This window comes from Leptosomus discolor, chromosome 6, assembly GCF_034619465.1.
Source record: "Leptosomus discolor isolate bLepDis1 chromosome 6, bLepDis1.hap2, whole genome shotgun sequence".
Classification (NCBI taxonomy): domain Eukaryota; kingdom Metazoa; phylum Chordata; class Aves; order Leptosomiformes; family Leptosomidae; genus Leptosomus; species Leptosomus discolor.
Window position 1 is genome coordinate 12,480,943 of NC_141396.1, and position 576,716 is coordinate 13,057,658.

General features: G+C 40.6%; 1 protein-coding gene across 1 annotated transcript; it reads left to right on the forward strand.

Annotated features, from left to right (window-relative positions):
* The first annotated feature begins 14,351 nt into the window (after positions 1 to 14,351).
* SORCS1 (sortilin related VPS10 domain containing receptor 1) lies at positions 14,352 to 318,322 on the forward strand. The gene is made up of 28 exons (XM_086467217.1): positions 14,352 to 15,008; positions 109,118 to 109,185; positions 146,175 to 146,274; positions 197,342 to 197,500; positions 214,150 to 214,223; positions 231,083 to 231,147; positions 241,003 to 241,121; positions 244,040 to 244,129; positions 249,169 to 249,348; positions 253,795 to 253,941; positions 261,275 to 261,377; positions 262,374 to 262,450; positions 263,676 to 263,767; positions 264,790 to 264,897; positions 265,903 to 266,020; positions 267,814 to 267,944; positions 276,528 to 276,641; positions 277,660 to 277,831; positions 288,539 to 288,725; positions 293,474 to 293,607; positions 295,550 to 295,673; positions 296,670 to 296,782; positions 299,866 to 299,997; positions 309,902 to 310,001; positions 315,024 to 315,129; positions 315,304 to 315,464; positions 316,809 to 316,927; positions 318,266 to 318,322. Exons 1-28 carry the CDS (start codon positions 14,352 to 14,354, stop codon positions 318,320 to 318,322), a joined length of 3,807 nt encoding a protein of 1,268 aa, XP_086323343.1.
* The last annotated feature ends 258,394 nt before the right edge of the window (positions 318,323 to 576,716 follow it).

The following is a 576,716-nucleotide window of genomic DNA, read 5'->3' on the forward strand; positions in this document are numbered from 1 at the left end:
TTTCAAGAAGCACAATAATAAACTGGAAAAATGGTATTTCATGATATCAGGCAGACTTTGTTTTGTGGAGAGGTATTCTTCAGAAGTGAAATAGTTGGTGTACCCAGTGCCAAAGTTCTACATGGGCAGCAAATAAGTTCCTTCCAGATGTGTGATTATTTGTGGCTTTGGTATATCACATAAAATAGAAAAATCTTACCATATCTATGCACCTACATTTAATCCTGTGCTTAGGATGTCAGATGTTTTAACAGCAAACCCCATCAATTCCCAAATAAAAAGAGCCACCCCAACACTATCAAATGATTCCACAACAGCTCCAGATGGTCAGGTGGTTTTACCTGAAAAGCATTCCAATGGTGGAAAACCACTGAAGAATTCCATAATTTTGGTGTTTGGGTGGTTGTTTTTTTTTTTTAAATTCAGGAAGAAACCATCCTAAAATTCTCTGTGAAAGCATGTTTTTTGGCCATTTCAAGTAACGGCAAGAAGATCACCAGAAGTGTCCTGGCTGTGCAAAGAAAAGCTTTACTGATGATGTCACTCGGTCACTGCCTGTCTTTCAGTAATGGTCCCATGGGACCTTCGTGCCATGACAACCCCCAACCGTTGTCACGAGTTTTTTCCCCAGCTACTTGTGAATATTTTCAGGTATGTTATGGGCAAAGGGAGTTTGCTGTCCTTTAGTGGATAATGTTTCTGTTTGCCTGATGAATGTCGTTCTTTCCTCATCTGGTCTTCGTTCCCTTGCATAATACAGGGAGCTGACCTGTTTTCCTCATAGGCGGCGATGACCTGTAAGCTAGTAGCAGGATTGGGAGAGACAGACCACGTCCTGATGTAATTATACAGTCGTGACAGCAGGAACTGATTAATGCCTTCAAAGCTAATAAAAACCCGCATTTACTTGTGGGACGATTCTGCCAGCATCCAACAGGTGGCAGAGCAATTTTCACCCAAGTGAAATGGTATGTTTAAAAAAGGTCCTTCAGGAAACAGAAAGAATTTTATTTTATTACTTAAAACTTGATTCTGCTGAATACTAAAAGACCTATCTAATAGCAATACATTTTTAAAGTAATGAAATATTTACAGCTGGAGCCTTCAGCAGAGGAACACTAGAATATGTTTATTTTGCAGCTCAGTAAATTATATATATACCAAGAATCAAATTGATGCTTTCAGTTGATCATGCTAATCCAAACAAGCTTTCTTTATGATTTCAATCTGGAGAATTTGTTTTCCATTCCCATGCACATAATTATCAAAGCATGTATTAAACACTATAAATAAATCCAGGCCCTAAAATTTGTCTCCAGACTCTAAATACATAGTATGACTGCAGGGCATATAATTTCTCAGCAAAAGCTGGTGGTTTCGTCACTCTCCCTGGGCCCTTGCTAGACCCTTAAAGGAAAACTGCAGTGATGGCTAAATAAATATTTGCTAAATAAGAACATATATATTGAAATTTATGCAAAACTGTTGAGAAATATCTGCAAAATTTCCATCGCTGTACAGTAATAAAGGGTGCTTGTAACTTTCCATAAACTTTGTCAAGTCCAGGATGGACAAGAGCAGGATTCAGTTTTGACACTCGTTTCCGTAACTTATATACAGGGGAAAGTCCCAATGTGGACATTCTACAGCCATTTTCCCCTGAGCATTTAGGAAGAAGAGAGTGATAAATTAAATGGAAATACAGTGAATGCTGTTGCCAGACAAGCTCTGGTGTTGCTTGAACTCAGCAGAGTTCACCCCAGCACAAGTTAATAATTTGAAAAGGGCAACTTGCAAGAGAGAAAAATAAAAATTCGGAAAGCTTAGAAGACTTGAAAACTCAGATAAAACCTCAGAAACCTGTTAAAAAAGTAAGGATCTCAATTTATACAAATGTATGTTTACTCAGAAATGTGCTAATTCCTCTGCTTCCCATAAGCTTTCCTGTTATCAGTGCTCATTGCTCTGGGTACATAAGATGAGCTGCAGGATCGAACGCTTGCTAGGTCTCACTGGAGAGCCAATGATGTGACCCTGAGCTGCCTGTTGGATTTGTGCTGAAGGCTACTCCTGGTCATTCAGGTGTAACCATCCAGTCAGTGGTCACTAACGGGGACTTGAAGGTGGCTGGATGTGATGGTATCATTTTCTTTTGTTGCTTGCTGTTGAACCTGGTGAACCTCAAGTACACTAAGCCATAAGAAGGAAGAGGATTGGACTTTGTGACAGACAGAATAAAAAAGAGAAGTGGAAAGAAAAGGGCAGCTCAGCCAGAATCAGACTACAAGTTGTCACCAGTCCCACCAGAAACCCAGACCTGCTCTGGGATTTATAGAGAAGCATCCTTATCACCAATACTGCATTCAGGTGGTTTTCCTCTCACACTTTTCTCGCACTGGAGCAGCGGCAGCCTTTATTAGATGGACATGCCTTCTGCTTCAGCAAGAACTGTTGTATCCCCACCACAGTTATTCCATAGTCACCCCAGTGGAGTCCATCACAAGTTAATTCCCATTAGCCAAAGAAATGCCCTAAGAAAAGGCGTATTAGGGTTATTTTTAAGAAGTCAAATGAGAAAAAAGTACCACCAGGAAAAGAACAGAAAGCAAAAAGCTTGGTATGCTTAGCTGGTTCTTTCCAACTGGACTGTTCTCTAATGCTGAACATTAATTGGAAAATAACAGCATTCCTGCCTGCTTTTAGAAAATCAATATGCACTTTTCTGTCCCCTTCCCCCTATTCAGGTTAATTTATTACAGGGATATTTTTAGACAACTAAATAAATTAAAAAAACCCAAAACTTTTCCAGGCAAAAATTAATAACTATAACCAGCCAGAAAGACCTCCCCAGTGCAATCCTTCCTCTGCCTTCAGTGTTGCTCACTGTTGTCCACGCCAGTCACCTGCCCCAAATCACTTGTCACCCCTTCCGCAAAGCTGGATATGCATCCTACGTTCCTTTGAACTGTCACAAGCTGGAGGAGCAATGGCTCTGTTTGGCAGGGGCTGAGCTGTTGGACATTTTGCAGCAGCAAAGTTTGGCAGCGTTGCCTCAGCACACAGATGTTAACGCCAGTTCACCATTCCCTGTCAACCAAGTGAAAGAGCAAGAAGAAGAGATGACAGGACTGGAAATGCAAAGGAGGCGACATCATATTTCACAGATTATGTAATGTAAACAAACAATAATTCTAGCAACATTGTTTTGCCTTTTTTTTTTTTTAATACATAGTCCTGCTCAAATCCCCCTGGATCTAATTAAAACTTTGTTGGCCACCCACCAATCAAGATAATTACATTGTCTGGCAAAACCAACAGCATCATAGACAAAATAAGGTTGTGCAGAGAGATGCACCTACGTGGCAAACAAAACAAAACAGGAAAACAGTCTGGGTCCCATGCCTTGTTTATCCATTTTTGCCTCTTTTGGAAACTGCAAAAAGAACCAAACGTTATAAAAGATGTCGAGTTTGCACCTCAAAGAGTCCTTCAGCAGATGTTGAAGGCAGCAAAATGCCCAGAATGTGTCAACGAGGATTTGAAATCATGATAAGGGAATCTTTCAGGAGACCAAGGCACCATACTAAACATTAAAATGAGCTGACTGCTGGGAGAGACTGAATCAGAAAAGGAGATCTTACTGCTGTGGAAGGGCAGATGCTCAAGATGTGTTATTTAGAGCAGTCACCACTAATAAACCAGGGCTTGCTTAAGTTCCTTCCAAGCAAGGTCTGAGATCCTGGATTTATTCCTTGTTCTTTCAAGTTCCCTGAATGCTGCTGCTGTGATAGCTGGCTTATTCCATGACAGCAAACATATGTAAGCTATGCTGCAAACGATCCTGATCCAAATTCCATTGAAATCAATGAAAAGACTCCCACTGATTGCAATCAGACATAAATGAACTGAAATGTAAATGGAGACTTGGCCAGACTGGAAAATTGAAACCATTTTAAAACAGGATATCAAGGAGTCTTGATAAAAATGTTAAAAATTACTTTGGATTGAATGAAGACAAAAGTGAAGCTCACTTAATATCTTTTGAACAAACATTGTTTCAAACGGAGGAGGAAATCATAGCGATTCAGACTTGGACTAATACATGCATTTGGAGGGCTCCAAACATTGGCAAGCACAGTTTTGGCATAAGAAAAGCACAAACCCTGAATTATTATTAATTGCATGAAAATAACATCCAAATGGAGTTTTTCCCTTATGCTTTCTTGATGTGAGAATAGATATTAAACACACAGAGCCATCCACATGCAAACACTCCTGAAAATGGAATCTCAGGGAATGCTTGCAATGAAATAAGCAGAAGCATCGCTTATGTGTTCCTTTCACTGCCTGGGTTATTTCTTGGATTTCATATTTGTATACATGTATTAAACAGTCAGACTGACTGTTTTTTCATCACCCTTATTTCATAAATCTGATTCTTCTAGAAGGAAGTCTTTTGACTGAAGATGAGGGGATTTCTTTTTTTTTCTTTTTAAGGCATTGATTGAAAACTGATATAATTTCAACTAATTTTGAAATTATTTTATAGAGTTACTTTATACATAATATCAAATTTAATCCTAAAATAAGTTATCATTATCAGGGTCCTGTTTACTAGAAACAAATGTCTGTATATGAGCTTTATTTAGCTTAAACTTCTAGGTGCTACATCTGCAGATGTACCAGGCAAACTGCTAAGAGCTCTGGGCAAGGAATGAACCCAGCACCGAACTTATACAAAGAAATTCTTTTATGTTGCAAGGTGTTCAGGCAAACATCTCAAGTAATTAAATCCATATGAATAACTGATTTTTTTTTAATTCCATGACTAAACTGAATTAAAAATACAGACAAAAGAGCTTCAGAAAGAATCAAAGATTCATTTCAAGCTGAACTCAACACTTTGTTCGGCTTGCAAAACAGTATTTTGTTTTCCTTTTATGTATACTGATTTATATTTAAAATAGACATATTTTTAAAAATCTTTCAAGCAGGCAAAATTAAGTTCAGATCACCATTTTTAAGATACAATAAATAAAAAAAAAGGAAACCCTTCATTTTCAAAGTGCTCAAATGGAATATTTAAATTTGCCTGCTTTGGCTTTGTATTTTGTGTTGAAACATTTCAGATGAGATTTTGAGCCAGTAGGAGCCTTGTCTTCATACTGTTCACTATAGTTAGGAGGACTAGTCTGTCTTTTCTTTTTTAAAAGAAAGAAAAGAGAACAAAGAAAGCCAGCTGATAATCTCATATAAAACCATGACATCGGGAGCTCAAAATTCCCTATATGATTCACAATGAAAAGATTGACCGCGCAGAAATAGAGATTTCCTTTGGAGCTTCTCCTGGTTTTCCACCACCCTTTCCAAATCCTTCCTTCTGATATTTGGTCAGAAGACTGGAGCTTCTCACCAAACATGGGACTGACATGCTAATTCTTCTGCCCTCATTAGAGGGTGTATCTCTCTCTGTCCCACCAAGCTGCAAAATACTGGATGGATGCCACAGATCTGAGAAGCTGTTGAAGAAGCTACCAGGCTGGAGGGAGTAAAGGTCAGAAGAAGTTTTCCTCTCTTCATCTGCCTTCGTTTCTGACCAGGTAGATCCAATGAAACCATTAACCTTCCAAACAGCTGCCCCAATGGGAAAGGTATCTGTGACTATGCGTTGTAATGCTCAGATGTGGATGTCCGCTGAAGAGTATCACACTGCTTATCATCTAGCAGAAAAATTCATGAGTATCCTCTGACTTGTTTTAGGCAGAAATGAGCTGGGTCAGTAAAACTAGTTTTAACTGGTGGCCAGATCTATCTCTCCTGATTTTGTACCATGGGAGTGTGTGTATGAAAAGCTCTGCTGGTTGATCTGTGAATGATGCAGCTGTCTCCAGAAAAGGATTTCTGACCGTGACTTAAGAAATGATACATCAGTGAAGCAGGACAAAGTTGCCTCACAGAAATTTTTGCCTGGTTGTTTTTTCAATTCTGAAATAAAATACTTTCAATGAGCAAGCTCACATCTTCAATCAGCCTCAAGGGTTCTTGTTTTTTCATATTTTCTATTTTTCTTGCAGTAAGAAGGTAGGATAGAAGAATAATCTTTTTTCTCTGTCTTCTCTTTCTTCTACTAAAAATTATATCTTCAGTTGTACCTGGAACTTCTACTTTGTCAACACTTCTGGCTAAGAGAAATCAAGCAAGGTGCACAAGCAAGAAAACACCATCTGTAATGATGACAAACTATAAACAGCATTCACAGGCCATTAAGTTTGTAATTTCTTTCTCTTCATCATTATTCTCTTACCTCCATTAAATTCTTCCACAATCAAGTGAAGAAGCCAAAGGTGACAGCGGTAGAGTGATAGACAAGAATTTTTATTGTCCTGTCGATACAGATAAAACTGGAGATGATAGAATGTCAGGCAAACTTCCTCAGTGACGACTAAAGTTCAGTAATCTCTGAAAAAGGGAGAAAATACAAATGATTTTTACACTTGTTAGGCTTTTAAGAAGATTTATGTTACTAAAGTATCTTGACTCTATGGAAGATGCTTTGAGTGATATTTATTGTTCACAGGAAACTATTATCTGCACTTGATCAGTCTGCTTCAAATTGCAGATTTTCAAGGTTGCAAGACTACCAGAAGCATCCCACAGCCACGATTCTCTTGAGGAACGGGAAAGGCCTAGAAGATGAGGGAATGAAAATGGCTCAACGGACACAGCTGAGCAAATTTCAACTGATTTCAAATAACTTCAAAGTCCCTCTGTTAGTTATGGAAAGGAGTATTTGCATCTCCATCCAAGGGAAAGAAGAGAAAGGAACCTGCTGAGAGTCAGATATAGAACAGATACATGTCCAGGAGAACAACAGAGTGAGTAAGGTAAAGCCCAAGTTTTTTAGTATGGCCAAATCTAGGATGTTATAGTGCAAATGTCCCTGGCTGTTGTTTGGCAACGGATGCCACCACCATTAGTAGCACTACATTAGACCAAGAACTCCAGTCTACTCCACTCTCTAATAAATGCTGGGACTCCTGTAGGACTCTGCAAAGGTTTGGCAACAATACTTGGTGATAATACTTAGGGTAGGTGGGATGGGACCCAAGAGGATGAAATTGTCTGAGTCCCCACTGGTTTGTTAAACTAGTCCTGGAGATTCAGGAATCTCATGAAAGGAGAACAGGACTGATCTCTGGAGGAATACACATTTCACTGTAAGATGGTATATAAGCTAATGCTCAACCTGGAAACCATTTGTCATTGGAACAGGTTACTGCCTTTATCTTGGGGAGAGATAGGATTTATTCCTGCCTTTAGTTCTAGACATGTCTTCTTTAGACATGTCTTCTTCTTGAGATTTTTACCTCTCATAGATTCAAATATTCAAAGAAATGTTGGTTGTGAGGGGCCAGCCTCCCACTTGAAGCCAGGCTGATATCTTTGCTAGATCAAGTTGGTCATAGCTTCCTGAGGGAGATTCTACAATTTAAAGAACCTGTCCTAGAGTGGCACTATCTTCCTGGGTGAGCTTTTCCTAATTTTCAGTCTGAACATTTTAAACACCGATTTTGTCTTCTCTTTGTTTTAGCACCTGCCATAACCAGGCAGAAGAGTCTGGATTCTTCATCTTTGTAACTCCTTCTCAAGTAGTTGTAGGCTGATATTTGATTGCCCCTTAGCCTCCTTTTCTCCAGGCTAAACAAGCCCAGCTCTCAACCGTCTCCTTGGCAGGTTGTGTGCTCACCACCTTGGTAGCCCTCCACTTGGTAGCCTTCCTCGGTTTCTCTGTGACCCTCTTGAACTGTAGACCCACACCAGAAACAACCTCCCCTGTGCTAAGAACAAGGAGATTATAATTTCTTCTGATCTCTTGATGATGCTTTGCCAAAGGCAGGTGAATAAGCAGTTTGGCTTATTGGCAAAGAGAGACCCAACGCAATCCCCATACCTTTTCCAGTCAGTTGATTCTCAACCTTTGAGGCTAGCGGTCCAACCAAGTTTCAGACCCCTGTCAATTGCTTTGACCTGCCCATACTTCTTCGGTTTACCATAAGACTGCTGTGGGAGCTGGTGTTACAACAGTCAGCTCTTTAGTAACAAGACAATCAGGTTGGTCAAGCATTATTTGCTTTTGCTAAAGCCATTTTCATTTTTCCTTGTTATATTCTTCCCTTTCATGTGGTTGGAAACGTCCACAGTGTACATTTCAGTTATTGATGGCAAAAACCTTCTGGGTATTACAGGGTTGCTTTAAAACAGTCAGCATGAAATGTGACAATTGCTGGGTCATCCCTGTGGTTATCATTCATATTGGTGGTAGTGAATGACTTGACTAACAAGGAACACCTCAGGCTTCCTCCTTCTGCCAATGTTTACTAGTTTAACAGTTGTTGTAATAAACCTCATTCTAGCTCTGAGCTCTAGCTCCGTTTTTTCCTTAGCTGCAAGCTCAGAGCACTAGCTAAGTATGTGCAGTCCTGATATAAGTGCAGTCCTTGCAGTTCTACTTTACACTTAACTAAACTATGAAACCCAGCAGAATCTAAGACCAGCTTTTCAGGGCAGCTTTCCAGATTTCTTAGGCTGTAAAAGCTGATCAAGAGAGAATGACAGCTGGGAATTTCAAGCATAAGATTTTCTCACCGACTGTCTTCTGTGGCCTGGGGTGCTTTTGGCTCCTAAATCCCATGGTAATCCCTGACAGGGGAGCAGTGCTCAGGAGTGCAGTGTGGGAATGGGTTGATTTCTCCAGAGCACAAGGGGAGAGGATCACTAGACCAGTGAAATGCAAGGTCAGCATAGAGGAGCAGACGTCACTAGAGAAGAAACGTCATAGGTGGGATTAAATCCCGGGATCTATAGGCATAGTGGCAAAGAGTGCTGGATTCAGCGTCAGCGTGGATGTGTAGTTGTGCAGCCACATGAGAATTGCTTTAGCACGTGACTGAGAGTACAGGCTTATTTGGGGGAGTCACATGCTCCCTTTGTCCCATGGCAAATCCACCCTTGGTTTATCACTGAAATCATTGTGCAGAGCTGGCCCAGGACATCTCTGCAGCTGGAAGAGCAGGAAGGAGGCCTGGACCCAAAGACTAAGATGCAGCCTGTGCCATGGGTGGGGTGGGACGGTGTGAAAATCCTTTGGATCCAGAAGTGGAAGTGGAACAGAGGAGCCTACATGAGAGATTTTCCAGAGGATAAAGATCCAGGCAAGTCCTGTTGTCCCCAGAGAGAGATGCTGGCTGATAAGCATCATTAGATATTTCAGTATAAACTGTGCTTTAAGGAAAACTGGCACCAGGTGTTGGTGCTGAGTACCTTCCTGCACTTAGAGACAATCACACTGATACAATCTGCTTGCCACCCAGCTCTCCTTGCCAGATAAATTGCTATCTGAAATTTCCATTTGAGGATTTAGCAAAGTGAAATGGCTCTTTAAATTATATAGTGGAAAAGTCTTGCACTTTTTTTGAGATTACTTTAAACCTCAGTCTTTGCAACAGGCTGCAGCAAGAGGGAGTGAAAGAGCAAAAAGCCCTTGCTGCTAATATTTATAGCAACTAAAGCAAAATCGCATCACATTTGCAGATGAATGGGAGCCTCTGTAAAAACTGCATCAACTTAATTCTGGGATGGCACTGGTTTGGGGCTTGATTGTCTGGAATAACAAAGGAGAGCTTTCATGTTAATTAATTTAGAGGAATTATTAGTGTTAAAAATAAATAGTTCAATCACCTTTCCAAAAATAATCTGAGGTAAATGAAATTGAGTGGAAAGAAGATACAGATTTTATTTCAGTTCCAGATTTTTTTTCAAATAATTTTTGTGTGCCAAATGCATTTCCCCTATGTGAGGTCCTAGGATTTACTTCTGATAATACCTATGTAAAAATTATCTAAATATTTCTACAAAACAAGCCACATAGGTAATTAATTTCCATTTGTTCAGCAAAATAAGAAGCACTTGGAAATAGTTCTTTTGATGTATATAATTAGCCTCTATTTTACTGAAAGAATGAAGCATCCAGAACCTATTTAGAAAAAAAAGATCTCTTTGTGATATTTACAGTTGAGAGCCATCTTTTTTTTTTTTTTTTTTTTCCCTAAGGGAAACTGCAAAAAGCCCTGTTGTTTCCTGATTTGTAATTATTATTTTTTCAAACAGAGATTCCTTTTGGAGGAATTACGTGTAATGTCGAACTACAGTATTCATCACTTACCGTGGCTTGATTGGAATCAATGAAGCAGTGTTCTTCTCGGGGTCCCTTCATTACACAGTCTTTACAAAGAAAACCAATGATTTAAAATGAGTGTAGGTTCTCAAAATCCTGTTTACACAAATATTTACTAGGGAGAGATTATACTGCTTAGCCTAAAAGACATTCGAGTGTAAGATTGACCAGGCTATGTTGTGCCCCTGACCTATATTGAAAACTCAGCTGATTGAGCCCACCCAATTCTGATTCTTTCTCTCCATCCTTCTTTTGTTCTTCTTTCTCCCTTCCTGCCCCATCAAAGTGCAGGCAATGTTGGCACAGTCCTTGAGGTGCTTCTGTCATGCAGGGTCTAGCATGTTTCAGAAGGAGACAGGAAGTTATCTCAGGACCACACTTTCACAAGTAGTCTCTGATTGAGAGCGTGAAACACTCTGGAGGAAAGGATTCCTGCAGATGGCAGATTATTGCAATCATTGTCATAAGGATTTATGTCCTTGACCAAGTCCATATTTCCACCTGTCTCTGAACCTGCCCAGTCCCAAGTGAAGATTTGTGTACTCATGTGCGTTCCAGTCAGTGCCTGCTTCTCTTCTCAGGGCTACATAAATCCTTAGGAAGATGCTTGCTCCACTGTCACAGATACCCAGAACTGGTATCTACACCCTTCACTATGTTCCTGCTTGAGCTTCCTTATCCCAAAAGCGAGAACCTCCTCAAACCCTCTCATGTCTGTGCAGATCTCTGCCTTTCCAGTAGTTCCTGCCTGGTGAAGAGGAACACCCCCTGCCATTGCTTATACTGGTAAAGGCAGAGGCTGAAGAGGCCAGCTGAGACCTGCATTTTTCATTTGCTCTCATAGCATCATGTTTTACAGTGCCAACAATTGTTTCCTGTTCCATGGCTCCCAGGGCTCGCTCCTCTCCCCTCGATCAAGGTAATACTGGCCATGTGAAACAGTCTCCTGATCAGGTAGTGTAGCAGCTCTGATGGAAAACACATTCTTATCAGAGGTTGCAGCTGGACATGGGGTGTAGTCTGTTGCTACTGAAACATCAGATCAGGTGTAACCTCAGGTCGGGATACCCACGAGTGCAGCCTTTCCTTTCGCGTGAGCATGGCCATGGAGTTCGGTCCCTACACACCAGTGCTTCTTTTTGGCCAAGTATATGAATTCAGCCCCTCTCCAATGACAGCGTAGGGGCTTACTGTAGCTCCCAACTCAGAAAGCTATCCCTTACATCAAAAGACAGGGGATTATTCTTCTGTGCCAAAGATGCAGGCTTCTTATCTCTGATGGCTCAATCATCACATCATCTGTGGCAGAAAGATGGCTGGCAACAAGATTAGATGACGGCGATTTAAAATGTCTCTCTTGGGTAAGTACAGACCATGAGTATTCAAAAGCACACGTAATCAGATTGTAAAATTGACTACCACAGCGTGCCTCAGACACCAAGAGTATAAACAAGGATTAGACAAATTTCGGGAAGCCAAGTCTATAGCTATTAAACACAAGGGATCAGGTGCCATTTCTGCTGCTGGAATCTCCTAAACTGATGATTCCTGGAAATAGGGATGGCGGAAAGGCTCGTACTGTACGTTTCTGTCTAATATCCACCCACAACAAAGGTTATGCTGGAAGAAGTGGCTGTGGTCCTCAGGTCAGACCCAGTATTTTCTCTCCATGACTGACATTTGCTGAAGAGCTCTGCAGGTGTAGTATATTCACAATGTATAGGGTGTGCTCTACCAGGCACATCCATATCACTCACTGGTCACTCATCACCATCCAGAGACAATCATCTGCCTGAATGAAACAGCCAGATTGTTTCTCTCATTAGCCTTAGCCGCTCATTGGCAACAAATCTCTATTACACTCCCAGGAGAAATATCCTCTGACTTCTTACTAATTTCCTTCTTCCAAGTTCTTTTTCTGTCTCACCCACTCATGTCTTTGAATTTTATCCCTTTAGATTAAAGCCTCTTTAAGAGACTTGTCCTAGGAAGGTATCATTCTTTAGTGCATCCTTTGGCATAGATCCATCACCCTTTGGGATAGATCGATCTGGTCAATCTATTGTATCGAAGACAAAGGATTGGGTTCGTAATAAGGGAGCTCCATCTCCAATCCTTTCTGCTTTGCTGATCGTACTGTGACTCAGTTTCCCCCATTTATACAACAAGAGTAAAATTGACTGGCCTTTGTGAAGAGTTTTTGTTTAGTAAAGGTAAGCAGTTGTTTAAGTGCAAAGTGTTAATTATTATTACCAACAGGCTGTAACTAATAGTAACCATTTAGCTGGGAGATATAGAAACAGGTATGCAGTTAATTGGTTTACAGTAGATTCAGCTGAGGTCTGGTGGTTACATTGCAGACAATCCATCATTGTTGTAAGCAGCATGAAGTTATGGCCAGCTTCAATTACTGTGAGCCTCCCTTTGCCAGTGGTCTCGTGCTAATATCCCAAGATGTGTCACAGTGAGCATTTGCATGAAATCTCTAGAAGAATGTGGAACAAATCTGTAAATCTCTTTCTCAAATGCCCTGCCAAAAAAATACACTAAAGTCTTCCATGTCAGAAAGGAAATGTTAAAAACATTAATTAAAAAATAAACTCTCCTGAAAATCAAATGGGAATGAGTGAGAGCAGGCAGATGGGGATGGAATAAAATTCCAGTGGAAAAGCCTTTAATTCCCTCCAGTCTTAAAGCGCGTGGGCATTTGCAAGTGCCCGTTAAAGCTCGGGCCCCTGTCCTGCTGCGTGGGCAGTCACCAACAGTGGTGCCTGCAGTAAGGGACCAGCGGCTCCCCTGGCCAGCAGACACCAACCTCTACAATCAGGGTTTGTTGATCTCGGGCCACTGCAAGTGACTGCTCCCTGGGGACGAGACCTAGTGAGAGAGGAGCACAGCTCCTGGCGGAAAAATTGCTGGTCCTGAAAACAGGAGAGACAGCGGGAGCAGAAAGGGTTTTTTTCTGCTGACAAACCAGTGGTGGGGAATCTCTCTCTCCCCCTCTCCCACCAACAACTGCTGTCATTTCATTTCCAAAAGCTTGTCCCTGTCTCCATCAGCATTTATGTGAGTACATCTCTGCTATGCCTGAGTGATTTATCTAAACATCGGCAGCTACTGTAAATGACAGTACAGCAAAGCAAAGGCGGAGGCGGGAACGGAGGGGTACGAACACGACTTTTCGGCTGTGAAATCAAGCGCAGGTGCCTGTTCCCAGCAAGTCCAGTGCATCCACATTCCTCACAGCGGGAGAGAAAGAAAGGGACATTTCAGAGCCTGCTCAGACATTTAAGGCCATTTAATTAATCGAATTAAAATACTTCCCCTGCAAAGACTATACACACGTGTATGCGTGCTTATGTATATGTATTGCTCCTTCTCTTTGCACATTTGCTTCCAGTCCGTATACGGTGGGATTAGTACGTTGGGGAGCAGGTTTTAGGGGTTTGAGCTAATGGGAAGCACAGGAGAGGAAGAGATCGGATGATTTGAGTTTAGAAGTTGGAGTAAGTCCTTCTTGGAGTGCGTGTGGGTGGTGTGCGTGCGTGAGAGAGAGGGGGAGTGAGTAACCAACCACTCACGAAATACACGCGGGGCGTCCTGGCGGGGTGGCTGCGGGAGGAGTGTGATGCAGAAGCGGCGAAGTGAGAGCGAGCAGAGAGAGAGCGAACGGGAGAGGAGCGAGCTGCGACTTCCACAGAGGCAGCCGGGAGAAATCACCAGCCAGGATTTGCTCCTCTCTCTCTCCCTCTCTCTCTGATTTCAATTCAGCTCCTCCCCCGTGTGGTTGTGGCTTTGCCTTCCATCAAAAGCCCGATCAGCAACGCCAGTCTTGGGGGGAAAAAAAAAAAAAAAAAAGGAAAAAGAGGGGGAAAAAAAAGACAGAAAAAGGAAAAAGTGCAAAAGAAGGAAAAGAAAATAAGGGAAAAAAAAGAGGGGGGGAGGAAGAAAGCAATCTCCCCTACTCCTCGGCTGCATCCAATACAGCAAAGTCTGAAACTTTATGGAGTTCTTGCTGTGTTTACCCCGCGGCGGGTAAATCGGCAGCACCCAGCTCTCTCGCTCTGCTCTCTCCTTCCTGCTCTTTCTCCCTCGCACTCAACAGCAGTCAGCCGCGATGGAAAAAGTTGCTGGCTGGTACCCAGCCTGGCACGTTGCTCTCCTGTACTGGACATGGCTTTTCCTCTTCACTTTTGGCTTTACCGGTGCAGAAATAACTTGCAGATCCTGCCATTCCCAGGTGAAGCCGCAGCAGCAACATCCGCAGCAGGGATTACTAATGCATTTGAGGACCGACAGAGGACAAAACGAGCAGAGGAGGTTCCCCGGGGAGAAGGGAGGTGAGAGAGGGCAAGGAGCCGGGATGGAGGCGGAGGAGGACGGTGCCAGGCTGCAAGCGACCCTCGCCCCTGCTCCCGCGGGGACCGAAGTCAGCGGCTGGGAGACCCCGCGATGGACGAGGGAACCCGAGAAAGTGGCCGGGGAGAGCCGGCCCCGAGCGGCGGCGGCGGCGGCTCCTGCCGAGGACCAACCTCCCCGGGGCCAGGGGTCCCCCCCGGCGGGCGGCCGGCCGGGGCCGGGCCGGTGGCGGCGGCGGGGCCGCAGCCCGCGGGGCGCAGCGGGGCCGGGCGGCGCCGCGGGGCGGGAGCCGGGGGACGGCGGCGCCGCCCGCTTCGGGCTGGAGGAGCTGCGGCTGGGCAGCACCACCTTCGCCCTGGCCGGCGACTCGGCGCACAACCAAGCCATGGTGCACTGGTCGGGGCACAACAGCAGCGTGAGTACCGCCGCCGCGGGGGCCCGGCGGGCTGCGGGCGGAGGGGTTGCTTTTGTCCTTGTTTCCCTCCCCCCACCCCCCCTTTTTTTTTTTTCCTTTTCCTGCCCCCCCCCCTTTTTTTTTTTTTTTTTTTTTTTTTTTTTTTTTTTTTGGAGTGGTGGGGGATGCTGGGTTTTTCTTCTTCGAGAGGGGATTTTGCGCCTCCGGGCGCCGGGTATTGGCTTCGCTTAGCAGTGTGCAGTGGGGCAGAAGTGCTTCAAAAGGGCCATTCTTCTGGAGCAAAAAAACTTTCCGCCGCCCGCCCTCTGCGCACAGCCCCCTCCAGCCCCCTTCTCCCTCACCCTGGAGGCAGAGAGGGATAAGCCAGAGGACAACCCCCTCCAGTCCTCTTCTCCCTCACCCTGGGGGCAGGGAGGGATAAACCAGTGCTACCGCCCGCGGTGGGGAGGGAAAAGGTCGGTCTCGGGGAAGGGGGTGTGTGTGGGGTGTCGGGGGATATGATCCATCCTTGCACCCTGCCATCCCCCCAGTATAACCCCCACCGGGAGCCTGGGGGGCTCAGCTGCAAGCAAGGCCTGGGAGAGGCCCTCTGGTGCTGCTCTTCCTCCTCCTAGCCCTGGGGGCCCACGTCAGCCCGAGAGCTCATCCCCAGGCCCTGCTGATGGGGAGATGCTGGAGGGCTTCAGGACTTCATCCCTACAGAGAGGCACCTCAGAGAGGAAGCTCCTTTTTCCTTCTTGTCACCACGGTGTTAAAATGAGACAGTTCTTGTCTCTTCCCTGTAACCTGGACCTTTCTTGGGAACAGCAGCAGAACAGCTCTGACATGAGCCAAGCAGAAAAAAAAAAACAAAAACAGCCAGAGAAGTAGGTGACTGTTTCCAGGCTGGAACAATAGTCATGGCATCGGAGTTACCAAGTTAACTTGAGCCCTGTATCCCTCCAGTCTCTGCTGCAGAGGTAGCCTGGAGCCAGGGGGCTGAGGCCTGGGGAAGGCAGAGTGAGTTGCCTGGTGTGCTTTCTGCCTGCTGTTAACTCTGCTTGTGGACTAGCTGAAGTGGGGGGATTGGTCTGTCTGAATACTCCAACTTCTGTCACTTTGCCTCTCAGAGAGCAAGCAGAACGCTAATATGAGAGCAAGCAGTGCTGGCACTATGTGGTCATTGCCCATACAACTTCCCAGGAGAAAGGAGGACTCTGGTTCTTCTCCTCTAAGGTGTCTCCAGCTGTAATGCCGGAAGATTTCTGGCTGCTTGACAGAAATCTTTGTCCTCCCTTTCAGCTTTTAGTTCTAGGAACATGGTAACATTTTGAAATAATGGTCTAATCATTATGAATTCGTTTTAGTATAGATTGTATTGAGGTATATCACAGCCACCTGATTTAGAATTACAGCGGATGTCATCAACATCTCACTGTGGGTTCAGCCCTAGTTAATTGGGACATGGTTTTATGGTCTCATCAGGAGCTTTTTAATCAATTAATTGACAGAAGGATACTTGTGATCTCCGTTTTGAAGGACTTTCCCCTTTCTTCACAACTCAGCCTGTCTCTAATATAGTTGTGTGAACAGAAGCTGCCTTGTAGGAAGGCAGGTCCGTTCATACTAATTGAATTGAGGCTGACACAGGTTTAAAGTGACCCATTTGCTAAGAAAAAGCTTTTGAGATAAAAAGTCATCCAGCAGGCATCAGTTTTCCTGGCCTGTCACTGCAGGTTTTTTTCATCTGTACATTTATCAAGACACATATATTGTTATTATATATGTGTTCTATTGTACATGTGCTTAGGTATACGTATACATGTATGTATGTTTCTGCCCACAGTGCTAGTAGGACTATTAATACCAGGGACTGATTTACTATGTGAGTGTCTTGGTGTACAAAGGTTTTCAGGCAGCTGTGGGGATGTATGCTGCCACTGTCCTTCCCAAAGTGCTGTGGGTTGTGTTGTGTATGGGGAGATTATGCTCCCACCTTGCTGCTGGGGGCTCTAGCCATGCTGTGCTATCTTGTGCTGTGATGGCAGCCCCCTCGCAACACTAAACGAAGCTGGGCCGCAACAGGACGTGGATGCATGACAGGCTTGTCCGGGCTCAGCTGAAGCAATGGTGCGTGTTCAGTAGGTAGCCTGAAGTGGCACCGATCCAGTGCCTCTGCGTGGAGATTTTGGGCACTCAACTGCGAAGGAGCTGAGAGTGGGACGGGGTTGGGGTTGGTGCTTCCTTTAGGCACAACGTATGTAGTTCTGCCTGCATGGGGGTCATAAAGGACCCCAGAGTGCTGCTTGCAAGGGCTGCTGTGTAACCCCAGTGCCCTGGCTGCACTCCAGCAGCAGTAGCCGCCAGCTTCCTGCCTGCGTTTCCCTGCCATGGCAGGGGGATGCAACACGCCTCTTCCCATTTTCTTATGTGCTCTGTAAGTGCTGTTGTCAAACAGCTTTTGCCTTTCACCCAGACACAGGGGCACTAGGAAGATGATCATGGTTTGCAGCATCTGTGCGAGTACAGGAAAAATCCAAAACAAAGCTCAAATTATTTGAGATCCCTTTAGATGGAAAAGCTGGGAAATTAAAGCACCACCAAGGTTTTCTATTGCAACTGCAATCTTGCCAGCCTCAGTGTGTTTCCCTATATCCTTATTTGGGTAGTGGTTTGGATATAATTGCCATGCTTCTGATGGAGGAGAAAGGACTCCTGAAAGGACTCTTGATTTCTGGAAGGGATTGTTCTTGATGTTTGGAGCTTCTTTCAGGCTTGGCTCTGATTTCATGTTGAGTGTGTGCACCATCTAACTGATAGCATTCTGCTCTGAGGATGAACTCGCTGTATGCTTGGTACAATAAGAATAATAAATAATAGTCCAAGTCATCCAGGTATGACTCCACCAACATAAATTGTCTTACATCAGGGTTTATTTTGGCCCATCAATGACTTTAGGTACTTCCTGGACAGCTTACCCTCCAGCACAATATCCATATCCAGACATTTGGAGTGTGCCGAGCTCACATCTATAGGGACATGCTTCACATGGGCACTAATCCCTGCTGTCTACCTTGGCTTTTTCACCGGTGGAGTCAGTGGGAGCTCCCCAGAGGACAGCATAGGTGTAGGGAGCCTGGATTGTCAGGTGAAACCGGGAGTGTTATCCAGCGTTGTATTAAAATACAGGTGGCCTCAGGCTTTCTCTGACTCCATTGGAGGTGTGCGAGGCCACACAAGGCTGTCTGGCATCTCCACAATCACGAGCTCTTTCAGTTTGCAAAGCAGAGAAGAGCAGGTGCTGCTAAATTGGGTGCTGAAAATGGTCTTTGGCTTGTACTAAGTCCCAGACTGTCTGGGAATGGTCCAGGAAGGTGTTAACTGGTCCATGCCAGAAGCCTGCCTGGAACGATTTTGACGATACAATAAGAGTGTAGACTATTGAGTCTGTGAATGGGTCCTAGTATTGCTTAATTTACCTGTATTGATACATGCTGAGAGTCTTTCTATTGGCCTCTGTAGAGACTGGAGCAAAAGATCCTATGAGACACACAAGTGAGATCTCCTGCCTTTTTGCACCACTGAGAAATTTCATCATCGGTGTGGAAGTTGGCAGGTTTCCTAGATTGCAGAGATATCAAATGTGCTCCCTGATGTGGTGTATCCAAACACTGTAGATTTGGATTCCCCACAGCTCCCTTAATGCTGTGCTATAGACTAGGAGAAACAGCTAGCAGAGATTTGTGTCTGGAGCTAAGAGACAGACTTGGTTTTAATGGAGAGAAACAAGTCTCTAGGAGACGTCCATTATGAGCTTTTGGGATATGAATGGTTCTCAGGGCTTACAAGAAACCAAGACTGCTTCTGTCCTAGGCTGACTTGGAGTGAGATTAGTGTCTTACTTGTTCATTTGAAAGTACCCTGGAGAAACAGGAAAAAAATTGGAGGAGGTCAGAAGGTAAGCGAGTCTGAGCAAGAGCCTTGATGCTATAGCTTGTGCTGTAATGTCGTGCTGTGAAAGAAAGCAGCATGGGTTTTGCATTCACTTAATAAGGCAGTTTACTGTTGCCTTGCACTGTACAGAGTGCTCTCCTGGGTTGGATGTTGGCGTAGATGTCAAAGTGTTTGGCAAAGAAGTTGAGCATGTACCCTGCTGTACACCTGGGGATTGGCTTTTATATGGTCATGTTACCTTTAAACAGCTGGTTCAAACTTCTGTGATTTACATGGCTGGAAAGACAAAGCTGAACTTCTCATAGGTCCTGCACAACAGAAGATCCTCAACAGATTGATGGAGATGGAGTCTGGACCAGATGCAAAACAACCATGGCCACACAGGTTTTATATTCCATCCACAGTAGAAAATCAATACAACTGTTGGGTCCAGTGCAGGATGAAGCCTGCAGGGTCATCATTGCTGTTGTCAGGTGATTACACTAGACAACAGGGGAAGAGTTAGGTCTCTTATGGGAGAGCTTTTAGGCAAGATGAGACTCTACATTAGGTATTGTAAGAATTTACTTGATGTTATTGACAGGACAAACTGGGCACTGCTGAGGCAGAATAACAATGCACCTATATATTTCCAATGCACTGTATTTCCTCCTGGACAAAGTAATTGTGAATAATCAGTTGTTGGGTTTTCAGTTGAAGCATTCAAGTCTACTTTACAAATTAGAAACTTCAAGAATGGCACAGGGCTGCAGCAGGTACTGCATCCTACAGCCACAAACTGATCAAACTGTATCTTAAAAACAGTTTGGTTTCTTTCAACCCACCCTCCTATTGCCTTCTTCCTTTCTGGATGCTTGTTCAAAGCCGCGTTCTTCTGGCTGTTGGAAACTTCTGTCTGATTTCTGTTCTAACATTGCCATTGGGCAATTTAGATTAATTTTTTTTTTTTTTTTAATTTCTGCATGTGGCTTTTAATTAAAGTTATTTTCCCTCCCTGGCACTTATGCCCCCTGGAATTATTTTACAGGCAGTGATCATATTCCCTTTCAGCCTCTGGTTTGCTAAATCAAGCAAGCAGTCTTCTTTCTGTATCTGCTTGTAAGACAGGTTGTGGAAAGTGAACTGTGAATTTCTAGGAGTCAGGTTCCCGAGAGCTTGAATTTGAATCAGATTTTTGCTTTTGATGAACACAGTTCCATGCAGATGATAACAAATGTATTCCCTTTTACAAGTGAGACAGTAAAGGCATGGCAAAAGTATCTTAAATTGCCAGTGTTCTTCTGTTCAGACCAGAATGGGGGATCACAATCAAACTGTCACTTTTCACATCTTCTCCCTCTGAGACTTCTTTGCTTAGGTGCTGTGTTCATGCAGCAGGCTGTAGTTGGTACCCTCTGTCCTTCCCTTGCTGGCAGAGCTGTGGCTCCAATGTAAAACTACCAGGGACGGTTGAAGAATCTGCCAACACCATCCCGTGAGTGACCAGTGTTACGCAGTATGACACTGCATTACCCCGTTGCTCCCTTCCTGCCATGGCAATTGCGTTGCTGTAAAGGAGGAGTTTTAAGGAAATGGATATGGATGTGGAGCCCAGAGCTAGATGCGCAGTGAGACCATCAGTGAGGAATGATCCCGCAGTCAGTCGCTTTGCATTTTGATTGGTTCCTAGGGTGCAGGAAACAGGTCCCAAAAAAGATTCATCTGAGGAGGATGCCTGCATTGAAATACTTCAGTGAGATGTAGTATGTGCTGCTTACATATTACAACAATATATAATAGTATTAATAGTATAATGCACCAGATGCTGAGTCTGTTTCAGGCTAATCTCTTGCTAGAGCTAATGAGAGTATATTTAGCAAGGGCTGAATAAAAAGTGAAGAAACAAAAATGGGGATTTAAACCAGGAAAAAAATCAAGTAAAATTAAAGTATTGCTAGAAGTCCTCTATTTCAAATGTGTGTCTTCTGAACTAGATTTACTACTGTACAGATCATAAAATACTTCACATCCATTCTAGATATGAAGCCTCCTTTAAAAACAAGCCTTCAGTGAAAGAAAACACCAGAAAATTTCCTGTAACTTTGAGTAGGACTTTATTTCTTTCACCAGAAGGTTTTGAGTTTGTTTTTTTGCTTGTTTGGGGGTGTGTGTGTGTGAGTGTTTGATTTGGCAAAAACTAGTCAATAGCCATAATATTTCTTTCTCCTGTGTTGCAGTCCATCTCTAGATATATTTCTTGACTGGATAAAGCGTAGGCTTTTCGTATACAGAGTATGAAATGGGATACGTGGGAAATTGTTATTAAGAATAGCCATTTACTGAGAGAAAGCAGTGGATGAAAGAGAATCAGCAGCGAGGACTAGAAGAAAGGCTTGTTGTTGCATGAATCTGATCTCTGCAGAACAGTTTGGGAGATGGTGAGGAGCTTCCACCCGGACTGACAGGCAGGATATGCAAATCCCATCGCGAGGGGAGATTAAGGAGAATAATGGAAGAGCTCTGACAGTTGCAGCTGGCATTGCTGCAATATCGAGAGGCTATAAACTGCATAAAGCAATAGGGTTATAGTTTTCAATCTTCTTAATACTGTACTTTATAATAGAAAAGGGTTTTCTCCCTTTCCTCCTGACTTCAAATAAGACTTTTGTGTTTCCCTGACCTGGCAATCATTATGAGGTCTGTCCAGAGGGGGAAGCAAGGAGGTCAGAAGTCCTCAATTCATTCTGGAGAGGTTAGAGACCATTCTGACCCATTCAGTTGCGATACAGCTTTACATATGAAGGGCTGCAAGATTAGCATTGGCCTTGGGCAATCTTGTGTCCTCTGGGTCTTTCTTACGATGCCAGACTGAATACAACCCTCACGTTGTGCAGAGCTCCAGTGAGGCAAGTGAAACTGCCCCATCAAAGACCTCTTCCTCTGGAAAACGTTGTTGTAGCTTGGCCAGAGCATTTCATAGGTTAATTTCCTTTTGATACAAAGGCTCCTGAGAAATAGCCCCAAACAAACCAAAATGTTTTGTAACCTTTTTTTCATTGTTTTGTGTCCAGGCAGCATTTTTTCAATGGATTTCCATTTTTTTTTTTAAAATTTATTCTATATTTAAAAATGATCCAGGGATATAAAAACCTTGATTCAGTGTCCTACACAGAGGCACCTAGTGACACTTGAGATGGTATTGCCTGTAGCTGCCACTTCACAGAGCAAGGGCATCCTGTGGATCCTGCATCCTACCTGACGCCTGGGAATGGTAGAGCATCTCAAACTATATTTGCCTATATTTGGGCAACTCATACTGTCATAAAAGTTGTGTGTACTGGGTCCTGTTCATCCAGAACCAAAGCTATATTCAGATTTTCATTTAATAGGAGGAGAAAAAAAATCAGACTGACACAAGATACTTCTTTTTTCTCATTTTTTTTTTTTAATATCTGGCCAGCAAACCAAAAAATCAATGACTCCCGCAGCTCTAATTGACATTTCTATGTTAAATGAAAATGGGCCTTGATTCCAATTCAAATGGCAGCATTGGGTGATAGACTAATTATTTTGGAATTTTAAATGCATATAAAAGTTGATGCAATAAAATGATTATTGTGCCGCTTACAATATTTTTTGGCTGTCTCTTAAATCAAACAACAGTTAACATGAGAATTAGGGATTAAGGACTCTCAGAGCTGCTAACACAATAACACTTTTACTTGGTACTGCACTTTTTCTGCTTGGGGAACATAAAAGGAAAGTACTTTGAGAAGGAACAGGATATTTTAGGATATGTCCTAAAATGTAATTCCTTTCTTTAAGAGGGTCTCTAAGAACATCATTTAACCTCCCGTGGTAGCACACTGGGACTCAAAGCTGCCTCTGAACTACTCCCCCTTGTGCTGCCATGCCAGGGATGTGCTCAGGCCAGGCTGTGCTGAGGTGCCTCTGACACGGGACGAGCCGGGAAGAGAAAGCTGAGAAAAAAAATGGAGATTTAGGTGGTGTGTGGGTAGAAGGTGGGGAGTTGGACCTATTTCTGCTTCTACAGAGGGGTGTCAGTGCCAGGTACTGTGAGCAGCCCATGCTGGGACAGGGCCTCCACTGCTCTCTCCCCACAGAACTGCTTCTGCAGGGGCAGGAAGGTGGAGTCACAGGCCTTGTGATTTCTCATCTCCTGGAGTGAAAACTCAGTCATATCCCAGATGAGACAAAGCCCACCTCAAGTGAGTGGCTTGGGTGGGATGGAGTGGCCCATGCTGTGCTGCTGGGAAGTGTGGCTGAGGAACCTCAGGGCAGGATGAGGAGACCACAAAGTGTATATAAAGCAGCAAATTACATGATAAAAGCAGACATCATCCACCTTCACCACCCGAGAGGCTGCCCTCATAAAAAAAAAAAGGCAGCTTTTTTTTTCCCCCCATGGTATTGCATTCTTTAATGCAGAAGCAGCAAGGTAGGGAAGATACTCTTGGACTGTCTGGGCTGGCAAAAATACTGGAGTGCGTCTAGTACATAAAGATATGGATGGTGTTTAGAGAGGGTGTCTGAAATTAATGTATCAGGGTAGTTTTCAGACTGCCACCAGGAATATGTGCCCTTTGCCCTGTGTATTGCACCTTGCTGCTTCTTGGAACCTAAAAGCCCATTTGCAGACTCTTTCATGCTTTGCACAAATATGGTAAATCAAGAGATGAAGGAGAAGAGATAGAAGGGGATGATTTGCAGTTGGCATTTCAAGGCAGACTTGTTTCAGGGCATGGAAGGGCTGGGTTTTTTTTGGGGTGGAGACTGTTCAGCTACGCATGAGAAGCTCTTGATCCCTTACAACACCGGGTCCCAACTCAGTGTCAGTGCTCATGTGCTACTTGTATTAGGTTTTATATCATCTTTGCTGGTGACTATTTAAGGACAGAAGTGCCATGAGCTCTTGCAGATCATTTTCATGCAGGTCTTCTGGAGGAAGTGAAAGGCTCTTTAGAAAATCTCAGGCTATTTAGGTAACCCAACAGAAACATCCCATGTCTTTCCCCAAGTGTTTCTCTTCCTCCCTCATTCTCACCTCTCCCACTACATTTAAGGTTGAGAAAATAATTCAAGGGAAATATTTTATATAACAAATGTAGGCTTGTTTTTCTGTTCATAAATTGTCCCTGCTCAATATGTGATTTTCTCAGGTGCACTTTTTTTTGGGGAGGTGAGGTAATCATAAAGTTCCTTATTCAGAAACCAGTGGGAAATTCCTCAGTTATTTGGGAATGGATCCCATTTAATAATTTGGGATAGACTTTGCATGGAAAATTTTTATTTTAAATCCAAGGTGTACTTTCAGTAGATGAAAGAGGTCATATGCTCTCTTTCTGTGTGACTGGGTCAGTATAAACCTTTAAAACCAGCTTAATGTTCCCTGCCTTGGCCAAGAATGTTGCCATTACCTTTCATTGAAAACAGACCTAGGAGAAGTGAATTACGCTGAATATTCAAATGAATATTTGAGGACGGTAGTTTTTGAAGACTTTACCTGTGTGTAAGTGTAAATATATTCTTCTGGTGTAAAAATTGTACTTATGGTGGATATCAAGCTCTATATGCCAAAGCTTATGATATGAACATGAATTTGCTTTCCATTGAGTTTCAGTTCAGGTTTCCAAGAAAAAATACATTTCTATAGACAAAAGATAAAAGCTTTAAATTAATCATTGTTTGAAACAAAATAAAATTTTGGAAATTGTTGTCTGCAAATCAAAGTTAGATCTTTTTTTGATGACATGAAACTTTATTAAGATTTAATTTTTATATGAAAGGATAAACAGGTAAATAAAAGACACACCAGCAAAACAGCAGATGCATTAAACCTAATACCAAAATGCATAGGTCTGTGGTGAAATGTGACTAGAGGAATTTTGAGGATAATTAGTCCCTGAGATGGTATTCTGTCTGAGGATCGCACCACGGGAAGGGACTACACTACACCTCCACTTCATTTGTGTACGTGTTTCCGCACTCCTCTTTGTATGTTAAAGGGGACAGAGCCTTGGCTAGAGATAAGAAGAATATAGATCTGGGCTATATAGATCTGGACTTAGCCTGGATCCAGTGACCTAGCATCTCTACAGAAAAGCCACTGAAGTTTAGTAATAACTATTTAGGCTATTGTAATGCAAAGATGCTTTCATGCAGATCTGCATCTATTTGTTTGTTTAAATGACAAATGACTGTTTAATTGTGTGTCTCCTGGGAAACAAAATGAAACAAAACAAACCAAAATGTTCTCCAGCTCATCTTTTGGCTGAAAAGCTCCAAATTCATTGTTGCCTTACATTTTATTTTCAAGTTTTACAAATAGATGTGGTGTTTCTTTCTTTCTTTTTTTTTTTTTTTTTTTTGAAGAAACTCCTCATCCACTCCCAAAGTCATTTAAAGTTGTTAAAGGAATAAATGTGATTGATTCCAGCTGTCTCTAACTGCAAGCTGTGCTCATGGCTCTGAGCCGGCCAGGATGGCGGAGCCCTGGCATCCCACCTGTGATGGAGCAAGGAACCCAGCTCTGCATTACTGTGCCATGGGCCAGGGTCCTGCCATATTTTCTTCTTTCACCAAAACACTGGGTTCTGCAGTCACTGAAATCCCTGTTATTTTCATCATGCTGCAGGCTGGGATCCCATCAGATAGACTCAGCAGCTCCCGTGCCTCCCTCTCCCATGGGAACGCGATTTCTTCTTCCTCCCTGCAAACGCTGGGGTGCTCCATCCTCCTTCTCCTCCTCTTCACCAGCCACCCACCGCCTGTTGCTTGGCGACCACCCTGTGATGGACAACTTGGAGGGAAGCAATGATTAAACAACCTGAACTGGCTTCTGAAAGCAATGATCGTTATTGTAATGTGACAAGCAGTGACAGCTGAGACAGTAACACATTCGGAGAGTGATTCTTGAAAAACTGATAAACAATAAACACACGAGGACAGTGCCGCACACACCTGGGTGTGTAGGTGTGCGAGTGCTGATGCGTTCCCTTGGTGCAGACGGGCTAGGGAAGGTGTGTGTTTCTTTGTTAATGAAAGGTGAACATAACCCTAATAATTGTCGTGAAGAGCAGGCCAGCCCACGAGCCAATGCAGCTTGCATTGATGCTGTCAAACATCTCAGCTACTCTGGCAGGCCAAGGCAGCAGTTAAATGGGATGCTGCAGGTGTTAGCAAGGGGTGGTTGCACAGCCAGCAGCCCCTTGCTGACTGCCAGCAGGAATACCCTCTGCACAGAGAGGAACTCATTGAAGCTTCAGCGTGAAGGTAGTGGTGCTGCTGGGTCCACCTGCCATTTCTCCTCCTGCCTTCTAGATGGATAACACCAGTATAGGCACAAGGATGCAGGGTGGACTCAGCCCTGATGAGGAAGCATGTGGCTGTATGACCACAGTGCCTTCTTTAGGAGATTGTGCATCACACATGTGCACCAGCATCAACCAGGAGGCTCCTGCCCCGTTAGCCTCCCTTCCAAATCCAGGTGACACCAAATGTCCTTGCAGAAGAAATTTGAAAACAAGACTAAACAGACCTTAAAGACTGAGTAAACCAAGACACTAAGAAGAAATAGATCACTACTAGTTGAGAAATCTTAAGAAAGCTCCACTCATGAACTCAGAATGAGAGCTGTCTTTTTTTTTTTTTTTTTGAGTGCTTGGAATGGGCCAGTTCTGCAACAACTGTACTGAGGCTCTGTGGATTTAGTCAATAAAGTTTTCTTAAGACACAGGTTCCTGTAGTCTTCTCCCTCTTACACTGTCAAAAACTTCCTGAAAAACTACTGTAGAAAGCATATTGATTCCCTTTTTCCTCAGCTTCCTTTGACTTCTTTCCTTGTAACACAGCTCAGAATTAGGCTGGCAGCTGGGATTGCAACAGGCTACTTGGATAGCTGAGAAACTGTTGGACAGGATCACAGCTGAGGTCTGACAAAATTCAGCATCTCCACACTACAGAGATGTGAGCCGGTTCTGCCATGATTTTTCTGAAGCCCAGAAATGGTAGGTTTACATCCCTTCAAATTTTTTTTCTTGTTTTTAAGTGTAACAGGCTCTAGGGGACTTAAGTGCTGTCACTGACCAGGACTGAGTACAATGTTAAAGCTTGTCTATAATTTTCTTGTGCACACAAGATATAGATAAACACAAGATCCGATGGAGCAAATAACATATTCATACTCATGGTTCGTCTGATTTCTGCATGGATTTGGAGGGAGGAAATACATGTTCCTTGTGCTTACCACTTGCTTCTCAATCTTCCCTTTTTGTTTTATCCCAAGTTAGAAGTGATTTCTGCTGTTCTCCTGTCCTGTTTGGGTGCTGGTCCCTTTCAGCCCTCCCAAGAAAATAGCCCTGTCTTGGCAGGTTCACTACATCTGTATTTTCACCACAGGTAACAGTGGGGGTAAGGTATAACTTCAATGCAGGTGAACTTTACCTTTCCTTTAAAGCAGAGTTAACCAGAGACATTCTGATGTTTCTTTGAACTTTTAAAGTGATGCTAAGTGTAACAAGTATTTCCAGGAAATGTTTGTGCTCTGGATTATCTGCCTATGCTTTGATGGCTGCTCATGTCCTTTTGAAATGGCTGTCAATGTCTGTGCTTAGTACAGCAGCACCGATTTTCTTCACTGCTATTCAAGTTCTTAAGGCAGGCTTATCAGTGAGGTATCTGAGTGATGGCTTTAAAGGGAACTGAGAAAACAAACCCCAAACTACTTTACATAGATACTTCCAAAAAGAGCTAAGAAATCCAGGTCCTGAGGGAATTGGCTGATGCAGTTGCCAAGCCTCTTTCCATGATATTTGAGAATTCACGGCAGTCAAGTGAGGTCCCTGGTGGCTGGAAAAAGGGAAGTATTGCACCCATTTCTAAGAAGGCTAGAAAGGAGGACCCTGGGAACTACTGACCTGCCAGCCTCTCCTCTATGCTTGAGGAGATCATGGAACAGATCATCCTAGAAGCTATGCTAAGGCACAGGGAGGTGGTTAGAGACAGCCAGCATGGCTTCACCAAGGGCAAGTCCTGCCTGACCAACCTAGTGGCCTTCTATGATGGAGTGACTACATCAGTTGACAAGGGAAGAGCTACGGATGTCATCTATCTGGACTTCTGTAAGGCCTTTGACACAGTCTCCCACAGCATCCTTCTTTCAGAGGGGCCTGGACAAGCTCAAGAAGTGGGCCCGTGTGAACTTCATGAGGTTCAACAAGTCCAAGTGCAAAGTCTTGCATCTGGGTTGCGGCAAACCTGACTATCAATACAGGCTGGGGTATGAAAGAATTGAGAGCAGCCCTGCCGAGAAGGACTTGGAGGTGCTGATGGATGAAAAGCTGTACATGAGCTGGCAATGTGCGCTCACAGCCCAGAAGGCCAACTGTATCCTGGGCTGCATCAAAAGAAACACGGCCAGCAGGGCAAGGGAGGTGGTTCTCCCCCTGTGCTCCATGCTGGTGAGACCCCACCTGGAGTACTGTGTCCAGCTCTGGAGTCCTCAGCACGAAACAGACATGGACTTGTTGGAGCAAGTCCAAAGGAGGGCCACAAAAATTATCAGGGGGCTGGAGCACCTACCCTATGAGGAAAGGCCGAGAGAGTTGGGATTGTTCAGCCTGGAGAAGAGAAGGCTCTGGGGAGACCTTATAGCGGTGTCCTGGTTTGGCTGGGACAGAATCCCAGCCCGGCCATGCTGGGCAGGCCATTAGCAGTTTCCAGTCAGTCAGGGCAGCTGCCCTGGCTTAGCTGCAGGTGCAGCCCACACCGTAATGTCATGGTCATTATAAAGGGGGAAGGTTTGCTGGGGAGGGGGAGCTTCTGTGGGGTTTCTGCTGAGGTTCCTCTTCTGGCTTCTCCTGAGGACTGCTCCCTGTTTGGTTGTAAGACTGGATATTCATTTGGCTGAGTATAGCTCTGTGTATCTCACATTTTCATTGTGAGGGTGACAGAGCACTGGAACAGGCTGCCCAGAGAGGTTGTGGAGTCTCCTTCTCTAGAGGCACTCAAAAACTGCCTGGATGCATTCCTGTGTGATCTACTCTAGGTGGTCCTGCTCTGGCAGAGGGGTTGGACTAGATGATCTTTTGAGGTCCCTTCCAACCCCCAACATTCTGTGATTAGATCTGTTTCACTTTTACCCATGGGCTTGCTCTCTTTTTTCCCAATTCCTTTCCCTGGCTGTGAGGGGTGGTTGGGTGATAGAGTGATGGTTATGGTTTAGTCCTGGGTACAGGCTAAACATAGACAAATGGCCTTCCAGTATTTAATGAGGGCCTATGAGAAAGATGGGGGCAATTTTTTTAGCAGAGTCTGTTGTGATAGGACAAGGAGTAATGGTTTTAAAGTAAAAGAGGGAAGACTTAGACTAGATATAGGGAAGAAATTTTTTACAATGAGAGTAGTGAAACACTGGAACAGGTTGCCCAGAGAGGTGGTAGAAGCCCTGTCCCTGGAAACATTCAAGGTCAGGTTGGACGGGGCTCTGAGCAACCTGATCTAGTTAAAGATGCCCCTGCTGACTACAGGGGGATTGGACTAGACGACCTTTAGAGGTCCCTTCCAACTCAAACTACTTTATGATTCTAAGGGACAGAGTGAGAAAGAAACATGAACCCACAAAGAGAAGAAAATTTCATCTCCTACCTTGCTGTGTCTTTTCCAGCTCTCCATTTCGTCTGGCACCATCTCAGAATGAAATAGTTGAGGAGGAATGTTGAGTCTGTCTGTGCTCCTTTTCTACTCATGTAAATCAGGATTCACTTAGATGAAGCCAAGAATTGCTTTGTGGCAAGCAGAAGGAGAATCCATCTCTATTCTTTTCTAATGCTGAGGTATTGTAAGACCAGACAGAAAGACTAATTTCTGAGAAATCTTGTATTTGACAGGGTGGATTTTGGTGAGAAACAAACCTTTATGAGCAAGCAGGGCAAAAAGATACCTGAGAAATTATACGAGGAGCAGAGAATATAGCGCAAAGGAATCAGCATCCCATTATGAAATGTTACTCAGGAAACTTGTACTTAATCATCTATATAGAGAGCATTTTGTTTAAATAAGGACATACTGTATTATTAACAGATGGAGATCTTTGCTGGAGAGAGTTAAGAGAAAAGGAAAGCTGTCTGTAATTTGGTGCTTCTGCTTAAATATATAGAATTATGTTTGACATCTGAACTTGGTAGGTACAATATGAATTAAACTTTTACCCATTAGTAAATTTGTCCTTCCAACAAGCTACTCAGATGATCCAGAAATATGTTATTCAGTAGCAGCTCCTAGAAGATGAAAATACTTCATTGCAGAAATACATGGTGTGATGAAGTATGGGAGATGAATGCAGTATCACAATGAGGACAAAGAAGATAGATGACATACAGTTTTAAGTATGCACCTACTGTGTTGAATTTACAAAGGACAGATGACATCAGTAAATTGAAAACACCACTGAGACATAAATCATTAAACATGAGTATTAGAGCCATTTGGGGAAAGAAAGTTATTGGAAGAATTTTCCATTGGAAAATATAGTTTAGTCAAAATCAGAAATTTTCTTGGGGGTGTATAATTTTCGGTGACATTTGCTACACTAAAATATCAGCCAAAACTGTCTGCATTCTGATAGTGTCAAAACCTGGAATGAGAAGCATTCCCTGTTGACCTTTGGTTTGGCACCAAGATTATGACAAGATATTAATGCCATATCACGGACACCTCTTTTATACTGAATATGTAAGAGTATTTGGAGCACATGGGACGCTGTGTAATACTTCACCTCATTCCAAGGAGGTGTAAAAGTTTGCTGCTCCTCCATCCTCTTCCAGCTTCCCTTCTAGGACTGTGCCCTATGAACAAGCTGTATTCTTTCTCCCTCCTGGAGAAATTTTGTGTCCAGCTGTCTCCTCCACTATGTCTCCTTAGTTGCATGGTGGATGTCATTGAAGGATTTTACTGAAGGTAAAAAGTTTTGTGCAGTGATGACACTTCAGGGAGGCAAGTAGGTGGGTAGTCCCAAAGGCAATACAATGTTTTGCTTTCTCAGTCAGTACTTGTGGGGAGTTTATCACTGACACTCCTGGACTGGCAGGAACTACATCTTAAAACATGTTTTAATCAATGTTTAATGTTCTGACATTATCAAAAAGAAATTATTTGGTGCTATTGATCAGCAGCTGAAAAATTGTTTCCTGTTACTCATTTTCGTGGTCTTGCCTTTCCTTCTTGGGACAGAAACCAAACATCAGATACAGAATGTAGCTGGGAAGGTGGTTTTTAAATGAATCTCAGCAATTCTTGCTATAAAATGGTCCTTATTGGCTGCTATAAAGTTAAGGTGAAGGTAACTTGAATATCAAATATTCCTTTTTGTTCCTGAAACAGTCCCAGCTTTACCTAAGGGATAGCTCTGTGGAAAGTTAGAAGTGTGGCAGGTTGGCCATTTCTTGATTAGCCAGAAACTCAAGGGGGGAGTAGATTGCAAGAGGAACGTTTGAAAACCGAAACAGCTGTCTTTCACTGTTGTGACTCCTTTCACTGCTGAGCAGATTAACAGCGGAGAGCCTAAGGTATGTGATTTCTACCCAAGCAGGAGCCTCCTAAAGGTGTTAATCGCTGATGTTGTTCTAGTGCAGAACAAAGAGATGTCTTCTTCCTGATAATTGCAAATGCTGTACAATGTTCCTTTTATAGCACTGAAATGCTTTAAAGACAAATATTTGATTCCTGGCTGAAAGAACTGACAATCATGGTTAGCTGTATCTGGGAGGCAGATACAGCCACTCCACGGCAGAATGTTACAAGGAATGCTCTGGATTGCTTTACACAAGAGTCAGATAACTTGATTGCAAAGGTCTCTTCCTTAGGTAGGATGTAGACTAAATAATTGGTTCTTCCTTAAATGTGTGAGCAGGCAACAAGAAGCAGCAGAAACATGAGGTTTACAAATGCATCGATTATGTGATCTCTCAATTCAGCCTAGTAAAGTGTTTTGGGGTTTTTTTTGTGATGTATATAATTAACTTTTAAAAGGAAAATAATAATAATGAAGATACAGACAGGACAGTGCTGACAGAGCGAAATAATGTGATGGTATTGGGAAACTAGGTTTGTGGGACATGGCCTTGAGAAGTGAAAGAGCAGGCAATGGAAAAAAGAGGAAATAAGGGTTTGTGGACTGGGGTAGTGTAATCAGAACAGTTGGTTTAAAGGATAGTTTTAGCTCCAGAATTGGCTAAAAAGAGACTTTAGAGGGGAAAGAAAATATCACAAATCCAGATGCAGATGCTGGGATAGATTTCATTCAAAAAGAAAAGCATGAGCTTTTTGAGAAGGAGTGTGGATTTTCTGTTGGGGATTTTGGACTTAAGCAACGTAGAAGCACTGGCTGGTAACAGAGAGGCAGAAAGAGGATAAGAGCCAGGATAAAAACGATGACGCTTGCTTATGCACAGGTGAATCCTGCGTTGTTGGTGAAACAGGTCGGAGGAGGACTCAGACTGACTAGGAAGGAGATAAATTGGCAGATATTAACCTTGCTAGCCAAAATTTAATATTCAGTAGGCAGAGACAGTTGCTGGAGGGTGGGACATAGATGGAGGAGTTTACCTAAAAGTAGTTTTCCATGCTGTGACTTTCCATACAGATACTGTGCTATTTGTTCACGGCATCTCTGAATGAAAGTCATCTCTCTCAGCCACCACCTGCGGTGGTTTGACATGAGCCAGCCAGCAACTTGTGTCTGACGCATCTGGTTTAATTGTATTTCAATGCTTAGAGTCAGAGCTATAATATGTGAACAAGACCCTCTTAAGGGATGTAGGTAATTACACAAATTGGTGTGGAGACACTTTGCCAGAGAGATTTATTTTGTTTACCTTCTTGAATTTGGCAGAGAATGGCCTTGCTGTTTGTAGAGGTACAAGTTCCTATAGCTGGAGAGCTGCTGCCTGGGCTCAGAAAAGAATGAAATAATTGGGGACTACAAAAGCCTGTAGCCTAGCAGCTTATGTTTTTAGAAGGATGATGTAAGCAAAACCAGAGGCCTTTATACCATCTTGTATCCTTGTGACAAAAGCTAGTATGGAGAAGGGATTGCCCTGGTCTCAGTGGGAAATTCTGGTGGTGTGTTTTTGCCTTTTGAGCATGCAGCCTTTGAAACAAGCTCTCTTGAAGTTGATGATGCAATCACAGCAGAACGTTTGCAGCCCAGTTTTGGTTTGATGCTTAGACCCGAGGTTCAGTAGGCTGTCCCTGTTGAGCTGAGCAGGGAGGCAATGTCCTACATATTCTTGGCTTGTAGCAGGTTACCTGAAGTGTACCTATATTTTACCTTAGCTCATGCTGAGAGGCATTTAAACAGAATTTTCTTTCAAGAGGTGGGGCCCTCGTGTGGACAGTTATCACAGATGGGCTGATGTGTAGCAACTCCTTAAGTTCTGCTAGTGTGCGATACTTCATTTAAAACCTCAGATTCTTCCAGTTGAAGCTTTTGCATATCTGCCTACAGAAGCCTGCGTGGCATTGCTTCATGTTTGTTTTTTTTTTTTTTTTTAAGTTGGTGTCGGCATCCTGTGGCAAAGGGTTGATCTTAAGTGGGTTGGTATGTTATAAAAGGTGCAAAAAGGCAGCTTCTAGCACCTGATATCCTGCAGTATATCATTTCAACAGGGCTGGGAGTCTCTGGTCTGACCAAGAATCACAGCTGCCCTTATCAGCTGCTGACTCCCTTTGGCTTCTTTCAAAGGTGGTTTCTCCCATTCCCACTGATTCCACCCCCCATTCCAACTTCTTTAACTTGTGAAAGTGAAGCACAGCTTGGCTTGCTTCTCTTGGAGATTTGCCAACACCCACATTAACCCACAAGTATCTTCTTTCTAGCCAGTGTTTTGGCAGGAGACCTTCTGTCTTCATACTGCACAGTTCTTTCTGGAGAGTAGAAGGGACAGCTCTCACACTGGTGTTCATGGTTCTACTTAGAAGATTTTTCAAGTATGTGCCTTGAGGTCAAAAGGGGTTTTGAATTTTCTGCATGATTTCTGTTTTATGAGATGTGAAAACAAATCTGTACTTAGATCTTTTTGGTGATCTTTACTAAGAATGTGTTTGGCTTGCTCTGGTTGTTAGTGTAGTCTAATCCCTGGCATGCTTGTGTGCACTGAAAGGCAGTGAGGATGACCACTTCCATTGGTGAATGATAATGAACAGATGATAGCATCCCAACTGCGCCTTCCACCTGTTACACCAGCACCACTCCTGTGGGTGTCACACTACAAGTGGTATCACCAAGCCACATGTAAGAAAATGATAAATCATGTTTCCCACAAGGTGAAGGTGATGTAGCCGTTGGTCTAGCATGGTAAAGACATAGCAGTTGCATGGGCCAAAGCATCACCCCTGGTGCTGCAGCTACTCCAGATACCTTGGTCACAATAATCACCTGTCTGCTTATTGTTTATCTGCTGGGAGAACTTGTTGTATAGAACTCTGCTCTGCAGATACAGCAGGGTGCATTAGCTGCTCTGCTGGCATTAAGCTCTTGGACTAACCTGGAAGTAATTTTCAGAAATCACTTGATTTGGATTTTGCTATTTCTCTTCTGGGCTTTGATTTTTTTTTTTTTTTTTAGTCTTCCCATTACTTTTTACCATTAGAAAGATGAGAATGAGCAGGTTAATATTTTTTTCTTTGGCTCTGATAGTGTTGGAATAAAGGGACCACCTTGATGGAGGTCTGGGATGATATCTTGTGCTGTGTTTCCATTGAGGTGTTAGGCTTTCCTTGTCAGCTTCTTCAGGTTAGAAACTGACTTGTTCAAGACAGGACTTGGCACTTGTCCTGCCTTTTAATCCAATTCAACATACCCCTGACTTTCTAAATAAATGGAAAGTGTTCACTTTGGAATAGAAAAACAGTATTTTAAGGTGTGTGGGAGAAGTGCTTGTTCCCAGCTCAGTCCTATTATCAGAACTGAAATGCTCCAGCAATCCTAAGTTTCATCCATTATGCAGAGCGGGTGGGGGGGAATATATCATGAGAACCATGCAGAAACCTTGACAAAACTCTTCTAGTTGATGGTATCTGTCGCCACTGAACAGCATTTCCTCTAGTGCGTGCATAAGCAGAATGCAGGTCTGTCTGTGTAGCCACAGCTAGCTGCAACCTGCCATTGACACCACTTCTGTTCACACAGAAGGTGAATTGTAGCCAGGATGAAATATTTTGCTAATTAAAAAACATTAAATGATTTCCATCTACCTTTTCCCCAATGAACAATGCAATTGAATTATCATTAGAGCTTGTACAGGACCTTTGATAACAATGGAGCCATTTGTATTAAATTCAGTCTTAGTTTTCTTATTCCACCCAGGCCCAGCATTGTGTTCATTGTACTTTGAAGTCATAGCAAGCTTCCCTCTCCTGCTATTCACCTGATTTATTTCAGCCCCATCACACAGCTCCTAAATTCTTGTTAAATTTGTTTCTGAACAAAAGGACTAAAATCAGAGTCTGTTTTAAGAGAAAGACATGAGACAGTTATGGTTCCATTCATTTGCTTGTATCTATTTGCTGTATCTAGAGAGCTATTGTTATGCATGCAGTTCTGGAAAATAATAATGCTAATAAAAAATAGTAATTCTCCCAGGGTTTGCTGTCAATAGCAACAATCTAAAGAAAAAACAGGCCTAGAGAGTGAGTGATGATACTTCAGTTCTGCTAAACTCCAGTGCTTTCTGGATGCAAAAAGAGGCTGAAGAAGATGGACAGGAACTAGACGGATCTGATCAGTCTCGGAGGCCAACTCCTTGTGTGATGTGAATGGGGTCATTCAGCTTTACTCCAGACCCTTTCAATGGGGATATGGCAGCTGCTCAATGATGTGTGACTTACAGCACTGCTCTAAAGGGATGGTAGCTTATGTGGGAACTCTGCCTCCTCATGGCCTTCCTGTCTTTCTCCTCTTTCCCCAGGAAACCCTTTTCTGACTCAAGGACATGCAACAGCTGAAGCTTTATCTGCCTTGAGCAGGGCTGGAGTAGGAGTTCAAGAACTTAGTGAACTTGATGTGCATGAAAGTGGTTATAAGGCTGCTGGGGGGTTGCCTGTGACTCTTGGGACTGTGTGTGGATGATGCTGAGTGTACAGTAGGATGATACTGCTGCCTTTATTCCTTCCAGATATCACAGATTTGACTGGCTTCTGAGAACTGACCTTCCCCAAAGAAGAAATTAAAAGTCTTGTTGTTGTCAACCAATTTGAGTCAGATCAGGGTCAGCACTGGTGATGAACTTGGCCTTGTAGAAGTTGTGCTCGTCTAGGCTAGGTGGTTGGCCTTACCTTCTGGAAGATTTTTTTTTTTCAATCTAGATGAGTAAAAACATACAGAATCCCAGGTTCAGCAGAACGCATAGTTATTTAAAACTTACTGCCTCTGTGTTAGTCTCCTCTGAAAACAGAGAACAGAAGAGCTGGGCAGGTGGGATTAGTTTCCCTTTCTCTGATAAAAGCAGATTAATTTTAACACTGGCTAAAATTGCATCCATTTTTTCTTGGTAAATGAACCATAAGACACATTGTCAGAAGTGAGCCTTCCCTAATGACTGTGGTTAATATTTTAGAGCCATTTTCTCTGTGGATCAGAGCTTAGACTCAAGCACATGAGAATGGGCAATATATGCTGTGCGTTAGCTTGATTTCTGTTCATTTGCAGCTCAAAAGTATTATTCCCTTCCCCCATGCTAATTTCAGAATACCTCCGAGATTTGTAGAGCAAGGGATTTGCATCTGATTTCATACAGGTATATGTGTATTTACTTTGGGAGAGCTGTCTCACAGGCAGAAGGGAGGTAGGACAGTTCATGTGCTTGTGGGCCTAAGCTGAAGCTTGGGAAATCTCAGTTCAGTTACCTGCTCTGCTGCAGGGTTCTTACACATTGTCCAGAAAATCCCTGTGCCTTGTGGTGACTCAGTTTCCTGAATTGCAGCATGCATATTAGAATCCTTGCCCTGCTTCCCATGGGACTCATGAATCTAAATCTCTTCAAAGGCTGTGTGTACTAAAATACCCTGTTAATAAGATGCAAAGGTAGAGGGGGAAGATCTCCTAGTGCTTATTGGCAAAGCACCTATTCTAGTCCTATGTAATTCTTTCCAAAGGCTTATTTTGAATGTTGCTTCTACTCTCTTGATTTTTGTTCTCTGACCGTGAAAGTCAGCTTGAACAGAGCTCAGCAAGAAGTGTTAATTTTAACTTATGGAAGTGTTCACTGATCATTTCCGCAGCGATTAGTTCCATGAATCTCATCTAAGCAATTGCTCCTACTGTCTTGATTTGGTCCTGTCCCTTCCTGGTGCACAGAAGGGATGAGGATTTTGTTTTGGGAGCAATAGGGAAAGCTGGACATCAGCAAGGGATGGGTTGCCGAGGCTGCCATGGGATGATGTCTGTGGGTTGATGTGGCTGGTTAAGTTTCACAGCCTGAGTGTTGCTTGTGGGAGTAGGAGGAGACTAGTGAGAGGAGGTACTTGTGCACAGCACTTCCAGGAGGGTATTTCTCTTCAGACTTGGATCTTGTGGAGTATTTAACGAAGTTGCTGCCTTGCTTGCTGAACGAGAGCTGGTTGAGTTGTTCAAATGCAAATTCCTGTGGTGTGAGGAATACTGCGTGTACCAAAGTGTGTGTCCTGACTCTTTGGGTCTACTGGTCTTCCTCTGTGGTTCCCCCCTCTTGTCCATACTGCACAGTACAGGGAACACTGGGACCAGCTACAAAGTGCTCAGTGCATTCATAGGGGTAGGGAAGATGCATTGTCTGTGTATTTCAGGAAAGGGTGCTGTCTTGAAGTGCCAGGCAAAGGATGGTTTTTGTCCCATGTTTTGCTCCTGTGCTGACCATTTTCTGCAAAGAGGGTCTTTGGCCAGATCCCTCTGGTATTGTCCGTGAGTGCTGCTTCAGCTGCAGAGAGTATGAATGACTGAATACAGTTTCCATTTGCTGTGTGCTTCACAGGGATGTTTTCTGCCCAATTCCTGCTCTGGCTTTCCTGGAAGAAAACATAACATGTCAGACCATGACACATCTGCTGTTAAAACCCCATCTGTGTCTCACTGCCTGGGTTTCCCATTACTTTCTAGTCCTAATGCATAAACCAGTGTAACCAAGTAGACTATATAGTGCTTAAAAATGACTTGACCCTGTCATTCGTTCTTAATGTCTGCTTTGGCACTGCTCGGGGTCTGTAACAACTGAATAGCCCTTGTGGCTGTAGTTGAGAAAACACAGCAGGAATATTAAAGTTTTAAGACAGCCACTTCAGAATGTAAGTTGAGACAAATTATGCTGTGGATGTAGGATAATGGCCTGAGCCTAGGATGAGATGTTGTAGGACAAATACAACAGCTCTGGTGTGCTAAAAAAAAAAAAAATTGGATACAGCCAAGGTAATAATTTTCCTAAGAGCTCTTGAAACAACTGAAATTGTTAACATTGCAATTATCCTCAATAAAGTAGTTTTCTTCTACTCACACATTCTGTTGTCTTGCTTTTTGCCCAAATTAGGGAAGTGAATTTCTTTCTTAATTATCCAGTTCTCAAGCCCTGATGTAGATTTCAAACACTTTGAGGTATATTTAACCAGATCTTTGTTTATGAAGTTGAAGGGGAAAAAAAAAACAAATGGGAAATCTGGAATATATTTTTAACTCCAACAGGTCCTCAGTGAAACCATACTGTTCTACTGGTTCAAAACCAGTAATGCTAAGCAACTGTTGTTTCTACAGCTTGGGTGTTGCATTCATTCAAGAGGAGTGACAGAAGATGGAAGCTGTTTTTCCTGCTGTTTTCCCTTAATAAGCCAGTACATTTTTCCCCAAAAGCCTTTACCAGTTTAACAATTTTCTCTTTACTCACATAAGGAAAAGGGTGCTGCAAAGACTCAGGAAAGGTTTCAGGAACTTAATGAAAAGAAATTAGAAAGCACCAGCAACACAGCTGGGGTGAGCCAGAGTTCTCATTTCACATCTTTATTACGGGAATCCCCAAGGCTCCTGCTGGGACTCTGTTCTTTGCTTTCTCTGCCCCATTTCATAGCTCTCACTGCAGCATTGACACAAAAGAAACCCACCTTTTTATTTATGAATATCCAAGACAGAAATTATCAGCACCATCTATCGGGGGAACAGAGGTATTGGTTTCTTCACTGATCTGAATATGCAAAACCTTGTGTGTTTTTCACTTGCTTTTTTGATTTCTAGCTATAGTTTAAAGTGAAAATGTGCCTAGACAACCTGCTTGTTTTTTAACTTATAGCAGCCTGGAGTCTGTGCTTGGGGGATTGTGCCTTGTTTCAAAAAGTACCTTCAAGAAATGCAGTGAACCATTTAAAAGGGGGCAAGCAGACAAAGATTCAAATGTCAAAATGGTACCTTGGCCATGGCAGGTTCTGTCACATCAATAGGACAAGGGCAACAGCCGAGAAACAATTTGCAGCAGAGGAGATAGGCAAGTCTATCGCCTTGAGTCAATCGAGACTAGCGTGTCTGAGAAATTTGGGTGAAGACTGGGATATTTGACCTTCTTGATCTTTTTAGGACAAACAAATCTCTATAGCTTGAAGAAAAAGCAGAGGATTTAACATTGTTAGCAGAAGACTGACTGCAAGGCACATCTCAGGGTTGGAGAGTAGTCATGATCCAAAGTAATTTCAGGATAAAGCAGAGTTTAATCAGTGCAACTCCTCCTGATCAGATTAGTGGCCTCCCTAGCATGTTTCAGGGAGTTGGCATGTGTAGAGCCTCTTGAGACATCTAGTGTGAAATTATCTCCTAACTCTCACTTATTCTGCTACACTAGGGGCTTCTCCCTTTTTCTCTGGTACTCTCACCCGTTGCATTTTTGTGCTGTTCCTGTAGCTGTACATCACAGCGGCTTTTGTCTTCCCTGTGCTCCTCCTTCAATAACAAGTAATTTCTTGCTGGGAGCACTGTGCTGGCAGGCCAAGGTTCAAATCCCACTATTGATAAGCAATGATACTTCAAGAACACAGCAGGTAATGGTCTCTTAAGTCAACAAGATCTGATCGCTGCTGCTGTGGGAAACACATAGCTCCTGCACTGATGGACCAAGATCTGTGTTACTGCTGGTTTTAAATGGTTTACCCTACAATATTTGTTGTAGAACACTTAGAATCTTTCTGATCTGTCCATTGAAAAATCTTTCCCTAATGCCCAGCATAATTATATTTAGATCTTGTTTATCCATTTGCTGTTCTGGCAACACAATCTTTTAATTTTCACTCTGTTGTATTTGCACTGCCTTCTATTTAGAACAGAAGTCCTATCCTTTTGTAGTCTCTATTTTAACTGATAAACAAGCAAAGGTCTTTTATGGCATGACCACATGATTGCAGCTAAGTGGATTAGCATTTTAAGAAGCTAAGCTCTCACAGGTAACTCAATCAGTACAAGTTTTGCTTTTAAAAAATTGGACAATTACTATTTCAGACTCTCTGGGTGGCTATTGAAGAGACCTAAGTACTTTCTATCATAAATTCCTATTTCAGTATCTTGCTCTATCAGTGATAGATGATAAGATAGCTAGATTACAGATAATTAACAGGCTAAAATTCAAGGACTGTTAGCTAGATGAATGCCATTCTTAGAGTATGGGAGGATTAAAAATGAGAGGAGGGAGTATAGAGCTGTATTACCTTTGGGAATGTGGACTTGTTACAGATACGAAAGAGTTAAGACATCTGCGAGTAGTGTAAGCTGGACAGCTTCGTCTTTGATCCCATGGGCTAGGGAGAATTGCAGTGCTCCTGAAATGCAAACTGCAGAATTGCTTATGCAGTGACAACCTCCAGAGCTCCTTCACTCCAGTTTTAAGCAATCCTAGTGACAGGTTTCCCCACGTGCTTCCCTTGAGAGGTGTGTGCTCGGTCTAATTGATTGACCCATTAGCAAAGCAAATTTCTCTTGCTATTCAGCCAAAATTTTCCTTCTGCTTAATTTCAGCCCATCGCTCCTAGTTATGCCCCCTGTGAGCCTGCTTGAGCTGCCTCTGCCACGCTATAGCTTTATTGATCTTGGCTCTGTACAAGTAATTCTTAGCTGACTGAACTTACTACCAGCAGTACCAGGGCAGTGATGGCACTGGGGAGAGCTTGTTTCTTGGCTCTTTGATCCATGGGGCTGGAAGAGAGAAATGCAATGAAAAACTTTGGTGGTGTTCAGTTAACTTTCTGAATGGCCATATGCAGTGGTGAAAAGTGATTTCTGAGTTTTCTTCAAGTCTTCGGATGTCTGAGTTTGCACAGCTCTGTATGTGTGTGATGTTATGCACAAATATCCTGGCCACTGGATGTTAGAGCAGGTATCCTGAAATCAGAAGCTACCTCATTAGTATTTGGCCTCTGGAGATTTCTCAAGTGTAGTTTCTGGATCCCTGTAAGTCAGCGTGTGAATGTGTTTTGTGCGGATGGGAGAAGGATCATGTCTGGGGAAAGTGCTTTTCTGCAAGTGTTTGGCTGAGGAAACCTGTCACCATGTGGAAGAGGCATCACGACAACTGACCCAAACTTCATGCCTGATGATCCTTTCATTTCAATGTCTAGTCTAGGTTATATATTCCAGAAGCACTGAGCATTCTCAAGTACACATGAATTGAGGGAAATAGTCACCCCTGAACTTGCTCACGCCCTATTTAGATCTACCTTGTACTGGGTAGATCTCTATCTCACCATAAGCTTTGTGCTGGTGAGTTTATTCTGCTTCTGCAAGTGTTGCTCAGGAAAGTGGCCAAGCAGGAGATGGATCAATGATGTTGATGGATTCCCAAGTTTCCGTGTGCATACCCTTTCTGTGCCTCAGTTTACTCCTGGATGCAACAAGATCTCTTTCCCAGAAGTACTAGAGTGGAAAGGGAGGAAATATTACTTGTTTTGGTGGGATTTAATTTGAAGACTATTTGCAAGATATTTTGGGCAGCCTGGTCATGCTATTGTGGAAGCTGCTCATACATACTTCTTTGAGCTCATAGGAAAATAGATCAACAGGATAGTTATTAATAAGAATTTTAAAACCAAAACCACTGATGAAATTATTTGCCATGTAGGTGAAAGTAGGGGAGCACGTGTGGGGTAGTATACACTGGGAAATACCGCCATTCTGTGGAAAACCAGCATAGACTTGTCTGTGCTGTTAACTCCTCCCATCGAGTTTGTTGATACACTAGCACAAAACGGTAGTTATCAAGCCCTAGGCACTACACAGTATTTAAAAGCTGAGGTATCAAACTCCCTCTTTTAGAATACAAAGGCCCTATCAATGCAAGGAGAGGAGCCAAGTGCAGAAAATTGCAGCAGCCTGCTGCTGAAATGCTAGTGGACGCTCTGAGCCACCCACGTACCGCTGTGTGTTCCCAGAGGCTGGCTGTGCAAGTATATTAATAAATGTGAGCGGTGCACCTTTCTGCTGTGACTGCAGAAGCAAAGCCAAGCCAATTATTTGCCCATCAGAGCGAGGTTATGGTCGCCCTCCTCCCCTCTTCTCTAGCCATTCTTTTGTTTTTGTATTGGTTTGCTGAGAGTGTAAATGCAGAGATGATTAATTGCCTTGCTGACCTGATTCTGTCTCAGTGTGGGATCTGCTTATATCAAAATGCCCCGGCCCAGATGACTAAAGTGTGTCAAAGTGTGGTGATTAAAGAATTATAAAATACTTTCTGAACATCCTATTCTCAACTCATTGTGACTTTGGATGGAAGCCCAGACAAGAGGGGGAGAGAGAAGGGGGTGGTGGGGGGGAAGAGAATAAATTCAGCGAGAGGGACTTCTGCAATATTCTGCTCCAATTTTATGGAGAAAAGAAGATTAATAACAAACATTAGTGAGACAAAATTGCAGTGATTTGTATAGATTCCCAGGTGGACAAGTTTAACACTAATAAAATATTATAGCCTGCTCTATTGCAGAACTATTGTACCGATCATAAAATGAAAGGGCTTTATATATAGGCAGGGGAGGGTGTGTGTGCTCTTATAACATGGATGGAGGCATCTCATTTTCCACTAATTGATTAAAAACCTGTGTTGGGCTGGAATAGGGAAGTGTTTAACTTTCTGCTAATACTCTGGATGATTACTCTGGGAGAGGATGCACCTAGCAAACTCTTTTATTTCAAATGCCAAAGTAAACCCATTGGGTCTTTCTGAAATGACTCCTAAGCCACCAGGGCCTTAAACCCGGCAGCTCAGGTGCCCTGCTGAGGCTGTCAGCAAGCTGTGCACCCCCATGGCTCTACCCCCATGGCTCTCGTAGGTGTAAGCGTGGCATGGCACATCACAGTTGACAGTTTAAGTGCTTTCTCTCTGCTGCTCTAGAGTCTGTGGCTGGAACTGAGCAAAACTGAAAAGTAAATAGAAATAAACACTTCAGGATGAGAATCATTTATGTGCTGTTTTTAAAACAAGTTTCTTTGGGGTTACTATAATGCCTGGTTTTATTTTATTACAGACAATGCTGAGTGTAGGCTGGGCAACCTTGTCTTGTGCTGGCTTCTTACCAGCAGTCACCTGTCTCAGCTGTGGTGGGAGGGGAGCTGATGCTCCCTCCTGATCCTGGGATATTTTTCTGGTGATTGCTCTAATTTACAGCAAATACCTACTTGTTTTGTGGCCCTAAAGTGGTAGAGGAAAAGCAGAGACGAATTTCACCATGATGCAACACCATACCCTGCTGTCCTGATGCACATCTGACTTTGGCCAAATTGCCAGTCAGGTGAAGCAAATCTACTTTCATGTTTAGCCCTCCTGTGTACTTCAGTGCACTCCCTAATCTTCTTATCGCAGTATATTTAACTTATCACCAAGGTAAAGGAGGGGGCAAATTTGTGGTGAGGGTATTTAGCCAATAAATTCCTACTGGCTTCATGTTTAATTCTCCAGTGTGATAAACTAATGTGGCTACGTGTGCCATAATGGACATCTGCTTTTGTTTAATCCATGTTGAACTGATGAATTGCTATTTTAATTACTTCTAGGTATTTTAAAAATGATGAAATATATTGTCCTGGTTTGGGCTAAATCAGAACTAATTCTGTTTTAGTGCTTTAACTTTTCAGTCAAGTCTCCTCTAACTAACAGCATTTTCTGAAACAGCAGCACGTTTTTCCAGACAGTGACTGCTCCCAGCAGTGATCAGGCCTGATGTTTATAGTTCGTACCAAGGAATGGTGCGCAGAGAGGCCCTTGCTTGTACTTGTTCTTACAGCGACCAAGGTCACTGCTAAATCTTGTACCCCGTATTGGGGTGCCGGGAGTGAAAAGGGTCACAAGCACGAAAAAGGTCGCACCTGCAGGGAGGAGCGAACAGGACAGGTGACCCAAACCTGACCAGCAGAGTATTCCATCCCATAGACGTCATATTCAGTATAAAGCTGAGAGATCACGAGTGTCTCTCTCTCTTCTTCGATGGCCGATGTCTGAGGAGGACTCTGTCTGTTCTTCTGTCGTCGATCCCGATCTGTGCATCCCTGAATCCAGTGCCTGAGTCCAGCTCCTGCATCCCGTCCCTGTCTGCTGCCATGTCCAGCCTGGGACTGCCCCAGTGCCAGCCCTGCAGTGTGGTGGTGATGTATCGTCATCAGGGTGGGGGGAGTTGGGTTCGGTATTGGTTTTGTATGTATTTGTACATATTGTATATATTTCATTATTTCCTTATTCTTATTATTATCTTTTCTTTTATTGTTACTGTTTCATTAAAGCTGTTTTAGTTTTCTCTTCCAAACCGTAAAGTCTCTCTCTTTTCCTTGTTCTCTCTCCCTTCCTTGTTCTATCTCCTTTTCCCTTTTGGGAGGGGAGCGGGGTTAATAGAGAGTGTCTGTCATTTGTTAGTGGCCGGCCCAGCCTCAAACCATGACATATATTTTTCTCAATATTAAATATTTCAAACTCACTTTTTGGAAGTGAAAATAACATTTACTGCAAAATCGTGTTTGTTTTGACAGCATTGTATGTTTAGTCATATGAAGTGAAGAAAACAGTTAAACATGTCATTTCCTTTATTTTGGCTACAAATGTTTCTGGTTTCAATCAAAAACCAGTATTATCCTAACCTTGTTATTCTTTCTTTTTACCCCTACACTTTTCCAGTTTTTCTACTGTCAATATTTAAGAAATAGAAAGTGCAAAAGTAGTCCCTATTCCTCTTTGTGTTCTCCATCTATACTCTAAATGCATTTTGAAATGAAATGTAAAAAACCATTCTTTTTTCAAAGAAGGTCAAAGGAAAACTCAGTCTAGAAATCAAATAAATCAAAATTCAATCAAGAAATTTCAATAAACATTTTCAGAGAAGGATTATTTTTCTCTGTGATGTGTTTTCCTGGGGAAGAAAGCCATAGGTTTTCTGCCCAACTGTCATTACTAATAACAAAGGGGACTATCAGAAGGAAAAGTGATATTGATACTATACTTAATTTTCATGGTTTTGTTTGTCATTTGAGTCAGATGATTGATTAATAATTGATGTCTCCCAGGGCTGGAACTCAGGATGCTTTGGTTCCATCTTCTGTCCCAACAGCATTCCTGTTTGGGATCAAACAAATTAATTTCTCAAGCTGGGATATATTTTAACCCAGGCTTATCCTGTAGTCAGCACACTGGAGTTCCTTACTGTGCTTCAGGCTTTTGAATCCTATGGAGAGCAGTGCAGCATCTGGTTCTGGCAGAATATATTTATCTTTTTTGGTCCTTTCTCATAAACTACTCTTTACTGCTCGCTGTGTATTTGGTTACGCTTTGAATTCACTTTAATATATGGATGTCTTTTGTCACATGTCGTGGACCAAAGAAATTCAGCTGAGAAAGGACACTGAAGGACTATGTGTACACTTGCAGCTTTTCCTAAGCATGAGCTATGGGTTGCAGTGTTGGGGGGGGGGGGAGGATGTTCAGTCCTGCCCATGGACAGGGCTGGACAGAGTCAAAGAAACTATTGTAGAGAACCTCAGTAGCAGGGGAAAATCTACACAAGCGTTCAGATTTGAAATAGTAGCTCTCATTACATCCTTCAGGTTTTTCTCTGCCAGGTAATTTTTATTCTAGCAGTCCAAGACCAAGATCATGTATTTCAGATGCTTGTATTCTGGGAGAACCAATCTCTCTTGGCTCGAAAAAAGAATGGAATTAGGGCACCTGGTTGGTTTGTAGCTTGCTGACCCTGCTGGGCAACCTTGAGCAAGTTGCTCCACTAGTGTATTTGTGGTGCCAGTTCTTTGAGGCAGCAGCTTTCCATGGCTGGTTATGTTTCTTCTGGAGTCTCTGAGTCAGTGGTCTGTATGCCTTGCTGATCAGTAGGTAAAAATACAGAGCACACAATTACTCTGGACTGGCTGAATCTTTTCCTTCCTCCCAAGGAAGGTATGACAGCTTCATGTGAACTCAGTCTGGTATACCAATCCCCAGGAGCCAGCAGTTGGGTACCACTGCTTTAGATGCTGCTGTTAGGCATCTATCATCCCCAATTTTAAGAATGCTATTCATGCACTTTCCTTTAAAAAGAAGGAGGGCTGTGGTGGGGGATGAGCTCTGTAAAGCCATTATTTTCCCAAAGAAGTAGAGATTAATGTTTCTGCATAGCCTCTGTTGTTATTCAGGCAGCTTTAGAACAGCTGTGCTAAAAGTGAAACAATGGGTTGTCACTTCTAAAATGCTGGTGCTGTAAAGACAAGGAAGGAAAGGAATGGCAGTTGTTTATCTCCATGTTTATACCAAGTTTTAGTGCATCAATCACTCAGTGCTATTAAGACTTGTGGAGGAAAGATAATAAGATCTATTGGTGGCTGTTGGGATAGCCCATCCAGTGCATAAATATGTTAGTAAAACTCCGGGGAGTCTTGGGTCTATCAAATGAAATAAACAGGAAGGAATATGGGCCTCCCAGCTATGGAGCAGCTGAGCTCTTTGTGGGGAGTCAGTTGTCCGTGATCAACATGAATTGCACGAAGTTCCTGGTGGCTTAATTTTTTTCCCCACATTCAGTGAAGGACTGAGAGGCAGAAGTTAAGAAAGCAGAGACTTGCAGTGGAGGAGGAGTAAAAGGCAAGCGATAAGATGTGGTTTGCGTGTTTTCCATCCTTTGGTGTTAGGTCATCAATGTGACTGGCAGCTGGACTTGCAGTAGGCTGCTGGGGTGATGCTGGAAAGGGGAAGCACAGGTTGTGACAGGGAAGTAACCTATGAGCAGTTGAATAAGAAAGAAAAGGTTTGACTTGCAATTGTTTACTACTCTTTTTAATGATCAGCAGATGACTCAGAACATCTTAGGGAAAGAATAGCTGGGTTTTCCCTTGCTTCACCCCAGAGAAAGAGGAGTGCTGTCTCCAACTAGATTAGTTTTTTTTTTTCCTTTGCACTGATTGGCCACTTCTGATGCTGTTTGTGTTTTTTTGAAATGAAACACAAGCTATGGTTGTGATCTGTCTGTATAGCTAATAGTACATAGGTGTTGACAGTCCAGATGATCAATTCTACTTCAAAGTTACCTGTATTTTTGGCAGACATACTTGGAGTTTTGCATTTTGTGCCATTTAGAATTGAGTGGTAAGTGCTCATGTAATCACAAAATTGGTCCAGAACCAAGTTCAGTTATTTCATAATATGCAGCACTCTGGAATTCATGGAAGAACAAATCCCGAGGAATGACTTGAGCACCTGTGGATCAGGTGGAACAATGACAAGGCATGCTAATGCAGGGGCTGGTCCTTGTTACAAGCAGATGCAAGCATGGACTTTGGTGCTGCAGGCTCACTCCTACACTGTAGTAAGCAAAACACACAATAGTGCTACATGTGCTAAAACTGAAAAAACCCATGCATGAAACAGCTTCCCCTTCTGCTATGTGGATACAAATGCATGTGTGCCTACCATTCAGGCAAATAAAACTCTGAGTCCAAAGAATAGCCAGAAGTCCATGAGTTAAGCCACCAGCCTACATATACAGCCGAAGAGAGGCCCCTGAGGTTTCAGTTTTACACTCATACATTTGAACTTCGACTGCCTGCTTCACAGCAGAGTGCCCCCAAAAAGCATAATTCAGAGTGGGAGGCACCACGGGAAATCTCTAGTCTAATCTGCTCAAAGCAGGGACAGTTTGAGGTCCTGTCAGGTGGATAAAATCTATTCCCAGTTGGATCTTGGAAACCTCCTGAGATGGAGACTGTGTGACTTCTCTGGGCAACCTGTCCCACCGCCTGACTACCCACACAGGGGGAAATGTTTTCCCTTTTGTGCAGGCTGAACCTCTCATGTTTCGACTTATGCCTGTTCTCTCATCCTCCCACCATGCCCCACTGCCTCTTCTTAGAGAGCTCCTTGTTGGTTCTGGGGATGACTCTTGAGCCCCCCAGAGCCATCTCCTCTCTGGGCTGAGTAGGTCCTCAGCCCCACTGTCCAAACAGCTCTGCCCTGAGCTCACTCCACTTTATTCAAGGCTTCCCTGCACTGAAGGTGCCAAAACTCTACATGGTATCTAACAAGCGTTGAGCAGAGGGAATAATCAGTTCCCTTGATTGCTGCCTGGACTCATGTTCCTGCACCCTGAGAGGCTGCCAGCCACTTTTGCTGCCAGGGCGCGTGGCTGGTTTGTGCTCTGCTCGCTGTCTGCTGGGACCCCTGGGCCTCTCAGTGAGCTGCTCCCCAGCCAGCCAGACCCCAGCCTTTATCGAGAATTTGGGCTCTTTTTACACAAAGCAGATCATAAACACAGCATAGTTTCTGGACTTGCCCATGTTACACGTGTCCAGAAGATGAGGTTGCCTTCAGACATCCTGATGCAGAAGATAAGTTTCTTGGAGCGCTTAGCAACTTACCATTGTTTGAAGCACAAGTATGGTTTAATAAAACTCAAAAGACCCCTCTTAACAACCCTAAGTGAAATGTTCTATGCTCAGAGTCAATTCCAGTCTAGGGAGTTTTTTATTCACCCCTTTTCTCCTCTTGAACAGGATGTCTTTAAGAACACATTTGATAATCCAGGAAATGTCTCTGAGTCTTAAACAGCAGCTACTCAATGTGATTGTGTATTTGCTTCAACACAATAAGTTGTTCTCCTTTGCATCCACTTGTTATTGACATTGCTTGGAAGTGGCACTGCATCTGCCTTCTTCCTTTTCTCAAAGATGCTGTAAAATTCTATCTTTGGTAAGTTAAAGAACAATCTTCCCTTTCTGAATGACTGAGTTAGGTGAGGATTAGCTGCAGAGAAACCATCATCCCTTATGCTTAATTGAACTGGTGCATTAGGCTGAAAAAATTTTACTTCAGTAGTGTTAAAGCTCCACGGGTGTGTTAACTAGGGTTTATCCAACTGGGGTTTTATTGCTTGTAATTAATTTTTATTAATACTTTAATAAAAAAATACCATACAATTCTGAGAATGGGCTCAATGTGTGGGGCTTTTATTTGTTTGTTTGGCTTTTTTTGGTTTTGGTTTGTTTTTTTATTTTTTGTTTGTTTGTTTTTAACACTGGCGTGCTGCAGTTGCCCTGCTACAGCATTAGCAATAGGCTCTTCCCATCAGAAGAGTCCCACATACTATTGTGGGACCAGGTAACGAAGTTGATGTGCTGTGCTTTGCGTTTGGATGAATGGACATGTCCCTAGCTCCAGATCTGTGTGCAGGGTTGGAACCCGGGAGTTAATTTCTCTGGTGGGCTGCAGAAGCTCTATAGCCTCACAGAGCACAAATATTTAAATAGCTCAACAAAAGCCTGTTCTCTATTGTCAGTCATCCCATAGTTTGCCTAGTCCAGCTATAGATGACTTGATTTTTAGTGACAAATTTCTGCAGTCCAATAGAATCGAAATGCATTTCTCCACTTGTTTTCTGATCTGTTTCATCTTTATAATTTGTCACGCTCCCATATTTACTCGACACACGGACCCCTTCCTTTCTTTGATTTCATCCCCTAGCTGTTTGCATACCATGCTGTTTTCTCTGCCAAAACTATTATTTAACCATAATGATGTTACTAGCAGTGCTAATGAACAATAGATTTCACAGCTGGAGGTGTTCTCCTATAGTTCTCATTTCCCACGGGGCCTGAAATTATTCCATGGAAGACATATCTGATGTCTTGTTTTAGTTATGCACAATCCAGCTTTCCAGCTGCTAGGAGAGGCAGATTGTGGCTAACATTTAACATCTTTTATGGCAATGGGAGATGTAAAGTTAGGAATGGGAGGATCTGTTTTATTTTTTTCATTCTCTTGTATTTTTCATTTTCGGTCTCAAAGGTGCTATCCACCTACCTCTAGCCAGCTGGGAAGCAATGCTCTGACTTCAAGTAAAACTCAGCTTTGGAGCTCAAGAAAAATCATGGGGCCGGAAACTGAAAAGAAAACCACAATTTGGCAATAAGTAGACCTGATGTGGTGGAATTATTTAAAATGAAAATGAAGTCCTAATTATCAGGGGCAGCTGATTGACAGATGGACAGGCTTTTGTTACCACTGTCCTGGACATCTGCAGGAGGAAATCCATCTGCTCTGAGTTTCGGGACTGGATCCAAGGGCAGATTTGCTGCCCATATGCACAGCAAGTCAGAAAGGCTGGAGCTGACGGTTGCTTTCCAGAGCCTGTGCACCGGGATGGCTGAAGCTAGCCTTCCAGACACGGGCTTTGCAGTCAGGGGTGTGTGAGCTGCTGAATGCCTAATGTTTATGACTGCTCTTGCACCCAGCTATAAAGCCTAGCCTAGACATGGCTGTGGTCCTTCATGCAAAGCCAGAGCAGAGGTACAGCTGAGCAAACCTGCTGTGAGACATGGCAGCCTCCAGATTGAGACAAAGTGGGAAGAGGTTCAGGACAAGTCAGGACTTGCCAGTTTCATCACAGTGTGCCAACTGGCCTCCTGTGCAGATGGGGCTATCTGGGTTTTGTGCTGTGGGACTGCTGTAAAGACCTGCAAATGTGAATCAAATTGAGTGCCTTTATTGGAGAAAAAGACCAGAAAGGCAGGACCTGTGGGTTTCCTGTGCCGCTCCTCCTGCGTGGTCATGGTTAACTCAATTAACTGCTCAGTGCTTCAGTGCAAGCCATCTGTAACATAAGCATCATGATACTTACCTGACTCTGAGGGCCATTTACTTAATTAAATTGCTGAGATCTTCAGGTAAGAGATACTTTAAACAAGTAGTTCTGTGTGCAGTAGAAGTAATGGAGCTTGGTTTCCAATGGCTTTGTCTTGCGGTTCATTGCCAGCTCTGATTGAAACTTTTCCCCTAGGCCAGGACTTCATGAGGGTTTTCTTTCTCTTTCTAATTCTCCAGGATTCACAGGTGTTCAATAAGAGGTAAGCTTGGCCTTTCCTGCAGAAAGAGCACTCCCAGGGGGATGTTTCTTGGATGTCTCTTTTCTGCCCACCTGCCTCGCATTTTTAGAGATTTTTCTGTGCTACTGCAGCTGTAAAACTTGGTCCAAGTCAGCCAGTAGGTTCAAGCAGTGCAGCAGGAGGGGAGACTTGTAGACACATTCACCTGCAAACTCACAGGGCAGTTTGCAAAAGCCTTGCTCACTTTGGAAAGCATCTGGAGACCAGAGTGTGATAGCACAGACCTATTGCTTAGGAATGATGAAGGAGGTGAGAGAGGCAGTGGGGTTCAAGTGTATAGCTTGGGCACTGTTAGAAAGAGGAGTTTTGATCAAGGCTTCTCACTTGGACACTTTGCCTATCTGCTCCAGTGTGATGCTGTCCGAAGGATGCCTACATCCCTTTCTCCTTTTTAGTCATTCCCTTTGCATCTGGACACATTCCTGTAAGGAAAGTGTGGTTTATGGATTTTCCTCAGTGCTTAAGGCCAAGGAGAGCCTGTCAGAACCACTTAGCTGATCTCAGGTCTCTTGTGTTGATAGCTTTGCTGCAGCTTCCCTTACTGTAATTCCTTTCTGCTGACAGGCTGCCCGACTGGGAAGAGTTTTGTAGGATTTTTCAGCTGTTCCAGCTTTTGTGCACACTGCCTTCTGGGACTCCTACAAACAGACTGGCGATAATGCAGATGCACCTTGGCACCCGACTTTAAATTAGGCTGGCGAATACATTGCAGGTCTAGGAGAGCAGCTGAGGAATTGCTCACTGCAAATAAGGGCGTCTGAAGAAGAGGGCTTGAGATGGGGATCAGGGAATGGGGAACGTATCTGGTGGCCTCTATTTGAATATGAATGTGTGTGAATACACATATCACTACATCTAAACCCTTTAGCCAGTACTGCTGCTGCGGTTAAGCTTGTTATCAAGTCAGCTCAGGAGTTCACACTTTCTCCATGTTACAGTCACAGTCTGGGTGAAACACAGTGAGAAGAGGCTGCGTTTCTGTTTCCTTGGGTGCTGCTCAGCTGAAGCTGGGAATAAACTGCAGGGTGTAAATGCAGAGTAACGTCCCTTACTGGTGCAGGAATTACACTGCAGATGCAGAGTCTGGCTTTTGGGCTTGCAGCTGCAGAGAAAATGAGCAATGAATAGGCAGTTAATTGAAAGCTAAAGTAGCTATTTACTGACAGTAGTCTTGCCTTTTCTCCTATGTGTAATCTGTGTGAGATCACTTGAAGTCAGCCTCTTTGACCCAACTTGTTTCCAATATTTGTTTGTTTTCCCTTTTCCAGCTGAATTTATATGCCACACTTTTCATTCTTTCTTCATCTTCTTTTTTTTTTTTTTTTTTTTGGATGCCAGCTTCTTCTCTTGTTGATCCTCACTGTTAAACTGCTGCTATGCATCAGTGGTGGAAAACTGATTCTTTTACTGAGCCAGTTAAATTCTGCTAATCTTCGCTCAGCAAGTAATTGTAGCTTTAGAGAATAGGGATGCAAGAAGGGCTACTTGGATAAAGGAGGATTTACAGGTCTGGGTAAACGGAGTTTTAAAATTCTTTTGGGATACCTAGAGTAAAAGTTGAGTCAGGAAAAGACGTAAACATTTGTGAGATCTCATTGATTGAAGGGGGTTACTTAAGTCTGCTTAAATTCTTTGCAGGGCTGAGGGGTTCATTCCTTGAAAGAATAATGTGGTTAATAATAATGCTTCTACTGGCTGAATTGCTACCTGGTAGTTTTACCTGCTCAGCTTTTTCATATTTAAATACACTGTCTAATGAATATATAGTGTCAATGCTTTAATTTAGAAAATCACATTGGTCAAAAGTGTAGAACAGGAAAGTATTTTACTGAGAAGAGGATGTTTTCTTATGTGGGAGATGATAGAAAACAGCACCATAACACTTTAGTATTCTGATGTAGCTGCTAATGCCTCTGACCCTAAAAGCTCCCTATAAGTTAATGAAAAGGTGGTTACCGAGCAGAAGCCCTGACAATTGGTTTGTGTGTGGATACAGTATTGACTATATCCTAAACACAGCCAGTATAGGGACTGCTTGGGGTCAGTTGCCAGTAGAGCTGGCTGGCATTTCTTTTATTAATATTAAAATAATTAACAGTATGTGAAAAGGTTTTTTTCCAAAGGGCTAAAAAATTTGGGGGAGAACTGAAATGAAATATAGCTCTCTTGCTGCTTACTTAAAGCTTCAGGCCTCGTTCCCAATCTGTCTACAGATAGAAAGTGGGGACAATAAGAGCTTTCCAACTGAGCTGCCAGAGATGGAGGCAGGCAGGGCCGCCTTCACAGAAATCCATGAGTATACTTAAAAGAAGGGAGGTTGTATAGCTGAGAGGAACAAATAGGGACACTACTTCCATCAGCCGGCTTGGATGCCACTTCTCAGCTTCACTAGGCAGGTATTGGTTTGATTTTATTTTTTTTTTCTCCCTGGAAGAAAATCCCTTTTAGATGCAGAAGCAAGAAGGAAGAGGATCTGAAAACGATCTGTGGAAAACTCTTTTTAAGAGTGTTTCCACCTGCAAATTATTCTGACACAAACTTCCCAACCAGTTAGTAATTTTCTTCAAATATTTGAAGAGCAGTCAGTCAAACAGAAAAAATGTTTTAGGAAAGGGTTTTGCTTTAATGAGGCTCAAAGTACAAAAATGAGGAAGTTTAGAACAGCTCTTTAACTGCTTAATACCTGGACACCATGCTAATGAACCCTTCAGAAATGCCAGAAGCACAGCATAGACTTGTATTGATATTTACATTGAAGAATGGTCCAGGACTTAAAACAAGGTCATGATGTGGTAGATGATAGACAAGGGGTGATTTATACTTAGAAGGTGCTCATGGTTGCAAGTAAAGCCATGAAAGATGTAAAGGGAAGCAAGCTGGGAGCTAATGTGGGCAGGGGTGACCAAGGAGTGCTGGGAACGTGGCCCTGGCTTTTGAGCCTGAGGAATCCTGAGTGGTGCCCCAGGTAAGGGGACAGGTAAGACGAAGTGTCAAGATGCTTACAAAAACACTGGAGGCCTGACAGCAAAACAAGCCAGAGATGGGTTATTTAGAGTAATTCTAAAAACGGATCCAGGAATGTTTATGGCAGCAATTTCATTGCTTGGAAACATGGACTTTTATCTAAGCTTTCTGTAATATATGCAGTTGCGTCTCCAGGGTATTAAAGCAGCAAGAATTATTTGGATTGCCCGCATGTATTTGTATTACTGTTCAGAAGCTGAATCTCCTTTTGTTTGTGTTGTTTTGATTAATTTCCTGGATTGAAGCTGCACATGAAAAGTGTTTCAAGCCATTTAAGGGGCAGGCTTTTACTTGGTAGAAGCATTTTGCAATTGGTTATTAAATCCCTTTGCTGTCTCAGAGCTGAGCCTCCCTTTGGCTCTGAAAGCTGGACAGCTGGATTGGAAGGTGCCAGATTGCCCACCAAGTCTGGAAAGATGAATAGGGAAAAAAGTTTTCCTTGTAAATGAACCAAGTAACTTGGCAGAAAACTTTCCTTTCTGACTTGCTTGCAATGTCTCTGCCTTGGAAGCAGCAGAAACTGCTTTGTATTAATTTGAATTTGGTTATTCTGAGACCAGGAATGACTGCGTTTGGAGGTGTTATTTATGTGAGAGAAATGATCAGAAGCCTCAGAACAGGTCTCCATTGTGCTCGGAGCTGAACATCTACCTGGGATTTTTTTCTCCAGATTCTGTAGACTTCAGATTGTCTGGTTGTGTTAACCGCTGAAATCTGCTCTGTGCGGGAGTCCTGATTTGGAAAGGGACAACAGAGCTGGTGGTGCTGGGGAGATGTAGCTCCAGTCTGCACTCCAGGGTGATGCAGGTTATCTGCAGATAATTTGGTCATTGTGTTTAATCTAAATGCTCTGTGCTGTGAGTGAGATTGCTTTGAGCCTTTGCCTCAGAAGTACCGTGCATTTTTACTTTTGCAGGGAAAGAAGCTAGGAGAGGTCAGATCTCTGCCTGTGACAGCGCTCGACTCGTTCTTTCTACACAAACTAGTTCTGTCCGCATGGTAAATTGTCTTATCTTCCAGTTCGTCTTAATCGGAGGGTAGTTACCCTACAAAACAGTGGACTTCTGGCAGTGGAAAGCAGACACTGACTGGTACATCTGTCCTGTGAAATAGCTTTGGAGCAGAGATTGCCCAGGCTGGCAGTCTCTGTGGTTCACTACAGGTTTACCTGCTCAGGTCTGCTTGCAGGGATGAGTCCTGCATTGCGTTCTGGAGAGCAAAACAGCACTCAGAGGCTGGTCTAGAGTTGCACTGTGGCCCCCAAGGGCACTGCTGCACCAGAGGTCAGCAGGAGTGGGGAGCTTGGAGTGCCCTGACTGCTCCATGATGCTGCTTATGAGCTTGGTCTTTGCTCATGCTGCTGAGTTGTTCCCATATTGCTCCTTTCAGCTGCACCCTGAGTGGGAGCCCTTTCAGCAGGGTATTGATCCTGCAGGGAACTCTGTTGACGTGGTCTGAGCATGACATAGCCAGACCTCAGCCTCATGCATTTCAGCACAGAACTGCTGTTATTTGGACAGCTGGGATCTGCTGACCTGCTGTAACTAGAGCAGCTAATCTTTTTGTGGGGAAAAAGGCCACAGAAATTTGACATAAAGCAATAGCTTTTAATAAAAGTGTGGCCTTGCCATGGACTCCTGATTATCAGGTTGGCCCACCACTCTGTCATGTACTCATCATGTAGCTGCTGTGTGGAGGCTTGTACATAGGGAAGGAAAATATATTGGAGAGCTTGTAGGTATCTAGTGAAATGTGGTATTGGGCAAATGTCTGGCCAGCTTTCATTTTCTTTATTGTGCCAGCTTGAGAGAGAGACTAGGATGGTTCATCATGACCAAGATGGGGGAAATGAAGTGCTCTGTTCTGTTATTTTAATAAGTCCTCCTGGAAAATTGAAGTGACGCAGTATTTTCTAAAAGTGGGCAATTCTGGACACAGTATACAAAATAATTAAAACCTTAGTCAGTTAAATTGAAAAACAAACCACTAATTATTCAGCAATATTCTAAATAAAGAAATGAAGGTCAGTTGTGAGGAAGTCAAGACCACTCATGGTAAAGCTTCTGCTGCACTCTGGTAGAAGAAATGCCCCATACCTCAAAACCACAGGGTTGTGGTTTTTTTTTTTTTTTTTGAGAATGTTCTTTCTTAATGGTCGCAACTGGACGGAGCTTTATTGTAGTGCTTAGAGGAGCTGGGTTACAGTTATGCATATCTGATGGCAGAAGACAAGCTGATTTGTCTTTGTGCCTCAGGACTCTTATCTATGGGAAAAGGCCACGACGCAGCCTTGAAGTATGTTGTGACTCTCGGTGAAGAGCAGTGTTTAGGAACAGAACAGGGTGCTTATTTGCTGTGTGTGTATCTTCATATCAACTTAGTATTTGTAAAAGTGCTCAGCTTGGTCAGTCTGGTCCTATTCAGGGACTGAATTGTACCCTTGGGAGAGGACCACCGCTAAGGTTCTGCAGGACCAGTATTGGCCCCCATAGCCTCGCACATCAGGATACATCTTCGTACAGGGGGCCACCACTGTTAGAGTCAGCGGGGTCAGAGGCTCACTGGGAGCCCTTAGAGGCATGTATCTCTATTGAGCATTCTGTGGCCCAGCAGATATTCACCCATAAAGATGGTGCAAGGTGGCTGGGAAGGAGGAGAGTGGTTTAAGGAAGCAGTGTATTGCATCTGTGGAGTAGGAGCTGGGTTATTTGGCTTGAGACTTCATGCTGCAGGGAGCTCTGCTGTTAGGTGGCTGTGGAAGACATCACCATCTGGGTCAGAGAAGACTGTATGTACAGAGAAGACTGTATCTGTGCCTCTGGATAGCCATGCAAATTTAATACAAGTGCTGACCATTCCTACCCTGAAGAGCTAGGATTTGGGGGTTTGGTTTGAAAATCTGCTATGTCTCATAGAGTTCCAGTGCTTCCAAATCAAAACCTTGCTTGTTGAAACTAAACCTTCAAATTGTTCATCCTATACTGCTACAAATCCCACCTCTGTTGATGGGGAGCTGCCTCAGCTCTGGCAGATTTGGCCTTAGTTTTGGATTCTGTTTGAGGGTGTGCAGCATTCACTGCTTGAATCGATGGAATAGCTGAGGAGCAGAGGTTACCATTTCAGCTGTCTTGCAAATCCTATATCCAAAGCATGTAATGCTGTGCTACAGCAGCATTTGTGCTTGTTTTTTTTACATGGGAAGTACAACCTACTTCACAAAATGTTACCAACAAAACAACTGCTCAGAAAATTGGCCTATAAATATCACCCACTGAATGTGACAAGGGACCTGCAGATGCTGTCTGCTACGTGCACTTTTTCTGTCTAAGATGGGACTTCACCTTGCTGCAGGTGAGATGCTGTAGCCATTTAAAAGGAAGCCACGGCTGTCAGCAAAACAAGAGCAGTCTGTACAGTGGGAGCACAATCTCCAGAGACTCATGGCCTGGCTGTGCTTTGCCACGGGCCTTTGGGTTGTAAATATCACCACTCCTGCCCACACAGAACCACCCAAATAAATTTTGGAACTGAAGAGTTGTGTAGCCCGGGTGTGTGCAGGAGAGGAAGGGATTGTTAAGGGGACACTTGCAGAGGAACAATCTGCAGAAGGAAGAGGGAAGGGCATGTTTGGACAGGGGGAACAAAAAGGTCTGGAAGAATGCGCAGAATGAGTGAAATTTCAACGGAAAGGAGGGATCCAACCCTGAGATTTCCACAGATTAATAAGGATACTTTGCATTATAATTCAAAGGATAGCGTCAACCTCCTTGTGGAGAGTCAGATTAGACAACTGGAACAATTCCTTTAGATGATGAAAATCCACAGACCAGGCAACCTGTCCCAGAGGGCTTGCATGCCAATGAGATCAAGAAAAGCAGTGCAGTGTGGGCTAAGGGGTGTACCCAGGTTGCCAGCAGAGTTGCGAGCAGTCCCTTACGTCCTGGCTCTCCCATTCTGCACCCAGTCCACCCTGCTGCAAGGCAACTGTTTGAATTCACCACTGTAGCAATGAATGCTCTTTCTGATCTCTGGCAAAAAACCCAAACCAAACCAAACAAAAAACCAAACCCCAAACTCCCCACCTAAAATCTATTTTGCTATTTAAAAAGAAAATAACAATCTTTCTTCTGAAGGTGTTCAAGCATTCATTTTCTGAAGATACAAACAGCCTGTCTGTTTAAAAACAGAATGAACCCCCCACTTTCTTCTTTTTTAAATGGAAACCAAATAGCACTGAAGTACAAATCCAGCAGCACTTCACAGTAAGAAAGGGCAGCTCATTGTGAGGTGCTGAATAATCCTAAAACAGCAAGTAAGTATGCTGACAACAGTAAGCCTAGATAATGCATCACATGTTGGATGCTGTCTTACTGGAGAAGGAATTATTATGTGGGGAAATGTGCAAAAAGGTATTTGTGCATATTTTAGGAGTGCTGCTCAGTAAATGGTTTTGAACCAGGTCTGCCTCACTGTTGGAGCTGTGGGGAACTCAGCACAGTGATGGAGGGATCCTGACTGGATGTTTGACAAAGACATTTCTAACTGTGTTTTGTTCTTTTAGTGTATGTGAAAAATTCTAACTTTCCAAAGAAAAATTTAGTGCTTAATAAAAAAAGGGGGGGGGTGGTGGTGGAATGCCCACACATGACTAGAAATAAGTGCTCTCAAAATTCAGATTTTTGCTAAAAATTATGCAATTTGAAAGGATGCCAAAATGCCTCGAGCTTTGTAGTTCTTGTACCTTAAGGTCCCCTCCTCCTGAAGTCCTCAGTGCTAACCCCTAGGATGATTGGCTTGTGAGCTGGACTGCATCCATGTTGCACTGTACATGAATATGAAATTCACCTCCTTCCATCAGTTATCACACTCTCCACCCACATTACATGGGGCTAACCTCACTATGACACGTAGCTTTTATGCCTTATGAAGAGACCAGCATTTTTAGTCAGTTACTGCCTTTACTACAATGCTTATGTCAGGTATCACTAACACCTGTTTTTCCACAAAGTTATCTGAAGTTCGAGTGAGGAACAAACATCCTTTGAAATCCAGTCCTCATTGAAGAGTATAAACTTCACTATTGATGCTGATGACAAGATGGTTTTCCCCTTGCTAGTCTGAAAGTATGGCACAAAAATAAATTATTGCTTTCTCAAAGAGCCTGATACAAAGCTTACAAAGATTATTGGAATGATTCTTGTCTCCTAATGAGCTGTAGATCAGGCCTTCATTAGCTTAACAGGCTGAATGAAACATTGCTGAGTCTGCTTCTCACTTGAAACTCTTTCTTGAAATACAATAGAAAGTTCCCCACACTTCTGTTTGTTAAGATGAACCCAACTCAGGCTACTTTCTTAAATTTATCATTGGCAATATGTGCTAAGTTCTTGGTGGAAGGTCTAAATTACCTTTGATTACGGTAAGATTTTTTCAGCTTTAATTAAATATAGATGGAAGTTCTTCCTTAGTAATTATTTCTTCAGAGAATTATTTTAGAGTGGATACATTTAATAGGAAATGTTTCTAAGGGATTCAGTCTTGGCAGAGACAGGAGTGATGGGAGCAAAGTGGGACAAAAAGTAATTTTATCACTTGCTGATAAGTTTTGTCTAATTTTTGGAGTTAAACTTACCGTGTTCTTAGCTGCTGCTGAGTTAAGTGTTGCTGAATGAAATATCCACACAAAGCACCTGGGTTTCAAGGAACCTCTATATAAGTTCTGGTGCATAAAAGACCCCTATTTGGATTTGTTGTTTACATTGTGATTGTGGTCCAGGCTTTGTGTTCTGGGCTCTGCAGATAGCAGTTAGACCCCTTCTGATGCATCTTTACTGTTGAGGTTTTTTGGCAAGAAAATGAGTTCATGCAGAGTTCTGGGTAGTTGTAGCTGGATTGCAATGAGTATCCTAAGTTCATGTGAAATCAGGCTAATATTTTTTACCCTCTCCTGGAGAGTGGATAGCACAAAGGCAGTGCTGTCATCTTTCCTGGAGTGGAAGCTGGAACAAAAGTAAAGGGAAACTAGATGGACTAAACTTTGACAGGAAAGCTTGTAGCCAAATACAGAATTGAGGCACGTCCTCCAGAGTATGCGGTCTTTGACTTAAAGCAGGACTGGCTTCTCTTTCTACTGTTTCTCTAAGACTCTTCCATTCTTTTTTTTTTTTTTTTTTTTTTTCTGTCCTCTACAAGTGTGTGTGTTTTGTACCTATTTTAGTAATCCAACAGGAGGTTGTTTCTTCCTGTTTTTACTTCAACTCTCATCAGTTACAGCTATGTTAAATAAGACTGCTTCTGCTTGGCCTTATGATCTATCTTGGCATAGAACAGCGTTCATCTTCGTGGTAAAGAGCAATTAATGACTTCACACTGCTCCCTAAAAAGCAAGAAGTAAATGTAATTGTCGTCGTTATGTTGATTACAAAGCTAAAGGTGTATCAAATCTTTCTAGTCAAGATAATGAGGTCTTAATATCACTCTATAATAGTAAAAGTTAACCTTGTAAGAGAAGTTTCTTGCTAACATCAGCGGGAATTGGGAATTCTTCTCAAACTTAGCTTGTATATGTTGACGTTTCATTGACTCAACTCTTGCTGCAATGTTGATATTGCTGAATTGTCCAAGCTTTGAGAAAGGCAAGTTGAGATCAGATTCAGAAGAGTCTATTTCCTTGTCCTGTGTTGGGATCTTGCTCTTTCTTGGCCTGAAAGAAATTTTATTGATCTTCCAGTACTCTTGTTGCTAGACGAAACTGTATATTTAAGCTGCTGTCTTCCTATGATGTGCAACTGTTTTGAGTTTCACGTAGTGTGGGGGATGCTGGCTGAAGTAGTAACCCTACAACAGGGAAACCTGTCAAGTGTAACTATCAGGTATAAATACGCAGCAGTGGCTCTGCAATGCAAAAGTGCTAGCATTTTTTGTTTAGAAACATTTCATTTAGCATTAACTATCAGTCTGTATTCAACTGGGACGTGTAAGATTTAGCTAGCTACAGGTTGGACATGGAGTCTGTTACAGACACTGCTAACAGACATGCGAAAGAGCCCTTTGGAGTTGCTTGTCTTTCTACAATGAGTGTAACAGGAGTCTGTACAATGAGTTCAGACTGGACAATGAGCATTTAGAGAACTAAAATGATGTCGGATGAATTCTGTCTTGTACCAAGTAGTATCTACTGTGGAAAATGAGCAGTAACTTCTCCATATGACCTAAGATCTCTTAGAGACTGTATCCGCACAGATCTTCCCTGAACTGCTGGCACAGCACTGTTACCAGTGATTCTGTCAACCCTCAATTTTTGCATGCTCTTTTTTTTGTTCCCAAATTTAAAGGGTAGGAGAGACTTCTTTCTTAAAATCTGCAGGTATGATTTCCCTCATGTAGAAAGCATTTTTGTGTGTGGCAGTTTGATCTGGAAACTGAGGATAATGTTTTCATACTTGACAAAAAGCTCATGAACACTTAAAAGCCTGCACAGTCTGCAGACCTATTCTTGCCATATCTCTGTTGACAGGTGAGGTGTCCTTCCTTTTGGACTAGCTGTTTCAAAGGTTTTTATTCATGTAGTGGATAGATGAGGAAAATCAACTGCTTGAAAGGCAGAAGGAGTTTTGACTTCTCTCTTTGATCAGGAAGAGAAAGGGCCATTCAATCACCATCATATCTAGATCCTTGGAGATCTTTCTGTAATAAAGTCCAACTTAAATCACTCACTTACATGCGAAGTTGGAAGAGAGGGGTCATCAAAGATATACCACCTCACTGAGGTTTTCTGTTCCTACTCTCATTATTGAGGCTGACAGCAGTCCGGAAGCGGGCTATACGTCTTCAGGCCAGGGATGCTACTTTTCCAGCATTCCATAACACTGCCATGGCCATGTAAAGGTAAGTATTAAAGATACTTGAAATAGAGTTGGCACTTGTTATGAATAAGCAGTTCGGTTTTGGTCATTTTTTAAAAGAAATCCATGCTTGAGCTGACCTGTGATAGACTTGCTTGATATTGAATCAAAAAATCCTCTCTACTAAAAAACTGGATCTGTCATAAACCTTGTCACAAGTGTCAAAGACTTAAAAAAAAAAAAAAAAAAGGCACAAACTTGCTGTGCTAACCCTGCTGTTTACTCTGTTAGTACATGGTTACCTAGGAAAAATGTGCCCCAGGTAAGGCAATTTTTGATGCGGCACTAACCTCAGACTTAAAATATTCTATGTATTTTAAAAGAAAAAAAAATTAAAATTGGTGTCTGAAGCATGCAACTATATACTTGTAAAAATTAACTTACCAATGACATCTCCTATCTAATTTTTTTTTTTTTTTTAAATTTTAAACAAACAGCCTTCGCTGCCTGAAATAAAAATACTGTATCTGCTAGTCAGGACTTACACAGTAAATTAAACCTGGCATTGGGTCAAAACCCATCACCCTGGACTGGTAAATACTTCAAATTCAGGTTCTTTTATTTCTAGAAATAGTAAATGGAAGAGATCTGTACTAGTGTAGCATAGTCTCATAGATTTATTGGAATGAGATATACAAGTAAAGTATACCCTTGTGCTGAGTTGTAATGACATCCACAGAAAGTTTCTTGCTTTAGCTATATTGATTTATAAGTAAAATTGTAATGAGATATGATATGTGTAGAGGAGACCTTGGAGTTGTGTTCATGTAGCCAAGGGTATGGAGACATACCACTGGACACACCAGTCCAATTAAAAGAACTCAGACGGATTATTTTATATAAATCACATGGTAACAATTTGCAGGTGAAGGACATGTGGCCACTTGGTGAATGCATTGAAAACTACCTGAAAAAGCTGATCTGCTCAAATGGTGGCAAAGGCGGATGGAGATTACCTCAGGGAAGGTGCATGACAAGTGTTTTGCCTAGAAATACTCGATGTGCTAACTGAGTGCTCCAGTCTCCAGTGTTGCTCTGTCTGCTTAGTTCCAAAGCAGAGAGAGAAGTACCATGGAAGAGCTTTCAGCAGCAGCAGGGGAACCATTTTAAGCAAAGCAATATAATTTTTTCCATACCTGTCAACCTCAATTCACTTTGAAGAGCAAATTAAAGTCACTGTTGCTAAATTCTCTTTCTGTATCAAGGGTCAGGAAGGGTTTGGGGGCTTGATATTCATGTTTGTGTTAATTGCTGAAGTGTTTTCTGTAAAATCTGTTTATGGGAGATGAGCAAAAAGAGAAAGAGGTGGTGATGTCCATGTGATTTGAGGTCTACAATGTTGTAGCTCGTTTTGTCACAACCAAAAGTTTAGTGAAAAACTCATCAGAACCTATGTGCCATTTCAACTCAAAGAATTTCCTGAACTTTCAGGGTTTTTTCAGATATATTTTCCCAGCCTCGAGGAAAATGTAAGTGTGGCAAAACCAGGCACATTTACGTTATGATTACAAACTTAGGTCTTTTCACATGAGTACTGAAAACTGTCAGTTTTTCATGCTCTTCTCTGTTCTGGAATTGCACTACTAGGCCACCTATATCGAGCTCAGAGTAATTGCTTTTGTTAAAAAATTCTCTTGAGTGTGCAGAAAATGTCTTGGAAAAGGGGGCATTGTTTTGGGAAATTGTAGCTGTCTTCTTTCAAGGTATCATCAAAACAAGAAAATCTACATTTGCCATTTCCTATTGAAAGAACTCTCTTAAATCGCTAATGGGATTTGCTTTCAAATATGTTTTAACAGACTTCTCTAAAACCTCTGCTTCTGACTTAAATGCATCTCCAAAGCTTTGTTCGCTGATGTGACTGTAAGCTGACAGGCCAATAGGTAATAAAGGGTTTATCTGGCATGGCTTATGTGAGGGGCATTTCATGGCATACATTGTTGGGGGTGAGGAGGAAATATGTCCTGAACACGCTTCATCTTTTCATTGATTACTTTTGTTGGTCTCAGAGGCAGGTAGCAACAGAAAAGAATTGCTGTATATTAAAATTCCTGTAGCAGTATTGCACTTTCTAGCAGTATTGAGGCACAGCTTTTGCTTTGTAGGCTGGATTAGGGTGTCTCTTCTGCAAACTGCATTATGCCAACAAAATGTTTACCAGGCGTAGAATGGAGAATGCTTCTCCAGTCTGGTTTAGAAATTTGTGGCTGCAATTTAATTTTTCGAAAGCAAAGACTGGAAGCACAGAAGGAAATATCTTGAAGCTGTGTGATTTCCAGAAGGTAAGGCACCTGCCCTGCATAAGCAGGGTAATGAAGTAGGTAGCCAGGATCACGGAAGATTTCTGAAGCTTGAACTGTGTGAATGTGGCTTCTGTGATTCTGAAGAGTTCAGGTGACCACTCTAGAGCTTGTTTACTTCAAGAAAAAGACAAGAGGAAAACAAAGCAAACAGTCCTGTTCATCTCAAATGAGGCAACAGTGCTAACAAGAGTTTGCAAGGTTCCCTCTTCTTGGAGTATATGCTCTGAATTCATACCAGCTAGCAGCAGTACTTTTTTGGTGACACCAATATAAATAAGGCAGTACTACTACAGCTCTTGATCTTCCAAGGGTGTGACCAGCAGAGTTGAGAGGGGATGGGATATGTCTGACATACAAGGAATTGAATCAAAGTTCTCTATATTCAGAATTTCCAGCCTGAAACATACACAGGTTTTCATAAAAGATCAGATCCAGTGTATTTTTTATCAGAGGCAAGCTACAATATATTACCCTCTTAGTGAGATCCCGTTAGCCAGATCTCAGTGTGTCTGTGTTTTCTTTCCAATCATCTTTAACTTTCCTTGTTTTTTTCTCAACTGACAGTTCTGTCCACCAATTCTGTAATTACTGTCTATCATTTTAAGTGATGGGCTAAGGGCTGATATTTAAGGTCAGGGCCATGAACATCCGACTTCCCTTGAGAATAGAGCTGGTTGAGTAGGAAGAATATTGATTCACTGAGTAGATCAAACAAAAAGAAGGATATTTTTCAAATGCTTTTGACCTAGTAGCATCCAACCATCTCTACTTGAGGCAAGTTAATGAAGGGGTAAATCATATCTTGTATGATTCACGTATCAAAACACAAACAGAGAAACTTTGAAAAAGCAGCCCAGAGGCTAACTACAGACAGCTGGGAGCATGTCTTAGCCAAGGGTTAGACTAGATTTTTACAAAATGCTGAAATGAGTGAATTTGACGCCTAATTCAGAGTGGAAGCTGGTTCACCTCTGTGGCTGCTTTAGTGGATCTGCATCCTAAATAGAAGCATAGAAGCGAAAGCAGAATTCACTGTTTTACCTAAAAATGTATTATCTAATTCACATAAAGGGAGAATCTGTAACTAATTCTTTCTTCAAATGGTATCTTTTAATTTAAGAAAAAATTGTCCTAGTTAATTTCCAGTTATTTCTACCTTTCCACCATATGTGTAACCCTGAGCAACCATACTTTTTCATCATTGGGTAATAGCATCAATTACAGTCCATTAAAAACTTCGCCAAGCTACTCAAAGAACATTGCAGATAATGAAAAAAGCACACCCTCCTGCCTCCTAAAAACCAAAATCAATGATGGTTTTATCATGCCACTCATGATTGCCATTTAAGAAGGTTGTAAGTGAGTTCAAGTGCCCATCTCCCATCTGGTGGAAATCCTGGTCTGGAGCCTGCTGGTGTCTGATTATCTGAAACCCTTGAATTCTGTATTTGTGTCCCTGGTCTGAATGAATGATGTGGACATGTCAAAGCAGCTTTTTGTATGATGAACGGTAATAGGGAGAGAAGCAAAACAGTGATCCAAAAAGACCTTTAGATGTCTTGGCTGAGTTTAACTTTCTTGGCAAATCTCAGCTACAAATAACAGAAACAGCCTGCCCTGCAGAAGGAGAAAAGTGCCATGAAAGAAATGTCCTAATCTTCTGGGTTATCCACTCTGATACTTTTATTCTTGAGCATGAATAATTTATGCTCAGGAAGTTGGTTTCACTATGACAGACAAGTATTTGTTAAGAAAGCTCAGTATTGGTCCTTTCAGAGCTATCAGAGTGCTTCCTGTTGCCATTTTAGAGAAGAAACAGATGGAAAATGGAGAAAAGCTCAGGCTTTTTTTTTTTTTTTTTTTTTTTTTTGTTGTAAGGAAGTTAACAGAAATGCTCCTACCTTCTTTTGATTTTTTTTTTTTTTAAACTTTGTTAGGAAGCTCATGAAATACTGCTGACTAGCAGAATGCTGTTGCTGAACACACTTAATCACTTCAAGATAGATGAGCAAAAAAGTGTTAGCCTGGAAGGATTAGAAATAAACACTGATCTTGGTCTTTGCATACACTGAGTGGTTTTATCATTTCCAGTTTTATCTCTTAGCACCTCTTTATCGCCTGTTGTCTGTCCTTTTTTTCTTGCATTCATGGAACACCAACTTTTTAATGAGCTAATGTGGAGCAAACAAAGGGGTCTAAGGCCAAACCTTAGTCTTCAGCTTGGGTGGAAAAGGGAATAATTAAATGCTGAAAAGGTGATGCAGTCAGGTGCATTGGAAATGAGGGCGAAAGGATGATGACCAAAGTGAGGACAGTTTTGACAAACCTCTCTATGAGAAGCTTCTCACAGTCAAAGCCACTTTCCAATGTGACATGACGTGGCTGTGCTTTCACACACCACTGACTGAGGGGAATGTTCAGAAAACCTTGAGCAAGGCTGCATCCAATTTTCTTTTCTCAGGTTGGATGTCGTATGGAGAGAGAGTGAGCCCTTACCTTAAAAGGCAGTATATAAAATGCTGGTTTTCTGCCTCATAGAGGTAGATGAGTTAGAGGGGTTTGTGCTTTATTTCACTTATGCTTCTGGAGGATGAGTATGCAACATAAAGATTTTTACACTTTGAATGGCTCCTGTTATATGGTCAGGCAGTGCAGGAGGAAACTAAGCCATGATTAGGATGGGATTTTCAGTACCTGTGCATGTAGGGGAAAACAGAAGTGGGCTGTGACACAAAACCTGTTGCAGATAACATTTCCCAAAAGATATCAGATTTGGGGTACCAGTCAATAGCTCAAGGGCAGGGCTGCTATTTACAGGGACTTAGACAGGCTGGAGGTCTGAGCCAACAGCAAGCTGATGAAACTGACTGAGGGCAAATGTGGAGTCCTGAGGCTGGGCTGAAATAAACCCCAGCAGCAATATGGGCTGGGAACTGACTGGCTGGGGAGCAGGTCTGCGGAGAAGCACCTGGGGGTTGTGGTAGACAGTGAGCTGAACGTAAGCCAGTCATGTGCCGTGGTAATGAGGATGGCTAGCAGCATCCTGGGCTGTATTAACACACAGTCAGCAGATCCAGGGAAGTGGGTACCCTTCTCCAGTCAGAAATCAGATACTGAGGTCAGCCGGGATTCTCGGAAGGGCAGACCTGGAAGAAAAGCTTGTAAGTGATACGTTTTTAAACATTCAGCCTTGACCAGTGTGAAGGGCCTCTTCCATTACCTTGAGGCACTTTCCACAGTGGAAATGGAGATGAAGAATAGGTGCAAGACTGGGTGCAGCTGGCAAAGGCCATCCTAGATCTTCAGAATGAAGAATAATCTCCTGGCTGGGCTGCTGAGCCATCAAGAGAAAGAGGAGCTGTTATAGGAGGGATCAGGCACTTGAATTAAGAGAATCAATCACTGGTTGGTAACTGGCCATGGTAGACACCTGGCAGCATGACTGTACACAGCTGTGACCACCCTGCATCTGGATATGTATCCGCATTGGAGGCAGTTGCATGATTTTATGACACAAGCATACGTTTCAACAGAAATCTGAATTCAAGTGCAAAGTCATTCTTAATTGACTGAAGTGTGCATAGGGAGTCAAAGGTGCCCTAGAGCAAAGCTGGCACCTTGCTGTCTGTTTTGGCAGTTTTAAGACCACATATGCTAACGGAGCCAGCATGAGGATGTGGTGAGGCTAGGGATGTATCTGGCTTGGTGAAGGTGGGTTAAACTCCAAATCTATCACCTGTCCTCACTCCTTGGTGATGAGCACTGACACGCTACAGTTTTGCCTGTGGTTCTGGACATTAGATTTGTGATTGTTGTAATCCAACCTTCCCCTGCCTGCCCTTAGATGAGAGATACAAGGTGATTTTTGTTCTAAAATTAAATACCTTTGTTCCACCAAGAGCAAAGCAAAAAAAGCAAGAGTTATTTTTTCCATCTTCCTTAAAGGATGCCAAACATGGACTGAATTTCATAGAGAATCTGCATCATTGCCACTCTGTCTTCTTGTTACCCTCCCATCTTCATCGCCAACATCTGATGTGCCAACGTGGAAAGCAGGGCTTGGGTTTGGGTTTGTAATAACTATTTGTTGGTTTTTGGGGGTGGTTTTTTTTTTTTTTTTTTTTTTTCTCTTCCTTGCTCTGTTGGGAAGGGATAACCTGTTGGTGGGTTTTGGTTGGTTTTGGTTTGGTTTTTTTTTTTTCTTTTGCAGACCTGCCCCACAAAGTGGTGTAAGTCAGATACCTCCTTGTCATACACCTCAGAGGTGCTTAAGCAAATGTAAAATGAGCTGTACATACTGATTAGGGGAAAGAATATTGGCTCAAGCTTCTTGAGACTGTCTGTATTGGTTTGAGGGTTATCTGGACTCTGATGCTAACTCCTCACAATGTCTTTGGGCAGCAGAGAGGATTCTTGGAAGACAGGACAGAATTGTATACCTACTTGATTAGGCATGTCTCCATATCTGTATCCCTAGGGAAGTGAAGGAGAGAGATTGAAGGGAGATCCCCAACTGGTGAAAAAATGGAAGCGTTTAGACTAGCTAGATTAAGAGATGCTAGTGTTCAAATCTGACCAAAGGAACAATGTAGCTAGCACTTGCTAACTAGTCATTTCTGACTCACTGGCATGAAAAAGTTCAGGTTAGAGGTAAATCTATAGGGTAGCTTTTGTCATGACTAGAATTAGGTAAGGTTCATCTCCCTAGAGCCTAAGAAGGATGATGTAACAACACAATTTGCATCATTGTATACTGTCAGCATGAGTGTTCGAAATGAAACTAGCCAAAGCCCTCATGGCATAGGTCTTAAAATATTTAATCTGTAACAATAGAGAGCAAATGTGGAAGGACTAGCAACAAGCAAGGAAATCACACTTCTGAAAAAGATCTAGCAATTTGCCAGCATCAATGTGTTAGACACAGCTCTGGTAAGAGGACAGCTGTCCAGCTCTCGAGGTATGCGTACTGCAGTGCCAAGCGGAGGTACCTGGAGGTAATGTGCCTTGTGTAACATGATGCTGAAGTTACACTAATTATTCCTGCTTCTTGAAAAGGCTAATTAGCTCAAGAGTAGTCATGCAGAAGGGCTACCTAGCTTCCAGGATCTCAGTTACCTTTTTTTCACCTGAGGCCATTTGGACATATTGTCTAATTCAGGTGGAGTGGGTTCAGATACCTCTGTATCATTGCACATTGCCTGTAGCAATTGTCAGCTTTCAGGAAAAGAATAAACAACAACGTGTAATTAGCTTCATTTTTCTACAGTCTCTGATTTCACTGGCTGTTGTTGTAAGGGCACTCTCTTGGATCTTGCCTCTTTAAATTCAGAACAGACAGCTAGCTGCATCTTTAGTGGGAGATGTTTTGTCTTTGCCAGTTACTTCCTGGCTGGAAAGAGTATCCTCCAAGCAGTTACCTTTGCTCATATTGTGTATTATGTGGCATTTATTTTAAATTTATTTTTTGTGGTAATGGCCTGTTTCTACATACAGGTATACGGTTTCCTGGAAAAAGCAAAAATCATATTGCCCATTTAGGTAGATAAATTAGAAACAAGTTTAATAGTATTGCGAAGTATTGGAACAAGGTATCTAAGGGATATAGTAGATTGACTATCTCATGAAACCTTCATCAAGCTTGGTACTTCTCTTACAAGAGATTTTCCAGCCCAAAGGAGCTGTTGGGTTTAGTGTGAGGTCTGAAGGATGTTCTTTGATCTGCGTTACAGAGAAAGGCAGATACCACCATTACGATAACCTTCGAGGCTGTGGGTGTAATTAAATTGCAATGGTTCAGTAGACAGTGGAAATCTCAGTAGTCTCCTGTGTGTCTGGTGCTGGTACAACTGAGAGTTTGGCTAAGGGACTGCGGTGATTTCTGGAACAATCAGCTCTTACCTAAAAAATGAAATCATGTTAGACGAGAGCTAAAAGTTTTACATGTGTTTTTGCAATTTCTTTTTCTCTTGTGCCTCTCAAATGTAAACTGCTATGCTTTTTGTTTTCCATCTCTGCTATGGTGGTCTATTCCTCCCGGATGACTGTTCCCTGAGTCTACTTCCTTTGCTGTCTACATTATTACCATGTCATGATGTTGCATTTGGACAACACATGTGATTATGGAGGCAGAAAGGTGCGACCTTGGCAGGATGCAGTACGTTAGAGAAAGAAATATGGGGTGGGTGGGTAGATAAATAAGTGTAATAAATTACAAAGCTTAGAAATGGTATGGTTTTTGCCTTCAGATTTTGCATGTACTTGAACCAGATGTTTTGTGATTTTTATTTTATTTTTTTGCTAACTTACAGGCTTCAGATAATGATTCTGAGGGGGAAAAAGAGCACTGGTTGGAGATGAGTTGATGGCCTTTGGCCTTTGAGCTCTAGGGCTGATAAGCAGTGAACAGTTGCTTCATTCCCTATTTTTATCACATTATTTTTAACCCCTTAAAACTTTACATCATGTTTCAAATGACAGCAAGAAAGAAAAATAAAAAAGAGTTCTTTGGGCTGATGTTTTTCTGTATCTTCTGATTGGGAGTATTAACCATAAGGTAAAAATGTTATATTGCACAAAACTTTAAACATCTTTAAAAAACCCCTATTTCTAACTTACAGTTTAATTAAGACAAGTATAGATATTTTGATGAATGGAAACAAAGAGCTCAGTGCTTTGGAAAAGATAGGATAATTTAAAATTTTTAAATTTCTCTTCTTAAAAATTATGGAATTGTAGAAGAGTATAGCTGGAAGAGATCACAAGAGATCATGTAGCTCATCTCTACCCTGTGGCAAGAACAACTCAACCTGAACTGATTCTGACAGCCTCTTCTTCAAGATGTCCAGGCTACTGAGAATAGGTGCTCCACAGAAAGTCTCAATAACGTATACTCATGCTTCATTGCTATTGCTAGAAGGATGTTTCTCTTAATATTTAGCTTGCATTTTCTTTGTAGGTGTTACAGGTTATGATTCCTGTTGTGCCTACCACAAACCTGGAGAACAGTTTGTTCCCTCTTTGAAACAGCCCTGCTCAAACCTCTCCTAGACAGGATTAGGATGATGCATTAAGGTGGTTTTAAACATTTTAAAAACTTTTTATATTTTTCTTTTTTTTTTGTGAGGTCTTAAATTCGCAACCTTAAATAGATGTAGTGTGGGAGAGGAAAGAAAAACACCAAGAAATGAGCTGGCTCATATAGCTCAACAAAACCAAAAGTAGAGACCAGCCCGCCTAACTCCAGATTTGATTCCTTGTCTGTTACACAAGTCTGTCTTCCTTACATAAAAAGGCACACATGAGGGACACTTGTCATCTAAAGCAATCTCTTTTAGGTCACTTTTGAATCCAGGTGATGGTTGTTCTGTGCCAGCCAGACTGCATGAGATCTGAGCAAGCGCTCTCCGCTGCAATAACTCTGATAGATAGGATACGGAAGGAGACATGTAGTCTATATATGGTGAAGAGAAGTACTGAAAAGAGATGCTGCTAAAAACCTAAAAGCTGTCTCTGAAATCCCATCATTTTTTACTGCATAATTAAGCACTATTGCTGACACATCCTCCCTTATGATTCCCTTTAAGTTGGAGCATCTGGCCGAGTGTTGCACAAGAGCCCAGTTTTCTTCTCCCTATACAACGGAGTTTTGATTAATTAATCATTGCTTCTGTTTGAATAATACATTAAAGATGCACTTGAATGTTCTAGGAAAAAAAGTAAAATAAAAAAAAAATCCACACAAAAGGAAATACTGCTCTGGCTTGTGAAAGGACGTGCTCTTCAAATGGCAAGAGAGTTGTAAAGGTAAATGTGTTCCTGGTCAGCCTGTATTTCTCTTCCTGCTTGTTTATTTTCCTGTGCATTTCACTTGGTGACAGTCACTTGCATCAGCAGGCTGTTAAGTCACAAAAAATATAAACTTTAATACAATAATAATAAAGAATGGTGCAGTTACAATGAATAAACTTTTTGAGTCAGTGTTTTGCTCTATTAAAAAAAAATAGAAAGAATTATGAAACTCGCATATTTTTGGCTGCTGTCCTTGATTATTTGTGGCTTCACAATACCTGCTTCAATGTGATAGGCCCACAAGAAGTTGGGTACTTGTCCTCCTAAAAATCTTAATATGGTTTCAAAAGTGCAGGGTTTGTGTTTGCTCAGCAGTGAGCCTGCTGCTTCACAGCAGCTGTCCCTAGACCTGGGTTTGTGTAGGGACCTTAACTCCACCCTGTGCACAACCTCCACAAGCTGAAAGCAATGAGACAAAGCTTCTGAAAGCCCAGAGCAAAACTGCTTTCTATCCAAAGGCCAGGCTTTGCTGGGATTGTGCTCTTTTCCCAATATCTAACCATGGTCAGGATTTTCCAAGGAGGACATCACCTAGCAGTTGCTATCATACTGCATGCAGTCTTTAATGTTGTGGGTGCTCAGTTCTTGAAAATCTGATTGTTAACTCTTGGGCTGGGATTTTTCAGAAATGCTCAGGGTTAGCCTAAGTGGTTGGCCTAAGTTTTCCTTTAGATTACTTGAGCTTTCTGGAGTTGCTCAGTGTTTTCTGTAAAAAGCCAGAGAAGCAGCATGTTGATGTTAGATCTGGCTTGTTCTGTGTATCTGGTAAATATGACTTTCTGTAGTCCTGTTGTTTTGATGCTTTTTACAGAAATCTTAGTAGTGTTAAGGACAGAAGAGATATGATGGTGCTGGACACCAAAAAGAGAGCTAGTGCCTGGGTAATTCTGATGGTTGAAGAGCTGGGGTGTGAGAAGATCTCACTTACAAAAGCCTGGCTGTGCAAAGGTGAGGCAACCTCTGTACCTAACCTTGAGAGACATAAGTGCTCCCTTTTCCCTAAATGAAGGACCATGGGGAAATTGGGACCCAATGCAAAAGTAATGGCACTGTTCCTGTGTGCCTCGTGTGGTGACAGCAGCAAGATACAGCGATATGCCTGTGGGGCTGATATGGATCTCCCTTCCTAGGTGACAGAGCAGGAGAGCTTTCCAGTCTTCAGCATAGACCCACTCCTGCTGTCAGATGTGACACTTGGCCAAAACCCCCTACCCTGAAAGCCAACAAAGTTGAGCCCAGATGACCTCTGTGATCTCATTAGATGTCAAGGAGGCACTGCTGGGTTTTACCCACAGAGGCTCTTCTAAGAGCTTTCCTCCCGCTGCCCCCTTTAATCCATTTTCAAGCCTATCAATGCCTCATGTTTACCCAGCAGGCCCACGTGAAAAGGTCAGTTTTATTTCTTTGACCTTTTTCAGCTCAGCAAACATTGGCAGCTGGAGGTCCTTGCTGTAGACATGTCAGCTGCAATGAAATGGTGTTGCAGGTAATGACATGCATACAGAGCGTCTCTGACTTCTGGTGTTGTTTGCCCATCAACACAGTAGTCATCCCAAAATCTTACCCACTGCGAAAGCACTGAGATTGATTTGCTTTCCAGGAACTTGTGGGTGGGTTTTCTTTCCCTTTCCCCTCAGCATTGTTTGGGTTTTTCCCCTTTTTGAGTTAAGAGCTTAGATATTAATAATTTTAAAATTATAGTTGTACTGGTGTGTAGCCCTTGGTTTTATCCCTGATATGTTAGTTCCAGTTTGTTAGGATATAAGGAATTCTTTTTCCTGACAATTAATGTTTTTCTTTCTTAATTTCTTTCTTAACTTTTTCTCTGAACTAGAAGACCATGCCTGGGACCTGCATGGACTAATGTTTTGATGAGGGTGGAGGGGAAAGAGGAAAAGAACAAGGTACCCACTGAGACTTGGATTGTGATCTTATAATGAGCATCAACCGGAACCAAATATTGAAATTAATGCCATTGTGTGGAAGTACAGAGGCAGTGTGGGCATCATTAGTAGCGGAGTTTTGTCCTGCTTCAGTTTCAGAAGTTAGGCTCTAGCATCTCTGGTCCTTCTTTGGTCTTTCTTTCTAAGACAGAAGCTAAACCAGGATCCATATCTGCATTGTCGAGCTTAATCCGTGGCCATGTATTTTACCATCAGCTACTGCTGCAAATCCTGTAGTCCCATCAGCAGGAACAAGTGTGGGAACTGATGAAAAGCAAGTTGTCAGATTGCATTCAAATTGCAAGTGCTTCTAGGTGGAGTGATAGCTACACAATTCCCATTAGACAAATGATGTTTTTCTACCCATCCTGTGCAAAGCCGAAGCTCATTTACTACCTTTGATTTCTGATGAACATGAATATCTTTACTGACTGAATTAGATCCAACGTTCCATCTGTAGAGGGTTTTTCATCTTATAGAATGTAGTGAAGAATTTGTTTTGCTGAATTTTGATAAAATTTTGACAAATTTTATAGCTAGATTAGTGCCATATAAAACATAGGACTGGGTCTCTGGGTGAAAGCCTCTGCTCTGTATCAAATTAATGATCTGTTACTAAACTTTCAAAAAGAACAATAACCTTAAAAGTAATTTCTGGGTAATAAGAACACTCCTGGGTACTCTGTAAGTCCTTTTGTCCCTTGTTAATACCTCATTTTGATTGTTGCATTTTTAATATTTGGATTAAGACAGTGATATGCTCTGATCATTTCTGTTGAATGCGTGAACATCTGTGGTTTTTTGTTGTGGTTTAGTGTTGTTTGCTGTTGGCTGGGGATGAAAGGAGAGATCAAATGGTTTGAAGTTGGCTTTTTTTTATTTTTCAAAGTCGCCTTTGTTCATAATCTACAACCCAGGAACTGAGCAGCAATTCTGTGACTGACAAGCAATGATGGGAAGGAAGAAAATGTGATGATACATTAGCCATGCTAGCTCAGCAGTGAGAGAAGAAAATCTTATGATCACTCCTTAAAATTGTCCGTGCTTTACCTAATGGAGAGATGAGGTTGCAAAAAGAAGATACTTCATTATGCACTGAGCAATCTGAGTACACTGCGTGCAGATTAGAGACCTGAGACCTGCTGCTTGCCCAGAAACTGGAAAGTATTTGGCATCTGCAGCCTGATGACCTGAGGGCGAGGACATGGGTTCTCTGACCTGTGCCAGCTTGAAGTAGTAAAAAGTAAAATGCCTGTGCCTGTGGATTATTGAAACCTGAAGAGAAGCCAACATCCTTTTAACAGGTCACAGTTTGTAGGCTTCCTCCCTTGCCCCTCCTCTCTTCTTTGAATATTTTGGGTTTTCATATAGTAACTTGATGGTTATTATCTGGTGCCATTAAACAATAATGTCAAGGAAAGGCCGTTCCAGCCTGTGTATTTACTGATATATGTTTGAAGATGAATAGCTGGCAAGCCTCAGTGTCTAGGGAGAACTTGGAAAGCTCAGGGTACAGAAGTGGGCGATTAAATCATCTGAAAGTATGTACAATTGATTGCTTGCTCTGTGAGTGAAGTACTTTTGCAAGCCTTTGCAAAACAACGAATATTGTTTCATGCAATGTGCTGTATGCAGCTGGCTAGGGGTTTCTTTATATACTTCCCACATCTCTCATGCTTGTTGGAGGGACTGTGCTGTCAGCATTGGAGAATGGAGAGATCAGTCTCTGCTACACTTGCTTTGAACAAACACCCTGTTAAATGAAAACACCTCATCTGTGTTTAAAGTTCGGCAAGAAAAATCTGCCCTACTGTAAAAGCTAGTGCCTGAGTGCCTGCTGGTCAGAGAGGAGGTGATACAACTTCCAAAGCATAAGCCAGAAAATGTCTTAAATGTTTTTGTAAGAATGGATGATTTTTTTCCCCTAGGAGTGCCTCTCTTACTGTTGTCCGGAGAAAGTGTCAGGATGAGCAACTTAAATTGCTGAAGTTTAACTTAATTTCCAAGAGATGAAGCCTACCCTTAGTGAATAACAGCCTTCCTGAACATATAGTAATTTCACTTAAAAACTAGACTGAAGGAGATAAGTACACCACCTCCCTAAGTCTTGAAGCTGGGGGTTTGGTGCCAGAGTCCTGCACAGTGCAGAATCTGGTGTCTGCATGCTCAGTCTGCTAATCCTTCCTCAAGGAGGTTGCTTCTGTGGTCTGTTTACTAAAGGTCATATTGGTTTTAATTTTCTTTCTTCTCCTGCTTAAGGAGGTTCTGACTTAATGTTATATAATGTGTGTCTCAGCTTACTTAGGAAATTCTTACTACTAAGAAGATATTCTATCTAGGTATTCCCAAAAAACCTCTTTCCACTCTGTATGTGTTGTTGCACCGTCCACTGCTGAAATGACGTAGTGCAATGCTGCTGCTGCTAAAAGAGGCACGAGTACACTATGTCATGGTCTCAGCAGCACAGAACCTGGGGGAAGAACGAGATAAACACGCTAGTGGTGTTATATAGGGATGAATTTTATCTGTTCAGGCCCTGTTAAACCAAAGGGAGGAATTTGCAGAGGCAAATGGCATTTACTTCACTGGGAATATGTCCAGAACATCGGGATTAACATTAGTGAAAAAATGCAATGGGATGGATCTTTAATGATTCTTGGGGTTAGGACCTTGGCTTTACATCTGATCTGAAAGGTTGCAATTCCTGAAATGCAGCACAAGATGGCTTTGGTTTGGTATTAGATGAAAAAATACCACCCTGTTGTTTTGTATTCTTCTGGCTGTCCATACATTGCAGAGTACTGGAAGGGTACACAAAATGAAGAACTGTTCCATCCATACCTTCTTTCACATAGCCTAGTCCCAGCTGGGAGCACGACACCTATGATGCCTTTGCTTTGTCCTGGGCTCGCAGTTGCACTGCGTTCTTATGGCAACGCTCCCTGTGGGCCTGTTTCTAAATACTGTAACGTGGCTGAACCTGGTCACACTTGCAGATGTGCAGTTCGTTAGCCTTGGTCTGTCCATCCTCAGCGGCTGTAGAGAAGATGACTTCTAACATATCATCAGTATAAAATCTAATTTGTTCCCACCTGTCCACAGGTTACATAGACGTACCAGTTACGTTGCACTACTGGGATCCTCCTATTGCAGGTTTTCAACCCTCTGTGGCGAAAAACAAACTTGCTCAGCAGCTTTTTTTTTTTTTTTTTTTCCTCACACAGGGAAGTTCCCATTTAATATCTCTAAGAAGTTAATGTGTAGAAGAGCCTCAGCTTCTCTAAACATTGGACTGCAAAACCTCTATTGAAATCTTCCTTGGACTCTATCAATTCATTTGTAACCTCTGTAAGCATGAATATAAATGTTGCTCACCTGATTAGCCTGTTTTATAGCATTTCAAAAGCCTTGATAAAACTGGTTAATGCAATAAATACCTAATGAGCACTGAGCCTCCTTCCTTGGCAAATAAAAAAATAAATAAATCATAGCACAAACTCTAGCTAATGCTTTCAATCCATCGGCATAAATCCTCCTTTGGCTGCAGAAATGAAGCCCACGATGATAAAATGCAGTGGCTTTGGATGTGCTACACTGATTATTTTATTTCTTTTTCTGCACAGTGGTAAGGACAAACACAAGTCACTTTCTTTCCTCTTTCAGTTTAAATGCAGTCTGCTGGTAGTTTCACATCCTCTTCTGGTTTGTAGTACTTGCAGCTTTGCTGTTTTCATATTTTAAAGGAATATGGCCTGCTGGTGCCGAGTTTATTGGATTATATCACTTTCATGAGGTACAGTCATCGATGGATAGGTTGAGAGTCCAAAAAGGAAGCCTTTTATTTGCTTGTGGTCCTGTTGCCATTCCTTAACTCTCATACCCCCACAGGTGTTTATACAAGTGATCTTATTGGCACTAGCACATATTTAGAGGAAAAGTACACCAAAGTGTCATGTCAGCAGAGGATGCTGTCTTGATAATTGCTGCAGGAAAATATTTGAGAGAATGCTTGAGCTGGAGAACGAAGAGGATACCTTAATGTTCATCATTGCTCTGTTCTCTTCTTAATAGGGCTGAGAAAGACCACTATGGTGCAGGTAATCTGGAAGCAATAAAGAGTTCTCAGCATGGTTCGTGATAGGTGATCCATGTTACCTCCTGTTCTTTTTATTGACCTTCCCAGGTCATTGCACCATGCATTGATGCATTTTGTTCTTTCATAGCAGCTCAGGCTTATGGATGATTTATTGAAATCCTGCATGTGTTATAATTAAACCACAATAAAAATGGTTGTGACCATTCCTGCTGTTGGTCTGAAAGATCTGCTGAGTTGATCCAGCTGTTAAGGACTCTAACAGTGAGAATGAAAGTATTTGGTTTCGAGCAGAGTGATTTATATCCCATACTTGATTTGCTTGTGTTTCTCTAAAGTCTTATTTTTGGGTGCCTGCAGCACACTGGCTCAGTCCTTGATATTCGAAGATTTTAGGCACATCCCTCTCAGGTTAGAGCACAGCCTCAGCCTGTGCCCCTGCAGCCACCTGTACAGTCATGGTGGCACAAACAGCAGTAAAAAACTCTGCAGTTCCACTGAATGTAATTGAATGAGATCTTAGTGAAAGCAATGAAGTAATCCTTTGGATTTTTTGATGCCTAATAATGACTGTGAACAACTTGTTTTTCACAGACTTTGGCCTTTCTCTCTCTTCTTCAGTTCCTACAGAAAATTCACTTCTAACACATCCCTCTTCCTTTGCTAAATTTAATTGAAATTAGCAAATGTTTTCTCAAACAAATAGGTCCTGTTTCACGTATAGGATCCTCTTAAAGATCACAGGTAAGGTCTTGAGTTTTACTCAGCATCATAATATATGGACCATGAATGTCAAATTCTTCAAATCTTCTTCTAAACTATGTATAATATCAGTAGTAAATTTACAAGGCCTTTTCTGGCAGTTTTTAGGAGATTCCATGACTACTTCAACTTACTATAATCTGACTAATTAAAAAAAGATGTAGCATACTTCCAAGTAAAGCTGGAAGAAAATACTTATGTTTTCCTGATTTTTTTCCCACCAAGAATGATGTTGATCTGGCAACTTTCAAGGTTTCTCAAGTTCATTTAAGTTTCAGCAAATGGTTATAAATCCCTACACATCAGCAAAACAAAAAGCTCTATCTTTAAAAACAAATAAACAATAAAATAGTGTTTGAATGAGAGGAAAAATTTGTTTCAGGTGGGCAAATTACTTTTTTCCCCACAAAGTTTCTGCCTCAGCAAGATAAATGAAAAAATGAGGGAGAATGTCATGGGGTTTTGCATTGATTTAACAAGAATTTTCATACACACAAATATAAATTTATATAAATGTTTTTATAAACACATACATGTATAACTGTTCAGAAAACCTGGTAATATTGCAGGTCAAAAGTCAAGTATCTGTCTCTAAGAAAAGGAATCATGTGTGGCTGGTGTTGGTTTTTGTTTATTCTTCTGGTTGCACTGAAATTAGCAGTAGGAAAAATGTTTTGGCTTTTTTTGTGTGTGCTTTGCCCTTTTCCTGGGAAATCATCCTGGTTAATAGGTTGCCCTTAGATAGTATGAAACATGAGTGCAAAAATGTTCTTTGGCTAACAAAGTAAAGGGAAGATGAAAATCTGTCACGTAGGTTGTAGTCTAATGGTGAAGTTGATTCTATTTACTTCTCTCTCTTCTGGCAAAAGTGTGCCTTTAGGCAACCTTTCCTGTAGCTGGGACAATCTGCATGTCTGAGTCCGTAATGCAAAGACTGTCATTGTTTATCTTGACCATTCTGATACTATCTTAAACGGGGTCTGAGATTCACATTCCCAATCCTTAAGATTGCAGTGCAAATAGAAAACCTAGTTTTTAAAGCATTTTATGCATCGGTGTCTTTTTGCTTAGTTTTGTGCCAGTCTTTGACAAACACTGGGGATATTTCCCTATTGGCCAACACATCTTTCTTGCTATTAATATTATGATATCTATTATCCTTGTGATTAAAACCCATGACAAATTGCAAAGTAGTGCATTGTATAAAAAGAGCAGCCTTTTTTCCTCTCTAATGGATGTAAAAGTAGTGTCCAAATTAGTTATGTCAGTAATGGCTTTTGGGCTCAGTGACTTGGCCAGTATCAGAAACATAAATCCTTCCCAACTTGGTTGTCTGTGGCGATGATACATTTAAATTTGCAAAAATTGATTTTCTGGATTCAAATAAGCCACTTCTGTTGAAGGCCAGTATCTGCTAGTGACAGGATGCTCAGGGCAGTTCTTCCTTGATGGGCAGACCTTTTAGTCAGGAAGACAGTTCTATTCAAAATTTACCAAAGATTTCCTTAAAAGAACATTCTAGCTATTCTGGGAAATTTTGAAGACCCCTTTCCTAAAGCCAGGGCTAGTGTGACAAGAGTTGAGCTTGATCTCCAGCCATGATTGATAGACTTGTGAGCGTTGCACCCATTTGCTGGGGTCTGTCAGCAAATAACTTTGAAGAATGTAGGGGGTTTTTGCCATCCATTGGAAGACATGATAGGAGGAGGAGAATGGGTCTATGTCTTACACTCCCGGAGGATTCTGGCACAGGTGGAGTCCTGCAACATGTGCCTTATCTGAACTCTCTGGCACGTGTGTTCAGAGTAAACAGGTGTTTACTTCTAGTAAACAAGCAGGTCACCAGAAGGTAGTATGGTCAGCCCTAGCAAGCTAATACCCCACAGCCCAGCATGGACAACTATCCTGACCACAGAAAAGCAGGGTTTCTCCAGCAATAGAAGGAACAGACATGTTAGTAAACACATGGGGATAATTTGCATCAAAGGTTTGGAGAATTGAACTTGTTGGGGGCGGAATAAGTAGGGAAAAAGCCATGCTAATGAAAACTTCCCGATGGTCTTTCTCAGACAGTCTGATGTCTGACAGTAGGCAGTAAGGGTACCAGTACTATGACACCTACAGAAAGGGTTAATGTCGTGTAGGATTTCCTGCTGGAGGATGAGATAATTTAAGGACCTGCATGCCCTTGATATTTGCACTAATAAATCAGGTTTGAGCCACAGTTCCAGTTTTTGATGCTGTCCTTGGGAAAGGTTGTCATACAGTTGCTTAGGAGGGAGCGTAATGGTTTATGACTGCAGCACCTGGAGTCCTCTCATGGAATGAGTTCCCTGGAGATCCTAATCATACACAGCTAATATTGCTTAGCTAGTGATAATGTCAAGCTGAGTTACATGGATTGCTGTGGCAAATGCCTGGCTGAATAATTTTAATTCAGTGTAAACAGAAATGGTGTCAAGGATATACTGTAGATAAGAAATAGCTCTACATGCGAAGGCATTAGTGGGGGACCAATGAGCTAAGATGGCATGTCCACCACATTCCTTTGTCACATCTGACAGTATTGCTGAGGTAATGAGTGATCTACAGCTCAGCTATGAAATAATGCAGTAAGCTCTGAAAAGACCTGAACAGAAGGAATTTCTCTTTACAGGTGTGGGTGTAAAAAAAAATAAAATAGAAGAGGCCAAAATGAAGAGGAAAAGCAGTGATACAGGAGTATGAATTGAGATGAAGTGAGGTTCCTGAGGCTGACAGAAAAGCTTGGCGCAGTCAATGTCAGTACTGCAGTCTCTGCCTTCCTCTAGTGATTTCAGAGAGAACTCAGGGCAGTTCTTATCCTGATACCACGCAGACCTATAAAAGAAAATTTAGTGTCTTCTGCTTTAACCCATGAGGGAGCTGAGAGAGGCTGAAGGGAAGCACCACCTTGAAGGGAGCAGGGGGTGAAGCATGGTCTGATCTCTTCTGGCAAAGCACTCTTATCTTTGTAATTGAGGTGGTTCATAGGTTAGAGAGGCAGAACCCAAGTGTGGCACTCCTCTGCTGGGTGTGCTCTGCTGCGGACCCCTCACTTAGCTTTGTTTATGGGCATTAATTCTACTGAATTAACCCATCAGCAAAACTATTTCCTGTAGTGCCAGGGTACAGAGAGAAACAATTAGCTGCAGGTTTATATGGCTACTGAAGTCAGCTAACAAACTGCTTCTCTTCCTGTAGCAAGGAAGTTAGGCTTGTTTGTAATTTACCCCTCAAAAAAAGAAAAAAATCCAAATAAATATGTAAATGAAGTGAATCACTTAAGGTCCTGTCAAGTTGCCAGTTCAAACGTACTTACTGTGGACAGATCTCTCTTTATCATCAGAACCTGGTTGCTCACTTTGGACTCAGTCCACAAACTTTCCTTTTTGTCTTTAAGGCTCTATGTAAGCAGTTAATCACATTACAGCCAATAAATGACTCCAAGTTGCAGTAGGTCATTAGATTTTTTTCTTTTTGGTAGTTTGTTACTCCTTTTACTTTCTCCACAGCATTCTGAGAGAGAAACTGATGTGAATATTCATGAGAATACTAAAAGTAGGCAAGTGAGAAGATGGACCTGTTATTTTATGTTTGAGGAAGAAACTATAGCCTTGCTTTAATTGTATTGACTTTTAGTAATTTGCATAGTGGACTGAAATAATTGAATTACATGGGTTATATGAAGAAAAGGATGGCTCTCTGGCTAGAATGCTGGGCTTGGGTTATGACTGCTCTGTTCTGCACTGTACACCTTGTTTGACCTGGGCAAATTGTTCTTTAGTTTTTCCACTTGTGCTAAATGGGGATAGTAATTACCCACTTCAGAGGAGGGCATGTGGCTGAAATTAATTAATGCTTGTAATGTTCTTGGTTTCCCTGATGAGGTTTGTAGCTCTGTTGCTGAGTACAGTTATTTTTGGTTTTGGCTTGTGTGTGGGCATGTGGCATACAAAGGTTGGCTCCAGCAGAAAGGGTAGTAAGATGCATTCTTAAGAATAAAATTCCTTGGCACTTATATAAATGCAATTAATTGCTAAAGATTTTAAAGCATTAATGCAGCTGGTACCGGCTTTGCTACTTAAATGTAACTGCTCTGAGGAAAGCAAGAAGGTAAATAACAAGGCAGAAGGCTTATGGTATTTTTTTAATGGGAGGGGTAAAAATATTGGTGTCAAGGATAGCCCTCGGAGAAAAGACATAGCTCACTCAAAACCTTGTTGATATCAAGAATAAAAAATCTGGTTACCTGATGGACTTCAGTGCTAACTTGTTGGAAGAAACGGAAGTCCCGATTGAGCCTCTAATGCTTATTTTGCAATATGATAGCAAGTGGCAGATGTTACAAATTGTATCAACAGACATGTTAAAAATCATATCAATAGTTCTGTAACGAATACTTAACACATATCTTGGGGTAAAGGCCAGAGAATTTCTTTTTAGCTGGATTTCTATACCATCTGTAATCTCCGCCGAACTATTTTCTATCAAATACATAAATCCAGTGAAACCTCATAAAATGCTCCAGCCTTCAGAATGTTTGCTCAAAAGCAAATTTATGCAAATCTTCTCAAAAGCAAGATCTCAGTGAAAAACATTGAGGTGAATAAGTTGCATTATGATGTTGAACAAAAATTCTTGGTGCGAGGGGCCCACTGACCACACGCCTGCATAAGCAATTGTGCAGCGCAACAGCAATACTTAGTTTTAGCAGCCTGTCAAGTTAAGCAGAGGCTTAAATCTTGTCAGTGTGAGGGAAATTGCCCTCAGAATTAAGCATATTTTTACGCAGTTTGTCAGACTGGGATGATACCAAGGAGATGTTCAATGTAAGGAATGTGTTTAAGTGCTTTGCTGAATCCAGGCCATAATGGCCAAGATCTTCACCTTTCATTGGTATGATGGGTAGCAGCTACCAGGTGAATTACTACTGCTCTGCTTGAAACACTGAGCTTTTGAGCCAGCCTTAACTGTAACATGGATTTTCAGATGGGTACCTCTAGCATTTTCGGTAGAGTCCCTTTGATGCTGTCTTTGAATCCTCCTTAATTCATCTACCCAAGGAGGGCTCCAGAGAACTCTTGTTTTCTCATCCTGGAGTGGGTTTTTATTTTCTAATAACTTCTCCCTGAATTTCGACTCTGATTAGCAGCATGCCTGCATTTTAATAAATGATCTTAAAGAGCTCCCTTCCGTCTTCCCCCAGCACTTAATTACAATGTGTAAATATGCACACAGCCCTATTACTGATGTTAATCCCTATGCTGATAAAGCTGGATAGGAGAGAATAGAAATGAATTGAAATAAGGATAAGCACAGGTCTTTCATTAGCCCAACTAAAAGTAATCACAGATCTCTTGCTGGTCATATACATCTTCCAGATAGAGTACTAATTACTTCTGGCAGTGCTGTGCTACATCACAGAGATAACTTTATTGTAATCCTGCAGTGATCTAATGCTTTCACGTGGCAGTTGCTGCTTTTCCCCCTTTCTCTCCTTGATAATGTGACCTTACAGATTTCAAACCTTCAAACTACTGCTTGTAGTGTCAAGGCTGAGGAAATCTGACAAGCTTTTTCATTTGTTGTGGTTTTTGTTTTTGTTTTTGTTTTTGTTTTTTCCCCTCAAAGTTTTCCTCCAATGTTTGCCATGAAGTTGTACAGAATTCAGGGAAATAAACTTGTAAGTTACATGTGCCCAGGGTAATGTCTTATCCAGCATCCAGTATTGTTGCAAATAGATAAATCAACTACTCCTTTCTCCTTGAGGAACCTGAAGTGTTTCCATATATGTTTACTGTTATCTATGTATTATGGCTAGTCTTTTCAAACTGTGGTACCTAAAATTACGGTCTTAAGTACAAAGTTAGGGCCAGATTCTCATCCCCTGGGTTCTTTTCAAGTAATACTAAACTCCATAAATAAAACGCCTTATGTACTTCTAATTAGTAGAATCAAATTCTGCTTGAAAATATTGAGAGTGTTGCTGGGACATGACCCATGGGAACCTGTGGAAGTTGTCTGGTTTTTTGGTTTGTGTTTGGTTTTGGTTTGTTGTTTGTGTTTTTGTTTTGTTTTGTTTTGTGGTTGTTTTTTTTTTAAAGCAGTGGGAGTTCCACGTAGAGGTGTAGCTGCATGGGTAACTGATGCTGTTGTTCAGTCATCTTAAAGGCAAACAACAGGAAGAAGGGCATTGTATGGATTGACTGAGAAAGACAATTAAGGACATTAAAAGGCTACAATGTCCTTCCCTCAAAAGATCCAGTTAAATTCTTTTGTTGGAGATGGACCACCAGACTCAGTGTGAAGTATCATCATCAACATGTTAATTAGAAAAACTGAAGGAACTTTCAAGACAAAGAAGTAATTTTTATTACAAAAAACATTTAATATATACCATTTACATGGAATTCCTCCTGTATTTTTGGTATTTTTTTGATTAAAAAAAGAGCAAACAGTTCAACTGGAAATGGATCAATGAAATAACTTGTTGTTACTGCATGTTTGGTCCAATAAAAATTATCAGTGAAAAATCTGCCAGCTTGTACTGACAGCCCAGTCCAGAGTCCTTTAGAATACATCTCTTGGGCAGTGCTGCCTTGGAAATACCGGAGATAACCAGGTGAGCAAGTGTAGCTGTATGGTGTTGAGGTATAAGCTGTGTGGATGCACTCATCCCATTACCATGTTGTGCGTTTGTCTCATCCCCTCACCTCCAGCAGGTCACCTTTATACCACAGCAGTTTCTGACTAAGGAGGTATTGTGAGCTTTGAGAATCTGAATGGTTCTTTTGGCTTTGTACTATGTGATGTGGCAAACACAGTCAGCACAGGGTTTTGCCACTTTCTCCCCGGGGAATACTTGTGATCATGTAATTTTTGCTTCTGGACATGTTGATTCCCGCCTCTGTTGCTAAAGCAGTTGTTATGCTGTTACTGAGAAATGCTGTAATTTTGGGTAACATTTTTGCCTGTAGGTAAAAGCCCTTTGTGTGAGTTTGTGTGAATGATTTCTGTAAGTACTTGTGTGCGTGCAGATGAAGAAAGTTGCCAGAACAGGAGGCTGAAGAGTGTGTGTTGAGATGTAGCATGTGAAAACATCTCAGACACTGACAAGGTTCAGAGATGAGTGGTCCATTTGTATTTACAGCTTAAAAAAAGGTGTTGAAGTAAATACTATTCGTGATTTAGTGCCCGAGTTTGATGCTGTACTGGGGAAAAACCAATTTGTTCATAACAGCTTGACCAAATATTTTTCTATGCCCACGACCTGTTCAGCCTTTCTTCCTGTGTGATGTGGTCTCATGTGCTTGTATTAGACTCTTAGTGTTTTATGGACCTGTCTTCCTTTTCTGGCTGCAGCAAAATACTTTCCTGTGGTTTCCTGAAAACACAGCAGGGCTTAGTTGTATGACTACACCTTGGTCTTAGCATCACACTGAGTCTTGGCTACTTGCTTTAAATAAAATGATGTCTGGTATTTTATTCTTGTTCCAAGTCAAAACAAACAGTTTGGAGGGATTCGTTTCTAGTTTGTAAACAATTTATTTCAATTGCAGTTTATCACAGCATTTACAAAACTTGTAGACTGGAATGCAATTTAATGAATTATTAAAGACATCAATCTTACTCTATGATAAACACGAACCAATAAGTGTCAAGAACTGAAAGAAAAATCATAGAAGCTGACTTGTGTTTTAACTAATACCAATAATTTAATATCAGCTTTTGTCTGTGCCAGTAGTTTCCATATAGTGGTTGCAAAGACTCTGTTCAAAGGAAATATTTATGAAATAGTATGAGTTTTGAAACTAGCTTATTTACATAGCACCATATTAAAATTTCTAAAAATTATCTATTTCAATTCAAATGAGAAACGTCAGGACTTTTCTCATGAAGCGCTTGCAAACTGTGTTGCTTCTCTTCTGGCAAGGGTGATAATAATATATCAGTAGGCAAGGTGTGAGCTTGCAAAGAAACAGATGTGCAGCAAATAAAAAGATGGCTGCTCCGAGGCACCTGTTCAACAGAGCTATGTAACTACAGAAATGTAGTTTTCTGGTTGAGACCTGGGAATGATTCAGCTGTTGGGGGGTTGGAACATCTGGCCTGAGATTTTTAGTTCACAGTGAAGGTTCTGAGCTGCTTACCATGGGCAAGTCAGTTATGCCCAGTAACTAAGGGCAGTTGATGTGCTACCTTGCACCTTGGTGTCTAAAACAAAACTGGGAGCAGATGGCAGATGCACGTCTGTCTGGCAAGCAGTGGGCCGAGTAGGCAGGTCTTAGATATCCGCTCCTGTGTCTTTTCATACCAGGCAGCACTGCAGAACAGCACCACTTCCACACACCTTTTACATGATATAGCCAAAGGTTACGGGAGAATTTCTACTGCTAGGTGCATGTAAGACTACATGCTCATGAAGTAGAACCCAAACGAAGCACTGCTAATGTACACCATAAAGATGATAATACGGCCTTGTCTGTCTGTCTGTGAGACTATGAATGTAAGCTGCTTCTGAGAACCCTAGGCTTGCATTTTAACTGCTACTGCTTTTCAAACTAAGGATTGAGCAGAATCTCCCACGAGACTCAGTGCTTTGCTGGCTAATGGAAATAGTTCATCTGTCCATCTTCATCTGCAAATGAGGTGGCTCAGGTAATGACAGAAGCTGGGGATTTGAAGTGCAAGCTTATGGTGCTGATCATTGATTTTGTATGGATTATTTTTATTTCTGTTGCTCAGATTTTAGACTACAAGACTACCTAAAAATGACATTCTTGTGTAACTCCAATGGCCCTGTGAATGATGCTGCAGGTCTGAAGATATTTTGCTTCCTACAGACAGTTGCATTCTCAAAACTTGCTTTTGGAAGAAGAGGGGGCTCTGGCACTGTTATACAGATTCTGAGGTGATTTCAGTCTAAACCAGGGAGAAAAAATTACTTTTGGTATCTGATTTTAGGATTGTGATAAGTCTTGTGTCTGCTTTACAGGCCAAGAGCTAATAAATGTCAGTGTTATAGCCAGTGAAAATATCATAGAATGAAACACAAAGAAACAGTCCACAAATACAGTTTAATTTTCTGTTTGATGTTGCTGCCCCCTGTTTTCCTTGAACACCAGCATTTAGAAACTCTTCATTTCACATTATCTTTTGCATGATGCCTGAAGAGTTCAAAGTCACCTAGGAGATGTGATAGGCCAAGTTCTTATTCACTTTAAACTTCTACGTGTACATCTCTGTCCATTTGTTTCCAGATATCTAAAGCTATATCCCTTCAAAAGAGGGAGAAATGAAAGACTATTTGACTAGATTTGACTTTTTTCTTTGAGAAACAAATTTCTGGGACCTCATTCCTTTGTACTTTATGAAAGAAAGACAACAGCTGCCAACAGAAGGTGACTCATAAGTGCAAATGACAAGCTTGCAGAAGCTAGATTTGGACAGAGAAAAAATCACATGGTCTTACAGTCAGAATGAAAGGTGAATCTATTTTTTTCATGTAGCTGCTTTATTTCTTTAGTACCCTGCATAAAATGAAGTGATTTGTCCTGTTAAGTAGAAAGCGACAGAGAATAACATCATTTCTGATTTAACACATTAGGGTGAGTTGGAAAAACTCAGTTCTCCAGTCACAAATGTTTTTAGTTGCGTAATTCACTAGTGAGAACGAGGGACTGAAATCCTGCTGAGGGTCTGGGTCTCTGTTACTGTGATGTTTGGAATAACTAATGATAACCTTGGAATAGATGACTGTTTGAAATGTTAAGAATTAGACAGTTTACAAGAGAACTGACTGTGAACCCCTTGCTGCAGGGGCTTTTGCTGTGTGTTGTCATGTTTTGTTGGTTTGGGGATTTATCTGGAGGGGGGAGGAGGGAAGAATGGAACAGTTCTAAAGAAAATGGGTTAGTGGAGAAACCAGCTGTTTGGAGATTTTTAAAGCTGTTGAATAATTCAACTTGATTTTCTTTGGGAATAGTGAATGAGACCGTGCCTTTTTAATGTAAAAATAGACAAGTTCAGTTGAGATTAAACAGTGCACTTGAAGGGAGTTTAGATTGCTTATTTCTATTCTAGCCATATCATCAGCGTTTAAAAGCAATTTAAGAACCTGCAGTCATAATAGACTATTTACTTAAGAAAAAAAAAAAAGAAAAAAGAAATTAAATATGTCATTTTGTTTAGTAAGTAGAAAGTATTTTTTTAATTGCAGAGCAGTTGCCCTCAATCTAGAAACTGCTGATAGGGTACTCGCCTAACTGAGGCTCTAAGTCTCTGCTAAGAGTCCTTTGCATATGTAGATATGTTTATATATTGTACTGGTAAAGTGCTGTCTAAACACATATGGCTGTGTTGTCCACACAGGGATTTGCACTGCTGTGATGGAAGTAGCATTGCTGTCCCTTGACCAAGTTTGACCAACACAATTGATATAGCTGTTAAGTGCTTCCTTGGGGACCTCTGTCCATGGAGGGTCATACCACTAGTCAGTGTAGGCAGGCAAGCAGAAAGATAAACATCTGATGTTCTGGATTAGATCTTAAGCTAGACTGAGGAAAATAATATTTTTTCAATGCAATTTTATCCATCAAAATTTGGAAGATATAAATGGCTGATTTGCACCTAAAAACCCAACAAACTATCAGTTTTGAATAGTAACACTTCATTTTTGAAAACTTTTCTCCTGCCTGTTGCATGCATTTTTTTTATTATTATTTTTTTTAATTTTCCTGTGGGGGCTTTACTTCCTCTTCCTACTCATTTTCCTATATTCATCTTCTTTTCTACCAAGTAATATAGGAAAGAGTTTTAGAAGGGTAAAGCACAGTGAATAAAATTTTTCTATTTTCTGTAAGTCGTGAGACTCATTTGGTATGAGATACAGACTCATAGCGTCTTGACCTTCTGCCCCTCCCTTCCAAAAAAACCCCAAAACCCAAAGAAATCAAAAAACTTCTGAATCTTTACTATGGATTATTGTTTGTTCATATGGAAGGAGGAACTGTATTAACCAGCTTTGCTAGTCATCTAGAATTGAAGCAGTAATTTGCTCCCATACTAATGCTACATCTCCTTGCTATCTATACTCTGCTTTTTTCAAAGTACTTGAAGGCAGAAATCAGAACTTTGGTCCTCAGGAAGTGAGAAAGAAAAAAGTGAATTTGTTATTCGCTGAAAATGTACATGCATATCCAGAAAAAAACATGGTCTACTGCCCTTCCTGTTTACCAGTCTTTCAATATCGTCCAGTAAAAGCTTTAGGGTCAGATTAAAAAAAATAATAATGATTGGAAATGCAGATCACTGCATAAAGAATGTGTTCATGCAGTGCCATGTCTAATTTGTGCATGGAATTAGTGTAATTGCCAGTGCAAGCTGGGTAATTGGGTGTGGAAATTATGACCATGATTTCCTCATCTGCACAAGCTGCAATGTAAATTGGTTGCGCTTTATTTACTTAGTGGCCTTTTCCACAATAGCAGGAAAAGGTGAACTCAGTGGGACCAATCCCTCTTTGCTGTGGCAGCATGCAGTTTCAGAAGTCCAAGGACAGTGAGCACAGTGGGTCTGGAAAAGATAACTGAATATTGGAGAGATTTTCCACTAAACAGTCTGTGCTGTTCATCCAGGAGCTGCTCTGTTCCCTCCTGACTTTTTCCACACGTCCTCCCAATTAAGAGAGAAAAATTAATTTTCTTGAGTAACTCCAGCTTGTGTAGCTTTTCACCTGTGAATGACGTTGGCGTTTTAACGTTTCCTATTGAACAAGATTGAAGTCAAATACCAGCGTGTTGCAACTCCCTTGCCTGGCAGTTGTTACAGGAACTGACCCTCAGTGGAGGACACACAGCAGGGGTTTGCAGAGGCACTGGGGGTGATTACTGGGCGTTTTCTGGGTGCAGCGGCAGCAGGCTGCTCTTTCTGCCAGCCTGTATTTCCAGCGCTGCTGCGGACGGACGGGCTGAGTTGTGCTTTGTGCAGCTGATGGCAAGGATTGCATTCAGTTTGTGCCTTTCTTTCTGTCAGGCGTAGAGTTCCTTGTCACTGCACTAGTTTGGCATGAGCAATTGCTTTGCTTTCTGCACATGGAGGGAGGAAGGAACTGGGAAAACTGGGAGGAAACAAACAAAAAAACCCCTCTTTGGCTCAGTCTTTGACTCCAGGGTGACTGCTTTTTCCTACGGAGATGGGTATCGGTGAACCAGAGTTACTGCCTCTTCATCTGTTTCTTCTCGAGCAAAATGTTCTGTTTCGTTTTGTGTTGATATTTTCTGCACCTTTTCAGACTGTGCTAGAAATTTAACATGGAGCCAACACTAAATAACATGTTTTCTCTGCGAAGGAAATTAAAGCCAAAGGACCTGAGTTCTTTCTTTGGGAAATAATGTGACATTTTCTTTTTCAGCCTAGTTTTGCTTTAATCATCTTCTAAAATGCTTAACATTCTTTTTTTTCTATTGAAGAAGAAACTGGTTTAAAAAGAATAAGGATAAGACAGTTTTTATGGAAAGATTTTACTGGTTTAATGACATGTCAGTCAGTTACAGTTGAGTAGTCTTTAATCTTTAGATGCATTTGTGCAGTGATAATCCCTTTTAAAATGATAGGAAGCTCATTACTTAGAGCTGAATTTTATTTTGATTTGTCACAAGTAAATCTGTAGAGCTGATACCTTTTCACGCCAGCTGTAACTTACCCCAGAAAAAGGAGAGGCCATTGTCTGGTAATGCTGTGCTTGGTATTACATCTGCACTATTCAAAAAAAAATCATAATGACAGCTTTTAGGTTCATGAGACTTTTTCCAGATGAAAGATGTGTGTTTGTCACTGCTTCATAAGATGTTTTTTAAGTCACAGTTTTTGTCTTTTTAACACAAATGGGAAAGCCAGCTTTTCTTATTTCATTGAACTGCACAGAAGCCCCTGCTGTAGTGCCAAGCAGCTCTTTTTAGTACAGCAGATGTTGCAAGACCTGGGATAATATTGAGGGAGCTTTCTCACAGTGAAGGTACACAGAGTGTTGCTTCCTCAGTCACTCTCCACTATCAGGTATGTGTTTTCTGTGAGCGTGGTGCAAATAACATCAGTGTTGTCCTTTGCAAATGAGGAAGTGGCTTTCATTAGTTTTTTCTGACAAATTACATTTAATGTATGCATTAAACTTTCTCTGTAGTGGAAAAGAAAAGTAAATAAAGGAAAACCCTTGCAGAGCTAGGCTTCCTGCAATTTATAAACTTTTTTTCATTCTCCTGGGCTTAGTGCAGTTTCTGGGGTGCAAGATTGCAGCCCTTCGGTACGTCATCTCTTTCATTTGGGCTTTCCCAGTCGTGTGTGTTTCTTAGTGAGGCAAATCTTTCAGTGAGGGAAATTGGAGGCAATAATTCATGATGTTCTACTGCTTTCCACTGGCTAAAGATCTGGTCCTTGGAGTGTGTTACCCCAGTTGTAGGAATTTCTCAGAATGTGTTTCCTTCCCTGATGATGTCCCCAACTGGTAGAAATTATCGGTGCTCCACTGGAAACCTATAGAGTGATACCAGTTTGTCTCCTACCTCTTTAATCTCTTTGGGGAATACACACTTCTGGTGGTGCTTACGGTACAGCACTGAGCTACTTGATTAACAGCAAGCCAAGGGTAAAGGCTAATAATATACTTTCCTTACCGAGCTTTATGGAACAGGCAGCTGGGGATAAAGGTGGTAGGTAACATGATGAGAATATTTTTCTTCCATAAGACCTATTCAGTTGCTTGCACAGCTCAAAGGCAGAAATACGGAAATACCATTCTCCCTGAGAACAGGTGTTGAGCAAGCAGAAGAGATGTTGAGGAAAAAATTGTATGTGCCTTCCCTGGAGGCACACGTGTCAAACGTAAAACATAAGTCAAAGGGAATGGAATATAAAGCTTCATTCCATACTTGTGTCTTGATAAATGGCGGACTGTAAGCGTAAGACAAATTAGTTTAGTAGATGGGTCAGTGAACTGGTGACAGGGCTGAAAGTTTCTGTTAGAAATAATTCAGGAGGATTCTCTGCTATAATAAATGAATCTGTGATATTTCTTTAGTATTTTTTGGGGGTAATGTCTTGCAGGTGAGAGAGGTATGGAAGCAATGTCCAGCTTTGGGGCAAAATTCAGATCCCTAAAACCCCCTCTTAGCTGAGGCCAAGGCAGATTTGTTTGCTATAGGATAAAGTTTAATAAGTTGAGTGGAAAGATCAGTGAAATAGAATTTGGGAATGCAATCCTGGAAAATCAGAAATGTGATGTGAGAGAGAGATGGTTATTTGGCTGTAGGTTTACATTCAGAAATAAAGTGTTTCTTTTGTAGGAAAGGAGTATCTGAGGGTGGAGAAATAATTTTCAAGCTGTTGAGTGCTTCTGAAATTAAATCTCTAAACCAATGCTCAAGTGCTCCCAGATTATCTGTGACTTGCGAGAGCTTCAAGTGTCTGGGTCCCTTGTCAGACTTTAAGGGATGAATCTTGCCCAAAGAGCTTGGGAATCATTACATCTGTATTTGTAGGAAGGAACTCATATGATGTTAACATGCTGTGGAAGAAGATGCAGATATCCTGAAACCCTAAAATTTTTCAGTCTAAAACATTTGTATTACAGAGACTGAACTTCTCAGAAGAGCTTAAAATGTTTCCTCCAGCTTTCACTGTTGTGTTGATACAGCTGATAAAACAATACACTTCTCTGCAGTGTGTTGAGGGGAATGGGCCATTTTTCTATGCTACACGCTTCAGACAGGGTGGTTAATTTTGTTGATAAGCACTAGTAGTAATTTTTTTTAAAGTTATAGGAATTTCGAAAATGACAGTTAATGCACCACTTTCCATTTTTAACACCCTTAATAACAGATATGACAAAACCAACAGGGAGATTGGGATGTGAGGGCTTGTTCCAGGATCAAGATGATATGCCATAAGGAAATCTTCTTTGCACCTGTGTGTTGGTCTCCTTTTGTTTAGTGTAAAAGCTGGGGCTTTAGCCCAAAGCACAGCTAAAGGAGTTGAAGGAAGTGATGGAGAGACAGACAAAGGAGTGTAATGCTTTTTTGAGAGATCAAAGGTACTCTCGCTAGTGGGAGTGACGAAACCAGTGCTGTTGCTTCCGCCCAGTAGCCTTTTGTTCTTGGTTTTGCCCTCTGCTAAGACAGGAAGTCAGGTACTGACACAGAGGGTCAGTTCCTGTAAGAATGTGCCTGGAAAGGTAGTAGATGTCCCATCCCTGGAAACATTCAAGGTCAGGTTGGACAGGGCTCTGAGCAACATGATCTAGCTAAAGATGTTCCTGCTTTCTGCAGGGGGTTTGGACTAGGTGACCTTTAAAAGTCCCTTCCAATCCAAACTACTCTATGATTCTATGAACTGACTTAGCTTTTTCACTCCAAAAAGACTGCATGAAACCCCCAAACTGAAATAGTTTATATATAGTAAAATCAGTATATGTCCCCCTACATCCCCCTAGACAGTGAATGAGGAGGAGGAGAAATGAAGGTCACCAGTCACTTGGGACTACTGTGTCTCTTCTACACTTTCTGCTAAAGCCTTGAGGATATAGGCAGAAGGCAGCTTAGGTTTGTTATCCTTCAGATAATAGGATCTTAGTCACACATCTTAGTAGGTTAATAAGATTTTAGTGTGTTGGTTTGTAATATGCTTTGACTTCCCCCTCCTTTTACGTTAGCTTCCCGATAAAGTGTGTGCTGGGGGAAAGAGAGATGTAGGTGCAAGTTACTGTCCTGCCCCTTAATTTTAAGAGGTGAAACCTTTGCAGGAGATAGGCATGTGCCTTTTTTCTTGTTTTATAACTAGGAGGCAGTTAAAATCTAACAAGTTTTCTTCACAACAGATAGGAAGAACCCCAGGTCAGAATGTCTTGTAATTACACAATCTTGATTGTTTTATCCTCCTTTTTTCCTCTTTTATACTCCTTTTATTGCCTTCATCCTTCCATGTCTTGCTCAGAGTCCTGAAGGGGTGCAGTTCCTATCCTTCATTGCTTGGTGGAAAACCTCAACCTGTTCCACCAGATCTAATCTCTTCCCCCTTTTCCCCTCCAACATGGTTAAAAAATACAGCAAGAGAAACAGGAGACTGAAGTTTGCAGGAGAGGCAAAGGGCAATGAGGGCACTTTTAGATTTATTTTTTTTTTCCTAAACTTGAGGGGACTCTCATTTTGGCCACAGTGCTTCTGAAAGTATCTCAGGCCTAATATCTTGCCTAAAGATACTCAGCGTTAATGGGTGCCAACTTATATAGTAGTCACAAATAGTATGGTCCATTAAAAGATGGAATCAATTTCTGTTGGACTCCTTCCCAAAGGCATGGGAATGTGGGCTGAATGTGCTTTGAACTCTGTGGAGGTAAATACCAGATACCCTCTTCATATCTGCAGGGTGCAGTTTAATACAAACAGCTGTGTTTGCACTTCAGTCGGTGGTGAGTCTGCAGCTGGTGCAGGTAAGTCGTGAGCTACATCATGTGCAGCTGATTTGATTTTTTTGACGGGAGGCTCAGTTACAGGTTTTCTGTCCTGTGTGGTTCTATCTTTCCTCCTGTCCTGTTAACACACTTCAGCTTTTTCTGTGTGTATGTGGCTGTGCTCTAAAAAAGATTAGGAGAATGCGAATAATCTAACAATTTTGTCTGGAGGAAGTTTTTGTAATCAGGTGGATATGTCCCTCCATCACAATACTAATTTCAGTCTTTTAAGATTATGGACTGTGAAATCCTATCTTGTGACCAAGGACACTTGCATTATTTTGACGTAATGGACACAATTTTAGTCTTTCTATGGGGATATGACCATACGGCTCCATTTTAAGTTTTGTGTGATCTGCTTCTTGAGGAAGTTTGCGTGAGTGCTGTAGGTCAGCAGATGTTCTCAGTTTCCCCAAGTGTTTTGCCAGCATTAATTTCACGGGGATCCTAGGTGGGAATGCAGCAAGAGGTCCCACTGAATGGTTGGTGCAGCTTTCCAACGTGCAAATTTTATACATTGTTGTTATGCTTGTGCTTGCTACTAGGGTTGCCCCGGCAGGCTGTCACAGTTGATACCACTGGGGGCTGAGTCGTCTTTAGCTGGTGGGTGTAAATTGGATGGGGAGTGGCAGGGAAGAGAAAAAGAAGCAACTGGTAATTCATGTTTTAATGACAGGTGGGGGTTTTTTGTGTTTGTTTTTCCCAAAATGAGGGAAGGATCTTTCTTTGAATATGTCTCACTTCCTTTAATGAGTTGTTTTTGACTAAGTCTTCCTCTCTTTGCTAAAATACAACAGTTTTCATTCTGACAGCATCAACCTGTTCTACAGAATATAGAGCCCCAGTGAGAATAGACCTTTAACAGGAATTTATATCCCAAGTCTGAAATGTGCACTTTATATCTGTTATGATCCCTGGGTGCCTGTTAAGGGATTACTTACATCTTTCCATCCTAAGTTTCTTTCCATAAACAAATGAAACCTTTGAGTCTGAGGTTCAAGGAATAGGCTCAGATGAAGCATGGTTTAACAGCTCTTTGGGGAGAAAGAGGTAAGGTGGGAAAGTGAAGAATTGATGACCTATTAACTGTTTCAATTTCCCACCTTGAATTATTGACAACATGTGACATTACAACCTTACAAATTACTGTCTATAAACAGTTCGGAAAATATGACCTTTGCATTACAATTGGTCTCAAGATGCCTGCCAGCTTATTACAAACAGCTGCTGCTGGCATATTTTGTTGCAGCTGGAGTGGGTGAAAGAATGCAAGGAACTGAAGAACTTTTCTTGTATAATCAGACAAATCTCAGCTGACAAAATGTACTGGGTGATGGCTGAAATGTCTCTTTTTGGGACTGGGCTTCCTCCTCTGGAGTTTTGGGGTCATCTGATTTTCAGTAATAAAGACATCCTATTAGCTAAGGTGAGTTGTCCTTACGTTCTGCCCTGTCGCTTTCTGGAGCAAGTGGTGATTCTGTTTGTAGATGCTAGAAAGTCCTATGTTACTCTAATTCCTTCCATCTTCCTTGACTGTGGTGACCAGTGAGTGCAAGCTGAATGGATGGTTTGTCTCGTTTGTTCATGGCAAACCAAGTGCACTAAATTCTTTCTTTGTTTTGTCACTCATGTGATTAACACATAAACTAAAGTAAGTATTGTGCTGAAGTTGGCCCTGAGATTTCTGCTGATTTGGGAGAAGCTGAGAACACAAGGACTTGATTTTGCATCTTCTTAGCACTATTGAGGACTAACAAGTGACCAAATTAGTGTTGGCAGCCAGAGAGCTCATAAGGCACTTTCTGAATCCTAGGCCTGAATCAAATTAATTTCTAATTTAACTCCATTAACAAAGGGTTGCCGTAAGGTGAGACCTACCATGTTTGTCTACAGAGTGATGCATTTTATTGTCATTTGTTAGTGTAAGATGCCTAGGGAATGCTAGAAGAGTGTTTCTGGAGAAACCGGTATTTGGAAGAATGGATGTCGCCAACACAGTGTAACTAAAGACTGTGCTGAATAAAAATAATCTCTGCACCGGGTTTGTTTGTGTTCTGTTTCTGGGAAACATACCTTGTGTCTGTTGGTAGAGTGTTGTTCATCACTGGCTGAAGATCAGCTGAAAAAGTTTATGTTCCCATCTGCATTGATGCAAAAAAGACAGTAGGATTACAGGAAGGGGAACAGAAATCTTGAATTTGACTCATGCCCTGTTACAGCTAGACAGGGTGGAAGCTGTGAGTTAAAGTCAGAGGAGGTCAGGACCATCTTCCCTGCATTAGAGGACAGGGAAGAATGATTTTGAGTGAAGACCCAGGAGTTCATCAGAGTAAGTATTTCTTCCCTGACTTCCATTACAAACTCTCTTACGCTTTGCATGCTTGATGTGTGTAATAAAACAAACCTACATCACAAAGCTGCTGTTAGGAGTCATCAATTAATGTTTTTGGGGCACTTTTGAGACCTGAAGATGGAAGGCACTTACGGTCATAAGTTTCACTACCCCTGCTGCCCCAGGATGAAAGTTTTACTTTAAAGATTCAATTTCTTCCCTGGGGTGAGAGGGAGTCAGTCTATTATTCAAGGACATCATCCTTATCTCCCTTGTAGTTGCCTTGTGGCCATGCAACATCACTGAATAATTCTGTCAAGTAGTATCTTTTGCTTGTGACAGAGTGCTAAAACAGTGATTTATTGCTTAAATTCACATTGCTTTCATGAAAGTGATTTGTTTAAACAACAGTAAGGTGCTAAATAAATTATTCATTGCATGCTAATTTTTCACTTTTGTATTCTGTAGTGAGCTCCAGAATAAGTAATCTGGGTATTGTATGTGCGACATGAATCTCAGTTTTTTGGTTGTGTGTATCCCCCCCACCTCCAGTCTTCCCCAAAGACATGGTTCCTTTCCTAAGGAAAGAACTCTAGCCTCAGCCTTTCTCAACTTTGTTGCCTTTTGTGATATTTTTCCTCATCATTCTTTCTTCAGACAGAGTTTGGTGAATTATGTTCAAGTGGAGGCTTGGATTACTGGTTTGGGAAATACTGTGTGTGTTTGGAGTTTATGGGTATTTCTAAATCCTTCAGAAACTTTGGGTCTTAACCAGGAAGGCACCACCATAAATACAGCTTGCAAAGTAGGATCCTAATGGATGAGTGGCATGTTTTCATGGAGTCTCTTCTTGCATGCTCCCTCGGTTTCTTAGAGTGTTGTATGCTCCTCTCTTTTAGCTGCCAGTGGCTATGCTGGAGCACTAGTTCGCACATAAGATTAGGTGCCTGAAAAACTCCTCAGAAGCAAGTTTTTACTGGTAGATATGCAGGCTTTCAAAATTTGCTTCAGAAATGGCTTCTCAGCACTTAAAATCTTTCTCCCTTGGCAAAGCCCAGAGCCTCCGAAATGTCTCTTGAGTGTTTCAATAGCCAGCTCGAGAGCAGGCCAGGCACAGAACAGCTTAGTGCTTTTCTCCAGTTGACCATCTCACCCTTCCTCAGTGTCCACTGTAAATCACTGGTGGTGACTGCATGTTTAAGCAAGAGCTGCTGATTGACAGCGAATATAATAGGCTGTAAGAGAAGAAATTTCCTTCCAAGTAGTATAGGGCTTCACTATCCTCTGGTCTTAATTCTGAAATAATCCCCCAAAGGCCTATGTGGGCATTCCGTGAAATGAATAAACAGAAGACTGCATTTCACTCTTGAAACATGCACAGAGCTCTCAGGCTAATGGCTTTTAAGTATCAGCGCGATTAGCGTGTTATCGTTTCTCTCTATACTAATTTTTGTCTTCTGTAATGAAGCCATGTCTGTTTCTTAACTATTTGCCTTTGTATTAAAACATTTCAAGATGATAGGCAGTTTTTCCCCTTGTTTTTGTCCTCCTTCGCCTCTTTCCTGCCTACTTCTGCCACTGGAACAAAATCTGTTATTACATTTACTTCAGATCCTAAATATCTCTGGTTTTTGTCCTACAGTAATTTAATCCCTGGAATTTCCTTTTACTTTATTGGGTTTGGGTTTTTTTTTAGTTCATTAATCACATGTGGAGCTGCTCAGAAATATTTCCATGAAATATTCTCGTTGAATGAAAGGGGAATATGTGAAAATGGATTTCAATGTGGGAAAAAGGGCTCAAAGCAGGGAATTAATTCCCCTTTATAAGTTATTCAGAATGTCAGTGGCTAAGGTGTTTTTCTGGAATGTGGTAGGCCTAGGTTTGGATCCCTTTCAGAGCCAGGAGAAGCAGTAACTTAGTGTCTCGATACAGAAACACGGTTTCCTTCTCTCTGCTTTGGTGGAGGTAGTATTTTAAATTCTTTCTAGACTAACAAATTTCTGTTTCATCCTGATGACAAGCATGAAGACTGGGGCTATCTTTAAAATATTTGAGGGAGAGAGATGTCTCATCTTGCCTCTCTTTATTATAATTCATATTGTTGTCTCCTCTAAAAGTTGTCACCATGCCAAGGACCCCTGTAAGCTGAGTATAACAGAAATTGCCATACATCTTGCTCTACTGATTGAATTACATAAGACTAAGAAAGGAAATACTAGTATCCATGTTTGGCAAACATTCAAGTTCCTGCCTACAGGTGGTTTTTATAGATGCCAAAAATATGAATAAGTACAAACAGATTTAGACAAATTCATGAGGGATAAAGCTGCCAATGGTAGCTATAAGAACTAAGGAATTGTCATACTGGGCCATATTCCCTCTCCAACAGTGGCTAAAGTTGCATGCCTGGGAAAACATTGTGCTAGATATATTTTTATTTATTTATTTGAGCTCAGTGCATTTCTCTTCCCTGAACTTCTCCCGTCTCTTCTTGAACTAATGTTAAGTTTTCAGTATCCACAAAATACAGTGGGAAGGAATTTCCCAGCTCATGTATATGTAGTAGTTTGAACTTCCCAGTTTCTCTTGCTGTTTAGGTCTTGTGCACTGAAAAACAGGGAATAATCAATTCAGCTCACTTGTGACTTTACAGGTGTCTTTCATATCTCCTTTGTTGTCTCTTTCTTGGATTGAGAGTGGGAGTAAGTTCTCACTAAAAAAAAAAAGGCCATTCCACATCTTTGATCCATCCTTGCATGCTTGCTTTGATCCTTTTATTATTAGGCACGATAGTCGCAATAGTTTTTGAACTAGGAAGAGTGTAATCTGCTGATTGCTGAAAGTTGGTAAGGGCAAGAATCACCCTCTACATAGACAATTTTTAATGCTTTCTCTCTAAAATTCTGCTGTCGCCTCCTGGCACAGATGGGAGTATCAGAACTTTCTTATATCTGTTGAAGAATGCAGAAAAATGAAGGGATTTTACTTTACAGATTCTTCATAACAAAGACTGTGTTGAAATGGGGAGTTTGTCATCTAGCTCTGTAACGGCGTGGCTGTCCTTCTCTATTATCACACTTTTCCTCCAGGGCGCAAAAGCAAATCACAGAGTCTGCATGTCTCCATAGTTCTGGGACTTAGGTAGTTGTTGGAGACTTTGATACTTGCTGACTGGTATAAAATTGCTAAATAATAATAACACAAAGAATGAGATTTGTACAAGTAATTTGCCCCAAATAATGAGTTCTCTTGAGTTTGTCTTTTTTTTTTTTTATTCATGAGCAGCCTGTAAAATTCTCAGTCATGAATTATTCAGACTTATTTGTGAATTTGTTTGAAAACATTTCCTCACATAGCTGCCTCACCAAGCAGCTCATTGAGAAAATTCCTCTGTTCTGGTTGTGTTCCCCCTTTTTTCCCCAGTCTTAAAGTTCTGTGCTATATTGGGAAGGTAGAGATGAAGAAGGGAAGAGGTAGGTGTTGCCCAGTTATTTCCAGTCTTTGATTGAATGGTGCATACTCTCAAACACTGCATCTAGCCTGAGAAACATGGTTTATTAACATGTAGTGCATAAGAAAGCTTCAAGTCCTTTAGCTTCCTGCTCAATTACAGCAGACCAACAAGCTTATGAAAACTTAATTTAGTGCTTCTTTGTGATTGACTTACGTTCCTGCTAAGTAGGCGATGGAAGGGATCTCTAGAGTTTAATAAGGGATTCATGGATCACTGCACATTGAGGTGTACTTAAACTGTCTTGATTGTGGCTGAATATTTGTTTCTCTAATCCAAATTAGAAGGCAATGTGACAGTTTCATCAGGAGAGTCTTGTAAAGGATAGTTGCACCATTGCCATTTTATACATAGCTATGTCTATTACAATACCTTATTAACAAAATATTGTTATATTGAAGACTGCTTGTGTTCTGTGCCTGAGACAGTCCCTATGCTTAAACATTTGCAGCTCGTAACAACAGAGCAGCCAAACTGCACATGTGATGTTCTGAGTCCCAGAAGCTCCGGATGTGTTGCATGCTCCTTGCATGGGTGGTAAGCACCACAGGAGAGGGAAGACTGTTGTGATGGCTCTTTTCTCAAATTGTGGCACATCCCAAAGAACAGGTCATACTGTAGAGTGTGTAGCTGGCACATAACTGAAACTAGAAGCTTTCTATCAGGTTATTAGTTCTAATACAGGACTGATGTTGGAGTTCATGAAGACCTGTCTCAGTTATCCCACGCTGGACATTAATATGCTCATAAGGATATGGCTTGAGACAGAAAAATCCGTGGTGCTTGACAAGAAGTCAGGACAGAATAGCATCCTTAAAAGCTTTTATTGGGTTGTGGGGGTGGTGCTGATGGGGAACCTTCTTTTTTTTTTTTTTTCTGGTACTTCACTGGTCAGAAAGAGATGCCCGATCACCACATTAACAGTCTACAGGAGAAACTGATTCTCAAACTGATTCAGGAACCTGCTGTAAGTGGTTTGCAGTCAGGTATCAGAAATATGTGATCAAATATACCATTTGCATCACTTTCAAATGATTTCAACGAAATATTGAGTAAGGAGCAGTCGGTACACAAGTAATGCTGAGAGCTGATGGTGTACAAGTCAGGAAAGTGAACTATTAACTAAATGTTTTTTAGTTCTGTGGCTTATCCTGGGACGGCTGCAGTCTTGACTGATGATGCAAACATATATGAAAAGCATGGAAGTCTGAAAACATTAAAGCAGATGTGCTATTTTTGCCTTCATAAACAAAGGCCTGTTGCGATTTTAAAATCAGCATTTGAATCCTGTAGCGCAACTCTTTCTGGCACAATTTTAGGTCAGTCTGGATGTAACATTGTAAAAAACGGAGCCTAAGAAGTTATAGTGAACACCTATAAAAATTTGATCGTGTTCTTCTGTTTGAAAAATCTCTGTCACCATGGAGCTAGAAAAGTTGCTTGTTTGAATTTAGTGCCCTGTTGTGCTGTGTAAAGTGGAAAGCATTTGCAGAGAAGATCTGGGGCTGGTGATGAGAATACAGCTGATGAAATCTATTGAGAATGAGAGTGCTGTTGGTGTAAATGAGATTGAGTTGAATTATCACAGACCACTTTGCATAGTGGGTCTTTAATAATGGTGATCAAACCTTGAACACAATGATTGTTCCAGCTGGTGTCCTTGTTTAGCCTAGCTTGAATGAGTGTGGATGCATTTTAACATAGTGCTCACGTAGCTTCCCAGGAGTAAATTCGCAGTTGTCAGTGACTAGTGCGAAGTGTTACAGATCCCTGACCTAGTGTGCTATTAGCTGGCTCAGGTACTGGTTTCTGTGTAGCTGTGGCAGAAGATAGCTCAGTGTGGCCTTGCTTGCTTTCAGGACACACATCATTAGCAGCAGACAAGTTATTCAGCCACAGAGTGCAGCCTGTCGCTTCCTTCCCAATGCATTACGAACCTGATCAGCAGCAGTGTGCAGACTTTTGTTCACTACCTTCTTGGCAAGTTAGTTCAGGACGGTTTGAAACAAAATGTTTTTTAGTAGGGGAGAAAAGTCGAGTTAAAAGTAATCCTTGCATTATGTTTGGAACTAGAGCTGCAGTAAAGGGCAAACTTTGGCCGATACCCTGTGGGAGCCTTTCTAGTTGCATTTGTAAAGAAGCTGATAACAAGGGCAAGTCAAAGATTTAAGCCAGTACCAAACCTGGGTCAGAAGTGGAAGGAAGGGTGTGGTGAGACAGCATGGACCAGTTGAATATGAGCCAAGGTAGGTCTGGGAAAAATTTAGCCTTGCTTATGCCAGAATTTCTCCCAAGATAGCAAAGAGCCTCCTAGGGCCTAAACTGGCAAATTCACCTTCTGTCCAGCCACTGATTTCCATCTTGAAACCTAGAGATGGGCCTTCACATCCCAAGTCTCAAAAAGCAATTGTGGGTCAGGAGTGATTAACAAAGTATGTTTTCCTTGAAAATGCTGGTTTGGTTTGATCAAAACCATAATGTTTTCCAAGATGCAAATACCCTGTCCTTCCTAGAATAGCCACTTGGAGCTGGTTTCCTTTGGGAGACCAGTGAGCCAGATTTAAGTACCTCTTTTGTCAGTCTGTCTTTTCACAGGTGAGTGTAGTAACCCACCAAGCCTTCTCTCCGTTTCTTGCCTGTTGGGGCTTTTCCATGTTCTACAAGTGAGTCAAGCAAAACATTTTTAGTGTTATATCTTACAGTTAGTGCACTCACTGGGGGTGTGGTAAACCCAGGATCAAATATCTTTTGCTCTAAGCTATCAATGCAGAAGTGATGAACATTTGTCTCTCCTTCTCTTCCCTACCTGCAATGGCAGAATAACCCACTTCAACTGCTGATCCTAATGAAAAACAGACTTTCTGAAGCCTTGCATTTCTATGCAACAGGAAGGGTTATTTGTATTCACAGCAGAGCTGGCGTAAGACTGGATTTTCAGCTCCTTTTCATTGTGTCTCTAGTTTCCTTGTTCTTTTCTTCTTGCTCTTGTTAGCTTGCATTGATTGGTAAGTGGTAAAGAAGGGAGAAAAACACAGTCCCAGAAAACAAAAACCAAGGAAGAAATAAAAAAAAAAGCGAGAGAATATTTTTCATTTCATTACTGTGCTTCACAGTCCCTATTCTGACATTTAGAACAGCATAATATGCATGTCTCTGTTCATTAGGTTTCTCAGTACTACACAGTGACAGCCACAGAGAAAAAAAAAATAAATAAAAAGAAACAATCTTAAACATGCACTAACCTTTCCAGGCTAAATAACAGAAATGAGAACAGCTAAGGAGAAATATGTTTTCTGAAAAAGTATATATAACCAAATTCATGGCCTTGCATAGGTTATTCAAATATCATTACAAAGGGGAAAAAGAGAATACTGAACTCTAGGGCAGAAGTAACTAATTTTCTGCCTAATGACTTGTTTGTTTTGCACATACATGTTTGGGCAGATCTACTGCTGGTATTTGAACCACAGTAAATGACACAAGGAGACTGCTGAAACTAGAGATAGGCATAAAGATATTTGGGAACTGATACAGGTCCACAAAAATAAGAAAGCTTTGTACAGAAAGGGCTTTACATGTTGTGGAAATAGGATATCTGCACCAAGTGGACATATCTAAGCTATTACCCAATAAACTGGAGCATATGTGTGCCACAGTGTGGTGTCAAATACAAATATTATCTTGGAAATGTTAAATGTTAAGTTTTTTATCCTAAATTTACTAAGAAGATAGGATATAGCAATATTATTTAGAGTTCTAGATATAGCTAGTCTGCATCTGACAGGCATATTTGGATGGGTCCAGGGATGCCTCTGCAGAAGGATTGTTAGAGTTATATCAAAAAGAAGTATGATGGAATGCAGCTTCGGTTTTTACCTCCCATCAGTTCCAAGAGAACTAGAGCACTCTAAGATTGTGTGGGTTTTACTGAAATTTCTGTGGGAAGAAAAAAGAACAAAAGAGACATTTCAGCTCTCTGGAAGTGAAATATTTTGATTTCTCATATTGGCACTTTTAATTTTTTGTCATTTTATATTCTTTTTGGGATGTCAATTACAATTTTTTTTTTCAAGTGTGGAGATTAAATTTCTCAATGGAGTTTTCTTTCATGGAAGTTTTGAGATTTGTGAATTTTCCTCAGTTGGAAAAAAAGTAAAAATCTGAGTAATTTGTGCAGAATAATTCTCAGTCTATTTAGCATCAGTAATTACACATTGCTAATCTTAGTATTCCATATAATTAGCCTGATTCTAATTCTTGGGTTTTACAGATGGGAAAAGTGTTTCTTGATTCTTGTATGACCTTCCCCAAGATTATATCAGCTGGTGACAAAGAATGGGGGGAAATCCGCACTGGTTTTTATATTTACTCTTCCCAGTTTTCTGTGCCTGCTATATTCAGGTCTGTTTCTAAAGCTACCAGATGTCAAAATATTCATTAGGGGAAATGCTCATTAGACATTTACATCTCTCATTCCTCTGGCAAGCAGAGGAGGAGAGGGCCAAGAGAAGACAACAAGGTTTGGAAAAAGATATAAGCAACTGTCCAGCTGCTTTTCAGATCCAAGGTTGGCCCAAAGCCGAGGGTATGTGCAACTCCCACAGCATAATGAAGGTCTCCAAGCAGGTCGCCATGCAGGTTGGCACTGAACCTCGTTGAGTTCACTGCTACCTTTCATCGGGAGAGTTGCTCTTCAGAAAGGCTTTATGCGCGCACTGCTTCCTCTTCCTTTTTCTCCCCCACTTAATTTCTATTTATTTGTTAAGTAGGGGATTTGCAGACCCATTCAGAGGGTGCTGTGAGGGATGTCAGTGGCAGGGTTCTGTATCTGGAGCAGACAGCTGCCCTGCTGTCACTGATAAGCATTCCTGGGAGGGTGGAGATTGAAATTTAGCACTTCTAAAGCCCTAATTGGCACAAGCCTTCATGAAGCATATGTGCCCGCTGCAGCTCTGCCATCTGATGCCTCGGCAGGCGGCTGGCGCTTTGCACGTTGGGCACCTCTGCAAAGAGGAACCCTCCAGGCTAGAGGGAAGCACCTCCCGGGCAGCTGTGGGGTTGTGCGTTTTAGGGAGCAGAGGGAATATACATGTCAGGGTGCCCTGAGGAGGGGTCATGGCAGTTGTGTGAACCGCCCCCATCATAGCAGGGGATGCATGTTGTCCTCTGGGCCCTGAGCCAAGGCAAGGGTTACCGTGCAGCTATTTCAGGGGGACGTGATACTCGGATGGTTGCGGTCACTGTGATTTGGTCCCCAGTTGCCACAGGGTGGGTGTTCCTGGGGGACATGGTGGGGCCTGGGGTTGATGGTCAGGGCACCTGGAAGGGCCTGGGGGTGTCTTGCTGCTGCAGGGCCACAGGGCAGGGCTGGCAGAGGAAAACGTGAGGGAGCCACCGAGTAAATTGGGCTCTGTAGACAGACCCGGTGAGTCAGGCAGCAGTTCAGGGCTGGGCTGGGCCTGGTGCTGGGGGGAGCCTTGGGGCAGTACCTTGGTGTCTGCTCAGGGAGCCTCAGGGCTGCCCTCTGCACCGCCATGACCAGGGCCCACGTGCACCTCAGGGCGAGGGGCAGTGCAGGGCCTCGCAGCCAGGGCCTGTCCCACTCCCCTGCTGGGTGGAGGGGACAGGCTGGGGGCAGCCCTGGGCATTGGGCACCTCCCTGAGGGCGCTGTTCCGTAGTCTTAATTTCTCTGTGGAGCCATTTGTGGAGTGTCACTGAGATACAAAGTTGGGGTGTCTGCCCTGCACCATATCTTCTGCCTGATGGGATTTACATTTTAATAGCCTGAGTTTGCAGCTCTTTATTTATGGATAGCAAGATAAGGCTCTAATTTTGGATGTAAAGTAGTAAGTAGGCATAGTGGGAGGTGGGAGATTAAAATGGGAGCAGATAATAAGGGAGGCTGCTTTTCTTCTGAAGGATGTTTCATGATGGTTGGCCCTGGTAAACCACTCTTTTTTTCAGGTGCCTCTCCTGTCTCTCTCATCAGCCATACATGACTTGCTTCAGGCAGCCTCTCTCCATGCTACGAGGGATTTAACAGAATTGCGCTGTAGAAACAGATGTCTGTGAGATGTGTGTGCTCTGTGCCCCTTCCTCTGTTGCAGGAACTATGTGTTCGCTTATGCCTTCAGCTCCCACATCGCCATGCTTTTTCTGCTCTGTCTCACATGCTGGTTTGGGGCTATTGGTATGTAAGAGGTAGGATGGCTTTTGGCTTTGGAAATGGCAGTGGTGAGGTCTGTCCCTCTCCGCCGGTGCAAGCAGACACGTGGCTATTTTCCTGCCATGCTCATGCCAGCTTGTAGAGAGCTCGTAAGGACTGAACTTCTACCAGTCCTTTGCTTTTCTGCCAGATGGGTTGAAGTTGGTGGTGTTATCAAGGGAGCAGGGCGATGTGTATCCATGAGCCTTATTTCTTAGGAATCCAGGCTGAAAATAATAAGAGGCATATAGATCAGGGTTTTTGTCAGAGAAGAAGTGTTGCGCCTCTTTAATTTACTGCGGTTTTAATGGGATAGAGAGGAGAATAAGATATACAGTGACCTGGTAAGGAGAAATGCAAAATAAATTAGTAGCAATAGTAATGGTCTGGTAGTTTATGTCCTAAATGCAGGTCTTGTTAAAGGAGCCCGTCATCTTGAAAGTCAGAATATTTTTTTTTTTAAGACATTAACAAGAGAGCAGGCTGAAATGTTTTGCTGGAAATTATTTTTGCTAAAATTGCTTTCCTCCTCCTGGTAAGATAATTTTATTCTAGAAGTGCCTGTTTTGGCAGGAGGGAAAAGCTGTTTATCAAAAGAGCTAATAGAACTCCTAAACCTGGAAAAACTTCCATTCTGGCTAAATTTAAAACTTTTCACTGAAATCACAGAAACGTTGGTTGTTGGAGACATTTCGAGGTCCCCATTTCAACCTTACTCAAAGCAGGGTTATCACCAGCTATAAATCAGGTCAGCCATGGCTTTTTCTAGCCAGGTCTTTAAAACCTCCAAGGATGGAGGCTTTACAGATATTCTGGGTAGACTGTCTTGGTGTTGAACTATTTTCTTTATGGAGGTTTTTCTCTTGTTGTCTAGTCTGTTTCCCAGGCCAAAACTGGTGATCACTTGCTTGTGCTATATCATCTGCTATAACCAAAAGAGTTTGACTAGAGACAAGCCAGTGGGTTATCTGGGCATCAGAGCTGTGAAAAGAATCAACAGTTTCAGTGCTTGTGAAACACGGCAGATAGTAATCACTGTTTCTACTGCATACAGCAGATCTCATCTTGTATCCTAAACCATTACGTCTAGCCTGTCAGCTTCTTCCCACTACAGTCTGCCTGCTAGGGTTCAGGGAGGAGATGAGGAAGAAAAGGTCTGATTGGCTCAACATACATCTCTGCAAATACTTCCGATGTCAGTTTAGGCAAATGCTTTTAACAATCCATTCAATTATGTTAAGCACCCATAAAAGGAATCCTAAGCCCTCCCTGGGGTCATTTCAGTTCCATGAGATAGTAATTGTTTGAGACTAACCATGATTTCTTCTTTTGCCTTCAGGTGATTCTAATTCTGACAAAGCTGTATGACTACAACCTGGGAAGCATCACAGAGAGCTCTCTTTGGAGGTATGGAGATAAATTGAGTTAATAATTACCACCTTACTTAAATAGGAAGAGCCTGATACAATTCTTTTATTGAATTTAATTGGATTTTTTTAAGTGTGCTGGAAGGTTTGTAGCTAAACCCTCTCTCTCTCACTTCCATTCTTTCATACTCAAGGACAAAGAAGCTGAAGTCTGATTGTCTTGTTTCAGCTAGATAATGTACTTCATGGATGTGCTATCATTTGATTTCCCTTTTCCCATCTTATTCAGAATCAAATCAAACAATTGGTTTATTTTTAGGAGAAGTCAAGAGCCTTAAGTACTTGTTTATAATGAAGGATCTCATGGCTGTCTGCTGCCCAAATTGTCCTTATGAAAAGTCAGTGCTACTAAGACTGGTGGAACACCTGTAAGCGAGTATTCAATGTCTGTTTATTCAGAACTGAGTGTTAGTACCAGATAATTGATTTCCACTTACGTGATGTTGACTGCTGAACTGATTTATAGGGAATGCCTTGGTACTTTCATGATTTCAAAGCGTATCATGCACTCTGTGAACCAAAGGAAAGAGTTGGGCCATGGTCTGTATCTTAAGGCTGTTACTTGGATCCGATGAGAGCAGACAGTGCCTGTTTTTATCTCTCCGAAAAATGGATCTAAGGAGTGTTTATGTCACGTGTCCCTGGGGGTATATTTCATGAGCTATAAGGCACCAAAGGGAGGTTTTCTCATGGTTCCATCTTTGGTGGGAAGTCTAGGGGTTTTGTTTGCAGGTCATTGATGGAGGTGGACAGGCTACTGTCTCGATCAAGAAAACTTTGGGTATTTGAAACTAAAAATTCTTGTTAAGATAAACTTGTTTTAATAAACTTGTTTGGGAAAAGTTTTTCATTTCCAAGGAAAAATTTTGTGTCAGAAGTAAAACAAATAACCTTTCTGTACAAGGAACTGAACAGGGTTTTAAGAGAGTATCACATGAGGTATTTCACATGGAGTATATTCTGAACTCAGGCTAGTGCTCTACCCACTGTCCTGAAGGAATAAAACAAATAAACAAAAACCAAGACAAAACCCCCAAAAACCTAAAGAAATACAAAACTTCTAGGATTTGTTCTGAACAGCAACAGGAACACTCAAAAGTATTAGTATTTTGTGGGGTTGGGTAAATCGTTTCTCATCCCGCTGTGAGGGGATAATCAGATCTTTCCATTTCGTATACATTGCTGCTACGGCTTGAGATCAAAAATGATCCTATTTTCTCTACGACCTTTGTCTTTACTGTGGTGTGCACACTGTAGTAAAGAGTCTTTCAGGACTGTGGCTTTGGCAATGATTTTCTGAAGGGGGGTTGGGTTTGCTTCTTTTATTTCTCAGTGGTTTTGAGAAAGAATATTAATAAACACAAAATATATTATTTTTATTACTTCTTACAGTCATTTCACCTTGAGAAATATTCATCTCTGTTTCATGAGTCATTGAGGAAGGTATGGTGTTTCAGCCTCCTTCCCCATTGCTGACAGTGCTGAAGAACTACTTTGCTCATGTGATGCAATGCAGGATTGTGTTGGGATACTGGTTTAGGACTGAAAATAGGACAGGCACGTCAGAGTGGAAAACTCACTTCTTGTTGAGTTACGTGAATGTGGGCACAAAATTGCGCTAATGATCTTATGCTGTTGTCTGTCCCAGAATTGGTTTCTGTGAAGCATGCCACAATGGCATAAATTTTACCCTGATAAGAGAAACAACAGTGGGGAAGTCACCGGAGGATGTACCAGATTTTGGGACCTTGTCAATGTAGCAGTCCCAGAGCTCGTGAGTGCCGTGCACTTTTCTGGACTTCAGACAGTTCTAGTGTCAGAACATGAGTAACAACATAGTAATAGCCTGATTGTTTCCTCTAACCCAGTACCCTATTACCAAAAAGCAGTCTAAGAACTAGATCTAGCAGGATTATCATATCTGACACTTCCTTCTAGTATTCTCCTAGCATTCATTCTTAGGGTTGAAGTTTAGGGTCCTTCCTCAACCTTCAGTTTAAGGTCTGTCAGGGTCTGAATAATATTTATGCCAGGGGATTAATATTCCATGAGCTAACTTTCTTAATGTATTTTGGAGTGTGTTAAAATTTTTAGTACCTGTGCCATCTTAAAGCAAGGAATTCCATAGATTATTTGAGGAACCACTTGTCTTAATTTGGACCAATCAGCTTCACGTTCACTCGGCACAAGTCACTTGTCAGGACTTGATTACAGTTGCATGGCCAACTATCCAGAATCCCTGGGCAAATGCTGTGGACTGAGAAATGTTGAAGGAGAGCCAGGAGAGCTAAAATCAACCGATCAATCCACTTTTCTTTGCAGTGCTCTGTTATTCTTGATTGGCCCTTCAGTGCTCATGACTGCTCTGAAAGTTGCCAGTGCAACCCATTGTCATTCCTTGATGCTGTTGCCTTGCATAAGCCCCAGGTTTTTACATTGTGCTGTGTCCTGAGTCTGGCTCTGCTGTTACATCCCCGCCCACCATGCAAGCATGCCTTCAGTTCACTAATAAATATCCCTATGAAGATCCCAGGACAGCTTCTCTGTTCTTAGTATGATGGAAAGAAATTACAAGATGGGCATATCTTATTATTTAATGCACCTGACAGACAGCTGTTGCTCCTCCTGGCTGCTTAAGTGATACGTTAATTTAAATCTCACAGAATCACAGAATGGTAGGAGTTGGAAGGGACCTCTGGAGATCATCTGGTCCAACTCACATGCCAAAGCAGGTTAGCCTAGACCAGGTCACACAGGAAAGCATCCAGATGGGTTTTGAATATCTCCGGAGAAGGAGACTCCACAACCTCCCTTGGCAGCCTGTTCCAGTGCTCTGCCACTCTCACAGTGAAAAAGTTCCTCCTCATGTTCAAGTGGGACTTCCTGTGCTCCAGTTTGTGCCCGTTGCCCCTTGTCCTATCACCACGCCCTACTGAAAAGAGCCTGGCCCCATCCTCTTGACACCCACCCTTTAGATATTTATAAGTGTTGATAAGGTCCCCTCTCAGCCTTCTCCAGGTTAAGAGCCCCAGGTCTCTCGGCCATTCCTCGTAAGAAAGTTGCTCCAGTTCCCTCATCATCTTCGCAGCCCTCCGCTGGACTCTCTCCAGCAGTTCCCTGTCCCTCTTGGACTGGGGGGCCCAGAACTGGACACGGTACTCCAGATGTGGCTTCACCAGGGCAGAGTAGAGGGGAAGGAGAACCTCCCTTGACCTGCTGGCCACAGTCTTCTTAATGCAACCCAGGACGCCATTGGCCTTGGCCACAAGGGCACATTGCTGGCTCATGGTCAACCCCTTATCCACCAAAACTCCTAGGTCCCTCGCAGCAGAGCTACTCTCAAGCAGGTCGACCCCCAACCTGTACTGGTGTATGGGGTTATTCCTCCCCAGGTGCAGGACCTGCTTGTTTGAAAAGCATAGGAAAAAAAAAAGAATTTAGAGAAGGGGAGAAACATATCATGCACTTTAATTTATTCCATGCCTCTAGGTTTGATACTGGGGACTGGAAAAAAGCATGATCTCATGTCTGGTTTGATTTCTGATGTCAAGAGTTCTATTTCTGAAGGATAAAGGAGAAAGTCAGGTAGTTCTGCAGGTACCCGGAAGTGTAGAGGAATCTCTGCCTTGAAAACATGACAAAGAAATACCACTCTTGCCTCCTGTACGAGTGCATTCTCAAAAGGTTGATGAATGATGAGGGGCTGTTTAGAAGCGTGTCAGAGACACGAGTCATTTATGCTATAGCTGGTTATAAGTACATCTGTCATTCCAAGGTGTAGTTGGGTGATTTAAGCAGTCTTGTGACTGATGGGACTGTAACCATCCATAACACAATTATACCATTGCCTACAAGATATGAATCTGTCGTCTTTATAAACACACTGCTACCTGTTAGGATGGCATTTCTTTGTAATTTTTCAGCCAGTTTAACTACAGTTGGCTGCAGCACTAATGGATGGAGATCGCCCTTCTAAAACTAACGATGAATTGAGACCACTGGTGATGAAGGGATGAAATACAGTAAAGAGAAAGAGATGGGGAGAATGTATACAGTCTTCTAGAGTGCTAAGGCTCTGTGCTTACTGAGCTTTGGATGGCAAGTGAGCTGCTGCTTCTGTATAGTGTAGATGAGATTTTTTGCATCAGGCTGGGTCTGACTTTAATTACACTGTTATCCTCTCAGCAGACTTATTCCACAGTTTTAGTTGAGGGCTTTTTGTTTACTTTTTGTTATTTTTTTCATAGAAGAGGAGGAAAATGGAGGAGAAAAGATTATCTGTCACTGAGCAATTAACCGAGTGTATTGGATTTATTTCTTTTCCTTACCTAGATATCTCTCAGATCACAAAGAGGATTAAGCTGTGAGACTTAGGAGAAGATGTTTTTTGCCACTGGAGTAAGATAAGCTTACGTTTCCAATAAATAAAAATGTCAGAATAGTGACTGTGGTATCCATGAGCTGCAGACAGCTGTGGGGGAGGACTAATCTTTTTTCTGTTTGTGTAAATATGATGCTCTGGAAAGATGTGTGTACAGGACACTTTCCCTCAGGGCTTTGAGAGGCTGACAAGCAATGAGTGCTGCCATTCACCTCTTTGTGTTCTTATAGCTCTGTATTTGGTCAGGAATGAGTAATTTCATGGAACTTGCTGTAAAAATAGCAGTAATTAAACTTTGCTTTTCAGCCAGAAGGTAGGAAGATGTAGAGTTTGCTTAGTTTGAGGGCATTTATGTTCTAAATCGCGATCTGTTGCTCTGTTAGTTCTGGAAGTTATTGATGATACTCTGAAACCCCAACACTCTGCCTGAACTCCAAGCTTCTTGGTTCAGGAGTGCTTGACGCCTCCAGCCTGTCCTTCACTGCTCCTGGTTTCTGCAGTAAGGAAACTTCAGTGCATATGCCATAAAGGAATCTCAAGGGCTCAAATAAATACCTATGCCTCAGACAGATCTGGCTATAACTTCCCATATGTAAAGCAGGGGATGTTAATAGTTTTGGGTTTGTGGTGGTTTTTTTTAATTTTTTTTTTTTTTCCCCCCTGGAAAGCTTAGAATGGATTTAGCTAATGGGCATCTGCAATATTTTGAAGATTGCCTGGTGATAAGTATTATAGAGGTCAGAGCAAGATAAAGATTCTGAGAACTCCAAGGCTTTATTTCTAGATTTTTCATGGCCTTTTTGTTTAACATTGAACTAGTGTTTTGACCCCTCTATCAGTTTACTCATCCCCATCTTCCAACACCACCACTGCATATCATCCTGTCCTTTCAAGAGGGGAAATTGGGTATGTAAGCCAGAGAAGAATCAGAACCCTCAGAACATCTCTACCTCTCAGTATAGGAACAATCTTCATTTATTCCATAGGACAACTTGATATAATAAAGAATTCACTGTCCTTACTGTGTTCTTATCCTCTTCTGCTGTCATCTACTGCTCTCATCTACTTAGGTCTAAGTACCGTTATGGTGTCATGTCTGTACATTGGGTAGTCCCATAATCACCATTATGCATGCGAGTGTGTCGGTGAAAACACTTCTTGTTGGAGATGGGTTTGCATTAGTATGTTAGATAATGAAAAGGAGAAATGGAGCAACAGGAATATGTTCTTTTCTGTTGCAGATTCTCTAGGGATAGAAGCCTCAGGGAGAGAGGTAGATGTTGATTAAGGATCATATCTGAATGCAGCCTTGCAATATTAACCAGATGATCTCTGTTAGACATCTTTCTCTCCCTTGAATCCTGTTGTTTGAAAAGTCTTGTCTGTGAGTTGACCCCAGGTATGTGGTTATAAATACTATAGATGCTTTGAAGCCTCGTATATTTATGTTTCTGCATGCAATTTCTCTGGGTCCTTGCTATTAAGAACGCCCTATCTACAGAGCTACAGCCACCCATGTCATCTTCAATATTGTTGACGTCTTTGTGGAGATTTCCTTCTCTAGAATAGAGAGTTCTTGCAACAAGAGACTTGAAATATTGTCAGTATCTGCTTACTTCCTTTGAGGGAAATTTCCAGGATATATCTGTTATTGTTTTCATCATTCTCCTGCGCACTTTATGCTGATTCCTTACTTCTGTTTTGCAGATGGGCTGTTCTCAGCTCACACATATTTTCTACCTGCTGAGCCACATTAATAAGGTCATAACTTGTGGCTTAGTGACACAGTGTGCTCTGCAACAGCAGATTAGGGTCTTTTAGCTGAAGTAGGTAGGAGAAGCAAATCTATATGAGAGGAACCGACAAAATGAGGGGAAGGAAAGTCTCATTAAGCACATTTTAACCAGCGGTTTTGTGGGAAAGGGGAGCTTGAAAAGGAGTATTTGAAAAGCTTTTATCTATAAATATAGTGCTTCAGTTGCTCAGTGTGAGTAAGTCATTTTTCTTAACTGAATATCAGAGCTTGATAAATGCTGCTACATTATCTCCCATGGGCATTTAGTGAAATTGTAACAATGACATTTCCTTGTGTCTTTTATTTTAATTTTTTTCATTTTTGCTCCTGAAAACATACGAACCACTGGCTGCTTTATGTATAGATGCTGGAGGGCACCCTGGGGCGGAGGGAAGAATGAGTGTGCACACTCAGCTATTCTCGTAGGAAGCAGTATCTTTTTACAGCTTGATCACAGCAGGAGATCTGCTTGCACTGGAAGCAGGCTTAGAACGTGGATTTCATGCACTGACTAAGTGTGGAGCTGAGTGCAGCCTTCTTCCTGTGGGATGGGACACTCTATTCAGCCATCAGGACCCCTGGGGACCTAGCAGTTTCTATAGCTATCAATTTTTTACATGAAGAGGGCTCATTTTACCCTGGTGACTAACACTAATAAAAACTTCTAGCACAGTCAACTCTTCTAGCTGGTTGCCAAAGTTTCCTGGGATGTTTTGCCTGCTATAAAAAAGAGCTCCAAGGAGGGGGTGTGTGGGGTGTGGTGGTATAGGGTGAGGGGGGGAAACAACCAACCAATCAAACAAAAAACCCACCAAAAAAGCCGAAAGACCTACTTAGGAAACAACTCACAGCAGATGTTTAAATATATCCTAATTTGGCAGGAAACTTAAGTCTTACTGAATTTTACCACATTCTTACCTTCCCTGAAGACTGAAGGCCAGTATAAGCCTTGAATTTTGTGATATAAAATGTGTGTGTGTGTTTAATCAACCTCAAGTAAGTTGTGCCTTGACATAGCTTGAAGAATCATACCCTGACATTTTGAAGAGTCAGATTTGATTGAAGGTTTAGTGATGTGCTCCTTGTTGCCTGGTCCGCATGGGTAAAAAATTCAGCACTAATGACAATGCAAATTTATTAAGTATATTAAAAATGTGTTCTCTGTTGCAGTCAGTGATGAAATGTAGGAGTATTATCAAGTAAATTAAAAAGAACTCAAATCTGTTTTCTGCATGAAAAAACATGTAAATCAAGATAATGAATATTATTACTGACATATCAATATACTGTAAATAACAGATGTATAACATTCATGCCACTTTATAGACATACAGTGTTTAAATGCAGTTTGTCATTCTTGTTCTGCAAATTAGAAGATGAACTTGCACATCTGTTTCCTAGACTGTACCTGTTTGCACAAATGGTAGTGGTAAAACACAGCAGAACTATCTCTGCTTCTGGTCCAGGGGGTTCATCAGGCTGTTGTATCTGTGTAGCAACTGCAGACAAGCTAGACTGGAGCTGATATGTAAGAGGAAAGACAAACACCACAGTAGTTACCGGTTCAAAACCAGAAAGCAGAATATCCTTTATGTTCTGATATTTCCATCCCTTTCACATCTATGTAGTCACTCTTCCTTTTGCAAAGCTGGGTGAAATTGTACTTGGCTTTTCAGAGGGATATATCCTCCACTAACCACAAAAGGAAAGAGTGTATTTGGGGCTGAGCTTGGGTAAACGAAAAGACTACACCAGTTGAGTGAGTTATGCTAACCTAAGATCTGAACTCTAAGGTTTTCAGATCCAAGTCCCAAATATTTACGCATCTGCACCTTGGGAATTATCCAGGCAAACGTTCAAAAATTTTTGTTACTATAGAAAGAGCCAGACACATGTCAGTAGGTCTCTCTTGAAGGACTTAGTGAAACATCTGGAACCTATGTGCTGAAAAAATTCGTATTTAAATATATATCAATGGTTTGTTTGTTGTGGTACATAAACTGACTACTGTTTACCCCAAGATATAGCTCGCTCTGGATTCTCTAACCTAAATTGCTCTGAGTTCTCTAACTGATCAAATAATAATTGGACAAAACAGAAAAACAGAAATAAAGCTCACAATTAATCAACTTGTGTCTTCAATAGTGATAGCAAAGGCAGTTTTTGAGTGTGATCCTGCCAGTGGCTCCTCCAGAGCACAATTAGTTCTCAGCACTAGCGGGCTTTTCTTTCTCATGTTGGAAGCTCATGAGGTGGGAAGAAAAAAGTAAGACACTGATGCATGAGCTGCTTATTAGGAAGGCCTAGAGTTCTTTAGGAAGGCCCAGGGCCACTGGGTGAGACTCCAGATCTGTGTGCATGCACCAGTATTGTTAGTGCTTTGCAGGGAGCTGAAGCAACTAGTGCAAGGAAGGTTCATTTTGCCTCTTGTCATCAGGATGTACTGCTGAGGATCTATGTGTACTCAGCATGGAGAAGGTTTGTGCTTGTGTGACAGGGACAACTTGAGGGAGACTCAATTCCTGGTGATCAAAGAATTAGTTTGCAGCTCAACTTTCCCTTATGAAGTCTTGGAAGAGGAATGTGGGGATTCAGGAACTTTTCTGTCCTGGCTTGGCAGGTTTCCACAGCTATTGCAGCAAGTCATTTCAGTGCTGAGATGCATTAAGTGGTGGGTGAAGATGTGTCCTTTTGATTATGAACATCAATTGTAATTCACTCTAAACCAATACAGTGCTTTGCCAATGGGAGGTAAAAAGCCTACCTTCTTTCTTTCACCCATTATTGCCTCCTGCTCCCTGAATAAGTTTTTTCTGTAAGGATGTTGCATGGATTTCCCTAGTATGCATTTTTAGTGTGTGCTGTGTAGTTGAGTGTGAAGATAAAACCTCTTTTCAATGATCTTGCAGTCTAGATAGATAGTGTATCTATGAGAGACACTAACTTGAAAAAATAATAAAAATTCAGAGACAGCACATGTATTGTGTATTAAATGACTTAATAAAGAGAGACAGAGATTGATATCTGATCTTCCTCCAAGGCAAAATTCTTGCAGAAAGACAGTGTTGTTCATTCTACTAATGTACTTTTACTGCTGTATTTCAAGACTGTATGTAGGTATCTGTGTATGTGTTCTCATTCATGTCCCTCTGGTTTTCCTTCAAGCCTGAGCTCCTGGAGTCTGGTCTCAGCTTTTCTATGGTGGGAGAAAGCCCCACTTCCTGGTTTTCGCACAGCGAAGAGAAAATTGAATGATTCCAACTGCTATACAGATGGGAAAGCCCAAACATAGATTCTTCACACTGAGAGGTTTTTTTCTTCATTGCTTGAAGTATTTTGGCTGGAAAGACAAATCAAGATGCTATGGAAGGGAAATCAGAATGGGGTGGATTCCTCTGTAAACTGGACGTGCAGATGCTGCTTTGTCATACCAAAGGCTGAGGTTCAGATCACAGCCCTGATCAGGCCAACCAGAGCCTTGAGTCTGGCTTTCCTGTCAACCAGCTGAATGTTTAGTGTTGGCTTACATGATTGCACTGTCCAGCAGTCAATAGAAAAAAGAAAACAAAACACACTTTCTGTTCCGCTGGTGGACAAAAGCAAATTTTGTTTACTTTTGATAAAGCTGGAGGTTTTTGCCCTTTCGTGGTGGTAACGCTACAAAGTTGCGCTCTCTCCTAAGGCAGAACAGGAGGAGAGGAGACACCCCCTCAGAGTTAACTGGGAAGCAAGTATTTCCTATATATAAGGGACAGACACAGCTAGGTGGAAAGGATGCAGATACTGGAAGGCAGTTTGAGGAGATGGCAGCTTCTTTGTGACTGATTAAAAGCTGCCAGTCTTCCCCAACAGGCTGTGACTGCCAGTCTTGAGTCCCTGAGAGATTTTTGTTAAGCTGCAGGCTTTAAAATCTGCACAGCACTCAGCTGCCAGTCTGATGGGCCTTGTAACGTCTGGGGAAAAAGGGACTGCAGTCAAAATTGGGCCAGCATTGTCCTTTTACTTTTGAATACAAAACCTTTTTTTAAATAAGCCAAAAGGGAAACAGGGGGCCAGAAGAACTGTGTGCTAAATAACCCTTCTGTAAGACAGGAGGATAAAAGGAGGCTGTAGGCAGGTCTAAGCTCCCATTGTGCTTTACCAACAAATCGCTGTGTTCTTACTGATAGTTCGGGTATGTTTGCATTGTCCCAGGCTGTCTCAGCTCTGAACGATCAATCTAGGAGGCTGAAAACCACACATTTTTGGTCTCCTTTATTTATTTCTGTCCTTGCTTGTAAGAAGCAACATACCTTCTGTTTAGAGCTGTGGAATGAGAACCACAGCTGCAAGTACCAGCCTTCCTAAGTACAGCTTTAGGCAAGCTGCTTCACCATTGCATGTGTGGGTAGCAGGGTTATGTTACCTATCCATCTAGAGTAAATATGTTGAGAGTTTAGGATGAAACTGGCTAATAAAGCACAGTCCTGGAAGAGTCAGAGTGGAAATACAGCTGCATAAGCCTACAGATTTGGCCTATGCCTTACCAAGCCAGAATTCTGGTACAGTCTCATCCAAAACTTAGCAGGACCTTGAGAAACTCTTGGATATCTTTGCAGACAGGGTGGATTGTCATCTTTGGGTCAATTTATGACATCTTTAGTTTGGATTTTGCCTGAACAGAGGCTAATCCTTGCAAAAGGATAAGAAATGAGATTCAAACCCATTCCTTTTAAATAGTCACTTCTCTTTTCAAGGAATAAAAATCAACACAGAAGGTGTTTCGTGACCATGGACTGTGTGGCATTGTTGGGAAGAACTGTAGATGGGAGAAGCACTAGAAGCAGCAGCGAAATGGACCTCACTTGTTTCTTTATGAAGATATGAAACAACCCTTTTTTTTTCCCCCAATTGTGTTTGTAACTGCTCAGCTCCTCTGTTGTGTTTTCTGGGAGGTGACAGAGGCAGAACTACAGCCTTTTTTCCTCCTTACTCCATGGTAGCACTGCCTGAGTGGAAGCAATACCCTTCCACACTATGTAGTAGGTAAGAATGTGAAGTTTTTGTACTGTTCTTCCTCCGAGTGACTTTTCCTTGCTAGATCCTTCAAGCTGTGGTCTGCTTTTTTTCCTAGCCTGCCTCCAACAGTTCCCTGTAAATGACAGCTATTATCAGTGTTAAACGCTCAGTAAGAAACCTACCACCTTTGGGACAATTTTTCTTTCTTACCCTGCTAGAGAAATCAGCTTATGCCCTGAAACGTGAGTTTTGATGACTTGCCATATTAACATTAATACCTAGTTAAAAATGCAAGTTACGTAAATTACAGACCATTAAATTATTGGCCCTTTCCAGTAAGCACATCTGTGTCTTGCAAAACTCTGACCTCCTTTTGCTGTGAGCAGTGTGCACTGACTACAGGCTTTGTGGAAATATAATTTCTCTTCACTTCCCTGCCAATGCTTGAGTGACGATGTGTTCTCTTGTTATGAGGCAGCATAAAATTTAGAGGCTAGTCACGATGAAGGTAGTAAGAAAGAAACTTAAAGACCTCAGTAAATTTCCCTTCTAAGTGTTCCCTTTTCAAAGGTAAATGGTCTTATTCTTTGTAATCTCTCTTTGTATGTTAACAGCTTTCACGATGCTAACTCTTTTGTAAGAAAAGCACATTACAATCCCAGTCTGCTTTATCTCTGGTAAAGAAGCCAAAGGAGGAAGAAGCCTATACATTTTTTAATTTTTTCTTTAAAGTCCACCAGCTACTTAGCATACATGTACTGTAAATTCAAGACATGGATGTTACTCAAAGAAGCAAGTGTGATGTCACAAGTGTTTTAATAGCCTTTGATTTTTTTCCCTAAGTGCTTTATTAAGATGACGCACAACAGCGTTTGGAAGCCAAATGCAGTCTTAGGAGAGACTTGGAGGAGTTATTTTCAATCTCCTGACTTTTCTTCCTCAACACAGTAATTTGTTTGATTGGGGCAGAAGGGCCCTGGATTCAGAACAGGGATTCTACTTCTTCTTTAGTGTTTCTTTGTGAGTTAATCAGCCCAGTTTGTGATCTGAGTGAGTAGGAGTATGAATGAACTTACTGTGATATAAGAGAGCTGCATGGTTCAGAGAACAGGATCCTGGCTGGGGTTGGAGATTTGTGTTCTGTCACTGTATGGGTTTGTGACTATTACATAGTGAAATATTTGGTTAGGCATAATCAAGACTCAGCAAATTCATGTGTATCAACAGTCAGCTGCAAGGAATCCTCTCCTGGCAAGATACTTCTAATGACATTCTGCAAGGTTAGTTCTAGGTGCAGTGATATAGGGCACTTTTGCCATTAGTCTGGTAATAAATCTGGTATCATTTTCAAGTTTTAAGACAGGCAGGATAGTGAATCAAAAAGAGTCCTGTGGTAGTCACAGTGAGCAAATGGATTACTTAGTAAGGTGAACTCACTTGAAGAAATGTATTTTAGCCCAACAAAGCATAATAGTAGGACAAGGGCTGAAGGTCGTACTTACAGTACTACATACTATCTACTTACAGCAAGGAGAAGAGCTGTGATCGGACAGTGTGTAGGAGCTGGAATAGGCAAAGAACCAGACATCACATTGTATTGTGAAGGGGACAAAATGGACTGCTTTGATCAGTGGCTATGTGAGCTATAAGTTGAATTTTTAAAGAAATTTAAACTACAAAATGTTGATTTTAAGATACTGGTTTGGCATGAAAAGTTTTTTGTGACAATGTACAATTTCCAACAAAACTTTGCACCCAGGATGGGATTTCTGGGCTGAATTGAAAGAGAAATGAGAAATGCCACAGTGCATCACACTGTTTAGGATGTTTCTATGCTCCAGAAACAATCTAAATATGCCTATGAAGGATGCCATCTGTGGCCTAGAAAGTTACAGAATCCCAACTGTTGGAGGCTGGGAGAGTATTTAGAGGAAGTACTGAATCATGCTTCCTGAGGTCTTACCCAGATATCTGTTGTCAACCATCATTAGAGACAGGGTACTGAGCTAAATGAACTTCTGCTCTGACATGAGATGCCCACACTGATGTTGTAGTAGAACAGAACTCTGTATAGGTAAATGTACTCATTGGAAGTGTTGCTATTGTGATGTAATTGCATCTCATAGCTAAATTTGCTCATTTCCATTTTGTGAAGATAATTATTTTATGTTAATTCATTCCCAATTATCCAATTCAGCATAAGGCTAATGGTGAAATGTTGATTAGAATTAAAGAATAGACATAAAATTAAACAGATCTGAAACATCCCCCTAAGGTCATGCATACAGCAAATGCTTAAAATTGTGAGTGAACCAAGTTTGGTGCTTATTGATAAGAATAGTGACTTGGGACATGAAACACGGGAAAGAAAATATATCTGAATGGTGGAATAAAGTGGGAAAAAGATTGCTCAGGCCAGGTAAAAGATGACAAGTACCAAAGAGAGGTGGGGGGAGGAAATCTGGTTATTGAAGCAGAGAAGTTTAGACAGTTAATGTTAGAGGGGTTGTATGAGGAGTCAGTCAGCTCTTCTGCTTGTAGCAACTGGTAGTAGTTCACTGACCTGACTCAAACTGCACCACTTTCCACTAGCTGTTGATCTGCTCCAGAAATGACTTCTGGCCACTGATATAAAAGCAGCATCACCCTTCTTGTTAGGCTTTTTCTTCTTACCATTGATATTATTTTGATAGCTGCTATTACCGCTTAGCTTTGTAGTGTTATCGAAATACAAAGTAAATAGAAAAGGTGGTTGAAAATACAGTAAGTGTAGCTATAAAGTCTGTTCAATCTATGTCCCATTAGAAAATAATGGCCAGTATTGTAATAAGTATAAATTCATTGTCCAGCTCCTCTATCAACGTAATTAAAAAGGCATTGGGATTGGCAGTTGGCTTCTCTTACATTCAGTTGCTTTTTGTTGTTTCAGAAGAAACCTGCTGAGTCAATCAGTTTAGAAAGAAGATGGAATAAACCTCTCAGAGTAAACAAGGCTTATTAATTTGCAGAATTTCCATTGAAATTGCTTGAAAAAAACTTGTATAGAGATGTAATAGCCTAGTTTTATGTGAGTGGATTATCTCTGATGTGCAGTAACTCCTGGAATGCTGGTTAGCGGTCTGAAAAAAAAAGGGTTGGTTTTTTTTTTGTTAGTTTAATAAGGGAAAAAATGGAAGATCTAGATTTATTCATGAAATGGATTCCAGTGACAGAGGAGCTGCATGTTGCAACTTTCTTCCAAACCAAATCCAAAATCCAAGTGTGCCTTATTTAGGTGAGGAAAGGTCTGAGGCTATTTACTTGTGTTATAACAGCTAGTCTTCTAGCCTTTTTTATTATAAGTAATCCCATTAAGTCAGTTAGAATTGATCATTGGACAAGGGATGTCCATTTCAGTTGTATGAAGGGCTACTTTGGATCACACCAAAGATCTGCTTGACCCAGTACCTTGTCTTCAGTGAGAACCTGCAGCAGACTGAGAAGAAAGGGCATAAGAACAAGGCCAAACATGTGCTTTACTTTCCTGATGTAGTATTCCAGCTAATACTGACGTCTGGCTCTAGGACTTTATAAACAGCAGAAGTGTTTAGTAGAGGTATATATTAGTCCTTGGTGGGTGTGTTTATGTGGGTGTTATTTTTCCTTCTCCAAATGTATCCATCATTTGAACCAATACAAACTTTCAGCATCCAGCATGGTGGACAGCTGAGAAGTGCCAAGTGGTTGCTGGCCTCTGTCAACTGCAGTGAGAGCTGAACTAATGCTTGAGAAGTGAGAAGTCTTCTGTGCCTTTAGCCATCCAGTTTCTTTTCCCTACACCTCTATATATGTGAAGTCCTGCTGTGTGATGAAAGCAAATTCACCCAGCTGTATTTTGTTTCATAAAATGAACTTGCCACTTACCATGTTGGATGGAGTACCCTATGGAAGTGAAAAAGAAGTAAATGATGCAAGACTGCACTTGTGTGTAGCCTTTAGGGTGAGGAGCTCCATATGGCAGATGGAGAACAGAGTATTTTTTTGAGTTTTATTGAGCTCTTTAAGCATTGCCTTATTCTTTTAATGAATGGAGAAACTAAAAGGGATAACTCTGGAAAGCTCCATTAAGTAGTAAGGGAAAATTCTGGTTCTTTAATAAACTTGTGCTGTATAGCTTTGTACCATGCTGCTTACTAGAAAATGGAAGCATGGAAGAATAAAGTAGTGGTGGTCCTGGATGATCTCCAGCTCTGTATTGCTTCCAGGCTGGCCATATTGTTCCTACCACCTCAGAAATATTTTCCTCTTCAAGGAGTTGGCAATGACCTTGACTCTGAAGATGCAGCTGCTTGGGACATATGATTCAACATATCAGTGATTCCTATTTAATTAGTATGCCTGAACCTACAATGGGGACCTTATTGGCTTGTTAATTAACTTAATTTTCTGAATGAACTTAGTGGTGACTGCCCTGCATTCTTCTGGTGAAAGTGATGTTGAGGATTACATCTACCTCCTCCTTCCCTGTTTGATAGATCTGACTATCCAAGAGAAAGAGCCCCTCCAAAAGCACCTGTAGAAATTTTGGTTAGAAAGGGAAAAGCAGAGGGAATTAAAATTCTAGCAAGCTGTGTCTTCTCTTCTGAGAATGAAATCTGAAAGGCAGCCTTAGCTTCTGTAAGCCCTAGACATTCACCATCTGATAGGATGAGTCAGCCTCTACTGCCTGCAAAAATATCTTTTCACTGATGGAAAGGAAAGTTGGGAAAAAGGGGAATCATGTAATTATTGCTGGCATTAGTCTTAGTGGCTCCAGGTAATGTCATGCTTGGAATGATACCAACACTCGCTGTGTCTACCTGCCCTTATGGAGGCACTCACCCTCTCACCTTAAAGATTGAGCATTGACACCTATGTTAGTAACTTTAAGGATCCTACTCTTGATGGAGGGTTTTCTGTTACTTTGGAAAACACAAAAAGGCCATAGCTCAGTCTGGAACATAAGGAAAGTGCACATGAGTGTGTGGTGTAAATCTGGCTGCCTAATTCCATTCATTTTGGCACCTGTTTTATTTCACATAGGAATCAATGTCTTCCACCTGCACTTAATGAGTTCAAATCCATCCAGGAAGGGGGAGAGGATGCTGAGTGAATCAGCAACATCTTAGAGCCTTAATTTACACGTATATTTGGCCTACACTTGACAGTCATCATGTACATGCCTTAGTAATATCCCACTGGGCATTGTCATCCTGTCCTCCCACGTAGGTTTGTCCCTTCCTTCCCTTCCTAAAAAGCTGCTTCTCTGGCCTCACTGCTTCTGTCATTGCCTTTGTTATTTTCAAGAATTTTTAAGTCTTGCTCTGAAAGCTACATAATACATTTATGTTTTCTTATGGAACATCACATAAGAGCCCAGAACTTTTCTGAATGCAGATGTCATAAACATTTATCTTCTCATTCACTAAACTTCTAACAGCCTTTCTTGTAATTATAGATGATAATTATACAAACTCTCCTGTAAACTGTCATCAAGTCTGTGGAAAGGCTTGTACAGATTTCAGTAAGCTTTGGATCAGGTTCGTTATCAGTTTTTCCTATCCAAAGAGACAGAATCTTGTTTTCTGATTTGTTTTGTCTTTTCTGTGCCATCCGTAAGTACACAAAGTTCTTACAAATTGAATTAGCATTTGTAAAATGGTATGCTCCTTTCTGTTTGTTTGGGCACCTACCAGTAATGTACCTCCTATGAAAGCAGCCCTTGCACTAGGACTGCTGTAGCAGAGTATCTAGCAAGTCAGGTGGATACAGCAGACAGGTGAGCCCAATGCAGTGGGGAAGGAAGTGTTGCTGGCACATCAGGCAATGACTCACAGCTCGCTGCCCTACTTTTTGGAGGAGTTCACACCATCTGCTGTTGGCATCTGATTCCTAGGGGAGATTTGAAGTGTGTGAATAGGGGCTAAAGTTAATAACAGAGATTAGCGAACTCAGAGGTCTCTATGGAGAATCAAACTGAGTTGCCTCAATAGTATGAATAGGCTTATTTTCCAGGGGATTGGAGATGCTAAGACAGAGGTAAATTCTAAGGAAGAATTTGACTGAGGTTAAAGGACTTTTTTTTTTTTTTTTTTTTTTAAATATCTGATAAACAGCTGCTGTGCTGTGTCAGAGAAATTAAATGGGTGCAGGTAGGTAAGTTTGACCAAGTTTGATCACTGGCCAGCTAGGGCTGCTGTCCTTGCTGGTGTGTTATTTGGATCACTGTGCCTTCTCTGGGAAACAAAAAGGAAAAATTCATCAGGCATCCCACACTAACAATTAGACTTTCCTGACCAAGCCTACCTCCTGCTTCTCTGCAGCAGGGTGCCATGGCCTCTGTCTTGCTCTGTGGTTCTGTGTAGTGCGTGCAGGTGGCTGCCCTGATTTTTGAGTCCCCAGCTGTGCCTGGTATGTGGCTGTAACATTGCTGTACCGCTGTGGCAGAGACCTGTGGGAGATAATCTCATCTGCTCAGACCATGAACAGGCAGTAGTCCTGTTAAAAGGCCCAAGCTTGCTGCTGCTAATTCACTGAGCTCACCGAACAGTATGTTCAGAAACTCACCTGTATCTTGAAATATTGCTCTATAATGCCTAAATGCAAAAAAAAAAAAAGGTAAAGATAGGATAAACTGCCAAGAGGCCTAGATTCTTTGTAGGAACAGGGCTGGCAGCATAACTCTTCTACTCTCAGAGTCCTGCAAAAATGAGGTAGTTAGTTACACTCAAGGAGCTGAACTTGCCAGCTTCTGAATCAAACAGGACTTGTCAGCACTATCAGCTGAATTAGTGCCCAGTGGTATAGTAAGGAAGATGCACTGTTGGTGTTGCCTTTCTGCCAGAGTCACAGAGTGGACAAGTAATAATGTCTTCATTCAGCATAAAAGACTGTTACGTTAGTTGAAATAATAGACTAAGAGTGGGTTTGTCTGGAGATAGAGAACAGAGATCGAGTCCCAGTCCCCAGGCAGGGGTGTATGTGATTTACTTACTGTTTGTGTTCCAGTGCTGTCATTTGCTGCACTCTAGGCTGACTTTCTGGGATTAATAATTATTTATGCTTAGTTACCAGTGCTTCCCCTAAAGTAGACTCTTTACTACTGAGTTGCCCACCAGCACTGCAGATCAGACGGTCTATCAATTGCCACAGGAATCACTTCTGCCTGCCTTCACTCCTAATTTTCTAAAGCAAACTTTACTCTTAGCTGCTGCTTCATTTCCTGCATCTTTTTTTTTTGCTCTGTCAGCCAGAGACTTCTATTCCAGCAGGTCCCAAAAGTGTGGTTTCTTAATTCCCTGGTTCATTTTGCAATAATTTCCCAGCTGGTACCAATCACCGGGATGAATGTAGGTATGCTGATTAGCTGCTGTGACAACTTTGTCTAATTAGCTGAGCTGGTATCTCCCTTCCTGAATACCCAACGGAGATGTTTTATTTGAAGGTTTCATTTAGATGAGCTAGGAGTTAATCATTATGCACAAGTCCAGTGGCTGAAGATGCTTCAGCCTCTGATCTAGCTCAATAGTCTTAATTCAAGGAGGAAAAAGTGGCCTCTTGTTTCAGGGGTTACAATGCAATCACCACAGTTTTACATTTGTTCCTCTCTGTTTCCCTACAAAATAAGATTCCTTTTCCTGCTCTCCTTGCCGCAGTCCTCAGAAAATGCATTTGAGCTCCTTCAGACTTGAATGCAGAGATATAACACCAGGCATTTTGCCCTGACTGTCCATTTCTTTTGGATAAGTGAGCAACACCACATTTGGGAATGGTGACACGAATTAAACGTCTCTTTCCCTCTGAAAAGAAATTTAGTAAAGCAGAACTTGGACCTAATCCACAGGAATTTCCCAAAGGACTGTAAATGTCTGGAATGTAAAAGTGGGAATGTAAGAATTTCATGGTCCCAAGACTAGCCGTATTTCCACTTCCTGGCCAATAAGAGCTCCCAGTGTCGCTGGCTACATCTGCCCTACAGAATTCAATTAATCTTTGTCTTGGCCTAAATACAGTTCATATTCTTCCATGCTTATCAATGTGGATGAAGAAATTTGGTAACATATGCTCTTTTCTTTTGGTGCCTGTGAATCACTGGTGAATACAAAGGTAAGCTTCCTCAAACTGAAGTTTTTTTTTTAAACAGTAAGAGGAAATGTTTAGCAAGTATATTGTAAAAGGTAATGGTAAAGTAGTTCAGGGCAATTTTTTGTAGCATGGGTTTTTGTATCTGGTGTTGCAACAAGAAATCTTGGAGTGTGCAATTTCTCTCTTGCCCTCAGGCTCCCTCTTCTACTTTCCTGCATCAGTGACCAAGCCATAAAGCCAGTCTTGGGACACTAGTCTCTTCTTTGGTGTCTGTTGTTACAGGGTTTGGGAATGTTTGTCCCACTTAGTTGCCTTCCTGAGGGATTTTCAGGGTGGTTTGAACTAATTTGGATCGTAACACAGTTCCTCTCTACAGACACAACTGATCCTTCACCCTTGGTTCAAAGCCCTTCTTCTACCTGATTCTGTCAATGTCCCTTAATGATCCTTAAGTGCATTTAAGAGGTAGCTTTTCCTGAGCCATCTTTTCTCCTTGCTTATTTCCTCGGTTCTCTTCATCAGCAGCTTCCCTCTTAAATACCACGAGTCTGTTCTTACAGCAAACACCCCACAAACCAAGCCAGAGCAAACTATTACAGAACGGCCCCACATCTGTCACATCTCCTATACACCATTTTGAAATGTCCTTTATAAAAATTGTTAGCAGCTCAGGGATCCAATAAAACCTGTAGTTTTTTAACCATTAATAACTTTAGAATTTTTCCCATTAAGTCTTAACATGAAATAAAATAAAATAAAATATCACAGGAGTTTTATTTCATTCTCTCTGACAGTTCTGTTCTACTCTCATAAATAAAACATTCCTACAGAGATACACTTGTATTAATATATTCTCACACTGCCACCCAGGCTGAGTTTCTTGACTCTCAGCAGCCTCACACAGTGTTGATAACTTCATGGGACCACTGCTGGGCTGTGTGTGGATGAGTCAGCTTTCCATTTTAAAAGTAGCTTTGCTTTTTTCTTGCAACCACACGTCTCATACAAAACCTTTCTGAGGTTTGTCAGGACCCTTGCTCAGAGCCACAGTGGGCTCCATTGCTATAAGAAAACCTGTCATCTTCAGCTACTGTTTACAATCGCCTGACCTAAATGGTTCTGTAGGTACAAGGGCTTTCCTTGTAGAACCTCTTTGTAGATTTTGTTTGCTGATCCTCTGTGGTGAAGCTAGAAGAGCCAGTCCAGTCTTAGGTTCCCCTATACCTGATTTTTATTATCTGCATCTTGCTGATAGTTGAGATTATCTGGGGTACTCCCTTTCTTTCCCTTTTATGGACCAGTAAATCCTTTTTGTTACACTGGAAATGTGGAGAGTTTCATTTTTATTTTAATGAACTGCTGCTGGGAGAGTCCTTACATTTTTGAATCAAATCACTTTGTCAGCTGGGTTAGTCAAATTGCTGGTGAATCTATTACTCTCCTCCATAATCATGAGTGTAGTTGCATTATTAAACATCTCTTTCTGTCCTGCACACAAGCAGAGTTTGAAGGACTGAAGGAGAGCATCGCCCAACAGTACGCAATACAGTGGCTCAGAGAGCTCCTTCTGGAGGAGGCTCCTAAATTGAAGTTTTGTATCGTTTGAGAATGACTGTATCTCAGTGTTTGCCTTGCTGTGAAAGAAGATTTGACTGAAACTAATTTCATTATATTGGTGGTTGCTGCAATAACAGCCCCAACTTTTGTTTTAATGCTTGGACACCTACAAATGTGTCAGTGCTTTAGCTGACTTTTTTGCTATGCACTGTCCTCTCCTTCCACCAAAGCCTGGACCTTCCACATCTCAGGTGGATATCTTCCCAGAACTAACTAATCTGCTGCTTCTGATGTTCTGCCAGGAAATTCCATTCAGGAGCGTTTCTGAAAAGTTTTCTTTTGGCAGGTTGGCATTTTCTGAAGTGAAAATGTATCTGAAACATTTCCAAGTGACCCTGAAGATGACTGAATTAAATTTCAGTTTTATCCCTGAACTTTCAATGTGAGGGTTTTTTTTTTCTTGTTTTGTTTTGTGTGTGGGTTTTTTTGGTTTTTGTTTGGTCCGTGTGTCCCCGTCCCCACCCCCCCCCAAACAGCCCCTTCTAGGCAGAAGCACAAGCCTGTGAAATAATGAAGATTGTTCAGGCAGTGACAGTACAATGTCAAAGATACTCTTTGAGGCCTCTCCTGGACTCCTGGAGAGCTTGGGAGTTGACAGGGAAAATTTACACCATGCTGAACCTACTTAGCTGGCTGGAAAAAGAGAATTCCTGTTTTATGAGGAATTTTGCATTTCTGAAACTGTAGTAAAACATGATAGTGAAAAAGACTGAAACTTGTCACTAAATGGATGATATTCAGCCAGCCAGCTGGCTAGGGAGGTTGGATATGTCCCTGGAGGATGATGTCTTGATTCTATCCAGAAACTGTCACCTGATGTAAAGCATCCTTAGGGAAAACTTTATTTTCAGCGAAAAAAAGTCTACTAGGGCACACTACATTCTTGTATGGGTGGGACAGTAAAAGGAGGTCTTTGTCTCAGTGACTGTTGGCAATGAAAGGCTCATCAGCAATGTGGAGATGCTACAAGATCTCATGTCACTATCTGTTCTCTGGAGGTACTAGTTCAAAGATTCAAATGCTACAGCTTATTTCTTGCTTTTTATTTGTGACGATGCCAGCTGCCACCAGCTGCAGGGTACAGAGAGGGTATAGCAAAGGGGTTGCTTTTCTCCCCTTTTTGAGTTGAACTTGATTTGGGCTCCCACAGAGTATTTTTCTGCCTCCCAGCAGGATAAGTCTTGCCTCCTCTCAGGAAGTCTGAATTCGGGGACTTGTAGCACAAGATTCTGCTGAATCCATGGAAGTAGGCATCTTCTGAGTCTGCTGAGCAACTTCAAAGCTCAGATTTGTAATTCATATCAGTTAAGTGGCTATGAACCACTTTTTGCATGACAGTAGGTTCATCCTGAAGCTCTTCTAAGTAGTGAAACTCAAGAATGGTCTTGATTCAACAACTGTACAATAGTAACAGGAATACCGTTTTGTGTCTGGTTTTGGTCAGTCTTGTTTCAAAATGTTAATTCTTATGTTAGAAGTAGGGAAGTTTTAGAGGAAAGCAGTAAGGATGGGCCAAGGTATGGAGTGATTTGTGTGGAAGGAATGATTAAGACCAGGAGTCTTTGGTCTGGAAAGTGACAACTAATGGAGATATGTCAGAGACCTGTAAAATCATGTAAGTGTCAAAGAAGGAAGGCAGGGATTGCTTGTTCCCTCTCTTTTCTGTTACAGGAATTAGACGCTGTAATAAATAATTTATCATAAATATATCAGAAAGCAAATTCAAGGCGGAGGAGGTGTGTTAATTGCCTATGCTACTGTCAGTTTGAACTCTCAGTGGTAATGGGAAACTTCTCTGAACTTGATCCCGTGTTATTTGTTGCATTGATATAAGCCTGGGAACCTGTGACTTTGTGAGGCGGTTCCCTGACAAAGACTGAGGCCGGCTCCAGCAAGGGTAGAAAATTCTCCTGTCTCCACATAGTGGTTTGACCAGAACTCTGGAGAAGTGCCCTGGCAAAAAGAAAACAAAAAAATAAGTACTGGTTTTCTGTCCCATGCAGAGCAGGAAAGGCAGTACCTGCCTCAGGACTTGTGGTAATGCTACTGTGAAGCCTTTTAAGGAAGAAAATACTTTGTGGAAGAGCTATCTAGGTGACTGCTGCAGTGCACTTGTCTTTCTAGGCTGGAGGCAGGACCAACTCCAGCTATAGGTGAATTGGGCTACTGCTGAGGGTGCCACCGAGACAGCATTACAGGTATCACCCCTCTGCTTATCGTCCCACTGTCCAGGAAATCTGAACTGCCTCTGACAGGCGCAGAAGTAGTAGTAAAGCCTCACAGGACACATGCATAATAAAACCTCTCTGTAGCACACAAGGTTGTTCCTACTGCATTCCCGTTGCTGCAGCAACTAGAAATGAGAAGTCTGACTTGTCAGGGACTTGCCTAAACTCTCCCAGCTCTGCCTTCCCTACTTTCTGTGGTGTGGGCTGGCTCCAGTCCAGCCCCAGTCCTTGAACAGGGGGCAGGAATATTTCAGTTTTGCCCACGTGTCTGAGCAGCCTTCGGGCTGGCTATGTAGGGAGGCATCAATGAACCTTCTCCCATGGGCATCTGACACTTTTCTCTTTTGATTGACATGCCTCTGTTGAAGCCGACTTGAAAAGTGTTTGCACTTGAAACAAGTGAAGCAAATTCTAATTTGTCTGGAATGGGCCCTCCTGTTAAATGTTAAACTGACCTTTTCAAGAGAAATTTACTTGATAGTTCTAAGTGAAGCCCTGCTTTAAGCTAAACCTGTCACTGCAACATGATTAAATTCACTTAAATGTACATCAGTTGCACATATTATTAATGGAAATTGAAATCAGCCTAAATGGTAACCATAAATTTTAAAAGAGGAGAAAGAGGATGGAGATAGAAAAAAACACACATGACGTGAAGGTTAAGGTGTCTTATTCACCCAGAGATTAGATGGGCTCAATAGGGAACTTTATTCTGAAGCAGTGAAAAGTCACTCACTGCTTTTTTGGGTATTTACAGTGCTCCTTTTCTAATCCATTGAAGAATTGTTGGCAGGGGTTTGATATGTGGAGACCTAGAAGAATTGGTCACAGTTGTCTGGTCTTATTTCACCTGCTACTGGACCTTTAAGCAACAAATTACCAGATTTCTGGCAGTCTGTTTGATAGATGGTGGAGGCATGTGTGTGTGTAGATAGTGCTGAAAGTGGGCTTTTGGGTATACCTGTGATACAGGGATATCTGCTCCCAAGTTGAACGGCACATTTAAAATCTTGCACCCGTTCTTGCCTCCTTCACTTCCCCACCACACAGCATGACAATTCCAGTGTTCGGCCATTGTGATGACTGTTACTTAAAGTGTCTGTTCTAATTGAGACCTAATAAATCAAAACTGAATTGAAGACCTTCCACTTATGGGCATTTATCAGTGATTTTCCATCAAGCAGGACAGGACTTGGCAAGCATCTCTTTAAGAAATGTCCAGGGACTTCTGAAGGTTCTTTTTGAGGGTATTGTCTTTATGTAGGTGTGTGACCTTTGTCATTCAAAATGCAAATTGGAACCTTTTGTAATTAGTAACTCTTGTTCTGCCAGACTTGGCTTCCACACAGGTGAAATTAGCATGGCTTTTTCCAGCTGTTTTCGGCCACAGAGTACTTCCATGTGACCCTAAGTAATGCCCTATAGATAGCCAGATAAACTCTTCTTTGGGTTAGGAGCTAAGAAGGCTGCATTGCACACAGCCTGGAAGTAAACACTAAGAACTTCTCTGTCCAACATATGATGGATTGTTTTCTTTTTTGCTAATGCCACCTCCACTTCCTATGATAGGAATATGAGTGGGCATATATAATATATACCACCATCTGCCCACTGTCCAGTAGTGGACACATATTGCAGCCCATTTGAGTCCATTACACTAGCAGTTACATGATTGTGTTAGCATAGAGCAGTAGTAAGTACCTGGTACTAAGGAACTCTGTTGGAAGTAGGTCGTGGCAGTACACATAAATTTGGGGGGTTGTGTGGCTCTTGTGGTCACATGAGATTTGGGGGTCAGGGAAGCTGAAATTTGCTGACTTACTGAGCATGTTGGAAGACACACCTTTTTTAAGGGACTTGGTGGTGGCTGAGGATGGTAGGTCTGTTATAAGAAAGTAGAAGGACTTCTCCAGTACTTGGTGAGTTCCTGTTGGTAGCATTACTTTAATGACTGGATTGTATAATTAATTTCTTTATGCACTTACAGCTTTGGAAAGACCTTTCTTATAATTTTAATTCCAAATAAATTAAAAACAGATGGCTTGGGGGAAAGAAAAATCTTCTGGTCAAACTCCTTTTTTTTTTTTTTTCCCCAAAGGCATTTGAATATAATTGGTGGATGAAAAACTGAATATGAGCTGGCGATGCATGCTCGCAGCCCAGAAAGCCAGTCGCATCCTTGGCTGCGTCAAAAGAAGCATGGCCAGCAGGTCGAGGGAGGTGATTCTCTCCCTCTACTCTGCTCTGGTGAGACCTCACCTGCAGTACTGCATCCAGCTCTGGAGCCCCGAGCGTAAGATGTGGGCCTGCTCCAGCGGGTCCAGAGGAGGGTCACAAAGAGGGTCAGGGGGTTGGAGCACCTCCCCTATGAGGACAGGCTGAGAGAGTTGGGATTGTTCAGCCTGGAGAAAAGAAGGCTTCAGGGAGACCTTATAGCGGCCTTCCAGTAGTTACAGGGGGCCTATAGGAAAGATGGGGAGGGACTCTTTACCAGGGAGTGTGGTGGTAGGATGAGGGGTAATGGTTTCAAGCTGAAAGAGGGGAGATTTAGATTAGATATTGGGAAGAAGTTCTTGACTGTGAGGGTGGTGAGACACTGGAACAGGTTGCCCAGAGAAGCTGTGGCTGCCCCCTCCCTGGCAGTGTTCAAGGCCAGGCTAGATGGGGCTGGGAGCAACCTGGTCTAGTGGAAGGTGTCCCTGCCCATGGCAGGGGGGTTGGAACTGGATGGCCTTTAAGATCCCTTCCAACCCAAACCATTTTATGATTCTATGATAAGTTGTGAGTAGTGGACGAATATGGCCCATCAGTAAGGATTTTACTGCCAAGGAATCTTTTCAAGATATTTCAATCTGCAGTCTTTATTTTCTCACAAACAGAAAATATAATTAATACAAGATGGTTTTGCAATGCAGGGCAAAATGGTAACTTGATGTTGTGCAAGATGTTTCTGATATGGAATTTACAGCCTAGCTTTAACTTTCTTTTATCATTTACCAGTAACATAAAAGCAAAATCCCATTTTATCTGTAGCAGGCACTGACGTAAAGATGACTTTCAAAATCAAAGAACCAGAAGAGCGAAGCTCATTTCTAGACTATCAGCCTGCAATTCCTCTAAGCACAAATACCAGTGTATCAGTTTGCTAATAGACTGTTTGAACACCTCACCTTGACCACATCTTGCTCTATTCTTAATACATAGCACATGCTCCTGACCATTTTTTCTGTAGAGTGATTGGGAGCATACATTCTGCTCAGGCCTAGGAAACGGTATTAATCTTCTGCTGTGTACTTTCATTTCATTTCCTGTGAAAATCCATCTTCTGCTACTGGAGTTAGCTAAGGTTAGATGTCAAAGGAACAAATTACTGTCACTTGCTCAATACACCAAGAGTAGCTATAAATAGCAAGCTTTATAACCCCACTGATCCTTGAGATACGTAGTGATAAATATGCTTCTGCCAACCAAGAGCAAAAAAATAAAGGTGCGTGGCTTTTGGTGGTGTATATGATTTGAAGCCAACACAAACAGCACAACGGCATCATTCAAAGGGATTTAAAAAGAAAAAAAAGAGTAACACTTGTTGTATTTGCCTGCTTTAAAATAGTAATTAGTAATTATTTGGTACAGTAATTCAAGTAATCCACTAGCACAGCTTTTAAAACCAGCAACAATGAATTCTTTCTTAGGTGATGTGGTAGAGTAACAGCCTAGCTAACAGCTAGACTGTTCACTACTAGGACTCAGAGAACTAATTGAAACCTTTTCAGTGGAACAATTTTCTGTTGGAAAATGCAGCGTTAGTCAGATAAATCTTTTGCAATATTTTAAAAATGAAATCTTGACAGAAAACGTCAGAATGATTTGAAACCGAAAGTATATTTCGTTTTGATTTTCTCCTTGTTTCATTTGATTTTTTTTTCCTGTGGGGTGACAGCCAGACTCTATTATAAAATATTCAATTGAATGTATAATGATAACGCTGGTACTAGCGGGATGAAACACTCTGGCTTTTTTTTTGTTTGTTTCTTCTTTTTTTTTTTTTTTTACTTCATCTCTTTTCCCCTGTGTTCTTATTCTATCCAGATAGAATCATGATAGTTTAAAACAGGGCAAAAAAAATTTGTTAGCATTGCCTAGGGGATGGGAATTCCATCGTCCAGCTAATTTTAATATAAATTCATGTACCAGGAACATTTTTAGCTGGTTTTAAATTGCCACTGGTCCTTAGGAGTTGCTCAATTACAACAACTAAAGGGCTTGGACAATGATTTTGAAAATAATGTTTTGGGATGTCTGGCTCTTTCAAGCTTTCTAGCTGTTGATTTGCACTGGCAGGATAAAAAGAGGATTGCATATTGTGTTGCAAATGCTTGGATGATGCTAGCTAGAAAGCCGCTTCTGCAGGATATGTACAAAAAAAGCCAGAGAAGACTTGCAATATTTTTATGACGCAATAAAACTCCTTCTTACTCTTAATTAGAGGTGGGCTAAAGCAGTTTTCTGGGTGTACAATGTAACTATGGATGCTAACGTAGCTGTGCTGAGCTAGTGTATCAAACCTTGTGACTGAGCTCAGCCTGCTGTGAGGGTCTTTTTTCGCCTGGCGACTCCCGCGTTTTCAACAAAGCTGCAATGACTTCAGTGTTATGATGGCGTGGGGAGTGTAGGACGAGTATGGTTGTCTCATCTCACTGATTAATGGAAAAGCTTCCTGTTGCTCTGCCCTCAAGCTACAAAATCCATTAACCACCCCTTGGGGTGCCTGAAATTTATTCTGGCCATTACCATCAATTAGAAAGTTAATAGTGTGATGATTATTGGGCTACAGTCCTAGCTATTTGTGTGATTTACACCAGTTGGGTGAAAATGGTAAGATGCAACACTCGAAGAACCACTTTATAAGCAAAAATTTGGCTTTAAGGGTGTGGTGATGTCAGTATGACCTGTGTAAACACAGGGTAAGAAGAGTCGTTAGTTATTCTCAATCCTTTTAATTTAAAAGGCATCTTTTAATTTGAATGTAAGGAGGAACAACTTTAATATCCATCACAACTAAGCTGAAATTTTTTTCTGTTGATGACCATAAGCCTTGAGTCAGGGTGGGTCTGTGGGAACGGCTTCATTCTGAGTTGCAGTGTTACCTGGTGGAGAATACTCTGATGAAGGAAGGGTGTAAATGTGCATGCTAGTCTGCTAGACTTGCTGAAGCCATAATGGTGAGTTGTACCAAAACCCATATGTGTGCTCAGCACAGCCCCAGACGATAATAGGAGTGTGGATGGCTATGAAACAGTGACCTGTACCTAGATCTTGCATCAGCAGAAGGAGGTTTAGCCATGTGGCTACAGATTCTGGCAGACCCCTTATTAAATATAGTCAAAGGGGTGGATGGTCCTTGTTTTGAATATGATGCAGGCAGAGGGACAGGTATTCTCTGCTTCTTAACTGAAATAGCAGTGAAGGCAAGCTAGCCAAACTTAGTTTTCTTCGACCATTATTTTAAGGGGAAATAAACAACTCATCTGGGTCACCTGTGAACAACATCTCCTGGCCCTACCACCCCCCTAGTTCCTTTCTTTCTGATTTGGCTAAAATTTTGAATAATTATCCAACGCAGTATGTAAATTCTGGATTGGATGATAAAATATGAACTGCTTCTCCTGCTTGTGACATCTTTAAATTATTTATAGTGATAATCAGCTGAACTGTATTAAGCTAAAAATTGCAAGTAATTTGGGGGTATATATTTCTGTTCATTCAGATTACTCCAAATAAAAGTTGATTAAAAGAAGAAAATTGAAGTAATTTAACTGATTATGCAGAGAAATGTCAATTTCATAGTTTCCTATTGTTTCTTTGCAATTTTTTTAGCCTTTCTCATCCTCCAAGTCTTTTTCATGGCTTCTGTATGTGGGAAACTCTTTGTGATGAGAAAATTCTTTCCATGAGGGGAAGAAAATACACATTCCAGTAAACTCATATAAAAATTCATAACTTAATTTCTAGTAAAATCACAACTCAAACTGGAAGCAAGACAATTTCAAAATGGAGGCTTAAATCTGTTTTTAAATGCTGTTGTGGTTTAATCCCAGCCAGCAACCAAGCACCACTCAGGCACTCACTCACTCCTCCCTGCTCCCAGTAGTATGGGGAGGAGAATCAGAAAAAAAAAAAAAAGTAAAACTTGTGGGTTGAGATAAGAACGGTTTAAGAACTAAAATAAAATATAATAATAATAAAAATAAAGTATTGTAATAATAGTAATGAAAAGGAAAATAACAACAACAAAAGAGAAATAAAACCCAAGAAAAGACAAGTGATGTATAATGCAGTTGCTGACCACCCACTGACCGATGCCCAAGCAGCAATCCACCCCTCCTGGCCAAGTCCCCCCAGTTTATATACTGAGCATGATGTCCTATGGGTTGGAATATCCCTTTGGATAGTTCAGGTCAGCTGTCCTGGCCATGCTCCCTCCAAGCTTCTTGCAGACCTGCTCGCTGACAGAACATGGGAAACTGAGAAATCCTTAACTTAGGATAAGCACTACTTAGCCATAACTGAAACAGCAGCGTGTTATCAATGTTACTCTCACATTAAATCCAAAATATAGCACTGTATCAGCTACTAGGAAGAAAACGAACTGTCACAGCTGAAACTAGGACAAGTGCACATTTAACCTGTATTTAAGTTTGTATTTCTTCCTTTTGACATGGATACTAAGGTTTTTTCCAATCTTTTTTTACACACACAAAACCCCAGAAAACTTGTGCTGTCAGGATGGAGTGGGAAGTTGGTGGAGCTTGAGGGGACTTGTATTTGGCTCTGTCACAGACTTCCTTCAAATGTAGGATTAGTTATCTAGTCTTTCCCTCTGTTTCCTCCACCTAGAAAGTGGGAACAGTAATACTTGCCAGCCTGCTGAGGTTCTCATGAGAAAAAAGTCATTACTTAGGGAGTGAGACATGTGGGTCCTTTGAGTTTTGAAATCTCTTCTTTTTCTTTACCCTGAAGATGTATTTAAAAGTTAATTTCAACCTGCCAGGGTAAATTTGAAGTGTTTTAATACTGTGACATGTGCAGTGCCATTACCAACATTTAAAGAAGTTCTAAACAACCCTTTGGCTTGTTACTGCTGTCAGACCACTTAATGCTGCCCTCTTGAACCAAACTCTTACGAAGGCAAAAAACCCCTCTCTGAACTAGCTTCACTTTAGCTTAATCTCTGCTTAAAGCAAATGAGCTGTAGCTAAAAAGGCAAGATTAATTAATAAAGTGAGTAAGAGGAGGCCAGGGAAGACGTAAAGACGCAGTGTGGTTGGTCCCAAGCTGCAGAAAGGCCTTCAGCAGAGGCAGTGTGTCAGGGATATCAGTTCAGTGTTGAAAGGCCTGGGCTGCTCAGTGGGATACAGGAGTTTTAAATAAAAATCCTGTGTCCTGCCTTAAAAAGTCCATGGGAAAAATTCCCCAGACTTTCTAATGTGTTAACCTGTGTGCTGGGGAGGGGACCGATAGCCATTCAGGGTGTGACCTCAGGAGAAAAACTTGTGCAAATGAGGGCAAGTTCTGCCTCTGCTGCGTGGAAACAGTGTCCAAGAACATAGGATTCACTGCGTTTAAATCTTGCAATTGCTTTTTGATGTGGAGATGTAAAACTGTTGCAAATCCGCAGTGGTAAGAAACACTTATCTACACAAAGTTAGATAAGTAGAGACATCCTGTATTAACGATGCGCACCGTGCGCACCAGGGACATGGGATCCTTCCCAAAGATGTCCTCCTGCACATTGCAATCAACAAATATTTATACATTAAATTCATACATATACAGTCTATACAATGCATATTTAATTTCATCCTCTCCATGATTGGTTCTTCTTTTTTCGCTTCTGATGCAAATTAGTGCACAGCCTCTGTAATAATCTTCTATTGTTCTCTTTTGAGTAGGAGATATAATTTAGGTAGGTGGTCCATGAGTCGGAGGTCTTGACCACTCCTCGAATTGACCATGTTTTGTCAAGGAACATGTCCTTGGCTCATAGGCTCTTGGCTTGTACCTGCTTCAGTCATGATTCGAAGATTATACCCAATGGGTACCATAATAAATCCTGTCTTGCAGACATCTTCGACTACAACATACTGTCCTTGTTTCTAACCACTAACAGATTATTGGTTAATGAATACCTTAGGTCTGGAATTTTACAGAGGCATGCTAGCAGCATAAGCAATACAGATTTTATTTTATATTTGATCATTTATTCCATTTGAGACTTATTTTCCCAATATAATCATTAGTCTCGCCTGTTAATATTCACTAATTAGAATTCTTGATATTTAAATCAAGATGGGAAAAGTAAGGGGATTTCTAAGCAATATCCTAAAATCCTAAATCTGGTGATTTCTGCAACAAAACTCCCCTCAAAATGTGTCAATCTTTGTGAGCTAGGCAAATGTTCCCATTAGAAACGGGCAAGGCCTTGGGGAATTATTTATACAATCAGTTAGAAAGACAGCCAGTGGTGAGAAGTGTCCAGGTGAAGTGAGGTAGTTTGTAAAGCAAGAATAACTTTCTATGAAAATCAAGAATGGGATAAAAAAAACAGTTCCTCCCTGAGAGAGAAGCTGACATCAGACGTTGCTACTTTCTGGAAAAAATACCAGGGTTGCATGTGGAGGAGTTAAATCAAAACAGGCATCACACCAAAAGTGACATCTATCAATGGCTTGTGGAAGACTTAATAGGAAGAACATACGAACTTAAATGGTTAGCTGTTGAAGATGACTGACATCACTAGCTTTTGTGAAACATGGTGGCATGGCAAAAATCAATAAGAAACTTTAGTTCTTGGCTATAAAACCATAAAGGAAAGAGTTTCAATTTAAGTGATGAGGGAATAGCACCTCAGCCTAGAAAGATCCCCAGAAAGAAAGAATGCAAAAGTCAACACCTCTCCAGCAGTTTACAAACAGGCTTAAAATGTTGCCCACAGGAATACAAATACACTCCAGAATTACCAGCTCCAGTATTTTTCACCTTCAGATATGAAAGATCGTTTTCAGTGTCTTAATTACTCATTTATTCAAAAACTTGTTCAGTGGAAGCCTTTTGTGAGCGCAGCCTGTGACTCCACAGTTCTGCCTTCTGCAGTCTGAAAGCCTTCTATTCAGAAATCTGCTCATGTAGAGGTTAATACAAGAGCAACTGGCAAACCTTGTGCTCAACTGGCCAGTCCCTTTGGAGGCAAACCAGGTGGCAAACATACTTATGCAGGAGGTTGGAACAGATGATTTAATAGGCATTGCTGTTTCTTACTTAAAATACCTGACTTCTGCTAGGGGTGAATTCATGTGCGGAAGGAGAAACAGGCTAGAGCCCATCTCTTCATGCTGCGCCTCGTCATGACAGGCTGCCCTGCTCTGCATCTCCCTAACCACATTACAGAGGCTTCTGGTGCCACCTCCCAGGGCTGGCTACCACTCGGACAGCGGTTAGAGCAGCAGATTGAACTGTGGAGGAAGGAGGGCGAGGACATGACACATAGACAATCTTCTCATGGTGGAGGTGGGGAAGCAGTCACATTAATACATGAAAATCAGGCATAATGTGGAAAAAGAGAAAAAAAAATGGCGCTGATTAAAGTGATTTGTTCTTAAAGATATGTGTTATAACAAGGAACTTCATCTGTTAACGTATGCCTTTTATGGGAAGAAAGCAGCACTCTTAATAGGCAGGAGGCAGCTTAAAGTCTGAACGTAATGTTTTTCTTTTTTCTCATGGAGAGTTCCAGAAAGATCTTGTTGCAAAAGAAACCTTGACCAAATAATCAAGTGGTTCATTCTTCAAGTCTTCAGCAGCTTACGTAAAATAAGTACAGACAACCTTAAATTTGTACAAAGGAGAGTAAACAGCAACTTGCTAGGGAATTTATTTAATCTATATATTCAAACTGACAGTCCTCTGAATTTCAGTCTGCGCTTCTTGAGAAAGAAAAAAATATCCATAGGGTTCACGTTACTCCTTGATTCAGAGTGCCCATTATAATTGTGAAACGTTGGTAGGAATGGATCGAGATATATTCATGACAGTAGGTGGACTAATGGAATTCAGTGACTTTATTTAAAATGTGCAGGAGTTTATTATAATACTGTAATAGAAATGTCATTTACCCTGACAGGAGGAGAGAGAAAAGCCCTGTCAATGAATAATAACAAAGTTATTTAAATGTCAACTTTCTTGCAAATAGTTTGCAAAATATAAATTGTTCTACGTGTTTCTAGTTTTGTTTTAATTTATTACTCAGGGAAGTCAGAGCTTCAGTCCCACAATTTTTGTATTTTTTATACTGTCAAATGAACGAGTAATAATTAAAGTGTTTATCTTCTTGGGTGTTTGGAGAAGTCATTCTGCTTTACTGAAAAAATAGGGAGTGTGATTCTAAACAGTTACTGGTAAAATTTGGGATGAATTTAATGGAAGCGATTATAAGTAAAATGGTGGGACAGGTGTGAAGTTCAGAACTGAGTCTCAATACTCAATACTGAATATTATTCTTGTGCTGAGTATCATCTGTATTTCGGTAACATCCACAATATCCTAGCTATTTCAAACTCACCTGGACTTGTTTTGACTTAGCCTGTAACTGTACCAAGACAAATCAAGCCAAATGAAACAACTTACACAGGGATTTAAATGGGTTTGATGAAGCATGTATAAACACCCCCCCAAAACAATTTGAAAACCAATTGCAATATGCATGTCTACGAAGAGCTAATAAAATAGGCTTACTGTTCACTCATTTGCATATAGTTATTTCAGTAGCTGTGGCTTTTCAGCAGATGGTTCAGAAGGTATACAGTTTCATTTTTGTGTTTTGAGCTCTACAGGTCCTGGGTTCAGTCCTTTCAGATGATTTATCCAGGTGTTTGCTTGCTCTGCTCACGTTATACTGTACTAAAACTGAGTTCTCTCTGCAGAGCTTCAGAGAAGCAGCCTACCATGCAAAGTATGGGAGAAGTTGGTTGATACATATTTGTTCCCTTTCAGATAACTGGGGTTGAATTTGTTGATCGTACACTGTCATTACCACGTACACCCTGCTGAGGTGCATCTGTCTTTTGCAACGCTTCCAGGTTAGGCTGGCTTCCTGCATCACCAAATGGCTGATAGGTTTTCATGGGTTAGAAGTCTCATGCTGCTTTATACACCCATTTAATAAGACAAATGAAGAGCTCATTATTCAGCTTGCTAATCAATGCCTGATTGTATACATATGTATATTTATATAATAGAAATAAGATGAAAGTAAGTTGATGATATCCCTGTGTTAGATCCCAACAGAGGCTTCAGAAGTACGCAGTGTTTCATTTGATACAAGTCTTTTGTTCTGCTGCTTTGTGTGTGTGTATCTATCACCATTTCTTTTTGTTAAAGCGCTTCTGCCTATCTGCTCTGTGTAACATTTACCTCCCTGTTAAAACGAAGGGTAATTGTAAAGTGGTGTAAGAGAAACAACAACTTGTAACTGGGCAGGTAGAAGGACTGGCTATTGCTAGTTTAGAACATGATAATGAGAATAAGATCTAATAGTAGCTCCTTTGCTTGTGTATTTGTTCATCTGCAAAAAATGATGTTTTTCTAAGCTTTCTGATCTTTCAGTTGCTTTTATAGGTGTTGACAGAAGCACGTGCTTCCATCTGTATATAATGTTAACTGTAAATAAAGCTGCGAAGGCAAAATAATTGCCTGGAGATTTGAAATAAGAAATGGCTGGCAATTCTGACTAAGATTACCATTTGCAATAGGCCTTCAGCATCTGTTTGCCTGTGCTGGGGCAGGTGTACTGGCTGCTTTTCTTTAGCAATTTCAAAGCAAGTTTTATGTGTCAGATTTTCTTCACACCTATCCCCTTTTGAAGGGCCTCATTTTGAAATCACTGTCACTGGTATAAAGAAGAGCTGCATTACTTCATCAATATATTTTTTTTTCCTAACTCAGCAGGTCAGATTTAGTCCTTACATTCTTTACATGTCTTTATCAGCCCAAACGTCACAAAAGATAGGTTTTGGGTTTTAGGCAGATCACAACAGAAATATTAATTTCTGATAAGGCCAGGTGGTGAAGTGGACACGGTAACCAAAGCAAACCAGCAATCCTCGGCAGGTCTGTGTTTAGCATCCTGCTGTGGCTCCCTTTACCTGAGTGCCAGGACATCTCTGAAATATTCAGTAACAGAAATAACCATAACAGTATCTCAGTCCACTGAGGAAATAGCTCGGTTAGTTTATATGTGCTCCTGAGAGACATGACCTTATAAAGGGAAAGATCAATCAGTAGATGAGAATTTGATGTTCTAACCAACAAAGGTCATATATGTGCAGGTGGGAATGCATATGTTTATTGGGGGGAAGCCAGGGAAAGGAGAAATCTATGGTTGCAACTTGTTATATGGCCAGGACAGATACATGCAAATGCTTTGAATGTTCCTGAACAGAAAGGCTCAACTTTAATGCAAATCCACATTTTAGTGCAATTCATCTTACTGGGTAAAACACCAAGCTGCTGCCTTCTTGTTTTATTCATGTACTGACTGCAAAATCTGAAATCCCGGAAGCTGTGGTATGAATGTAGGTGTGGAACCTGATCCGGAAATTCAACACCCACTGCACTCTGCCTAAAAAAAAAGAAAAAAAAGAACTGTAGATGTTAACTGTCATAAATACCTTTGTGAATTTAGCCATTGTTTCCAAGATAGGGGAGAACCTGGAAATAACGGGTGCCTAGGGTTTACTTTAGAATGACTGGTATTGAAGTGATTAGCAGAAGGGAAAATTCATGTTTCTGCTTGCAGGTGAAGTTCGATATGGATCCATTTGTACATTTTGAAGACAAGATGCAGATTTATGTGATACTTTAAATGTGATATGTGAATATTAGAATACGTGATACTTCTAAATGTCTGTGTTGCCCAGATACATGTCACTTTTCTGAAATTTGTGGATACCAGCTGTACTGGTTTGGGCCAATTATCTAAATCCCCTGGATATTAGGACATTATGCAGTTCAGGCAGGCATGAACTGCATAATGAACAAAACCTCTACTGATACTTGATCTCGTTTCTAGTCACATGTTAAGAGCAGATGTTACAGGAACCCTGCACAGTCCTGTTTGTTCACTTGTATTGTTCTTCTCCAAGACATGTAGTCAGTGTCTCTATGGGCAACCCTCATATCAGAAATACATTTTCTTTACTGAATACTGACTCTTAAAGCAAGAATAGAGCACATACGTCCATATTCTCTGCTAGTCCATGTGAAAAAATCTATATAAATTGTAGGTGTAATGCTCGTGTAGTTAGGTTTTCAAAAGGACATCAGTGTTTTCCACAGAAAACTGAAGTCCAGTTTCGCTGAACAATCAGCTGGAGCAGCTACTTTGGAATATGCTGAGAGAAGACTCTTATCTTAACAAAATTAGTCTAAGCTTGGAGTATATAATGAATTGATAACTTTAGTCTCCCGTTGTCTGCTATTTGGCATTTCTGACAATCATTATCATCTTCTGTATGCAGAGTCTAGCATTTCTTATTGTATATGTTTATTTTAAAATGCTTTGGGAAGATGCTGGTTTAATTTTTCCTAATCTAATTTAAATGCAAATTATAAGCACTCACATGATGCTGTGTGTATATAATTAAGTATCATTATATACTACATGAATCATTCAAAAAGCTCTAGAGAGCCATTCTGCTATGTAAAGCATGACTTATATTGAAAGGCTGCCAAGTGATTTGTGTTTTTGTGATTAAGTGTTTGTACTTATGGAATCTCTCTTTGAATTGTAGGTCAACAGATTATGGGACAACATATGAGAAACTGAATGATAAAGTTGGTCCGAAGACTATTTTGAGCTACTTGTATGTTTGTCCAACAAACAAACGTAAGGTAGGTGATAGTGTGGTTGGCTTAGTTTGACTTTATGATGCAATTTCTGTCTTGGTGATCTCTCCCAATTTGCTCTATATCTGTTGCTATTTAAATAGCCAGAAACTCCCTCTTTCTGTCATCTTCTCCTTGAAAAAGTATGTAGCTTTACCAAAATATAAGCCAGCTTGTACCACATATACTACCTACCAATGTACTTTAGGGAATATATGTTAGCAAAAGATGGCCATTAAATGGATAGGCATATTAGGTATCATGCATTTAATTGTTTATTTACCTTCTGGATGGCGATGATTTTGTTGTCTGAGAGAGACTCGTTAAAACAGCAGAAATGCATCTACAGTGGCCAGATTGTATGTAACATTATTTGTCTTTTAAGTGCTCCCAGTAGTGAACTGAACAGGATTTGACAAATTCCTGCAGAGAAAATGCCTTCTGAAGCCCAGAAGGTTTTAATCATGCAAGCACCCTACTGACTAACAATTTACTAAGAATTTATAACACTGACATATTTGTAAAAGGAATCTGATGCCTTCTTTGAGATACGTTTTTGACAAACTTTTTGTAATTTGGAGGTATGCAATAGGAAGTGTTGAAGCACAGATCATAATGATGATGAAGACTTGTATTCTCGCATATGCTATCGTATGTATATGCTAGTAAACAATATTGTGTTTAAATGCTCTGCTTCACATGCTGTTTAAAAAAGGGTTTAACATATTTGGTGATAAGAAATCATACTACTGGTGTTTTAGCATGGAAACTAAAAAGTAGTTGAAATCATCCTGAAATCACTAGCAATTTCGTTTCGGATTTCCTCGTATGTTGGTTCAGAAGAAAATGAATTACAATAAAATGAAAACGTGATTAAATAAATGGCAGTGGTGGCTGTATATATTGGGGCAGCTGAGGTCACTATGATGCTATTTTCATTTTAGTGAAACATTTTTGTAATCTTTAAGACAGACTGTGAAAGTAAGAGGGAGCTGTCCTAACCAGAGAGGACAATGCTTAACTTTGTTCTCTTGTAGTTCACGTTTAACTCTGTGGTCAAAAGAAACAGGCACTTTTAGGCATGAGTCATTTGACCTATTAAGAAATTGACCCGAGGATGACACAGATCATGTCCTAATGTCACCTCCTTTTCTCCAGTTGACTGTAAGTGGAAGTCCATACCACCAGCTGAGGTGTAGACATATAACAGGGTATGCTTGATCCTACCCTCTACTCCCTGACCTGAGCCCATGAATAATGCTAGTTCATAACCAAGGAACCTTTGACTGATGTTCAAGGACTTTCTGCCTTCCCCTGGTAAAACAGGGTTTGCAAACACTGGAACATAAAAGTAGAGTGGCCTTTTGGGATCATGCATTCCATTTCCTTGTTACAGGCAGCTGCCTCATGGGGCCCTAACAAGACAGATGTCTAGTGCTCTCTTAATGGTATTCTGATTAATGGATTGTAGCTGTCGAATTCCATTCCTTACTTATTTGGATGAATTTTGGTTTTGCTGGAAGACCCTCAGAAAAAAAGGTGTTGACTACCACTTACCTCTGTAATGCCACCTGGTTAATTCTTCATACCTACCTACATTGCTATGATTATACAAGACTGGAAAAAGGTGTAGGGGTGGAGACACAAATGATCATAATCAAAAAAACCAAGGAAAAGTATGGGTTCAAGTCTCCTGATGGATGTCAGATTAAATTGGGATTAAATGGTTCCGAATTAGTGAATATGTGTCATTTTACTGCAGCTGGCCCCTGATGAAGCTTTTCACCAGAAGCTGAAGAATGAAATTATCAGATCACTCAAATGTCCTTCAGGTTTGAGATTTGAAAGGTTGGTCAAAATTAGCTGGGCAAAATCTGCACGATCCCTTAGCTATTGTGATGCAGAGAAACCTAAAAAGAAACTAAGGGTTTGGCAGGCATGCTAAGCCAATTTGAGTATAGGCTGGCTCTGAAAATCCTTCACCACCTCTGGCTACACCTTCCCACTCCCTTCCTCACACTTCCCCCCTTGTTTGTGTAGCCATCTGGTGAGCTGGATCAAGGACTAATCTACCTGAAAACTAATCCTTTTCTAGCTCAAAAAACAAATAGATGAAAGGAAAAAGCTTTCAGGTAGAAGGGTGGAACTGCCTGTTCTGGCAGTATACTGCACTGATGTTGGCCTATAATCAACATGGGACAATGCCAGAGGAAAGCTGCAACACCTGGGATGAAAGGGCCTATGTAATGTCTAAGATTGAATTTTTCAAAACTTATTTCAGCAGGAGCAGAATTAGGCTTGCAGGGAGAACTTGCAGGGAGGCCCTGTTTATGCTGTCTATTTCTGTAGACCATCAGGCCATTCCTCCAATAAACATTTAATTTTAGTGACCTAGCTAGTCCTGCATAATGAAGAGGACATGGGGAAGAGAGGGTAGAGCAGTATTGTATTTCCACACTAAAAATACTTCCACACTGAAAGCAAAAATACTAAAACTCAGGGTCTTTATCATACCTGCTGTGGAACAGAAAGCAGAAGGAAACATATTTACAAATTTTGCCACCAAGAACATTTTCAGCAAAAACCTATGGATCCTGAGACCTGATTTGTTTTTTTTCCCCCAGAATGTCTGACAGCACTGTGAGAAACTCTGTTGAAAGTTGCTTCTTGTTTCAGTAAGGTAGACTGGGAGCACACTTCTTTTGTTAAATGTAAGACTACTCTAAAATCCATGAATTTTATAATACTCATACTGTTTGTGTGAAGGGTTTATACACTGCTGCAGTTAATACTGAGCTAACGCGAACAGCGTATTTTCCCTAAATATTTGTTGTACGTAGTAAGTGATTTTTCTGACTGCACCTGCAGCCTTTGATGTTCTTTGTTCCACAAGGCATTCCTCAGCAGACAGAAAAGGCATCTTCTGTAGTGGAAAAGAAATGGCGCATTTTTTACTTTGAAGCTATTGGTCAAGAGACCTTGCTACAACAGTGATTCATTAGTGGGGCCAGCATGTACTTAACTTACTAAAACTTCCTTCTTCTGAAAAAAAAAATCCTTTTAGCATACGCTTAACTTTTAGGAATAGTCCCATTGAAACAGAGGGTAAATGTTGAACTTTGCTGACTCAAGACTGATTGCTTCTAATGAAAAAAACAAGTGTATCCTGTACATAGTCTTGTCTCTTCCTTGCAAAGCAGAGCGGTTGGAACAATGAACTGTAAAATGCATGTAATTGGATTTATTCAAATAATTAATAGATTTGTTCATGAATTTCTGATGATTTTCTCATATCAGAAAAGAACAAGCAGCAGCATGTGTTGAATAAATTGTTTGTTATAATTTATTTGCGCTTCTCCATCTAGAAAAAAAATGTGTCTATAAATACACAAGATTTGCAGAACTTCCCACAGTCTATGAATGCCAATTTCTTTCCAAAAGCTTGCGACTTCCAGTTCTGGTGTCTTTATTGAACAGAATTAAATCCTTTAACCAGGCGTTGCAGGCAATGTCGTATTACAAAAGGGTGCTTTGAAAATAAAAATGAGAACAAAGTCAACTGTTATTTACAATTTAAACCGATGACCTATTGCTGTTGCTTGGTATTTTTCTGAATTACAGTATTTTCTTAAGGAAATTACAGAAAATGGTGAGTAACATAGTACTGTATAAGCTCTGGCAATAAGAGACGTAGAAACCCTATTTTTCAGTATTCTCTCCTTTCACTGAATTACTGTACTACGTGATCATATGACTAATGACACAGGGAAAAAAATTGAAATGAATGGATCTTGCCAAAGACACAGAGCCTGTTTGAGTATTTGTCAACAAGTCTCCAGAAGTGTGAATACCCAATTTGCAATAAATCCTTAGGCTTAGGTATGTCAACATTGGTTTATTTGCTAGGTTCATAGAGCCTTTTGTGAGGGGAAATAAAATGATTTAAATGCTTCTACATGAAGAAATAGTGTTTAGGAATAATGCACTGGTGGGTTAAAAATTAAAGTAAAATAGAAATGCAAGTTGATATCTTGAAAATCCATTTTTGCAACAGTTTGTCATTTGCTTCCCTAGAAACTCACATGCACAAAATTTTATTGCCTTTCTTCTTAAAAGCCTTCCAGATAGCTTGCTTTTAAGCATTGCATGGAAGATCATAGTCCTATGCAAGTAAAAAGTGTAAGAGTGATGGTGGGGACTCTACAATTGGTTTGACTAGAGGTTTTCTTTGACTCAAAAAGTGCTGCTGGCTAATTTAGACACTGTATCCTTGTGCGAAGCACACTGTGTTCTTTGCAAAGAGCTGGTTTGTGCAAACTATTTGTTCTTTGTACTTTGAAACCCCTTGTGTCTGTGTGTCTCCAGTTAATTAATAAAATGCTGGGTGATAGTATCTGCCAGCAACTTTCATGTTATTAATAGGACTAGTACATCAGATATTTCCTGTGGGTTTGAATTTTTGTGTAATTTTTTTTGTTTTCTCTCCCCCTTTCTTTCTGCAGGCTTGCCTTGAATTTTCCCTTTATTCCTCCAACTGTTCAGATTTTAATTGCTTGCAGTACAGTGTCGTCTTTTCTTTCTCTCTAAAGATGAATGGATTACAGATGCCTCCTTCTTCTTTTATATTTAGTGGTCACGATTAGCACCTTTATCACAGCATGTTAAGCACTGTCCTGTTGTGCGTGTAGCTCTAAGATAACAGATATTTATTGTAAATATAAATGTGTAGGTTTCCTTGCTGGCTAGATCCCTAACTGCTTCAAAATAATTTCTATTAATGAGTTTTAAATGAAAGGAGATAAAGGGAATGGTGGCCCAGCCATCTATTTCTAGCATTGGGTAGTAGTCGTGGAGTGAATAGTTGGGAAATGTTTCTGTCAGTCAAGACAGGAGAAGATTTCATAGAATCATAGAATGCATTGGGCTGGAAGGGACCCCCAAAGGTCATCTAGTCCAAACCCCCTGCAGTGAGCAGGGACATCTTTAGCCAGATCAGGTTGCCCAGAGCCCCATCAAGCCTGATCTTGAATATCTCCAGGGATGGGGCCTCCATCACCTCTCTGGGCAAACTGTTCCAGTGCTTTACTACCCTTATGGTAAAGAACTTCTTCCTAATATCCAGTCTAAATCTACTCATTTCTAGTTTAAAACCACTGCCCCTCATCCTATTGCTATGTGCCCTTGTAAACAGTCCCTCCCCAGCTTTCCTGTAGGCCCCCTTGAAGTACTGGAAGGCTGCTATAAGGTCTCCCCGGAGTCTTCTCTTCTCCAGGCTGAACAACCCCAACTCTCTCAGCCTTATTAACTAAAATGAGAATGATTGAGCTCTACTTTGTGATATTAGAGGAGTTCATTTGCTTCAGGGAGGTTCTGGTTTTGAAATGTAAACTGCCCAGTTGTATAAAGGGTAAGACCCAGAACTGCATGCTTTACATTGGCCTTTGCACTCGCTCTCCTAAGAGTTGGGGAAAATGTCTGTAGAGGTGAACAGTTCCACCTGATGTTGCTGTTTCTCTAGAAGCTGCTACCCTCAGGTGCTAAAATCAGATTTGGATCACTTCTAAAAATGCTCTCTCTGACCTGTCTCACAATGGAAGCTTTCAGAAGTCTGGTGTGATGGCAGGTCTCAATTTTTTTAATCAAAGAAAAGCAGTTATTTCCAGTGGTGTCCTCCTTGTAGGCCTCTATAAATCCTTGTGTGAGGACTATCAGTTTATATTGGAGAGGTTAACGCTCAGCAGAGCTCTAAGCACACCTCACCGTAGACCGTGCCAAAATCTGTGGCTGTCAAGGGATGGCATCCTTAGAAAATTAGACACAGTGGGAGACTCAGGGTCTATGGTTGATCAGTCATGCCAATAGCCCAAAGTGCTATTGCAGTCCACTCTTGCAGAGATAAAATAAATTATTCTGCTTCTCTCCTCTTTTCATTTGGGAGGAAAGGTCCTTGTTAGCTGCAGGCTGTGAGTGCAGCCTTCAAAGAGACACTCATAAGAGACCAAAAAGGCATTGTCTCACAGATGTGAATGGTGGTGGTTTTTTGGTTTGGATGTTGGTTTTTGTTTTTGTTTTTTTTTTAATGATGTAATGCCCAGGAGACTTCAAGGGTATGTTTAATGAAAGTATTTTCTTACCTTGTGGAAGGGAGGAACTACTTTGTACTGAAGTGTTTTGCAGATCGAAACATAAATTCCATCAAATGAAAACATCTGTGTGGTTAAACCTCATATAGCACAGGAAGGTATATGAAGAAGCCCCCAAATTTATTTTAAATGTCTGCTATGCTATGATGACAGATAATGATTCTTCATAGTGTCATCTTTTACTTCAGAGAGAATATTTTGGAACGAAGGAGTCAAGAGAATATGGGGTGGGATTCATCTGCGGTTTTTGCTGTTCTGATAGGCAGTTCAGGGTAAATAGCACTACACATGCCTTTTCTCCAATAGTCTTCCATTGGGAGAACATAGGGGTTCTTCTTCACTTGTATCTTTAAATACAGTGGTCTAAATCTGTTTCAGCAGTTTTGGCTTAAGATTTCACCTCCTGATCAGGAAAGAGTTGAAATCCTGAACATACAAGGATTAGAATTATTAACTTAGACTGCAGGGGTGTTCCAATGGACTTCTGATAACACTATACACATGTAAACAGTTCACTACCCACAGGAAGAGGGATGTCTCACCCCTCGAATTGAGAAATTTTTAATTTTCTGCAGTTTAGCAATAATGATGGAGTAAGTCTACTTACTTATTACAAGCAACTCTCGGTGGTGATTGGAAAGTCTTATATCCTTATGATAATACATACATAACAATTTTCACTTCTTGTAGTATCTTTGGATTCAAGAGTAGTGCTTCTACCTGTGCACCACATAATCGAGTATAGACTTGATTTCCATTTCAGAAGACTCTTTTCTGCCCCTCACCGCATATGAAAACAAGGATAAAGCCAAAATATTTTTTATTAGTTTAGAAAGGTAGCTTGTTCCTCATATGTTTTGAACACGATCTAACACACCTTCAGTTCTGTAGAGTTTCACTGGAGTCAATGAAGACCTGTAAATTGGCAGTGACTGAAGAGCTGGTGCTGTATTATTAGCCTTTAATACTGTGTTCATGGGAAACCAGTAATTAACAAGCATTTGGTCCATGTTAACAAAGTGAAGGCAGAGTTTCATCTTTCAACGTGAATATTTTGACTTTTGAAGTGTCTGGCAGCATTCACTACCAAACTTTCTGATTCATGGCTATAGTATATGACAGCTCTCACAATAGCCGTTACACACAAAGCCCTTGCTATTATTCTACATCCATATCTCTTCTTGGATATGAAGTGAAATCAAAGCCCATTTATTCCACTACTGCTCTTGTAAGCCTATCAAAAACAGTAGCAGTTTTGACATTTTCCCACTCAAAGTAGTTCTACAGTATGCCGTTGTAACTCACAGAAGGCTCCAAGGGCACACGGAGTGTTGAAACTAATGATAGGGAAGTATGAGCCATGGAATTCAGCTTTAGAGCTAAGATTTGCCCAGGCTGAGGAAGTTTTCAAAGGTGTTCTTTCCATTCTGACTCTGAACCCTGTTTTCTACAAACTGGATAGTTAAAATTTATGCAATATAATCTCATGCTGAGCCTCCTTCAATTCTTTCAACTCTTTTTAATTCCTCAGCGATTTACCAAATATTCTGGAACAGATGATATCCCTTTTGTCAAGGGAGGAAATACGCCAGCAGCTTAGAGAGAAGAGGAATGATATGTTGTTACATGGTGCCCAAATACAAGCAGCTGGGATGGGATTGATGGTAGCGCAAGAACATGCAGAGCAGACCTGTCTTATTGTCAATCTTGTAGTTCTATTCATTTCCATAAGTAAAACAGCCTGTTTAAATTAGGAAAAAAGCCAGTTGCCATAATATTGATTTTTTTTTTGGTATGAAAAATGAGCCCCAAGCAGTTGAAAATCAGCTTGTTCAGTGTTGCATAAAGTTGGACTAAATATATGTACAGCAGGGTTGTTTTCATTTACCTTCTGGATTTTAAGCCATTAAAGACACATACCTAAATCTCAGTTAATATCATTTTACTGCTGTGTTGTGGTAGGAACATACTTCTTGCACGTGAAATGTGCAAATTGTTATGTTACTATATGACTTCAGAAATTGGTCTTAAAGGGAAAAATAGGATGATACTGTGTCATAGCCATATGATGGCTGGTTTGTTGGCAATTGAAACTGATAATGTAAAAAATAACAAACGTATCAATATTGACTGCAGGAGCTCTGATACCATAACTTGGCTTTCAGATGGGTACAGGTCTCCCACATATTTGCACAAATCCAGTTTTCCTGTGGAGGAGTCTCTTTTACTATGTCAGAATTGCTGAATTGTGGTCAATGGTTCTTTAAAGGTGGGATCTTTTTTATGGATGAGTGACAGCAAAGGAGAGAAAGCTGTTGAGGAAGTGTAGCCGTGATAAAGGCAATAGTTGGAGACAGTGTTGAGGGTGGTGTAGAGAGATTGATATTAAATGAGTAGACCAAATTATGTTCATAAAGAACTGTAGGAAGAGTTCTTGCTATGTATTCTGATACAATGGATCGAGCCCTAGGCCACTGTTTCTCAAGCATTTTTTTCATTGATAGGGGAGGGTAATCAGACTATGGTGAATGTTCAGGGCACTCTCATACCTTCACAGTGGTTTTGTGTGTGTTTGCTAAGAATGATATGTAAGGATTTGAGAGAAATACTTGGTAGTAAATTTTGAGTATGGCCAACTGTTCCCGTAAATTTGAGAGCAATATGTTGTTTTGTTGCTTTTTCTTAAACTGCCATTGCAGTTAAAAAACTGGAGGTGGTGGAATATTTTTGAAAGATAAGAAACATTTAAATTAACACATTATTTGACAAGAAAGAATCAAGTTTACAAAGTGTTTTATTGCATATAGAACATTATGAGTAATGGATTTTGCTATTTAGAGAAAGAAAAATTTCTTATGTATTGAAAGCATTTATTCCTATTCAAACCATCATTTTTTTTTCTGCTGAGGTCATCCAAGGCTTTTCTGTCTTGAAGAGATTAATGTTAAATTGACAATGTTTTGGGGGTGAAAAGCTAAAATCATTTTGCTTTGAAACATTTCCACTATTACATCCTTAAGAAATGTATCAAGATAAATCCTACTGAAAACAATGGAATGGAATAATGATACTTAAATTACATTCTTAATCACTTTGCTGTTTCTTTCGGTGTTAAAATTCTGCCCTTAACAGTTTTAATACAGCAAAATACTGAATTCTCTGCGCTTCTGTATTAGGCCTCTGTGTACACACAAAATCTCTTCACAATCTCCAGTTCCATATACTTAATTCCTTCATCAGAGGAAATAAGAAGAATTAGGAGGGAATTCAGTGGGCAATATATGGCAATGGAGAAAAGAGGGGAGAATGATACTAGAAGTTTAAGTAATTTACGATAGCTGCCCCAGACGGCTGTGTACCTGACACTAGTGTGCACTGCAATATTCCTTTTTTTATCTTGGAAATAAAATAATTTCTCCCACACCTTTTGAAACATGTCTGGCATTTTGAACCTTGGAGCTGAGAGCTATCTTCCAAGTCATGTCCCTTGTTAAAGTGTTTCACCATTCTCTTTTTAGAACACCTCTACCAGCAAAACTTCCCTATATTCCAGGATGCCAAACCTTTCCTTTTGCGATGTTTCAAGTGTGTTACTGACATTTACAAGCTCTCACAGGAGCATTCAGTCAATTACCACCAAAGGCTCCCATTGTTCCAGGGAGACTGACCTTTCCCCTTGAGCACCAATTAAAATCTATTACTTTTATTCCCATAGTGCTTGCTGTAATTGGAGCTCTGGCTCTTTGCCAGGTAGAACTTGTTGGGTTTTCTCTCCTTTTCTTTTTTTTTAATGAAACTTTGCTAAACATACCAAAAGTGAAAATTTCAAAACACGTATATACTTTGGGGAAAATAACATAATTTTAGTGAAGCTTTTAAATTAATCTCTCACTTGTCATCAGGAGTGTAAGAAAAATCCAAGTGAAAGAAGAGATATGTTTCACATAATGGCATGACTTGCTTGCTTCCTCTTTTTGTTTTCTTCAGCTAATGTGCTCCAATTATTCTGCAGCAGAGATTTGCCAGCAACTGAAGGACAGACATGCTGTGGGCCTTGCTAGTACTTAACTACTGTGCTCTGAAAGTTGAGGGGAGAAGGGTGGACACAAGACACCTATTAAGTGTCTTGAGCCTCAAGGCCTGTCCTTTCTTATATTACAAACCACTAGAAATGAAGACTGTAAATACTGCATTACTAGTAGCAAAGCTGCATATTGTTAAAATTCTTGCTGTAAAATTGTACTTCATGCTTCTTAAGTCTTTCCACCAACTTACATTTCTTCTTTCAGTTGGGAATTGTGAGGGTAGAAGTGACTGCTGATGAAGTATGGAGGGCTTTTTCTCTGTTGAAGCTGTCTGTCTGGAGAGCTGGTCCCAGACATCTGCCAGAATATATATTTTGTGAAAAATCAGGATTTTGAAAAATGAGTTCGTGTTTGCTTTTTGTCATCTCTTACTGTTTGGGATCTTTGAGGTTGTATGAGAACTTTGTATGTTCAACCTATTGCCAAATACTCAACACTTCTTAAGTAAAAAAGTTTTATGTTATCCTGATATTTGTCACAGAAGGCAATTCAGTTTTAAGACCAGCATAGTACAGACTTATGGTATAGATGGTTGGGTATAAAACTGACATTGGTGAATTGTCCAGTGGTTTCTAAATCATTATGATGATGAAGGATTCTGAAAAATCTAGTGTTTAGCATTTTGCACAAGTCTAATTATGAGAGAACTTGCTTAGGAAATGGCCATGTTAATATAATACGCTAGTATAATACCTGCCAGTACCTCCTTGACTGTTAACTACAGAGCAAATTCCGGTTCCTTTTGCTTCCTGTTTTTGGTATAAAGCAGTGAGGTTTTGTTGCTTATTCACTTGTTTTGCATAAGTCTTTTAATTTTCTAGTAAGTTAGTGGACCATACTTTGATACGTGCAGAACGATTTTTGTGCCTTCATGTCCAAGTCAAATAATCGTCAAGACCTTCATTTACCAGCTGGCACCAAATAACTTTACACTTGCTGACTGAGATCTAAGTCCCCAGTAGTTCTAGGAATGTGTGTGGGTAGGAACAAGAATTAATTTTTGCTTCATCTACAAAAATCTGTGTGGTACCTTGAATAACCAGAATTATGAACAATGCTTTTCCTGGGGCTGTGTTCTTCCTTTAGATGAAACTTTAAAATTCCTTCATCACAATGATTTGAAACTGTCCTTTTTTGCCCCCACTAGATGGGATTTAAATGAACTAAACCTCTTAACAGACACCAAGTAGCTTCACTGTTGAGAAGGAATGAGGGATAAACCTTTCTTTTGGGGTCCAAGGAGGATTCCAGGTCCTAGGAAAGAGTGGCTTGTGCATTTTGGTTTCACATGTACCTTTTATCCTAAGGTTTGCATCTCTTTGCAGATTCAGAGAACTACTTTTCCGCCAACTTCCCTAGAACAAGGCTACTAATAATTGGAAATACTGACAGTCCTTTATAGCATTCTGGACTTTTAAAGCTCTTTCTGCTTGCTTGTTTGCTTTTGCTGGTTCCAGAAGGTTGTTTTAGATGTGAATCAGGTTCAAGATTGATTTTTATGTCTAATAAACCTGGAAAAATAAAACTTTCTGAACTGGGGGCTTTATTAACTGCAGGAACAGATTTGTCAAGCCCTGCTAGATACTATTTCATATATTATGGGGAAATAAAAAATATCAAAAAGTAAAAATAAAAAGTATTTTATAGAAGGGTTTGAAATTTCCCTAGGGATACACTAAAACCCCTACCTATTTCCTTTTTTTTTTTCCCCCTGGCCATCAGAAGAGGTAAGTAAAAGATTATGGCTTAGGAGGCAACCTCCCAGGATGAATGCAAAATTTCTATCATCTGAAGCCAGCAGGAGGCAACTAGGTTTGCGTGATAAAGAGGCAGTTTATCATCTGTGCCATTATGTACTTTAACATTACGAATCCAAAGCAACACCTGTTAATTATTAAGTCTTTTTATATGGAGGATAAAACCAATCTTGATTTATTATAGTCAACGTAAAGAGAAACTGAAGTACTGAGGCTTTCCTGTATTCAGGCTTTCCTGAGAAAGCTAAGACGTAGAACTCACCTCAGCATTTTCTCTTGTTAAAAGTTTCCTTAATAGCTGAAAAGAACCATTGAAGATGATGGTGGAGGGAAAAAAAAAAAGGTCCAAAACCCTCTTTCTAACAAACAATAATAGAATAAAATATTTCATGGGCTTTATGGAGTCAAGTAGCACCTGACCTGAGATTATTGGTGCCTAAAGAATGTTTGACTTTGTCCTGAAGCTTGTAACGACATTTTTTGTTACAGAAGTAGTGTCTTTGCCTTCTGTAAGCCTTCCTAGCTGGGTTAGTCTGAGTTTGGGTTTTTGCTTAACTTCCACATTGTTTTCTCTGATACCAAGCTACTGTGCTGACAGCTAGGAAAAGCCATTTCCAGAGAAAGTAACATTTCTTTGAAAACCACGGGCTTATGCTGAGAAATCTCTCTGCGAACTCTGACAGGAGGTGTCCCTGGCTGCGTTAAGAAGGTGGTAGCAGATACTAGAGGTTTGGACTCGACTCCTGGGTTCATGCTATATTACGGCAGATATTTCCATTAAAGCATTTTAAAATGTCTTAGGAGTGTATGTACCATTTTTCTGATTTTGCAGGCAGCCTAAAAGAAAATAACTCTGAAACATCTGGATTGCCTTGTATATCTCAATGAGCTATTAATTCCAGTTCTAGGTAATCAAAAAGTCCCTCTTCATTTTTAACCTTACCATGAGTGCAAGTATATGCTATTAACTCACTGACATCACCTATCTAAGCTGAGAGGTAACCTTGATCCTTTTGCTATCTATTATACAGGTCACGTATTGCAGTAAACATTTTCGCTTTGCAACAAAATGAAGTTGGAAGAGTCATCCTTAGAGGTGGAATTTGGACAGGAAATTAAAGTCATCTGAGGTTAATTTGGCATATAGGTAAAGCCTGTAGCTATGACTACTAGTCACACTGGATAGGTGCACTTTCCTTCCCACAGTATCTCTGTGGCTCACATCCTCTAAATAAACTGCGAAAGAAGGTTTATAAAAGCCTTTCTTTCACTTCTAGTGGTTAATAATGATCAAGCAGTGTATGTTAACTGGCTAGCAGCATGTGCTATGCTTTTCGCAGCAGAGACCCACAAACCCAGAGGCAGCAAAGTAAAGAAAGATGTATGTATTATTTTTAGCTGTGTCAACATGCCTGTATACTTGACCTTGTAATTAGGATCATGCCATTAGCTGTTCAAATCAAGACTGTGGTTACAGATACAACAAACAAGGGCTAGGAATAAAAGAAAAGAAAAAGAAAATGCTGCAAAGCACTAGCAGAGTCATGAGTAAAGAGGTGAGTAAAAAATGTCTAAGATGGCTAGGGCATTTCTAGGAGTGCTCCAGTTTCCAACACTTGTCCACTTTCAGTTGGTTTCTGTGATGTTAGAGCCCCTGAAATCATGCTGCATATACTTGTCCTTAGGTAAGTATGGCTGCCTCCTCAGTCAGTGTCTTTCAAGAATGAGGCTAAGCCCATGCTAAGGGTGAGATTTCCAAACATGCTGAGTATATGTTAAAAGGAAGCTCAGGGAGAAAACAAACCAGTTCTTTGTCTGGGCCTCAGAATTCCCCTGCTTTAAGTGAGGATATTCTAAGATAATAGCATGTGATTGATCATCACCAAACGGTTGATGTTGGTCAGGAAAGTCAACCACAGAGTGGCTCTTTGAGGAGGTTGATGGTGTTTGCAGCCAGGCGGGATCTGCAGGCAGTATGAGTTTGGCTAGTTCTTCCACTGTTTGGGCAACAGATGCAGTGTGACAAGTTTGCATATTCAGCAACGTAGCCTCATGGAGCTAAGTCAGGAGGGCTCAAGGTTTAGATTCGTTATCTAGCTCCCTGAAGACACTGCAGTTATAGCCAAGTCTATAGATAGTTATAACTTGCTAGGGCATCTCCATCACAAAACCACCCATGGGTTGATGATGAGGTTCCTAAGATGAATAAAGCTTAGGCTTGGAGTATGTCTCTCTTGTAGCTGACTCCTACAAGTGATAGGCTGGAACAGCCCAAGGTAAGTTTCATCTAATTCAGCTACCACCAAAAGGGGCACAGACTTCAATGTGGGTTACAACAGCCTGTCAGGAACTTGGAGTGCTTTCCTTATGTGTCTAAAACCTGTGTCACTGCATCTCAACTGATGTCAGTATTCAAGTTATCTGAATTATATTCATATCTGTAGGAGTCTTATCTCCCCAAAGCAGTGGGGAGGTGACTTTAAGAAATGTAAGAATTTTTAATAATCTAGAATTTAAGTAATCTGGGTTTATTTCTTTACCAACTTGCTTCCCAACTTGCCATATAACTTTGAAAAAGCTGTATTGATGGTTTGCACTTGCAAGTGCTAGCTCTTGACCTCTGCAAAACAGATACGTATTTCTCTCACAAGTTCTCAGGTTTTCTTTGGCTGAGGTGCTGCATAAGTGCAAACAGTTTTTATTAATAGTTCATGTGCGTAGTAAAATAAATAGGTTCCCACTATAAAGAAGGTTATATTATTCAATATATCTAAATTACAGCCACAGTAAAGCTGTGTGTATAGGTTCTGTTTGGAATTATATGAATAGGTGTTACATTATACTATATACTTTTGCACATTATTGCTTTGTGAGATATACAGTCTACCACTTCAGATGGGAAAAACATGTCTTTCAGTAAAAAGACATTTCCTAGGCTAGATGCACTAATATTTTATGAAAACATGAATAAGTGAAGCAGATTCATCAAAAGGGTAATGAGAAAACAACATTATTTTTGCTGGGGTGGAGGTTAGTTTAAAAATAAAAATCAAAATCAAGCCCCTGAACAGCATCTCTCTAGGTTATCTGCTTTCAAATTCTAAGCATTGGAAGGACTTAAAATGTTCTCTCCTTAAAATGCAAAACCTCAGAAAAAAATAAATGTCTCATCCTTTTGAAAAATCCATCCCTAAATGTCATAAAATATTACTCGGTAATCCGTCAAATCATGCACACTGAAGGCTGCTGTGGTCCAGCTTGAGTTTAATCTAAAGTGAAATTAGCCCACATGTTTCTTCCTTCTGGGTCAGACTTTCATCCCATGCGGGTTCTTTCCCAGGGATTCTCCAGGGACAGGGTGGTCATAATCACAGACAACATTAATGGTGATGAATGTGTAATGGGAGAAGTGATTTTCAGAGGCACAGAGGGTCAGGCACATACCCAGCTCACAGCAAGTGCCTTCAGTGAACACTCTTTGTACTCAAGTCTCCTTTTTAATGTGTTTTAATCCAGATAAAATGTTCCACCTCACTGATTCGTGGAAAGCAGCAAAGATAAGTTTTCCCCCTGTTTGAACATGTGGAAGTGCCCCTTTTCCCCGTCAGTCTGTGAATATTTGAAATTATCTTGGTCACTAGCAGTTGGGCATGTTTTATTGGCTATCTTTTGTGCTTTGGCAACTCAAATGAGCAATGAATCTGAACTAGATTGTCAGTCTTATGCATGACTGCAGGAGCATGCCTTGCTTCCTTCTCTGGACAGTACTTCTTGTATATCAACCTGGTCATTTGTGGTGCCTGGTGCGGGGAAAATCAGTAAACTTGGTGGTTAAACAGGTCCCACCACATTGCAAAGGAGTGAAAGGGTGAAAGACTTCCAGTAGTCACCCAGCAAGTGAGAATACGGTGGGTACAGGGGTTGTAGGTTAGGCTCACGCTGGCTGAAGCTGCCTCCATTCCTCAGACTGCTGGAGGATACAACACAAAGAAGGGCTATCCAGACCCACTCCTCTCAGCCCTGTGAGGGCAGGCAGGTAGGAAGCCTGCAGGCAGGCAACCCTTGAGGTTTTACCAGTACAGTGATCACAGAGCAAGCTCATCCTCCATCTCCAACTTGTTTTTTCACTTGCTAATAACCAGTCATGAATAATTTGGCAGAGAAAGGTGCCACAATCTTCATTGCCCATTTAGCCCCTGCTTCAGGTTAGTAACAAGGGGTACGTTGCCTACCAAGCGCAGTCTATGCTGTGACATGCACACGCGCAGTAGAGATTCAGACCTCTTCCCAAATTACTTCATAAGGAACATCAAACAATGACTGTTCTCATAACTCTGGGTGTTGGAGGTGTTCTTAAGTGCTAGCCCCTGCTATTGGCTCGAAAGGCCTTTTATTCACATTCTTGAAAATATTCTTCTGTTTCCAGCCTCTGCTTCAGCCATGCTTCTTGGAAAGCGCCTATCCCACCACCTTGGTCCCAAAGCACATTTGCAGTGCCAGTGCTCTGTGAAGGCATCACAGATCATAACGAGCCTAGATCAAATTGACCAGCTGAAGTGTTGAGGATATATCATTAGCTAGACTAATAATCTGTATAGGATACTCCTTTTCTTCATGATTCTCCCCTTTTCTGTAACCCCCTGCGTCCCTTTAGTGTAAGAGCAGATAGACCTTCAACCATCATATTTTCCAGACACAGATAATCACTGCCCTCCAGACCTCACTTACCCAGTTGTGTGTCTGTTCTGTTTCCCTTCTCAGTGGTCTTTTCCTTTGAAAGGAAAGGAGGAATCTTGGCATCATTCAGGGAACAGAGAGAAGGAAAAAAAGCCCACAGTTTTTTATGCATCTGACTTCTTTTGCTGTTAATGACTAATTGCTCCTCTCTTCAAAGGCTTGCCAAGGAAAAAAAGACGACTCAAACATAAGTAAAGAACTGAGCTATAGCTCATCGCTGCTACATGGTTTGACTGTCATTTTTTAAAATTTCCCCCAGTAGCAAAAGCATTTAAAGGGGGCTTGGCACCAAGCAGCTGGCACTGCTGGCACACAGCAAATTGTGTTGCTGTTTAGACAAGCAAGCTGGGGCAAGAGAGCTCTGTGGGGTGAGAACATGCATTTGTGAGGGTAGATGTGTTTGATGGGCTGCATGGTGGATTTGTTTCCGTATTTGTTTCCATTTGGACTGAGAGGAAGAGTCTAAACCTACTAAAAAGGAGGTTCTAGATTGAAAAGAGCTGTTTGAAGTATCTGTATCTTAGATTTTTCTGAAAGACTTTTCACTGTCAATTCTTTTTTTGATCAGTGGCGTCTCCTCACAAAAAATCACACACAAATGCATGCAAGCAGATCCAAAAACACCTGGTAGCCAGTCCGGCTGGTATAAGCTAGCAATGCAAAGTGGTTTATGGACTAATTATCTAAATCTGTGTGTTAAAGGATTACTTGATCTGCCCCTGAAATTAGATTTGATCAGTATTTTTAGAGGACTTTGTTTTTAGAAGAGGGAAGGCATGGAAGATGAAAAATATTGCTTTTCCAAGGGTGATACAGTCTGTGGGAAAGACGTCTTCAATGTAGAATAGAAATAGTAATTAAAAGCAGAGAAAAAGAAGGAAACTGGAGGATCTGGAAGGACAGATCATAAGGGAAGTGATAATTTCAAATCCAGGTCTCTGAAGTGCGTACATTATGGATTTTATACAATGTAGATGTGTTCAATGGTAATCAGACTGTTTGGCTTTTCTAAAGCTAGGGAAAAAAAAAGGATTTCAGAAATTTCCTTCTGATGAAGATAAGTTTTCTTTTTTAATGACGAACATTTCTGAGAAGCAGTGAAATAAAAATAAACAAAAATCTCTCAATTTCCTTTCTCTGTTGTACCTGAAATGTATCTTCTTCTAGGGCAGAATGTATTTGGTCTTATTTAACAGCATGTGGTGAAACTACGAAAATGTTTGTGAGGAAAGGAAGAAGGAAATAATCTTTTTCTGAAGCTGCAGGGGAAATTTAGGCAGAGAGAATGTAATTAGCTAAGCTAAAAAATGCCTGAGAGAACAGAAATTGCCAGCATCGTTCCTGCACAGCGTTTTGACTACTTTAATGAATGAAGTGGTCAGCACAGCAGTTTTAAGTATAGTCTGGAGGCCTGCAGTAAAAACAAACAAACCAACCCAAAAACCAAACTCTAACCAACCAACTAAACCAAATAACTAGGACAAAATTGGAGGTACTTTTTGGGGAGGGCACTTTAATTATTTTAATAATTGTCACAAATATGTGATCCACGCTAGGATATCTGGGGAGGATAAGTATATTTTCCAGTCATTCAAAGGGAAATTTGAATACACTTCTGTGCTCAGTTAGTAAAAGCATTTATTGAGTCCGAAAAGCTGCATTTAGATTGGACGTTGCATATATGAGAGAAACTACTTTAGTATGCCCAGCAATGTTGTTCCAGATTCGGGAACATAAGGAAGGAAAGGGAGGCTTCATCTCTGCTACCCCACCACCTTGAGGTGACCTTACTTCTTGCAGTATTAAGAATACGCCTGTTTAAAAACTCTGTGTTCGATGACCCTGAAATGTCCCTATGCTATATAATGATGTCATGTTATAATATGAGTTAAAGTAGCTACAACAAAAGGTAGGACAGGAAAGCAAAACCAAAAGTTTTTATGCAATAAGATCTGATTATTAGACTATAGCCTTGTTAAGCTCTATCAGAATAATTATCATGTTTTGCTCTGATTTTAATTGTGATTATAGCTGGAGTAATTTGAAAAATACACATTTGATTATCATGTTAAACAAGATCCTTTTAGCCTTCTTAAGATTACTAATTTAGTACAATATTACAGTCTTTAGTGCAAATAAGAACAAGGTCTATTATAAATTAAAAATTAGGATGTACAGAGAAGAGTTCTAAGTGAATTGGAATGAAAACTTGGAAAAAAGAATCCAAGCCTGTCCTGGGAATGGTTTACAAGCTTTTAAATGCAAATATATCAAAGCTTTTTGTAAGCCGCAGATCTCAGTTTTAAGCGCTATTCCACTGTTTAAGAATCAGCCACATAGGCTCTCACTTGGTTAACATTCCTTTTACTAGTCTCAGATCTTGATCCAAAATCTACTGAAGTCAATAAAAAGACTCACTCTGAATGCAAAATTAAATTATCCTTATCAGCATGTCAGAAGAGCTTCCTCTTGCAGTATCTTGCCATTGCAGCATGGAAAACCAGAGCACAGCAAAATGTTTGTCATGACAGTGAGATTTCTTTATGAGCCTGCAAATGAGCTGGGCTCACGGGCAGTGTACTGGACATCATCAGATCATCTAATGTGTCATTTCAGTAGGTGTTAGAACCTGTAAACTTTTGAGGTGTTTCAGAGGTTACCCTGTGTAATTTTTTATATTTTACTCCAACTTGTACTCAAGCCCCATATGTAAGCCCACGTATTTAACATTAGTTAATGCATTGGTTTCATACGCTACTCAGATAACATTGTGGTTTCCCTACCAGAGGTTGCTGCATGATCTACTGTATTAAAAAGATAAATAAAATCGAATATATACAAAATCTTCCCAGTAGTTTTGTAGTCAACAATGTACACATACATATCAGGAAGCCACTACTGCAGTCAACAACAGTTAATATCCTGTATATCATTCCTAGGTTGTTCTTGTACATCTGACATCCACCATAAAACTTAGTCAAGGGTAACCATTTGTGAAAAAGATTTATGATGTCTTTCAGGATAATCTCTATGCTGATGCTTGAAAGAAAATACCAGTAGCATCATCTGAAATCATTTAAACATCATCTGATCATCATTTGAAAATGCTGGCCAGCCAAGCAACCAGACCTGAGTATTCAATATGTTATCCTGTTTACCTGCATGCCCATTCACACATTTAGGTACTGTTCTACAGGCTTCGGTGTATATTGAAGTATCTAGTTTTTCTATGTGTATTTAGAATTTCTTTTACATCTGTAAGAAATCTGTTGCAATTACTCTGTCTGAATTAAGTTCAAAGTTGCTATTGTCTTCTATGTCCACTGTTATGTATGTCATAAGACAAGGGAACTACCGTGGTCTTTTCTGCCCTTAACATCCGTGTCTGAATAGTCAAGACTAGGCTATTGATGGGAAGATTAAAAAGGTCTAAAAACATTAAATAATTTGTCTACATCTGTAAGACCACTGGTGAAATGGGAATGTGAATCCCAGTGTAAATCCTAGCCTTTTGTCCTATGAATTTAACAGGGCTTTTTTCCTCAGAAGGTTTCTGATTCAGTTAAAATAATGCTAAGAGTGTGTGTGTTTGCTAAATCAGTGGAAGGTCAGCAGCATATAGGAGGTTGATGGAGGCCAAGCAAAGGAGAGCACCACACTTGCGATTAGGTTGAATCCCATGTGACTGCAATTCCTTGCGCTTAATTTTTCATTAATTAAAAGTCATAAATTATTTTTTACCAAACTCAGCTGAAGGGAGTATTGTGGATGACGTATATTAATAGTTAATGGCATGACTTGCAACAATGGTAACATGTTCTTTATATAAGTAATTTACCCAGTGCATTCTAGAGAAGCGTAAGTAAAGTGTGACACTGATGGAATACACACACATACATACGTACATGCAATCATACATATACAGATATATATGTACCAAATGAGAAAGGGTGGACTTCTGGGTCCTAATGACCAGCTATCCCAACCCTCTGAGTGGTATATCAAATTTTTTTGTCCCACAGATGTTATAGAATAGAGGAGAGGGAAGCTCTGGGATGGTTTTGCAGTTGTGAATTTGGTAACGGCTCCCAGTCATTGCAAGATAGAGCTGGCAGGCTCTACAGCAGTATGGATACGTTTTTAGAAAAGTCTGTTCTTGCTCATTTCCTCCTATTCAGGGTTTAGGCTACCCACTGGACTGTGAAGCAGTACAACACCATTTCTGGCTGCATGCCATTGAATTTCTTGCAGTTGAATTGCTTGTCACTGTTCAAGTATCACAGGTCTACTGGGTGATATCCTAACCTGCAGATGAAGAGACCCAAATGTATCGTCTTGCTTGCTACTGTTTTGCTTTACCATAGACGTTGTGTCCTTTCTGAAGTTGCTGAAGTCAGATCTATGAAGGTCTATAGATTCCTAGCTCCCCTGGCTTCACAAGAGTTAAATAGGAGCTGGATTCCTTCTTTCCTTTACAGTCTGAGCCAAAGTCTGATGTTGGCCTAGATTTCTGACAAGGGGGTGGGGGGTGGGGGACAGACGGAAAGTGCTCTGAAGGTCTCCTCATTTCTTATCTCTCATCAAGGTTTGGGAACTGTAGCTTTTCTCATCACAAAGTTGTGTAGCTAAGTATTATCAGCTATGGTAGTTACTCAGATAGTGCTGTAATGAATAGACGTATTCATAGATATTTATAGATGTATTCTTCACTATTAATTTAGTAGTGGTTGCCTGTGTTCACCCACACTTAGGTATACACTGAACCCTGCTCCCCTCTGGCTTTCCCTTTGTTGCTGTGAAGGGAGCCACATGCCTGATGTTCTGAACCAGCACAACTGAGTGTCTGCCTTGCTGATTTCCAAATAAGTCACTACAAGTGCCAGTCCATGGAGACACTGAGGACTGTTCTGTGAATCAGGATTTATTTGCTTTTGAAGTGTTAATACGAGAGAGGAGGAGGAGATGTCTTCCTCAGCTGCCTTAAGGAAGTCATTTACTGTTTTAATATTTTGCTGTGGATTAAGAGGACTGCTGAAGGGCAGAATGGCAACCTCCTTTTTGATCCAGATGACTGGCTCTGTAGGTGGTGGTCATTAGAAAGGAGAAACAGCTCCATCCATTCTATGACTCCAGCTGTAGGGAGCCATAAAACTGGTTTTATATCAAGGCCAGGCTTTCTATGCAGGTTGAGTCAAAGCCTGGACAATTCTTTTTACATTCCTATTTCTAACACAGTGGCTTTCCGAGCTGTCCACAGGGCAAATGCTTTTATTCAGGCTTTCAGCATCTCATGTCTCAATTACTGCAATGTCCTTTCCTTTGCCCCTGACAAATGTGGCATGGCCATCTCTGATTCATTCAGAATGCAGCTGCAGAAATCAGACACCTAGCTTTCTGCTTCAGCCGTATGACACATCTTTTTGAAATTCTCCCCAGCTTATTACACTAAAAACAGGGCTGCCAGCCTTTGTTTTCCAGATCTCACTAACTTTGCCATACCTCACTGCATATTAGGAGGTCAGCTGCTGTCTCAAATTAACCTGTGATGTTAGTTTCCACTTCTGCTTGCAGCCTTTTCAATTAAGTGCCTTTATATGGTTTCTCAGCGCGTCCATCATGCATGGGAGGAGATGCTTTCTAGGGAACATCCAATACCCTATGCCAAACTTTCCTTAAAAAAAGAGGGGCTTTTGTCTGTTTTTTTTTGATTCTGTCATTCACACCATATCTTGACCATAGTTGTGTTCGGGCGCACTTTTGGCTGCATTTAGTTTGTACCTTTTCAGGTACTGTACTTTGTAGCTCTCTGCAGCAAAGACAACTGTTTTGTTAGTATTTGCATGTTAGTTAGAGCAACAGACACCTGGACTATGATTGGGCTGCTGAGATGCTGAGTTATCACAAGTAATAATTAATGAAGGAGTTGGAAAGAGCTGTATGAAGTAATGAACCAGATGGGGAGCAGACAGTCATCTGCCTGCTTGAACAAAAATGAGAGGAAATAGATGGTAAAAGTGAAGGAACCAGAGGAAGGAAGAAAAGAAAGGATGGAGTCGAGGTGGGGGAGGGATTGAGAGGATTAACAAGAGGGGATTTACAGAATCACAGGTAGGGGGTTCTTGCAAATGAAGTTGTTATTTTTTGTTTGATAGGTGCACAATACATTAAATCATTTGCATAACATTCCCAGGCCCTCCAGCTTAATCCTTACAGCTCTGAAAGATTCTTTATTTGAGGGGGATTAAATTCTCTAAAGAATTTAGGGTCAGGTCTACAAGGAGGGTTAGCACCAACTCTTTTCTTTTGACTGTGGTGGGAGTTACACACCTAATGAGAACTTAAATATTTAGACTGCTGTGGAGTTAGGACTTCGTTCTTTTTTATTGTGTTTCTGGGAGGTTGGTATTTCATTTGTCTGATACAAGGAGGAAACACAATTTAGGGCCAAAAAACTTGTTTGATTTCCTCCTGGGTGTCAGTTCTGGGGAGAATTAAACATTATTTTTTATTGAATTGCTGAAACTTGCAAAACCAAGTAATGTTTTGGGACACATATTATTTTGATGTGGTTAAAATAAAACATTTAGGTTTTCCTGATGTTTTTTACCCTGAAAATGTTTCAGGTGGAGCTGATTTCTGAGATTGGCAGGATACATGGTTTTACAGTGGTCCTCCTGAAACTTCAGGTTTTTGAAACACACAAAATGTTTGCAAAAAAAATGTTTATTTCTCCTTGTTAGAAACCAGAACCACATATCAGTCAGCATGGTTATGAGACGTAGGCTCTTCCTTGGATGTCTTGAACAAACTGTGTCCTGCACGTGGCTTTTTGAGAATCTGTCACTTCACCTGCTTTCTTCCTGCTTTGACTTAGATATGTAGCCTTATCCCTGTTTTGTAAGCAATATTAACAGAAATGAAAATATGGAATTAATTAAATGACTAATAAGTAAGCGGGCCAGTCTGAATGAAATCACTCTTGTCATCATAGTATTTGATAATTTCTTTTTCGTTTACCAGCTGCTTTTCTTGTCCTTGCATGTATACCTGTGTTTTAGTGTGGGAGCCGACATGGCTCTGCTCTGAAGGGAGGACCACATGTGATTCATCATGTTGTATGACACGGCATTGTTCTTGTCTCAGAACTGTACACTCCCAGCTTCTCATCTCTCGTATATCCATATTGGTTTCATCCACATCCAACTATTTTTAGAGGGAAATGGCAAGGAACGCAAACACAAACAAAACTTGGAACTCCCTCAGGTGCTCTTAAAAGCAGCTCCAGTGAAAACTCTATGGAACGTTATTTGCTAAGTCAGACCAGCTCTAAATACTGTCAGAGAGCTGATTATTACAGGATCTTTCAAATCCTGCCTGTGTAATCCTTGCTCTGCTCTGGATTCTCTGCTAATCCTACACCTGCTTTTCCTAATTCCCCCATATTTAGAGATACAGGCAATACATTCTGTTTACTGGTTCATTAATATGTCTGGATATGGGCTACCAAACCTGTACAGGGTGTTTAGCATTTCTCTGAGGAAAGATAAAATCTGATGAAGTTGTAATGGAGTGAAAAAAAAATTAAAAACAACTTCTAAAATGCAACTTGGTCATTCTAAGATCTGTGTAGTCTGGTCTTGCTCACTTTTAGGTAGTGTTGAAGGAATTTCTCAGAGGAATTAAATTTAATGTCTTCGAATGTGGCATGTAACTATTAGCTGTTTCTTCAGTAGCTGAATGCTCAGGGGAATGTCTTTGTGCTGCAAATACTGCCTGCTTTTGGAGGGTTTCTTTTCATTAACATTGAAAGGTCATGTATTTTTTGCCTTTAAACAAAGGGAAAAAACCAAAGAAAAAGGAGAAAAAGTGCCGATACTCTGAAGCTATTTATACTGACTTGGAAATGTATTTAAGGCCTACCAAGTTAGAACATCTTACATGTTAAAATGTTGACCAATTTGTAAAACATTTTCTTCTTAAAATGCTGTGTTTGCACACATATATGTGTGTATTTGCACGCATACATTCTACTAAATATGGGAATATTTATTGTACGAAATGGGTTAAAATTATTTTCTCTTCTTCTTGTTCTATTAGCTTTTTGCTTTTTACAAAATGAGATTATTAAAAAAATGAGGTCAGTGTGGCTTCCTTCTAATCATAACTCACAAAGCATGTTCTAGGAGGGGAGGGCAGGGCAAATCATCAGCTACATGACTTCTAGTACGTGATCACAGATACTGTGAAATTAACTTTAACAGTGACTGTAGCCTGAACATCTCCCTTACATGCTGACTTGAAACTTCTTTACACTGATTTTATACTTGAGTGACAATATGGAATTACAGTCTTAGGCATAGACTTATATACAAATACTTTACCAGTGAAATGCTAATGAATTGATTGGCACCATTGTCCATGCATGTCCTCTTAACTTGGCAATGCAAAATGGCAGAACTTAGTTTAGGTCACAGCAAAAATACTTAAACTAAGTCTAATTATCCTGCATGTACCGGGGATAAAAATATGTGCATAGACAGGCAAATGCCTCAGGTAACATGCAGTAAATTGTTAAGCTGAGATGAACTGACTGCAAGGCTGAAGAGTTACTCACACTTGTCCCAGTGTAACCAAGATCAAAATTGTGTGATCCTTCTTTAAAAAAACATGAAAATTGTGACTAGTTTTTATGAAGTATTGATTTTTAGTGTAATTAGTTGTCCTTGAGAATGAACCACCAAAATGAGGCTGAGTATAAAATTTTCCTCTTCAGGGCAGCAGAATTTTAGGATCTCGTATCTTGTGATTTATAGGGTATGGTGTGGGAACTGAGCTGGATGAGAAATATCAAGCAGGAGGCCTAAATATAATATTAAGAGTATCTAACAGAATATCTAGCAATTTCTCACTTCTGTAATCCTGGCTGTAGCATAACGTGGTCGGTCTCTTTGTTGTCATCTCTCATTGTAGAAATAATTTAAGTTCTCTGGGACAGGGACCTTGTATTTTATTTGTAACTATGGTGCCTCTGAAGATGTATAAATAGTGCTCTGATTGGAAGGCAGAGAATTCCGTGTTTCCAAAGATATAAAACTTTTACTTCTAGGCTGGATGCCCTTTGAGGTTTCTAATGCTGTATCTGTAACTACTCCTTTGATTAGCTCTGCTTTTTTGGTGCTGTTCTAGAGCTTAATGTCTGGGGCCTTCTGATACTGAAAACCCTCATTTTTGGTGCATACAGTAAGAGTTAGAGTGGAAGGAAACAAGGTTAGATTGAAAAGCCCCTAATTCTGATCTGAAGAGCTAATTCTTCTGGGTCTGAAAAGGAATTTGGGGGGATTACGCAGTATTGATGCAACCTGACATGATTTTCTTCCAAATAAAACCTTATTCTGATACGAATCAAGCTGGCCATTAATGTTTCAGGTAAGGGACAAAACAGTCTTGTAAAGCATGTTCACCTTGCCTTGTGTAGGCTATTATTAAGATTGCAAATTTATGAGGTTATCATTCTTGACCCCCTCTTGTAATCAAGAGCATAGACACATCAGGAGAACAGTTCAGCAATGAAACAAAAGGTGAAGTTCCACTGCAGCCCCAGCCAGTCTATGTCAGGGTTACTGCAGGTCCCCTGTGTCCCCCTGCACACCCTAATCAGTAGTTGTGTTTCCCATTTGTTCTAGCATGAGGGTTATGTGCCCCTGCAGCAGGCTGGTTCAGGTTGATAAACCAGCACGGAGATTGAGTTGAGTAAGTGCCAATGATAACATAAGAGGAGGAACAAGAAAATCTGCAGCTAGAGGTAGACAGGAAGATCCAAATACCTGTGACTTGTGTCAGACCATATTGCTGTAGCATTTGATTTTCTGAGGCAATACCTAAAAATCTGTTTCTCTCCACTGTTTATATGAGATGTCTGATGTGAAGCGATGTGATTACTCTTCTCCCCATCATCTCCCATCAGAGAAACAAGTGATGAAGCCAAAATAAACTCAGGGTTCAAGTTTCTTTATTCTTCTTCCATACCTGTTTTTTCTTGATAGTTGATGTCACTGCTGTGAGGGGGATTGAGAAGAAAAATGTCAATATGGACAGGACACACTGAGCTGAAGTCTGCTTGATTAGCCTTCTGCCAACTCACTCAAAGACTCTGGAGAGAAGAGCATGTCTAGTGACTACATTCACAGAGGTCAGCGTAATTTTCCAGTGCCTCTTAGGCAACGCACAGCTAAACGTGGAAGCTGGCACTGTTCTCGTTTGGATTTTGCTCTGTCTCTTCTCAGAGCCATAGTATAAGAAGGTTAAAATCACTGAGTTTTCTGGAGTTCTGCCATTTTACTCACTATCTAAATTGTCCCAGTGACTTTATTATGCAGGAAAACATGGAAAGGCAGATTGGAGTATAATAAAAGGGGGAAAGCTGTGCCAAATCAGCACCTGAATCAAAGAAGAATTTAGTCATCTGATGTCAGTTTCACTTGTCAGCTAAAAGAATTATGTAATTAGCTCAGATACATGCCTACAAAAAACTACAAATGTGTCAGTGGGAATTACAAAGCCGGAAAGCTATCAGGTTTGCATTTTTCTGTGCAAGTGCTCTGGAACTAGGGGGAAAATCCACATGCTCACAACTACCAACCAAACGCTTAGAACTTAGATATTTATTTCAGAGGGTGTATATAATCAGATAGCAAACTCCCTGGAGAGTTGATTAGCTCACAAAGTAGACTTTCTTTTTAAAAGTTTTAAAAATCATTTTAATGGATAAGAAAAGCTGGCCGATGTTTTAGAACTAACCAAGTGCTGATATAAAAGCCATCTCATCCGCGGTCCATGCAAATGGTGAATGTTTGCTGGAGTTTAAATCTCTGGTGAATTTTCTGCCCTAGCTGTATAGCAGCCTAATATTCCTGTCAGAACAGATTTGCAAATGACCCATAAACCTAAGAAGAAACTAAAGCTGAAAGGATGCTCTGGGCAATATTGTTCTCTTTAGTGACTTTTTATCTAAATCTGAGTCATTGATAAAGTTTTCTGGATGCAACTTCTATTCAAGCTTAATAAAGAAATCAGGATATGTGGAGGAGTAAATGTTGGCTTATTAAGAAAAGCAGTTAATTGTTATCATATACTAATGAGACTTTATTGGCTTCCATGACATTTGGTCTAGGCTGTGGAGACAGTATTATTCAGAATCTCTCTGAATAAGAGGGTTGTCCAGAGGACTAAGAGTAGGTCATGCTGTTCATTGCATCTTGGCTATGCAGAGTAAGCCAGCCAGCTCTAAAGTGACAAATGTCATTATTGATAAAATTTTACATGAATTGGTCAGTGGTCTTAGAAAACTTTCTCAGGTTAGCCTGGCTAAAATCTACATGCATGATTGAAATAAATAATCTATCTGCATTTATACTTAAGGCACCTGAACAGAAGTGAGGGGATACCCATTTGCTGTTATATGTGTTCTATGAATTAACAAATAACTTCCAAGTCTTCAGGAGCTTGAATCCTCTGGAGAGATTTCTCTTGACTCCAGGGAGCTTTGGATCAAACATCAGAGAAGGTGCAAGATTCTTTGGCAGTTTTTCGTAAAGCTGTTCAGAAAGATTTTGTGCAAGACAGTTTGAGAGAACTTTCTGACAATGACAGCATGTGAAAAGAAAGCGTAAACATCCCTGCTATTCACAACTTTGGAACTTAATAAAAAGACAAAAAGTGTATGAAACAAATTGAATATTCTTTAAAAACGTAGCTATGGAGCTGGCAACCTGAAGGAACTATTCCACCTCTAACTTGTAGTAATGTGTAATCTCTGCCTCAGATTATTTTTTTTTTCAGACTGGAACATTCACTGAATGAATTTTAGCTTTCTTTTTAAAAAGAGAGAATCACTGTATTCAGAGATTGGGATTGAAATGTCGCAAAGTTCATGTCACCAACGGTTCTTTGTTGACAGCATATCTATAGGCTGATTGTCCCCTGAAAAAGATACTTGGCCCATAAATATGTGATAGGAAGAAGGATAGTCTTCCATTAAAGATACTGCACGCAAGCATTTGAGGTTTGGCACACCTTTCTTAAGTCTTTTAAAGAATGTGCTGTTTAATTGCTTTGTGCCTTATCTTTCCATGATTAAAAGTGAAGGTGAGAACACTTGCTGTACTTATGATAGTCAAAGGATAACTGGATGAATGCACGTGAGGTAATCAAGCTTTCTGGAGAGCATTTGCCCCATAGAAATCAATTGTGGATAGATGTAATTACCGTTATGAGACTGATGTAGATTTGATGCCAGTCATTTCTAAAGTAAAAATAATTTAAACGTCACAAATTATTTCTAGAAATGTTAATCATTTCTCTGCTTTTGAATGTTAACAATTGGGCACATCATTATCTATTAGAATTTGGGGAAATGGGGAAAAAGACATCTCCGACACTTGATGGATCAGGTACAATAGAATAATATCATGATTGCTGATTAAGGAAATACTTTTCGAATCATTTCTTAAAAAAAAAAAAAAAGCCCTGGCAAAGTCTGCTATTTGTCATGTTCCTAGCTCTAATTCAGTGCACTCTTTTTTTTACAGTGACAGTTCAGCTGATGAGGGTGGCAAACACCTTGTTGGAGACTCAAAAAGATTAAGCAATTATGTGAAAAAGAATGTCTTCACCACATTCAATAATTATTACAAAATCACACCACTTGTAATCCTGAGCACTATTTGATGAGCCACTATAGTCAGGAAGAACATCTTTTAGTTTATTGACGTGACAATGTAAATCTATCATATCTTTGTTTTGAGGGACCCGGATGTTCAGCATACGCTGGTGGCTGGTTTAGGCAGTTCTTTTATTCCCCTAGAACACAATGTAGCCTCAAGGGAACATTCGTCCTGCTAGTAGGCTAAGGGAAGCAGAAAATTCAGCATGAACTCTGTCTCTCTGTTATTTTGGTTTTATTCACAGCCAAAGTATTTCTTTAGCAGGGATAGTGCATTATCTAGAGGATACATTTTTTTGAATGCTCCATTTATCTGTAATAACTGGGCTTAATAACATATTTATGAGCAGGGGCTCTGGTTAGAGTTGGTTGCCAAGACCACTAACACTCATGACTTCTGACTGCCAGTTCTTTGTTTTCTACTTCTGGTTATACCTCCATAACAAATTACTGTCAAGCACATTGGGCTGTCGATTTCTAGCGTGTTAACTATTACATAGTAACGGTCCATATGCTCACTCTTACGGTGTGATAAATATGATGGTGCTTACTCCTTGGTGAAAGTGAGTAGAAATGTGGGCAACTAATGTACAATAAATAAAGGACAGTTGTCTTGCTTTGTGTGAATTGACTTATATAGTCATAGCTTTTACTTCATTTCTAGCCTTCCGAGTACATATAATTTTTCCATTAACCCACACATATGGAGTGAAATTAAACTGCTGTTTCAATGGTGTGATCCCTATGTTTTGAAGATCTTAGAACCTGCAGTTCATATATGAACAAAATATAATTGACACTTTTATGACCTGAGCTGACTGTGATAGCAAATGTTCCAGCATAGTAGGGACTTGACAATGTTGTTTGGCTTCACCTCTGTTCTCCCTGTTTTTCACACTCTTGTGGTTTGAGCCCACCCAGACAGCAACAGAGCCCCACGCAGCCACTTGCTCACCCCTGCCCCCTCCTCTGAGGGATGGGGAGGAGAACATACAACCAAAAGGCCCGAGACAAAGGGCAGGGAGGGCTCACTCACCCACCAGTTATGGTCACGGGCAAGAGACAGCCTCAACTTGGGGAAACAACATCACTTTAATTTAAACAGCCACCACCATCAAGGATAGTAAGAAATCCAACCAGGTCTTAAGAACACCTTCCCCCCATCCCTCTGGCCTTCCCGGGCTCAGCTCTGCTCCCTCTTCCCCCACCAGCAGCGCAGGGGCAGGGAATGGGGGTCACAGCCCAGCCAGCACAAGGGCTCTCCGCTGCTCCTTCCCCCTCAGGGAGAGGGGCCCTCGCACCCTCCCCTGCCCCACCGCGGGGTCCCTCTCCCGGCAGACATTCCTCCTCCAACCGCCCCAACGCGAGTCCTTCCCGCGGGGCCGCAGCTCCCCAGAACCCCCGAGCGCGGGTCCCTCCCGGGGCTGCCGCCCTCCCACCGACGGGCGGCTCCAGCGCGGGCTGCCTCGGAGCCACGGCTGCTGCGGGCCCGAGCCCTGCCCCTCCGGCCCGGGGCCCTCCGCGGGCTGCAGGGCGACCTCTGGGCCACCGCTGGGCTCCAGGGGCTGCAGGGGCTCAGCCGCCACCCCACCGCGGGCCGCGGGGGAACCTCTGCTCCGGCACAGCTGCCCCTCTCCTGCCTCACTGGCCTGGGTGGCCGCAGGGCTGTTTGCCTCACAGCCTCCTCCTCTGCTGACCAACAAAGGCCGACAAGGAACCTGACCAGCAGCTTTTTCTCCTCTTAAATGGAGTTATTCGCAGAGGCACTGACTGGCCTGGCCTTGGCCAGAGGCAGGTCTGAATTTGACCCAGGGGAACTTCTAGAAGTCTCTTACAGCAGCCACTGCTGTACGCCCCTGCCCCGCTACCAGAACCATGCCGGACACAAACCCAACATGCACCCCAAATGTAGAACTATTGCTAAGAGCTTCCAATCAACTAACCTCAACTGCATCACTGAGCAACTGACTGACCTGGGCATTAATATGTGTCTATATCTGGAGTGTGTCCCCAGGAAGTAGTGCAAGAAAATGCTGGTAAAATATGATCCTGTTTGGGGCTGCCTGAGTAGTAAGAAATGGTAGCTTTGCTCTCAACTAGTATCCATTAGGCATTATAGAAATAACAAGTGATTAGTAGACAACTCAAGAGTTCTACAGCATAGTAGCTGTAAGCCTCTAAGCACTGTGATCCTCAGAGTCTTTAATTAAGGGGTTGGACGGGCCAGAGATAACTGGAGAAATACATATTGGATATTAAGCAGCAGGTGGAATAAAAGAAATGGAATTTACCGTGGCTGATGATATAATCATTCCTAACTTATTTTCCCTATGGCCAGAAGTAGCCCCATTACAGTCTGAATTGTGTCATTAGAAATACTATTGATCGAGTTCTCATTAGCAGTCATTGGCACTCAACAGCTTTTGTTGCATGAGTTATCTGTGCTGCTGAAACTGATACTGATCATTGGCTTCTGATAACAAAAATGCATCTCCATCTTTGAAGCCAGCTACTTGATTGAGTTAAATTTGTTCCCTGCTCTCCAAAGTTAGGAGTGAGCTATCGCATGGTTTGACATCCCCAGCTGTTTGAAGCCATTAAGGCATTACAGGCTGAGCCTAAGTTTCCTTTGTCATCTCAAGAGTAATAGCACTGCTTGAAGTCATTAGTGCCTGAGCCTTTCAAACATTAATTGGAGTTTGGTGAACAGACACCCAAGTACCTGACATGAAGTATGATACAGAAGGACAATTCATGCTCTCAAAGAACTTTGCTAGGAGTAGAAGCAGAAGGTGATTTTTGAGTTTGACTCCAGAATGATATCATGCCACTAAAGCAAAAAATACCATAAATTCTAGTGTCTTCTTCAAACAGTCAATTTTAAATCAGCTGCTAAGTATGATTCCTCTCTTTCTTCGCTATTTCAGGATTGCTTCTCTACAATTTTGGCAATCAGTCTAATAATGAGTAGGATTCTGATTTAGCAAGTTCAGCTACACAGCTAGGAAGGTCATTTTAAAGTACTCACCATCTTTTATTCCCTTTAAAAAAACCCTGAAACGAGTATGTTTTTATGCCCCTCCTCATATGGTGTATTTTACGTAGAAAGATACATTCTGTTATAGCAATATTCATCAAAAAATCCAGCAATGCTTTGCCCTGGTTTGGTTCTAGTAACTTTCTAGAAGGGCAATTAACTGTAATGTCTATTGTGTAAGAAAGTCATCTTGCAAGCTCCACAGCTGTGTGACTGCTAAAAGCTCAGTCACACCATTAAAAAGCCAGAGAGGTGTATAGGTTGAACTTTCTGTCAGGATGTCTCTGGAGACACAGGCAGGTGACATTCAGTCTTAAAGAAGGCTCTGTTTGGAGGTGATAACATTAAAACATGTAACCTGCTGCATTGCTTCTGCAAAATTGGTGCTCTTAGCCTACTTTTGTTCTCATTGATGAAACTATGCACTGGGTGATGAAGATAGAAAGCAATAGCCTTAGTTGGTTCAACCTCTGATGATGCCATTAACTTTTCATCATGCTCTATTAGCCTCAGTAGGCTTTTGCACCAGCCGAGGTTCTCTTTTAAGAATTGGTTTTCTATATGCATTGGACTAATTGATCGTGCCTGCCCTGGTGGTATGTGGGGATAAACCAAGAATGCTGATCCATTCCTTTAGACATTGTAAATATAGGTTAGATCATGAATTGAAGGTGAGGTGGTAACAAAATCCCAGCAGATTGATGTATGGTACTCATTTTGTCACTTTTATTTAAAAACTTTGAGGACTTATTTTAGAAGAGGGCAAATTGCATGGAAAGAAAAGGGAAAGATAGGAGGGTCAAGGAGGAGAAGCATCAGCAACTCTGGAATGGAATAGTAGTAGGATAAAAACACCTTACTTTCTACGTTGTCATCCATCTTGGGTTTCATATGGTGTGTGCAAGGAGAGAAATGAGGCATTGAGCATCATTTCCTCATTAATATTTTATGCCTCATGCTCCTTCAACATCTTGTTATCACCCAAAACAGCTTTCAGGTACATGTGTCTGAATAGTCTCAGGATGTCATCTCTGTGAAAAACAGCTATACCGGGTCTTTGTGAGCTGAACACAGTGCCCTTGCTTAATGTGAGCTTAATGCTCACATTAAAGTTGCTTAGGTGTCACAGGTGGTCTGTGACACTGTAGTTCCATTTGAGACCCAGCATTATGGTAACCAGAGGGTAACAGCAGAATTGAAAAAATTAACACAGTAGCTACCTAGGCACATATGTAAGAGTGTTATAAGGTGACTCTACACAGTAATTCAACCATTATACCAAAACCGGTAATGAAATAATGTTTTGTGTTACTACTTAACAGACTGCACTAAATTCCCTTAACAAAAACCAATACAGAAAGTAAAGAGAATTATTTATTGTTGGAGGTGGAATTCTTTTCAGGCACATTTGGTGTGGATAATTTGAGTTCATCAACTGCAGCAACAAAAATAAAAAGCCAAGCTAACAACTTGCAAGCAGATGCTAATTCCCCAATTGTTCATGCAACATGGAACATAATTTGAAGTGATTATGAAATTAATGCATTAATAGAAAAAATGCTTTGGAGAGAAGCAAATCAGATAAATGTGCATAAAAAGAACTAGCTGTAGACATAATTTTGAAGCTGTGCTTTATTCTCAGTCAGAGGGGAAAATTAAAACTAAACTAAGGAGAAGTTTTAAAGAACATTTCAGAATTACCATGTAAGAAACCAAAATGAAACAAAGCATGGAGCTTCAGCAAAGCCAACACATAGAGACTGCTTTGGAATGAAAAGGTACAGAAAGTGTTGTGTCATATATTTGGGAAAGGAGCACTTGCTTATGTGAGTAAGGAAGAATTTCCCACTGTATGAGCACATATCTTGGATAAAGATGACTCAAAGCCTGGAAGCGGGTAGATGATAGAAAAAACCTGTGTGCCATGAATCTGAAGAGACTTTATACTGAACGGTGAGAACTGGAAAATTAACAGTCAGGGCTGGGAGACTCTGTGCTGCCTTTGCTGTTTTCTCCCTTAAGTGCATGCTCGTCTCTGTTACTGTAGTTAGCAGAGAAAGAACCTACCCTCCACTGGGCCTTGTTCATAGCACGGAGTCTAAGGGTATCTTTCCCACATTGCACCAACTTTCTTTGTAGAATCTTTGGTTTTTCTGTAACAGTCTTTTGAAAGTAACTTCAGTGGCACAGGAGGACAGGCTCAACATGCTGCTTGAAATGCTTGGTCTGGCTTACTGAACCTGTTTGTTAAAATTACAGTGGAATTTATTGCTGACTCTCACCACTGTCAGAGAACTCACCACGAGGTAGTTTCTTTCTGGTTTTCCTCCCTGCCTTGTTTTGATGACCATCATAGCGTAGGAAAATTATCCTGATTCACAGCCTCAAGCAAGAGACTTCATTCACACTGAATTCCTGTCCTTGCACCCATTTTTTCCTATTTCCACACCTAAAAATCAAGAAGTTACAGAACGGGGTGTACCATGCCAAAGTGATCCAGCAAATGCATGCTCAGCTATTATCATTATCTGTTGCGTAGATATTTGTTGAAAGATAGATAATTATTTGAAAGCAATTCCATTTAAATCTAGTCAGAAAATATCACTAAAAACCATTAGACTGTATAGCCATCTCCCAAGATAAAAGAGACGTAAATCTCAGTGCAGGAAATGTGGTGCTGTCTCCCATGATTTTTTCAGGAGTCTTATGATATCTCTTTTCTAAAGTTGTCAGCTGACAGAATAAATTTTATATTGGAAAGAATTTAATTTTTTATTAAAATGAAATTTCTAGACCTCAGAGTTTAAGTAACATAACTAAAGAAACCTCGTTTCCTCACTCCCAGAACAGCCAAAAGGTAAAGAAAAATCCTAAATTAAATGAGATTTTTTTTAATGACTCTTTGGAGCCAGGTTCTTGTTTTTCAGGTAGTTAAGTTTGAAAATACTGTCTGAGTCTTTATAAAATATATGAGCAAAATAAATGAATTCTTCCACCAGCTGAAAAATTGCATTTTTTTTGCAGACAATTTAGTAAACTTGATGCTTATTTACATATATATTTCGCTGCGTATACGTTTTCATTTTCCTTCACATAGGTTCCATACAATTTCAGGGAAAAAGAAGTCTGAAATGTGAATTACTTTTTTTAAAAATATTGATACCTATTGTGAGAACCTGTACTTTTACTTCCCCCCACCCACTTCTACCACCCAGACCATGTATCTTGGGGAACAACTCCATACTCCAAGTTCTATCTTGTTATACTTTCTATTAAGGTTATACTGTCTCTCTTTCAGAACATGAAAGCAGCAGACACTAAAGGATCTGATTGCCTCAGACAGGTATAATGTCACCAGCTGCAATGAAGTCAGTCTCAAGAATCTTGCAGTTAGGGCAAAACCGATGAAGGAAAAATAGCAGTTTCTTACCAACACTACCTGGTTCAAACAGCTACTCTTCAAAGTTATTACTGGGTTCCAGCAGCTCATAAGTACACTTCTTGCTGGAGGCAACAGCCCCTACCTGATGGACTGTGCTTAGGATAAAATCAACCATGTTTATTTAGCAGTTTCAGCTGGTGGATTTTAGGTGAAATAAGATGAGAGCATTTGTAAGGAATGGAGGGATAAGAAGCTTCTGCAGAGGGATGGAGATGAGCAGGTACAGATAATAATGTCCTTGGGACCAGCAGGGCACCTCTGCCCAGTCTGAGGTGTGCATGTAGCTTTGTGATGTTCCCTTCCCCTTGTTTCTTCACTTGGGTATGCTACGAAACACAGGCAAGAGTAAGAGCCTCTGAAATACTAAACAGCACAGTGCCACACAGGTGCCAGGGCTGCCCAGAGGCAAGTGGCATGGCTTGAAACAGTTGGCTATGAAATAAAGTGGTTAGTGAAGTGACCATCTGTCTGAGCTTGGCATAACTCTGATATAGCAGAGACCGTCAACATTGCTATTTAAATTGTTTACTATGTTAACAGAATTTTAAAATTCATGGATTCAACTCATCACCGTTCCCATCTCTTCTCCCATTTTTCTGAAATATCTGTGACACGAGAAAATGGATTCCACACTGTAATGGACTTGCATGTAGTAGAGGCAGGGTGAAGGCCAGGTAGATCTGAAACAGATCTTTGAGCAACCTGATGTAGTGAAAGATGTCCCTGCCCATGATAGGGGGGTTGGACAGATGATCTTTAAAGGTCCCTTCTGACTCAAACCATCTATAATTCTATGATCTCTGGTTATCATTGAATGCACTTACATAACGGTGGCGGGGCCAAGCAGTCTATTTGTGCCAAAGAGTTTGAGGTGAGACCATGAGGTCTTGTTGCCTCTCGTGGTAGCATTAGGGTGTAATGTTCCTCCCTCTTGTCCCTCCCAATTGTTCTCATTTGTGGAAGGCCGAAAGAGAGCAGGAGATGATTTATTCTTCGTCTGTTTTAAGGGCTGAAAAGCGAACAATTTCTTTACCAGTCAGTCCATTTATCCTCATTCCAGTAGCCAGTCTGGTATCATGTTCCTCTGATTGCACCTCCTTTTTCATGTGTCTTCATTCCTACCATAATAATTGGTTCTAGGTGAGTCTGAGTCTTTCTTGTAGTGGCATATTCATCCTTAGTACAGCATTCTTTATAGAGCATGTATAAAGCATGTATTTATGTCTTGGGATAGAGACTGACTGAAGACAATGAACCACCTGAGAACATCTCTCCCAAGAAGAAAACCTTACTGTAGGGGTATATGAAAGAAGCATAACTAGGGGAAATGGAAAACTAGGTGTCACATGGAAAACAGGAACATAAACAATTAATATAATAAAAAGCTTCCTTTATAATGAGCTTTATTTACTTTGGAGCAGTCTCCTTTGTAGGCTTGATAAATGATTGATGCAAATATTTGAGTGTTCATGAGGCCTAATAAAAATTAACAGACCAGAAACTCCTGAAATGATAAATCTCAGGCCAGGTAAATTCCTGATTTCCTGTAGCTGGGGGTTGAAATGTATGGAGCATCTGTCTGGCCACCAACTCATCCATCTTCACAATGTATCAGAGATTTTTCCTGCCCTGGGGTATCCCTGTTTATACCCCGATAATAGGATACACCCCACTTCTTTATATGCAATGAACACGTGTCTATTATAAACTTTGCAACTCGGGGTGTATCGGTCACACATGCTGTTAGGCTGTTATCAATGCCTTTCAGGATTAAGTTCAAAGCACTTGAAGTTCAAGTACGTTTTAGGGGATATCACAAGATATAGGAAAGAAGATCATGTGGACTGGGAGTTTATCACTAACTCACCCTTCAGGGAAAAATTGCTCCCTTACTGTCCCTGTTTTCTCTGTCCATTTTGTAGCTCTCCTTAGGTTACCGTACTTTCAGGCCAAGAGTCTCCTCTTGCTTTGATTAGGAGTAACGACCATTAGGGCCCAATATTTGGGGCTGGAAGATGCTATTGTTTGTAATACGCTTACAGTGCAAGTGGCTTCTTTCTTTTTGTGACATTGATTGATTAGTGGAGTTTGTCCAAGTAATTTTCCCTCTTGATATGTGCACTTTCCTTCTTTACCACATGTGAAGATTAACTAATTAATCTCATGAGATTCTTTAATGAAAGGAATGCCTTACTGAGCAACAGAACAAAGTACAGGCACTATGTAGGAACATAACTCATTCCAGATCTCTACAAAACTGAGGTTTCTTTTCTCCTCTGAGCAAGTAAGACTGTAAGACTGTCTCAGCTTAAAAAAAATAAATTTCCCTGTTTAGTACAATGCAGAACATCTGTTGCAAAAGAACAGATGGTTAATAATTGAAACTAGATTGGACTGTCCAAAATAAATTGCACTGTCCTGAGCTTTTTGTCGTTGTTTCTTTATTTCTTCTCAAAATATAATAGTCAAATACAATCATTGTTATGAGTTAGATTTTATTCCAGAATGGAAGTTTCTACTATGTTTTATGTAAGTTTTGAGGAATAGATTTTCAAGCTGGTTTTGATGATAAAGCTTTTTTATCAAATATATGCAAAAGAAGAGAAAGCAGTGTGAAATAATAATGAAACAGGCATAGGAAAACATGTTTCCATGTCAGGCTACTAAATTAGACCCAAACAGGCTGTGGAATGAAGAGCTAAGAATTTTATTTGAGAGACAGCTGAAAACCCAAGAAGCGTAATCTTTTCATGTTCCTTCCCCCAGAACTGATTGCTCCAGAGCTAATGTTTATGTGTGTGATTAGGAGTCGAGCCTGACAAATTCTATTTTCAGTGCTGCTACAGGATCACAGCAGCTGAAACTAACCTTGGTGTTTGGGGCTCATACAGCGCTTCCAGCTTCCAAAGCTCTTGCTAAGTTAAGATGGACCTTTAAGTCAAAAGGAATGTAAAATTGAAAGTGTTCTTGTTTGTTCTGAAACTGACATTATAACCCCCGATATTTAAAATTAAGATTAACACTGAATGGAAACTGAACAGTTTCAGATTGGATAGGCCCAAAGAGTTTGTGCAATCTCCATCCTTGAAGGTATTTAAATATTGACAGGACAAGGTCCTGAGAATCTATGTGTATGAAGCAGGAGTTTGGAGTAAAAGACCTCCAGAGAACTTCACCTACCTAAATTAAACAATTTAAATTATAAATCACTTTACAATTCTAGATGAAGAGAAAGTAGCTCTGAAACATCCTGCAGTACACTGTTAAGTTATATTAATGAAAGGTTTTCTTTATTGTTTTTAGGATTACATTTCTATTTTTGCATAAGGATGACGCAAATAAGAGTTTGTTTCCTTTTTTACAGTCCTCATTAAGACACTAGGTGCATTAACTCAAGTAAGGACAAAATGTAGAATCTTTTATTTTCATTTAATTCTTGAGTAATGGAAATGGAAGCTGCACTATAAAAAGCTAAGATTTAAGAAGTGATGCTAATCTTCAGGGACTCTTTTCTCCACCATCTCACCTTTTTTCCTCCTTTATTTAAAAGTTATTACCTCAAAGCAAAGGCATACGTTCTAAGAATCCACCTTAGCTGCTGGGATTACTCTTGGGAAGGTGAAGGTCGGTGTTTCTCTCTGTTCACGGTCCAACCCACAAGCAGTGACTCAGCAGCACACAAAAAACCTGAAGATGTGGCAACGTCTTCACCTTCAATGGCAAAAGTAGTAGTTGAATCTTTTCAGGTCTGGTCCAAGGCGAAGCACTTTTAAGAATGGGGCTTCTGCCAAAGCTCATCCACAGAGAGGAAAGACTGTGGGTAGCAATCTGTCGGCTTGATGAATGTCCCCACGGGTGAGCTGCAGGTAATGAACCGGGCTGTGTGTGGGTGCACTGCCCTCTCTTGGATTTTGATAGAAACAGGATCAGTCCCATCCCACTTGGTGCTTCAGATGTTTTCTGAAGTTCAGAGTAAGGAGCAATTGTTATTGTACGCTGTTGTCTCTTAGGAAAAAATTTTCTTTATATGGGCTTTCTTTATATCTCTATTCATATCAAGTAGGATTAGTGGAGAGAACAACTGAATCATATCTGCACAGATGTCTCAGCCTCATGTTTGCGTTTCATGAGTCTATATTGCATTGACCTAACCCTATACCTGGGACTTTGGTGGTATAAAAATTCAGATAATGTGGAGAAACCACATTAAACTGAGATTAGACAAAGTAGAGAAAGCTGAGCAACAGTAATAGCAGTTGTCCGTTAATACAGTTAATACAGTTAATAAATTCAAGATAGAGAAGGTCACTAGTACTTATTCACTGGCATTCAGACAACAGTCACATATTAATGAAAATCTATTGTTGTGTGCCGTGCTTGAAAAAGAAACATTGAAATACCAGCTGACTGTTAAGATTATGGTTATCACTGAAAATCATAACAGTAATTGTAATTCTGGAAGTGTTCCTAAATGTGAAAAAAGAAGGTTTTGTTTAACTTGAATGTTTAGATATTGAGAGAATTAGAGCTCTTTCTTTTTCATTTATTACAAAATATTAATTATTTCAGTCAATATGGGAAGGGGTAACAGTGAGCTGCAATGACCTTTCATTCACCTGGAACAATCAGAAATAATTTTTTTAAAACTCACAGTTATTAGTCAAAAGCTTTTTTCAAATTATTAAAACAAGTCCATTAAAAAACACGTGGATAGGACTCCAACCAAAAATGGGCTAGAGACAAAAAGCAGAGGATTAGACAGTTTATAATATAAAGATCTTTTCTAACCTAAACGATTCTATGATTCTATGTTTAAGGCCATATTTTTCTTAAACCCTGTAATAGAAGGAAGACATCATGTTCTTCCAAGGTAGCCAATCAGTGGTCTTATTCAGTGCGTAGGGTAACAGGACTGCTCTAGTTTCTAGACATATAATTTTAAAATGTGTGTTTGCTAAGACAGCTGGTGGTGTTTTCCATTCGATGCATAGGGGAATATGCTTCAAAAACAGATTAAATGTTTTTCCTTGTTTGTTTGGTTTTTTTCTGTTTTACATATGTGCGTGATGGGCTTCAGTGTCTTTTCAATGCTCTTTGCTTAGCCACTTACAAGCATGTGCTGTAGAAATGAGTAAAATCTCTCGTACTTTTAGTATGCTAAACCCTTTAAACAGGACACTGTGCAGAAGAGCTACTGACATCTCATGTATTTTGTGATAACTTCCACATGTAGATGCATGCTATTTTCTGGCTATGTGTAAAATAGGGAGGCAGATGTATTCCTAAGGTAAAAATTTCTTCCAAAATATCTCCTTTTCCTTTTGAGAATGTTTTGGACTTTCACTAAATAGTGGTATTATTCTGTATAACTGAAGGTGCGATCAGCAGATTTTTGGAAGTGAGAGTTTGTGTTCCTGTCTGTAGCTTGGGTAAGGGGGAGTTATACAGTGTTTCTTTCATTTTCGTGAGCTGTTGTTACATACGTTCACTTTTTCTGTCTGGTAAAACAACCCCGGATGATGCCCACAGATAACAAACAGAACTTTCATTGGCTGCTTTCTTTTGTGGTCAGTTTTGGCCTGTAATGAACTTCTTTATTAATAGAGAACAGGTAAATGGATTCTTTTTTCCAGCCACTAGCCAGCTTTTTATTTCAAACCACATTCATCAATATGCCAAATGCAGTTCTCAACAATTCTTCTATTAGGAACACTGTACAATCCCAGCTTTCAAAAATATTGTCAGGTGATAATTTTTCTCTCTTAAAAGATAGTCCTTTGCCATCTAGTATTCTGCTGACAAGCAATTGTCTCATCGCTCAATGTGTATCACTAAATCTTTCATGTGTGCAAACAAGATGAATTCACCATCTGAACCTTTCACATCATTTCTCTTATCTTTAAACAGCCAAGATTTGGGGAAGATGGTAGCATCCTGCCAGTTATGGACCTCCTGTAGGTTCTTGGGGGAAATTATGCTAGAGTTACCACTGCCCAGATCTGGATTGAGTCTGTTTCTGAATTACATTGTCTAGTAATTGAGTATAGTTTTATTTGGGGAAGACTTGGAGTATGTTACCCTCCATATCAGCAAAGTACAGACTGATTTAATAAGTTTGGGTTATGCATCTTTGTGTGAATAAGAACTTTCTTATTGTTGAGTCACTGAGTTTTACTTGCAAAATAACTTCTCCACAAACCTTTTCCTTGTATTAAAGTGGTCATTTCCACTTATTTCTGAGACCATTCCAAACCAGGTCATCATTCAAAGGCAATATTATTTTTTTTTCATCAGTGTTGAAAGTGTAATTCTGTCACTGAAGTCTTTTCTTTCCCTACAAAATTACTTTACTTTCTGAATTAACAAGAACTTCTGGCAATAAAACACTTCACAGTGCCTTGGTTGAATTATGGGTGTATTATTTTAATGGTGTCTTAATGAAATTGCTCAGCAACTAACCTTGTCTTTTAGTTGGCATTAGAGACAGCTTCAAAACTGTCAGCTCTAGCTCATTTCATGTTTTCATTTAGGTGCTAAGTATAGTTAGCCAATTTATTTAAAGCAAAGACTTGGGCCAAATTTTGGTGGCATTACTCATGAGCACAGTTGTACAGCAGTTGATGTTATCGCATGAGTAAATCTTGTTAAACTTCAGAAAAGCTTCGGTCTCCTCTTTCTCCATTAATATCCAAATAAATGCTTGAGTTATTTCTTTTTGGTAGTTTTGTCTCTAATTTATTTGCTCTTGCAACCACTTACTGCTTCCAGCAACTCAATCCTGTAAAAGGAGTTGGTCTAATTTGCTTTACAGTAGTGTTGCATTTATTTCTGAAGGTCATGGCCAAAGCAGTTCCTTTCTTTGGCTTGTTTAATTTTATTTCTTACTTCAGGTCTTGAAAAAGCTTAAGCAATGAACCAGTTTGATTAGTTAAAACCAGGGCATGTTTCTTTGAAATGCGTGTGTGAGTTGCTGAATCTGGAGAATGAGGTTCTCTCTTTACACAATCTTCGTGCCTTGTAAATGGCAATCCAAATTCAGAAGTGATATGTAAAGTGGCAGAAATTACATTTCATTATGCTGGGACTCCATAGCACTGGTGCTCTTGCAATCAGTTACATGTAAAAAAACCCAAACCCCACAACCCTCTAAAATGGTGTAACTGGCAAGCAGAAAAGCTGGAAAAAAATTGTAACTGTTCAGAGTTTTTAAGAAAGGAATGCCCTGCTTTTGTTAAGAGCAGGACATTTCTATTCCTCCTTGCTGATTTCCTCTTTTGCTGTACTTCACTCTTATCTTTTCCTTTGAGAAATTTACTTGTTCCACGTGGGTCACCAGTGTTGGGTCTATGCATGAAGCATTTAATAGGTGAGGCTGGTGGAGGTTCTTTCAGTAGATTTGAGCCAATTTGCATTTCATCCCTATTTCTGGTCAGGTGATATGACTCAGATCTGTTGATACATCAGAAGTGAATGAAAGAGCATGTCACTGTTCGTTCATGGCCAGCAGGTCAAGGGAGGTGATTCCGCCCCTGTACTCCACACTGGTGAGACCCCACCTGCAGCACTGCATTTTACTCTGGAGTCCTCAGCACAAGAAGGATGTGGACCTGTTGGAGCGAGTCCAGAGGAGGGCCACAAAAATTATCAGGGGGCTGGAGCACCTACCCTGTGAAGAAAGGCTGAGAGAGTTGGGATTGTTCAGCCTGGAGAAGAGAAGGCTCCGGGGAGACCTTATAGCAGCCTTCCAGTACTTAAAGGGGGCTTATAAAAAAGATGGGGGCAATTTTTTTTAACAGGGCCTGTTGTGATAGGACAAAGGGTAGTGGTTTTAAACTAAAAGAGGGTAGATTTAGACTAGGTATAAGGAATACATTTTTTACAAAGAGGGTGGTGAAACACTGGAACAGTTTGCCCAGAGAGATGGTAGGTGCCCCATCCCTGGAAACATTCAAGGGGAAGTTAGATAAGGCTCTGAGCAACCTCGTCTAGTTGAAGATGTCCCTGCACACTCCAGGGGGGTTGGACTAGATGACCTTTAAAGGTCCCTTCCAGCCCAAACATTTCTATGATTCTATGTAACTATGAAATATATTTGTATTTTTTTCATACTGTTCTATTTCACTGATACTGTGCTCTTTCCTACAAAATGTTAAAGAAAAGTTAGTCCAAGTGGAGATATGAGGGTCTAAAATAAAACATTTAGAGCAGTTCTGGACTTGTTTTGACTAAGCCACTGAATCTAGCATTCAGGGCAGTTGTGTAAGGATCATGATTCGGTCAAAATCAGAATCCTCTTGTGAAGTGTTCCTGGGTTTCATTGTGAGGACAGCAAAAATCCACATAATGGTCAAGGGCAATCTGCTGTTGATGGAGTTAGCACCAAAAAAGGGGGGGGGGGGGGGTGTGTGTGTGTTAAAGTGTGGACTGTTTAAGATCTATAAATTAGGGTTTGTGTTCATTTGTCACTTCCAGGAAAAGCAAAGCAAGTGTCTGCCTTTTCAGGGGGTGGATGATTAATGGATACCTTGCATTTGGTTGCAAAAGGCTGTGTTGACTTTATTGACTTTTTTTACAGAGAAAAATCCCAATCTGTCTGAAGCATCAGGAAGTGCAGTGTGTGCTTGCTGTGCCTGGTGTGAGTAAGCAGATTCTGGTCATTGCTGAGCACTGATCTGAACAGAGTGCAATTGCTTTTGCTGGGGAGAAGTAGAGTCTTGGCTTATCCTCACTCTTTGTTTTTGTTTAGCCTAAGACAACAATAAGCCAGACTGGTGGCACACTAAGGTTGGTCCCCCTTTAATAAGGGCTTTTGCTGGAAGTGAGAGGCATATATGTATGCCTCTTTTTACTCCTGTGTTAATAGCTTTATTTTGTAATGGTGGAATCAGAGGTGGTTTAAAAACTGTCAAGATAAAAATGATGGGCCCAATTCTTCACATATGAAGTTGCTAGATGAGCCCACCCGATCTGATAATGTTATTATCATTTACGTTTTCATTCACTCTCCAGTGACTTACGTAAGAACAGCCATGCTAAATCAGACTGAATCTTAACAAAACCCCACTCTCTGTTGAGAGGAAAGTGTCAGGTCAGGGTAAGTATATAATGGCATTTTCCCATGTATTTTCCCAGAATTCAGTAATCTGTGATTCAGATTCCTGAGCCAACAGTGATATTTTTGAATTGATGGATTTCATTTTTTTTAGTGGGAACATTATCTGTTCTTTTTTCCTATTCATAAAAACTTTTGACATCCACAACAAACTATAGCAAGGAGTTTCGTGGTTTAACCAGGCGAAAAGTCAAAGAATCATAGAATGGTTTGGGTTGGAAGGGACCTTTAAAGGTCATCTAGTCCAACCCCTGCAACGAGCAGGGACATCTTCAACTAGATCAGTTACTCAGAACACCAAACTGCCCTTGAATGTTTCCAGGGATGGGGCACCTACCGTCTCTCTGGGCAAACTGTTCCAGTGTTTCACCACCCTCTTTGTAAAAAATGTATTCCTTATACCTACTCTAAATCTACCCTCTTTTAGTTTAAAACCATTACTCCCTGTCCTATCACAACAGGCCCTGTTAAAAAAAAAATTGCCTCCATCTTTTTTATAAGCCCCCTTTAAGTACTGGAAGGCTGCTATAAGGTCTCCCCGGAGCCTTCTCTTCTCCAGGCTGAACAATCCCAACTCTTTCAGCCTTTCTTCACAGGGTAGGTGCTCCAGCCCCCTGATAATTTTTGTGGCTCTCCTCTGGACTCGCTCCAACAGGTCCACGTCTTTCCTGTGCTAGGACTCCAGAGCTGAATGCAGTGCTGCAGGTGGGATCTCACCAGTGTGGAGTACAGGGGCAGAATCACCTCCCTTGACCTGCTGGCCGTGTTTCTTTCGATGCAGCCTAGGATACACTTGGCTTTCTGCTGCAAGTGCACATTGCCAGCTCATGTCCAGCTTTTCATCCACCAGTACACCCAAGTCCTTCTCAGCAGGGCTGCTCTTTTCATCCCCCAGCCTGTGTTGATACCAGGGGTTGCCCCAACCCAGGTGCAGGACCTTGCACTTGGCTTTGTTGAACCTCATGAGGTTCACATGGGCCCACTTCTCAAGCCTGTCCAGTTCCCTCTGGATGGCATCCCATCCCTCAGGCATGTCAACCTCACCACTCAGCTTGGTGTCATCTGCAAACATGCTGAGGGTGCACTTGATCCCACTACCTGTGTCATTGATGAGAATATTAAACAGCACTGGTCCCAGTATGGACCCCTGAAGAACACCACTTGTTGGGGATCTCCATCTGGACATCAAGCTGTTGACCACTGCCCTCTGGATGCAACCATCCAACCAATTGCTCTTCCACCAAACAGTCCACCCATCAAATCCGTATCTCTCCAATTTAGAGAGAAGGATGTTGTGTGGGACCGTGTCAAATGCCTTACAGAAGTCCAGATAGATGATATCTGTAGCTCTTCCCTTGTCATGGCCTCAGCTTTGTTTTGTATCTCACTCTTGATAGTTTCATTTGATACTCATGAGTTTTGTATTGTGACAGAGTGAATAATGTTTCTCTAAGCATTTTCAGGCTCTTCATAGTTTTCTCGACTTTGGTCAAATTCCCTCTCGTTTATCTCTTAGAAGTTGAATAGTTCCCTTTTTTGCTGCTTGTGTGAAAAATGCTTCATTGTTTTCTTTGATCACCCTTATAGCTATTCTGTGTCTTCTACGGTGGCGGTGGCCTTTTTTATTTTTTTTCTTTTTGAGATAGAGGATAATAGCAGCCAGTGTTAAAGTTGTGAGAACACTTTACAATGGCCTAATAGTATTATTTGTTATACTGTTTAATTCTTTCATAATAATTCCTAGTGCTGTAATTGAGGTTTTTTGATAGGATCTGAGGACTGAGCTTGTATTTTCACAGACCTCTTCACTGAAACCTCCAGACTCCATTCCCCAAAGGAAATATCTACTGAGAGCCTATTGCTCTGTCTGTTACACTGGGATTGCTTTTTTCCATTTTGATTTTTTTTTTTTTTTTACATACATCATCACTGAATTTCACCTGTCATTTTACTGCTCAGATACTCAGTATTGTGAAATCCTTTTACAGATCTTCATAGCTGGCTTTTGTTTTCATCATTCTGAGTACATTATTGCCATCAGCAAACTTTGTCATCTCTGTTTCCTCCCTTCTTTCCAAGTTGTTGATGAATAAATTGAACAGCACAAAGCATCGGGGAAATTCCAAATGAACGCTTCTCTCCATTGTGGAAACTGGAAGATTTTTCCCTAACATTTTATGCTGATCTTCTAATCATACCGTAATCTATGGAAATGCCTTTTATCCCATGGCAATGATCCTTTGGCAAGGGAACCCCTCAAAACTCCTGTTAGACTTCATCAGCCATGTTGGCTTTCCCTACAGGCCTTAAGAACCTAGAATTAAGATGTGATTTTCATGTGCAAAAGTCATGTGAATTCTGCAGTGATGTCCAGAAACCAGTCTTAGCTGGAAAAGCAGTTATATGTATCTGTATTAAGCACTGTAGAAACAGAGCAAGAAGATTGCTCCTTTGTGGAGCTCACATTTAAGGAAATCCAGCATGCTTTCTACAGTGAAGTGAGAAATTATAAAAATAGTTTCTTTCTAATCTCTTATCTTAGGATTTTTAGATAGTGAAGTTTATGACTTCTAAACTTAGATTCACTTTGTAATTGTTGCTGGTTTTGTTTTCCATGCTTTTCCTGTTCAACATGTCTGTGTCTTTTATTTTCTGTATAAGCAACTGCATCAAGTCAATGGATAATAGACTACTTCAAAGCAGAAATTGGCTTAATTTATTTCAAAGAAAATTCTAAACTGTATTTACTCTATTTCGTATGCTGCATCAACAAAATCATTAAAATTAATTGTACTTTCCCTCCTTTCTCATTTATACTCCAGGCAACTTAGGCAGTAAGACTGAACTAATGTGGCTGCAACTACACTAGCATATAGTGCAGCTCATTGGAAGTAGGTTTGTAGAATGAAATGGTTGATGTTGAGATGACAACTGCAACATGGGCATTTTGGAAGCAGAGGGTCTGACTTTAGAATAGTGCTAACCTGATATTCTGGGCTAAGTGTCCAGTAGTGGTTGGAGCACATTAGATGCACTCCTGAAATGTATGTTCTGGTTTAGTTTCCTTGAAAGGGAATTCAGTTCATGTGCTCTGAGATCACTGTGGTATGAGCCAGAACACAGTATGTAAGGATTTACGATAGAGATTTCCCCCCCAAATGTGGGGGATTCCTTTCAGAAGCACACTCCTGGTCTGATCTGAAAGGTTCATGTAGATACACACAGCATTTGCCTCTTGTTTTGACAGATTTTTCATACAGGTATCAATTTCTGCTACTTATCCAATAAATGCTATCTTTTGGGCTTGTAACTCTGATTATTTACATGCAGATATGTTTTAATTAAATTTGCTTTTCTTATCTTGTAAGAAACATGGTGCTCTGACTGTGATGTGAGTAATGACTGCTTAGTCAACTCTAGCTTGTTCTGGTTTATGACATCTGCGCAAAGTGATTGGCGATGCAGGGTATAAGAGTGGAGCAGCCAATGCTGTCCCAGCACTGAAAGTTGGTCTCATAGTTAACAATCTGACTAGTGGCTAGAGAATCGTTTGTCAGCTTCCTCCGCTGTCTCTGACTGTCTGTATGCCTTTGCATAAATCTGCAGCAGTTCTGCACAGCTCTGCCACATCTAAAACACTATTGCTGTGTAGCAAAACTGATGTGTCCTGGAACACTTCATATGTTCAGAATGGCTGGTTATCACAGTGCAACAGCTAAGGCTTCTGGAGACCATAGATACCTGGAAACACAGTAGTAATAGCCTGGGGTAGTAGTTAGCAGATTAAAGCCAAAGTCAGCAGTGCTGGCAAATCTGTTTAGGCACTTCACTTTTATTGATTGAATAAGGAATTAGGTGCTTCAGTGCCTCACGTTTGTCCCTCAATTCCCTTTCTAGGAAATGGAGATAAGAGCACTTTTACACTTCAGAGGAGTGGCCGGACAGAAAATGTGTTAAGGTAGTGATGTGCTTGGATGTGACAGTGATGAGGTCAGATGAGTTCCTTGTGCAGGTAGAAGGAAATATGTGAGACTAGAGTGAATCTTGATTAACAACTTGCCTTAGAGGCACAATCCAAAGTCAATGACAAGACTCTTATTAACTTCAGGGAGCTCGGATCAAGCCCATTGATTTGTGCTTATTTCTGCTCTAGTTGCTGTAGACCAAATTAATGCTGTGCTGTGATATTTTGAAATACCAACATAAACAAAATCCACTCAAGGAGGTCATAAAAAAGGAAAATCATAATGCTTGAATCATAGTATGATAAATGTTAACCATAGGAACATTGTAGCAGAAATTAGTCCGGTAAGAAAAAAGAACCAACTGATAAACTTTACAATTTTTGGCTTCATAAGCTGGATAGGCTACTTGGTGACAGTAGATGATCAATATATTGATGTTTTGATTGTTAATGCTTTCTGTGTAGCTTCGATCATGCAATCTTATGTTTAAAAGCCACATCAATGATATGCTTGATGTATTTGAAAGTGTTAAATGAAAATAAGAATGTTTAATTCTAATAATGCATTTTTTCATTCCAAGATTTCAAAAGAAAATCAGAGATACAAAAGGAGACTGTACCTTTATGCTAAAATGGAAACATTACTGTATCTTGAGTTAAGAGATACAACTGGTCTACGATTACTCAGGATATTAAAGTTCAAGGATTTTGAAGAAACTCTTAACTTCCAAGCCGCAGGCCAAATTATTATGCTACCAAGGGTTTTCTAGAGATAGATAAAAACCTCTGGCAGTTACCCAGTAATGAAGGACATTTCCTGTGTAGATTATCCGTGTATCTACACCTTCACATACAAATCGTTCTTTAGTGTCTGGTGTCTATCAAGACTTATGGTGCCCTATAAGTCATAGGTGGTGAGTTCAGTTATATCTGACTCTGCTTGCCTAAATGAAAGAAAGAGACGGAAATGGGGTGTGTGAGTTTTGTGTGCCCAAACCCGGACAGGAATTTGCTCTGAGAAATGCCAGGTGTGGATCCTTTCATTTCAGGCTTGTCTAAGAACAGATCAGTGTTTGCCATTTGCAAAGCAACAGCAGCACCAGTACTTAAAAAAATATATTCTAATGATTTAAGGCTTTAATACCTTCCCAGGCAAATAGTCTTCAGAACTTTTCATGTTTGTCATTCATGGTGCCTCATTTCCATGCCTTAGGAGTATTACTTTGTTGCTTGCTGAAATGCTGGAATGATCTCTTTCTAGTGCTCAAACCTATATATTCTCTCATGCAGAAACACATGAGAGGAGTTTCTCATTATTCTCTCTGATTCATCAGCGATGCAGACCAATTAATACCACAGTTAATGGGGGGAAATAGCTACTACAACTACAAGCTGTATATCTTCTGTTTACTCCTGAACGAACACTCTTGGACAAAGCTGGAAAGGAACTTTATTATGTAGAGATTATTTTTGATACACTACCAAATCTATAATTCACAACACCATAGAAACTGGAGATGGAAGGAACCCAGCAGGTTATCAAATGTGTTCTCCTGCCAAAGCAAGATTGCTTCTTGCAGACAGCCAGGTTATAACATTTCAGGCAATGAAACTGTCATCTGCTCTGCCAGAGTCTAACAAACCTCACTATTAGAGATCATTCTCTGTGTGTCTCTCTCTGTCTCTCTTTTTTCCTTAACACCTAACTTTTTGTCTGCCACTCCAATAGATCATTCATGAAGACCCTAGCAGCCCACTGTGGCTGTCTGGTAACTTAGTAAGTTTGCACTCTGGTGTTACAAATTTCAGGTTTGATTTTTTGGATAACCTAAGCATAGCTTCATTTAGGTCTGTTTTAACGAGTGGTAAAATCATTCTGCCTATTTGATCGTATGTTATGTGTTTATATACATAGCTGACGTACTGAAAGATTGGCTATGCTTAATTTTGACATTACATTGAAACATTTTGAAATAGACATATTTAATAAACTTATCTGAAGTTCCTAGCTGCTTACTTATTTTTCCTTCTGACTCCTCTTCACCACTCTATTTTCATCTTTCCCTTTCATATAGATTATGCTGCTGACTGATCCAGAAGTGGAGAGCAGCTTATTAATCAGTTCTGATGAAGGGGCCACCTATCAAAAATACCGTCTGAACTTCTACATCCACAGTCTGCTTTTCCACCCCAAGCAGGAAGACTGGATCTTAGCATACAGCCAGGATCAGAAGGTAAGAATCACTGGCAGCATTTTGCTTTGTTTGCTTAAGAAGAACCTAGGGTTTCCCCATGTCTCTACATAACTGCTGCAGGGCATTCAGGACAGTCTTTGGGGTGATACCAGGACAGTATCAATACCGATGCCAGTTTGATATTTCCAAGTAAGAAACATTGAGTAAGCCTCAATGTAAAGGGCAAAGTAAAGGACATGGGCACCTACTGATCTCTTGGGACCTAGGCCCCTATGCCTAACCTGACAGTCTCCCATTTATTTATCCGTCCTTTTGGCAATATCATGTGACAGGCAATGGGCAGAGAAGACAGGTAGGATTCTTCATGATAGGAATAACAACGTCTAATGAGGCTTTTTGTCCTCTTATTTAATAATTCTCTCGCTCCAGTCTACCACCTGCTCCAAGAACAGTATAAGACACTCCTTGTTCCTATCTGGTTGGCATATTTTCAAGTAGCCTTTGATTTTCTAAGAGAAAAGTAGCAGTGAATCAGTTTCCTTTGAAGTCCAGTTCCTTCAGTACAGGTAATCCGTCAGCCAAATAAGTATGCTGTGAGATTTGTCTTCATTTTTTGCTGCCCAACTTGAGACAACAGAATGGGACTTGATTGCAAGAGACCTCATTCTTAGAACTTTTTGAAAATCAGGCACATCAATACTCACAAGTCAGTTGTCTTCCAGTGAAGGACTTTACAGGTCTCAATCTCTTTAGTTTAACAAAAAGCAGATTGGAGGGAAACTATATTGTTGTGCATAAATATCTCCATGGGGGAAGACAAAACGTATGAATAAGCATTTTGATCTAGCAATAAAACTTCTAACAAGAACTGATAGCCAGGAGTCATTGGCAGATAAACTCAACTGTGATGTAACTAGCCATTGGAGCAAACTGCTCTGAGAAATGGCAGATTTCACATCCTGACATTTTGATGTTTTTGAATAAAACTGGAAAAAGACCATAACAATTTGCTGAGCTCCCAACAGGGGTAAGAGAGTGAAATATCTTGGCATCTAGTCTATAAATATTTTACAAAGTAATTTGGTGGTCTCTTTTTGTCTTACATATGATGAATCTATGAGAATCTGGATATCAATAATCAAAGTATTGACTGAACTGTTCAGGTTATACATTAATGTAAATATCAACATGAAAGTTTGAATTCTATCATGTTTTCTATCTGTGTATTTGAACAACTAATTTTCCTTTAGTCTGAATTAGGCTTGTTGTTATTATTACTGTAAGCTTGGGAAAATAAAGGCATAAGGAAGCTAAATAAGTAGGTAAGGTCACAAAATGATCTTATGAGAATTGGAATAGAAGTTCAGTCCTAGTCTTTGAACTCAAAACCAGTGTCCTTCCAGGACTGTAGCTCAATATCCTTCCCAGCTATGAGGAATGCATCTTGCCTGTCTAATTATTCCTGTAGAGTAAATTGCATGAAATATTTTTCGCTCGCCCCTCTCACAGCATTTTGTACAGTTCACTGTGATTATAATCTGTTCAGAGAAAGGTGCAGATTAAATTATTTTTGGGTGTTCAGTATGTAATTAGGCAAGGTCAAAATGTTTCCTTTCCCTGGTGGCTGTTGAATTCTCTGGACAGAAATGAAACTGAACAGAATCTGGTCTCTACTGTCTTTTAGGACCCGTTGGAAGGAAGTTGCTGTGTGTTAGTAATAGGAAATTTATTACATGAGGATCAATGAAACTTTCAGTGATATTTGTCAAATAAAAGGATATAGTAGAAAATTAATTTCAGCTGTTGTGGTATTCAGCCTGCTCAGGAAATAATTCTGAATTAGAGTCCATACAGCTAATGCTCATCTAATTTATGGTAGATGGCTACCAGCAAGTATATTGTCACTATTCTCACTCTTCTTCTATATAAACTTAAAAGCCAGTCTGGGTATGAGAACAAAGGGCCCTTTTGTGCATTAACCTGAACTTGTGGGGTTGGTGTCGGAGTTGTGTGTATGGGGTGTTTTGGGTGAGAGGCTGCAGGCTGTAGGGAAAAGAATTCTTCGTGTTATAGCACGGATTAGCAAATTGGATAACTGTTGGTAATTCAATACTGTAATTGCAAGAGAAAAATCATGTAGCACAAGGTCTGTAGATCTGTACCAATTAACTCTAAAATAGAATTTTAAAAGTACTCTGTATGGGTATGAGTCACAGGCCTGGCTTCTACTTTAAAGTGTAATGGATACATTCTCTGACTTCAACAAGCTTTGGCCAAGAACCATAGAGGGTAACCAACAGGCAAAGAGTATTAATCAGCTTGGGCTGAATTAAATGTAACTCAAACTAAGGGTGAAGTTTAGCCTGTGGCTAAGAGTAAATGACTCCCATAGGTTTCATGCTTGTATAGCCAAAGGCAGAATTTTCTCAGAGTAATTAGGAGGTCCTGTAGGTATTTAGGTAATTGCAGTGGGAGCTGTAGGGTAGTTTGGAACAAATGACACTGCTGTTTGCTATTTCGTGATCTTGTGCTAAGGCCATATTTAAGGAAGGAGAACCCATTACTCCTTGGAAGCAAGGGAAATGTATCTGCATGGTAAGGAATTTACATTTTGATATCACTGACTTTGATGCCACTGACTGAAGAGGCTGTGAAGGTTTTGTTGATGGGGCTGTAAGGACTAAGTTGGATTTTGACCAGTTAGGATTGTCACAGTCATTTAATTTTGCTGTTGACAGTCAGGAGGGAGTGAGAATCAACTAGAAAACATGTTTACATCCTTCTAGCAAGCCATATAACTGTTGCCATCTATTTGCATCTTGTTGTTGCAGCAGGTGAGACTAGGATAATCAAGAGGTGAACAGAGCAAGAGCTGGAGAGAGAGGAATTACATTGGGTCTGGACTGTTTTGGTTTTTGGAAGTTGTCCATCCAATTCAGGACTGATGAGGGCAAAGCCAGCAGTTAGTGCATGCCTCTCATTGCTCAGTTGTAATGAACAGGAAATGGGTCACACAGCATCATCCCTCAATCTATTCTTCACAGCCCACTGAGTCTATCACTATGATAAGTACTACTGATCTTTTTTTGTTTGGTTGAATAGAGATTTACTAAATGGTAGGAAAATCCGTGTTAACAGAAATCATTTTATGTCCCAGTTTTTGGGTGTTGTGTGTGGGTGAATGTGGTTAATTACAGGAGTTCAGCTGATGACCAGTAACTCATTAAGCTTCAGTGACTCGGTTGCTTTTGTTCACTCTGCCCTGTGTCTCTGCCTTGGGCAGCAGACTTGAATTACCACTGTTGACAGACTAGTCCCTTACACAGTCATGACTTTTTCCTGCCAGTCTTGAGAAAAAAAGAGCAGCAAACCATCTGCCGCCTGCACTAATTGCTTCGTGATTGCATTCATTGTTCTGGCTGAAAGTACAGTTGTTACATGGCTGATTCTTACCATGTAATTGCAGAACTACTGCATGCTTCTCCATTTTCTGTATAACAGGAGTTACAAATCAGGAGGTAACTTCAGAGACAGTAACGCATTGCTTGTGAGGCAAAAGCTTGTTGGAGGTCTTGTACGTGTGAGCTCTCGTGGGTTTAATCAGCTTGTTTGTAGGATGAGGGGCTGTATTTTACAGGAGTATTGCTTATGTATTACGATGTAATCTTCAAAAGTGGTTTGCTGTGTAATCAGAGGGTGGGCTGTAAGAGTCTCTACTTCATGTGGAGACATCTTCTGCTATTCAGATGGGTCAGACACACAGAGGAATGGTTAATAATCAGCCATGAATAACAGCTATTTGGAGAGATGAAATACAGGTGAAAATGGGAAACACAAGTCAGATGGGTGAAATGCAGGGTTGTAATTGCCCAGGTCAGGAATAAATGCGCAAAGGCACTCAAGCACTGAAAGGCAGTAACAGAGGATGAGAAAGCAGGTTTAAAATGGAGTTATTGTTCCTTCTCCTCTCTCATTGTAAACGAACTCTTGAGAAGAAAGGCACCCCTGACTAAAGGAGCACTGTCAACATAGCACTGGTAAATGGAGAGGTTTACGTTACCTTTTTTTTCTTCTTTTTGACCTTTTTTCTTTTTTCTTTTTTTTTTTTTCATTTTGACCTTTCCCAAATATGTGATTCCATCTGTCTACTTGTATTTACTGTGTGTGTCACTCAGGAGATCACTGAGTTAGGGACTGATACTTGGCTGTATAGCTCAAGTGCTGAAGTTTAGCAAACTAGGATTCTGTTGCTTGTGGGACATCGTATCTTCTGTCATCAAACTATGCCATCTTCTTCAGTGTCCTACAGTAAAGGAGGTCTACTCCTCATGCATTCATGTAGAAGAGAAAGATGTTCTTATATCAGGGGTGACAGAGGAGCCACTTAGAATAGAGATAAGGATGCATGTGACCATAGGATGTCTGTGTGAGTGAACTCTTAAAAGTACCTTCAGCCCCATCTATCCATGTGTTTGGTCTAATTCTTGTGTCTGACAGTAGATTAACTGCCACAGATGTAGCCAGTATTCATTCTTCAAGATGTGATGGACTGTTTTCAATGCACTTCATAATTCTAAAACTTTTCATTTCACTGCATTAGGATCTAACTTTGAGGGTGACCCTGTATGAAAAAGGTCAGACCAAGGACCTCCAGAGTTTCCTTTCAACCTAAATTACTCTGTTTCTGTTTACATCCTCTCAATTTCAGTGGTAACAGTCACTGCCTACATAGACCAGAGAAGAGGGAATAAAATCCAGATTTATTTTATCAGAAATTGCATCATAGTTTTTTTAAAAAATAGCCATTAATATCAGATGACATCATTTTGGGTGGATTTTTTTCCACACTGCTGACAACATTTAGAGGACTATTCACTTGGGCTAATGTTAGCTGAGGGAGCCTAATCCCATCTAAAATTAATGGAGAGGAAGAAAACTTCTCTAGAGTGGCATGCATTAGTCACTTTGAATCATCCTCTGGAAGAGCCTATCTCTTTTGACAGACTACAGACACAATCAGGGAGCTAGTTTGCATAAAGCTAACATTAGCCTATGTGAATAACTCACCCTTTCCCTACGGCATTACTCCTGCAACAGTCTACACTATTTGTGTTAATATTTGGGGCACCACTAACCAACCAAGCCAATTTTCCAGCAGACTTGATTCTCTTTGATGCATATTGTTGAAGATGAAAAGTAATGAGGAATTTGCACGTTAAAGTTGTTTGTCCCAGCCTTTGGAATATTGCACTTGCTGCACAATCTTAGATATCCCTTCTGGCTTGCCAGCACTTGTGCCAGGGATGGAAAGGGCCTTCCATACAAAGGCCTCATGAACGCTAACCCCTATTTTTAAGTCTTTCAATGTGGTTACCTTTCTAAGCAAGCGATCAGTCATGCACAGAAGCATCCACATTTGTAGCTAGGGCTATGCATGCCATTTGTGTGAAGACCTTAAGCACAGACACCTGTCAGGCATCCTGATAACACATCTTGCACACAACTCTCTGTAAATATGCCTGCTATCTCCAGGCAAACTGATAGGTATTTGGTGGCCACCAACATACTGAAAATGAACAAGGAAGGGACATCAAAACAATTCATCTGGCTGTTATTTTATTAGGAGGTTTTGTCCTGTCGTCTTATATAGTCAGTTCTTCAGCATTGTCTCAGTAAGAAGAATAATGGTGTCAGATTGTATCTTTTTTTTTTTTTTTTTTAATTTGCTATAAGCCAGTGTACAAACTATGTCATAAATATGCATTCCTAGAGTACCCATCAGTCTTTAACACACCTCACTGAGCATAATGTGCTGGGGTAACAATTGAAAATAAAGAATGGAGTTAAAAGTGGGAAGAATCTCTAACATTCTTTCCTCTTTCAATAAATAATAAAAAAGGAAAAAGAAAATACCAACTAGCAGAGCCTAGTGGCAGTCTGGCAGTCCAGAGAGGAAGATACATTTTTGTGCCAGGAGTGTGATCAGTGAAACAGAAGGAAAGACTCATGCAGTAATCACTGCACCCTTTACCACTGACTCATTCATCTTTAGGCAAATCAGTGTCACAGAATCATAGAATGGTTTGGGTTGGAAAGGGCCTTAAAGATCATCTTGTCCAACTCACCTGCCATGGGCAGGGACACCTTCCACTCGACCAGGTTGCTCAAAGCCCCATCCAACCTGGCCTTGAACACTGCCAGGGAGGGGGCAGCCACAGCTTCTCTGGGCAGTCTTTTCCAGTGTCTCACCTCCCTCACAGTGAAGAATTTCTTCCTAATATCTAATCTAAATCTGCCCTCTTTCAGTTTGAAACCATTACTCCATGTCCTATCACTACACCTTCTGATAAAGTGTCCCTCCCCGTCTTTCCTGTAGGCCCCCTTTAAGTACTGGAAGGCCACTCTAAGGTCTCCCCGGAGATATGTCCTTGCAATGTATCCTTGCTTATCCATCTGTATAAACATCAACCCTCTGTACCCCTAGAGAACTTGTTCTTTTGCTGCTTTGAGATCCTGGATGCATACTTATATGGGTAGATCTTTTGTTTCTCTGCAGGATTTCCTGTGTTCTACATAACTCCAGTTTTCCTACTTCCATAAAAAATTTATTTCTTCCTTTCCATCAGAGTTGGACAGTTCAACCATTGGATTATGAATAAAGAAGTGTACTGCTGCATATCACTAGGTCTGCCACTGATGTCTGTGGCATTAAGCAGCTCCCTTCACTTTTCTATAGATGACTCATCTCTCCCTTCTCATTTGTTTTGATTGTACTCTCCAACATATCTCCAGTTTCTTATCATACAATGTGCCTGTCAACACTGAATTGACTTGGAGCCATAGGTTTTAATATAATGCAAATTATAAACAATAATAATTTGGTTTTGAATCTAAAACTATGCATGTGTGCTTGAAAATTCTGACACTCTGCCTTCAATTCTGCTGTAATAAGCCCTTTCTGTTCCATTCTCATTCTAATACAATACACTTTTGTCTTGGTTTGAAAGGCGGGTGTCTGCTGAGGAAGGCAGGAGCCTCCCTTGAAATGGAAAATGCAACCCCCTTCCCTCCAAATTATTATGATTTTGAAATTAAGGGGCCTTCAGGCAAAGATATGGGGAATAGGAATAACAGTTCTTTACTAATATATATATATATATATATTATATATAACACAAGGCAGGACAAAAAAAAAAAACAAACCAACAACCCACTGGTTTACACTGACAGAGTCAGAAATACAACCTGACACCCTGTTAGGTGGCAGTAGCAGTCCGATAAGATGCTGGCTGCAGTCCTCCTGAAGCGATGGATGTAGTTCTGTTGAAGCAGCGATCAGGTAAAAGGGGTCTGGTCTTCCTCCGAAGGTCCAGTGGTAGGTAGGTAGCTCTTGTCCTCTGGAACTCCAGTGGGGGGAAAAAGCTCCTCTGGGAATCCAGTGGAAGAAGGCTGCTAAGGTGTTGGAGATCTCAGTTTTTATTTAGCATGGACTGCTTGGCTCCTTTCCCCCGGGCGGAGCATCTCACAATGGGATGGCGAGTCCTGAGGCAGTTCCTTGATGGGCCATTAACTGGAGATGGTCCAGGAGCGAGTTATCTATGGGTCATGGAATAAGGCATTGCTGTGCCCATTAACAGAAGATAGTCCAGAGGGGGGAGGCAGGGAGCACTGCCCCACCTGGTCTCAACAGCTCCTGAAGATGGTAATAGAATACTTTTTTGGGCACATATTACACTGTAACCTAGGTCAACTTTTTAAACAAAAATGCTTTTATTTAGTGCAGTTACCTAAACAGTTATGAACCTACCTAGTAAATATACCACAAAACAGAAAGCAAGTGCAGGATACCCTGTTACCTGTATTTTTTAACAGTATTTTTTAATAGAAAAGGGAGTTAACCTTGAGGACAACATACTAAGTGGAGGGTAAATTCATCATCCCTTGGATTTGAGATTGGATGTCTTTCCAAATGATACAATCTAGTTCAGCCATCAGTTGTTGGCCTGAATTATTCTCTCTACTGCTTGAGTTAGTGGTAAAGATTCTGCAGCATCCGTTAGGAGGAGAACAGACTGATGATACTAGTGGTTCCTTCTGGCTTTAAAATCTATATGCCAGGCAGATTCCTTTAAATATCTGCTGGTAAAATGTGTTTCCTGCTCCTTTTTAGTATATGAGTTGAATGCACTGGAGACATCATGCTAATACAGTTGCTTGCAGACTGCCACAAAACCAGAACACCAGCTGATGTGGCTTATATCTGAAAATGCTTGAGGAGTTACGGATGGATAGGTAGGAAGAAAGCTGAGGGTCATCCCCAGGATGCTTTGATCTGATGAACATGCACGAAAGAAATTGCTTTGTTACAAACATACTGGACAAATCTACATGACAGTAGTGTGTGGTTCATCAGCAAAAGCAACCACAGAGCTGCAGGGCTCACTGCTGTTTGAATGGGCTGTGAAGCAGGTATCTGAACCCTTTATCACTGATGTGTTTCCATCAGCATTCAATAAACAGCAATTATTGGGTAACCTTATTGGTGGCTTCTGCGTGCTGTGATTACTGCATTGCTGCAATTTAAAATGTTCAAAGTCCAAGCAGTGTCCTATGAACTTCATTGCTTCAAGGATATTTAAGCATCTTAACACTGGAACTTATAGTTAGATCAGAGATCAGAGAAGTAAATGAGTGTCAGCCCTGCAGCCCAGTTTTGTATCCTGGATCATGAGTCTCAGGCTCTATTCTCAGAAGGAAGTACCATGCATGATTTCAGATTCTTTGTTTATATGAAACATACTGTTCTATTAAATTCAGTGTTGGAAGAGAAAAGCCTGGTCGATGCCTCTTCTAAATGAAGAATAGTATGATTCGGGGAATAGCAGCATACTCCTTGCCTTTGACTGCTCTGAAGAAGAAATGCCCTGTGCAGTAATTTCTTTGAATTTAATGTACTTTCTTTGATACCCAAGTAAGCTGCACTGAATGCGTGTTGGGAACATGTGTGCGTCCAAGTCCCTGTTCATTCTTTCTCACTGTTTGAGATGTCTGTAGTGCCACTGTGGAAAATTCTTTCCCACTGTGATGATTTTTCATCCAGCAGGTAGGTCCAAGGGCATAAGGGTCTGAAAGATCATAAAGGACTACTGTATATACCTATATATCTTAAGTCCTTACCTGATGCACTAACTCCATCCTTTTCTGCAGACTGCATAGAAAGCAAAAGAAATGCAAGAGAGACTTAAATTGAAGTAGTATATCACTGAATTGAGGCAATCCACGTGATGTCTATCCTACTGCTCTTTTCTTTCCTGAAGGTTTTAGATTAATTCTAAATAAGGTCTTTCACAGTTGAATAATATTTGAATAATGTCCCTATGAACAATGAGAATAATGACTGAAACTTTGTAGGAGACAGATTTCTTCAAATATACCTGAGCTGGTAGTAAAGTACAATTTATCAGCAATAAACCTATTCAGTGTAAATGAATGGGGATAAGAAGAAGGATTTGCCTGCATTTATTTCAAATTACATTGTTGCATCTTCAGAAAGAGTTGTCTTTATACAGTCTCTGTTATGTTTATAGTCAAAGTTAAACTATGCTTTTGGAATATTGTATTCTTTGGTGAAACTGAGATAAATTTAAAAAAGTGGTACTGAATATGAGGAAAAAGTGATCTCTGAAAATATTTATATGGTTCATCAGTACCAAACCTGCAGTTTCCGTGCATTGGCGTTTTGGGGATTTTTGTCTGTGAATAACTTCTGTTTGAAGGGGTGAAGGTGAAACACCACTAACAGGGTTAGTTTTAATCATCTCATAGACCAGGAAGTGTAAGAGGCGAGAAGTCAGCATATGTGAGGAAACTATCAGGAGGATTGACCAGTAGGAAACTTCTCGGGGAATTAGAGGTGAATTTGAATTAAACCCAGTGCTTTCGAAGATTTCTGAGCTAGTTTTCCAGTTGCATATGGTTTTTTAGGTCAATACTGTAGTGTAGGTTGAACTGCTTTAGTCAGATCTGTGTCCAGGAAGAATGAATGGGGCTTTCATGGAAACTAGAGGTAAGAGAAAGAGAACTTTTTCTTTTGTGAGTATAAGAATACTGAAGTTGGAAAATCCAATCAACAAATAAACTTAGGCTCCATACAGCATTCCATAATAACTTGTTTAGGGGAAATTTCTGAAGTAAAGGAAAAATAATGGGAACTACTAGCTTGCTCAAAGTATCTCCCTTATGTCACTTCCAGCATGCAATTCAAATCACCTTTTCTTTAGCCGGATTCTGAATTTCCATGTGCATAATGTTTTTTGCATGAGATGAAATCAGTACATAAAATTGGGTATCCTCATCAGCATAGGAAACACATGGAACTACCACATGATTCAAGATCAGTATGTGAAGAAGCATCAGAACTAAATATTTAATACAAATATCCAATCAGATTAAACACTGGATGGTGAAACAGTGTGGGCACTCTGGGTCAGTTATACCTGCAGCAATTTGTATAGGCGCTAAAATGAAGCTGAATTTACGAGGGTCTCCACATGTGACAGAAAGCTTTGCCTGGGAAAATGAATCTCTTGAGAACAGAAGGAGTGATGGTAGGTGTGAACTGGCATAGTGACCCTTCAAATGGCATTGTATCAGAATTGGTGCATCGTTCAGATTCTTGGTAGTTGGTATGTGTGACTGTATTGAGTTTGCATGGCAGGTTGTTCGTAGTGGGGGGTCTACAGGGGTGGCTTCTGTGAGAGGCTGCCAGAACCTTCCCCTGTGTCCAATGGAGCCGGTTCCAGATGGCTCCAAGACAGACCCGCCACTGGCCAAAGCTGAGCCCATCAGAGATGGTGGTTGTGCCTCTGGGATAACATATTTAAGGAGGGAAAAAAAATTGCAGCTGGAGCGAGGAGTGAGAGTATGTGAGAGAAACAACTCTGCAGACACCAAGGTCAGTGAATAAGGAGGGGGAGGAGGCGCTTCAGGTGCCGGAGCAGAGATTCCCCTGCAGCCCATGGTGAAGACCATGGTGAGGCAGGCTGTCCCCCTGCAGCCGATGGAGGTCCATGGTGGAGGAGATATCCACCTTCAGCCCATGCAGGACCACATGCTGGAGCAGGTGGATGCCCAAAGGAGGCTGTGACCCCGTGGGAAGCCCACGCTGGTGCAGGCTTCTGGCAGGACCTGTGGACCTGTGGAGACAGAGGAACCCACGCTGGAGCAGGTTTGCTGGCAGGGCTTGTGACCCCATGGGGGACCCATGCTGGAGCAGTCTGTTCCTGAAGAACTGCACCCGTGGGAGGGACCCCATGCTGGCACAAGGGAAGAGTGTGAGGAGTTCTTCCCCTAAGGAGGAAGGAGCAGCAGAAACAGCGTGTTATGAACTGACTGCAACACCCATTCTGTGTCCCCCTGTGCTGCTGGGGGGGAGGACAGAGAGAAAATCAGGAATAAAGTTAAGCCTGGGAAGAAGGGAATGGTGTGGGGAGGGTGTTTTAAGATTTGGTTTTATTTCTCATTATCTTGTTCTGATTTGATTGGTGATAAATTCAACTACTTTCCCCAAGTCGAGTCTGTTTTGCCTGTGACAGTAAATGCTGAGTAATCTCTCACTGTTTTTGTCTCAGCCCACAAGCCTTTTGTTACATTTTCTCTCCCCTGTCCAGCTGAGGAGGTGGAGTGATAGAGCAGCTTTGATGGGCACCTGGCATCCAGTCAGGGTCAATCCACCACAGTAACCTTGCTTTCAAAGTCAGATGTTAAATGAGGAAATGTTTGTCTGTCCTCTTGGCTGATATAGCGTTTACTGTGAGTGTGAGTTTTCAGTATGGTGAGTTTGATGAGTACGCAGGTAGCAGGAGAGCACAGAGCTTGTTGGAACTAGGGAGGAATGAGCACTGCTGTCTTTAAGAAGTTTGCATTGACTAGCAACATCTGGTTGATGTCATGCTTTCTTACCTATGAGGTTCAACAGCCAAATAAACAATTCAACAGCCTCATAAGAGCCAGATTTTTGACTGGGAAAATCTCAGAGAAAATGCAGTGTTTTTAAGGGAAACAGTAGAGTTTTATTAAAGTGAGTGTCCGGGTGCGATACTTCATAAGACTGTTAACAGCTCATTGTGTTTGTCCTAAAGATGTGAGGTTATGTTAGAGATCTTAACTTTCTGATTTTAACTTTGTAACAAAGAACTCACCGAACAGCTTTTCCCCTCTTAATATGGTTATTTGCAGAGGCACTGATTGGCCTGGCCTTGGCCAGAGACGGGTCCGAATTTGAGCTGGGGGTGGTGGGGTGGCTTCTAGAAGCCTCTTACAGGAGCCACCTCTGTAGCCTCCTCCCCTGCTATCAAAACCCTGCCAGACATAAATACAACACAGACATGTCCATTGGAAGAACTATCCAAGGACCTGATTAACTTCTGAATCCTTTTTTGATAGTCCAGTTACATAAGCTATATGTAAGCTTTATAGAACATCCAGGGTAATACCAACTTTGTTGATACTAGTGCTGGTGTTCAAATGAGACAGTATTTCAGTTCAGAGACATATAACAGAAGACATCGGTGAACAATGAGATGAATGGAATCAATGGTATCTAAATATTTTCTGAGTCCTGTGAATTATTGAAAGCTGGTTTTGAAGCCAGTGTAATGTGGAAATCTTATGGCAGAACCATTGTTTTGTCTCGTCCAACATTTCCAACGGTGGCCACCTTGTTCCAGAGGAAAGTACAAGACTCCTGGATTGCTGTGCTGCTTTGTGGATGAAAACCGAAAGTATTAGAAATAATATTGGAAAATCAACTAATTTCCACCATTCTGAATAGCGGAACCTTTTACTGAAGTATCTGTTACAGGGAAAACTTGGCCTTACACTTATCTGCACCTATAATTTCCTTGTATTTGTGATAGCTACTGAGAGCCCCAGCAATCTTTATGTTGTGTAAACACAAGCTACAACAGATTTCTAGTTCAAGATTTCTACTATAAAGAGCTTAGAAATCTGAGTGAAGAGAAGATGGGAAGGAGGTAAAATACATGTGCAAACCAGGAAAGAATAAGATCGATCTAGACAAACGATGGAAGGAGCCAGAGCTCTTTTACAGCTGTGAACTAGCACAGATAGATTATGAAACATACAGGGTAGATTATGAAACAAAACAAGTGTTCATTCTATGCAAAGAAAGATGGGTGGCAGAATGTATCCAGAACCATCCAAAAAACAGAGGGTTTTATGAAGCTAAGATCTGGAGAGCTTTAGGAGAGATACTCCAGAACAGAAGTAAAGAAAAATGTAGATTTCTTTTTCTTCTTCTCTAGTACACACTTTCCCTTCTAGAAGTGATGTTTCACCCTAGATCAGTTGAGTCAAATAAAATTCCAGTTATTCTTTGTGGAACATTTTGGAAAAAACCATCATTTTTCTCCCTACATTTTTCTGGAATTCAGTTATTTTTTATAGTGCAAACTGTCAAACTAAACTAAATACACCAATCAGGTTCGACTAATTTCTGTTCAATATTTTACTTTCACTAAAAATTTATACATACAACTTCTTCCTCTTCATCAAATGCTTTGGTTTTTTTAACTATAAACATTTCTAAAGTATTTTATTTTTCTTCTGCATTTCACTGGATTATAGGAAAGTTATCCTTGTTTACAAACAATATTTTTTGTTTTCAAAAGTATTTATATATTAAAGAATGTTTTGACTGTCTCATATTGAAAATCTTATCAATGAATATAGCCCAAAATGCAAAAAAAATTACTCAAGTCTAAAATTAGTGCTGGAAAGATCGGGAAATTAGAAGGGAAAGAGATTACATGGCAACTGTATCCCTGCCATTATCCAGATATCCCAAAGCATTTTGAGATGAAGCTGACGCTGTCACTATGAAATACACGAGCAGCTCTCATGCTTCTTGCACAGGTTGGGAAACAAATAACAAAGAGGGTGAGTTGCACACAGGTATTGTTTGGTGTAGAGAAGGAACGAAGTTGAGTTTTCAGATGTCAGCTTTCTCTGCTCTAGAAGACAGTAGTGTCATGTTGCGAGAAGGCTCTTTCTATAGCTGGGGGATTGTCTTGCAGTTCGGGGGGTTTATGTGAATCACTGCTCAGCCTCAGAAGGTGTTTATAACCTTGGGACAGCCTTTCCTTTTCCCTTGCATTTATGTTTTTCCATATAAAAGAAGCAGGTGGTAGGTTTCTATTCACAGAATATTAGGATTTTAAAAAGCAAAACAAACCAAAACCAGGCTGTTAATGATTTTTACGTACTCAGGTATTATACAGAAAAATAAGTATACAAGAGAAGAGGGAGCAAGAAGAGAATTATTCCCTGATGAACAAGGGTCAAATCTGAGAGATCAGTACAAGATTTGTACTTCATAACAGTTTTGTCTCAGTGAAAACACAAATGTCAGATCACTACTTGGCCCTCAGATGAAAACATACATTGAAATTGTAATAGGTTCCTTTTCTATTTGTCGTTGGAAAAAAGTGTAGCAAAGAACATTATCTAATTTCAGTCTAATAATGAAAATTGTCATCAGACATCTGTGCTTGCCAAAGAAAATAAAATGTCATCTCTGAAAGGACTGCATGCACGAGTCTGTCACAAGTCGTCCCAGGAGAGAGAGGGTTTTTATAACAACAACAAAATATGATGTTGGGTCTAAAAAAAAATATCTATACAAGCACTATGATTGATAAATGGGGAAAAATAATCCCAGCTGTATCATAACTGATACTTGACAAAAACCTAGCCTCCAAATATTTCTTTTCTAGTCCAACTAAATAAAATTGAGTCTAAAATGAATGATACTTAGAATAAAATATCTGAACAATTTCTCACTGCAAACGATTTTTTTTTTCTTTTTGTGGGAGGTGACACATAGAGTGGGGAATTCTCCCTTTACTAAAGATATGTTGGTTCTGCTTGTGCTGTTGTGAGTCAGCAAAGGCTGAGACTGGTGCTGAGATAATGGCAAAGGAGGAAAAACCAGGAATAAGCCTGGTTATTAAAGTGTCTCATCAAAGACTATGAGAGAGCTTTGGGCATGGGTTCCCAGGGAGCTGGTATTTCCCTTTGAGAGCTGTTGCCTTTTCTCACGTGCTGTCTCCAGCTCATTGGGCACTGGGTTCTAATTTGAGAGGCCAGTCCTGACAGTAGAATTGCTATATCCGAGAAGAGGAGGTGAATTTTTAGCTTTCATATTTTAAAGTAATTCCAACATATGCCAGTCTACTGTTGAGCAAAAAGCTGTTATAATTAGTTTCTCCATGTCCTTCAAAGTTTTACAGTAGGGAAGCTGAGGGATATAGGGGTTTGTGTTGGGAACGTAATGCAGAATAAGAAGTAGATCTCAAGGTTTCTTACATCCCAGTCTCATAATTCTTAAAATACATTCAAATCATCTTTCTGATCAATCCAAAGCTTTAAAATCAGCTTCTTTCCTTCTCAATCATTCTCACAGGCGTTCCTCTTTCTCTTCCCTGCCAATCCACTGTCACTATTAGTTTAAAAAGAACTTTGTCAAGGTTTGCACATAAAGATTCAAATTGTTTGCATTTTATGCAAGTTCCCTAAAGTAGTGTCGTGAAAAGGCTGATCACATTTCAGAAAAGGGGTCCGACATCTTCCTTGCAGAAAAGGGGACTGACCAAGTCTATCAAACAATGGAAGGAGGGGAAATAGGATGAATCTGCAAGAAAAGTAAAGGGCTGACTGTGTCTCAGTGCTTCCACATGAGAAATTGAAAGTTAAATAAAGCAAAAGAGAGACAGAACCCGAGTGATCCTTCCCTCTACTGTCCTTCCGAGAATTACCTGATGGCAACATTTACAGAGAGCAGCTCTTTATAAGTGCTCTGTAACAGCAACATTTGTATATCATTCCACAAAGACGTGTCAAAGTATTTATAATACCTGTAACATGCCTTTTTGCTGACCTTTCTCAGTCTGGTTTGGTATTTATCATGGAAAGATTTTCTGAAATGATTGATGGGTTTGGATATTGTTTGTGTAATCAGACTAGCAGAAGGTGTCATGTTGTTTGCAGAAGAAGGACAGGAGCAAAGGGAGAATTGTGGGTTTCCATGGTACAAGTAACTTGTGCTATTTAAACTCATTCAACCCTGCAAGAGAAGTCTGGACATGTTAGAGCACTTTTTGGGTGCCAGATTGAACAAGCTGTCTAGGGATGGCTAATGGTAACTGGAAAGAGAATGACCTTCTAATATAATATCAAGAAAGGCAACTGTGTATATCTGTTGGCAGAGCTAGGCTGGGATATCAGACTGCTGTGTTACGCTGTACATTTGGTGTCCACCACAAGTCTAAAAAAGTAGAAGGCAGCTTTCCCACACTGCACAACTTCATTGCCTGGGAGAGCCATGGAGAGCTGGATGATGAGTTTTTGGTCATGGCAAGTTGTTGGGTGTACCCATACAGTGATCCCTCAGGTAATACCAGTTGTGTCCCATGTCACAGAGTTCAGTATTGCCTCTGCCAATAAAAGGCAACACAGACACTTATCAGCTGCAGCAGGTGTGTCCCTTTGAGGCTGGAGAAACTAACAGTCCAAGTCACTAGCTCAGAAGTGATACAGGCCTCTTTAGATTAATTTCTTTATTATCTTTGTGTTTTACTGTGATTCATGACTGTTTGTTTTGTCCCCAGTTGTTCAGTTCAGTGGAGTTTGGCAGAAGATGGCTGCTTCTTCATGAGGGAGTTGCACCAAACAGGTTCTACTGGTAAGAGCAAAAACCTCTTCCTCATTTCCTAGACACAGCTTCCCCATACACGCAGAGATGTTGAAATGGGGGCTTGAAGGCAACATGGCTGAATGCAGTCTGCACTGCTGATTTGTTGAAATTGATTTAGAAATGGTATGAAAGGGACATCATTCCTCCTGTTATGTCTTTATACAGCACTTGAAAATGGGGTTTTTGATTAAGGATGATACACAATTGAAATATACTGAATAACAGTCTGAAGAAAGTATTGCTTCGGGAGGGGAGAGTTCTGCAGTGTCCTGTGAATGTTTTGAGTTCAAACACAACTCTGTTCAGCATGAGCTTACTTGCTTTTGCACTAAATACAAAGAGGAGATCAAGCTGGTCCTGCTACCAGTGAGGGCCAAAGATTGAAGTCTTGGAGTCTTTGAAGATACTGGTATTTCTGCCATGGGTAACAGTGGACATCCTCCAGTGGCTGGTGTTATGTTTTTAACTGCTGTTAGATCTACTTCAGTCCTTCAAAGTGAGCGGGTTAATGACCATTGAACTAGGCACACACAGTTCTTCATTATCAGCTTAAATCACTCTGCAATATTGCTTCTAAGCAGCAGTGCAAGGTTTTCAGTCAGATTTCAAGCTGTGTGAACCAGCCGTGTGTAAGTTCCTCTTGCTGAATCTTTCAATGTTAGTCAGTTACAGCAATGGCAAAACATTTGCAAGTTTGATGCCAAGGTTGCCTTAAAGAAGTATCATAGCTCTTTGTCACTGATGCAAGCTTAACTCCTTGCTCTATTGACTTATGCTTTGTATCTAAATTCACTTAAAGCCATTGCCTACGCGGCTATGATAGACTCTGAGCATCTCACAATTTTTAATATGTGGGGTGTCTGTAATGGATGATTTGATTTCAAATTCAAAGATTTTTAGTGATCACAACCACTGAAAAATAACCCCTAGATGTAGGTCCAAAACTTATTCTTCAGTTCTTCACTACTAGCAAATTTATTTGTGTTTTGAGTCTCATCTCCTTCAGTTTTAGTCGTCACCGACTTACCCAGTGATTCTGGTGTACTGATTCCCTTCTCATGATTCTGATTGCAGGCAGATCTCTTTGCATTTGCTTTCCATTTGCATACCCAGAGTAAAGCTTTGTAACCACGCTTGCAGTAAAATACTTATCTGAAACACCTCCGTCTGTCATGCAATAGCAATTACTTTAACTTCGACTTATGTGCAAAAGAAAGCTGAGGAAGGAATGAGACACTGGACTGTTTTCCTGCAAATATGCTTGCCATAGTCTAAATCAAAGATAAGTTTAATTTTTTACATTTCACCTTACTCCTCTTTTTGCTTACACTGGTACAAATCTGAGAGACTTCTCATCAGCTCTTTATGGAGACAGTAGTCCACCTGTGAGCAGGAGTTGGCTCATGTCCTGTGAATCTGGCCTTTAAAAGAGAAGCTTTTGATAAAATAGTCATCTTGAAATCAGCAGGACCTGAACCAGTTGATTAAAATGAGACCCCCCCATGGTAGCTTCTAAACTAAAGTTTGTACCAAACCCACAGGTTTTGAACATATCAAGATTCAGGAGTGGTTCGGTCAAATATTTTCTTTTAATTTATGAAAGAAGTAGGAGCTTTAGGTCAAATTTACTTCCAAAGTTGAATTTATATTTGGTCTGGAAAGGGTATACCAGAGATTTTGTTTGCTGCTCCTGCTTTTTAAACCTTTCTCCCAACCTGTGTTAGCTGAATCTTCTGCAAACTGAATTCCTTTTTTAAGTTAAACTTATTTTTGTGTGTCTGTGTAGACAGGCACATATATATTTATGTCACTCCTATTTCTTTCCTATAGGACTCCTAACAGGGTTTCAAAATGTCAGATGCAAACCCACAGCTCCACACATCTCTTGTTTTCTTTCGGCTAATAAAAGCAGAAAGTCCTCGAAATCTGGGGACCCTGTCTTTGAGACAAAGTTGTACTCACTGAAGAGGGTCAGAGAGCTGGAAAGAATGTCCCTGTTCCTGGATCCCTGTGTCCTGTACTGTGCTCCAAACCATTTGAAGTTTCCCATCATTACTTACAGTAGTGGTTTATTATGAATTGAGCTGGTGGGATGCCTGCAATAAGAATAATAATGAAAATGATCATTTTTCCTTTCCATGGAGCTCAAACTTTGAAGGCCTCTTAGAACCTAACAAATAAGAGAACTCAGGCTTGGATCTTCAAAGGCAAAGAGTAAGTTGAAAAGATGAAAAGATGTTCCAACCACCCATCTAATTCCCTACAGCTGTAAACAAAACATGAAACTGCAAGCCTGTATTTTCACCTTGAACAAAACGTCCCTTGCATAACACACCTCAACGTAAGTTAGACTGTACTTCTGCTATCAAAAGTAAGAATAATACAACTTGTGGAGACAGTGTCGCATCTCATTCTGGCTTATTTATTATGATCATCATCATCCTGAGAAAAAAATAGTTAGCTGCAATTATATGAACACTGCCAGTCCTCACAACCATCCGTAGTAGAAAACAGAGATGTGCATCTGTAATTGAGAACATGCACACCACAGAGAGCCACACTGGGCTATTCTATGCATTTCCATTTCTGTGCAGTCAAGTACCTGAGGACAAAACAGGCACAGAAGCGCTGAATCAGAAGGGCATCCCTTTGCACTCAGAACATGGCCACTGCTGACTCCCCATGCAAGAAAAGAAAAAGGGAACTGGGAGATAAGAAGGTGCAGGTGTACAAATGAAATCAAAACTTCTACAGCAACATCTCTGTAGCCAGGGCTGATGTACAAGTAGAAAATTAGATTCCTTTGCCTTGGAAATATGCTGAATCTAATCAGCCTGAAAAAGACTGGCTTCCAGTTATTCTTAAAAGCAGAAATGAATAGTGAAGGAAAATGTCCTGAAGTCACAACTTTTCAAGGAAAGCAGACTGTGGGGATGCTCTCCTGTTCCTGATGCTTTCTCTAAATCAAATGGTTTTGAAGAGATGAACCAGAACACAGCCATACTGTGCGGAGAATGAGGGCTATATTCCGATTTCTAAGGAAGGCTGAGGAATTGATTTAATAGAGACTGCTTCCAGGACTATCTAAACTGCAACTTTTCAGGAAGATTCTGGGACAGATCAGGAACACACAAAGCAAAGCCTTTGGCATTTTACTCTGTCAAGTGGTCTTGCAAATAGTTTGTGGATCACTCTAAGTCTTGTGAATAAACACCACTGAGCTTCCTAGTTTTACTCTTGAGAAGGCTCTGCCTGCAAATGCTGTCAGAGAAATTGTAGTGTCTTTTACAGCTGCATTTCTGGTACCTGTTTCCAAGAGAATTTTCTTTTTTATTTGCTTATTTTTGGCTGCTCTGTGAAACACCCCCTCCTACTACCATCCCAGAGAAATTTAAACCCCTGAAGAGCAAAATTAAAGCAATCTGCTGATGACTACTACATAACGCTGAGAAAACACCGTGTAGAGACAACTGAGCTCCTTGTAGCTCATATGTGTTTTGTATTCTTGTATCCTGTTTCATTAAAAGAACGATTAACGTGAAAATAGAATCTTTGTTTATTCAGAGCTCCTCTGTTCCCCCTTTTCATTCTTCCACCTACAGCTCTAAGTGATGCCCTGACAGCCACGCTTGTGATGAAAGAGATTGTAATGTCAGTCTGTGGAGGAAGATATCAGATGGAGGATGAGCAGATAAACCTTTAAAGCAGAGCGACTAGGGTTTTCTTATCTTAAAAAGAAAAAAAAAAAAAGGAGAAAAAAAGGGATCTTTAATTCTCTATCTCTTTAAAAGTTTGTAAGGACACATTTGTGCTGGGCAGGCTTTAGTTATGGGCTACTGTAAAACTGACACTGCCAATAATTGCTATAATTCAGGTATCACCTACCTGTTTGCATAATCTAGGTATGTGAAAGTGTTATACTGAGGAAACCGTAACCCACTCGGAGTCAACCGTATGTTATGTGTTTGATGGAAACATAAAAGAATCCACACTGCATACAGCCCCAAGGCACTGTAGTTCTGCACTGTATCAACAATTTTCATGGGTTTTATTATTTCTCTGGCAGGTTCTTGAGATTTTGCTGTTAAATGTACTGTGACAGAAAAATGTGTGAAAGTTACCAAGGTGCTTAGAAATTGTGGAACTGTGCTCTATGAAAATACCCTAATTACTAAGAAGGAGTACTCTAAGCAATATTGGTTCGGCAGGCTAATAGCACCGTGTTTACCAATGTGGTTGGCATTAGGAGAAGAGAATGCAGTAGATGCTAGTTAGAAAAGTTGGAGAAAAGCTTTGTCTAAATAATTCTGAGATTATTTTTGTGATGCTTGGTGAATTTCAGCATACATTCCTATGGTGGAACTTTGCTGGCAAAGATGCTGGTATGTAGTGATGACAAATGTGAACATTTATACACAAATTGGCAAATCAGTCATAATGGGAATCACTTTTTTTTCCTGCTTTTCTTACATAGAAAAGTCCAATCATCTAGTCAAAGTTCAATAGTGATACCTTGTGACTTGAAAATCCAAACATTCATGATCAGTAGTTGCAAAATACCCAAAACTAAGTCAAAGTGCATATAGTTCAATATGCCCAAAATATATATGCAGAAATTGCTCATTAAAAGCTAGATTTTTATTCTGGTCCTCAGATCAAGTCAACCAAGTCAGTAAGTCAAGGTATCACCATTAGAGCTGGCCCTAAAAAAGTAAAAATAAAAGGTTAAAAAGCTCATTAAAATGTCTGCAAAATGTAGTGGGTTTTTTAATCAAAATGATGCATTTTCTGAAAATATTCTCAACTAATTCTAATCATAACGTAACCTTGAAAAATGGGGCGGGGAATAAAGCCAAATAATAAAAGCGTCTTAAAAACTAGCATAAAATGAAGAATAGAAAAGCTCAGATGGAAAATTATCATCAAGTTACAATCATTAACTGTATTAGTGCTATTGACTTTTTTTTACTTCACTGTGTATCAAACCCAGACAAATAAGTAGGAGAAAGACAAATGAAATACCACTCCATACTCCAAGAAGATCAGACAGCTGTAATGATGAGAGAGCTGGAACTTCTATGGCCTATGAAGAAAGGCTGAGAGAGTTGGGGTTGTTCATCCTGGAGAAGGCTCCAGGGAGACCTTATAGTGGCCTTCCAGTACTTAAAGGGGGCTTACAGGAAAGATGGAGATGCTCTAGTGGTGCAGGGACTGTAGTCATAGGACAAAGAATAACAGTTTTAAACTTAAAGAGGGTAGATGTATATTAGATATAAGGAAGAAATTCTTTACTATTGAGAGTGGTGAGACACTTGTCCAGGTAAGTTATGAATGCCCCCTCCCTGGAAGTGTGCAAGGTCAGGATGGATGGGGCTTTGAACAGCCACATGTAGTGGAAGGTGTCCCTGCCTATGGCACAGGGTTGGAAGAGATTATCTTTAAAGGTCCATTCCAAGCCAAACCATTCTGTGATTCCAAGATGAACGTCTTAATAGGACAAAAATTACAGCTCAGGGCTTTTATGCACTACATAGGCATAACAGGCTGATTAGAAGTAAAAACATATCATAGTGTATCTCATTTCCAGTAGGGTCATGTGTCCATGATGTTAATCATTCCCTGAAGAAATTGCAGGAGATATGTCAGTCTGGTAAGAGATGTTGCTGTGACTCCCCTCTGTCTTGTTTTTTTCTGAGTATGAGAAGGAGAAGAAAATGGATGCACACATTGTAAAAAATCAGCCAACCAACCATTCCCCTCAAACAATACAAAGATATGCACACAAACTGAAAGGGAGAAAAAGATGAAGTAGTAAGTAGCTGGGAGGACAGATGAGTAGATAGGGCTATATTTGTGTTTCTTTTATGAGAAATGGCAAAGAAAGTTAATCTTCAGAGGGGAATCATAGAGTATATATATTTTCTTTTCCAGAAGAGGCTAGAGACTGTGTTTGAAAAGCTCTGACTGTGTTCATTGGAGCAGCTGAAAGAGCTGAAAATCAAGGGAAAAAAGTGTCAAAACCCTGTTAAAAACTTCATTATATTCAAGCAGTTGGAGCAAGCTGGGTGAACTGTCCCAATGTTCTTGTCAGATCTTGGCTTTGTGAGATTTGCACACCCACCCAGGTAGGCTGAGGCAATTTAAATGGCATGGTATCTGGGCTGTTTACAAATGATGCTGCATATTGCTGAACAAGACCTTTTAATCACTGCAGGGCAACTGCTGGAGGCTGACAGGGAAGATGCCAATCTAAGGGCATTGTGAGAGCCTGCCCAATAAATTGTCCACTTCATCTAACACACAAACCATACCCAATGAGTTGATGGGTGCTAGAAATTTAATTTTAAAATATATGTATTTCATAGTTTAGATATGGTGGAGATGGGCATATACCAGAGGGGCACATCACAGATGTCAGTTTTGAGGAGATCTGAATTAAGCAACTGACTGAGGGGGGATAGCAAGAGTAGTGACTTCTCCTTGATTTCCATCTTTATTTTTCTGAATTGAACACCACACATTTGGTTTTGGGTGAAAGTCAGACTGAAGGTCCAAGCCTCTATAACACAGGCTGCTATTACCTTGCTAATATTTTTAGACAGCTTCATAGCTGCCAGCCTAAAGATACAGATGAGCTGCAGGTAAGCAACACGGCCAGGGACCAGAGTGAAGAGCGAATCTGCAACCATGCCTTTCCTTGGCCCTTATCATGCTGCTGCTGCTGACATCACTGATGGTGAGCAACACACATTAGAGCACTTTGTCACCAGTCAGTGCCCCTGACACTTACCATTTTGTCCTGGTTTGGCTGGGACAGAATCCCAGCCTAGGCATGCTGGGCAGGCCATTAGCAGTTTCAGGTCAGCCACGGCAGCTGACCTAGGTTAGCTGCAGGTGCAGCCCACACCGTAATGTCATGATCATTCTGAAGGGGGAATGTTTGCTGAGGAGAGGGAGCTCCTATGAGGTTCCTCCTGCTCCTCCTCTGGCTTCTCCCAAGGACTGTTCTCTGGTTGATTGTGATGACTGGGTATTCATTTGGCTGAGTATAGCTCTGTGTATCTCTGGTGGTATTGGTGGTGTTTTCATGAAATCTGTTTCACTTCAACCCGTGGGTCTCTCCTTTTTCCTGATTCCCCTTCCCTGGCTGGTGAGGGGTCATTGGGTGATAGAGCGACTGTTACAGTTTAGCCCCAGGTACAGGCTAAATGTAGACATGTTTTCTTACCAGAAAGGTCAGTGTTACATCCTGCCCAGCTAGAGTGCAAGGAAGCATACTCTCAGTTGGCAGCATTCACTAAAGATCCCACTGACTTTTCAATGGAATTAGTGAAAACTTCTGCTTACGGTTCATAGATAGCTGGACCCTGACATAGCTCGATCTTTTTGGTACAAGTGGTACAAAATGCTGAAATCTCTCAGATTTATCTTGGGAATTAGGAGTTTATTCCTGACTGACTTCCAAAGACAAATTTGCCAATGCCGTATGGGTCAGCAAGGACAGGAAAAAAAGTCATGCAGCATCCTCTTTCTGTTGCTGTTGAAAGCTCATTTAGACTACTTGGTTTTATGATAAGTTTTAGTTCTTAAGAAACCGAGATACAAAATACATATCTGTCTTCCCTGGACAAGGCCGAGAAAATGGCCCAAAGTCACACAGCTGAGGTTGACAGCCCTCTGGTTTTCTGAGTCTATAATAACCAGATCCTCTGGTCCTAGAAGTCTCTTGAGAGAACTTGTTACTCATAATCAAATCAAGATTTGTCAGAGCAAATTTAACTCCTCAGTCTCAAATCCTTAGTATGGCAGAGTTCTACCATGTGAGAGAAAAAGTATTCTCAACCCTATTTGATTATCATGGGGACTCTAAAGATGTGGGTAAAATAGTGTCTTGGTTTGAGCCCACCCAGACAGCAACAGAGACCCACGCAGCCACTCACTCACCCCTACCCCCTCCTCTGAGGGATGGGGAGGAGAAAATACAACCAAAAGGCCCGAGACAAAGGGCAGGGAGGGCTCACTCACCAGTCGTGGTCATGGGCAGGAGACAAACTCAACTTGGGGAAAACAACATCAATTTAATTTAAACAACCACCACCACCAAGGATAATGAGACCTGGTTGTACTTCTTAAGAGCACCTTCCCTCCGCCCCTCCGGCCTTCCCGGACTCAGCTCTGCTCCCTCTTCCTGCCCAGCAGCGCAGGGGCAGGGAATGGGGGTCACAGCCCGGCCAGCACAAGGGGTCTCCGCTGCTCCTTCCCCCTCAGGGAGAGGGGCCCTCGCACCCTCCCCTGCCCCACCGCGGGGTCCCTCTCCCGGCAGACATTCCTCCTCCAACCACCCCAACGCGAGTCCTTCCCGCGGGGCCGCAGCTCCCCAGAACCCCCCAGCGCGGGTCCCTCCCGGGGCTGCCGCCCTCCCACCGACACAAACTCAACACAAAGAGTAACTTGAGTGTTCTAAAAGTCATGACTGAATAGAATCTTGACCATTTACCTGACTTAGCCCCCTTCCTCCTCTTAGAGTCTTGTCCTGCAGTTGTGAATGGGATTAAGAGGTATATTCACCTGAATAAGCCTTTTGAGACTGAGAGGCCCCAGCCTGATTGATGTATAGGTTGGTGCATTTTGGTTTTCCCAGTTCAGCTGATTTATCTTAAAAACTCATCCAGAGATACTTTATAAATCAGTACAGATTCCCACAAGCTTCAACTTGTCTCCCATCATCCACTTCCACCCTTTAAAGATCTGTAGAAGTAGAGAGGCATCCATATACCAGGTTCAAAATTTTTATTTGGGGGTTACTCAGTAGCAAGAGCTTACAGTGCTATGCGCAGGACCCTGGATCATGTCAGGGAATTGGACTAATAAGCTGATTTCTCCGTATGCACCTATAAAGGGCAGCCCTTGAGAGTATGAGCGAGTTGCATAGTAAAGTTAGCTGTGGATTTGTCTAGATCTATGTCAGGAAGGTTTCACTGCAATTTGCTATTGTATGTTTAATGAGTAGCATATTGTGTTACCAGAGCTGACTTTCTACTCTTGCTGTAAATGACTTGCTGGCCTCCTCCAGAGCATACTGACTGGGCCACAGCACTACAAGATGTCAGAATCACGCATCTTAACACAGTGGGACACTGTGATCCTGTTAGATTGTACCAGCAGAGAAGCAGTAAATCAGGTAGGTTTGGCCCATTATGTCACAGAGCTGAGTTCAGAGGCTATAACTAGAGGGTACCTTCGTCCTTCTCTTCCTTCAAGGCAGTACAGTGTCTTAAGTTTCCTGCAATATATGAAAAAGAGATGTAGAACAAGAGGACTATCTTAAAATCAGGATCTAATCCTGGTAACTGACTTTTAACTACTTGATTTAGATCCTCATTTTAAGACATTCCTCCCACTCAGAATTACCATCAATTGATAGCTACCTCCTTGAGAGTTCACATCCATCTGTTTCAGAGTTTTAGACAAGTTTCCTGTGGAGCTTCCCACAGAGAGCTGTGGTGTTACTGCAGCAGGGGAGAAGGCTTGGTTTGCTACTGTCCTCGAAGCTGTGGGGTATGTGGACATCATGGAGTGGAAGGCTGTGTATAATCCCGGTCTAGGGTTGTAAAAAATGATAGTGAGAGTAGAAGTGACTCCCCATGGCCTGGAAATCACACCACTATTTACCTATCTGTGTATTTTAGTGATAGCAGCAACAGCCACATGTTTTTCTGGGTCAGAGTTGTGAGATGGCACAAGTAGGAGAAGTTGGGCTTTACTCACTGCACTGCTATTTTCCATCAGTTCTAGAGAAAAGGTGACAAACTGAGTAAAGTGTACCGTAGAATGGATTTCGCCCAGTGACTGCCTATTGAATTGCACAAAATTATATCATTTTATCTGAATGGACAATGTGGGAAAGAACAGTGCAGAGATGTAGCAGGGAAAATCTAATTAGATTATTGTCAGAGGAGATTTATTGGCCAGATATAAAGAATGAAATGCTGATTTATGCCTGTCTGGAATCTGGTCCTTTGTTTCTAAAACACGTCAAGAGAATATGGTTAAGAGATGTTAAAGCTAGAAAGCAATCTTTAATGTATGTTCCAGGAATAGTAAAATCTGTAAAAATTCACATAATAGGGACTGAACTAAAGAAACCACAAGAATTCCCTCGCACACTAAGCTCCCTGGGGCAGATTCACTGACCTCTGCAAGCAAAAAAGGAACAGAGAGTATCTGCAAAGTCCTCATGGACTCAATATAGTAGTAAAAGAAAAAGGAGCCTGGAGGATTCTCAGGCTCTATTTTTGTCTCTGCCATATAACAACTGTGTGATCTTGGTCAAATCAATGAGATCCCTGTGCTCTTGACTAATCAGTGGAGTTTATCTACAAAGCTGAGAACAAAAATTTTCCCCAACTCCTATTTCTAACTTGGTCTGCTGGTCTTGTACTTTTCCATAGGTCCTGAACAAATCAGTATCATGCAGGTAAGGTTACTTAAAGGTTGATTGTCAAGTACTTTTGTATCTTTGGACAAAAACCTCCCAGTTCAGTGCTACATGTTACTATTTTTATGAATGGCAATTAGGATTTAGAGTCTTATAGAAGCATCAGTGTTACCAAAAAAATTATTACTGAGGACTCCATGAACGTCATCCGCTGTTGTTGTTTTCATTCTGTCCTTTAAAACAAAAACAAACCTGCCATTCACCAAGTTGGAATAAGCTGTCAGTTTTTTAACATGAAGTGGCAGGACATGTCCCAGAGGCAGTGGGGGAGCTGGTTTTGTGTTGGCAAGATTTATGATAAGGGATTCGCATGAGTGCTGAGGCTAAAGGAAGATAAATCCCCAGAGGCAAATTCTACCAATAATTGAATTACAAAGCCATTATCATGTGCTGAACAGAGCAACTTTATAGCTCTATTGTGACAGGATAAAGCTTGTTAGAATATTTATGTTCATAGGACAACTTTGGCATAAGGATCTCTGAGAGTATGTTCTCTCTTCCACCTGTCTCTTGCAGCTAATTAGTCATTCTGTGTAACGCAGTTATATGTAGCGATGGAGGTTTGCTGAAATTGGGGCTGGGCAAAAGGAATGCTGAAGGTCAGGAGACATCTCAAAATAAATAACACATTAAGCACAAAGTCGTCTGCCAGATGCAAGTAGAGTCTAATTCCAGAAAGAAAATCCTGACAGGTTGTGGGAAGGGGAGGAGAGGGTACAGAGGCAAATGAGCATTTTTAATGATGAGAGTTCAAACTGGATTTTCAGAGCAATGTGTCACTTTTCTGTTCGGTATTGCATTGCAACCATTTCTAACCTACTCTGAGTCAGTGTCGATAAGCTCAAAATGACCAGAACTGTGTGGATCTCATTCCACCCACCTTAGTTATTGTGCTGTTATCTGTCATTTATCTGCCATCCCTTGCTGCATGAACGAATCATACCTGTTTCCCTGCAAAAGAAGGTGAGGGGTGGTAGGAGGTGTCCTGATTCTGCACTTGTTCATTTTCTCCGAGACACGGGAAAGCTGCATAACATCTCTGTTCCTATCTAAAGAGTGAACAACATTCACACTGGTTCTGACTGTGAAAAGGGCACAGTAATATTTCTGTTCTTCCAGCCTTTCATTCTGGGCCATTTACATGGAAGATTCTGCAAAATAATGTTGTCTCTTATTGCTTAGCTTTAAAGACCTTTGGTCTTGGCTGCTGTGAGCATGTATGATACAAGAAGTACATATGAAAAGTTTGCTATCAAGTTTCTTGTGCGTGTGATTCCAGATACAGTGTGACTGTGTCTGAAGTCAAGTATGCAAAACTGTATACACCCAAAGCTACTTTTCAGAATGCAGAAACCCCTGAGATGGAGCCCTTTATTGTCTGGTGCTTCGAGTTCTTTGTTTATGAAAATGGTGGTTGAAATTGAGTACACCAAGCGGAAGCTTTTGCTCTTTACAATGATGCCTTTTTGCAGTTCTGAGTGGTCTGACTGCCTTGCAAGCCTCATCAGTTCCCAGTATGCATAAACAATTGCTTTTGTCCCTAGAAGTGAAAAAAGATAGAAGAGGTGGAAACGCGAGGATAACAGGGTCTCTATTGGATTTCCTTGGCTCAGAAGAGCTGACAGGCCAAGGAAGCCAAGGTTTTAGAAATGTTTCGGACAGAGAGATGGCAAGGGGTTGGTCACTACAGAAATATGCCAACTAGCATTTGCTGTGCAGTGGGCAGTGCCAGGCTGCTTTGTTTAGTTCAGCCTAGTTCTAAATCAGAGGATGATTTGGGGTCTTTTCCCTGTGCTGCTTCTCACGGTGGATCTGGAATCTGCATTCAGAGCAATTACTGTGCTGCAGCCAGTGATATCGATTTGTGAAGCTCTCAAGTGCAGATGACTACTTAGTAGGCTTGATGGTGATTAAAATTTTAGGAAGCAACTTTGTAATAGGACTGCAGGGGTCCTGTATTTTTTGTAACGTGAGCATCTTCTGTGTAAAGGCATTGGGGTCATAGCCTTGCACTCCCCTTGGCTTTTTTTAAATCCTCATTTTCCCAAAAGATCCCTTGGCTTTTTTTAAAGCCTCATTTTCCCAAAAGATTTTTTTTTTGGTCTTTTTTTTTTTTTTTTCACTTTTCAAACCATACAGACAATACCAACAAAACACAAAAAGCTAGTCGCAAAAATGCACTAGGCACCATTCAGCAGAAAGTGTTGCAAGCATATCGCTGGTGTACTGAAGTTTCAGGGAGTATTACAGAAAGCCTGGGATTAAAGGGATGGACAAAGGGCATGCTGGCATTTTACCATAAAGTGAAAACATAGACCGTGGAAAGAAGAAAAGTTTGTGGATATATGAGTGATTAGTCTTTGAGAACGGATGCTGAAAGGGAAGAATAGAATTGAGAAATATGAGAAGAAGGTGCTGCTGGCATACCTAACAGAAGTTGCTCGGAACAGGGCGTGGCAAAGTTTTGCACTGCTGTTTATTTTTAGAGAAATTTCTGAGAGAAATCAGTAACTGAGTGGGTCCAAGAGTGTTATTCATCCATTCCCCTGTTCTTTGCAGGATGCTTGGTTTATAAGCTGTCGAACGTGCAGCACTTTTCCTTGTGAGGTGTACAGTGCCCAAGTTGCATTGACCATATGCACAGTAGATAATGAAGTAGAGTGGGCAGCTGTATCAAGTTAGAAACACAGAGTTTGAGGCTCTGCTGTTATCTAGGGCAAATCCAGCATGTAGTTTCCTTCTTCCATGTGTGAAGCTTGTATTTACTGATCACTCTAGTTTTGGTATAAGGTTTGATGACTGGTTTAAATCCAGTCATCAGTCAGGACTGGAATTTCTTTGTAATCAGTTAGGTTTATTCATTTTGTTTTGGATGCATGGGTTTAACACTGTTACGTAATAATACTCAGGCTTGTAGAAGTACATTGTCCTCCTCAGCTTCTAAGGATGATGCTTTCCCCGCCCCCAACCAAATGAAAAAGCCAAGAAAACCCACTAATAGTGTAGCTGCATGCTCAGTATTGGTGCGATAGATCTGTTAAATACTAAAAATTTAAGATTTCTGATGTATATTTCACAGTTCCTAACACCTTGTTTCCAGTAGATGCTTTAAGAACTGATTGTCATATACATGTAAAAGGATATGTCTATCTTCCTACAGAGTGCATGTTCTCAGGGGCAGTGCAACCAAGAGCATGGTATTTATATTCTGTATATGCTCATTGTGGTCAATATTGCATTTCTGAATGTCTCCTAGACTGTTACATGCCATATAGTAAATAATAAAGCTGAGGTAAGCTGTATAAACCATTACTCTCTCAGAAGGTGGCCCAGGACATTCTCTTTCCCCTTTACTTACAATCTATAGCCTGTAATTCATGTTTTTAAATGTAGGTGATAAACATATTTCAGGTCTGTTGTGTTACCTGCTTTGGGACGTTTACGGGATCACATATGGGTGTCCAGACATCTTATATTCAATGGAGAGAAATAGCCCTTTCTAGGATAAAGTTTGTCTTCTCGTGAAGTCATATCAAACCCCGTTCAGGTGAACCACAGTGCAAAATGATCTGTTTCTCGTCACACCCCAAAGAGAGTTGAGTGTGATTAGTTCACAGTTAAATATCTATAGTGTATAACTGGGTAAGATGAATATGACTTTATGTGGCTTTTCAGGTGGTGTGGAGGGATGTATACAGAAATACCACAGTGCTATCATGGAACAGGAAAGCATGACACAAGAAAATGTGACATTAAAAAAATTCTGGTCAGTCAGCTGTCAGCAGAATCCAGATGGGAGTGGCATGTTTCTGGATGTCAGCTGTGTACAGCTAATATTGATTTGAGCAGATATGTATTTGTATTTTGCCTGTCCTTTGCAACTGATTGTTCATGTTTTCATTTAATATTATGGCCTATCACAAGTAAATTAAACCTATTATATATCAAAGCAATGGAATGTATATTTTCTAAGGTAGGAAGAAAGATCTAGCAGATAGGAAGATGTGAATATGGTTCTTGCCTCTACCTCAGATGTCCTCTTTGGCTTTAGGAACTCCCTAAGATTCTCTGGGCCTTAGTTTTCATCTTAGTTTGTCATCTTATTTCTAATTTGCAGGAGTTAAGTGATATCAAAAGAAAGCAAGCCCTTGAGTAGATTAATAATGTTTATCGCCAGTCATGTTTCAGCCATCCTTGTTCTGTACGTCCTTGGGACAATTGTTTTCTTAATTCTACCTTGAGTTGAAGCTTCTACAGTCCCAGTACTGGCTGTCGTAGTGTAAGACTAAGTTGTAACAGGTTACTACAGCTGTAGCCTTCTAACTTTCAGATCTTGGTGGGTCCAGATATTTATGTGCTGGTCGTAAGGCATTGAAGAGTTTGATGTAAATTATGGCTCGTATCACAAGTGAAAACAACAGTGACAATCACGTCCCATCAATCAGTAAGACTTCTCATTCCGAATTAGCTGTCTTGCCTGAGAAGATGGAATAGAGGTGTTTCTTGGGGTCAGAATAGCACTGTGAGGAAGAAAGTCCCAAAGCACCTGACTGTAGACTCACAGGCTTTAACTAGGGCAATAAGTTCTTTACTGGATGAATACCATTGTTGCGTATCTCTTCAGAGACAAAGTGTTCAAATTCATGGAATATAATCCTTCTTTCTTTGGAGAGTTCACATCCCCATGGGGCTGTGTGGGGTCAGGAGGAGGAATGCACTGACAAATCTGTATTGTGTCTTCTGCAATAGCCCAGTTCCAGGTGTGCTTAAAGCCTGCTTGAATAAACAAGAATAAAAAGGAGATATGCCAAATTACAAGCTTAGACCTTCTGCAGTTTTTTAGAGCTGTTTGTTACTGGCATCTGTCTATCTTGAACTGAATTGCAACTAGCAGGCCCAGCATTTTGGCCCTAAATCTGCTGATGACAGCAGGTAAAGGAAAAATGCCCTAGGAAGGTACTCCCTTCCCACCAACTTGGTGTCAATTATTAGGCAGTTGAGATTTTTAATGGAAGTTAAATGTTTAGAAGAAAAAGAGCTTGCCGTAAGTGTTATTAAAAATGGAGGTGAAAGTAACGCTGTTCAGAGTCTTTTCTGAAACTTCCGGTCCCCAGCAAAGCAGAACAAAAATCGAAACCTTTTATAGCTAGAGAATTGTTACAGATTTTGTCTAGCAAAGCTAAGGATTAATCAGGACACAAATAGTCTTGTTAACATTTTTATAATGGTTATTAGTTAATGCGCATGATGATTAAGGGCTGGAGCTGCCTCTGGTTGCAGCCAGTGGGAACTGAATTAAGGTCTAAATCACTGTTTGAACCTCACTTTTGATTTCCTGAAAAGTAATGAGGCTTTGAACAGAAGAGTATCTAATTTGTCTGTCACTGGAAATGAATGTTTCTCTTCCCTCATGCATCTATTAATTTGGAGGTCAGGTGGCTAACAAGAAACTGGTTGTTTAAACCTTAACCTTAATCTAGTGTTGTGACTTGGATAGGACCAAGACCAGAAACAAGGCTGATATTGATTGTCAGAGATGCTGCTGAGGCTGCTGTACAATGGGATTGAAACATACTTGCAAATAGTACTGCCATAATTCAGACTGTCCATCAAACCACTGGCCATTTGGACTGTCCCAGGGAGCTGTTGAGGCCAGCAGTGCCAGTCCAGGGCAACCTCAACAATGGACACAAAGCTTGAGTCCGTAAACCCATTATTTGCAGTGCTCAATGTCTTTATGTTGCTTGTTAATTCAGAGTGAACAAACAGTCATTTTCTGAGTCAATCTGACATTTCTTTTATTAATGGAACACTTTTTATTAGATCAGAAGTGATAAAACGTCTCAAGATGAAATGGGTTTTTAAAATTTAGTAATTAGTAAGGGAATATTGAACATTAAGCATGTCAATTAAGCAATTGTGCATAAAATGCCCAATATAAAGGAACATCTATAACTAGTATGCTGACAAACACTATCATCCCATCAGTTAAAGTCTTCTGTATCCCACCCAGAACTGAAATGCATCCTTCTGACCAAACCAGGATACACATCAAAATGTCAGGCACCAAGGAGAACAGAAACAAGTCTCCAGATGGACAGAAGTGAAATAAAGGGGCCAGAAATAAAGAACTCATAAGTACAATGGCATTGATTCGATAAAATGGTAGACTTTCTTTTGAATTTTCAAGTTTATTTAGGGAAAACTCAAAAATGCTTTCAAAATTATCAACTCTTAACTGTGAGTGTGAGTTTAGGTCCAGCTAAACAGATCTCCTGTGGACTTAATATCTCAGACATTCATGAGTTCTGTTGTTTTTCATGCCTTTGTATCAATCTGTCTTCTACAGGTCTATGATGGGGTCTGGTAGAGAGCCTGATCTCGTGCACCTGGAGGCAAAGACAGTGGATGGTTGTAAGTACAGCAGCTTCCAAATATTGTGGTGTTCTGGACTGCCCACATATTCTTGTAACCACACAATACCATGATGGAAATCTGACTTCTCTTCAGTGATCCACTCATTTGATATGAGGGGTTTGACTGTTCTGAGGCAGGTCTGTCAGAAAAGTAGTCTTTCCAGCAAGGCAAAAAGTTGGTAATAACAGGCTGTGAAAGGAGCCGAGAACATGGTAAGGAAGAATAGGTGATAAGCAGTAATTTGAGTTAGTAAATACAGCACTTTTCTTTCTTCCTATGTGATTTTTGTTCATGGGAACACAGCATTGGAGCGAAGTTCCTGGGTCACAGATTCTAGCTGCTGTTTCACACAGTACATAGGTACTGGTTTGCCTGGGACAGAATCCCAGCCCAGCCATGCTGGGCAGGCCATCAGCAGTTTCAAGTCAGCCAGGGCAGCTGACATGAGTTATCTACAGGGGTAGCCCACACCATAATGTCATGGTTAAAGGGGGAAGGTTTGCTGAGGAGAGGGAGCTCCTGTGGGGCTCCTCCTCTATCTCAAGGACTGTTCTCTGGTTGATTGTGATGACTGGGTATTCACTTGACGGAGTATAACTCTGTGTATCTCTGTTTGTATCAGTGGTGTTTCACTAAGTCTGTTTCACTTCTACCCATGGGTCTTCTCTCCTTTTTCCTGATTCCCCTCCCTGGCTGGTGGGGGGTTGTCAGGTGATAGAATGACTGTTACAGTTTAGCCCCAAGTACAGGCTAAACGTGGGCAACATAGCATCACCTTGTTCATAGCTCTACAGTTTCAACAGACTAGGGATACTCTGCCTCAGGTGCTACCTTTGAAAATACCTCATTTCTTTTACATTAGAAACCTTTTAATGACCAGCCTAAGTGTATTTCCTCACTGTTATTGCTTATCCTATCATTGTCCTTCACTTTCATCAGCTTCTCTCCCTCCTTGCTTTGCCTCTTGAGATCCTGTTCCCCATTCCAGGAGCCTCCTTTACCTGCAACTGCAAAATATTTTCTTAATTGGCTGTAAATTCTCTCAGGCACCCTAAGCCACCTGCTGGCCTTTTCTCCTCCCACCCATGCTTCCTCAAGCTTTATCTTTGAGCTCCACTGCCTTTGCAGGTCTTCCTCCATGGATTTCTTTCCCACAACACTGGATTGCCTCAGGCAGGCATCACACCTAAAGCCTGGCTGCCATAGATCTCATCATTGTACTTCCATATTGTTTCCTCTGTAAACAGCAGCTGTGCTGCAACTTAACAAGCAGATTTTTACCATTTGCAATATGTAAGTATTAATGATGCAGCCAATTAATCCCTTTAAAAATGGGTAAAATTCTCCCTTGAATTATACTTCCTCATGCAGTGGTGTTACTTAAAATGTATATTTTGTCATCAAAAATTTAAAAACTGTCTGAAAAGCTGACTGTAAGGTAATCGGTTTTTTAGCTCACTGAAATTTAGCATGAAAGATTTTTTTGGAAGATGAATTTTGAAAAGAAACAGTTGTGATAGAAACCATAAAGTTTTAAAGGTCTTTCCCTTTCAAGATATGCAAGATTAGTAGAAGTGAAAGAATGTATTATTGCTAGTTCTTGTCATTTGTGATCTCTGATGATTATTTCTCCTCTCAATTTCACTTACCTGAACATGGCGGCAAGGCTGGGAACATGAGGCTTTCTATTTCTTGGGACATGCTAAATGAGAATGAAATATTCAAACAGAATAGTGTCTATTTCAGCACAAAATATTACTTTTATAAGTCATTAAGAATTTGAGGTCATTGAGATGAAGCACTACAATTGAGGTTTAAGGAGCTATATTCTGGTGATGCTTTTGAGGGATGTTCACCTCATGGTGGACAGAGAAAGTGTCATGCTCCAAATGCCTTGAATGGTCTTGTTTGAGTTCTTGGGCTGTAATAAGAATGTTTTGCACAGCTATAGCACATTTCTGCAAAGGACTTCTTGAGTGCTTAACAAATTAATAAGCTTTGTTACAGCTCTTAAGGTGGAACCCGAAAGAAATAGGTAGATGAAACTGGCCTCACTGGGGAGTCAGGCACACTGGTAAAGAATTGTGGAATAACAAATTACTGTTCATCAACCGAGCTCTAGTAACTGATTCTAAGCACTTATATTGGCTTAGCTGTGAGGCAGCACAACTTCAGTTTTTCTGTTTAGGCAGTGACAGAACTGCTAGTGTTAATACAGCAACTACTGGTGTAAATATAGCAGTGGAATCAAAACCTTCAGCCAGTGGTGGGCCCTCTTGCAAACCAGTCATTCAGATGAAACTTCTGCTCATGAATCAGGAGGTCCCCAGCTCAGCTCACTGGAAATATAAGAAAATGTGTTGGATTTTCAGAAAGTGCATGCTCTGTTTTGTCCATTGTTCTTGGGAGCATTGATCTCTGGCAGAGGACTATGGTGGGTAGCTGAGATCAGTAACCTTGGAACATATCACAGCATTTTTTGCCAGAAGACAATTGATAGGGCTGCAGGTCACAAGTTTTTGAGACTGAGACAGGCTAAGAGTGTGCACGCGGTCCATTATTCTAGTTGCCATGACCAACTTCATATATTCAGGTGTCTTGGCTACTAGAGCCTTCTTCTAAGTCCTAAATCAGTCTCCTTTTCCTGGATGAGGTAACCATGACCCTCCAATGGAAGAAAAAACCTTTCTTCTCTGGAATGAAACAGGTGTGTCACTGCCAGTGGGGTGACGGGGTGAAGTGGAGAGAAGTGAGAAAGATACTTTTTTTTTCAAGCTAAGGGTAACTTGCAAATAATTTTTCTGGAGTTTTTTGTGTGTTTTCTCTTTTTAATGTTCTTGCATTTACTTATACTTTGTTTGGAAACTCTCTTTTGAGAGGTAACCAAATGTAAAAATTCAATAAAGGGATTAAATTTGAGAAGGTAGACTTGCCAAAACAAGGCAGGGAGAAAGAAGGAAAGGAAGGGGAGTGGTATGGAAACAACCACACAATCTGTACAATGAAGTGAAAGATCATGAAATGGAAATATAAGAACTAAGCAAAAACCTGCTGAACTCAGTACAAATAAGAAAAACCACCTCATTCTTGTGCCCGTATCTCTTCGAGCAGAAGCTGAGTAGTACAACTGCAGCTTTAGGTGGAAGAAGTAGAAATGTCAGCAGAGTACAGTGTTAGCCCGTCTCCCTGGCAGGGTTATTTGTGAACATCTGTCAGCAACCACCTTAGTATTGGGCTTTCCCTGCTAGAACACCAATAACTCTGTCTCTGCTCCCTGATTATGGTCTGTCTGTGCATTTTATTTATTGTGTTTATATACATAATGTAAAAGGTTTACAAGGACCAAAAGAGGAGTCTCTTAGCAGGCATAAATCAGTATAACTTCACTGGCATATTGATTTACACCCGCTGAGGATCTGACTAGCAATGTTGTACCTGAGCACACATTCTCCATACCTTTTTTTTTTTTTCCCCTCAGGATCCAGAACAATCTGGACTCCTTCTGAACACACTGTGTCTCATCAAACTAGGGTGCAGGTAGTGATAAAAAAATTGAGTAGAGACTGTGCAGTTTAATTGTATTGATGAAGACAGATTTACATGGCTAATCATAGTCATTTTTTGTTTTTAATCCTGTTGTGTGTATTTTGGAGAGCACCAAGCAAATTTTCATCTTGTCAAATGTGATGATTTTATTTTTTAAAGGCTTCAGACCCAATCCGAGTCAAGCTGGGACCGAGAGCACAGTGGTAAAACTGATTTTTCTGGTTGGAAGAAGTTCATATGAACCTTATCTCGCATTTCCATTTGTACACTTGGGTGTCCCTGGTGTTCCACTTTGATTTTGGAACGGGATCAGAGGCGAGCCAGCAAAGTCAGCAGGAATTGTGGAATTTTTTTGCCTGGTTTCAGGTCAACACCCCAGTAAGACAATTAATCCCCTACAGTTCTTAACCACACGATAAGCTTGTCTTTGTTACATTCACCAGCATAGTCAGCAGGCAGAGTGACTGGTGGAAGTTAAATCTAGGTTTGCTCAAACACAGCTTGAAGTTCTTTCAGAAGGTGTATAAACTTAATGATGTGTGGGGTTTAGGTTTATAAAGAATACACAAGTCCAGGAAGATCCTTAATTAATGGGCTATGGAGGGTTATCCCGGTAAGGCCTGATTCAAGCTAATTGACATGGGAGGTGATTTTTATTCAGGTGATGCCTACTGAGGAATCCAGGCTGTTGGTGAGAATTAGGAAGATGGATTCCTACAATGCGTTTGGAGACTAACTAGATACCCACTGGCCCTCTGGAGGATGGCAAAGCTGACTCAGAGGATTCTAAGTGACCGTTTCTATGGACGCATGTCAAGAAAACCAACTGCTACATTTATGAGATATGCACTTGCTTAGATAGGTGCCATTTGACTTTGAGTAAAGTTTTTAATATGTGTAATTATTTTCTTTTTAAAGTGTGAATGAAAGAAGCTAAGGGGTGTTCTAACATGCTGGCCAAAATTTTACTTTTGCTTTTCTGCTGTCCTGATTTATACAGCAACTTTTTTCATTGAAAGGTAATTTAGGTGCTGCTGTGATTGCAGGTAAGTCCAAAGCCTCACCTGGGGTCAGCAGGCATGCTCTTCTTGCTGATCAACAGGGACTGCGCATCTGGCCAATGGTGTCTGAATCCTAAAGTTGTGCTAGGTCTTTAATTTCTGTTTTCACAGAACATTGCTAGGAAGAATAAAATAATCACTGCTGTGGAAAAAAACTAGTAGGCAACCTAGCCTGACTGTCTTTTACTAATATAGCTAAAGTGGTGAATTGATTCCCATAGTCCCCTAAACTTTTGCAGTCATTTTTTTTTCCTGATTGTGGCTAGTACTTTTTCCTGATCATGATTCGTATTTCTCCTGGAGAATGACATCTGTTAGTTTCTCTAATTCTATCCTTATGCCGGAAATTGGAGAGGTTGTACTTCCTGCTGTAAAGAAAGATTCCTGACTCTGACATGCAATGAAGAAAGAGTAGCAGCAGGATAAAAACAGATTATGAGTAGTTAGTAAATGGGATGGCTTCATTTCACTGATCTTCATTACTGGTTAATTGCTTTGCAGTTGCTGAGACCTGGAGAGTTGTGAATATATTCCTGTATCATAAACATTTCACAAATCAACATTCAGACCAGATGGAAATGGATAAAGAACAATCATTCTGTGTATTTCTTAGAAAAGGAGTAGAAAGGTTAAAGTATGGGAGAACGTTTAATTAAATTGTAGAACTCATTGCCATGGGAGGTTGTAGATGGTGAAGGTGTACCTGGACTACCAAGGCACCTGGACAAATTGTTAAAAACTTTTCTAGGCTTCTGTTAGTAGTCACTGTTGGAAAGGGATTACAGGACTGGGTCTTTCAATGAGATATGTTACCACCATGTTCTTATGGTTCATTAGTTACAGGATGCCAGTCATCCTTCAAAAGCAGAAACTATCCCTAATGTCTAAGGTGCTTAGTAATGAACTGGGATACTCCATAGTAAATCTGGAAGACAAACAAGTCATAGATTATGTGGATGTTCTTTGCATAAACTCCTGATTTGTCCTTAGTGGATTTATTTGTAGAGAAAAGGACACATTTCTCAATGAATTAAAGACAAGAAAAATAAAAATGATACATCTGCAGCGAGTACAATGAATATTTTCTCTGACTCTCATTGTGATCAAATAAGGTCTTCAAAAGATACACATGCAAGCTTAGAATAGAAAGCAGTGGGTATTAGTTTGATGTGTCCAAATTTGATACTAGAGTTTGATGTGATCCAAAATAACACTCAGCAACAAGGTATCCTGAAGAAAGACCTACTCTGCTTTAGGAAGGCATTTGAAACTCTCCTGTGTACTTTTGCAGAGGCTCACCAACCTCCAGTAACACCAATGACCTTCTGTCTCCACCAACTGAGCCAAGAAATGTCTCTGGGACAGGCTGGATGCATTTCCCTTGAGAACATATTAGCACGGAGCTCAAGCTAAACAGAAAAGACTAAAATATTTCATAGCACGGGGTCCCCCTGGCTCTTAACTTTTGCTATGTGTTAGTATTTGCAATTCTGTTTCACCACTGAAACGGATGAATTTTGTCAGAGGTTTCCCTTACAAGTTGTCTCCTCCATTCTTCTGTTCTGTGACTTTTCTTACTTTCTCTTTAGAAATAGCTGCCATTCGCTGAGAAGAATCCTACTCTAGGTGTCTAAACCTGTCAAAATCAAAGTGTCTGGGGGTGTAAGTGCTGGGAGTTGCTATGTTCTTCTCTCCAGGCACAGTGTGACTTTGTTGTTGTATATTAAAAACAGCAGCTGTTGTTGGAGGTGAGGGTTCTGGAAATGAAAAGCATAACGTCCTAATTACCTATGGCAGGGAAAACATCTGTGCAGAAAAACTAATGAAATTAATTCCAGAGCTTAGAAACTGAATACATTAATTGACATTAATTAATCCTAAATTACAAAGCTCTGCCAATGGAATCACATAAAATGTCCATGAGAATCAAATGCTGAAACAAAATCTTTGAGTTAATGTGAGCACAGCAAAACTTCCCTTAGGAAAAAAAGAGGGATCCAGGCACTGCAAGAAGCCTGTTTTTTCTTCTGTCTCCCATAGCAGAGGGAGCTTTTCTTGGTGTGCACATCTCAGGGTTTGGCTGTTTGGGAGATTCGCTTAAGCAATTTCAGTGCTCTGCCCTTTAGTAGTTATTACTGGCATTTTAGAATTGAAGCCGTGGAGAATTGCACTGTAAAAGTTCAGAGGAATTGCCTTAGTAAATCTTCATCAATGGTACAATCACTGCTGCACAGACTCCTGCGATCACAGCAGAAATAGACATAGTCCCCATTCCTCCGTTAAAACAGGATCGAAAAAACTTCTGTCACCTGTAATGGATGTCAAACTGGCCTGCTCTTTAAATCTCTTGTGGAGGAGATTCCCTAATCTTCTTTGCTAGCTGATCCCAGCAGCACCCATCCTGTTACCTCCCTGTGGTCAGGATAGATAACCTGTTTGCATGAGAAGTAAGAAGACACTGCAGTCTCCTCTTAGTGTGTCCCAGACAGACAGTGGAAGTGAAAGGAAATGGGGGGTGTGGGGGAGGAAACAACGTGGGAAACAGAGTTGTGATCCTATATAGCTCTATGCTGGGTGATTCAATCCCATGTATGAAAAGACTCCCAGTCACACCAAGAGCTCAGGGGGTGGTGGGTACAGTCATTTCAATGGATGCTGCTTTGTTTAAGCTCCTGATTGCCAGGTATTTCACTCAAGAACCTTCTTGAGACAGAATGAGACCCCACCTGGAGTACTGTGTCCAGCTCTGAAGCCCTCAGCACAGGAAAGACATGGACATGTTGGAGTGGGGCTAAAGGAGGGCCACAAAAATGATCAGAGGGGTGGAATACCTTTCCTGTGAGGACAGGCTGGGAGACTTGAGGTTGTTCAGCCTGGAGAAGAGAAGGCTCTGGGACACCTTGTGGTGGCCTTTCAGTACTTAAAAGTGGCTTATAAGAAAGACAGGGACAAACTTTGTAGCAGGGCCTGTTGTGATAGGACAAGGGGTAATGGTTTTAAACTGAAAGAGCATAGATTTAGACTAGGTATAAGGAAGAAATTTTTTACAATGAGGGTGGTGAAACACTGGAACAGGTTGTCCAGAGGGGTGGTAGGTGCCCCACCCCTGGAATCATTCAAGGTCAGGTTGTACGGGGCTCTGAGCAACCTGATCTAGCTAAAGATGCCCCTGCTCACTGCAGGGGGGTGGACTAGATGACCTTTAAAGATCACTTCCAACCCAAACTATTCTATGAGTGTGGGGGCAGGTGGGGGGGGGGGGGGGGGGGGGCTGTCCTTCATGATACAATCGATTGAATTAAACATGAGGATTGGGAATTGGTTGTGTTATAGCTGAAGAGATGCATGTCCATTCTCTGTTTTATGAGAAGGAGGGGACATACTGTACCACACAGTACTATGGGGTGGCTCTAGGCCCCTTGCCCCCCTCCTTCCTGGGAGCAGAGGGACAGAGGGCTGAACAGCTCTGAGAGGGAACTTTCCCGAGTGCACTGGAATGGGCAGGCTAGAAGTTACGTCGTTCCCTGCCCTCTCGTGGCTAATGTGGAAAAAAATCCTGTCCCTCTGAAGGAAAATGCATTTTGATCATGCTGTCCAGGCTGTATTAATTAATGTTTTGCAGTGTGCTGAGAAAGCATAAGATGTTATAAATTGCGGTGACTGATAATACTTAGCACTTTATATATTCCAAGAACTCTGCAAATGCCAGGGTAAAATCATCCCTCATCAAACTTTCCTGACGGTTCTTTACTCTGCATGTCTGTTTCAAGCAGAAATCAACAGCCCTTAGAAGAAAGGAAAGAAATGTCAAATGATAGATTTTAATTAAAACCAAGATTAAATATGTGATAGTAAAAATCCAGCCATTTCTATTTCAGTGTAAAATGTAACTTCTCTAATCAGAAGGTGGTAATTACATCAAACAAGGGGCTGCGCTTCTCCAACGAGGAAAAAGACTAGAAGTAGTTCTAACATTAAATGCCATGTAGTGTTTCTGTCATGTAAGTGCTAATGCTAAAAACCCAAAATCCTTCTTCCTGTAAATCAGCTTTGTCATTAAACAAAGTGCAACTTCGTAATTTATCTGTAAGACCCAAATTGAGTACTAAGAATCTGCTTCTGTATTCTAGGATAAATTACCACCATGAAGAAATTAAAGTTGTTTTTTTTCAGCTGATGGATTGAGATGAGCACCCCACAGTGCTTCAGAATAGGAGATGAGGACATCCCATACAGTGACAGTGAATGAGATGACTTTAGGTCTGCATTTGCATCTTGAAACATATTGCTGATTGAAACTGCTAAGGCCTCTCGTTTCAGGAGAGTGATTCAGGAATTACTGCCTGGGTCTGCCAGAGTGCATATACCTACACTGTCAACAGAGAAGCGGGTAAAGCCCCTGAACAGGAGGTGGTCTTAATTACTTTCCAAGGTGATCTGAATTACTCTGCAGAGTGTAAAAGTGCTGTAGGAAATACAGAGGTGCACCGTGGAAAGTGTTCTTAGTGGTGACATGATGGACAGGTGTCCCATACCTGTGTATGCTCTGGACCTTGGCCATGTTCTAAATAAACTCAGCATGTGATCATGGAGAAGCTGTCATGCTCTACAGCAAAGCACACACCATGGAGATGACAGGGAAACTGTAGAGGCTCAGCACAGGGAGTATCTGTCCTGCAGCACAGACACAGCTGTTCAAACGTGTAGTTTCATAGGGTCCTTCACAGCTCTGTTGTTCCCTCACTCAGTTCCTTGCTTTAAGCTCAAGCCGGGGTAGCATTCGAGTAAACTCATCAGGGCAGGTAACAGTGCTGAATGATACACCCTTGACTAGGTTTCTGTCAGACCTGAGCCACAAGCACTACGTTATGCCACATTCAAATGTTGCCTCTGGTCTACTTCCAGTATGGAACCACAAAAGTGGCATGGAGTAATTGGATCAGCTGTGCTGGGCTGTCTCTTGGTATGAAGGAGCAATGTATAGCTCTGACGGAATGAAAGAAATAAAGGGAGGCTGAGGCAGGTGGAGAGGGAAGGAACTTAAAGGAAGAAGGTAATCGAGGGTGGATTTATGAGGGATGTAAGTGAAAGATTTGTTTTGTTGTGTTATGTTGAATGGATGGTGTCACTTCATGTCGTGTGAGGCTGAGAAGCAGAAATGCTGCCTCAGCAAATAGGTTTGTGACAGTAGGAAGAATTCGTGCACAGGATCTCAAGTGTCTTGATTTTGTTCTTTTCCTTTCAGATGCCCAATACATCACCTGCAAGATGCAGAACTGCAGTGAAGCCACTCGCAGCAAACCCTTTCCAGGCTATATTGACCATAACTCCCTGATAGTCCAGGATGATTATGTCTTTGTTCAGGTGCAGAACACCCTCTTCTCTTATTTATTCTATTCTTTTATATTCTGTTATTCTATATTATATTATTTTCTCTTCCATTCCTTTGCATGTGTGTGCGTGTGTGTTAGCTCCCAACTAATCAGACAACGCGGGATCCAGATAATAAATGCACTGAGTGGATTGTAGCAGTTCATTACAATGTTAATGCTGTTCCTTTTACCTCTAGTATCTTGTCACTGTAAGGTCATAGAGTTCCTGTCTGGAACATTCACCATATGTACTGGAGTGCTCTGTGGTACTCCTGCAATCTCATCAGCACTCTAGGATTACTGCTGTAACCCCCCAGCCTGAAGTGATGTGTCAATCATCTGCTATTACAAGGGAGTAGACTGAAGCTTTTTTGAGCATGAGGGAAACAGAAAAGGAGGGAGGGATTCAGGGAAAGAACCAAAGAAGGAGTAATCAGGCTTTATTGTTATGCCTCAGTTGTGATTATAGTGAAAAGGCTGAAGATGAGATGTACTCAGCCAAGCTGTGTTCCAGGTGAGAGCTGGTGAATAGATCTGAACTGCTGTGGGTTTCATTAGGCTGCTGCCAGTGTCCATTTAATAGCAGCTGAAGAGGACAAAAATAACAACAGAATTGCAGGTAACATGGAGGTGAACTGGAAATCATTAGGACTAAACTGGTCTTCCAGACTTTATATTCTGCCATGCTTGGGGGTGTAGGGAAGAGAGAAGACATATTTTAAATGGGGTGAGTTGATAGCTAATTACCTTGAGTTAATGAACTCAGTCATAAACACCAGTAAATCATCCACAAATACATCTGGGACATACGCTTCAGCATAGCTTTTGTGCCTAGTGTGTCTGAGGCATAAATGAAATGTTTATGTGGTAAGGAAAACAGGCGCCACGTCGCTGTTCAGCCATTCATTTCAGAACAACTGTATGTTTGTGACACGAGTGACACAGGAGCTGGGGAATTTCTCTTCATATGTGAATTGATTTGTAACTTCACCACTGATGCCTTGGTTTTGTGGTCTTTGCTGGTCTTCTTTGTTCTGACCCGTTGTTATTACACACTGCAGAGAAGCCAACTCCTTTGCCTCCTCTGAAGTCAATGCTGGAGAGATTGTCTGCCTTTCTGGATAGCCCTTGTATTTTGATGTGTTTCTCTTTCTGTCTATAAACTGTTGTATAGTGTTCCCAGTGCTGTCAAACTTTGGCTTTGTTCCACATTTGTGCTAGCTGCACAGTGTAGAGGAGCATGTGAAGAGACGCAGCCTCTTACGGTGTTCTCTTCAATGCCCAATGGGACTTTGCACAACTTTGTGTATTCATGTTCATAATGCAGTTTGAGAAGGTATCATGTCATATTTAGATTTGGAAAGCTCCTATTTTAATCCTTAAGGATTCTTAAACAGAAATAAATATAGCAGGTAAAGAGGTACTTGCCAATCATTAATAATTGACACTTACAGGTATGAAATAATGATATTGTAATCCTTGGAAACAATGTCTGCTTTGTTCAAAGTAGTCAATGAATTCACTGTTGGCTGGTAATTTAGAATGGGACTCTTCAAGTGGTTGCATGTATGTGTGGATGTATCTGGCTGGCAAGGGAACAGCTAAATAACAAGCTGTGGCTGATGCTGGACCTGCCTTATCCCAGGCATTGTTCTTCAGGTGATGAATAGCCCTATACCAGACAGTAAAGAATTGGAAGAATAGCTGAACACCCTGAGCACCCTCCCCTAGCCTTCCCTACCTTCCTTGAGCTCCATCTAGCTTTCCAGCAACTAAAGCATTTAGAATGAGAATTAGTAGGCTCAAAAGTATGAGGATAAGGGGTTGTGAATTTATTTCTCCCACTACACTGTGTTTTATTTACAAACTCACATTCTCTCATAAATACTTCTGGCCTGCCTTCCCAAACTTTTGTCCAATTCCCTAAAAAAAAAAAAAAACCCACAAAAAAACTCAACCAACTGTTGAAGAATTTTAGAATAAGAAATAGTTATTATTTTACTTAATCTGGTATGAGCCTAGCCTCTGTATATCTCGCATTTTATACTGCAGTGCATTTTAAAACACTTACTACTAAAGAAAAGTCTTGGTAAGCCAAGATATCAGGCAATTAAAGCAAAATTATGCATGGAGAATACCTTGGAATATTTGTTCTTCAGTATCTTTCATCCAAGGATTTCAAAGTACTTTACAAACATTGATTATACTTCAGCAGCACTGGAAGCCAGATAACATTGACAGCTTTTTTTTTCTTTCTATTCCCTGCTCCACCCCCCTTTACTAGGTGGTAGAAAATGAAACCTCACATTGCTCTAATCCAGCATTTTCAAGGTCTTGCCATCAGTATTTAGGCACTTAAATAAATGGCCAAATGCACAGAAACACCAAATCAACTGATGTTCTCCTGCCTTCAAGTGCTGTGAATGCCTAGCTGATCTCGTAACAGATTCATATAAAGGCTTGTACAGGGCCCCACAGGAACCAAAGCTGGAAGCAGAAATAGAAATCAAGCATTATGTCTGCCAATCTGCTGATCTGACCAACAGCCTACATGGCAGCTCTGCAGATAATGAAGAACAGACTGCTTTGTGGTAAGGCAGAGGAGAGCTGTGGAATCAGCAGGTGACATAATGGCCCAAGTGAAGCCAGGACTTCACTTTCCCTAGAGTTTCGCCTGAAATTCTGGCCTTTGTCTCTCTTTTCAGAAAATGGGATTCCCCTTGCTTTCTTTTTCAGCCACTGTTGGTTGGATCAATGTTTGTTCATCAACTGTAATAGTGCTGCAGTTTTAAGCTATTGCCACCAACACTGTGGTATTTCCCTTGGCAGCTTTTGCTTGATGTTTTCCCTGATAATAGAAAAAACATATTTCAAAAAATCCTGAAGATAACTTTCCTGCTTCTCTCATAGTTGACGTCAGGAGGAAGACCACATTATTACGTTTCTTATAGGAGGAATGCATTTGCACAGATGAAGCTGCCAAAGTACTCCTTGCCCAAGGTAGGTTTCTGTTGCTGGACTGCCCATATGAACCTACGGATATTTTGATTGCACAGAAATTCTTGAAGCCAACACAAGTAACTGCAGGATGACATGTAATGAGTGAAAACGTCATTCTTCTTTAACAGAACATTTGCAAGCAAGAAAGGACTGGAAACAAAGTCAGCACTTTGACTAGTCAAGGACATCAGCATGAAATGTAGACAGATACCACAGCCCATGTCAATTACCATTTCTTTATGATTAGTTAATTAAGTTTTGGAGGGGACTTTTTTTTTTTTTTTTTTTCTTTTTGGTCTTAAAATGCCCTTCTCCTCTCCCTTTCCTGTGTTAGTTGCTTTTTGTGCTGTGCCTCATTAGCAGATTTTAATGGGAACCAAGCAAAGAGATGTCTTTGTGTGTCTCCTCCATATCTTCCCTAATTAAGAACAATGGTGAATTAGCATTGGAGCTTGAAAGGCTATTGCTGCCTTCTGGAGCTGAATTTTTTAAAAGACCTATATAAAATGTTAGCTCCGTTTTGAAGAAATCACCATTTTGCAGCTGAGTCCTGACGGCTTCTTAACAAAGACAGAGGAATTTTTTTTCGGGCCTTCTCATTCTTGATATAGACTGGCTTAAATGAAATTTAAGCTCAGAGGTAGCAAATGATCTTGTGGATTCTATGTGAGGTCTAATATGTGGAGACAAATACATTCCCAGAAATTAAGCAAGGATTGTCAAAAGGAAAAAAGGAAAGTGTAAGGTCAGCCTGTTCCTTGAAGTTGAAAGTGCAGCAGATTTTGTAGGTGGAAATATTCAAAGAGATAATTTGGCTAATATCACAACTAGCTGTCTTTGATTCCTCAGCCCACTGACTTGTTTGTAGTGGATTGACTGGGTGACCTTCATATAATTAGACTTCAGCTCAAACCCAGGCCTTCAGTGCCATACCTTACCTACTCTGATGTTCTGCCCTTTGCTCCTGTCGGCTTCAACTGAAAACCCAGGTTACAGGACATTGAGGACCCTGCCAGAAGCCATGATATATTCTTGGCTCTGACACAGGAGACCTGTAGTGTACTCCAAAATAGTCATGTTTAAAGATAGGTTGATTTGAAACTTTCTGTCGAAGCAGGAAGAAATTACTCTGTCAATTCAGATAAAATTTAAATAGGTGTTATTTGAAGTAGCCCTTAGCAAAGGAGTTGCATTTTTAGCATGGTTATTGTAACACCCACATCAAAATCGTCATTTACAGCTGGTTGAGACCATCTGTAGAGAGACTGCTTGCTTTGAACTGATTGTCTCCTTTACCCCAAGCTTATTTTTCCAACTGTCCACCTTCTCAGAGAGATCTGTGGAAAGCCGGGGAAAATGCACTACAGTTAAATTGCAACGTATTCTCAGAGAACAGGAATTGGAGCAATACATTCGTGTTATTTGACCCAATGAAAAAGGCAGATACTTAAGGAGATAAGTTGCTTTGTCACAATCTCAGAATATCTTCAAAGACTGAAGAGCTACGTTTGGCTTGGAAGGAGCTATGGTGGAGCTGTGGCTGTCTAGGAGGCTGCTATCAAAGCAGGATAGCTGCCTTTATTAAAAATGCACAAAGTGTTATACTATTCAAGGAATTGAAGCAAACAGCTTCTTTTATGCCTAAATTCACTTTTATCTCCTTCAGCTAAGAAAGAGGGACCAAATATGGTAAACAGTACTAAGCGACTTCTGGATTTGAAGACAAAAATATCAAGTTTTTTGTCTCTGCGTGTCAGTCTTCCTAAACTGGAGGGGTGTGACAGCAGGCAGCTTTGGCAGGTGATACAACTGCTTCAAGCACGAATGGGCTACAGCAAATCAGACCTAAAATATTCTTCTTGTTGGCATTTATAGCCTGGTAGCCAGTTTGATTAAAGGCCTAATGAACTGGAAACTCTCTCCCATGCAAGAAGATGTCTGCGTATGTGCATACAAGTTGTGTTAGCCCTGTAAATAGTCTCTATTGAGACTTGTTAATTTCTGTAGTGACGTTGATCTGTGGGTTGGTACTGTTTATTTTGTACCACAGCACCACAATCTGGGCTCTGTCACAGACTGTGTAACATCCCTCACGATAATCACCATAAATGTACGCACGGGGTACATTCACTTCATTTTAGACCAATGAACTGGGCAGACATCTGTCAATACTGAAGTAAGCCAAGCAATTTCTCTTGAATACTGATGGGGGATGGGTGTGTGTAGTACCTCTTTTAAATTCATCACCTTTTTTCAACCTCAGGATGCACATCCTGATGGAAGAAGCAATAACCATAAAAATATCCTTAAATACAGACCTTAAAAAGAGCTGACAGTCCCAGTAATTGACAGGATGAAACAGGCATTACACATCCCTGCTATTTATCTTTCCAGGAAGAAAAGTTCCCTGACCAAGTGCAAAAAGGGCAATTGAAGCATGTTTAGTAATTCGGGAAGCATTGGCCTCTAGTCATTTTGAGTAGACTCTGGATCAAACCCATACACAGCATCGTGGTCTTACTTTTCTCTTTGGAAAGGCAAATGGGATAGATAGTAGAACTGCATATTAGTGTACTTGCACTACGTGCTGGAACAGAGAGAGGAAAGCTCAGGCTCTCAGTAGACAGATGCACAGAGCGCCCCTGAAGATGACAACAACTGTTTGAGAAAGGTGCCTTGCTTCACTTTCCTGTCCTCTTCCCTTTCTGTAGGAAGGTGAAATGAACATCTGGTGTAGTGGTGGAAGATGCAATGAGGCTTTTGCTCTACGTTAAGATGAAGGCTGTCTTTTTTTATTATTCCTGAAAAAAATAAAATAGAAGTGAATACAATAGGCTGATTAATTTTAATTTTCCCAGTGTGGAAAACAAAAAAATTCCTGATGTTGTTCAAAGACCTGTTTGATGCCAATATACTGATCCCTTTCTATCAGACCTTTGTGTTGTTACTCCATCTATTGGACAAGGCCATATTAAAAAGAAAAGTTAATTGATCCCCAGAGGCAAACAGTTGGAATGCTGTCTTTTTTCACTTCCTGCACTATGTATGTTATGCCAATCCTGTCTTCAATCTCTGCTTCTCCAGGCATAAATTCCTTCAGCCTCACTGTGATCTTCTTTAGACTTGCATCTTACAGTGTGTTGTGATCAAAACTCAGGAAGCATCTAGTGAATAAATTAACTTATTTGTTTCTTAAGCATTCATGAAATTGTCTTTAGTTTTCCTTGGTGTTGATCAAAATACCTTTTTACCTCTCTCCCCTAGTTATTACAAAACTATTGATTAAAATAGTAAGTTAATGAAACTGTACATTCACCACACAAAACAAGTTTTATTACAATCTCTATGTTTAAATAAAGAGGTCTGCCCATGTGTATATGCATATATACAAAACTTGAGATTAGAGCTGTGCTAGCCAATGTTGCCTGAAGCACGTTGGGAACACCTACTTATGTAAATCTAACAACAGATTGACTAAAGTGACAGGCCTTTGACAAACAGCTGCAGCAGTAACTTCTACTAGCACAGCTGGAGCGAAGAGAGGATATCTCTTCACAATTATTAGAAGGCAGTGGGACTTGTATTGCCTTTCCTTTTGCCTGAGGATTTAAACCAATCTGTTCCTTCAGAAAACCAGCCCATCTTCTGGGATGCATTTTTCTGCAGTGCGAAGAAGCAAGTAAATCCAGTGAATATTCGTCCACTCCATACTCTGATCTGGATGAACAAACAACTGTTCTGAATCTTAACTTCATAGTGAATCCACTTTCAAAATTATAGATCAAATTTCTTTATTATATTAGTTTTTGTCTTTACATTACAAGGCTCCATCTGGAAGTATTAATTACACCTACAAAACCATGAGAAAATGAATTGTCAAAGACTATTATTGACAGAAGGAATAAGTAGCATCAGCTTCCAAAGAGAATATTTTCTGATAAAGGTCCCAGTTTTGCATATAGAAAGCCCTGGCAGAGATTCGTGGAAGCAGAATAACTTTGGCATATTTGCCCAAACCAGATAGAACAGCTGAATCTTCTGGGAATCACCTGGTGCTAAGAAATCTGCATTTCATTTCCTACCTCCACAAATTTTTATGGCACCAAAGAACTTGGGGTGCCTGTGCTGGGCAGATAGAGCCTGGGAATTTCATTATAGCAATCTCTCTCTTGGTGGCTTTTTCCACTGGGTAATAATTTCTCCAGGCATTGACAGAGGGAATCAGGTTTAATAGTTTCTGTTTTTTCTTTAATTATGCAATCTTTTCATTGCTTCCTGCCTGCTGTAACATACAGAACAGACAGAGTAAAACAAAACCTCACTCATAACACTAGTGATCTAACCGCAATTCTGCTCATTCCATCTAATGAGGATTAGGGTTGTCTTTCTGTGATATTTCTTAGGGGGGTGTTTAGAGCAGTGGTGCAGTGCCTTGGCTTCTAGTTGACGCTGTCATTAGAAATAATAAACAGCAGCAGCACTGGCTGCAGATGTAACCCATTAGATGCTCCCTGTATCAGTTTCCAAGCATATTTCTTTTCTGAATGCTAGGTGAGAAGCAGAAGTCTTTAAAAAAAACCCAAGCAAAACACATTTTTAATATCTGTGATTCCACCATCACAAGTGGAATCACTCAGGTGCCAAAAAAACCCAAACAACAACCAACCAAACAAACCCTACAAATAGACCGACCCCCCCCCCCCCCCCCCCCCCCCCCCCCCCCCCCCCCCCCGCAACAAAGTACTCGTTAAAATGAAAGTGTTAGTAGGGGGTGAAAAGTGCTGCTGTATAACACTGTACTGCCAATGTAAATGTTCAATTAACACCTCATCAGTTAATTACTGCATTGAAAATTGGTGGAAGATAACTGGTGTAAAATATTCCTGGATGGAATTATCCACTTACAGGAGCGTTGTGTATAGTTTCAGATTAAACTCCAGCCTAAACATATCCCTTGCTCCTCCACAATTACTTTGGTGCCCTTGGAAATGACAGAGCAGAGCTCCCTCTAGTAACCTTTCTCTCTTTTCTATCCTCAGGACATGCATGTTATCAGCACAGATGAGAATCAGGTGTTTGCAGCTGTACAAGAGTGGAACCAGAATGACACGTACAATCTGTACATCTCTGACACCCGAGGGGTGTACTTCACCCTGGCCTTGGAAAATGTCAAGAGTAGTCAAGGGCTGGAGGGGAATGTGATGATTGACCTCTATGAGGTATGTCATGACTCCAAATATCTCATTCCTATCTCAGGAGCTCACGTGATGCCAGTACCATTTCATTCTTGCACATCAGTAATATGCATGTGAACAGCAGAGCCAAAAAGTGACTAAACACATAGTTTTATCTCCTTTTACTTAAGGGCCTCAGTGCGATCAGCTGAGTTTCGAGGCCAGGTTTTACACAAGTGTTGAGTCTAGGCCCAACCTAATACTATGAACAGATTCACTGCTATACGCTCCAGTAGGTTCTCAAGTGAGGAAAAGGTCATGGCTCTTTCATGCATAGGAAAATATACATCGGAAGATGTGGTGGAATAGTTCATTCAATCCCTAAGAGGAATTATTTAAGTTTCTCAGCCAAAATCCTGCTGACCCACATTGGTCCAGCCTATGGCTCTGAACACTCCCAGCACTCTGAATAACATCATTCTCCAATTTTTGTTGCATTTTGGAGAGCCTGATCTCTTGTTTTAGAAGGAAGGAGAGAAATCAGTCTTCAGCTGTCTTTGTCACCTTCCTCAGCTTGGACTATTCTGGGAACTGAAGTGATTGTACATACACCTTCTTGGGCTATCCCATGAGCATGAAAACTCTCCTGCCTCATTTTGATGTCCTTTTTACCCCTGAGTCTTTTTCTGACAAGTATGCTCTGGCTAAACTCACCTGTAAAAATGCCAAATTTACATTGTCTTCTATGACAACTGATCTTAAGAATAGGACTTTTAATGTGCCCTTGTACTTCTCTTGCTCTGCTGCCTGTTTTACTTATGGAGACAGCACTCAGCTGAGTAGAAATTCAGTACTCAGCTGCTGTTTTGGGGGTCAGCTTCTTTTTTCAGGTCTCCTCCAGGGGATTTTCTGACCGTTTAGAATAAAGGCGATGGACAAGATCTAGGTTCTCTTGAAAGCAAAGATGCTTCCTGTATTTCCCCTTCACCATCTGAATATTAGCTCTGCTGTGTAGTTTGTCTTCAGCTGTCCTTCACTTGGAAACCACTTTGAATTGTCCAAACAAAGAGCCCAAGTGTTGTACATAAATGCGGATGAACTGTAGGAGAATGGGCACTGACACTTCAGTCATTTGCAGATTTTTACTATTAATCTCTCTGCAGTGCTGCCAGCCCATGGAAAAACTGTTGCCTCTTATTACTGTCAGCTTGAGAAGCAGTTTCACTGTGTTATGTAAAGGTGTCCTACATCCCAGGGGGAAAGAAAAGCCTTTGTTTTGTTTTATTAGGCTGACACCACACAGTAACCTGGATTGAAATTGATGGAATCAGACTTGTAGCATCATATCTGCTGATTATCTAGATAGAAGGAATATTGGCTGACACTGAACCTGGCATAAACCTTCCTTTCAATTTGATATTCTAGCTGGAAGGGAACAGAAAGCCATCCAGTGTGATTCTCCCAGTAGAGTTGTTGAAAGTGATGAATGCTCTAGGGGTAAATGGAGAGGAAGACAAGAGAAGAAAAAATTCCATAGATAAATTAAAAGAAAGTGTAGAGATTGCAAAATGAGTCCTTCTGTGGTGACTGTTGTATTTATAAAAGCAAGATTATGTGAGAAGATGCCAGAGAAAGACCTGTTTATTGTGCATGTGTCTGTATGCATGTTTGTCAGGTGTTAGAAGTAAGTTCTTCTGGTTGCGTTGTAGTGAATGTGTTTGTGTGTGTGTATTCTTAAACTGATTCTACATCAAGGATAAATCTGCTCAGTGCTGCTCAATGGGGAATTGCACTGGGCATGAAGAGAAAAGAGAAGTTCTTTCATGGTGCCTCATCATGTTCCTCCTTCTCTTCTCCTGTAAGTCGTCAGGAGCCTTTCACTCGGAGGTTATTTAAGTGTATGGGCTCTGCTGCTGCTGGACCTTGTAGAGGATGAGGAGACCACTCCTAGAGGGACACTATTCCCCCCTTCTGCATGTTGGACAGAGCAGGGTATGAGAATGGCTCTTCTCTCCATCACCTTCCAGTGCCACTTCATCAGTAGCACACTGGACTCAGCATTCACTGGGTCTGCAGTCACGAAAGGGCTGTCGTAGAGACCTTCTCCTAGAGCAAGGGAAGAGCAAGAATCACTGGCCAAAGGGTCTGAGTGTCGTTTCTAGTTCCTGCACCTCTCCGATCACATGGTATGGCTCTGCTTGGCTCTGTAGTTGGACTGGTCCGCAGGAAGACAAGACTGCCTGTGGGAATCCATGCCTGAAGTGACAGCAGACTGTGAGGAGATGTGTCTATAGCTATGGTATTTTTTTTTTTTTTTTTAGCAGTATGCATCTTGGATGGGAACTATATGTTTGATGCATGAAGTTGGTGATGGGGAGTGAAGAATGTGTTTTGAGTTGCGTGTTTGAGTGTCTTGTATGAATCTTTCTAAAACTGCAGGCAGTATTTGTATCTGCACACAATGCATTCGAGGTGGTGAGGGTTGTCTACAATGCTTGTGTGGGAGCTGATGGAGTGCTATTCTCTCTGACTGCCGGTGGTCATGCACTTACTTGCATGAGTCTTTTTCTTTTATGATTGTATGACAGCAGGGATGAACAGATCATTGTGTGTGTCGTGGTTGTGTATATGCAATAGGTGTATCTCTTCCTACTGAGAGCACACAAACATGTATAGTGTGTGTGGTCTTTTTTTTTTTTAAGATAAAGCTGCCCAAGACTGACAGTGTAACTTACACTTTGCTTTCTTGGGAAAGAATTCTGAGTCCCAGCCCATGACTAGAATCATAAAAAGAAAAATTCACAGGATTTCAGAACACATTTATCACCTGATACATAAAATACTCTTTAATCATTTATGGCTGGCATTTCACAGGGACTGTATAACACAACTATTTCAGGACAACAACAAAGAAAAGTACAAATGGAGCTATAGGCTCTGGCCTCTGGTAGTAAAGGCAGAACTGTGTTATTTTTCCAGCCTTGTATCATGAAGTATCATTAGGAGACAGAGTACCCTTGTCTTTTCAGGGTGCCTTTCTACTACAACAAAGAAATCCTGAATGCATAGTTGGGTGGGACCAAACAATCCAGCTAAGAAATTGAAAATATTATCTTTTTATGCTTATATCAACAATAAATTAGTTAACTACTTAATTTGAAGACTGTTGCCTATTATAACAAGTCATTGTCTAAGTCTTTACATAACTTCAAATGAAATCTGGTGCCATGTCTCAAGCAGGAAAGTGCTATTCAGAATGACTAAGTACACCAACGTACTGTACCAATGCACTGTACACTAGTAGTCCCACAGCATGTGACTAAAAATGCAGTAAGGTCCTACTCACTTTGGAGCTGTAGCATCCAAATCCAGCCACGTAATTAAATCAGTTGAGCTGGAACAAACTGAATCTGCTGTGTAACCGTTTGCCACATGATGCTGTTTAAGTAATAATTTCTATGAATAAAAAGTCATGATGAATGATTCTGTGTGCTAGTTCTACATCATAAGTAGAGAGGGGGTGGATGACTGAACAGACTTGCTGGAAACCAAAAAGTTTCTCACTTTGCCTCTCCTTCTCCCAATTTCACTTCCCTTTTTATTGCAGCACTCAGATTGCAGAATGACAGCCTAACAAATTCATTCGCAAGCTGCAGCAGCTATTGATTTTCAGTGTGCTGAGAAGATGGGAACATTCTGCAGTGTGAGTTGTGGTTTGAGGTTGACTTTTTTTCTCCCCACTACGACACTTTTGGGCTTGGTGCCAATGTGAGGCTGGTAGCATCACATTTTTACAAAATCCTCCTGCAGGTCTATGGCATAAAGCTGTTGGGTAAATCACCAGGAAAAAAGATGAGAATCTCATTGCTAGCTCTATAACTAGCATTCTGGCTTGAGTCACTTTGGTCTTGCTTTGGTTCAAAATATGAAAGTGTAATAGAAATACTTCTATGCCCCAAGTTAACCTGTTGAAACACTGATAATTACGAAACACATTGGGATCCTTAGATGAAATGTCTTAAGCAAGCTGTATGACAATAGAGGCATTGAACTGCAAGTTTATATGTGTGTTGCTGTTTTCTTTGTGAGGCCAAAATTGCTGCTGTTCCCTGCTGCTGCAGAGTAAGAGACAAATAATTGCCCTGTACACATTTTCAGGGGGAAGGATGCCTACACAGTTGAGAGATTGTCACTTTGTAGATAATGCTATTGACATCTTGCCATGTTCCCATGCTGATTCTGAAATATAAGCTTTCTTTTGCATTTGTCACCTTTCCACCTGTGATGGTCTTATCTTGTCCTGTGATGGTCTTATCTTGTCCCCAACACCTCAATTCACCTTCCTTTGATACTTCTTGGCAATTCTTGCCCCGACATCTACCACACTGACACAGCCACCAGACCCCTGTTGGGTTTGACAGGGCAAGAGAGAGACACACACAGAACCTGCATTAGCTTGATCTATTTTTCAGCCATGTCAATTTTTCCTAGGTAGCAGGGATAAAGGGGATGTTCTTGGCTAACAAGAAGATTGACAACCAAGTGAAAACTTTCATCACCTACAATAAAGGGAGAGACTGGAGTTTGTTGCAGGCTCCGGACACTGATCTGAGAGGAAACCCCATTCACTGTCTCTTAGTAAGTACCTGGGGGGAAACCTGGGGGGTGGTAACATCCCAGAACAATCCTTTTCTACCAGGTAACACAAGAAGGAGAGGGCAGCTCCTCTCTCCATGCAGTACGTCTCATGGAGGGAATACTGCATATTAAAAGTGCAGTACCTCAGGCTTGGGCTGCAAGGTGGTATTTCAAGGGCTGGAATTGTATTTTGGCTTAGTTTAATTTAATTTCCGGAACAAAAGGAAGCGTCGTAGATCAGCTTCCTTCTGCACAACTGATGGTCTCCCCTTAAACAGTAGGTGAAGCTGGATGCCTTTTCTGCGCAGTTGATTCTCTGGACACTAGATGGGAGGAGTGAGCTGTTGTAGCTCGGGAGCTTGCGGGGACCTAATAACTTGAGACAGGCTTAAAGGAATCACAGCTCTGATTTCTTTCAGGCCACTGTTGGCAGTATTAATATTTATCATTTTCTCTTTGAGCTCAGAAGTGAGAATCGTCACATTCGTCCAAATATATATATAGCTATGCACTGGTTGTATGCTGCATCTATCTCTGTATTTATTGATACAGATCAATATATAGATGACTTTAATCATTATTATATGCAAACAGATTCCAAGAGTGAAGGTGAACTATAAGCACTGTGAATAGAATTGGAGATCTCTGTCAAATTAGAAAGCTTAGACTGATCTGGATATGTTTTTCAGCCGATATAATCGATACACGGTAGTGGAATAACACTCAGAACCCCAGCCTTTAGGATTCTTAATAGCTTTTATATCACACAAATTCTAACATGGTTCCAGGCAGAATCAAGGGCACTATTTAGACTGCTCTTCCTCCTGCTGTCCTTCATTTGCATGTTGTTTTCCTTAAAAAAAAAAAAAAAAAAAAAAGAAAAGTTTCTCAGTTTGAGGCTGTAAGTGTTAGAATCTGAGTCAGCATTATATTTTGTGCATTGTGGTAAGTGAATGCTGCACTAAGCTCTTAACTGAACCCCATGCATTATTGCAAAAGCAAAGAATAAATAACTTGTTATTTGAAGCTGTTCAAATAATTGATTTTTTTGACTGAGCCAAAATGCAAGCCTTTCATTTTCTGTCCAGTTTGGAAAAAATAAATACAGAGGATGGGGTCAGCCAGAAGAGTTATTTCAGAGCATGACTAAATTTGTTTGGGTTTTGTCACAGGTTGAGGCTGGGCCGGCCACTAACAAATGACAGATGCTCTCTATTAACCCCTCTCCCCTCCCAAAAGGGAAAAGGAGAGAGAACAAGGAAGATAGAGAGACTTTACGGTTTGGAAAAGAAAACTAAACCAGCTTTATTGAAACAGTAACAATAAAAGAAAAGATAATAGTAAGAATAAGGAAATAATGAAATATATACAATATGCACAAATATATACAAATATATAGAAAACCAATACCGAACCCAACTCCCCCCACCCTGATGACGATACATCACCACCACACTGCAGGGCTGGCACTGGGGCAGTCCCAGGCTGGACTCGGCAGCAGACAGGGATGGGGTGCAGGAGCTGGACTCAGGCACTGGATTCAGGGATGCACGGATCGGGATTGACGACAGAAGAACAGACAGAGTCCTCCTCAGATGTCGGCCATGGAAGAAGGGAGAGAGACCCTCGTGATCTCTCAGCTTTATACTGAATATGACGTCTATGGGATGGAATACTCTGCTGGTCAGGTTTGGGTCACCTGTCCTGTTCGCTCCTCCCTGCAGGTGCGACCTTTTTCGTGCTTGTGGCCCTTTTCACTCCCGGCACCCCAACACGGGGTACAAGATTTAGCAGTGACCTTGCTCACTGTAAGAACAAGTATAAGCAAGGGCCTCTCTGCACACCATTCCGTGGTAGGAACTATAAACATCAGGCTTTAGCACTGCTGGGAGCAGTCACTGTCTGGAAAAACACACTGCTGTTTCAGAAAATGCCATTAGTTAGAGAAGACTTAACTGAAAATCTAAAGCACTAAACCAGAATTAGTTCTGGTTTAGCCCTGACCAGGACAGGTTTGTTTTCTTCTTTGAAGTTTTTAAAAGTTGTAACTAAGGGAATTTTTAAATTAAATCTTTCTGTGAGATGAAAACTGAAAAGATAATATTAAGAAGACTTTGCAGACATAAAACATTTTTTTTTTGAAGGGGCTATGTGTAGAAACCTTTGTGTTTCAAATAGATGGTAATTTAGTTTTAACTCAAGTGATCGTATTTCGTAAATACGATCACTTGACTTTTTCAAATTATGACCAACTTTATCAGAAACCCAAGATTTTTCTTATGTGATATGATAGTGTAGTATTTTAGGGGGCTGGCGAGGCAGAAGAAATAAAAATGGTGCTGGCAAGTAAAACAATCAAAGTAAATTTATTCTTTTTCCATAAATAGGTCTTTCTTGGTACTGTTGTGCACTGATCACAAGAGATCTGACTTGCCATTGTGGTTATAAATGAGTGAGAGGTACTGCTTTTTGGGATCCTTATGGAACACTCATTTGCAGCAACTGTGTATTTTATATAGAAGGGTATGCTGCCACTGTAGCTATCCACAATCTAGTGGAAGTGGTCATATGACTGCATATAAACGAGGACTGGATAGTTCGTATGAAGAGGGGGGGATTATTGCTCCCTTTAGCCTTCCCATCCATACTGTAGCTGTTACTATACTCATGGGCACCTGAGAGTACAATTAATTTCATTTAAAATTAGACCAGATATGCCTGGACAAGCTGGAATTCCCTTGAGAGTGGGAAACTTGAACAAACCAGGCAAGGGATCATGAGCAGCGGCAGAAGTGTGAGTGCTTGTAGGGTCACAGTGAGGAGTGACCCAGAGAAGCCCAGGCACCTGTAGAAATCACTCCATGATTTCAGGGTGGTAAGGGACAAATCCTCAATGAACTTAAACCGTGTAGCTCAGTCTTTGCCCTTCCAGAAAGAGAATGGAAAGGAAGTTAGTCAGCTGTTCCCTGTGATAAGGCCAGATGAATGTTTAGCCATGTTTATTTTTCCTCTTCCCTTAACATCAGGTAAAACAGACAAGAGGCCTTTTTCATTGCCTGAGCTTATCTGAGCACTCCTTCATGCTTAGGTTGTCACAGGCTAGTGGAATAGTAGCAGAGCAGCAATCATCAGCTGAGCATACAGGGTCTCAGGTGGTCAACTTGCAGATTTGCAAGACAGCAAATAGATGAAAAGTGAACTAAACTGACTTGTTTGGTTTGTTACAGGAAAAGGCAGTCTGCCTGCAAGAGGAAAAAGGGAGGATAGCTGTACAGAAAAAGCACCAAAACCACAAAGTAAAATAACAATGACAATACTGCAATCTGATTTGATCTTCACACTTAAAGGTGGGGGAAGATGAAGGCAGAATATGGAATGCAAGAATTCAAGAAAAGATAGAGAAGAGACCACAAAAGTTGGGAGTGGTAGGGAAATTTTTGAAGCAAAAGCACTGGAGATGTACATGTCTGGAAATAAGTCAGGGATCCATAAGGGTGTTCTGCTGAAGGAAAACATGGAGAAAAGGAACTGTCCCCTGCTATGAGGCAATTCTGTTTCTTGTCAATGTGACATAGCTGTAGTATTTTAAACAGTCACAAATCCCATTCAGCTCTTTAGCCACAATATGTCGACACCTGCATCACCAGAAGTTTTACCTCCTTATGTCAATTGCTCCTTTTCCTTCTATATATTACTGTTCCTGGCATGATCCTGCTTTTCTTTATGGCCTAGCTAAGTGAATTCTTAATAGTCCGTTGTACATCTAGCTTAGCTCCCATCCTTACTCCACAGCAGATACTAGTGCTTTCACACTGCTGGTTTTCAGCATAATCATCTCTAGCAATAGCTCGGGACACAGCGGTGACATATGTTCCAGCTTGTTGGCAGAATGGGATCTGTCCTTTCCCAGACTGACAGGATGGTCCCCAGCCTGTGAGTGCAATGCTGTGTCCTCTGTGCATCTGGTCTTTAAACCTAAAATAAGGGAGAGTTAGTGCATAAATAAGTACATAGCAGCTAAGTTGGCAGCTGAGGTGGTTAAGAGGGAATCTGGTTGAAACACAAGGCAAGCCAGACGGAACCATCCCTCTGCTGACAAGACGCTCGAGGTGTTTTTTTCAAAGCAACTCAAAGAATTTTTTTGCACTTTTTGTGAGGTGGCTCTGAGTAATGCGGATGGAGGAAAGCAATGAAATTCCACCTAATCCCAAGGTTTTATTTTTCTTGTTTATACGACTTATTTTCTAAGCTGAATACACTTAATCTTCATAAAATAGCTGCCAAGGTATATCCCAAAGATGCTGGTTCTGTTTGATACTTATCCTGTGCTGTGAAGTGGTTAATGAGCAATTCTGTCTTGCAAGTTATGGACATCTGTCTAGGAGGGTTAATCAATTAGTTTTCAAGGATGGTCTTGTGGTTAAAACATGGGACTGAATCTCAGGAGAATCTTGATTCATTTTTGAGGCCTATCTCCAATTTCCTTGGGCAAGTCATTTATTTTCACTGTGCCTCACTTCCCCAGACATCTGTTTATTCCCTCCCACATTTTGTTTGTCTTGTCTATGTGGATTATAAGGATTTCAGGACAAAGACCCTTTTCTTGTAAGGGGGGCATTCATGCCATCTGCTACAGAATAATTTAAGCATCTAAGTGAGGTGTTTTGAATATCTCTCCTGAACACATTTATCTCTCTTCATTGCTCCTTGCTATTGCAGGGCAGCAAATACTGTGACTACCTCAGGTTTGTGAATGGTGTCTAGCATCATGCTTGTGTTATAGTCCTTTGCCCCACTCCTGATCAGGGACAGTCACTAACAGCTGTTTTCTGTGTGTCATGCCATTGGAGACGGTTCAGGTGGGCTTTGCAGAACAGCCAGGAAGTGGGTTTGTGGGTATTTATGAGAAATTTTACTAAGGACTGATGAGCCTTCTGAGAGGGGACCATAAAAGTGCTGGCTTGAAAATACTGGGAAGCAAGTAATGAACTCCAGCACGATTGTAAGAACTATGGCAGTGAGCAGAGCAATGGGCTATTTCGCTCATGCTTTATCTTCTACCTAGTTTGTAAATGCTCCATGGCAGTGGTTATCTTTTCCTTGGTGTCTGTGCAGCAGCTAGCACAGCTGGGTACTAGGCAATACAGGTACTCAAAATTGGTGATTCTAATAATAATGATTTCAGTAGCCTGTTGGTAACAACAAGGAGGGTAGAGACAATTCATGGAAGTTCTAAAAAACAAAGCTGAGATGTCTGTATATGAGTTGAGCTGTGGGAGCTAAAGGAGGAACGCAAAGGGAGCAGCAGTATGATGGAACACAAACCAGTCTGGAAAAATATCTGTTGATGAACTATATAAGGATACAGATGGAGAAGGTGTACATCAGGGATGGAGGAGAGAATGCTGCCATAGTAAGGGTGTGAGATGTCCACAGGCACTAACTTTAGGTGTTTGTCTAGAGTGGCGAGGTCGGATTTTACACCATACCCAATTGTCACTAGAGACTGTAAGCATTTCTGTGCTCCAACCAGTAAGAATCTATGCCATTAAAAGTGCCATCTCTCTGCTTAGATAGGTGACCTGGCTTTTAATATATGAGATATGTATTTCATTTCTGTGTACTATATCTGTACAGTGAGACAAATTTGAAAGAAAACCTCTGGTAGCACAAAGACTGGAGTCTTAACGAGGTCTAATCTCTGTGAGAATGGAATTGGCAGAGTTGCGGTGATTAGTTACTGTCTTCAAAATGCTGAAGTGGGCTTGGAGTATGTTAGTTTTAGAAATACGTTCTGTATTTTGTCTTTTCACAATGTATAAAAATGTAAAGGAAAGGATTCCTGTTCTTGCAATGCTTTTCCACTTCCTGCATGCATGTCAGCTCAATTTGGTTTCCACTCCCTCCCTGCACCCCCGGGCTGCTCCAGCGGCTGCCCTCGCAAGGCTGTCAGTTAGAGTTAGGCTGCTCAGTACATTTAACTTGGCAGGTTGTGTTCCCTTCTGCACAACCCGTGTCCCCTTTTCCTGTTTCATATAAGTGAGAGCTCCCATCCCTCCTCACCACCCTCATTTGCCTTTGCCAATAATCCCTGCCATTCTCCACAGGAGGATTTTCATTTCAGAGAGAGACACCTACTTTGAGATGGGATGGATAAGTGGTCTTCCTCCAGTGACATATGGAGCTGGGTCTGCTGCAGAGGAAGCCTACAAAACTTTTGGGGATGCAGACCTAGCCTTTAGGCAGCTGATATTAGACAGAAAGACCTGCCTGCTTAGAGCCTGAAGGTCCTTCTACATAGCCTCTCCTACCCATCTTACAGAGCTGTACAAGCTGAAGCATGGGCTTTGCTGTATCTCTAGTTCCTGTGTGATGTCCCCTTCAATTGGGTCAGTTTGCTTCAGGCTTTTTTGCCAGTATTTTTCCACCTCCCTTCTCTTAGCATGTTTCATGAAGGGCTCTTCATTAGGTTTTGAAGAAAAAAATACTGAAAACAAAACTCAAGAGAAAGCAAAAGTTATCAGAAATTTCCAGAGATTGTCACACTGCTACAGATTTGGATGTAATTGTAATGGCAACTTTGGAAATCTGCCTGTCTTTCTTACCTTCTTGCTCAGCTGATTTGTTCTGTACCATTCTTGTCTTATCTGCATACCCGATCTACAAAATCAATAACAAATAGGTAAGGCTTCCATGGATATATTTGTATTGAAATCTCAAAGGTCACATCCAGATGGGATGATGATGCCTTGTTTTAAACATAAACTAAAACTTTCCAGTCCTGTTATTTCTTCTCAGTGCAGTGCAGACAGAGTCATGACAAAAATACTCAGAGTTGAGAAATGGTGTGATGCTGTCTGAATTATGTTGTTTCTCATGCCTAATTAGTGGTGACTCAACGCCGCACTGATAGGTTTATATTGCTTCTTGTTGCAGAGGTAGCTTGGGCACTGCTGCTCTGAGAGTCACTTCGTTGTATCTGCAGCCTTGCTTGCTTCTCAAGAGAGCTAGGAGCCAGGGGAGCTAGGTAGTCCTTACCAGTACCTGCCCTTGCAAGCCTGGTTGCCTCCTTTGTGGGTAGCCTCAGAGACCTTGTCCTTGTGAGAGGGTTTCAGCCTAGTGAATCAGTTTCCCAGTGGGAACCGGTTGTGTCAGAAAATGATAGCAAAGTTTCCCAGCAGAACCAGGACAGTGGCCGTGTCTTTCTAAGGGCGGCTGAATGCAACAATTAGGAAGTAAAACAGAAAGACACTATATTTCTAAGCCTGTAGAAATCAGAGCATGCATTTCGTGTTATGTCTACTTTTTACTTTTATTTCCTTTTTCTCCATAGCCCTATTGCTCCCTTCATCTTCACCTGAAGGTGTCAGAGAATCCCTATACCTCAGGAAACATCGCCAGCCGAGACACAGCCCCCAGTATTATTGTAGCTTCAGGTATGAAACATCTGAAGTTTGCCTCTGTATGATGTGCACAAAATCTTGAGTTTGTGATGTGTGGAGGGTGTTGAGTGGCTTGTGGGGTGTCACACCACCAGTATTGGGAAGGAAGACAGGCATCAAATGGAAGTCATATGGACTTTCAGCTTCTCATACGTTTTTTATGGAAACTGGCCTTCAAGTCCGAGGAGATGACTTCTAGTCCTCTACTCCCATCAACATAAGATTCAAATCAGGGCATTTCCTTTGCGTGGGGAGGTGTGGAGAGCTGTATGAATTAGATCTTTTATACATATTTTTTTCAAAGTGAAAGTCCTTCCCTTCCTTTCCCTTCCCTTCCCTTCCCTTCCCTTCCCTTCCCTTCCCTTCCCTTCCCTTCCCTTCCCTTCCCTTCCCTTCCCTTCCCTTCCCTTCCCTTCCCTTCCCTTCCCTTCCCTTCCCTTCCCTTCCCTTCCCTTCCCTTCCCTTCCCTTCCCTTCCCTTCCCTTCCCTTCCCTTCCCTTCCCTTCCCTTCCCTTCCCTTCCCTTCCCTTCCCTTCCCTTCCCTTCCCTTCCCTTCCCTTCCCTTCCCTTCCCTTCCCTTCCCTTCCCTTCCCTTCCCTTCCCTTCCCTTCCCTTCCCTTCCCTTCCCTTCCCTTCCCTTCCCTTCCCTTCCCTTCCCTTCCCTTCCCTTCCCTTCCCTTCCCTTCCCTTCCCTTCCCTTCCCTTCCCTTCCCTTCCCTTCCCTTCCCTTCCCTTCCCTTCCCTTCCCTTCCCTTCCCTTCCCTTCCCTTCCCTTCCCTTCCCTTCCCTTCCCTTCCCTTCCCTTCCCTTCCCTTCCCTTCCCTTCCCTTCCCTTCCCTTCCCTTCCCTTCCCTTCCCTTCCCTTCCCTCTCTTTCTCTTCTCAAATCTAGAAGGTCTATAGTTGCAAAAGGTAAATACATTTACTCCTCTGATTTGCCAATTCTACAGTTTCTTAGAGTGTTCATCACTAATCAATGCTCATGTTTCAGGCAATATAGGCACTGAACTATCAGACAATGACATCAGCATGTTTGTTTCTTCTGATGCTGGGAACACTTGGAGACAGGTAAATGACACAGAATCACAGTTTAAATAGTAATCATAGGAAATTGTCATAAAAGTAAAATCAAACTGTTACTTAATTTTTGTTTCTTTTGGCTCAGAGTAGCTTTTTGCAAATCTTTACAAAAGGGTAAACTTCTCTTCTGAGAGATAGAGAGATGCTCAAAGTAAAAGACTGAATATGTTGTTAGGCTTCATATAATAGAAGATTGTTTTTATAATTCTACTGAGAGTTTGACTTAAGTTTAACCCTATAGCAAAGAGAACAGATTGAAATATGAATACAAAGGGGAGAGACAGTGTTTCCTTTTGCTGTTGTACATCCCTTGTACCAATGAAACTGTTTTTTCTCTTCGTTCATCATCATACTTTCCTGACAATCAGCAGTTGCACTGGTGTAATTTGCCCCACTCTGTGTGGGACTCATTTCACCTAAGTTGAGTTGTCCAAAGTTCAGTGTCTGTATTAAATGGATTATTTTGCCTTTCTCTTAAGCTAATGTAGAAGAAGATAGAATTCAGTTCATCTTGTTCCAAAGCTACCTATCTCTCTGTTAATTGTGGAAGGAGACTGGATGATGAAGTTAAATCAAGTTCCTAATATTTAGTGGAATCCCACCTTAAATGTTTTTATCCTCAGAACAGAAAGTTCTACTCTTCCTATTTTCTGGATGGGATGTCAAGTCATGGAGAGAAAGAGTGACTTTCCAAGACTGACAAATGTTGCTGTATAAATAGAAGAGCAGATGTTTGCAGAAAGCCAATACAAAAAAAGACACAGGAAAAGAAAATCTTTTAAAATATTTGATATTCCAAGAAACTCATTATATTACAATGTTTGACCAGCCCTCATTTCTCCATCTACATCAATTACGTGAGATAGGGCCAGATATGTGCGAACACATGAAGTTCTTCTTTAAACAAACATCTGTCATCAAAAGGAGGGAAATCATTGATCCTTGCAAAGATTCATGTTTCTAACTTTCTGTCAAGCAAAAGCCAAATGCATTATCCATTCTCTGAGGACCTGAAAAACTAAAAAAAAACCCCAACAAACCAAAACTATAAAAAACCAAAACAGAGGAACTGTCTCTGTACAGAATGTCTTCCTCTCCTCCATAACTTCCTTAGCACGTACCTGTCCTCTGTCATGATCGTACTTAAACAACTATGACATTTTCTTGATACTAAGGAAAATAAGATTTAAATACATGGGTTTTTTTTTCCCAGATCTTTGAGGAAGAGCACAGTGTTCTGTACCTGGATCAAGGTGGAGTACTGGTCGCCATGAAACACACATCCCTGCCTATTAGACATCTGTGGTAATGACTCCATCTGTGCTAAATGTCTGCTGAGCCTCTTTTTAGATGCCAGGAAGTAGGCAGTTAGGCTGCATCCAGAATTTTCTGTAGCTACAATCTAGAAAATATCAGTTAAGGTTCTGGCAAACATTAATTCAGACAAAGCTAAGAAATCCTGGCAATTCCAGTCTATATAGTTTCAGCTTGGCCATATCTGTGATATCATCAATGTAATTCCACAACTTCCCTGGTTTACCACAGCTTGGCTTCTTGAGTTTGGTTATTTATGTAATATGTATCTGGATTATGGCTTTGTCTCTTGTCAAGTTACCAAAGTACTCTTTATTTTCAAAATTATTGATGAACTTGTCTTCTATGTGGCAAGCAGCACTTATGAACCAGAATTTTGTTGAATAGATTCAAGGTTATATAGCCAATAAGGCAAAAGTGTCCCTTCTAGTTAGCACTCTTGAGTTTGTGTGGTAGATAAAATATAGTTTATTGCTGTTTTGCGTGGTTTACTTCCACTACAATCAGTCTCATATCAATATCTGAAACACAGAGACCCAAGTCTTAAGAAGCGATGAGTGGTTCTAAGCTTTCACTTAAGCCCACCACAGGGAATGGAAGAGTGCTGGTCAGAAGAGGCAAAGCTCGTGTACTCCAGAAACCTAACCTCCTTAAAATGTCTTATGTTGGGGATCCACAAACAAGATGCTCAAAATCACTTGCTTATTTTTAAAAAATCCTAGCCCTAGGCTACATTTTGGCCTTAAAGCATCCTTCTCTAACATAATGTTATTAGTTTCTACCACTTAAGTGCTGGCCATGTTAGTGGTATGATGCCAAACAAGCTTGAACAATGCTCTGATTTATGATGCTTCCCCAAAAGAAGCAGTTACTTAAAGGACTAAAAATGCAGTATCCAAGAACAGAAATGCTTCCCATTTTTCCGTAGCAGCTGTAATGGACTAGGGAGTCTTCTCAAGCAAAGTGGGAGGAAAGTAAGGGAAGAAAACACTTAATTCTGCTTTCTCCACTAGGTTAAGTTTTGATGAAGGAAGATCTTGGAGCAAGTACAGTTTCACATCCCTCCCACTGTTTGTAGATGGAGTTTTAGGGGAACCTGGAGAGGAAACTCTCATCATGACGTAAGTGAGCATACCATCATGCTACTGTTGATGGGAACTGCACCATGAATATCTTATGGGGGTTGTTGGTAACAAAAGAGCATTTCTGTTTGAGTACTGTTTGAAGCCAGGAGTATGCAATCTTCTGTTATTAATTATCAATGCTTATTTGTGATATGATTGAGGGAATGACAACATGGTTCCTTGCAAGCCGTGAAAACATTATCACTTGGCTTATCAGCATGAAACCTGGCTCCTCAAATTGAATGTGATTTAAAGCAGAGTTACTCTTGACAGATGAATATTTGAAAGGAAAATGGTGGAGTATTTTTCTAACTGTGTTTTTGCTGCTACTTCTTTTTTTTAACTGAGACATAGAAAAATGAAGACGTTGTTTTGTAAAAATGAATGACAAAATGTTGCCTAGAGGCTGACTCATGAAAAATTATGATTAGTTTCAATGTGGTATGCTGAGTTCTGCATGGTACATAAATCTGGATTCACCCTGCCAGAAACTGTGACATTTTACCTGAGATCAGATTTGCAAAAACAGAAGGAAAATTCAGTTTCTGTCTGTAAAACTGGACTGAACTGTAATAAACAGAATATGTGGCTTAGAAACTAACTTTAGTTAATAGAGATGTATGAAGAATTTTCCTTCAGGTTTTGATTTTAATTTGTGTGGAAGGAATTCCCAAAGCTTATAATTGAGATATTGAACTCCTATAGGTGTAATTGTCTCCAGCCCCACATCAAGTCTTCTCTGTGTAGTCATTTTGGGGACTGATGTAAGTGGGAGGATCTTGATCCACAGCATAAAAGCTACATGCAGTTTTTAAGAGGGTTGTAGATATTCAGCAGCCAAAGTTTCCTTTTCACTATGTCAGTCACATGAAAATGAGTAGGACTGGTACTCCTAAAGCAATTAATCTCTGCTGGAAATTTGTGGGTGACTGTACCTCTGTAACTACTAGACTCCTCCTGGTGCTGCCTTTTACTGTATGCTCTTTCTGCTGTATTCTGTAGAGTGTTTGGACATTTCAGCCACCGCTCAGAGTGGCAGCTGGTGAAAGTAGACTACAAGTCCATTTTTGATCGGAGGTGTGCAGAAGAGGACTACAGGCCTTGGCAACTCCATAGCCAGGTGAGAAGCAAGGAGGCTGGGATCTGACCTGAAGTAGCTAATAATTCTACCGATAAAGATAAGCATGATCCAATGTCTTTTCCTGTTAGTTTAGTGTATCAGATTGTCCCTTACTGGATGGGTCTGTTTTGTTACATAGGTATGCTGGCCTGAGATTGCACTCTGTGAGCCTCGAAAGATGAACAGCTGCCTTTTGGGTTTCATTCTGCATGCAGGCAATTAGCTCAGACCTATCCAGAGTTGAAGAATGCAACAACAGAAGCACTGCCACTGAAAGAGGCCTGAACTCCTTCACTCTTACATCTCCCATGCATTTTCCTTGTTTTTACTTCCTTTCTCATTCTCCATCCTTCTGTGTCCTCAGAGCCAGTGTCTTTAAGACCCTTCTAGTTGCTTTCACACTTGTTTCTCCAAATTCCTGCCCTCTTAGCCTCATCTCTTACTCACTTGGTTTCAGCCTTTTTCTGTCTCTCTCAGCAGTGGTACTTCTGTTGTGGGAGTTGGGCACTTTATTCCCCAGTTCACTGGGCCCCCATGCCCTGTCCTTTGCATCCTGGGTGCAGCTGCTGCATCACTCCCGGAACCATTGCTTAAGTGCCCAGCAATGTAATGTGCTCCACACAGTGCCTGCGCCTGCCGTGGGGCACATTCCCTCTGCCGAGTTTGACACAACAGCCTGTGTTATATCAGGTTAGAAAGAAGTATGTCCCAAATTCTGTGGTTATGTAACCACAGGCTCCACTGAAGTCTAAAGCGAAACACCCGTTTATATCATCAAAGGTTGTCTTTCTGTATACATCTTGCTGGGCAAGAATTTAATAATGAATACGGAATGAAAATAGCTTGACTCAGACTAGCTGCTCGCACAAGGCACAGCTCCACACTAAAAATACCAGTTATGACTTAGATCTTTAGATGTTGAAAATCAGCACAGCTTCCTTGAAACTCAAGGAGGCATGGCATTTTATGCCAGTTGCCATTCAGGCCCTTCTGTTTCATGGGCAAATCAAAGCCAGGAAAAGTTTCTCTTTCCTACAGTGATTTTAACAGCATAAAAGGTTAACAAGCAAGACCCGATTGTATTTTGTTCTTTACTTTCTTGTGCTTGCATAAGCAAAAATGCCAAGTATTTTGCAGTATATCTTTGAGGATGTTGGCTTTGGAGCTTGCAGAACTATTTTTAGGAAGGCTACTGTGGACTCTTGCCTTTTGATTTGCTTTCCATTGAGATTACAAGGTTGAGCCTTGCTCCTTAGATAGAAATACTTAGCAGGGTGCTGAAGACAGAGTGAAAAGCCAAGGAAGTTTTAGCATCCATGTAATAAGTCAAACCCTGTGAAACCTGAACTCGTAGTCCGTGGAAAATATTTACATGTACACGTATTACTAGTTTCTACTGAACAAAATCATTGCCAAAGAGATGAGACCAAGGAAATAGATCTGCTCTGTGTCTCAGAATGCAGAGGGATCAGATGGTGTTTTCATTTGCTGTGAAACCTAATCTATAAATGAGAAATAGGCCTGGATTAATTGCTCATCGGCTTTGGAACAAATTCAGAACTGAATCAGATACGTAAGTAACCTCAGATCATTTCTTACTGTGTATTGGAAAAGCTGGTTTAGTTTCAGTTAAAGCTTTAGTAGCTTTAATTAGCTCCAGTGTACTGACATGGCATTTGACTTCCCATCCTCTTCCCTTGAGTCACAGCTCCCATTGCACAGGCTTGGAAAAATTGGGTGATACAAATAGCCTGATGGGTGTCAGAGAAAGATATTTTTGCTTTTGTTTCCAGGGAGAAGCTTGCATCATGGGAGCAAAAAGGATCTACAGGAAGCGCAAGTCAGAGAAGAAGTGCATGCAAGGAAAATATGCTGGGGCCATGACCTCGGAGCCATGTGTGTGCACAGAGGCAGACTTTGACTGGTGAGCAATGGGCACAAGAACTGTGTGCTCTGTACCACGCCAATGCAGAGCTCAATAGAGAGCCTGTAGGCTTGCAGAGAATAGAAATGAATAAACATGTAAGTGACCAAATAGGTTCCTAACTGATAGTGCATGTATGTCAACAGAAGGGGAGGTGGAATAGATACCTGTAATCTGCTAAGGCTCCCACAAAGTTGATGCTGAACAGACTGTTTTCCAGGTCACATCTGAGCTCTGTGCAGCATTAAGATAAAAGGTCCATTTAGCACATCTACCTTAGCAATGACCAGGGGTGGCTGTGAAAGTGGTATGTGAGATGTATACAGTCTGTGTAAAAAATAAAATCAATTCTTCATAGATACACACACACATATATGTGTATATATGTGTAAAAGTAAATATATGCATATGCAAAGTAGGCCTTCACTGGAAGTCAAGTATCTAGGGAATTCGTAGGTCGTTTGTTATATCTGGACCATCATGTTTGACAGTATTCAGCAGACATTGCCTTCATGATTTGGATTAATCTCCTTTGGAAGCCTTCTCTCCTCTGCTGTATGCTATGGGAAATAGAGTCCGTTGATGAGTTATGAATGGCGTGATAAAATGTTCAGCTTCTAGTTTCATTTCAAGATTCCTGCTGACTCGCAGCAATTTGCACAAAAAAAGGCAGGGAACCACATTATTGAAATCTCTCTATCACCTGTTTTCTCCAAGTCTGAGACAGTCCTGAGTATCTCAGAAGAGAGAAATGGTGACTCTTTGGCAGTGCTGATAAACCCCCTTTGTGCCTCACTCAGCTAGATCTATGCCATGTGATTAATTAAACCCAGAATCTGTAACATGCACCCTGAAGAGGTTCATCTCATGAATACTTTGTTTCTTGCTGTATAAGTTCACTCCAGGACTGTGGAAATTTGCAGCGTTTCACTTCTAACCCTCCAGTAACTGTAGTTATATTGATTTTTCTGTCTAAAATCACAGGATCACAGGAGGCTTTTCCATGTGTCAAAAAAGTAAATCGTCTTGCATCAAATAATAAAAATTATGAGCATAGTTGTGCAGCGATTCTCTGAATATAGTGTCCTGATGATTTCCCCATCTTTCAGCGAGCTCTTTGTTAGGGAGGAGATACCTGAGTTCTGTCTGTAGTTCATCATTTAGGTGCCCAAAGTTCCCGGATTTCAACCATTTAACATATCCCTAGTAACGTAAAAAAGATAGCAGCCGACCAGAAAAAAAACATGAATAGGAAGGAAATTCCCTGAAGCTTTTGACCCTCTTGTAGAGCGTGCAGTACAAAGCTGTGCCAACCTCATGCCCAGGCTCAAGAAAATAACTGGTGGGATTGACTCACTGTCTGTTAGTGGTTAAACCCCTTACACTCCAAAGGGACACACTCATGAAACGCTTCTGATAAAAATACGCTTTCCTTCCAGAACTTCTCTCTCTCTGAGAATGTATGTCTTTATTTCATTAAAATTGATTGTGTGGTTTTCTACTACAAAACTTTATTGCTAGCCACAGAACAAAAGTACCACAATGACATTTGCTGGGGGAAACGTGCTTTTAGTTCTTTTACATTCACTTTGAGGAAACTTTCTGCAAAAGGCCTGCTGGCCTGTGAGAGAATCTCTAAGAGAAAGCTTGGATGGTTGGGGATGTACGACAGATGCTTACAGTTCACATGCACCAACAAGACCCCTCAAATCTGGGGAAGTTAGGACTTCGTGAAAGTATTCTTGTTAAATGTAGCCTGAGAAAAATACCCTTAAAAATACTGTGGTCTCTGTGCTCCTTCTGATGCCGTGATCCCCTCCAATTCTGTCTGAGCTCTTGTTATTCCTACAGTCCTCAGATCTGGATTTTTACTTTATCCATTTCAGCTTCTTTCCCCACTACCTCTGAGGAAAAAAGACTGAAACATTGCTTTAAGCATCCAGTTCAGAAGTATTTACCAGCAATATTCATCATCTACTTAATACAGTCAGGAGCATAGTTTTACATAGATTTGCCAGAGAAGGACAGTAAAGCCGCAGGGAACAGATGACAGAGCTTTATCAGGGAAGGAGAAAAAAAGATGGCAAGGAAAAAGCAATTCTGCTGGCTCTACTGATTTCTCAGCCCAGTTTTATTGTGCTAAGAAAGGCAAAGCTGCTGCTGCGCCGTAGCATTCAGTGGCTGTCTTGTTGAACCCTGCACTAGGCTTCACTGCTTCTTCATGCACCCTGCAGAAGTTGGTCCTTAGAGGGATTTGAAGGAAAATTGGTGAATGAATTCTTGTTGCAGAAGGACGTCTTCTGTGGGTCCCTTCCTGCAAAAGGCCCTTCCCTTCATCCTCACTCATGACATTTCAGCAGTACTTTTGAATTCTCTATTTCTCTTTTTTGCTGGGCAGGGATCTTAATTGAAGGAAATTGAAGGGGACATGTATCCCCCAGGCAGGGAGAAACCCCTTAACTTGACTGCACTTTATTTTGCAATCTTGAAATAAACAGGGCAGCTTTTTATATTAACATCGATGGTTACAGGACCCAGACTTGATACAGAATTAAAGAAGACAACGATCCCTGCCCCAGTCAGAGTAGGACTTTCTTTGCTGTTTAAATGCTGACTTTGTATGGGGAAAATGTTATTATCTAGGCTTGTCAGAGCATGGAGTAAAAAAATGTATCTATGTGATCAGGTAAAGTGAAAAAAAAAGAGTGTTATTGCTGTTAATGCTGAAAGTGCTTTTTTATCAGTTCAGGGGAAATAAATGCCAGGTATAAAAGACATAAAGATTTTATAATGTTTTTTCTCCTGGTAATATCATAGAACTCCAGGTTCATTTTAAATCTGTATTCAGCCCATGGTAGTTCTTTCTCAGAGAAAAGGGCACATTTGTTTATTGTTTTACACAGCAACAAAACTGAGTGACATTAGAAATGACTGCAGTTTCTCTAGCCTTGGGAACGTGAACTCCTCTCACAGTAGACATCTCTTATGATGGGCTAGAACCAAAACTAGCTGGGGACAGGGCTGAAGCGGCAGGTATTTGTTCTCCATGCAGGGGCTGAGGCTCACAGCCAGAGGGCAATAGTGCTTCAGGAATAGGGGGGAATGGAACTGTTCAGAAGCCCTCGGCAAACCTGTCCTAGCAACGGCCTAGAAACGAGAATGTCCTTCTTAATTTAATTGATTTGGGTAAATGGATGACACCGTTACTTGTGTGTTATTAAAGCATTAATTTACCCGTTTTCCTTACATTGTGTTCCTTCCTGCTGTTTGAGCATTATTACAGCAATATCTCTTCAGTAGCAACACCTCCTAGCACAGATGGAAATCTTTGGTGGCGTTCACCCTTCGACTACCTGTCCCCCAGGTCCTTTAATAGAAACTTTGCGTTAAGTGTGTCACTGTCAGGCCTCCCTCTGAACCCGCTGTCGTTAATACTGAGAGCTTCTTCTGTCAGTATTCCCATATCTCACACCTTCATGGGAAGTATGAGCCTGTTGATACTGAAGCTAGTGACTTTGGATAGCCAGAGAGGCACAAAGGAGCCTTAGTGCGATTGAGAATCAGGTGTATTTATTTTGCTGATGATATCAGCAAGTATCTGGCTAGCTTTAATAAAAAAATTGTCTGGCGCTTAAGTTACAGACCTGCCTGCTAGGTTCAGTTCTTATGCTAAAACATCAGAGCCCTGCTTCATGAGAAACTGTCCTGACAAACTGCGGGGAGGCAGAAGGCGGATACTGAATGTGATTAGACTCTATTGGCTTCATGTGTTACCACTCATCAGTTCAGATGATCATGCAGGCGTCAGTTCTGAAATACAAATACATTTGCACCCTTAGGCCAACCGACTTTGCTTTATCATTGAAGTTGGCTTGGTTAGCTAACGAATAGTAATTTTGAATGAAATTTTAGTTCATTTTGAATGCTTGTGGGAAGCGTAGATTCACTATGCAATGTCTACAGCGCATCTCTGCGTCTTTAGGGGCCTAGATATCTACTACTCATGGATTTACTGGAAAGATTCTGGGGATTGTATGTTCCCTATTAACATAAGTTGTAGCTTGATTCCAAATACTGTGATGCAATTATAATCATATGGCTTCACAGATCCGTAATTCAAACTGTGTCTGAATCCATCCTTCTATGAGATAAATCCCATGTCAGATTCTGTAGAACTGGGAAGCAAGCACAGCTTCTCTTTAACACAAATCTACACTTGCATCATAGTTCAATATTAGACAATGGTATTAAGAGTATAAAAAGGTGGTAAGACTTTTCCATGGCTGTGGCCACAGTAATTTTTTTCCACAAGGGCTTTTGGAAACTGCAGAACAAAGGTGACTGTAATCACAGATACCTTGATTCTACCCCATTTAATGTCTGAAAAGTTTGCAAAGTAGCATTTTCAGTTTGTGGCATAGTTGACCTTAAAGTGAAGCCGTTAGTTTTAAGAAGCCTTATGGTTACATGTTAAGTCATCTCTTGATTTTTAGACGGTATGAGCATGGCAAGCACTCATCTGACTTAACTGTTTTTTTTTTCTATGTCTTAAAACGGTGGGATTTTAATAATTTTGTGGATTTACAGTTCTTCCATGACAGTATGTTTGTCAGGTCTGTATTTAAACTACAAAATTCCTTAAGGGATTTCTTTTCCTTTGATTATTACCTGTGTTGCAAATGATCTTAGATAAGGGAATTTACCATGAGCTTTGAGCAGGGATACAGAATTCTGGAATGAATTCATACCTGTCTCTAATTACAGAGAAGGACTTGCAATCCTACTTGACTAAAACAAACAAGATTCCAGTTTAAACCAGTAAAAGTGGCTAGGGTAAAACCATCATCAGTGAGAGCCACAAGATAGGCTGTTTCATACTGATAAAACAATCCCTGCTGGTAAATGCTCCACTCTTTTTTGATAGGTACATTATCTATTTCACCTGAATTCCTTTCAGCCAGGCACAAAATATCAATATATGCAAATTCCAATTCCCAGTTACCAGGCAATGACTCGGCTAGCTGATTGCAGTCTAAAGCTAATGCCTTCCCTGTCTCCAGACTTTGCTATACTGGCTTGTGCTATGGCAATCCAATTGATGCTAATACTTGTTGATTGCTACAAAGCCTGTTGTGCCAAATTGTAGGCAGCAATTTGTTGTCAGCATCAGTGTTCTGCGTGCACCAGCCTGTAGCCAAGGAATTCATTAGATTCCAAGACTGTGGAGGTGAACGAGCGGCTGGTGCATCTGTAGAGAGACACGGAACAGCAATTTATGTCATTTACTGGGATGATATTTCTGTAGGGCCTTAATGAGCCAGACAATTTGCAAGCCTGAAAACAACCCTGTGAAACTTCTGTGCTTAGAACTATTTCTGCTATGGAAAATCCTATGATTTCATTCTCTTGACTTTGAGAAATATGATCCAAGTATAGTCAAACCTAGTCAAGTCAAGCTTGGCTTGTCCAGATGTGCAGGTACTAATAGGAACAAAATTATGGCATGAGTCCAGACACACGTATAGTAAGAAATCCCAGACTGATACTACTGCATCAAATTGGACTGTGGGTACTGATCCCCTCTGAGGCAGATTTCACTGTATTATTTTGTTTTGTTTTCACCTAACTGATTACAGATTACTGTGTGTATACAGTGTTACAGCTTTTTAATTAGAGTGACACATGATAACTTAGGAATACAGTGCTGCAGATTGTTGACAAATGAATTACAAAAATACAGGAGTCTCACTTGTATGTAAATATTTATTTTCTCTAAGCAAATCAGAATGGTGTTATTCTTCATTATAAAGTGTATTCTGGAGCTATAGTGTTCTTATTCCAACAAGAATGATTAGAGAGGCACATGGCAGTGGGAGAATAGGCTGGCTGATGCTTCCAAAGCAATTAAGCAACATTCAGCCACTAGCATCTGAGTAAATAGATTGATGAAAATTCAATCAAAAAAAGGAGGAAAAGACTATTTAGGTCATCTACTCCATTGCTGTTTCCTAGACTATGTTCTCAATTACTTGTTGTAGATATCGCAAGTGCCACAGCTGCCAAAATGTTCCTTTGGAACAGTCGTGCAGTCTAATAGATGTTTAGGAGTTTTCCCAAGTGATATGCAGCTGTAATTTTCTTTTGTTTAATGTCATCTTTTTAATTTCTCTTTTTTTAGTTTACCTCGAACAATTTTTTTTTCTTGATTCACACGGAAAAGTTCAGGCAGGAGTAAAAAGTGGTGACAAAATTCTTCTCAGTGTCCCATTTTTGGTAACAAGTATAAGAAATTAAACAAAACCAAATTGCAAAATATTCTCTCCTTTTTCTTCTTTGTCTCATGTCTTAGATCAGTACCAGACTTCTTAAAATTGTTTAATAGTGATTCATTAAATTTCTGTTTTAAGCCATCGTGCTTTGATCCAGAAAGAAAAAGACATTTGAAAAACGTTTTCATAATGTTGAATATTCTCATTGTTAATATTATTCTACAAATATCATTGATCGCACTGCTGTCTATTAGGAGATGCTAAATCCAGTAGCCTGATAGAAGTGAGGCTGCTGCAGCTCCATGTCCCCTGACCCAAGCAGTAACAAGGTTAAGCATTTGTTTCTTACAGGTACACATGTGCACATGTGCACAGTACATCTATGTGTATGTACACGTCTGGTGACACAGATTAGCACAAACAGAAGACGTAGCACTCACAAAAACACCAGTTGCCTCATCCTGTTCCCCTCTCTAGTTGATCAAGATGAAACCCCATTTGTGCAAAGTATGTGAACTATAACCATACATACAGTATTGATCCTATTAATCCACCAGTACCTTGTCTTAGACACCCAGGTCTGTCCAGTACCTGGCCCCTGGATGCCTTGTCTCCCCAGTTGCTGACAACTGGACATCCCCACTTGCCTCATGCAAAGACATACACACATGTAAAAGGCCTCATGAGCAGGTCCAGACCTATATGGCTTTACACCAGTAGCCATTCCCCCAGACCTCTCGGTCTCTCCAATAACGAATTCACAGACCTAGTATCCAGCTCAGACTTATGACCACATCTGCACCTAGCTCCCAAGTCTTACATCCTGCTCACTGGCTTGTCTGGCTTGGTGCTCACCTGCACAGTATGTACACACTCCAGTCAGTCCAGTTGCTGGCAGTGCGGGCACGCAGACCCCTGTGACTCATCATCTGAGTCCAGTTGCTGAGACTTAGACCACCACACACCCAGAACGGATAGCCCCTCACCCAGAAAAATAGAAGTGGAGATCCAGATGCTCTTCCCTGGCATGGCACAAGGAGCCCTGTACCCCTGTGTGCATTAATGCCGCTCAGTGAATGGCAAAGTGATCTGGGGAAAGCCTCTCCCATTGATGATCTGGTAGGTCTTACCCTCTCCATGGGCTGATGGCTGTCCTGTGACAGCCCTGGGAGGAGCTGGGGCAGGGGCCTCACTGGCTCCGATCACATTACCGGGGTTCCTCCACCTCCTGTTTTTCCTCTCTGCTTCTTTACACATACAGAGATAAGTCTTTAATCACCTACTCTAATGCTGCCCTAATCCTCTTTTCTTAGAATATCAAGCTACTTAATACCAAGACATTAAAGATAATAAGGAAAAAAACTGCTTTGCAAAGAAGTGCCATTTTAAGATCAAGGATCATGTTACAACAGGAACATTGGAATGGAGTTGGTGGACTCTGTGTAGTAGTTCTCAGAAATGACATGCCATTAACTTCTCTGTTATGGGCTATGGAGAAAGCTTAGTAAAAGGAACAAGAATGATTTTCCAACCAAACAGTGCTCATTACTCAATGGCTGGAGAGTAAAACTACATGTGAATGGAATACTGATTAAAGAGGGTTTTTGCTTATTTGTTCCACAATAAGAAATTTTATACAGTCTTTGTTTACCTGGAATCAAAACCAATTTGAACTGTTGTTTAGTGGAACCAAAGTAAATTTAGTCATAGCTAAACCCAAACTGGGACAAAAGATTACAGTTTGACTCATTGTTTCTACCACATGATTTTTGCTAGCATTTCCTCTTCCAAACGAAAATAGAATTGAAGATTGCAGCCTTCTTTTCCATTACCAAATAAGCTGTTAATGCCTTAGCTGAGAGCTCTCTTAGGTCTGTAAATTTTCCTCTACAGCTCATGTGATATAATTTCCAAATACAATTAACTGTTTAGCACTTCAGTTTTCTAAGAAGAAAATTACTAAGATATCAGTGATTGAACTTAGCTTAGATATCTAGCTTTTATTTTGTTTGAGTTTAGAGTTGAACCCGAGAAACACTGTTAGACTGTGCACAGGGAACGCTTAATGCAATAGCTCATAAACTGCCCGGTCTGGTCAGCTTGTTTATATTGGGATGTATGCAATGTAACTCTACCCCCCCAAAAAAAAAGCTAAAGTGGGATGAAGAATCTGTTCTATCAATAAAAACCCAGAAATTCTAGTAAACAGATTGAGGAAAATCGTGACTTGTATCAATAGTAGAGAGCATGAGCTAATACCTGTATTTGTTTTTTTGGTTTTTTTATGCGATGGTTTCTTTTAATGCTAAAACAGTGATTATGGATACGAACGCCACAGCAATGGGCAGTGTCTACCAGCATTTTGGTATAACCCATCTTCCTTGTCAAAAGACTGTAGCCTCGGACAGAGTTATCTCAACAGCACCGGGTAAGTGGCACACCAGACTTTATTTAGCTAGAGCACCTATAAGGACTTTAACCCAATGACAACTACAGATTGCATTTACTATAGGTGTCTCAAAGCTGGCTGAAGCCCTTGGGACCTCATCTTCGCTGACTTTGTTAGAGTGCACAGTCTGGTACTCCAGATCTCCGTCGTGTATGGTCCAGACCTTTCTCTGACAAATGATGCCTTAAAGAAACTTGGAGGGAAAACTGTAAAGCAAAGGCCAAATCATTAAAGTGTCTGAAAAGACTCCTTTTAAAATCATATGGGATCGGGTGAGGCAGAAACAGTGGAAAACAAATCAGAGGAAAGAGATTAAACTGATGTATATGTGAACTGAAGTAATAGACGGGCAGCTAACCCGAAAGCTCATTGTTCTTTGACCCTCTTAGAAGTCAATGGACATGTAGTTTAAGTTAAGATACTGACCTCAGACTTCATCTCTGATGCAAGTGATAAAGCAAACATGGGAACCCAAGCTGTGTTTTGGCATTTTGTACACTCAGAGGTAGGCAGAATTTGCTTTTTCCTTCAACTCTCCTACTTTTGTAGCTCTCGAGGGGTGCATCTTTAGAGAGAGTAGTCTCACAACTGATGAGCAAGTAGAGAGCGTGTGAGAAAAGCTGTTAAACTATGCCTAACAGTACAATAATTGAATACAATTCCATACTGTATTGTATATCATTTATTTATAACTTTATAGTTATTTAACGTGTAACATAGGTCATCATATAATTTTATGTTTTAAGCAATTTATTAATATGTGGTATATAGGTGTGCTGTGCAGGAAAATATAACAAGCCATTAACAACAGTATTAACTATTTGTGTGTTAGGTACATGAGGAATGCTTGCTGAGAAAAATGCTAAAATATATTTGGGAATCTGTTTTCTTCCAGTCTCCTTAGTCTAAAGAAACCTTAAAAATGCCTCCTTGTTCCCAGTTAACTCTGTTATGCTCTCTGTCAGCATCTTCTACAGATTTCTCTTTTCCTTTTCAGATACCGGAAGGTTGTTTCTAATAACTGCACGGATGGTGTGAGAGAGCGGTACACAGCAAAACCACAGCAATGTCCTGGCAAAGCCCCCCAGGGCCTTCGCATAGTCACATCTGATGGCAAACTGACAGCTGAGCAAGGACACAATGTCACTTTCCTGGTGCAGCTGGAAGAGGTAGGCTCTATTTTTATGTTGCATCCCCAGTCCCATGGGTGTATTTGAGTCTGATTCATGCCAGACAAAGTTTGCAAAGCGGTGAAGAGGTGAACCAAGAGATTTTGGGATAAAGTCAGTCAGGCCCACAATGTAGCTGGGTGGAGTTTGCTCTAAAACGTAATGGATGATGTGTGGAGATTATGAGACTGTAAAAGTGTTGTGGTGTATAGGGCAATAGCTGGGAGAAGCTGGTAATAACTGGGAACTGGTTTGGTTTGGGAATTTCACAGTGGAACTGGAGAGTGCGGGTTTGAATTCTAATCCCCACCTTTAACTGTGCTTTTGAATTCTTGCTGTGTTTGAAACTGAATTTCCATTTTTACTTGCCACCGACCGAAAGTGGCTAGAAGTACACATGCAGATCTGTCCCCATCGCACAAGTTGTTACATATTGTTTAGGTGTTTGTGGATGGAATCTCGAGATGTCAGCAGCATTAAGTCTGAAATTGATTGCAAATGTGAAGCTGTTTAAGACTCTGATCAGAGCCTGTGTTTTTGTTACATCTGTAACTTAACTTGGTATTTCATTGTTCTGCTCCCTCCATTTCTGAATCTTTAGAAAAACATATTTAAAATTTTTTTCACTTGTTTTTTGTTCTCAGCACTTCTTTGTCTGTATTTAATTGTAGGCTCCCGATAATAACATTCACAAAGTAATTGTTTTCTCTTTTTCCATAATCCAACTTTATTTCTTTAAACTTCCGCTCTTTTTCCTGTGTAGCTGGCCAATAAATCCTAAAGCAACTATGCTTTTACACTAGGGGACAATGTACATCCCTTTACAGCTTAGAGCATTCATGGAAATTACTTCTGACCCTCTCCATAGTAAATGTCATCTGTAGTGAGAAAAGAGAAATGAGGATGACCTCTGGAGCTGAGTTTTGCAAGGGTATGTTAGGGTTTTTACATCTTTGTTATTGATGCTTCCCCCAGAAAACAGGTGTCCTGATTTGTAAAGGCAGTAGCATATAATAAATCGTATCTAACCTGAAGCAGTTGTTTGACCTGAATGTTAATTTTCTCCAAAATGTAGTCACTTTATTTCAGTAGTGACAGTCATACAACATTGCTACTGTAGATGCTGTCATAACAGTATAAACATATAATTTCATCTGGATAAATTACTGAGTTCCATGTTTAAAGTTGAAGAATAAAAAGTCCAAAACAAGATTCAAAGTCTTCAGGCTTTTTTTTTTTTTTTTTAAAAAAAAAAAAAAAAAAAAAAGTGTTTGTTTCATCACCTTTCTATTCTCAGCAAAGTTTTAAAAGAGATTGAGAGCAGGAGATGGGTAATCTGAGAAGTCAGTCACAAAACTATCAAAGAATTATGCCAATGGAGGGAACAGACAATCATCCACAGTGTGGGAAACTCAGGACAAATGTCCTGCTTTTCCTTCTGTGAGTGTTTCAGCTCACATATCCTGTAAGAATACACTGACCACTCTGTCATACAGTGATCTACTGTGAATTGGTCTGTCTTTTCTGTTGATTCTGATCTTTTTTGATAGCCCTGCTTCAGTATTCACCAGAATCTGGAAGCAACACCTTCTCCGTTAGGAGATGGTGTCTTTCTCATGCTGTGTATCAAGGAGTACATAAAGTATGTTCTGATGAGTGAGTGAGCTTCTGAGGAGATCTAAAGGGGACCCTTCTTTCAGTATATCTGATAAGGAAGAGGTTAGGAATTGCTCTGAGGGGTGAAGCGATATTGATAAACCTCCATCCTTTCCGATTTCTCTCCCTGCCAGATGAATGTTGACCTCCTGCTCCTAGTTTTGTCAATATAAAGAGTTTACAGAGCAACCAACAGACCTTTGGGGTGAATTTGACCCAATGTGACTGACTTTGGGCTGACATTGCGGAGAAAGAAATATTCAACAAAGAAGAAAATTTGCCCAGCTGTATGCAAGCTATAGCAGAATAAACTGTGCTTATAGCAGCATAATTGTATATACACTAAAGCATTTACCAAATTAACTGTCTCAGTAACAAAAATCACACCACTCAATAGAAAAGTTAAACAACCCAGCAAAAAGTACCCTTTTGTAGAATAGATATTGATTTTACAGAATCACAGAATAATTTGGGTTGGAAGGGATCTATGGAGTTTGTTAGTCCATCCCCACTTCTCAAAGGGAAATTTCTTTCCCTTGCAAACAAGGCAGAGGTATCATGAAACAAGAACTTGCCATTTTCTGCTTAGTTCTGCTCTGCACAGCTATACAGCATAGTACAATATGGGATGTTCAGCATCCACAAAAACTGTGACACTTCATTTTTGCTGAAGAGAAGGCATCAGGCAAGTTTAAAAAGGCTGGATATGTCTGTGTATGCATGAAGTTTTTTTTTCCCAATGGAATATGAAGAAAGTGTGGCCTATTCAACCCTTGCCCCTGGAGTGGTGGTTAATATTTTTAAGTGCTACACTCTTGTGAGGGCTCTTCCTTTAGCTGGTGTCCCAGTTAATGTCTTTTAGGGTGTAAAAAACCAGCAACCTTTTCTTATGTAGTAGTCCCTTTGCATCTTAACATCTCCTGTATCCGTCTCTCTGAGACATTTTGTTTGAAGCCTTCAGGTCTGCAGAGCTGTTCCATACACTACAGCCTCCCAGCTCTCTTTTTTTCGTGCCTATATTCCACTTGGCCTGCAGGAAAAACCAAAAGATAAGAAGCTGGTGAGCCAAGGTACAGAAGTTTGTTTAGATTTGTACTCCTGTTATCTTTCTAGGGCTTTCTGCTCCAGCTACGGACCCACCTGGGTCTGAAAAGAAGATCAAACTGCAGAGGCAGGCTCACTGGAGGCCCTGAAAAGTCACTGCATCTCTGTAGTGGACGTGATTACGAAGAGGGTAGGGAGAGGCAAATGGCAGCAGTAAAAACCTGATGTTTTCACTGAGGTGTGGGATTCAGGGGCTGGAACCACAGCACAAGGGTTTCTTGTGGAGCCTGCTTGTGCCTGTGGTGATGCTGAGGGCTGGGACCGTGTCATTCTGACAATAACACAATGTAAGTGAAAGATGTCTGAAGAGAAACAAGGACAATGCATTCAGGAGCATTCTGCTCTTGAAGACACAAAAGGGAAATAATCACTGAACACTGTGCAAGTGGAGAGGGGGCAGGCACCAAAACCAGCAGTGTGTAGAGCATTACTGATTTCTGAGAGCTGGGATTCTGGCCCAGTTTCCCTAACCCTGACTCACATGAAATTTTCCTGTAAAGCATTTATAATTGGCAGTGTATAAATGTCATTAAAAGCAAAAACAACCAACAGCTTATATTTAAATGATCTGAATATAAGAATGTTTTCCAAAGTGGTCCAACTTTCCTGTCACCTTTTAGGATTTCTGTATGACTTAAAAACTGGTTGCAAAGTCACCTTGCACTTAGTATCTTTGGTTTTCTTATTGCAAGGGTTTGTCCAGATCAGTTCTTTTATTAATCTGGGTATAATGATCATGATACTCTTACTGGGTGACAACATACAGGAAGTATCAATATTTCCTTTTATAATTAGCATATGTCCCATTGTGCGAAATATTATGGAAGTGTTTCATAAGCAGAGTACCATACTTCAGCTGGTAATTTTTCTCTTAAATTTCCATTGAGCTAAGCAGAATAGCAACAACATCTTTGTCACTAAATGGCAGCACAGGAGAAAACTGGGTATGCTTAAAAGCAGATTTTCCCATTGCCTCAAAATGCTGCCAGCTTAAAGGTTGATCCTTTGAGCTGGCATTAGCTGTATGCACAGACCCAAGGCTGGTACCTCTCACACTGCAGTGTTCAACAACAGAGCTGTTTCTCAGCCTAAACCACCGGAATCCTTACTTTATTTTTGCACAGCAACAAAAGAAACCCCAAAACAAAAATTACAAAGCCATTTTTTCTACTGAAGTTGTTCAACCCAATGTCCTTGACATATTTTGCTCCTCTGTTGTAGAAAATAGAGGAATTTTGTTAAGTGAGTGTTGTTTCTGCATGCCTTCCTCATCACAGGGTCGTGTAGGTCCCTTGCCTGTCACAAATCCGATTGTTATTTGTGTGTTTCAGTTATTTGTATGAACATTAGACACTCGTGCTTGCTGTACTGCTTCAGCAGAGACACTGAAAGCTGCAGCTTCCAGAACAACAGTGTTCAACACAATAGCTTTCAAACTTGTTTCGTCTGATTGCTCATACATCTTTGCTGAGGAAATGGACGGTAAAGACATTCAGGGCAGAAAGGTTCAGGGTTCTGGCTGTTTCATTACAGATAATTCACAGAGAAACTGCCTTCTCTAATTTATTTTTTATCTTGATAAAATGACAGCCAAAACTGTTTGACATTCCACGTTCTCACTTGACAAAGTCACTCCACGGGGAGTAGATTTTGGCTTGCTTTTGACTGCTGGCTGCTGCTATATGATGCTTGGATTAGACTAATGTGTGGGGAAGGCTCATTTGTTCCTACAGTTCAGGCCACGGGCTAGAACTCAGGCAATCTGAACTCAGTCCTGAACCGCGCTCTGAGCTCCTTCTGCATGACCTTGAGTAAGAAACTTAACCTTTCTGCTTTTTTATTCCCTTATTTGAAAACAGAGCTTTGTTTTCTCCCTCAAGCCCTCCATGCCTGTTGTTTATGTGCTGAATGCTCATAAGGCCAGACAACTTTCTCTTACTATGTGAATACACAAATGGAGCCCTGAATTTCCTGACGACCACTATGGTTTTCTGAATGACAATGTTAATAAATGGCTGTACAAGGTACATTGTGTCTCAGGTACATTTAATGAGCTTGAGGAACCTGCTGAGGGGGACAATAACATTAACATTTCCCACCTCAGCACTGTTGTTCGGTGCAATTCAGAATTCAACTCAGCTGAAGTCTCTGGAGATGAGCTTAGCATTAAGATTGTTTTGATTGTTGGTGTACTCAAATTAAAGACGCAGCGATAGTAGTACTTAAAAGCATACTCTGTATTTTTTCATGGTATCCTGCTGTGTTCCCTCTTTTGATATCACAAGTTACTAATGATTACAGAAATATAAAACCTTAATCCTAACTTTCATGTACATGCTGAATCATGGCTGTTTGTCTTACTACCACCACCACATTCCTGTTAATAACACAGATGAAAGACCAGTACATCCCCTCCCCCATACCACTGTCATCTGAATTACGATTGCATTTGCTGTGTTACTGATGGTGACAGGCTGGCTGGGAGAAATCAGAGCCTTTCATGCATTTTTAAATTCACTGCAGAAATTCCATGAAAATGTATGAAAGTTGACCTCGCCTTCATGATGTCACACAGTACTACAGTCTTCTAATGCACTTCCAGTCTCACAAGTTGAATTATTCTGCATAATCCTGGGAGGCTGTGCTTATTGATTCCTGTGGAGCACAGATCTAGTCCTGTAGAAAAAGCTTATAGCCTAGTTGAGCTGGCACAACTGGCAGTCAGAATGAATGATTTGATTAGTAAAATTAACTGTTTTGGTGTAGAAAAAGAAATATATGTGAAAAATATCAGGCTATTTACTCTGATAAAACACACACTTCTATTCAGTTTCTGATTTTAAAAAGTTAAGAGCATCCCTCTGAAAGCAGGAATTTATGCAGGAAAGCATCTTTTTCAGCACTTGATCAAGTGGACTTGAATATCTGTTTAAAATTAAACATACGCTTTAAAGAGACCTAGGCTAAAGGTATCCCATGCATAGATATTCAGTTGCAAAGGAAATGTTTTTGCTGGATGTTTTCTGATGGTGACAGGAAAATGCCAAAGAGGGAAAAGGGTTAATCTAAAGAAAGCACTAAACATCGATCCCTGAAGACAGTCCAACAACAGCAGTGTCTGTCTCTTGCAAAGGGTAATTAAATCAAGCATCAACATCTGTAAGGAAGACGTACAAGTCAGTGCATAATTGAAGACTTCGAAATTAAATCTGAGACATGGGAACCAAAATTAAAAGTCTTGAACTGTGTTTCATCCTTTTAATACTTCCATTTAGATACAAATACTGCAAGTCAGTAAGGGAAATTCATTATTACAACCTTCTGGGCAAGATTCAGATGGAGTGTTTGAGAGAGAATCCTGCTAGGTGAGTCTCACATCTCACATACACCAAAATACTGAGCTGCATAAAAAGTAATCAAAGTGTAAAAATATTGTTGCAAATTATGTGGGCTGTTTCTTGATATACCCTGAAGGCAGGAAGCTTCCCAGAGGTTTTTTTTTTGAAGCATCCAGGTCTTGTGTACGCTCTAGCCTTTAATTCTTTTGGCAAGATAAAGAAAAAATGTGCATTTGGCTTGGTGGGGGAGGGAGGGGAATCTTTTGTGTATGTTTGGAAATCCCCTGGACATTTAATGAGGAAAACCCTTAGAATACAGTAATTTTCTGATTTACATTTTAGTAACAAGTGTTGTATAGGTAAAGGACATAACATGGGGCCTTGGGAAACAGTTTTAATTCCCAGGGCTTCTTTTCAGGCTAAAAGGAGTACTCCTGCTTAAAGTTCAGCGTATGCTAAAGTCTTTGGCTGGACTAAAGCCTTTATCAAGATTGCAGTGTACTTCGGGTTACATCCAAGCTTGTGCATATTGCATATACCTAGTACAAGGTAAAAAACATCCATCAAAAGTACTTTCATTTTTTCAGCTATTGTAATTGGTTGCTGACTAGCTTAGTGTGATTAAAAATCCAGGGGAAAAAAATAGTGTGACTAAAACCAGGGAGCTGAATGCAGAGATATCACCACAAGCAGCCAACTTGGCAAATTTTTCCCTTGATGTCTAAGAGCACTGGCATTAAAGACCTCTTACAATGAAGGCCAGAGGGGCTGCCCAAAGATAGCTTGGTGCTGATTGCATCCAAGTGCTTCGCTGCGGCTGTAGAAGTAACGCGGGGAGTTTTGTGTCTGCCTTAATTGAGCTAAAAGCTTCATAAAACTCCTATCATGTAGTATTGGGCTTGTCAAAATGACAACGAGAAACTGGAAAAAGCAACAGAAGAGGTTTTTGCAAGATGTGTGTATATGCATCAAATAGTTGCAAACCAAAACTCGTCTTGGTAAAACAGCCAGTTGCAAGTGGAGCTCTGGAGAGCTGCCTGAGACAGAGACAGCTGGGGTTGATGTAGCTCAGGTGTGGGCTGTATGGGAAATGTTTTGATTTTGGCTCACCTGCTTTCTCTCCCTGTCTTATTCTGTCGGTGCTCTTACCTGGCACAGATAAAACATTAAAACAAGTCAAAACACAGTCTCTTTGTTTTCCTGACTTTTTTTTTTTTTTTTCTCCCACTTCCTAAGCTAGAATTTTAAATGTCAGCTTTTCAAAATGTGGCATTTTCAGAGAAGTGTTATAGCCTGGATCTTACTGAATGGAAAATGTGTTTCCAGTTCAAAGGGTTTTAAAACAAAACAGGAAAGGCCAAGACAAATGAAAAAGACTGGGTGAACAGCAGCTGAAACTCTTCTCTAATTAGATTTTTAGATGTGTCTGTCAGCATCTTTTCTCCCTAGGGAATTTGGAAGAGAAATTGAAATCTAAATCTTGCATGGCTTAGAAATTGCTCCCTTCGCTGGCAGCACCTGTAGACACCATGGGTTTCGTGGCTATGGACAAAAAGAAGATGAGAAAAAAACATTCATTAGAGCAGAATTTTTTGCTGTTCTAAAATGCTGTTACCCTCGCAAATATGCAGAGGAATATACCTTGACCTGAAGTAGACTTTGATACCTCAAATATACTCAGAGATAATAAAGCCAGCATGGTCACTATGGTGGTGCAATTTTAACCATTTCAACAGCTTTTCTTCCAGCAGTATGGCTTTACTGCTCAAAGACATTATCTCTTTTTTAGTAAGAAAAAATGACTAAAACCCTAGTGATGATGGACCTAAAGGAATTGGGAAAGCATCCAGGGGTACTTCAGAGATCTCTGTCTTTGGTCCAAGTCCAGCACTGTGCTTGAGAGAATATATTCCCCCTTTGAAAGGGGTTCAGAGCTGAGAAGCTCATGCTCACTTCTGTCTGTGGAGGCATATCCTGTTTGATATATTCTGTTGGCTTGGTCAAACAGTCAGGAGTGCCCAAACCATTGCATCATGTTTGATACTGCACATCTTTCAAATAACTGAGCTCAACGAAGGACATAACTCCATACTTAAGACTGCTGTGCCTAACGGCTCTTCATGAGGACTGGCATGATCTCCCTAGTTTGATCCTCTGTGTAACACAGGTAGGAGCCTTTGCCTCAGCGATTTGTGTCTCCTAGAACATAAGCAGGTGCTTAAACTTCTAGTTAGGCATCCAATGGAGAATTTGCTAAAAGCTTTGCTGAATGGAGGCCTTAGTAGTTTGCATTGCTCAAGCACCTTTCTTAGATTTGACAATACGTCGTTGAAAACTCCAGATGTTACCCAGTTAATTGCTAAGAGAAACTCAGTTAAGACTACCCAAGGGCAACCCGGAGCTGAGTTAAAGTGCAAGATCCCTGTGTTTCTTTCTAAAAGGATATTCAGGTTGGGTGCCTCTTTAATGTCACAGCACCTCAGAGCACCATTCCCTCAAGGGTGCTCTCAAGAGGAGAACAGGGAGTTGCTGTCTTTACCTTCAAGACACCAGGAGGGAAATGGCATGAGATATCTGTAGGAATCCCCAGGCATGTGCCTCTGTCAAGGGATGTCTTTCCCCTGCCACATCTTCAGTCTGGGATCCTCCAGAACAGAGCAACACAGTTATTTTTGGCTCATCCATTTGGAACCAGTGAAGCTTCCAGCAGGGTGCCAGGGCAGTGTAACGACTACAGCTTCAGCCTATAAAAACAGAGCATCTGGGAATATTTGTTTCTCTTGCCATTCCCAGGTATAGCTCTGCTCCTCCTGCTTTCCATTCAGGCAAGCCTCCACTATTTCTGCCTTCACAACAAGTTGTAAAAAGACTGAGAGAACATGAGGAATATAGAGCTTATGACATGGAAACCTGCCTGATGCCAACCATTTACATGGGTACCTTTCATTGCAGTTGGGCATCCAGAGGACATTTTCTCTCTCAAAGGGAAAGAAAAACCAAAACCAAACCAAAGCAGAACAAAAAAAAAAAAAAATCCCAAACCAAAGTAAATTAAATGTCCTTTTGGCCAATTTTATGAGCTGCCCTCAGCTATTAATTTACCAGCATTCATCCAGACAGTGGCAGCTGCTTCAGCACACCGGGCTCTGGAGTGATCTGCTCCATAGCAACAGCCAGCCAGCATGAGCATACCCAGCATAAGCATGATGCAGAGCCACTGAGGGTCCTTTTGAAAGGAGCAAGAATGCTTAAAGTTAAGACAAGGTATTGCATCTTACCTGAAAGGGGGAGGATCTATAGCAGCCACAGTTGTTATACAGGTCAGTGTAGGCTGGGTAACTATTTGGCTGTCAGAAACAGCTCTTGCCATAGGCTTATCACTGCCATGTGATACGAGAAAATCTTCCAGGTGTTTCTAGTGTGTGTGACATAGGTTGTATGGATTTTTTTGTATGCATCTATGACTCACTTTTCTGTCTTTTAAACAGGCTTGCACCAAAAAAATAAAAAAGTTGCTTTTTGTTTGTAAAGCAGAGTAAGGAAATAACATCACTGCCCTCTTTCGGGTTTTAAAAGCCTTTTTGGGCTGGTTGACTGTTACATAAAGTTTGACGAAGCTACATGCACCAGGCTGGAATTCAGTTTCAGGAGTGGAAGGTTAAAACCTGTTTCAGGATTGTTTCACATAAGCAGATCTCTGTTCTGGAGTGGAGAATACAGATACCTGATATCCTTGGCTTTTGGTTTGTGGTGGGTTTTTTGTTTGTTTGTTTCCCAACTGTGATTTTTATTTATTTACTGTAATTTATTGTAACAATTCTGAAACGTGCTAGATTAGCAGCCCAGGAGACTAATGTCACAAAGTGGCAGTCTGAATTACACCACAAATGTCCTCTGCTGGATTATCTCTGGGCAGGAGGAGAAGAGTTTAGTCAGCTCTATCAATTCATTAGCCCTCCCCATCTGAGGCAGGCACAAGGGGTCCCACTTGGTGTCAGTAGTATTGGTAGCTGTTCTGAAATAAATACAAATCCAACTCATTTTAAATCAGGCCACTGAGCAAGTCATAAGCTGCTGTAAACTGTTGTTATCATGTGAGGCTGAAGCAGTTCTTTTGACATCCCACTACTTTGATATAGTTGACCCTTTCCTGAGGACTTCTCAGTTTCATCTTTCTGCTTTTTATGGTTTTAAATAAAAAAGCTCACAGTGTGAGTTGTTCCTAAGACTCCTGAGGCAATCTTAATAGCTACCCATGTCCTGAGTGCTTGCTCACATGAACACCATTCCCCACTACAACACTGCTCTTCACATAAGCAAACCCAGGGGAAGGAGGCAGCATATTTTCCAGAAGATCCCCTAGTCCTCCTGATGACTGGGAAAGCAGGGCTACAGCACACACCTTGTAGAACATCTCCTTCACAGTGCAGCTGAGTCAACCTCAGGAGGCAGTCACTTTCTCTCCACTGACTACTGAGGAAGTTGAGGAAGTGACCACTTTTCCTCTGGTAACATCAGACCTTGTGACTGTCCTCCGTTTGGTCTAGGTCACCCCACTGATCCAGCCTCTCAGAGTCTATTCCAATCCCTTCTCTTTTCTGTACCACAGGGAGACCTCCAGAGATCCCTCATTCAGGTGGATTTTGGAGATGGCATTGCTGTGTCATATGCCAATCTCAGCTCAACAGAAGATGGGATCAAGCACCTCTATCAGAACGTGGGCATATTCCGAGTGACTGTGCTGGTGGAAAATAGCCTGGGTTCTGACAACGCTGTCCTCTACCTGCATGTAACATGTATGTATGCTCGTACTCATTGTTAGCTTGTGTCGTTCTTAAACGAATTATTACTTGTCCTTAGAGATGACATTTGGGGCTTGTCAGCTAGGAGCAGTGGTGGGATGAGTGTCCAGCAGAAGACTTCAGACTGAGAGGAGACACAGATAATAGTGACATTTGCTTTTTAAACCATGTTTCACTTCTAATTTTGGGTAGTCTACTTTGGGACCCCTCAAAGGAGTGTCCAGCCCTTTCTGAAGTGTGCCTTCATTGGCATGTTTACACTTCCAGAAAAAAGAAGACATCCAGGATCTTTAATCACTTTTAAAAGCCTTGACTTTTTCTTGTACATATGTTTTGCCCTCTAATGAAATACAACCACCTCTGTGATGGAAACCAGTGCATTTCAGTCTTTCCGTTGCCATAGGAACCAAAATCTTGGTGTTAAAGAGTATTACAAGAAAAGTATTATCTTCACATTGCTCTCCTGCTGTTCTTTTTAACCTTTTTATACTTCAGCTGTCTCTGATTTACAACTGAAATGTATCTCGAGTCCTTGCATAAAACCAGCAATGTGTTCTTTCGTATTTATTCTGGCATACGGTTATGAACCCAAAGGGTCAACCTGTTACTGAAATTCTGTACGCCTCTAATGGATTTTGTTTGGGGCCATCATTTTCTGTATAGAGTGGGGGTTTTTTTGTTGATGATTTATGTTTGCATCTATGTGCCTCTGTGCCGGATTTATTGAAAAATGAAGGAAATTCTAGAACTTGAAGTTATGCTTACAGAAATACCACTTGCCCTGTACCAAATTAACTCCACATATTGTCTAGGTAATTTAGCACGTTCCATATACTTTAACTCTAGTTTTGGAGTTACTCATACAGCAGGAAAACAGCTGCCTCTCCAGGGGAAGAGGGCAGCTCTTTCATGGTGCATTGTCATGTCAACAGATGGGAGCAGTGGGAGGTACAGCTGTGGGAGATAGGAGGTTTATGAGGGAGCACTAGAGAAACAGGAGCAAATGTCTCCCTGAGTGCCTCCTTTCAAAAAGACCTTTGGTTCACGATCACAGTGCACCATTTATGATTCCCTAACCTGATAGATCCCGTCTGTGGCAAACTCGTGTGTCATGTAATCCTTCAGCACACCACATGTTTGAAAAACTGGTAATACCACGCAAAAATAACTGTATTCATAAATTAGTTTATTGTGGAGCTTGGGATTTTGATTTGGGGGCTTAGCCTGTATCAATTCTATGCTGAGGCACTGGTGAATCAAGGTAAATTCTCAGCTTTTAGACAGCTACTAATTTATTTTTTTTTTTTTTGCTATTTAAATGTCGTCCTAAGTAGGGTAGAGAAAAGGGCCTCTGCTCAGAATAAACATACATACACTTCTTTGATTCCGGAGTCATATTCTAGTTTGCGTCCCTGCATGTGCTTGGGTAATTATCATGGGAGCTGCTGCCGGTTCTGAATACAGAAATCCCCCTCCCACTGCTGCTGGTTATGAAAGTCTGCTCAACAGGAGCTGTGGTCTTTTTTACTTTTTTTTTTCCTTTTACTCTTTGTAAAGGTCATTGAAAACAAATGGAGAAGTGTTTTGGTGGTTGATATTTTGCAGGAGGTTCTGACAACCTCATGCGAACAGGGTTTGTAATCGTTCGCTGTTTGACAAGAGATGATTCCATGGGGACCATTGCACACGCTCAGAAATTGCAAAGAAATGAGGCCACGTGAAGCAACAACTGCTTTCTTATGCAACAACCACAAAATAGGAGGAGAAGGCAGGTGTCCAGCCTTCACTCTCACTCATAGTGGCTTTCTGGTTTATAGCTGGTTTAGTCCATTTTCTTGAGACAATGAAGGCTTAAGAAACCTTTTGATTGTTTAAGCAGTACAACAAATAAACCATATTCAGATATGTTTGTGTGACTTAGCAGCTCATAATGTATGTTTCTAGTTTGCATAGGTAATGCCAACATAGGACTTAAATACTGCACAATCGTGGCAGCCAGGCCCAAATTATATGTGCCTGACTCCCTGGAGAAGTGACAGTCTCACCTTTCTCTACATGACAAGAATTAGGGACTTCAGAATAGGTTGCAGACTGAGCATGGTGCCACTCAGACTAGCAATAGATTTGCTGAGGACAGGGATGTACAGTAAATCCAGTCCCCTCCAGAGCCTAACACCCAGATCCACATAAGCTTCTAAATCCATTTAAATGCTTGCATTGCCACTCAGCTCTCTGCTGAGTATACTGCTTTGGGTGTATGAGCTTGGCCTTTGGGAAGTTTTGTAAATATATCTGTCCTTACAATAAACACACATGCTGTGTTGCTAAGATCCACAGAAAAGCAGTGTACAACCTAAACATCCAGAGAGTTTTAGGAAGGGCTACTAACTGGGTGACCACTTGTTACAGGGTTAATATGTGAGTGTGTACAGCGAGATCTGGGCCTTCCAACACTCTTCCCTAACTGTGGCCAGCAGCCTTGATGAGTGGAAAACTGCAGGCACTGAACCAGAGTGTCTGTGATCTCAAAAATAAGAGTAAATCCCGTGCCTTCCTCATTCTGCTGCAGCCATGAGGCCAGTGCACAGCAGAGCGAGAGCCTTTGCTGCTGGTCCAGGGGTCCAGAAATGCAGGTTGTGTGAGGCAGGAGCATTTTGGGGTGAATGGACAGTAAATTGTATATAAACTGCTTCTGCAGCCAACAGGCTGTCTCTGAACTATCCTGGCAGGTCAAAATTTTCACTTGGAAAGTTAGTTATGCATTTGCCTGAATGCTTCAGAATAACATCACCTCCCCAAGTGAACCTTCTGAGAAGCATCTCCCTCTCTGTTGTCTGGGAATTGTACACAGTTTTTTTTCCTGGGGCAGACGAAGGTCTGTAGTCTCCATGGCCCTGCATGAACTTCAGAAATGAATTCTCTTCAATTCTCTTCAAACTTACCTGGGAGAAAGCAGTATCCTACCAAGCTAAGGGCTTATCTGGAGTGAGCTACCCCCATCTGCTGGCCAGACAGTAGTTCAGCATTTCAGCCTCTTTGACCCATCAGCTATATGTGCAGAAATGCTTAGGCAGAATTGGCTTGCTTGAGCCATTCTTTCATGTTCTTTTCTAGCTAGCATATGGTGGAGGTCCGAGGAGGTGCTGGGCACTCTCTGCAGTGCAGGATCATTTGAGATGTATTCAGAGCAGCTACGCAGTTATGTTGGAGTGTATTAGACTTTACACGGGCTCCATTGTCACTGCTGTCACCGCATCCAATGTTAGGAAACGTATTCCTTTCGAGCGCTGTGCTGACATTGGGCTTTTGGCAAACATCCCAAAGGATACCAGAGCTGCAAAGTATTTAGCCTGGGAAGCTTCTGGTTTTCAGGTCTAAGGGTCTTGCTGAAAGAAGCCACAGCCCAGTCACAGAAATGTACCTGAGAAGGGGAATGCCATTAAAATCATATGGGTGAAATTCTGGCTTCTCATCAATTTTCAAGAAGAGTGTTGACTGCTGATTATAAAAGGAAAAATGAGCCATGGTCTGTCTATAGCAGGCTTTGATCATGGAAAACTCCTAATTGGGCTACTTTAGGTGAAGCAGCAGCTGTGACTACAGCCCAGTGACTGCAGCCCAGAGAAAGCTGCATGTCAGTAGCAAGTTAGGAACACTGGTCCTTGTTTATTCTGGCATTGTTTATACAGTCTGATTTGGGAGAATTTTTTCTACTCTCTCTCTCTGCCTATGTGTGCTACATAGGGGTACAGGGTGTTTACTCCAAAACGTGTCATGTTCCTTTAGGTTGAAAAGCAAGGTCTAAGTGGTGATATGTGCATGGGATATGTCCTGAAAAATCCTCTCCTGAAGTATATAAAATCCTCTACTAATGTATCTCAACTCCGTATGGACAATGCAATCAATCCTCCCAGGCTGTCGTCTCTGCTTCTCATCACCGGGGAGCCTGCAGATGTAGGACATGTAGATGTGGCCTTAATTTGTTTAAGAAACCCATGTCCCCATGTCACATGGGGTTTCATTCTCTTTCTTTCTCTGTCACTCTCAGGACAATTGCTTTGTTCTCTAAGTAAACAGTCAGAATGCATTTTAAAAAAATAATCTATAGGACAAGATGTAACAACAAAGGCCCATCTGTCTCCAGAAGATGGGAAATGTGTAACCCTGGGCATAATGTCACTTGTCGAATGAATTATGTTCTGTTTATACTAAAGAAATAAAAGAGTTTATTAAGGAAAAGGAGGGAGTATAAGGTAACATTAAAATGAAGGCACTCAGTGAATAGCTGCCTTCAGACAGAGTTTCAGCTGATATAAATAGATATGCCATTGTGCTGAAGTTCACCAGATCATAGCAGTTTGCATCAGTAGAGATGCTCAATGTCCATTGAAGCCATTTGTCCTGCACATTCTTATGTCTTTCCAATGAAGGCCATATTCACATAACAGGGCTCTGCCCCTGTTGTTTAAGTTGTATATAAACTCCCTGAGTGTATGACGTTCGTGCAGTAGAAAGTCCCAAGTTTTTCAGCTTCAGGTACAAGGGCAGCTCTGTTCTATGAGCAACAGAATTAAGTTTGCCTCTCTAGAAATGGCACCAAGCTGAAACATTAACTGTCATGCCCCACAGTCATTTGGAGGACTTCTCTCCTGCAAACCGATGCATATCCCTCTAGTTCCATTTTCTCCCAGGCTGACATTTCAGATGGAGGGAGGACTCACCTGCTGCTTCTGTCTCTACAGGCCCCTTGGAACATGTTCACTTATCTCTGCCATTTGTCACCACAAAGAACAAGGAGGTCAACGCTACAGCAGTACTGTGGCCAAGCCAAGTGGGAACACTTACTTATGTCTGGTGGTTTGGGAACAACACGGAGGTTTGTATTTCCTATGGACTGAGATCAAAATAATCCTGGAGGAGCTCTCTGACTGAGCAGGGAGGGAGAGCGGGATCTGGGAGTGCTTCTAAGTAGTCACACATGCTAGAAAATTATAAAACAGAGACCAAGAGACTAATGGTTCTTTGACGTACCAGCCCTGAAATGTAAGAACTGTTTTGTGTTTGTTGCTGTTACTTAGCTGTAGGGTTATTGCTATTTCATGCAAATTGCCAAGAGCTTTCTCCCTGCATTTACATCGAAGGTGGATGTAGTGAACCAAAATCTGGAAGAGTTTCTAGTGTGTTTTTCCACCCCCACTTTTTCAGTAACAACAAAAAAAACCCCTAAACTTAAGGGCTTAGGTTGTTTTGGGGTTTTTTTTGGGAAAACAACCTTTCAAACTTAAGCTGTTTTTCTGCCTGGAACTGACTTTACATAGCCCTAGAGTTTAAACCTAATTTCTCTGATGACTAACAAGGGAAGAGACTGCCATCAGTTTTGTGCCTCCCCTTAAATATGCTGAGCCCAATCCTGAGCCCCCACACTGTGCTAAGCCACATGTGCAAAAATACCTTATTACTATGTGCTACCAGTGGATAAAATGGTTCCCAACACACCTCCTTGCCTCTGGACTCTGTTCAGAGATGAGAACAGCATGCACCACATTCTGCTGCCTCTATGCTTGCCGTGTTGGTAAATCTGCACAGGCTTGTTAATAACTGTTATTTTACATAACTAAAGTACCAAGAGACCCTAATTAGTTTCTAAGGGTAGAAATTCTCATGGATTTTGTAAAGCAAGAGGCAACTTCAACTACACATGATTATCTTCTGTGTAATGCAGGTCAGAGGGTTTCATCAGTACCTTCTGCTTTATTTAACTCTTTGTGATTAAGGCAGAAGATGACTTTTTGTTGTTGTTTTGCATTAATTTCCCTCAGATGATGGAGAATTCACTGCTTCCCTTTTTTACCCTCTCCCCCAACTATTTCCCCACAGCTAATTATCCTGAGCATTGAACACATGCACTGTGTTTGTAGTCTGAAATTATCTAGCTTCGGTTTCAAGCTGTTGGATCTTGTTATGCCTTTGTGTGTAGATTAAAGAACTCTCTGTACTATCAGAAATCATCTCCCCCTAGAGGTACTTACAGGCTGTGATTGTCACCTTTTAACCTTCCCTCTGATCTGCTAAGCTCGTAAGTGATCAGAGTTGGTCTAACTCTGTTCTCGTTGAAGTGAGAGTTTTACTACAGACTACAATGGTAACAGAGTTTGACTTAATACTGGGTGCTTTGAAGATACCACCCAGAATTCACTAATAAGTGAAAACAGAAGTTAGGGCAGACACTGCTGAAAGGGGACACAACTCACTGATAAACTGGCTGCACAGCAAAGCAAGGTGAGGGGATGTGTGTCTTCTCTAAACACCGTCACTTTCCAAAAACAACATCTCCATGTCTAAGGATGACATGGGAGAACAACTGAGAAATCTTAATTTGCCTCCTGGTTCTGTCACAACCTCCTTGAGTCACCTTAAATGAGTCACAGCTAGATCTGGGAAAGCAGTGTGACCCCTGAGCAGTCAGTCTTGCAGGCCCTTGTATTAGCATCTGGGCCTCTCTGGGGAGTGCAGCAAAGATGGACACTATAACATGGGATCCAGAACAGCCAGCATGCTAAGTGGGAAGGAAACACCAGGATCTTAAAACTTAGCTCCTTTGGAAATTATACGTACCTTACTTTGAGTTTCAGGATGACATCTCCATCTGGATCCCTGGATCCTCCCCAGAAAATGGGCTTCCGTGTTACAGGACCCCTTCTAAGTCTTAAATTTCCAAGCTGGAATTCACTCCCCCATAGGCTAAAGAGCCAAACTAATTTTTACTTTTCCTTTCAAGCCAAATTAACTTAATTTCTCCTTTTCTGATATATTTGCAGCCACTGATCACATTGGAAGGAAGCATCACATTCACATTTTCTGTGGAAGGGATGAACACCATCACCGTTCAGGTCTCAGCAGGAAACACCATTCTTCAGGACACAAAGACTATTGCTGTGTATGGTGAGCTCTTCCCCCTTCATTTCACATAGGATTCTCCATAGTCAAGAGCTAGAGAGCGAGGTTAGCTGGCAGCAACATGAGATCTTTATTCCAGGATGCTTTGAATGGGATTATAAGCTCAGTTCCAATGTTATCAGTTCACATAACGTCTTTGAAGGCCACTGACTGACATTAGTCCAGACTGAGATGATTGCAGAACATTGATCTCCTCCCTGGAGGCCCCTGCATCTGCTCTATCACTATTTGGTTATCCTACATGATTGTCAAAATGTTAGGTTGTTCTGCATGCTGGTTTTCCCCCTTCTTGGCCAGTAGAGGCCTCTTAACTCATGCAAAAGCTGCTTAGCTTGAAAGGTAAGTCAATGCTGTGTACTGCAGTTCTGTACAGAAATCTGTACTGATTTGATATTGTACTCCAGCCTCAGAAGCAGTTAGGGCACACAAATGTCATATAGTGTAGATGAAGGCTCAACCACTGGGAATCCCAGTTTTAGCTATTTATACTAAGCACAATTTCATAGTGATCAGTGTGGGCATCTCTGTTAACAGCAACAGAGATTAAGAAGTACGTTTTCCAAAGCTAGTCCTCTCCCCACCTTTATCCCTGTCCCCTACTAGTTAAGATTTCAAGTGTTTGGGGCATGTCTATGAGAGTACAATTACAGCTTCTTTCACAGGGCTTGCCTGCTTCAGAAGTTAAGATGAAGGTAGCATTTCATTTACATTCCCAACACAGCTCCCTTTCCAGTGCTATTCACCCATTGAAGTAAGGACTGGTCACCTTTGTCGGTTCTGTGACACTCGAGCAGTGAATCTCTCAGATTCTCCAAGTCTCTCAGTGAATCTCTCAGACGCACTGCTGGATTCTCTGACAGTCTGTGCATCACCTGCAGACTGATTAAGCAACACATGAGCTGCGGCAGGTTTCAGTTAAGTTCTGCCCGCTTGTTTGGCACTTTTCAGTCTTTACTCACCACCGTATCATTGTATCTGCAGAGCAATTTCAGTCCCTGCGGTTATCATTCTCTCCAAACCTGGATGACTACAATCCAGATATCCCAGAGTGGAGAAGGGACATCAGTAGAGTAGTCAAGAGAGCTCTGGTGGAGGTAAGCAGAGCGCATAACCTGTGTTACAATGGTTCTAATTTCTGCTTTATGCCTACATTCGGACTGGATTATCTGTTCTCTCAAAGTGTTTCTCTGTTTCTACCAACTATAAAAGGAGACTAGGCTAGTGTTTGAGGCCAGAATCCTAAATTTTAGACAGGTGAAATTATCCCATCCTGAGACAATCTGGTGCTCAGAGTGAGCCTTCAGTTTATACTTTTTAATGACAGTGAATTATGTGTAATATTTCTGAGAAAAGGCCATATAGAATATAATGACTTATACCTGTCTATAGCTGTACAAATGTCTTTACTGCTGCATAGCAATTCTTATTTCTGTTACTGTTGGTCTTATACAGCAGTGTAATGTAGTGATATTCTAATGGAATTACAAATATGCTATAGGAAACTTAGGAGACTAAATTGAAAACAGTTTTTCTGCAGAGAAGAACACCACAGTAAGTGCTTTATGTCTTTCACATAGCATGAGGTTCACAGGTCAGGATTGGATGCTATTTTTCCAGTCAAAACTATGGAGAAGCTCTAAAGTTCCTCCTTTAGATGAGGAACAGAATGTCATAAAAATATTCTTGTGTGGCTGAAGATTTGGATTTCAAACCGAGAGACTAAGAAATGTTAGAAGAGACAGCTGGGGTTTCTCAGCACAGCAGAAAAATAGTGAAAGGAACTGTTTGAAACAGGGATTCTCCTTTTTTTTTAAAATAAAGATACTCAGATTTTGAAAGGATACGAGGCTTGTAGCTGTTTTTAACAAGCTTGTATGTTCATGCATGGAATCATCTGTGCAAAAAGACTGTTAAGACACTGTGCACTAATCAGGTGCACACAAACTTGCCTGGATTGTTTCTCAGACTTTTTCTTCAATTTCCTCAAAAGACAGAAGAAGAGGAGGAAAAAAAAAAAAAAGTACATTTTTTCTAGAGCTTGTTCTTCTGACTTATTTATGCCTGTATCAAGTATTCAAGGATCCATTTATTTTCAGGATGAATTTTCAGAATATAAACAATTCAATAAAACAAAATCAAGCCATAAAAAAGGGCTTGTTAAACTACAGTACCAAGGCTACATTCCAAAAGCAAAGCAGTGAAAACACAGAGAGTCTTTTTGGTTTTTGACAAAAAAAAAAAAAAAAAAAAATTGATAGCTGATTATCCCTCTTTATATAGGTAAATGATTCACCTTAAACAAGCCTTTGTAAGTAGTTCCTGTAAAAATTAAAGATAAACCCAATAGATTTCTACAGCAATTAAGTAAACTGTATAAAAATGTGTTGAATAACTAAATAATTCAATAGGAAATTATAGCTGTGCTATAGAATTTTTATGAACTTTTATTAAAGTATTATATTCTTATTACAGAGTACCATAGACTTGGATAAAAAATTCTGCATAAGAAATTATAGTTCTCTACCAAAATCTGATCTTCTGTCTAAGTAGGAATAATTTCATATTATCACAAAATATCCTATTTTGTATTATTATCGTAATTATTCACTCACATCATTCATTTTCTGAGTCTTGTCTCCCACTTTTGATGAAGAAGACAAGAATGAACTGAGTAGATCAGCCAAAAGCTTCCAGACAAAAAAAAAAAATCATTCCCAGCCTCTGAAAATGAAGACTTTCCATTAACTGGAAAGGCATATTGTGTCTTTTTCTTGACGTCTTAGAATAATCTGTTAGGCAAGCACAAATAATGCAAGCCCTGGCTTCACAGAATACTTGGAAATGATGTATGAGACCTTTATACTGTTATAGGGGTTTTTTTCTAAATCCACATTTAAAAAAAACCCAACAGCAGCAAAACCACATGCTTTTCCTTGGTGTGCAGTGGAGGGGAAGGGTTCCCCTTTCATAGCGCCACAGGATATTCCCTGGATTGTCAGCAGTCACGTATGGGGTAGCCACAGAATTAGCTTAGGTAATGGTGATTTGTATTCAGTTTTGCTGACTCCTTGTCCTCCATCCATCATCTCCTTCAATGAGCAGATGCTCCACATCTTTGCTTTTGAACTACTAGGGAGAGGAATTCATGAGTCCATCCAGCTGCTGTGGTCTGTGCTTACATATGAGGGCACTTTTGTTTTGCCTTTAAAAGTGACCTACTAAATTCAGCACTTGGAAACTTAAGGTTTAAATTGAAACCTTGAGATTTAAATGCATTTGCTGGATAATCCACAACACAGAGAGGCAATGGAGGAAGATTCAGCAAACTATGTTTCTCATTTTGGCTCACAAAACTTCCTGAAGGCCAAACTAGCTCCTTTTCTGGAGAATAACCCTGCAATCTGATTGTGTAATGTAAAGATAACAGCAGCTGAAACCCATGACCAGAGATGACCCAGGACCCTGGTGGTGATGCCTGTGGCATATTTTTTTTCTGAATTTTGGCTAATTTGTGTTTAAGGGAGATTTGAGTTCTGACTGGTTGCTTATGATTTTCAGCCAACAAGACAAAAAAGTACAAATTTGCAGATTAATACAATCTTTAACACTTAAATAATTAATAAAATGTGGTCCTCATTAACTTGTGGAATTGACTTGGGATTCGAACTTATAAGAATTTGTTTGTCTTTTGGGATTCAGACTTGATTTATCATCTTCTCTCTATCTGAGTCTCCACAAGGCTTTTAAGGCGTTTTGGCTAATCACACCTCTAGAGTGCAATTCTGCCTACATGCCTTGCCCTTTAACATGTGGCTTCTTACCATTGACGAGATGAAGAACCTCGGGGATTAACTTGGGATAGTCAGATAACTTTAAAAAATCTAAATTTAGAGAAAGCAAAATCGTACCATAAGCAGCTGTTATTTAGGAGCTCCTTTTAGCATGTCTGATTATCACTGTTGCCTGCATATTTTACTGGAGAACATGGTAAAATAGCTTAGAACAGGAAATTGCTAATCCCTGCCTTTTTACCTGCACTGGATTTTATCAAGATTCTCCCCTGTACTAGATATACCCTACATCATTTGTACAAGTACTGGAATGCCTTAGCAAAGAAGCTATCAGCATTCAGTGCCATCCCAACTGTTTATCTGTCTATTATTTGTCTACATATCAGGCAATGGGTATTTCAAGCAAGCATATTCTGGTCGCTGTGCTCCCTGGTCTGCCCACATCTGCTGAACTCTTCATTTTACCATATCAAGATGCCACAGGAGAAAATAAAAGAACAGCAGCAGACCTAGAGCAGGTATTGTGTCCATTACTTGGAGAATTGTATGTTTATGCATTTGTGTGTGTGTGAGTGTGTGTGTGTGTATATATATATAATTGGGATTTCAAAGACACATTAGAAAGAATAATTATGGTAGAAATGCATCTGATTCACTGGGGTCTAAACTATGACTGTGGTACATGCTACAACCTCCTTGGGGGTTTTTGGTTGTTTGCGGGGGTTTTTTTGTGATGGTTGTTTTTTTGGGGTTTTTTCCCAAACACTGGAAACATGCTTTGGAGCTATATTTAGGAATTGCGACTCCCATTTGGGTTCCCTCAGTAATGTTAAATTGGCATAAATTTGTGTGATGTCTTGTCTCTCCCTTAGAAGTTATGTTCTACTTCATGGAAGTAGGAAGAAAGCAGAAAGGATTTAGGGGATGATGCCTGCCAACATGAGCTTGAATATCCTCACAAGGCAAAGTTTATGAGGCTGTCAAGAGTGTAGAAAGCACTGGAGGACAGAGCTGGACGGTAGACCTGGGCAAATCAGAACTTCATTACTTTAAGGCACAGGGATGGAGTTGGATTATCTGCCTGCCCTCTTCATGATGCTGGCAGTTGGGTTCAGCCACTATGGATTGTTTTCTCTGTGCAAGGCTGAAGCAGGTTATGACAACTGGAGGACTATACCTTCCTGCAGACCCAAAAGGTCCTGCCCACCAGATGAGTCTAGCACGGTTGTGTGTAAAAGATGAAATACTGTGCTGGGCAACATCCTGAAATATCTCTCAGCTTATTACGTCACACTTCAGGGGCAAGGATAACTAGCCCATCACTGTACTTCTGCCTCTTCATACAGCATGTCCGTGGCTCAAGCAGACATACCCCACATTGGTATGGGCTATATGTGCACTGGGGTAGGCAGTGTCACCAGCTCACAAATATCAGCCTCGGTGCTATGGTGAAATCCTCGGCCTTACTGGATGCCTTCCACTGGAAGGCACAAGGGTTTTAGCATTTCTCTTTGGATTTGTCCCTCAATTTGTGAATGAGTGAAGTCTTCCCATTAGTGCATGTATCAACAGTATCTTCTCCTTCCTGTATTCTTGTTTTCTAGTAGCCTTTTCATTTACCTGACCTGTTATTGGCTGTTGCAATTGCCTCTCGCAGTGATAAGTTAACAAGCTGTGGGCCTCAAACCACTAGGTGACCCATATTCTTAAGCTTTCCCTTGCTCAGCATTCTTAGCCATCATCTTTTTTTGACAAATGACTTTCCTCTGCAATTTTCACCATGTAATAAACAAAAAAGATGGAGATTTACTGCTCTGCAAAACCTTTCTTCCCTTTTCTCCTTCATCCCCCTTCTTCTTTCCTCCATCACAAATTGGCAAGGAAGCCAGTCCATAAACTTTCAAATTTACATCTGACCCAGCTCCCCTCAGGCACTCAGCAGCTTACTGTATTTTGCCAATTACTCCCTCTCTTTGTCCCTTTCTTCTTCCATCCTGTAAAAACGGAATCTCTGTGCCTGTGGAAAAAGGAAGCCCTAACAGTGGTCTCATGACCCTTTTTATGGACAAGAAGAAATGTCATTTTCAGTGGGACTCCAGCAACTTCTCTGGCATCCTGCATAACCTTTGAAGATAGAGAAACTTTGCCATTTGCAGCCAGCTGTTTCTTGTGGAGAAATGTTTCCCCTGCTCCCATCAGGATCATCAAAATGTTTTTCTTACTGGTCTGCAGATACTGCGTTCCTCTTCCTAGTTACTGCGGTAGAAAATGACATTGTTTTCAGTGGGAACTGCCTAAGGACAGCCCCAAAATGTGTATCTGCCCTCAGCAATGAAGCATATTCTGATACACTGTTCCTGTTTTGACATCCATTTGGCCTTTGATCCTTCACTTTCCCTTTCCCAAAGTGTTTCAGTGCCCATTCAAGAGCTTTCTCCTGTGCCTGAAGTCACAGGGGTGAGTACTGGGAGCAGATGTTTTTGCTGATGACAGTTTAAGTTGCTTCTTAGTTACTTTATGATCTATAGTGTTCTTTTTTGGTAGGAACAGAAATCTGTTTTGTGATCATGAGCAAACAACAAGCTATTCAAAGGCACGTATGTGAGTTTGTGTGTTTGCAGGTGCACACCCAAAGGCGTTATAGTTCTGGATGTTTTTTTCCAATTTGGAAGAGAACCTTCAAAGTATGCAGGAATAAAATGGAAATAGTTTGCACAAACACTGCAACAGAATAAGATTTCTTAAGGAAGCACTTAATTATATAGGTTCCTTTTTTTCATGGTGTCATATCACATGTGGAAGCTGCTTTCCAAACCTGAGACTTGTGGTGAACCTCTCCAGAGACACAATTTCAAGTTTATGTCCTGGGAAACTTGCAGTCAGAATAGATCAGGTGAAAGGAGTTAACAGAAATTAATGTTTCTATTCTGCAAAAGCCCTTCTTTCAGTACCCAGGGGAGGGAAAACCTAACTCATCCTCAAAATCAAAAGTTGGTGAAACTGAGTGAAATACCACAGAAGGGCAGAAAACCCACCATGCACGCTGTAGGCACAGATTTACCAAGAGAATGAAGTGTGCTGTAGTCCCCTCCTATTGGAGCCTCCTAAAGTCGGCATGTATGCTTGTGGTCCTACGCCATGGACGTGGTGATACAGCCCTGAATCCACCATATTCTCATGACAGGTACCAGAACAGAGGCAAGGGACACTCTGTGGTCCTGACGTTCCGCTCATCCAACCGGGGTTTGAAAGGGAGAAGCCATGTAAATCATGTGGGTGGTGCATGCTAACTTTCGTTAGCCAGAACAAGCAAGGCTAAGGACAGCTGATGGAGTAGGGGGAAGAGAAAAGTGGCTGAAGAGGGAATTCAGACTACATCTCCTGACATTGTCATGGGTTGAGGCTAGGTGGGTCACTAACAGGAATGACAGATTCTCTCTATTAACCCGTCTCCCCTCCCAGAAGGAGAAGGGAGAGAGACTTATGGTTTGGAAAATAAAACTAAAACAATTAATGAAACAATAAAGAAAAAATAAGAAAACAATATAATAGAATTATTTTATTTATTATATCATTATATTATTTACAATATATGGTTTATATTGTGTGATATATGAATATAAATATTTATAAAATTCACTAATTAAATATATACAAAACCAATACAAACCCCAACACCTCCTGTGGTCTCTAGGTACTTAATTCCCATTGACTTCAGAGGCAGCTGTCCCTCGGAAATCTAGGTCTTAGTTTCCCATTTGCCAAAGTCTATAGTACTACTCTGTGCCACTCATGTTTTATGAACAGTAGGCCATAAACACAGTAGGCCATGAAACACTGGGTGCAGTGATAGCGGGACTGTGGAAGTTGCCCTAGGCCCTGCATCACGCTTGACAAATACACATTTCCATGCAGTTTTCCATCAGGGGGTGCATTTGAGGCTCATGCTTTTGAGACAGTGGTTAGATGGTAGATGCCATTTTCTTCTTCAGCTGATGTACCACCCTCATTCGGGCGCCCCAAATTATTTTTTGTGTGCACACACAGTACCAATTATTGTCATACCTGTTTGCAGATTACATTTAGAAATGTGAACTCTGCATTCCTGATATTTCCCGTGGGAGACTAAAGTACCTTTTAAAAAGTTTAACTGCTCTTGACAACTGAAAAAAACCCACTATGTATGAGTCTGAGGAAGATTTCTCAGTGTGCAATATGGGACAATTCCACCTAACACTTAAATACAGAATTTCTGAGGACCTCAGATTCCACTTTCTGTAGTCAGTGTAAACTTATTCTTCACAGCTTCATAAAAATCAAAAGACCTTTTCATCTTGCAGAATCCCAAAACATTTTGCATAGTCAAAAAATCATGTTTTTATGACCAGAATGTTGTGACTTTGCTTTTTTTTTTTTTTTTTTTCATTAGGTTACTTGGTTCCCCTGCTTCATTTCACAGTAATTGAGGACAGACTACCAACCTGCTTAAAAATGTAGAAATAATTGGCAGTTGTAAAACGCTACTATTTGATTTGCATGTTGTCACTGCAACACCACTAAAATATCACAAATCTTGCAAACAGAGCCACCCATAATTGCCATTGGCCACTTGAGCTGGCATGCAGCTGTTACACCATCTTTATGGACAGGGCTGGTGACTTTGATGATTATGGAATTCAGATCTGCCACTTCAAAAGCGCTGAATTCTTTCTTCTCAGTGAAGGGCAAACCTCTAATTAGTAGCATTTCAAGTAATTTTGGAGTAATTTTTAGCACTAATATAATTCAAAATGAATGCGTGTTAGAAAGGTTTTCTACTTACAGTTCAGTTGAGGGCAGTGATACAAATACGCAGATATGATTACTCAATTTATTTCAGTGTATGGTTTTACTCTATAGGAAGATCCTGAAGGGTTATCTTTGTATTTATGCATTTCACAAGTTATCTGCTCTCCACATTGTTTATTTGTGGAGGCTTTTTGTCAAACATAGTGAATGTGTCTCCTGTTGGTCAAATACGATGTAAGCAGAAGATACATGAGAATTCTAAAGTGATGGTTTCATATCAAGTAAAGGTTTCGGTGTTTTCATGCATCCCTTTAGTTCTTCATTTGTATGCTTTTACCTGGCCTATTCAAAATACCTGTAAAGGCAGAGTGCAAAACAGATGCAGGAGCAACTAGTTAATGACATCTGAGGCCATCAATCTTGTCTCTGAAAAGAGCTATCAGCAATGTAGCAAGCATGACAGTCTTTGGCAAATGGCAACACCAGCTGGTTGGTAGCCAACTGTGCTCAAAGTGTTGCAGCTGTGGCCAGTGACTGTATCCAGCCAAAGAGATGGGAAATTACATGGATGACTGAATATCAAATGGGCTTTGATGAATTGAGGAGATGAAATACCTCTGGCAAATTTAACACTATGAAGAGTGGCATTCAGGAAGCCTGTATGTGTATATGTCTTAGGATTCTTTCCTTAAAGCAGATTTAGTTTTACTTCTGCATCATTCTGACTCAAATCTGCTAACAGACTGCCTAGCATGGCTGGCCTATGATTCTATCCCAGCCAAACCAGGACAAAGCCCTTGTACCAAGGGCTTTTTTCAAAAGCCAGCTTTTCTTGATCAGCAGCTTGTGTGCTTGTGTGGAAGAGGCTATTGATATATCTTGTCTTAATATCTTTGAGTTAACTCCTGCCATGTGACTATCAGGCCTCTCACCTTCTCATCCTTTGCTCAGTGTACAGAGCCAGCCCTTGATTCTCAAGACTCCTGATCACTTTCGTTCATCTAAAGTGGATCCTGGCTTTTATGTCAGGTGGAGCCCTGTGCTTTCACGGTATCTCTGGATCCTAACAGCAGCTTGAATGTAGCATCTTTCATTAAAATATCCCAAGAAATTCCTGCTGGACCCTGGAAGTCAGTGATTATGCTCTTTTCAGTGCTAAGGCAAACAAGCTTTAGAGGCCACACGTGAAGTAACCAAGGTTATGCAGGGCGAGTGGCACAGTCTAAAGTAACCCACATTTGCCCTGACTCCTGATTCACTTTTGGAATGCTGGTTCAAGTTGCTGCCTACCAATCAATGTGCATAATTCTATCCTTAGTTGTTTGTTGATTTACTCAATGAATTGCAGTGTAGCACTCATTAGTTGAGATCCTTACACAGTATCTATAAAATTATCTAGATTCTTAGCTAGTACATACTGGCACAGTTGAATCACATTCAATTAGTCTAAACTAATTTACACCAGAGGTTTCAAAATTCAATAAAGGTATGGGAAAATGCCCTTTTGAGTGATAATTCTGTTTCTTGGTGCACATGGTTCTTTCATAGTCCTAATTCTAACAAAGTGCTAAGAGAAGCCAAATTAATTTTTGTTTTGTTCCATTTTTAAATTGGAAACTCTTTTTTTTCCTTCACAAATTGTCTGTTATTATTATTCATTATATGTCCTTTGATGAAAAATGATAGATGAAGAATGGTTTCTATTACTGAATTATTTTTGCACATCATGCTTAATTTTGCAAATGAAGCAGATAAAGTCAATGAGGCTCAGTTAAGGACCAAAACTAATTCTGAAAGCTAATTATTTTCACAAGGGAAACTCCTGAAGATTATAAATTACAAGATTGCTATTCTAAGAAGTTTTGTCTTCAGCTGAGTTAGTTGCATCTTCAGGAGTGAAAGAGGAAGAGGGACCGGCCTGAGACCAACCTGTTCCCCAGCTGAAGGTCTAGCTGTTCAACTGGAGTTGCATAGCTATTTTCAAAACAGGCCAAAGTTTTTGTTTTCTTATGTGCTTTTTAAACAAAACTGCATCCATGTTACCACTTTGAATGCAGAAATAAAGGGAAGCACAAGACTCAGAATGTTTCCCATTGAAATGTTTTCATTACCTTGGTGACTGAGATCAGCCTTTGTGTGGAGACTTACTTCAAAGACACTTTATTAATGTTGCAAACAAATTATATGAGTCAGAACCACTCCTAGGTTAAAGTCTGATCACCTGTGATCCACTGAACTAAAAATAGACTTGATGCAATAGGAAAGGCAGAAAAGCCACTTCTCCAATCTCAAAGTGAGTGTCCTGAGTGATCTGCAGTTCACAGATCCCCTTGGGACCATGTGAGGACCAGAAACATCATGAGGTCTATCACTGGAGAGCAGTGTCCAATCCTAATGTGAATTTGGCCCTTTAGCTGTGTGTAACCTGCTCATTGTTCTCAAATACTGATGTTTGTAAACCATTGTGCGTGGTTTCTATTTCAGATAATTTTTATAAGTACAGAAATGCATTTTTCTGCCTCTTTTTATAAAGTCTGTATGTCTATTTAAAAAATAATTGGACTTTCCACGTAAAGAGAAATGAAAATATTGCACCAAGCCAGCAAACATTTTAAAAACATGTCTGAATGCATCTGTTCTTCCCTCAGAAGTGTGTGTTAGGAATTTCCAGAGCTGCCTGAGGAAGGCAGATGTCTCATTCTCACAAGAACTTCTGGTGCTTTTGAAGGTCTCAGGCTGTTATTAATTTTTTTAATTGTTCAGATTCCACAAAGACCCAGGCAAAAAAGCTGCACCCCAAAAGCCACTGTGAGAGCATGTAATTAATTGAGCCAAGGAAATGTGCTGTATACTCTGAGCAGTATGAAGAGTTCTGCCTGTTTTGACACTTTGCATGTAGTCCTGGAACAGTGATGGCTATTTCAAGCTTCTGCTGAGATACTGATGGTTTCGGGCAGAAATAATTTTATTCTGAGTTGCATTTGTACAGGATGTAGTACAATGAGATGCTCATTCATGATCAGGTAACAATGCAATACAGTAATAATAAACTTCAGTCGTGACTCTTTCTCTCTGCCTTTCTTCCTTTTCCTTACTACTTCACTCTTACTGCCTCTCCCCTCCCTATTATTCCTTTTCATCGGCTCACCAGACAAGAATATTGGTTGAGCTTTCTCTCACACACTTGACTTGCCTGCTGGGAGGCTGCCACAGCACCTCTCACCTGTAATGTCCCTGCCAGTGCTGTCGTTTTTCCCTCTTCACTCTGCGCCACAGGAGTCCTCAGACAGGCCAGGTGAGATCTCGGTGTTCCTTCATGTCACTGCTGCCCAACAAAGTCTCTGATCCCTTCTCATTTTGACTTTCTCGAGGTTCTCCTATTCTTCCATTTCTTGACCAAATCCTTGATGAAACCATTCTCCAATACTAGATAGCAACATTTGCTAGCTGCATTCTCAGTTATACATCACATTAAGCCTCTTTTTGTATAGAAGGCATCATGTATGGTTTTTACCTCTACTGTTTCCATGACAGTTTTATGCAGCTATCACAATGTGTGGAAAAGGCATGACACAATGTAGTTGGCTCTTTTCTTCAGTTTACTGTCTTGTGGTTGTCTTTTTTCATAGGCTCAGCTGCCCCAGCAGCATCAGGGTCTCAGAGCACAAAGGAAGATAATTCCAGCAGAAATTACGGAGGAGAGTTGTTAGGTCATGTTTGGGACTGGAAATAGCCGGGATATTTTTCCCGTTATTTCCATGAGCCGTTAATGTACCTGGTTTACAGTGTAGCAATCTGCATCTGTTGCTCCAGTTTTAAAGTTGAAGCACTCTTTATAGCCATCAATCTTAGTTATTAATATGCTCAAATTCTTAAAGAGGGATATAATTCGCTTTCCAGGCTTTCTTCATATACTGCACATCCTTGTGTCACCATCCCTGCTGCTCTGAGCTCAGCAGATGGCTCTTTGTAAGCAGGTGGTATTTTTTCTTGCTGTTGGAAGAAATATATGTACTGCTCATTCTGGCACCCATGAAAAAAATGTAAACTTTAAAGAGATATATTAAAAAATATAAATAAAATGCCTGTAAGAGTTATTGCCAAATTGATATTGGACCAAAGGCACCTATTCAAGTGATCATCAGCCAGAAATGAAGTGTGTAAGCCAAGAGTATTGAAAGAAGCATTAAGAATGTTAAAAAAATAAAAGAGGCAGATAAATCTCATACTGTGATGAATGATAGCCAAGGAACATCTAATCATGTCTGGGTAGCATTTACTGAAATAACTCAACCAGACAAAAATGAAGAACATGAAAAAGATGGTGTAAAAATTATTGGAATGTTCTTTTTTTCTGACAATTTTTCATTAATCTTCAAGAAGGAATAAGGATTTATTTAAAACAAATTAAATTAAGTGGTGAGCACTAGAATACCATTCCTCTTGATCTTGGTATGGCTATAAAAACACAATGTTCTCAGCAACTGCATAATAAGGGTTATGGGGTGGGGGTATTTCTTCTCAGTTTTACAGCCACCTCTCCATAATAAACCAACATACAAGACAGTGGCTATCTTCATTTGCAAAATTGCTCACTGCTGTAAGAAAATGTGAAATACATGAAACATCTGGCAATGAACATACAAAAGACACACAGCAAACTGTCAACACCATGTCTCTAGGCTTCCATTGCTTGATTAATCTACCTGGATTTATTTATCTTTTAATGGCAACGTGCCCAGAACTTCTTGGATATGGAGCGATATGGAGAAAGTGGCTCTGTGCAGGTTGTGACTGGCTGTTTACCAACAGATTGGACCAAAGCTTGGCTTCTTCACTATACAAATACAGATTTCCTGGTAGTCTTATCTCAGCAGATGCTCATCTTTTCTGTTGTGTCCTTTAAGGAGGAATAGCCTGCTTCATTTCTGCTAGAGCTCTATTCTTGTCATCAGAGTTATGGCAAAATAATCTAGTGATCTAAAAGCTCTGTGGAATGTTTGTCCGATAAAAGAGAGAATATAAAAGCATGTTCTCTCTGTGTGTATCCCATAAGAATAGATGGAACATGCATTTTATTTAAGCCACACTCTGTAGTCAGTAAACACTTTCAGATTTGAGCTGGTTCTGGTACATGCTTAAGGATTAGGGAGGATTAGCCAACTTGAAACTCAGAGCTGGATGAAGTGAAATTTGGTTTTAGGACTTGAAATTTAAGTGCAAGCTGGGGTAAGGGCTTAAACTATTCATTTTGATTCAGGTGTATCACGTTATGAACATGCCCTAGGATCATGGAGCTGGCCACTCAACAAGCAAAAAGTTATTTGTTGTGAGCAAATGAGTGGTGACAATTTAAATGCTTCTCTTTGCTTGAATACTAAATGGAGTTCATTGATGTGCTGTTGATGGCTGATGTACTTGTTGCTATTCGTTATTGCTAGCCAATAGTACTGACAGATGTATTCAGCTTTTACAAACTCCCTCTTCATAAGGTGATAGGAAATTTTGCTTGGAAAGTCTAGTTCCTCTGCAAAATCTTTGCTTTGTGTGCAGCTCTATTTCCTACCCACCTATTGGCAATCTAAACCGACGCTCAAGAAACAAATTAATTTCTTGTGTTCTCCTTTTTTCCAGATTGCAGAAACACTGATCCAGAAACTGAACCAAAACCTGGTCCATTTTGAGTTGAAGCCAGGGGTTCGAATCCTTGTCCATGCTGCTCATTTAACAACAGGTCAGTGTCCTCTCCCTGTGTACACGCTCTCTGTTGCTCTGTAGCAGAGCAAGCAATATATTCCTTGATGGTAGTAGTGTGCCAACAGCTGTATTTGAAACATTTCTTATTTTTATGTCGCAATAACAACACAGTGTATAGGCAGACATTAAAATGCCTTCTTCACCTCCCCTTTCTTTGTCATGCTAAAAAGATATAGTGGCTTTTGCATTTACAGCTAATCCTCTTGTTTACTTATGTGCAAGAATTTGCTGCTGTTGTTGGAAATGCAGTATAAGTAGCAGGAGAAATACTTCTTGGCTGTCTCTGAAATATTCAACAGCCGAGCAGCACCATGGCGTATTCAGCCTGGATCACACAATGCAAAGGTTACCAGCTAGCCTTGGGTATATTTGGATATTCTAGAGTCAACGAACATTCCAAGCAACTAAGCACAGTTCAGAAGGGGTTCAGCAGTCTGAAAGACTAGAATCAATTTACATATGCACAAACATAAGATTAGACAGTTTGGCCTTTAATTCTATCTCAAAATTAGCCTTCTCCAAAGTCCTGATATTTAATTACATGCATCTCTTTCTATTCTGTATGCTAAACCCTCATTTCACAGCACAGGCCCTATTTAACTATTACAAGAGATGGGATGAACAAATCTGTGTTCAGGATTCTTAGGAATTCCTTTTCTCGAGGAGGTGCTGATAATTCAGATCAGTCGGTATCAGCTTCTTTTACTAACTTGCAAACTAAAAGCCTCATGTACCAGCAAACTTCTCTCCAAAAAGCTTTGAGTGGTATGAACAGGTGTCCCCAAGCAGGTGTCTGTCGACATGCTGCCTTGTCCATACACAGAAGGAAAAAGGGACTGTTAAGAAAGGGTGTAATTCAACTGCATTTAAATCTTCCCAGAAAAAAGCCTTGGTGTTTGCAATATTTCATTTTTTCCCAAGCAGAACTTGCTAATATCTACCCTAGGAATATTGCTGCATGTTTCAGCTTTCCATTAGCTGTGGAACAGATGATCAGATGCTTAGTTTTACACATGTTAGAACCAAAAGCATAAAAAAGCAGAGATGCAACACAGTTGAGTAATCTCTAAAGAAAAAAAAAAAAGAAACAACAGCTTGAGAAGTCAGTTTGTTTGATTTTTTTTTTCTTCAGTAGATGTAATAGACATGACACAGAAGAATTGCATGAGTTTACATTTAAGATTTAAATTCATATACATTTTACTAGGAATACATATATATGTATACATATACATACTAGGAATATGGCTCCTTATCAAGAGACACAATCCTTGGTCTAAATGTTCACAATGACAGATGATACTATATGTACTTCAGAAAATGCTCACTGCCCATCCCTTAAAAGAAATTAATCTGAAAGCATCTTAATGTGCACCTCAAATGTGGAGTTACTTGCAATTGCTCATCATTTTAGAAATTTGTTCCTGGGAATTTACTCTGCCGACGCACATGCCTGTTTTCCATTTTGGTCAATGTTCATTAAAGTCAAGATCAAATCCCAAAAGAGCCTTTAGACATGACTACTCTGGCCCTGTAGGCCTTTTCTAAAAAATTATAGTTAGAAAGAATCACATGAGATATTCCTAGGAAAGGCTCATCTTTACCTCTTGCTACTGAAGGGACATTCCTGATTTCATGTAGTGGAAACAGATGACACTTAAAATCACATATCCAGCCCTGCCTTTATACAAAATGAAACTGGATCCAAGTTTTGTGCTGCAGCTTCTTGGAGAGGAATTCTGGGCATCTCTGCACAAGGGGGCGCACAGGGTCCCCACCTGCTCCATCCGTGCTCAGAGCTGGCTAGAAGCTGGTTAGCTCCAGTCCTGAAGCTAGGTAGTTAGTGGAGGTACTGTAGCACTTTTCTGGGCTACTAAACCTTGTCTGCTGCCCTGAATGAACCAAAAGGCAGGATCTAGCAGTGTGGCATACTGCCATGCTAAATATGGCCTCCAGGGATGTGCTGGCCTGTTTCTTGCTAGCTCAGGCTGAAGCAGAGGGTGCTGGCTCAGACATGCGGTATAAATACATGGTCTTGGTGCTTGCTGAAAGTGCATGGGTTGATTTGTATTTACACATGCACCAGGAATGAGTACTTTTTGTCCATAATAGGTGTAAACACTCATTTGTCCTGCAAGGTAGGTTTTGTTGTACTTTGAAGCCACTAATGAGATGCGAGTAATTGCTGTCACTGGCTTCACAGTGTCCTATAGGAACACTACAGGATTTTGTCTCTTGCAGAAATATGATTCAGTAAGAATGCAAAATGAGCCTGGACTGCCAAAACAGATATTAAAAAGCTCAGAGAGCAGCCACTGTGAGGTCTTTGAGGGAATATGGCTCCTTATCAAGCTGCAGAGGTCATGACTCAGTTGCTTGTCTAAATAAAAGGCCCAATTTCATGACATCAAAACTTGGGAATAGTTTAGAATTTGACAAAAGAGAGATTTGCTTCACTGCTGAAATCTATTGTTTTGATTGTCAAGGAAGAAGAACAGTTGTCCTTTTGAAATCCAAGCTTTTATAAAAAATTAAATAAAATAAATCAGGGAAACCTGGAAGACAAGCCGGCAGCAGAAGCAGTCCCTAGAAAGTAATCCAGGGGGATGCCCATGGCCCAGAGGTGCTGCTCTGGTCTAGTATCTGTTCATAGAACCATAGAATCATTCAGGTTGCAAAAGACTTTTGAGATCATCAAGTCCAACCATCAACCCTACTCTACCAAGTACATCCCTAAACCATATCTCCAAGCACCACATCTAAGCAACCTTTAAACACATTAAGGGACGGTGGCTCAACCACCTCTCTGGGCAGCCTGTTCCAATGCCTCACAACCCTTTCAGTAAAATATTTTTTCCTAATGTCAAGCCTAAACCTACCCTGGTGCACCTTGAGTCTGTTCCCTCTTGTTCTGTCATTAAATACCTGTGAGAAGAGACCAGCACCTGTCTCTCTACAATGTCCTCTCAGGTAGCTGTAGGGAGCAGTAAGGCCTCCCCTCAGCCTCCTTAAGACTAAATAGTCCCAGTTCCCTCAGCCACTTTTCATAAGATTTAGTCTCCAGGCCTTTCACCAGCTTTGTTGCCCTTCCCTGCACTCTCTCCAGCACCTCAATGTCTTTCTTGTGTTGAGGTGCCCCAAAATGAACACAGTACTTGAGGTGCAGCCTCACCAGTGCTGACTACAGAAGGACAACCACCTCCCTACTCCTGCTGGCCACGCTATTGCTAATGCATGCCAGGATGGTATCGGCTTTTTTTCTTCTTTCCCAGCCTTTTCACTATGACCCTGTGTTGGACTCTGGGCAGCTATGGGCTGTAGCTGACTGAACCACAAACCTCAGCATATGTTTTTATAAGTGCGCACGTATGTATACATATGCCTACGTTTATGTTCCCATGCCTCCCTGCCCATGTGTGTCTGCCTGGTCATGCACAGCAGCAATTTCTGCAGCAGAGGAGCTGCAGGGAACGGAAGTGCAGGTATCTAAACTAGTTTGGTGTAGGTGTTCAAGCAGAACCTGTAGAAATGATCCTCTGTGTGTGTGTGTGTGTGTTGTGTGTGAGCGTGTACACTCCCTGGAGCACACAAGAATGACAGGTGTTACTCTCAGCACATTTCACACCTCCGTCTTCTTTGTTCAGGCCACAATGGAGGAAGGATTAATTTATTATTTCCTGAGGATAGCCTGCTTGATGTGGGAAGAAGGTTTTTCACTTCTCTTTGTAAATTTTGGCTTTATCAGTCTAAGTGTGACAGCTGAAAAAGCGTGTGCATGTGATGAGTGTGCATGTGATGTGTGTGCCTGAGTAAGTATTTGCTTGTGTGTGTGTGTCTTCTTGTGTCTTCTGGCTCTAGTTTAGGATGGGTTTGTTCAGTGCATGTGAAGAGGCGCAAGAGAAAGAGGATGTGTATGACAGTGGTTCAATTAACTTTCAGTGCCTTGCAGAGGAAGGCACTACCTATGCCTTGTTCTGTGTGTAATGCCAGATAGAGACAGTCAGTGAGGATGTGTCTGCTGTGTGTGTTAGCTCTGTGAACAGTATGTTTTATTAGTGACTGCACAAACAACTGCAACTACTGGACATATGTTTGTCCCTTTTTGGATGCTAGATGCCTTTCTGTTTATGTGTGTGTATATGAATGATGGCAACTCTCTAGTTAATACAATTTACTTTGTATTTCTGGGAAAGCCACGCTTCTAGCTGTTTTGTGTGGCCTTATTTTGCAAGGAGCTATGAAAAGCTGGTGAGCAAAACTCTGAGGAGAAGCACAGAGAGACTTTTTGTTTGATTACGGTTGTTTCATGGGTTTTTTTTCTTGAACTTGTGCACTCTGTTGCATGGAAGACTTGTGGGAGAGAGAGCAGGGCACCAGGGGAAAGAAAGGGGTAAATGAACATACTGAAAATGTCAGAGGTGTGAGAAGAACTTGCCATGATAAAGCATGGAGGTTGAGGCAGTGTCACTTCTGGTCAGGAAGGAACAGGACTGAGCAGAGGACTATACATTTGGTGAGCATCATTGCTTCAGTAAAATTGAGAAGCCAGTTGCTCATTATTTACTATGCATTGGAAGCTACCCAAAGCAGCTCTAAGTGAAATAGAAAGTCAACATGGAAACTTAGCCTGTGGGTAGCTCCAGAACCATCTAGAAAATGCCAGTTCTGGTAGCCCAGCACCTCATTTGCAACTACCTTAGGTAATTGTCTGCAGTATGAGAGAATACATATTCAGGCAGCCCTCTAATAGGCCAGAAAATAGAGGCTTCTAAGGAGAAAGCTATGGGACTTCACATCAAGGAGCAGGTTGCACACCACAAGTGGTCTGAACCCAGGTTTCTTCCCAGGTGGATTAGAAAGGGAGAGAAGCCCTGGAGATGCGTAGAGGCAGATAAGGCCTGCTACAAGTGCAATAAGGGGAGAGTGAACTATGTTTCTGGAAGAAGCAACTTTCCCTCCAGGCTGGGGGTGGCTCTAACCTTCTCCCCCTCTCTTGCAGCTCCCCTGGTGGACCTCACTCCCAGTCACAGTGGTTCGGCTATGCTGATGCTCCTCTCTGTCGTTTTTGTGGGACTAGCCGTGTTTGTAATCTACAAGTTCAAAAGGTATGACCCTGCCTGAGCCATTTCCTTCTCCCCATTTATGCCTTTCACTGAGGTGTTTGGGTTGTGTTTTGCTGGGTTTTCTGTTTTGCAGTGATTTGTTTCTTGGTTTGTAAAAGGTGATACTGCATCGTCTGCCAGAGTACCCCACAATGATGGTTTCTGTTAATGTTTTAGGAAGATTCCTGGCCTTAATATATATGCACAGATGCAGAATGAAAAAGATCAAGAGATGGTCAGTCCAGTCAGTCAGAGGGAAAGCATACCTAATGTCCCTCAAAGTGAGCTGATGGGCCCTGAGCAACTAGTAGATGAGAAGTTGGAAGTCCAGCCCATAGGTAAATAACTTGCAGCATACTGCAGCTGGTCAGACTCTGACTTATAATTGGCTAACCTTTTTCTCAGCCTCCCCCCTTCCCATATTCCTGCACACTCCTCCTCCCATCCTCTTTTGCTGCAACTTTAGTTTTGCTACAGGAAACCTTGCTAACTCTTCCCTCTCCCTCACTGCCATGTGATGAAAGGGAGGGGAACAACTTTAGGCTTTTTCTCTCTCCTAGTTGCTCTATGTAGATCCCCTCCCATTCTCAAAAATCCTGCCAGCACTTAACTTGCGCTATAAGGCAATTTAATTTATTTTGCTGGGGCTGATATAGTTGCGGGGCTAAACCCCACATCCAGGAGAACTTCAGACACCCTCACCTGGAATACGGAGGTGAGAAGGCGATTCGGTAAGTCAGATCTAAAAGCTAAAATATTCGCTGATGTTTTGACTGCTGTGGCCTTCGTGCTGTGCCAGACCTTGTTGCCAGCAGCAATGCTAGCCAGTGGATTCCTAGGGAAATCGAGCAAAACCTGGGATCTCACCATTGGACAGCTGGGTTTGCCCTCAGGCTGATTTCTCCCCAGGCCTCTGTGGTTGCAAATTTGCAAAGCAGGCTTTCATAAGACCTTAAGTGAATAGACTTGAAGTGGGCATACTGGGGTCAGTCACACATTTGCTCATGCTTATATGTTTTCTGTTACCCTGACTGCAGTAAAAGTGTTGGGACAAAGCAGGGAGGTTTCAGCCTGGGGACGTGTTCTGCTAAAGCCAGCATTACTCGAGCATTGCTTAGGCATTGCTCAGCTTCACTTGTGAGGTGACAATTCTGCAGGCCCAGAGCAGAGGTACAGCACAGGATCCCTGCAAATAAGGACATGGACCTATTTTAGAGGAATTAAAGTTTAAAGCTGTTTTGACTTACGCAGGAGTGAAGCATGGTCATAACTGAGATCCTTTATTTGCACAATTTCGTCAGCTTAAGCAAACCTTAGATCCCACCTGAGGATGTCCCTAAAATGTATGGCAGTGTTTGCTAAAGCAGGCTTGGAGTCATAGCTACTGCAGAGAGTGAGCAAGGGGAAGGGCAGTTAAAGGAGGGGATGTGATGTGCTAAGATTGTGGCCTGTGAAACACTCTGGGAGGAAAAAGAAGAAAGTCTCTTGATGAAACTGATGTCTAAGCTGGAAGTCCTACTGCAACTCATACTGATCTCTCCTCACCAGTTCACTAAGGAGAGCTCTGGTAGCTATTAAAAGGTTTTAAGCAGCTATTAATCAGCAGACCTGGACATTCCTGCTTAGCAGAACACAGGATGGAGTGAGGGAACCAACCTTCCCATGTGGTGTTCCCCATACAGAGCAACCCCAGGCCACAGTCCAGAACCCAAGGAAAGGAAATGCAACCAAGGTAGTCTGGACAGAGGACTTCCAAAAGGCTTGTGGATCACCAAGAGGTTTCAAGCCAAGACCCGGAGCGGTGGGTCCTAAATTTTAACAATTCTTTTTTTGTTTGTTTGGTTTTTGTTTTGCTTTGGTTATTTTCCCCCAGAAGCCTCAAAGTCAAAACCAATGTGAGATGCTAAGGGAGAAACACCCAATTTCAGGTCAGGAATTCTCTTTCTAGACTTAGATGGGCTTTGAGCTTCCCCTTTCTAAAAGAATGTCATGACCATGGTTCATGCTGTCCCAGGGGCAGGGAAATGTACGTTTTCACAGGTCACTCGAACTGAAGCAGCAAGGGTCAGTCACCTGCTAGCTCTATTCAAGGTACCTTCAAAACTGCTCTTGCTGGTGTTGGAAGCTAAACCCTCGAAGCCTCTAGGATAAGAGTAGTCAAAAGCCAGTTTTGGGGGTAGGTTTTCATTTGGTGCAACTACAGCATTTCTGGCTTTCTACAGTAGCCAGCATTTTGTGTGTTTCTCAGCTGTGCTACTGGACACTGTATTGAACCAGAAACTGACCTTTTATAACTCCTTGGTTTGCACCTGTAACAGCACTGGTGAGAATAAAAGGTAAACATATGGGATACATAGACTGAATTCTCTATCAGAAGGAATCAGTCCAATAAACTTCCTAAGAGTGTTTTTCCATCCTGTCAGTAAGATGAAAGACGAAACTGAATCAGAGCTCACTGACAAAATGAAAAGGTCTGAACCTGGGTGTGAACAGAATAGAAAGTGCAAAGACTCTTCATTCCCCTATACAACCACCTCATCCTTTTCTGGAAATCAGCAATTTCTTTTTTAATGAGTTTTCTTTCTTTTGGGAAAACAAAGCAAGGCTATAATTGGGTGTTTCTCTTTTGTATGCTTGTTCAGAAGCCAGGTTTTCTCAACGCCTTTGACTAACATTCAGCGATCCTTCCTTGGAGGTATCTGAATGAATGTTCATGGATCATTTAATTTTCTCTTCAAACTCTGGCAGAAAAAAAACACAGTTCCTATTTTCTGGATGTGAGTGGTTTAGGGTCTTCTTTTGCAAATGCAAAGCTTAAGGTTATTTATGAAATCTCCAACACCTTATCATTGCAAATGAGTTACACATTTCTTCTGAGGACCTCAACCCCTCCTTCCCTCCACTCCTCTGCTCTGCCTCTCCCTCTTCTGTTCAACATGGGTGAATCATCTTCATTAGCAAAGAAACACGACATCACCTTCAGTGTTTTGAATGACGAGAAAACTTTTCTGGGAAGAAATGTGTCAGTCTGGAACAGCTGAATCCCAAAGGCCAGCAAGGTGATACCTTCAACATCTTCCTTGGCTAAATGCACTTGTTATTTACTGACTTTTTTTTTTTTTTTTTTTTCCCCCCACAGGAAGTATTTCCACAGCTGCTGAGCCCCAGAGCACAAAAGAAATCCCTACCTATGTAAATGGTTGAATTGAGGACACCGATACATATGTATATCTAAAAAAAGAGGAGAGCTCACTACATTTGGACTTTTTAATTCTTCAGACAACAAAGGGTTTTTAGCTTTAAGCCTGTGCATGTGGACATTATACTGAGACCATAGTGGAACTGCATTGTACAGGTGTTCAATTTTAGTGGGGGGTGGGGGGAGAGGAACTGGTACCACTATTCACTCCTGCAGCCCTTCCCCTCACCCCTCCACTCTCTTTTTTCTGATCTGTCTCTAATTTGTAAAAAATTCATAATGATATAGGCCAAGAATATGCATGGGGGTCTCTTCTTTAGGGAGAGGGGTGGGCTGGGATGTGGGGGGAGAAGGGCTGGGGGAGGTGGGAGGGGGCATTTAGGGTTCTTGGCTTTAGATTTAACTGCTCTTTTAGCACTTTGGGCTGTGGGAGGGCTAGCCGCCCTAGCAGACTTTCATAGGACACACAAAAAATCACACTGGAGTTTAATGGCACTGAAAATATTCTTGGTCAGTCTGGTTTATGTCTTTGTTTGGACTCTGCCCTTCGTTCCTCTAGCTGCAGCTGCTGTCTGTGCCCCACGGCTGCAAGGAGGCTGAGTGCAAGTGTGGGTGATCACAACCACAAGGCCAGGATCTTTCTTAAACAGCTTTTTTAGCCTGTTCACACCAAGGCATCCCACTGTTGAAAGGTAACTTTCTGCCTCCTGACCTTGGATGGAACAGAACCGGCATGCATTACAGGCAGGGAGCTCTGTCCATACTGCAATTGCAGGAGGTTATCGCCAGCATGAACTTACACTGTACTTTGTACCAGCCTTACACCTTCAATTTTGGCTAAGAGAAAGCCCTTGTAACACCCTCAGCTGCATTTAGTGCTGATAGCTGAATTTGTCTGGGGAAGTCCCAGGAGACCTCTGCCTTTTGGCAGTCACCCCCAGGACTGTAATTTTTTTGAAAGACACTTTGTCCATAGAATAGGGAGCGGGGAAAAGTCTATGCACCTTCTTGGCAAACCCCCTTGGTTGCAGATCTGCCTACTGCCGCTCTGGGCAGAGGAGGGACAATAAAAGGGGATTTGGCCTGAGATTGTTGCCAGACGTTTTGAGCTCCAGCACCACAAGACCACTCTTGTGCAAGATGTGGTTTCTTACCAGTAACATAAGCTTGTATCTTACACATCTCGGAGTGAGACTGCAGGACATGTTCACACAGACTATGCAAGGGAACAGCAGGAAAGCAGGCTTAGCGTATTTCGAACGAGTCCTCCCAGGACTCTGGATATCTGGCTGAAGCCTAACCTATGTTCATCACAGCTGTTGGCTTCCAACCCAACTCAGGTAAACCTAGTGTCAGGATTTTGGTTTGAAATGTAAAGAGAGAAAGACAAGAACCAATGCACACTTACTTGTCTATGTTAGGTGAAGGCAAGTAGAGGCCAGTTCATAATCAGCACAGCACGCTTAGGAGGCACCCCGATTCCTGAGGTGATTGGGTTTTGTTCAATAGATATTGCATGTGGCAACCTGAGTCGAAAACAGGAGAAAGCAGCATTGTTGGCATTGCCTGAAGTCCTGGGGCAGGGGTTTGATGGTGGTTTTGAATTTCTCTGTCACAAAATGGGCATAAGCCCAAATCAACTCGCTTGCTGGCAAAGAAAAAAAATGATACCAAGTGTAAGAACATTAGACCCACAGTAATCAAAGGATAGTCACAGCACAGAGTCCTCTGCCTCTTTCTGTAGTTTCTCTGAAGACAGGTAGGAACACAGCAGTTTGTATGGCTTTGCTATTGTCTTTGCAACTACAGCTTTAAGAAAGATGGGAAAGTTTTGGCAGCAACTGTATAATACTCCCCACTGAAGTCCAACATTAGCCAACTTATTTTTATAGTAAGCTGATCAAAAAGTTTTCTTAGAGTGTTGGAACTATTTCTAATTTTAAAATTACTTTTTTTGATGTACTTTTTCATCTTCTTTTTCCCTTTCGTTAAATACAATGTAGCGTAATGTATAATTGCTATTGTTTATTGCTTTTACAGTCATATTTATTAAACAGATTATGTCTCTAAATGAAGGCCTGTGTTTTTGTTGCTCATTTTAGCTCTCTGTCCCTGGCTGGGATCACTACCAACATTAAAACAGTAGGAAGATGATAACTTCAAAAAGAAAGGGCTGTTCAGTAGAAGTGGAGAGTATGGTGATAGTGTGCTTCTGAAAATACAGTTCCTAGAAGCAAGATGCCAATATGAAGGTAACTTTCTCAGCCCTCACGCAAAGTGCTTTATGAAGTGAAGCTTGGTATTGTTATCTCCATTTTAAGGCTGGGGAAGCTGAGGGATGCAGAGGTACAATGCTATTTTTCTGGTTTCCAGACACTCAATGGCAGAGTTCCGGGCAGCTCCCTGGAACTCCAGCTCCATTCCCTGCCCATGGTTATCCTTCCTCATACAGACTTTCTATTAAAGGTTCCTTTAAGGTGTCTTTTTGACTACCCCTTTGCTGACATTGATGAAGGAAGGTCTGAATTATTCGCATCTCTGTTTAATCAGGTTTTACATGTGAAGAAAATGAAGCATAGAAAGTTTCTGTCAGCTTGCCAAATGACAGTGGATGCATGCTGCTCAGAAAAAGAAAGAAAATGTGGTTCCTCTGCTTTTCAAGTCAGGAATCAAGCACTGGATTGTTCTGCCTGTCATTACTGGCTCCTGGTTCAGTTCTCTAGCCTTTTTTTGTACCCCTGGCTAAAGAATTTATATACACACATAAATAGTCAAAGATCTGGGGTTCAGATATCATCAGCAACCAAGGCCATGGTATCGCATGTCAGGTCCAGGAACGATGAGTTTGCTTATCGGAGGAGCGTGTAGTTTTCACACCCTGGGAAAATCCCAGTATAATAATTAGAATTACTAGCCTAAAATGCTACAGCGGACAATTCAGCCTTTCTTCACCTTTCTTTCAGGCTGGATGAACGGCTGGCACAGCTGTGGCCATAGTGCAGGTGACTCAGAGATGTGTGTGTAGATATAATTTGCTTTTATAATTTAAGTACCCACCTGAATTAGTAGGCATCTGTTCTAGCCATAAACAGTAAGTCTGGTTTTGGCAAGCATCTCTAAAGCATTTTCAGGCGATTCTCTTCAGCTTGTTGTGTGTCCTGAGGCAGAGACTCGTTATTTGTGGTTGTTGTTTTCTGGTTTGTATAACAACACAGTGATTCACAGCTAATGGCTGAACACTGAGACAATAAACAAAGAATATACCAAATACTTATAAAATCCAATGAGTTTTCTCTGAGGATGTTGTCATACATTGAGAGAATAAAAAAAGTTCATTATCCTTTGTCAGAAAGAGCAGGGAGTTAAAATATGGTTAAAAATTCAAATAAAGTATTTTCCTAATTTGATATTGATTCTCTACCATCATTTTAACTGCCGTAAAACGGACATGTGGACGGGACAGACATACAGATATATTGGCTTCAAGGAGATTTATACTTCTCTACTTAGCAGGACATTTGGGCTAAGATGCTGGATTGCCTTTCCTGGAAATGAGTAGGTGTTAGTGTTTAAATACTTCTGAGGATCTGGGCCTGAAACAGTTGCTTGCTGTTAATATGTGGCTACGTTTAACTGCTTAAACTTCTGTTGGAAAGCAAGACTGAAAGCACTTACTGAAATACTTATGCAAATGAAGCAGGAATTTCCAGTGACCCTAAATGAACCCTGTCTTGGTCCTGTCAACTTCTGCTGAGAATTTCTGACAATTGCATTTAGTCTGGTACCTAGAGCTGATAACGAGGGATTAGTATTTTATCTGTGTGCTGTCATCTCTCATTGAATGCATGGAAAGTTTCCTTGCCACATTACATCTCTAGGTACATTCAGTGTTTTAAACATTATCCCTGATTGCAGAGCTATCATGTTCATGAAGTTAAAAAATAAAAGTTTATTTTCCCTCAGTCAATGAGATACTGTCCTTGCATTTCTCCATGAAACAGAATAATAAAGCATGTGAATAAATAATACTTGAGCTAGAACAGATCCTTTTAGTTTAGAGTGTTGGTATGATCCTGGCCATAATACCCAGAAGAAAAGATTAAGTCAAATTGTTTTGCAATTGATAAGATCAAAGTGCTATCATGTACAAGTCACAGTTTTAACTTTAGCTTTTTCTTTTCCCTTATTTCCTGTGGGTAATATGGCTATCTATTACTGTTCACTGTGCTGAAAGCAGGACATAGAGGAAATCTGTGTTACGTATTTCTCAATGTGAGAATTTCAAGATCTCTTCCTTGTGGCTGGCATTGTGATACAGCCACCCCAGTGCTAGATGCTGTATGCACATTGACAGTAGAGGTGACATTGTAACTGGATGAAATAAACGAAATAAGGGAACAAGATTTCTCACCAACTCTAGTTGCAGATTGAGCCTCACATTGTAATCTTGGGTCATTTTGATGACTGGACATTAACCAGACCTCCTCTATGTGAAAAAAACTCAGCACTGTGTATGACAGCTCTGAATGAGATGGACAGCCCAACATCTAAACAGCCCAACTCAATATAGGCTTAATGACTTGAGCCCTAGGAGGCACAGAGATGCACAGGAGACCAGCCAGCCTTCCAGGGTAGTAGCTCCATGCTGTTCTGTCTGTGCAAAGGCTTGCTTTCTGCTGGGGTAAGTCAGAGAGATTTGAAGTTTGTGCTGATTTATGTTGTTTTCTCTAGGAATTTTATGAGCTTTTGTTAGCAGAGAGAGTAGCATGACTAAAATACATCCAGCCAAATCTCTACCCTTGACTCTAAGTGCTCAGAAAGGAGGGCTGTGCTTGGGTTTGTATAATGACCTCCCACCAAGCTGTAATAGCCCAGCCTTGTGTAAGCAGGATAGGAACCAGACAACTGTTGAATTTCCCCAGCTTGTCTGAGGCTGCAGCACATCCAGCCATTGTGGACACAAGTATCACTAGCAGTAGCCAGGATATTGCTATGCTGTGCTTCATATTCAAATCAATTCTATAGAAGGATCCCAACCATTAGTCTGACATGTGAGGTGCTGTATCCACCAAACTGCAGAGAAAATAAGCTACAATACCAAAGTTTTGTATTTTTTATATTCTCCTATGGAGGTGCCCTGAGAGACAAAGGTGCAAGAGAAGGAATGTAGCAAAGCTGTTGAGAGTCGCAATTGCCTGCCTTCAGTACAACATAGATGCAAGAAATACCCCTCCCTTTTTGTAACAAAATCCTCATCCAGCCTCCTCTAGAAAAAGTTGGATATGGTGGAGTTCCTGGGACTGCAGCTAACCTGGCAAATTATTGCTCCCCAGCCTGCAAGCATAGGCCGCTCGTCCCATGGACCATGTCATTCCTTGTCGTGCCCCCGAGAGGCAGCTGGAGGGTAGAGCTCTGCAACAGTAATTGGACTGACAGCTGCCTCCACACTTGCTGCTTGCTGCAAAAAGATGAATAATGCATGCAGCACATCTAAATGTAGTGTTACAAAGTGCTTTAAGGGAGAAACCCTTCGATTATTAACTGTGCCTGCGTGGGAGGGACATCCGTATTCTGTCACTGCAGAGAAGGCTGGAACGGAGGGGCTGAACCCGAGGGGCTGAACCCTCATCTCCGCACCAGGAGGACCTGGGATGCAGTACGCCTCACCTCTCTGCGTGCACGGTGCCCTCCAGGCTGAGGGTCCCTCCCGGGGCTAAGGCAGTCTCAGTGCCACGTCCTGCTCTTGGCATTTTGGCCGAAGCTGGAAACCTTCCTTAATATCCTTAAGCACATACGGATATTACATGGGCTGCCCATTTTAAGTGATTCTTGTGTGATGTCACTCAGGTGAGTGGATGAGACTCAGCCTTGTAGAGAAGTGGGTGCTGTACATTGTGTGGAATATTTACACCAGATGTTTCACAACAAATAATTCTTTTTCCCATTTTCCACGCCTGCCTAGTCCCACCCAGGGAGTGTGAGATTCAAACCACTGCAGTCCTCCTTCATGCTCCCCTGAAGGTACAACATGTCTATAGCAGAGACCTGAGATTTCTTCCATTCCTTCTGTGGCCTTATGTGCAAGGAGCAGCTGTTCGGTCCCCTAACCAGCTGCATGTGTGTATGTCTCCGGGAAGTGCTTGCTCAAGGGATCCAGAAGAAGCACTAATAAATGTACAACCAAAATCCTTCTTCAGACCCTGCTGCGGAGCCACAGGATGGGAGAGACTGACCTCTGAAACACTGATTTCTTGAACAAAATCTTGGAGTAGGCTGTTCATGGGGTAGGTTTTCCCCTGCTGCCGCATTGGCTTGTGTAGATAAAAGTGTTTTCTACTACAGATGAACTTGCAGGAGTATCATTTGGTTAATTATTTATGTTCCATTAGTGACTAGAGGCCCTGGCACTACTAACTGTCACAGGATGAAAGACAACTTGTACCCAAAATAATTTGCAGCTCAGGGAGGAAATTTTCAAAGCCACAGAAAGCAGTTAGTTTCTCAGCCGATGTTTACACTTTGAAAAATGTTTCCTTAATGGACAAGAGGGAGGCCCTTCCTGGGTCCAGAGGCTTTTCTTCCTCACCAGAAGTCCTAAAATACAGCAGTTGGGTTATTAATCTCACTTGCCATCACATTTAGCTAAGCCTGAACCCGGGTCAGAGCCAGCGTGCCCGTCTGAGCTTGGATGTGGCTGCAGAGGGAAGCAGTGTAGTTAGGCTGCTGACAATGCCCCATCAGAAAGGCTGACCTGCCCAGCCGCATTGACTCGTTTTTCATTACTGGATTTTTTTTTACCGTGTCTTCATGACATGTTGACATGAAAACTTACCGCATTGCCTGCTGCTGTGGGTCTTCCTCTCATTTCATGAGGGTACACAAAGACTTAGCCCATGGCCTTCAGCTGGCCTCAGTGTTTATCTGTCAAACAGAAGCACTTACTTCCTTTACAGTGATTTTTAAGGTTCCTCAGCCCTTTGATACAGTTACAAGAAGGGCTCGTTTCTTCCAAGGCACAATCGGGGTTATCGGAGTTAACTTCAGGGGAAAACAAAGAATAGTTTATTTTCAGCAACACTTTGTTCCTGAAACTCCTCAAGTCCTCAGTGTCTGTTGTGATATAGGAGGATTACATTTAGCAGCTCTTAACAAAAATGATCCATTCTTATCAATCTACTTGGCTTTCCTGTTAATCTGAACATTTTTATTAATTAAAAACAATGATTCTTTTCCACCCTTTTTTCCTAATTTCAAAGAATGTTCTGGTTCAGGGAGAGGAAATTTACCTTCAATCCTTAGTTTTACTTGAACTTTTCCTTCATCTATATGATACTTCTCCTAATTATCCTTTTTAATTGAGATGATCATGCAGAAGGCAAACAGCATTATTTTGTTGACTTGTTTGAACTAGATTCTAAAAATAGATTAATGTATTGGCTCCCTTTTGAAATTCTGTTTACCACATTGTGCATACCAAGATACTAACATGCATTTTTCCAAAACCTGCAGAAAATGAAAGCCTCAACTCTTGAGAAACAAATAGATAACAAGGAGAAACGATGAGTATTTCTAGCTCTGGAGTTAGATCACATTTTCAGATCTTACTATCTTTTCCCTAGTATTCATGAAAAATCATGCACAAATTAAATGATAGAGAAGCTAGCTCTTGAGCACCTGGGGAAATAACAGTAATAGTAAAAAGCTTCTTTTTTTCTCCTTTTTCCTTTTTTCGTTAGATAATGTCTGAAAGAGCATTAACATCACGACTACAGAGAATCTCCACCAGCTATCTACAGACACCTGCTGGCTGGATTAACTGGACAGTAGCTAGCCTTTGATTTTGGCATCTTTGAGTATTTGAGTGCTTTTCCAATGGACTGTAAAGTATACAGTTAAAAGGAGACTTTCAGAAGCACACAGGACCCCTTGTGTGAATTCTAGTCATACTTTTCAAAGAACTAAAAAGGCTTTCTTTTTTCTTGAAGACTAGATGAATTTAAAAGATTTGTTATAAGCCCAGCTTTAAGAGAACATCAGAATTATCAAGGCCCATTGTCATATAGAATTTGGCAGCACATCTGAAAAATGGAAGTATTTATCTTGCGAGCATTTCCACTCGCATGGACTTAATACCTTTTTTACAACCTGATCCTGAGTGCTTGAACACAGGATGGAAAAACTGTAGCAGTAAATTCTACTGCTCAGGTGCTGCATGATGTTGGCAAACAGGCATCTGCAGAAAGAAAGGAAGGAAGGGGCCTCCAGGGAAAGAAACTTTCCCTCCTGTAATCCACAGGAATCCCTTTCCTCACTGTCTTGCTGGGTCTTGCTCCGACACGATGGCCTGAGGTGGCAGGGAACATGATGTGGTGGTTCACATGGTCCCTTCCCATCCTATACCCCTATACTGTCTTCTCCAGCCTCCTTTGTCACAGCCATCATAGCTGAACAATTCTCAGTTGGGAGAGCAGCAAAAGGGAGGGAATGGACAGACGTGGTGAGGTAGAAGGTTTAGTAGCAGAGTTGTATTTCTGTGCAGAGCTTTTCGGCATTCCTCCAGCCTCAGAGTAGGCAGCTGTGTCGATAGGGAGCTTTCGGAAGGACCAATGCTGTTTTAGATAACCGTTGCAGTGAAGCAAACCCTCAGCTAAGGTAAGGTGGTGAAGGCAGGGAATTGTATGGAGAGCAGCACCAGCTCCAGCTGAGGAAGTTCCGCTGAGATGGTTCTCAGGAAATCTCCTCTAGCCGGGAAAACTCAGAGGTGCGCTTCCTGTCAGAAGTGCTGCCTGGAGTTCAACGCCCCATGTTCACCTGCCGGAAACCCTATCACCTAATAAATTGAGTCACTAATTTCTCACACTGCTACAAGGTCTCCTCCACAAAGCTGTTCCCAAAGGCTTCTGCTGAGAAGACTCCTCGCCTATCTTTCCAAGCTGACCCTCATTTATTGCCATCCTTTGCTGATTAATTGCTAAAAGACAGCAACACTGAGAAGTGTTATGTAAAAGCCGTTCCACAGACTTTGGAAATACCTCATTGCTGTTTTTTTTTAACATGAGGTATCTTGTTTTTTCAGAAATTAAGTGACATTGGAGAAAATTAAACAAACCCCCAAACTGTCACATTCATTTCCTAAATAATTACTATTTTATTAAGAAATCAGAAAGTGTATATTTTTTTTTTTTTTTAGTAAAACAGTTCCCATTTTTGTTTTTTTTTTTTTTTCCAAGACAGCATCTTAAAGCCTTTTAGAAGACACTTACGACAAAGAGGAAAAATAAAAGCCCAGTTCCTTTAGTAGGAGATTTTACTGATAAAGATTGCCAGACTACATCCCCTCAGAATCTTGTTCAATCCTATACCACCAGCATATTAACAGTTTGTAGATTTTGAGATAAGTAATACCATCATTATAAATAATATGTATAAATGCAGCCAGAAGGTTCCTGCAAGAAAAAAACCCTGTGAATACTGAGGATGATTATTAGCAATTTTTTTGTTTGTTTGATTAGAGTTCTCAGTTCTCAAACGTGGTCATGATTATCATATTAACCAGAAGACAAAGTAATTACTGAAAGACAAACCTGCAGGTCACAGCTGGATTAAAGTTAGTAAAGAATCCCATTCTTAAGTAAATTCACTAGAATATTTCCTTAGCCTGAAGACTCATAAGTGGATCTTGTTTTTTTAAATCCCTTTCAGCCAAATAACCACTTAACTAATTTTAAATTAAATATCTTAGGATGTTTCTCAGGGAATTGCATTTGAATATTATTATAATATCATCTAGAGCAATGTTTTCTTCCCAGCTATGAAAAAAAAAAGTAAATAAAATGTTCTTTTCAATTTTTTTTAATTTATTTTTCTGAAAGTGAATTCAGCACTTAGCAACCTTGGAAACCAGCATCCTTCATTTACCACAGACTGTAAGCGCCAAACCCTGTTCACATCATTACGTCGACGTACCTAGCTCGTAATTAGCAACGCCTGTATCTTTGCTTTTCCCAAATGCTCCATCACTGCTGGGAAACGAAGCAGGTGTTATCGCTTTCAATGAAGTAAATTTTTCAAAGAATTAGGTTTTTGGGAGAGGACAAACCACACTGTACACTCATTTGAGGGAAACTCTGCCAGGCATTTTCTTCATTTTTTTTTTTTTTTTTTTCCCAGTTTTTTGTTTAGTTTTGAATATGTTGGTTTCACCAGAACAGAAGATCTCTGTTTCTCCTCACTGAGTTTTTTTATTCACCAGAGCAGAACAGCAGTGAAAAATCCATCTGTCTTTGTTGCCAAGGTGTTCATAGCAGCCAGCAGTGTTTGCTACAGAGGGCCCAGCAGAGCTCACGTGAGTCTGTCCGGACTGCTCCCTGCTACTTTGAAGTGCCCCAAAACCAGTTCAGCTCTCCTTCTGAGATCTTTTCCAAAATAATGAACCCTAGGAGGAATCTTGCGAAACTCATTGCTGCAGGCGCTCGGGTTGGGAAGCCTCGCCGGACGAGCACAGGCAACCCTGCAGATGCAGTATTCTGCTGTGGGATGCGCTGGGGTGAGGTCTGCATCCACGTGCTGACACGGGCAGAGTGAGGAGCCATAGGGAAATGCAGATAGGTTCTCACAGTTTTGTTCTTTTGTATGGAAGCTCTGTTTTCCCCAACTCTTCCATCTCCTATTGTGGTTACACCACAAGACATCATCCAGAAAGGATGGTCCAGGGTTGCTTTGAGAAAGCCCTATTTGTATGATGCTCCTATGGCAATTAGATGTTGCAGGCAACCCAGGCTCATCCTGATTCAGACTTATCCACCAGGGCAGACAGAGCATGAGGCAGGAGCTCTTGAAGGTATCCCCTTTCTCAGCCTGCTCCTGCTTTTAGCTAGCAAGGAGAGAGTGGAGATGGAGTGACTGTCTTGAGCACTAAAAAAATCACAAACCAGAGAATTTCAGTCCAATTCCTGCTGTGAGCTTAGTGACATCTAGCTGAGCTGGGAAATTTCCTATAGAAAGAAAGGCATCTATTCTTAATTAAAGCACTCGTGTCTTTTTGGTATAAAGATCCACTTTCAGAAGAAAGTGAATTATGTGAGAAAATAAAAGTATTTTACAGGCTTCTGTGGAGCTTTCTCACGACAGAAACTCCATCCAGTAACCTGATAATGAACAAAAGCACATTGCTCCCGTTTTCTCTACCACTGCAGCTATACAGGAAAGATGAGTCCCTGGGAGAGGTCTGGAAGCCACGAGGACTTGTCTGACTTTGAATGCAAATAGTAATGGCATAACATTTTTTTCCATTTAGTCTAATGACAGGGTAGGGAAAAAAAAAAAAAAAATCAGTGGAAGAGCAATTTGGAAGATAAACTTTAGGTATTCACATCCAGAAAAAAAATCTGTCAGTGTGAATTCACCTGCCCTAGGGCTGGGCTTTTTTTGAATGTCCTGGATTTGTAAAAAATATTAAAAAAAAACCCAACAAACATATGCTGGAAATTTTTTTTTTTTTTTTTTTTTCTTACGAAGGCCATTTGCCTGTAATGTCATGTAATCTCTTGTGAGCCTGGCATTGGGAAGGAAAAGGCTACAATAATCACTACAAATTCTGCATCCTCAGGCAGATTGCCTACTGATTAGTTGTTGCACAAATTAGCCATAGAAATCCTGCCTTCTGGGAGGTGACCGTGCACTAAGCATTTTGAGAAAAGCACTACTTAGGCAACAGGATCTGAGCACTGATGGTCCTACTTGTACTTCTACAGTGGCTTTTCAACCCTTTTTCATGCCTATACATCATAAGCTGGGAAGTATCCACTCATCAGAACAGCGTAGTTCAGCTCCCAGCCCAAAGTGCTTTATTTATCTATCTCTGAACTGCTCTGAGGGGGAAGCACTGCTTTATAGCACTTTTCATGGTATATATTGTGCTCTTCTTCTAGAACAGAATTACCGTGCTGCTTTTTTTTTTTTTAAAATCCTTTAATCAAGTCATCAGGAAGAAATTTCAGCAACCTGAAGACAGAGAGAAAACAGAATGGCTCCATTACGAAATGAGAACAGACCTCACCCTGCCAAATTTCCAGCACACCAGGCCTGTGCCCTTGCTTTGCAGGAAGCTGAGAGGGTTATGGCAATACGTGCAGTCAAACAAGGAGTCTCCGGGGTGATATTGCTTTAATCACTTCAGTGAGTAGGCAAATCAGGCTGTGGTAAGTTGTCATGTAACGAGCTCATGAATAAAAACCACTGAAGCAAAACCTGCTACACGGGGAGACACTGCTCCTTTCTAGAAGTCCTTTCAAACTTAATGCTGAGGGTTTTAGCTGAGTTTGTGTATCATTATGCTATTTAGTCATGACAACAAAAAGATAAAAAGAGTCATTGGGCCCAGAATTGCAAAGGCACTACATCCCGTAGAACAGGGAACTTCAGCCACGACTGGAGGTATCTTCCCAGCTGGTGGAAGACTGAGCAATTTCTGATCTTCCAGATACAGACACTTTTTTGTAAGGCCTCAGTTCCACAGGATCTTTTCAGTAGGACATGACAAGCAACTGCTTGTCACGTTGATGGTAGTTTCTAATTGCTTCTGCTCCAGAAGACAGATGGTGGATAAGCCTCCTCTCTCACCAAAGTGAGGGGATCTGCTAATATAGCCTGGGTGTTGATGTAACCTTTGGCCTAACTCAGGAGTGCTTTAATTATGTTGCTCTCAGACCTTCTGCATTTGAATTTTCAGTACAAATTGCTGATCCTTCTCTGTTGATGTCTGAAGTGATAGGCTGTGATGCAGCCATAGGGCGTGGTGACGTATGGCTACAAGCAAACGTGTTAATAAGCAAGTGTGACATCAACAGGAATGGGACTGAGGGCTGGGAAAAAGCAAGGAATAGGTGAAAATCCTGCTTCTGTGCCTGTCATTGGGAGATTGCCAGGATTTTGTTCCCATTCATCATCCATATCATTTAGAGGGCATCTAATAACTGCTCAGACAGGGTATTTTAGCTGTCCACACATTGCAATTGACCTATAAAAGGTCAATTGATGTCCTACTGAAATCAGCAGGAAATGATTAAACATGCAGCAACTGTGGTGAATGGTATTGGGTGGGAGAAACCAATGTCATTCTACTGACAATTTCAACTGAAATCAGACAATTTTCTCCAGAAATCATCCCAATGGCCTTGAAGTGCACTGGAGTTATGCCATGACCTTCAACAAGCTTCTAATCAGACCACACATCTGGATAAGGCATAAAATTAGTGTATTATTCTTTAAACATGGGAAAAAAATTATATTGGAAATTGATTTTGTTTCACTTAGGCAGATGTGATTCCTCACTACCACTGCCCTTCCCTTCATTTGTCCTCGTGCCTTTCATTATCAGAACACCAGTGTAACAAAGTTAACACTCTTTGTTGTAGTACAAAAATTACAGCTGAATGCCTGGAAGCTCAACAAAGGTAGAGATTAAAATAAAACAAAAACTAAATCCCAGAAAAGTAAGACAAAGAATTTAGCATAAGCACACAAAAAAATATTGATAGAAGACCTTTAAACATTACCTTAATAGTTGCAATTGACAATTTCAGCAGCAGCACCAGAAAAAAAATATTAAATGGTGTCTTGTTTTGTGTTTGCAAGGCTGGATGTGAGGTGAAAGGGAAAATTACACTATGAAATGCCCTAATGTTCTTGATATAGATGAATATGCCCAGAATACTTGGAGTGATGACTACAACCGAGAGGTGGCAGCAGTTCACGCACTATTCATTTACTTTATTTAGTTTGCAACATTATTTTCTTCCCATAAGGTACAACGTAATTAAGTTGTGTTTAGCTTATGATGCAATTGTTTCCATTATTATTAAAGGAGAAGGAGGGGCAGAGACAAAGGAGAGAGGGAGGAGTAATTTGAATGAAGGGATTTGGAAGTTTGTTTTAGGCATGCATCCAAGGACTCTCTTTGGAAGGAAATGATAACTGTTTGCTGTATGAAAGAGCTAAACCCCAACTCCAGTTGGAAATCAAATACGGGTTTACGTACTGCACAGCTACACTACTAGCTCATGAAACACGTTTCCTGTGATCTGCTTTGATCTAGGACCATAAATCCACATCTCGTTTCACAGGCAAGGAAAACTGCTACCATCTGGAGAACCTTAGATTCGCTTTGAAGGTGGGATGCTTCAGTAAGTAGCTTCAACCTTTCTTCTCCAAAGAGGGAAACTGCTTCAAGTACAGAAGTGGTGTGCTAAGAGGGAACGACAAGGCTCACATTTAGTTACCAATGTGCATCTAAAAACAAACCCTGAATCACTGATTTTGACTCAATCATGCATACTGAAAGGCATCTCTTTCTTCAGGAGCACATCTCATAGGGCCTTGACACTTTCCAGTGGCTTTCATCTTTTTTGTTGATGAAAATGTGACACCTGTAAAATCTAGCATCTTTTTTGGTTAAGCGATAGAATTAAAAAAGAAAAGCTGAAACAACCTCATTTGTGAGGGTGGATTACTTCAAAGAGAATGTGGAGTAGATGAAGCATTGCTACAAGAGTCAAAAAAGAATACTGCAATTACTAGTCACATTTTATAAAGGACTGAACAGAGGGACAAAGACACGCTCCAGCTCCCTGATTATTTCAAGAAAGAAAATTTTGCATTAAGAAACTGAGTTAAAATATCTCAAGTGATTCAGAAAATCTTCGGTGACTTGAGAAAAGATGATTGCATGAATAGAAAACTTAGATCGTAGCTCTGTAGTTCAAACAAATACAGATAATCATAGACTTCCTTATCTGACAGGTAGATAGCTAGATAAATATACAAAATTCCCTAAGTTATCACGAGTAGACTAAATCCATTTGCATTGTGATCAGCCATCACTGTCTCTCACAGCAACAACAGATTATACTTTTCTCCCTTCGCTGCATCAGAGACACCAGAATAGTCACGACAAAATCCAGAATTGCATATGTTCCATCTAAAGTGGCTTTAGATGTGGTTTAACCCCTGTCCGCAGTCCGGATGGGTGACTGCTAAATATTGCCTAAGCACCTTAGAGCTTATAGGCTGCTCCCCTGGACAACCTGGGGAAAAAAAAAAAAAAAAAAAAGAGTCTTTTACAGGTGCATATGTTTAAGCACTGCATATTTGGCCCGTAGATCTCACCAGCGTGGTCTGGATCGAAGCAGAGTGGATTAGTGCTGCCTAAATGCTGCCAAAGTCCTTGAGAAAGATGCTAATGCACGAAGAGCTGTCTGAGAAAGTCTTGAAAATGCTGGTATGGACATAAAGTCAACTTCTCTCAGTACAGTCTACTCTTTGCCTTGATGGTTAGTGCCTGCATGGAGGATGTGGAGGATCTGCCTTCTAGTTCCCCTCATTTATGATTTTGTTAGATAGGGATGAAAATACCCAACTTCCCCATGTCCTAGCTGTGTGCATTTTGTACTGGCCTTCATAATCAGGTTTCCGCTTATTTGCCTCCACCACGAATTTTGCATTTCAGGGTGCAGAGTGGTCCTGTTTCAGAAAGAAGAGGTCCATGCATACCCCATTTCCAGAATATTCCAGGTCATAATTCAGGATCAAGATTTTGAATCTTCCTAGGCCAGAGACTAAATTTCCCATCTTCAGAGTAATCACTTTAAAATCAGAGGTAATTCAAATGAAACGATACAACAATAGTGGATTTCTTTCTAAAGGTCTTGAGTAGTGCCTCATGATTATTACTGGCTAACTCCAAGTGGCTATTCTTTCAGCACAGAGAATGTTCCTGACTGGTTTTCAGAAATGACTATTTCTTCCACTCACGCTGTTCACTGTCAAGCTAATGCAAACAGTAAGGATTTTTGCCCTAGAGCTAGATGGCAAGATGATACAGTTAAATAGTTTCAAGTACTTCATTCACGTGCTCTTATAAAATGACATAACATGACATGAAACACTCATCTCTTCACTTGCAACTAAAGAAAGCAGTAAAGCATGGTAGGATATTTAGACAGAGTGCATTTCTCAAACAAATTCCAATGCCATTAAAACTTTTTTTAAAAAATCTGAACATGTCAAAATTTATATAATTAATTAGTGTGCACTAAAAAAATGGTGCCAAATTGGCACTTAAAAATTAATTTAATGAGCAAAGCTCTGCCAAATCTTTTGAGAAACTTTTGTGTCATCGTGAATTTACTCATAAGTAATGTGGTATCCATGGATGCATGTTCACAGGCAATAGCTATTGTCAAGCTACAGTTATTTTCAAAATTATCATGGGGCATAAATTCTTAACTTATTATAGAAATCCTATTCAGGTTTTTTTTCAGTCTTCCACTGCTTTGATTTAATGCTGATGTAATGCCATTGGTTATGTTAGGGTCAACAGGTTGTAAACCTGTAGTAACTTCTTGTTGGAGGGACATTGAAAAGGAATTGATTGAACAGGTCAGTCCTCTACTGGAATAAGGCTTCTGAATGTAGAAGTGACAGCTTTGCTTGCTGTAGTCCACTGTGGGGGTCCAGGTCTGGAGCTATCAAGCTGAGGGTGGCTTCTCACTGTGTCAGTAGCAGCAGGAGCACGACAGGCAACTGATCCTACCCATAGCTTTTACGGATAGCTCTGGAGCCACGAAAGATCTAGAAAAAACACAGGACCCTGGGCCTGACACACTTTCTGTCTACATTGCTGGCTTCAGCTCGGTAACAGCCCAGCAATGACATTTTCCTGCTTGTGCAAGCCCTTACAAAGCTCTTAGTACATATGCAGGAAGTGTCCCATGGACCTTTGTTGCAGCAAGGAGCCTTCCAGGGATGGCTTCTAAGGTTTCTGAGATATCTGTTGGAGGACTGAGCATTATCACCCTGAAGTCTTCTCAGTCCATCCAGGCAGTGAAAGGATGCTGAGAAATCCTGGACATGAGGAAAGCATTCCTGTGAAGACCTCGGATGAAATTTATGTGAGAAGTGCAAAGCATGACTGTAACAGTAAGGAAAAAATGCAGATAACATTGGAAAAAAAAGTAGGCAGGGAGAGACGCAATTTTTGAGTAGATCTTTTCATATAGTCAAATCTGGCTTGAGGCCAACAGTGTAGGAAGTCAGTGGGTGTCTGATTAGCATCTCCTGAAGACAGAAAAATTGCCATTGTAACATTTTTTTTTAAATCAGATGAATTTTTAAATATTAATTGAATATATATATAGCAGCTTTGTTTGGTTTTCTTTTTTTTTCATTTCCCTCCACCTGGCTTTCTCATACAAAAGCTTCTCCTTCTCATACCACTGGCAGTTTGGAATATGAACAATGTACTTTGTCTTCAGCTTAAGTGCAGCATGTGTTTCTGAACTACTTGGCAGGGGGTGGAGAGAATCCCTTTGTAATGGCTTCTAAATAAATTCAGTATCAATTTAAACTATTAGAGGAAGTTAAATCAAAATAATTAGTATATTAAAATACTTTGTGCATTTCCAATCACTGGTTTATTACAAATCTGGATCTTTTCCAAGGAACAATAATAGAATGAACACATTAGAATGTTTCCTTCCCCTTAATATGAAACCATTTGCTCATGAAAAGATGATTGATAACTTGCATTAAACACAAAACCGGATTGATTTGCAGACATGCTTGAGGAGGGGCTGGAAGGCAAGGAGAATAAATGTCACATTAACAAAACATTACACAGATGCACACTCACACACACTAAGTATATTAACCAAATAAAAAAGAAAACAACATAAAAGCTTTCATAGCACCTCTTCTCATTAGAAAAATATAGTAACCCTGTGCAATGTAATTGCTAAACACACCTGGGTGTGGAGAAAGAGAGATATTTGGAGATTCTGATGGCAAGGGCTCTGAACCAGTTCAGAAAAAAGCTAGAGCAGGGTACAGAGGGAGATAAATGTAAGCTGATTGCAGTGCCAACTAAGTTATTAGCTCTGTCTTGTTTCTGATCTCTCTACCATCCTTCTTCACAAAGCGAAGAATTATGTCTTCCAAACTATGGAGCCTACTGGGACTAGGGAACATAAATAAACTTGCACTGTGCAAGACCTCCTGCAAGGTCTGCGGGAGTCGCCATGCTCTTGTCTCTGCCACTGCCACAGAAGGAGTCTGTCTCTGACAGCTGCCACATTTAGTCTTAGGGCAGACTCAAGTTTCCAGCATTATAGGTCTTTGTTTCGATCCCTGGTGTGGTGTCCAGGGTGGCAAGCGTTCGGCATAGATGCATATGCACCCATGGAGAGGCTTTGGCCAGCTGAAGAGGGAAAGGCTGCAGTCAAAGCCCAGTCTTGGGCAAAATACAGGACGGTGAACAATATCACTTGAAGAGATCTATGTGTGTGTCTGTGACTCCTCAATGTCTTTCTCAGTCGTAGGTTTTTTTGTTCTGCTTAAGCCTGGGATAGGATTGTAATTTACCGTATCCTCCTATTAGCTTTCCTTTTCTTTCTTTTCCTCCCCCCTGAAGAAGATAAGAATTGCTGTACTGGGTCAGGTAAAACGTCTGTCTCTCTTAGATGGTATCATTTTCAGATTCTTAGGGAAGAATATAAGAAATAACATAAATATTCAGTTATCTTTGATACATTCCTCTACCTTCCTGAAGAGAAAGCAGACAAATAGTATAGCCCTTTTCTGTTCACTTAAATGTATGTGGAGTCACTTCTTGGGCATTCAGGCATTCACGAAGTTACAGAGTCACCCGATGTGTCTGACGTACACACTGCGTGGGAGCCTAGATCCTGCTGCAAAGGTCCTTGCACAGTAACCTCCTAAGGAAATCGGTCTGTATGTAACTAGTATATCCCAGCAGAGACAGAAGGGGAATGGAGTGATAGACATAGCTACAGCCTGCTTAAATGGGGAAGAGAAGAATTCTGCTGTAGTGAATTTAAAAGAAGGATAAGTGTTCTTGAGTCAAGTGAACATGATGCTGACAAAAGATGACTCTGGCGAAAAATGTGTGTTACAGTATAAACAAGAGGATTCATAGTAGAGATCAAGACACTGTATTTCCTTGGCATTTGATGATGCTGCAATCACTGCAGGAATATTATGTCCAGGTCTGGTGTCTGCAATTCGGGAAGGATATTGCCAGTTGTTCTGAAAAGAGGAATGAGTGAAGTACTGAAAAACATGCCCGAAAGACAAATATTTGAAGAATTCAGTCTATTAGTTTATAAAAGAGATGGAGTAGCTTCATCCTGTTTCATACAGATTTGAGTGGGGAGGATGAGTTTACTAATGAAACTCAATCCGATAAAGCTACAGTAAACCCAGGGATTAGAATCCGATATTGAACAAACAATCTGTGTGAAAAGATATACATTTTTAAATAGGGAAGATATTAATCATTAGAATAAAGCAACAAGAGCTTTCACAGTATCACCGGGCAATTTTAGATTACCATCAAATGCTTGATATTGTTTTCTTTCCTAAAAATATTCTTTTAAAAAAAACTTAAACAGAATGTTGTTTGAGCATGTTGGAATATCCACATTATACAAGTAATCCCTTAAAATGTCACTTTGCGTCCCTTCTGAATTTTATAGTGTAGAAGCTGGTGACTCCTGAAATACCTGAGGATGTTCAGCTGCACCTAGTAGAGCACAGCTCTATCTCCGCAAACATATTTCAGTGCCAAGGCAAAGCAAAACCATACCTGATGCAGTGGGCCGTTGATATTTGAAAGTAAATCGCTTGGGTTTTAATTCATATGTCCTAAGATCCCTGTTTAAAATGTGTTTCCTTTCTCATAAGTCACTGCATAACTCCCTGCTAATCCCCCTCATTTACATCGAATATTAGCTTTATGGAGAATGGTACTAATTAATCCTGCATAACTGTAATTTAGTGGCTGGGCTGCACAACAGCATGAGAATTATCATGGCACTGGGCACCAGGTTATCAGATTCATTTTCTGGGTAAGTCCTATTATGTTCTGCAGGATGGGCACAGTACACAACGAATTTAATTACACAGCCTTTCAATCAGCTTTCTTGTAAGCCAGAAAACTCTCTTCTAGCCCTTTCACTTTACAGAAAGCAATGCCTTCTCTGAAGTCACGCTTGCATTGTACTTGATGAGCTAATTGCTCTACCTGGACACTAATTACTAGTAGTAGCTAATGACTAATGACCCTTCCTGAAAGATCATACCCCAAGATGACATGAGAGTCTATAAACATTCTCCTAAATTGGTAATGACCAGAAGTAAAGATTATGATTAACAGCAAACAGCCCACTTTCTGAATAAAATATAAATGAACATATCACAATAAAAACAATATTACAGTGATTAATAGCATAAATAAATAAGTAAATAAATAAATATGGTCTCAACTTCACTTCATGATGAAGCGTGATGTTGTCATACATCATTCTCTCCAAAGGGGATTACCCCTTAGATGTTGCCCATTAAAAGACGTGGGTTATATTGCCGGGTCTGGCAGTGACTTGCCCCAATGAATCACTCCAACTGTCTCTGTCTGATCCTCATACTGCTCCTTTTTGCTTTTTTCATTGTTGATAGTAAAGCAGTTTTGTTCAGTATCATCAATACCCCCAAGAGAGACCTATCTCATGAAAATCACTCTCAGGTTGTTTCTGTGCTGTTGGTGGATACAGAGAGTATTTTGAGGGGGTGCCTCAGATCTGCCATAGAATGAAGCATCCTTAGGAAGTTCTCCAGGTTACAGAGTAAGTAGGCTTCTGGTTTGGTTAAGTACTTCCAATTCATTGAAAGATCCTGGCTTATGCTTGCTCATTTCTCTTTTATCACCTAAGAAAAAGGGATGCCAGAGTGAGGGAGACTTTCAGACTTTGTTACAGCTAAAATGTTTGGATTATAGAGTTGCATGACTGTATTTCACCAAGAAATTAAAAAGCAAGCCTATCCAAATGAAAACATTCAGGAGAGAGAAAAGCAGCACAGGACTACAAAGAGGTTGCTGGAGATTCTCCCTATTTCATTATTTATATTTTCCCACAGTGGCAAAAAACCCCATTCCTATATTCTGTATAAAATGTAATGCACTTAATTGATCTAAGTAATTTCAAGGCTGATGAATAGCAGAAGCCTCCAGAGTGGAATATTCTGACTTAATGATCACATAAAATTGCTCGAAGTGTTTTTAATGTCATTGTAATTTCTGAGTTTATTTAATAGTTGAGGGGGAGAGAGGGTAACATTAACAGTCATCTGCGTGGCTTGCATGACTGTATATAACAAATGAGACATGCGTATGCCACAAGAACCATCATTTTAAAATGGCTGCAGTAAAAATGCCATTATATTCAGCATTTGCTTTAGGCCATGACACAGTTTAACGAGGATGATGTTGCATCAGGATTCAGGACATCTCAGATTTGTTTCCAAGTGTTTGACCTTTTAAAGAGTCAGATCACTTCTTGATTCCACTGATTCCTTCCTCTTTCTTTCTCAGACTCCTCCATTCAGTTTATAAAAACTTTAGCCAAGAGCTGTTCAGCTCAGATGTCCACCACAGTGTGGTTGTAATCCACATTATACCTGCAGGGTATATGGTAAAGAAACTCCTGTATTTATTTTTTATTTAATATGTTGTAAACAGCTACCTTTCATCCCTAATCACCAAACCTTGGTTAATTTCAGATTTTTTTTTTCTCACTGGCCTAAGCCCAGACTCACTCACAAATGAGGGTGAACACATTCACAGGCCAAAAGTGCAAAGCCACTATGAGCCTATTTTGAAGCACAAAGCAGGTATTATGTATGCAGTCTGCACAGATGCATTTTCAGTGCAGGCGACCTCACTGATTTCAAAACAGTGATAGGTGGAGTAACAGCATGTGTTGCTCTGTTGGATACATTTATTCTCCCCAGGCTGGTGTTTGCCTCCAGTTGAAGCCTTTTCCCAATTTCTACCAATGCTGTTCAGAAATATTTTGCAATATTAAAACAAGAATTAGGAATTTAAAGCTAATTCCATGTTTTTCTCTACTCTTTCTACCCCTCTGCTCTGTTTGAAGTTATTTGAATCTTCTCTCAACCTTGCGATTTTTTTTCCTATTGGACTTGTCTAATTTGCCTTATTTCTAAGTCATGATGATATCCTCAAGACACCAATTCATAACTTCCTCATGTTGAAATTGTTCATTAAAATCTAATTTTTACTATCTAATTCTGGCTTTTTAGCTAATGAAATCAGACTAATTATAAATATCCATCTTGCAACATTGCATATTGACATTTGAATATAAAGGCTTGGAATGGAAGAAAAGGACCACTGGAGAACTTATTTTCTTTCCTCTAGCTGCAAAGGAAATCAGCTCAATCATAAAAATACAGATTAAAATACTCTCATCTAAGTTCATTTCAATATTAACTTTATATTGCCATTAAGGTTTGTCTGAACGTGAACCATAAGGGTACATATCTAATTTCAGCATCCTCACATGAGAGATGTTTGGTTTGCTCAGATCCATTATTTAACAGAGAACAGAAATGCTCAGAAAGAAAGGTACAGCTTATGCTTTATTTGATCCAGAGTTAAATAAAAGCTTTAACATCTTCCAAAAATATTAAAATATATTGAAGGAAGGAAAGCATCACTCAGGAGAACTTTTAGTACTTTTTTCTAGTCTGATTTTAGTTGATGACTCTAGACTAGATTGATGGCTGAATTTTATGGGATCGCATTGTATTAAGACTCCCTATGACACCAAACAGCTACCCCACAATCTTATAAGGTTATAAGAAGAATTTCTTCATATCTTTAAATTTTTGGCAACGCTTACTGGAAGTTTTAGACACTGATGGATAATAATATGCAGATGCAACAGTCCAAAAAAACATATGGATAGGGAAAAACAATCAGACTTGTAATAGGTGAATATACGATCACCACAGGATGGTGATCTGGTCCTGTGTGTAATTCTGCAGTTACAGAGAGCTGGATGTCAGTTCTGCCGATACTCCACTTTAAAAAAGGATTCAGAAAACCATAGGTAAGGTATTGTGAGGATGATCAAGTAGGTACACTCTTAGCATAAACCCCCACGCCCCGAAAAAAAATCTGGTGAAACCAAAATGATTTACCTAGTGGGATCCATTTTTATAAACTTCTTGTAGATCCCTGCCCAGTTTCTTGCCAAACTGCTTTGTGAAATGTTGGGATGCTCACTTATTGTTTGCGCTCCATTGAGGCAGCCAAACTCCAGATTGCCTTGCAAATGGGCCCTGCTGCGTTTCCAGGCCCTGCGCCACAGAGTCTGGATGAGCTACAAGTCCCAGCCCAAGGCAAAGTTCATGTCCTGACTGTAATCTGCAATCTGAGAAGCAAAGAGGTTTCCAGATCCACTGCAACAGGGAACAGACTTAAAGATGATAACAAAGTGGAGAAGTTTGACTGCTTAGACTTGATGCTAGACAGGAATTCTTCACTCAGAGTGCCTCAGCCACAACAGAGATGTTCTCTCACTCCTTACTTTACACAACAGCTCAGAAGAGGTTTGCTTACTGAAGGCAGATAAAGTCATCATTGCCAGTCCCCACAACACACAATTACTTTGATTCATGCAATCTGCCTCTCTGATGAGATGTCTCACAGTAAAGACATAATAAACACTAAAATAACTATTTAGTTAATATGGCTAGATGATTCTAAGTTCATTTTAATCAAAAGCTTCAGTATCAGCTGGTTTGATATCTGTTGGCAAAAGTATTCTTCTTGGCAATGGACCGATGGATTCACAGAACAGACACAAGGGAGACTTGTTTCAGGCCCAACATCAGTCAAGGGAAAGTATTTTTCATGGACGTTATGTCACTGTAGAGAGAGTAGAGAACGGTGTGATTCAGTGGCAGAGATGAGAGATCCCTGCATGTAAGAGCGTGTTCAGGCAAGCATTCCCTGGGGATGAGTATAGTCTGATCCTCCAGAAATTTGCAGCTGCAGCTTTACATGCTGGGATTGTGAACATGGGTCTGCAGCTTTCAAGTAATAGGTCCTGATGAGATAACTGGTGGGCTTCTGACATTGGTTGGCACCCATGGATGCAACGACTCTGGGGTTATCATTCATCAGCTCTGGTAAAAAAAAAACATAAGGATTTAATCTTGTAGCAGTCAGAAAATAAAGAACCTGATGCCTCATACTATGTGAATGTTTGTTCTGTTTCAAAGCGGGGAATGTTGAACCTCTATTGCAGCCTGCTGGCTCTGATTTTACTTGGAATAACGCAGAAGGGTTATTCTGGAAGTCAGCTTTATTTTGGAAATAAAAAGGATCTGGCAATTACTGCAATTGAGTATTAACGTGAACGAAAAAGGATCAAACAAAGCAGTCTTACAACAGCTATCATTTACTTCTATTGCCAATTTAGTGGCATTAACGCACTGCATACACGCACTTCAAAGAGGTCAGTGCTAGGTGGCACATGACTTTTTCAGAAGATATAAACAAATTAATAAATATTTTGCAAGCATTGATCTTGGAGAATGGCCATTACAATACCATAGGCATAAAGCTAATAAAGAGAGGATATGAAAAATAACCTGGACCTTGGAATATCATTGCTGTCAACCCAATGCTCAGTGAACGAGCTTTTGTACTGGGGAGGCCCAAACATAAGGATTAGCAGGGCAGTTAAGTCATATCAGATCCACACTGCAGCCTAGAGCTGAACAAAGAGCTGGTATAATTGTTGTCTTCCTCTGAGGATCAAGACCCACAACAAAAATGAGCAGATGCCAACATGTTGTTTTTTTCTGTCCCACTGCAAAACCCTAAAGAGGGGTTAATATTCTTGAGAGGATCAAAAAGGCAGCAGAACTAAGGGCAATTGATTCTTTAGGGTGCTCAGGCTTATTTTTTTGTTTTCCTTTGTATGATTATCTCAGCCACTGTCTTTTGGTAGCATTGGTGCAGGGCCCAGACATCCATGTCAGTAACCTGAGTGCTATTGCCAGCAAGCTGCATAATTCATCAAGGAACCATGAGGGGTTTTATGTAATTTATCCTTTTCTTCCATGACCCATGATGCAACTGTCTATATAACACTATAAATAAACCATCCTGGCTCACCAGCCTTTTCCCCAAGCTTAGATACTGGATGCATGTGAAGAAAAGACCATGAAACAAAAGAATATAAATGCAATTTTTAAAAAGACCTTGGTTTGATTTCATCCCACCTAAGTGTAGGCACCTAAGCAGAAAGACTGATTAGGGAGTCTGGTCACCTTCAGCACCTTGTGTCTTCAGTGAAGAAACATGCATTGATCTGAAGAGATATTTTGATCTCAGGTACAGCTCTCCTGTCAAGGCTTTTTTCCCCGTTTCTTGCAGTGACAAGTGACATCTGGGCACCTGACTTAGAAACCTCAGTTCTTATCTAAAACAGGTGGGTCTGTATTTTTTGCATTATTCCCATTCTCTAGCATATTGTCCCTATTTCTCTCCCTGTGAATCTTCAAATTCTTCCTCTTCTTTTCTGTTTTTTCCACCTCCCATTTCCTCTGTATACAGTATTCATTCCCTTTGATTCTCCCTTTCTTGCTCATTACAACCTCAGCTGTTCATCTTCTTCTTCCCTCTGATTTGTGTATTACGTATTTAAGTGGACTTTGAATCGACAGTCAATTTTCCAAAATTGGTCTTGAATAAATAAAAACCTGGTCTGGAACTTGGCTACTAATATCAGGTTTGATTAATATCGTCAACTGAAAAGAAAAAGAAATTTGGAAAATATATATTAAAAATTTTTACAAATTTTGGCTTTGAAGGGTCATTTTTGATGAAGAATGAAAAAAAGGGGATTTAAAGTTAAAACATATTTTCCCTTGAAAAGAGATTTCTAAATTATTACATGATAGCAAAAGAACAAAAATTTAAAAAATGAAAAATCTCGACTTAATTTCAAATGAAAAAAAATACCTCAGTGAAATTAAAAATCAGTATTTTATTTTTTTTAGATTTCGTGCTTGTGTTTTTAAAAGTTTGTTGCCATTAAACTGTGAGCAATTTTAAAAATCTTTTTTGGTCTACCACATAAATGAAAGATTTGTTATTCACTAAACTCTGTCTCCTGTTCCTCCTTTGCCTTCTATTTTTGAATTGTCAATTTTCTCTTTGTTTGGCTGCCATCGATATTATATTGTCTCTACACGGTCTAGTCCAACCTCTCACACAATAGCACTCACTGGTCTACAAACGCTACAAATTAATGGTATATTCAATGGAATGAATCAGTACTGTTGAAAGAGATTGAGGGCTGGCAGTAGAGAAATCATAGATGAATTTGCAATGCGATACAGCAGGAAAAGGAAAGGCAATACAATCTTAGGCTATGGTCAGAGAGACATTACATTACAGACCAAAAAAAAAAAAAAAAAGCCAATAATTTTCCTCTGTTCAGCTTGGCTGTGACTGCACCTGGAATATTGTATTCAGTCCAGGGCACCAGAGAGATATCAACAAATGAGCATTCAGAGAGAAGTGCTGCAGCAGTTGATTTACTGGGGAAAGTTTAAATGAGCTAAATAAGACAGCTGTGCTCCTCTGGGCAGCATGGGATGGAGAGCAGCATAGCTGGGAGCAAAGCACGTGCTGCCATCGGGACCTCGATGTGAAGCTATCTCCTAAGGAAGGTCAGAGCCCCGCTGGTCTGCATCTACATCCTACCTTTTTCTTCATTTATTCCTTCAGGATAAACCCTTCTGAAACTAAATGTTCTGACAAGCCACAAAAGCAAATTCCTCCTTGTCTCCGGGCAGAATATTTGCTCTCAGAACAGCAAAGCTTCAGACTATCTGCCAGAGGTTAGTAATCTCTGCCCAGCTGCACAAGCTGGACCTTTGGGGACAATTCAGTCCATTCCTTTGCCTGTCACAGCTGGGAGAGGCAAATGCCACAAATGGGTTAGGTAAAAGATCTTTCTTATTTCCATTTCATGCTTTCACATCAGAATTTGGCAGGAGGTAATCAAAGAATGGCCTACAACAAACAAGATTAATAATGGAATTAAACTGACTGTGCAAGACCCAGCCAAGATCGGGGTCCAGATATTCTTTGGTTGTGCAACCATGTGCTGTGGAAAGCCTTGAAACATCAAGAATTTAAGCAAACATCTGTGACAGCATGTGATGTATGTGCAACAGATTATGCAGAGCATTTGCTTTTCATGATGCTTCGAGAACATCTGCATTACTCCTGCCCAAGCTATACATTGAACTTCGGCAAGCAACCTGCACCCCCAAAAGACACATTGCACTTCACCACAAAAACAGCAGGCTACTGCCCTAGCCCTAGGGAGTTTCTCTACTGGTTTCTGACACATTTTAGGAAGAGCAATTTTTTTGCAGGTGGCTATAAGAAGTTGTGACTTGAGAGTAGGTATAGGAACTGAAATTTCCAGGTTGATTATGTGATATGGAAAGAGTATGGTTTTTAAGAGCTGAATACTTCTGGTGCAGGGAGCACTCTTCATATGAGGACAACTGCCATGCAGACAGTAAACCACATCCTCTTAAGGAGGTGTGAAAAAGGACATGATCAGGCACTTATAAGCACTTGGCTTCTTTAAGGAAGCTTCCACCCTTCAGTGTTTTCAATACTGCATTTTTTTTTTTAGCTCTGTTAAGACTTTCTTCTCTGCCTTAATATCCTTTGCTGTGCATTGTGTCCCTGAAGACATATACTTGAGAAGCCAGGTAGACACCTGGTGAAGCTGGAGAAGCGTGGTGCAGTGGAAGGCAGGCTCTGGAGGCCAATGGCTATGAGCTTATTACCCCATCTTCAGGGAGAGCCCATCTGAGAGATCTGAGAGTGGTCCTGTGATCTGCAGGCCCACAGAAGAAACTAGCATTGAGGATTTAATAGGACCTAACCGACTTGAAAATAGCCAGCACTCGGCTGAATGACCTTGAAAGAGGTGTGTGGTGACAGCAAGGGATACTGACTTAAGTGCAGCAGAAAGGAGATAAAGCTGTTGTCATTTTATAAGGAGGAAATGTATGTAGGACATTATATTGGGAGAAACAGGAAAAATCAAAGTCTAATATATACACCCAGGAGTTATTTGAAGTTAAGAATTAGTTCTGCAGTAAGAAGTAGAACTTGCTAACTGGCTCAACTGTAATTTAGGAACCCTCAGTGAAATGTCTAATTTATTATACAAATTAGACCAAGGCAGAATAAGGCATTCTGTTTAATCATAAAGATTCGGGGAGGTGGAAGTCTTGTATTTTTGAGCAAGACTGAATATTCTATAAAGTCAAATCTCCTCACTTAAATGAAGGTATTAAACTAGAGTAAAGAAAGTGAAAGAGGTCACACTGTTTCATCAGGATTACTTTCAAGTAGTTAGTCACTAACTCATTAGGGTTTTCATGAGGAAAATGGCTCAAGTTTCTCTTGAAACTTGCAGGAAGTGACTAGTTAAATGACTTATGTAAACCAAGAAAGGTCAGGATTTCTTGTCAATATTTCTGTCTGGGGCATAAGTATGTTTCATTTTTCTCTGCTCCCAGAATGTATTATCTATATATGCTCTTAGTGACATTAGCAATAAGTTGAATAAATGCTTGATTTGCCAATTGGTTCACAAGTGGAGATAATTCTTATCTTTACAGGCAGGAAAAGTGTCTGCTAGGCAGAAAAGCTGCAGTTCATTTCAACTGTTAATCACAAGAAGCCTCAACCATGTGCATTACTGTTCCCCTCAAGGAACTGCATGTGTTAATTATGGTCAGTGGCCAAATTTGTGAGGATTCTGTTAAAACATCAGCAAGATGCCTAAATCTCTCTATATCCTAAACCCTTTCTTGTTTTACCTGTGATTGCTTTCTCAAATCAATTATGCTGTGAGAAGGATGCAAAGATAATGTGATTCCTTGAACTTCTCAGGTCATCCTGACCTCTATTGCTTCACTAGAAATAGATGGAGCAAGAGAAATACCAGCTACCAGAGTCTTCTTTTCTTCCTATTCCAAGTAGTTTGAGAGGAAAATTTATACAGCAGATGAAACCAGAAAGATGACACTGCGCTTTTTTTATTTTCTTTTTTTTTTTTTTTTCCCAATGAAGTTGTGTGTTAAGTACTGCAGAAGGCCTGGACATGGTTTTCTTTTAAAGGCCCTGTGCAAACTTCTATGAAGTTAAGGCGAACTGTCCATTGAGTTCATAGGTTTAGGATTAGGCTTTAAAATTTCTGGCTTAAAGCCATTATTTCAAGATCCAGACTCTCATCTGAAAGTTCCTGAATTTTAGAGATGCTTCTTTGAAGAGTTCCTTGGGGAAGTGTCATTATTTTTAATCAATTTTTGGGATTCACAAAGTAAGCTGTTGTTGATTACATGATTTATACATGCTCTCCATAGACTTGGAAGGGCTTCATGCATTATTTTACAGTGTTTATTGCTTATTATGGAAACTACATGATAATAGTGGTTTCAATTATAAGCCTATTAGGCAGGTAATTGACAACACAAGTATACTATAAAGTTACACTCTGCTTGCTTCAATACAAGTGCTGCGTTGTGTTTTTAGGCAGGCAGTGCTGATAATCAGTGCATAAATGATTTCCTAATTAACTGCTTCTGTCAGAATCCCAGTTTCACTCATCAAGCGAGCTGGCCAAGAGTTCATCTGTCTCTTTCCTTTCCCCCTCAGCTGTATCATCTCCCATGATGAGAAACTGTTCATCTCAACAGGAGTCTTGTCCAGATCATGGCAGCAAATTCATACTGTCAGTTGTACCGTCAGCAATTACATCTCTTTCAGGTTCACAGCTGCAGAATATCACTGAAAACAACAGGGTGACTGCTTGAAAGTGGATTCCAGTTCTTACCCTTGAGAGATGCTTCTAAGGGAGTCGTGGGTATTCAGTTCAGCCTAATGACTCTCAGCGACTTGTCAGGACAGTTGCAAGTGATAGCTGAGATCTCAAATGCCTTACAAGTTTTAACTCATATTCCTAATGCATCAGAAAAGTCAATAGTGCTTTATGGGGCTATAGCAAGGAGAGAACAAATCCTGTGTGAAAGGACACACACACACAAAAAAAAAAAAAAAAGTGAGGAAAATACCAGGAACAGAATCAGGGTATTCCGGATGCTTGTTCTTCTCTTTGAAATAAGAAAGGTGATAGTTCAAAAAATATCGATCTGGGTGATTTTTCAGATAATTAGCAAAGGTCTGAAATATGCCCCAAAAAACAGTGGTTAAAGGTTGATCAGTAAGGAGTGACACATCCCTCCCTTTTGCTGATTGAGATGCCGAGATGTCCGAAGGTGGGTTCCTCCTTATATCAATCAGAAGGACATACAAGTTTTACAAACCCTTTCCTCTGTATGAAAGACTGAACAGAAAAGAAAAGCAAGTACTGTCCTCTCTGAAAACTTTAACCAGGCACCTGCTTACAGCCTATTGAGAATCTGTGCTATTCATGTTAGGTCTCAAACTTTCATTATACTCCAGCTATGGTGGAGACAATAAATAAAATTCTCATCTTTCTTAATTATTCTTAAACCTTTAGGCTTTCCTAAACCGCTACATGAGATAGAAGCTGAACATGTGTTTCTCAAAGAAATTCTTACAGGTGCTCTCCATCAAATCTCATCTTGGTTTACTCATGACCAACTCAGGGTGACCTTATGAGCTCTTGTTTGGCGTTGAATTTCTGATCTCCCATGGTGAGATAGCACAGACGCATTTTGCGTTCAAATGTCTGAACTGTCTGCTGTGGAGTTGGAAATACTGTCATACCAGTTCAGAGAATTAGCAAATCATCGTTTTTGACTGGCTGCCACTGATCTTGTTGCTTTCATCATCATAGATCACTGCAAATCTCCAACAGGTAGCATGTTCTGTGTCATTTCGCTCCATTTTACTCATTTCGGTGTGCCCTCCAGCTTTTCTGGAAAGAGGAGATGCATGAAAATTCTCCTCTCACAGTAACAATTTCTCTTTAATCTCTGAATGTAAGCTGACTTATAATTAGCAGTTTGATCCATCCTGTTCAGAGAGGTTCTAGTAAGACAAATAAGGAAACAAAATTTGTTTCATCTTTGCCTTCAAAATGTCGCTTCTCTTATAGCAGCTCAAAGGAAGAAGGAAAGGAAAGACTACTACCTTGGTATTGCCAGGGTCCAGAGAATAAGAGAATTATTTTTTGTTGGATAACAGGCTCAGTAAAGAAGACAAAAGCCCCTGTGGTCCTTGCTCACCTATGAAAAATAAAATGGCATCACTGATGGCAAACATCTTTCCTGATTATAGGCGAGTGAATCACATTGCCCGTTTTCCTACCCTCCAACACCACTTTTTTTGGCCTGGAGAAGAAATAGGACCTTCTGACCCAGCTTCTGCTCCTCTGTAAGGGCCTCTCAAAGGGTGGAAGGGTAAAAGGAGAGAATACGCTAGTTAACACCTAATTAAGAGATCTGTTTTACTGGCCAAGAAAACAGGTCTAACTCACAAGAGGTATTTCTGATGGACAGAGGATTTTCTGCAATAACCATACTTTTAAGTTTGCCTGTTTTCATGATTCAAGGTTTCCAGGTGTAGACATCATTACTAATGAAGCAAATTAATGTGGCACCATAAATTGCAATTTTGTCCGCAATCCCAGTTATCCTGCTGGTTCTAACCCCACCAATCCTGTTATGGCATTTGACTGACAAACAGAAATCAGCTGAATATTGGATTTTCTACAGTTCACTAGACTGCCAAGAACCTGGATTCATCTTTTCATGAAAAAAACAGTTCCAGTTATGAAACCCTCCTCAAGATTTCAGTCTTTCAGGGGGTATGTATGCAACATTCTGTCTGTAAGCATTTGTGACTGAAAAAGTCCTTGAATGAGGAATTAATTTTCTCAGGTATTTTGAGCATTCCCAGCACACTGGAGATCTTACTCTAAATAATTTTATTATTTATTATTTGTTCTTATTCTTACTCTATCCAGGTGATGGAGTGACAGCATATGCCTGCTTTCCCTGAGTTGTTTATTTAAGCTTAAATGTCAAGCTCCAAAATTCAGGTTTATAATTCAGTTTAATATTTAATTCTTAGATGCTGAAGTAACGGGTTTTTACTTCAGTTCCCAAGATTAAGTCCACAGTCCATTTCAGATATTTCTGTCTGGGATTAAAAAAAAATGGCACCAATGAATGAGGGGAGATGATACTCAGTACTAGACTGATAAATATATATCGCAAAATAGGAGTTCAGGCAGAAGTGCTTACAAAATGAAACCTGGTCATTTCATGCCATCTACTTAGAATGGCAATGTTCACGTTTATACGAGAACTGAAATTAAGATTTCAATTGCCTCTAAATTAGGAAGCGCACATGCACAGAAATTAATAAAACCCAGAAATAGAGAGGACAACAACAATGGGATGCAGAGGGGTTTTGATTATTTCAGCATGTGGCCTAAAACGCGGCAGATTCAGCAAGATGCAGATTTGCATAATGTAATGAGACTGGAATCAAAGTATCAGGAAGACAGACCGAGTGCTAATTAACTAGACACTGCGGTAAAAGCACCAGGGTGGCAGGACAGTACAATGCAGGAAAACATTCCAGGGACAAACAGATAGCAGAGTTAATCGCACAGGAAAAAACCTTCTTGGCTAGAATACTCTGGAGTCATTGCTGCAAACTTTAGCAGACCATTCAAAAAGATTAATATCAGCTTGAAGTTGTTTGGAGCTACAGGTTCTTGACAACTGCTGGACTGGCGAAGAATCTGATCAGTCCTTCTCTGAATGGAGCCAGCCCAAATCTCTTGTTTAGTGCTGCAGCACTAAAATGGACAGCAGGAAGTAAGCCCTCCATCCCCTCTGGAAATGTCTGCTGTTTGCAGCTTGCCTTGGTTTTAATCTGTGTATGCAGGGTATTGAAAACACTCTGTAAAGGGCTCCATGCCCTCTTTGTTTGGTGTTCTGGCAGAATGCCATGGCTGGAAAGGGAGAGTTTATGCCTCTTCCCTTATTCTGAGGACTAAGATTTGAGACTAGGATTATTGTCTCTTGCGTACAGCATCACTGATCACCCAGAAAATCCTAACAGTTTCATACTCCTTTTTCCTGCCTTTGGGATTCTATAAGCAGAGCTAAATTGATAAAAAGCTTTTTTAATAAAAAATCATTAATATTTAAAAGCTGGAATAAAACTTTAAAATATATGTGTGTCTATTTTACACAAAGGTCTGCAATCCTCCATCAGTAATTTAGGCACATGAGTTTCTTTAGACACCTGCAGCAGTTGTATTAAGCTGGTCCTTTCTTTATAAAGATTGAGTGAGTACTTGTGGGTGTGTGGATAGCTGTACAAGGGGACAGTAAATTCTGGAGGACTGCTATGCCCCCCATGTACCATGCTCATGGAAAGGAAGAGGAGCAGAAGAGCATGCTTCCCAAGTCTCAGGCCAGCTGCAGAAGCTTCTCTCGAGTTCAAGCAGCAGTAGCTTATGCTTTTAGCTCTGAAACACTGCACTACAGCCTGACAGCTAGAGTGTAACCATTACAGTGGTGTAGTCTTCTTTTCTCAAGGGCAAACCTAGCTGTCCCTTCAACAGTCTGTTCAGAGAGAACAAAGCTCACTTAGAAGCCTCAAGATGAGGCCATTTTCTGGGAAGAGCTCCAGGAAAACTTTAAGACACTTACTTTTTGCTTTCATCAGATAAATAGGTCTACAATGACCATATTAGGTGAGCAGGAGAGGCTTCTAAATCCTGCTTAGCAGCTAGAAATAATAATGAGTTCATTAGATGTGTAATACTGTTGTTCCAGTTACTGCCACCTGACTGCAGAACTGTTCAAGCAGTGAAAAAAGGTTATTTACTAATGAAATTCTGAAATATGAAAATGGAAAATCATAGTTAAAAGATGCAATGAAAACATTTTGCCCATGTTATTGGATAAAAGGGAAAAATTAGTCCCAAATCATTTATGCGGTAGGTGATAGGCACATTATTTGAACAGGCTAGCCAGAATCTTTTGCTTGCTGTTGTGAATGACCACACTTCACATACCTAACTACGCGTGAAGATATCCCTTTTTCATAATTTTCTGTGGAATTCCTTGCTTTATTGTGACTGGCTCTTATACACAGAGTTTACAGACCCTTTGAAGATCATTTAGAGGAGAACCTACATGGACTTGTGCAAAGCATTTGATGCTGCCCTGCATGACATCCTTGTCTCTAAATTGGAGAGACAAGGATTTGATGGATGGACCACTTGCTGGATAAGGAATTGGCTGGACGGTCACACTCAAAGAGTCACAGTCAATGGCTCGATGTCCGAGTGGAGACTCAGGGGTCGGTATTGGGACCGGTGCTGTTTAATACCTTTGTCGGCGATATGGGCAGTGGGATTGAGTGCACCCTTGGCATGTTTGCTGATAACGCCAAGCCATGTGGTGCAGTCAACACGCAGGAGGGAAGGGAGGCCATCCAGAGGGACCTTGACAGGCTGGCGAGGTGGGCCCGTGCAAACGTCACGAAGTTCAACAAGGCCAAGTTCAAGGTCTTGCACCTGGGCTGGGGCAATCCCAAGCACAAACACAGGCTGGGCAGTGAATGGATCAAAAGCAGCCCTACCGCAGAGGACTTGGGGGGTGCTGGTGGATGAAAAGCTGCAAATGAGCCAGAAATGTGTGCTCATAGCCCAGAAAGACAATCACATTCTGGGCTGTGTCAAAAGAAGTGTGGCCAGCAGGTTGAGGAAGGTGATTCTCCCCCTCTACTCCACCCTTGTGAGACCCATCTGCAGTGCTGCATCCAGTTTTGGGGCCTCGAGCGTAAGAAAGACTTGGAGCTGTTAGAGTAGGTCCAGAAGAGAGCCTCGAAGATGATCAGGGGCTGGAGCACCTCCCCTGTGAGGACAGGCTGAGGGAGTTGGGGCTGTACAGCCTGGAGAGGAGAAGGCTCTGGGGAGACCTTAAAGAGACCTAGTACTTACAGGGGGCCTACAGGAAAGGTGGGGAGGGATTCTTTACCAGGGAGTGTGGTGACAGGACGAGGGGTAATGGTTTCAAATTGAAAGAGGGTAGATTTAGATTAGATATTAGGAAGAAGTTCTCGACTGTGAGGGTGGTGAGACACTGGAACAGGTTGCCCAGAGAAGCTGTGGCTGCCCCCTCCCTGGCAGTGTTCAAGGCGGGGTTGGATGGGGCTTTGAGCAATCTGGTCGAGTGGAAGATGTCCCTGACCATGGCAGGGGGGGTGGAATTAGATGGTCTTTAAGGTCCCTTCCAACCCAAACCATTCTATGATAACTAGAACAGGTGTTTCTCAACTGGATAAGAGAAGAAATTAATCCCAGTCTGAAAGTATTAACTAAGTTAAAAGGGAAAGTGAAAAGGATTGTTCTGTGTGAGTACTAAAAGACCCCAAAGCTCAAGAATGAAAACACGCAGATGCTTATGTTTCAGAATGCTGTGAAATGTGAAAACTGAAATAGTCTTTTCTGTCCATTAGCTGTGAATTGTGAGGCAACCAGGACCATGAGATATAAAAAAATATTAAGCCATCGAAGCTGTCCTGGAATACTGTTTATTAGAGACTCAGGTTCATCTGTAGGCAGGCAATTAGGGACGCTGAGATGAAAAAGCCATAAAAAGAAATCATGTTGATATGGCAAGGGGACCTCTTTTTCTTTCCTCTTGCCTTTCTTTTCAAGCTCATTAATATAACTTGATACACTGAGCCATCCCACCAGAATTAAAGCTGCTCTCTTCGTATGATGTGATCCGCTGCATCCCCAGTCACTGCCACCGCGGAAACAGGGAGGGTCAAAGGTTCCTCTGTACCTGATAAAAATCAAAGATGAGAACTCCATCAGCTCCATTTGCATTTGATATCAGTGGCAGGTTGGATCTGGCATTTCTTCTTTCTCTTCTGACTTCACATCCGTATTTGCAACCAGAAGATACATAACCTTCCCTGTTTCCATTCCTCCTTAGTACTGCCATATTCCAGGTACATCTTCCTTCTGGAAGCTGCCAATGGGTTTTTTAGAGGCTAAAGCTGGTGTGTAGGGAGTTTCTACTCATAAATGGTATCTACCTCCTTTGTGATGGGTTCACCTAGTTAGCTAGAATGAACGGTGTCCCTGAACTATATCAGCAGGCATGGGGAAAAATAAATATCTTCTGAGTACATGGATGAATGCAGGTAAAGCTCTTAAATTACTTTGAGAGTTTCCTCTGGGTTTGGCTTTCTACTTCAACTTACCAGGCCCTTCACTAGCTGGTAGATATCCTTCAGGTAGCAAAGTATTGCCCATGGCCATACATTATCTGTGACATTTATCATATATACTTGAATTCATCCCTGCAAATCTCAGGACTAATACAATACTCAATCATGCAGGCAACACATACAGAAAATAGGAAACAGCACGGGGCTGCCTCCTTATGAAAAATCTCAATATATCAGTGCATAGTTATTAACTTCGTTTGTTAAGGAATATGTCATGATCGCAGCCACACTGTAAGGCTTACAGCGTCCATTGATCTCCCAAGGAAACGCAGCAGATAATTGATTTTAACTATTACATGCCAACTCCCCCCCCCCAACTGTATATTTGGATTTGATCCCCAATTATTATTATTTTAATGTTAGGCAGTGAGAGAAAAATGAACATGAAAAATGTCAGCCAAATGACAGCTGTAATTACCTCTAGAGAAATAGTTTTTTATCCCCTGTTTTGTGGGGGTGTATCTTTAACCCATTTCTTACCCCTCCTTTGAATTACGTGCCTGGTAATTTTCAACATAGGGTACCACCTAAAATTTTTTGAAAATATATTTATATGCTTGAAAATGTCTGACTAAATTGTTCTGATTTTTCAGATTTTTTCTTTACTTTTATTATCTCAAAGATTTTGCTTATTATCACTTGGTGTCACAAATTCAACCAGCTTAAACCTGCAATTTAAAAAGAAACATTTTCTAGAAAAACAATTAGAAAAATTTCCACCTCAATGCAACATATTCTCTCTCAGTCAAGGAATTTACAGTGTCAGTTAGTTTGATCCCATATTTGTATAAAATATATTAGCAATCTTCCTCTCCCACTGTCCAAGTAAAATCTACATTCACATGGAAACAAATTGTTAGATTATATAGTAAATTAGATTAACACCCTAAACAAGTACAAATCCCAACAGGGAACTAGCCCTTTCTGCTAGATGATCATTCCAGTTTGCTCCCAGGCATTTCTCACCAAGCACGAAATTCGAGAAAAATGTCAGTAAAGTTTGATGTTTTGAGATGTAGCTGACAGGAGAATTCTGGCCTGTCAGGTTGTTGTGGGTTTTAAAATATTCTCTGTACTGCAATTCATTGTTGAAAAAAAAGTAAAAACCAAAAATGGCCAAGAGCCGTCAGTCAAAGTTTTAATACGATAAGAATAATTATGTTCCTGATCCATTAAACTTGTGACACATACTCTATAAATGCTTCAGGGAATAAGATGTAATATTGTGATGGTAAAACGTGTATTTGCAGAAGGGAAGAGTACCACTAAAATAAAGGGAAGCACTGTAAAGAAATGGAGTTTTTATGAGGTAAGGTATGGCAGGTAAGCATGATGAAATATTAATTTATACCCTTCACAGCACAGTCCTTGCTGCTACAGCAGGAACTAATCTTCTGTCAATGGAGAAGAGCAAATGTTGTAGATGGACAGCACTAGGTACCACATCAGTAATGAATGTACCTCTTTTGGAAGAGGTCTGATCAGCCCAGTGCTCTGCATCAGGAAGTCCTTAGCAGCTGTCTCCCAAAGGACTTACTCTGACATGGCACGATGGTTTCCACAGAGCTGAAATTTCTTCCTAGTCCCCTGCAAGATCAAACCCACAGTGAGGGAGAAAAAGGGAGAAAGCATAAAGCAGCAGATTCCTGGTTTGGGGCTGTTGGGAAATGGATACAAGCAGCTTTGAGAGGTCTCAAATAGCCCTGAGAAGGCTAGGCAAGCTGGACAGGAAAGGGACAAACTCCCTGCAAGATGAAGGGGACTGCAGAGACCCTTCCTCCAGCTCTCTTCTTCATCAGCACTATGGTTGCATCTAGCCCTGCTGGAGCTGGGTGATGGTTTTCTTTTTAATTTTTAGGCAGATGGGCTATTCACTAACCCTCCCGTGATTTTGTGTTGAGGACCAGCCCATATAGCTTGAGTATTTTCACACCCAGACATTCAGATCTGATAAAGCTAGACCATCTCGTATCAGTGCTTTCTAAATTAAGCATTCACACTCTTTCTTTCAAAATAGCATGTTTAATTTCAGAAAATGACTCTTTTCAGAAAGGAGACTTCTCCTTCATAGCAGTGGTTTTTCAGTCTGGCAATGAATCAACTCCCCTCAGTATTTACCTGACTCCAGCCTTTTGCAAACACACTGGAATCACACAGAATAGGACCTAGGACATATTCTTTCTACCCACACAGATATGGTTTCTGGACATTTTCAACCTCTTTGATTGATTTTTTGGTCTAGTGAGAACTTTTCTACTTTTATACCCTTTGCACTTGAGCAAAGTGAGAGGGTAGTTGCTTCCAGTGTGTGGTTAACAAGAGGAAAATAATGGCAGTTTGGCTGCATTATGAAACAACAGGGTTCTGTCTTTCTTCACTTCGTCTTTTTCATTAATTCTGTTGGTGACTTAAAATCCGTGAGGTACAAAACTTGGGCAGTTTTGAACAAGATAAGAATGACAAAATTAAAAATAAACCCTTAAATGCTGTGCAGTAGTTTGGGAGCATGCTTCATTATAACCTGCGGAGGAATTCAAATAGAAAAGCACAGCTGCTTTGGATTCTGGTCCAGAGAAACCACACAAGCACAGCTTGCATAAAAATAAATGCTTTGCATATTAAGGAAATGGCCTGTTATTCACCATAAAAACATTCTAATCTTATTCTTCCTTTTTTAATATCATCTATTAAAAAGCCTCAGAGTTGTACATTCATTCTTGTTGCAATAATTTTCATGTCTTTGACCAATGAATGACTGTAATTACTAGCCAAGACAGAGATATGAGAACATCAGCCACATGGATTATTGCTTCTGGTCACCTACTAACTAATCCCAGAGGGCAAACAACACATAAGTTTCTCCTCTCGTAAGGCCAGAGTAACCCCTGACTCCTCCTTTTCTAAATGCTGTAAAATTACAGATTGGTAGCATCAAAAAAAAAAAAAAAAGAAAAGAAAAGAAAAAAACCCTCCACCACTATTGTGCATCACAGGAGATCTCAAATGCACAACCAATGCTTTAGGCCTGCAGGATGAAGACATTTGTTTGGAGCAAATACCCAGATGTTAATGCAAAATGCAGTATTTTCCACACTAAAAATACACAATAAAACCTCCAATGCCCACTGCTAACTTGCCTGAAGAATTAATTTCTTCCTGAGTCTAGCTCTGGAGCTTGTTTTCATCAAGCCAGTGTGAGCAAGTCACATCAGTCTGGCCAGGAAAACACCACTTCTTTCCATAAGTGGTTCTGAGAGCATCTTCACTCCTGCATTCATGTCAGAGAAAGTACAGTCCAGCCATTGCAGAAATGGAATATTGAGCAAGTGTTCTGGCATAAGCAGGTACACATCCCTGTATTATCTGTAAAAGTGTGTAAGAAAGAGGTGCAAAAAGTGTGTTAGAGAACATATAAATGACCCCAAGTGGATATTAAGACTGAGGAAAGAGAAACCATCAACATGAACAACATAACCCACCCTGCAAAGGTCTCCAGATGCTGATGAGTCTCCACAACACCCCACAATCATCAATGCCAGAATGAAACCACTGACCTCAGCACCCTGAGGAGAGCAGAGGAAGGGGAAGCACAATACCAGGAAAATGGTTGAAACTGGGAAGTGAATGCATAACAATCCTAATTATATTATTATTCTTTCTTATTTGGTAATAGATCTGGACTACTAATAAGATGGTTAAGATTTTATTACATTACCAACAAACTTTTGGCTTTACATATACACATATATATATAAAGTTTGCTTTCTCTTTGCCCATAAAACAAGATTTTTGAGTATAACCCTGTAATGCAGATCTTTTGTACTTTGAAGTCCTCTTTGGAAGTAGAATAAAAAATCTCAAAATTCCCAACCATGGACATTCTTATGTTATTTTCAGCCTAAGTACAAGAAGCATCTAAAAATATCTTGAAAAAGTCTATTTCTTTAGTAACAATTAATCTAAGTGTTCCTCTACCAATTTCACCATCTAGTATATCTCACTAAAACTTTATCGGATGTGTACAAAGAATATATAGTGTCAATCTGGCATGTTTAAAATTTATCATGCTACATGACGTTTAACAGTACATTTGGTACTTTTAAGGAGGTTGTATGAAGCATAATATTTTCAAAGTGAGGCATTTAATCAGAAGCTGTTCGGTATCACTAGTTTTGGTCAAAAACTGAATATTGAGGAAAATATTATGATTCTTCAGCAATTCAGATCTTTACATCACAATGACACATTCTTCACATGTACTGTTCTAGGCCAAGTGTAAGGTTTGATGCAAGAATTATCAGGTGACGTTCTTTGGGTTGTGCAACTTAGATCAACAAGAACAGACTTAAAATCTGTGCTTTTACAGGTCATATGCTGAACTAGCAACATTTACAGAGGATTAACAATTCTCGTGTTTTCATGAAAGAAAATTGCTTGAAACTTGAGAAACACCTGACAAGGTTAAAAAAAATGAGCAGTATAACGTCAGTGCGAAAAAATGCTAATGAATATGAAACCCAGTACTGACATCTTATAAATTCTGCCTCCGCAACATTGAACTCCAGAGGACCTTAGCTGTTCCTTGCTATGAACACCACGTTCCTCAGTACAAACCTTAGCATCTCTATTTCTGTCTCCTGTCTCAGCCCAAAAGGCGAATGTCACAATTGCAGAGTGCAAGGAATTACTTCTACACATTGTTGATTTTTAATTTCACTGCAAAGAAAAGCAAAACAAAATAATGGTTTAGCACCACATGGGCACAGAATACCAGTTATGTACCTAAAATTCTGGGTTCCAGATGTATTGTGGATTAATTTATGTAGATGAAAGCATGAAAATGAGCAAGGTGCCCCTGTAGACTATGGCATATGACACAAGCTCTTTGCATAAAACTCACCAAGATTTTCTTCCCTGTGCCTTTTTCCTCCTTCCCAGGCATATTCTATCTGTGCTACTCTTATTCCCCCCGTTCTCCCCATGTGGGAAAGTGCTGTTGGAGACTTTTAGGAGAGGCAAATATCGGTGGATGCAGCTGGGAAGAGGTGGCCAGCATGGAGTGGCATCACAGGCTAAAGCAAAACTGAACCGCCCACACTTAATATTTTCAGGGCTGCTTCATGCTCAGATCAGTGACTTGCAGCCACTGGGTGACATCTCCTGCACCACTCTCAGTGGCTCTGAAGCCATTACTGTTGGACATGACATATCTTCCAGTTGAATAACTGCTTCTGGTATCTCAATTTTGGTGCTGATGAAGCCAAAAGAACAAAGCAGAGAACAAGTGAGGCACGTGAAGAGCACCGTCTTGGGGAGGCAGAAGAGACAAATCCTTTCTTTCAGAAATTAACGTATTATCTCCTTCTTTGTCAGGAGTGGAGAGTTACAAAGAGTGGCAGGAGAAAGAAGTTAGACAGTACCCTGAGTCTATATTTGATTGTTCTCTAGACATAGATTAAGCTGTAAACTCACCCAGCCAGAGAAATTAGTTGAGGGAAGTGTTGGCATTTCCAGACTGGAAAAGAAAACTGACATCCCCTCGCATGCATGTTGTGTTTCAGTTAAGCAGCTCACTGTTAATAGTCAAAGCTGTGAGGAAGTAGATATCCAGCTTGCCAGTAATGAATGACACTGGGATGTCATTTCAGTTGGAGTTTGCATCCAAAATTTCAAATACTATTTCCATCCTGACTGAATCCCAGAGCCACCAGAAATATGTATTTCTTCTGCGTACGTAAAACCTAAGCAGTGCTACAATGAAAGGCAAACCCTTAAGCACTGCACGCTGGTGTCCTGTTGATGATTCCTTAAGCTCTTTCCTCTCAGAAACCAACACCTGCCTCAGAGACAAATAAATCATCTGCATGGACAATGATTACCCTTTGTGGGTAGAAAGAAATCTTCAGAGGTCTTCTGACTTTGCCCTTGTCTTGGTCACAGCTATAGACTCAAAAACTCTGCTAGTTTTAAAGTACCATTGGAGAAACAGGTACCTCTCCTACATATGTTGATCGGTTGTATTTTATCCATCTAAACCTTTGTTTTTCAGGCTGAGAAATTCTTTGCACACAAATCCCAGGAGTTTTCAAGTGCTGGAGCATCGCATCCTGGAGGACACTAAAATAATCAATTAGAAAATCTCCAAACAAACACAGGTCCCCACAGAAAGAGAGACAGGGACAAAGACAAAAGATACCTTGAAGAAAGCTGCAAATGATTAATAACTTCAAAATAGGGGAAATGAGATGAACTTTAAAAGGTCCATGAACAGAAGATACAGTTCAGAGGAAGATACAGTTCCAAGATCATTTATGATCAGCCACTTCCACAAACATATAATATCAGCACTTATAAACACAAAAGTCCACCATTTATGAAGGCATTCTCCTTCATTCAACACAGTAGGAACACTGCTCAGTAGGAATATTTTGAGTTAGTTTTCAGCACTGAATGAAAAAAATGTTTATCATCTGACAAGAACCCATATAAAAACACAAGGAAATCCAAAACCATGGCTGTAAAGAAAAAAGAAGGTTTGAGAATTTTGAGGAGGAAATAGAATAGTAGTCTCTAAAAGGCTATTAGAAAGAAAAGGAAGAACATATTCTCCATGTTGAAGGTTAACATGTGTGAATTGAGTAAGTGAGATTCAGGTTACCTTTACAGAGAAACTTTCCAACAGAAAGGAAGATGGAGGTTTGGGATAGACAACCTGGGAAGGTGACAAGGGTGAAAGGCTTTTATGGCAGACTGGACAAGTCTTCATTAGGATTTACACTAACAAAGATGCATGAATTAAATGATCACTTGAAATTCTTTCCAACCGTCTGAATTTATGAAATAAAATGAATTTGTAGTAACAGAACATTTCACTTTGGCGTGTGCCTGACTAGTAGTGGATATAAGATGAACTAATGGCTGATCTTGTGAAGAAGGAAAGAGAGAGGTGTTTAATTCTTAGCTTCCTGGAAAAATATCTATTCACCTTTCAAACTTGGGTAATTTAGGCAGCATAAGATGTATGATACAATGCTCTGTAACAGGTAAATGGCAGAGGAGCTTTAAACACATTCATTTCTAAGCCATGCATTCAGCTCTTCCATAAGGAACAGACTGTTTGCAGATCAATCTTTAACTAGTCATTGGTGTGAGCAACATTTTCTTACCTTCACAACACTGCAACTGTGAGTAGCTCAACAGAAGACATTAATCTTTTTCTCAGTATCTACCTCCTTCACAAGATCTCTTTGTAGCACACATCTCTGTCACACTAATGAGTGTAGTACTGGTGACTCACAAAAGGTGCATTTCTATCAATGGGGCACAACAGAACATAGCTGATGTAGCTGGGCTGAAACTGCTCCAAGGGAGGTTTTAGCTTTGGGGATCACAGGGAATCTGAGCCTCCCTTATTCACACAGTACCCTTTCTTACCTCTTTGTTTAAATGATAATATTATCTGAGACAATAAAAACTTATGATTATTTACCCAAAAGAACTTCTGCCATTTCCTAATGTCTTCCAAACAATCGCACTTTAGAAACAGGACCTAGCACACTCAGTATTTTCTGTATTTTGTGGCCTTGCTCCAGAGAGTTAAATAGATCATTATGGTCACAGGGGCCTCTGAAGACCTCATGGACATATACAACACTGTGCAAATGCTAGAGCTAGAAATAACCCACACCATACAACTGCCTGATATTGCTCAGAGATACAGACTTCATCCCAAAGTAGTACAGGGGCATGTGCATGATGCTGTGTCTGAAATTCTCTGTTCTGTTTCTGCAGAAGGCTAATTAGTCCCACTTTCCTAACCTGAGTGTATGATCTCCGGAGCCACTGGTACCCCTAAATCATCTCTCACTGCCTGCAGCATACATGGCCTAATTTAGGTAAGATAGTGTTATCTCAAAGGAGAAAGGGCTAATGCAAAGCCTTTTAGTATCTGTTCATTTCAATGAACCATGTGTCCTAATAACAGCAACGGAAATCCATCTGAGAGGAGATCTGACAAAGAAATGGAGTGATTAAAACAGAAAAGGATGCACTTTCTATGAGAGTCATTTGGAATATATATGTGAATATTGCTCTAAGCCTTTAGGAGAAAGGTTTGTGGAATGTATGTGAAACCAGAATATCTCTGGAAACATCTCCAGGAGATTGGCATAGGATGGGATTAATTAGGTGGGATTTCATTATAAGAAAATACTGAAAACAGTTCAACAGCAAGTCTGGTGGCATATATATAACTTCTTGCTACTCAGCCACAAGCTGAGCATGGAGCATCTTAATTTACTGGAGAGATTTTTCAAAGTAGGAGTTACTACTATGTGACTTGAGGCAGCAAGACTGAACAGTGTGACAGACACTGTTGTGCAAGTCTGACAATGCAATCTTATCTCAGCTTAAATACAGTCTTTACGGGCTTTTTAAGAATACCAAAGCATTTTAAAATGTACTGTATTTAAGCAGTAAATGTGTGAAAAGCCCCACAATTGTTTGTTTAAACTCTTTTGTATTGTTAAATCCTGTGAACTACCATAACCACCCTGCATTGCAGACGAAGTCTGAGGGAAGCGATTGATCAAGAGCATTAAAAATATGTTGATGCCTGTAGTTACCAATTTATCATAGCTACCTCCCTGCTCTTTTTTGTAGTGAAATGAATGATGAACCTATTACAAATCATCAATTCCCATAAAATGTATGCCTCCAAGTAGGAACATGCTAAAGGATTTATAAAGAGCACATTGGGTCTGGATACATCGTCTTGTTTGACATTGACATCTTATACAAGAAACCTTAAATACACAAATTGATTGATTTGTATATTTCATCAAAGCTTGATTTAATTTAGCAAGGCTAGAATGCCAATTTGCATTCATCAACAGATAAAGTCAGGTCAGAGTTGTGCTGCTGGCTCAAACCCTGTTTTCACACTGCCTTTATTATACTCCCTGTTCTCTTTGGTTAGTTTTAAAGACACAGGTGTGAGACCCTTCTCTTCTTTTTTAAATGTTTTCTGAAATGTTTAAGTGAACAAGACGGTAATGCCACTTACTCTGTGTCTGTGCAGGACTTGCACAATTGGTGAAGTTGCAAGTTGGTTAGTTTTTAGACCTCACTACTACAGTAGCGATCTTTTCACAGCCCTGGAGAAGTCTGCCTAATCTCTCTGCAAGCTGAACTGAGGTGGAATTTGAGGACTTTTACAGCAGATGTGAGACCTAATGCCTGCGCCATCTCCCAGTCACGCATATAGCCTGACATATGCAGCCCATTACATAGATAGAGTTGTGCATCTAAATTCTGTAATAAGCTTTAAAGGTTCATGTCATTTTTATTCCTGTCCCTCCTTTTGGCTGGTATTTCTCTCCTTCATTTGATCTTCAAATCCCTCTGTTCTTTAGGGCAGTAACTCTTTCTATCAGCAGCCATGAAATCCTTCCTAATTCTGCCCTATGCCCCAGAACTGAACCTGAGCCTCTGTCAGCTCGGGATCAGGTCAGGAAATCCTTGCTAGGGGAAGGCCCCAGTCCTTACTCATCTCCCTGACTATCAGATATGGGTGATATTTCTACAGACATCTCTCAGATGAAAGCCTCATGCAGCTCATGAGGCTTAGTCTCCAATCTGGCTTCCACTCAGTGCACAGAGACAGGCCAGCAGTCATCTTACTTGTTCACCTGCAAAATAAGATGTCCCAACTCAGACAGGTCTCCAAGTCAGCCTAGTTTTCAGCACCTGTGTTTTCCACTGATTTTAATGAAATTTCATAAGAGCTATGCTCTTATGAATTTCATTCCACTTTCCATGAAGTGTCTCCATAAGTGAGGAGTTGCATAATTCTGAGCCTAATTTCAGACTGATTTAAAAACACAAGTTCTGCTCTTTCCGCAGCTTTATTGACAAAATACCTTTCTGAGCTGTGTTTTTTTTCTTTTTCATATATTATTAATTATATGGGAGGCTTGTCATTTAGAGGATAAGATACTGTAATGTAAAGATGTCACATCTGTTAGGTAGGGGGACAGTGAAATTGGAAGCATTATCTGCAAGTGACCTGAATGTCAATACTCAGCGGCTCTGATGTAATTAAAAAATACATTGCTCAATCTAGTCAGGAGGACAGGAACAGAGAAACATTATTTAGAAGAGGCTGCATTGTTATGACAGTCCTATTCAACAAAGCACTTGAGCATGAGCTTTAGATTAAGCACACATGTAATTCTTTCTTGTACTGCAAAACACATTAAAGTGAGTGTATGCATACTTGCTTTGCAGAATATTTTAATTATATACAGGGAAGAAACTTGCAGAGCCCACTTCACTGAGACCACTTCATAATCTTTAATGTACCTATCTTCACAATCCTTCTGTGACAGAAAAACCTGCTATTATCTTCATTTTTTAAAAATCCAAACAGGGAGTTGAGGAACAGGAGAAAAACGACTAAGCTCATGAAATTATTTAGCCCTTCAGTGCCCAGCTGATTTTGATAATGTGAAGGCACCCAATATGCTTGGACAATTTTGTGAGTGTCATTAGGAGCAAAGTACACTTAATTATTTAGCAAATACGGGCCAAAAGTCCTAATCCTGAAAGGTGATTTGTGATGTATTGGGATCCTAGTGATCACAACAGTAGATGCACAGCAAAGCAGCTGAGATTTCCTCTTCAAAAAAAAACGGAAGTGAAACTTTCATTCACATTTCCTGATGCAGAGCAGGACACCTTAACCATGCATCTAACGTATCCATGTTTACTAAGGTTATGGTAAACAAAACACTTTTAACATCTGAGTTTTCAGTTTTGACTGTCACCAAGGCGTCCTTCACAGACTGTCAGGTGCTTAGATGTCAATCCAAACTTGGTCCAGAAAAATACACCAGGTAAAATTACACACAGATGAAGTCATCACATTGCCAAAGTATTTCAAACTCTGCTTAAACTGATTTAATAAAATATAGCTGGCTTGTTTAATTAAAAGAAAAAGATTTTAAAAAGCTAGAAGCTTTGGGGAGAAAAATATGTACCATTTGTTTAAAAATGCAGTATTACAACTGATGATCCAACTTTTTTTTCTCTATAGCGAAGAAATTTAACAAGATAAAAATAAGTCAGAGAGAGTTTCAAAAGTACTCTGATACCAGAATGGAAATGGATAGGGAAAAAAAATTGAGGGAAAATGTGGAGTTGATTAATATCATAAACTCCTAAATTAGTTGAGTTCTGTTAATAAATTAATTCCAAAATTCCACTTGCCTAAATCTTGGTAAAAATCCCTTATATGAATCACTCTTCCACAGTAGCTGAAATCAAGTTTCATAGGTGAGAGTACAGTCCTTTGGCTGAAAATTCTTAGGAATTTACTTTAAATGTCCAGAATCACAACACAGTGCACTTTCCAATTTTGTACTTGCTTGCAAGAAACCTGCCAGCGGGCAGGAAAACGCATCTGACTTTCATTAGCCTTTTCAGTAGGACTGTCATAAATTTCTTCCCTATCCTCAGGATGTATCAACAGGAAGATGGACGCACTGTATGCACAAAGTAAAACTAATCTGTTGCACAGAAGAAACATAATGTTGTTCCAGCACACTTGTCTGTGTGCATAATTTATTCTATTGCAGACCAATGAGTTTGGCACAGGAGAAAAAGAAAATATTTGACTAAAAATAATACAAACTGTGTTTTAAAAGCAGCTAAAAGTTTTAATTTTGTAATGAGCTCATTTAATCTAGGTAGATGACTGTGCTCTTTGACAAACCAATTGAAAAATAAATTGTATTTGCAAAAGCTTGCTTGCACAAATCCACACAGAAGAGGATTATATTCCAAGGAAAATACGTGAAGCATATTGGAATAAGAACTGCAATGACAAGAATACAGTAAAGCAAAATAATATTGGGAGTAAATACAAAAAGCTTTGTGATGAAACACTGATTACAGAGCCCTGAAGAATGACCTGAATGGCTACCTGCAGGGTCACTGTTTCATTCCATGAAGTTTATTTTAGGGCTGGAAAATATTTAGTTGCAGATGCTGCCTTCTAGCACTGTTAAGAATTGAGACAGCAGCAAAAGGATTAAAATACATTACAAGAATTGTATGGCTAAACAAGCAGAGACACTTGATGCAGTCCTTCTAGTTACTATTATTATTATGACAATACTTACAGATCCTGTCAATCTATGTGCTTAGATTAGTTCTGCTCAAGAAAAAAATAGGTGAAATAAAGTTGGAATTGCAAAATGTGGTTTTGTGGGAATAGAATTTCTACTTGCCCAGAAATATGCCATGCCCTGTTCAGCTGAGATTTCACTGAGGAGGAGGGTCTGTGGAATGTTTGGCAATATGTAATGGAAACGTGTAACAAAGCTTCCTTGATTTTTTATTTCAAACTGAATTCTAGGCATGTATTCTGCAGATTTTAAATGTAACATCAAATGCTAAAGTAGCTTGCGTTTCCTCTTTGCATTTTTAAATCTGTCGAAGCATAACAATTTGTCCCCTTTCTCCCCAGGTTTTTCTGGTTTTAGTCTTGATCAGATGACAAGTGAATGTCATTTACCTCAAAACTTGTCCTCCTGAAATGTTTGTAACAGTACTGCTCAGCCCTTCCCTTTGGAAGGTTAGGAAGATTAGACAGAGGAAGGATGTGGGTGAGGCCAAGTTACACACCACGGGTTAACAGCAGAAACAGGTCCAGAATCCAGGTCCAGTGTTACAATACTGCACCGGAGCTGATGTGAACAGGGAAATAACTTACTCTCATCAGGGGACAGCTGAAAGATTTAAAATGCCTGTCATATTTGGGAACACTGCTACTGCGATACGTAGTGCCTAAGGTCCATATCTTTCTGCCACTCCCTCTCCTGTGCTTCAACTGCAACTTGTTCAGAAAAGGGACACCCTCTTTCAAAACTTCTCTTGGAGCAGCTCTCACACTGAGCTCCATCAAATGTTTCCAAACAAGTCAGGTGCATTGAGTCCAGACTAATTCTGTTTTCAAACTCACTGGGACACACTCTTAATCTAAATACACGGTGAAAACAATGCCTTAGACTGCATCTAAACAAAAGAAAGCATCTTTCTTTTATGGAAATATATTGATATACATGACACAAAGTAGAGCAATACCTATTTTTTAATGTCAACCCAAGCATCAGTCTTGTCTATTTAAAGCACCTAAGCCACCATAAAAAATATTATATGTATTCCCAGTTTAAAAAAAATAAAAAGAACATCCAAAAATTCAGTATTCGACAACAGCCTCATATTAGTTACTTCAGTTGCTTAATGGCCTTCCAATAAAAAACAAATGAAACAACAACAACAAAACACCCTTCAAACTAAAAATAAACCCAGATACGTTAAATAGCTCAAAGAAGTAAATTCCTGCCAGCTAAGGGATGGTCAGTGAGGTGGAACAGAACATCGTTTCAAGGACAGGCTCTTAGTCTGTTTGTTAACATATCAAAATTGCTGCCAGTTCTCCTGGACACCTCAGCACCAAGGAGCACTGGTATGACTATGCTCCTGTCTGAATCCATGACGAAAAGACCATCAGCTTCAGTAAAAGAGAATGCAGCTGGGAATAGGTAATGGAGTGAAAGGCTCTTTGCAGGCAGACTCTCCCTGTGTGCACTCTGAACTTGGATGCTGAATAGTTGCTGTATGCTCAAGCTAATAAGCCTTCCCAAAAGGCAACGTGTCTTACTTCAGGCTCACCTGTGTGCCACTTCCCTAAAGCTGATTTGCACTGCTTTTTCAGGTATTTAGAGCATAGACAAAGAACCTAGCATCTGTCTGGAAAAAAACAGGTAGAGCATCCTAAGAAGCAACTGTAACCTCAGTTGCTTGAGTGGGAGCCACTGGAATGGCAAAAGAAACCTGTCTTTGTGCTGTTCCGTGGAGCACTAAATGACCAGGGTTTCGTATTCACCACACTGGAATTTGAATCAGTCAGACTGAAACCTAACTGATATCAGCAGGGGAAGCTAAACAAATGCAAGGAAACAGTTCTGTTTGTTTAAAGGCTGTAGCAATGCAAAAGTGTCTAAGAGCCTGGAGAAGACTGAGAGGGGACCTTGTCAACACTTATAAATATCTAAAGGGTGGGTGTCAAGAGGATGGGGCCAGGCTCTTCTCAGTGGTGCCCAGTGACAGGACAAGGGGCAACTGGCACAAACTGGAGCACAGGAGGCTCCATCTGAACATGAGGAAAAACTTCTTCACATTAAGGATGACAGAGCACTGCAACAGGCTGCCCAGGGAGGCTGTGGATTCTCCTTCTCCGGAGATATTCAAAACCCACTTGGATGCAGTCCTGTGTGACCTGCTCTAGGTGAACCTGCTTTAGCAGGGGGGTTGGACCAGATGATCTCCAGAGGTCCCTTCCAACCCCTACCGTTCTGTGATTCTGCCATTCTGTTAAAAGGAAACCCATTTATTCCAAGGCAGGTCAAGAACTTTCAAAGAATATTTGCACTTTTCCTTTGTGTGTAGAGTTTGGCATGACTTTGTGTAATTACTGCAGTGAGCAGAATAAAGAAACTTTCAAAGAACTCTTTGTCGCTAACCTTTTTGAACTGGTTCAAAGCACTAAAGCTGGTATTAGTTCAAAGCACTAAATGTAGATACACATTATCTGCATTTCCCAAAGCTTAGTGGGCTTGGCAGCAGACAGTTGCTTTCTATTTCTATGCCTAGCTTGGACAGTAGTGATGGTTTTGTAGTGCAGAGCTACCCAGCCTCATGCTGGGGCTGCAAGTTCCACGTGCAACACAATAACTTGGTTGTCACACTGTGGATCTCAGTGTGAGGCAGGAGGTCCAGCTTCTCAGACATGTTGCTGGGACCATGCACAACTGCAAGTATTGTTAGTGTTTTGTGACATAAATAATTTCAAATAAATGCGGCCATACTGATATTACCTGTCTATACTGCTGTCACTAAACCTAGTGTTGTTGGCTCTAATAAATTATGAAGGTGTGATGGGTTTTTGTGATCATCTCCTTGCCCTCCATAGCCTTCATGGAAAAAAGGGGAGTGGGGCTCTTAGCATAAGAGAGTTTTGAGAGTAGTCTATATCTTAGGAAGTGCCATCACAAATGAAGATTTAACTGTGAGACCAAGGACTGAAATATCTGTTACACCTTCAGTGACTACAAACATATGCTCTCAGCAGGGAGGTGAGCACATCCATGGCCAGATGCAGCATCCACCACCATCTAAAATGTAACATTAATTGACTCCCTCAAACCACATGTGTGCAACTTAATCCAGATCTGATTACTGCCTTCTCTGTTTCCAACTTCTCTTTCTTCCCTGAGGTTTCTCAATGCCTGTGACAGCCCATTCAAACTGCCTGCCTGATGCCAAAGGACACTGTTCTGCAAAGGGAGCACTGTGGCAGAGGATCAGTGTCACTTTGATTTACCCAACGGACACGTTCTGCAGCCAGCCATCAGCAGAGTGTGAGGCTCCTCTCCTTATTGCTGCCCAAGGTAAGGATTTGGGGGGCCAGGGCACAGCACAACATATTTGCCAGTCGTGACTATGCGTGCCAGTGACTGGAATTACCCTCCTGCTGATAGGAAAGGAAGGGGAAAGTCACCCCCTGAGTAAAGAAAACTTCACACTTTCTCAGTGACTGGAGATGTATTGTGTCCACATAGGGCAAGGAAATTTCACAGATTCTCTGACATCACTTGGGCAACAATGTGCAGAAGTGGAAATCAGTAGGAATTATTGTGAGAAGATAAAAAAAAACAAGGGAATTTGAGGAAAGCAAAGAAAGTAGAGACGCTTTCAATCAACGTATAGGTGATAAGAAGCTCAACATAACCCAGCAACTTACAGCCCAGAAAGCAGACCGTAGTCTGGGCTGCATCAAAAGAAGTGTGGCCGGCAGGTTGAGGAAGGTGATTCTCCCACTCTACTTGCTCTGGTGAGACCCCCACTCGCAGTAACGTGTCCAGCTCCAGGGTCCCCAGCATAAGAAGTACATGGACCTGTTGCAGCGAATCCAGAGGGGGGTCATGAAGATGATCAGGGTGCTGGAGCACCTTCCCTATGAGGACAGGCTGAGAGAGTTGGGGTCGTTCAGCCTGGAGAAGAGAAGGCTCTGGGGAGACCTCATAGCGGCCTTTCAGTACTTCAAGAGGGACTACAGGAAAGGTGGTGAGGGATTCTTTACCAGGGAGTGTGGTGACAGGATGAGGGGTAATGGTTTCAAACTGAAAGAGGGTAGATTTAGATTAGATATTAGGAAGAAGTTCTTGACTGTGAGGGTGGTGAGACACTGGAACAGGTTGCCCAGAGAAGCTGTGGCTGCCCCCTCCCTGGAAATGTTCAAGGTCAGGCTAGATGGGGCTTTGAGCAACCTGGTCTGGTGGAAGGTGTCCCTGCCCATGGCAGGGGGGGTTGGAGCTAGATGATCTTTAAGGTTCCTTCCAACCCAAACCATTCTGTGATTCTATGATTCTATCAAATGATGCTGACCATTTGTGATGATCCTCTGGGTGCCCTAAAGAACTTTTATGTGAAATGGCAATAGATCATGAATTTAGTATGAGAAACAGCACCTATGTATTACAGGTGAGGGGTAAAGGGACCATTTGTCTCTTACTGGGTCACAAGCAATTCCCCTTTCCTCATTCAGACACCGGGCACATTTCAGTTGCTATATGGTCCAATGTCGTAGTCTTTCCTGTCAGAAAAGAATCAGTCTTTAACAACTAGATAAAATCAACAGGTTCACCTGGCCATCATAGTCACGAAGACACAAATACTGGTGAATGTCTGAAGATTTGGATGTCCAAGATGAGACAGATCATTGAGATAACAGATCATAAAGAAAATCCTCTGGAAAAGGAGCCTCCAACTTATATTTCCAGAGTTGCAAGAGAAAAATCTAGAAAGTTCTTTGATCTAGAAGTTTGGTACAAATAAGAGTTGCTTATTTACACTTCTTAATTCCGTTCTTTCATAAAGTCATGCTGTAATCACAAGATTCTGTCAAAACATTCAGCGTCTTCCACTCCAGAGATGGCTGCATTTCACAGGTGAGTGAAATGATCACCGCATGCAATATCTGTAGAGCACTTGCTGAACTTCTGTAAGCTTTATTATTACTGATTCAATCTATGTAAGAGGAAAAAGGGCATCCAAATGGCACTTAAGATGGAATAAGAAGCCCTTCATAAAGCCATTAAGAAATTAATAATTACAGGAAGACAGATGTAATTACATCCAGAAGATCAATGCAGCTTTTAATGAAGAAGAATTTCAAGACCCTAAATACAAATTGAGATAAGAAACTTCTGAGGCTCTCCTACATATCTCCTGCTAGATAAATGCAGCCAGGGAACAAAGGAATTCCAATATTGTTACAAAAAACAAAGCGATTCTGTGATTCTACTGAAAACATTGAGGAAGCTGATTTGAGTTGTAAAAGCATGTCTTCTTTGATGTATGATTATGGTTGCTGTTTATAAATGGTCCTAGTAAGAAAACCTTTAGTGTGCTCACTGCAAATGGGGTAAATGATATGAAAAGTTGCCTTCTGTTCAAAACAGTTTCTGTTTTTCAGTGGAGATGAAAAATCTTAAAGGCTCCCCAAGACTTAAGGAATCATAAAAAAATCCTTCCCTCCCACCCTGCAGAAATCTCTATGTAATGGCATGATAGAGAAATGTCCTAGGCATGATGATGACTTGCCTGTAGTTGGAGCTAGGAGACAATGAATGACACTTGCATGTTGAGTGTCTGTGTTAGGGTTGTAACTTGGTCAAGGAAAAGGAAGGAAAATGTCATCACTCCTTTGCTCTCCTTCATTTAAAACCCCTAGGTTTAGCATGAACAAGCAATACATGATCAAAAGAGCAATTCCATAGGGAAGAAACTTCTCTTTACCTCCTGTCTGATGTGGAGAAAGTATACAAATTGGAACAATAATAGCTGACTCCTGTATATAGTGAGGAATTACATGGGAACATAAGCACTGAAGAAATCAAACTGAATTAGCAAATCTACACATCATTTGAAATAAGCCTACAAAACCCAACCACTCCACTTATGTCCAGTGACGAAGCAGATGCCCTTCATACAGGCAAATACATACCACAGCAAACTGAGGGTTTTGTCAAAATACCCAAGAAAAAAAAAATGCGTCCCCATCCAAACCAAATAAACCCAGAGCATCATAAAAACAGAGCAAGTGGGAATAAGCTATTGCTAAAATTCTAGGGCCTTAAGAAAGAGCTGAAAATGGTGATACATGGAAGGAATGTAAGCATCAGCTACAGAGAAGGCAAACATAAAAAGCAAATGTTTTTGTCATTGAACTCTAGAAAGGAAATTCATTCTTGACCCTCTCTCTTTCCACCCCTTCAGCATTCTGGTACATCTCTGTGCTGTCCTTTACTTACAACAGTCTCCAAATCCCATATGTTTACACCTTATCAGGAGAAATAACAAATAATGCTATACTTGCAACTTATGTCTAGTAGGTACAAAACTTAATTAAAAGCAATGCTTTGTCTGATCAATGGGGGAGTTGGAGAAAAAAATAATCAAACTGGTCTTAGCACAAAACAGACATTGAAGAATAGCTGCAGCTAAAACATTGCAGAACACACTGTGGAGAACAATTCTTCACTCACTAAGAAGGGTGGGAGCTAGCTCTGCTCTCTTCAGCCGTTACAGCTCCGCAAGCTTTGCAGTAAGCATGTCAGTTTGTACCAGTCAAAGACCTAGATTACAGTGGAGCACATTTGAAGGAATTTCCTGGTCGATATCTGTCTGAAGTTTGTTTCCAGCACTTATCAGAGAAGTTCATTTGTTGTGATTGGAAAAACAAAACCCTCTTCCAAAGAGAAAGAAAATCCTTGATTATCAAATTACTGGCTTCAGAAGTACTTTGTGAGAGAGCAGGGAAAAGGACAACCTCTCAAGAGATTTTGAGCATTAGTGGGGATTTAATAGAAAAGGCACTATAGACAGCAACTTGTGTCAGTAATTTGAAGATCTGGATGGTCTTGGTCTGTTTCAACAGGATGGAAGAGACGAGAATCTGACCAACAACAGAATAGAATTATAAAATGATTTAGATTGGAAAAGACCCTTAAGATCATTGAGTCCAACCATAAACTTAACACTGCCAAGTCCACCACTAAACCATGTCCCTAAGTGCCACATCTACACACCTTTTAAATTACAAAACAGCAAGCCTTAACTCCTTCTTATAAGGTCAACACACATTATCTTTTTTTGATCTGCTCCAAACCACTGTTACAATATTACTTTCAGGCATACATCTGTCAATCGGTAAACACGATGGCCAATATCCTGACTTAGTTGTAATACACTGTCTATCAGGCTATGGGGTTCAGCCTGGAAAAACTCCCTGTTCTTGAAGTGGAAATACCCTTGAAAATAGCAAACTTTCACTTGAAAAGAAGAGGAAGATCGCTTAACACTGTACCACATGCAGCCTCACAGTGTGTAGAAAGAGCTGTGGAATGTCTAGCCTGGAAGAAGGATGTGGTGCCACAAGAGGTCTTACACAGTATAGCTCTAGCCCTCAATAGCTAAGATATGTAAGATGATTATTGACAAGAATTTGAAATGTAAAGTTGCAAAAACATAAGAAATGTAGAAGACATAGCAATTTAAGGACAAGGTTTTCAACCCACCCATATAAGTTTCCTCTTAGTGATGAGTTCTTCCCATTTTGTTTTGGAGAAGCCTTTGCCTGGCCATGGATTTTCAAATAGTAGTCAGAAGTATGTTGTCTACCATAAAAAAAAATTATCAGATTTGACAGCCTCCTGTCTATAGTATTCCCAAGAAGGGGATGGGGAGGGATTAAACCCAGGAACAGAGTGAACAACGTGGCTGTACTATTCACTGGGTTACGACGTCAGAGAACTCCAATGGATTATTAATATACCTCATAATTCCCTTTGCTTTCCTTACAAGCACAGAATAAGAAAAAGATATTTCAGATGAAACAGAACATTTTGTATGACACAGAAGAAATGGTTTTTTGTTTGTTTCAGTAATAATGTCCCCTCCAATTATCAGAGCTTATTTTTCCTTTGATTTGTTGATATGTGTATTGGATGAAAAATCAATTATTCATTTCAGCACACAAATGAATATCCTCAGCACTTCTTGTAGGGTAATGAATGTACTTGGCAGGATATGAACTTCAATGACCAGCTCTCTGCGGGGGTTTCTGGGTTTTGTTGTTGTTTTGTGGTTTTTTTAAAACATGTATGATGTATGAGACTCAAGAGAAATATAAGCATCTCAGCCTGTTGCTACACTTCGCTATCAGAAATATGCCTGACATGTTTCTGTGACATGGATGGAAAAATCCTCTCTGAATTGCTTTGATTTCCATTGTTATGTTCCTCTTACAGGCCCTCCTTCTCAAAAAAAGGACTGGCACTGTTTGTGCATGTGGTGGGCTTGTGTCTGGTGTGATTTTGGTAGAGGGGAGGGGGCTACAGAGGTGGCTGCTCCAAGAGGTTTCTAGAAGCTCCCCCGGCTCCAATTTTGGACCAGCCTCTGGCCAAGGCCAGGCCAACCAGTGCCTCTGCGAATAACCCTATTTAAGAGGGGAAAAACCTGTTGGGTGAGTTCTTTGTGAGCAGAGCAGAGGAGGGGGCTGTGAGGGAACCAGCCCTGCGGCCACCCAGGCCAGTGAGGCAGGAGAGGGGCAGCTGTGCCGGAGCAGAGGTTCCCCCGCGGCCCGCGGTGGGGTGGCGGCTGAGCCCCTGCAGCCCCTGGAGCCCAGCGGTGGCCCAGAGGTCGCCCTGCAGCCCGCGGAGGGCCCCGGGCCGGAGGGGCAGGGCCCGGGCCCGCAGCAGCCGTGGCTCCGAGGCAGCCCGCGCTGGAGCCGCCCGTCGGTGGGAGGGCGGCAGCCCCGGGAGGGCCCCGCGCTGGGGGGTTCTGGGGAGCTGCGGCCCCGCGGGAAGGACTCGCGTTGGGGCGGTTGGAGGAGGAATGTCTGCCGGGAGAGGGACCCCGCGGTGGGGCAGGGGAGGGTGCGAGGGCCCCTCTCCCTGAGGGGGAAGGAGCAGCGGAGACCCTTTGTGCCGGCCGGGCTGTGACCCCCATTCCCTGCCCCTGCGCTGCTGGTGGGGGAAGAGGGAGCAGAGCTGAGCCCGGGAAGGCCGGAGGGGCGGGGGGAAGGTGTTCTTAAGACCTGGTTGGATTTCTCGTTATCCTTGATGCTGGTGGTTGTTTAAATTAAATCAATGTTATCCCCAAGTTGAGGCTGTCTCTTGCCCGTGACCACGACTGGTGAGTGAGCCCTCCCTGCCCTTTGTCTCGGGCCTTTTGGTTGTATTTTCTCCTCCCCATCCCTCAGAGGACGGGGTAGGGGTGAGCAAGTGGCTGTGTGGGGCTCTGTTGCCGGCTGGGTCGGCTCAAACCACGACGGGGCAGCATTCACGGAAAACTCGTAAGGTTGTTCAGAAACAGTGCATTTGAACAGCCTTGACCATATGAACTTCTGAGGTAGAGACAGGTAAGAGCTGACCATGCATCTCCAGTGCTCTGTCCTCTGAGTTACTAGGCAAAAAGAGGAAAGGAAATAGGCAAAGCTAGTTCAACTTTGGGACTCCTACATGTTGATTTAAGTCTGCAGGGATAGTTTGTGTTATCATGGAAACAAAAGAAGACTATCTATCCTATGTGTGTCTAGGACCATTAAATCCTGTTTGTCTTCATTAGTTCTCAAATTACTTTACTACAAGGGGATAGCAGAAATGAGGCATCTTCATTTAAATTCACACCGGTACGTAGCCATACCGAATTGCAACAAACCTTGGGTCACCAAATCGTAGTAAATCTCCAACAAAATCCACTACAATCACTAAAGATGAGGTCCTGCAGAGCATCTGGATTTTCTCTGTGTGTGGTCTGGTAGGCTTCCTACTGTGCCAGACTTCACAGGAGCTGCATATGAATCCCTAGGCTCTCGGCCAGGACAACCCAGTGACAGGCTTTGGGAGCCTATTGTCTTCCTCATTAGGTGCTGGCATTGGTTGGTTTGTTTGCATTAATTCAACTGAAGCTGCACGTCTCTCTGTGTGGGGTTACTCATAACCTGGGCAAAGCTGGAAAATGTTTCAGGCAAGTCCATTTTATTCTTACCTGTGTCCTTAATAAAGCATTGGCCTGTAGTGGCTGAAACCATTTTGGTAAGCATTTGAGCCTGTTGGGGACAGTGTCCTAAGAGCTCTAATTTACGTTACGGAAACAGGATTTAAATGCATGAATCGTGACTGATGGTGGACTGAATGTGCAATTGTGCTCTTCACGTTTACTATTACAAAGATGACTCTTCACTGCTCGTAACAACTTTGTGTACTGAAGAAGAGAAGACATCCTACTGATAAGTATGAGCTGTGCACATACCTAAAAAAGTTATATAACTAAAAAAGTTATATAGATATAGCAGCTGGAGTTTCTTTGTCTATGATCACTTTTTTTCTTTCATTCATATCAGAAATTACCATCCTTATCTCTTTGCCTTTTCCCTCCACCAAATCATTCAGGACCTCTTAAGATTTCTCTTACCTCATTTCCAAAGCAGTAATATATTAATTTAACACAGCTTAAACGTGCCCATCATATGGATGATAAAACAGTTTTGATTCCTCATCACCCAAAACATCATTTCCTTTCTCCTACTTCCCCTAATGCCCCTCTCCCACTCGCCGCTGTGCATCTGAAGGAGCACTGTGACAACAACAGAATTCATTAGTCAGTCCAACTCCTGTGGCTTCATAACTCCTTCTCCTTGTTACTCACTACTGAGTCATGGAGCAGAAGGTGGGTGACTTGATCTTGAAGGTAGGGCAATGATACAATATATTTCCATCAGGTGCTGGAAGAAAGGTTACAACCTGCTTCATACAGAATTCAATTAGGAATCACAGAGAGGAGAAACAAGTTTGTATTAACTCCTATAGATGCCAAAATGCTTTCAATCTATTTCTGTTTCATCGCTTTCCTCCGAAAGATTTTTAACTAATCACAACATTAGATTAGTTCTGTTAAAACAGTAGGCAATCAATTTCGCTTCAATGCCTGGGGAAAGAAATTTAAAGATTCCCAGATGTTTCATGAAAATCACCAAAAAAGATTCAATTGAGAAGCAATTCTGACACTAACTAAATTACCTACCCAAGTGTTTCTATTACACTGCTCTCTGGGCATTTTTATATCATGAGGCATTTCCTATTCGTTCAGTGGGAAATGTGGATAGACTCAAGCAGACAAAGTTTCACCTGTTTCTGCCTTTAAAGGCAGGGCTGTACCAAATTAAAGTTACTGTTTGGTATACTCTATTTGTCTTTTAGTTCTAAATATCTGGGGAAAAGACCTTACCAGAAAATTAATTTAACATCTCTGGTTTTAATGCCAATGAATGCCAGGAGGGGACATGAGGTCTTCTGTTGGAGATTATCAGCTGCCTCCATAGAGGAGGGCCAGATGCTGATCTAATGCTATGGTAAAGTAGAAAGTGAATATTTTGTTCCTTGAAACATTCTGAACCATCACCATTTTATCTCGCCCAGTACTTGGAACAAACAGAAATAAGCTTGCTTTCTTTTCTTATTTGTGTGTATGCATATGTGTGTGGGTATAAAAATTAAAATATCTGTACAAAGCTGATAAATGCATATGTAGAGAAGACATGTTTGGAAATGACAAAACAGTTTTACAAAAATAAAATAAAAAAGCGTTCTGATATTCCCAAATCTAGACATGTCATTTAAATTTGCTGTTCCAACAAATTGACCTTTTGAGGCAGTTTGACATTTAACTGCCTGCCTTTTTTTCAAAACTTTTATCAGCTTGGAGTGGTAGCCTGATTTTCTAATGCTACCATTTTTCCTGATGAGTCAGGAACCATCTGGAAGAAAATCCAGGTTTTGATGCTTGATGGAGATAATTTCTTGTGCATGGAATTATGTCATGTATTTATATATCAGTTACTTTCCATAAAGTTCAGTTTCCAGGAGTTCATAGGGGGCATTGCTGAATAACTGAACCCATAGCCTCCTTGTGTCAGTCAATGTTTCTGCTTTAGCTTCATATTCATTGTGGCTGTAAAGAGAGTTAATGAGAAAATAAAGTTGAAGCTGCATCCTCTGTGCAGATGGCGCATATTTGATGGGTCAGATTCTCTTGCATGAGGTCCTTATTGCTTTACTCATTTCATCTACTGTCTGTGTCATTTCATTAATCTAAAGTGCAAAATCTTCACTTTAGGAGTTATTTGAGCTTCTTGGAAAAGGGTGGTCTCATGGTAAAGGCACTGAACAAAGGCAATATTTATTTTCCACCTTCCATTTCATAGATTCTTGATGGAACAGCAATGAATTCAAACACCCTTGTTGGTGGATGTATCAGAGAGCTGTGTTGTAGACTGTAGACTGAGAAGAGGCTTCCGAGCCAGCAGGTTTGATGAAAAGTGGTCAGGTTGACTTCATCACCCTCTTAGCTGAGGCAGCAGAACAAATGGTGTGCCCACCTCTGAGCCACCGCAGTTCAAAGCTTGATATATTCACTTCATGGTCCACCTGGAGAGGTGCCCAAATCTGTGGAGGTTACATCTATCCCTCCAAGGGACAGTGCAGGGTTCACAGGGCCAGCTCAAGTTTTCTCAGCAGTGGAAGCAAAAGCAGATGTTACCCCTCTGGGCTAAAAAATAATGCCAGCCCACTTCTGTCCTGGGAAGCAAAGAGGAAGGAGAAGGGATGGCTGAAGTTAGAGACATGGAGAGCTGCGTTGCCTGGTTTTGCAGCTCTCCTGGGAGTGGGATGAGCGGGGTGGTGAGAAGCCACGTTTGGCACAACCGTGCATCTACATGCCCCAGGCCTACTCAGCAGCAAGTAGGGTTTTCTGGAGCTGTGCTGCAGCAGTGGAGCCACTGCCTTCTCAACAGCCCGTCCTGATGCCTGAGGAGCCTCTGCCTGCTGTGCCACCACCTAGTCCTGCATGCTCTGGTTTTAGGGGATGTCGCACTGGAGCTAGCTTTAAAGTAGCTAGGGAATACTGCAAGAGTGGTAACTGGGGCAGCAAGAGCCCAGCAGAGACCAGATAGCAAAACCGTCATCTTTCTCCCCAGTTCCCCTAAGCTGTGTGGGGCTGCGGCTGGCCTGGGCGTGGCAGCACTCCGCTGCTGAGGCTGCAGAACAGGCAGGGGAAGAGAAGGAATTTAGTCCCTTTGGTTACAAGATGTAAATTAATATAATCCTTTCACTTCTTCAGAGTGGAGGCATATATGTTCCTAGGCAACCATGGCTTTTGGGGGAATTTTTAAACTCTTGATTCTCTCTAAGGCATAGGCTGAGACTTGCCCATTTCAGTTTCCTACTGAATATTTATTACTATTTTCTATGTAGTGCTGTCTAGTGCTTGGTACAACTGGTCCTAAGTTCAGTGAGGAGTTTTATGTACCACCACTAATACAAACTATGTCTTAGTACTACTAATGGTGAATTCACAGTGCTAGAAAGCAGATATTTCCAGCTAAATCATAATAAATTCAATAGACCTAAACCTGGATAATCTGCCATGCATTCAGTTACAATGCTTGCCTGCCATGAAAAGCAAATATGAAAAACTGCTTACTAAAAACATCCCCCCCAAAAAGAAACCAAGCTGTCTTTCCAAGGAGACTGCTCCTCCTTTCTGACTCCCCCACCTGCTGCTGTTAGCTTAACAGCAGAGAGAATACATAGGAATTCAAACTAGGTCTTCCTTGGAGGGCTGCAAAGGACAATCCAATGAATAATGCTGTGGGAGTGATTTGTGGTTTCCCCCAAAGCGTGATCTGATTTGTTATGAATAGAACTCAGCCTGCTGCTCCGTTGAAAGCCAAATCTATGACTGATTTTCTTTTAATGCATTTATGTTAAAGAATGATCCTGCATTTGATTGCGTGACTGATCATCCTGACACATACAGCTGATATTGTACCTGTGCAATCATAATTCTATGCGTACTGACAAAAGAAAAGCAAAAAAAGAGCCACGTCTTAGCTGACTGCCTTACTTTCTCATTTCACTAGTGCAAAGGCCATCTGATTCAAATTCTTTAAAGATACATCAGTGGAAAAGAAGCATTTTTGGTAACCATTTTTAGATTGTATTTGCAGTGTAGTTTAAAAAGGTAGCATATGTGGATTTTGACTAGAGACTTATTGGAAAGGTAAAACGTGGTAAAATATCTGGGATTACATAACTGATTTTTGGATGTTCTTGTTAATTAATGAAGTTTAACGAGCTTGTAATTTTCCTTGAGTAACCAGATATAAAAAAGACGAAGTTTTATGTTTCAGGGCAGAAGCTTACAGTCTCTGTAGGACTGTGAGAATTAAATCCCGATATAAGAAGTCGTCTCTATTCAGAGTGCTTAAATACAGTTTTATATCTCAGGATCTGAATGGAAATTATTTAGCACAATATAGTGAAAATAAACCTTGTAGTGTTCCCTACCTCTGCTGGTCTGCTTGTGTAGATGACCGTTTTATAACTGAAACAGCCCTTCTATACTTCTATACAGTGACTTTTGTGGCCAGGGACAAGACACAGAGGTGGTGGTTCAAGGCACAGGTAGGGTGTTCCTGCCACGCATCGGGCCCACAAAGGAAGAACGTTGCTGAGTTCCCATTCTGCAGGGGACATCAAGGTTATTCCATAATGGTGTGTCCTCTGCAGAATGGAAGAGAACCCACTGAAAATAGCTTGTGCTTTTAGACATCTGGGAGAAAGGGCATTGGATAACTCACCCAGGGGCTGACCCACGGCTGGAAGAGGAAGAAGGTACTTTAAACAGATGAAAATGGCAATGGATAGAGAATGCAGTGTAATATCTTTCCCTCTTATTTTCTATGCATTAAACAGAGATGATATCTTGTTTTTTTTTCCTGAGAAATACCATTTACCCAGATCCTTGCCATCACTCTCCCAAATCAGAGATAAAACTGGGGAAAGTGTAACTGGTAAAACTGGACAGAAGTTACCAGTGACCAAATCTTTGCGGTGTTTGGTCCACGGTAGTTTCAGAGAAAAGTCAAAGTCAGCCACCACTTTGTCTCAGGAACCTTTTCCTAGTATGTCTGTTTTGGTCCTGTTTGCTGCATCACTGTTACCTGAATGAACTACACAGCACATTCGAAAGCTGCTCCTCCCCCATCATTTGCATGGACTGCTCCAGTATCAGTCGTTTGAGAGATAGAGCCAATGTCATCTGATAGAGTTATTTTAACTGTGATGTTTCTGATATTTAAGGAGGGATGACATCACTGTCATGAGCATTACATAAGCATCATGTACAAACAGCCAGTGATTGCTTAACTCTGCTTTTGCAACAAATCCAGGAGTAGTAGCATGAAGTTATAGTGAACTGTGAACAAAGGCTCTAATTGTAATTTTACAGGGATGTGTTTATACTGACACAAAGGTGTGAGCACAGCATTTAAATTACATCTAAGTTGGCTAATAGCAAATTACCACTGCTACAACTACTGCTAACAATATTGTTGGGATTTGATTTTACGCAACACATCACATAGGTTCTGGCTATGAACTCAGGTTGTTCACCCACACTGAAGTCTGCTACAACATTCATAGTTTAGGCAAATATCTCCTGTTTATTTCAAAGGCATTTAGACACGCAAATATTTTTTGAGGTTCTGACCCATAGATAATGTTTTAGGAGATGAGGCTAGAATTGCATAGAATCGTAGAATCATTCAGGTAGGAAAAAACCTCTGAGGTCATCAAGTCCAACCATCAATCATACTCTACCAAATACACCCCTAAACCATATTGACAAGCACCACATCAAAATGACTGTTAAACACATTAAGGGACAGTAACTCCACCGCCTCCCTGGGCAACCTATTCCAAAGCCTGACAACCCTTTCAGAGAAATTTTTTTTCACAATATCTAGCCTTAACCTACCCTGGTGCAGCTTGAGTCCATTCCTTCTCGTTCCATACATATCATCAGGCAGCCTTTTATGTGTCAGGCAGTGAAGTGGTTAATTGGTGATAAGTGGGTCAGGTGTAACAACGATGCAATCAACACTTGCTAATTTTATTTTTTAAGAGGAAAAATCCTGAGGCTTTAATCCCCATGATTCATAAGAAAAAGAGGCAGGCTGGCAAAGTTTAAATGATTGAAAATGATGCCCGTGGCCTTCTGCAAAATCTGATTACAGCTGCTATGATCGATGGATTGCCATTAGCAGAAGGAAAAAGTTCAGAAATTGAGCCAAGTAAATCAAGAAAGACCTTTTGAGTTTACAATGAACAATTCAACATGATTCAAAAAGTGTTTTAACCAAGATTTCATTTTCTGTAAATATATGTTGCCTTCAGAATATGAACTATTCATTTCCACAAGTCCTTTTTGAGCCAGGCTTTCATTTGGCATGAAAAGATGCCCAACTCTCCCTGCCAGCTTTTCAAGGCTTCCTTTGATTTACTTCAATGACGTTGGGAGACTTCAGCTTCTGCATCTGAGGTCTGGCAGAAACTCTCCTCTTTTCAGCTGTGGGTGTGTCAGATGCATGAAACTTTGAAGATTTCATTGTGTAGTTGCTGAATTATTTTTCTTTTTTTTGTACCTGAAACCATTCTAGTTTTGAAACTAGTTTCCTTATTTAAGGTTCATGAAAATATGCTTATGTCATGGCTGGCAAACACACTCCACTGCAAAATGAAAAGCAAAGTGAAAAATAACTGAAAATAAAATTGTTCCAACATTATAAGCAGTGAAGTAACAGGTGTGACTGGTTCACTGACTCAATCAAGAGATAAAGCTGCTTTCATGTTAGGACAATATTTAATAATTTTTAAAAATCTGAAAGTTAAAAAGTACTTTTTTCTGTTTTACCCCGAGTGACTTATTTCCTTCCGGTTTTGAGCTTTCAAATATGTAACATTTATTTTTTTAGAATGGAGCACGTCTCAAAAAAAAGAAGTATTTTGATTCAAATTGTACTCATTTTGTTTGACAAGAAAAATACTGTTTTCATTTACTGAGAGAAGAGGGACATCCTGCCACTCACACTACCCAAGAGAGAAACAGTCTCGGGCAATATTACAGCTCATCTATGAATGTTTGTCCTAGCCTTAAATCAAGACCCAGCTCTACCGTTTTGTAATTTTCCTGTAACATCAGTTTTTCATGCCTTTTCTCTCAAGAGCTCTGACACAGACTACCTGTGCAAACCAGGGCCAGTCCTTGTGTGTCTTTTTTTTTTTTTTTTTTTTTTTTAAATTCAGAAGAAATTATCTGCAATTTGCAAACAATATCTTCAGGGTTATACTGAATGACACTTCCTTGGAGTTTTTCACCTGAGATCAGAAAACTTTCTACAACATCTGCTTTTTGCTGGTGCCCAGAACTGCTCTGAGGTGTCACAAAGAAGATCAGAACAGCTCCCAAGTGAGTATCTAGCATATCTGAGATTACTACCAAGGCCTAGACAGTGTTGTTGCCATTTTTACCCCAGAATATGCTGGCGATACATGAAAAATCCCGAAAGCACATGCATTATCAAGGCAGCATTTGAGAATTTTTAAATTAAACCAAACTATGTAAAGCAAACAGAAAAGCAACAGACAATCTCTTTGTTTACTAGGCCTCCTAGAGAGCTCTGTGACATAAATAAGTGAATTATGAGCAAATTGATTTCAGTTTGGTTTTACTCATACAGTGTAATGTAGTTTTTTGTTAATTAAGAAGTAGAGCATAACCTGACACTGTTTGAGGAATAGGATTATAAAGATGTGATTTTATGTTAGACTGCTGTGTAAATAGACTCATTCCCAGATTGTTACAGCAGTGAGTATTTTGATAAGATACCTGGAAAGCCTGACTATAACAACAGTATAACCTTCATAATTATGTTATTGTTGAAAAGATGGCAACATAAATGAATACACAGTAGATCAAAAGGAATGGCTGTATACAGACATGTATATAAGCATAAAGGTTTAAGACTGATGCACAAAGTAGGTGAACAAAATTGAGCATTTAAATAGCATTCTTTGGAACCCTGTATGCAAATCCTTGTGGTATTCTTGTCCAGAAAAATGCGACGTGGTTTATGGGCAGAAAAAGAACAAACCATTTGAGAGAGTTGACGGGCTGCGGTGAGCCCCCAATGTCTTTGCATGTTCACAGCACATTGTAAATCCCTCTCTCTTTCCCAAAGTGTATCATCCCAAGCTCATGCTTTAAGCAGCTCCTCCTAATGCTGGTGAAGACCTGGGCCTGATAAGGCACCAAAACCAAATTCCATGGGAGGCCCTTCCTTCTCTTCCTCCCTGTACTTCATGGCTGGACCATGGGAAGGGGAACTATTCTCACTGTGGGATGCGAGATGGCTCCTCCTGCAAGAAAGCCACCAGAGGGAGCGATGCCATCAGAGCTGCCCTTTAAACAAACCTATTTAGGATTGCTGGAGCAGCTTGGTGTCAGCTCACTGGAAGACAAGTGCTGCTTGTCGAGTGCTATTTTTAATTAAGCAAAGATAACACTCCAACAATCATGGGACTGATGATGCAGCAACTTGCCAGCTTCATTATAGCTGAAAACATATTCCTAGGTCTGTCCTGGATAGCTCTTCAGGCACCTGTGTAACAGCATCATTCCCCCTCATTTTCAAAGAGGCTGAGATTCAGTTCAGTTTGGAATCACAGAGGCATTTGGGCAAGAAGTTCTAGCAGACTCAAGACCTTTGGCTAAATGTGCAGGACTCTGAAATTTTCTGGCTTGTCCCCATAGTGTTTTGTGACAATTTACAGGGCATAATAGAGTGCCCCAAAGTGACTAACTGAGGCTTGCCTATTCCTGCTATGCTGATTTAGTACAGCACACGGATCTTGGACATAAAAAGCTAACTGGTAGTTGTCTATGAGATTCCTTAGTTGAGCTGACACCATTGCCAGGTCAACATTTCCTTGCCTCTGGAGCATGACTCTGAAGCAAGCCCACAGTCTTGAAATGATGGATCAGTACAATTCCTTTCAGGTTTATCCACATTGGCTCACAAGGAGAGCCCCAGAAAAGCACTCTGGACCAGCCTCACAGGAAACAGTCAACCAGCCTGAAAATCCAGCCTTCAGAGCACACGCTTATAGCAGCAGCTGCGTCCCACATACCCAAACCCCACAAGGTGACTTAACCTCTTAGGAACACTTCCCCACAGGGGCTATATTAGCTGGGCAGCCATAGGAATAGAGATGAGGCATGTCACACTCATGGATGGTCTGGACATGTCTTCAGCACTGTATATAGGTTGAGCAATTCTTCAGTTGAGTTCAGAGAAAAGATCACCTCGTGGCACATCTAGCCTAGTTCCTGCAGTTACAGATAAAATCTATGGACCAACTCCACCTTTAAATTAAAGATGTGTTTTCCCCCATTATAGGATGTGTACTGCAGAACAGCCCCGGTCCAATGTTTAGGAAAAAATCCATTGTTAAGTTTAGTTTAGACTTGCTTTTTTCTTGGGCCAATATCCTCTTTCCAAAGTGTTTCTCTTCCCTATAAAACCTACACAGCGTAGGACATCTTCATCACTTAAAGTAGCCATTTTTCTTTGATTAAAAAAATGCTCTTTTTTCAGTTTCTTAGTAAGACTGGATCAAAGTGTCCTTTATTGCTTACATAATTGTTTGATTTTAGCTCCTTGGACCAGGTATGGGATCCTAACTGTACTTAACTGTGCAATGACAGCACACACCACCTCCCTGGCATGTAGTAATTTCACAAAGCAGAGTGTCCAACAGGCAGGGGAGCTGGCATTTCACAGCACTCAGAGCCAAGTACTGTTCTGATGCTGCTACTAGTCTCCAACATGCAGGTCCCTGCATCTCCCCTTTTCCATCAGTTAAACAGGTGTAGCAGCTACACTTACCTCCTTTACGGACTATTTTGAAAGATGCTGAAAAAGTTCTACTACAGCCAAGTATGATATTTTTCCACACTAGCTTTGCTTAAACTTGCCTTCTGTATACTACATGTAAGTACAACTACAATTTGTATTTAATGCCAATGTTTTCCTCCTCTCCTGGCACAAGGGATTCCATCAACTGAAGAAAAGTTCAAGGCTTTTGAGATTATGGCTATAAAGAACCTCCACACTTGAAATAATCCATCCCCCCATCTGTTTTAATTTAAAACCTGCTTAAAACCCATTTTCAAGTTTCCAGAGCAGTTATAAGGTGCTTTAACACACATGAAGCTAATGAAATTATTTTGTAATGAAAGTCTTGTCATACATCATTAGGATCTTCCTCCTACCTATAGGGCCATTTAGAAAGCTGAATAAATCTATCCAGCTTTATAGCTGTAAGAGATGGTACATTAAGTTTGCTGGTCCCGGAGTGCCTGAAGAAATCCAAACACTGGTGTTCTTCAAGTCCAGGAAATTTTATTTTCTAACTTCCAAATGTTGCTGGGCAAAAGATCTTCAATAGCAAATCCTCAGCTGGCAACTGCAAACAGAGGTCTACAAGCTTTAGAGAGAAGTATTTACCACAAAGCACACCAGAAGACATGAGCGCTGAATTTATAGTGAACTTAAATCTATCGCTTCCTCACATCCATGTTGTTGGTCTTTTCAAGGCACAGAAACCTGGTATTCTGGGCGCATATTTAGTCAGAGACTCCTGCAGTGCTGGAGCTTGCTATAAGCTTCAGGCAGCTGTAGTCAGCTCTCAGATCTCACAGCCTGAGATACTGGACCCCTCCATCACCCTGACCAACAGGGTGACTCTCCCAACATTTACTGCTCCCTCAGCTGTGAGAGCACAACTACTTCTGGGGCTGCACCACCAGCTGGGCCACAGAACTGCTCAGTATTAGGAAGCTGGTGATGGTATCCATGGACGCATATATAAAAAGAAATGCTAGAGCTTTTTGGCACTTAGATTTTAAATGAAAAATCATGGAAAATAGACAGTTTTAATAAAAATATGCATGATCAAAATGCCTTTTTTCTGAAGTCACACCTATTGGATTTACTTTCTAACATCCCCAGCTGTGTCTGTCTTTGAATCAGACCTAAATCATTCTCGTTCCTGTTACACCATCACCATTTTCCATTATCCCAGTGGAAAGGATGTAATCAAACTAATGCATTTATCGGGTTTGATGCTGGTTCTGTGACATTTTGCTTTATGCACTGCTGGAAAACTGACAGTTGCTGGGTTTCATTTGTGTTTCTACTGTAGCTAGTTGAATAATACATTTTTCAAAGCCATCTGACTCCCTGTGTAAGAGGGGGAAAAGAAATACAGGAGATTTCAAATGGAGTAAGTTTCATTTCTTTTTGTAGTTGGTTTGTTCAGTTAAGCAAAAAACCCAAACAAGTGACCCATTCTTTGCAGTCAATTCAACTTGATGGGTTGCCTGCTCTTATATTTGGCATCTGTGTGTGGGACAAATGCATAAGCTAGCTCAGTTTAAAAGTACAGTGGGACATGGATGAAAGTCCACTACTTTTATGGAGATCAGTAACAGAAACAGTAAGTAGCTTTTCACATATGACTTACATCTCAAATTTGTTGCACCTTTTGCTCACGCTTATATTTAGTGTCTGCTGACTTGCATGAAGGCAGGCCAAGAAAAACATTGTGACAGAATCCAAAGCACTGTATTTCCCTTCTTTTAGGAAGTCATTGGTTTACATCTAAGCTAGATGTTATGATTAGCTTCCTACATGGTTTGTTACAGGCACAACTGCACTCCCAAACCAGTATGAGGCACAGCCAGACTGTGCAGCTCACAAAGTCAGGGAAGGAAGACCTTTGCAGAGTTCACTCACAGGAGGATTTAGATGCACTGTTCCATATGTCTGACTTTCCATATAGGCAGTATGATAGTCATTGACAGGAAGTCAAAAATGCCTTCTTAGCCTTCATCCATCTAGTTAAGCTATCTCCTCACCCTTAAAAGCCGAGTCTTCTGAAACTGGCTTACATTCTTCACCCCACCCCCCCAGGGCAATATTAACCTGTCTCTGTGCACTGGAAGAATTACCTTATTGTTTATGTGAACACTATGATTAAATCTATCCTGAAAAGAGGAACTGAGTATAAAGTGTCCCATCAGCTGTCCATCTGCTTCCCACACTGTTATCTTGGTCCTGCTTGACGAGCAGGCTCAAATTCTCCATACAGTGCACTGGAAGAACTGACACCTGCTAAGCAGGCTGAGCTGCAGTATACTCAGCTCTCCCTGAGCTTGATGTTATAATTTTTCAGATACCTTGCCAAGATACTGAGCATCCTCCAGATCTAGCCCTCAGGAGTATGACCACAGCTTGCACATGAGCATTAAACAATGTAGAAGAAAATGAGTCTAGACTTCAGTAGGAGCTCAGACTGCTGACCTCATCTGACAGTGTTGTTATCCCAAAGCACCCTCAGATAGAAACTTCAGCCAAAACTGTCTGGCAGCAGGAGAGAACAATCCATTTTTTGTTGGAAAACAGTAAATAAGACAGGAGTGTCAGACACGTGTTGCCAGCAGAAAGTTGTAAGCCAGACTAGGAATTAAGTGTACTTTAGTTTCTAAAGCTGTTAGTGCATGGGGAAGAGGAAAATGGGATAAGGAAAACATGTTTTCTTCTTGTAACACAAAGTCCACCTAGAACCTTCTGAAAGGGTGAAGGGATTTAAGACTTGTCTTTGACAGTAACTCTCTGTGTCAGTGGCTGACCTGTTGCTCTATTTTCACTCTCGTTATCTGAGAAACACTGCACTTTTTAGGCAATTTAAAAGTCCTAAACCCATTTTTGCAAAAGAGTTCTAACTAATAGGCATCTTAAGGATGAGCAAAACAAACAAAAATCTTTCCTGGTTTTTGGAGGCTGGATTAGTGAAAAATGTTATTTGACTATCTGTAGGCAGAACAGTCTTTTGCTCATTCTTCTGTTCTGGTCTTTAGCAAAGGAAGGCTTGGGCCTGTCTGATAAACACCAGTGCCAAGAAAAAAAAAAATCTCATTTCAAATACATTGACCTATGCACAGTGGTAGTTTCAGAGACTGAGAATGCCTATTAGCTGTTTCTTTTCCAACCTAACCCATTTTTTGGTGTCCTTAAAGACTCCATACCTATTTTTATGTATGTTCTATAGGGCTTGTTCCAATATATTTGTCAAGCCACTAACATCCAAAAAAAAAAAAAAAATTAACTGAAGTTTTTAGCTTTCTTTTGCTCCTTACAGTTAAAGGAGATTGGAGAACCCACTCATCAGCCCCACATAGACTGTACCATTATGGGTTAGTGCACGATAACAGTCTAACACTCTCCACAAGTAACCCTGTGACCACAGTAATCTATCATCCCAGGGGTAACAGAATGCAGACCATACCCAGTTTAAAGTCCACCATTGCTCTCAATAGTTCCTCATAAATTGTCTTAGACTTAATATTAAGCTCAGGATTTTAGCTGTCTTTCTACCTCGTCTCTGGAAGCAAAACCAGATTTAAACACCATTGATAAACAGATAAAAAAAGATACAGTCATTAAACTCTGAGGAATCTCTGCTCCAAAGCCCTGTTGGATACTGCCACAGGAAGAGTTTTCCTTTTCCAAGATCAGCTTCAGATGGCAAGATGGGGAAGCTGATCAAGGAGTCACAGGACAAAAGAGGGTGTAGAAGCTTTGCAAGGGAAATATCCTTCGTTTGTCACTATGTCACCTCGCTTCACTGCATTTTATGTTTGTTTTCCATTAGCAAACACTATGTAAGTAAACCTCCCCAAAGATCACATGGTACAGAAATAATTACAACGCTATCACATGACAGAGCCATAAAAAAGCCAAATTTGTCTTTAAAATATGATACTAGTACTGTTCTCCCATCCCCTGCCTGTTAAATATGTATTAAATTGGCCAGCAGCTACTTCAGAATTGGCTACTAGGTATTTATTGCATGTCACACACTGTTGCTCAGTTTTATGAGCTATAGTATGGGTAAAGCACACACTCGAGGTGCACCTAATGTGCAAAGGGGGCAGAGTGAAAGCCTCAGGGCTGCAGTTATCTAACGAAGTGGTATATGCTAGTGGAATAGAGAAATGCGAGTGTTCTCTCTGACCAGCCTTGCAAATTTTTGTGGACCATCCTGGCAGCTTGACTCCTGGTTTAAAAAGCTCCTTTGATTTTAAATTATCAGATAACAATTGCCCAAACAAACCTAAAGAAAACCCTACAAATTAAAGCAGCTTGTGTAACTACCAAGACAAGTGGATGAAGCTCCAGGGAAAACATAAACTTTGAAAGTATAGTGGAACACAAAGTAAAAGCTTTTGTTATTATGTCCATTTCCTTGCTGCCCTGAGCCTTACCAACACAACTATGCTAAGCAGTTTGTAAGATGCAGTGCCAACAGACAGTGTCTGCCCCAAAGCCAAAGGAGTACAGGACAAGTATTAAGAAACATTTTATCATAATCAATACTTGAATTTCTAGAAGGCCTGAAGAAATGCTTGTCTGTTTTTTTTTTTCAAATACACCAACTAGTCTAACAACAGAATTTCTTCTACTGACAGACTTTGTTTGCCTATACCATCACATGATCTTGGCTACAGTAATACTGTTATTTAAGCTCCTAGAATATTTATATTTACCTAAACTTCATGTTAAGTTAAGCTAATCTTGAAAGGGAAAAGACTGTCTTATCACAACACAGATGGTCTCTGTGCAAGGTATTAGTACAGTATTCTTACTAGCTTGGAAAGCTGGTCAAAGCGAGGACAAAGAACAGGTCAAAACCCATTTAAAAATAACACTGAAAATTTACATAGATATTTCTGAGTCTTTGTATTTCAGAGTTGAACACAAGGCAACTGTCATCACCTTGCTCTCCAGAGAGGTAATGTACTTAAGCGTTCCTTTTGAAGTCTTGTCATTTACTGTGCTAATAAAACCCCAGCATTTTAAATGTTAAACCTTAAAAAAATCCAGTTCACAGATTTGTAACAACTACACAAGGTAAAAGGCACCTTTTCCGGACAGCCTTAGAGACAAACAAGGGAAGATGAGAACATACCTTTCTTGTCATATCTGGCTAAAGCAATTGAATTCTCACCTGAAAAACAAATCCAAACCAAACCAAACACCACCTGCCAACAACCAAAATATAGCTTGGTAGCCAGGAGAGGAATAAAGAAGCGGGGAAAGTCTCTGTTCTACAAGGACCAGGAGTATGACAGGAGCTAAGTCAAAGAGCATCAGCACAAGTCAGGGAAGACAGTACTCCTTCTCCCAAGCTTTACAAGCTTTCATAACAGGTGCTTGTATCCAAGCTAATAAAAGGAGAGAGAGGAAGAGGAGAGAGGCAGAAGGAGTAAGTAGAGAGGGATAAATGTTGCCGTCATTGCCCAAATGTTTTATTACAGCTCTGGCAATAAACATTATCTGTAAATCAAGATTCATTGTAATGTACTAAAACAGGCTGCTTATGAAAATGTAGGAGGTAAATCTTTTATATTCTTGTTTAAAGCCCAAGAAGAAAGGATTAGGAAAGAGCCTGAGGAAGATTAACAAGGCGGTTTTGCAAATGTTTATAAGGAACTCCTTCTGAGCAAGATGAAAGGATGACGGTATCTGTTTGATTATCAAACAAATTGCAGCCTCCAGCTGCAGCACATTATGCCTTTAGCCATGCTGGTCCACAGTAAATAGATGAGGAACCTTCTTCTAAAATGAGGGCTACACAATAGTTTACAGCTTACCTGGTAGCCTCTGTTCTAAAACACTTGCTACATTTTACTTTGCCTGTAAATGTCTGCCCTTACCAAGCCCCTTGCTAGCAGCTGAGGCTCCCTCATATATGTCAGTCTGGAATGAAAGTCTATTGCCTTAGTAAAAGGTTGCTTCTCCTAAGACTTTCACTTCTCCTGTAACACACACCTGTGGAACTGGGTAATGTGGCTGCAAAACAGTTAATGTCTGGTCAGTTTGTAGCCCACCTCTTACAATGTTGTTGTACCATGGTCAGCATTCAAAGTGAAGAGTTGATGTGACAAATTTACTAAACCAGATCATAATTAAAGTTTATTTTCCATGGTACTAGAGAATTGACTCAGAAAAGCAAGCCACAGTGTTATGGGGAATTCTGAGCATTGAAAAAGGCTATTGGCTAGCAGTTATATGAACAACAAAAAGTTGGAAATTAATCAACATTTACTCAACTCCCCCTGCTATGTTTGAACCTGTGTGAAGCCTGCTTCCTCTGAGCTATCTGAAGGCTTCAAGATAACGTAAAAAAGGTTCTGTTACTGGGCAATGCTCCCTGGGGTAGGGAGGAGGAAAGGGTATAAAGACAAACCAGCTGGTCCCATGTCTACTCTTTTAAGAAGATAGCAATGTTACTTTACGGTATCAGTCAACACAGACGCTGTAAGAGTTCTCAGCCTTCACCCTGATCACTGGTATCCTCTGATTGCCCTTTCTGCAGGGCTGCAGAGAATGACATGCTGCCGAAGCCCAGATGTAGCCTTGCCAAGTAATTGCAGGAAGCCTAGAGCCACTGGCAGGTGCATGAAAGACAAATGAGCCTAATAAACTACTAAGAGAATTAGTGCTATACTATCAAGCCCAGGTCCCTCGTGGTATGTAGGTATTTAAGTATCAGAGGGAATTAGGAGTCAAATATATGTGCAGCTTTGGTCCTACAGGTAAGGGTGTTGAACTAGAAGTTTCAGAGCCATTAGATGGGCTCTGAATTCCCCTTGGAAAATCAAATGGGAAAATAAATACCGAAGCTCTTTAGAGGTTTTTCCTGCTGCAGAAACCTCCCTTTGCTTTGGCACTATGGTTTCACACCTGGCTTTCATCTCTGAGATTCCAATCATCCCGTATACTCTCCGAAGAAATTGCAGGCTGCATTCTTCTCTGGCAGATCTTCACCAGTTTTTCTGGCCTGACACTTTACTTTCTAGCCAGATTTTAACTATTCAGAAGAATAGTAAGGAAAAATATTACCATCTCATGAAGAATTTAGAATTTTGGCTATGCAGGTCATAAAATGTTCCAGAAAATGCATGTGGATGTTTGTGTGGTCTTACCAGAGGAGTTATTGGGGAAAAGATTATGTAAATAACAAAAAATAACAATAAAAAACTAAGCTAGGTGACCCAGGTCAAGACTATTTCCTTATTTATTTCCCTGTATTGTTCTGATGCTTATTCCAGGAGAGAGAAAAATAAAGGGAGAGGGGGAGGAAAAGAATAAACAGAGGTAGTTTATAAAAATGTTGTAAGAATAATGCTGTTCCCATTATCACAGAGCACATCTGTCAACTCTATCCATTTCTTCTAGATGAGGTGGAAAGACCTCTGACATTTCAAATGCATCACCCTAATCAAATCCCTATCCTCCTGAAATGTTTTCTGAGACTGCATTATAGTCTATGGAAAGCCATGAATGAATAATACTTTGGAGAACAATAAGTGAAGTAGCAGGAAAAGAGCTGAAATAACTGGGTTCACCAGCATTAAAAAGAGAGGGAACCATTAATTTCCCAAGATAAAGTATTTTCAGCTCTACGCCACTGAGATCTGCAGGGCTGTAGGGAGAAGCTACTCAATGTGTTCCCGTCTACCACTGCAGAGCAGTGAAATTATCAGCACTTCTCACTCTGCTGCGCTGCCTGGCTAGAGAGTTAAACACTGAGTTTCATGAAAGGCTGAGGCCTTTAAAGGCAGTTCAGTCTCAGTTTTTTAGCCAGAGGATTTATCTGACTTTCTTCTCTCACAGCCCTCAGTAGCCACTTTTTAGCCTCTCTCTCAATTGCAGTTTCCTTTGTCCTTAGAGTCAGCATTGCAGAAAAAGGGGTATGAGGTGATGTAAGTCATGGTCCAGTACCTAAAACCAGTTAAGAGTTACATTTCTTGGTTCAATTACAGGCACTGTAATTGGCTTGTTTTGTGATTTTGTATTTCTCTTCAGACACAATTCACCTCACAGTCCTTGTCAGTGTTAGGTTAATGGTTGGACTTGATGATCTTAAAGGTCTTTTCCAACCAAAATGATTCTAAGATTCAATGATTCATCTGAGCTCAGCCAGCAAAACAGTGAGTATCTAGTGTGAACCAGAGATCTAGGCTTCTGCAATCAATGAGTAGAGGTGAGCACATGGAGAAAGCAACTCTTCCTGTCTCAGGACTCACTTAAGACTAAGTCATGTGATGCATATCCCCTTCCTTTTCCCCCTCCATTAACCACAGAGAAAGTGCAGAGGATAAGTTCAGGTGAGGATTTGTTTCATCTAACCATAGCTGTCTAGAAGTTAAACACCTATACTCCCTAAATAGTGAGAGTAGTAGGAATCCCTATAGGGTAATTTGTTCTTCTGTCTTAAACAAGGACCTTAGGGTGGAATGAGACATCCTGTGGAAGTCCTTGTTTCTGTCTGCTGACTGTTGAGGGAGTCTAAGGATGGGTTTCATAACAATTTTTTTGGGGTGTTTCCTGCACAGGGGCAGCACAGAAATATTTATATTTCTGTTATAGTTAATATCATTTGTATAGAATAGTGTCAAGAAATTAAGGAAATGAAAGAGATATGGTAGCAAGGGAGAGTCAAGGAGAAATATATAGTCAAAAGGAAGCAGAAAGTAGTCTAGAATCACAAAAGACCACTAATGGGACTCTGAGAGGTCATTTAGTGCATCAGCATGCTCAAGTCTTGCTCAACAAGAAGCAGTCATGCAGCAATGAGGAGTTTGCTTTGACTGGGTTCAAACATTGCAATGCTATTATCCCAGCACATATTTTTCTTCTGCAACTGGGAGATAAGTACTCCAGATTTCAAATACAAGCCAAAAGGGATACGAGGGAGAATCCCAGCAAATGACTTCGTCCTCTGTGGACTTATTTCTTATATCTGTAGTACTATCAGGAGACTAAGGATTTAGGATAAATACCCTGAAATGTTCTGGTCAAGGCACTTGGTGCTATTTTTTTCTGCAAAAGAGAAACAAGTGAAAACAGCTTTCTGAGAGGAATTTAAAGCAAGAAGTACAGCGTATGACAGCAGGACCAAGTTCACGTGGTTCAGCTGAATTCATTAGCAGCATCCCAGCTGGATTTACACGGATTTATGCCACTTAGGATTCTAGTTTGAAATACCTTCATAACAAAGTAGTGCCAGAGTAAAACTAGTAATGGGACCTTCTCCAAGAGGAACTCACAATTAATTTACAACCTTACAAATGCTGAACAAGGCTTAGGTAAATGTATGAATCATGAGCTTGAGCAATGGAACTCGCTGGAAAATTTGAGACAAAATAAATTTTGATGGAAGACCTTCTATAAATCAGTATTTTCCTACAGAAAACTGTTTCTTTTTTAACTATTTAAAAGAAAAAAAAAGTATTTTCAGACTTCTCAGAGGGTAATATTTTGATTAGTTGAATTGTATTAACATATTTAGTACAGTTTCCAATTAGGGAAAGGCAGTCTAGGATGTCTCAAAGCCCCACAAGAGTCACAGTGGACCTGTCTCAGATTAACTTATTTCCAAGAGGGAGATTTCACTGCCTGGACTGTATCTACCATCGTATAATGCAACTTCTCCTCCGACAGTGTTGCAGTATGGGAGTCACATGATTACGACTCTGTGTTAAGAGCAGTTTAAATTCGTTGGTATACCACTGCAGTTACTGCTCTTTTCAAGATGAATTTCATGACAGCAAATGAACATAAATGGACATAATCTCAGTATCAGAGCCCCTGTATTCCTAAAAAGAAAGTGGCACTCCCTGCACTCACCTTAACGCAGATACTTCTACAACATGGATTATATAGGAAAAGATGAGGCTGAAGTTTGCATTCCTCTTAGGAGATCAAATGACACATCCTCCTGTCATACTGTTAGGCTGAGTACAATCTTATAAAATGACCTAAAGAGCTATAGGAAGTGCTGCTTTCCCTTTCTCTTCTGAACATTTGATCAAGCCAGTTGAAAAGAATAAACTCAGGATATTTATCAGTAGGTATGGCCACTGACCAATGCCAAAGACAGCCAAACAGATAAACCCAGCCAATGGCACTGAGCCAGCTATGAAAGAGGAGTCTTCTTCGTGTCTCAGGAAACGATAGAGTGAGGACATTTCCATATTAATTTTGTTTTATGAGCAACGGCAGCAAGAAGTCACTGAGGTTGTTTTAAATGGGGATTATGGGAATATTTGCAGTTACTGGTTTTAGATGTTATGGTTTAGGAAATTCCACTTCTTTGGTGATATAATGAAGTAAGGACACTCATGTCTCAACTGTAAAAGCAGTGTTTGGCCCTAAATACTACTTTAATTACAGCTTTAAACTCTAGAAGCTCAGAGCTGCAAGGAAAAAGTGGTTACAGTGCAAGACACTCCTTGCATCAGGCAAATGCAGCATAGTAAAAGCAGTTTGTCATAGGACTTCCATCATCATCATGTATGAACATGTTGCCCCTCAGCACTGTACCTGTACAAATAAGAAAGAGCAATCCTCTATCCTAGGGTTGGGTCTAGTCCTATGCAATACTCATCACTGCCAATTCTAAACAGATTCTAATTCTGGTTCCCACTGGTTTTCATAATAATATCATTTTGGAAGTCTTTTGACTACTCTATTTATAAAAAGAAGGAAATAATTTAATCAGATGTTACCTTGGCTCTTAACAGGTGAGGGAAAACACAATTTGATCTCAACTCAGTGGCTGGAAGCCCAGCACATAACTGATAGGTATCTGGAATAACAGCAAAATGGGAAGGTTAAAAAAATTATAAAAGAAGAAAATTGATGAAAAGATAAGGAATTCAGAACTTCTCTGGGGTCTCCCTGAATCCCTGAGATACAGAGATCAGCTGGATTTGTCTTCCTTTTCTGAGGGATGATATTGATTGTTCTCTGTGAGACTCCTAATTCTAAGACAGGGTATGGAAGACCTAGTGGGATCATGACTAAATAGCATCAAGTAATCATAACAAAACTAACTGTCCACATTACTCTTTAGGTCCAGGGTAAAATGCATGACCAACCCACTAAATAAAATATAGCCACAAATGTTAAGGTCTTGGACATGCAGCATCTTTTCATTTATCTGCCACTGGTGCAGAAATCTCCATAGTCTGGACTTCCTAGGTGGCCTAAAGATTGTCCAGCAAGCGGGACAGCAGCCTGAGTAAATGCAAAACGTCATACTCGTATTTATTCAAAGGAGTTCACCCTGAGACCAAATGTACAGAGCGTGGTCCTGTGGTTACAGTGACTCACAGGCAGTCTAGGTTCAGTTCAAATTGTGCGGCCTCTCTGGGTGGTACAGGCAAGCCATTGCTTCTCCTTCAGATACCTGTTACAAAGGCATGGTAGTTCTTTTTTTCTTGTCTGTTTAGAGATGTGTAAGACACAGACATCTGGACATATGCATCCCTCTTCTGTTTGAGACTCATTTTTGAGGGGTGCTTTAGATAGTTATGGAACAGGTCAGAACAAAGAGAGTACCTCCACCCTTTCCTTCAGAAATGTTTCCTGAATTTCCCTGCAATTTCTCAGCTGATGTTGCTGCTCTTTATCATTACCAAGATGCTGCTAGTAAAGCTATTTTGGCAGAACTTGGACAGTGTTATGTATTAGATTGTACAGAATATAACAAAATAGGCGCTTTTGACAATTCTACTAAGTCTTTGCACCAAAAGGGCGATCTACAGGCAACACACCACCTGTGAGGCAATTTAAACTGTCTCACTGTTATATTACTTTAGTTCTAACCTAACATGAGGCTGGAAGCTCCTGATAAGGGGATGTCTGGTCTCTCTACTCTCAGCCACTTAGCCTCTAGATCCACCTCCACATCCTCATAGAAGAAGGGATTTGCTTGCTGGAAGAAAAGACAGAGGCCTGAATGGTTACTGGAAATTGTTATTTCATAATTTGAAGGATCCTAGTAAGGTGACTAACTGGATTGTGCTTACAAACTGCTCCCTGAGTTGGCTCATTTTTGAGTAAATAAAGCTGCTAGGAAGATGGGGTGATGGATCAGCTTCGTCTCATTTTTTTCGTTTCATTCTGTTAGATGTACCCAAGAACTATTTTGTTTTCATTAAACAACTAAAAAAAACAAACAAAGTAATCTGAGGAAGGAATTTTTAAGGGGAAGAGTTTTTTTTTTTCAGAAAACTGACAGTTTTCTGCAAGTCATGAGAAAAATCAACTTCACATTAAAACCAACAATTGAAACCTCCACATTAGGGGAGATTTTCTTATATTAATTCTTTGTTGTGACTTCCCTCATATATTTCCATATGCCCCATACCCAATCTTAGAGAGTTTTCTATGTGCATTTCTTGCACCCTTCTAGAAGGTTCACCCTGGCTGAACGTCAGGTGCCCAACAAAGGCACTTTATCACTCCCTCTCCTCAGCTAGTCCGGGGAGAGAAAATAGAACAAAAGGCTCATGGGTCGAGATAAGGACAGGGAGATCACTCACCAGTTACCATTATGGGCAAAACAGACTCGATTTGGGGAATAATTTAATTTATAACCAATCAAATCAGAGAAGGGTAATGAGAAAATAAAGCTAAATCTTAAAAAACCCTTCCCCCCACCCCTCCCTTCCAATTTCTCTACTTCCTCCCCACAAGTGGTGCAGGGAAAAGGGAAATGGGGGCTGCGGTCAGTTCATCACACGTTGTCTCTGCTGCTCCTTCCTCCTCAGGGGGAGGACTCCTCACCCTCTTCCTCTGGTCCAGCGTGGGCTCCCTCCCACAGCAGACAGTCCTCCATGAACTTCTCCAACATGAGTCCTTCCCATGGGCTACAGTTCTTCATGAACTGCTCCAGCGTGGGTCCCTCCCACAGGTGCAGTCCTTCAGGAACAGACTGCTCCAGCGTGGGTCCCCTGTAGGGTCACAAGCCCTGCCAGCAAACCTCCTCCAGTGTAGGCTCCTTTGTCTCCACAGGTCCACAGGTCCTGGCAGGACCCTTCTCCAGCGTGGGCTTCCCACAGGGTCACAGCCTTCTCTGGGCGTCCACCTGCTCCAGTGGGGAGTTCTTCTAGGGCTGCAGGTGGGTATCTGCTCCACTGTTAACCTCCATGAGCTGCAGGGGGACAGCCTGCCTCACCATGGGCTTCACCATGGGCTTCAAGGGAATCACTGCTCTGACGCCTGCAGCACCTCCTCCCCCTCCTTCTTCACTGACCTTGGTGTCTGCAGAGTTGTTCCTCTCACATATTCTCACTCCTCTCTTCAGCTGCAGTTGCACGGTTTTGGAGTTTTTTTTTCCCCTTCTTAAATATGTTATACCAGAGGCACTACTACTGTCACTGATGGGCTCGGCCTTAGCCAATGGCAGGTCTGTCTTGGAGCCAGCTGGCATTGGCTCTATTGGACATGGGGGAAACTTCTATCAGTGTCTCACAGAAGCCACCCCTGTAGCCCCCCTGCTACCAAAACCTTGCCGTACAAACAAAATATACTGAATTCCTTATTACAGCTAGGGGAGTAGGGGAGCAGGGGAGGGCTAATACTCTTTATTTTAGGGAGCTGCTCGAGTACTAATAAAAAGTAAACTTACAGATCTACAACTATCTCCATAGGAAAAGGAAATCTGGGTTTCTTACCTCTTGCCATCTAATCTGTCCTCAGCCATTCTAAGTTCATTATGGTAAATTTACTTTTTCAAGACTAGAGTGGTGAAAGAAGCCTTGTCAAACTCTCAATGTGACTCCCCAGCTGTGACATTTCTTTTGCTAATTCTCTGGAAGAACAACCCTGCAGCTCATGACAATAATTAAACAAAACCCTGCACAAATTCCTGCTGTGAAAACAGGTTCAGACTCCACTCTTCACACTGCCAAGAAGCGTATTACAAGCTCTTGTCTTTATTTTTTTAGGTGCATTTGTCTAAAGCTTGTCAGTAAGCTGTGATGTGAATGTTGTCTCCCATGAATTTTCGCTACATACTGAGCAAAATGATGTCTGTCCTAGTTATAACCTATAACTTAGCGCACGGAGAAACAGTAGTTTTAGCAGTGGCCCAGTCCCTCACCTTTCCCTTTTTGCTGGCAAAAATTGCTCTTGGCTTTTCTTCTTTCTTTGGACCTTCAGTGAAGACAGAGGAAAGCAGACAGCCAGTTCATGGGGGCTTAATCTGTGGGTCCTGTGCTCTGCAAAAGCACTTGGTTTTTGGCTTCCAGGGATCCTGCTCCAGTAGTCCCAGCCAGGGAAAGTTTATGTTAGTGAGAACTGAAGACTAGAGGAATTCCTGAGCTGTGAACACCCACTCCTTAGCTCCACTCTCTGCCAAACTAAGACTCTCCGACTCACGGTCCTGTGAGAAATCACAAGATGAACTCCATCCCCTGGAAGGCCCATTTTGTTCTGGATCCAGCTGTTGACTGTTACCTCACGCACAGCCTGCTAGCCCTCCTGCCAAGCAATATCCTCATTCACCCACAGGGGTGAATAGCTTTGCTTTCATTTTTTCTTATAGTCAATGCCACCAAACAGGGAAGAAAATGCTGTCAGAATGTAATTTTTTTCATGTTTCAAATTTTTTTGACTCAGAGCAAAAAACCAAACCAAAATTCCACCAATAGCAAAGCAGAAATCATTAAACTGAGTCAGAAAAACAGTAAGGAACATCACAGAGAGAAATGTTCCAGCAGTGCAGTTGAGCTGGAAGACTCCAGTGCTTTTGGGTTACCTACCTCTGTCACAGTATATGAGATTTCCTCACACTCAAAATTCAAGTTTCTGACGTGGTGCTGGTTTGCTGCTATCAGAAAGAACCTGCAAGCTAAGTACTGTGTGAGCTGATGAGGTGTAATAAGAGGAATATTGTCTTTGCATCCCTTTCTGACACACCTGAAAGGGGAGTTCAGCACTGCCATCATCTCTTACAATGCTATTTTTACTACAGGAGCCTGGAGTTCATTTTACATTTTACATTGCACTGCTGCTGTCTTCTGTTGGGCAAGAGGAAAACAAAAGGGTTTCCACAGCAATTTAAAGATATTCCAATGAAGCAGCGAGGTGATAATTTATAACAGCATAAGTCAGACCACTCTCAGCAATAACTAACTCAAGACCTCTGGTTCAGATTCAGACCAAAGCTGAAGGTTTTTCAGACATTGTGGAAAGTCAGTTTATTTCACTGTGGAAAGTCAGATTATTTAACTTGACTAGTGTTTGCTGATTTCTGTACTGGATAGTTGAACTGGGACCATGATCTTTTCTCATGATACTCCTGGCCAGGCTGAAATCCAAGGGACAGGAAGAGATTCAGATTTCTCAAGGCCTAAAGCCCAATTTGAAAATGAAGAGATAATGGATGGCTTCCAGGAACTTTTACAAAAGTATATCTGAGTGAGTTCTGTAATGTAGAGAAGAAAATGGAACAAATATGTCCTTCCAATCCTAATTTAAAGACCCTTACTTGCATACAGTTGCCAGCCATCCTCCTAGTCCTCTAATACGTACTGTGAGTTGGCTGCCTAGGGACTATTGCACTATTGCTGAGACATGCAACAGCTGGCAACATGTATTCACCTGGGAGGTATGTCATATCCTTAAGATCAGCAAGGATATATCCCATGCTCTGTAATTCGCACCAGCCCTCAAGATACCCTGCAACTGTGGCCTGTTTTTTGCTTTCTCCTATACACAACAGTAAACCTGCTTTTCCTGCTACTCTGGTAGGATCTTTCCATAGGTAGTAAGTAGTGCACAGTTTATAGGACAGATTCAGAAATTATATCTATCAACTCTAGGTTTGCCCTTTGTACATCAGAAGACACCACATTTCACCCAGGTACTCTGTGTATTCAGCTAATTCTAACTCTGCCTTCATAAGCAGCTTTGCTCTTGTCAACTTCTGCTGATAATTTGTTTATAAAAGCTGAAAAGGACTGAACACTTTTAATGTGATGGTGTTTAACATCATGCAGGATAGCATAAATAACCTTAAAAAATGACTAACCTAAATTGTTTCACTTGCCTTATAAGAGCTGAGGAAGATTAGACTTGTCCATCTAATGTAAGAGTGGATATCTGCAGGACTAAGGGTGGTAGTGAGGGAAAGGCAGATACACATAGATATTTTGGAGAAGAAGAATCAAACTGAAGAATGTATCTGCCCTCCAACAGATTTTTAAAATTTACAAGCTATTTGCAGAAATAGGGAAAATACGAAAGTGCTTTTTGAAGGCAATGGAACTACTCTTATGGTTCAAGTTAAGTACACGGAGCCAAGCTTGTGATTGCATCACAAGAGTGAGTCCTGTTTGAACACAGTGGTTGAAAGGCTTTGAAGCCTAATACTGAGGATAGTGGTAGAAAACAGATTTCAGCCGCATATATGCCTATAGGGAAGGTGGAAATAGTTCCCAAGGGTTAAGCTGATAAACATGACTCCAGACACTGGGTAAAATAACCCTACAGTGTAGTGCCACTTCTTTAATGGAATTGTATGAAACCACCTGTTGTTGGTAATGTTTATTTTACAATTGTACATATATACATATGGGTATAATCATTTTATTGCATGAAAAAATGTACTTTTACCTCATGTTACTGGCCCTTCGCCAATCAGTGCCAGACAGCTGCACTGAGAATACCGAGTACTGAATAAATAATATACATTCTATTTCTTATTAATTGCCCAGACACCAACAACAGAAGCATGAACTCAGAAACAGGAGTGGCATAGCAGGAGAATATGGTGACTAGATCCATAAGTTCAATTAAAGTCCCTGTCAGAAAATTGTAAAAATAATAATTACATCATACAATGAATGAGTCTGTCATGTGCATTAACAATTCCCGATGGCAGCTCCTGGGAGAAGGAGGGAAATGGTGGAATCAGGAGGAGATAAGTAGCACCCAACAAATTCAAAATACCACTCAGTCATGCTGTATGGGTAAGACCTTCATTAATGCCATTGAGCCCCCCCATGCTGATTACAGCAGAGAAGGTGGCTCCAGCTCCCTATGGGTATTAGCAGTTTGACCTGAGTATGAGGACAGGATTACGTACCATGCCACTCTTTACACTTCTCACTGCCCCCTCACGTACACTTGACCATGCCATTGCTTCCCAAGCTCAAAACCGGGTTCTGATTTGCATTCCCTGCTTTGAGAGCAGTAAATCCTATGATGTTTTGCTCTTACTTTGTGTGGCCTGTACTGGGCATACTGGTTATTTTTGCTCCAATACAGAAGGATTCCATGTCCTACAGCACAAAGCACTGCAGGAAAAGTAGGTCACCAGGATACTAGTGCCCTAGCATTGGTAAAGTGGAGAGAACGCATCTCTGAAGAGAATATATGGAACTAAACCCATTTGGCCCATGATCTTATAAAAGGTTTTGGCACACCAAGAGACCACAGAAAATCCAGTAGGACAGAGAGGAATTACACCAGGGATCCTCAGCACCTGAGCTATTTCTCTAAGTAGTGTTCCTTACTTTCCCTCCTTAAAGTAGGTATAAACTAATGTAAAGCTTCATTCAGGACCTGAACAGCACAGAGAAACCTGAACAAAAATGAGACTGCAGGAATGAAGGCACTTCCACTTTTACGCTGAAGCTGTGATTTCATTTTCTGCCTTTGCTCCTAGAATTTTTTATTATAAATTTAACAAAATGTTATACTGTAATAAAGAGGTTATTCAGTGGAATTAATGGCTGGGAAATTTAGAAGAGATTAACAGGAGAGACTTGCTGTGCCGTGTGTCATTGGCTCAGATAATCATTCGCTGTTATCTCACAGGAGATCTCCTAGTCAAACACAGTAGCTCAAATCTGGGAAGGGACTAATAATATATGGCACCTACCATAGCTTACAGTTACACAGGCTTTAAACATGAGCAATCAATTTTTGTACTATGGAGAAAAAAGCTACCACTGTAAAGATAAGCCAATTGAAACTGCCTCCTCCATACTACTGATGCTGAGGGCTGGATGGAGTCACCTTCTGATTTGGTGAGTAGTACCACAGCCATGACCCAGTCCTTCATGAAGTCACCAAAGGTGACTTCTTTTGATTTTCCTCAAGCAGAAAGCCCTCTCACACATGCACATAATTCTTGCAGGCTCTTGAGGGTGGTGTCGGACACAAGGACAGAGAGAGAGAAGAAAAGGGCAATCTTTATTGTTTTGCCACCTTAGGCAAAGGCATCTGTAAATGGCAAGAAATCAGACTTTGTAAGCAGCTATTTCTGGACCAATTTCCATAATTTCCATGGAAACCTGACCGATTGCCAGACTGTACATGCCAGTGTACATGAAAGTGTATGGGAAAGGGATATTGCAGCAATCTGTTTTTCTAAGCTCATCAGGGGCTTCCTAGCCCCTTTACTAGTCTCTAATACCTTCATCCTAATTACACTCCCATCCAGTCAACTAACACTAATGAAAATGAAAGGCAGACAGAGGTAAAGACTGCCCAAAAATCATAGGGTGTCGAAGTATGTACAAGCCTAGCTAGTTGTTTGTAAAGAGTGCTACATACATTAAACGCATCTGGGGCTCAGCCGGTGCTGTATGCCATACCAATATATTTGTGTGAACTGAGGTACCTCCTTTTGCTCAAGTGGCAGAGCACTAGAAGAAACATCAGATTTATGAATTTCTAAGCTGGAAGGCTACTTGCTGACAGTTTAACAATAATTTTAAGAATTACCAACCTTTGTGTACAGTTTTGGACATTGAAACATATAGAAAAAGGACCTACACAGGGAATTATTATTTTTCAATAGAAATGAATTTGCAAGGAGGTTCTACATTTTGGCTCACTTGTGGGACCAAAAAACCCCCCAAATAAAAACATAATAAGATAAGGAACAACAGTTGTTGAAACAGAATATCTCAAAGCTGGCAAGGAAAATCAGCCAGTTTGCAAGGCTGGCAGCTAGTCAGCCAATGAATGGGCTCTCATGGCAACAAATCCCAAGCAGTGATTGAATTCAGCGCAGGATTTCTTTCTCTACTTTTGAGTCCTAGTTTATAGACCTCAGGACAAGGTTTGTTAAATTAGGCTATAATTCCTCCATTATAAAATGACATCTTAATGGTTCTGATCTTTTGGAAGACTTTTAGCAGATTAGGAGGTGATGGGATAGGAGAAAAGATTTATTGCATGCTCAAAGCCATGTGGTAATCCAAAGGGATTTATAGACAGTACTCTTCACTACTTGTGCTGAACAAGGATGTGAATTATTTGACTCTGATAACATGAGAATCCTCTTACAATACGGTATGAGCTTGACAAATGTGAATATTCCTAACAAAAATATTCAGAACTAGATTTTTCTCCTTTTCCCGTTAGTTACCTTTAAAGGAGTAGAAGCTTGGTTTTGTATAATATTTAAGTCCCTTTAGATAGTTTTTGTTCAGAGCTTCCCTCTGAGTTGAATGTCTATGGATACAGCTAATTTGGAATTTCCATTAGAAACATTTTTCTAGGTGTTGGAGTGTGCTAAGCCACTGGAGTTAAAACTTTGTGAAAGGATATTCATTTCAGTTTGGACAGGAAGGTTTCTAGGATTTGGGAGAAAATTTTAGGTCAGTGTAGGGGAAACCCAAATTCATGGCCTTGTTCAGCCTAGTTCAGACAAGACACTGGGTTTAAGGGTGCCCTTATACATGCTGTTCTGTTGCATCTGAGATACGTTAGTTTGTAGCTCTCCAGTTGCTTTTCACTGCTAATCCATTGCAAGGAGTAAAAATTCCTCTCCAGGATATGCCAGTGAAACTGAATGTGTAGCCAATAGTTACCCTATTTTTATCAGAATTATCTGGGCTATGAACAAACTACAGTTTAAAGAGCTTGTACATAATACAGTGTATACAATAATAACTACTAGTTCATTTGAAGCTGAAGTATTCCTTAATGCATCTCTGATTAGATTCTTTCATGAGCCTCATTAATATATAGCTGCGGATTAATTACAGAAATCTTTTCACAATAACTTTAGGAGGTAGTGAAAAATGATTGTCTTCATACACCAGAGGAGATAAAGGAATTATATGATCAATCCAAGGTTATAGATGATATTTGTGAGAGACTCAGTAACAGAAGAGCCAAACCGTAATGCTTCATCCTTGCTTCACTCTCCACACTTTGGAAATTTGCTTTCAAGAGGTTTAAAAGAATTGACAAAAGAATTGATATTCTTAGCTGGAAGAATTTATGTTCTTAGCTGAAACAGTAGAAAAAATCCTAGAGCAGAAATATGAGCATAAGGGGAAATTCAATTGGGAAAGAAACAGTTGTTAGTTCAATAATAATTTAATAGGATGAAAACAAAATCCAGTTAAATCAGCTTGATATACTTTTTTTATTTTATTACATAAAATCACAAGTTTAGTTCCAAGGGTGTCTTCTCTTTAGACTGGTCTGAACTACTAGACCAGCTAGACTCCCTTAAAAGGTTGTGTGGTTTTGGTACATCTGAGTGCTAGGTCACATAGTAAGTGCCCCAGAATTTGGGCCACATACAGAAATGATATTTCTCATACCTGAGAGCATTCTAAGATACCCTGGAAAAGGCAGAGCAGAAGCTGGAGATTGACAGTGGAAGCCAGACAAATTCACTCTCACAACATGCCTTGATTTTTTCTTAAGAGTCACAATAACTAATCGTTTGTACAATTTCCCATGGAACAAAGGAGATACTTCGTCACTTGAAAATTTTAAATCAAGTCCGAGTGTTTTTTCAATGAGATGTGTTTACTAAGCTGGTAGCACCATGCTTCAGCGGGGCAGGAGAGGGCAGAAATTAGCTGATGAAATTTGTTACTCTGCATCATGAAGCATAATCACACAGGAGATTCCTTCTGCCTATCAGATCCAACATCTTTGTTCAATGGTATGCAGTGACAGGATGTCACTGTTGTTAAAATCTGCTTTAACCCATTATGCATTTCTGCAACAAGGCAGAAAAGTACACCAAAAAACTAAATTTGGGAAGGCTGATATAATTGCTCAGGTCAACATTTTGCTACCCACACACAAAAGACTGCTTGTACATGCTTCTTTCTGCTTTTGCTCAGAGCTAAACCTTTGCAAAGATTTATATATTTCCAACACAACTGACAGTTGCTGCATCTTTTGTGATTTTACTCATTTCTATACCAAAGGACTCCATTTGATTATTTTATTTTATTTTGTCCCTCTGTGTTCTTCCTACTGGAATTCAATTTGCAATGATACTTAAAAGCCAGTGCCATTTCAACTGGGGAAGACTCCTGCCCTTCTAAAATATATGTATTTATTTCCTTTAGATGTGGGATTACTGTTCTCACACAATAGTTGCTCTGGAGCACAAAATTACTTCAATGCTAAGTTAGCAATTGGAATTACACCCTTGTCATCATGCTTTTAATTAGTCATTACTCATTGGAAAGGAATCTTTTTTAAAATTTCTTTCACTTGATGAGACTGATTTTCACTGGAAGAAAAAGCAGCTGTCCCCAGCCGTGCTAAATTTGAAACTATGACAAGCCATAAGGTTGTATCCAGGATGTACAGTATGCTTTATCTCACTCTGCTTGGCAATAGCTCAGTGCTACAGTCAGCACTGTATGGATTGCCCTGTAATATGTCTACAGAGTACCTAATAATCTGCAGTGAGTCATAACAAGAGGCTCCTTATCATGATAGCTTTAAAATCAAGTTTAGGAAATTCAACAAGGTTAATAAATAACAGGGAAACATTTACCTCCATGCGATAGTAGTGTCAAGTCTGTTTAGAGCTCCATCTTATGGGCTGAATTGAATTGTTATAAAGGGGTAAACTGTAACACATTGTCACTCTTGAGTGAGGATCCAAGCTCTGCATAGCAATTGAGCAAGTTTCTAGTTGTTACTTGACTGTCTCAGGCCAAATGCATGCCAGGCAGCAAACCTGGGAATGGTAGGTGCTCCCCTATGGTTTCAGTCCTTATATTTGGGCTCATGTCAATGAGCTTTACAGACCCCGAGTGGGAATGATGGCAGCAGGGCAATTACATGTCTCTGGACTCAAGGTATCGCTGTGTTGCAGTTGCCATACTGAACAATCCCTCCTGGTCACAGCTCTGCCTAGCCACTCTCACACCTTGCAAGAGACATTGCAATGTTCACAGATTCCCTGTTTAGTGTCAGACACCATGTTTGTCTAGGCTTCATTTCTAGTTCCTGCTTCCCATGCTCCTAGGTCCCTGTTTCTGCTGAGGCAAACCCACCTCCACTGACTACACCGCTACCTTAGGCATTTTCCCAATCTGGGCCAGCCCAGAAGGTTTAGGCAGGTGTGTTGGGATTGTTGGCATTAAGCCACCACCAGTTATGTCCCCTCTCATCCAAAGACGTAACAGCAGCCCCTGGTACCACTTCAGCATTGTGAGACGAATTTACTGTTTTTTCTGCTTTTCTGCTCCTGCAGAGATGCAGAAGTAGCCTCCTTAGGCTGTTTCAAGTCCAGCCCCATTTTATAAAGAGGAATAATACACTGGAAGTGGGAGAAAATTTGAAGGGTTTGTTCATGTTACATTGACTGTCCACACTTAAATACACAAGACTGGACTGTAAAGGCAAAATGTGCTTCCGTCATTTTATTTCTTCTCTCACATGAATGTTCACACAAAACTGTGCTACTTGTTGGCTCCCTGAAATATGGTGTTTGTACCTGGTGGTGGATAATAAACATCCCCAACCTTATAAAGTAAGAGTGGTCCTTGTCTCACTCCTACTCCAAGCACTTTACAAAAGCAATGCATTAGGCAATGGTAGTTCAAAAACTGTCGAGTTAAACAAAATGAGCATCAGTCTCTCTGCAATTGGAGCTCATGCAGTTTCCAGACTGTCCTGCTGAGGAAGGAATTCTGTCTAAGACAATGATATTTTTTTCAGCATTATTTTGAGTTACAGTGCTGCTCTTCATTTCAGTATTTCCTGAAGAGTAATGTGTACATTCTGCAAGCCTGTGGATAACAGTGGATAATCCTGTCTTGTTGGATTAGGAATTTTTCACCAAAATCTGGTTTTAGTTCAGTTCCCCAAACCTCATAAGGGTTATGGGATTAAGAGGACTACATGACAGAGCATCTGCTTCTGCTGTTCTTATCTAAGTTTTGATCAGCTGGCCAACTTCAACTTAATTTGATGAAACATAAGATTCCTACACTCAGCACTCCTACAGGGGGTGGGTCAAGAATACTCTCAAGGGACAATTGTGTGGGCCCTGAACATCCATACAAATCTGGTATCTTTTTTCATATCAGGTAGGGAAACCAAGGTCATTCAAGTAGTCTAAAGGGAGATAAAGCTATTGGCTTGGGGAGGATGCGGGGTTTAGAGCATACAGTAGGAAATCCAGTGTAATACAATCAAATATCAAGCTCATAGGAAAACAGACTTTGTTAGGTCTATTGCTTATAGGAACAACTAGTTCATTACAAATGCTGGCTTCTGCAAAATTGCTGTTTCATTTTGGACAACATTATTAGTTACGACTATTTTCAATTTTCCCCTTGGGCAGGAAAGCCAAATGCAAACAAAACATTTTTTAATTTGGGTTAAATTTGCCTAAGCTAATAGAAAGTGTATTTCACATAAATGTTCCTCACATTCTCCTCCATGGAACTGATTTTATGGCCATACTACCTGTCTCATGGACAGTCACTGCTGCTGAGGTATCCCCACTTATTGCAGTGTTATAGCTAAGACAATTTCATTTTGGATCTACTCCAAACAAAAATTATACATTTTTAAATGGAATTAATGTTCAAAAAAATTTTCTTCCAGGAAAGACATTCTGTGCTTTGTCATTTCTTCCCAATTAAGATAAAAACATGAATCAAAATATCAGAATTTTATATGGGAGGAGAAATCCAATTTCTGAATTAATCTAGCTGTGATTACATAGTTACTTAAAGACCACAACTTTGTATCTGCCTATTTATAATTTCATAACCTACACCATCCTCTTCAAACAGATCTCTTGATAACAATTAATGAATGATGCCGTCTTACAAGTGAGGAACTATCACGAAATGTGTTTCTGATGCAAACTCATTGAAATCTTTGGAAATTCTCTTTGACTTCAGTGGCCTTTGGATCAGGTCCCTGGTGTGTTTATCTAGCTTGAAAATGTTCCCAAGGTTGTGCTGCCCTGAATGAGAAATAAAGTAATTCAATTCCAGATATTATGTAGCTTAGTAGAAGGGAAAAAAAAAAAATTGAGGTCACGGTGTGGTTGCAAATTTTTTGTTCTTTTTTTGCTGCTTTTTCTCACTGTGGAAGTAAGTAAAGCTTTCATCTCTTCTGGGCTAGCAGTTATGCGGATTAGATAATAGGAAGAATTTCATTTAATCAGTTCAATGAATTTTGCCTCATTAGGAATTCATGCAAATTGTCAAGTTCTAAGTCCTCCCAAGATTGCCCTGTTTTTTTTGAGAAGTGTGTAGAAAGGTTTTATCCATAGACTGTTGAGTTCAGCTAATTACATTAAGAGCTAATACGATTTCCTTGTTTATGCTGTTTGTACAGGAAGATGGTTGTCTAATCCTTTAAGCAGTACATTTAATTTTGGTTTCTATTTCAAGTCTTTAAATTGTGTTAACTACTTCTAGTTCTTAAGGTAAACATAGCTTAAATATTAAATGTTTACTTCTGAGTTACTTCAAGTATGAAACTGCTCTGGTTTCATTTCAGAAGAGGAACATCATTTCATGCCCGTTGGTTCTAAGCTGGAGGGCAATGGTGGAAGCAGGGGAGAGAAAACATGAAAACTACTTTTCTAAAGCAAGTTCGGGACTTCATCTGCAAAATTGTCACATGGTGGCTGGTTAAGTTGTTCATTGCTACACTGCAGTCATTATCACTAATTACCTGTCTGTCTGTCACATATGTTTAATCTGGCCACCCATCTCTATCTAAGTATTTTAAATTTGCATTTGGAAGTACATAATGAAATTATGCTTGGCCTAGAAAATCTGTATACATTAATTACATTTCCTCTCTTTGGAAGTTACATTTCTGTTGTATCTTTGAAATAATATTGGAGGCAGAAAAAAAGAGTCTAAAAAGTCTTGAGAAGCAGCTAAATAAATGTCACTGCTTAAAATTGCATGCAGATAGTATTGTCAGTTTAGACTTCCTTCTGTATTTCTATTAAAAAAAAAAATTAGGCATGCTGACAATTGTAAGTACTGAAGCCGTACAGCTTTGATGGGAGTTAAACATCCCTTTTTGTTCTCAGCCTCTTGTATTTCACCATTGACCCTTTTTCAGATTCTATGTGTACATTAGACTTGTGCTGCAATACAGAGAAGTGTTGTGTCTCAAGGCGTCATCACCCAAGAGGTAGTAATAAACCATTCTCTATGATATTTCCCATAGGTCTTCTCTAGAAGAACTTTCAGTCTATGATCCATTATTTCTAGGCAACTCATGAAAGGTGACACTAAAACCAAGTGCTTATAATTTCTCCAGAAATCTACCTAATCCAGAAACCTGAATCTCCCCTGGAAAACTTGTAGGCAGAGTCTGTAAAAAACCCCACCCTGAAATCCATTGGTTTCTACTATTGCCTAAGCATGAGTCTCAAGTGCAGGTATACCTACTACACTCTAGAAAACATACTACCTCCAGATATTGATAATGGAGACATCTACACCTGAGCTAGCTGAGGATATACTTTTAGGACATGCTGTAAGTAGAGGGACATGTAAACAGAGAGATTAGACTTCAGCTGTCACTCCTGTTTTAGATGTGTTCTGTTAAATCACTTCCTTTATTTCCATTTCTACAGAAGAGAACTAGTGATGCCTCTTCTCTTTCCTTTAATTGCATGCCTATTTAGGTGATAATCTTCAAATCAAAGGCATTCTATGTTGGAAATCAATCTTTTAACTTAATTACACCTAGAATCATAGAATATCTTGATTAGAAGGGACCCATAAGGATCAGCAAGTCCATGATCTATCAAGTCCATTGAGGCTATGTATATACTCTTTCTTCATTATGGCTACAGGAAGCACACTGAAGGTGATATCCTTTGTGGCTTAAATCAAGCTTTTCAGTCCTCTGCAAATTATTAAATTCTCATGGTATAAGATAATTCTCTTGTATTAATTGAGAGAAGATTCCAGTGAATAAATATAATGTTAATTTTTGAAGGCTAGGGCAGAAGTTACCACCGGATTCCCATCAGAATCTGTTCTGGGACTTCCACTATTCAACAATTTCATAAGTGATCTGGAAAAGTGAGTGAGTAATGTTGGGGCAAAGTTTGCTGACAATGAAAAATTTGGTCAGACAGAACTAAGGTAGCTAAAACTGGAGCAGAACAGGAGGAACTATAGAGTATCTATACTCTATAGTGGGACAATGATAAAACAGCCAGTGAAAGCCAACAGAAAATAGTTGTACATATTTAATGATGGGCTCAGCAGGAAGCTTCTGACAAATTATCTTGGCTGTGGCAAATCTGAGTGCCTTAAGCCTGCCCCCAGCTAATCATACTCACTGCCTCATTTCTGTCAGTCTAAAAAACCCCTATGTTTTATTGTTTAATGGTAGAATTTTTGTGACTTTTTTTTGGCTTCCGAGTATTTCATAGACCTGAGTCAGAGTACAGAAAGAATAATAATTAAGGTGGTAAAACCAACAAGAGGCAACTTCTAGCAGGGGTGAATCAAAGTACATGGAAAGGAGTAATAAAATGACAATTATTCATAACTCAGGAAAAATATTATGGAGTACGTGGGGACATTTCCCTGAAAACAAATGGAGGAATTATTAAGAAAGCCATGGAGAACTAAACAGAATACCCTATTAGGCCACTGCATACATCTATGGTGCACCATCATCCTGACTCCTGAGGGGAGTGCTTCTCATTCTACACCAAGAGGGGAACACTCAAAAGGGCACAAAACAGAATGACAGCTTAATCAGGAGAGTTAGAATGACAACCATGCAAGGAGACGTTAAAGAGTCTGGAAATTTTCAGCTTCTGAGATAGATGACAGGGATCATGGATACATAGTCAATTCTCAAAAATCAAATATTATGTAAAGACAGTGAAAAAAAGATGATGAGTTGCTGCTTTCAACAGTCTAAAAGCAGAAGACACACAGTATTATTATGGGCATCAGTGTTTATAAAACTCAGACAGAGGAACATTTCCGAACAACACATAAGTAAATCGTGGACCTTGCTGACACAGTATTTTGTAGATGGTCAAAGTATTGATGGATTAAAGTAGAAGTTATATAAGATATAGCCTCACTGGTACCTGTTAAATTCTTTGGTCGGCATATAACCTCTAGTTCAGTGTTGTTAGAAACTAGAGGAGTATATCACAAATATTTTCAAAAGCATTCAGAAACATCTGCTGTTAGCAACAGAGAAAGAGGCTGGCTGTGACTTTGCCTGACCTAAAGCAGCTGTTCTTATGCTGTATTGTTTTTCGTATTCCACTACTGGAATTATCTTAGTCATGGATGTCTGAGTGGAGACCACTGACAAGTGACGTTCCTGAAGGGTCAGTATTGGGACCCGTGCTGTTTAACATAGACATGGACAGTGGGATTGAATGCACCTTCAGCAAGTTTGCTGATAACACCAAGCTGTGTGGTGCAGTTGACATGCTGGAGGGAAGGGAAGCCATCCAGAGGGACCTTAACAGGCTGGACAGGTGGGCCTGTGCAAATCTCATGGAGTTCAACAAGGCCAAGTGCAAGGTCCTGCACCCAGGTCAGGGCAATCCCAAGGATGGATACAGGCTGGGCAAAGAGTGGATTGAGAACAGCTCTGCAGAGAATGACTTGGGAGTGCTGATGGATGAAAAACTGCAAATGACCCAGCAATGTGCGCTCACAGCCCAGAAAGCCCACTGTATCCTAGGCTGCACCAAAAGAAGCATGGCCAGGAGGTCAAGGGAGGTGATTCTCTCCCTCTACTCTGTTCTGGTGAGACCCCACCTGGAGTACTGTGTCCAGCTCCGGGGTCCCCACCATAAGAAAGGTATGGACCTGCTCAAGCAGGTCCGAGGAGGCCATGAAGATGATCATGGGGCTGGAGCACCTCCCCTGTGAAGAGAGGCTGAGAGAGTTGGGGTTGTTCAGCCTGGAGAAGAGAAGGCTTCAGGGAGACCTTATAGCAGCCTTCCAGTACTTACAGGGGGCCTATGGGAAAGGTAGGGAGGGACTCTTTACCAGGGAGTGTGGTGTTAGGAGGAGGGGTAACAGTTTCAAACTGAAAGAGGGGAGATTTAGATTAGATATCAGGAAAAAGTTCTTTACTGTGAGGGAGGTGAGACACTGGAACAGGTTGCCCAGAGAAGCAGCTGTGGCTGCCTCCTCCCTGGCAGTGTTCAAGACTGGGTTGGATGGGGCTTTGAGCAACCTGGTCTAGTGGAAGGTGTCCCTGCCCATGGCAGGGGGGTTGAAACTAGATGATCTTTAAGGTCCCTTCCAACCCAAACCATTCTATGATTCTATGATTCCTGCACTATATTCACAGAATATTGAGCCCTATGTCTGCGTCACAGTGGTAAGAGAGGTCATCATTTATCCATATCATGTCATGTAAACTAAAGACACTGCACTATAATTACCAATATGTGTTTTATAGAATTCTCACTGTCATTATTAGCAGAACAGGCCATGGACATTTTTTGCTGTTGAAGGGAAGAATCATATCTATATTTTATGTTTTAGCCAGTAAGGATTTCTCATGTTATCACTTTTTCAGAGGGGGAAACAGAAATAAGAAAACAAATATTTCTCATTAACTTTATTTCCCATCAGTAAAAACAGATGAAAAAACTGTAAGCTAGTATTAAGAAATGCTATTCGGAGCTAGTTTAGATTGTTGCACCTTTGTTAATGATTTCCTGACTGAATCACGCCTTGATATTTTTACATCTTTGTTTTATGCAAACACAAAGCTGCAAGAAACTGGGATGATGCCAACCCACTCATCTCACTTGTAAGTCGTTCTTCACCTGCCATTGAAAAAAAAAAGTAGCTATAGCAGATTTCTTTCTCTCCTAGTCCTCTGAGGAAACTCAGTCTTACAGGTGCAGAAACTACTGGATGCAACTCTCTTCTCCACCCAGACCAAGAATGAATGAAAATCATATTCGTTCAATGTTTTTTGACCTGATCATTTCCATTACAGTGACTGACAGCATAAAATAGAGTAAACAGAAATATTCTCATCTTCACAGAGGATCAGGCTGCCAGAGCTTGGGCCCTGACTTGTCCTGCTAGATTACAGAGGAGATAAATAACAGAATCGCAGAGTGGTAGGAGTTGGAAGGGACCTCTGGAGATCATCTGGTACAACTCCCCCGCCAAAGCAGTTCAGCCTAGAGCAGGTCACAAAGGAACGCATCCAGATGGGTTTTGAATATCTCCAGTGAAGGAGACTCCACAGCCCCCCTGGGCAGCCTGTTCCAGTGCTCTGCCACCCTCAGGGTAAAGAAGTTCCTCTTCATGTTCAGGCGGAACTTCCTGTGTTGCAGCTTGTGCCCGTTGCCCCTTGTCCTGTCACTGGGCACCACTGAGAAGAGCCTGGCCCCATCCTCTTGACACTCACCCTTTAGATATTTATAAGTGTTGATAAGATACCTTCTCAGTCTTCTCCTCTCCAGGCTAAAGAGCCCCAGGTCTCCCAGCCTCTCCTCATAGGAGAGTTGCTCCAGGCCCCTAATCATCTTCGCAGCCCTCCGCTGGACTCTCTCCAGTAGCTCTCTGTCCTTCTTGAACTTTGGGGCCCAGAACTGGACACAGTATTCCAGGTGTGGCCTTACTAGGGCAGAGTAGAGGGGGAGGAGAGCCTGCCTTGACCTGCTGACCACATTCTTCTTAATGCAACCTGGGATGCCATTGGCCTTCTTGGCCACAAGGGCACATTGCTGGATCATGGTCATCCCATTATCCAGCAAAACTGCCAGGTCCCTCGCAGCAGAGCTACTCTCAAGCAAGTTGACCCCCAGCCTGTACTGGTGCATGGGGTTATTCCTCCCCGGGTGCAGGACCCTACACTTGTCCCTGTTAAACCTCATCTGGTTCCTCTCCGCCCAGCTCTCCACCCTGTCCAGATCTCGCTGAAATGGCAGCACAGCCTTCTGCTGTATCTGCCACTCCTCCCTGCTTCCTATCGTCAGCAAATTTGCTGAGGATACCATCTGTCCCACCATAAAGGAGGCCTTTGGCTCATTTTTGCTAGTGATAGCTCATCAGCAAGGGAGAGCTGATTTTCAAGCTGCCACCTCTGCCTCTGATAATCATATTATAATATCAGAATTTTGATGAGTCACAGTTTGTTGCAAAAGATAACATAGACAATTTAAGTCTTGGTAATCTCTGCAGGACACAATGTAACACAGCTGAAAAACACTAACCAGTATTAAAAAGGCAGAATAACTGATGCAGTAATTCAGGAGGTTACCTGGGTGTATTACAGGTCTAGTGTGTCTTATCAAGGACACTGCTTATTTACCTTTATGTCCAAACTCTCTCAGACATGTAGTTAAAAATTTATATCTTAGACTGGTCTTGAAACTCAGACTAAACAGTACAGTTGGACTTTATCAACACTCTTTTTTTCATATTTTAAATGAGCAGAAAATTCCCCTCATTTACACTATTGTCTTATAACCTCTAGATACAGAATTTTCACTTTAGTATTTAAATTACCAAGAATTGTGTTGCATTTGTATGCAAATCATAAATTCATAGCTAAAAAATACGGTGCCTAGTTTGCAAATTCAGGTCAATAACCGTTTAAATTCAGGTGAACTTTAAGTTGACTGCTTTCTCCTTACTAGCTACATCACTAGCACAAACATTGATGCAGAAAGGAAATTCCTTAGAACTACTTGAGTAATTGATGGGATTTTTCACCATTAAAATTATATCCAAAGATAGTTTTCCTTATCAACAATTTCTGAAGACATTTTCTTTCACACAAAGATTAGTTTTGAGGTGAAGGGAAGAAGAGGAATTGTTGTGAGGGTTTTGATTGAAACCAGAAAATTTTTAGCTAAAAAGTTGATTTATTGGAAAAGCAATAATCTGTTTTGTTAAAAAGACATTTTTCTTCAAAATCACTACATTTTTATTGATCTGCTTCAGTGGTTATATACACCATATTTCAATCCAGGGAAATGGACTCTATAACACATCATTACTTCAGGCATATGATATCTCTTCTGATCACAGGAAATAGATTGATAAGGTTAGTTCTTCACATTCCAGTGATTAACAAAATTTTTGGCAACCCTTCCTCAATATCTGCAGGGCAAAATAAATAAATGAAAGAAAAATAAGAGGCAGGCAGAATTCAAGTCTGGCTTGAAGACTGATGATGGAAAAAGACTTGTGCTTCATTTGAACACACTTTCCTTGCAGATTTGTCTCTCAGTGACAGTCTTGTCTCAGCATAAAGATAGCAGGTTATAATTTTCAAGTGAAATTAGACTGGATATGTACTCTAAATTTTAGTATTTTGCACATGTGCTTAGATAAAATATACTATACTTGTCAACCTGAAAAAGCTGTAGAACTGTAATAGTCCAGAAGCTTTCTATCCACCTGAATTGCTAACAAAAATTAAAATTCGTCTAATCATAGAAAACCGTTGGTATCTCAACAGGCTGCATCAATTTTATAAGCTTACCTTTGTTTGCAGGAACATTCCTGTGGTTTCAAAAGAACTTATTGCCACAGCTAGTTCTGATTACAGCCTCATGCTCAGGGTAAAATGTTGCCCAGAACCAGATGCACTGGTGCTTTTAAGGCTGAAAGAAGTTCTACAACCTATGTAATAACAGCCCCATGTCAGAATCAAGCCTAAGAGACTGACTGATTTAGCCATCCACAGACAGCAGCTTTTTTGCAACAACAGGAAGAATTTCTCCATGAGGAAGAATTTCTCTTCTGCACAAATCAGCTGAAAAGGGTAAGTTTACCCTGTCAGACTTGAGGACTATCTGAAAGCCCAATTACTTGCAAATGCCTGTGTTGGCTGGTGGATGATGCTCAGGCAGAGAGGGCCATGGGGATGTGCACTTCACAGCTGTAGCAAGCTTCATCTCGTAGCAAGATGATCTCTGGCCTTGATCCTCAGGAGGCAGAAAACCTGCCTGGTCCCATCCAGTAAGGGCACAGGAACGGACTTTTATTCTGGGAAGTGGCAAGGTCTAAAGTTTTCTCTTAAAGACATGAATGACCTGCTAAAAGTAATGTTAACCTTAAAAGAAATTTTACTTGCCCTGTTAGGGCTCTGGTCTTCATAACCTATTCACTCGCAGAAAGACCCATGGCTGAACTCAGCAGATTAGCCCTTCTCTTACTACAGAGATCATGACAGCACCACAAGCCCACTTAAGGAAAGAGCAACTGTATAAAAGGGGGATCAGTCAGCACAAAGTCTGGCTCAGACCTAGGCTGGGCATGCAGGATAGGTGTAACTTTCCCATAAAACTATTCAGGTAGGCTCTGGCCTCAGTTCCAGGGCTGAGTGACTGCCTGGTTCTTCCTCATAGAACTGTGGATGAACACAGTCCCAGACAAAGCTGAGATTCAGGTATCTGGGAGATCCAAATTCTCCAGATGCTTTCACAACTGCAGTCTAAATTACCCATTGAACAGCGCTGGAGACTCAAGTCTTCTTTCCACCCACTGAGCATACCATGTGCAGTCACCATTGCTGCTAGTCTCTACTTGGAACAGCATATTCAAGAACCAGTTTTACTGAAACCATCTCAAAACAGTCATTTATGTTTCGGAAGAGCATTAAAAACCACACAGACTTTCAGAGGACCTTGTAGAAAGCACTGTATTAAAAATACTGTTGGGAGATTCATAGTAGGCAACAGTCTCTATAAGTCTAAACAAAGATGGGAATACACGTGCATATCCACACATATGTATAGATATATACACACCTAAGTGCATACATAGCTGTATGCACAGGTGTACACTCATTACTTCTGCTTGATACTTGAGAAACTAGTGAGCTGAGAGACCACAAGGATTAACCTAATCCAAAGCAGCAGAGACAGGTAAGGAACCATGCTTTTCTCCTGAGTCCCAGGTCAATGAACCATAAAATGATTCAGAGACGTCACTCTGTCTCCAGCAAGCTGATACTAGATGGGCTTCAATTCAAAGTAAGACCTTGCCATACACTTCCCAGCCTGCCTTCCTATCCCTTTGGGGATAGCCACCCCACACAGTAACTGAATAGCCTTTCCTGGCTGTCAGGTTTGTGCCCTGGAACACAGAGATCCAGACATTTCTTTTCTTTGCCTAGTTACCACAGCAGATAATACGTTAAATCTGCATCAGCTATAGAGTTTTGTATTCTGGCATCCTGGTGCACCAACAGTTACAATCTGAGACCCCTGCCTCAACGTGTCTTTCAGTAAGACTAAATCATTCCTGACAAATAGATGCCTACAGTAGCTGATGACAAATGGTTGGGCTTGCCTGACATAAACAGGGTTTCAGAGAAAGAACTTATTGACTGTCTTGCAGAATTGCTCTTCTGGTTGAGGATTCTGGGGTTCAGTGCTTCACTCATCGCCTTACCAGTTTTCTTATTCAACTTTATTAATTTCCCCCTATCTCTTCTTCCTCCTCCTACCCCCAATTTCTGGTATCAGAATGCCTGAGAGTCAAAATTCATTTTTCTCTTCCATCTCTCAAGTCTTCAGGAAGCTGAGACCTGCTCAGCTAGAATATTTTCAAAATACACTAGTACCAATAAGTTTCAACCAAAGGTATCCCTCCCTAGCTATGCTGCAAGTAACTTCCCCTCCCCCGCCCTTTTGTGTGATTATCATGAAAGTCATCAGCAGGAGCTATTTGAAAAGGTCGTTTTCTACATGGAATGAGGAAAATATTAGTTGACAGGAGAGAAGCAAAATAATGTTTCATGAATGAAACTTCCCCTTCTGTCTGAAAATGACCCTCCCAAAAATGGATGTACTAGAATCTCCACCATTTCCCTCCCCTTGTGAAGGCATCATGTTTGTTGATTTGCTTTGAATACCAGTCAAATAAAACATCGTGTATTTTGCAGAGCTCAAATGAAAAAAAAAAAAACCTTCTCCCCTAAAAAAAAAAAAATCACGAGCAAAGCCTGACATGAAGTGAGCTTAAATTCTTTGTTCTGTAATTGCTCTGACTTTATAGTTTCCACAGGACATGTCATTATCACATGCTGCCCATTGACAAACATGGTGGGAGCTGAATCCATGGGGAAAATGGCCCTTTTAGGAAGGGTAGTGCCCAGTTTCATTATTTCCACACCTGCAGAGAACAGTTACAATTCTCTCTGTAGTGCCTTTTTTATGATATAGACAACAAGAAAGAACACTGATTTTGAGCAGTGCTTGCAGGCAGTCAATACTAGTGATGAAGCCTCTGAAAATCAGGTTCATTGCTTGTACCACTGAGCTACAGTCCATGGGGAAATTAATGGCTTTTTTATACTCTTTAAATGTGAGTAAAACGGGTCCATTTCTGCCCACTGCAAAAGAAAAAAGAAGAAAAATAAAACCCAGTCCACAGAAACATGATTTCTGTAGAAAAGGAGACTCTTAAGAGGAAGAACAGTCCTGTGGTTTGAGCAGTAGCCTGGGTTTGTGAGACAAGCACTAGCTCTCCAAACTGATCCTGTGATCTTAGGTGACTGGGACTATCAGATGTATTTAGATACTTTATACCACTGTTCTAAGGACAAAGCATCTGGTGCCTCTGGACGTGATCCTTCACGTACATTTACGCTGGCAAATTAGAGTACTCTTGATTTAGCTCCAAGTCCTCTTCCCCCAAATGCTCACCATGCACAGGGCTGGATCATCTCTTTCAAAGACAGTATCCAAAGCACCGAGTGGTTCTCTGCCTACTTGCTGTTACAGCACCAAAAAGACTCTCCTACAGCATATGCATGCTAAAGCCTCCCCAAGGCTGGCAGATATGCTTTGTCCCAACCAGACATCCTTCAAGCAGTCCTCCTGCAAGAGGGCCTTCAAAAGAATTTGTCTTGCTTAAACACCAATATACAAATGTCACAAAGGTGAAGCATGAGGTGGACGTGCATCAAGGGGACACCACCAGCAGACAGGCTGTACCTTTGTGAGGGAAAGCTTCCTACCAAACATGCTTCAAATCCAGGTCTTGGAAGATCATGTTCCCCAGCCTGCAGTATTTCACAGGCACTATGGGCTGAAAAAGGAAAGGCAGCAGGTGTGTTTTGGTCAGGTATCAAAAATCAAGTGCTTTAAGGCTATAAGGGAAAGAACAGCTGCTGGTGTCCATGGGAAGGACATGTTCGTGATTCCACTGAGGGAGTTTGTGGCAGGAAATGTCAGCAAGGCCATGCAGAGTAGCAAAGAAAGGCAGAAAGATGCCATACACTGTGAAAATGGGAAAGGTCTTATACCACAGTAGCCCCAGGACTGCACAAACACACAACCAAGGACTTGCAAACAGTGCCTTGGATGTGTTCCTTCTGTCTGTCTCAAAGGGGTCATGTGAAAATGTATACATTTTAAGGGTGCCAAGATAAACTTACAGAGAACACATATATACACACAGGTTCTTTCCTTATTTGAAAGGAGCGTGTAATTCTCGAGAGTAGTGGATTTTTTCAAGAGCTCTTTCTAACTGGAAAGGGAGTAGAGGCTGTTATTGCATGATAAGGAAGTTTCTGAATGATAATTTAAAGATAATCTTTTAAGATTTGGAGCAACTTCATTATGCATACTTCTAAGTGACTTTACAAGTTTTAATTATTCCTATCTCTATCTTGCAGTTTCTTCAAGAAGCCTTTCAAAAAATGATACAGCTCATAACTGAACTAGGATCTTACAACTCATAAACTGTGCTTCAACTTCAGTTGACTGGAAGTAGGTCTAATGCAATTGCTTGCCAACCTTGACTGGAATAATAATACTGAACAAATCACCCCACAGGCAGTATCACATTGCTTTTCCTGCCAATCTAAATTTTAACTTGATTGTTTCTTAATGCTGTAGGCAGTGTCAGAGAGACTCAAGACAATACGTTGCCAAGAGGCATGACTTGAAGATGAACAGTGTGAACTATTACTCTTAACCCTCATTTATATATACCTGTAAATATTAGTCGTAAGCCATGTCCAGATACCTGTGTGGAGACTTAACAGGATTCTTATTTCCCTACACTAAGCTGCTGATATGCAAGGTAGGAGAAAGGCAGGCAGGCAGGCAAAGACAAAACCAGAGAAAGATCATGAAAAATTAAGTGTTGTCTAATGTTTTGGATCTCTTTCAACTCCGTTATCTGAATGAACAGATTTTGCATGACATATCTTATGACCTTGATTCTTTCTTGATCCTGAGAAACATTTAGCACACTCAAAAAGGCCGCATGAATTGTTTGCAAATCCAAAACTAAAGACCAATAGGGCACTATAGCTAGAGGACAAAATATGTCAGCTAATACCTTATTTTTCCTCCTTCTTTGAGGATTTTTTGCCTGTAGTATTGAAGTATATATTGTACAAGGAGAGAAAGTTTTGTTTAACACCAAAACCCTCACACAATCCTTTCCCTTCACAGGGTAAGCAATTGTAAATAGAGCTGTGAAGAAGCCTCAGTGAAACAGCTCATTTCACTTGTTGAGTCCAGAACGAAAGAAGGAAGAAACAAACAAAAAAATCAGTCGTCTTTTTTTTTTTTTTTTAATATATTGCACATGTAAAAGAGGAACTACTTTTGGGGACTACTCTTATGTCCTGTGTCCTGGACTAGATAGCAATCTCTATAAAACATACCTAGCTTGATACTTCATAGAAGTATTTTTGACTTTTTAATGTGCAGCACCGCTTTGGCTAACAGTCATACTTGACTCTTGAATGTATTTATATCCTTGTGTTGCTTTCATCTGACAAACTCAATTTCCCCCTGTTCTTAGTTTCAAAACACATACCTTTTATATGTATTTTTAATGCATTTCATATTCTTGATTCCATCCCAACTTTAAGACTCTAGTCCTCAAATTCTTTTAGTAGTATAACCTGACCACCTGTGTTAACAATACTTTCCATCTTCATTTCATCAACATATTGGCCTAAGAAGTGGGAGCATGTTAATACAAAATTATTATTGAAAATATTAGGTACTATCAATTCCAAAAATGTGTCCTTTATGAACTGTATTAGTTACCTTTTTCAAGGGTCATATACCTCCTTTCAATACCGCTTGTTTTCTTCCAGTTTCTTATTCCTCCAGCATAATACTCCATTTTTCATCTTCCCCTTTTCCCTCTCTTTTTTCCTGTTTGGAACCTACAAAATACTTTTTAAAAGACAAGAACACCTGTCTTTCGTAAAAGGGAAGTTCCCTTATCAAATACAGTTGAGTTACTCTTGTGTGATCTACCTTTGGGAAACCCATATTTTACTCGATCCCATTTTTCAGCGACTTTGACATTGTGAATTACTCTTGCTACCAAAGAAGCTGAAAAATGGGATCGAGTAGAATAAAACACCAAAGTGTTTTAAACATCTGAAGGCTACAAAGAACTGACAAATGGGCCTGAATCATCATTTTCCACTTCTTCAATAAACATGCACTCTTTGTTCTTCTCGAGTCTTACACTAATCAACTCCTAACACAACAGACTATTGGAAAAAACTATAAATTAAAATTCCTTGGAAAAACTACTCTTATTCATGACTGCTTCATGTGGAATGTTATAGTGATGTTTCCTCATTTTGTATCCAATCAAGTGGGATTAATCCCAAGCAAGAATGATCAAACCTATCAACATAGACAATATTGCATCCAAATAACTGAATTTTCATGTCTTTTTTTTCACTGATGGATTAGACAGTTTAAATAAATATTCTTTAAATTACTAGAGAGCTTGAAGGTTTATTAGATTAACCTGAGAAAAGGAAAAAGTATGATGTGCACTATGCAATATCTTTCAACCTCATTGCCTGCCTATTAGGCTGCAAGAAAGAATATTTAAGTGTCTGTTTATTAACAGATTGTCAAAAAGGCCTGATTATTTCAAGGAGATAGCTTTGCACAAGAAAGAGTAAGATGAACTGAAGAGTAACAAAGTGATTGATTCATTTCCTTTGGGGGAGGGGAGGGAACAAAATAAAATAATGAAACAGAAATGTGTCAGATCCATTTATACAGGATTGATATTTAATGTAGCTGCTTTTGAAGTTGAAATTAAATTTTCTTAAGAGGTATTATTAAATGGGAGATGGGACGTAACCTTCCATCAAGATACCATTATTTTAATACATCTTAAAGAAATGAACTTTTTTCCTAAAGTGTGCTAGTAAATTGATTTATGCAGATCTAAGCAGTAATTATGAAATGCGCTTATCTAGACACCTTCAGTTTCTATTGATCCTACACGTTGTTCTGATGAAAAGCCCATAATTCATAGCATTCTTGATGTTTAGAATTGTTAGAATTATTTATAACTTTCAGTCCAAGGGTGCTGCTAACGAAATGGAGTTTGAAACTGATTTGCAATGCACCAAATTGTCTGTTTTCAGGCCTCGAGCACAGGTAGTTACAGCACTATGCTTTGCAACCCACAAATGGAGAATTCAGCACCACTGTGGAAAAAACAAGACCAGCATGGGAAAGAGATGTGCCAGTCTTTCCAAGGGTTTCAGATCATGAAAACAGATAAAGCCAGGAGATTAAGAGACTTCTGGAACTTTTGCAGAAGACAAAACAAGTGTTTTGATAGGTGCTAGGAAGAGCAACTTTATTAAGTCTGTCCTAATGCTCATCAGTTAGTGAGTTACCTGTTTCAACAACTGGAGATGTTTTAATTTCTTCAGAGATTTCCTTTGAACCAAACCATCTGTTGAAGTTGTAACTGCTGCTACAACTAGAAAACACTGTGTGTGGGGGGAAAGAATAGCCATTCCTTCCCTGAGCACTGAACCAGAGGCTTCCAGTCCTTATCAGAATACTTGCTCCAAAAATACTTTCTCACAGGGTCCTTGCTGAGGAAGATGATGTGTGTCAGTTCCAAGAGCTCTTTCTTACTGCTCTGCTGTCACCTGAAACCCACATAGGAGGCTGCGCAGAGGAGGCAGCTTCCCATGCATGGGTTTGCTGGGAGGGAGGAGTGTGGGGACCAGGGAAAGAAAACAGACAAAAAAGTGAGAGAGCAAGTGATTTAGTGAACAGCTGATATTGTCCTGCTCACAGCTTGGTCTGGGAGTATATGAAACAGGGGTGAAGTGTTGCAGCATTTGGCTGTTCCTTGTGGTGCTACTGCGATTTGACTGTTCCTACATGTGCTTTTTATGGGGATAAACAGTGGTATTTGTGGCCCTGCTCCCCCAGTACATTGACTTTTGGAGCTAACTGGCATTTCTTTATACTTTCACCCCATCAGGGACAGATCTTACCACAGACTCTCTGGGCACCTTTTATATCTGCAGGAAGTTCATGTGCCACGAAAATTTGAAGAGACAGTGGTATTTATGCTAAACACATTGCTCCCTTACCAGGAGTGACAGCACATCTAGTCCACAGGAGGAACATTCCCAGAGACACAGCTATGGCAACATGACCTGACAGCCATCAAAGTCATTATCATTTATCATTATGGTACCAGCTAATAGCTTCAAGGACATATCAAAAGTCCCTTTAATAGCAGATTTCTAGTCCCATAGCAGAAAGAAAGCTGGTCTAAATTACCACAGAGATTATACTTGGAAATTCCTGGTCCACATCTAGACAGAGTGATGCACAAAACAATTTTTATTTTCCTGCCATTATAACCCCTTTGAATAGTACATTGGATTAGGATGAGGACATGTTTCCTCTTCTAAACAGGCCTCTTGCATGTCTTTGGTAGACCTTCATTAATATGCATCTTGGTCTTATCCAGAATAAAATTATCATCTGCCACAGGCTCTGTGAAACAAAGTTGCAAGCCACAGATGACCCAGAGGCTGTAAATTACCCACCTCTCGATTAAGTAGAACAAAATAGGGCATATCCAGGGGGTTGTCAGAAACACATGATGCCACAATGAGCTACAGCATTCTGTCCATAGCCAAACTCAACACAAGGATATTCTAAAACAGTGCCATAAAGTACATAAACAGGAGCACAACTAATCAAAAATACTGAACAGACTCACAGCATTTTTAAAAATCCAATAGAACTTCTTAAACTGAAGCCAAATGACACTCCTATTGGCACTGATCTTCACATTTCAAGATTACACTAGATCTTAATAGAATTAGGAAACTGCAATGCCTCACTTGTCTACGTTTAGCCTGTACCCGGGTCTAAACTGCAACAGTTTCTCTGTCACGCAACAACCCCTCACCAGTCAGGGAGGGGAATAAGGAAAAAGGAGAGCAGACCTGTGGGTGAAAGTGAAATAGATGAACCACCAATACCAAGAAATATACAGAGTTGTCCTCAGCCAAATGAATACCCAGTCATCACAATCAATCAGAGAGCAGTCCTTGGGAGAAGCCAGCAGAGAGGCTGAAGGAACCCCAACAGGAACCCCACAGGAGCTCCCTCTCCTCAGCAAACCTTCCCCCTTTATAATGACCATGACATTACGGTGTGGGCTGCACCTGCAGCTAACCCAGGTCAGCTGCCCTGGCTGACTGGAAACTGCTAATGGCCTGCCCAGCATGGCCGGGCTGGGATTCTGTCCCAGCCAAACCAGGACAGCAGCTAAAACAGCAGGCATGAATCCCAAGACTCACTTGCATTTCTGTTCAGTGTATTGTCACACACTCCATCTGAACAGGTGTTGGGCATGGCATTTACAACAACAATTTAAATTCTAAAGTAGTCAAAATTGCTTTTATTTAAACTCATTTATTCTTTGTTGGAAAGAACTGACCATCAACATCAGAATTTTCCTTAGATGTGACTATGTAGTTGAAATTTCATTTAGGAAAAAATTTGTAACGAAAGGGTTATGCCGTTGCTTGTCTCATAATGACTTCTTATTTCTACTCTATTTTCAGAAAACAAACATTCAAATAAAGAGAACAAAAGAAACAAAATATGTTCAAATAATTCTAAAAACTTAAGCTGAAACTGCCTTTCACTATTGGTCTCCTGGGGCTTTCAGATTCATTTAAAGAGTAATTCAATGCTACACTGACTTTATCCCTGAAATTGTTTTGTGGCACTCCTGCTTCTTACAGTGACCAGTTATTTCTAATCCTGTGTTCGATCTGCCTCTTTTACACTCATCACCCAAAATAATACACCCAGGGCTGACTAACTCAAGCCCAGTACTGGAGGAGGTACCCAAACATTGACCTAGAACACGACTTGCAGCCAGAGGGGGTGTAACAAGACAATCTTGGGCTGTGAAAAGCCTATATTTTGCCATTAATATGTTTTGTGCCTCTGTCTCTGTCCCTTATTTCTAATCAGATGTCAAAGAATGCTTTTCTCCTGAATTTAGGAGCGGCTGGTATTGACCACATCCTTAGCCAAACAGGACTTCATTGTATAAGGCATAGGGAAGTTGGAAGTGAGAATACAAATAACAGGCATCAGGCCCTGACCTCAGTGACCAAGAGACTCAGGATGTTGGGTGGGCAAGGAATATTAACTATATATTTATAGTATTTACAAAGTCAATGATGTTAATAAATTATTGCATTAAGATTAATTTACTTTTCCAAAACCACTTCCCCTCCCCGCTCATCCTTCTCTCCCTTCCAAAGGCACCGTAATAGGAGTCATTGGAACTTGGTGATCGATTTAAATGAACTCAGGTTCCCTCACTAATTTAACAAGAAGCATACTCTCAACTTCAAGTAACACTTTTTTCATCTTGTTTCAGAGCTGCTGATTCACTTCTCCAGATACAAGCTTTCACCTGTGTTTCTGTTCCTGGTCACAGGAATTTCCTGGAAAAATAAACGGACAGTGAGTTCTTCTCTGACATTGATCCAGTTAGCTGTGCTAGCAGTTCTCCTTGTTTATTTTGGCTTTTTTTTTTTTTTTTGTGTGTGTGTGGGTGGGGGAGAGAAGGAGATGTTTTTGTACAACATGATTTTACAAAAGTTCACTCAGGAACATAGCAATGAGAAGTTTCACTCTGTTAGCAAGGAAGAAAATTAAAGGGTGAGTACTACAGCCTGAGCCAGAGTCTGGGAAAGTTGATGAGAACTGATCTTCCATTGCCTGCTGCTTCCTGCATTTTGTATTAAGTCATTAATGATCATCAATTGATGCTGGTTGAATGGTAAAATAAAACATCCACTGAGCTTTACAGCCAAACTGCATGGAACTGATTAATTTAATGGATTCTGCACCTTATGTGTCATGGGGAATCAGCAAAGAAAGAAAGGAAATCCCTAACTTAGTGAAAGGAAAACCCTAACTTAATGAAGTGCAGGAAACCTCTCTCACAAGGACAGCCATAAACAGACTTGAGTTTGCAGATCTATGGCCAGTGTGGCCTTACAAGTGTTTTGTAAGATGTCATCTAAGGAGACAGAAACTTCTCATAGAGCTTAGAAAGTTTTTTTTAGAGCTCAGCCCTTAGGACAATTAGATCTCAGAGCACCTCAGGGTGCTGCTGCCAATAGAGGCTTGATTTGCTGTCCATCATCACCTTGCTGTATTTTCTTGGAAACTGTTCCTTTCAGGCTAACTCATTATTTTACAGTATTCCCTGAGGTGACGTGTATCTACTGTGAGAGCAACTAGGAAAGGATATTGTGACTGAAGAGATTTGGTACAGAGTTTTGGTGAAGTACCTTTCTGAGGTTTGGGATAAATCACTTGTATGTTTGGGGCAGAATCAAATAGGGTTTAGATCGTCCTTCTTCCTATTTAATTTCTTTGGCCAGAGGGGAACGGCCAGCTTCAAGAGATCTATTTCGGTTTGGCCATTACAAGCCGGCTTATGAATAGCCACCAACACAGTTGTGTATAAGGACATGTCCACTTGCATCTTTCCTTATCTTCCAAGGAAGGTCCACCTGGTAAAAAGAAATGGACCTGAACAGGAATACCAACACCTTGATATTTTTGGAGGCTGGGATCTCAAACCAACTTTTGCTGCTCTTTCCACATCCTGTCTCCACATTGTGTGAAAAATTTAAGGCCATCGACCTTTAGGCAAGGCTGTATTGGACTCAAATACGTAATGCTGGGAATGTTTGTTTGTTTGTGGTTTTTTTTTCCCAGCTATTATGGCTGCTGGGAACTAAAAAAAATCTGTTTCTCACTCAGCGTTAGTAACAGTCACAGCACAGTGAGCACACTTGTACGTAATGGTGTTCTCACAGAGTACACCAGAGTACACTACTATCACAATTGTAGATGTAATCTAAAGTAAGGGAAAAATCAAATAAACATCAAAAAACATCTGAAAAAAAAAATTGCACCAATTCTAGACAGAAACCTAGCATTAGATTGCAAAGGTAGTCTAAAGTAGAGAAGTGGCAAGAAGTCTTCCAGAGTACTCTGTGTGGACATTCCTTTACATGTAGGAAATATATTCCCACACATTTTAAAAGCTATCAATGCACAAAGTGAGGAAACTGAGGTTTACCTTCTACTTGTGTTCCAGTATTCCGAAGTGAATGAATCCTGATTTAGTTCCTTCTTCTGGCACATAGTGTTTTCCATCCCTATGCCTTCTTTCTCTCTCCTCTTTCTTTGTGTCTTCTGCCTCTGGTATTTGTTTCTATTGTTGTTTTTGCTTTTGCTCTCTCCCTCCTAGTGATACCTGAGCTGTAAATAGCACCTGCAAAATCACATCAAAACAGCTTCTTAACACCACAAGAGATATGGAAAGGAATGCTTCCAGTGTAGACAAACTGGTTTTGCCATCCCTGTAACACTCAGAAATACAGACATCCCTTCTTGTAGAACATGCAGCATGACTTGCTAAATATGTGTTTGATTCACACTTCATTAAAATATGCGTGTGTAACAACAAGGGAATCCTATGTTCTGTAGTCTATATTTACATGTTTTAAATTAATTCCATTCAATCATAGTTTATTATTATTAAAAGGTTGTGGGCTTTCTCTGTTGGTTAGCTGGCTGAATGGTTTTTTTTTTTGCTGTTTGGTAAAGGGTTTACAGCGAAAAACCTCTTACAGCATTTAGCTGAAGTTACAGAAAGATCTCACAGAAAATAAACATTAGTCTGGCAAACACAAGTATTTATATGGACCTTGTCTGAAAATCCCCTTACTCTAGTCAGGGAGCAAAAATAGGACCATTTTAACTGGGGTGGTGTTAGATTCAGAAGTTGTTGGACATTCTTATTTGCTGAATAGGGTGACTAAATTAAAAATACCAGTTTGAGGCATTTGTCAGGCTATGAGATTTTCCAGTAAGCCAGAAAGAGAAGGAGTTTACAAATTATTAGTTACAAGGTTTTTATTCAGCTCTGTAGTAGCCTGGCACTTAGCGATACCTTGACATACAATGTCCCTTGTGACAAGGTAATTTAGCACCAAATCCAGCCCCACAGTAAGTTTTTCCAGCACCCAAAAATTTATTCTACATTACTTTATTAAAGGAAGGGTCTTTGTCTTTCTCAGCATGCTGAGAGCACCAGGGATACCTCTACTGCTCCTGCATGCTAATGTTAAACAACAGCATTTATTCAGGGTAAGGTCAATGCATAGAGACCATTCTAGAAATGTTCACAGACTCTTCTCCCCTGACCTGAAACCAGTGCATTTTCCTGCAGATACCATGTCACCAAATGTCAGCTGCAAGCTAAGCAGCACACTCCGATTTCCCTATTAGTCACTTGCTGAAGCACTTCATTAAGAAGTGAGTCACTTAAAAACTGCCCCTTATCAGACTCCTGATGGTGTGAATTCACTTGGAATGAGCAGAATTGATTAATTTAAGCCCAGAGATGTTTCCTAAAGCCTTCTAGCTGCCTTGTAGCAATTTTACCTGTATGCGCTGCAGAGCTTCTCCTCTAGATATATTCTTTTTCTCCTTTTCTAATTTAAATTAAAAGTTTGGCATTGATAACTGAGGTATAATTAATCTAAACTAGGTACATGATTTAAATGAGATACACTGTGGGACATGGATCCAAGTTTGAAGGGAAGTAAGGAAATGCTGAAAATGGAAAAAGCGCACATGTAAATGTTGACGTGGGAAATTTCCAGGAAGCTAGTTTGGTTTTGACTAGCAGTAAACTGGCTCTTAAAAATGAGGAAGAAACACTATTTAGACAAAGCTAAGAAAGCACCTTGATCTTTGTGGCCATAATACATATAAGAAGGGGACAATATAAGAGATAATGTATGCATTGTGCTTGTGGCACCTGTTGTAGTGGGGGATTTCACGTCAAGACTATGCTGTGTCTCTCCCCATAGATCTCATTTTCTCTATACAGAAGGACAAATTGCACTATGTGAGCATCTCCCCTTTCTATTTTGTTCAGGATTTTCCTTTCTCAAAGAGCCCATGCCAGCATATGTTCCATTGTAAACAAATCACTAGTACCAGCTTATCCCTGTCTTACAGAAATCGAAATTACATCAACTTTCTTTAAGATGTAGGTTCAGCTGTGCCCCTGGCATTGGATGTTTCATTGCTATATGTGATTTCCCCTGATTCCCAGTATGTTCTCTATGTCTTTTCTTGCAACTAAAGTATGCTTATTTTGCCTGTCTCTTCTCTAGGAAATGTTTCTTTTCCAGGCAGAACAACAGTTTCCCTCCTATCTCTGCATTTCTCTGAGGCATCGGGTTCCCCCGACTGTGCACTCTTTCCAATTCTGGTTGTCTCGAGTGAGAAGACTGGTAGCCTTACTAATTCAACCAAGGTGCTACTTCAGTGAAATCTGTCTGATATATTCTATGTTTAACATTAAGCTTTATGTGAGCAGAAGGGATAGACATCACCAGATCCCCAGCAACAGTGTTCACCAGTGTTATCCTGTTATCGGTCATGAGGAAAAATCCGTTGTGTTTTGTAATGTTAAATAAGACTGAATGCACCATAACAAAAGAAAGTGGGAACTAAAGCAAAGAGTAATAAGAGAAGCAATAAACAGCTTTCCAGGGAAGCTGAAAAAAAGGGAAAGAAGAGTTGATGAAGCAGAGGTGGAAGCAAGGCTGCTGCAGATGCTAGGCATGCGACAACAGACGAAGGCTGCAATGACGTGCAGACTGCTTGAAAGGGCAAAAAGTTATTCTTAAGCTAAAGTACCCTTCACCTAGAGGAAAAGAGAAGGAAAATATTAATTAATTAACTAACATCATATGTTTACAAGAAGCAGATAAGGAGAGAGGCCAGAAAACAATAAAAATTCAAGCTCATTTTAGTTAACTTGCAGTCATGCTTGCCTTCAAAAACTAACCTTAAAGTATCTGGGGGACTCACTGGATGAACCTTCAGCAATTAGCCTGAGAGACCATGGAAGGCAGAGAAGATCTCACAAGATTGATTAAGGGCAACTGAGTAACTTCTTCAGGGAAAAGAATTACAAACTGGTCTATCTTTGATAGAAACTGGAAAATCTGAAAATATTTTGGAACAAAATATTACACAATTTGTTTGCAAGTACCTGGAAGATAGTAAAATAAACTCTGTTGCCCTAATGGTTCTACCAAAACTGGACCTACGAAATCAGTCTAATTTCCTTGTTTGTCAGGAATATTCTTGTTAGTGAAAAAGTAGCAGGCAGTATATTTAATACACATGGACCTTAATGAAGTTTCTTTTTCTCAATTTCATATGACATTCTCACTATGGACCTAAGGAAATATGGTCAGGTTAAAAATACAAAGAGGCAGATGCACAAAGAGTTAAAAAATACCTCTCAAAAGGAAGATTTGACAAGTTTGCAAACAAAACAGAAAGAGATCTGTCCCACCAGTTCCAGGTGACACTCTTCTAAATGCCTTGAACAGAAGACAGGCTAAACTTTCACGTATGCCTCCAGGCTCAGGAAGACTGAAATCCAAAATTACTTCAACCACTAGGCAAACTAAGCTGTATAATTACAGTACAGTGAAATGCACAAAAGTCCCCCTTGTTGCAAAAAAGGTTGGTAGCTGAGCTACTAGATGCTAAATCAGCTGCTGCAGTTTTGGTTCCAAGATGTGTGCACCCGTGCTCCAAGTGAAGATAGCACATTAGCTTGGTCCTGGCCTCTGCTAAAAAGTCTGGCTTGGAAACTGCTGTAGGCACTACCCCTTGATGGTAGGTCTCACAGCTAAGACATATACCCCCATTGGAATACCATGTTTCTCTTTACCATCCAAACTTCCTCTATATGATAGAATCACAGAATGGTTTGGGCTGGAAGGGACTTTTAAAGGTCATCTAGTCCAAACCCCCTGCAGTGAGCAGGGACATCTCAAAGCCCCATCCAACCTGACCTTGAATGTTTCCAGGGATGGGGCTTCTACCACCTCTCTGGGAAGCCTGTTCCAGTGTTTCACCACCCCCATTGTAAAATATTTATTCCTTATATCTAGTCTAAATCTACCCTCTTTTAGTTTAAAACCGTTACCCCTTATCCGTATCTATCTATCTTCCCTGTCCCATGCTAGCCTCTGTGTTTTTGAAAGTTAGCATCAGTTCTTGGTTTCTTACTTCTGCATTTGAGCATCTTAACTTTAATTTAATGCCATTACAGAGATGCTGGATCAATGGACCTCTTCTAACAAACTCATTACCCTAAGGTGCTTCTGCTTGAAATTGGTACTTACGAGAGAAGAAGGATGTAGAACAGATGACTCCAGCCACAGCTTCTGCCTACACTGAGGCATACCAGGATATGTCTAGTTTTAATCCAGAATTTATAAATGATTTCTAGTGAGGTGCAGAAACAAACTAGATGCTACAGTATTTCAATCAAATTGAAGTAATTGAACTGAAGTAGAACAATTTCTGAGTTTAAAATGTGAAGAGCCGTTTTGATTCAGTATTATCTTTCTATATTTTTCCAAGGAAAAGGCCAAATCCTAAAGTCTTTCCTTATTGTTTTGTCTGTCTATGTTCAGCTCCAGCTGAAGCCACCAAGAATTTAGCTCTTCAAAGAATAAGCATAGATTATATCCCTGTTAAGAAAGATTATATAAAATACACCATGGGTGTATGATGTGCTACATGACAGTTCAATAGCATAGCACACAAAGAGAAGAATATTTCTTTTTTTAATTATGCAAAAAGGAGAAAATTAGCATCCAATTGCTTTGCCAGCTTCCTTCGATCCCAATTAGATCTGCTATGCTAACAAGAATCTTGTACTAAGAACATTTCTCCTTTTTAGCATGCACAATGTGACTTCACATCAAAAAGCAGCAGGATCTGGCAGTCAGCAGCATATTCCTACGGGGAAATATCACATATAGTTTTTTTCTACAGTGAAACAGAGGCTGGAGGGACTCAATTGTCATACTGGTTGTTACCACCTATAATTACTTTTAAAGATTCATGTCCTGTAATGATCCAAGACGCTTCTGTTATCTCTTTCCAGTGATTGATCTGAAACATCTGTCATCAACACCCGCATGGCTAAGAGAGCTATTTTGCTCAGGAATGATATGGAAAGCAGACATTGTCATTGAGTTACAGTATGTTATGCATGCAAAATCAAAAATGTCACACAGCAGTCTCCAGCTGAAGATTTAATAGCATCTAAATTGAAGCCAGTAGCATTTTGTTTTGCAAGGTGGCAACGTAAACATGTTTGTTTACAAGTCTGCTGCTCTGCAGATCTGATGTGGCAAAGCATCAGCAGAGGATGATATAATGGAACCAGTCTCTGATGCCTCTGGCCCCTGCCAAATCACTCCTGGTCTGATAGAGAAGGACAGATTCAGAACCTGTCCCCATTTTGCTGGTTTAGATAATCTGTTAATTACTCTTCCTGCTTATTACTTCACAGAGTCCAAGCTCAAGAAATTTGATTGCATGCAGAAACCTCCCATTGACCTCAAAGTGTTTGTAGGACAAGCTTTTGAACGCATCCAAAAGTCATTAGCCTATATGTATTGACCTTACTTTGCTTTAATGAACAAAGCATGGCAAGGTATTTGTAACATGTAATTAGTAAAGACAAGCTGGCTTCTCCAGATTAAGTAATAACCGAAGGCCAGATCATAAACTGAACTCATTAAAGCTATTTGGATTTGCACTACCTCAGAAGCTAGCTCTGGTACAAATTTTGGCTTCAGATTCACACCAGGCTGACACAGCTTAGGGGAAACTGGCATTTGTTTCGTTATTTCCCCATTCACCTTTTCACATTGTGGAGAGATCAGGACAGAAAAATCTGGAGTTGATTGTTTCTGGCCTGACTGAAAGGCTGGAGCAGGGAAGCTTTGTTTCACACGTGATTCACTGTCCAATTTCCAATGGACAGGTATGAGTTTGATCAGTTTTTCAGATACACAGAGCTAGTCAGAAATTGCTAACCATTTTCTGCTGAGGATCCAGATATTTTTAAGAACAGATTGATAAAAGTAGTGAAACTAAAAGAATAAGATAAACTCCAGAAATGTGCCATTTTTGTACATATGTGTTTGTTAGTTTGTGTGCTCATGTGCAAGTATTGAAATTTTCTTTCAAAAAGCGAGAAACCATTAAATGATGAATGGAAAAGTTTCCTTCTCATCCTGCTTTCTTCCTATTAGTGTCTAGGGAAAAACAAAACAAAACAAACTTACAAAAATTAGATGATGTAAGTTAAAGGTGGAAATACTTCGTAATTTTTTTTTTTTTTTTTTTTTTTTTGGTTGGGAAGTATCAGTTTTGCTGGGGAACAAAACAAAGAAAGAAAAACATCAACAGACTTTTCCCTGGCACTGTTTATCCCTTCCCATCTCCACTTTTAATGTATCAAGTAGCTTTCTTTAGAGTTCTACACATCTGAAGACATAGGGAAATGTTAGTTTTGATCTTTGGGCCTCCTCATAGGAGCCCTGAATGCTAGGCAACTGCAACACTGCAACACTGCAATCCACACTTGCTTTATCCATCACCCATCCTAGACTGCTAGAAGCAAAGAAATCCAGTTCATATAAAACTTATGTAAATAAACACTATAAGACATTTTCCATCAAAGTTAAAATATTGAGAAAAGGTAGGACTTTAAGGTAAGGAGCTCTTACATAATTGCTACAAAGAAAGCATATATTTTGTATATGAATCAAAATATTGTGTATTAAAAAGGAAGTAAATATCAATAAAACAGACTTCTGAAACATAGATTTTTATCAAAATTCAAGGAGTCCTGCTGCAGCTGTGTTTCCATTTTAAGCAAGTTTTCCCCAAAGCCTTGCCCAAAATGTGTGACGTCCCTCCAAATGCCCAGCTCGCCCTGCCGTTCCAGATCATTAGTGTGATCCCCACTGACACACCGTATGGCGGTGAACGGCTCCACTCTGAGCCATGAGCAATACCAAGCTGTTAATGATGCCCTCAGCCCAAAACATGTATTTTAATGAATGCAGTGGGAACTTTCAGTTCTCAGCACGCAGACATCCCTGGCAAACAAACACTCAAGGTTGCATTTTGCTGCTGTACCCCAGAGAGGCACATACACATTCACACATACATATTCAAAGACTAACCAATGTTGAAGTGGGAATATGTTTTGTTTTATTCTGCAAACTCAAAGTGGCTGTGGAAAGCCACCTGAAGAGGTCAGGGTAGCTTAGGAGAGAGACTAAAAACAGGTCTGACAACATGTAGTGGGGAGAAGGAGAACTCTTTTTTTGCTCTATTCTGGTTTTGATGTTTCAGTAGTTAATATTGTTGTAAGGAAGCCTGAAACATGAGGACAGCCTTTTGTAAATATTTTTAGGACATTGAGTCAGCTCAGTTCCCTACTGATAGGTCAAATCGTGTGGAAAGCCTCTAGCAGTGCAAACTTCCAGCATGTTAAGCAAGAGCAGTATAAGCATATCCTTTCTTCTCCCCCACTCACTCTCTTTTTTTCATTTTATTTTTTAATTTCAATTTCAACTATGAATGGACCACAGATCAACAGCCAGCAGTTAAACTCCTAATGAAGGAACACAGACAGATCAAACAAACTATTAATGGACATATGCACAGAGGGCTGGCCTCTCTGAAAACTTGAGGGTCAGCTTTCCACATTATGTAATCCCACTGTTGAGGCCAGATATTCAAAAGACACATGACTTTATTGAAGCAACCAGTCACAGAGCAAATTTTCAAAAGTGATTGTCACTCAAAAGGGACAGAAAAAGAACAACTGCAAATTCACTTTACTATTCATTTCATCCCATGGGCAAGAAAACATGGCCTAGATAGGCACCAAAACACTACAATTTTACTCGTCTTAACTGAACTGAAGGGCTTGTCAGTTGGAGGAGACTCTAGTCCTGTCTATGTATCTGAGACTTCCTTTCCTCACCTTCACCACTTTTTTCCCCGCTTCTAGCAAAGGCCAGTCCAGAAGTAACACCATCCATTCACTTCAGTGCCATTTGGGGCATTTCTGGGCAGGGTGAAAGGATGTCAGGATGTTTGGGGCTGAAAGTAGCAGCTCTGTGGTGCCAGAACAGAGTCTGCATGGGACCTGCCCAAAGTAATGCTCTGGATCATTGTCAGAAATGGAGAAACAATCAAAAAGTATACATTGCCTTTCTCCACCATCTTTCCGGTGCCTGCTGTAAGTATGATGGAACAATCCTTCCTCCATAGCAGTGATCATGAACAATTTATTGCAGCAAGGGGAACCTGGCTTTGTATTCCCCACTGCCCCATTCTCCTGCAGCTGGGAGGAACAAAGAATTCTGAGGATTAAAATGATCACAAAGTTGTTATTTCTTCAAAGCAAAACAAGCCCAGTAAAATGGATGCATCTCATGGTATCTGAGCTGTTGTGCCCTATAGCCAGAAGTTTCAGTTAAAGTCATCTGTATGAAAATAATGCAGACAACTCTTTTCCCTTCACTGATGCTGAGATATGAGGCGCACATGAGAATACAGAGCTTCAGAGGAATCAGATTGCTTATGGGCAGTGTTGAGTGCTTTTAAAAGAGGAGATTAGAGGACTTCTTATCAACTGCTGAAAGCAACTCAGGAAACAAAGGCAGTTAAAGGAGTTTATCCTCCAAGCAGGCAAAAGCAAATGAAAAGCAGTTTCCAGACAAGATGAGCATGTAGATGCGTCCTGTCCTCCCTGACTAAGCTGAGCAGGAGAGGAAAAAAAGCTATTTTATTTGTATCAGGCATATTTATTTTCTCGGATGTTGCTAAAATACACACCTGCTCTCTTCAATAGGAACAATATCAGTAACCATGTGGTTTTTATCATTTTCGTGTTTCTCATGGCATAATCCCCAGGGATCACAATGCTATTCGGGATGCAGACCCACAGGAAAACATGCTTTTAGTGGTGTACCTTGAACAGACACAAAAACTGTTTTTTCTTGGCTCCTGACAACAACACCATCACATTGACTGTTCATCAGGCAGAATAGAAATCCCATGTTTTACAGCTGTGTCCACGCTAACCAAAACTGACATGCCAGAGAAGCTGCTCTCCAGTTGTGAAATTGTCATATGCAGCTTGATAAGCTTTATTTCCAAAAGTGTGTGATGCTAGTAGGGAGCAGTGCTTGTCTTTGCCAATAAATGCTTTGTTTGTTAAATAAAATACAGTGGGAAGCTTCTGGTGAGACAGCGTGCTAATAGTTGTCTTAGGACTGTTTTACTTTTTAATGCTTTTCAGGTTGCTTAACATGTTGAAGAAAGAGGCAGTCAGAGGGTACTCTCCACATGAACATCCAAGTGTCTCTAAAAATCAAATATTCCTGAGATTTCTCAACTGAAGATAAAAGACTGGAAAGTAAAAGGGCAAGAAAAAAAAATTCCTGATAGAACAAAGACAGATTGCCATGTCTTCCTGCCATTTGGGATCAAACTGTGTTGTCAATGTCCTTAAGGGTCAATGTTTGTTATTTATTTGTATTAGAGGCTTATTTAGAGATTCTCTCAGCTCAGTTTCTGAACAACCAGCAGCCTGTAAGACAGTAAGAAGTTGTTCACAGGACGTTCACATGATTAATACACCAGGCTGTCACAGGAACCTTGTGTCCATGCATAGTGGGCCTATAGACATAAAGAGAAGAAACAGAAGGAAGAATCAAATGTTGAAAAATTAAGTTAACATGTATTTAACTATAGATGAAAATTTATAGGGATGTGTTTCACAAGATGCTCCATGCATGATGACTATTATTTCTCAGGAAAGGTTTAGGTGGTCACTAGGTTAAAAAAAAAAAACAGCAATAGAGATAGGGGGGTTCAAGAAACAGCTGATGTATCTTTTCACTGGGTTTTTCACAGTGCATGAGAGAGGCCAGTGGCTGTGAAAAGCCTACAGTTTGAGAAAGCAGACAGCAGATTTGTGATGAGAAGCAGCCCTGTTTCTATTCACTGTTGATTTCTTTCCTGAGGCACACCAGCCTTCCAGTTTGGCTGATCCTGAGTTTTGTTCCCTCTTCCCATGCCCTGCAGCTCCCAACCTAAGCACCCCCATTTTTCAGTCATGTCTCTCACCTCCCCTTGGCCACCCTCCCCGTAACCTGTTTTGCAGCTGTCACCACGAGGATATGCTCTGCTCTCTTGGACAAACCAAGAGGACATGACTTGCCCCAGGTCACTTAACAGACCTCAGTACCATAGAGCGTTCATCACTACGGTCTCCGGATCTCTACATGACAGCTGCCAGAGCAGGTAAGGGCATTCTGTGGCTAACAGAGACCATCCGGCAGGGTCCCACTTAGTCATTCAGCAATAGCACTGGCACTAGGAGAAACCGCACGCGGCTTCTCTTGGTTTTCTCAAACACCAAGTAACTGTTCAGCAGGGGAGAAGCTGCCGTTCTGTGATGGTAATCGAGTCAGGCTTATAAACAGTATGGAAAAGAAGGCTTATTGGGATTTCCATGCAACAGTCACAAAAATCAGTGCAAGATAGATTGTTTTTGTTCAGTGCAACTCGTGTTAGGGTCTCATTTGAAGTAGGGAATAACCTTCAAAATTCTGGTAAGCAGAAGTGAGATTAATGTCACCTGACACCAGAGGCTGATATGTAGACATTTGTCTGAGCGTTTCCAAGGTCCATTTATAGTTAATAGGAAAATGAATCTCCTAAAGCACATCTCTGAAAAAAAACCCCACCAAACCACAGACATTTCTAAGAAGCGAGATGAAGCTGTGCAAGAGTCCGGAGAAGCCTTTGTTTTATTTCACTGACTACCAGTGAGTCTGGGGAGGCTAGCTCAAATGGAGACATCCGTACTGTGAACATACACAATTAAAAGAGATAACTCATCTGAGATTTCCTCCCACTCATGCCTTTTTTTTTTTTTTTAAAAAAAAAAAAAAACCAACCCACAGGTCCTGAGATCACATCTTCAACTTTCAGTTTTCAGAATTTTCAACAATCTGAACTCAAAAAGCAAACTACAGAATCAACTTCTACCCTCAAAACCAGCTGTGGATGGTTCAGCAACATGGTGCTTTGACATCTTCATCAGGTCGTGTCACAGAAAGTGAGCACGGAGAGACTTCTGTGCTTTTTATGTTGTGACCCTCCAACAACTATTTGTGGATGTGGAAATAAACAGCTACGGATTTTATTTTTAGAGCTTTCCCTTTCACAGTCTTCTAGCATTTGGTCATATTTCTCACACACAATCATGTCTTGTTTGTATCCTTCACACACAAACACAAAACTTTTCCACAGAGCAAGGAAGCTGAAATTCTAGCCTATTTAGAATTAAACTGAGTGTGGCTTCAAGTTCCACAAATCAAAACCGTGGCAGCTTGTAACCATTGTCCCATTTAATGAGTTAATGTCTGTACAGAGTTTTGAACACCTCCAATATTGTATAAATTGGGTGTATTATTATGAATTGATCTGTTTTCACGACAAGCTGTACATTTCACAGCTTTCAATTTTGATGCATCTCCAAGGTCTTATCTGAATTTAAAAGGTTGCCAAAGAAAGTGATCCTAAAAAACTCTCTTAGCATGGATGAAATTTACCCTAGGAAAGAAAACAAGAAGAGAAAGACGAACCAAGTCAGCAGTTCTGTTCTGTTACAGAAACAGCTGATAGTATCTCTCTGTACTGGCAAAAAGATTTTCTAGCCATTACATGTGCAACATATATGTAATTTTCTTGCATACATAATTGCAAGAAATTTATTATATTTACTAGTGTAGATATAACCAAGTATTTCAAGTATATTCCTTTGCAATATGTCAGAGTGCCCCAAAGAGACTTCCAGATCCTGCAGCAAGCTGGCAGATATAACATCAGGTTACAGGATGATGACTTGATTGACCTTTGTAGGTGATATTTTGATCAGATGGGCACACCAGGGGTCTCACCATCACACTTATCCACACTTTCCCTCATCAGAACTGGTCACCACATCACAGGTCAGACTGAGCAGTTGCGTTTCTTACTCCCAGAGTAACAAACTGTACTCATACACACACGATAGTATGAGGTGAGAGTTCATTTATGCAAGTCCCTATCTGAAGTGAATAAGAAGTGACTAGTCAACATGTTGGCAAAAATAGCATTAATATCCCTAATGAAAAAAAGAAACTGAGCTAGCAAATACTGAAGTGTTGAGGACTACAGATTTCATCTTGCTGCAGATGCTTGCAGTTTCTCATTGTGGCACTCACTTGCACATAGGGAACAAGTATTTTGAGACAGAGATAAAATATCTTTCTGTTGGACATTCCCTCTGTCTTGGGATTCCTGCATCAGCATTTCATATCCAAACTCCTAACACCAACCAAAAATGTATACTCAAATTACTTTGATAGCCATTTTTAAAGCAACCTTTCATTTTCTGCTGATCTCTGTAAATAAATAAATTAATAAAAGGCTGATGGTCCTTGCTAATCTGGCAGTATATTCTAGCCTTTGATCTCCATGCAGGAAAGATGATCAGAAAAGCATATGATGTATGTCAAAGTCTGACACTGATCGTCTTTGCCTTGGCTGCTTCATTTACAAGATTATGTTCATGTGGCAACCTTGATGGAGCAGCATTAAACAAGATAAGCCACTAGAGTCTCTTAGAATGCCATGACAGTACATTTTTGTGAAGATGTGACTCAGACTATAAAGAAGCAAAAACCATATTGAAATTCATTCCAAAAATATATTCTGGAGTTATTTACTTCCTAGTTAAGGCTAAGGATGGAGGAAAAGATATGGAAAGATTTTTTTTTCAATCTTCCAGTCTTGGAATGTAGTTTGTTAAATATTCATCAGTGGCTGTACATTCATATCGCATCTCTTCACTGAGCTAGGGGAATCTATTTCTAAAGAAGTGGCAGAGCTCATGCATGTTCTTAGCCTCAGGCTAGCTCTCTGATTTTGGGGAGACAGGAATATGGACCAGTCCCATGCTTCAAGAATCTCACCTCAGTCCACCCCGTCCCAGGACTAAGACAGCACCAGCAAAGAACAAAAGATCCATGTTTTTCCTTTTCGTACTTCCATACCCCACTGAAGAAATAACAAAGTTGAACAGAAGGACGAAGACCTCCCTTGTCTCTGAGAGCTCTACAACTTTAAAATCTGGAAACGGAACAACATGCTTTTTCTCAAAGATGAAATGACTGTGTGGTTCTGTTTTAGCTGCCACAGAACCTTCTACCCCTTCTGTGACAGGCACTCCCAGCTCCAGTCTTCTCCAGCGCATAGAAGACCAGTATCCAATTCAGACCTCCTCCCCAGGTACATTACCACCACCTTTCAATCTTCCTTCCTTCACTTCCCAGATCAAAATCAATGGAATATACCTGCACCATTAAGACCTCCCGTTTCCAGGGAAGAAATCTGCAAAGAAAAACACTTTTCCACATTTCCCACTCATTACTGTGATCCCTGTTACTAAAGTTATAGAAAGTTTGCTGTCATGTCCCAGTTTATTCTTTGATACTCCAAGTTTAATTTATACTAGGGAAACAGTAATCTCTCTCCAACTTGGCTTTCTCTAGGCACCCGCAAATCAGATGGCTGTTCGTATATTTTGATCCTTTTCAGTCCATCACTTTAGCTCCAAGAGAGAGAGGCGGGTAATAGATGTCATACACAAACAGTTACACTGGTATTTCCTCTGGTGCAATGACTCTTTCAAAAGGGCAAAGGCTGTTGTTGCAAAGAACTTAATTATTCGAGGTCCTGTTCCAAGACTACATAATGAACTATACTAGAAACTGAGGACTGCCAGACACAATCCCCTCTTTTCCTCCAGTTTCATACTGTCTTACTTTATAATTCTCTAACAAAAATTGAGCGCCACATGGATGTTTCTCATTTAAGAAAAATGAAAATAAAGTTTTTCTTTTCCTTCAAATCACTGTCAGAATAAAACCAATAAGACATAAACCAAGTAGGAGGCTGAAAAAGCAACACAGAACCAATGAGTCACATTATTCACTGGGATAGTGATAGATACACAGCTATTACTGGAAAAAGCATAATAAAAGCCCTAATTGAAACAGAAATGCAGCTACTGCTGAGATGAAACTAAGTAACAAAGTATATGTAAAGAGTAGCAGGAATGAAGACATATCACTGAAATGAAAAGAAAAATTATATTCTGCCATTGCCCCAAATGGAAAAGTCTAGTTTGGGAAGAAGATGGTGGATGTGATAAGTAGAGACACGGACAATTTAGTGTCAAAATCCAATGCGAATTTTATTATATTAGCAAGCGAACAAGAGCAAAGGCAGCGCTGGGTGGCCGGGGAGTCTGCGCTCCGCCAGCAGCTCGCGCCTTCCCGTCTCATGTAAGCACATTATATACAGTCTCATTTCCTGCATTCGCGATGTCGCAATCAGGGCGATGTCGCAATCAGGTCGATACTCTGCGCATGTTCCTTCTGTTGCTAGGGGGTCTTTCTCTGCCTCCTGGTGGTCGTAAGGATGAAGGCTGAAGGTCTTCCTCGTTGCCCTGTGGGTGAACTTATGCAAGAATGTGATTACTCAACTCCCCTCAGCTACGGGTCTTGTTTACTTTGCGGATGTCCTTCGGTTGAGCTATCAAGCCTTGCGAGCACATAAATCTTCCATCCATACCCTCCCATACAGGTTTAATGAACAAAACACAATATGCTACCTATTACAGTGGAGGGAGATTATCGTAGTTGGAGGTGGGCAGGGATGCAGTATTATATTTGTCTGTCAGCTAAACACCGTTTCCTGCAGAGGCCTCCAGTTCTGCAGGCTAATATCTTAGTTCAGCTTGAGAGAAGAGAAACAACCTTTGAATCACCTAGATTTTCCCTTCAATTCCTCCATTACAAAGAACAGACTCTTTCTGACTCAACATGTGAGATGGGGTGAGAACATAGCATGAGCAATTAGAGCTACAGAACCTAAACTTTTATGGTCTGCATCTTTGCTATAGCAAAGATAAGATTTAAAGGCTCAGAGGGTAACTTAGTCTTTTTGTTGAGGAGGAAAATAATTTTCCTGCCTGACATAATTCTTCACACAAGGCCAATCTAAATATACAGTTTTATTACCATACCATTTATGGTTCTGAAGGAATCAGAAAACTTACCTACCTGGAAATGATTGATATGTCCCAGTTTCAGAGTTGGAACTGATAAAACTTAAAGGGTAAAAAAACTCACAAAAATCTAACCAAACAAGAAACTCAGAGAAGAATCTCATGAATTTGCCACCAGCTGCTGTATTTATTTACCCCCCACTATCCTCTGTGCAATGCACAGGCCTCTAACGCAGGCAAAGGAGACACAAATTGTAGATTACTCTTTGACCCCTGTAGACTTCAATCAATAGAATCACTTGTGATCTGAAAATTAAATCTCTGAGGTATTCATGCATGTGAATGAGAGTGCAAATTTCTGTTTTATTGACAAGGCTATAATCCTCTTGCACAACTGTATCACTTCAGCTGAAACAATATTAATATTGACGTTTGACAACAGATGCATCACTGGGAGGGGGAATAGGACATGAGTTAAAATGGAGCAAATCTAATAATCAAACCAATAATGCTACAGCACTGGGTTTCATTTTGTTATAAGCTCTGTACATTATGCTTTGTTTTTCATGCTACTGAAATATTTCAGAGCATTTTTCTTGCAACACTGAAATGTAAAGAAATTTTAAATAGCATGAAAGGATACAAGCCAAATCAAACATAGTTTATACTGTAAATCCATCCAATCATTCTCTTAGGGTAACACTGGGTATCAAAGTTATATTATTAATTTACGACTTGCTGTATCCAATTCTTGAAGGCATGTTGTTTCTCTGTTCCAAAGAGCTACTTTCATATGGAGAGAACTGCATGTAGCGTCAACTAGGGTAGGTTCACCTAAGGACAGACTCTGCCTATGGCTCTCAGTGGTCTATATGGGAGTCTCAACTTCACTGGAGTATGAGGACAACAAAAGTTTCTTGGCTGTTCTATAGGGATCATTTCTAAAGCCCAATAATAAAGGAAAAAAAGAAAAAGAAATCAAGCTGAAGTAGCCCGTCTTGATAATGGAGCTAGAGGATGTTGAGAAAATGCAAAATATCTCCTGCTGTTACTTAAATCATTAACATGATCAGAGATAAACCTCAGAGAGAAGAGATCCACACTGTGGGCTGGGCAGTCGTAAAAAGCACTTAAAGCAAGGGATAATGTTTGAATCAATCTTCATCTTTCTCTGGCTGCTACTGACATCTCTGACAAGCCTAAATTGACCTTCTTACTTCTTCCTCATCACATACAGCCATTGGAACCCAGGCAAGAACAAACCTTGGCCAGAAGCTCGTGTAACATGGCCTGTAACATACAGAGCTGAGTCAGGGAACAAAACCCAGGAATTTTGCACTAGGAGGGCAACGTACCTGTGACTTCCACCATACAGATTCACACTTCTGAAAAGGGTCCAGCCACATAAAAGGTGAAATGATATGATGACCAATCAGATCCAGCCAAGTCATTAGGCAGTGCTCTACAGACCCTTTTATTAAAAACAAACAAACAAACAAACAAACAAACAAAAAACCAACAAACAAACAAACCCCCAACCCCCCCCCCCAAACAAAAAAAACCCAAACACCACCACCTTAATTTTCCACATTAAAAATTAACACATCACAGGAGCACATCCTCTAAAGCCTTGACATCAGTATGCATTTTAATAGCTAATTAAAACACTTTCACCTCTTACAATTGCCAGTAAATCCCAGACAGGACCTTTTTCTTGAGCTCCAAGCTATGAGAGAAGAGAAAAGGAGGAAATGAAAATGTGCCACTATTGCAACTGCGGATGAGATGCAGAAGTACAGATTTTCATGTTACCTGTTACTAAGGACTCACCATGGGATGCTGACATTCATTTCAGTTCAGCAGTCTTTCAGAAGAGCTATTTCTCTTTCTGTTCCAGATTTTCGGATGTCACACTCAGTAACACTAACTTTTTATTTAATTATTATTTTCAGAAGTGCAAAGGCAGAAATTCAGGTATGTTCAGTTTTCACAGCTCTCACTGTCTTTAACTGCACTGCAACTAGACAGGACATTCAGACTAAGATTAGGGGGGAAAAAAAAGAGAAAATCCATTTCTGCTTCCTCTCACAGCACTGTCTGACAGATTTTATGATGTCTTTGGGTGATGGTGACAGTTACTCATACTCCAAGAAGACTTGAAGATCTATACAGGTGTCCATCTGCATCAGCTTTGCAGAAATTCCTCTGGAAACTGTATTAATATATTTCAAACCTCAAGAGAGGGGAACAAAGAATATGGTGTTTACAGAGTTTACAATGAGAGTTTATTTTTATTTTTGTCACAAGAGCTTTGTACTTAGGGTAAAGTTCATTTTCACCATGTAGAGGAACCTAAAGCAAGTGTAACACCAAAGGTTTTACGCAGAAGTTCTTATGATTTGGCGGAACTATTGCAGTTGGGCTGCCTGTGGATTCACATCTTGAAAGGGCTTTCCTGTATTCTTTGTGGCCTCTTGTACTATCTAAACAGGTAAAAACCCAGTGTATTTAAGATAACCCCTCTTCCATCAAAAGAAGATCAAAATTGGCCCATGAGTTCAAAGGTATGCAGGAACACATGCATGCTGTGCTAACGGTCTAGTTTCCTTAGCTTGGGAAGGAGCTGAAGCTATACTGGGGCTGTATACAGGGTATTGAGCTGTTCTGGAGTTTTCACATGTGAACCTTGGACTGAGGCACCTGCATAAAACAGACTTGGAACTCCTGCACTGAAATGTTTTGGGGTCTTGTGGGTTGGTGGCTTTTTTTGGGGGGGGTTGTTTTTTTTTTTTTTAAGGAGATCAGTTAACAGGTCAACATCTGCAGCAAAGAAAGGTGGATTTCCTAAGAACCAGGGTTGTATGTACCCATGCAGAGAGGGCATAGGACACAAAACATGGTGAGGGAAAAGAATGCATAGAGCAGTGGTCCATAGCTGGCAAAAGGCATCATTGTGCTGACACAATTTACTTTGATATCAGGCTCGAACAAAACCAGATTTCAGGTGGGAAAGATAGGGTTTGAATTTTCATCAAACCAATTAGCCTTGCCTGTACTTTCCTTAGACTCATATAAACACTCTTTTCAAGAGTGATTAAATGGAAAAAAAGGAACCAGTACTAGAATCTGTTCATGCCTTACACTGCAGAGAAAATTTAGCTTGTAAATCAGTGCTGTGGTGCTGCAGGAAAGGATATTGTTGAGGGAGGAAAAAATGGAGAACTTCAGATAATTTGGGAAAAAGTTTGGGAGAGACATCCTGAAGTCCTGGTTACGGATACTTTCTTACTATCTAGAGCCAGTGTTGAGCTTTCTGCAGCTCCTTGTGTCTCCAATCAGGTAAAAGACTGAAGAAGGCATAAAACTTCCCATGAATTGGAGAACTCTGCTTTGCGTGTCCTGCTTCCAAACTGGCAGGATTAAAGACACAATCTTGAGGCAGGTGCAGTGATGGGAAATGCTGGAAATTCTGCCCGTATTGTAAAATGTAAAACCATTTGCCTAGAGATGCTCCCTTTGAAATTTCACTGTTACGAGAAACTAACGAGAGATGAATTCTGGGGATCCCATCCATGTTTAGGAGAGAGAGCAAAAATTAAATTCCCCTTCACGACACACTTCTGCAGGTGTGCTTTTTATGATGAATCTAGGAAAAACAGCAATGCCCCAGCCACAGGGTCACATTGCAGAATTACCAGGGGAGTGCTCTCTCCCTGGGCTTTTCCATTTCACTAAGGTCAGGGAGGAGTTAATACCACTAAACATAAATGCTTAAAATAAAATAAAAAATAGCGGTGGCAGTTCCTGGTCCTAGTATGTGCTGCATCTCCACGATGGGTCTCTACAGACATGGACATGGCAGAGTGGTGCTGGGTAAGACCCCAGCGAGGGTGGGTGATTCCATGGGTGGTTTTGCAGCTACACCAGCTTTGATGGAGGCAAACTAAGGGAGAGGCCAGAAGCACACAGTCATGTTATACCCTCTTGTACCCAACCTGGGAGAGTGCCACACAGGACTTGCTCTCTCCCAGTGCCAGTGTAGTACAGGGCTGAGCTATAAACCTTACCTGGGGGTGAGTCGACCTGGGCAGTAGCATAGCTTGTGCTCCATGCTGCTCTAAAAGTTGTATCCTTGGCCAGGCCAGGCACATGCTGTTCCAATGTCAGGATATAAACCCACACCCTCAGCCCCCAGACACTAGCAAGAGCTGCAGCTCTGGGCATTCAATTGAAAATAACTGCACACAACTGTGGCAGATAAAGTTTTTTCTGCCCTTTTCCTCACCACATTCGTTTTCAATACAGGCAGGGTGAAAGCAGGATCTTTCCAAGGATTTTAACTGTTTTGTGTAGCCCTGATGTTTCTGTTGTTCTTTTATTAATGCTTCCTCCTATCAGTATTTTGCACATGCAGGACACCAAGCTGCTTTTTTGATGACTTAGCCTAATTTGATCATCATCTTGAAGGATGCTTTACCTTTCCTTCCATTCTAAATTTGAAGCAATTGACACTACAGGCATTGTTTCACACTCTTCTTATTTGTCTGCCTGTGCATGTACACACACAGAAGCACTCACATTTAACTGCCAGAAAATGAGTCATTTTCTATAACATAATTATGAAAAATATAGAAAATAGAGTCAAAAGAGACTTCAGGATGACTACCTCACCCACCTAGCTTTTGGAAGTGAGAAACAACTCTATGTAATGCGTTTTTTATAATTATCATTGCAAGCAGTTCTCTAGTACTTGCAATGATGGAGATTTCCAGCCTGCCTTGATTTCCATCTTTCCCATTAGATGATCTCCTGGTTTCTCACCTGTGGCTTCTCTGATACCTTTTAAACCCATGTATCCATGTACACTTGACCATGGCCATCAAAAAAAGCTCAATCCCTTCTTTGGCCATATGGCTAAGGACACTCTTTGCTCTTCCTTGCTAACCACTGAACAAAGCCCGAACTATCCTCTGCCTGTTGACTCACTGAGATGGACAAGCTCTCAATTTAAAATATGAGCTGTTTTGTGTATATATATATATATATATATATATATATTTATATTTTGAATGTATTCACTTTTATAAAAGACTTGTGGCTTCAGTATGAAACTGGCATATAAGCACTACAGGCACCTAGCCCTCTCTTGCCTGACTAAATTTTCCAATTAATTTCAGTTTATTTCATACTTTGAAAAACTACACCGAAACGTGTAAACTAGAGACGGGGTTTTTTTCATTATTTTGGTTTAAATATTGCTGTGTTTACAGAAAAATGGGAGTCTTTCTCCTCATCTGAATCAGAAAACCAGATCTCTGTACACTGAGAGAAGCAAAAAAAATCTGTCCTGAATTCAAATATTCCCAAATGTTGCATAATCCCAGTCCCCAAAACAGCTGCTTTCTGTGGTACAGTATGCCTCTTTAGTGCATGCAAACTTTCTTGAGCAGGGCTCAGGAAAGGCTCAGAGTTTAACACTCTTATTTTCATATTCACATTTTGATACAGAAAGCTGATCAGATAGAGGTGACAGGTTATTTGGCACTTTCTTAATTTAATCAATATTACAGGTCTCCTTATCTCTTTAGTGAGTCACTGGTCTGAAAAAATATCCTAAAGTGCAGGAGTCATCCCACCTGCTCAGCTGAAGTAAAAGGCATCCCAAACCCTGGCAGTACTGAAGCTGGTGTTCAAGGTCTGAAACAGATTCTGGTTCAGCAAACTCTATTTTCCTCAGTTCCTACCAAGAGCAAGTCTCCAGAGCCTCACAGAAGGAAAAAAAAAAAAAAAAGGGGGGGGAATCCCAAACCCAAAAAATCTGCAAAAAGTAATCAAACAAGCACTTTTCTGCTTCACTGAATTTCTATCCTGTAAAGCATTAACGATTTATAATATGTACAGCCTTCCCCCTGAAGACTACCAGAGCCTTTTCAAGCATTTTATGCAAGACTCGGATGTAACGGCACTGAATTCTATGTTTAAGAGGCTTGACAACAATTTACTCCAGATTTTTCAATAAACTCTGTGTGTATGAGTATGAGGAGTGGTTTTTTTTTTTTTTTTTACAGGGCAGAAAAGACAATGTATTCGTATTGACTGTGAAAAAGTCTCATCTCAAACACTGTGGGCTTTCACACCAGGCAAGGCATCCATCTCCCGCCTCTTTGTTTGAATACGTCGTTCTAGGTATTAGTTCTCGGCTTCTGTAAGCAAAGAAGATAAAAAACCAACTAGTGGAACCAGGACACTACATCAAGGTCTAAAAATATCCCAGAAAAAAAAAATAGAAGCAGATGTGTTGATGTAGCACTTATAGACATGTTTTAGTGGGCAGGTGGTATTAGGTCTATGGTTGGACTTGATGCTTTAAGAGGTCTTGTCCAACCTAGTGATTCTGTGATTCTATGTCCCTATTGTCTTTTTCCGCAAATTTTGTGTGTTTCTTGTGCAGATCATAGTGGTGTGTGTTCTATTTTGGCTTTCCTTTGGTAGGTGTGGTTGCCTACCAACACTGCTCCAGCACACTGCATGAGGGAGTACAAGCCACCTTTCTCAGGAGACTTAAGGTAGCTGCATGGGTACATCAAACTGCAATTCCCTAAAGCAAGGAGTCAAAGCAGAGAAACTGTCACCAAGACAAATCTGGCATGTGATGGGTATCTCATAGCACCACTGAAGGTCTGGCATGTAGTGAATTATAGTCAAGTTGATCTAGCATAACAAACAACTACCCAAGGTAACTTATATTATTCATATTCTTTAGTTCTGAGGATAAAAGCATGTTTAACAACTCGGTTTAAAACCACCTTTTTGGAATCTCACAACCACTTCTGAGTAATGGATCTATATTAGACCCCTTTGGGCCCTCATGGAAAGAGACATTTTCTGGTTCATTTCTATCCTCTAAGCAAGGTTGCAGGATGATTTGTAGAAAATATCATCAGAAAGAAACTAAATAAACCAAATCAAAACAAACAGACCCACCAATTCAGTGAGATTAGTATTGAAACATTTTCCTGGTCCCAAGTATGCCTCACTGGGGACTTTTGAGCTCTTTCTCTTCCAGTTTGCAGGTGAGCAAATGCCACTGAACTAGTCCACAGGGATTTTAGTTCTATCTATAATAATCCAAGAGGATGAGAATTAGTAGTGACAATGGCTAATTATGGTCTTGAATAGAAGAATCTTAATTGAAATAAATCAATGGCCGTAAGTATGGTAAGAAGAAAGCTGATTGAAAAGATTTAAAATAGAAAATAAGACAGAATTACCCTTTTACAGTTTCCAAAGTCTATGACTAGTTGGGAGTAGAATGTTTTTTCACAGGGGAAAACCAAATCAAATCAAAACAAAACAAAACCCCCAAACCCACCACCACATGCAACTGCTCTGTTTTATGTCAATTGGAGTTACTGCCACAAGAACTTTGCAGACACAAAATTGAGATGGCTTCCAGTTGTTATGACTGTCTGGAGATTCAAGGAGCTATCTAAACCCTGAGAGAACTGGAAAACAAGACTAATACTAATTAAGAATATGACGGGTTGTATTGCAGCTCTATTCTCCCTGAGCAGTGTGCTCTCTGGACAGATGATCATTGGAGCTTTCCTGGGCCTCTAACGTTCCAGGATTTAGAAATGTCTCAGTCAGCATTTAAATTCTTTTTTCCTTTTTATCTGTAATGAGCCTAGTAGAACAGGTCAAAATATTTCCAGTTCAGTTATATCCCATCAAAACTGAAATGTGGTCATAAGAACAGCTTGATCTTAATTTCTTCCCCTCCTCATAAAAGTTTGGGTGGAAAAGTTCTGGAACAGATTACTAGCTGACAGCAGAACGTTTTCTTAAGTTTCATCCTTTTTTCTGCTGCACCTAATGAAGTACAGTCTACTTTCCAGTATTTTTGTTGGCCAGCTTTGTCACTCACTGCTACACAGGTACAGTCTCTTGGATGAGTGAATCCATATGCATTTACGATGACTTCATGTGGACAGCAGTGGTAGAAAGTAAACAGATGCCATCATCTGTTGTCTCCATAGAAGGGTCAGAGTAGGAGACCAGAGCAACTCGGGTACCAGAAGCTAATCATCAGGTATCCATCCTCCCACCCTGGGAACTCATTTATCCTTCAGAATTGGAAATGACCAAATCAGATTAGGCAAGATCAGATGGCAACACAAAATTTGTCTCTCCTGCTTAGACTCCATTTAATCTTGGTTTGTGGTTTGCCTTGTTTTCTTTCTTGTTTTACTCATTTCCCTCCCTTCTTGTGTGTCTCTGAAACAACACTGCATGTTACTCTGACAGATGTTTTTATTGTCGTGTATCCTCCTTGTTTATTGACACATGGATAGACAGCTATTAGAAATTAATTAGAGGATTAATTACACCAAAGTCTGCTCCTGCACACAGCATTAAAGACTATTGCCAGAGCTGAGGTCAGAAAAACAGTAGAAGGAAACATGTGGGAGCTGAGTGAGGATACTGTCACGATCAATGTGATCTAACAAGTGAACCTTTATTTCCGTGTTTCCAGTGCAATTTATAACCCTCGACCACACCCAATAAATACTGATTGGCTTCATCGCAAATAACGGCCCATAGTCCAACCTGATCGGCCACATTGCGAGTCATGTTCAAGTCACGTTCATAGATGTTCACACCCATCTTCTTCAAGAAATTAAAACTGTGTCATTAATGGCGGCTGGCTCTTCTCCTGCACCTGTAAGATGTTCATGCCCCCTGCACCAGAAGTTGTTTATGCTTTCAGCAGTTCCAGTACGTCCCAGCTCAGGTTCTCTGGAAAGTCTGGATTGTTCACATGTCCCTTATTTCGTAGATATCCTTCCACACAAACATAAGAGTGTTTCATCTTTCTCTACAACATTAGGGTTAGCCATGTGAAGCAGTATATTCCTTTGTTTAGAAGGGATGATAGTGAGGGTTGATCACTGCTGAGGGTCAGACTTAAAAGTTTCCCTCAAGGAAGGCATCAATGAACTTCACCACCAGATTCCCCAGGCTGGGTCTCACCCTTGTGCTTATCATTAACGGGTTTGTTATGAAAAGTTTGACAAGGTCAACCAGTCATGGAGGACAGATATCTTCCCCAACCTTGCTCCCATTTTCATTTTCTGTTTGCTTTTTTCAAGATTACTTCTGCCTTAAACGATTGTTCAAACCTAGAAGTAACAGCTAGAATCACCTGACATTCAGAAGGTCTGTTTAGAAAACAGATTCAGAACTGCACCACTACTGTCTTGGAAAGTTAAAAAGCCTGATCTGGGAAACTACGAATTGAACATTTTTCCATTTTTTTCTCGTCTTTCTCTACAACACTGAATGTCTTTCAGTGCAGGAACATTTCTGCCATTAAACTCTCATCAGCTAGACATAGTTTTTTTAGAAAAACTTGAGTTGTCAGTATGTTAGCAGCTAGATTGAGGTTTTATTTTGCATGACCCAAATTTGACCATGACATTTTTTCCCATATATGCCTGCATAATATTTCCTCACAAAAAAAGATCTCGGTTATCTTTCAATTTTAATACCACTTCTTGGAAACACAGAGGTCAACAATTAATAAGCTTATTAAAACTTACAAGCTGCTTTGATTAATATTCCTTGTCTGGTTCCTTGAGAAATGTACTGTATCTCCCAGGCTAATGATGACAAGGGAGAGTTATTTAGGTGTTTGTTAACAAAGCTGATTTGCATATAATTAACTGAAAAGATCCCTGTATTTACAACACAAACTCTGCCAATCTCTTTTGCTAGAGTGTTTTATGTAAACAAACTAACTCCATGCTGAATTAACAAAACAAGTTACATTCTTTCAAAACTAAATTAACTTAAAGGGATACAATTTTGGGGGCCATAACTGAAAAAAAATAAAGTGCACGTTAGAAAACAAACTGCCTTCTTTCAAATGCTGTTTATTCTGTCATGTGGGATCTTTTTGTTGTATGCTCTCATTCTTTTAATCAGTTAGGTTGTTTTTAGACATTTAAACAAACCAAGGTTGTCACATTGGATTGCTCTTTCCTCTGACCTACTTACAGGAAAAATGAGTATCATTTCAGCAAAGCCATGCTTTTGCACAGATATCTTCTTTAAAATTACCTATCTGTCACATACCCTGAAGGTCTGAATATGAAAGGTTATATAAAATAACTAGTACATGCAACCTGCAGGGTGGCCACACCTTCATTTAAAACATATTCCAATTCAGACAAAAATAAAGGCATGGTCCTTCTGTCACTCACTTCCCATTTTGTAGGCTTTTTAGCACATGGGTCATCATGATTCAGAGGGACACTTGAGGAAGCATTTCAAGACTCACGATGATCCAAACAAAATCGCTCTAAACTGAAAACTAACTATCCAATGAGATCTTAAAAATTCGGATCATAAGGGGTTGCATCACAATGCAACACAGTTGAAGGCAGGTGAATTTGCAGATCAAATAATGGAGATGGACACAAGAGCTCCTAGTTCATAACCTGGCTGTGCTACAGGATCATGTGTGACTTTGGTCATGTAATTTTTCTAAGGCTAAGAGGTAATAGATAAAAACCAAAAAAACTATAACCCCATTGAAACCTTATCTACATCAGGTTATATAAAAACTATCTGATCTTGACAATTACATTCAACTTCCAATCTGCCTCTTCTACAGTTACTCCAATTATTACTTTACTTTCCCACTTTGTAGCCATTTTCCCTTTTATTTATTTATGAAACTATTACTAAAAGAAAACAAAAGACAGCACATCGCAAGCCAATGCCTGCAAGTGACAGGAAGTTTTAGGAGACTTTCCTGAAGAACTTTATCTACACCAAGGAAAACTCAAGGAACTCGGCAAGGCATTTAGGTCCTTAAATAAATAAAACTCCATATTAAAGCAGAAACAGACAGCAGTGAGCAGCAGAGCTTCCAGATTGTCAAATCTTTCTCTGCTTTAGTTGCTACTGTAGCAGCAGTATGCAGCATGAAGAAGAAAAAGAACTTATTAAATGAAACTCATGGACACACTAGCACTTCCAGTTATGGACTTGTTATGTAAGATGTTAAGATGTTAACAGAGTCTGCCTTCTGTGTGGAAAAAACAAACAAGGAGCAAACAAACAAACAAACAAAACCACCCAGATCACCAGTAACAACAAAAGCAGCGCATCTAACATTGTTTGATCAAAACCAAAGGGACAAAAAACCAAAAACCACAAAGGAGCTGGAGAGGATCAAAGAGGGGAGTGGGAGCAAGGTGCAAACAGTATGCTGCATTTGAGGATCTTCCACTCTGCTGTGCTCATTTCAATTCTTTATTTCAGAGAGGTTATTTTCTCGTGTCTCCATAGTTTGCATGTGAGAAGCTCAACACAGCCTTTTGCTTCTGCTGACAGCCTGCTGGTGCATGACTGAGAAGTGACCTATTTGCAAAGTAAGAAGAGACCAGTAAACTGCAAACTAACAATAGTTGGGGAAGCTGTCATGGTCTCTCTGCTACTGGTCTAAATGATACCAAATTACCCAATGGGGATAACAGGGCAAGGCAAACCATCCAACAAAATTCCTGATTCTATCCAAGTGAAAAGGCTCCACACCAAATTAAATAATTTGAAATTAAAAAATTAGTAGCATTAGTTTTGATTTTGGAATGCTATAAGGAAGTCAAAATCTTCCTAGGCTAAGAGGTCTGCTCTGAAATAGGGTATCCTATACAATACTTTATTATTGCTTTATTGTAAGTGTATTACAGATTAATCACTTCTGGTTAGGATCATTCTAAGCTAGTGTGTAAGAAGGTACCTTGGTGACTAGTCCAAGCTGAGTACACAAGCTGGTGGTGTAAAAAGGACAGACCAACATTAGAAGCAGTCTTCAATTGTAATTAGCAGCCAGAACACTCATTATTCAATGGTGCTAGGCATAATCCCACAGGAAAGAAACCTGAGGGAGAGCCTAGAGAATAGTATTAAAAGATAATTCACCATTTTCTCCTGACCTAGGTCATTCTTATTGTCCCTCCTCTGACATTTGCACAGCTTTAGCACCTTATAAATACTGCTCAAAGAAAAAAAAAAAAAAAAGGGATGGCACTAAAGAAAGTATTTCTACTACTACTACTGGATAGTTCGTCACAAATAGATGAATGGACATATATGAGTTTTATGCCAGCTCTCATTTTGCTGCTTCATTATTAATAGTAGCATACTTACTTTAATCACAACCACTACTCTCTAGACAGGGCCTACAAAATACAATAAATATGAATCAAGCCACTTGCAAAAATTTACTGCTAGAAGTGGATGAATATTCCTAGAGAAAATATGTCTGGCACAGTAATGCACAGACAAAGTGAGACTGATCTTATCTCAGCATCTCAGGTCTGAAAGAGCAAGAGTTCTGTCACTAGGCTGGTTCCAGGTAAAACTGTGATAAAAATCCATTCTCTAGAATTCTTCCACACAAATAGTTTGTTTCTAAAGCCACCTTTAATATGGCAAAATTTGTGCCACTCTAGAAAACTGCAGCAGTTCGTTCAATGCTGTAAGGAGAGAGCTGTGAAAAGGGGCTCAGATGTAAAAGGATCAGGCCCCAAGAACTTATCTCACAACCCCCTTTGCATGGACCTGAAACGTCAATGCTGTGTTTACTGATGTGGGTAGAGTCCACACTAAATCTAATTAAATTGATGAACAAAAGGACCCTGGAGTGTGCAGAACCATGAATGGAGCCTGCCTTTTAGGCCATTCACTCTGCATGATTGTGTTTTCCCCTGGCTTTCAGAGAAACTCTTTGGAAACAATGAAAGAGTGAAAAAAGGACTTTTCTTCCTACTGCAAGGTGAGGGAGTTAGATAATGCACCTCATTAATTACAGGGAAATCATCACCACAGCACATGAAGCCAAAGAAGAGGCCAGACTGACTTTTTTTGGTATTATTGTTCAGACACAGTGACAAGAAAATAAGTAATAAATCAGAATCAGAGTGCACTTGATGGTTTTATTTTGCAACTCATCTTGCTATTGTGACAAGCTGACACTAATTAGCACTTGATGCACAGGGGATGGATTGTCATGGCCAATGGATCTCATTAACCGCTGTGAAATTTTCATGCTGAGACCAAGCACAACAAAGAACAGAGACCCCAGCAAATCACCTGTCAGCAGCTGTAAGCATCACCACAGAGCCATGGGTGTATAGATCAAAGGGCACGAAGTGAGCCCACATAGCCAGCTGCCTAGATTTTAATGGATTTATTAATTTATTTTCTTGTGAAGGCAGAGAACCTGCCAAAAAGCCCAGTGTCCACAGTTTCTCACCACTGTTTGAGTTGAGCCAGCCCATGGAGAGGGAAACTGAGGGCACATCAAAGCCTGTGGAAATGCTCTTTCATGAAGCCATGTATCAGCAGATGTGCCATTCTAGGGGTGACCCAGTTTGTGATCACCTTGGGGGCAGGGGATGGAAAGACACATTGTGGACTTTCTTCTTTGCCCAGCTGCCTATTTGCATTAGGCTTATAAGAAGTTGATTCTTTGAGACTTGTCAAGCATGGTTGGAACTGCCCAGCAGCTTCATTAATAAAAAAAGAAGGGCAGGAGGGAAGAAGAGTCAAGAGAGGTATCAAAACAACCATACCCACAAGCACTGAGTGACTGCGTGAACCTCCTTTTTTCAGGAAAAAGGGCTAACAACCTCCTCGCTCTGGTGAATCACTTCAGCTGAGCCCATCTCCTGTCCCCGTGTGCCCACTTCCCACAGGCACTGTCAGAATAGTCCTGGGCACACCACTGAAGGCACAGGGCTCTACTTCATGGCCAAAACCCTAATAGCCAAGTGGATCACTGCAATAGCAGAGACTCCTTTGATCTGGACCTTTTTTAGGTCAACTGAGACTCAGCAGCCACAAAGTTTCCCCAATAGCGTGTGCTTTACCTAAAACATCAAAGAGCAAAGAAGTGAACAACACAGGCTCTTAGGTGATCTCACGTGAATAGTGGGGTGTGATTAACTCGTGTTTGAATTAACAGGGAATCCACGGCGATGGACTTGCCTCACTTCAAATTGTACTGCTTCTTGGATGCAGGTGCAGTGAGCAGCAACATCACAGCCATTTAGGTGACTATCTGTTCCCCTGCTAACTGCAATGGGTGAGTGTGTGCCCCCATTATGTAGTGTCAGTGGGAGCAGCAGGGCCCTGATTACTGCACCAAACCTCCCTCAACCTTACTATGGCAGGGGTTTCCCAGCCCAGGGACTGCGTGCTTGATAAAACAGCATCTCCCTTCTCCTATAGCTCTTCTAAGAAGCATGAAGCCAACTCTGCTTAAAAAAATGTTTTATGGAGAAGGAAAGAGAGTCAGTTACACCTTATCATGAGTTGGTGTAGAGGCTGGCAGGTCTTTGGCTTATTGCAACTTGCAGGAGGCAGCAATTCACTCAAACAATAAAACACTAGGGCTAAGAGTGGATCCATTTTCTTAACATCCCTTCAAGGAATAAGACACTTACTAGCCTAAATGTTTGTGTTGAGTGTATAATTAGTCCTTTTTTTTTTTTTTAAAGCGTGACTTCTGAACTGAAAATAGGAATAAACTTTTTTCCTCAAAGATGATCACTTCATATAAAAAGACTGTATGTAAAAAGGTTGTTTTTCAACTAAGATTTTTTTTTTTTCTGTTAGCAATATCAAAAGTAATAACAGATCAGAATTGGGCATTCAAGCAGCTTCATCTAACTGCTTTTAGATTTCTCTTTCCCCATAGATGTGAGTCAAGACACAGCACTTAGACTGCAGAAAGTAAGAAAAGGTCACTGGTACTTTTTCCTTTTTTGTTTTTGAGATGAAAACCAGGTATGTGTATTCATATTCCCTTTCAGAGATTCCTTGGGTTATTTTAACCAAGAAGAGAAATGTCTTCTTATGTTTATGGTACAGCAGCCAAAAAAGTAGAGGTCTGCTATCTACTCACAACCTTCCAGCTCAGCTGAATACTTCATCAAACAGAAAACAGTTTCTGGTGTATAGAACTGGAGTTCCTCAGACCATGCTGTTTCTGGTCAGGCCTGTGTACGTAGCTTACTTATTTATGGCATTTTTAATAGATGAAACATCAATATTTGATGATGTCCTATGAATGATTAAAAATCAAGAAAATCAAGAACATGAAATACAAACATCTACTTTTAAGTGACGAAGGGGTTGCGATATCCATAAATAAATAATTTGGTGGACAGTTCCATCTTTCTGAGATAGAGTTAAATGAACAGGCACTTCGATGGATTTACAGCATGTTTACAGCCATGTCTGTGGGAGCAGAATGTGACCAAGGGATTTCAAAGTGGAGTCTAATGAAGTTATCCCAGAGTAGTGTGTGAATTTTTAGTTCCTTAGAAAATATGTTATTTAAATAATTATATATAAAATCTTTGGTTAGAAAGGGACAAGCAAATTAAATTTAGATAGATGTGGCTCTATTTTTGCTTTTTGGCTTCTTTATGATAAACAACAAAGGCCTAGGTTTACCTCCAAGAAATTTGCTCTAAAAAGAGAAAAAAAGCTTTGAAAACATATGAAACAGTATATCTGAAAATAATTTTCTTCAGCTGAAGACTTCTTTACCATTTATGCTCTCATAGTTTCATTGACAGGTAACATTCATTAGATTTGCTTTTATTGTTGTTTAGCTCTTTATTAAACAAAAAGTGTTTGTTAGCCAGTAGGAAATACTCATTTTCTTTGCAGCAGTGAACTGAGACAAAGGCCACAATAGTTAAATATCTTATCTGTATATAATAATAGCCTAGAAGAGTTTATTGCCTAAAATGACAAAAGACAAAATATGGGCATAACCCTAATACCATAGTGTCACAGATGTGGATTGATTCCCAGAGAAGTAAAGTAATTAAGTGAGTCTGGTAGCACAATGACTGAATATACTTACCACATATATTCTGTCCCTAGCAATAAGAAAATTCCTTTGTTCCAGCACGGTTTGAAGAGTATGAAATTCTGTAAAAACCCATCTTCTTTTCTTTGTGGATAACTGGACACCTAGGAGGTAGAAGTGTAAGAACACAGAGATGGAGAAGTAGGGTTTAGGGCAGCTACCATTAGAACTTCTAGGAGATTTTATGTCAAAACTCACCAAACTACTAAAGACAACTCAAGAGAGACTGCAGTCACCTCTAAAGGAAGATACCATGAGCCAAAATTCAGATTTTGCCTGACATGGTTTGAATCAGCACAATCATATTACCAAATTGAGTATTTCTTTTCTAAATCCCAAATTCACTTTTTCCAAACATGTTTGTGTGTGTTTGTGCATGTTTGTTGATTAAGAAACAAACCCAGCTATATTGGTACATGAAGCTGTATTCATAAGTGCATGACAGTGCATTTAACAAGTGAATTTTGTCATTTACCTGTTTCTCGGCGCTAAATACATCATCTCTTTCATGCTTGGTTGCACATTGTTACTGCTTTGTGAATATCTTTCTGAAAAGTACCTTAGTCATCTCTGACTTTTCTAGACTCTGTATATTGTTCTATTTGTTTCTGCAGTGAATTCACCTGATTACCTCACATTTTGTGTGTGTATGTGCCAGTAGGACATTGCAGATGTGCCAGTTTTACCGACACGATAGTTTTATGTGTAGATCTGAAACATCACTGTAGGGATGTAGGGATCATTATTTCACAGCAGATAACAGAGGGATGTGGATAGGATAAGAGAGATGACCAAGAGCTGACAGCTAATTAATAAATCAACCATGAGAGAGTTGAGGTCTCTTGACTCCTAGATCACTGGCAAAAGCTTTCCAATAGCTCCATGAGCAACAGTATCACAACAAAGTGCAAACTAACGTACCAGTCCTTAAACAAAGGGACACAGCACTTCCTTAACTAGCATCATCTTTTATCTCATCTATAGATTATACATTCCCAACAAATACAGTCAGCTACAGTATCATTATTCTGCTGTGCAGTATCACCCTCAGTGAGGGATGGGGACCACACATGACAGATCCAGCATGTACCTTGGCATAAAGACGTCCCCTGACACAGAGATTTCTATTAAGGACATGAAGCCACTGAAGAATCCTGCTGACAATATTGCAGGAGTGACAGCAATTAACCAGAATTCATTTGACACAGGGCTATCTTAAAGAACTGTAATTTTAATTAAAAGCTGGAGTACTTCACAGGTTTGCACAACACTCTCTTGTCTGATTCTTCTCCGTGGTGGTTGCAAATTACAGCAACCCCTTCCCTCCACTTTAATTAATGTTGTTAACCCGACATAATCAACTCCCCTTATTTTTGTTTTTTAACAGTCATTAAAGAAACAGAATTCAAGTGCTATTTAGTATTTGCCAGATTCACTGGTGGTTAAATACAATAATGCTCCTTAGCATCTCAGGGTTAACTTGATTAATTAATTTACCTCCTTTAGAAAATTTCCTTCCATGCTGATAAAAGATCAAATCACAGCAGAAAGGGTCTCTGCTCAACAGGGACAAGCACATTGTCAGTGTGTCAAATACTGTTGGTGGTTGTTTTATCTAGAACATAGCAGTGGCTGGATGAATAGCCTGTTCGGGGGACATGGAGTCCGTAGCATTGCTTTCCGTACTGCTGAGTTGCTATGAACTGCATGGCTTCACCCATAGTAGTGTTGGAGAGCTACAGGTCTGCAGCAGCAGCTTTCTCCTCTTCTGTGCAATTGTTTAAGCCCTTTCTTTCCCAGGGCATGTCCAGAAGGGGGAATTTCCCCCAGATGTGACTTCAGCAGAGCTTAGCTCACACTTTTGCTGAACCTGATGTCTCTACTGAAAGACCTTTCACTTTCCAGAGTAACATCTCCTGCTAATGTTCAGAACAGACACAGCCCATTCTTTACAAAACAAAGCAGATTTTATTTGATAAATTCAATGTAGTATTTTAGGATGGACCCTAAGACTAGAACAGTAAAGAGGAAAGAGCAGCCCTCATGAGTCACGGCAAGTGTAGGTTCAGACTGCTCTCCTATCTGTGACACTGGACAGAAACCTAGAGCAGGGTTGCAAAAGAGCAAGGTAAGTATACAGTGTGCTTTCCCAAAATACTTTCCAGTCTCTAACAATTGGAGAGCTGGAGTCTTCTTGGTGCAGATATAACTTCTATGTATTTAATAACAATCAGCTGATTTATTTTTCACAAACTTGCCCAGCACAGCATGAACTTGTGTAGTACTTTGTCTCCTATAGTTTCCTTCAGCCATGAGAGGGGGCACACTTCAGAAAGCCTCACTGCCCTCAAGGATGATGGGCAGACACCTGGGATGTTAAAATGGCCTGACTCTGTCTTTTTTGCTACAGTGTGCAACTGAGACTTTAATGCCTCAAATTCAAGTGCTGCTTCATTTTGGTATTGCTGAACTTCAAGCATATAGTTTGGGGAGGTGAGTTAGTAAATCAGATTCAAGCAGAATGAGAGTGTGGCAGAAGCTGCTTCAGAAAGCCATACAAAGAATTTAAACTATGATTTAAACTAAAAGATCCTTTCTATTTTTCCAAATGAAGTTTAACCATTAGGAAGTGTGGCAAGTTTGATAGTGGCTCAAGGTGCTGCTCAGCCTCTCCTTCTAACAACAGCCATGTGAATTGGTCCCTCTATTTCAAGCTCCCATTGCCCTTGCTTTCAGGTAAACTTGACTGGTCCACCCACCCCATATCCCACCTCCAGCCATGGCCAGCAGCAGATATTGTGAGCTGCCTCATTTAATTTCCATGTGGAGAGTGAGTCACAGCATCCAGCCAGACTGAGAAGCAATTTATGAACCTCCCAGGGCTTGGCATAGTGAAGCTGCTCCCAGGCTCCTGTTTGTGATGCCTGTGAAACAGGACTCGTGAATGAGATACTTTCCCAAAGCAAACTTTCCCTTTAATTTCAACCTCATCTTCCTAAAGCTTCTCTGGCATCCTGCCAGACATTCATTCCTGTGCCTCTTCGTCACACACCAGTGAGCTTAATGGTTTTTTCTAAAGAGGTTAATTAAATACTGATTCAAAGGTTCAGTGCATACAGTCACTTGTCCAGCGGAGAGCTAATTTATGTGTCTATATCCTTAAAAATCTCTTGTTTTTTGTTCTCCCTCTTTTGCTTCCAGATTTTTTTCCTCTGTGGATTTGTGTAAATCACACTCCAGGGCCAGGAATACCATCTTTGGTTGACTTGATTTGATTGATCTGTTTTAGAGCTCAGAACATCATCATGGTAAAGCAGTATTTTCTGCAGTAATTTAATAGGAAAATAGAAATAACTAATAATGAGGGAGAGGAGGTTTTCATTTTTGAAACGGCTCTTTGCCAACATTACTAAAACCTGGGCTGAATTACTCGTCCTGCAAAGCTAGTAAATCCAGCATGATTGCATTTACTGAGGTTAGAAGTTTTCTAACTGAACGGAAGATTTAGCCAGGCAAAAAGGGAAGTGTAAACACACAACCTTACATTTTCGTATCTCCTCCTGTCTCTGATGCTCTATACTTACAGCTCCTACATCCCTTTGAAAGTGCAGAAGGCTATGTAAATGTTCATTACAGTTATTACCCACTTCACACCCTATTCCACATGCCTTTTACAGCATACAGTCCCCCATTCAGCAAGTTACATAAGCATACACTTAACATTAGGCTTCTTAAGTGCTTTTCTAAATAGAGATAACTGTTAAAGCTGGCTGATGCTTTTATGTAAAATATTTGCTTTAGTGTAGCAGAGGTAAGATGACCTCTGTTCAGCTGCTTTAGTGCTTTAGGCTGAAAGTTCAGGCTGAGCATCTACCTCAAACTGATCTTTTTGGGGAAAGAGGAAAACTGATTAATTAGATTAAGAAAAGAATATGAAAAAATGCCTCCCCCTTCATAGACTCATGCACATACATACAATAACTCACTCTTTTAGTTTAGAATAAAATACAGTAACTCTGGCAACCACTTAGGCAGGCAACTATGATGACCCCAACTTCTGGAAAAGGCACTTGGATTTTTGCCCAGAGGAGCTGGAGATTCTCCTGGGATAGACAGAGGAAGATTTGGTTCATGGCAAAACCAGTCATCCTCTTGGAGTGCTCTCCTGCTGAATAGAGAGCCTCAGCACTGAGCCTGAGGCCTCAGATGTGAGTTACAGGTAGGCAGGCTGAATCCAGCTCTGAATGCATGAGCACTCAAAATTGGTAGCTTCATTTATTTTAAAAAATGAAATTATGAACAATTTCTCCATGCCTCAATTTCTTTTCAGTAAAATGGAGGTTATAGTGTCTTTCACTCCAGAAATGTGACATGTGGCATCCATTTTTACGTTTGCTGTTCAGAGCAGCCTCTACGTGCACTGAAGCCCTGCTTCCCTGGAAGCAGCTGGACATTGCCTGCTGATGGGAAGTAGAGAATAAAATCTTTTTTTTCCTCTTTGCTTCCACACACAGCCTTTGCTTATGCTTTATTAAACTGTCCTTATCTCAACCCACAAGCCTGTTATATTTTCTCTCCCCTGTCCAGCTGAGGAAGGGAGTGATAGAGTGGCTTTGGTGGGCACCTGGCATCCAGCCAGGGTCAACCCACCACAATAAGAAGGAAAAAAACCTAGCTTCATGTTAGTCTGAAAGGAGTGAAATTATACTTGTTTGTACCAGCTTCAGCCAGTGGCTCCTGATTTACAGTCAAGCACTCCAACTTTTCATATAGGATTTTTTGCTGTATATGTTTGCACAAGTAAGCTTGTATATATACAGACACACACACAGGCATACACATAGAGGAAAATCTGCCTGAGGAAATAAACAACCACCTTTATCAGGAAGCAAGAGAAAAACACAGTGTCCAATTAAGGGCAGAGCCATTTTTCTCTTTATCTCAGTCCTTGATGTGCTTAAAATTTAATCATCTCAGATGCTAGCTGTAACAAAGGTCTGGTTTTACCAAAAGTGTAAGATTTTTTTTTTTTTTTGACACACATCAGTGTCCCATGGAGACAGTAGACATTAAATTTCTTGGCAGTCAGTTCATTAACTGCAGGCTGTGTATTATCAGCCTTCCTCCAGCTCCTCTCCACTCTGTTTCTCTGGGTTTCAGGTACCAAAGTTGTTCGTTTTTTCCATGCTTTTTCAAAACCTCTCAAAATTCGAATCCATTTGGTGATCACGTGCAGTTTGCATGTGATTGAGTGGGTCAGGCTTTCAGCAGACTGAAAAAACAGGGGTCATATTGCCTGGGGACTTAAAAAATAAGAGTAACAAGGAAAGTCAGTGACAAACAATAATTCATCTGTGCATCACTCCAACTAACAATTGGAGAAAGATCCTCTCTCCTCTAGATAGATAGGCAGGAGGAAAAGCCCTGTCTGGAATGATTAAAGGAGGCAGTATATAACAAGCTTTCCCCATGCTGAGAGTGCCAAGAAAGAGGTTGGTCACTGATATTTAAACACATATTATCCTTCCATCTTCCTGTCATTTTGTTCTGCAAGCTGTTCAGATTTGTCTGTGCCAGTAAGGTGGCTGTGAAAAGCAGCTGAGCAAACAAAGAGAAAAATCAGTCTGAGAACAGGATTTGGATTTCAAAATCTGTCCCTGGATTTTTTTTTGCCCTATTTCCTTTCTTCTTTTTCCTCCCCCTCCTCTCTTTCAGACCCAACATCCCTTAACTTTCAAATACACCAACACCCAAGTAGAAGAGAAGCGATGCAGGTGAATGGAGAAAATGCTGTTATGTGAAAGAGCGCAGAGATTTTTAACACGAGGAGGAAAGCGTAACCCCAAACTTTTCTAATCCTCTCTCAAGGCAGTGTTTCAAGCACTGGTGGGATTAGTTCCATCTCTCTGTATGCCCTTCCTGCTTCACCCCTTCCTCAGCAGGACCAGCCTGCTGAGTCCTTCAGGGCTAAGGCACTTGTATATTGATATTGCCCGGTGCTCAACAACCACCAACTCAAGCTGTCTGGTGATACAGCACATCTCAGATGTAAAGTTAAAGTTCCCTTGGGTTCACGTTAGACGTTGCTTCCTTCTCTGCAGAAAGGATACTCAGATCCATGGCCACCGTAGCAGTGCAGGACACGTGTCCCTGGAGGGACCTGCCCCAGCCCTGCCTGCAGTCCTGCTCTCACGAGACTTGCAGAAGGCTTATCAGAGAAGTACTTTTCCTTATGAAGAGATGAGGAGGGAGGGATTCAGCAGACAGAGGCCTTAGCTAAACACGAGACACTTCAGGATTTATATCAACCTGGAATAATGCCTAGATTTTGTTTGCAATGTGAGCGATCACGAGGGCACTTGAAAACAACGTGTAATGTATTAGAAATTGCTGAACTTAGTCTCCTTCCACTTGGACACAAATTGAGATCCACAGAAGGCAAAGAAGGTATTTATTCAGCCTTTCTCTATAAAAGATTTCCTTTAAAGCTTCAACATCAGGCTGGTTATGGAAGAAAGGGTGGAGTTTACCCACCAGGTACACCTGGATGGCAAAGCAGTCCTGGTTGTTAGTAAGATAGATCCGTGTGACTCAACACAGCTCTTATGGAGTTTGATTAATCTTTCAATTTCTAACCTTTATTTTTCTTGACCAGCCACTTCAGGTTTTGTTTGTTTTATTCTAACCCTTTGTAGATTTTGAAAGAGTTAACCCGTAATATTTAGCCGCCCACAGTACCTTTTATTTAACATGCTCCAAAGCTCAGGCATATGTGAATTAAGTCGTATTTATTTAATCACTAGGAGATAGGGATGTAATCTTGTTTGTACATGAAAATGACTCTGAAAGAAGAGAAATGCTAATGGACTTTTTGAACCCCCAAAAAGCCATGCTAAGGGAAAACAACTTTATGCTTATAAACCCATCCTTGATCAAAAAAGTGCTTATGACTCCCCTCATTTACAGGGAAGTATGTAATTAAAAACTTTTCTAGGGTGAAACGAAAGTGAATGAGGCAAAGTCAGAGCTTTCTTCTTAGACTTCTCTCAGGACCTGTTATTCTATACGTATATATGGAGGCTCTTGACATTTGTAACAGCTGTCAACCATATCACACCAGTTTAGAAAGATTAGTGAAATGATACCTCAGCAGTAACAACCAGCAGCCCAAATTAGATCTATGAGAATAAAATGATCATTTGATTTCACAGTCGGACTGAATGCATTGGTTTGGAAAAAATCAATTCTTTTGGAAGCAGATTCAGAATTCTGGAGTTCAGGAAGTTGCTTTGTTTGATGTGAATGTTCTCATTAGAGGAAAAGAAAATTCATTCAGCTGCCCTCAAATCCGAAAAAAGAAGCAAAAATTATCCATGTGTATTGGATTAACATCAAAATGTTGTTTCTACCACATCAAGACAGGTTAAAGTCTATTTTACTTTATTAATAGCCAGGTGTAACTGTTTTTAAATTCAGAGACTGGAGGGGGTGTGTCTTATTAGTTGAGTTTTATGTTCAAACTACACTGTAACCATTAAGCTGTCTCTTTATTTTACATTTCAAGGATTTAAATAAGAGACACAAACAGTCTATGTTATTTACTTTACTGGAGTAGCTGAATTGCTCCCCAAGCTTTTCTATATGCATTATGAATTATCACAAGACACATGTAGAGACCAAAAGGAGCAGACGCATAGATGACACCAGAACCTTCCAGTGACAAACACTACCACTCCTCTTCATTGAGCACTTAACATCGTACATTAAATATATAGTGCCTCAGACATAAAATTGTTTAAGTCCAGGGCAAGGTAAAGATTTATTTTTGAAAGGAAGAAAAGAAGATGTTCATCCCAATTATGCAACTGAGACCAAAAAGCTGTGAAATGAAACATCTATTAGTCATGTTTTTATTGTTGTTACTCCTATCCCATGGATCTGGCAAGAAAGCCATGACATAATCATTCTTGGATACATCAGAAAAGATGTTACGGACCACGGCTAGCTATACATGTATAGTGGTGGGAAATGCATCTCATTACTCCCTGCCACAAAGAAATAAATCTCTCCCAATGGAGCTGAAGAAAGTATGCACACTGGAGGCTTTCTAAGAAAAATTGTAGGGAGTGAAAGCTTGCTGCACTGGTAGATAGAAGGTGGAGGGATTCACATGCTACTCTCATTTTGGAGCCCTTGTGCCCCCAAGGATAAGCATGAATGCCCCTTGGTCAGGGAGATGCACCTCCCAGGTCAGGCCTTTCATGCATGCCAGTGAATGAAATGTTAGTGCCTGTTGCCTATATTTCTCATGAGTTCCCTCAGATCTCCCTCTGCTTTGTTTCTCTAAGGAAATGTTTCTCTAAGATCCATGTGGAGGTCTAAAACTGACGATAAATGTTAGCACTTCATAAATGCTGGGCTTGATCTCATGGAACAACCCTCAGTTCCCCTCAAGGGAAGATGAAGACAAGTTTTTCCCACACAGTCTGAGTAGAGCTAGTTAGAAGAGGAGAAAAAAAAATCCACAAACAAACTCACTTTTCTTAAAGGAACCGTCTCCTATATCGCAAAACACAAAAATGCTTTGCAAAATAAGATAGATTTTTCCAGAACTGAATTTTGGGTAAGTATGAACATGCATGTTTGTGCGTGTGTATGCATTGGGGAGGAAAGTCGAACAATCTCAAGGTATTTGTCTTCAGCAGTTTTGACATTAAATAATTTGATTGCTCTATCAAAAGAGCATTCTGCTTAATTTAATTTTCATCATTATATTTTACTTCATATGGTTAAAAAAGAGAAGGAAGGGTAGAGGCTGGTCAGTGAAGCTTACTTGGATATATAGTGTGGAGTTTCTGTTGTTTTTTTTTCAATTTTATTTTATAAAGGATTTTTTTTAAAATTACTTTTTTATCCACGAAGGTAGGAAAATAGCAAATATGAACACCTGAATATCATCATGCAAACCATGAGCTCACCTGAGAGCTGCAGAGCTTGGTGTTTTTTAACAGTCTTACTCATGCTTGAATTTGACAACTTGACTGACATTGAGCTTTGATGGGACTCTGGGAGGATCTAGTTCCCTGGTTCTGCTCTGTTTACAGGAATCGGGACTTTGCAGTCCTTGCAGCTGGCTGCAGGAGCTGATCAGGAAGCCTCTGAGCCAAAGGAAAGATCTCTTAATATCAGGGACCTTTTGAGTCAGATCCTATCATCAAATATTGTGTAATGAGAGTCAGAAAATGTAGATAGGCAGATGAAAAGATAGATCACCAGAACTACTTCAATACCTTTTTGAAATAACTAAAACAAAGGGATATAGAAAACTTAGGTATTATGAAAAGAAAAAATAAAATTTGCATCTATTATGTGAGATACTGTGTTCAATCATGTGCCTGCTCTTTAACCATGTTATTTCCACATGCACATTGAGCAGATAAACATTTTGGTGTATCAAAACACAGCTTTGTCACTTAAAAGAACAAAGATATTTTAACATGACAGTCCTGGTAGAAGATTGATTATCTGCAAGGCCTGATGGAAAACTGCGACCTACTAAACTCTCATTAATTTACTTTACTATAATTTGTTAACATTCACTCACACAGACAAAAAAAAATACTAAAAAAAAAAAGAAAGAAAAGAGTGACTTTGGATTTGCTTGATTCTAATACGCAGCATTCTGCTACCTCCTCCATTCCTGTGATTTGCCATCGGCTCATCCTCTTCAGGGCATGAAAGAGCATTTCCGAGCAGCAGAAACTGCCTTTGATGAATGGAGTTTGTGCCACTTGACTGTATAGAAAAAGTCAGCAATTCACAAAAGGTCTCTTCCACAACCGCAAATTCCAGTCCTTTGCCGAATTACGTAAAATTGCTACCTGATTGCCTAAACACACAGTGGTTTTATGTTTCTTTTGTTTTATACACACCTGATAAAAGCAGATTTGATTAACGTTCACCCAAATAGAAAAATGTAAGTGATCAATCTTAGCACTTCTAAAGTTTTAGATGCAAAGCACTGATCAGTTGCAGGTGGCTTTCCAAAGTGGTCTCACAGGAAGTGGCAGAGAATAAAACTGAGCCTGCTGTGTCACACTCAAAGTCCGCCCCACTATTTAAAAAAGTTTCAGGGACACAGTCAATCTGTGACTTATCTGATTAAATAGGTTAACCAGACTGTTATATTTCATTGCATTATTTTTCATTACTTAAATAAAAGCCCAATTTCCTTTGTGAGTTCTTTTTCTCTTAGATGTCTCACATCCATAACTTCCACAACTTTTGTGTTGTAAGAAAGAATCTAAAGTTGGACAGAAGTTTCTCTTTCTAGATTTTTCTCATCTGAACAGATACAGACTAGCTTGGAACAGCCTGGCCATTTAACAGCTGCTTGGTGCTGTCAGCATAAGTTGAGTAGTCTCAGATCTCTATTTAAAATTCTATACTACATGTGTTCAATACATTTTTGATGTTATTATTAAAAGGACTCAATCAAGGAACAATTAGGTCTTAAGAAGAAAAAAAACCCTTAGATTTGACTAGAATTTTTATGAGGAAATATTTTTCCCATGGAAGTAACTGACTCATTAAAGCTCTACAAATTGTCATACAAATGAATACATACACTGAATAGCTCTTTCTTATGTGTGTTATATAGCTGGGATCAGTACCGCTTAGTGACAGTTGTACAGTAGAAATGCTGCACCAGGAAGAAAGAGCACTCCAGCACTGGTAGCTAAGGCATAGCTTAGCTCAAGTGCAAAATGTGCAGTAAGAACAGAAATGTTGAAAAGAATGATTGTGCTACCACCAGCGTATTTCACAGTCAGCTGTCCTCAGTGTTGGGATTTGAAGACCCCTCACATCCTAACTGTGTGTCAGGGTTAGGTCTTTCATGCATATGCTAGGTTGGTGTTTTCTCTGTGAATAGCTATGGAAGCCAGTGAAATCATCCATTGCTACAGGTAAGTTATTAGACCAGGTGGTCTATTGGCCTGTAGCCCAAGACAGCAATTTTTGTGAAACCGAGGATCATATAAACCCAAATTCAACACTGAATAAATGCTGCACATTGAGTTCTTCCAAAGGTGTCATAGACAAACATCTCCATTATGAACTTCATTTTTGTGAAACACATGCAGAACATTTAAAAGGCATTGTTACCACAAGCCTTGAAGGATTGATTTTTCAGGTTGCAAAGGCACTGTGTGATCATTCTCATACCACGGGGCAGTGATACCCATTCTTCCAAGGACAAAGACATTTCTCATTCATAGATAGGATAAGATGGAAAATCTTACTGGGACAGAATTTAGGTGGTGCTAAAAGATACTATTCAGAAATATTTTTTTCATTTTTTCATTGCTGATTTGTTGTAATTTCTCTATGATGAGGCTATTTAAATCCCTGCAACAAATAGAATCAGCCTTTTTGAAAGAAACTCCTGCCTTTTGTGAATGTTTATACACTGGCCAGGAGGAAACTTGAAGTCTATGAAAGCGCTGCATCTTGAGATTGGTATCACATAAACTGCTAATAGGCTGCATGCTCTGAGGAGTAAGTCTGGTGTAGTATCTTCCACCAACCCAATTCATCACTTGTTTTACAGCTTCCAACATGGAAGTCTAAGATAAAGGACCCCAACTGAATAAATTTAAAAAAAAAACCAAAAACCCACAAACAAAAACCCCTGAGTCCTAAGCTTTGAAGACTCTTAAAACACCTTCTCTTTCAGGACAAAAGATGACTGAAGAAAATCAACACCTCTCTGCCCCCAACTTCCCAAAATCCCAAAGCCAGCAATGTTACAAGCCTTTCCTCTGATGTTGGCATGGGGTCATTCATCCATGAATTTTTTTAAGGAAGCAGGCAGATGTTGTAGGTGTTCCAGTTCTCTGTTATCAGTAGAGGTGGAATAGCTTGCCAGCAATATGATCTGAGCAAGACCATCATACTGTCACTGCCTATGCAAAGGCTACAGATCAGCATTCCCATGATAGCTTTATATTTCTCCTAAAGCTGGGACCTTGATCCCAGTGTCCCTGCCGTTGTATTGAATATCATGTATTTTAAAACTCTCGGTTACCCCCCTCTCTTGTTTTACTGATTTTTTTTTCCTACATTTTAAAATGTCATCTCTGAATGACATTAAGATTGACACCTGGCACCCCTCTCCAGTGCATAACCTGTCATACTGAAAATGTACAATGTCATCACCTCATACAGAGCAGAAGAACATGCTAAAATGGGACAGAACCATTTCCTTCCTTGGCTCACTGCTTACATCTTTTCCCTTGAGTCATGAGAAGTTCCACTTTATGAGTCTACAAGGTCAACAACAGGGAAGTTCTTGAGCATTTCCCAGTAATAGGTATATAAAGAAGGAATAATCTTTAAGTTACAGTAATGGGGTACTTTTTTTTTTTCTTTTTAAGCAAGGATGTTATAACCATTTAATTAAGATAATAACTGGGCACACACTTACAAAAGAACAGAGCTTGCTTGGTATACATCATCTTGGAAAATTTCTTCTCTCACCCTCAAATTAACAGGTCATATTGGATGTCATTAATTCAGCTAAGTAGCTCTAGGGCACTCTTGAACTTCAACCCAGAGCACAAGGGAGCAGAGGCAGGCTGCGAGCTAGTAATTGGGGAAGAAAGAAAAAAGAAAAAAAAAAAAAAAAAAAAAAAAAGGAAAGGAAGGAAAAGAAAAAATGGCCTCAGTTACAGACAATTATTTTGATTCAACTGAAGAAGGGCTGCCCACATGTGTTAAGACTTAAGGACAGTAAGACGAGACAAGTGCTTTTTAAAATAAGTTATCCTGAAGAAATTCCTGTGGATTCCTCACCAATCAAATTTGTTTTGTGAGGCAGCATGCTGCAAGCAAACAAGTCTCAGAGGCTGAAGGGTATGCTTTCTGGAGTGTAACTCCATCCTCTTGCAAAGACAGGATTTAACATCAGCAAGCAAAATTTTAACATTCATCCTCAAGCTTGGCATCATCAAGCAAAACTCTGCAGAGACCAAGTGTATCCTCCATCGCCCCAACAGTAATCACAGAAACCCTTGAAGTGTTGGTTTCAGTTAGCTCTGGAAACTGATGGTTGCCAAGTCATTCTCAAAGAGCCTACTCAAGAGAACAGTTTGGCTTTCAGAGGTCCTAACAATGACATACTTCTTTGGCTTTGAAAACTGTGGGTGAAGAAGAGCTACCCAAAGATGAGTGAGGGAAGCTTTAGTAGTCCTTTCCCAAGACAACAGTTTTCCAGTCATGGTTGTGCTGAATTCAACAAAATGGTGAATACAGGTAGACATGCAAAGTGGGAAGGATTAAAGAATATATGCCAGTCACTAAACTTTTCTTAATAAAGGATAAGTGTGTTAAGGAAATCATGTACAGATCTCTCCTCCTGAAAAAAAAAGTGTCTGCCACTTGATAGTGATAGGTGGTAGCCAAATCCAACATAGGAGGTAACAAAGAGCATTTGCACACTTCTACAACTACTCTGCAAGGAGAGTTTTTAAAGGGGGCCAGAGGTTCATTTCTGACCTGATTTTAAGCTTGGCCATAATTCTTCAACCTCATTAGTCTGTGCAAATATTTGATCTTTTCTGACATCAGCTTTACAGAGGGAAAGATTTCATCTACTAGAACAACAGATCACCTCAAGCAAGACTTATCCAGGTTCCTAAAGCTAAAGCAGTCTCACAACTAATATATGCCAGTTATGCTAATATGTTTCCCAGTGTTTCATTTAATCAGCATGGATTGTTCAAACAGGCCTGGATTTATAATGAAGCTGCTAAAATATGAATTCCTTGCAAAACAAATAAATAGAGAAATTAAACTCCCTGGGGAGAAGTAAAATTGTTTATTACCATGCCTGCTAGCAAAGAGTAACCACCTGTACACTTAACAGAAGGTGATCTCTAGCTCCAGCAAGTCTGTCTCACAAGTGCTTCCTGGATTCACAGAATATTACTGATTGGTAAAAACAAAACAAAGCCAAATGCAGTCGATGGAAACTCTAATAACACCTGTAACCTGTCATTACATGATTTATTTTCCTTCTCCTCAATGTGAAGGAGTTTTGCCCCGTATTTATTTTAAATGCATCCTGATGTGTCCCAGCTGTTCTGTTTTGGGAATGGAACTTGTGAATTGTTATATTTGAACCAGGAGAAGGAAAATTCTACATACATGATCATCCCCTAGATCTTTACAGGATTGCATCCCAAGACAAACGTGTCAAAGCTTACAGAGGAGGGAAAACAAAACACAAAGAGAATGTGAGTCTTGAAAAGGAAAATGAGACTGACATAAGCAGTAAGGGCAGCCTACCCACATTACTTTTACCACTCCTAAATCCACTTTTTGCTCATTTTGAAATTACAGTCCCTATATTTCCCACAATAAAGAATACTAGATCAAGCATCCCTTTCTACTCTCTCCCCAGAATAAAGCAGGTAAAAAATTAAGCCAGATTGCAGCTAGGCTCTTTAAAACCTATCACAGAAGAGAAAACTGAAGTGTCTCTGAATTATCCTTGTCCCTTGAATCCATCACACTGACAAGATGCATCTACTGCCTTCTTCAGAGAATATAACAATGCCTTGGTCCCATACACAGTCCTACATGCCACTAATGGCAAATATCACTGAATAAATGTCTTCCACCTGTCAACTCCATTCATTCTAGACAAATATAGCCCTTTCTTCTGCAGCGACCACTGCAGTCCAAAGATGAGATTTGACTTGGGTTGGGCTGATATGGTGTTAGGTGTGTGCTTATTGTTGTTCTAATATCTGCAGTTCCATAACCTCCATCTTTTTTTCCCATCAGTCAACCATAGACCTGAATATGTTGCTGTATGAAAGCAGAACACTAGGGATGCTCATAGGAAGGAAGAAAAACTGAGAAAGGTGATCTTGCAGACCAATATGTTCATCTCCAGACTCTGATAGTGCTTTCCTATTGCATAAATTCAGTCTGGGTCTCATACATAATGAGAATCACAAACTCATTGTTTATAACCTTTCAAGTTCAACAAAATCAAGGTTGTGCATTCTTTTCTTACCTCTTCAGCCATATGCTCATGTGTACTGTCACCATCTTGGTCAAAGCATAGATAAAGCTCCAGTATTAAATGCTGGAAGTTGTCATATTGATTCCCAGCAAAGAACGGAGAGACTAGAAAGATACCTACACCATACACATACATCCAGTCTCTTCTGGACAACATTTTAATACAGCTCAGGCTGTGCTTAAAAAAAAAAAAAAAAAAAAAAAAAAAAAAGCTACAAGCCTCCCAGAGAATTCCTCTGAAGCTTAGGAAAAAAAATGTACCCACTGATGCCACAGGCCACAAGTGTGGTCTCCATGTGAGGTATGTCTCTGTAAGTACTTCATTTACAGATGAATTGTCAAATAGACTCCACTCCAGATTGGATATTTAAGTTATACGATTTTGTGGGACCTGTACAAAAGACACAAATGTGATGTGGTTTCCTCTATGCAGCTTCTTACCTAAAACCTCTCAAGGCAATCCACATTGCTACAGACATGAACATCTACGCCCTGTTTTCGAAGCAAGGCTAACCACCACCCCATACTGGCAGAGCTCTGGGGCCACGCAGGGATGTTGTCATCACACATCACCATGCTTTTTTTCGTAAGGCACGGATAGACCAAAATAACAAGGAAAAGAAGCATAATCCAAAACCACCCAGCATCAGGTGTCCCAAAGTCAGATCTTCCTAAGCAGAACTAATGAATGACAGGCTAACAGGCAGTAACAAGAATAGTAAGCTCATGGATAAAATGGGATTATGCTAATTCAAATCAATTTTAGTATAGGAGACTTCAGCAATATCCTGAAAAGTTGTCAGGTTAAACAGAGAAATATCGCTGCAATCCCTTCTGCTTAATTTATTTTTTCCCCTCCTCAGTGATACTGAAGATTTTGCGGTGTACTTTCCTACTTTGTTGTTCGTAAAAATGTTTGAATTATGTGACTAACCAGATTGTCATAAGACAAAGTTGCCACAAGCTAAAGTTGCCACAATCTAGTCAACTCTTTTACTACCTTTATGAAACAGAGGTCTTTTGTTTTCTGATTTTTATTTTTTTCCAAAGCAATAGTTCCTTGACTTATGTGATTAAATACATTAATCATGTCCTCTTTTAAAAAACAACATCCACTGAAGCGTTTTGAGCTTGGTTGTCCTGTAGAAAAAAAAAAACTTGAAAAGAAACAGTATCAGCAGAAGGCTCATTGTGTTTATACTAGGCAGAGACAAATAAGAAGAGACTTTGAATCCATTGTCACATTTTAAAACTTATGATCTTTAAACCATTTTATGATAGAAGCTCCTCCATCATCTGGAAGTTTTGTGATTTGCAATACCAAATTGTTACAGCTGTAGTCCCAGAACTAATCTATATCCCTGCCCCTTTTAGGTGGCTTGTGACCTAAAGGTTGCAGGTAACAAATGCAATACGCATTAGGGAGCAGGTAATGGATGAAACTGTGCCGGTGGAAGGGAACTCCTCTTTTGTCCTCCTGTTCAGCCTCTGCACATCAACCTCTTTTTTTTTTTTGCAACCTAATTGTGTGTATAAGGTTAAATATATGCTATGAAAGTGAAAAACTCCCTAGGATCAGTTCTAGTGCTAACCTGTATCAAATACAGACCCAACCGAATCAATTAGGTGCAACTGCTGTTCAGGGTTTCCTGAGCTGACTTTTTCCAGGCCATTTTCTCTTTGTCTTTTGTCACAGCTGTTGTATGCAAACCATTCAACCAGATCTAGTGTTTTAGTTTTCAAATTACTTATTGATTCATATACAAGGAAGGTGATACAAGGGGCAGATAATTTAAAGCTAAAAATATCTCTTCCACTCATAAAAGGACACAGGTTCTTTTTTACTGGATAATAGAGAAGAGTAAGTGGTACGCTGTGATGTTCCTTTGACTGAGACATGAGAAAAGTATTGCAGCGAACTTCTCCTTCAGAATGTCAAAACTCAAGGCATTTCAGCTAACTCAGGTGCTTAGTTTTCAGAAAAGGCCTGTCCTCTTCCTTCCAAGACTCTTAAGATACACGAAGAACATGCAGGTCAAAGTAAGCTCTTCTTGAATTTGAAATGGTTTTGTTTGTCATAAGAGCTTCTGTGCTTCCCCTGCACCCACCAGAAAAAGCATTGCTTTCTATTAGAACTGTAAATTTCCAGCTTCCCTCCAAAACTACACATCAATCAGCAAATTTAGACATGCAGTAACTTAAATATACAAGAATAAGAAACCAGCAGCACCACCAACAAAACGACCTTTCAGGAAAAATCAGTACAGACGTTCTATTGCCATATGAAACTAGCCCTATGTCATGCCCCATTATGTTCAACATTAGTCTTTGAGCAAATAGGTTAAAATCTTAGAAAATTATTATCAAAATAACTGTTTCTTTTATTCATTTAGTCTCATTTCTCTGCATAAATAATTAAACACCCAAGAACTGCCCCATAGACATTTGTGGTACTCGGTAACTTTCTTCAAGCCAACTTTTTCACATTCAGCAATCAGAATAATATTCTCAGATCTATAACCCTGCCTTACACAGGTAGTGTAACCAATACATTAAAAAAATTTGTTATGGTGGAAGGTGCTAAGTGCAACGACTGCTTTTTATCCAGTAATAAGAGCCATTTACCTCTATGCAAATAGCAGCTGGAGAATCAAAGATCCTACTAATTCATCAAAGAATTGAGTAAGCTCTTGCTTTCAGGCTCAAAAAGCCTATGTTCAGTAGAAAAACCTACAGAGAGATCGTTACTCAAGGCATGAACGGCTGATTACGTGGGAGGGCTGAAATACGTAGTGCAGGTAGTGTCTTGAAGGTAGCATCAGGTTGGATGACAGAGAAAGAGCTGTGAGGAAGAACATTACAGGAAGAAGGAAGGATGCTTCGTCTGGCACAGAGCTCACTAGAGTCACATATACGGGAAATTCTGCACAAAGAAATTGCCTACCATTGTTTTTCCACACATGCTTTACTTAGGTTAATAAAAAAATAAATATCTAAAGGTTATTTGACTGATATCATCAGTGCTTCTACTTAAGAGAAATAGACCTGCAAGCCCTAAATGTTGATCAACTCATAACAAAGGGAAATCAGGAAATCACCTCTTCTAAAAAAAAATAATTATATAGAACTAAAAAGCAAAATCATTCATCATTCCTGCAATAACCTTATAAAGCCTCTGTGGGTCAGTTCATACGGTAAAAAAACCCCACAGCTTTTTAATACTTCTAAATTTTTTTACTCTTTTTTTTTTATTCCCTACTATTGAAAACCCTATATTGAGACCAAAACACTCAAAGAGAACATTATGTCTTTCCATTTCTGCCTCCAAAAGTACAGACACTCGAAATTCATTTCTAGCTAACTATTTTCTTTAGTAAAACTTATTAAATAATTCTTTACAAGATATATTTCTAGACTGCTAGTAAATTTCAACTGGCTCTATATAATAAAGTCATTGTTAATTAATTAGCAATAAATGTACCCTGTATTTTTATAAGCAGGTACAAGTGAAGTGTGAATAAGGTGACTCATGAATGTTCGTTATAAAACACTTCATACCATGGGAGATGAGCTGGAAGATTAAAGCTGCGACAGACAACCTTCTGATCTCCTGCCACACACTTTGATTAAATGCCCCTTGAAAACCAGTGAGGAGGTATCTACCCTCATGCAAATACTTCCTCAAACTTAGCTGCATGAAGCAGGTCTTTGAGTTCTGATGTTATTCTGATGTTGTTTGTTTTTAAAAACAAACAAAAAAAGCACCAAAAAAATGAACAAAAACCCCAGCAACCAGACCTGGAGGATCTTATGTGTTAAAGAAGTGGCTCACAACTGATTTCTCTCAAGACCACATGGACTTCTGCTTGTTTCTGTTTCCTTTCCTCAGCTCCGTGGCTTCACATTCCAGTGTATTAACAGATCCACTAAAGAGCCATACAAAGACTGGAGCGGAGCAGGGCAGGGCAGTGGTGCAGCCAGGGCATGTGCTCATGGGTCTGCACATCTTCACACACACCAGAGCAGAGCCCTGTGTGTCCCTTCCTGCTCACATACCTCCAGATGTGCCAGCATCACACAGCCTGCCAAGGTAGCACACTAGAGACACTTAAGAGGCTGCTGAGGGATACTCTCATCTTAATACTTCCTTATGTCTTCAGTCTCCAGTTCTTTGATCCCAGAGGTGACTTTTGCCTTATTCATGAAGAAAAGAAGGGTGGATCATACTTTCAGGCTTGTTTGATCATTCTTTTGCAGCTCATGGAAAAGTGTGGCTCCATAAGGCACCAGTCTTAGATGGAGTTATTCCGGTGGCTAGATAGTTCATGCAAAACCAGAAGAAGCATTTCTACAGTTCTCACAATACTGTGAGCAGAGCACTAAGGAACTTCACTGTTCTCATATTTTGCCTCATGTGAAAGGGAGGACAAAATATGAATCTTATCCTCTTGTAATAGAAGGAGGTAACAGCCCAGAGAGCAGAGGTTCAAATTCTGCTAAATTACATTGTCTCTGAAGAAAAAGCTGCTTCGTACTGTAACACCACATGAAGAGGATTTTCCAATTCAATTATTAGATATTCCAGCTCCTTTGAAACGCTGGGTGTTGCTCAGTACAACAAGAAAGCTCAAGCAACACAGCAAACAATACGAATCTCCAAAGCCCTTCAGACATGCAAAACACAGATCTTGGAAGACTGCTTAAAGAAGCTAATTTGAAGATGATGATGACAAAGATAACTCTTATCATTCAAATAGGCTTAAAACTTAGGTTTCAGATTGAGTGAACTGTCAGCAAAGCTTACTCTTGAGGGAAACAAGTGGCAGCACTGCACTTCAGTGTATATTCCCCCTTACACAGAAAGTATTGTTTTAATGATCACAGGAAATGGCTGTACTGTTATCTGTTGAGGGGTCACTAATCTATGTGTTTGATTTGGAGGATTTCCACTGTAATGCCTGCCTAAGCTTGGATTATCATTGCTGCTAAAGTGTCAGAGAGCAAACAACAGGGAAGTGAACTTCTAATCAGCATATATTATGTTTTCTCTCTGACTAATATTAATGAACAAGTAAGTGCAGACCTACTGTCATGCAAAACCCTGTGGCAACATGATTCTGAAGACTAGATGGGCCCAGGAAACAACAGAGAATCTTTCTGTTGGACTGTCCTGATATTGGTGTGCAAGTGTTGAGGGAACTAAACACAATGACATAGATAGGTCTCATAATTTTGCCTTGTCCGGCACCATGGTACTTTCCTGTCACACTTCTGCTGAGTTTGTCAATGAATTGATTGCCGTTGCTTTGAAATGATATCTTTGATCCCAGGAAGGGAGAAAGGAAACAACTCTGGGTGAAGATTCTCTAATCTGAAGATTTTGGTGGCTTTGGGAATATATCGTTCTACCATCTAGAACTTTTTAAAAAAATAGAAAATAAAAAAGTCAGTCAATATGAAATTTGGGTTGTCTACTTGCCAGTCAACCTCTGCCAGACATCACATGGGATTAAATTAATTTTACTGTTTATCAGTCGTTAACTTCCACCAGCGCCCTGAATACTAGCAGTGAGAAGAGAGAGGTGTGGAGGGGAAAAAACTGGGTTATCTCCTAAAGCAACTCCCAGTCTAAGCATGCTCAGAAAATAATAATCTGTTGTACTGAATCCTGAGCTCTTTGAAAGATTCAGACATACAGGTATTGAAAGCTCTAAGTTCTGTATGTGTAAACCCTGCAGCCCAAGTATCCTAAACACACCTTTGGTTAGCTGAAAATGCAATTATTTTAATAATAATACTTTGCAGACAGCTTGTAAGAATATAAACGAACTCTTTATTTTTTTTTTTTTTCCCTTCCCTCCCTGTTTAAATCAGTTTCTGTTAGAGGAGCAGAAGATTTACTGGAGAAATAACTGCTTCACTTGCATTTAAACCATGTAAAAGACAGATTGGCTGTGTTTTTAGACATTTTCATCATAATAATTACAACACTATATAAAGTATTGGATCCATTAAGAGGCTCTAAAGCAATTTTTATATACTATTAAGTAAAAGGAAAAGAAGAAATGAATGAGAAACTACAAATTAAACCTTACGACTTGCCTTCTTTGTCAAGTAAACTCCTCCCAGTTTTTGTCTAAGGAACAAAGACCACTGGTGAAAGACAATATGAGATGTATGATGAAAGAATAGCTAAAATGTTGGACTGGGACTCAGGAGGTTTTTACATGCAGTGTCCATCTTGCCAGAGGTTTCCTATGTGCAGTGAGGCAGTTAGTGTCCGTATTCATGCAGTTAATCCTGTATTCAACATGACAAAGGTAGGATTTTCTTTCTGCCTGGTCCCTTCAAATTGCAGCCTGTTTGGGGAGGTCAGGGTCTCATTCCAAGCATTTATTCAGTGCTTACAGCAGTAGGACATTGGCTTTGCTTAGCTACTAAGATGACAGGATTCTTCTCTTTGAAGATACAAATAACAGAGTGAGAAAAAGTACTTCAGAGGGTTCAAAATAGCCGTAGCATAAACAAGACAAAGTTAGTAAAAAGAGATGGTTATCAAAGAAAATATTTAGGTAATGAAATCTCTAACCAAGAGCACCATTTGTGAAGAGTTTCTCAGGTGTTCAGATATGACAGCATATTTTAAACTGGTTTCGGTAACGTAGCTGGAAACATTGCGGAAGCAACTACAGCTGTAGGGTTGATGTTTGCTAATGCCTGAATTAATACACCTGTCTGAGGTGGTTATAAGAACCACAGGCTTACTCTGGAAATTCAGGCACAGTTTATTTCTAAAATTAAAACCGGTTTCCTGTGAACAAAGTTGATGCAAAAGAAGTGGGGTCTCTCTTCCCTTGCTTATAACCTTCATCCTATGACAACTGGGAAAGAAAGAGAAGCTTCCAGGAACCAGCATGCCTTGAATGCTTTATTTTGTCTACTTTACACATTAATTTCCCAAGTGTTTCCTGATTCTTATTTGGTTAACACATTAGGGTATCTAATTCTTATTTGCTACACAAATCGCTCATTTGCAATCAAATTTCCATCAGTATTTGCTATCTTATTATCATGGTTAACATCACTTTGCACTTTGGTATTAACTAGAGAGACATTCTAAAAAGCAACTCAGTGTTCTAAGTTGAGAATACTATGGCTGTGTTTTTCTAACAAAGAAAATTGCTGTAATGTCGCTGGGTCATTCCAGTTATTGAATCCCAACATCCCAAAGGCTTATCAAGCAACCATCTCAGGCTTGCAGTTTCACTGCTTACATTTCTGTGAAGCTAATTAAACCTCAGCAGGACAAAGTCAGAACTGCATCAATTGGGCTAAAAGTCATCTTCACCTCAAGCTCAAAGCCACATCCATCCCAGAGAGAATGGTGTGGCTCTAAGTGGAGTACACTCATGTGTCGTGGTTTAAACCCGGTCAACAACTAAGCACCATGCAGCCACTTGCTCACTTCTCCCCTCTCCCAGTGCAATGGGGAGGAGAATCAGAAAAAAAGTAAGACTCATAGGTTGAGATAAGAGAAGTTTAATAACTGATATAAAATATAATATAATAATAATAGTAATGATAATTGTAATTAAAATTAATATAGCAAAAAGAGAAAGAAATAAAAACCAAGATAAGACAAATGATGCACTACACAATTGCTTACCACCTGCTCACTGATGCCCAGACAGTCCTCAAACCACAGTCGGCACCTCTCAGCCAGCTCCCCCCAGTTTATACACCGAGCATGACATTCTATGGTGTGGAATACCCCTTGGGTAGTTCAGGTCAGCTGTCCTGGCTGTGCTCTCTCCCAGCTTCTTGTGCACCTGCTCACTGACAGAGCATGAGAAACTGAAAAATCCTTAGCGTAGGACAAGCACTACTTAGCAACAACTGAAATATCTGTGTGTTATCAATATTATTCTCACACTAAATCAAAACCACAACACTGTACCAGCTACTAGGAAGAACACTAATTCTATCCCACCCAAAACCAGGACACCATGCTTCTGGCATGCCAGCAGGATAACAGCCCCTGAATGTGTTTAGTTCTGCTTCTGCCTATGACCGTATAAGTTGATTTGTCAGACAGTCAACAAAAATGAAAATCCTCAGTGGTGCAGAAAGGTGAGAAAGACTAAGATTGGGCCACAAGAGAGACAGATCTTCCAGTACTTTTGACTGCAAACAGAAGTGAGATGCGAGATCCATGGGTAAAGTTTTTATGGCATGTCTGTTAATTTATCAGCAATCCCATCTGTATCCAACAGACTTGGACACCTTGAGACCTCAGACAGTGGTGGAAGCCTCAGTACCACCCATCTCTGCATACTACCTTGCACTACCTGCAGGCACAGCTGAGTAGGACCCTCACGATCCAGAACTACGTATCCCAATACAGGCTCATTGTGATCATGTGAAACCTTATTTGACCTTTCTTTTCCCTTCCATGTCTTGATGCCAGACTACGTGGTGTCAACTACTCCACAATTCAGGTGTTTATATGTGCCACAGCACCACAAGAATGTAAGTGTGGTCCTTTCCAGAGGTGAATCTTTACATGAGTAGGACTCAGTGTAATTCACCTTAGGGCAGTCCTTCTCCAAGGCCTGAAGATTCAAGTTTACATGTATAGATCTCAGCTGATATCATTAAGACTTTTCAGTCTTTGAGAACAATCCTGAGAACAAGGAGAGCTTCTACTCTCTTATGAGTTTCTACTTTACTTATGAAAGAAGTCTAAGAGAGCAGAGCTTTCTCTTTTACTAAGAGTGCAACCTGAAATAATTCCTGAAGCAGTATTATAACCGTACACTTTACTCATTACTGTATTTTTTTCCCAACTGTAAAGCAGCTTCACTTTTCTTCATATCCACAGAACCTCAGCTTGTAATTTTCTATATGTTTCCCTGAATATTCCCAGATAATTGTACTATCCTTTTGGTTAGACTTAATATTGCTTTGACATCTAAGTATCTTACTCCTTCTTGTGCTACTTCTGTGACGCATGAAGCTTTCATCTTCCCTCCCATTTATTGCAAATGCCCAACTGCAAATTAAGGAGACTATATTGTGGTAGGAGGAATGCAATGGAGATTCAGATGGGTAAGAATGAAAAGCTCAGTTATAGGAGGAGCCGGCAAAGTTATTGAACCACAGATGAGTTTGTGTAACCTACATTTTCAAGAGTCTCTGACAAAAATTAGTTTGAGATCTCTGTGAACACAGAGTTACTAATTCTGGATTTAGTAGGAATATGGGCTGTCAAACATAAAGCCATCTAAAGAATCAATGTCCCTGATAGCCAAATGACAAGGAAATTAAGAACCAGCCTCATCAAACTTGGCTTTTAATTTTATCCCCCAGGCTTATCTTGGATAATTCAAAATTATACAGATGGGATTCCTACCCAAACAAATGTGTTTCTGAGTCCTGAAAGAATGGCTGTTGGAAAGAAGAAAATATTTGAGAAGGGTGTGATTCTACATACATTGAACTGAATTTTTCCTCCAGCTATTAAATTTACAGCCAAGAGTTACTGAAAATATGGCAGTGGAAAGATTTACAGTAAATTATCTGTATTTTGAATTAGGGAGTTCTAGATACTTAATAGTAATTGCAAAAGTGTTATCTCTTGGTAAAATGCACATTAATCTTGCTCTTTCCCACTTTAAGAAGGATCATTCCCTGGTTATTATTCAACTCAGTGTTCCAGCAGTTTCCAGTCCTATCTTCTATTCTACCCTCAATTTCTGCTGACACCAGAAGAGAGGTTACTTGTGAGCCAGCTCTTGCTCTCTGCTAGTTTTTGCTGGCATTAGGGTAGTTCCCACAACCTGAGGCTGCTGAGTGTTTTTAGAGCCTATCATGTTACCAGATTTTCACAGTGTCTGAAGTGCTTGCAAGGAGACAAAGTAGAGCCTGACTCTGACCTCCTCCAGGGAGGATCTGGCTCTCCCCCATGCCAACCAACCCTGAAAGGCTCTCCTGGTGCTCACAGCTGTGTCTGCATGAGCTCTCTCTAGCACTCGCCCTGGAGGCCCCTGGGTAGGCAGAGGAATGAAAGCTGCAGCCGAGCTATAGACAACTGGAGAAGGGCCCTCCTCTTGACTATTAATTCATTTTCCTCCTCTGCTCAAAAAAAGTGGATGTTGCATGTGCTGATAACCCTATATACTTACTAATTAGTGTCCCATTCACCTTGAACTACAGAGCTCACAGCTGCCAGCTGCAGCTTGTGATATCTTGAGTATGTGTTTGATGAACTCTGGAGACATTTTCATCTGTTAAATATAGAAAAACTGAACAGCTTCCCAGGACAGGCAGTGCAGCACAGAATCATATGCTTGTCAAGGCCATGTCTGAACTCCTGACTTCAAACTAATAGAGCTGCAAAGTTAGTGAAACTGCAATACTGGCTGGCTCAGTCCCAGGCTAATTTCTCAGACGAATACCATGTGGCAGAAATTAGCTGCTACATTGGGCATTAACTACTACTTTCGCTGGTCTGATGACCAAGAGTATGCCATAAACTGTGACAAAAGTCTGCCAGTTAGACTTTGGTATAGTTAATGTCTTTGCTTCCATATTTATGGTGCTTCTACTGTAAATACTTTGGATTCCAACAGGTTTCTTCAGCATTAAGAGGAACTAAACAACGAGCTCAATACTTCCAAAGAAATTAAATGCAAGGAAATTAAATGCAAGGAAATTACCACTGGCCATTTACACAAGATTTTAGAAGATCAAGATGGATATACATTTTCCAGGCATTTACTCAGTGTTTAAATTGTGTTTAACCATTATATGTTTATTAACACACAATTACGCAGTTGCCACTGAGGAACTGGTAGAGCCACCCAGTACTCCGAGTTTCCAGAAGAAAAGAAATTGGAAGCCATGAGCAGATTCTGTGCTAATGTATTACTGAAAATACTATGAGATTAAACACACACTTTGCAATTACAAATAGTGGTTAAACAGTCAGCATATTTAGTCAAAGCACTGCTTTGACTTCAGCTGCTTTAAAGAAAAATATATTTATTATTGGAAAGACTTGTATGAGGATAATTAGATATCCTGATTTCTTAACCTTAATGCCTAAGCATATTTACAAGGTAACAGGCAAAGGAACAAGATTTTGGATATCTTACTATCCTCCTTCGTATCTAGCTGTTGCTTTGGCTTTTCTTTCAAGCTTCTAGCTACACCAAAATAGGCCAGTCTCTCTCTGAAATAAGAATGCTTTGGTCTTCCCCATGATAAGGGATTTGGATTCTTTTGCATACCATCCATTCGGAAATATTACTACTTGCTAATTAGCTCAGGTTATGCACAGTCCTTTTGGAGGCTTAAAAGTGTGGGAGAAGGTTTTCTTCAAGAAAATATTAACTGTTTTATTTACATTAATATCTTAAAAATAAAGTAAAACCAGAGGTTATGACATGATGTGTAATTAGCTGAATTAGAAGAGATGGCACAGGGGAAAAAAGAAATTATCTTTCCACAGGGACTTTTTCCCCCCATCCTGGGGTAGCTACAGGGGAAAGTGCCCACTAAAAGATTTTATTAAATTATTAAAAATGAAAAATTACAGAATCAGAGTAATATGGATTAATGGAGAAATTTGAATCAATATTTTATTAGAGTTGCTAATGAAATATTTACCAGACTAATTTTCTTAAACACTCTAAAGTAATTAAAAAAATACATCCCTTATACCAACACCTAGGTTAACATGCTGCTTCTTATATTTGTGTTTGTATGAAAATCAACTAAGTAAATCCATTCGCAGTGAGAAGATTCTCATCTGTGGCTCATGATTGAGCCTTTTTTTTTCCATGGTACCTTATTTACACTTTTGGTTAATCTTAGAGAGCATTCTGAGGGGATTGATCCAATGTCCATTGAAATAAATACATCGCACAGACGCCAGAAAGTATGAAAATCAATGCAAGCACTTTCATTAATTTCAATATTTTGTCCTGAACTCGTCACTCTTTAATGACAACTATCAAAAATTGCAGTCAGTAACAGATTCTTAAACACAATATTGACCACCTTAGTATGAAAAAGAGCAAGCTGGCAGAGGCCGGTGAAAACAGGATGTTAGAAAACATCAGATTTGAAGCAATATGTCGAGACATGCAAGTGAACTCCAGGGCTTGACAGTTAGTGAGGTAGCACTCATCTGCATTGACAGTGACCAACGAGGTGAAAGGGGAAGGTAAGAATATGCAATGCAATAGGAAGTGTCTTCTGTCCTGCCCGGTTAGTTTGAGATGCAAAAATGACACACAAACCCTTTTATCACACTGTATTCACACATGTATTTTGTGCAGGTCACATATTTTAAACAGTTACAAAAATATTTTAGAGATATTAGCTAAACAAAAATAATTCAAGACCATGCATGTTCTTCTGCTTGTATAAATGGTTCCCATGAGTGAAATAAAACTAGTCTCCGAGGGAGTAAAAATACCCACAACTAATCAACTGGAGATGTCTCCAGACATGATTTAAGATGTTTTCTTTCTATAGAAAAAATTTCAAATACTTTGAGTCAAACACCAGAGGATCTTTTAGAGTTCAAGGGAATGATTTTCACTAAGCTAAAACTACAATTTTCTCTTATTTTATAGGGGCATAAAGTTTGAGTTCTTGCTTCTACAAGACCACTGTCTGTCAGCCTTCACAACTCCTTCAGGAACATGGGAAGATCCAAGTAGGAGTGATTTGGCAGTAACAGTGAAAACTGAAAACATTTCTCTAACAAGCTGGTTTCAAAACTCAAACTAAAAGGATCTAATGCATTTGTTTGAAACTGCAGCAGAGTGAATCAAACTCAGTGAGGAAAGCAGAAGTGAAATAGAAAAAGAATGCAGGAAAAGTGCAACTTTACTGATTATGACTGTCTCCAAGAGCTGTGCTTGTGAAATGGAAGCTATTTATGGTGCCCACCTGCAGTCATTTGCATGCAGGCACATCAGTCATGGAAATAGAATCCAACATGTGACTCTCACATGATCGTGATCCTTTTTGCTTATTTGAACTCCTGCAGTTGTATTTCATGGATACAAGTTGTACCATTCACGGCTGTCATTCCTATCCTTTTCTTTCCTTCCAGATTTCAGTCACACACACACATCTCAAACGCACTCTACACAGTACCAAGAACCATAAAAATACAAAATCATAGAATCATAGAATGTATTGTGTTGGAAGGGACCTCTAAAGGTCATCTAGTCCAACCCCCCTACAATAAGCAGGGACATCCCTAACTAGGTCAGGTTGCTCAGAGCCCCGTCAAGCCTGACCTTGAATATCTCCAGGGATGGGGCTTCCTCTACCTCTCTGGGAAACCTGTTCCAGTGATCCACCTCCCTCATATTAAAGAACTTTTTCCTAATGTCCAACCTAAACCTACCCTTTTCTAGCTTAAAACCATTACTCCTTGCCTAATTGCTACCAACTCTTGTGAATAATTCTCTCTCTGCCTTTTTATAGGCCTCTTTCAGGTATTGGAAGGTCGATATAAGGTCCCCCTGGAGCCTTCTTAAGAGCCCTTATGTATAGTGAAATATCTCCCTGTAAAGCTGATAATATACTCTAGTGCCGACAACACTCTTTTTTGCCCTCACTAGAAAAGACAGCCTCCCCTAGTAGCAAAGTACCCAAGTGCCTCCTCTCTGCTCCTTCCCTTTCCACACATTTCTCTCCCCATATTGCCAACCATAACTTAGACGCCCATTTGAAAAGAGGACTCTCCATGCTGCCATTAAACATTTTCTTTGACAAATTGTTCTTCTTCTGGCTTTGCAAACACGCAGGCTGCAAGGGTGATGTCTACATAATTTTTCAGTTTGTTTTACCCAAGAAAGGCAAAGGCAGAGCTTGGATTAAAGTGGGCAGGAAGCAGTTCTTTGCTCACCACATTGTCCCTACACCTTTTCCCTGCTAATTTCTCACCAGCTCTGTTGTAAGAGTTTTCTCCTTTACAACTTATGCAAAATTCAGAAAGAATAATAATAAAAAAATCTTCCTGTCTCAGCTTCACATTGCTTTTCTCATCAGTTTTTTTTGTCATTCGCCTACTGTTAACTTATCTTGAGATCAATAAACTTAGCAGTTTTGTATACCAAACGGACATAACGATACACAACAGTTAGCCTCCATAATGTAAATATTGCCTTTTACTGTAGATAAAAAAAAAAAATCTGTCTCTCTCAAAGACACACAACCCACCCAGATGACATGCTTACTGAAAACATTTCTAAATCCCAAAGCCAGTCATTGTGAGTGTAATTATGGCTCTTCTCTGATGTAAGTTATTCCCTGCAATATGCCACAGGTAGAAAAGAAATTTGAAGAACATTAATTAATAAGCAGGCAAAAATGAAAGTGAAGCAGACTTGATTTTCCTGTTCTTGACTGGAAAGGCGAAAATATCTACCACAGAAATATCTGGTGCAGAATGCACATCTCAGAATTTATATTGCTGTAAATCATTACCAAACAAATGAAGCTAAGAGACACTCCCAAGACAGCACCAACATCCTTTCCCATGAATTGCTTATAAAGTAAAATGCAGGAGCAAAGTTGTTATTTTAAGATCCCCAAACTCTCTCCCAGGAGGCAGCAATAACAGAAGAGATACACATATTTGTCCAGATGTGATCCCTCCTCAGAAAGGCACCTTCAGCATTGCCCAGCAATGGCCCTGCTCCATACCCTCAGCACTAAAGGCAGTAGCGGTTGCAGCCCCAGGTTTATTCAGGCTGCCCAGTCTGTAAGGCTTACTTGTAACAGCCTGAGATCTCACAAAAGTAACAAGGGGCTGTCTGGGTTATGAAACACTACACTCAATCTACCCACAGTGGACAGGTAGACAGATGCAAGAATATTTGTACGCACAGGCTGGTCTGTCCCCTTCCCCTACCCTCTAGCTATGCCAGCCTGCCCCAACGAAACCCTGCTCGCCACCCAGGCACCTTTAAGTGAGAAGAATGTGGTGAGTTACTGGTATTTCCCCCATCAAACCTGAGGCCATGCTTGCAAAATTGACATCAGCAGATTTGGGGTTTTTTGGACACCCTCAAGATTACCTGTGTAACGAGATGTTACGTGGTAATAGAAACATTTAATGGCAGCAATGAGTCTGCTATAACCACAGGACCACAGGAGCTGTGGCTTTGCTAACGAGCACCAAGTACCATCTCTGATAAAACCATACCTGGAAGCAACAAGGCATCAACCCGATTTTTGGAGGCTGTTTTGTTTTAAAGCCTTTTTTGTAACAGTGGTCTTCAATTTATATATATTACCAATCAAAATGTAAAGGTCTATATTTTAATTAAAAGAGTGAAAATTAAATCAAGATTTAATGACAAAGCTTTTGAGGTATGAGAACACAAGATGGTTTAATCAAATCTTAAGTCTGGGCTCAGGCCAGACATTTGTTATTTTTTCAAAAAGCTAAAAGCAGGGAAGGCATTAATTTTCATTATTTCTACAACACATATATTTTTAATATAAATAAAAAAGGAATAAACAAGGTTTTGCAATTATCACTAAGCTGCATAAAAGCCATTAGTAGCTGCCTGTGTCTAGCTGTAGAGGAAAATGAAGAGACAGTTCAATGTATTAAGACATACTCTCCAAAGCTGTACATGAGTTCAATTTTCTTGTGGCTTCACTTCTTTTTCCACTAGGTGGCACTCTGGAAATATTTCTAAATTCTGGATTCCTTTCCATTGCCTTTTAAAAACCCAACAAATTACCAATTTCCCTCAAACCTTCTCTTGTTTACAGCCTACTGAAAAAGGCAAGTGAATTACACAGAGCAGTACAGAAAATTAGCATTGTTAAATGTGTCACATATATCACTAATAAAGTTTCATTATTTATACTGTCAACTTGAAAAGCACTTATTTCCTAATCAATCAACTCACAACTAAATAAACAGTCATATAAGCATACAACATGAAAGCACAGTACTCCTAAATCAGATTTTTCTGAGATTAAGTGTATGCTGGTTGATATTAGGAGGAGAGGAATAACAAAGAAGATTGCTCCCCAATTTACTCGTTTTCCCCCCACCTTTCCAGATACCTACTTTTATTGAAGAAGAAAACCATGTATCTATTTTAGGATAGATGTTCTTTTCTTCTTGTTTGTTTGTTTGTGGGTTTTTTTAAATCAATAAATGCTACACTTAAGCCCAAAGGTGATCCTGAAACACAAGTTAGGACAGTCACATTAAATTAATCTGCAAAAGCTGGAAATGCATTTAAAATTAACCCATCTCTATTTGGGGATTGGTGATGCAGAAGGGAAAAAGACATTTAAACAGTCACTTGAAGGGCTTTGTACCATCTAAATCCAGCTGCACTCTCACAGACATCCCTTTTGATGTTCCCTAAAGCTGGAGATGAGTTCTAGTAAACAGATGTCCTTGTCAGGGAAAATAAACAAACAGAAAAACATCAATTTTGGTACTATCTGGTAGCTGGAAGTGAACTGCAAACAGTTCTTCTTTGTTTGCTGGGTTGCTGCAGGAATGGACTGATGTGGCACTGGATCCAGGAGTAGAGACATACTGATAAATAAAGGGAAGGTAACATGTCTCCTTGGCTGTGAAGGACCCAGGCATCAGGGAATATGGTATGTGCCAGCTGCTGCTCCTTCTACTCAGTCAAAAGTCAACCTGTCCTATGTGTCTTCATTTGAATTTTGTCCTGTGAGAATTATGAAACAGGTCATGCTGAAAAGGAAAAGCAAAGTGGCACGGCCTCTTATCTTCCTGTCTTTCCTTCCTGACCCCAGAACATTTTGCAGGTATTTCTTTAACACTCAGGTTACACATTTGCCTCCAGAAGAGGCAAAACACAGCCGCAGTTGCCAACTAGGTAATCTTCTGCTCTTACTTCTTCCTGTTAATTTGTGACAATGTTAGGTGAGTATCAGAGAGTTTGTAAATCAAAGGCTTTCACAAAAGTCTGTAAGCAGCAGCTGAGGTTGGCTGGATGACACAGGCACGGTTTGTGTGCTCAGAAAAGGAAGATGATCTGAAGAAGCAGCCACAGTCTCTGTTACTGAGATTTGGATGCTCTCTTTGAATTTACTTTCTGGGTAATCTTAGACCATGCTTTTGCCAAGAAAGGTTGGACCAGATGATCTTTGAGGCCCCTTCCAACCTCGTATTCTATGACTCTATGATTCTGACACACAGAAACCCTTCCTGGAGATGGAAGAAGCCTGGATCATTGACCTGGCTTCTTACCTGGAAGGCAGGGTCAAAATTTCCCAATCAATTCGGTCAAACTTTGCTAAAAATTCAAGTGCATCTTGCAGACAGAGAGTGCAGGGTGAGCCTTTTTGATCCAAGTACATTCAAAGCTGTATGAAAATAAAGACCTCACAATCTCCTGCAGAGCAGGATTTCCTCAAGAAAGGAGATGAGCTGTCTGGCTTACGGTCCTGGATGGAGTCACTGGCGACACGAGGGGTCGCACACATCACTCCACATTATTATGACAGAAGATCTTCATCTTCATGTAGACAATGTTAACTCTTCACAGCACTGATAGTTTAGGTAGTATTTCTATGTTCCTAACAGAAACACAGAGCTCAAAAACAAGTGTAAGCATTCTTGTCCCTGGGGTGTTTTTCATTACCCATATTGCTGACTATTAGCCAACACACTGTTCAAGTTCATTACTTTAGCTGCTTAGAAAAAGGCAAGTTGGGACAGACTTGCTGGTGAAGAGCTCTTCCATGCCTCTACTTGCTCTTAGTGATGAACTTTTTGGGTTCACAAAGATTGGCTTTTCCCTCTTCAGAAAGCCTCTGCAGCTTGGACTGAACCTGCATCAGAGCATATCTTAATTGTGAGCCTCTGGGATGGTGGGCAAGTAATTCTCAACACAGGCTCCATGCTTGACCACGTGCAAACATAGTCCCCAATGCCCTCATTATCAGAAGCAGATTTCATCAAGCAAGAGAAGGTTTGGTCACTTGAGTCGGAGAAAGGCAGAGAATTTGGCTGTTTGTCTTTATAGCAGCATGGCTAAATCAATAACCTATGGAATGAGAGATTTAGGGTGGATGAAGGGTGCATTATCTTATATACGTGTATTGGAAAGTGCTGGCAATACACTGCAGTTTTGAACAAATAAATGAATTTACTAGTAGAAGAGACAGACTGCTGATAAAACAGAAAAAAATACTATACTCAGGAGGTGATTGTAGTCCGAGTGCTAATATTTTATACAAGAGAATATTGAATTTAGGGAGAGGCTTATTCATTCATTTGCTTTTTAACTTTCCGAAGTGCTTTTATTGACTGATTTTGTTTGTGGCAGCTAATATTACTGTCACTGTAACAATATTTTTTCCTTATTTAGCTCTCCTGATGCAGTTTGCCATCTGAAGTAATTTACCTTTCATTTTTTTAAATAAAGGTGCTCTTTAAAAACTCAGAGATGATTCACATCGTTTGAGCCTGCATTTGCTCAGATAAAACTGAACCGCTAAATCTTCAAGAACTGTTGCATTAGCTGAGATCCAAAGTCCATTTGCTGTGAATTTAACTGCAGCAACATTAATTGACAAGACATTTGCAGAATGCAAATAGATATACCCTCTTCCTTACATGTCAACATTCCCTCCAAACTTTATACTATTTTTTGTCTTGGCAACAACATTCATCTGCTAGGGGAAAACACACACATGAACAGAATTTCTTTGATTTGAGATCTAATATGATATAACTTCAATATGGCATGTCCAGGCACTCTTAATCACCTAGTCATGGAGATGCCAACCCCATAGAGGATATACAATAGAAGATATTCCAGCAACACCACCTTTCTTCCATTTAAAACCCATTTCAGCATTAAACTTTCTCTAAAGATGCAGGCAGCTTTCTGAGTCAGAGTCCTGCCATTCCAGCAGGCTACAGAGGAGCAAATACATTTTGAACTTGAACTATATTTGCTGAGGGCAAGGCTACAAGCCTCAGCTGAAATAGCCATCAGCTCTGAGCTCCAGCCTTTGAGTGAGAGACAAGGAAGAATTGCTTCTGCAGAACCCGGTTGAATTCAGTGTGAAAATAAAAAAAAAATTGCTCCCAGATCTATGAAAAAATCAGGTTTTCTGTCTCCTGAGGAGCAGAGTTCATGCTTTTCATCCTTCCTTGAAAAAGCCAAGCAGACCACCACCGTAACTGGGGAACTCCAAGCGAGATTCAGCTCATGGACATTACACTGAATCTGCAGTGACTTACCACCTTCCAATGGGGCGAAGTGTTGTACGTGGACTTCCAGTGAGAACAGAAAAGCAATCCATTTGATAGCCTTCTTTGCTGACTCGATCACAAGGCCTGAAGCAAGCTGCAGAGGTCTTGGGGCTGCAAAAGTGGCAGCTACACTCCAGTTATTCAGAGTGACTCAGTTCTTGGAAAGACACTGCTTCCCAGATAGCCAAACAGGAGACAGAAAAGAGCAAAAATCATCAAGTGTGAAGGATGACTGCAACGCTTTGCCTCCTTAACAGTGCATTGGTCTGATGATGCAGACAGTAAGCAGTGTTTCCATGTCAAAAGAGAGGGTCCTAAGCCACTGTGTCCATGGTGTAAGCTTTGTGAGCACTGGTGTAACATTCTCCACTCTCCACTGACACAAAGTCCAAGCCCCAGATGAAATAAATGTACTTTCATACCATGTAAACATGCATTGACACCTTGATACTGCACAGGGTAGTTGCTTTCAATTATTCACTTGCCTCCCATCAGCATCTTAGGACCCATACAGACTTAGGAGAGCCTCTTTTCTTGCTGATCAAGAAAATGGACATGTCATCCATTAACTCCTCCCTTCTGTGTCTGTTTATCTTAATGGCAACCCATGGATATCTGAGCGTTTTCTATTGTTCTTAAATACTTTCAGGAGACTTCTCAACTCTCCCTATTTATGACGCTTAGAAAATTTATTGAATTCTTTCGTTTGTTTGTTTAAGGTGAAAATATCTTACTCCCTGCATATTGCTTCTCTAAGGGTTTCAGAAACAGCCTACCCTCTGCTTCAAGCTATACCAGCTTTAGCTCTAGCACCAATAAGATGTAAGGATATTCATGGAGTGTTCCTTGTGATATTCTTAAGTCCCTCTCCCCCAATCCCATCTGAATAGCTTATTGCATATTCCCTAAGTGGCTAGATGCAACATGGCCACAATCTCATATAAATGTTTTGAGAATGGGAATGGACGGAACAGTCTCAGATTCACTACCAGTCAGCCCGTGATGGCTTTAGCAGTGCTGATTGCCTGGGAGAAAAGGCTGTCTCACTTTTTCCAAGCCAGTTTGCATGCAATGAAACAAGCCAGTACTGATTGGACAATTGAAAAGCAGCCCTGACACTGGTGGTGTCCCTCTTTGTTCTGGGCATATTGTTCCAGAGATTTTAGTGGGCTAAACATTTGGGGATTAGGATGAAGATAAGGGAAGAGTTGGTGATATTTTTTGCAGGATATAATGGATAGAGACTGGTTGTTGCGGGATGGTATCACGGGAACCTGCTAACAGTATGATCGATCTGCCTAAGGAAGCTGGGATTGGCTGCTAATTCAGTGATGTAGTAGAACTAATGATAGATGCTGGTGCAGTTTGATTTTTTAAAGTATTGTTTTTCCTGGTGATTTATGTTTGCATCTACTAGTTAAAATTAACAGCCACCTTAGCAGGAAGTTTTAACCAAATTGGCGTTTCTGCACTGAGTTTCTCAACTCTGAGCACTGAAAGGATCAAAAGGAGTGACAGAATTCTGAGTGAAGCTGACATCAAAGAAGATCTAGGGATAAGCTTTCACTGAAATCACAATATTTCCAGAATTCTGTGTGTTTAGTCCAAGTTCTATTGTTTCTAAGCACTGCAAACCCTAAGCTGCGAAGTTTGAGCCTGGGATTTGGCCTGCCCCACATCTGCATGTGTAGCTATTTAATTTGGGTTTGGACCAGTCTAAAACAGAAGGGGAAAATATTACAAAAGCTTCTGCCAGGCAGATAAATGACTTAGTAGGTGCTGAGAGGAAAGAAAAACCTTTCTGTTTATAGCGGTTACAGACTAAAATTCACAAAATCTTAAGATAGTTTCTGCACTATGCAAAAGTTTCTAGTCTTATTATTAACCCAGTTTAGATAAGTTGCTATAAGTTAGAGTATGACAGAAACTTCTATTACTGCTTATATAATAAAAAAATTCAGCTTTCCTGCTGTCAAAATGTTTTAGAAGCAATTCTGATTCTTTTTAAAGCAGCATTTAAAAAGATGTAAAAATGTATTTTTTTACAATTTCCAAGATGTGTTTTCATGTTATATAAAACAACCTCTCTGTGTAAAATGCTTAGATGATAATACACATTTATACTTCTGTGCACGTGCACATAAAATTGACACAAAAATCCAATATCCCCATTTTATCAAAATAAAACATTTTCAGGTTTTCATGGGTGAAAGTTTGATTTCACAGGACACTTTCTTCTAAAATCTCTCTTCACTCCAGATCAAAATAATATTTTAAAAGCACAAGTCTTCCCTTGTGTTAGGAAATCCATTCCTTGCTTTCCACTAGCAACAGCTGTATTTGGTAGGGAAACCCATTATCTTGGAAACATGACCTTCTCTTGCCTCATTGAAGCACTCATTGCTGACAAGAGTAACGGAGTCGGAGTCTCTGCGCTTTCCTTTCTTATTGTAAATAATAAGAGTAGCCCAATTCACTTCTTAAGAATCTAGTACTTCTGGAGAAGTGGCAGCATTAACTTATCTAACCTGTTAACCGATGTCACCACCATCCCTGAAAAACGGCAACAACATACATCCGAATGAATTCTTTCACAAAATGTCAGCACAGCTCCAGGGCCTTCAACACAACACCTACATGTAAATTAATACAAGAGGGGAAGCAATGGCTGAGCTAATAATCCCAGACAGATTTTATCTGCTAGTGCATCATAATGGGTAATTGCAGGTGCATGGGCAGTGGACAGCCATGCACAAGACTCTGCGAGGCAGGAAGAATCCTGCTGGCTTGTGAATTCCCAAACTGTTATTAGCTGAGGAGGAGACTCACAAGGAGGTCCAGAGAACACACAGACAAATATAATGCTAATAAAGAAGGGAGTTAGCAAGCTACAGCAGCACATAAAATGTATCTGTGGAAGACAGGCAAATTTAGCATTTCAATGAGTAAAAGAAATAATGAGGAACATATATTTCCACAATGAATTTACATTCACGTGATAAAGACAGTTCATAGATTAGTAAAAATCTGAGAAGACAGAAGATTGTCATTTGCTTTGATGTTAGCACTACCCAGCAAATTTGATGATCCAGAGATATATATGTGCCTTGTTCCTACTGATATCAATGGCCTTGTCTCTTTAAAGAAGAAAGTTAGATATCAAATTCTCTCTGTAGATCTGAGCCTTGTGCTCTCCTGCAGTAGGTGCTGTGTAAAAAGAAGATTGAATCCATCTGATTTTAGGAACTTAACAGAGCAGGTTAATCAAAGCTGCCTTTAGTCCCTGGGGATAGAGGCACCTCCAGCAGCCAGGGAGTTCAGCAAACAACTCAGGCTCATACTCTGAATATGTTTCTGGAGATGCCTCACAATCTGCAGACGAAAAATTTTCACCAGATGACCGAAGTTGGGGTCTCTGAGTTCCTCCTCCTTCAAAGAGATTTTGTTGTTGTCTTTCATATGAAGACATAGAAGACATGTCCAGTCACTGCCATAACTTGCAGGAATCCCACAGGTTTTTTCTGTCCTTCATTGGGTATCTTTTTATTCAGAGAGTGACAACATTTGTAGAATTGGTCTGGAATAACCAAAAGTGTAAGATATGTGACACAGTGGGATAGTCGGAAGTAAAACCTGATGCTGCTACAAAAGCATTCAGAAAAATCACTGGTGTGTTTCTGCTGAGCGGTACTCCTTTTCGAAATACTTTTCCCATCCTGGAGCTGAGCAAACCTTTCCAGGCAAAAGTTCTTAAAACATATTCAGATTCATTTTCTTAGTGAGTTTTCTTCTGAAAACCTCCTGCCCAGCTACAGAAGCTCTAAGCCCCACTAATATAGTATATAGCACTGCATTTACTGTGGATCAGTTACCCAATTATAGTCCATTTAACTACAAAATCAGTCCTGAGGCTTTGCATCTGCATTCAGTAAAGGTTTTTGTTTAGTATCTTTCAACACACAAGGGACAACAGTAGCATTTACAAACTGGTAACCGTTAATCTGTTAGAGAAATATGATTATATTTTAATTCCAGCAATTCATGAACTCTATTACATATATCCCCAAGCAGAGGAGGAGAAACTCAGTTTGAATGGAATCCCAGAGAAAAACAGATACATATGGAAAATAGGTTTGTCCCCATATCAAGAGTCTATATCACATAGAGAATGATATAAATACCCTGTTAACTTTTTTAATGGATGATCCAGACAGCAAGCCTATCGGAGCTAAGCTACTATTTAAGTACTTAAAAACATTTGTCTCTTATTTTGTACAACTAATGTATAGTAACTGATTAAATAGTTATAGCATTAAGATGAAATCAATGCCACCTTTATTTTTACCTTAAATTGCCTGGTACTGAAAATAAGATGGAGATGGCAGATTGCATGCACCTTACTCCTACCAAAGGAGGAATCAGTAAACATGAAACTCCCTAAACCAGGATGAAATACACCCAACAGTAGACAGTCAGACTCTCAGGACACTCACTGTCCTGGCTGGGAACAGACACCTTGTTTGGTTAGCTGAGAGAAATGGCATCTCTCGGAAGAAAAATATTAAGCAGCTTACCTTGGCATGCAGTGGGCTAGGAGGAGAGTGTCTGAAACACTTATGTTTAACTTAACTTCATAGTTGTGACAGTTTAAAAACAAAGTAGTTTTAAATGTTAAGAATAATCTTGAAGGGCTCAGACTCTGGCCACCTCTGTTTGTCACACTGATTCTCAAAAATGCGGAGTCCTCTGCAAATGTTTCCTCTGTTCTGGCTGTAAAACCACCTCGCCAGATAAACTTCCACTTAGTGTCATTTTACTGCCACTGAAAATTAGGAATCTCCATTTCTATTCCCACTTAGCCACCAACTCAACTAGAAGCAATCAAGTGGACTGAGCTTTCCAATGGCCCATATTGATCAACACGTATCTAAAGGGTGGGTGTCAAGAGGATGGGGCCAGGCTCTTCTCAGTGGTGCCCGGTGACAGGACAAGGGACAACTGGCACAAACTGGAGCACAGGAAGTTCTGCTGGAACATGAGGAGGAACTTCTTTACTCTGAGGGTGACAGAGCACTGGAACAGGCTGCCCAGGGGGGCTGTGGTGTCTCCTTATCTGGAGATATTCAAAACTCGTCTGGATGCGTTCCTTTGTGACCTGCTCTAGGCTGAACTGCTTTGGCAGGGGATTTGTACCAGATGATCTCCAGAGGTCCCTTCCAACTCCTACCATTCTGTGATTCTGTGATTTTTAAGGACCTTCCTTTTGGGGCCATTTGTCTTCAGTTGTCTGAATGTGTGCTTTCATATGCTGAGATGTTTTAAGTTGTACATAAAAAATCATCTAAAAATGGAAGCACTTCAGCATTCAAACAAAGTCATTGCTGAAGCATTCTCTTCAGTCCCCTCTCCCCCCTCATTTTTTCTTTTGCCAAGAATGGCAGGAGTACAGAGTTGTATTTCTATCCCAAAAGAATGCTTTTCCCAAAGAAATTAATTCACTACATCTCCAAAATCTCCAAAGATGCCCTGGCACACACTGCCTGCTGGCGGCCATTCATCCCAGCTGGATCATACTCATAAATCCATCTCCTTACACACCTTATTGTACAGTAACACACAACTGGAGACACCCGTTTTTACAGCATGAACAACACACACTGCATATCCCCAAATTACTAAGCTAATACAGAGTCTCATATAATTACCCATCTCTTCAGGGACAGCTCCATGACTTGGATAGAAATGAGATAAAACTAATTTTAAAAAATTCAACAAATCTAGCAGACCTTCTCTTGTATCCCTTGGGATCTAGGGGAGGAGTTAAAAAAAAACAAAAACAAAAACAAAAACAAAACCAAACCTGTTAACAGCTAAAACCAGCACTTTTCTCTCATTGGTGCCATTTGGTGTAATAACAAAAGCCCCCAAAAAAAGACCAAATTTGTCATTAAAAATATTGGTTAAGGCTTAATGCCACAATTATTCCTCTGAATTTGCTTTGATTGCAGGGAGCAAGTTCATTGAGCGCTGCCTCAGGCTTTCATCTGTTAAAGGTCACTGACTGCCCATAATGACCAGGGTGGGGAAATGAGTTAGTCTGTTAGAAAACATTGTTAATAGCAGTAGTGCTTGGAAACAGTGATTGTGGGAGGATATAGGTATCACACCAGAGGCAAGGGGAAGTGTAGATGCAAAAGCTGAAGTGTACCTGCTTCTTTATTAAAATTGGCCTTTCCTCCGATACAGAAGCTCTCAGCCTGTATATCCTAGAAAAAGCGAACTCAAGAGCACACTGAGAGAAATTTGTATGCCAAATGAATTTAAGAAGGATCCAGGAACAGGAAAAGGTTTGGAAACAGCTGAACCTTAAACTTTTATCCACAGGAAAATTAGTTACTGCTTTTATAGCTCAAGATTCCAGATTAGATGAGCTCCTGAAGTGTGGGATAAGGTGCAAATGGGAGACAAGACCAGGCTCCCTTCTCTGAACACCAGCATGTTCAGATGGATGCCACTGTCACGCAAAAGGACCTAAAACTTGTTTACTGAGTGCAGTGTGTGTCCATTACAAGTGGTTTTATTATGGCCATTTCATTTTGCCTTTTGAATATTTTACTTTACTTATGTACTGAGAGAATTAATTTTACACAAGATAATTATGAACCCCCTATAAATATGAATTATGTTTTGTTTTCTAAACCAGAGACACCAAGAGATATGATTTTTATTATTTTTTTATTAACTCAGAAGTGTTGTATTTTATGGCTATTGCTTGGTTTTGGTGAAATCTATAGGCATGCAAGATGATTTTTCAAAGCTTTGGTTCTGAGAGTGGTTTTGCCAGTGGAAGAGCCTTGTGGTGTGTTTGTATTTCTAAGCTTTGTTTTAGCTGACTGACAAGAAGGACTCTTCCCCAGATGGTGAATTTGCCTAACTATAGCTATGCAACCTCTGAAAGGAAACACATGCCATAATATAGGCAAACCTTTAATTCTTTTACAGGCAAATCATCCATGAACAAGGGGGTACTGTGTCTTATAGAGCAGATGGGCCTCTGATTCTACCCACCACAGGAAAGCAGAAATTGTGTGATCTTCTGGGAACTCGGCAGTGATCTAATGTAGCCCTAAAGAATTGATTCACATAGTTTCTGGGGTTTTTTTTCTTCTCCCATTTTTTTCCAAAGTGGGAGGAAGATCACCTCCAGGCTAAATGTCCTGAAATAACTGTCTTCTGAACTTTCCAGAGATAGTCTTCGAAGACCTTCAACTGCACTGCACTGAAGTACCATGGGAATTGCAAAGGGTCAAATAAGTATGAAATTGATAAAGCTGACCAATCTAACTTGGGAGATTTTCCAAGAGCAAGAAAACAGCACAGAAAAGCAAAGAGAGAAGTAGGATGATTCTTCTTTAGCTAGAAAAACCCAGATCAGTTTCAAACATAACTTAAACTTTAAGAGATCTGCTCACAGGTTTCATACGTTTGCATTTTTTCCACTTTGTGTCAGAAAAGTCTACCTTTGATACTAATTGATCATTTTATTTTCACTGGCACATTTTCGAAACAGATGGTGTTCCCAACCTTTTGTTCCTAAGCACCACCTTGAAGATTTGGAATAACCAGTGATAGAAATGAATTGAATAATTAAATGTAACCTGGTTCCACCTTTCCCTCTCTCCTCTATCAAAGCTGACTTCTAACTGGGGTCTGACAGCTCCTGTCCACTCTGGACTTCAGTCCACAACTTCCCTGTACAGAATTATTTCGCATCTCTCTGTCTCTATCTCCAGAATTTGAGCAGGTGACATTTTTCAGTCATAGCTCTCTACTGATAGAAATCAGTTTTCTTGAGGAAAGAATATTTCAGCAGGAGTGCACAGTTTTTATGGGGAATTTCACTATTTAAAAAGAAAGCGCATGCAATCACCTCCCTATACTTGAAAAATGAGATTTTTCCACTTTTCCCTGACAATTAGAGACATACTTCCCTTTGGGATTAGTACTGCAATGAATCATGGGAATTCTGGTTCAATTCTATACATCTCTGTCCTGCTTTATAGGTCAGCTTCTAAAGCCAGACCACCATCTAGAAATCCTTTTCACCTAAATAGAGATAAAGACCAAAAAAAATCTACAAAGAAAATAAAGGAAATTAAAGCTTTAAAGGGGCTTAATAAAAAAAAAAAAAAAAAGCCCTCTAGCACGAGGATTTATCTTAAATAAACAGAAACATAAAAAGTATGGATCAGTAGCTAATCCTTCTCAACAGCTTCTATCCAGCGTCTTAATTATGGCACAAGGTTGCATTATACATGGGCATACCAAATGACCTCAATTCTCCTCCATGCAGAATCTGCCACATTACATTATCTCGCTTCCTGTCATATCGCCTGCAAAAGGCCTTGGCCTCCATTTGTGAAATCACCCCCGAGTTGAACATTACCCGATCAAGCATCTGAGAGGATTTGTTATTTCTCACTATAACAGTGCAGTTCACCGAACCACACTACTTGCCATTGCCTGGATCAGACCCCAGCGGTAAGCAAAGCTGCTGAAGTCAGTGGAAGTTTTCCTATGGCCTCATAAGGCACAATCCACCACACTGCAATGGGACCACTGCAGCTGGTTTCAATGCACACAGAATTTGATCCATGGAAATGGAGAAGGAGTGCTTCTTGCAGTAAGTAGGTCTGCAGATGTCTGAACATTGTGCATACCTCTAAAATCACCAGCTTGGAAATTAGACACTTAGCAAAGACAGCTGGCAGTTACATTTTTCTCATTTATTTATTCTGGGAATAGCTAATCATATTAATCAAAATATCATTAAAATACTAGATTATCAAAATATAAAATTAAATACCAAATTAAAACTCCTCTGATTGTATCTGTGTGTTTTCAGACAGTTTGCAAGATTCACCTTCAAACAGAAGAAAGATAAAGGCTGAATTCTGGAATGACTGTGTCACTTCTGCAGCATGACACAGTAACTCTGAAAAAGATAAAATAATAATGTAACTGAAAGAGACAGTTCACTAAGCTACAAACAATGTTTCATGTATCTATTGCTTCATTATTATTTTAAAATTTCTCCAAATAAACTCAGGAATTATATTTATGTAACAGATTTACCTGATTCCAAGCACACAGATAATGTAGGCATATCTCTGAAAACTCTCTAAAAACCACAAAGGAGATTTACAAACCATACAAAAAAGACTAAGAAAAAAGTCCAAAATTAAACACTGTCAGTGAAAAATTATAAACTTGTTCGAATGAACACGTTTGTATAGCAATCTGGAGCCCCAAGGCACAAAAACCTTCAAAAAATTTCACATAAAATCATACTTTCCTTTTAAATTGTTTGATGTTACATTCACAAACAAACACACATTTGGATTATGCATATGTAAATCCTTTGACTTCAACAGCTAGATTTCAGCGTTGACTTTACAGGATCTCCAGCTCAGAATTTTAATTTACAGATGTAAAAACTTTGGTTAAGTATAGTATTTCAGGACTTCATCAGTATTTGGGAAAAAGAAAAAAAAAATCCAGCATAAGTCTGCATGCCTCAATTTTGAGGACTACTGAAGTTGTTAGAGAAACCAAGGTACAAAGATGTTCCTGTGCTAGTTATGCTAGAGGTAGTTACGCGATAGTCTGTAAACCTTACCTAAACGCATGTTGCCCCCAAATATACTATTCCCCTTTTTTTCCAAATCAGACCACAGCATTCTCCTTTCACCACTGTTAATCAGCCTAACACTCATATTCCCCAAGTAATTATCTATTTACTTTTACAAATTGCCTGTTCCCTCCTTACACAATCAAAATCTGTTTAGAGCTGATCCTACTTGCAGTGCTGCACCAACAGAGCTTTGGAGGAGAAAAGAATCACAGAATAAAGTTGGGAACTACCGTAATTCCTTGCCAGCCCTTGGCATTCAAAATTCATCACATCTCCAAAAGCTCATTATAACAGAAATTGGACTTGATTGGTTGAGTGGGCAGTCAGACAGAGTCAACATACATGAGGGAAAACAAAGAATTTTTTTAGCTGACCATCAAGCAGCCCCAGGAATTGGATTTATAAACCAGGGACTTACTGCATAAGACACAGAAGAGATTGATGCTGCTGAAGAAGAGCTGCAATTACCTAAATTAATGAAATCAGGAAGCCACACCTGCTCCGCATGACTGACTCACTCCTCTGGCTCAGCCCCAGCTTGAAAAGGTGGATTTAGCAATTGATGGGTTTAACACGGGATGAGCACAGTAAGTTATGTGTATCTAACAAGCTCCTTCAAAGTGTTGTGAGAAGTACAGCATAGGTGAGAGATCGTGGCAGTTAATTACTTCCCTGACTTGGAAGAAGAGAGCCACTTTTTCCTAGCATTTCAATAAAAACCTTTTCTACAGGGAGGGAAGTTTTACAAACAAAATTTGGTTAACGTACAGGGTTGGTCAGAGCCACTCCTACCTTTGAAGGCACAGTCAGACCTTGCAAGGCGTTAGGGTACAGATCCTCATTCTACCACCTGGTACATGTTATTTTAGAAATATCCAAACCCAAAGCAATAATGGCTGTAAAATGCAGTCTTTGATAGAGGATGGGTCACATGCAGGGCCACCTCTAGCCATAGGAAGACACTAAGGCTGATAGAAACAGCCTTCGCCTTGCTGCTTCCTATTCAGCTCTGGGAAGGCAGAGAGGCTGTCCCTCTGAGGGGATGATCTAGGGAATGTAGGAGACTGTAGAGTATCAACCATGGGTTCTTTAGGGTGTTTACTGTCACTATCTCAGGTCTGCACATTCCCCCCCTCTTTTCTGGAGCAGCACCTCATCCTGTGGCACTGCAGGCAGCAGTGCCTCTGCAGCTGTAGACACCACACTTCCGTGGCCCCTGCTACACTGTCCTGGTAGGAACAAGTCCTTGGAGTATCATCTCACCTCAGGAGCTAGCAAGAGTTTTGGTGGCAAGACATACAAGCGTCAAGCCATGTAAGACTGGTGGCAGGGAGACAGCTCCTCCAGTGATGTTATCCAGTCCCATTCACATGGAGATACTGCCCAGTGCCACAGATGGCAAATGAGAATAATATTCTCACCATTTCTTAGAATAATGCAGCTAACGCTCAAACTTGAAGCTGAGTAGTGACAGGAAGGCTAAAACACAAAGTAACAGGCATTGAGATATGAACATCCATCCTGACATAGTAGGTCGCCTTCAGGAACAGATTTTGGGTTTGTCTGAGACATATAGTGTATTTACAAGCTTCATGAGTCTGATTGCAATTCATTTGCAAGAACCTTAAAACCACTAAAGCTTGTAGAGGGATGCTATTCCATGTGAACTGGACATAATTTTCTTTTTTAACCCTCTGATGTCTTATTTGGCAGGGCCAAACAGTATATTCTGTCTGTAACAAAGGCCACGTAAGAATTACACTGAGAAAGAAATACTGACTTCACAAGAACAATGTTTCTTTCTACCCTCAGTGCTTCAGAAAGTTACCAATCTTCTGAAAGTCAGGTTGACTTTAGAATAAGAGTCATTTAACAAAGATGGAGACAAATACAAGTACATAGAGACATATTGACAGCAAAGAAGGATGCTTATCAACATCGTGGTAACCCCCAAACAAGCCTGGGCTCTGCACCAATACATTAAAAAAACCCCTTTTTCTGCCACTAAAAGCTTAGAAGTAAACTGAGCAGAAAGGGGAAGAAAAAGAAAAAGAAAAAGAAAAAAAAAAAAAAAAAAAAAAAAAAAAAGGAGGACAAACCTATTCTGAGATCCTAAAAAAGAAAGCCAATTGAGATCAGATTTCCAGACTAAAGTCTCTAACTTTTCTTTCCTCAGTTGGCTTGAGATGATGCAGATGAGTGAAATAGATTCTAAGAAGTCCATAGTTTCTTGGTAAACTGGAATTTCTTATGCAAGAGAAGCAGAAAGATCATCTGTGTCTGGACTATAAAGGAAAGGACTGTTTCAGATCTCTTTTGTTTTAGTTGACTGTCACTGCCACCTGTGTTTTATCAGGTTAGTGCATCCTCTAAACTTACCATCTCATTCACATAATCAGATGGGGTGAAGGCAAGTGGAAATTACTCCTCTAATGGTTAGTAATCATTCAACTGCCAGACTAAGTTTGCTGATGTACAGTGCCTAACCTTTTTTTTCCTACCACCATTGTCCTTCAGTTTATATAGTTCTTCTTCCTCCCTCATACTTAATCCTCTCTGATGCATTTATTTAGAATAATCCTATCTCCTCTCAGCCTTCAATTTGCAGGCTAAGACAGCTAAGCTTTTTTCGTCTTCTCCTGAAAACACTCACTCCATTCTTTGGTAGTCTCTCTTTACAGTTCCCCCCATTTCAACTCCTTGAACTTCAGTGACAGGATTGTAGAGTACATGTATGTAGTCTTGGACAACAGGTAATTACCTTATACATGCTGGTAACCTCTCCCCAATATAGTGTTGCAGTTGTGTTTGCCTTGTTTGACATCAGCTGCACAGCAGCAGGTTCAGGTTCATCCAGAGACTTCCTCACTTTAAAATCAAGGTCTTTCTCCTCTGCTTCCAGAAGTTGTGTTCTCCGAGTACAGTAACAGCTCCTGCATTAGTCTGTAATGAATGACTTCACATTACTGAGATTAAACTGCTGGTGGGCCATGCTCTCATCTGAAATGCAGACCGAATCTTGACTCATTTCATTAGCTAAAACGAAGTGACCTCGGATTTCCATCCATGTAACAGATTCATCTTTAAACAGCCTCCTGGATGAGCTATCCACAGCTACTCTGGAGGCCATTAAAAAGTACTGTTTATAACATATTGTGTTGCGGATAATGTTCTACAAAGAGAGGGTGCTTTTGCCATGACATATTGCGTACAATGTAAATGAACTCTGGTGTAACAAATTAAAAAGCTTTTACAGCAACCTCTAAATACTATTTATGGCTCCCAAGTGCTACCTAGGCTGGCCACCAGTCAAATAATTACAGTCTCTACACCAAGTGCCAGAGTGCATTTTGTTGACTAACTGCTTCTATAGTGAGCTATGCAATCTATTTCCATGAGATATACTATCCATAAACCACCATCCATTTTGACAGCAAAATTGCAAAAGCACAATGTGTTACCAGGTGTCATTCAAAGAATGGAGGCTGTAATGAAGTGGCCATTTAAAAAATCGCTCTGATGATCTTCCCTTAACTCTTGCAGCTTTTGTTACAGCAAAAGAAACTCATCGTGACGTGAGGCCTCTCCAAAGCTTGCTGAAGTCTCTCACTGGCAAAGGAGCACTCTCCTGTCTATGCATGATGGAAAAAACGGTGAGTAGGGCTGGCTGAAATATACAACTGAAAATTTTTCCAGTGAATGAAGGAGTACAGTTCTATGGGGAGGGAGAATCTGCCAGAAAACAGCCAATTTCCTGAAGCCTGGTTTTGTGTTTAGGAGAAAATTATATTCATTTTAATTTAAAAAAAACTTCCAGAAACAAAACCAACCAAGCAAAACCACCACAAATCATCATCAGCTTTCACTTAGGTTTCTGGGAGCTTACAAAAAAATCATAAGATGACTTCTTTTCATCATTTAAAGAGATTTATCTGGTAACTGTCCTAAAGGTTAAGGGGGTTTTGTGTGGTTTGGTTTTGTTTGTTCATTTGTTTTTCAAATCAAGGCAATAGGTTACCTAGTAAAACCTCCTCCTTGTTGCAAAAGGTAAAGTGAGCGACAGGTATTCCACAGTTCTGAAAGTGCTCCATTTATCACAGGAAAATTACTTCTTATTTTTCTAGCCTATGTGTATTTAGATAGTTATACTAGCATTGCTACATATGTCCATGTTGACTCCAAAGTGGAAAGCAAGCAGCAGACATAGCCCCATTCTTTGAGATAAAGTCTTGTTTTGAGGCACACATCCTAGAATGATGGCTGCATTACTTTATTACTAGAGTATCCCCCTTAAGCTGTGTGCAAGCCAGGCTTAAACCCACACTACAGTTTTTCCACTACTGTCAAATGAGCCGTACTGGTTTGTGACAAGATTCCTATGACATTATGTCTACTTTAATAGGCACTGGCAATATATTCATCAATCACGGATACTATATTTAAGCTGGAAAGCACTTGCCCTACTGTCAGAACAGAAAAACAGCATTAAATACCTACACAGCAAGTGAGAGTATATGTTTGTAGTCTTTCGGTGTACAGAAGTTTTGAAAGCAGCTATTGCTGGTAAAGACTAGTGAGAGGATGCATGCAGAATTCAAAGCAAGGAAGATGATGAATGGCAAAGAACAAGGGGTTCTGGATTTTTTCTGCATTCTGTATTTATTAACCAGTTTATGACCTTGTGAAAAAGATGTTCTGCAATAATTTAGAAAATGCTCTTCCCTCAGGTATACACATCCCTTTCTTCCAGACATTGCAATCTCAGACACCCTTTCTAAAAAAAAAAAAAAAAAAAAAAAAAAAATCTAAAAATTCTGAAATGATACTTTCAGAAAAATAATGTTTCGAAAGGAATAAAGGAGGCATCAGATTTTTTCCAAAACCCCATTCCAGAACCCTAATTCAAAGGGAATTAAAAAAAGGCAATAGTTTTACCCTGTTATTTGTGACTAGCAGGTTTCTGTCGAAGCCAATTGATACTCCAGGCCAATATTGCAATGTACTTGGGGCTATGTCTATCACTTAGAACAAAATACTGTTTACAAAGGGGAAACGTTCCCACAAATCACACTCCAGACACACTAGATTTTGTATGTGTCTAGACAAATAGGACCATCCCCATGCCAATGTTAATAAACCTTCACACATTCCAGTAAACACTTGATAGCTCCATCCCTCGGTCAATCATTTTTAGCTCCTAATGGGAATGCTTTTAACTGTTGGTATTTGACTGTTAACACCAATTCCCTTAACTCAATGTCCCTTTGCCAAGCAAACAGCTTCAGTCTGGCTGTTATGCATGGTGGAAATCTACATTTTCCATTATCAGTGGCTGCATGTATATTTGAAGTACTAAAAGATTTTAAAAGCTTAAGGAAAAAATATTCTTGGTAGCTGACTTGAACAGACGAAAAAAAGTGTTAACCCTGACAAGCAGAGATTGAATTGAAAATAAGGTAATTAGAGAGAAACTAAAATTTCTTAGAACACAAGTTTAACAGAATTAAGTCCACAGCACTTCAGACATTAACAACACGCTTGCATTCGCAAAGCAACAATAAAAAAGAGGAGACTTTAACACAGGTTTTAACTCCTCTAGTATGCTGCTAATGACAGTGAACATGTCTCTAAATATCTGTGGTTTTGTACATGAGAAATTACAATTGTGCATTCAGATAGTTTCACAAAGCAGTATTTGTACAATGAATCAATTATATACCTAGTCTTTAAAAATGAGGATGTTGTGCTTTTAGATATAATTAGATATTAATATAATAATTAAATAGCTTCCTAATTGCTTATTTGGGTTTAAATATGCTGATTTTTAATCTGATTAAGCAACTATGAACAATTTTCTGTTATTTTAACCACTCTATTAGCCATTTAATTTGGATCCTGAGGGTAGTAGATAAAAAAAATAATAACTAAAGCTATTTCAACTCCATAGCTGGGGTACAGCAGCAGATTACCAATTACACTCAGAAGATGAATTACCAGTAGATTTCGCCTTCCTTAAATAAATACCAATTTAAGTCAAATAGGTCTGAAAATCACTTCATGCTGAGAAGTAGTTGTACTTCTACCTTTAATGGAAAATTAGAGTGGGTTGAAAGATCTGTGAAGCAGCTGAGCACATTTTCTGTCTTCACTGGGTTATGGCACAGTTACTTCAAGCATAGTACAGGTATGCTGAAAGGAGCAGGAGTCTGAAAGCTGCTGCACTGTCACTGAGAACAGGACTTTATTTAGCATTCACATCCATTTCTGACAGACCTGGCTAACAGTATTTTCAAAGTCCCTAAAAATTAAGGGCATAACAAGAAAATAATAATGCATTAAAATTATATTTTCTCAGTATCCAAAAATGTCTATTCATACAGAGTACCTGTTGCCTAATTGCAGGACTATTTATATTGTAAGTTGCATCTTCTTATAGCTTAAATACACAATTGCTTTGGATTTAACTTTATGATTTAAATGCAATTATGTAATTGACACAGTTATAAGAAACATATAATTACTGTATGGGCTGGGAAGCTGGATCAATGTCCATGAAAGAGCCTTTACTGCTTCTGGTACTAGTAGTGAGCAAACGCAGATTGCTGACAAATTTTTACATGCTCCTTTGGTCATTATCTGATGGTTTGTGGACTGTGTCTTCAGTATGGAAAATGAAGATTTCATGTCACAAAAGCTGTAAATATCCAGGTAGTGGGAAGGCATTAGGTCCAGGCTCATCACATCAATCCAGCCTGTGAAATAAACCCAGCCTGTATTGATGCTATAGCTGCTCTCTACCTTGCAGATCACTGTTCATACCTTTTTCTTCACAAAAGCCATGTTTCCTTGGGTACCTCCCCTTCCACCCTAGTGATTTAAGTCTGGTAAGATTTGGTAGCTACTGGCCTCTAGGTGGACTAGAAATTGCTGTTCATCCCTGCTGGCATCTTGGTTCCATATTGCCTCCAAGGTGAAGTAGCCACTTCCCCAAAACACCTTCCTGCTCCAACCCAAAATGCTCATGAAAACACATCCTGAAGGTCACTGGGCTGAACATCCACATCCCTGTTCCTCCTCCAGAATACCCGTTCCTACCCCAGTGAGCCTTATTCTCTAGTGTAACGGCCCATTAAACCTCAATCACTGTTTTTTTAAGTTAATACCACTGGGCTGCGAATAGTAGTAGCTAAACTAACACATATAATCAATCACCTGCTCCCCAGTAAAGGATTAATTAAACTAATATCTCCTACTTGTTTCATGACTGCCCATTGACTTTGACAAAATAAAACCGGAGGTGGCAAGCTCACTTCAGCTCTCATGTCACATAGTTTGGTTGCCTTGATTAAATTAATTATTCATTTATCATAAAAATAAAGATGAGATCCCTTGTATGTAACACAACTGCAATTGCTGAGTTCAGATGGAAGTAAACATCAGCCATACCTAGCCCACTGGCAAAAAGAGATAAAATCCAGCAGCAGAACAGCAGCTTGTCAGGTTTTATTTGTAGTTAAATGGAACAGGTGTAATAAATATGAATTGTGACAAAAAGTGATTATGTGAGAACAAATACAGTATCATTAGTTCTGAAAAATGTTTTACAGTTTTCTTCTCTCACAGGCTACTGGGAGCTAATTTATAATTGTATGAGTTTTGGCAACCACACCCCTTGGGTTTTCTAATCTCTATTGCCTAGGACAGTTAAACATACAGGTTTTGTGAAAGACCAGGTTTTGCAATGTTTAGACTTGGTAGGAGGAGGGGTAGGCTGATGTGTCATACCCGGAAATAAATAGGAACAGTCAAAATCTGAAACCACCTTAACGTATGTTTCAGGAAAACAATGATTGCGGCAAATATTTGCAATTCAAATCTCAGCAATTTTCTTCTCTTCTTATGAAAAGTCCTTCCAGTATTAAAAGAGAGACTTTCTCTACTGGCGTAAACTGTCTTTCAAATATTTCTGACTCAAGCATAAAGCCATTTACCTTTCACACGCTGTTTTGTAGGGGTTTTTTTGTGGTGCTCGTTAATTAATAAACAAGATCTATTGCATTTAAGACAGCCTGTTTTTCACTCAGCCCTATCTTCTTTCATTTACTGCACTGACACTTCACCAGCTTACCAAGAGTAAGTCTGTGCAAAATGGTACAAAAAGAGTTGTGAAAAAATAATAATCAGGAAAGCCAAAATGTGTAGATGTTCATGAAAAGTTCCAGGTAGCCCAAATTATGACGGTTTAGAGATGCCAGTTTGCACTTGTCCCGCACTGGAACAGTTTTCTTTCAAACGTTCATTCAAATGTTTCTATAAGTTAATTATGCCAGAAACCTTGTTTTCTGGCTAAAAAGCACAAAAGGTTTTTGCAATTGTAAAAAATCTCTTGACAGGCAGAAATAAGCACAAGCTCTTGGCCTCTCAAATCTCCTTGACAAAAAATCTCTCAAAACCATGAACTCACACCCATAGGGTTCCAAGATTTGTCTCAAGCAGCATGTTCTTGACATTTCATTTTTGGCAAAAGGGGATCAAATCACATCTAGCTTTTGTATTTCTGGTGATTGTTTTAAGTAACAATTTTTTCTCCTCAAAGAAAAAAACAAAGAGGCCATGAGATTTTAAAGCTCCGAAAAAATACATGTCCCTTTTATTTTTATCTCATGCACCTGCATCAACCATATTACATGTGGAAACACTAGAGAATATTTCTAGCATTTAAATGTCAAAAAAAAAAAAAAATCCAAACAGATAAAAAAAGGAAAATATATGAGCAAAACACAGGAAAAGTCCTTACTTTTAATTTTAATTTCTGTTAAATTTTCATTTTATGCAGAAGATGATTAGCATCCACTTTTTAACAGTGAAGCTGTTTTAACTCTTATAAAAGAGACCATATTTTCCTGATTTCCACTTGGAGAAAGTAGTAGTTAGGATCCTGAAGACTTGTCCTGTTGCAAGATGGCAGCAACCACTCCTGGATGGAGAAATTTACCTTTTCCTTTTCAATATAAAAACTAAACAAAAAGGGGTACGTTTGCAACCTAATCTTCCACAAAATGCATGTGTTTAGAAACACGTAACTTAAAAAAAAAAAAAAAAAGTCTGTTAAAAATGAGGAAATAAGCAAGTATCCCAAAGGTAGAAAGGCAGATTGGCTGGGGTGCACTGCAGAAGCTTGAAGTGCTACACAGAGCATTCTCTACTGCACTGGCATTAAATCAGAAGGAAAATGTTCTCACTTTCTGTGGCCAAAAAGGTTTGAAAGTGTAACAATGGAAATTGAATATGAATGCAAGCATCAAGGGGGAGAAACAGCATTTATAAGAATGACCTCTGGCTTATACATGTGCATATAGCACACCTGCCACTGACAGCTCACCAACTTACATTTATTTTTCAAATGTCCAGTGTTTTTCTACCTACTTTTCCCCAGTAAGCTCAGAAAGAAAGAAAAAAAGCTGAAAATAATGTCTTCAGAAAATTTCCATTTTTGTAAGAGAGACCATAGCTATCTTTCTGGACACAGAGATTCACTGCTAAATGAGGGCAACAGCAGAAGAAGACAAAGGTGCAGCCCAGCAGCCACTCCAGGAAAATGTGTTTTCACAAATAGTCTTGTTTGGCACTCATGCTTGCAAGCAACCCTTGAGAAGGGGAAAGTGGCATTCAAGAATATTTCAAAAGGACAGGAGGAGGGGCAGGGGAATATGTCTATATAAAAAGTATTGCTTGTAGTTTTGATAGATTTGGAACTGGAAGGGAAAATCTACAACACTGCAAGAGAGAGGTAACGTACACAGCTCTCCTTTTACCCAGCAAGGAATTGCTGGAGATGCAGAGGGAAAAGCAGGACAACAAAGTACCATATCATTTGAACATGGTGTTTGGCAGCTCTCTTGCTCACTGAGGTAGGAACACTGGACTGCCGATGGGTAATACATCTTCTCAACACACTAAAATTATTTTGAATAGCTAAGTGTGTAAGCAAGGACTGAAAGACATATCTAAGCCTTACCTCACCTGAGCAGTCAGAAGCAAAGCTGCAATAGGATTTTAGTTTTACAGGCAACATCCTGGGCAGAGGTGGAAACTAATATCTTAGGAAGCCATATTTTCACACAATTGACTCGTTTTGTATGAATTGATAATTCATTGATTTTTGCTAAGCTTGAAAACTAACCTCCTGAAATATTTTCATTCCAAAAGATTAGACTATGAAAAAAAAAAAATTTAGAAGCAACTTGAACAGGAATCAGGTGTTTGAATAAAGAGAGAGGCACTGACACATTTTCTAAGCAAAGCTGGACACAGGTATTTCCAGGGAAGGTAGGAAGTATTCAGTGGTGTTGGCCCCTGCTCATTACCTTCTGACCACTATCCACTAGCAGGAGGGCTGCTTTCACTTTTGAGCAAAGCAGGATTTGAGTAGGGATGCTGAAAGCCACAGTACACTTCCTCCCTGTATTTGGCCTAAACAAGAGGGAAGCAGTGCCAGGGCAAAGAAACACACCAGATGCAGAAGAAAGGAGGAGATGAGATTTTCCTACCCCTGCTGCTCTCTCTTTCCTTGACACAGAGATAATGGGTGGGGCAGAGGAGGAATTAACATCTCTTTTCCAGATCAACTTGAAGATAACTTCAGGCAGACCTACAAACTGTGCCGGAGCACTTTCTAATATCATGCTTGTCTCGTTCCACTACAAAGTACATAATTGCAGAATCATAGAATGGTTAGCGCTGGGAGGGACCTTAAAGCGCACCCCCCTGCCATGGGCAGGGACACCTTCCACTAGATCAGGTTGCTCAAAGCCCCATCCAACCTGACCTTGAACACTTCCAGGGAGGGGGCAGCCACAGCTTCTCTGGGCAACCTGTGCCAGTGCCTCACCTCCCTCACAGTAAAGAATTTCTTCCTAATATCAAATCTAAATCTACCCTCTTTCAGTTTGAAACCATTACCCCTTGCCCTGTCACTTCCTGATCAAGAGTCCCTCCCCATCTTTCTTGTAGGCCCCCTGTAAGCACTGGAAGGCCTCTATAAGGTGTCCCCAGAGCCTTCTCTTCTCCAAGCTGAACAACCCCAACTCTCTCAGCCTGTCCTCATAGGGGAGGTGCTCCAGCCCCTGATCATCTTCATGGCCCTCCTCTGGACCTGCTTGAGCAGGTCCATGTCTGTCTTACGCTGGGGGCCCCAGAGCTGGACACAGTACTCCAGGTGGGGTCTCATGGGAGTGGAGTAGAAGGAGAGAATCATCTCCTTCAACCTGTTGGCCACGCTTCTTTTATATGGCCCAGAATGCGATTGACTTTCCGAGCTGCAAGCACATGTTGCTGACATATATTCAGTCTTTCATCCACCAGCACCCCCAAGTCATTCTCGGCAGGGCTGCTCTTGATCCACTCATCACTCAGCTTGTATTTGTGCTTGGGATTGTCCTGACTGATGTCCAGGACCTTGCACTTGTCCTTGCTGAACTTCATGATGTTTGCACAGGCCCACCTCTCCAGCCTGTCAAGGTCCTTCTAGATGGCATCCCTTCCCTCCAGCATGTCAACCACACCACACAGATTAATGCTGTCATCAAAATTGCTGAGCGTGCACTCAGTCCCAACATTAAAGAGCACCAGTCCCAATACCAACCCCTGAGGAACACCACTTGTCACTGGTCTCTACTTAGACATCAAGTCATTGACCATAACTCTTTGAGTGCGACTATCCAGCCAATTCCTTAGCCAACGAGTGGTCCATCTGTCAAATCCACATCTCTCCAAATTAGACACAAGGATGTTGTGCAGGACAGTATGGAGTGCTTTGCACAAGTTCAGGAGGAAGATGTCAGCTGCTCTTCCCTTATCTACCAACTCTGTAATCCTCTTGTAGAAGGCCACCAAATTTGTCAGGCATGATTTTCCCTTAGTGAAACCATGCTGACTGTCATCAGTCACCTCCTCATTTTCCATGTGCCCTAGCATAGTTTCCAGGAGGATCCACTCCATGATCTTATCAGGCACAGAGGCGAGACTGATCGGCCTGTTGTTCCCCAGGTCTTCTTTTTTCCCCTTTTTAAAAATGGGGGTTATGCTTCCACTTTTCCAGTCAGCAGAAACTTCACTGGACTGCCACGACTTCTCAAATATGATGAATAGTGGTTTAATAACTTAATCTGCCAGTTCCCTCAGAACCCACGGACACATCTTATCAGGTCCCATGGACTTGTGCACCTTCGAGTTCCTTAGATTGTTTTGAATCTGATCTCCTCCTACAGTGGACAGTTCTTCATTCTGACAGTCCCTGTCTTTGCCTTCTGAAACTTGGGCAGTATGGCTGGAGCACTTGCCAGTGAAGACTGAGGCAAAAAAAGTTGTTGAGTACCTCAGCCTTCTCCATATCCTGGGTAACCAGGTCTCCTGTTTCCTTCCAGGGAGGGCCCATGTTTTCCCTAGTCTTCCTTTTATCACTGATATACCTATAGAAATTTTTCTTGTTGTCCTTGACATATCTGGACAAATTTAATTCTATCAGGGCTTTGGCTTTCCTAACCTGATCCCTGGCTGCTTGAGCAATTTCTCTGTATTCCTCCCAGGCCACCTGTCCTTGCTTCCACCCTCTGTAGGCTTCCTTTTTGTGTTTCTATTTGTCCAGGAGCTCCTTGTTCATCCAAGCAGACCCACTGGTGTTTTGCCTAACAACTTTGTCATCAACATTTTGAAAGGTTGGGAAGACGGAGTCTTTCCTGTGCTAGAAGACCAAAACAGGGGCTACATTCCCAAGGACCTATCAAATGTGTAACACAGGTCATCTCATTTTATGGGTTCTTCCCCCAAAATATGTATTGTAAAGAAAATACAAATACTTACACAGCATACTTATGTCTCCCATGAATACCATTTCCAAAAACAAGGGCCACAGCTTACTGGCTAAATTATACCAGGTAGTCATATTTCAGATCTAAAATGTCTGGCCAAAACCCTATCTATTGATTTAAGAAATGCTCACTGATATTGCATTATTAATTTTTCCCAACTATATGTACTGTGGATCTGCAAGTGAAGCAGAGAAAGGTTAATCCAGTTTCTCACAAACTCTCTATCCTACATTTGGCCAGGCAAGTCAGAATAAGGTACTGCTTTACAATCTATCCATGCATTCAAACTTTATTAGCCCGGCATGGAAAAATTTACTGTTAATAGGAAAAAACAGCTGTCAAAAAGGACCAGTATGGCTGACAGGATTGCTTTTGTACCTTTTTAGTGGGTTGTCTGCATGTGATTTTTGCTTGAGGCAAAAAGGTGGAGTAGGTATAGTGAGTGCATAAGGCTTTCCAGGTACCCCAGGCAGTGGGGAAAAGATATATAGTAGAAACAACAGCTCCTCTTAATAGAACTCGAAGAAAGTTGGAATGTGTTCTTTCACTTTTTTCTGAATATGAGAAGACTGTGTTTAATACTTGCTGCCCTTTTCTGAGCAGAGCTGTGGGCCTCCTCTGAGCTGATGATGACTTTGGTACTCTCGTAGCTTCTTCATTCTCAGTCACTGAAGACAGAAAGTCCCATTTTCAGCAATTTCAGAAACAGTTGTCTGAGAGTGCAGCAGTGACGAATGACTCAATTACTCAGATGTGTTGGTGACACATGCAAAGCAAATGAATCTATGTTATTAAAACAGAACCACCTTGAAGTTCAATGAAAAACAAAGCATAATCTCCTCCTTATTGAATATAAGCATATATCAATTAATGATAACGGGAATTATGTGTATACATTGTGGAAGTAGAGGGCAATAAATGTTTCACCAATTCATTGTACTTTTTCCAGAACAAATATCATACAATATAAATACCTCTCTCCCCATATACACTTCACAATTAATTTTGTGTGACAAGACAAGCTACCTATTGCTTTTTCCTTGACTTCAATTGCAGTCTTGAGTTTAAAAAGACAGTAATTGTTCTGCTAAGAAGAATATTAGTAAGGGGCTTTTTTTTTTTTTTCCTTTTAGTTGCCTGGATAACATCTTCCTACTACATTCAATGGTTAGAACAGAGCTCTGATCAGTGCAGTACCTTTGGTAAGAATATGCTAGCTCCTGTAGCAGCACGAACCCAGGAAACACCAAAAAGACAAAACAGAATCCTTCTACCTGATAATCAATGATATCAAATTCATACAAATTTCAAACGTTTCCTACTCACTCTGAAATGACAGCAACAGTTCTGAGGAAGGAAAAAAAAAGTCCTTGGCACAACACAAGAGTTTTCTAGCAGCCACAATCTGACTCAGAATCATAAAGGTCTATGGAGAATCAGTTGGAAGATCAAACAGTATTTTGCAAAAATTTCCAAGCACATTTATTCGCCTCCAAATCTCTTTTTTCTGGAGGAGACATAAACAGGGTTTATTCTCAAAAAAGTGATTTGGATGTTAAAGAGTTCTGCAAACTGTCACTTTATTATTATTTGACTTGGTGATGAAGTGAGCTGAAATCCACCATGACTAAGGAGAATGCAAGTCTCTGCATCACCCCAGGAAAAGAGCAAGGAATGAATTGTCAAACTGATTCCCCAAATGCCTCCAGTCTTGTCATATTGAAATTCCTGGTCCCAAAACAGACCTTCCACCTCTTGCACACCTAACAGGCTCCTGGGGATTGCAGGAAGGGGTTACAGCTCTTGCTTTTTCCCCACTTTGTCTTGAGGGGAAGCCAATTAGAAGTTAATTGTCTTCTTGATAGCCAAAATCACAGTCAAAGTGGAAAGAATAAACTTCCCTTATTTCATTGCTCAGTAATAAATATGATAACATATCCTCTTCCTTTAGATTGTCCATGCCATCCATGTAACCCAAATAAGAACCAGAGGGTGAAGGCTACTAGGAACAGATGAGAGAGGAAGTGTTAGCTAAAAATGCACCTGCATGGGGAGAAGTATTGTGTTTGAAAAAGCCCTGCATGTGGAAGAAAAACAAAGACCTTTTGCTAAAATAAAAATGGATTTGCCTTGTTCCTACAGCATTGTTTTGGTAACCAAGACTGAATACTATACAGTGGTTTAGACTAATTTTACAGCTAAATCCTGCTGTACCTAATTCAGTGCTATTTGATCCTCAGCCACCACACAACACTGATCCCGGGAGGATTTTCCACCTGCATGGCCATTTCAGAGTGACATACAGAGTGTCTTCTGGATGGACTGAAGCCTTTGCCCTGTCTGGTTTCCAGCAATCATTTGGTAGAACTTTCATCAAGTATTAACCACCGAGTAGAAACTCATTTTAATTCCTGTACCTTAGGCAAGAATTCTTGATGTGCAGAAACAATGTAAAAGAGCAACAGACTTCACAAATACAGAGCAAATGTTGTTTATTCTTTGATGAAAGGAACATCAAGGCAGCAGCAGCTCCTCAGAACAGGTGTTTTTTTCCCCAATGACAGTAAGATGCTGTTTGCTAAGAGCAGCAGCTCTGCATGGCTCCACTGCAGCAGAGTGAAACGATTACATCCACCTAGAATTAGTCTCCGTCATACCTAAAGGGATTCCCCGAGAGATAAGTAGCATATGCAAGTCTGCAAAGATAATGTATGTCAAAGGCATGAAGGATGGCTCAAAGGCAAAATGGAGATCACTGCAAAGATCTGGGAGCTACAAATGGAATTTTACAATCTCTATTTAATATCTTAAAAGCAAGGGAAACAGCCACAGGAGAGGGTCCCTGCTCACAGTTCCATGGCAAGAGCAGAGAGGTCACAGCAAAATGAAAAGACAGAAAAATCATCAAGGAATCTTTCCGACCAACAAAAGTAGGGTTAGCTTCAACCATTTTTTCAGGGGAAAAAAAAAAAAAAAAAAAAAAAAAGAGAGAGAGAGAAGGAAAAAAAATGCATTCTTTAGAAAAGAGAAGCAAGTAATTCCTGGCATGGCTCCCCACACTGGTCTTTGCATCAGAGCACCTTGAGGCAGACACTTTGCTCTGCTAAACAAAGCAATGAAAACACATTCTCAGTGTTGGTCAAACATTCTGGCAGGTGTAAAATGTTTCTAAACCATGTGCAATTCTCAGCCTTTGGAAAGTGAAAGGCAGTGTTTCCCTAGAAAATCTTTCCTTTTTCCTCAGCTTTCTTACGGTTTTTCTTTTTAAGCAGAAAATAGGGAAAAATGAGAGAAAAATATTTTGAAAGTGTATTTCTACCCCAAGCAATCTCACCCCAGTTTGAACACATATCACATACACATCAGAGTATTTTACAAGGAGATAACATCGCTGCCTCTTTTTAGCCAGTATTCCCCCACCATCATATGCCGTTTTATACTTACATAGGCCAACTACCACAGAAGCTGAAATTGATTTTGATCTGTGCAGTGAGCTTTTGAAGTCAGAATTAAAATGTTTTTGCAATGAAGGAAATAAGTCACTGACAACTCAGTGGAAAAAATACACAGTGGGTTTCAATAAGCATAGGAATGTCCTTTGGTAAAGGCTCCTAGATGTGTACAAATTTGAGATTATTGCAAAGAAAAGCACGACTAACAGCTGAAACTCAAACTAAGCCAATAACCCCCAAAAAAGTTCGTTTCCCAGTTAAATGCAACTGGAAATAACTACTACAGAAAAATCCAGAATAGCTTAATTTGACAAGTAATTGGTAGGGAAAAAATACATATTAAATCCATTGCAAGTTTCCATAAAGTTCAAGCGGACAATGCTTTCCTTCAGAGCCACCCACTGGTAGAATAGATTAAGATACCTTCTTACCATGTAGAAAACATGCAACCTGTCTGTAACAACTGACGCTGCAACATTGCAGAATACATAAACTTGTAGGTAGGCTTTTTATCTGTTGGGGATCTAAACAGAAAATTTTGTTTTAATTAGGGATGTTTGTGGGCAGCAGGGAGCACAACGGAGATTTAAGAGAGTAGTATTGTATGAAAAAAGAAAGCAGAAGCTATTAATTATATAGACAGTCCCAATAAAATGAGAACATTTAGTTGCTAAGCACTGGGAAAAAAACCACAACACACAATTACCTCACAGTAGACTTTGTAACTTTCCTGCACTGTTCAGCAAAAACTACCACTAGCCCATGTCTGTGAGAAATCCCCAGTGAGGACTAATGCACAAGAGCAGGAATGCACCATTGCTCTACAATGTGTTTAAGCATTAGCAAAAAAAAAAAAAAGAGTATACCTGGGAAAATTGGTTATGTGTTTCAGCTTGTTACGTACAGCAAACCCTCACAGAGACCATGCCTGCAGCAGGCCGGCTCTGCCATTAGCTAATGCGAGAACTTTCTTTCATTCCCCACAGCTCCTCAGCCAGCAGAACTCATGAAAGGTCTTCTGGTGCTCAGCCCCACCCTGCCATGCTGTCTGAAGTAGAATTAAAACATGGCCACAGTCACATCACTTGATATCAGGTGCAGGAAGACACACCCCCAAGGCAGCTAAACTGGTATTTCAGGCATGATCAGAAACATGTACTTGACAGTAGGACGAAAATTCTGCCACAACATAACGGACTCCTGCTGTTACTTAAAGTGCTGAAACGTTTGTATTCAAGTCAAAGCACTGATCCCATAAAATAGCTTTTGTTCCCACAACTTGGTGACTTTTCATGCTTGACAAACAGTATGGATTTCACTGTGTAACAAGTGCATCTATACAGACTTGCCCAAACGATGCTGAAGGAATCCTTCTTTCAAATTATAGGCACATGCAACCTTAGTGACTTTTTTAAAACTTATTAATGAATTGACTCAAAAATCTGTCACCTCTGAATTCAGAGTGGCCTAACCATCAGACAAACTTTCATATTAAGGAAAAGCTTAATTTTTTTTTTTTTTTTAAAGGAGACTGTCATTCATTTTCGTTCTGCATCTGACTAGAATATCTGAAACCTCTGTATTTTCCATGGAGCTCAGTTAATATTTTTGGTTCACTTCTAATCCAGTCCTGATCTCCATTCACTTCTAACGATGACTTCTTTTCTTGACCCTTACCTAACCAGAGGAGTGGAACTTATTTAAATCAGTAGAAAACATATTCATTTCTGTTCAGCTAAAATATGGAGCATCGTTATGCTTCCAGTAACTAGACACAGTCCATTTTACTTCAATATTAAAGGAATGTCCTTTTTGCTGGAAGGAAGGTGCTGATAATTGGCCCAGCATATTTCCTTCAGGAATCTGTTAAGCTAATTACGGCTTAAGCTTACAGTCCTGCATTTTTTCCCCTGCTTTGTGAGGGATGCTGAAAAAAATAAAAGCTGCTAAACAGAACTCCTTGTTTGTCTGTTTTAACATAATGATGGTCATGACAAACTCTTTATTGTTTGATTATTTTCTGCACAAATCCACAGAATTACAATTGCTAAATTTTAACTTTGCAGCAGTTTATAGCTGAATGAAAATTTTAATGGCTACTTGCTGTTTTAAAGCAAAAGATTAATCTTTGTGAATCATCCTAACTGGCAGGTTTTGGTGGTCCAAGTAATCTACTTACACAATTTATTTCTTTCTGTTTGAAGGAAAAGTCCATATAAAGGTCATTTTTTGAAATTTCCATGTAGCAAAATAATTGCAGACAAACTTATGCCTTCAGAAACTGATCTTTTAGAAGATTTGGGATCACAACAGAACACTTTTTAAAAGTCTGTATTTCTTTCCTCTTCAATAAAATTGACTTTAACCTAAAGCACAGTATTTAAAGCATTACAAGCTGACTATGGAACACAGCAGGAACTTATCTGAAGAAAGAACAACATAAAAACTGAGGTCAGAGTTCAGTCCGCTCTGAATTCCTCTTTCTTGTCCCATTTTACCAGAGACAGTGTACAGCAATGAGCAATGGCACTGCTGCGTTTACACAGCCCCACACAGCCCCCATGCTTTGTCTGGTTGAAAGACTAAGCTAACATCAGCGAAGCATTTCCAACTCTATCACATAGGCACTTCAAGCGCAGAAACAAAGCATGCTGTAATTATGAATAGCCATTGTGGGAACTGTACTCTGCCTCTGTATTTCTCACTATGCACCAATCTCAAAGGCAATGAAAAGCTTGCGAACTCAAATGTCAGGAAAGCTTAGCCGATTATTTTATTACCAATGTACTGTGATTACCTCTCTTGTCCCTCCTTAGGACTTTGGTGTAAGAGCTTTCAGAGTGCATTGCTGTACCCTTAGAAAAAGAGAAGTCACGATGGATGGCTTTTCTCCTGATGCAGGCAACTGAGAAGGAAACCACATATGACAAAAGCTGATTTGGTTAAGCATGAATCCTTTATTACTTAAATCAACTTCATGTTGTTTATGCAGTCAGTATAAAAATTCACTTACAGATTTTATTTATTTAACTGCACATTTTATTCTGCTTAGTGAATAGCAATCTGCCTGACCTTACATGTACTCTGCAAACATCAGCCAGGGAGTGGTCTAGTTAGCAGGACAAAAAAAGAACATCTTTCTCCCTCCACTCCTTGAAAATGTCATAGAATCACAGAATGGTTTGGGTTGGAAGGGACCTTAAAGACCATCTAGTTCCAACCCCCTTGCCATGGGCAGGGACACCTTCCACTAGACCAGGTTGCTCCAAGCCCCGTCCAGCCTGGCCTTGAACACTTCCTGGGAGGGGGCAGCCACAACTTCACTGGGCAACCTCTGCCAGTGTCTCACCACCCTCACAGGAAAGAATTTCTTCCCAATATCTATCTAAATCTCCCCTCTTTCAGTTTGAAACTATTACCCCTCATCCTGCCACCACACTCCATGGCAAAGAGTCCCTCCCCACCTTCCCTGTAGGCCCCCTTGAAGTACTGGAAGGCCATAAGGTCTCCCCGGAGCCTTCTCTTTTCCAGGCTGAACAATCCCAACTCTCTCAGCCTGTCCTCATAGGTGAGGTGCTCCAGCCCCTGATCATCTTCATGGCCTCCTCTGGGCCTGCTTGAGCAGGTCGATGAAAATGTATTCTCTAGACCATCCCCATCACTTGTGGATTTCATTATTGCTGGGGAGGATATATTAACTGCTGTTACATCTCTGCATCCCACCTAAGGAACAGTTTTCCAGATCTCATAACCCCAGAATTTAAAAACCTGATAAAATCAAATCACAGATTTCCAAATCTGAAAAATTTAGTCATAGAGTTCTCATTAATTTAAACCATAAAATCACAGACTGGTTTGGGTTGGAAGGAACCTTAAAGACCATCTAGTTCTAACCACAATGGCTAACCTATTCCAAATTCTGAAATCTGAAGTTTTTAAATTGCATCACAGTCCTGGAGCTGAATTGTACAGCAAGCAACTGATTTAAATTATTTTCTTAGTAAAGTTTAGCCTTCCTTTTAAATGAGTATTTAAAAACGTTTTTCAAATTTCAAAACCAGATGCTCAGGAAATTTCTTTTCTTTGCTATGCTGAAAAGCAGCATTCATGTGATGACCACTTTTCTGAGTTTTCTGCACTACTTTAAGTATCAGCTATCGTCGAGGTAAGTGATAAACAGAGCCCATGAAAAGAAATAAAACCCACAACCCTTGGCAAGTAGAACTGAGTAAAGAAACAGTTCTCAAATTGTATCAGAGCAGATTTTCAAAATACCCAGCAGCCATCAGCTTCCAGCATTTGCAAATGCAACATCTGGTCACCTATTTCCAGGCCTAATTGGGAGTCACTTGGGGTGCTGAGATCTGGATATAAAGATCTTTTTGAATTTTGGTCTGTATTTCTGCTTAAAAACAGCTATGTTGGCTTGCAAAGTCAGTATTTGCATATTGTTGAGTGTGTGGAATGCCACTCTTTCCAGTTCATCTTGCAGAGTCCTAGAGACAAATCCTATGTGAATTTTAAGACTGCGCTTTCTGCCACGTTTATGAAGCAGGAGGCTGTCACTGCAGTTTACACCGCATCTAATCAATGCTCAGGGAAGAATTAAAGTGGTTATAGTTTGCTATTAAAAAGACACAGGTGGCTAGATAACTTCGATCTTGGAGTCTGCTTAGCCCTGGCAAGGAACGTCATTAAAGTCATCCTGCTTTGGAATTTCAAACTGTGTTTTTTTAAAAAGTGACTGCAATCTTCCTCTTCTCCTTGCCCAATCAGAAAAGCAAGAACCAGCACTGTCAAGCACTGGAGATAAAAGAACATGGTTTCCTAGCAAAGATTGCAGCTATGGAAGCAAAAGTTGCTGGGATAGCTTGATTTAAACCACTTCTGTAATGCAAATGCACAGCACCACGGTAGGCAATAGCAAACACAGATTGACCCTTCTTCCCGAAAAGTACCAAAACCAAACTGCTGCATCTTTTCCTATAGGCAGGTATGAGGGAACTGCTGGAGTAAACACAGCCCGTGACAGTCTTACTGACTTCATTTGTGCAATGGCTTTTGGTTCAAAGCAGCATGGTCTGGCCTTATGACAACACTCATCAGTCAAATTGGTGAATTATGCATGCAGTCAAGCCAGTATGGGGCACAGACAGACCAAAACAAGAATTTTCTGTCTGCGCTTCATATCACTCTTGCATGTTGTCAAGCCTGCTCAGCAAGAACTCCTCTGATCTCCCCATACCTGAGAAAAAATCTGCTTTTTGATCACATACAACTGGCCCCGTTTTCCAGGTGGGCTCAATGAAGCATAGGAGATATCGTAGAGAGGGACAGAGGGACCAGAGTGGCTAAAGCCAGAAGGTAATTCCTTGTGACATGCTTCATATTCGTCTCTTCCCATCCTTCCTACTACCTTCAGCTTCTACAACCGGAATTCAGCTAAGCTTTGTGAAGTGTTTCTTATTCCTACTAACTTTATAGGTTAAGATTTTCAAATGCCAAGCACAGGATATGAAAGCAATTGGTGCCTATAAAGGGACACATAGTCAAAAACTTGTATCGGTAAAATAAACCGCACTTTAAAGATACATCAGTTCTTTTTTGTGGAGGATAAGCTACACAGAATAGGCGTACAACACAAACCATTATTTTTAATCCCCAACCCCTAAACTTGCAATTGCATTTTCATAATAGACAGTAGGGGCATCCTGTTTTATATGTAATCTATAAATTGTTTGAGGTTTGTGCGATTTCCCTTGGTCTCCTTGTACTGCAGTCAGCACAATAAAGTGCAGGTTCAGAGCTACTGCTCTTAAAAAGACCATGACAAAACAACAGACCATTGAATGTCTGCTTGAGAGTATGTTAACAAGTCCAGTCAGAAATCAGACCAAGCATTCAATTACGAAAAATCTGTCAGGGCAGCTAAAAGCAAGAGTGAGTTTCATCCAGCAGCTCTCAAACTGGACAACATGTGGACTCATCAGCACAGCAGCAGCCATCTGGCCACCCAGAGACTGGCTGGACACTGCCACAGCCCAACAGTTTTTGACATGCAACTCTGTGCATATCCCACATCATCATGTCCTGGCTCTGACAGTAACAGACAACCCATCCCTGCATAAATAGCAGCTCACAAATCTATAAAGTAATTAGCAGTTGTCAATATTTTCTTTGACTAATCCTGCGATATGATAGCAGCATTTGTTGATCTGAGTGTAATGTGGCAGCACAGATCTGTACCCATAGGCAGAACAGGAGGCTGAAATGTCAAGGGTTACCCAGCAAAAATCTGAATAACTAAAGACAAACAGCTCATCACCACATAGATCATTGCTTGGAAACAAAAATCAGTCTTCTCTGTTTAGTCCATGCTATTTTCTAAGCTAAGTAACAATGACAAGTGAGTTAAACATCAAAGTAGTGAAGTAGCAACTAATTGCTAAATAAGGTCCAAGTTCAGCAAGGTGCTGCATCACTACTGGGTGTGCAGTTCCTAAAAGTAGTATTAACAAATATTATGGGCTTTTTCCAAAGATGCTTTTTGTATTGTAGTGGTATGACCATGTTTCCACAGCATTTTATTACCTCAGTCTTCAGTAGGTTGCTAGCACTTCCACTCATTCCAAGGGATTAAATACACAATTGTACCTTAGCCTCCGATGCAGAATTGTACCTATAAGCCAATACGGGCTTTTCTGTTATTCTGATATGAGCCAGGACAGTGTCGAGATCTGGCTACGGTTTTACCCTTTCACACATATGGAAGCGAGGGACAGGTTTTTCCTGGGACTGAGAAAGCCTGAGCAGGAGAACTGGCAGCAACATAGAAGAAGCTGACACAGCTCCAGAGGATCAGTTAAGGCCGCAAGCATACTGCATGCAGCAAGCAACATTTAAAAGGCTTTTGAGAAAATAGCTGCAGTTTCAGCTACCGCATCAACTGAATGGCCCCCCACACAGCCCTAAAGCACATGAAATATAACACTTTTCTTACAATGTGCCAGGAAAAGAACTGAAACAACTATCACAATGAGGGTGCATCTTCCTTAGCGATTTATTGTGTAGTGTCAGTGCTTCTCTGACACAAGGCTTCTTGGTATCTACTTTTGAAGTGCTTTAGGTTGTGCTTTGCAGCTCCCCCAGCTGGACCTTCCCCAGAGAAACTCATGTGGAAGCTACACACCAGCAAACCTACCAGTCAAAGATCACAAATGCAATATCCCAATCAGACTTTGAAATAAGATTACCAGTCCAGCTCTAGGTGACAAATGATCACTAGGGATGACAGGTCCTTGAACTGCACTGCTTTGCTCTACAACACCTCTTGTTGTGCTAAACTGTTTGCTGTCACAGATAGACTGTGGAGATCCTACCAGAAAATATTTCACAGCAATTCTTTGATGCTGCAGAAATTACTCCTGATGGCTAGTCTCAGAGCTGTATCTCCACTGCATCCCTCCAGCATTGGCCCTGCTATTCTGTTCCCTTGCATTAACATTTCTGTTAAGCCTTCTACAGTTTCAGTTATGTTTCTGGGAAAGAGCTTCTAACTTTGTCAAGCTAGACAGTAAAGATTTGCATTCTAGGATGTTAAAAGTGCAATGTAACTGTAGACACTGAGATCTACACTATATACCAGGGCCTTCCACCAAGTGACTCCAGCAATCTCTGCATTCTGGCACTGCTGCTCAGAAAAATGGATCTTAGGGAAAAATGTCTGAACCCAAGAGTTTCTCAGGGAAGTCATGATTTTGCTTCAGATTAGGGCAGATGAAGTGATAAAATACAACTCTCCCCTTCAGTCAGTCTCTTCAATAACTGTCTATGTTTAGCCTAAACTATAACAGTTGCTTTATCACCCGACGACCCCTCAACATCCAGGAAGGGGAATTGGAAAAAGGAGAGGAGACCCATGGGCTGAAGTGAAAACAGATTTAATGAAACACCACCAATGCCAACAAAGGTATACAAAGTTATACTCAGCCAAATGCAGCTGTCACAATCAACAGGAGAGCAGTCATCAGCAGCAGGAGGAATCCCACAGGATCTCCCCTTCCTTAGGAAACCTTCCCCCTTTATAATGACCATGACATTACGGTGTGGGCTACACCTGCAGCTAACCCAGGGCAGCTGCCCTGGCTGACTTGAAACTGCTAATGGCCTGCCAGCATGGCTGGGCTGGGATTCTATCCCAGCCGAACGAGGACAATAACCTTGGTTTTTTTTATCTTCAGAAGAAAGTCAGAAATTTTCATGGGGTTTTGTTTTTGTTTCTCCCTCCTCTCTGGTCTAAATCTGAATTAGAATTTTGAAGATGAACCAATTCTTTTCTATGGCCTAAAAAGACAAAAATTTCATTTCCCCACCCACAATAGACTCTACACATCTGTCACGGTTTGAGACTGGGCTAGCCATTAACAAATGACAGACGATCTCTATTAACTCCTCTCCCCTCCCAAAAGGGAAAAGGAGACAGAACAAGGGAGAGAGACTTTACGGTTTGGAAAAGCTTTAATGAAACAATAACAATAAAAGAAAAGATAATAATAAGAATAAGGAAATAATCAAATGTATACAATATGTACAAATAGATTTCTATCTATTAATATAACCAATATAACCAATACCGAACCCAACTCCCCCCACCCTTATGACGATACATCACCACCACACTGCAGGGCTGGCACTGGGGCAGTCCCAGGCTGGACTCGTCAGCAGACAGGGACGGGATGCAGGAGCTGGACTCAGGCACTGGATTCAGGGATGCACGGATTGGGATCGACAACAGAAGAACAGACAGAGTCCTCCTCAGATGTCGGCCATGGAAGAAGAGAGAGAGACCCTCGTGATCTCTCAGCTTTATACTGAATATGACGTCTATGGGATGGAATACTCTGCTGGTCAGGTTTGGGTCACCTGTCCTGTTCGCTCCTCCCTGCAGGTGCGACCTTTTTCGTGCTTGTGGCCCTTTTCACTCCCGGCACCCCAACATGGGGTACAAGATTTAGCAGTGACCTTGGTCGCTGTAAGAACAAGTATAAGCAAGGGCCTCTCTGTGCACCATTCCTTGGTACGAACTATAAACATCAGGCCTGATCACTGCTGGGAGCAGTCACTGTCTGGAAAAACGTGCTGCTGTTTCAGAAAGTGTCGTTAGTTAGAGGAGACTTGACTGAAAAGTTAAAGCACTAAAACAGAATTAGTTCTGGTTTAGCCCAAATCAGGACAATATCATATCTCAATATCTGTAGCTAGATTTTCAAAGAAAGTGGAAAACACAGAACGTTAAACTTTTAAAGAAACAGCTTTTCAGTGTAGAGCTTATATAATAATGTGTCTGTTCTAAAACCAGGTATTGAAGACAACAACCAAATCGTGTGTCCTTATGTTATCAGAAGAAAACGGATGAGAAAAGAGAAACTAGATCCTTCACAAAGAGAATTGAGAAAAGCCTGATTTGAGAAAGCTCTGGGGGTCCTGCTTTGTTGCTTACTGGAAGGGGGAGTTTGGGACACATCAATCCTTCCTTTTCATTGTGCTTCCAGGAAGAGTAGCTCAGTCACTTCATTCACACTACTCAGCCATTCACCTTTGCTCCTATCTGAAAATTAATATATTTGCACATAATTATTGTTCCATCAAAGTCATCAGGTAGTACTGCTAAGTAAATTCAGTCACACATCCACAAAGGAAACAGGCCAAGCATTTATATACCTATGTTTCTGCAGCACCTGTGACTCTTAATTAGACACTAGACCCCCTTGCAGTAGCTGATGCAAACACCAAAAAAAGAGAGAGGGTTCTTCTCCCCAAGGGTTTGCAATCCAAATGTCAGAGAAGAGACAGCAGGTGGGAAATACAATGGAAAATATGTGAGCACCACAGAAAGGTCTTCCTTAAGCCACAGAAAGTATGTCTGCATAGCCATTTCCTGAGCAGCACATAGTTTCTGGTAACAAGATTAGATTCTTCTTCCCAAAACACTAGGAGGTGGCTCTTTCCTGCAGAAGATCATTGGTTACCTTTACTGAGGGTAACCATCTAGAATTGTGATCATAGAAAGGTTGTACAGATACAGGTAGTAATAAATGACTACAGAAACGCATTGTTTCAGGGCTAGAAGTGACCACCACCACCACTTATAAATTGGCAGGTTCTTGTCATCAAACAAGGCATCCCTTCTCACCTGACACCCCATCATCCTGCTGTTCTCTCCAAGCTCTCTCTCTGTCACAAGGCTAAGGAGGCAGTTAGCAAGGGAGGTTTAGGTTCAGGATAGCTTGTTAAGGCAGAAATTACAGTAGCTTGCATGAGAGCATAAAGGAGTATTTTAGGGTTTGTTGATTCTTGCATTGTAAAAGGTATTGATCATGGCTTGTGGAACAGGAAATCATGCTTCAAGTGCAATGAGTGTAATATCAAGTGCAATTACCCTGGAGGAAATATGGGGGATTGTGTATTAAAGCTATTTCTTGTAGCCTTCTCTTATTGCCTTTTAACTCTTCTGCAGCAACAATTGCTATATTAGGAATACAGTGAACTTCATTTCTCTGAGCTCTCAATTGCAAAATTTGCCTTTTTCTTTTTAACTCTTCCTCCCATTTCTTTTCTATTCTTGCCTGCTGAAAAGTTTGTTAAAGATGAATTTACAGGAAGCCTGATCAAATCAGACTTCCAAAGGATACATCTCACCTGGCAAATATTTTCTTATTACAATAGCATTAAGTAACCACTTCCACACAGGGAAGAAAGGCTCCCATTTCAAGCTGCGCGGTGGCAAGCATACCCACATCCTATTCAGTTGACCTGCATGTATAATGTCTGTGCCCAACTAACTATTCTGAAGAAAGGAAATAGTCCAGTCAACACACTGCTGTGCATGAGCTTTTCTTCCTGCTTGAAATGCAGCACCCCAAAACATAGGCTTTGGGAGCTGCAATCACCAGGCAACTGTGAACTGGTCCTCAGAGAGAAACATAGTGTTTCTACATTGATCAGACAGAAAAGTTAAGGTAGAAAGGATATAAACAAGAAAGGGAAGAACCAAACCTATAGCTATAGTTCAGAGTAAGGCAAACAGAAAAAATTCTCCTTAAGATTGCTTCCTCAACATTCATTATAATAAAACTTCTTTTGAGGGGGAAGTTACTCTAGCTGCTTTGAGCTAAGACTGAGGATGTATAAGTGACATCACTGTGCATTTCTTTTATGGCCCTGATTCTTATGATAATCCATCTATTTTCAAAGATTTAGCAGTACTGAACAGTATTGGTAAGACTGTTCATAAATCTCTGAAGTAAATTGAAACACATGCTTGCAAAGAACAATAAGTGATCAAAAAGTCCTCTAACATCACATGAAACCATGTGTGTCCCCTTTCCTGAATATTTCTTATCTATCAAACCCACGTTCTTACTGTTACCTATCCCACTTACTTTAGAACCTCAGTCCTCTAACAGACATAAATTTCTCTCCCAGCCTAGATTTATGAGTAACTATGTTATACCTTGTTTGCTTGCTTGCCTGCTTGCCTGCCTGCCTCAGCTGTAGCCAAACACAAAAGGCCTTAGCTAACAACACCTGAAATTTACAGCCCGCCAGTTCCCATAATACACTGGAATGTAAGGTAAGGAACCTATATAACCCTTCTTTCTTAAACTGCTTTTCTATTTTTAGTGAGAAAGGCATGTTTGAAGAAAAGGTATGTGTTATTTTGGAGTTAAGACTACAGCAAGTAGGAACTTTTAAAGCTCAATAATTCAGATAAGTGAAGTCTTACAGAAATGCTGAATGGAGTGGGCTAAGGGATGGTGGAAAGGAAAAGGGTAAGTAGCTGTTTAGTTCAGCCGTAAGATGTTACAAGATAAACAGCTCAAAACAGGTCAATCTTGATTTTAGGGTAACAAGTGATTTCATAAATGGATATCAACTTTTTTGAGAATCTCATGTTTTAGGCTAGAATCTACATACATACTGGTTACTACTAGCAGCAGGGTAAGCTATAGCCTTATCCTCAGAGACTACTGATGCTGTCTATTCTCCTTAAAGGTAGTAGTGTATTACTGCGGCAAAGGTGATGATGCAGGTTTCTCACAGATTCCTATAGAGTGTTAGTATTTGTAGTGAGGTTGCAGCTGTGACGATTGCTTAAGAAATGGTACTTTATAGCTTAATAAAAGGTCATTGTCACAGAATGGTAGGGATCAGAAGAGACCTCTGGAGGTCATCTAGCCCACCCCCCCTGCTAAGGCAGATTCACCTACACCAGGTTGCACAGCATCACATCCAGATGGGTTTTGAGTATCTCCAGAGAAGGGGATTCCACAATCTTCCTGGGCAGCCTGTTCCAGTGCTCTGTCACCCTCAGAGTAATGAAGTTTTTCCTCATGTTCAGATGGAACTTCTTGTTCTCCAGTTTGTGCCTGTTGCCCCTTGTCCTGACACCGGGTACCACTGAAAAAAGCCTGGCCCCATCATCTTGACTCCCACCCTTTAGATATTTAGTAGCATTGATAAGGTCACCTCTCATTCTTCTCTTCTCTTCTCCAGGCTAAAGAGCCCCAGCTCTCTCAGCCTTTCCTCATAAGAGAGATGCTCCAGTTCTCTACCATCTTTGTAGCCCTCTGCTGGACTCTCTCCAGTAGTTCCTTGTCCCTCTTGAACTGGGAAGCCCAGAACTGGATGCAGTACTGCAGATGTGGCCTCACCAGGGCAGAGTAGAGGGAGAGGAGAAACTCCCTTGACCTGCTGGCCACACTCTTCTTAATGCACCCCAGGATACCATTGGCCTTCTTGGTCCCAAGGGCACATTGCTGGCTCATGGTCCACTTGCTGTCCACCAGGACTCCCAGGTCCTTCTCTGCAGAGCTGCTCTCCAGCAGGTCAACCCCAGCCTGTACTGGTGCATGGGGTTTTTCCTCCCCAGGTACAGGACCCTAGATTTGCCCTATTAAACCTCATTAGGTTCATCTTCACCCAGATCTCCAGCCTGTCCAGGTCTCGCTGAATGACAGCACAGTCTTCTGGTGTGTCAGCCACTCCTCCCAGTCTTGTATCATCAGCAAACTTGCTGAGGGTGCACTCTGTCCCTTCATCCAGGTTGTTGATGAATATATTGAATAAGATCTCTATGTTTAGGGAACTGAAATATTCGTCACTGATTATTTCTACTGGCACTTCTTACTAGGTTTGTTCTCTTCTTGCAGTTTATTTTCACAAGAGGAGCCTCAAGGACCTTTGTCAGGAATATTGGTCCCCATGGAATGGTTAAGGACTGGTTCTCAAGCCCTAGCAAGTACATTTCTAGTACATGAGGCAAAATGCTTTGCAGAGCCCTTTTACTATTGCTAGTATCTGGTTGCATCTGGCAGAACTTTGGCAATCTTCATTCTATTTCCTTTATTATTTAGCTTCAAGGATGGGAGGGGATGTGCTTAAAGAGAAAGGCTGGATGATACCCATTTTGTAAGTACATAGTCATACTCATTTCCTCTGTGTTTGAACCCAAGGATTTCTGGGGCTTATCTTGGGTGTTTAGGTTTGGCAGATGCCCTTATAATCAGATTCTCAATTTCCATGACTTCTTCACAGTCAAAATGTCACATGGGAGGGAAACATGAGACAAGTGACTGCAATCTCTATCACACATATGCCACTTGGCAGTGCTGGATTGCTTATGATCAGAGTATTTGGAGGAATAGGAGGGAAGACTGACAAACATAAGTCCACAGCCTAATGTAATTGAGGTAAGTGACTTTGTACAGACAGCAGGATAAGCTACATTTGTATCTTGCTTAGCAATAATAGTCTAAGCATCCTCAGCAAGCACTCATTTGGGACAGGAGTTCTCTGTAGTCTGTAGTGGATTAGTCTGAAGGAATATAAAATACCGTACCTGCCTCCCACATGTGGTGTAAGGCTTAAAAAATATTTGCAACACAGTCAAAGATTCTGGTAGGAAAAGGGCTATTGCAAATGCGAAGTGCTATTATCAATCTACTGTGCTAAAAATATTCATTTCTTTGCCTCTGATAAAGCATCTCGTTAATGAGCTATTTCACAAATCTCTAAATGAATTCAGCGAAAAATGATTTATTGCCATGCTTGCAATAAAGAAAATATATACATGTTCCCAAAGAAACAAACTCTCACTCAAGGAGCAATCTTTGACAAGGTTCATAAGTTCTGCTGTTACTTTAACAATCCTTTTTTCTTCTGCCAAAGCAACTTGCCAAAATAAAGTAACACACTGCCTGTACTTTTTTTAAAGTACTTTGTTTCTCTGTGCATTGACTGTTTGAGGGAACTTATATTGTCCTGCAGTTTTAATGCAATTAAAATTAATATGAAAGTCAAATATGCAAGAACTTGTATTGAAAGTCTGACATGATGACTTGACTACACAAAATACAGGATACATTTGGCCTTATTTTTTTGAGTTTGTATATTTAAATCTGGAACCAAACCCCTTTAACTGGAAATGAGCATGTAAAATCTGAGCTTCAAAGGCCACATTGCTGTCTCTGGAAACATATTGCAAACATATCATAGATCTAATCTTCAGAGGACAAGCGTTTGATAAGGTAAAGCTCTCCATCTAAGTTATTCATTGTCATTTGAAAGAAATTCTTGAAAAAAGTTGACGTTGTAGGTGGCTGCATGTGCCTCAATCCACATCTAAAACAAGTCAGCACTGGGAGAGGCCTGGAAAAGGGGTGCTAGGTGAGCCCATAACAGATAAAAGCACATAATTAACTCAGGTTCAACAAACTAGTGGTGAAATTATGCTGCTATTTGTTAGTCATAGAATTTTGTCAGTTTATCTATTACAGAATCTATTCAGAAAAGCAGATTGTTTCTCCTCATATGTGTAATTAAGAGGCTTTCTATTTTCCCCTACTTTTTGCCTACAGATATGGAAAGTTATGAAACCAGGGACCCATAAAACTATGGAAAGGCTGAATTGGTAAGTAAAGTACAGAGAGTAAAATCTAGTTTCTTTAATCATTTTACATTAAGCTATTTGGAATAAATTTTGGCTCTGAAAGTACCAGAAAAATCATTGGATACTATCTTTAAATTCTTTGATGGAACTCTTTCGTGGTAAAAAAAAAAAAAGTCCTATGTACTTGAGGGTCATAAGTGTGTTTTTTAAAAAAAAAATACCTGTTTTTTTTTGATTGTTGTTGTTTATAACAGAGCAAGGAACTTCTAACATTCAAATTCCAATCACCCAGATTTGCAGCAGAACATGCAAATATTTTCTCAGCTCTCGCTGCCATGTAGGTGCAAGATTGATACTGAAGTGTGGAATCTCTGCACAGCTTATGAGGACAAAGTTGAAGATATTGTAAAGTGTAGTTAATCCACAGCTCTTCTGAGGTAGTATCTTCCCTGATAGTCTCCTCTAACATGAATAAGCAGCTCACCAATTTACAGCATGAACTGGTTGATATTTTTTGGTAGTGCTATAAGAGAATAAATGTCAGTTGTCACAGCTGGTGTTTTTCTCCAACACTTTTCTTCAATATTAATGTCAATTTCATCGACCATTTACCCTGAAAAACACACTGGAAATATTTGCATTGGTCTGAGTCTCAGCTGGTAAAAATGGCAGCAGTTCCACTGCTGTTAATAGAGATATGATGAGCATAACTAGCTAGGGACCAAGTTTCTTAATGCTATATCCCACTGCACTCCTGCAGTTTGCTAAACCATGTTTAATGTCCTGCCACAGCCTATTGCAATAACTGTGAATATTGGCCATTTTCAGAATAGTGCAAGTGTATTATTTATATCACCAAATGTCTTTTATAAAATACAAAGCAAATTGTACAGGAAACTTCCATTATTTCCTTGTGGCCGGAAGGTAAAACTCTCACTTTCTTTTAACAGAATATAACTTCCATTGATTTATAGCTTTGCAGATCATTTCTTGTGTGACTGTTGAATTCATTGTCCAACAGGGACTAGAGAAGCTGTGTGTTTTGGCAAGTGCTATTCATCTTCTATGCTTCAGCCCCTCCTTTTACGTTATTCTGATGTCTATGTACTACAGTAGCAATGATCACTGTAGCTGAACAGGAGGCTGAGATTAGCAGTCCTTCCTCACATGTGGCAAAACACTGGTTTTCAGAGCCTCTGGGAATCTGTAAACCCCATGAACAAAATGTTCAGCCCTCCTTCCTGAGATGTAAAACAATATCATAGCTACAAGGTTTTGGGGACAGAGTTAGACTTTCAGTATAGCTTTCCTGTCAGTTCCACAATCAGGCATCAGCTTTTTCTCTTTGCAAGCAGTTCATCTCTCTTTGGACCAAGTTAGGGATGTAAAATCTGACAGCAGCAGTGGCGGACACCCAAACAGCTTATCAAGGCTATTTTGGGCAGGCTGAAGTATAGCAAGTCGCATTCAGCCTTTCACATTTTGCACATGGAAAATACCAAGAAGCAGTTGGCCCCCATGGGGTGGTAGTAGAAAGGGAAATGTGAAGATATGCAATCAGTAAACAAATACATGAGCTTTAGGGAATGACATTCTCCTTGAATGCACACTGAAATAAGCTTTGAGAACTTTGGTGTACATATTCAGGGGAATGCTCAAAAACCCTACAGACCATGATGTATACCTCTAAAAAATCTTGCTGTAAGTTTACATCTGAAAAAAAAAAGCTGAAAGAAACACTTGGGGTGGGAAATCATTGCTTACAACACAAAAAAATCAAAATGCAAATCAGGGTGTTGTGGGGGGAAGCACAGCAGAGTGGAAAATACTGAAATGTTTTTAAATAGGTTTCTGGGTTTTGGCTGGTTGTTCAGTAAGTGCTTCAGATGCTTTGACTGGTACAACGATTCTTCAAAAAAATTCACTCCAAATGTTTTCCTTTCTAACATAACCAAAGGTGGTAATGGAGTAGTTTATATGCCATGACATTTGAACTGAAACATGACTTGGAAAGTATGGAGATCTGGTATAAGAATGCGAGGAATAAAACAGTATATATTCATGCTGGCATAACTTTGTAACAAATAGGTGGTGATCACTAATCCTTTGAATGGCTTGTTAGTACATGGTTCACTGAAATTAAAGAATAGCTTGTAAATATGCATCATTCTGAATATTTTTTTCAATAGCTAAACCACTGCCAATTCAGAAAATAAGTCCTTTTTTTTGTTAATTGCATGGCAGATAAATACTTGTTTTTCACACTGGGGAGGAATTAGCTGTTAATGTCTTCCTAGGATTAGAGTTATTTTACAGAAAATGGTGGGAATAATGCTAGAATAGTAATTTTTTAAAACTGAAATCCCGTTGCTTTATGTTACGGTATGATCATTAAATATGATGTGAACGATTTAACTCAGTTACGTGGGTTAACGCATTTACTTGCAATTCTCAGCTGTGCCAACTTCAGCCGAAGACTTTGAACTTCAGAACCGGAAAAGAGTGGCACTAAAACTTATTGTTAACCACCTATTAAAGAAGATAATTGCTTCTTTAATATAGCATATTTTGTTTTCAGTGTTTCTGTTTTCAGTGGGAAAGTGTCACTCCTGTTTTCTTGCTTGCTGTAAAACTTAATTTTAGATATTTTGCAACAGGAGGGCTTGTGAGCCTGAGCTGGCTTGCCGGAACATCGTGACAGTACCTCTGTTTCACAAGAGAAAATGTCAATGAATCTGCTCATCATCTTCCTTTTGTTTTGGGACGAGCTGTTGCTTCTGTTTTGCGCAGGAACATCTTTATGGCTCGTAAAAAGAATTTGGATAAAATACGCACTTGAGGGGGGGGGGTCATCTTGCAAGGGAAAGACTGCATGTTCCTGTAGCCATCACTTGATATGAGAACAAAGTGTCAGGGCTGTTCTTTTCTACATATTGGATTACTACGGACCTTCCAGACAAATGGAGGGTGGTCCAGAGGGGAACAGCAGGAAAATGATAAAAGGCTTGGAAAATGGAAATTGTAAGAGTGATAAAGAGGATTGACCATCTAGCACTTAGAGAAGAGGAGACATAACTGTCTATACATACATAAAGGGATATTACAGAGAGAACAGGGACCAATTATTCTCTCGAGTCATCAAGGGCAGAAAAAGACTAATGGATTTAGGATGTTGCAGGGAAAATGTCAGTTTAACATTAGGAAATACTTTGGGTAGAAGAACAATCAGGACAATGTATGATGTTCTCAAGGGGAGCTGGATAGGATTTTCATCACTGAGCTCATTCAAGTGTAAGGCTAGACGTCAGTCAGAGGTAACGGATCTTATCATGCCCTAAAGTCTACCAGAACTAAAAGGCCTTGGTCCTGCAAACCTTCATGTAAGAAGGTAATCCTCATAAAACCAGAAGTCTTTGCTTAAGAGCTGCCTGTATGGTGCCATATACTTTAATAAATCTTTAAGGCATGGTGAGATGTGTTAGCCCCTTTCCCAAAGAAGCAAATTCAAAGGTAGTTAATTTGCACAAATTGCAAGACATGGTAAATTTTGCATGTTTTTCACTATCGAAATCCAGAAATGTTTGTCTCTTGCTCATTGAAAAAGATGATTCAATAAAGTATCTTCCATTTTCTATATGAACTTTATGAACTGATTTACATGTTTAAACCCCACAGAAACCCAGCTTTTTGAAATTTGTATTCAAATGGAAAACTGGTTGTCTGAATTTACTTCTCTATTGCGATTGTTTTTCACTCAAATATAGATATTTTAACCTAGGTACATAGTTTTTAAGCCAATCTGAAAAAATGTGTCTCACGCGAGACTGTTTCCACAACAATAATTATGGGAAGAATTTCAATAAGTGGGCAGAATAGACTATTTGTATGTAGTGCCATTATCGAATCGATACGATTAGTTTGTTCTCTGCATCGGTATTTCAGGAGAACTTTGGTCAAGAACAGTCATTCTGCTTTTATTAGTAATTGCTCAGGCTCAACAGAAACTCCAAAAAATGCTAATGAGTTTAATGAATCAAAACTTTTATTGCCTGCCTGCTGCTGCTTGTGTCAAACTCCAGGGAAATTAAGGTGCTGTCAGTGTTTGATGAACAGGATAAAATCACAATCCTCTCAAGAAACCAGACTTACAACTGCAAATGGATCAAATGACGTAGCTTTCTTTGCTTAAGTGAAAGAGTAGTGGCTAGCCACCATGATGAAAAGGCACCATACAAATTGCCAAAAATTATCATCCTCAGTGTATTATATAGCTCTGTGAAATACACAGAGTTGTTGGTTGTAACTGTAACACAGTTACAGCAGACCTGGAAATTTTCTATTCTCCTAACTGGCATTGTGCAATCCACTCTCCGAACGGGTTATGGTTTTTCATAGGAGACAGGGAAGCTGTGGATGTCTTTGAGCATTCTTAAGCTTGAGGATAATAACCTCCTTATTTTGAAAACAGATATTTCTTTCTGGATATCATATAATTTCCTAGAGTGACACCGTTGGCCTCCTGGCTTTATTTACATTGTTATTTACATCTCAATCTTCTTGCTACTTGAATCCAGGGTGTATTGCTAACCTTAAATTAGCTACCGATAGCAGCATTTACTACAACAATAACAAAAACATCCTTATATGTTCTTCTTTACATTGTAGCAGAAGGCACCTTCAAGGAGGAGTTTTACTAAAAACTGTTTTCTTCTTAGAATTCTAAGTAGCTTATTTGGTGTTCTGAACTAAACAGAGTAGCAGAGTGTATGCTTCTGTGATAATGATGAAAGAGCTAATGAGATACCAGGAAAATCTTCTGATGCTATAAATAGATGAAAATATGCAAGTGTTAATATACAAAGTCAGACCTCATTTCATATATAGGCAGGTTGCCACTTCTAGGATTTTTGCATGGGTTTCTAGCTGTGAGGTGAGAATTGGTATTGTGGGTTTTCTTAAGCGCACTACCACGTTTAATTTCATCCTAAAGTCAGTCTCTAGAGCTTCAAATATCAATGTCTACATTTCAACAAGGTATGTAAACATGAGTTTGTCCTTTCAAGTGCCCTCTTTGTCATAGAGTAGAAGAATTTCCTGTCTCTATTCCACTGTTTCATCTGCCAATCTCTGACCTCTGTAAACTGCCTGGAGTATGGATTCTTTCAACATGAATGCAACAACATGTAGAATAGGAGGGCAAAAAGTAAGTGTGCTCACCTTCCTACCAAGTGACAGTAAGTTCAAATATGGGTTTTTTTTCAGTTCATATAACATTCAGATGCAGTATTTTCTTGCATTCAGCCATGACTTCTCAGCTATATGCAGAGGACCGGAACAAAACCTACCACTCAAGTATTGCAGAGGACCTGGGACTATATTGCATTTAGGAGACAAATCAGGAACATAATGCTGTCACAAAAATACCAATGCTTAATACAAAAAATTACTTTTGTTCTCCTGTTAATCACCTCAGTGCCATTCCTTCTCCTCTAGCCAAGCTTTCCTTCTACACGTAGGGAGATGTTTCTACCCAGGGACTTGCCAATGGGTCTCTTAACATATTTCTTTCTGTACGCTGTTCCTGGATAACCATACTAGACATGATATTCTCATGACAGTATTTACCATGGAAATAAACAGAAGTGTATGATCATAGGTTTTCTTTTTTCTTTCTCAGATGTGTAAAATTTCATCTAAACTGCCTACATTCATGCTTCACCTATTTTTTTCTGGCCAGACAGTTCAACTGACTTTGTATAACTTATGAAAAGGAGACACAGGCAACCTTTGCAATGTGAGTGGAAATTTTGTCAGATGCAGCTATAGTCAGTCACTACTTCACAGTGACTATACATTCTTTCTGAAACAAGGTAAGAGTCAAGATTAGTAACTTTAAGCGTAAGTGAAAGCAGTCCATGGGAGATACTTGCAACAAGAACTCTGGGGTATATGAGCTACTTTATGTATTTTTGGAGTTTGTCAAAAATCAACTAACCACCTCCAGGCATTTTTTTCGCATAAGCATTTATTCTTCTTAGGTCTAAACAGAAATGAAATCTGCTCATGGGTGGCTCTTAAGTGTCCTGCTTCCTGTCTGGGTAAAAATTTGAATGTTGAAAAATTAACAGTCCCTGTAAAAATTATATATTTTTTTATCATCCATTCTTCAAAATAATTGTACAATGAGTGCATAGCTTGGTCTAATCTCTATTGCTTTGGAGGTGACAGGGATTTGGAATAGTATTATGGGTAAACAGTGGAAGAAGGAACTGGTAACTCATTCAGGATCTACAATGAAAAGATGTGGCATTCCAGGAAAGTTTTCCTTCTGAAGTAACTTTACCTGCCCTCGTTAATAATTTTAAGAATATATAATAAAAACTGAGATGTCAGAAATAGTGCTAACATAGAGTTAAAACTGTCCCAAGGGAAAAAAAAATCAAAATCTTATCTAACCCTAGTTTGAAGGCAAAGCAAAGTGATGAAGATTTGTGAATATAAGTTACCAGTAAGCAAAGACTATTTTCAAGGGTATTCCTGAGGAAAACCACAGAAATACCTTTTTCTGAAAGCTTTATATCCAGTCACTTCAGATGAAGGTTTAAGCTTTGGGGCATGGGTACAAAACAGAATAGTACTCCAAAGGCTTCTTACTGGTAAGTGAAACTCCAAAGGAGAAAATTATTTATTTGCTGATTCCATAAAATGCTTGTCCTTAACTTTCTTGGAGGACCACACCTTTGCCTGGTGGGTTAAGCATTTCTTTCTGATTTGTTTGTCCATTACAAGATTTGGACACAGGAACTTGCTGACTTTTGCTACCTCTTAGTTCAGGTCTTGGACAGGAAAGCAAACGAGAGCAGCTTTGGAGCCACTGTTGGAAATGTGTCCAAAAAATGCATACATGGGTAAAGCTTTTTTTGGCTTATCAAAACTTCACCACTGTGACTGAAGTAGCCCTTGGAAACCTATTTTACTAAAAGGTCTGAAATGTGAATGCTCTGGAATCCCAGCTCCTTGGCCTGAACTTTAAACTGAGGTTTGGATTATTTAACCAGACAACAGGTATTTTGAGAGGAAGCTTGATTTTAAAAATAGCACCTGTGACATGAAGGGGGTGTGTTCAAAACAGAAAGAGAGGCAAACAGCTGCTCCCTTCACCAGGCATTCTCACACAGGAGGAAACCTATCAACAACATTGCTCGATGTCCTTTCAGCCATTGAGTTTGTTCTACATCGAGAGGAGCAGGAAATGCTTGACCAATGCTCAATACAAACCTGACTAATTCCAGAAATACGTTCTCTGTACAAAAAGACAGCATAATCTAATTATTTTTCTGTCAGTTATTAATGAGCATGTACATATACATGGATAAAGTATTGATGAGACATGCTAATCTCAATAGAGATAAGAAAGAATTTGCAGGCTGGACTCCTAAGTATCAGCAGTACACATTTGTCATTGATACATATCTAATAAACTATGTACAGAAGACATCCTGATAACTCACTTCCAATAAAGTTTTTGCAGTGCTGGCATAATGCTTTAACTCATTCCCATTGTACCTTTCATAATTTACAGCTGAGTGGATCTAATCTGGGAAGCTCTCAGTATTCAGCCTAATAAATAGAACCTGGAGTTTTCTTTGGTATAAATACAACAGTGCAGATTTTGCAGCTATATTCTGCATAGATGGCGTGTTCACAAATCAATGTGTGCCAAGTATATCCAGTTCTTATTATGTATTATATCTTGATGTGCAGTGTAAATAAAGTACTTCTTAGCAAGTGTGCTTCTCACAGGAGACAAAACACAGACACTGTTAAAGATCTGATCAAAGTCTGAGCTAGTCATGTCAGGCATGTGCTATCAAAAGTCAGCTCTTCTGAGCAGGGTCCAGAGGAGACTTTTCCTACTCCTTAAGAAATACTTCCCTGACTTCTACAGTGAATGTGGCATGCATTGCACAACGTCTTATATTATCCACTTATGGTGTAGGAGTCTTTTTTTGTTAAAATCCTGTCATAAGATCCAGTTGCTGACAGTTGATTCTGTCTGATTAAGTGTGTACTTCTACATAGCTTGTCTGAAAGTGCATGGTTCGTGACTCAGTTATAGATTTAATTTACTTTTATCACAAGCTTTATTTTATAATGGTGAATTCTTGATCAGAAAAGTCAGGTCATGTTTAGAAGACATAACAAAATCTGATCTTTTTCACCTTAAAGAGTTCTCCTATTTTGTTTGTGCAATCTATCTTCTGTGGTTTACTGAAGGTCTGTCTTCTTCAGGGTTCACTACCCATGGCCAAAATTAATGCTTCCGTTTTCCTGAACACATGATTGGGAGTAAAAATAGTTCCAAGTGTAAAAGAATCGATCACTCCTGATTTAATCCAAAAAATCCCCAGGTTAACTCTGACTTAATCTAGACAGGCTCCCATATACATATAGGTAGGCTGCCATGCCTAGGAGACGTGCTTAGGACAATAGGAAGATTCATCCGGATACTATGGAACTTTGATCAGGTTCCCGGTCTTCAGATTTGACAAATCTTAATTTGTTCTTGCAAAGAGTCCTGAAAATAATACTTGGAGGACCACCAGTTAACTTCGAAAAAGTATACGTAGTCTTTATTAGAAAATGTCTTTTGCAAAAAGAAGAAATTTCACAGCACACAGGAGTGTTTTTAGTCTTATCAACTAACAGAAAGACAATTATTTCACTTTCTCATACTACTTAGCATGGAGGAGGGAGGAAAGAGGGAAGGGTGCGTGTTTGCATGATCTTATTCTACTTCTCAAAGGGTTTTAGCATATCACTTCCATCTCTGATCAAGGGGGATTATCAAGATTTCTTTTCAGTGGATGCACAGTTCTAAAACAATACTCACAAGCATCTGAACACAGAAGAATATTCACCTTCAAAGCCTTCAAGAAGATGGAAGAGAAGGTGCATTTACATTTTAAATTTTTATTCTAAATCCAGCTCAGGGCACCTGAAGGAGTGAGGGTTATTTAAAAATTCATATGAAGTTTTGGATTTGGAATCCTAGCATATTTCCTGTTGAGGGAGTGCATACATCACAAAATACCATCATCAATTGCCACATTTATTATGCAAATCATTCTCTTGAAATATGGCAATAGATGATTTCTGCCTCTTGGGATGTTCAGGACTTAGACTACGTTGAATGATAATGGTTTGTGCAGAATCTTACACTGCTACTTTTCTTACAGCATTGATTTGTGGATAAAGACAGGGCCTTTTTTTTTTTCTATAAAAGCTGACAATCAACACTTCCACAGCACTTAAATTAATACAGAAAGAAAAAAAAAAAAGTTCAGATGAGTTTGCAGCATGGTTATACATCAAAGTTCTACCAATGCATTATGCATCTCCCTTCTCTTTTGAATTTTCCTTACATGCCTTCCCCCATACTCCTAAACAGAAATAGCTCCTGTCATCATGATAATGGCATAAATAGCAGCAGGACCAATTTGGTGAAATTTATATTAATTTCCGTGTAAAGGCCATTTGACTTTGTGAAAAAGAAAAAGATCACTGCGAGTAGACTGCTCTGTACCCTGGATTCTCTACTGCAAGCCATTAATTTGTAGATCATATGCAAATAAGCATGAATCTACAGTATCAGTAGCACTGTATGGGTAGTATTCTCAGCAGTCAATTAATTCTTTTAAACAACTGATTTGATATTAAATTTGTGCTGGGATATCAAAGCCTTTCCAACAATTAAATTACAGCCAGCCTTAATTATTAAATGTTAGCCTGGCTGTAAAGTTTTGGATCTTAAAAAAAAAAAAAAAAAAAAAAAAAAAAAAAAAAAAAAAAAGGATAAACTATTGGCTTAATCAGAGGGTGGTTCTGCAAAGAAAGCTTTTAAACTAGAGCCTTTAAATCTTAGATAGGTATCTAGAGCATGCAGTGACACAGTGAGCACTTTGAACTCTGCTTCCAGAGTGCTGTTATTACTATTACTTGAAAGAGCCATCAATTGATCCATTACTGTACCCTGTCCATACCTCCATTCCCAGAGTAGGAATAATTGGGTATATATGCAGAGATAGTAGTCCGCCTGAGTCTAAAAAACTTTCAGATGGAGACTCCACAGTCCCTCTGGGTGGCCTGTCCCTGAGCTGCAGCAGTCCTGTAGCCAAGAAGCTTTTTATAATACTTGAGCTGAACATGTCCAGCTGCATCAGCTGATAGCAAAAATTCCTGTAACTTGTCATCTTCTGATTCATAAGCAGCAAAACCTGATGCATGTTACCATGTCTTAAGCCAGGTGCAGAGTATGTTTAAAGAGATTTAAGAAGTTATACGATGTTGATTATGGTGTAAGAACAACATTTAGAAGAAACATCCAACACTAAAACACTGAATTTGGATTCCTCAGAGGTACTGTGGATTTCCTGTGTAGCCTCGGGCGAGGCCCTTCACCTTTAAAGTGACTGATTTCCTATCAAAAAGGCACAAAGCTTTTACTGTAGCAGCCTCTATGTTTGCTAAAGAAAGATCACAAAATTTCCAGAAATTAGTGCATCCTTCTTTAAATCTCAGATCTTTGCTTTTAGTAGCTCACCATTGCCAAGGACTCAGCAGCTGTCCTTGAATCTTTTTTCCCCCTTTCCCTTCCTACACTTTTTTTCTCCTCCCAATATTTGTATTTACATTGTAAAGCAACAAGGGTATTGAATGTAACAGTCAGTTCAGGATGAGATCCCTGGCTGCTAGATCAGCAATTACCATGTTTTCAGAAGTTCTACATTAGTTTGAAATGTTATTTGAGGTTCAGTGTCTTTCAGATTAAATTGACATTTAAAAAAAGGAGAAATATTCATTCTTTCCTAACCTTTAGAAATAACATTGAGTTCAGGCAGTACTATCTGCCTCCCTGCTCCTTGTTTCTTATCATTTTCTACAGTGCCCAGGCTATTACTTTCTTTAAACTCTGATATATACTGATGAGCTGGTCAAGGTACCAAACACCAGAAGAACTTTGGTAAAAGAGCAGTAGTGACCCACAATACATTTGATCTTGTTTCTTGGCATTTCTGTCATCACTATTTGACTGCAAGAAAATGGTAAAAAAAAAAAAAAAGAACTCTTAGCCCCTGTGAACATGAAGCCTTCAAACAGAAATAGCCTGTACATTATTGGCAGAGAGCCTGCAAAGGGCATTCATCCCAGGATCCTGCATAAATGCCAGCCACTTAACTGCATGTTCCTGCCTGGCTTCCCTGCACTTTGTTGTTTTTTTTTCCCCTCAATTTGTGGGGGGTGAAGTTTTACCCCTCTTTCAACCATTTTTTTAAGTCTGATTTTAATTCATTCAATTTCTTATCAGAAAAGCCTTTTACCAGTTCATACAGGCTATTCACTATTCAGACTTTGGGCTGCTCCAGTACTCTTGCTTTTCAGGGAAGAGCAGCTTGACCTTCAGTCCAGGCAGGATGAATGTTTGAGGGGAGTTGTTCCACTTTGCACTGAGGATGTACAACCCACTCTGTGCTGAAAGGGGGAAAAGCCTTCAAAACATGGCAGATCACCTAATATATGTCCCCTAAATATCTTTGTTTCCTCACTACCTGGGAAATGTCTTCCCATCCTTAGCATTGAAGATGTGAATTAAATTTCCTCCATAGTGAATGTCTTCCTCTAGAGTGAATGATAAAGTGATCCACTGTATCTGAAAATGCCTATGAAGACAATGACCAGTTAAGTAGAAAATTAGGTTCCTGATGTTATTACAACCTTTTCTTACAGCACTGGAATCACAGCAAGTTACCAAGTGCCATCTGCAGTCTCTTCTTATTATTTTTAATGTCTAAGACTGAGTGATGAATCTTCAGTGATATTTTTCTAAGGAACCATTAAATCTACTGCTGTCCTGGAGGACAAGATAGTTTGGAAGTCCAAGGATGAAGCTCACCAGGGGTGTGGGTAAACCTTTCATGCAATTCAAAAGTCTCTTCTCACTAGCCCTCTACTTACTCAATTTTTTTTTTTTTGCCAAAAGTATCCTAGCTCAGTTCAAGTATTGACCCTGTAAATGGAGAGGGGCTAAACTATCTTTAAAATCCATTAGGACTCTAACATCATCTTATAGTCTTCAAAAATAGTATCAGTGACAGGTTTCATTTTAAAACCATAGATATGGATTATAAGTACTTTGGAACAGGGAGTCCAAAAGCAGTAAGAACTGCAATGGGTCAGATGCCCTCTTTTCTGACAGGGTACAATGTTGGCAACGATATTGGCTAAATACCTGAACTCACGATACATTTTCCATCTAGCTACTGCTGTAAATTGTGAACTTGGTGTGCTCCAGCAACTTCTTCAGGAAGGATCTAATTTCTGTAATAACTGCATTTTGACCCAGAATTAATGTGTGGCATTCAGTGTTGAATATTGTTCCTTTACTTTACAATAGAACTGTTACTGCCCTGTAGAACCACAGAAATGTTAAACCTGAATGTGAGAAGCAAGGGGTAAAAAGAACGTACCTGAGAAACAGCAAAAATCTACCACATTCCTGTGGAAGGAGTCAGTAGGCAAAATATTCTCTGTACAGGGATGGTAGTTGCTTAACAAACTTTTGTTACTTATCTCTCCATAATCTTGTTACCTGGAAAGCATTTTGCAAATGCAGATACTCCCCACTAAGTACATTCTCCTTGGCTCAGCTCATTGAAATTAGAAAATAAGTCCAAGTCACCCTGTGGCTGAGGATGAAAGACTCAAGTTTTTCTTCTCCTTGGCATACAATTTGTTATCTTGATGCTGTGCAGCAAGTGACAACTCAATATAGAAATGTTAGTTGCTTTGTTTTGGCTTTTGGGTTTTTTTTTACCCTAATTAATTTGCTTAATTTTTCACTTACCTTGGAATAAAATATGCAAATATGGAGAACTCCCCAGATAGATATGTATATATATTAGAGCAGTTGCTTTGTAGTCATAGCTGACTGCTGGAGCATTGAACCTGAGATAGTGGTCCCTGTGAGCAGTGACAAATACAGGAGATAGGTCAGTATAAAAAGGGAGTGGTTTTCACTATTTTGCTGTGACTGACTGAAAATATTTGACAGCTAGGAGCCAAAACAGGTTTGTTCTTAGTGGTTTACAAGTTTACAATGATGAAATAAATAACACTTTCTAGCTGTAGATTTTCCCATTATTCATTGGAATAACACAGCTTTGTAATAGTAAAATCAACGGCAACAAAACCAGCAGTGTAATTTGAGTTAAGTATATTTTATTGCTTTTTTGGTCTTTAAGATCTTGAGTTTCTCCAGGAAACCCTACCAAGCTAAATATTTACTTTCAGAAACTCTTTTCTAATAAGCTATTTTCATTCTTTATGCCATGTTCTGTGGAAATTATTAAATTCATTAATCAATGTTTGAACACTTTTTATAACATGCTTGCATTATTAAAAGTGACATAGAGATATGCAGTCAATGTCCTATTATTTTTAAAAATGACTGACCTATAAGCAAAGAATAGTTTACTTCATGGAGGAGTTCTTCCTAAGAAAGTCTGTGAAGTTTCAGGGAAGAACAAGTTCAAATTAAGACACCTCAGTATGAAATATAATGGGACCAAAAGACCAACAGGTTATGAGCAAGAGAAAATGGTCAAGGGAAGAAAAGAATCTTACATTATCTAATGTCAGTTACGGCACTTTGCACTGACTTTTACTCAACTATTTTCCTCTTCAGCTTAACTTGCATGGATGCTAGTGGAATGGCACATGGCCTGGATCAGAGAGAATTTTAAGGGTCACTATCCATCACAATATGTTAATTTCTGCTTTGAAATGGCCCACAAGGTGAAGTACATTAAGACAACATTAATGCTGTAGACTAATTTGTAGGAGTCGCCGCTAGTTAACTTTGGACATTAGCACTGGAGAAGTGAAGACCCCACTCCAATTTTTGCTGTGTAATATGCAGGCAAATCACATGGCCTCACAGCAGTTGCATATATTCTTGGTGTTGCCTACACCAGGATCCCAGGCCTTCTCAATATTTTTACACTCTTTTTTGTTTTTAAAATGCAGCCTAGCCCCTGGAGGAGAGGGATCTCCGTATACTGAATGCATTTATCTCAGTTCAAGCTCTTCTTCACAGCCTATGGCATTGCTGGATCAGAGACCTGAGGCTTCCTGCTCCAGCCTCCACATCACCACAACTCTCTGCAAAGCCCTCACTCCTGTACCCTAACAATGTACAACCATAGCAAGGTAGGCAGGTATGCATCTTTTCCCTCCTATGCTAAGGTTATGGAAAAAAACTGCTTTTCTTTCCGTCAGTGATCCAGTGGTCCCAGGGACTGTATTAAACTGCTGGCAATCAAACCCTAGCTACCAACACTGAGCTGCAGTAGACTCTTCTTTCACATCTCAGCTGCCAGGTAGGCTTGTTGACTGCTCCAGTGTGAGTTTCCTGTAGGAACATGACAGAGTACCCAAATCCCCAGAGACACCTCCAGCTCCTGATCATACCCTGTCCATGCCATCACTGCCACAATGATGTGATTTATACTCCCTGCTGAAAGCAAGGAGGGAGCTATAGAAAACATCAGCCGGGTTTTGACAATGCAGCCTTTTGTGTACATTTCTCTTTTTAAATAATGCCCTTGAATATCACTGGAGTGAGTCCTTCTCTCCCAATTTCTTCAGGTACTGCTGCATCTTTGAGACTGTCAAGGCTTTTTCATTAAGCTTACTGGGGTCTGAAATGCCCATCACAGCAGAATACCCCACCACCTGTGCAAAGCAGCAACTAGCCTAAACTGACTCCCTGTCAGAGTAAGAAAGGGGCCCGGCTTACAATTAACAGTGGGGGAGGAGGCAGTGTGAGATATGGTGTTGGTGGTAGGAGGCCAAGGATCACTTAAAATTCTTAATCTTAAAAAATATTGTCTGGGAACACGTTGCCCAGAGAAGTTGTGGATGCCTCATCATTGGAAACATTCAAGGTCAGGCTGGATGGGGCTTTGAGCAACCTGATCTACTGAAAGATGTCCCTTCCCATAGCAGGGGGTTTGAATAGATAATCTTTAAAGGTCCCTTCCAACCCAAACCATTCTATGTTTCTATATTTCAGTGTCTTGGCTGGTTATTCATCTTAGTTTCATTAAAATAGTTTAATTAGGCAACCTTTTCTTTTTTAAAACTATGTTTTGTTATATTGATACTAATAATCTAAGCCTGAGATCCTGCCTGAATCACATTATTCATTGTATCATTTGACTTCCAAAGGAACTCAGACACTTCTATGGTGATGTGTAAGAGATTCTTGCTTGCACCATGGAAGCCGGATATCCCAGAAAAATGTGGCCAAAGGTTTTTGACCTTGGTGCCCCATTAAATGTTCCCATGTACTGTACTGGCACAGATTTTTGCTTGTTTTCCCTGAAAGATATATGCCATTAAGAACTGCAAGTATTTGCTCAATATCCTACTTGTTTTGACAATTCTGAACTACTTTTGAGAGCTGCAAGAACAGCCATTAGTTTTCTTGGGTTTTGTCCTGTTGTAATGGGTGAACTTTTCCATAAACATTTCTTTATAATAGCTCTTTTTTTATTCAGTTTCTCCTATTTGAAGAGCAAATCAAAACTAAGCTTCACTGTACTGAGGGATTTTTTTTTATATTCTTTGTTTAACACACAAGCAATTTCAGAGAGGGAATTTTTTCTCAGAAAGTACAGGCTCAGCCCAGAGCACAAAAGATCTGTGACCTTGGACATGAGGCCTGGAAGATGCTTTATTGTGATAGAGATAACTACTGTTTCTACTGCAAAGAGAAGCCAAGAAAAGAACAGAGAAACAGACAGCTGATGTTGAACAGGATAGCTGGTAACAAATTGCACCATTCTATTTCCCTAAGGTACCTTGTTTGACTTAAATGGAGCATCCTTTGTTTAAAAACTGAACTACATTTCAGTAGAAGTTTGAAAATCAGACTTTCTAAACTCTGTCAATAACTTTGTTAATCTACTAATTGGGCACTGAATATAATCCCAAGAGGAAAAGTAGTTTCTGATTATCTTAATAGACTGCTATTCTACTCCAGCTCCAAACAGAACAGACATTTACACAGAAATGAATGGTATAAGATATTCTCAGTCTCGTATTGTTCCCATAGTCATAACAACATCACATTTCAGAGTGCATTAGGATGTGTCTAGCATTGCTTATGAGCTAATAATTTCTTAGCAATAATTCAAACCATGTCCCTCATTATCCAGAGGTGTTCTGACAACAACGAACTACTCATTTTTTAAAGCAAACCAAGTAAGGAGTGCTATCAACATTTTAAGGAACATATCCATCTACAACCACTGAGTGAAGCAGTCATGTGGAAGGAAACTAGCCAAGTGAATTAAGATGTCCCTGCCTTTGGAATTTGCTAGGAGGGTGGTGAGAAACAGTAATTACTGCGGCAATATTATATTGTGCAAGAGGGAGGAAAACAACGGAAGTGTTAGAGGTGGTGTTTATTTTTTGATCCTGTCATAAAAGTAATTGACTTTAATTATCATAATAAATGTTCTAGCTGCTTCAGATAATTACATAAAGCACCTTCCATATAGTCTAAATTTCTGAGGGTGTTTGGGTCAGCACATCACCACAGCTTACAGCTATACATGGAAAGTGGAGTCTGCTGAGAGTGCTCCCTTAGAGGTGTTGATTTCTGAAAATAGACTTCCTTTTTAAGTAAAACATACCTTGAACTTATTGCTATGGCACCGCAGGAAACAAAGACATTTCCTTTACATATCCTATATAGGACTATGTGCTCTGCAGATCTAACTTGAACAGGCTCAGAGTACTCAATTGATGAAAATTTGGTGTATTTCTTTGTTGCTCAAAAGGCCTCTGTGAATTGCACCATGGTTTTTCTTTGGCCTGCTTTATGTGCAGGTAGCCAGATGAAAAGGATCCAAACAGGACAGGCACGATCAGGACATGCCACTCCTGAGACTTGAAAGCCAGGATTTCATAAATGTTGCTTTAACATCCATTTTACTAGCTGGCGTGTATGAAAGCTGAAGAGTTTTCACAGTTCTTTTAGAGCTGTGTACAGTCTGTTCACACAGGTGATATTACTAAAACCACGCTCAAAGAGCTCTGCACCCTCAGCTCCACTGACTTCAGTTTCCCCTACTACATTCTCTCTTGTACAGTACAAAGAGGGACACCCCTGTAGACCCCACCTGGAAAACTGTCACCTGCATAGAGCTCCATGGCACGGGGGGTGGCAGAACTGCTCCGCTCTCTATTCTCCCCCTGCCCTCACAGCATCTCAGTGGCCCCTGCACAGCTCAGTAACTACGGTCTTACAAGCCCTTCCTAGCCCTGACCCCCTTCAGAGCTGGGCTGGTGACAGCTCTGTTCAATGTAATCACAGTTGATTCCTAAGCTGTTTCACAGGCTGAGCCCAGCAGCATATCCTTCTGTGCACCACTGCTGCTTTGATTCCTGGGAATTAAGTCAGTTCTGACCAGCTTGACAAATGTCTCTTCCCATCTACTTGGCTCTATTGGCCAGCCACCGATCTCTCCCCTTACCAGATGATACTGAAAATCAAATGCACACCTAAATCCCCAGGCAGTATGTTTGTTCACTAACCCAACATACCTCCACCATAAAATATTTGCAGGCAGGAAGGTGGTCAAGCTTTCTTTTTCCTTTCTTTCTTTTTTTTTTGTTTTTTGTTTTTTGTTTTTGTTTTTGTTTTTGTGTTTGTTTGTGTCTTTTGTGCTTTTCTTGTACTAATCTCTCCTCCACAATTGTACGTTTCTTAGCATGACGTTATCTTGCTTTTTGGGTTCAGCTTCAAGATGGGGATAAAACAATTCTTTCTATGCAAAGGGGATGCAAACTTGTGCAGAGATATTTTCTTCTGCTGGGGGCGTGGAGACACAGAGCACAGAATTTTTGTTTGGGAAGGTTTGAGTCGGAAGAACTTCAGAAGCAGTCTAGCACTAACCTCTCTAATTATTTGATTTTGCATTTACCTTCTTACAGTCCACTACTTTTTCTTCCATTGTACAATCAACATAGCAGTTACATGGTAGCTTATCTGGTATTTCCCACATCTCCCCAGCAGATTTCGCTGGACAGTTTGATTTCCTGCTAAATTCTTTCTGTCTCATACTCATGCGCAGCTGTCTGTTAGTTACACCCTCCAAGGGATCAGCTTTAATCCACCCAGATAAATCATTCCTTAAGTAGGCATGTTCTTTTTTTTTTTTTTTTCCTTTTGCTAGAGGTTTGAATTCTAATCACTTAGTTTTGTTCTGTTATGACAAAAAGCCCTGTTACCTGCAAAGCTTGTAATATGACGAATGTTTAAAAAGGTAGCTGAAGACATAGCAGAAGGCCCACCACAGGAAATGCCTTCCACAACCCAATGTCTCATATCCTTTATTACAGTGACACTACCTATCACGGATTTCATAGAATCATTAAAGCTAGAGTAATATTACAGTGAGGTGTAAATGTCTTGTTTTTTAACAAAGATCTTCTTCATTTATATATAATAAACTCCAGTAACCACATTTTTTTCTCCATCCAGTCCTCAAAACATTAGTCAAAGAAGGCTTCTGCAAGTGGAGATTTTGTACTCTGCACCAAGAAGGACATAGAAATTGGATGCTCTCTATTCGTTATGCTGTCTTGTGACACAAGTAAGGTGTCACATATTGCAATAATAGCAATTGATCTACTCCAAAAAACTCCAAACTAGCTAAGATCAAGTAGAAGATTTATATATTACTTAAACAGTATAGAGGTGTCTAGCTCTCAGGTTGTTAGACTACCATCTAACCAGAAATGTATAGCTAGATTTATTGAAGTACTGAACAATTTAATGAAATCTTTGTGCTTTTTCAGTACCTTAGATGAAATAACCCGATATCAGCCTTCAGGATGTTACATCAGCATTGGCAGTCAGGAAAGAGTCTTTCCTATGACTAGAGATAAAATCTCTGTTTACTACCTTGGCACGTCCTATGTAATGGTGTAGGGTGATCTGATTGGGCTGTGTCAAACGGTTCAAACTCAGCAATTTGATATCAACTCACTTGAAAATAATTACAAAATATTATAAACCATTGAAGTAAAATAAAGTATGCGTTTATGATTTACATCTTCTCCGCAGAACCATGCAATAGAGCATGATTTAAAATAACATATTTAGTTAATCTCTGAATTTAGGTTGTAGAAAACATGCTTTTCTGAAATACCATCCATCACTTTTTGATTCTTTTCAGAACTGTATATTCAATAAAGAGCCATTTCAAGACAACTAAAACTATTCATTAATTTGTGCAGAATTTAGAACAGCTTCAGCTCATGTCAATATATTTCTCATTCATATTTTCTTTGTGTTTTTTTAATAAAAATATAAATTACTTTGAAATTTATCTTTGTTTAGAAATCACCCTACGTTTTTGAAAGCATCAGCCATCCCTATTAAAATGAGAAAGTGGACACTGGAGCTTATTATACATAAATAAAGAATATATTTGCCAAAAACCCCAAGGTTTTTATTTTAGTTTTAAATTGGCACAGAATTAATTCAGTTAGGTGGATCAAGACAGAAAATAAAATTCTAATTATTCCAAAAAGTCTACACTGAATTTTAGTTCTTTGTATTTGTGAGCAGTTCACATGATTGTAGGAGATGGAGATATATTTTCTAAACCCAAACATGGAGTCTTCCAATACATACTCCAGCACTCTAGCCTAAATGTCAAGTTTTCTCATCCAGGTGGGAATTGGATTTTGGAGATATTCAAGTTCCAAAATAAAGCTGTGGGATGATTTTGTTTTGGGAAAGTTAAACATCATTGAAAACAGATCTGGGAAAATGGGATCCAGGGAAAAAGAGCTAGGGAGCTTCTCTCAACATCCAATCTGAAACATGTGGAGAGAAGAACGGCATATCCTATTGCTTATCCCTTCACCCTCATACACTCTGGTGACCTTCCGTTTTAACTGACTTGTACCGCTTCCCAAAGCAGACTATAAAGCTATAAACACGAGTCAGTTTTTGCTAAAATTGTGCTGTAATCTGCAACATGACCAAATCAGAGCTGACGGGAAGCAGTAGGTTCTTTTCTGAAAGGTGAGAAAAAGGAACAAATCAGCTGGATGCTAAAGCACAGCTGCAGAAAGGAACTATGATGGAAATACACTTTTCAAAGTGCAGGGGAGATTCTTCCCCGCCTTGTGTAGGCTCCACTGAGGACATATTGTCCTGTATAAGCATTTATGGTAAACTTGGGTGATCCCTTTGGAGAATTAATATATGTCAGTCATAGTATATCTCTTTGAGATAGCATGAAAAAGCTTAACCATATGTCAAATCAGATTCCCATTCTTCCTTCAGTACCAGGTGGGAATAGCAGCACTTAACCCCTCCATGCTCACAGGTAATTTCCTCATTTCTTACTTTACAAGAGACCTGAGATACACACCCCTTCAGAAAAATCCACCTCCATTATTAATAACAAAACTTGGTTTGTGCTTTGAGTTAAAAGCACCATTCCTCAAAAGGGATTTCTCAGCCTTTATAAAGTTTAACAGAAGTTTGTCTCTGGCTCTCCTCTCCTCCACGAGATTTTTGCATAACAAGCTTTAGGGGCAGTCTCATTATCTCATATGGCAATCAGCACAAGCCATCTCCGCTGACACCCACCTGACCATTTGAATAGATCTGAATTAGTTCAGGTTTATCTCTGAGCAAGGTGATATTTTATAATGATGCCATGTGATCAGTAGTCTTACAAGTGTAAGAAAACCAGAAATTTTCTTGGCACCTTACTGACTGTATTTTTAGGATTACAGTCTCTCTTCCACTAAGATTGATAGAGTGATTAGCATAATTAAGTCAGTTGGCCCTGGAGCTTTGCTTTGCAAAGCAGCAATTACTGATGTTTTTTTCATCCTTTCTTATGTCTTCTCAGAGGCATCTATTTAGCGTCGAAGAGAAAGGCGATTTTTTACCCCAGAGCAATTTGGCTTCAGATCCAGTTTTCACACCTTTGTCTCAGGACTCTGTATAGCATCACAGTAACCAGAGATGGAAAAGAACAAATACATAATCTTGTCCCAAGACACAGCTAGAGACAATGCAGAATTGTTTTAGACAACAGACTTGCTTATAGTTCTTACCCAGGTTGGTTGTAATTGACCTTTTATTTAAAGAATCATCCCACAGTCCTCTGACATGCTGAAAACTGAGCTTACACCTTCTTTCACTTCTTTACCCCTATATTTCTGTCATTTCTTAATAAAAATAAAAGAAGAAATATAGTGTTGGTTTCAATATGGCATGCTGATTCTTATTGAAATAAGAACAGCAGTACAGTTTCCCCCTAAAATGAAGACACTTATTTTTTCTGAGATGCTCTCTTCAACAGCTACGCATAGTGCTGCATCCAAGCAAGATCCTTGCTTTGGTCCCCACTTCAAAATCTTGGTGCAGAATCACCTCAGAGAAATGGTATCTAAGATGTCACAGAAAGATCACAACCTTCTTAAGATCTTACAAGTGGTCTACAGGGGAGCATGAAACTGGTCCTATGTTTCTAATGACCCAAAAGGGCATGCTTGACTGTTGGTCCACACTTTGCCCCCGAGAAAAGCGAAGTGTCTCAAGGTACAGTTAAGCCAGCAATTTTTTTTATCCTTTACAGTACAGGACAGACAAAGGAATTTCTTCAACCTTCCTCTTACCTTGCTGTGTATTCCTGATAAGATAAACCAGTAACATCATTGAAGCTATTGGAGAAGTGAGGAGCAACATCTAGTTTACCAGGTGCTATTTCATGCCATATCTCTTTAAGTCTATCCCATTTATAATTCATATTGTTATGAGCATGTCAGACATTCAATTAGTATTTGTTACCAGTGTCTCCATGTCATGATTGCTTAATCTTATTACTGAAGTACAACCGCTTACTAAAACCTTGCTCAGTCATGTCAGCTCTTTATGAACAATTTATAAATGGAACCTGACTGTAAACTGACATGCTCTCATGTCCAAAAATGCTCCTTCTCTGATTTCTAGATGGATACCTCTGCCTCACAGACTGACAGCCTACGGTTTGCTCACTAAAAATAGTCCCACTCCCATATTTTCTTTCTGCAGGGCTAGCCCTTTATGACCACATTTCAGCAGTGGGGAGCTCTCAGGAGCAGAGCAGGGATGAGAAGCCCACAGCTGTTCTACAGGGAAAACATGAGGCACAGCTGGGCTCCTTGAGCTTTTCTTATCAAGGAGTGTTCTGGGATTAATGGGGACCAAGTTCACTGTTTACATGAGCACAACTTGAAAGTTATTCTGTCTATTTTTCTCTCTTCATTTCCATGCAACAGAAATAAGATCACATTTTTGTGAGGCTTGGTGTATCCTTTCTGTCTCCTCAAAATTGTCCTCTTGACACTTGAGCCAGAAGGATCTGAGAACTGATGTGCTCTTTCTGTTTGAGATCCCAAAGACTGCCTGCACCCAACTTTCCCCTCCTGTGCATTTGTTTTCAGCAGTTCCAGACAGATCAAAACTCTGAGTCTCTTTTTTATTACCTGAGCAAAGCTCACAGATGAACCTATTTTCCCCTCAGCCTGGGCACTATCAACAGCCATGATGACAGCCACTGACAAAGGTTTTCAAAATCATGAGCAAATATTGCTCTTTCCGTAGGATGTGTAAATTGTATCTGGCCATGACGAAGAAACAGAATCTGTGCATCCCGATGTAACCATCATATAAGGCTATTACCTGAGTATCTGAGCTCATACCACCCTTATATTGGTGCTGAGTGTAAAGTGCAAGGGTAACATGGCATAGAAGGGTAAAAGAATTATAGAAATGGTGTAAAGAAGGAAAAGATTAAAGTTGTCTATTAAAAGTGCTGCCAAAATAATATAGGATGAATAAAAAGTAAAAATGGATTAAAGCCAGAAAGTACAGAAGGTTGAGGACATAAGGCTGGGATGTCACAGAAACAGAGTGAAAAATCTGTAGGGAGCTGGTAGTTTAGGGGCATAAGCACTCATGTACTTAATCTTTTATAAAGGATGTGTCCTGAAGGTGTGGGAAATCTCAGCCAATATTTTTGAAGGTGCATGTGTGTTAAGCACTTTGGTGTGTCTGCCACATAGTTTGTGGCATACCTTAGTAGGTACAGAACATATTAGGATCACAGTTTCTGTTTATTTTTTTTCTCAGGGAAATTAGTTTGTGTGCATGAAGCCAGTGTAGAGATGTGAACAAACACAAAGTGGAGACCTGTGGATTTGTATTACATGTGTATATATGTCTATATATACTGTGAATATATAAATACAAATATGAATGTAAATGTATATATATGTATAAAGTTGCATATATTTTTTACTAGTCAAATTGCTAATAAAAACATAGCTTCTGTGTTAAAGGTCTAGAATCATCCTCTTAATTATTTTGGATGTCAAGTTCATTTAATTAAACCCATGTTCAAAGCCAGAAATGCACATGGATCAGAATGGAGAGGGAGGGAATGGGAGAAGCTGCAAAATTACTTGGCTTCTGTAAGAAGCCATTACTCGGCTTAAGAGACCTGAGAGATGATAGGATTTAATCAAGTCCTAATTGTCTTGAATTTGAGGGTTATAAAGGATGGTGAAGGCCTCTGTATAGATTGGAAAAGTGAAGTCAAATGGTTTATCCATCTATCATTAAGAGAGAAGAGACTGGAGTTGATTGCTAGGAATTATAGAAGTGCTGGCAGTCAATATTACTTTCATTCCAAACTTATATTGATGGCTTGACTTCTGGGATGTTGGGGTCATTGCAATTGGTTTTTTTGGCTAAGCAAAAGCAAAATCATGTAATGATCAGCACGTGGATGAAAAATGGAGCAATAGATGGCCGTGGTGAGAAGACAAAAAGGGAGAAAGTGCGGCAGATGGAATCCAGTAAGGAGACAGTGAGATGAAATAATAGAAAGATGAAATGCATCCCCAGCAAGCTAAATGTCCTCTGAAATGTCGGCATCTTTATGAGACTTCAGTGTACAAAAAAAGAAGCTAAGTTTGGCCAGGGAGCTGTCAGCAAGGTTTTTTCTTAAAACACAAGACTTTTGAAAGCTAGAGTAAGAATCAGATTAACATTCTGCTTGTTGCTACATAAGAAATATCAAGAGTTTCTATGGCAGAACATGGGACACAGGGGTACACGAAGGGTTTTTTTCCCCTATTGAATGAATTTCTAACTGAGAAAAGCAGGTGTTCTGGGCTGTCTTAACCCTTCTTGATTTTGATAATTGCTCACTCTGATCATAAAATATCTAAATCTAATACACAACATACAATTCTCTCTTTCCCTCCTTCCTTTTTAAATAGAAATAAACACTAAAGGGAAACATGATGTTTCTTACCCTAACCACACACTGCACCTCCATTCACCTCTCCAGGAAGCAGAGGTAAGGGCAAATCCTGCTGCTGCCATTGCCTTGGAGATGTCCACTGGACCACTCTATGAGTGGCCAGGTCTCTCAGACAGTGTCTGCCTGCTTCTTCTCCTTGATTTTTTTCTCCTGCTTGGATCAGGCTTATACCCCTAGAACATATGCTAATAATTGCTCCTAAAAGTGAGTTCTTCCGCCTGGTTTAAAAAAAAAAAGTTTACCTAGTTTGTTAATACAAATTAGTTAATCAATTTTAGTTTTCAAACTGAATGTTGCCCTAAATCCACAGCTGCTGCCAGTTCACTGACAGGAATGAAGAAGGATGAGTTTGTTTCACCTCAATGTCCAGATTATGAAAAAGCTGAAAGTTTCAGTTTCTCTGGATGTCTTTTGTGGCATACTTCACTTGTCAATTCTCCACTATGGCAGTTTGGATGTACACAGCCCCTAGCACCAAGGATTCCTCTTGGCTGTTTAATATGAATCCTCTGGAAGCTGATCTGACAAGAAATAAAGAGGGGAACGTTTTCTGCATCCCAAAAGTGAGCTGTGAGGGTTGCAAATGCCCAGATAGTGTGGCCTTGTTAGCTAATAAAAATTGTGGAGGAGGATTTTGTTCTTTTTTCCTCTTTGGATGAACGTTGGTGGATTTTTAGAACGATGGTGAATAAATTTAAACATGAAGGGATGGAGCCAGGTTGATATTTCAGCCAGACCTAACAGCCTGGTAGTCCTAGAGCATCTGGAAATGCAAAAGTTGAAGCATCTGGAAAGGCAAAGTTGAAGCCTTTTAAACACCAACCATGGTATCCCATTAAGAAATATAGGGAAATTTCTCTAGCTAACCAGGGCCCCCACTTCCTATAACTCTATCATGCACAGGGCAGACAGTTTGTATTCCCATACTGTTCCTGTGTAGGATAAAACTAATATTTGTATAATGAGTGCCCTGACTGTTTTAAGCTAAACATATGTGGTGATGAGACCTCAGAAAGATGAGAGTTAGCTAGAGACTTAGACTTGGCACCTTTCATAGCAGAGTTTCAAATTTTCGAATCATAGAGTGTACTTCGCATGTAGGGCAGTGAAGGCCCCATTGAGGCCAAAACTTTCTTAGGATTTTTGTGCTAGTTTTAACAACTAGAATACCGGGGGGTGGGGGGGGTGGGGGGGAGGGGGGGGTGGGACAGGGGACAGGCCGTTTCTTAACAAGTGTTAAATGACTGCCTTCCCCATCTTCTTCTCTAGAACACAGCCATTTGCCTTAATGCTTATTTAACTGATGCCGTTACAGAGTAGCAATAGCCGTCTCACTGAAGCCCAACAAATCTCTAACCCATCTGTTAGCACAGAATAAACCCTGTGCTCCAACTGGCAGGACTGAGAGAGCAGTGCAGTGCTGTCTGCAGCAGTATCACAAATGTGAAGCGCTAAATGAGATCTCTAGCCCAGGGCTGACCTACAGCAGAGAGAACTGGAAATGCTAAGATGGATCAGCAGATGGTTAGTTAGCAACTTTAAAATAATTTATGTTTCCATTTTCCCCTTTCCCAGTGAATATTCCCTTTCACAAGGGGTCTTCATTCCTTTCTTGTTAGGGTATGCGCTTGTGATTGTAACCAAAGTGACTTGACTTCTCTCTATGTTCAAACTATCCAAACCAAAGGCACCTCCAGTTCAGTATCCTGTTTCTGTCAATGGTCAAAAGTGGAATCTGGAGGAAGGTTTACTGTGATCAAGTTTAGTAATTTTGACATAACATCTTACTTTCATGTTATCCTCAGCTGAGCATCAGCAAACACTTGCGCTTATTATTGTACAGTTAAATTCTTAAAAGCATAAGCAACCTCCATGAAACTACCACATTTTATGAGACCCCAAGGATAAGTTAAGGTATCTGCAGTCAGCTGATGGGTGGTAACTTGCTGTGCTGTCATAAAATTAACGTCAGGGCTTCAGCTAGATACCATTTTAAATATTGACACTCAAGACTGGAGCTGGAATACAATATTACAGAATAAAAATCTTCCCTCAATCTATTCACTTTTTATTACAGTAGATGCAATAGCACAGCTGGGACCGGAATAGCAGCTAGATGAAGATGAAAAATGTTTTACTGGAAGAGTCCCATTACCTGCAGTTGTCAGGAAGGGGTGACTGCATTAATGGATCCTCTCCTACCACAGAAAGGCTTTCTTAATCTGTCACCCTAAGAAGTGCCAAACCATCTTAAATTCACATCCTATTTTAGGGGAGACACTGAGTTCAGGGTGGTTCAGATCCAAAATTTTGCTTTGGTGCAGGGCAGACACATTATTCAGAAGTAATTTTCATTTCAAGACCTGATCATCACGAAGCTTTGAAATTATTAGATATCCTGGCTTTGTTTTCTATCCTCAGTTTTATTTATATTGCTAGTAACTGCATTGGTAGCTGTTTTTTTTTTTTCATTTCTGTGCACAATAAAATCCTCACAGGTGAACAGAAACCCCATTAGTCATGCCAAATATTCTTCTCCATGATAGACTTTGGACAGCGGTTTCAGTCTGAATGAAAAGTTATAGGGAGCTGGTTTTAAGTTCTAAACCGGTGAGTCAAATACAAACCTCCCACCATCTTTATTTCTGCCTAGTGCCTTTCAGAATATGCTGCAGTTTCTTTAAATATGTTCACCAACACACATTCATCTAGAAAACCTGGCTTGCTGAAGCAACTCGTAACAATTCATAACAATTAAATGGGCATGGGTTAGCAAGAAAGATCAAGCTGTCTTTAAACTACATTGATAGAGATGAGAAATTATACTATTCAGCAAGGATGTCCTTTCTTGTTTTCAGGAATTATCTGCTACAGAGTTTGTTTCTGCAGACCTATTGGGCCAGATTCTGATTTTTCTTTGAATGGCAAAGGAAAAAAGTCAGTGTGAGAGAGATCAGAAACTAGTCATGTACACAGTTTATTTGCAAGTATTCCTTTGCTTCCTCCACTGTAGGTAGCAAGTTAATTTAGCCTGAAAGTTTTTAATAGGCTTTTGGAAACTGGACACTGAAACATAATTGAACATGAGGGGAGCTGGGTTTCTAAATGCCTTGTAGTCTGCCTGGGACAGAGCCAGCAGAATTGCTGCTTTGGATTAAGCAACAGCAGCACACCAGCTGAGGCAAAAGAGGGCTCTACATGAGCCATCCCAATGTTGAAATATGTAGTTTAAGGGCAGTTCAAGTATCTCCTCTGCTGAATCAGGGCCTGCAGTAAGATTCCTCTTAAACACTTCCTTATTTTAAAACCATAAACAATTACTATTATAGTTACTACATGTAAAAATGGCATTTCAATTTTTATTTGGGAAACCCTTTGTTGATTCCAGTTCTTATGACTGTAGCATTTTCTAAGCACTTAGTTTTGATTTAAAGGCTCCTAGCACCGGAAAAGCTACTGTATTTCCTCCGTACATCGATCTAATGGTTAACCACCCCAACTGTAAAAACCAGTAATTTAGTCCTATTCTAAACTTCTGTTAGCTGATCTACCACCTGGATCTCATTGCAATTTTCTGCAACAGATGATTCTGATCTAGTTTCTTCAGATACTAGAAATGCCTCTCCATGCGTGTGTGAAAGACCATATGTCGTATCACAGTTATGCTGCTCATAAGGTTAAGGGCTTAGCTGTATCCAGGCTGATGCTGTATGAGGTGACGGACAACTCAGACCCCTACCAAAAACTAATTTGATTTTGTTTAGCAAGGAAACAAAATCCCCAACACAGTCTACTGTCCAGTACAGCTCTAGGACATCCAGACTAGAACCCAACTTTTGCAAAGTTATTTTTGCTGCACATTGCACTTTTATAGAGAAAATCAAACCAAATGTATAAAGCATTACTGGTATTGTGATGCTTGTCAAGGGATCATTCTCTTTAGGATTTGTCCTCACAGTGCTTGTTGGTCTGTGTGTGCAAAGCTCCTCTTCCTAACTGATGTGCTTAAAGGTCTATGGTACTAAAGAAGATCCTTTCTAGTTAATGCAGAAATGTTCTGCTGCCTTTAGTTTTTACCCAAGAATTTAGAATGGAGCAGGCACTTATTTCAAAGTTTTATTCAGATAAAAGAAAATAAAAGGTCACTTGGCCAGGATTTTCAGTCGCTGGAGAGTGCAGTAGTAGAGAAGCAGATGTCTTAATACCCACAGGTCCCAGAAACAGGGACACCTTCATTGCACTGATGCTGCACCAGGTTTCCTAGGTGGCATTTTGCAAGCGCTAATCCAGCAGATGGGTAGGATTTTTTTGTTTGTTGCATGCAGCCAGAAGTGCGGGCTTTTACACCTAAGCTCCTCCCTAAAGAACTGCTCTGAGAAAAAAAGAAACAACTGCCAAGAAGGCTATTACTGTAACGTATTAAATGTACTTTTCTGAGTCAGCTGCTGAAGTTGTAGAGATTCCCATGCCCCTACCAGCAAAAGGTCTGAAAGATAGCTAAATCTGGCAAATCAAAGCACTGAGACAGCTCACTTGTTTCAAGGAATCAAAGCTTTTGACAAAGACATAAGATGTAGTGTTCAGTTCTGGCAGGTATCTGGGGCATTCCACTCATTGTTCAGTCTTGACAGATATATGAGGTATTCTGCTCCAACTTTGCAAAAAAAAATACTTTAAAAAATGGTATGGGCTCTTCCCAGTTTCTGAAATTATCTTTTATTTAAGCAAATGTTTTCCACGCTTGGCTCAGACACCTCCTAGCTTTCACAGGAGCTTTGCAGCTCTGGACAGGAGACTGCTGTGCTGGCCTTTCCATGAATTTTCTGGCTTAATGCATGGAGATATGAAAATCTCACTGGAATTGCCAGGCAAGACTTCAACCCTGGGAATTTTTAAGAGAAGAATAAGAACCCAAGTTGATTTCAGTGAAAATATTCAGGTTTATTCAAATTAAATTTGAAGATGTAAAACTGTGGCATGGTGTTCAGGAAAGTAAATTTCAGAGGTGTTACAGTTTTAATATTTTAAGACACCTACCTTTATTCTGAGCTTGAAATAAAGATGGCCCTTCTCTGGCAGATGGATCCATGCACCTACAGAGCTCTGTAAAAGTTCAGCTACTGAGTTGAATTTCACAGCTTTCCTCTATATTTAAAAGAAGATGCCAAAATTCAGATTCATCCTTCAAGCCAAATTCCTTCCTGAGCTGGCAAACTGAACGTGTAGATCTAGATCTGCACTTCATGACCCCGTCGTCTATATTTCCTAATTTAAAACAAGAACTTTGCCATGTCACAATCTACATTGATAGAAAACTATTAGTGTTTTTTCAGTCAATTACCTGCCAACTCTTTTAAAAGGGAAACAGAGGATCCATGTTTAAAATATGTTAAATGATTCAGTCACCTCTTTTAATTGGGTGTCTCACCTGGAAAATCTTTCACCCTGTGGTGCAGATTCCCTTTTAAACCAAGCCACCTGCACCATTCATTTTGTTGACAAGAGGAAAGGGCTCATCTCTCATGATGACTTGCTGCTGTGGTAGCCATTTTCAGCAGGACACTCCCATTTTTCTTGAGACATTTCTCTTCTATCTTTAGCAGCACAGCCAAGGCCCAGTACCATTTACCTTGTTCAGCTGCTTGCCTCCTTGGTAGGAGAACATCAATAATCCACCAACTCTGGAATTATTTATCTCCAAACTTGCTGAGCCTTTGGTTACTAAATGGAGAGTTATGAAAAATGTCCATCTACTGACACCATGTAATTTGCCATGCTGTTCATGTCAGACACTTTCATAAGTGGGAGAGAGAGGCTGCTTGCAGAGTATATACCAAAACAGTGATAGAAGAGGAAACACTGGAACATTGTGCAACACGTCACAGTTATCAGGACTGCTGTAGCTATTCCTATCAGAATGTATTCCCTGATGCAGAATGACACAAACCTACACAAAAAAAAAAATGTGTTTTCCCATATGACAATGGAGTATTATCAGGGGACTGAACTTGTGACTTTAAGATAAGACACACACGCTCACATGAGTTGCGGTAGTATACAAGTGTTGATAAGCTGTTCCTGGTTATGGCTGTTCATAGCCCATTTTATGTCACTAGAAAGTGAAAGAGAAGGGGAGTATGTTGATGTGGATCACACATGAGTTTGCCCCTTCTATCTATCCTTTCTTTTCACTCCCAGTCTCTACCCTGTGACTGAAATCATCCCCCACCTTGTCTCTGGACCATCTTTGATACGTTCTCTGTGCTTGAAACCACCCAGACCATTTTCCTACCTGTAGCCCAGTCTCTGATGTAGTGCATTTGCTTTTCAGTTCTGCAAGAGATTCAGGTTGAAATGTACTCAGGATGGTTCAGGTTCAGTGGCTGCAAACCCAGCTGTTCCCTCAACCCCTTCATGGCCCTGCAACAGGAAGAACTTTTTGACTTGATACACAGCAGGATTAGGTTAGTCCAGGGTAGGTTCAGAGTACTGAAGTCAACTTGGTCTCTGTGGGAATCCTTTAATATTGCTCTGTCAAGGAAAGAATATTTAACTGTCAAAACAGATACCTAACTAGATGGGTAAATAAAATGCTGGGGGGTCGCATTGCAAAATGAGTTGTCAAGACTTTTAGAAAAACAAAGCTGATTGGGGGAAATAAAACAAGATGGGACTGGTTTGAAGGGTCGTGGCAGATCTCTGCAAAGGATGGGGGAGCAATGTCAGAGGCCTAGCCTCTCATCCAGCAGACTGACTTTCTTACTGTTCCACTTCTTCCCTAAATTCCTTCCATCACATGGACATGTTCAGTGCATGCATGCACCTATCTATCTGATTTGGATAAGACAGCCTGGAAAACAGCAAAATGGCTGCAAAGAACATGTTGCATTCCAGCCTTGCTGCTTTGGCTACAGGCAATCAGCATTCAGGGGAGCCGCATCTACTTCTGCCAGACCCGACCCTGCTTAATTTACACAGCTAAGAAGATCTAATGAGACATTTCAGAAAGTCACTAATACTATGAGGTATTCATGTTGTCACAAGGCATTTTGATCTGCTAACATGATATAAGAATGCAGATTAGCGTCCTGCACATCCATTAACATCTGAATGGGATAAGAGAGACAGGTTCAGGTGGCCACCAGGGGCTTCCTGTCCTGGCCCTGACTCTGCTGTCCTGGTTAATCAGTACAGACAGGCTTGAAACCCAAAAGCATGTTTTGAATTCTCTAATAAACTACTTTGCTTTTAAACCAATGGTTAAAAAGAAATCCATGTTAAAAAAAAAACAAAACCAAAAACAAAACCCCAAAAACCAGAACAGGGGCACTGTATAAGTGTTTAGTTTCAGTGCTTAGATTGCGATGGTTTCTCTTCATCAAGGACTTTCTATTTTTCTCTGCTTTTTGCATTCACAGCGAATCTCCAACACATGTCCCATCCTATCCTATCTCCCCTCATACAAGCATCCCCACTTTTCTCTGAGCCCAACAAAGACTGTTGTACTCTTGTGAGAAAACAACTTTGAGAGAAATCATTAAAGCTAGGAAAGGAGAGGGAGAAAATGGCTTAAATAATGCTGGCATATGTTGGGGGAGCAGAGGCAGTTCAGAAATAGATCCAGCTAAGAAGCTCAGTCTGATCCCAACGCACTTCCTCTACAAGCTGCCCCTTTGAGAGCTATTCTCATTCCATCAGATACCCAGAAATTTGACACACGAAACTCAATTATCAGGCCGCATAATATGTATTATTAGGAAACCGTCATGAATGTAACTGGAAGACACAATTTTAATGTATAGCCATGTGATAGCTACACTGTTATGTGGGGGCTGTCATGACAGCCAAGCCAAGCACCCAAGTGCTAAAGATCTCATGGCAGAGGGCTTCAGAGACAGCGATGTCTGGGGAAGGTGCCCTCTAACAGCATATTCTGCAATAACAAGGTATCAAAGTCTTTTTTTTCCAGAAACCCCCCAAAAGGGTTGGGCATCTGACAGTTGAAATCCCACAAGAGGGAAAAATTAGCATCAGAGCTCTGCAAAGCTGTGATGGGAGAAAGAAAAACAAGAGGCCCCGTTTGAAGTTGTGGTTCTCAGGCCAGGTCAGATGTGTGGAGGAAGAGCCTGATCTGAACAAAAGACCACTCAGCAAACTTCCCTTGCTGAAGTGCAAAGTGCTTACTTTCTTATTGCATAGTGCACTTCATGGTCTCACTTTCTTCCCTTGAGACTTGATGGGAATGAGGCAACCTTCAGATCTGATGCCAAGACAGACAGATACATATCAGGACTGCTTCATACAGCTGCTAAGCATACCAAGATGGAGCTCACGCTAGTTACAACTGCCATTGTCACGTAATAAACTTTGCAACTCATATACATGTTATGAACACATGTATGTGTTACATGTGTTACACATACATGTAAGTGTATGATGTGTGATGTAAATGGCAGAAAACTGTTGATTTCGGGGTTGGTTGTGGTTTTTTTGCCTAGTATAGAGAAGTGGTAGGAGAGAGGGAGTGATAGCCACAAAATGAAAATTGTGAATATACATTTTTTTATTGCAGTGAAAAACATCAAATTATTTGCGTTTCTTCCCCACCCTTCACCAAATTTGAACAGCCAAAGAAACACAGCATATAGTAGATCTATTGTAAAGAGCAAATCTTTACATAAATACACAAAATTAAGTTTTTGAATAAAACAAAAACGTTTCTCATTTTGGAACAGTCTTTCAGTTCCAGAACATGCACTGACATTAGACGGTCATATTCTTGTGTCTGGACAGAAAGCAACAAAGTAATAATAAATAAATAAACTATTGGTATTCTGGGGAAAAAAAAAATAGTAATTTTGTGTGAAAACAGAGGAGAAGAATCTAGGGAATTATGCTCTCTTGTTTTCCTGACTCGTAACTTTGTTCTGAAACCAAGACCTCACATTCTTTGAAAATGGTCCTTACCTCTCTAACGACCAGGACCTCTACTTTACCATTCTTCTGAGAAAGGTAGTAAGAAAGACCTGTGGGGGATACCAGATTTTAGCCAAAGCCTGTTTTCATACCACACACACACAGAGCATACACTGGTATTTCTTTTATCCTAGTGGGTGCTTCCTGTGGTCTGCTACGTCAAGACATTTCTCTTATCAATGTCTGATGAGATGTTTTAAACAAGAAAGTTTAGAAGTTAGAGAAGTTCCATGTCACCAAATTTCCTATTATCTTAGTTACACTCTCTGGACTTGCTGTCACAATGCTGGCTCATTCAAAGAAAGAGTGATCTGGAAGTTAAGATTTAAGAAGATGCACTGCCCAGTTTCTGGCTTAATTAAGCCATTAAGATTTTTTTAGGGGTTTAAGCACAAGCAATTTGAATGCATAATTCAGTATGCGCACTGGCTAGCCTTGCACTTCTCTTGTTCTGAGGTGAAACAGATTGCGAAGGGGAGAGACAGCTGTGAGAACATCCCGTAGAGTCAAACCAAGCCAGTCCCTCATTTACATTGTGGCCTGAGAGATGAATTAATTAGACTTTCCTAGCTTGAAGTTTGCAGTAAGCTCCTAGACCCATGCTGGGCATACACACCCTGTTTGGCATGGAGCTGGCACTGTGGAGCAGGATGTATTGATTTGCCAGCTCAGGGAGATTATCTGTAGTCTCCTGAAAATGAAGGGAACTGAAGGAGAATTGACTGTTATCAACTGCTCTGTTCATAAGTGCTGAAGTGACCTTTGTGCATTTGGGACTGTGGTATATCAGCTGCTTTTGTAGCATTGGTAAAACAAGTGATGAAGTTGTGGCTTTCTCCATTCTTAAAGTAGAGGTCACAGTGGATAACGTGCAAAATGGTGTGAAAGGCAGTAGCTATATCCCTTTACCTGCCTAAGGACAAAACAGGAAAAATCTGTGCGTGTATGCACACGCACACGTGTGTGTATAAAGAATGAAGGACATATAAGCGGGTGGTCATGGTTTGAGCCCACCCAGCCGGCAACAAAGCCCCACCCAGCCGCTCACTCACCCCTATCCCATCATCTGGGGGATGGGGAAGAGAAAATACAACCAAAAGGCTGGAGACAAAAGGACAGGGCCCACGCACCACCACCAAGGATAATGAGACCTGGTTGTACTTCTTAAGAACACCTTCCCCCCGCCCCTCCGGCCGTCCCGGACTCAGCTCTGCTCCCTCTTCCCCCCCAGCAGCGCAGGGGCAGGGAATGGGGGTCACAGCCCGGCCGGCACAAGGGGTCTCCGCTGCTCCTTCCCCCTCAGGGAGAGGGGCCCTCGCACCCTCCCCTGCCCCACCGCGGGGTCCCTCTCCCGGCAGACATTCCTCCTCCAACCGCCCCAACGCGAGTCCTTCCCGCGGGGCCGCAGCTCCCCAGAACCCCCCAGCGCGGGGCCCTCCCGGGGCTGCCGCCCTCCCACCCACGGGCGGCTCCAGCGCGGGCTGCCTCGGAGCCACGGCTGCTGCGGGCCCGGGCCCTGCCCCTCCGGCCCGGGGCCCTCCGCGGGCTGCAGGGCGACCTCTGGGCCACCGCTGGGCTCCAGGGGCTGCAGGGGCTCAGCCGCCACCCCACCGCGGGCCGCGGGGGAACCTCTGCTCCGGCACAGCTGCCCCTCTCCTGCCTCACTGGCCTGGGTGGCCGCAGGGCTGGTTCCCTCAGCCCCCTCCTCTGCTCTGCTCACCAACAAAGACCCACAAAGAAAGAACTCAATCAGCAGGTTCATTCACTCTTAGAGTTATTCGCTGAGGCACTGGTTGGCCTGGCCTTGGCCAGAGGCGGGTCTGAATTGGAGCCGGGGGAGCTTCTCTAAGCCTCTTAGAGGAGTGTCCTAGGTTACAGTGTAAAATGTGCCCAAAAAGAAGTATTCTATTACCATCTTCAGGAGCTGTTGAGACCAGGTGGGGCAGTGCTCCCTGCCTCCCCCCTCTGGACTATCTCCTGTTAATGGCCTATCAAGAAACTGCCTCACGACTCCCCATCCCATTGTGAGATGCTCCGCCCGGGGGAAAGGAGCCAAGCAGTCCATGATAAATAAAAACTGAGATCTCCAACACCCTAGCAGCCTTCTTCCACTGGATTCCCAGAGGAGCTTTTTTCCCCACTGGAGTTCCAGAGGACAAGAGCTACCTACCTACCACTGGACCTTCGGAGGAAGACCAGACCCTTTTACAAGATCGCTGCTTCAACAGAACTACATCCATCGCTTCAGGAGGACTGCAGCCAGCATCTTATCGGACTGCTACTGCCACCTAACAGGGTGGCAGGTTGTATTTCTGACTCTGTCAGTGTAAACCAGTGGGTTGGTTTTTTTTCCTGCCTTGTGTTATATATATATATATATATATATATATATATATATATATATATTAGTAAAGAACTGTTATTCCTATTCCCCATATCTTTGCCTGAAAGCCCGTTAATTTCAAAATTATAATAATTTGGAGGGAAGGGGATTGCATTTTCCATTTCAAGGGAGGCTCCTGCCTTCCTCAGCAGACACCTGTCTTTCAAACCAAGACAAGGAGCCACCTCTGTAGCCCCCTGCCCCGCTACCAGAACCCCACCAGACACAAACCCAACACACGGGTGGAAAAATCTCCTAAATTTTCTTTCCTACTGAAATATAAAAGTGTACAATTATACTTCATTAGGTATAAAATTTCCATTTTCATTATAATCAAAATTTCATTTGTGACAAGTGAAGAGGAGCAAAGCAAGTAAAAGTCTAGCTTTCCTTCTACAATCTGTGTGTGTTTCTTGGAAGCAATAGGGAGTTTGCTTAATATAACCTTTTTTTCTGTGTCACATGAAGTGATTGTTCTGGAAAGGTATATATAAAGGTATAAATATAAAGTAAAAAGTACTCACTTTATCAACAGTAAAGAAAGCAAAATTACTATCTTCTCTTTAGAAGTTAACACTTATGAACTTCAAAAATTCTCTCTACATTTTTTTTTTCTCACCTGTTTTCTGTGCCAATCCAAAAACTGAAAGACATCTACTGAAATATTGTATAGCTCCTATGTTGCATAGAATACAAATAAACCGGATGTAATTCTGTTATGTAGGACAATTATAGTTGACACATTGGTGACATCTTCAGTAATGAATGACTTCCACTAAGAACAGGCCTTTGCTATCTTCTGAAGTTTTTTCTTTTCACTCCCAATTTCTCCTTGAAGTTCCAGCTAAACTAGAAAACCAATGTTTCAGTTTTGAACTAGAAAAAAAAAAAAATCAACTAATGACAGTATTTGTTTGTTGTCAATTACTTTACACTTCTGGGTTTCAAATCAGCAGAAACACTTATGTTTCTAGTCCCATTCTCATTACTAGGATCAGACAAGCTTGCAGTGAAAATGCAGACTGGGCAGCAATTGATTTCTGCTAATGGTCGCCGTGCTAATGAACAAGTTCTGATTTTATTCTACCTATTTGTGTCAAATTGAATCACTATTCCTCCTAATGCCCTTGGAAATAGGCATTTCTCCATGTTTCTCTTCTGAGAATAAATAAATGCAATCTCTGACAAAACTGCTGGTGTGGCACACACATGATGCAATCATGTGCCATGTCTGCAGTCTTGGGGATTTCTGCTACATATGCATGATTCTGTCCAAGTTTCCCCTTATTTTTAAACACATGGCATAAAACTACTCAACTTTCTCCCAAATGTTTGTTCCCTGGCAACTGCTGAGTTTTCATCATCAATTTTAATGCAGAAGATTAGCTAAAACCAATGAGCTCAGTGATGGATAACAGAAGCAACTGGTTGTTCTGGCAAGTCCATCCAAGTAGCTTTATTAGCAACTGTTGAGATTGCCAACTGCAATTTTTCTACAACAAATGATCTTTTGGGCAGAGCTGGGTGGGTGGGTGGTGTTGTGACAGGGGAAGTATTGAAAGAGAAGGGACTCTAGTATCAGGAGCACCGAGTACTGGCTGCTAGACTTCCAAGGCCTTTATGAATGCCCTATACCAGTGTGGGAGGATCATGCAGCCAGTTGCAACCAGCTCATGGGATTATCTAGGTGTTCAGGGGATCACTGAGCTTTTCAAGCACGGTGTTATGGCTTGTCAGAGAGCAGCCAGCAAAGCAACATAAGATGAAAAGAATATTTCCTCCTCATAGTCTTTTTCAGAAGTTGTGAATATTTATATAAATCAATCTCACAAGAGCAGACCTCTTTTCTTAGAGTGATGGTTTAAGGCATCTGAAACTTGGAAACAAGTGAATGGCTGGTGATCCTTTCGGTTAAACTGCTTACCATTTTAGCTCTAAGATCTGCAAAGCTTTTGAGTCTAAGTCTGCTTCTGATACAATCATTTCAATCAAAGTACATTACTTAAGTAGTATAGTCTGTAAGAAAAGTGTTAGAATCATAGAATCATTAGGTTGGAACAGACCTTTGAGATCATCAAGTCCAACCATTGACCTAATACCACCATGCCCACTAAACCATGTCCCAAAGTGCCACATCTACACATTTTTTGAACACCTCCAGGGATGGTGACTCCATCGTTTCCCTGGGCAGCCTGTTCCAATGTCTGACCACTCTTTCAGTAAAGAAATTTTTCCTAATGTCCCATCTAAACCTCCCCTGGTGCAACTTGAGACTGTTTCCTCTTGTCCTATCACTTGTTACTTGGGAGAAGAGACCAACACCCACCTCACTACAACCTCCTTTCAGATAGTTGTAGAGAGCAATAAGGTCTCCCCTCAGCCTCCTTTTCTCCAGACTAAACAACCCCAGTTCCCTCAGCCGCTCCTCATAAGACCTGTTCTCCAGACTCTTCACCAGCATCGTTGCTTTGCTGTTATAAGACAAGATGAGCATTCAACAGATCTGGCGTCTGTTTTCCACATATTTCTTGCACCTGGAAAATAAACCAAATACTTTTTCTCATCCTTTTACCTCTATATTCAGACGGTAAACTGTGCAAAAGAGACTGACTCTTTCTCTACGTTTGTCAACAAACATTTCTGAGTTTTAGTTTGGACTTAGAGGTGGTGCTACACTGCAAATTACTTTAAAAATTGTTCCATATTTCTTCTAATTCCAGCCAGTTAAAAGGCTGTTATTGGATGAATACTTGGCCATCTGCATCACTAGATTAGACTGCTGCTGAACACCTACCTGGGAGCATAAGAGACTGCCCATTCGGAAGCTTTCCTTTATGCAGCCTGTGACTGCCTTTCTCATACACCATACTTAGTAAATGTGTATTGCGTTGATAGTGCCAGGATTTCGCCCCTGCTGCTTAGCCTACTAAGCCAGTTATGCATGAAAGTAGCAGTTATTTCTTAAGATAATATCTTTTTTCTTTAACAAGAAAATGATCCCATTGATGAAGACTGAGTATGAAATACCACCTGTTAAACAGAACAGATTAGGCATGGAAGTCCATTCATTATCGTCAAGGCTGCCAATGTTTGTTTATGCATAAAGAAACTCAGCCTTTGTGACTTTTATGTTTCTATACCCATTAAATTATTTTTTTTAATAATCAAATTACAGCTGTTCCAAACAGCTCTCCCTTGTGGGTACTCTGAGGTTGTTTGCCTGTATTCCCACTTACTGTACATAAATACTTGCTCTGAATGATCTGTCATGAAAACGTGATTCTTATTTTAAGCCTCATGAATTGATGGGTTCCCTTGTATGCAAAGGTGGCAGGTTAATGAGGCAGAGTTTTAAGGGGAGGAGTGCTGGAATCTTGGATAGGATAAAGTGACCAACAGACTGGTTCAGGCTACTGTGGTTAACTCACAGTATTTAAAAAAGAAAGCTTTACTAAGCAAATGCGTGCACTCTGGGATATTATGCACTTGCTTTATTAGACACTTGCTTGGGCAAATGCAAGGTGATTGTTTTACAAAATCAGGATAATATTAAAGACTAATAACAGAAAGTAATAAATTATGCAAAAGAGCTTTTTACTTGCGCTCATGTTGAAAAGGAGCTTAGTTTCATTCTTTATTATGAAGAAAAACATGTCTGTGTAAGGCTCAAAGCTGTTGTGGTTTTTTTTTTTGTCTGATTTTCCTTTTAGGTAAATCTCAGCATCCTGTTCTGAATACATAATAATTAGGGGTTTTTATCAAAAGCCACATAATAGTATTTACATTCTCATTTGATCAACTAGCATTTCTTTATTTTGAGAAATAGTCGTTTCCTCAGAAAAGAACCTTCTCCAATGAATAATCAAAGATAGATCCTAACTGGCTTTCTGTTGCCATTTTGTTGCTACACTGCACATCTATCCACCTTCAACTTTGTTCAGTGTCCAAATAGAATTTTGGCACAAACTTGACCCAAAGCCTGCAGAAGGTACTGTTGGTACACCTAAGTCAGTATTATGGATCATCCATCACCACCCAGATTGTGATTTTTCTCTGGAAAGTCAATATTTTAAAATGATCAAGCCAGTTTTCTGCTCAGATGTTCAACAAGGCTTCCAAAAGCATAAAGCTGACCAGTGGATTTCAGGCTAAGAGGGTAGGGGTGATCTACTAGTTGAGCCAATCTTAAGATCATGTAGAAGCCTGTAAAATTTCCAGTAGAGAAAATACAGCAAATATTCCTCTCTTTGACTTGGACAGGCTTCTGCAATACACTGAGGCCCATTTGCAATAATAGGAATGGACAGAGCTTGCCAAGATCTTGCAGACTAATTAGGCTGAAATTCAAACGAGAAAAATCCAG

Excerpts from the sequence above, each read along its gene's own strand:
- SORCS1 (XM_086467217.1), top strand. The coding sequence starts at position 14,352 with ATGGAAAAAGTTGCTGGCTGGTACCCAGCCTGGCACGTTGCTCTCCTG. Across the intron at positions 214,224-231,082 it reads GCACCAAACAGGTTCTACTG|GTCTATGATGGGGTCTGGTA; the intron begins GTAAGAGCAAAA and ends TGTCTTCTACAG. Across the intron at positions 267,945-276,527 it reads ACAGAGGCAGACTTTGACTG|TGATTATGGATACGAACGCC; the intron begins GTGAGCAATGGG and ends ATGCTAAAACAG.